The following is a 533,167-nucleotide window of genomic DNA, read 5'->3' as shown; positions in this document are numbered from 1 at the left end:
GGGACCTGGGCGGGTGTTGGTCACCCACGGCTTCGGTCTCTTGTCGGTTGCCGCTTGCGGAACCAGCCCTTCGACCCCCGCGCGGCTCAGTCCAGGCCACGGCTCAGGGTCAGGCTGTCCCCCAGGCTGCCTGCATGGGCGTCGGGGACGGAGGGGCCCCCGCGAGCAGCGCCCGCCCTTCCGGAGCCTGTGTTGGAAGACGTGGCGCTCTTGCTTTATGCCGAGTCGGGTCAGAGGGCTCTGACCTTGGGGTAGCCCTTCACCTGTTGGAGCCTTTCTTTCCTCCTTGGCAGGAGAGATGAGCCCCGTGTCCTAGAAGGCAGGCTCGCTGAGCGCTGGCGCTGGTGTTGCCGCCCCGGACGCTCAGCTCCTGTGCAGCTGCACAGCAGAGTGCCAGCATGTTAGACCTGGGGTCGGCCCTGGGGCGGCAGGCACAGTAGGTGTGACCACAGCCGCGAAGGGGATGCCACCTGGAAGCACCAGCTGTGGGATCGTTGCAGAAGACCTAGGCAGGGGAGAGACTGTTTGAGGGGAAGGCGCTGCTCCAGGCTGGAAACCGTGCAGGACATGCCCCTGGGGCTGAGCGGATGTCCTGGCTTTTATCAGAGTCAAGAGACATGCAGGAAGGGGGTGTTCATGGGGGAGCAGCGCTGCATCTGGATGAAATTAGGGCCTTCCCTGTGGGTGCCAGCAGCTGCTGCACCAGGATGGTGTCCAGCTCTGCCTCGGGGACATCATGCTTTCGGGTGGCCATGGAGCCAGTGGGAGGGAGAGAGGGGCAGCATGCCCCGTCAAGGGACTTGTGGCCCCTGAGTGCCCAGAGCACTCATGGACCCTGCTGGGCCAGCCGCATGCCGGTCAGGCCTCTCCACCAGCACGTGCCCTTCCGACGGTGGAGGGCAGGCACTGTCCTGAAAGGCACTGGCCGTGCTTGCTTCCCGTTTCCGATTGATTGACATATTGGGGGGGCACCTGGGTGTCAGGTACTGTTCTGTGGGTTTCAGCAGAGAACTGAGCAAGGAGCTGAGATTCTGGCCTGACCCCGGGGCTTCGGAAGGCAGAGTGTCCCGGCCACGGGGATGCTGACGCAGCGCCCGAGGAAGCCACCTCAGGGAGCAGTCCCTCAGCCGCGCCATGGAAGACGGGTGCTGACTGCTTTAGAAGCACAGACTGGCACCCACCCCCTCAAGTCCTGCCCACAGGGGTCTTGGTCAGTTGGACACACAGTCGCCTGCTGTAGCTGAGCTTACCTGCGGGGAGGGCTGCTAGGGACCACGAAGGCTTTCCAGGAGGGCAGGGGACAGGGCTGGCCGGTCAGGTGCCTGCCCGGCGGGTCTTCCAGGTGGGTGCCTCCCCACCACAGGTGTGACGTGTGCCGTGTGCCGTGTGCTGTGTGCTGTGCCCTGGGGTCTGGGTCTCTGCAGGTCCCCGGGGCACCCCAGGCCTCCCCTCACCTGGGTAGGGAAAGGAGCTTCACATTTCCTCGAGGCAGCAAACCAGGTGCCTGCTTGGTGAGGGCTACTCATTCCTACCTGCAGAGAGCTAAGCCACTTGCTACCTTCTGAACCCCCTCCCACTGGCTTGCTGTGTTAGGGTTTAAAAACTTGCATTTTGTGTTTTAGAGAATTTTAATAATGAATAATAATGTTATAAAAAAAATTCATGTAAAGATTAAGAGTATGTTTTTGTGGAAATTATTTTCTGTTCCAGAATTGGTCAAAGGAACTTTTGTATGATTCAAAACCTTCTTTACACAAAATATGCCCCATGCTGGTGGTTGCACTGGGCCGTGGAGGACTCTGGGTGTCTCTGTTACCACTTGTTAGCCACAGGGTATGTAATTAGGGTTCAGGGCTCGCCTGTGCCTTGGAGCCTGAAGCTGGGCTCCCAGAAACCAGGCCCAAGGGATGGGGCGTAAGGACAGCTGGGTCTTCAGTGGGAAGGTCAGTGCTTTCCCTCCCAGTGGTGGTCTCCAGCATGGAGCCTCTGGGCGCCGTGTAGGACACACACTTAGGGGAACAGCACAAAGACGTGCTGACTTGTTTTCTGAAGATGGTTTAGGAGACACCTGGAGACTTCTTGTCCTGAAGAGGTGCCCCCGGGCTTGCCACCTGGAGCCGGAAGTTGGGTGTTGCTACTGGGTTAGCGCACTTCCTAACCAGCTCCTAAATGTTCTGGGAGTGCGTGCGTCTTAGCCACCGGGCCTTGGGGGAGCACTCTTAGTGACCCCAGGACCCTGCTGTCTGCAGTGGGTCGTAGGGTAGCTGCAAGAGCATGTGGCGGTGATGTGAGTGCCCACGTTCCGAGATGCCTTTCTCAGTCCTGGTGGGGTGGGGGTTTGCCAGCTTTGCCCACATCTGGGAGGCTTGGCTCTGCAGCTGATGCCTTTTCGGTCATGTTGGTCAGCAGGCCAGGAGGGTCACCGCCATGACCGCAGATAGCTCTTGCATGCCTGGGGCCAGCCCTCTGGCCTTGGCCTTTCCTGGCCAAGGCTTCCTTGTGCTGTCCGTGTGCTGGCCACACCTTCCTGTTCCTCTCCTGGGTTTGGCCTCTCTGCCCGCTTGGCATGATGACTGTGGTCAGCTCTAGGGACTGGCGTCTGGGTATTTGCCGCTCATAGTGGCAGGTATTTGCCGCTCAGAGTGGCAGGGAGCCAGCTGTCCTCACCCTCAGCATACTGAGTGACTGGAGAGTCACAGGACTTAGGGCCACTCTTGTCCTCTGCCTGGATCCCAGGACCCAAACCTCCCCTGAGTTACCTGTTACCCACTGCACCAAAGGAGGCATCTGGGAGGGGCAGGGAGGTCTGCCTGTAGAGTGCTGGGTGCCCTCTGGAGTGGCCCCTCAATCCCATCGGTGGAGATGGTGCTGTGTGCAAGGCACGGGGTCGTTTGTTTTGGGCTTTGTTTTGGTTCTTACCAGACTTACAGGGTAACATTTTCATTTTCTACACCAAACTTGCAAGCCAGTGTTTCTGTTCTCATTTCGAAGATGGGGGAATTAAACTGAAAAGGCGAGAGTCTCTCAAGACTGCGAGCCTGGTAGTAAAGTCCGTGCTTTCCCACTGTCCCACCGCCTCCCAAGAAGAGTGTCACAGTGGCGAACGTACGCTTTACACTAGAACTCAAAGGAAAGCACAGACCGTGGATTGAGCAGGGGTCTGACCATTAGAATTAACGGAGTTCTGTCCCCTCTGGCCGCTGCTGATAATGTTTCTTCATCGAGGTGCTGTAGTAACGTGTTGCCAGTGCTCAGAGAACTACGAACACGGTACCTGTTAACATCACTGTTGGTCAATACGGTATATTTATAAAGTGATTTAGCAAAAAAATTTTTTATCAAGAAGGCAACTTTATTATTTCCCCACCTATAACTATCAGCCTGTCTCTGTGATTTTGGCTTTCCTGTTTTGTTTTGAGAGCGCGCGTGTGCGTGTGCAAGGTGGTGGGTGGGGGGCAGAGGGAGAGAGAATCTTGAGCAGGTGTCGTGCCCGGCGTGGGGCCTGCCTCGAGGCCCAGTCGCACCACCCCACGACTGACCGGAGCCGAAATCCAGAGTCGGACGCCCAGCCAGCAGGGCCCCCCGGGCACCTCTGTGAGTTTGGGTTTTGTGTTTAGATCCCGCAGGTAAGAGAGGTGACACAGTGCTTTCTTTCTTGCCTCACCCAACACAATGTCCTCGGGTGCCGCCTGTGTTGCACAGGTCAGGGTTTCTTCTGTTTGTGGCTGAGTGACATTCCGTTGCATAAACACGTTTGCTTTATCCGTTCATCGGCCGACGGACACTTGGGCTGCTTCCGTATCTTGGCTGCTGTAAATAATGCCGCAGTAACATAGGGTACAGACATCTTTTCAACTTGGTGCTTTTGTTTCCTCCCGATACCCAGTAGTGGAATTCCTGGGTCTTACAGTAATTTCATTTAATTTCTGAGGACCCTCCCCGCCGCGTCCCCGCGCGGCTGCCCCAGCTCGCGTCCCACGCACAGGGACGAGGCTCCCCTTCTTCCGCGTCCTCGCCGACACCTGGCGTTTCCCGACTCGCTCGTTTCAGCCGTTCTGGCAGGTGTCACGTAGCATCTCATCAAGGTTTCAGTTCATTTTTTCCTGATGCTGAGTGAGGTTGAGCATCTTTTCCTGTCTCTGGGCCGTCTGGGTGTCTTCTTTGGAAAAGTGTCTGTTCATGTCTTCTGCCCATTTCTTAATTGGATTGGTTTTTTGCTGTTGAGTTTGGTGAGTTCCTCATGTATTTTGGATATGAGCTCCTTATCAGATACGTGATTTGCAACTATTTTCTCCCTTTTGCTAGGTTGCCTTTCCATTTTGTCAATGATTTCCTTTGCTGTACAGAAGAGGGGAGCTTTTTTTTTTTTTTTTAAGATTTTATTTATTTATTGGACAGACAGAAATCACAAGCAGGCAGAGAGGCAGACAGACAGAGAGGAGGAAGCAGGCTCCCCACCATGCAGACAGCCTGATGCGGGGCTCGATCCCAGGACCCTGGGATCATGACCTGAGCCGAAGGCAGAGGCTTTAACCCACTGAGCCACCCAGGCGCCCCGAAGAGGGGAGCTTTTTAAAGATGGATTTTATATTTAATAATAAGGATTTTGCTTTCTAGTAGCAGTTGATTTTAGCAGTTCTGTAGTCTGTTCTGCTCCAAGACTGTGGTGCCCTGTTCTCGTCCCCCAGTTTCTTGACCGTCTGCCTCCCTCTTGCCTCGGACGGGACAGAGGAGGTCCTGCTGATTCCTAATTCTGCTCTGCAGGGCCAGGGTTGACTGCCTGAATGATAGTGTGACCATTGATCCCAAGGGACAAATAGTTGTTTTTATTTTTCAGATAATCCTTGTGGAGGATGGAAAGCTGTATGACCAGAGCTGCCCCGGGCCATCAGGGCATGTGTTTTAGCCCAGAGAAACTACAGGAAGATGACTGCTTGTGCAAAGTGTTATGAAAGAAACCTGGTTTTAAGACCCAGGACAGGGGCGCCTGGGTGGCCTAGTCACTTAAGTGTCTAACTCTTGATTTCAGCTCAAGTCTTAATCTCAGGGTCGTGAGTTCAAGCCCTGTGTTGGACTCCACATGGAGCCTCCATTTAAAAAAAAAAAAAAGACTGGAACAAAAGGCTTTCACATTTTAATTTTAGCTTCTGTGCCCCGGAGAGGCAGTCCTGGCAGGACACCCACGGGGTGCCTCTTGTATGTGGTGCCAGCACCAGGAGGGGTGGCAGGTCACCCAGCAATCTTTATTTTAAAGATTTATTTATTGGACAGAGAGAGCAATCGAGTAGGCAGAGAGGCAGGCAGAGGGAGAGGGAAGCAGGCTCCCCGCTGAGCAGAGAGCCCAATGTGGGGCTCGATCCCAGGACCCTGAGATCATGACCTGAGCCAAAGGCAGAGGCTTTAACCCACTGAGCCACCCAGGTGCCCCTAAATAAAATCTTTAAAAATAAAAAAGAAAGAAAGAAATATGCACCAGTCGGAGAAACCCGTTGTTTCTTGGAACTGCTGCGGTTGGGAACTGGGCCCCGGAGGGTTCTTCCTCCCGGCCGGTGTCTGGGTCGCACCTGCTTAGAGTGTGTGGGATCTGCTCGTGGCTCTCCCAGCATACTTCCCGGATCCTGACTTTGTCCCAGAAATGGTCAGTGCATAACAATTTAGAGATCTGTATTTACTGTTTTGTAAGTTCCTGCAGTAAATCTGGCTTCACAGGGCCACCTCCCTGGCAGATCTGTGGGCTTCTCTGCAGGTGTCTGTGGCTGCTGCCGTCGGCCGGGCGCGGAGTGCAGCCTCAGCTCGGCCTCTGCCCTGGTCTTGGGAGAGCACCGTATCAGCAGGGTCACGTGGTGCGTAAGGTCTGAGACACCCCCCCCGCCACGGCCAAATGGTGCCACGCGTGGGACAGCCTCCTGTGTTCGGTGGTGGGTTTAGGTCATTTGTGTTTAGGTATTGAAGTGTTCAGGTCTGCTGTTTTGTTCCCTGCCCCTGTTTCTGCTCCCCTGCCCCTCTCCCGCACGTGGCTGGTCGTGTCTCTGCCTCCGCAGATGGATGTGCTGGTGTTGATTAGGTCTCCAGTGTGTCCTCCTGGGCTTCCGCGGTCCCTGCCACCTGGCCCTGCCGCATCGGGTCATGCGGACCCATTCAGCCCCTCGCCTTCGGCTGCGGGTCCCGCTCACGGTGTTACGGGGGCTGCTTTCAGTAGGTAGATGCGTTTGGAAGAAGTGGTGAGGAGCACAGTCTGCTTCACCAGACCTTTCCCGTTTCTGTTGCCGTCTGCTCCTTCCCGGCGGGCCGGCTGCGCTCTGTCTGAGGACTCGGGTGAGCGGGCCTCCTAGGGCCGAGCTCCTTCCCTAACTCCTGCCTCCGTGCTCCTGCTCGGAGAGTGCTCAGCCCGTTCCTGAAGGGCGTTCCCGCTGGATGCGGACTCGTCCTGGGTTGGAAGCGCCCCCACGCCGTGACGCGTGCAGGCCGGGGACCTGACTGCTCGCGGACCCTGCTCGCAGGGGAGCTGCACCCCCAGCTGCCAGAGAGCCCCGCCTCCTCCTTCCAGAGTGGGGGTGGCCGGAAGGGGCCAAGCCTGTGTCTCTGCCAGATCATCGTGGTCTTTTTTTTTTTTTTTTTCTTTTTTAAGATTTTATTTATGTGAGAGAGAGTGAGAGAGAGCACAGAGGCAGTGGGAGAGGGGCTCCCAGGCTCCCTCCTGAGCAGAGCCTGACGCCGCGCGATACAGAGCGATGCGAGCTCTGTCCCGAGACCCGGAGATCATGACCCTAGTTGAAGGCAGAGGCTTCACCAGCTGAGCCCCCCGGGCTCCCCCTGCCAGGTCTTCTGAGTAAATGGTACTGCTGGGGACACTCACCTCCTCACTTGGGTGCTGGTGTCCCTTGGTCACAGCTCTGTCTCGTGGGCTGTCCCTCGGAATCTCTCGGATGTGGTAGTTTCATGAATCCTGAGGCCCGTCTCTCTGGCTCCGTGAAAACCGCCCTGTTTCCCCGCTGCCCGGTCCCTGAGCCACGGACAGCCGCAGGAGACGCACCTCCTGCCTCCGAGCCCGCAGCCTCGAGCGCCCCGCTGGGCCGTTTGCTCTCCCAGCCGTGTGGGGCCCTTCCCACTCGACGGCGGGGCTGACGGAGCCAACACAGACCCACGGGGAGCGGCGCTAGTGACGTCGGTCGGGGTTTCCGAGGGTGGGCGTGGGGGCCTTGCCCCATGTCTGACCCGCGCCCCGTGCACGTGCGTTCCAGGCGGGCCCACACCCTGTCAGTGCTCTTCACCCTCACCTGCGCGCTCGGCTACGTGACTCTGCTGGAGGAGACCCCTCAGGACACCGCCTACAACACCAAGAGGTAAGCAGGCCCCAGGCGTGGTTGTGCGCGGGCACCTGCTCTACCGGCCGGGCCGTGGCTCGGGGCCGGTCTCCACGCGGAGGCTGGCTGGGCTCCCGGCCCCCCACCGCTGTGTGTGCCTCAAGCGCCTCTCCCAGGCTGCCTCTTGAGCTGTGTGGCTTTTCAGCCCCGTTTCCCCGTGTCCAGGACCCTCGAGGGCGTCCTGCAGCCTGGGTGGGATTCGCACGAGCAACCGGCCAGAGTGTGTTGGGGCAGCACGAGGGAAGGAGCCCAGAAAGCTCTCCGGTTCTGACAGGAGGGACGGTTTCCCTACACACCCCCGAAGCGACGCTCTGGACACCTCCTGCGTGTCCTGTGGTTCAGCTCGGTCCTTCAAGACTGTCCTCTTTCCCCCACTTCCGGGCCAGGCACACGGCGGGGCTGTCACCTGGGCTTCTGACCAAGTGGCTGTAAATCCGAGGTTCCTGTGACTTCTTGGTTCTAGTCATTCGTCAGAGCAGCTCACAGAACTCAGGGAAACATTTCACTTACTAGATCCCCAGCGGATTACAAAAGGATCCAAGTCAGGAACAGCCCGACAGACATGCCCAGGGTGAGGTCTGGGGAAACATGCGTGGTCCTGCCGGGCAAACCCCTCCCCCCGGGTCTCCACGTGTTGCCCATCCCGAAGTTCTCAAAACCTTGTCCTTGGGGCTTTATGGAGGCTTCATTACTCAGCCACGGACTGGCTAACTCATTGGCCTTTGGCGATGGAACCCGGTCTTCAGCCCCGCTGCCAACCCCAGAGGTCACAGGGTGGGCTGGAACCAGCCCTCTGATCCCTTGGTCGGCTCTCCTGGCAGCCAGCCCTCCTCCGTAGATGAGAGTTCCGAAGCCACCTCATTAACGTAACAAGAGACACCTTTATCCCTTCAGAGATGCCAAGGGTTTTAGGGGTTGTGTGCCAGAAACCAGGATGGAGAAATATGTATTTCTTCATATAAATCTCAATGTCACGGAGCCTGTGAGTTTGGGTGTCTGGGGGGATCCAAATGGTGCTAATGGCCTGGGGAGGCTGTCTCCCTTCAGCCAGCCCCGTTCTTGAGCTTTGTTGATGCAGACGGGTTTTTTCGGACGGTGTCATCCTGAGGTCAGGAAGTGGGCAGGCTGCCCTTTCACTGTTATTCCCAGACACAGACGAGCTGGTGGACTGTGTTCTTTGCCGGAATCTCCTGGGCTCTGTGGCACCTCTCAGAAGTGCATGACGGACATGAGCCGGCGTTCGAGCTGACTGCTGTGGGGTTTCCGCACTGGACGGAGTCCTCAGGCCGTGAAGCCCCCAGCGCTCCTCTGAGCCGCTTGCTCTGGTGGGACGGGGCCAGCGGGGAGGAGCAGAGGCAGAGTTCAGTGCCGTGAGATCGCTGGTCGGGTGGTGGGGGCGTGTGCAGTGCAGGTGCTTACGTCCGCCTGAGAGTGTGGCGTGAATCCTGGCCCACGCTCCCTGGGTGTCTCACCTGCTAGGACGCGAGGTGTCCCTGTTAGCAGGGTGCCTGGTGGCCCGCGCACGCGCTTCAGAGCCCGCATCCAGTCCTCTGGGCTGCGCCCGGCACGGCGGGGCCTCTGCTGCTCTGTGCTCGTCTGTCTGCGCTTGTCGTCAGCACAAGGTGCCCTGGCTGCCGGTTGCACGGTCCGGACCGCAGGAGGTCCCCCTGCCTCTCCCACGCCGTCGGCCGGGCAGCCGGGCGAGGTCTTCCTCTTTCTCCCACGCGCTGAGCACAGGCACTGCGCGTCGTTCGGTGCCCCGCTGACTGGGGGGCGCCAGTCGGTGCTGCGGGCGTGGGCAAGGGAGTCCAGAAGTAGGAGAGGGAGCTTGGCCCCTTCGTGGCCTGAGGCTGCTCTCACTGTGGGGGTTCCTGCCCAGGGGGCCCCGAGCCCAGGGGTGCAGGAGACAGTAAGGCCGAGTTGGCTCAGTGGGTGTTTCCAGTAGGCTGTGGCCCTCTCTGAATCGGTTGCCAGCACTGGTATCTGCAGGGCACACGGGCGCAGGGGGGACCAGCAGGCAAGCTGCGGTCCCATCTGAGGAGTCCCCTGTGCTGTGACGTTAGGCCAGCGATGAGCAGCTCCAGACAGGCATTGCCACAGGTTGGAGTGCGCCCCTGGCAACAGTGGGCCCACGTGGGGCGTTCTGGGAGGGCCCTCCAAGGGTGGGGCGTCGGTGCTTCCTCACCAGATGCCTGCCGGGAAGTCCCGCCAGCCTGGACCCCGGGGTTAAGGGGCCTTGTGGGCTGTGTCTGGGCAGCAGCCATGGACCCATGTGGGCACGTCCCACCTCTGCCCCTCACGCCTGCTCCCTGTCCTGAGCTGCTGCCGCCCATGGCGGGGGGGGGGGGGTCCCCACCCCGACAGCCCCTGTGCCATTTCACTGAAGGGGACACCTCGAGGGGGTTGGGAAGTGGACACTTGTCTGCTCGGGGCACTGGAAGTCTGCTGAGGGCACAGTCCCTGTCCCTCTTGGCCTTGTTCAGTGACAGAGAAGAACTTCCCTCCCGGCCCCGTACTTCTGCAGGCGGCCTGGAGCCTGCCCTGGCTGGTCCCTGGAAGCCTCCCTTGCCCTGGTGATGCTCCCACCCGGTCCTCGCACATCTGTGGCTCTGCTGCTTCCAGGGCGGTTTTCATGGGTGTGTGGGTGGGTCCCCCGGCAGCCCCTGGGCTGGCCCCTTCCTGTCACGTCAGAGCCTTTGATGTGACTTAGGTTTCATGTAAAGAAAGTGCTTCCAAAAGCTACGTTTATTGTTTAAAAAAAAAAGTCTCTGTCTACATTATTTAAAGTGCAGAAAGCCGGCTTGTTTTCCTTAAGTTCTCCATTTCAGCTTGTGGGTCACTGTTCTTTTTATGGATCTAACAAACTCTGTTATTTTGGGGCAGTAGGTTTTTTCTTCCAAAGTCAGCTCGATCGACCAGTACTGACCCAACACGTGTCTCGAGCGAGCAGCTCAGCGGGTTTCCGCAGGTGCGTGTGTCTGTGCAGATACAGCCCTCCACACCCGCCGTCTGCCCCGTAGGTTCGTGCACACGAGTCGCCCAGCCTGCGTGGCGTGGCTGGTTTCTTCCATGTGGCATGGTGCCTGTCAGTGGTCAGTCAGGTTCGCTGCTGGGGAGTGTCCGCTGTGTGGATGGGCCACGGTTCCTTGATTGACTTAACCACGGGTGACATTGGGGATGTTTACGCACACGTGTGAGTGTACACGTACTGACGCACGAGTAAGCTGTCACCTGTAGAACAGGAACGTATTTTGCGTGTTTGTGGTGAGCCGGAAATACCACGTACTCGTACGCTGACGAGGAGCAGAGCTGGCCAGATGACCCTGTCGGGCCAGTGTGGTGGTGGCAGAGCCGTCGGGGGGCCAGACCCACGCAAGTACGGTCACCTCGTGGGGGGCGGAGGAGAAAGTCTTTCCAGCCAACGGAGCTGGGACAGCCGACTGTTTATATGCACAAAAGGAGGCTACATACAGACTTTACACTGTTCACCATCATTGAAAATAGATTATCGACCTAAATGTAAAATAAGAAACCATAAAACTTCTCAGAAGAAAACAGTAGAAAATCTGGTGACCGACCTGGGGTTCGGTGGTGACTTTTTCGGTGCGACACCAGAAGTTTGACCGTCCCTTGTAGAACTAAATTTATTCTTACCTCGAGGTCCAGTCACTGGAGTCCCAGGTACTAACCCTAATGAAACGAAAACTCGTGTCCACAGCAACACCTGCACATGGTGTGGCCGGAGATTTATTCCTAACTGCCCAAACTTGGAAGCGTCCAGCGTGCCTGTGCGTAGGTGAACGGATGGACAAAAGCAGGTACGTCCGGACCATGAGATATTATTGAGCAGCAAAAAGAGGTGAGCTGTGAAGCCATCGTTAGATAACAAGATTCAGCCGAGTGAGTGTGAAGGTCCAGTCGGCTTCACTGAGCGGCTCGAGGCCGGATGGCGTCCCGTCCAGCAAGACAAGGAGCTCCACCAAGCCGCAGGAGAGGAAGCGTGGTAAAGACAGAATGGCGCTGCAGAAAATGAGCAGAGAAGGGGGCGGAAGGGGTCTTCGGGGCTGACCGTTGCCTAGCGTCAGCCAGCTGACTCCGTGCCGACTGCAGGTCGCATTCCTGGGGTAAAGACACACTTCAGGCGGGTGTCAGGTCTCTGGTTTGCTGCCGGGGCTCAGCCCAGGTGACTTTGTTTTGGGCCTGCTGTCTCCTTTTTGACACTACAAAGACGGAGGGTGAAACTCAGGTGCGTCTTACAAAGTGAAAGGAGCCGTATGGAAAGCCCACGTACTGTGTGATGTTCCATGGTGACATTTTGGCAAAGGTGCCATGTGGTGGTGAGGTCAGTGGTGTCTAGGGCAGTGGGGGTCCGTGGACGGAGCATGGAGTTGAACGGGTGTTTCAGGTCTCTGTGCGGTAATGGTAGCTGTGGGACCCTTTGCATTGGGCAACACGGAGAGCAAACCTAATGGATGCAAATTAGAGAAAAGGAAGGAAGCCAGGACGTCGGGGACCCCAGGGACCGTGGCCGACGGTGCCAGGCTCTGCGGCATCACACCTGCGTGAGGCCACCCCAGCTACGGGGCTGGAGTCTGCATGGCTCCAGGCAAAGCACAAGCACACGAGCCCTGGGCTCTCGGAGACGCAGGCGCTTCCCGCAGGGGTCTGACCAGCTGTGCCGCTGCCGCACGTACCCTCTGGGGTGAGGGACCGAGTTAGCGGCCGGCGGAGGCTGGGGACTTGGGGTGTCCCTGTGGCGCAGGGGCGACAGGGAGTCGGAGGGAGAGCGGCCCAGGAGATGACGGCTGGGAGCTGGAGGCACCGGCTTAAGGCGGACCCCGAGGGTCACACAGGGACACGGTTCAATCCGAGCACGTGCACGGTCAGCACACGCGGCTCCATCTGTCCACCAAGGGGCCCAGAAGCTACGGGGCGTCGAGCACTCTGGCCCCCAGAACTTGGTTCCCCAGACCATCCTCCAGCGAGGGAACCAGGGCTCCTGGACGAGAAGCAGATTCCAGGCCTGGGGAAGGGAACGCCAAGCTAGTCTGGAGGGTCGTCCAGCGCCAGCCAGGAAGAGCTCAGAACAAACCGAGTCCCATAAGGATGGGGTTATGTCAGAGCTCTGATACAGGAGAAAACTGAAAGTCCTCACAGCGGCCAAAGTGGGAACAATTGGAGCAACAGAGTTTATAAAGTCGCATCACAGCGTAATTCGAGGTATGAACTAGACACCCGCAGGGCCGCTGGTACAAACGGTCAGGTGAGGAGAAGAGCCAAGTCGCCCCGCAGATGGCCTCCAGCTGAATTAGGAGCTCCTCGCCAAGGAGTCGGGGCTCGGCCCCGCAGCCCTTGCGTGCCGGTCGTGCCGAGGGACCCTCCCAAGGGCAGAGCAGGGAGGGCAGCTGACGGCACCCCAGCCAGGGGACGGCAGAGCTTGCTAGTATGAGATGATCTCACTCCCAAAACCTGTAACCCCAGTCGAGTCACAGGGAGCAGCGGACAGCTCTGACGGGGACACCCGACAGAACACCTGACCAGTCCTCTTCAGAACTGTCCAGCTCTTCCAAAACGAAAGTCTGAGGCGCCGTTACCACCCAGAAGTGCTGAAGAGACATGACGACGGAATGTCATGGCCGTCCCGGGTGGGATCCTGGGGCAGAAAAGGGGCTTTATTTATTTTTATGAGTTTGTTTTATTTATTTGTCAGATAGAGCACAGACGGGGAGCAGCAGGCAGAGGGAGAAGCAGGCTCCCCCCAAAGCAAGGAGCCCGATGTGGGACTCGATCCCGGGACCCTGGGATCATAACCCAGCCCGAAGGCAGCCACTCAACCCACTGAGCCCCACTGTGTGCCCCAGGAAGGGGCTTCAGACAAACAGGAAATCTGAAAACCCACAGATTGCGGTGAACGCACCAGCACGGACTGGTTAACTGGGACCGACATCCGTACTGTTGGAAGGTGCTGACGGGGCTGCGTGTGGAGACGGGGGCATTGTGTACACGGTGCGCCTGATGGACGCGCCTGCTCAGTAGCCCTGAAGGTCGCCTATAGCGCCCACACGGGGGCTGGCTCGGGGGGCGGACCCGGTGTGGGAGGCGCCGCCCGGCCGCTGGGTCACAGGTGCCCTAACATTTCGGCTCCCTCAGTCTGTCCTTGTGGTGAGCCCTCTGCGGGTCACCCATGGCTGCAGAGCCGTCTCTGGATCACGCTGGGAGGGGCCTCTCTGGGGCCTGGAGGGGGTCGCCCTGGGAGGGCGGCTGAGCGGGGGTCTTTGTGCTCCTCCTGCAGCCCGTGTGGACCTTATCTCCCCCGACCCCCAGACGGACCGGTGTGCGTCTTCGGGCAGGTGCGTGCCTATGGGCCCTCTGTATGGGCTCCTGTGATGGGGACACGGAGTGGCCGGTGTCCTTCTGTCCCTCTGTGCCTCCTACAGTCCAAAGGCCAGCAGCCGCGGGAGCCAGGACTGACCAGGAGGCCGGTCAAGAGACTCAGGGTCCCCTGGGCGGAGGCAGCACAGCCACGGCAGCCCACGGCCGGCATGATCAGACCTCATCCTGGCCCTCCACCCCGCCCTTGGCCCTGGTGTGGGGACAGGCAGGCGTGCCAGGGTTTCCTGTGGGGCCCGGCTTCGCCTGTGCCTGCCCTAGGCTCCGAGTGCCCTTCGCAGGCAGAGGGAGACGACGTGTTTCAGGCTGACCCCTTTGGCCTCCTGTGAGGTCTCATGACGTGCTTGCGTCGGAGCCCAACAGCCCACCTGGAGGCAGCAGGCGTGTGTGTCTTTGCCGAGAAAGGGCCGGCTGTGGGGAGAGCAGGCCGCGCAGCAGCCCCAGCCCCTATGCTGGGCAGGGCGGCCGTGAGCACCGCTGCGTGTGTGTCTGCAACCCTGGTGACCGGACGTGCACCCGGTGCTCCCGTGGGCTACAACGGCTGGGTCCCGGCCCTGTGGGGCAGGAAGCGGCTTTCCGGGAGGCCCCTCTGGGGCCTGGCTGGCCGCGCACACCTTGTAGGGGTTCTCTAGGGGTTCTCTAGGTGGGAAGCACGAAGCGTGGTGGGGCGCCACGGCGCAGCCTGTGTCAGGCCCAGCCCACCTCTGAGGCCCTTCTCGGGAGGGGCCCTTCTGGGCGGCACGCGGGCTCCGGAGGCCACGGCGTCAGCCCTCCCCGCTGCCCCCCCCCCGCCCCCGCACTCCAAGGCCTCCTCCCCGCCCGCCCCCCGGAGTCACTCCCGCCTGGGAGACGCGCACTGAGGGGCTGTCTGTTCTTTATTTGCAGAGGTATTGTGGCCAGTATTTTGGTTTTCTTATGTTTTGGAGTCACACAAGCTAAGGACGGGCCGTTTTCCAGACCTCACCCAGGTAACTTGTCCTTTCTCTGTCCGCGTGTGCCCACGTAACACTTCCGTCCCGGGCGGTCGTCCGCGTCCGTGCTGCCGGGGGCGGGTGGCCTGTTCTTCCCAGCCCCTCCCGGCCGGCCCGGGCACGCCGCTGTCCCCTCAGGAGGGGGAGGGCTGGGTTCCTCTCACCTCCGCCCCTTCTCCGCCCTCTGCTCCTCCCCCTGTCCTGCCGTGGTCCTCGTGCCCCTCTTCCCCCCCACCCCCGCTCTGTCTCCGGCAGCTGCTTCTGCACAGTGAGGTGCCCCAGGACTGGCCGTGGGGTCGGTGTGGGCCTGAGCTGGGGGCCCTGCTGTGGAGGTGCTTGCCGCATGCGATCGGCAGAGTCCTCCTGTCTCTCACGCCGACCCCCAAGTTAAGGGAGGCGTTCTAACAAGCCCTTGAGCCTCGGAGCTGCAGACCGTTGCTTATGCTGTCCCTGGTCCTGCCCCCAGTCCTGACCCCGTATCCCACCCCCCGTTCTGCCCTCCTGTCGCGCCACCACCCTCCCCCGCCACCCCTGGTCCTGCCCCGAATCCTGGTCCTGCCCTGACCCTGTCCTGCACCCACTGTCCCATCCCTGGTCCTGAGCCCCTCTGTCCAGTCCCCAGTTCTCCTTGACCCCATCCTGCCCCTGGTCCTGTCCTGAATCCTGCTCCCTTATCCTGTTCCCCTGTCCTGCCCCCACTGTCCTGTCTCTGGTCCTACCCCCAGCCCAGGCTGTCTAGGGCTCCAGCCTCGTTGAGGGGCTGCCTCTAAGGACAGGGCGTGGTGAGTTTTCCTGAAGTCTTAAGGCTTAGTAACATGTTTCTTTTCTGTATTAATACGGGATGGTATTCATTGTGGAATATTGGAAAAATAAAAAAACTATTTTTAAATGGAAACAAAAATCAGCCACAGAAAGTAGCCACTTTAGGTTTTAATGTGATTTTATGAGTCGACACATACACAGCTTAAAAAGTGGGACCCTCTTCGGTGTGCTTTTCTGTCATTTCTTTCCCACTTCAGCTTAGCGCAGACGTCCCCTTGGTAATTCTGTGTTTGGCAGCCGGACGTTCATGGGTACTTGTCTGGCCAGCGTCGACGTGCAACGGTGTGTCCCCAGGCCCGCAGCATCGTGTGCTGCGAATTTCTGCGTGTGCGTCTGGGGTGGGTCTGATCGTTCGTTTAACACCAGGCCCTGGGAGTGGAAGCCGCAGGCCGGGGCGGGGGGTGCCCTGGAAGCCGGTGGTGGGACCGACCCCGCAGAAGTGGTCAGGGGGCGCTGTGGCCGTGAGCCGGACCCATGTGGCCTGCTGCTCTGCCCCCTCAGTGTCCGCTGGGGATGCTGATGCTGGGTGACACCTCCTGGTGCCTGCCTGGGGGGCACCCAGCCCCCCAGCTTCCCATGGCTCCGTCACCAGCCTCTGAAGGCTCTGAACTCCCAGCCAGCATAGGGGTAAGAGAGAGAGAGGTTTGAAGCCGCCACAGTCAGAGCTAAGGTCCCCGTGCGATGAGTGCCTACTGGACTGGGCAGAGTCGGTGGTTCCAGGCATGGCAGGTCCCTCGGGGGGTGCTGGGCCATGCTGGGGGCTGGACAGCTGCTTGGCCTCTAGACTCCCGGGGGCCCGTGTGCTCTGTCCGGTGGGGGTGCCTGCAAGCCTCCCCTGTGGTCTCTGTGGGCTGCGTGAGTGCCAGCCCGGCCCCCGCCCTCGGAGGGCCGTCTCCCAGCCTGTGTTCTGGGCTCGGCTACACCTTCCTTTCAGTTTGGAGGCTCCGGGTAAACGGGTTCCCTGCCGGTCGTGGTTTGACGACTGTGGGAGCCTGTTGTGGAGCCCCTTATCCCCTGGAGTCGGCAGGAGGACCAGGTGGCCCTGTGCAGCGCGCTGTGGGGAACCAGGGAAGGCTCTTCGGGCCGGCAGGGTGTGCGGGTGCGGGCGCTGCAGGACCCCCTGGGGGTGGGGGGAGGGGCGGGCTGGCTGCTCGAAAAGGCCTCCTTGCCTTGATGATTTTCACGCTCATCTGTGGCTCCTTCCAAACACTAGAGAAAGCAGAACGTGGCCAGGACCACAGAGGCGGCTGGACATGCTGCTAAGGGAGAAAGTCAGCGGGCCGGTGGGGCAGGGGCTCCAGGGAAAGCAGCCTCAGAGTCTCCGGGGAGCTCCAGGAGCTCACGTGGAACGTAGGAGGCGCAGCGCTGGCCGTCCGGGTGTTTGGGGGTGGGTGGGCAGATCTGGGCCCTGGGGTCTCTACAAGTGGAGGGTGGCAGGTAGTGGGCGATGGCCAGCCCCTGACTGGGGGCAGTGATCGGGGAGGAGACAAATCCAGTGTCCGAGGGTCCACAGGAAGGTACCTTTGCACGGTGGCGGGGTGAGCGCTCCGGGGAAGGCGGCCTGAGTCACTTTTCAGAGGCCCTTTTAGGTCCTGCTGCAGCCCTTGACCAGGGACAACTTGCCAAGCTTTTCCCAGACCCGAGGGCCACAAGGGCAGCGTGTCACGTCCACTCTTGATCCTGTGCCCCAGAATTCCTGCAACAAACCGTCCTGAGAACTGACCGCCTTCCCGCTTCCGTCCACACCAGCCTGGGCACTCCTGGGTCTTGGGGCTGTTTCCCCCGCAAGCAGATGAGGCACAGGCCCCGAGTGCTGGGCAGGCCAGAGCCCCATGAGCTCCTCCGCGCTGGGCTGCCCTGCACCTGCAGCAGAGAGGCCAGGCCGGGCCTCTCCCACCTTGGCAAGCACCAGCCTTTTTATTCAAGGGGAGTGAGTTTTTCAAAGCAAACTCTTAGGTTTTTTTTTGAACAGTGGTAGTAAGCAGAGGGAAAGTAGCTATCTTAGGCCTTTATCAGACAGGGTTATCAAGATTTCCGGAAGGTGGAAGTTAGCACGTTGGTCCAGGAATAACTCCTCTCCTTGTAACCGCCTGCTGGTGAGAAACCGCTTTCCACATGAGCTCCGGGAACCCGGCGCTGGAAGAGACGGGGTCCTGGCTACGCAGAGGCTCCAGAGGGACAGTTTCTTTCTTCTCCGTTCTGTGGCAGTCTGGCCGGCCCTGACAAGCCAACGGGACACACACGTGTGTTGTCTGCGGGTGGCCGAGCGAGGGGCCGTCTCTGTCACGTCACATTTCGTTTCTTTCTGGGGGAGCACGTGTGTGCTCCGGCCCGCCAGCAGCTGGGAAGGGCACCACCCCAGGGACGGGTCGTCCCTCCCAAATGCGGCGTTTCCCCAGACCGGCTGCCACAGCCAGGTGCGGTCTACCCTGGGGATCCAGTGGGGCTCACGTCAGAAACCGTGTCGGTGGGACCCCTCCTGCGGACACGGGTGGGGAGCCACGTCCTGCCCACATGGGAGAAACTGCGTCCTAGGCCGTGGGTTTTCTTAACTCAATAAACGGCATCAGCAGGAGGTTACTGCGTACTCGCTGAGCCACAGGTCCGCAGTGTGACTAGAAGCATGGCCGGGGGCGGGGGGGCGCCACCCAGGACTGCCGGGCCACCGGGAGGGCAGGGAGGAGGCCGGGCCCGGGTGGTGCTCTCTGGGCTGCGGGGCCCCGCCTGACGCCTGCGCCCCGCGTCTCCACAGCGTACTGGAGGTTCTGGCTGTGCGTCAGCGTGGTCTACGAGCTCTTCCTCATTTTCATACTCTTCCAGGTAAGCAGCTTCTCCGTCAGATGGGGTGGCCCATCCGCTCCTCCGCAGCTTCCGCGGGAAGCAAGGCTGCACCCCCAGAGGGGTGGGCAGAGGCTGTGGGGGCTGCCGTCCAGGCACACCGTGTGCTCAGAGGGAGGTTGGAAACCCCTCGCCCTGTGAACCTTGGGTCAGGACTGGGCGCTGGCATCTGTCATTCGTGTTCCTCGCCGGCTGGGTCCGGGGTCTGCTGCGATGGTGACCTCGGTCTGCAAAGTCGTTCTGCACAACCTCGGAGCTGCCAGTGGCTCTCGTCCCTGCTCTGGGTGTGGCCCCATTATCCTCTTCAGTACCGCGTTTGTCACCCCGCACGGAGAACCCTGCCGTAGCTTGGGTCACCCGTCCCTGCGTCCCCCAGAGCCACCGACCCACCCGCTCCCCCACTATCCCCGGGGCCCCTGAAGGGCATCTGGGTCCCGTGCATCCTTCTGCCGAGTGGGGTGGCCAGCGACATCGGCGCCATTGCTAGAGCGAGGCTGTCGGCGACGGGCTCTCGTGGGTGCAGCTGTGGGCCCGTGAGTCGTGCACACATCACCCGTAAGGAGCAGCCGGACAGCCCCCAGCCCCCTGCACTCGTCAGGATCTGTATTGTGGCCGCTGTTGGCGGTGTGTGGAGACTCCTGCTTCTGTTTGCATTTCGGGAGTGACCTCACACTGTGGGGTGTCCCCATGGCAGGCTAAGCCTCCAGAGGCTTCTCAGCTCTTGTCCAGGTTCCATGCCCACCGGCCTGGGCTCCTGCTGACCTGCTGTCCTGACACAGGGACACAGCAGTGTCCAGCCTCACGTCCCATGGTTTCCGAAACCGCATGGGGGTGATTTCAGTTGTCAGTGATGTCAGGGTCTGAGAGTCATTTCCAGAGACCCCAAGCGGGGGATAGGGTCCATTGCAGGACAAGGCAGTGCACCTGGGTAGCAGGGGGCCGTGGTCACGTGACATCATGCAGGTCTGTGTCCTCTGCCCCTCCTCCCTGCTGCTTCCCTCCCTTGGCTGGTACTTGGGGCAGGAGCGGGGGGGCGGGGTCCTGACCGTGGGCATCCTGGGATCCCTCTCTGTGGACCGAAGGCCCCAGCTGGTGGCCAGAGAGCGCCCAAGGAAGGGGAAGGTCTGGGCCTGCAGGTGGGGCAGCCTCTGACCACGCAGCCCCGGAGTCTCCTTAGCGCTAAGGCCAGAAGGAGCGATTGGCCAGCGCAGGCACCCGTGTCTGGGAAAGCTGTCCCGGTGCGCTGCTTCTGTGAGGGGACGTGGAGAGGGCAGGCGGCAAGACGGGTGCCCCAGCTGTGTCCCCGCGTGAGGGGAGTGGGGCATCACCTTGCACGTGGACCCCCCAGTCTGCCCAACCCTGTGTTGGGGCGACGGCGGCAGAGACGGTGTTTGCCTCCCCTCAGTGGAGGTGTTTTCCACACGCCCCAAGCCACAGACATGGCTCGAGGTTTCGGGAGTTAGCCGGGTGCTCCCATGGCCGCCGGCAGCGTCTGGTCCCGCTAACCAGGGTGCTGGCCTTGCAGACTGTCCAGGACGGCCGCCAGTTTCTGAAGTACGTGGACCCTAGGCTGGGGGTCCCACTGCCCGAGAGGGACTACGGGGGAAACTGCCTCATCTATGATCCGCACAACAAGAGCGACCCCTTCCACAACGTCTGGGTATGGGCGGGGCCCAGGAGCCCAGTGCTCGGCAGGTGCCCGGGTATTGCTGACCTGTCCTGGATGTTTCTAGAACCCCAGTCATTCTGCAGACCAGACATGGCATGGCCCGGGCCTCCCCCCTGCTAGACCCAGGGCTCCCTTCAACTCAACCCACTTGGAGGAGGGTTAGGGGGGCCCCGGGGGTCGTGCAGCCCACATGTGGGGCACCGGCCCAGCTCACCAGGGCCCAGGTCCCTGCCATCCAGCCTGAACACGTAGTCTCGGCCCAGCCACGTGCTCCCCTGGGGACCCCACTGACGAGGGCACCGGCTCTCCTCGGTGGTCAAGGCGTGCTGACCGTGTGCGTGGGACCGTGGCTTTGTCCCTCGGGTCCAGCCAGTGCCGCTTGGGAAGGCTAAGACTGTCCCAGCAGCCTGGATGTGGTGGGAGCGAGAGACGGGGGGCTGAGGGCTGCACCTGAGGCAGGTGTCCGGCCCCCACAGGACAAGCTGGATGGCTTTGTGCCAGCACACTTCCTTGGCTGGTACCTGAAGGTAAGATGACCTCGGCGGGGGGACGCCCTGGGCCTGCCTTGTGCTCCAAGCCCATTTCCCAGATGCGCACTGCCGTTCCGAGAGCCGGAGCGTGGTGGGTGAGGGCCTGGGGGCTGTGGCCCCAAACCTGTGCTGGTTCTTGGCGCCAGCAGTGCCTTGCCCCGCCCGGGAGGGTGCTGGGGATGTCCCCCCAGCGGGCCTGGTCTGACGCTCTGCCGCGGCCCGCAGACCCTGATGATCCGTGACTGGTGGATGTGCACCATCGTGAGCGTCATGTTCGAGTTCCTCGAGTACAGCCTGGAGCACCAGCTGCCCAACTTCAGCGAGTGCTGGTGGGATCACGTAGGTGCCGCAGCTGCCTGGGGGGGAGGTGCAGAGGCCCCCGGGGACGGGGCAGGGCACTCACCTGCGCTGCCGGCTCCTGCCCGCAGTGGATCATGGACGTGCTCGTCTGCAACGGGCTGGGCATCTACTGTGGCATGAAGACCCTTGAGTGGCTGTCTCTGAAGACGTACAAGTGGCAGGGCCTCTGGAACATTCCGACCTACAAGTGCGTCTCCTGAGCAGCTGCCCTGCTCCCTGGGGGCCAGGGTGTCCCTATGGGGTCTGGAGGTGACGCCAGTGTGCCTTTTGGGGGGAGGGGCAGTGGACCAGGGTTCTGCCCGCGTCTCTGCTCACCAGATCCGCCCCCCAGGGCCCCGGTGGTGGCCAGGAAGTGGTGGCCAGGAAGCCTGCGGTCAGCTACCCTTCGTGCCCCGGGGCTGCCCTCCTTACCATCCCTTTACTTTGGGATTGGAAGCAGCCCCCGGCGGGGCACTGGGGAGCGGGGGTCTCCCCACCCATCCGTCATGGGGCCCGGGGCAGCAGGCGGGGGGCACAGGGAGTGAGCAGCCACTAGGCTCCAAGCACCTGGCGTGGCTGCCTGGGGGACAGAGGCTCCACGGGGTGACGGGGCCCTGTGCTCCCAGGGGCAAGATGAAGAGGATCGCCTTCCAGTTCACGCCCTACAGCTGGGTCCGCTTCGAGTGGAAGCCGGCCTCCAGCCTGCGGCGCTGGCTGGCCGTGTGCGGCATCATCCTGGTGGTAAGGCCGGCCCGAGTCGCGCGCGCCCGCCGGGCAGCCCGGCTTGCCACCGACTCTCCCGTGTCTCCCAGTTTCTGTTGGCAGAACTGAACACGTTCTACCTGAAGTTCGTGCTGTGGCTGCCCCCCGAGCACTCCCTCGTCCTCCTGCGGCTCGTGTTCTTCGTGAACGTGGGCGGCGTGGCCATGCGGGAGATCTATGACTTCATGGACGACCCGTGAGGGCCCCGGACGGGTGGGGCGGGCCCCGGCCCCCTCCGCGTTGCCGCCCCTGGGGCCCAGCGACAGCGCCCTCAGCCGAGTGCCCTCCCCCCGCAGGAAGCCCCACAAGAAGCTGGGCCAGCAGGCCTGGCTGGTGGCGGCCATCACAGCCACGGAGCTGCTCATTGTCATCAAGTACGACCCGCACACGCTCACGCTGTCCCTGCCCTTCTACATCTCGCAGTGCTGGACGCTCGGCTCCGTGCTCGTGCTCACCTGGACCGTCTGGCGCTTCTTCTTGCGGTAAGGGCGTGGGCTGTCCCCCAGGCCAGGTCAGCTGGCATCTGGGTCATGGGGTCCCTCCCTGCGACTCTGGGAGCGTCCCTGTGAGGGGCAGCTTCTCAGGACCTCCGTGGGCCAGCTGGCGGTGACCTGGCTCCCGCTGTCCCCAGGGACATCACCCTGAGGTATAAGGAGACGCGGCGGCAGCAGCAACAGAACAGGGGCGACCAGAGCACGGCCATGAGCCATGTGGACGGACACCTGCCTGAGCCCGAAGACCTCCCGGGGCCCACGGAACCGGAGAGCGAGGGGGTGCCGGCCCCAAACTGATGTAGCTCCTGACCACCGGGAGCCCCTCGGCCCATGGGGTCAGACCCTTTCTCCCATGCACATAGTGGGGCCCTGCGGGGCGGGGCGGAAGGTGGCCTGTCCCAGATGTGCGCGTGTGTGAACACGGCGTGGAGGGGTGTGGGCACTTGGGCTGCGTGTTGCTGAGGCTGCTCTGGGGTGACGAGTGTGGCTGGGCTGGCCCTGGGCAGTGGTTTCCTCCCCCCAGATCACAGGCATAACTGTGCCTTTCTCTGCTCTCTGGGCCCCGGCCACTCTGAGGCCCTGGGTGTCCATGCCGGCCACCCCAAGGCCCCAGCTGCATCTCACGGGGAGTGTGGACACCCCGATGGCTGAGAAAAACCTCACCCAGGGAGGTTTTGTCTGACCCCACAAACAGGTGGGCACGGGGCCAGGGGTCATGGGACTGGTCCCCTGAGGAAAGAGAGAGTCAAAGGCCTGTGTCTGAGGTGGGGAGGAGGGCGTGGGGTCGTCATGAGCAAACAGAACAAGTGCACCGGTGCCGGAGGCCTGCGGCCCTGCGTCATCCGCACCAGCCCCCGGCCTCAGCCTGGTCCTGCCCTCAGCACAGGGGTTGCCCGGGGTGACGGGGGAGCGGGTAGGTGGGGACACTGCTGCATTTGTGCGCTCGGGTCGGAGCCGTGCAGAGGGACGGCCAGGCCGGCGGGAGGTTGGCGGCCGTCCCAGGCACGGGTGCGTGCTTGCTGCGGGACAGCCCCGGTGGAAACACACTTACGACCCAGGCCTGGTCGGGGCCCCACAGAAAAGACAACACTCCTCCTGCCAAAAAAAGTGCTTTAATAAAGTGTCTAGAACTTTCTTGCATTAGTGAGCTGAGAGCATCTCTTGGTTCAAAGCTAGGAGGCCCCCGGGAGGGCGCGGCCGGGCTCAGGAGATGATCCTCAGGCCGGGCTTGCGCTCCCCCAGGGCCTGCAGGTCATCATCCATCTCCTCCGACCAGTAGATGTCGTAGAGGCTGTGGGCACCGGAACGCAGGGTCAGGATCTTGTGGGGACTGTGCCCCTCCAGCCCCCCCCTCCCCGCACGCGGCACTCACACCAGCTGCTCCAGCGCGCAGCCGGGCTGCTCCACGCTCTCCAGCAGCCGCCGGACGCCTTCCTCACTCATACAGTTGTTGCTGAGGTCCAGCTCCCGCAGGCTGCGGCTGACCAGCAGGAGCGAGGCCAGGCTGGCACAGCCCTCGTCACCCACATCGCAGTCCCCGATCCTGGGCCGAGACCAGGCATGGGTCAGGACAAAAGGGCCTCCCGCTGATCACAGGGTGATGGGGGGGTCCGCAGCACACCATGTGTGGAGCAACGGGGTCCAGCCCGTCCCCCAGACCTCAAGCTTGGGAGCTCCTAGAGTCGTGCTGTTGGCCGGGTGCAGAGGGCCCGCCAAAGGCAACAGGAGCACACAGCTCCCCTCCGTGGGCACAGTGGTCACACTGACCTCACACCGCCTGGACCCAGGGCCCAAACCTCCCTGGACAGACGGGAGGGCACCAGAGGGCCTCATCCGACCCCTCACCTCCTCAAGGGCATTGGGAGCCGGCTGGCTGGACAGTGAGCTGCCAAGGAGGCAACCAGAGGCAGAAGAGCGGGGGTGCAGGTACAGGGTGCACAGAGGCTCCAGGCCTCCACGGTGAGGACCGGGAAGGGCGGGCCCAGCGCCACTTGTCCACCTCCGCCCCCTGCCCAAGCCGACCCCCCACCCAGAAGCCCCAGTAAGAAGCAGAGAGCAGACGACCGCGGAGACTGGCCCACGGCGCGTTGTGGGGAGCGTGACTCGCCCCACGCCCCCGGCGCGCTCACCACAGCTCGCGCAGCACGGCACCCGGCTGGCGCAGACCCTCGCACAGCTCCCGGACGCCCGTGTCGCCTAGCTTGTTGCAGCTCAGGTGCAGCTCCATGAGGTGCTTGTTCTGGGCCAGCATCTCTCCGAAGGAGGCGCAGCTGGCGGTCGTGAAGCTGCAGGTTTTCATCCTGGGAGACAGCCGGCAGCCGGGCCCACAGCTCAAGGCGCTCTCCGAGGCCCCCGAGGGCCCGAGCAGGAAGCCCCCGACCCCCACCCTCCAAAGACAGCCAGCGCCCTACTCCCCCCCACCCCCTCGCGGAGGCCTGGCCCCCCGACACAAGCCACCGCAGCCCTGGGTCTCCTGGGGCCTCAGCGCTCCGGCATCCACAGGGTCCCCTGGGGCCCCAGCCACCACCCGGCCGTACTCACCACAAGGCCTGCAGCTGGCAGCCGGGCTCCAGGACGCTCTCACACAGCAGACGGGCCCCCTCATCCCCCAGCACGTTGTCCGCCAGGTTCATCTCCTTCAGGCTCTGCTTGGCCCTGATGACGCGGCACAGGTCTCTGCAGCCCGTGGTGGTGATGTCACAGTGCCAGAGCCTGCAGGCCCAGAGGACAGGTCACGGCAGGGGCCCTAAGGCCGCGGCCCCAAGGGTGCAGGCCGGGGGCACACTCACCACAGGACCCGGATCTGGCTGCTGGAGTGCAGCAGGCTGGAGCACAGCGTGGCGATGCCCCGGTCACCCAGCTTGTTGTCCCCCAGGTCCAGGACCTGAAGCGAGGGCTTGGCTGCCACAACCCCACATAGGTCCTCACAGCTGGCTGCCGTGAGGCCGCAGTTCTCCAGCCTGGAAGCACAGGAGGGCCAGCTGGGCTGGGGAGACAGCCCTGCAGCACCCACTGCCCCCCACCCCGCCCCCCCAGCCAGGCCCAGCACTTACCTGAGCGTCTCCAGCTGGCAGGCAGAGTCCACTAGGCCCTGGCACAGCACCCGCACACCGGCCTCCTCAAGCTCATTGTTGCTCACCACAAGCGCCTTGAAGTGCTGCTTGGCCTTGAGCGCCGAGGCCAGGGACGCACAGCTGGCGCCTGTCAGGTTGCAGTACTCCAGACTGGGGATGGGCGGGGGTCAGAACTCCAGCCCAGGGAGCACTGCCAGGATGGCCTCTCCTGCCCCAGGCTGCGGGGCCCATGAGACCGGGGGGGCAGCAGGGCCAGGACCACGCAGCCATGGCAAAGGGGCCATCTCCTTGGAGCCTCCCAGCCCAGGAGCCCCCCCACTGTGCCGAGGATGCCCTAGAGCTGGGAGAGAGACACCAGCCTCCCTCGCCCGGCCCATGGGTGCTTGCTGTGGGCTGCCGGCCCACGGTCCCGGCAGCACCCAGGACAGCTGGCTGCGGTCTCCCAAGAGCCCCTTCCTCACGGCTCCCCGCAGCCCAGGGTGGGGGGTGGTCTGTCACACACTCACTGCAGGTTCTCCAGGTGGCACTGGGGGTCCAGGAGGCCCTCGCACAGCAGCTGCAGGCCCGCGTCCTCCAGCGGGTTGTTGCTGAGGTCCAGCTCCCGCAGGGTGGGCACGGAGCGCAGCACGTCAGGCAGGACCCCACAGCCGGCTTTGGTCAGGCAGCAGTTCTCGAGGCTGGAGTACAGCCAAGCTGGCCATCAGCACGGACCCCGTCAGCTCTGGCCAATCCAGGACCCAAGGGAGCCCACCAAGCACAGCCCCATAAGAGGGCCAGGGATCTAGGGTCTCCTGAGAGCACAATGGGGCTGCTCGAGGCACTGTGAGATCCAGAGGAAGCTGGGCCGTGCATTCAGGAATGACAGGCGGGGTTATGGCACGACCACACCCCTCGGGGAACCGGGGGCCTCGGCCAAGGCAGGAAGGGCCCCCAATGCTCCAGGACTGTCCAAGCAGGTTCGGACCTGAGCCAGGGATGGGGCATGCCCCGGGACCACGTGGGTCACGCCGGCTCACCTGAGTTTCCGGATCTTGCAGGCCGGACTCTGCAGGCCCTGGAGCACCAGGCGCACCCCGCCGTCGCCCAGCTTGTTGGAGCAAAGGTTCAGCTCCGTCAGGGAGGGGTTGGCCTGGAGGGCAGAGCGGATGTCCCTGCACCGCTCCTCCGTGAGGCCACAGTCATCCAGCCTGTGGACAGGACACCAGGTCACCACACGGCATGTCCTGGCCTGTTCGTGGACCAAGAGCTCAACCTGGGGGAGGGATGGTTCCTGGGCGGCTCCTCCCATGAATGACCCTTGATCCCGGGTGGTGAGTTCAAGACCCACAGGGGGCATACAGGTTATTTTAAAAAATAAACTTAAAAGCAGCAGAGAAATGTGTGGATTATCTCAGGAGGCTTTTGCTGCAGGCTGGGCACCACCAGGGGCCCATGTGGGGCCCCGTGCTCCCCGCGCCTTCCCGTGCGGCACCGTACGCGCAGGAAAGCCTGTCTATCTCCGCAAGGAAACCAAACAGAGGAAATGCTGGGAAAAGGACCCTGTGCCTCAGAGGGACACGCGGGAGAGCTCAACAACCAAACCCAGTCTTGACTCCATTTCCCAGCCCACCGCCAGCAGGGACGGCGCCCCGGCGCCCTGCAGCAAGGAGACAGGCCCTCCGAGCCTCCATGCCAAGCCCGGGCCACCCGCCTCAACCAGGAAGAGGCTGACGTTTTCAGAGAGTGGGAGGAAAGTACAGTAACATCTCAGGCGTGTGAAAATCATGTACAAGTCACAGCGAGTCCATAAACAGTGCTTTCGCAGCCCGGCGGCAGTGGGAGGGGGAGCCCGCGCGCCATGCCCGCGCCCGCACTCCAAGCGGCTAGCTTCTACCTGACCACCTCGTACTGCTGCATCAAAGGCAGGAGCTCTGTCCACCGGGCGTCACTCAGCTCCTGACACTGGATGTCGAGGTTCATGGTTCGAGCCCAAGTGTTTTCTAGACAGAAGGCAGAGGAAGAACATCTCAGCCAGACTCTCAGTACGTGACAGGCCAGAGAGCCAGCAGACAGAAAGGAGTCGTAACAGGACCCCCAAGGCGGGGGGGTGGGGGGGCTGCTGGTGTTTCAGAAGCCAGTGCCACTCCCCTGGCCAGTGCCCTTCTCCACCTCAGCCCCCAGGAGCACAAATCGGGGCAGGCAAAGGGAGGCTGCAGCCCCTGGGCTCCCCGGACAAAGGCCACCACAGAAGAACAGCAGCAGCCTCACGTCTCAGCCTCCTGCACTCCGCCCTGTGGGCCCTGCCTACCCAGGAGCGCCAAGGCCAGTGCTGGCCATCTGAAGCCGCGATCTCTCACTTGCCTGGCGACACCACGGTGTGGAGACCCCACCTGGTGGGGCACAAGGGCCAGCAAGGGGAGCAGTGCTGCAGCCTCACCTGGCCAGATGCGCCCCTCCCCCCCACCTGGCATTGAAGGAGCTCGGGCCCGAGCCTCACCACCCTGAAGCAGCTGGTGGGAGGACAGGCGCCTGCGGCCGGCTAACAGCTCCTCAAGGGCCACCAGCCACAGGTCGACTGCCCTGGAATGGGCTGAGGAAGGCAAGTGGAGACCCCAGGCCCACTGGCGGGCACTCTGGTGTTGCCCGCACAGGTGGCCACTCGGTTCTGTGTCCACAGTCCCTTCCCAGGGACTCCCAACAAGCCGGAACACGTCCTCTGCCCCACCCTGGGTCAGCCCAGGCCCACGGAGAAATCAGGTAGGACTTTGGCAAATGAGGCTGGCATGGGAGCAGGTCACATGCCCTGAAACACCTCACCAGGGGCAGCACAGAGCCCCAAGAAGTGATTAACTGTCCAGCGTACCAGAGTTCCACGTGGACGCTGACTGCACAGGGGTGTCCCGAGGCCCGGAAGGTGGGAGCCAGAGAGCTGGGTTTCATTCAAGCGTCATCAGAAAGCCCGGGAAGGATTCACACCCGGAAACAGTGCATTCAGCCGCCCTTTACAAAAGCCGAGGCAAACGCTGACTGAAGCCCGCAAGAGGCTGCTGGTTCCCTGAAACCGCAGCTTCCTGGGAACACTGCCCCATCTGTGTTCCTGGCCGTGCCTAGTGGGGCCTGGCCGTGCTCAAGGGACGACTCCCCGCCTCCATCCAGGCGGGTTCAGAGCCTACAGCCAGTGGGGGGACAGACCAGTGCCAGCCAGCAGACGAGATGCCCCAGTGCACACCCTCACTGATGGGCCAGCGGGAAAGACTGAGGGTCGGAGGTCCCGCAACGGGCCGGGTCCCACAAGCAACCCAAGTAGGAAGCCAGAGTTTGCCCAGCCCACTGCCCTGGCCACGTGAGCAAAACCCAGACCCGCCTGCCCCGGAGCCCCGGGTGTGGTCAGTAAATCCCCCACTCCAGAGCCCTGCGTCATCGCCCCCGGAGAACGGGACGGACGGGCGAGTTCAGCGGGACCCTCCCGCGCGGTGCGGCCCGCCGACCGGGGTCGGGCTCTGCCCCGGCGGCCCGAGGTTAAGAACGCGGGCGGGGAAGCCGGACGGGGCCGCCGAACGGCCGCACACGCCGCCCCGCCCCGGGCTCGACCAGACCCTGCGGAAACCTCTTCGCCGGCACCGGGGCTCGGGGGCTCTTCTGAACCTCTGTGCGTCACGGACCCCTTGGAGAACCCCAGGAAGCCGAAGACGCGCAGCGAAGGCGCCGCGACCCCCTGTTTCCCCCGGAATCGAGACCCCCAGCAGCTGGGCTGCTCCCCAAGGCCCCGAAGGGCGCTGAAGGCTTTCGCTTGCGAGAAAGGGCCGCGCCCCGAGGCCAGGAGCGGGGTGGCGGTGCCCTCGGCCCGCGCCGAGCCGGACCGCAGGGCAGGGGCGTCTCGGGCCCGCTGGGCCCCGCGCAGGCGGCGGCGGAGCGCGCGGTTACCTGTGCGAGGCGCGGGCGGCCAGGGACGCGCCGGGGTCCGCCCGAGGCCGCCCAGGGCCGCCACCCACCTCCGCGCGCGCCGGAGACTGCGCATGTGTCCCGGGCCGGCGCGGGGACACCCCGCGGGCGAGCGGCCGCTGGGACCCCGCGCGCAGGCACCCGCCGCCCACCCGCCCCGCTCCCCGCGCCCGCCCCCCGGCGCCCCGGCCCCGCGCCGCTCACCGGCCGCCGAGCCTCCGAGCCGCCGCTTCCGTGGGGCCTGGGGTGCGGTCGGCCCTACGTCCCGGGGCGGGGTCACGCGCTGGGGCGGGCCGCGGGCGGGGCGGAAGGCCGGGGACGGCCCGGGACGCCGGCGGAGCACGGGGGAGGGGGGACCCGGGGGGACCGGGGGGGACCCGCCCGCCCCCCAGGGCGCAGGAGCCGCACCACGGGGCAGGGCGCTCCGCGGACGTGCAGGACCTCACGCGAGCGCCGGCATCCCAAGGAGGAAACCCGGACCTCTGCCCGCTAGGAACACCGCGGCCCGCGGGGAAAGAGCTTCGAGGGCACTTCGGGTTTCATCAACAGGCGGGACAAGACCGTGTTTGGAAAACCCCTGAGAGGGCCCGGGGGCTTTCTGCATCGTCCGCCTGACGAGGTCGCCCCCGCCCCCGGCCCGGGCGCGCACAGCGGAGCTCGCGCGTCCGCGCTCCCGGGCGCACCGGCGGAGGCTGCGCGCGGACTTGGACTCGGGCTGGAGCGGGGTAGCCGGATGCGTCCTCGGCACAGAGGCGCTCACGGCCTCGCGGCTAACCCAGCACCTCCTGAGTGCCGAGCGCTATGCCGGGCGCTTGGGCTACGCTGGTGAGTGAGCAAGGCAGAGCGAAGGCCTCGGGCCCCGCGGAGCTCACAGTCCAATGCGGGGAACGCATGAAATCCAAAAATAAATTCATAGCATTTACAATGCGGAAAGTGCAGGGCAGGGGGTAACGCAGGATTAAAAACAAGTCGGGAATGAGTGCTGGAGGGCCAGGGCAGAGGTCAGGTAGGTCTCCTCCCCAGTGCCAGCGAGCCTCTGGGGGCTGAGGCCCCGAGGCTGGGGCAGGCGGGGAGGGAGGTGCCTTGGTGTTCAGTTTCATAAACACAGGTGCTCACTGCAGACCTGACCCCATCTTTGCGACCACCAGCGAGCAGCACAGTATGGGATGGGGGCTGAGGACACTGGGAGCTGACCTGTTCCCTGGGGATTAGGTTCTCTGGGGAAATAAAGCGAGGGTTATTCAATCCGGGAGAATATTTGGCTGGGTCAATCCTTGCTTGGGTAACTTGCTGGGCTCCCAATGGACAAGGGGGTCTGGGCCACCAGTGCGGGGCCAGGGGTCCCAGAGAACCCAGTGGATTCAGAGAGGCGGGCTAAGGCAGAGGCAACCACCCCAGGGCCACCATGAGCTCCTCTGAGCAGGTCAAGTTGTCAGGCTGAACTTTTTACTAACTTTTTTTTTTTTTTAAGATTTATTTATTTAGAGGGGTGCCTGGGTGGCTCAGTGGGTTAAGCCTCTGCCTTCGGATCAGATCATGATCCCAGGGTCCTGGGATTGAGCCCCACATCAGGCTCCCCGCTCAATGGGGAGCCTGCTTCTCCCTCTCCCTCTGTTCCAGCTCATTCTCTTGCTCTCTCTCAAATAAATAAATGAAATCTTTAAGAAAAAAGAAAATGGAAAGCCCTAGCGTGCCCACATTCCAGAAACAAAGGCTCTGACATCTCAGTATGTGCTCCTACTCCTCTGTGCTCACAATGTTTTCTTTTTTTTTTTTTTTTTTAAAAGATTTTATTTATTTATTTGACAGAGAGATCACAAGTAGGCAGAGGCAGGCAGAGAGAGAGGAGGAAGCAGGCTCCCCGCTGAGCAAAGAGCCCGACGTGGGACTCGATCCCAGGACCTTGAGATCATGACCTGAGCCGAAGGCAGCGGCTTAACCCACTGAGCCACCCAGGCGCCCCCTCACAATGTTTTCTTAAAGAAACATTTGTAATGGTAGGTAGAGTAATGATCAAAGAGAGTATGTGCAAATCTCTACCTTACCCAGCAAAGGAGTCTTTGCAGTGTGACTAAGTAAGGGTTTTGAGATGGAAGATTGTCCTGGATGACTAGGGTAGGCCCAAGGTAGTCCTAAGGTCCTTACAAAAGGGAGGCAAAAGGTCAAAATCAGAGAGATGTGACCAGGGAAGGCAGCCTTTACAAGCCGGGCCAGGCCCAGCAGCAGGTTCTCCCCTGGAAACTCCGGAAGGAACCAGGCCTACGGATACTTGGATTTAACTCCCTAGCGCCCATTTCCCACTTCTGAGCTCCAGAACCGTAAAGTAAGACACTCCGTGACAATGGGTCACGACGGCGGCAGGAAACGGACACCCGATGAACTGTGGTTTCCACTTCGGAGGAGCTGCGCGGACAACGTGGACATGAATACACAGGTACACCGACCAGTAACGAACACAGTGTAACTCTGTAAAAACCTTGTTTTTTAAATATTTTATTTACTTGCTTGACAGAGAAAGAGCGAGTGCAGCGGCAGGCGGAGCGGCAGGCGGAGGTGATGAGGGAGCAGAAGGCTGGCTGAGGACAAAGCAAAGCTGGCGCCTTGCACCCCCTCTTCACCCGCTCCCCTCCATATGTGTAGCATTCCTCAGACACCCCTGACTGCCATAAAACGATAAATAGTTAACTTGCAGGGATCGCAATCCTGCAGAACAGGAATCTCCCTTGCTCTACAGATGTCCTAGAGACCTAAACAGGGAGGTTACCTCATCAATAGTGTCGGGGTCGCGCCCCTAAGATGGCGCCGGCTACATAGACCGAGCAGCAGGGACAGCCTAAAAAACATCTGCCCTGGCCACACATGACCTCGTGCTTGTCACATGAACACTGTATGCCACCACTGCCTACGAGCCCCAGATACCTCCTGTTCACGTGAACGCCTCTGTGATTGGCTGTTATGCCCTGTATAAGGCATGGGACCTTCCCCACGGGAGGAAGGAGAAAGATCGACCAGGGAATAAACACGAGCTTGTGCATCGACCTGTGTGTGTCGGTGTTGCGTCATCTCTGCAGGCAGGGAGAGCGCGACACAATCGCACAGATTTCCAGAGGCCTAATGTGTCCCTCCTCACCATACACTGGAGGAGGCTGAGGTAGAAGGGAAGGTAAATGACAGCGGGATCCTAACACCCCACCAAGAATCTCCCAGCTATCTTGATGTTAGTGCCTGACCTACAGACACTGATCAAGCCACAAGGGCAAGGCCTCCCCCGGCACCTTGCAGGCCCCCCTAGCATGTGAGAACTCTGTTGAACCCTCCCTCCCCTTCACCATCCCCCCAACCCGGGGTACATAACCTGCCGACCCTACAACGGGGGCAGCAGCTCTTCCTGCCCACCGGTCCTGTCCCCGTGCTTTATAATAAACCACCATTTTGCACCAAAGAGGTCTCAAGAATTCGTTCTTGGTCATGGGCTCCGGACCTCAGCCCACCGAACCTCAGCCCACCGCACCTCACCTAGGTTCTAGAAGTTCATCAGGGACAGAGAGCAGCAGACTCCGTACTGGCCGGAGCCCGATGTGGGACTCCCCCCGTCCCCCCCACGACCCACGACCCTGGGATCACGACCCGGGCCAGGCAGGCGCCCCACACAGTGTAGCCTTCCCGGTCACATCGCGCAACTGCCCCAGCGCAGCCGAGCCACCAGCGGCCCTCCAGACCGCGACCCGCCCTCCCGCGGGACCGCCCCGCACACCACCCCAGAGCGAGGCTTCCCCGGTTCGGGGGTCCTCCCAAGCCACTGCCCACCGGAAATGCTGCGCAGCCCAGCAGCCTCCCCCACACTCGCGCGACCCCGCGCCGGGGAGGCCAGCGCAGGAGCGCCCAGGGCCTGGGCCCCCGTCCCGGTTTCAGCGCGCCCCCCGAGGTGCGGTCCTACGTGGTTCAGTTCTGTCCTCCCCACGTGAGTCCCCCGGCTCCCCGCCAGGGTTCTCGGGTGCCCGGACAGGGGCGGCGCCGCCCGGCGGGGAGATGGCCCGAGGCCCAGCGTCCTGGGCGGGGAGCCGGGAGTCCCCTCCCAGAGCGGCCCACCCCGGCAGGGGCGGCTGTCCTCTGGGGAGCAAGGTCGAGGGTTGGCCGGGCCCCGCTTGCGCACCGCGCCGGGCGCCGACAGAACGCGGGCTCCCGCCGAGCCTCGAGAGGCCGCGCGGAGAACCAAGCCGCGCGCAGAGCCGGCGCGCGCACGGGGCGCCCCAGCGCCGGGACTCCCAGCATGCCCCGGGAGGCCGCCAATGCGCAGGTGCGCACGCGCGGGCGCACTTCAACGCTCTGACGCCACCAGCACGCGCCGACCTCCAGCCCCGGAAAGCCCCTCCCCCGCCCCGCCAGACCCCAGCCCCACCGGACCCCGCTCCCCCTCCCCATGCACCCTGCTCTCCAGTGTCACGTCAGGACCTCGCGTCTACCCTGGCAGCATGGCTGCAGGAGCGCCCGGTGCGTGTTCACAGGCGATCCGACCAAGGTCGGCGCCGATAAGAGCAAAGCCCGGGCACGGACCGCAGGACTGACTTACCTCCAGAAGACAGGCGGCGAGAGGGACAGCCCTCGCCCGACAGGGGCGGAGCCTGGCGGGGCGCGTTCTTGCCGCGGCGTCGGGACGGGCGGTGGGGCGGGGCCTGGACGCCGGGGGCGGGGTCTCGCGTGGGGCGAAGGCGCGCTGGGCGGGGACGGGCGGGGCCTGGGCGTCGGGGGCGGGGCCTCGCGTGGGGCGAAGGCGGGCGGGGAGGGGCCTGGGCGTCGGGGGCGGGGCCTCGCGTGGGGCGAAGGCGGGGAGGAGCGGGGCCTGGGCGTCGGGGGCGGAGTCTCGCGTGGGGCGAAGGCGCGCTGGGCGGGGACGGGCGGGGCCTGGGCGTCGGGGGCGGGGCCTCGCGTGGGGCGAAGGCGGGCAGCCCTCCGCGCGAGTGGAGTGCTGGGGTCTCGCGGCTCCCACGTGGCGGCGGCTTGGGGCGGTGGTCCCGGCGCCGCGCCCCCCGCGTCCGGCCTGGCAGGTGCGCCTCGGACGTCCGGCCCCGGCGGTGACCTAAGGGGACGGCGCCGGGGGCTCGGTGGGGCGACGGGAGCGAGGCTGGGTCCTCCGCGCCGCGCCGCCCGGTGGGTGGAGCCGGACAGAACGACGCGCAGACGGACGCGAGGACGGTTCCGTGCGGAAGGCCGGGGGACCGCCGGGACCGCGCGTGATCGGGGCGACGCTCGTTTCTCTGCACGGTCCCGACCTCCTGACGGCCCCGTCCCCGCGCGTCCGCTCGGAAGCGCGTCTCGTGGAGCCCCGTGCCCGGCTGCGTCGTAGCTGCCGGGGCTGCGACCCGCAGGGACCCTCGTGCGGGAAGCGGCGGGGCGGCCGGGCCCGCGAGGAGCGGCCCGGAGGGGAGGCCGGTGTCCCCGGAGCGCCCCGCCCGCGGCCGGAGGCGGGAAGCTGGGCGCGACCGACGCGGGAGGAAAGGCCTGCGGGCGGCCGCAGGGAGCCAGGACGACGGTCCGGCGCTCCGGCGGCGCGGCGTCCTGCGGGCCCGAGGGGTGGGAGGTGCTCAAGGGAACACGCGCCGCTTCGGGCGAGGCTGTGCTGTAGCCGCTTTCGTGGACGATGCCCAGTCCCGCTGCTCGCGTTCCTGCTCTGCAGCCTCAGCGCGCTGGTGGTCCAGGCGACCGGCGCCGCCGAACTCCGTTTCCCGCGCTCTGGGAGCCCTTCTGCGGTCCGGCGTCCCTGCGGGCGCCGGGAGGACCGAGGGCCGAGCCGGGCCGAGCCGCGGCTGGAGCCACAGGTGGGACATCCCTCGGGGCAGCACAGGTCCCGGGCATCCGGGCGGGACGCAGCGGGTTGTTCAGAGGAGGGAGAAACCCGCGTCCGTTAGAGCCGCCTGCTGCCCCGCGCGTCCAGTCCTGCCGTCTCTTGCCCTTGTCTAAGGGGAAATCCTAGTGGAGCACCGTCGGGGCGGGGCCCGGAGTGAGTGCGGTGTCCGAGCACACAATGCAGGTGCGCTTGCACGGACAACGCTTATGCGCTGGAGTCCCCAAATGCTGTGACTTCATTTTGGGTGCTTATCAAGGAGAAAGTGATGGGCTGGTCCCCAGTTCTCAGAATTGACATTTTGGCAGATCAAGTTTGCAAACAAAGGAACTGCATCCCAGAGCCGGTAATGAGACCACAGAGAGCCGCTCCTCTGGTGACCTTTACAGGAGATGGTGGCGCGCAGGGCCTGGAACCAGCTGACCTGGGGTGGCCTTCCCCGTGGTGAACGGCACCGTCATTTTCGTCCGGACACCAGCGCCACCCAAGTCCCCCCTCTGAGCAGTGAGGAACCCAGATGCGGTGCAGGTAGACGCTGACACACATGGCTCCAAAGACTGATGACGCAAATTCATGCCACACAAAACAAGGCACTTTGAGTGGGAATCTGGTGTGAGGCTTAGAATTCATCACCGGACACCGGAAGGGCTCCACTGGGCTGACTCAGGCACTGGCTCCCTGGACTACCACAACAGTTACGTTTTTCGGAAAGCTGCTGAAATGGTCTACTTTCGTTTTATATCTTTCTATGCCATAACCCCTTAGATTTGTTTCCTGAAATTCTTGTAATTGATAAAGAGAACTACTTGAAACAAATCTTTGGCCCTAAGACTGTTTGGTCCCCTTCGTGAGAACCAGTGAGGAGCTTGGGGGATGTGTTGTCGACCCCTGTGAAGCCGGGCGTGGAGACCACCACCATACATGTGGCTGTACCCCCTCCCACACAGAATGTGGGCCACGAGGCAGGCCGCAGGGGATTCACGGGAACTTACGTCTTTATCTTTATTTTTAAACTCAGCTCAGCTGATGTGGGATTTGGGATTTGTGGTATGTAGGACTCCCCCAGTTTCCCCTCGCCCCTCCCCGAGGGGAGCACTCTTGCACATCTCCAGAGTGCAGTCTGTCCTCTGGAGCCCTTTCCACCTGCCCCATATGCTTGTCCCCACTGAACGATAATGTCTTCTGAAATGCGCGCCTCTGGGTCTGTTTTGCCTTGTCCTCAATGCCTGTTGCAGCGTCTCAACACAGAGGGTCTCAGGAAACAGGAACAGAGGGGCCGAAGAGAGAAGCCCCAGGATGGGTTTGTGAGATGTTGCCCAGGAGTATCTTTGGGTGGCGTCCCTGTTCCTACTCTACTTCTGTAAATATATTCCTTTAAAAAATATCTTGTTTATTGAAATGTGAGGCACATAGAGAAAAATGCACGTTGTAAACATAAAAGCACACTGGGTTTTCCCCCAACCTCCCCTCAAGTGAGCTACAACCCATTTAGGATGGAGGAGGACCGTCGGAGGGCGAGGCTGCTCTGCTCGTGTGCCTGCGCTTGTGTCACTGACTGTGATTACACCGGAGACCTGCGCTCTGGAGTGTGGAGCTCCCTCTGATCTGTGGACTCGGTTCTATCCTTGGGCAGGACAAAGTTCGTGATGGGGCAGGTGTAGGGGAAGTTGGGCGTACCCACCCTCTTCAGGCTCGGGCTCCTTGCCACAAGTGAGAGGATTTGGCTTTAAGTTGATGGTTTCAGTCATGCAGCGAGGAAGCAGCCAGTCAAGGGGACAGTGTGGCTTCGGGAGTCGTGTCCCGCACTGGCACGGTGGTCCTGTCGCAGGGATGACATCTTTTTCCCTCCTGCATGTAGACGCTGCAAAGATTTGCCATTCCTCGAAGACCCCGGGTCAGACCCGAAGCGACACTGGAAGCAGCAGCCTGCTCACAGGAGGGCGCCAACAGCCTCCGTCCGTTACCTCAGGGACGTGGGGGGCCACTCTGTACCGGGGATGCTTGCACGCATGTGGTAGGGAGGAAGGGCTCAGGGGTCTAGAATAACGCTCCGATCTCTGCTTCCACAGGCTCATTTTTGCCTGTTTTTAAGCTTTATAGAAATGGAAGTGTACTGCACGGTATCTTCTTTGCTGAACAGCTGTGCGAGTGAGTGACAGCCACCCGTTTCATTGTGAGCAGGCGTGTCTAGTTGGTGTCCCTGCTGTGTTTCTACGGCGGGCACACACCTTCCCGATGTACAGCTGAGTGTTTCCGAAAGACTGGGTTTTGGCTATTGTGTGTAGCCATGCTATGAACCCACATGTCCTTCACCGAGTGTACGTGAGCGTTTCTCCTGAGTATATGTCGGGGACGGTTGTTCGGGTATCGAGGCTGTGGAGGCCTCTTAACGCGGGCTGGGAAATGTTGCCGCGTTTTCTGTCTTTTCTAAGCATTCATGTAATATTGGTGCTAGCTATTCCTTAAATGTTTGTTAAAACCCATTAGCAAATTCTTTGTTTTCTTCTTAAGAAGTTTTTACATCATACATTCTATTTCCTTAGTACTTCTAGAAACATTCAGATTTTTCTGTTTCTTTCTGTGATGGTTTTTGTCATACGAATGTCAGTCATGATATCACATTTGTGAATCTTTGGTTAAAATCTACATCTTGAACCTCTGCCTTCGGCTCAGGTCATGATCGCAGGGTCCTGGGATCGAGCCCCACATCGGGCTCTCTGCTCAGCCGGGAACCTGCTTCCTCCTCTCTCTCTGCCTGCCTCTCTGCCTCCTTGCAGTCTCTCTCTGTCAAATAAATAAATGAAATCTTTAAAAAAAAATCTACACCTTTGGGGGATTCCTTTGTCTTGTGAACTGTTGTGAGAGAGGAATATTGACTCTCTACCCCGATTGTGTTTGTGTCTCTTTAGTTCTGCTAGGTTTGTGCTTTTCTATTTCTAGACTGTCAAGAGCCCATATCTTAAATCATCTTAGCATCCCAACAAATGGACTGTGTCCCCTCTGAGATGCTGCTCCTTGTGCCAGCGAGGCCGCTGGCTCACCGACTGCTGCAGTGACAACAGAAACAGGCCGAGCACTCAGCTCGTGCCCCAACCGAAACCCATCTTCCTGATTCTTGCCACGCTTGCCTGAAGCGCTGATGAGCTGCCCTTCAAGGATGGCAGCTTCCAGCTGCCAGGCCGGAAAAGCCCTGAGCAGCGGAATGCCTAGAAGACACCCGCCCCACGTCCCCTCCTCAACCAGTACCGCACGCTGAATGCGAACCAGCCGCCCCCACCCCGGGATCACGTGCTCCGTGCCTGCTCTCTTGCACGTACCCCCGACCCTTTCCCTGTAAAACCCTCGGGGTCTGTCTTGCCAGCAGAGAGGTAGGATGTTGAGGCCTGAGCCCGCCACCTCCCCTGGTTGCCGGCAACCGAAATAAGTGGCTCCGTCTCTCCCGAACCTTCGTGGCTGGAGTTGTTGGCTTCTCTCGTCATCCGTTACCCGAGCTTGTTCAGCAGCAGCGTTGGCAAACCTGGCCAGGAGCTTTGTCTGGCCCCCGGGGACTCCCCTGGACCGAGCAGGTGGCCACAGCAGCCCGCCATGGCTCTGCCCGTTTGTGGCCTGAGTCAGCAGCTGAGACGGATCAGGGAAGTCATCTCTCGGGACGCTGGTTGTGAGGTGTGTTTCTGAAGACACAGCCATGCCAGCCTTCTTTGGGGTAGGGCTTACACGCTGTTTTTTTTCCATTCCCTGACTTTTAACCCTTCTAGATTCTTTTATTTAAGGTGTTCTCTTTTATTTAATGTAGTTGACTTCTGGGGATTTTTTTTCCTAGTCTGATGATCGTGCTTTTCATTGGAAAATTTAGACTGAAAATTTACATTTAATTTAATCACTGATATATTTTGGGCGTTTTGTTTTTTCTGCCTATTCTATGTTTCTGTTTTTCTCTTCTTTTTTCTTTTGCCGTCTTCTGGGTTTTTATTTTACCATTTTCTCCGCTTTGGTAGTTTTGCATTGTTTTAGTATTATTTTAGTAGTTACTCTACGATTATACATGTGTCTTTGACTTATTAAAGCTTAACATAAGCTTATACTTGAGCCACTCCCTGGACAATCCTAGGACCTTAGAGCATTTTGTCTTTATTTGTGACTAATGATAATTAATAGTAAATAATAAGTAAATAAGTTATTATTAAGTTATGGAGTCAGTATTCATTTAGAATTTTGTTGCTCTTCAGTCTTGACATCTTTCTACTTCCATCGGGGGTTGCTCTTTTTTTTTTTTCCTGCCTGAAGAACACCTTCTACTGTGTTGCTTGACATGAAAGTTTACTGGTGATAAATACCGCAGTTTTTGCTTTTCTGAAAATTTCTTGGTGTGCCCTCTACTTTTGAAGGATATTCATTACTGGGTATAGAATTGTAGGTTGGCAGTCATTTCTGTCAGTACTCTGAAAACGGGACTCTGTCGTCTTCCGGCTTTTCTACTTCCTGTCAGCCTTCCTGTCACGCTCTGAAGGAGGCATGTCTTTGCGGGTGCCGCCAGAGTTCCTCTCTATCTTCAGTCTCACATTCACTGGGCTGCGCCTCGCTGTGCCTCACCCTGACTTACCCTTCTCGAGGCACAAAGTACTTCTAGGATATGTAGCTTGATACCTTTCATCAGTTTGGGGACATTCTCAGCTCTTCTTTCTTCAGATATTTTGGATGCCCCTTCTCTTTTTATTTCTTAAGATTTTATTTGTTATTTGAGAGAGAGTGAATGAGCAAGAGAGAGAACATGAGTTGGGGGCAGAGGGAGAGGGAGAAGCAGACACCCCACTGAGCAGAAAGCCTGACGCAAGCCTCGATCCCAGGACTCTGGGATCATGACCTGAGCTGAAGGCAGATGCTTGACCAACTGAGCCCCCCAGGCACCCCACCCCCTCTCTTTCTGATCTCCTTTAAGAATCCAGCTAAATACATGCTCTACCTTTCCTCTCTCCTCACATGTCTCTTACATTCTTCACTAGACTTTATATCCTTTTGACTCTCCATTTCAGGCTCAGTAATTTCCTTTGACCAGCCTTCTAGTTCACCACCTTTCTTTATCTGCATTGAGTCTGTTGTCAGTCTCCTCCATTGAGTCCTTAAGTTTAATCATGCTATTTTTCTTGTATTGGAATTTCCATTAGTGTTTCCAAATCTCCCACCTAACCAAATTAGTTATTTTTTATCGTTTGACGGGATACTTAATGAAGTATACTAAGTATAGTTATTTTAAAGTCCTTATCTGATAATGGCATTATCTGCATCTCTGTTAGGTTATTTCTCTTTTGTACCATTTTTAACTTAAATTCCATTAATTAAGGTATAAGGTATTATTTCTTTCAGAGCTAAAGGCCTGGCATTCATCAGTCTTATATAATACCCATTGCCCATGATATCACATGCCCTCCTTAATGTCCATCACCCAGTTACCCCTCCAGCAACCCTCCGTTTGCTTCCTATGATTAAGAGTCTCTTATACTTTCTCCCTCTCTGGTTTTGTCTTGTTTTATTTTTTTCCGTTCTTCCCCTGTGATCCTCTGGTTTGCATCTTAAATTCCACATATCAGTGAGATCATGTGATAATTGTCTTTCTCTGGTTGACTTATTTCACTTAACTTACTATCCTCCAGTTCCATCCATGTCACTGCAAATAAAGATTTCACATTTTTTGGGAGGCTGGCTAAGTAATATTCCATTGTGTATATGAACCACATCTCTAGCCATTCATCTGTGGATGGACATCTGGGCTGTTTCCATGGCTCGGTTGTTGTGGACATTGCTGCCATAAACATTGGGGTGCGGGGCCCCTTCAGATCATTCCATTTGTATCTTTGGGGTAAATCCCCCTACGTGCAATTGCTGGGTCCTCAGGTAGCCTTATTTTTAACTTTTTGCAGAACCTCCATATGTTTTCCAGAGTGGCTGCACCAGCTTGCATAAGAGAGTTCCCCTTTCTTTGCATCCTCACCAACATTTGTTGTTTCCTGACTTGTTAATTTTAGCGGTTCTGACTGGTGTGAGGCAGTATCTCACTGTGGTTTGTATTTCCCTGATGCTGAGCAATGCTGAGCATTTTTTCATGAGTCTGTTGGCCATTTGGGTGGCTTCCTTGGAGAAAGGTCTGTTCTTGACTCCTGCCCATTTGTTGATTGGATTATTTGGTCTTCCATGTAGAGTTCGATAAGTTCTTTATAGATGTTTGACAATAGCCCTTTATCTGATAGGGCATTTGCAAATATCTTCTCCCATTCTGCTGGTTACCTTTTGGTTTTGTCAACTGTTTCCTTTGCTGCAAAAAAGCTTTTTATCTTGATGAAGTCCCAATAGTTCATTTTTGGCATTGTTTCCCTTGTCTTTAGAGACATGTCTAGCAAGAAGTTGCTGTGGCCGAGGTCAAAGAGGTTGCTGCCCGTGTTCTCCTCTAGGATTTTAATGGGTTCCTGTCTCACATTTATGGGTTTATTTTTGTGTGTGGTGTAAGAAAATGGTCGTGGTTCATTCTTCTGCATGTGGCTGTCCAATTTCCCAACACCATTTGTTGAAGAGACTATCTTTTTTGCATTGGACATTCTTTCCTGCTTTGTCAAAGATTAGTTGACCATAGAGTTGAAGGTGCATTTTGGGGCTCTCTATTCTGTTCCAGTGATCTATGTGTCTGTTTTTGTGCCAGTACCATACTGTCTTCGTGATTACAGCTTCGTAACAGAGTTTGAAGTCCAGAATTGTGATGCCACCAGCATCACTGTTTTCTTCTTCAACATTCCTTTGGCTATTCAGGGTCTTTTCTGGTTCCATACAGATTTTAGGATTGTTTGTTCCAGGTCTGGGAAAAAAGTAGATGGTGTTTTGACAGGGATTGCATTGACTGTGTAGGGATGGTATTTTAATAGGGATTGCTCTAGGTAGCATAGGCATTTTGACAATGTTTGTTCCTCCAATCCACGAGCTTAGAACATATTTCCATTTCTTTGTGTCTTCCTCCGTTTCTGTCATGAGCATGCTGTAACTTTCTGAGGACAGATCCTTGGCCTCTTTGGTTGGGTTTATTCCTCGGTATCTGATGGTTTGGGCGCTATTGTAAATGCGATCGACTCCTTAAGTTCTCTTTCTTCCGGCTCATTATTGGCGTATAGACACGCAACTGATTTCTGGGCATTGATTTTATATCCTGCCACTTTGCTGAATTCCTGTATGAGTCCTAACAATTTTGGGGTGGAGTCTTTTGGGTTTTCCACCTAGAGTACCATGTCCTCGGCAAAAACTGAGAGTTTGACTTCTTCTTTGCCGATTCGGATGCCTTTCATTTCTTTTGGTTGTCTGCTCGCCGAGGCTAGGACTCGTAGTACTATGCTGAACAGCAGTGGTGATAATGGACAGCCCTGCCGTGATCCTGGGCTTAGGGGGAAGGCTCTCAGCTTTTCCCCATTGAGAATGGTATTTGCTGGGAGCTTTTCATATATGGCTTTGATGATACTGAGGTGTGTTTCTGTTGGGTCATTTCTATCACCTGTTCTTTGTCATCTCACCTTAAGTTTACTGGTATGCCAAAGTACTTTTGATTGAGTATTGCATATTTTCTGTTAATCATAGAGAATCAGATGATTGGATGATGAACTGGATACTGCCTTTTGCTGGGGCAGACCGCTAGACTAGGAGTTCCAGAATTACCAGGTGACTTAACCCTGACAGTGAGTTTGGGTCACTTGAGGCCAAGCTTCCATCATACCAGGGCCAGTTCCCTTTCTGCTTGTTTGATCTGCTGTGTCTCTTCCAGGATGCAGCCAACAGCCTGGAGAACTGACTGGGGCCCATCTTCCTCAGCACAGTTTCTGAAGTTGGTTCTCTTCTCACGTCCGTGGGACTCTGTAGAAAGTTCTGGTCAGCCTCCTGGCTGTCGTCTTCTGAATTAGCAGATTATCTCTTGGGCTGAACTTTCTTCTGGGTCTCACCATCATAGTTCATCACTGTCTTGGTAGCAGTTTAATAGGTGTGTGTATTTTGTCTTAATCCTGTGCTCACTCTAACTCACAGCAGGCCATTGATCTGAGCCTCTGTTCACCATCTCAGGACATGGGGCCACCTTCCTCTTTTCAAGATTAGAAAATGCAACCCGTACTTGGGATTATACTGAAAGTCCTTGGGAGGCCCAGAAATACACATTTCTGAGAAGCAGATGCAACTCACCTTGCCTGTGCCTTCGGGAGTTATTGATTTGATGCGTGACTCAGAGTATCCACCAGGTACCTGGGTTGACGTGGGCCCTTACCCCACCCTCTTGGGAAGGAGACAGAAAGGGGAATACATTTGTTGTTCGGGACACAGGGTTTACTGGAGGCATCATGACACCGATGCATAGGATACATCACACTGATCTATGGTTCCAGCCAAACTCAGATCTGCTCTGAGCTGCCCCTGCCTGAGTGTTCAGGGTACAGGTAAACCACTCCAACTGCAGGTGCAGCATTGCTGTGATGAAGGTCAGGGAGGGGACCTCATCCCACTTAGGATGGGAAAGAGGAAGGGATGGAGGCAGAGCCAAATGTGGCACCCTGTTTGGGGCCTGGTTGGGTCGGATCCTGTGGCACCTTCCACAGGCTTCCCCTTGTTGCCTTCACAGCCTTCTGAGACATAGCTCATCCGCTTGGAGCCGCCCACCATCCCCTCAAATCTCCCTGTTTCCTTGGACCCCTCTCATCAACGGGGAGCATCCTACCTCCCGCCCAGAGCCTGCTTGTTCTCCAGGAGCTCCTCTTCCCTCTAAGAGTGTCTTGACATCTCCCTGAAGGTACCTCCCTGAACCTCCATCAGCCCTCTGGGAGCACCCTGTTCTTCTGGAACCCCACCTCATCTCCCAGGAGCCCCCCACCCCCCACCGGAGTCCTTCCATTCCATGCGAGGCCCTCCCCTTAATGTCCCCCAGGGTCCAGCAAGGGTAGAAATGGGTCAGTCAGGCCTGCAAGTTTGCAGACCCGCTCTCGAGCTTTGGTGCACAACTTGGGTTCTGTCCGAGATCAGGGGCAACCCCTGGAAGTAAAGGTCATGGTGATCTGGCCCAGGGTGTCTAGGGGTATTTTGGAGGTACAGATGAGTGACGGTGTCGAGGGGTTGGCTTTCAGGATGAGAGGAAGGGACACTCCAGGGTGTCCGCTGGAGTAGCTAAGGACATGGCCTCCCGAACAGGAGGGCCAAGCAGAGCCAGCTGGAGCTGGGACAGACTTACTGTAGGGATTCGGGGATGCTCACGAGATGCCCAGGGATTTAGCTACTGGCGAAGTGGAGACAGATCGCAAGCTGGCGCTTATTTACGCCTGTGGGGAGTGGACCCAGAGCTGAGCCCCGGGCACAGCTGGCATTCGCTGTCGGCCAGAGAAGGGAAAGCCCATCACGGGGTCAGGGCCAGTGGCTGGGGGCCCAGGGAGACCAGCAGAGAAGGTCAACTTGGCATGAAGCCAGAGGGGCTCAACAGGCCCCTCCAGGGCACCAGGACAGACCCTAACAATGGGGTCCGCTGTCACCATTCCTAACGGGGCGGCCTTCCGTCTCCCGGATGGAGGAGCGCTACAAAGGGCGAGGGGAGGGGAAGGTGTGTAGCGGCAGGACACAGTCGTCATACACAGAAAAGAGAGGATTTGGAATGAGGTCACCTTCATTTGGGGACAAAAGGGACTTATTGGGGGAACCAGCTCATCTTCCTCTGGGGATGGAGAGCGGCCGTGGGAGGGATGACCTCCGTGGGGCTGACCAGTGGAGACTACACTTCTCGGGGAGCTTGGAAGAGGCCAACGGGCAACTGAGCCTCAGGGTACTGACGTGACCCAGCCCAGGTGACCCCATCTGGGGCGTGTGACTTTCCCTAAACAGGACACAGGCAGGAAAACGTCACTCACGGACTCTCACCCCGATTCCTGAGCCTCAGCGTGCGTTGCCTAGGACCGAGGCTGTTGGGGTGACTGTCTCCTGTCACACCGTGTCCGCCGCCCTCTTTCTTCTTGCCTTGTGGAAGCTGAAAGGACTTGGAGCCACGGGCCGATTCTCAGCCAAGGGCTCTGAACCCCGTTCTCATGATTCCACAACTGGACAGCAGGATTTGGAGTCCCTGGGGGGCTCTGTCAGTGAAACATCTGCCTTCAGCGCAGGTCACGGTCCTGGAGTCCCAGGATGGAACCCTACTTGGGGCTCCCTGCTCCGTGGGGAGTCTGCTTCTCCCTGTGAGCCTTCCCCGCCTTTGCTCGCTCTCTCTGCCAAAGAAAGAAGGAACACTTTTGTGGTTTCCAGCCGGTCAGCATTCGTGTCTGCTGCCGCTCCCTCTGCAGGGTCCGTGAGTGTGTGCAGAAGCCCGGAGGGCCCCCAGAGCCCCTGGCGCCTCTCCAGCCCGCGGTGTGATGGTCACACGCGTGTGCAGACGCTCTGGCTCAGCCCGCCCTGCTTGCCTCTGCGGGAGACGGCCTTTCCTAGGGCTGCTGCCCTGCTCCCGAAGGCCGGAACTCACTGCGCTGCGCTGCTTCCCCCGGACGGCTTCACCTCCTTCTGGGAAATCTCTGGCCCCTTGCGTAGGCTCTCAGGGCCCACCTTCATTCCCCGTCAGCGGCTCGATCCCCAGTCTCGGGTGCCAGGGAGGACACGCCGGGGGCGTCAAGGACTGTCCTTGACTGCTGTCTGCACCTGAGCCCATCCGATTTCTGTTCCCATAGGGTTGGTTTTACAATCAGAAAACAATCAGAACCAGAGCTGCCTGCGGCCTGAAATGGGCCTGCTTCCCTCTGAGGCCTCTCGTTTCCTTCTTGGGGGAGTGAGGCGCTGCCCACTGGTGTGGATTCTTTTTCTCTGTGTCCTCCTGCCTCGGTCTTGCTTAGATTCAGGAGGATCACAGGTTCGACAGCTCCGTGCACGCCTCCGCGCACGTCTCCGCGCCCCCAGGGAAGTGTCGCGGTCTGTCCTGCGCTGCCCACCCCAACCCTGGGAGGTCCTGACTTTACGACTGGAAGTTTGTGTCCCCTATTCTGCCCGGTCCCTCATGACGTCGCCCCTGGGCACCAGGATGGATGTTCTCTGTGTTCAAGAGTCCGTTTGGTTTTCACTCGGTTGGTTTGTTTTGGTTTATTTGTAGCTCCCACAGGCGCTGAACTCACCCAGTGTTTGTTCTTCTCTATGTGACTCCTTTCCCTGGGCTTTATGCCCCCAGGGTCCATCCGTGTGGTCACAGTGACAGGACTTCGTTCCTTTTCCTGACTAGTCGTCTCCGGCAGAGGCCTAGCCCGGTCTTCTTTATCCGCGCGTTGGGGACGGGCCCTCGGGCGACGCAGCAAGTGCAGGGCCGCTCAGATCCTCGCTTCCACACCCAGCAGCGGACTGGCCTGGCCGGGCCACAGGGTAGCTCCGTTGTTTATTTTCCGAGGAGCGACCGGGCCGCCGGGTTCAGCGGTAGATCCGGCGCGCGCTCCCGCCCACAGGGCACAGGGGCCCCTTCCCGGCGTCCTCCCAGGGTGGCAGCTCCTGCGGGCCCCGGGGAAGGGCAGCGGCGGGGGTGCCGAGCCCGCGGCGGGAACGGTGCGGGGGCGGCTGGAGGGCGCGCGGTGCCAGCTCTGGGAGAACCCCCTGCGCTCCGTGAGCCCCCGGGCTCTGGGAGGCGCCCGCGCGGCGGGGCTGGTGCGGCGGTGGGGCTGGAGGGGCTCCCGGTGCGCGGCTCCCCGTGCGCTCCCCTCCGCGCGGTCGCTCCGGCCCTTCCTCATCATCTGCCCAGAACCTCGTCTCCGCGGCGCGCGCGGACACGCCCCTGGGGCCTTCCTGCGCTCGGCGGGCGCCCGGGGCAGGGGGCTGCGGCGACAGGGGGCCGCCAGCACTGACGTTTCTGGGCAGTCAAAGGTCATGTGTAGACTTTCCGCCGTGCCTTGCGGAGGGTTGTGCGTGTGCCTGTGCTGACCGTGCACGTGCTCGGATCGAACCGTGTCCCTGTGTGACCCTCGGGGTCCGCCTTAAGCCGGTGCCTCCAGCTCCCAGCCGTCATCTCCTGGGCCGCTCTCCCTCCGACTCCCTGTCGCCCCTGCGCCACAGGGACACCCCAAGTCCCCAGCCTCCGCCGGCCGCTAACTCGGTCCCTCACCCCAGAGGGTACGTGCGGCAGCGGCACAGCTGGTCAGACCCCTGCGGGAAGCGCCTGCGTCTCCGAGAGCCCAGGGCTCGTGTGCTTGTGCTTTGCCTGGAGCCATGCAGACTCCAGCCCCGTAGCTGGGGTGGCCTCACGCAGGTGTGATGCCGCAGAGCCTGGCACCGTCGGCCACGGTCCCTGGGGTCCCCGACGTCCTGGCTTCCTTCCTTTTCTCTAATTTGCATCCACTGAAGCTCTTTAGGTTTTGACAGAGGCGCAGTGTCCCATGTCCACAAGGACAGTATGATACCAAAGCGTCTCACTGCCCTGAACATCCCTGGCGCCTGCTCAGCCCTGTCCCCCCGCCCCCCTGCTGGGTCTGCTCTTCTCAGATCCCCCCTGCCCCCCTGCGCTTCAGAGTTCATCCCTTTTACCCTTGAATAGCCTTCTGCTGTCCACATGGGTCACCACTTGTTTCCCGCATGGACTGAAAATAGCCTTTGGTGGCTCCAGGTCTCGGCAGTTGGGAATAAGCTGTTCTCCATGTCCATTGTGGGTTTTGGTGGACATAAGTCTTCCGCTGCAGCCGGCAAGTGGCTCAGAGTTTGGCAACGGGGTCCCTCAGGAAGAGGATGTGTCATTCTGGAAGAATCCACCCAACCGAACCCAGAGTGGCTGCAGGAGGTCGCGCCCCCAGTGCCAGTGAGAGTCCCTGTCGCTCCATGATCCCACCAGCGGCAGCCATGCTGATGGACAGCGGTGTGGGGGCAGTGCTGTCCCTCCCCAGGGGCCCAGGGAGCTGGGCTCTGCGTTCTGATGGCTTCCGGGGAGGCGGTGGTTTAGATCACTGCCTTGATGCTGATGCGGACAAACATGAAGGGACGTTTTTGGCTATGTTTAAATTTATTTATTTAAAAATTGTGAGAGGGATGCCTGGGTGGCTCAGTGGGTTAAGCCGCTGCCTTCAGCTCAGGTCATGATCCCAGGGTCCTGGAATCGAGTCCCGCGTCAGGCTCCTTGCTTGGCGGGGAGCCCGCTTCCCTCGTTGTGTCTGCCTGCTGCTCTGCCTGCTTGTGTGTACTCTCTCTCTCTGACAAATAAATGAATAAATAAAATCTTTTAAAAATGGAGAGAAACGTGTCCACAAGGAAACCCCAAATGTCCCAAGACACTACCGCTCAGGGACAACACTTGACAAACTGGCGGTAACCGGGGTGATCTACAGACCATTCCAGGAGCAGGTGGAGAAGCTGTAGGAAACCGGAGGACACCGGCAGGAACACAAAGAAGTCCATCAGCCACGTCCCACGCCCAGGGGCATCCTCACCGGGCGGCTGTAGAAACAGAACTAAAGGCTGTAGAAACAGAACTAAAGCATGCACCATGCTCCCAGCCGCGTCAGCGTAGCCCTCTCTTGACACAGTTGCACGCAGTCATCAGGACTTTTGTGTCCTGGAGAATAGAAGTTCATTGTCCAATGAGTGAAAATGCAGAGAAGCAAGCCAGCAACAACAGCCCGCTCTCTTACAGTGTCAAGGGAGCCCTGTCCATACCCTTCCGCCTAGACCAGCTGTGGTCCGCTAGAACTAACACGTAAGCCCCATGAGGGTTGTGCCCCTGTCAGACAGTGCAGTGTAGACATTTGCCTGGGGTGTGTGCGTGTGCACATGCGCCCACAAGGGTCAGCGTGGGAACTCTGCTGTTTTCTCCTGAGTGAGGGAAGATAGACATTGCAGGCGGGTACAGAGGTTGTGATCTGGAGATGAGACGGTGCAGTCCCCCGCCACAGTCATGGAAGCCACAGTGGAGGCTATGTGGGCTCAGGGGCTGGGGCCCCGACCTGAAGTCTGTGTCCGCCAAGCCCAGCGCCGGGCCTGCAGTACTCAACAGCTCCCCTCCGGCCACGGGCCAGGAGGCTCCGGGTCAGAGCTGGTGCACTCGCCAGTGTACCCGGCCCCCAGCAGACCCCAGGCTGCAGCTCCAGGAGTCGGGGGACACATGGACACACCCCCAAGTTCATCTGATCCTGGAAACACAGTAACACTATATTCCCCACAGCCTTTCGGTCCACACGTGTGGTGGGATGCGGGGCTTTTCTGAAATGGCTCAGCTGTTGCCTGGGCCTGAGTGATGACACCAGGGTTCTGCTGTCAGAGGCAGAAGCGCTAGGGAAATGGAAAGACAATGTCTGCTGGGACCGGACACTCCTGTAACCAAAACACATCTTTTAAGATAATGAGAATAATACACGTTCTAGAATAAACTTTCAGGAAACACACACATAGAAGGAGAGTAAGTCACCGGCAGTGCTGTGGCTCGGCGGAACAGTCCTAAGATTTTGGTATTTCCGTACACATACGGAATGCGGACATATCCACGTGTCTTATTATTGAGTCTTTTGTACATAGACACAATGGTTTCCAAATCACAAGCACCCAGGACTGACCCCTGCCTTGGAAAACCTGATGGGAGCCCTTGGAACACCTAATCCAATCCCGGTCTTACCGTGAAGGCAACCGCCAGCCAGACTTCAGTGTCCATTAACCTCACACGGGTCTTCAGTCACTAGGTTTGCATCCCGATGAAAGCAGAATCCTGTTCTGCAGGCTGTGAACCATGGAGAAACGGTACACTGTGTATGTCGCTTTTTCTCAGCACATTGAGAAACGGCTAGCAAGACAGAAAGAAAAAAAGAAAGGAGACATCATGTGGCAATATTAGGAAAGAAAGGAAATCATTCCAGTGCGGGACACGTGGAAGGCGGAAGGAGCCACAGACTCGACACGCGTAAGTCGGACCACGCCAATGACACGGGACAATTCTTCAAAGCCACACACTTGCGATCACCCTCGAGAGGCAAGAGAAACTAGAACAGTCCTTACCGCGCACGTGTGTGTGCGTGTGTGTGTGTGTCTCCACATCTTCTCAGTGGGTGAAGCCTCTACCTTCACCTCAGGTCATGATCCCGGGGTCCTGGGATCGAGCCCCGCATCGGGCTCCCTGCTCAGCGGGAAGCCTGCTTCCCCCTCTCTCTCTGCCTGCCTCTCTGCCTGCTTGTGATCTTTGTCTGACAAACGAAGAAATAAAATCTTAAATCTTCACTCAATAAAATCTTAAATTTTATTTAAGATTTAAATCTTTATTTTTCAAATAAAATCTTAAATATTCACCCAATTCTCACAGGCATCGACCATGTGGCCCACCAAATGAAATCAATTCTGACTGTACCTGCTTGAGGAGAGCTCCATGAAGGACCCCGGCCTCTGAGGCAGCCCCCGCTGAGACCACAGTCCGGCTGTGTCCCGCGCTGCTGCCGACCCGCTGACAATCGGGGGTCCCCACAACCCCCTCCTCCGGGTCCATTCATTTGCGCGAGCGGCTCACAGCACGGGGAGACCCGCTGACCGAGTCGATGACGGGCTTCGTCCGCAGGATGCTCGAGGAACGGAGTGAACCGCCAGACCCAGAGATGCAGGGGGAGGTCGGCAAGGGTCCCTGGTCCCTTGTGCCTCACGGAGCTTGGGGCGCAGGGGCCCGGCGTGTGGTTCACCGACCGGGAGGCCCTCTGAGCACCCCTCCTCTCGAGTTCTCCGGAGACTCCGACCCTCTAATCACAGTCGGTCTGCCCGGCAGCCAGCCCCCACCCTTAGGGCCTTCCCAAGGTCCCCTCATGGACATGACCCAGATGTGGTGGGGAGGGGCTGGTTTCGCGGAACAGGACACCCACTTCACCTTCGTGGCTGTGAGGGGAGTTCGGGAACTGAGGACAGAGACCGACCATGCTAACAAAAGACGTGCCCTTTGCTCTTAGGAATTCCGAGGGTTTTGTGAGCTGAGTCAGGAACCTGGATGAAGACCAAAATACATATTTACTGTAAAGCACAATTCAGAGCCCTATAACAATTTTTAAAAAATTGAACCTGTAGTTACCCCTACTGAAAAATCTCCAGGCGCAGATGATTTCAATGGCAAATTCTACCAGACATTTAAAGAAGAAAGTAAACCAACTATACACAGTCTATTCCAGAAAAATAGAACAGGAGGGACTATATCCCAACTTCTGAGTACAGCATTACCCTGGTACCCTCACCTAAGAAAACAAACAGAAAGAAAAAGGGAAGCATGCAGAGGGAGGAGGGACAGAGAGCAAGAGAAGGAAGGAAAGACGGCGGGAGGGACGGGCGGAAGGCGCAGAAGGAGGGAGGAAGAGAATACAGGGCAAACTACAGACCGACACCCGACGAGCCAGATGACAGTCTTCTCTCAGAATACAGTGAATTCAAGTGCTGTAATATATAAAAAGAATAATGCATCACAACCAAGTGGCATTTATCCTGAAAATGCAAGGTTGGTTCATCAGTTTAAAATGTATCATTATAAAATGCATCATGTTAATGATCTAAAGAAAAAAGATCACACATCCTATCAGTTGATATAGAAAGCATTTGACACCCCCAACGCCAATTCATGATAAAAAAAAAAAAAAACTTTCAGCAAAATGGGAATAGAGGGGCACTTTGTCAACTAGTAAGGGGCATCTACAGAAATACAGAGCAGGTGACATCATATGTGATGGTGAAGCACTGGAAGTATCCTCTGAAACCAGGAATAAGACAGAGAAGTCTACTCTTATGGGTCTCATTCAACATCTACCAGGAATCCTAGCCAGTCTAATGAAACATTAACAAATGTACCCACATGAAAAACAAAGAAAAAAAAAACTGTTTGTAGTCACAGATGACATGATTGGGAAATCCCAAAGAATCTATGAGAAGAACCTATATAACTAATACATATGTTTGGTGAGGTCTTGGGATGCAAGATTGCAGCAGAAAAACTGTATTTAGAAAAAAGAAATTTTAAAAACATTATCTACAATGCTCCAAAATAGATCAAATACTTGGGTATACATCTTCAAAAAACATGGACTGGATCTCTATGTTGAAAACTACAGCATTTTGAGGGAAGACACGTTAAAAGACTTAAATGAATGGGGAGACATACCATGTTCAGGGATTGAGAGATTTGACATAGTAAAGACGTCAGTTCTCTTTTTTTTTTTTTTTTTTTAAAGACACATTTATTCAGCGTCATGATCAGACTATTACATTTAGCAATCAACAGCACGGGTGCAAAAAAAAAAATCTACATTAAAACCCTTTGTTGGAATGCTTTACACTTTCCACAGAACAGAAACTAAAATAACCTGTTATACAATTAGTCACAAATACAGTCCTCGAGTTTTTTTGCCCATACACATGAGTATTGTCTAAAACATGTCTTCTTTGTAGCAGCTAGGCCCTGCCACCACTGTGCTTGGCTGAGTTCACAAATCTGTTGTAACCTGTAGCTTCCCTGTCACTTCTCTGGCTCTCCTCTCCTGCTAAGCTTTGTTTCCTGGCAGTAATTAAAACCTTCTGCCACTGTCATAGCTGCTGCTGCTGCTGGAACCACGATAGCCACCTTGGTTTTGTGGTTTGGCGAAGTATCGGCCTCCACCACCATAAGGGCCAGAGCTTCTGCCTCCAAAATTGCCTCCTTTCATGGGTCCAAAATTTGAGGATTGATTGCTGTAATTGCCAAAATCATTATCGCTTCCACCACCTCCAAAGTTGCTTCCATCATTACCAAATCCGTTATAGCCATCCCCACTGCCACCATATCCACCACCACCTCGACGGCCACCAAAGCCACCTCGACCACTGAAGTTTCCTCCGCAACCAAAGTTGTCATTCCCACCAAAACCACCTCCACGACCACCACCAAAGCTTCCAGAACCACTTCGACCTCTTTGGCTGGATGAAGCAGTAGCCATCTCTTGCTTGGAGAGCGCTTTCCTTACTTCACAGTTGTGGCCATTCACAGTATGGTATTTTTGAATGACAATCTTGTCTACAGAATCATGGTCATCAAATGTTACAAAAGCAAAACCCCTCTTTTCGCCACTGCCTCGGTCAGTCATGATCTCAATCACTTCGATTTTCCCATACTGTTCGAAGTAATCTCTTAGATGATGTTCTTCAGTGTCTTCTTTAATGCCACCAACAAAATTCTTTTTCACAGTTAAGTGGGCACCAGGTCTTTGAGAATCTTCTCTTGAGACAGCCCTCTTTGGTTCCACAACTCTTCCATCCCCCTTGTGTGGCCTTGCATTCATGGCTGCATCCACCTCCTCCACAGTGGCATAGGTGACAAACCCAAAGCCTCTGGAGCGCTTGGTGTTCGGATCTCTCATTACCACACAGTCCGTAAGTGTTCCCCATTGCTCAAAATGGCTCCTCAGACTCTCATCGGTTGTTTCAAAGCTCAGACCTCCGATGAAGAGCTTCCGCAGCTGTTCAGGCTCTTTGGGAGACTCTGACTTAGACATGACGGCGGTGGGAGGGGAGACTTTAACGATGCTTACTCGGCGGCGCGACATCAGTTCTCTTTACAGGATACATGAATTAACTGAGTCCCAACCAAAATACAGCAAGACTTCTTATAGATATGAATAAGCTGATTCTCAAACTTACAAAGACAGGAAAGCTAAAACAGCTTAAAGAATTTTGAGAAAGAGGGATGCCTGGGTGACTCAGCTGGTTAAGCAACTGCCTTTGGCTCAGGTCATGATCTCAGGGTCCCGGGATTGAGTCCCACATTGGGCTCTCTGCTGAGCAGGGAGCCTGCTTCCTCTCCTCTCTCTCTCTGCCTGCCTCTCTGCCTACTTGTGATCACTCTGTCAAATAAATAAAATCTTAAAAAAAAAAAATCTCCCAACAAACAAGAGTCCAGTACCTGATGGCTTCCCAGGGGAATTCTACCGAACATGTAAAGAAGAATTAATACTTATTCTTCTGCAGCTGTTTCAGAAAATAGAAATGGAAGGGAAACTCCCAAACTCTTTCTCTAAGGCCAGCATCACCTTGATCCCCAAACCAGACAAAGACCTCATTAAAAAGGAGAGTTACAAATATCCCTGATGAACAGGGATGCAAAAATACCCACCAAGAAACTAGCCAATAGGAACCAACAGTACATTAAAAGAATTACTCACCCTGATCAAGTGGGATTTATATCCAGGCTGCAAGGTTCAACATCCACAAATCAATCAGTGTAATACACTACATAAATAAAAGGACAAGAACCATTCAATCCTTCTCAAAGATACAGATAAAGCATTTGACTAAGTACATCATCCTTTATTGATTAAAACTCTCCACAATGTAGGGATAGAGGGTACATACCTCAGTATCATCAAAGCCATATATGAAAAGCTCCCAGCAAATATCATTCTCAATGGGGAAAAGCTGAGAGCCTTCCCCCTAAGCCCAGGATCACGGCAGGGCTGTCCATTATCACCACTGCTGTTCAGCATAGTACTACGAGTCCTAGCCTCGGCGAGCAGACAACCAAAAGAAATGAAAGGCATCCGAATCGGCAAAGAAGAAGTCAAACTCTCAGTTTTTGCCGAGGACATGGTACTCTAGGTGGAAAACCCAAAAGACTCCACCCCAAAATTGTTAGGACTCATACAGGAATTCAGCAAAGTGGCAGGATATAAAATCAATGCCCAGAAATCAGTTGCGTGTCTATACGCCAATAATGAGCCGGAAGAAAGAGAACTTAAGGAGTCGATCGCATTTACAATAGCGCCCAAACCATCAGATACCGAGGAATAAACCCAACCAAAGAGGCCAAGGATCTGTCCTCAGAAAGTTACAGCATGCTCATGACAGAAATGGAGGAAGACACAAAGAAATGGAAATACGTTCTAAGCTCGTGGATTGGAGGAACAAACATTGTCAAAATGCCAATGCTACCTAGAGCAATCCCTATTAAAATACCATCCCTACACAGTCAATGCAATCCCTGTCAAAACACCATCTACTTTTTTCCCAGACCTGGAACAAACAATCCTAAAATCTGTATGGAACCAGAAAAGACCCTGAATAGCCAAAGGAATGTTGAAGAAGAAAACAGTGATGCTGGTGGCATCACAATTCTGGACTTCAAACTCTGTTACGAAGCTGTAATCACGAAGACAGTATGGTACTGGCACAAAAACAGACACATAGATCACTGGAACAGAATAGAGAGCCCCAAAACGCACCTTCAACTCTATGGTCAACTAATCTTTGACAAAGCAGGAAAGAATGTCCAATGCAAAAAAGATAGTCTCTTCAACAAATGGTGTTGGGAAATTGGACAGCCACATGCAGAAGAATGAACCACGACCATTTTCTTACACCACACACAAAAATAAACCCATAAATGTGAGACAGGAACCCATTAAAATCCTAGAGGAGAACACGGGCAGCAACCTCTTTGACCTCGGCCACAGCAACTTCTTGCTAGACATGTCTCTAAAGACAAGGGAAACAATGCCAAAAATGAACTATTGGGACTTCATCAAGATAAAAAGCTTTTTTGCAGCAAAGGAAACAGTTGACAAAACCAAAAGGTAACCAGCAGAATGGGAGAAGATATTTGCAAATGCCCTATCAGATAAAGGGCTATTGTCAAACATCTATAAAGAACTTATCGAACTCTACATGGAAGACCAAATAATCCAATCAACAAATGGGCAGGAGTCAAGAACAGACCTTTCTCCAAGGAAGCCACCCAAATGGCCAACAGACTCATGAAAAAATGCTCAGCATTGCTCAGCATCAGGGAAATACAAACCACAGTGAGATACTGCCTCACACCAGTCAGAACCGCTAAAATTAACAAGTCAGGAAACAACAAATGTTGGTGAGGATGCAAAGAAAGGGGAACTCTCTTATGCAAGCTGGTGCAGCCACTCTGGAAAACATATGGAGGTTCTGCAAAAAGTTAAAAATAAGGCTACCTGAGGACCCAGCAATTGCACGTAGGGGGATTTACCCCAAAGATACAAATGGAATGATCTGAAGGGGCCCCGCACCCCAATGTTTATGGCAGCAATGTCCACAACAACCGAGCCATGGAAACAGCCCAGATGTCCATCCACAGATGAATGGATAAAGAAGATACCATATATATATATATATATATATATATATATATATATATATATGGTGGAATATTACTTAACCATCCAAAAAAAGAAATCTTTCCATTTACAATGACATGGATGGGATTAGAGGGTATTGTGCTAAGCAAAATAAGTCAATCAGAGAAGGCAATTATATGATTTCACAACAGAGGAGCATAGGGGCACCTGGGTGGCTCAGTTGTTAAGCTTCTGCCTTCACTCAGGTCACAATCCCAGGGTCCTGGGATCAAACCCCCCATCAGGCTCCCTGCCCAGTGGGGAGCCTGCTTCTCCCTCTCCCACTCCCCTCTGCTTGTGTTCCCTCTCTCACTCTCTCTCTGTCAAGTAAGTAAATAAAATCTTTAAAAATAAATAAAACACTATCTTAAAAAAGAAAAAACAATAGAGGAGCATAGGGGAAGGGAAGGAAAAATAAAAGAAGATGAAACCAGAGAGGAAGACAAACCATAAGAGATTCTTAATCATAGGAAACAAACTGAGAGAGTTACTGGAGGGCAAAAGGTTGGGGGAACAGGGAAATTGGGGGACGGGCATGAGGAGGGCACGTGATGGGAGGAGCACTGGGTGTTACATGCAACGGATGAATCACTGACCCCTATCTCTGAAACTAATACTACACTATATGGTAATTAACTGGATTTAAATAAAATTAAATTTAATTTTTTAAAAAAGATCAGTTTAATAAAATCTTAAAAAAATAAAAAATAAAAATAAAAAAAGGATCAGTTGACCATATCAGAGTGCATTTCCTTCTGGACTCTCTCTTCTGCTCCACTGGCTTTTGCCAGAACCACACTGTTGTGGCTTTGCTTGTTCTTTTTTTCTTTTTTCTTTTTTCTTTTTTTTAGGATTTTATTTATTTATTTGACAGAGAGACACAGCGGAAGAGGGAACACAAACAGGGAGGTGGGAGAGGGAGAAGCAGGCTTCCTGCTGAGCAGGGAGCCTAATGGAGGATTCGATACCAGGACTCTGGGTTTATGACCTGAGCCAAAGGCAGACACCAGCCCAGGTGCCCCATGTGTCCCACAACTTTCCGAATTCACTCATTAGTTCTAACAGTTTTTGGTGGAGTCTCTAAGGTTTCCTATTTATAGTACCATGTCTTCAGCAAATAGGAACAGTTTGACACCCCCCTACCGATGCAGAGGTCTATTGTTTTTCTTATCTGATTGCTGCAGCTGGAACTTTCAGTGCTGAGAAGGGACTTCCTTGTCTCGTTCCTGGTCTTAGGGGAAATGGTTTCTTCACCGTCGAGTATGAGGTCAGCTGTGGGTTTTTGTACATGGCCTTCACTGTTTTGATATACATTTCATTAAAACCCACTGTGTTTTTGTTGTATTTTGTCAAACACTTTTTCTGTAAGTATTGAGATGACCTTATGGTTTTTGTCCTTTGTTAATGTGACGGATCACATTGGTTGATTTGCCAGAGGGGATGTGGGTGGGCAAAATGATGATGAATATTATAAGCTATAAACTTCCAGTTGTAAAATAAACAAGTCACGGAAATTTTCAAAGTACAGCATAGGGAAGAAGTTGTTGTAATAACTTGTATGAAGACAGACGGTGAGGCCACTGCTCCTGAGGAGCGCTGTGGAATGTACAGAATCGCTGAATCACTAGTTGGACTCCTGAAACTAGTGTAACATTGTGTGCTGACTCTACTCCAGTCAATATTCAAGAATAGAGGTTTCGGATAGAAATCACAATGGATCTGTGAAAGGCACTGATACAGCTGTTCCAGAAATAAAGGCACCTCTGCAAATATGACAGAGATTTCTCAAATGTTCTTCAATGTTAATTTTTTAAAGATTGATTTATTAATGAGAGAGAGATGGCACACTCACAGGTGTGAGCAGGGGGGAGAGGCAGCCGGACTCCTCGGGGAGCCCAAGCCCATCACAGGACTTGTTCCCACAACCCCGAGATCGTGACCTGAGCCAAAATCAAGAGTCGGAATTTCACCTGACTAAGCACCCCAGGAGCCCCTCAAATGTTCTCGGGGGTACAAAACGCACGCTGACAACCCTTGGGGTGGTAGGACATTGGTGACCCTGTCATCGAAGCAGGGGGTGCCCTGAGGGCCCGAGCATGCAAGCTAAGGGTGGTGGGAGGGCGCCAAGCCCCCCTTCCCACCGTGCGTGGTGCCAAGACCCTCCCCGGGAGTAAGACCTTCAGGGGGAAGGGCTCAGTGCAGACAGAACCCTGCTGGCCCGCACGGATGACACGGACCCGCTGTCGGCAGAACGGCGGCGCCCCAGGGCTCCAGCGCTGCCTGGCGCGCACTCTGCTCTGTGACCGCAGGCAGCTGGAGACGCTCGCGCTCTCTGTTCCCGGCTCTGCCACACGTTCACTGACGCGCTCCCCGCATAAACCCTGTGGAGACAGCAGGCGTGGCTCCCACAGCGACAGGTCACAGGTGAGTGTGAGCTGCTCCCTTCGGGCCGCTGTGGGACCTACGGGCTCCAGGGCTGTGGCCAAGAGCCCCCGACCCCCCCCCCCAGCACTGACCGTGAGCCGGCACGGGCAGCCTTTCCACAGCCCCCTGGAGGGCGGGCTGCCCCCGCCGCCGCCTGGGTCCCAGCCTCCTGGGCAGGGAGCCCGCACGCCCCTCCCCTCCAGGGAGCACAGAGTCCGTCCTGCGCTCCCCTCCGCCCCTCCTCGGGCGATTCCCAAACCCCAGGCTGCCGGCTGGCGAGCCCGTCCAGACTCTGGCTGGCACGTGTTCATGTGGGGACGTCCCGCTCACGGGCTTTTCCCTGTTGTCGCGTGAGCTTGTCACATCTCAGAGTCACTTTTGATCCCCGCAAGCCCGCAGGGACACTCGCTGGCTGGCCGTTCCATCCAGCCTCGCGTTGCCAGCCCCGGGCTCGAGGACACCACCCCAAGCATCAGGTCAGCAATTCCCGGAGAAACCCGGACCCCCGTGTGCTCCTGGGTACGGGGTGAAGGGACCGTGCTCTCCGTGTGACCACGTGCCGGGGACGGTGGCTGGGAAGGAGTCTGGAGGCGGGAGTGCCCCGGGGAGGCAGTGCCCGCGTGGGATCCGTCGACCCAGCACGGCCCTTGGAGCCCCAGGGTTCTCTCCACTCGGGGCTCAGACAGACTGGGGATCTGCCCGCTGGGAGCACCCGCCTTGGTTCCCTGGAGTTCTCATGCAGGGTCCCCTCGGGGTGTTTTTGGTTGGCAGCACCATGAACCAGGACCTGGAGACGCTGATGGCCTTGGGACTGGCCCACATCCTAGCCAATTACACCCAGGTGAGGCCCACAGGGGGGCCTCTGCAGGGGTGGGGCCCAGAGCCAAGGATGGGCCCGTTCAGCCCAGACAAGGACTAGAGTCCTCGGGTAAAAGTGCGACGCGGGGGAGGGTCCCTGGCATGGGAAGCAGCTGAGGGTCCATCAGGGATCCTAGGGGTTCATCGTCGATGAGGTCCAGGCAGGGATCCCAGACAGCAGGCGCTCGGGGGATCCAGGTGGGGTCCTAGGCGTGTAGGAGCAGGTCTGGCCCCAAGGGAGACTTCAGTAGCGAGAGCACAAATGCCCAGGCAGGGACCAGAGCCGCAGTCCCGTAGGGGAGACCAAGGGGGTGTGGTTGGCCCTAGGAGTGGGGGAAGCCAGGCAGGGGACATCTCTGGTAGAGCCAGGGGTGGCAGTCAGCATGCTCCAGAGCCGACAGGGCCTGCCTCCCATGCTGCCCCTCTGCCGAGGGTCCTGGGCCCCCTGAGGACACAGGGGCGAGAGGAGCCAGTCTGCTCCCTCCTTTCCCCCTGCCCCTGGCTCGGACGGGACCCCCACCATGGACCCTCTCTGTTTCAGGCACGCCCAGCAGGGTCTCCAGGGGACGCTTGGGAAGGTGCCGACCTCTCGCTGCGCAGGCTCACGGACCATCACGGCTTCCTGCAGTGAGTCCCGGGGCCGCCTCCGGCCAGCCCAGGGGCGGGATGCATTGGCAGGAACTTCTCTCTCTGGAGGCAGGACCCATGTCCCCAGCTCAGGGCCTCGTCCCCTTCAGCCCTCTGAGGGCCCGACTGCTCTGGCTGGAGCTGGGTGACCCGGGAGGCAGACCGAGATCGTGGCAGGAATGGAGCAGGGCCTTGGGCCGGGCCCCTGGCACCCCAACGAGGGGCCGCCACGCCTGCTTCGGGGAGGCCCGGGGCCTGCCTCCTGCTTTCTGTCTGTGCGTCCCGTCAGTTCAGCTGGGACTACAGAGGGTGAGGGCTCTGGGATGGTGGCGTCCTTTCCGTGGGAGGGCGGTGTGGTCTGGGGGAGGGCCGAGGGGTACCCTCGGGGACACGCCCAGTCAAGCCCACCATAGATTCCGAATGATTTTGGGGTTGGTAGGATGAGGCCAGGAACAAGGCCAGGTCAGGGAGGGGTGATGGGCAGCAGAGGGAGGGGCCGACCCACCTGGGCGGGGGGCACGGAGAGGGACAGGAGGCCGTCCTGGAGGGGGGAGCCAGGGAAGGGGACCGCGCAGTGGCCTTGCTACGAGGGATGGAGGCTGTTAGGCCGAGGGGCCCCGCGAGACCTCACTGTGGCCGGAGACTCTGTGAGCGGTCACAGCGCTGCTCCCGTGTCTCCAGGCACTGCTCGCCGCCCAGTGACCAGTGGCCGTGGAGGTCGGTGGGAGGGAGGGGCCGTGCTCGTGGCTCTGACAAGACGAGGGGCCAGAGCGGCAGAAGTGACCGGCAAGAGGGGTGGAGTCAGGGGACAGCAGGGTGATGGACACAGTGAGGAGAGGCAGGCCGGACACTGGGCACGCAGGCCCCGTGAGCCCGTGATGTCCTCAGACTCATGGTCACAGGGGCCACCCAGGCAGCAGTGACAGGACTAGGAGTGGCCCATCCCACTTTAAGAGCAGGTCCCTCCTGGGGGACCGCTGAGGGACCCCAGCCCAGCCCACCTGGCAGCAACCACCTTCTCACGCCCCAGGCGGGATGCTGCTGTCCCCCCCGAGCCACAGGCAGCTGGCAGCCCCGGCCCTCCCCGGGGTCAGCCTCCCCTCCCTGGTCTTGGGGGCTCCGGGGCCAGGGTCTGGTCCTCAGGGCTCTGCTTCTCTTGCCTTCCAGGGAGAAGGAGCTGCCCGGCCTCAGCCCCCGAGAAGCCAAGGTATGAGCCTGTCCTGGGGCACGGGCAGGACACAGTGGGTGGGCGTGAGGCTGGTGACGACAGACCCTGTCCCCAAAGCTGTCCCCAGGGCTAGGTCACCAAAGCCCTGTCCCAGGAATCCGCACGTGGCCAGGAACGCGCCTGAGCCCCGGAGACGCGGTCAGCGGGCGCGGCCCTGTGCCTCTCAGGCCCCTCTCAGTCTGTTCCCAGCACAGTCCCGGCCCCCAGGGCTTCTGGACGCTGCCCATGGGCTGGTCTCCCGCTCTGCGTGGCTTATCCGGTGCCCCCTTCTCCTGCTCCAGCAACATCGCCAGGAGACCCGCAGGGCCGACAAGTGGGCGAAGATGCTACGCAGCTGGGAGCACTAGGGGCCCAGCGAGAAGGTGGGTGCCAGGGGCCCGCAGACGGCATCTGTCCCATGGGGGTGGGGGCAAAGCCCCTGCCTCCCCCGGACCCCAACCCCACGGGAATGCCCCTGTCTGGGGCGAGTCTGCTGGCAGAGCCCAAGCCTCTCCAGATCCAAGTGGGCAGCGGTGGGAGCAACAGGTCAGGGCCCAGTGCCCTCCTCCTCGTGGGAGACGGGGCCCAGCTCCGGGGAGACCCAGCTTCTCGGGGGAAAGACACAGAGCCAAGACCAGAAGCTTCCAGATGCCTCTTGCTCCTGGGGCTCGGAGGGGTGGGCCTGGTTCTGGGTCCCGGCACTGCCTTCTCTCCTGCAGATGCATCGGCGCCTCTATAAAGGGGTCCCTCCCCAGGTGAGGGGGTCAGGTGTGGGCCCTCCTGCTCCATATTGAGAAGGTGAAGTCCACCCACCAGGGGCTCTACGAGGTAAGCCCTTCCACCCACAGCAGAGGCGTGGCCCTTGGAGGAGGCCTGGGCAGGAGCCGAGGGCACCCCATGGGGAGAGGTGAGCTCGGGGTCCAGGAGGACAGGGCTCCGTGCGGGGGAGGGGAAGACCCATGGGCTGACCCTCGGGAGTGTCCTCGGCGCCCAGGGCTGCAGAACCCGATCCCTGTCATCCCAGGCACGGTGGGCTCCTGGGGGGGACCCCGCCTCAGAGACCACGGAAGGAAGGAGGTGTCCGCAGGACACGGCCCAGGGGGGCTCGGGACGCTCTCTGCTTCGGGGACAGTTGGTGGCAGTTGGGGTTCCGTGCCCTGATGCTGGCTCCTCCTCCCCGGTTCTGCCCCCAGACAATGAAGGAGCGGGCCCAACTATCCTGCAAAGACGTCAGACAAATCGACCTGGACGTGAACCGGACCTACAGGAACCACATCATGCTCCGGGACCGCTATGGCGTCGGGTGAGGCTGGGGGACAAGCAGGGCTCTGGGGGCACGGGAGCTCCTCGGGGGGTCCGGCGCGACCCAGGGGGCTTCTGGGTGGGGGACGCGGGGTCTCTGAGGAGAGAGGGAGGAATGACAGCAACGTGGTCCGGCCGCATGGTGGACGTGGGAGCAGGACCCAGGGGTCCCTACCCCCCCCCCGAGGCTGCTGCGATGGGAGGGCATCGGGCCAGGGCCTGGCGGGGCAGCCATGTGCGCGGAACCCAAAGGTTGGCGGGGGGCTGGTAGGAGGGAGCCGAGCCGGGGGGCGGGTCGTGGCAGGGGCCACTATGGGGAGCTGGGGCCGGGCAGCACAGACTCGGCCGGGCGAGGACACACATGGACGGACGAGGGACACACGGTCAAGGGGACAGCCCGCTGGGTGTGATTCTGCGTGGACTGGCATTGTATTTTCCACAGTGGACACTGTGTGTAAAGATGGCCAGGACCCCGAACCCCCAAATGCCACCCGGCCCCGCCCCGGGTCCCGTGCTCACCCCCCGCATCCCCCGCCGCACGTGTCCCGCCCCGAGCCTCGCAGAAGACCGCGGGTCCCCTGGGGCTGCACTCTGCTCCTCGGGGGGGCTCCCACGCGGCTCGGGCAGACCAGAGCCACCACCCCGCTCTCCCGTCCCCAGGCAGCGAGGCCTGTTCCACGTCCTCCTGGCCTATTCGGTCTACAACCCCGTGAGTGTCCCTGCCGCCGGCCCTCCTGCCCCGCGGGTGCCCTTTGTCCCCAGGACGCCTAAGCAGGCGGGACTCCTAGTTGGGACTCCAGTTCCCATGGCCCCAGAGACGCAAGCGAGAGGCCCTGCACCCTAGGCCTGAGGCCGGGCTGGGGTGCAGACCTCAGTGCGGGGAGGAACGGCCCCTGAGTCCCCGAGCCCTGGGTGCGGGGGGGCTCTGGCCTGCACCGCTGTGGTGCTGCCGCTCGGGGCTGGGTCCTGAGGAGCCCGTGGGAGGATCGGGACTGGGCGGGGAGGGCGGTTCCCATTGCTCTGACCTCCCCCCAGCGCGGTGGCCCCGTCCCATGGGGTCTGGCTCTTGCAGGAGGTGCGCTACTGTCAGAGGATGAGCGACATCGTGGGACTCCTCCTGACGCTCCTGCGTGAGGAAGACGCGTTCTGGGCCCTGGCCCAGCTGATGAGCTTGGAGACCCACGCCATGCACGGTAGGGGGCCTGCAGGGCGCCTGGGCGGGACCTGGAACTCGGGACTCCCTCCCTGCAGGGCGGCCGCAGCAGCGGGGCAGTCCGGGACCCCCAGCCAGCCCGCCTCCCCTCCGGCAAAGGGCGCGGCCTCCTCAGGGCGTCTGTAGCCACGGCCACTGGCCCCAGCGTTTGCAGACCGTTCTCGCCTTCCCACGGGGCCTTCTGCCCCCTGTCTGGCAGCCGGCTTGCCCGCCGGGTCCCCCGGCATCCCACGGCCAGATGGAGCCCTGGCGGTGGCATGTCCCGCTCCCTGGACCCTCAGTCCGGCACCCAAGCCCAGGCGTTGGGCCTGCACACCCCATCACCCTCCCCGTGGGAGGCTTGTTCTGCCCCTCAGGGCTGGTGAACCCCTTGCCCCTGCTGCGACCACTGTGGGAAGTGTGCTGGGCCCGAAGGGCCTGGTGCTCAGCCTGGCCGCCCACTCAGCTGGGTCTGTGAGGAGGAGGGACCCCTGGCCCGGCCCCCAGGCCTGGACGGCTCTGCTGCGGTTGCAGACGAGCGGGCGCAGCCGGTGCTGGGCGGGCTGTGGGCACACACTCCGGTCAGGGCATGGGAGCGGAGCCCCCGGCAGACCCACTGCCCACCTGCTGGGGACAAGGCCCTGATGGTGGGGGTTCCTGGGGCCTTCTCAGGGTTCTTCGCTCCGGGATTCCCAAAGCTGGCCCGTTTCCAGCGGCATCATGACAGCATCATGGAGAAGGAGCTCAGAGGCCTGAAGAAACACCTGGCGAGTAGACGCTCCCTGGAGGCCCTGCCCTCACGGCCCGGGGCAGGGGTAGGGGACCCGCAGAACCCTGTCCACGCTGCCCAGAGCCCGGTGTCCTGATCTGTTTCCTGCTGGGCCCAGGGCGCCCTCGGGGCTGAGCGTGGCCTCGGGGAGTGTGTTCCCCCTGGCTGCGCCGGTGGCGTGCGGCCGTCGGCTGGGCCCCGAGCACCTTGTGTCCTTCTGCCAGGACGAGCAAGTGACGTACACCACCATGTGGTTTCTGCAATGTTTCATTGGGCGGGTAAGGCCCTCAGGCAAACCTGGTCCCTGACCTGCTCCCGGCCCCGGGCCCAGGGGAAGCCCGAGCTCAGCCTCACGCTCCAGACCAGCCAGGCCCCACCCCGAAGGCCCTGAGCCTGAGGCTTGCCGTCCTAATGCGTCCTGGAGCCCCAAAGGGGGCCCCTTGAGGATGTCCCGGGGGACCGGTGCTATCCATCTCCGCCTCCCCAGGGAAGACCTCGTCTTCCTGGCCAGCCTGCAGTCCTGCCAGGGTGTGTGGGCACCGAGGGTGGGACAGAGTCTGTGGCGCCCCAGGTCTGTGGGTCGTACTGGCCAGTCCCTCCCCGCCCAAGGTCGTCTGGAGCCCATCTTCCCCAGGAGGAGGACACCCACACAACGGGCTCCGGGGCCCTGTCCGACGCAGCCAGGGGTGTGGCAGGGGCTGGGCAGAGGGGAGTTCATCACCCCGTGGAGACCCCCCTGGGCCTCCCACACCCGCTCCCCCGCAGACCCCCTTCGTGCTCACCCTGACGCTGTGGGACGCCTACATGCTGGACGGAGCGCGCGTCCTCACGGCTATGGCCTACACCATCCTCAGGTTGCACCGCAGTACGGGACCCTGCGGGAGCCCAGGGGTGCCCCATGCAGGTGTGGGGGGCCGGGGAGATGGCCCACTGCTCCCGGGGGCGAGGAGCAGGCAGGCCTTGGTGGAGGGACACTGGCTGGCCGTGGCTTGGGGGACCCCTGCAGAGGAGCAGCGGCCACGGGGCCTCTCCTGCGCGGCTCTGCCCGTGGTGCTCCTGGGAACAGCGGGACGCCCAACCGCTGTCCCCGGGCAGGATCCTGGGACAGTGGGGAGGCGCCCCTCTGCTCTGACTCACACCCATTGCCCAGAACGCCTCCTGAAGCTGCCCCTGGAAGGGCTGCAGGGCTTCCTTCAAGACACCCTGGCCCAGCCCTGGGCCCTGGAGGATGAGGCGGTCCTCAGACACCTTCGGGCCTCCATGGCCCATCTCCGAAGGAGGAAGTGCGACCTGCCCCTGCCAGGTGGGCTCCGGTCCCCGTCCCCTCACGCCTCGCCCCCCTGGGGCAGCTCACAGTGGACCCGTCCCCGGGGGCCCTCCTCTGTGTCTCTGACCCTCTGCTCTTCTGCTCCAACCTCAGGGAACCCAAGCCCGGCCCGGGCATCGGGGTGCTCCCCGAGGGGGCGGGGCATGCGCGGCCTGGATGAGCTGTGAGGGGCAGGTCCGGGTGGACACCCAGGGAGCCGGGAGCACAGCCTGGGGGCGCAGCCTGCTGGGCACAAGCAGCCTGCTGGAGACGCTGACCCAGTCTGCCTCTTTGCAGCTGGCCCTGAGGAGCTCCCCAAGATGCCCCTGGGCCAGGAGCAGATGTCCCCAGCCCCGACGGCCCTCCTCCCTGCTCCTACCCTGGAGACGCTCTCCGGAGCGGAGGGGCTGGCCTCCCCAGACCCAGCCACACACGCTGAGCAGCTGGGACCCCTTCCCCACCAGGCTATGATCAAGGCCGAGCAGCCGCTGCAGGAGGGAAGGTCAACGTAGCCCTTGGCTGCACCCCTGTGGCCTGAAGCCCCTGGGACCCTAGTTCTGGCACAGCTGCCCCCAGCCCAGGACCCCTCGATGGCCCGGCAGCCCCCGCAGCAACGCAGCTCCCTCCCCAACCTGCCAGGACACCAGGGGTGTGTGTGCAGGGGGGCCTGTGGACATGGCCTTGAGACCACAACACTGGGTCCCTTTCCCTTTAACCCCTGCTAGGGCCACCCCGGTGGCCACACCCCAGACCAGGCCCCAAACGTCTCTGGGTCTCGTGGGATGAGGTCGCCCCAGCCCAGGAAGGAGGACGCAGTAGGCCGGGGACACCCTTCCTGCCCTGGGGCCTCCGCAGCTCCTGCCCCTGTGTGCGCTTGGACCGGCCCAGCCGAGACACCTGCGGGCCAGCACTGAGCCTGCAGCCCCAGGGCCCTGAGCCTGCCTGGGCTCCTCTGATCGCCTCCTTGATGGGAAAAGTAGATGCCCCTCGGCCTCTGGAGAAGAGCTTGGGGGCCGAGAGGCTCTGGGCAGCCAGCACGGTGCCCTGCCTCCTCACTCGGGACTTCTTGGAAGATGGAAGTCCCCACCGCCCCCCCCACCAGGAGGTACAAGTCACTGACCTAGAGGGACCTCCTCTGGCCTGACCCCCGAGACAACACGAGCTCCCCCGTGACCAGAAGGAAGACTGATGGGTCTCGGGCCCCATGGCCTTGGGCAGTCCTGAGTTCTGACCCAAGGCTGCTCAAGTCTTGAAGGACTCTCTGTGTCCACCTGGGGCCTGGGTGTGCCCCACAGGTGCACGACTCCCACCTAGGGCAGCGCTGGGGACCACAGGTTACCCCAGCCTGGGCGCATGGACAGGCAGGTGGGCCCTGCCCTCCCCTCCCCAACAGCAGGAGGCAGGGGCCACCAGAGCGCAGGTCTCCACCAGTCACCTGGCAGCCATGGGGCAGTGGCTGAGGCCAGGCAGATGTGTCGGGATCCTGTCCGGGAACCCAGACGCTGCACACCGGCTCAGGTCCGCGTCCTCAGCACCTGCCTCTCAAGGAAACTCGGGAAACGTGCCGACACCTGCAGTCAGCACAGACGCCACGTGGGGGACGCTAGCGCCCAGGCCTCCGTGGGACTTCCGCCTTCCCCTGAAGAAGAAGCAGGTGTCTGCACCTGCTTGGTTCTGAGGAGAAGGAGAGGTTCTGAGGGGAAGACTCGCACCCTTGGTTCTGAGCCCCTGTTGAATGCTGGAAAGTTCAATAAAGTGTTGTCGAGGTCGAACGCAAAGCTGGCCTGACGCGTGGAGCCCAGACTCTCTGCGAGACGCACCAGACAGACACCCAGACAGAAGAGGGTGGCTCGGCCCAGGCCGCCTCCGCAGTCCCCGCAGGGCTCCCCGCAGAGGGGCCTCCAGGCAGACAACGCGGAGGGACCCAGGCGCCTTCCCATCTCGCCCAGACGCCAGCGTCAAGACCATCCAATAATTTACTGCAACTCAGCCTGTGCCCAAAGGACCAGGACGGGGCTAGGGGACGAGTGACAGCCGGGTGCCGCTGGCCTCAGGTCACCACAGTCTGTGCAAAGCGTCCTGGGAGGTGTGTGGACTCCGTGCAGGGAGCCTGGGCGGCCCGGGGGCGCTTCCTTCCTTCCCTCCCCTGCCCCTCCCTCCGACGGCAGCACCTCCTCCTGGCATCCGGCACCTGCATGCCCCATGCCCGCGCTCCGTGCCCGTGCTCCGGGGGCACAGAGGGCCTGCGAGATGGTGGGGGGAGGGGCGGGGGGCCCCGAAGGGACGTCAGGACAGCAGACACTTGCAGCTCATGCAGCCGGGGCCCCCCTCGTCGGGCGGGCTCAGCTTCCGCACCTTGTGCTGCCGAATCTCGCGCACCAGCGTGTAGAAGGCATCCTCCACGCCCTGGGAAGAAGGGGCCGGTTCAGAGTGGGACTCAGCCTGGGGGCCTGGCAGGAGAGGGGACCGAGGGACCCCCGGCCTCAAGCTCAGGTAGAATCCCTGACCTCCCCCCGCCTTCCCATGCCAACTCCCACGTGGCTGTCGGGCCCGCTTATCCCGCAGCCCCAGGCCTGCCCCCACCAGGCAGCTCGCTCCTCAGGAGCCTCCCCGACAGGCCCGGGGTCTGGCTCGCAGCTTGAACATCCCCGTGTCCCTCTCCTTTCTGACCTGCCAACCTTGTCCCCACCAGCCCATGAAGGGGAAGGGCCAACAAGGGCCCACAGGGCACTCTGGGGGCCGAGAAGCCAGGGCCCCAGGGTCGCCGCTCCGGCCTGGCTCAGGGCAGCTCTCTCCAGGGACCTCCGCCTCTCCCTGGAGCTGGGTCAGCGCAGACCCTGGGCCCTGGCCTCCCTCGCTGCCCTGCCGTCCGGGGACACTTACAGCGCTAGGGGCCGCTGGGTCACGGGGGTCCCGGAGGGTCCCAGAGGGTCCCGGAGCTGGAGCCAGAGCCAGAGCGGCTGCCCTGTGTCGGGGGAGAGGGGGCATGAGCAGTGCTCCCTGGCAGGGGCGGGGCGGGGCGGGTCCCTGGCTCGAGGTGGGGTGCGGAGCCGGCTCACCTGGCGCGTCTTAGCCGACGTCTCGATGTAGGGGATGCCGTAGCTGCGGGCGAGGTCCTGTGCCTGCCGGGACTCCACGGTGCGGGCAGCCAGGTCACACTTGTTCCCCACCAGCACCATGGGCACGTCATCGGAGTCCTTCACTCGCTTGATCTGCTCCCTACAAGGAAGAAAGTGGGAGCCAGTCGCTCGGCCGCAGGCTCGGCTGCATCCAGTACCAGGACAGAGAATGAGGAGATACAAGGACAGGAAAGCCCCGAGGGCCGGCCAGCAGCTCACCTGTACTGGTGGATGTCCTCAAAGGACTTGGTGTTGTTGATGGCAAACACACACAGGAAGCCCTCCCCGGTGCGCATGTACTGATCCCGCATGGCGCTGTACTCCTCCTGGCCCGCCGTGTCCAGGATGTCCAGCAGGCACGTCTCCCCGTCGATAACCACTTGCTTCCGGTAGGAGTCCTGCAGGAGGACAGGGCTTCAGGAACGCCCCCAACCTCTCCTAGGATGGGCCCATACTGGGCACCTCTCCTGCCCCGCCCCCAAGTCCCACAAGCGGGGGACGCCCTCCCGTGGAGCACACGGACGACAAGCCCACCTCAGGAGTGGAGGCTGGGGACAGGAGCGCTGACACTCACCTCAATGGTGGGGTCGTACTCATCCACAAAGTGGTTCTGGATCAGCTGGATGGTCAGGGCACTTTTCCCCACGCCTCCAGCGCCCACCACCACAAGCTTGTATTCCGTCATCGCTCCTCAAGGGCTGAAGCACGGGGCACTGCGGTGGTCTCCCGTCCGGCCTGCTGAGGGAGCCGCACTCAGCACAGGCCCAGCCCCACAGAGCAGGCCTGTGAGGTCCCCACGCGGCTGTCCCACCGTCTGGCCCCAAACAGCCAGGGAACCGGGCCCAGCCCCCCCCCCCCACCTGCAGCCCCTCCAGCCCAGGGGTGGCAGAGGGCCCCCACTCCAGCTGCACTTATGGCTCTGAGAGAGCAGGGAGCTGGCCCCCAAAAGGCAGAGCTGACAGCTGAGAGCATCTCCCAAGCACGCACCCAAATTAGAAGTTGCTGGGTAGGCAGAAAGCCCGAGCTGGAAGCCCTGCAGGCTGAGGTTACCGGTCCCCTCCCTGCAAGAACAGGTCGGGCCACAGCAGCGTGCCCGGGCAGGCCAGCGCCAGCCTTAGACCGGCTGCGGACCCCCCCTCCCCACCCCAGCATGTTGCTGCCTTTGACAAGCATTTACTGAGCGCCTACTGCATGCCAGCTGCTGTTCCAGGCGCAGGGGGACGGGCAGAGAAAGAAGCCCCCGCCCCCTTCTCCAAGGAAAAGGCCGGCACGCGTTAAAATAAGGGGAAACCCACGGTATCCTGCTGCCAATGAGCTTCGGAGAAAGGAAGACCGAGGAGGCGGCCGGGCGCGGGTTGGGGGGGAGGACGGCTCCCGGTAACGGACCGAGCGAGAGAACAGGCCCAGCGGAGGCGCGGGGCAGGGGTGCAGGTGAGCAAGACTCAAGGCCTCCGGCTGGGGTGTGCCGATTTGTGAGGTTGAACGCGGGGTGCCCTTGCTCCTGTCCCCAGACAGTGGGCAGCGATTTCCTAACCCCTGACTCGCCGGCTGTGTACCGTGATGGCCGCCCAGTGCCCGAGCCCTTGGGAGCGCGCCGTGGACTCGAGGGGGGCCGCGGCGGACCTCGGCTCGGGAGGCCCCCCGCACGCTGCCCGAGAGTACGGCTGGGGCCCCGCGGAGGGCAGGGCCAGGGGCGCGGACGCACCGCGCCCCCGCCGCCGCCCGCAGCCCTCCCGCCCGCTGCTCACCTGCGCCCCCGCGCGCCCCGCCGCCGCCGCCGCGCCTCCAACGCCCCGCGCCGCAGCCCCGGTCCGGGCCGCCGCCCGCCCCCCGCCCGCCCCCGCCGCACTCACCGCTCACTGGCGCGACTGCCCTCGGGGCCGGGGCCGGGGCCGGGGCGGGGAAAGGGGCCGCGGCCGGGGCGCGCGGCTCGCCCAGCTCATGGGCTCGGTCCGCGGAGGGTGCGGCTCCGGCTGCGGGCGGCGGGCGGCGGGCGGCGGGGCGCGGGCGGCGGACACTCGGGGAGGTGGGGGGGGGCGGCGGCGACCGGCGCACGCCCCGCCCTGCGCCCGTCCGTCAGCCTGGCGCGGCTTGCCATTGGCCGAGGGCGCCGGGCCCCGCCCTGGAGCCGTCCCGCCCCGTCCCGCCCCGCTCCGGTAGGCCGACCCGCCCGCCCGTCAAGAGCCGTGGCCGGGCGGGGCTTCCGGGAAACGGCCCTGAGGGCGGTGCGGGCCCGGGAGGCCCTCGTGGGCCGCGGCCTAGGCGGGGTGGGCGCTGCCAGGCCGGAGGACTGCGAGGACGCGAGGTCAAGGGTCCGGGCGCGACGGCTTCTCCGGAGAGGTTCCGGACTCTCCCAGGGGAACGGAGGCCCCCGAGGAAAGCCGGACCGACGGCAGTTGTAGGCTGGGGCGGGGTCGCTGCGGTCCGGCTCGAGCCCCTGCCCTGCCCGGGAGGGCTTTCTTGCGTCGCGACGCGCGGTGCACTGAGGGGGCCCCGGAGCCGAAGGCCAGCCCGGGGGACGAGCCTCAGGGAGGGTGGAGGGCCAGCACCGCGGACGCCCCCCGGACTGGGGGACTGAGGGGTGGACGGAAGCCTGGAGCAAAGCAGAGGCGCGGCCGGGGCGAGGGTCAGGCTCCCGGACGGGCCGCGCCGGAAGCCTCTAGGACCCCCAGTGGCCGGAGGCTCGGCTGCCTTGCGCCCCTCTTCCCGTGCGGTGGCTCCCCGGACACCTGGCACCTCGGTTAGTCCTTGGGCGCGGCACAGCCGGTGAGCCCAGAGCCAGAAGGTGCCGGGGCGTCTCTGCGGGGTGGGTGGGCGGGGGGCCCGTCTGCGCCCACGGAGCAGCGAAACACACATATCCTTTTTATCCCGTAGAGGGGGTCTTGCTTCTCTCCAGTGCGCAGCCCCGCCGGGACTCCGAGGACCGGCCTTCTCCCGCACCCCCTCACCACCAGCCTCGCCCAGCTTGAGCAGGCCCTGCAGACCGGCCCCCCCAGCTGCCCACCACCCAGCCCTTCCAACCCTACACAAGCTTACCGTGTGGCCCAATTAACAAATGGTACCCAGCAAATCGCACCCAAAAGTTGCTCCGAGGGGTGTACTGAAATCTCCCCCATCCCAAGCACAAACGCACATCCCATCTCCTTTCGAGATTTTAAAAAAGACATGGTTTTAACATTTTAAAAATTTTCAAAGTGGTGCAGAAACACACCCTCCTTATTTACAAAGAAGGAATGGCGCGTTCCACAGAAGACCCAGCGTTGCTTGGCTTGGACGCCACCCCTCCCCATACCCTGTCCCCTCCCAAGCCGGACCGGGGTTGTTCTCCGGGAGCTCAGCCCACTGCAGGCCGTGACCTTGGCGGACCCCTTCAGGGGCCGCCCCCGCCGCACCGCATCACCGACCCCACGTGCCGTGGCAGTCTAGAACAGGGCGGGATTCGCGCCTGGCGCGCATAAACAGGAGCGGGTGGCGGCGTCCCTCGGGAGCATGGACACTCCAAATTCCCCTCCGGTGTCCAGATCTGCGTTTCCCTCCTCTTCGGGGGATCCTTTCCCATGGCGCTTCCTTTTGTTTTGGCATCGACCACACTGGGAGGCGAGTGTACATCTCTGAAGGCCGGGACCTCAGGGACGACCCTCCCAGCCGGGAAAGGTGGGCGCTGCTCTGCACCAGACACTGCCTTTGCAGGGGCTGACCCCCAGCCTGGCCGCGGCCCAGCCTCCTCGCCGCCCCACCCCTCCACCCCAGCGGCTGGACGGCCTTTCACCTCCGCCCCCTGGCTCCCGCCCAGCGCACAGGGCGCCTACCGCGTGGGGCCGAGCCCTCCAGATCCCAACCCGGTAGGCTGCTGCCCCGCCCCGCCGGCCTGCCCTGGCAACCGTTGCTAAGGGGCGTGGCCGAGCCCGGAGGTTCCCGCGGACTCCTGAATATTTTAGCATTCAAATAAGGCTCCGGCCTCGTTGCCATGGCGCCCCGGCCCCGCAACCCTGCCACCGGAAGAACGACCCCGAGTCGGAGTGAGCGCCCGGCAGCGGAGGGCGCCCAGGGCGGTGGCACCGGGACCGACCCCGCAGGTGAGAGCCAAGCACGCCTATGGGCTTTGGGCCGTCCCGGTGGTACCCCTAGATGTCCAGTCTGGTCCTTCAGGGGCCCCGCCCACACCCCTAGCCATGCTTCGAAGGGCTCAAGGCCCTGCGCCTGCGGGGGGGAGGGAGGCTGGGACCCAGACTCTGCTCTGGGTGTTTCCATAGTGGGGACCTAGGAGGGGCCAGGCCCTGCCCTCCGAGCCCCTCTACTCTGAGGTGAAGGGGTGGAGTCGTGCAGGGGACCCGGAGAGCTGATGACCCAGGCCAGGGGTTGGCATTAGCCTGTGGACACAGGCCCGCAGGTTCCCAGCTGGGGAGGTTTGTGGGGCTCCCAGAGGGGCAGAGCAGGGTGGGAGCAGGGCCATGAATGGACAGTTCCAGCCAGGGCAGGAATGGGAGGGGACAGTGTTTACAAGGGAGCTGCGGCTACCAGCCCAGGCCTGGCTTCTTGGACCCCAAGACCCTTGGGCTAGACAGGACCAGTACGCGGGGCAGGGGCAGGGTAGGACCTCTAGCGATCCGCTGTCGGGCACAGAAGGGAAGGCAGTGCGCTCAGCTCATGATGATGCCCAGAGGCATCCTGGGACTACAGCCTGACCAGCTTATACATCCAAGGCTGGGATGAGGGCAGGCAGCGCTTCCCGGGAGGCACAGTGGCGGGGGCCCTTCTGCCAGGTTTGGGCTTTTCACCAGCTGGAGAAAGGCAGACAGCAGAGGGAACCTGTGGAAAGAAATCCTGCCTGGAAACCCTGGGAGTCTGTATGTGGGGGCTCACCTGCACGGCCTTGACCTCCTTGGACCCTCAGGGTACAGATCACTTTCCAGATGAGGCCACTGAGGCACACAGAGCCTGAGCAGCTTGTCCCAGGGCTCAGCAGCCCCTTCCAAGGCTTCTGCGAAAGCCCCGCTGGCTGCTCTCCCAGCCCCAGGCAGGAGCGAGAGGGCACAGCTTAATGCATCCAGGGGGCTGAGAGAGAAGAGCAGTGCCGGCCTGTGCCCCCACCACACCCACCAATTCCTCCAGCGGGTGGGGGAGAGCCCCCCTTCCGCACATGCGGACACAGCAGGCAAGCACGCTGCCCGCAGAGGGCCCACTCGTCTGGGGTGCAGTGCTCACTCCAGAGAATGAGCTGTAGAACAGAACGTGTCAAACTTCTCGGGAAAGTAAATCCAGGAAGGGCAGGGGTAAGACAGGTGCAGTGGTCAGCGAGGCCTCAACCCAAGTTGGAGGGAAGTGCCCAGATCATTCCAGGCAAACTTCTGGCTCTAACCCTAGAGATGGCTCCAGGGCCAGGGGTCAGGCCAGGCATCTGCACCTTTAAGGGGCAATTCCAGGCACACCTCATGCAGGTGTCCAGGGACACACTGGACAACATCCCTTGGAGCCTGGGGCTGAGGGGGCTCCAGAGGGACAAGGTGCCAGGGAGGCCCACCCGTGAGAGACAGTACAGACTGACAGACCTGGGACCCCTTTTGGAGAGAGGATGGCATTAGTCACCACCTGACTGTTCCTCATCAGCCAGTCCAGGTCCCCCATCAGGATGATCAAAGGACCTGAGGGCCAGTGCCCATAGGGACAGCCCTGACCACCTCCACACCTGGCCCTATGGCCTCAGCCTGGCCTGTCCCAAATGCCCTGGCCAGGAGGCTACCATGGCTCTCTCCTGCAGGTGTCACCGAAGACACATGCTACTGCCTTGTCTGGATGTTTGACCCGTGGTGGGAAAAGGCAGCTGCCTCCAGGTGAGGGGCTCAGTGGGCAGAGGGATGTGGGGAATGCTTGAGAGCCTGACCCTGGGCCCCCAGGCCTGGAGATCATTGGTGGAGACACACAGCACAGGGCCTGAGCCAAGGGCTTGCTGCTGGCCCCAGCTGACAGGGCGAACATGACCTGGGGCCTCCCCTCAGACGCACAGCCTGGGCAGGACCTCAGATAGGGGAGTTCCTGCTGTGGACCCTGAAGGATGGGTAGAAACACAAGGAGGTGACCCGCCCAGACCCCAGTGGGTGAGAGCTAAGGCTGAGTGGGCAATGGTGAGGCCACCACGAGTCCCCTGGCAGGCTGAGACCGAGTGAGTGAGAGCCCCTTCAGAGCCAGGCAGGGTGAGCCAGGCAGCCCCCAGAGCCTTGCTGCGCGCGGTCCCAGCCAGGGGGAAGAGCAAAGGCTTAGTGGCTTTGCCCTCTGCCTGTCCACGCAGGTTGGATGTGAATGGCCCAGGCCTGGGACAGAGCCCACGGGCCTCGGCCAAGCGCGGCCACGGTCCCGGTGCGGGAGCTGAGCTGGCAAGGCCTGCAGACCCCCGCCCACAGAGCAAGGACCCAGGCCGCCCCAGGGACAGGTGTGCCGAGGGGCTGGACGATGAGTCCCTGTCACCTGCCCGGCTGGTGAGTGCTGAGGGGTGGAGGGCTTAGGCCACAGGGGTGCGATGGGGCAGCCTGGGCACGTCCAGCCTGCGCTCGATCGGCAGCCCACCGAGCCCTGCCTGACTGAGGGCCGCTTTCAGCCCCGCTTCGTCCCCAGAACTGCCTCACCCTCAGGGCCAGCCCCAGGGGCCTGGTGACACCGATGGCCCCCAGGCACTCAGGACGCCCGAGGGCGTGAGCTCGGCAGGAACTCCCAAGTGTTCTCCTGGTGCCGGGAACCACTCCGTGAACCCCAGAAGCCCCCTGTTGGAGTAGCGCCATTCTGGTGGGCGGCTGGGCGGCAGACAGGGCCAGGTGCACGGAAGGGGCAAACCTCCCCTCATCGAAAACACAAGCAAAGAGAGGGTCCCCTGCCGTCCAGGGCGGGCTGGCGAAGCGGCAGCTGCTCCAGGGTCCCACTGACTGTGTCGGGGGCAGCTGGGGAAGGCTTTCTCCCAAACCTGGTGGGGGGGTTGCTGCTGCCCCCCACTCCCATCCTGTGGCCCACTGGGAGATGCAGAGCCTTCTTGACTCCAGGTTCCCACCCAGCAACCCCTCTGGGCAACTCCACACCCACTGTTGGCCATGCTGAGGCGGCAGGTCCCACCGGGTCCAGGCACTGCCCAGGGTCCAGGCACTGCCCAGGCAGCCCTCAGGCCCACACCCACCCTTGCACAGGGTAAGAAGGTGCAGTGCCCGGGGAGGGGTCCCTTGGAGACTCAAAGGTGACATGCTCACCAGCATGCAGAAAGGAGCCTGGCTGCCTGAGGTCCCTGCCTGCCTTCCTGACCAGCTGACTCACAGAGAAGCATCCCACTGATCAGGGAAGGTGGGGGCGACACTCCTGCCGGGCTCCCTCCCCAGGCTCCAAGCCAGCTCCTCTGTGTGCACGGCCCTTCAGCCATGCCCACAGGCCCCTACCTTCCCAGGGGCTTGATCCAACTTGGAGTCCATCAGGACGGCCCTCCCACCAGCTGCTCAGCTGTGGGACAGAGACAGGCCCACCCCTGCACCGGCCAGCTCTGGAATCCCCTGTCCCTCTGCACATAGGAGGCCTGGTTCAGACACCACAGGTGGGCTTGTTAGAGGGGCCCTCCTGGAGCCACAGGGGACACCTGGCTGCACGGACTACAGGCTGACCTGCGAAGGCACTCCGGGCACTGGCTGACCCATGCACAGAGCTGGGGTCTCATCTGCTGGACAGAGCAGCTGGCTGGGGACAGAACTCCCTTCTCCGGACAGCAGGACAGGGAGGGTCCAGCCTGGCCGTGCCGGTCAGTGCCAGGAGCAAGGTGCGGGTAGGGGCAGGCCCCCCCACCGCACCCTAGCTGGACCCGGAGGGGGACCAAGCCTTGTCACCCACCTGGAATCACACGCTGGGAGCCAGGGCGGGAGCTGCACTTTCCTGGGGTTCACTGGACTCTCTGTTTCATTCCCTTTCCATTTTATGCTCGTTCGTGGAAGACAGTGCCCAACAGGGGGTGTCCCTGCAGAAGTGTGTATGGTCACTATCTTCCTCAGACGGAGGGTGGGGGATGTCCCTGCCGCTCAGAAGGCTTTGTACGGCCCGGGAGCCCTACAGAATCGGGCTAGTTGGGGTGCAAACAGCATCGTGACTCTGTTCCCGCAGATCCGCTTGGACACCCCCATCATCCTCGGGGCAGCGCCTACCCACAGCACGTCAGGTGGGCCCTGCTGACACCGAGGCCCCCCGCAGCTGTCCCTTGGGCAGCCTTCCCCAGCACCTGGGCCTGGCGCGTCTCCGTATCTGTCATCTGCGGACACACAACGCTGACCACAGACCGCCCAGGTTCTGGCTGCGATGAGGTGTCTGTCCTCAGGCTTGGGGTCTGCCCGGCAGGTTCCCACTGGGATCCAGGCTAAGGGGGCCATGTGGGGCAGCCCTGTTTATGGTCAACACCTGGGGGGAAGCAGCAGGTGAACCCAGGTGCACACTTGAGGGCTCCCTGGGCCAAGCCCAGCATGCATAAGGCCACCTGCTCTGGGGTCCGTGTTATCACTGGGCAGAAACAGACGACCGTTCGGATTCAGGGGAGCAGGGACAAGTGTGAGCAACGGCCCACCTGCCCCCACACCCCCCGAGCCTCCACACCGCCAAGTCCCCATTAACCACACATCAGGTGAGCCCAGCGTCTTGGGAGAAAATGTTTGCATTGGGCACATCTGAAGAAGGATTCGGGCAAGCATGAAGCCCAGTGTGGCCCCACGGCCAGCCTGCACGGTGGGAACAGCAGGGTGACTCACCAGCCTCTCCCCCTTGAGGAGGGGTCTGGGGGCCCACTGGACACATGTTTGGGCCCCACGTGCTGGGAACACACTACACCATAGATTGTTGTCCCTATCATGGCTTCTGTCCATCCTGGGGCCTCCTTCCTTCTCTGGCCAGCTCCTACCTGGAGAACACGGTCCCTGTGAGCCCCAGTCTGGGCCGTGGCTCGCTGGTCAGAGGTCAGAGGTCACCACACCTGATTTTCAACATGGTAGAGTCCAGTGACACCGGCTGCCAAGAGCCTGAGACGGGGTCTGGACACACCTCTCTGCGACTCAGCCACTGAAAACGGGGTCACCAGCTCCCTGGAGGCCTCCCCTGAGAGCCCCAGAGCCTCTGCAGGGGTAGCAGGTGCAGAGCACCCCAGCCTGCTCCCAAGACAGACCCGCACAGTCACCCGTCCTGCCGACCTCCTTGGCCTTTTCTTTGGCTGATTGGAATGGAGATGTGACCTTATCTTCCAGACCTGCGGTCCCACATCTCCGAGCGCCCTCCCTTCCCTCGGAGCCCTGTGTCTCCTGGAGCCTTACGTGACGAGTTCCTCACGCACGTTTTCTGCCATCCGGCCACCCCATGGGACACTCCATTGCCGCACGATGCACACATCTGTCTTTTCAGCCCCAGCAGCGCTCACATCGGCCTCCCAAACCGGTCCTAAACCCTCTGTTATATGGGGGCCCGTTCCATGGGTCTGGCGGGGACACTGGCCCTCAGGCCCAACTCTGCAGATGCCCCCCGCCAAGCACGGGTACTGTCTCTTTTCATACCCCGTGCTCTCATCCCCACCAGCCTGCGCCGTCTGCGGCTAAGGTCAGCAGAGACGAGGCAGGGAAATGTGTGCCGCCTGTCCCAGCCCCATGGCCAAGGGCAGGGACGTCACGGGGAGGGAGTGACCCCTGTCCAGTCCACACGACTGACCCGTCATCGATTTCTGCAGCGGGCCCTGGCCCAGGTAGATGACCTTCGACTGGTGAGCATGCTGGAAATGTGTGTCAACACTCGTGAGAACAGCCTGGGAAACTTCGGTGAGAGCCCCTCCCTGGCCACGCCACGCCCTCCCTGGCCACGCCATGCCCCCGTCCACGCCACGCCCTAGCGAGCTCGGACTCCTCTCTGAGGGCCCATCCACCCCAGTGTGACCAGCCAGGCTCTGGTCTTTGTACCCCTGCACCCCGCGGACCTGCCCTGTGCCCTACGAGACTGCCCTGCACCCCACAGACCCTTCCTACACCCCGCGGGTCCACCTGCACCCCTCTTTAAGGGATCAGGGGCTTTGGGGTACACGGGGACACCAGCCAGGGGTTTCTTGTGCTCTGGCACAGTGCTGCGAGCTGACAGAGGCGATGGTCTGGGGTGCCCGGGGCTGGCCCTGTGGCTCAGGGGCAGGACCCAAGCTGTGGTGACCCCACCCATGCCAATGAGGCTCCCCTGCTCCAAGCAGACTTGCGAGTCCCATGGCCTCTCGGCCTCCGGGTGGCCCGCTCCACTCAGGCATACCTCCCGCACCCACCTGAGGCCGAGGCTGCACCAGGACAGCCCAGTGGGGCACGGATGCCTCTGGAGGGTGCTGAGAGTGCAGTTGCAGGAGTGCGGCCTGGTCACCCACCGCTCCCTCCCATGGCGCACAGGGGTGCACCTGCCCAACCTCGGCCAGCTGAAGCTGAACGGCAGCTGCCTGGGCTCCGTGCGGTGAGTGCCCCTCTGGCCAGGGGCGGAGGGTCCCCACAGAAGGGCTCCTAGGTGTCCTGCGGTGTCCCTCTCCCAGCCCTAATGCCCACACTTCCAGCCTGACTGCATTGGATACATGCAGCTTGTGTCACCCGCCCCCAGCTGGGTGGAGGTCCATGCCGCCCAGGTGGTCAGTGTCAGGCCGACCACCCAGGTCAACAGACTGTGGGGTGCCTGGGAGGTGCCCCCGACCTTTCACAGAGGGTCCTGAGCCAGCAAGAGGTCTCGGGTGGGTGCCCCAATGCCACCCACGCCTTCAGGGTTTGGGGGCACCCCTGTACCACTTGGGCAGGGAGCCTGGGGGGGCTTAGGCTGGTCCCTGTCAGCCCTTGTGCCCAGCAAGACCAGCACGGCCTCACGTAAAACACGATAGCACTTTTTTTTTTAAGATTCTATTTATTTATTTGACAGAGACACAGCAAGAGAGGGAGCACAAGGGGGAGAAGGAGAGGGAGAAGCAGGCTCCTGCCGAGCAGAGAGCCCGATGCGGGGCTCGACTCCAGGACCCCGGGATCCTGACCTGAGCCGAAGGCAGACACTTAACTGCTGAGCCACCCAGATGCCCCAACAGCACTTTAATAATCAATTTAAAAGACAAAATTCAAAACTAAGGACAGATGAATGTCACTGGCTGGAAAGAACAAAGCCCAGTTACTCTCAGACAGTTTCAGGTGTTCAAGCAAAATGAGCTGCACAAAGACACCGCTGATTTGGGGCGCCCGGGTGGCTCAGTCAGTGAGGCGTCTGACTTTTGGTTTCAGCTCCGGTCCTGATCTCAGGTTCATGGGATCAAATCCCCCATGGGGCTCCCTGCTCAGCGGGGAGCCTGCTTCTCCCTCTGCCTCTGCTGCTCCCCCCGCTCAGGTGCTTACTCGCTCGCTCACTCCAACAACTACGTCAATAAAATCTTTAAAAAATCATCGAAAAGAATATAATAAAACACCTGAAGGCCTGGAAATGGAAGCAAAGAAAGCCAGAAGACCGCGTGGCCCCCAGAGCAGAGAAGCTGCTGTCAGGGAGCCGCGGCCTGGCGCGTTCCCACCGAGGCCGTGGGAGCGTCTGGAAACGGGGCCTCGGAGATGCCCCACATGCGTGGTTAAGCAATGTTCTGACAGCTTCATCGCATTTATCCTTCCTCGTGAAGCCGTACAGATTAGCTCAACGAGGAGGAAGGTACTTTGGGAGCACGAAAGCAGGAGGTCACAAGGAGCAGCAGAAGGCATTGAAGATTTAGGAAGTATGACCCACCACTTGTGACAACACAGAAGACTCAATTCCAGGAGAAATGATTCGATCACAAAGTACAAGAAAACCTGTTCTGTGCCTTGATGAGAACAGTGAGAAACATGATGCGTCTCGTGGTTCCTTCCGTTACCAAATGCGGAGGCTCGGCCACAGGACATTTGCTAAAGTCCACGGGCTGAAGGTGGACAGAAGTCCGTAAACGGAAACTGATTGAGTCTGACAGTCCGGGAAGCTCCCGTCACGACTTAGCTGGTGACAGCCGCGTTCAGGACGCTGGAATCCCAGGCAGGAGGGAAGCCTGGCTGGCCCGGGGAGGAGCGCACAGCTCCGGACCTCAGGGTCCAGACTGCGAGCCCCATGGTGGGCGCAGCCATTACTTAAAAAAACAAAAATCAAATCTCAGGCAGGATATCAAGAACTAGAAAACAGTTTTCAACGTAGTGTCTGTCTGTCCAGTGGAAGCTGAGAGAGAACTCGGCCCCGGCCGGCTCGGAGAACGCTGCTTGCCGCCCGCTAACGAGTTGTTAACTGAGCCGTGTGTGTGTCTCCCACCGACACCATCGGGGCTCGCTCCGCAGTCCCTCAGGAGGGGCCCGTCCACTCGCTGCTTCCTGGTCCCTGTGTGGCCTGTCCGGGCTTCACACGGCAAGGCGCCTCCCCACCCCCGTGAACCCCCCGAGCCCACCTTCATCTGAGCCGAAACTTTCGTTTTGGTCTGTTGCATCGATTTTGCTTGGTGATCGGGGTCTTGCTGAAGAAGCTCCTTCCCACCCCAAGGTCGGGGGCTGCTTTTCCTCTTACTCACTTTCATGGTCTCGCCTTTTCCGCTTGGGTCTTTGCTCCGACTCACCTGTGAGGTCGCCTTCGGTCGTGGCGTGAGGCTGGGACCCGGTTTTCCTTGCCGCCGTGAAGTGAGTCTGTCTTCCCGACACCCTCTGCCCCGCGATCCCCGCTCACCTGCGGGCTAGGGCGCCACTCTGCCCTTTCGGGGGCCCAGGAGTGGATGTGACTGCCGGCTCTCTGTCTCATCTGTTGGTCTGTCCCTGCCCCAAGGCCCCGCTTGGCGTTGGTGGGGCTCTGAGTCCAGTGATCCGCGTCTGATGCCCTCATCTCGGCTTCCTTTCCCCGGAGCAGCCCAGCTGCTCCTGAACAGGTGCCACACTTGGAGTTTACGAACCGATCTTGGGTCTCGCACACGGGACTCTGTCTGGAGTTCCTTTTGGGAATTACAGAAGATTCACGTGCTAACTTGGGTTATTTGCTAAGCCATCTTCATGCCCAAATATGCTATCACTCTCCATTCCTGCGTTCTTTTATATGCTTAAGAGCATCTTTCAACTTGCCTGTGAAGCTTGTTATCAGTTAGATTTCCGTCACAGAAACCTGGGTCCAGCCGTGCTCTGGGCCAAACCCAGTTCTCAGCGCTGAGAAGCCCGACCCCCGTGGAGCCCATGAGAAGCCCAGCGCTGGCTCTTGGGCTCGGTTCATTCAGCCGGTCTCCCCACAGCGAGTGAGCCCGTGTCTGACTCCTGCACGCCCCTCCCAGGACCCGACGCATCCGCAGGCTCAGGCATCCCTTGCGCTAGTGGCCGGGGGGGAATGTCAGATTTCTGCTGAGCAAAACCCCACGAACTGGCGGTGGGAGTCATCCCTGCCCAGTCGGAGAGGCCGGAGGTCAGGATCGGGGTGGACAGCCACGGCTCCTTCCGAGGCTGAGCAGGAACCCACCTCATTCCCCTGTCCTCCTGTGGGGCTTTGCTGGCTGGCCTCCACGTTCCCTTGACGTGCAGACGCAGCCCAGTCTCTGCCGTCTCGTCCATGCACCCTGGGTCTCCTGTTCATAAGGACCCAGATGGCACCAGCAGTACCATAAGGTGCATAAGTACCGTAAGGTACATAAGCATAAGGACCCACCCCAGTATGAGCTCTTTTTTTTTTTTTAATTAACATATAATGTATTGTTAGCCCCAGGGAGTGTGAGCTCCTCTTAACGAACTATATCTGCAACAACAGCAGCTCAGAATAAAGTCACATCCTGGGCTGCCGGGGCTTAGGGCTTCAACACACGCACATCGGTGGGGGTGCGGGAGACACAATTCATCCTGTGACAGGGATGCGACCTCCTGTGTCTACTCGTAAGAACAAGCAGGTTCCCGGCATCCTTCCTATGTTTTTTTGGGCAGAACCGTGGCATGTGCACACCCTTGAACACCAGCTGCTTGGAGGACCATGGAACTGGAACTGGCGTGGGCTCACCAGGACCCGTCCCCCCACCTTCCCCACGGCCACTTGGAATGGGGCAGGACACCCGCACTCTATGAAGCAAAAGTTCCCTTAAACCAGAACGAAGTAATTCCCAGACATTTACAGTAGTTTTATAACCATGAGTGAGGTCCTGTCCCTGCTGCATTTTCTGGTTGACTCTTACAAGCATACAGAAACATTATGTTGATTTGGAAAACATTTTTTTTTAAGATTTTATTTATTTATTTGACAGGCAGAGATCACAGTAGGCAGAGAGGCAGGCAGAGAGAGAGGAGGAAGCAGGCTCCCCGCCGAGCAGAGAGCCCGACACGGGACTCGATCCCAGGACCCTGAGATCACGACCCGAGCCGAAGGCAGAGGCTCAACCCACTGAGCCACCCAGGCACCCTGGAAAACCTTTTTTTTAAAAGATTTTTCTTTTTTACTTATTTGACACAGAGAGAGAAATCACAAGCAGGCAGAGAGAGAGGAGGAAGCAGGCTCCCTGCTGAGCAGAGAGACCGATGCGGGACTCGATCCCAGGACCCTGGGATCATGACCTGAGCCGAAGGCAGAGGCTTAACCCACTGAGCCACCCAGGCGCCCCCAGAACACTTTTTTTTTCAAGATTTTATTTATTTATGACAGAGAGACACAGCGAGAGGGGGAACACAAGCAGGAGCGGGAGAGGGAGAAGCAGGGAGCCCGATGCAAGGCTGGATCCCAGGACCCCGGGGATCATGACCTGAGCTGAAGGCAGACACGTAACCCACTGAGCCCCCCAGGTGCCCCTAGAACACATGTTTTAAATCAGTGAAACATGGCTGAGTTTCCCCACGGGCTTTGTATCTGGCAAGAGTGCGTCTTCATTTTCTCCTTAGTAAAACTGCCAAGCTCGTATTAATTCAAATGTGTGTTAATTCCGTTGGAGTTTCTGTCTTGGTGAGGGTCTGATCAGCATGTCGAGGGCCGACTTTCACTTCCAGCCCTCATGCTTCGTCCTCGTGCCTTCTAGCACGGTCTTCAGTATCAGCAAGACAGCCGCAGGCACCGTTGGTGTGCGTTTTACCTGAATGGGCGTGTGTGTGAGTGTCTGTGCCCCGTCAGCACGGTCAGACACCGGTGAGTCGCCTTGAGGCCCCCAGGGCACGGGGCACACTCAATCGCCGAGCCCTGCAAGCGCCGAAACACGCAACTACGATTCGCTGGGCATTTTCACGCCCGCATTCGCGAGGGACACCCCTTGCCCCCAGCGTTGTGCATCTCCGGTTCCGGGGTCAAGGCCCGACCCCTCTTCTCCTTCTTCCCGGCTGCTCTAACTTTCAAACTTCTTGTATGAGAAATCGTCGTGCAAGATCGAGCGCCTATTCCATGATGGCTCGTTAGAACTTACTCTCAAAGACAGTCCGGACCTGAGGACGCAGAGGGTTGCCGGGAGGCCGGCGTCCAGTGTCCCTCTTCTTCGGGTGCTGCTTTCTCTGGTTCCAAAACAGTGGGCATGTGCTCTGCTTGCAGGGAGCTCCTGTTTCTTTCACTACTGCTCCGCCGGCGACCCCCCTCCTCTCAGATGCTGTCCGGGCAGTCACCCTTCTTCCCCGTCGTCAGGCTGGAGGTCGTCCACTAACGTCCCGAAGAACGCAGTCTGGGCTCCGACAGCGCCCCCACGTTCCGTCTGGCTGTCACGACTTTCATCCTGGCCTTCATTATGTCTCCTCTTCCTGTTCTTTTTGCGGTTTGGTGGTGTTCTTTTTCTAGCCCTTGGAGCTAAAGGCCCAGCTTCATCGTTGTAGCACTTTCACTGTTTTTTACGTAAATGTGTGGAAGGCTCTTTCTCTTTACGTACCCCTTCAGGCAGGGTTCACAGATTTTGGATGCTTTGTTGTCAGTAGTTCTAAATATTTGGTAATTTTCCTATTTAATGTGAGATGAGGCAACATCTACTCGTTATTCCCCAATCTGTATCTTCCATAAAAAGGGGACTCCCCATTTTCAGCTGGGCACGTAGTCCCCAGACTCTCCAGCAGCACAGACAGAACGAAACAATAACAGCGGCTCAAACACGAAGACAGACTTGACGGCAAAACTGCGGGAGGCCTTGTCGAGAGGCACGGGGGCGCCTGGGGGCTCAGTGGGTGAAGCCTCTGCCTTCAGCTCAGGTCATGATCGCATGATCGCAGGGTCCTGGGATCCAGCCCCGCATCGGGCTCTCTGCTCGGCGGGGAGCCTGCTTCCTCCTCTCTCTCTCTGCCTGCCTCTCTGCCTCCTTGTGATCTCTCTCTGTCAAATGAATAAATAAAATCTTTAAAAAAGAAAGGGAGATCGCACAGGAGACGGGAATGACAACCACGAGCCCAGCTCTCCATGCGTGCACAGAGTCTGGGGGCACCCGTGGGACGGAGGGCCTGACCCGTGCATCCGCTGCAGAAGGAGATGGAAACCACAGAACAGAACGGAAGCTCAAAGACTCAGGAAAACTCATTGGGCATAAAAGAAGACTTTCAACTCCAGACTGGAAGAAGGCATCGGAAGCGACCGGCCAGCAGCACACCGAACAAACTCGCCCACGTGAGGATGGCTCTCGGAGGCGGCCGAGGAGATAGACCACCTCGTCCCTCAGGAAGAAGAGGAATGATGTCTTCCTGAGTCTGCGCCACAGACACACTCAAAACCAGAGGACAGGACCGTGGAAAAGAGGCATGAACCGGGACCTGCATGCGCGGCCAGCGGCTCTGAGGGAGTGAGACCAAGGACAATCACGGGGTCAAATTAACCCTCTTGAAGAAGTCCCTGGACACAAATCTCAGCCAGTTCAGAGGCAGCGGGAAAATCCACTTGGGGCAACAGGCTGTGGATACACGAGGCGTCTCGGTAACTGGGAGGCACAGACTAAGGGGTCCTGGAGGCTAGGGGACGCTGGTCAGGTGGGAAGTGGGTCAGACGTCCCTGGGGAGCGTGTGCACTGGAAGAGGGGCCCCGCGCATGTCATCATGTGTCACGTGGGCACTTGAGCGGGGCGGGGGAAGGGCGAGGGCCAAGTGCCCCGTGCGAGGGTGCAGGGTGCGCCCCGGGGAACACGGGGAGACACGCAGCCCGCCCCAGCGTGGGGCACGTGCCAGCGTGGGCGCCGGCACAGGTCCGCTCTGCCCCCAGCGCCGCCCCCCACCCCCTCGTGCCCCTGCAGGGGAGCCGCCCACGCCAGGGCCCCCAGTGGCTCAGCTCTTCCCCGCAGGATTCCACACCGAGGCTCCCAACCTGAATGCCCGAGAAGCTATTAATAGTATAATCGGAATGCCAGGGGCTCTGCAGCACGAGAGGGAAAGGTCAAAACGAAGGGTCCCGGAGGACACCAACAGGGCAGGGAGGGGCGTAGGACTTCCAGACTCCTTCAGCCGATACGGTGAGCCCCACAGAAGACGGGGCGTCTCGGTATCTTCAGAACCAGCAGAGCAGCGTGAGAAAGGGTCAGAAAGCAATCGGACTCCTCAGATGCTAACGTCAGAACTAGACAATGTCGGGGCCAGGCTGGAGTGAGGAAATGGCCCAGAATGCGGAGGGAAAGGCCACAACCGGTAAGGGAACAGAGAAGACAATGGTATGGGGGTCGTTCTCAGAGGACCAACACGTGAGTGGCACGGACAGGGAGACACAGAAGGAACGCCATCAAGACCATCCCAGAAGCCAATCAGAAGGACCTGAACACCGGACCGGCGCCCTGTCAGGGGACACTGAGGACAAGAGGACCCCACAGGCAGAGGTGGGGCCCAAAGAGCCCTGGCCTGCCCATCCACAGCGGAGAGCGAGGTGGCAAGGACAAGTCCAGGGCTTGGGCAGGGGCCTGACCGTGGCAGGGGTGGAGGAGGTCCTGCGGGCAGAGCTGGCTGGTGGAGGGTTTGTATGTGGGGAAGCCGTCCACAAGAAAGGCCAAACAGACGAAGGGAGAAGCTCCTGGGCTGACCCCATTGGGGAAGGGGCCGCCTTGCCCACCCCCACTGCAATGGGCAGCAGGTGGGGCCCAGCCAAGCTGTCCAATGCAGGTACCACCCCCCTCTTCCCCCCACCACCAGCCTCAGGCCCTCCAGGGGCAGAAGAAAGCGGATTTAGCCCATGCTTGAGACCAGGAAGTGGCAGCAAAGAGGGAATGCAGAGGGGCAGGGGCTCCAGGGGCCCCTTCCATGGCCTGGAGGGTACCACACATGAGCCACGGCTCACAGGCACCCCTGCACCTGGAGAGAGCCAGGGGTGGGTGGTGGATGGGCATGAGGCGTGGCACAGGGCCTTCATGGACACGGACATGGCCCTCCAGCCCTAGACAGCGCTGACCAGCCAACCCTACCCTCTACAGAGACCTGGGCACTTCCCTGGCCCACTTGCAGGTGCTGTGGCTGGCTCGCTGCGGCCTGACCGACCTGGATGGCATCGGCTCCTTCCTGGCCCTGAAGGTGGGTCTTTGGTGCCCTGGGCTGGGGAGACGGTGCCCGGCCAAGTCCCGGCTGAGCCCCCTGATGCCCTAGGAACTCTACGTCTCCTACAACAACGTCTCAGACCTGAGCCCGCTGTGCCTGCTGGAGCAGCTGGAGGTGCTGGACCTGGAGGGCAATAGTGTGGAGGACCTGGGGCAGGTGTGCTACCTGCGGCTGTGCCCGAGGCTGGCCACACTCACCCTGGAGGGCAACCCGGTGTGCCTGCGGCCGGGGCCCAGCCCTTCCAACAAGGTGTGTTTCTGGGCCCCCAGCAGCACGTGCACCGGAGGGGGAGGCACTCTGGGGTCCCCCGCGGTCCCAGCAGCCTCTCTGCCCACCTGAGCACGGGCCACATCCAGGCTGGGCAACAGGGGCAACCCCAGGGCACATCTGCAGGGCACAGCCCGCCTGCACCTGGAACTTGCCCACCATAATGATGCTCATCCTCTTGTATCGCTGGGGACCCTCTGGGCCCCAACCAGACCCCACAGAGCCCCCAGCCCGTAACACAGCCCTGTGGGGTCTGTTCAGACAGCACATGGACTCGCGCACGTGCGCAGGCACGCCGGCGGAACCCTCTCCATCCCCTGCAGGCCTGGGCGTGCCCCCAGTGGGAATGCACTCACACCTGGGGGCTCACCACAACCTCCACAGCCGCACCCCCCAGCACTGCCCCTGCACACCCGGCGCTCACGCTTCCTGCCCTGAGAGGCGTGGCGCCGTGCGGGGGCGGGGGGGCCCATGTAAGGTGGCTGCCCAGCTGGGCCGCAGCTCTGAGCTCAGGGCAGTCCCACTGGCCAGAGGACACCACCAGGCCCTGGCTGTGAGCCTGGAGAGTGAGCTTGCATGCGGGTGAGAGCCCAGGGTCCCCAGAGTCCCTGCTGGCTCAGAGTGACCCAGGCCAGCCCGGCAGGGTGGGGCGGCATCGCCAACCCTCAGCTCCCCTGCCTTGCCCACAGAGGGCCTGGAGAAAGCCCCACAGGCCAGAGCTGGCCTGAAGGGCCCCCCGGACCCAGGCCCGCCGCACCCTCCCCCCTGCAGGTGCTCCGGGGCTACAACTACCGGACGGAGGTGCGGAAGCAAATTCCCCAGCTGCGGGTCCTGGACGAGGCGCCGGCTGCGCACCCAGGCCGGTCGGCCTCCCGGAAGCCGGGCCAGGACTGGCTCCTGGTGAAGGAAGCCATCAAGGCAGGCAGCGTCCGGGACGGCCTGCTCCCTGGGCTGGGTACGGCAGCCGCTCACCAGCCCTCTGGCAAGGGCTGCCTCACCCAGCCTGGACCCCTTCCTGGCTGAGCTCCAGAAGAGGTTGCCAGCCCCCACCATCCCCAGGGAGAGAGCTCTCTACCCCCAGCACCCCCCTAGGCCTCGTAGAGATGGAGAGCCACATCTCATATCCCATCTTGGCCTTAACCTTTTGTTCCCAGAGCCCTGCACGCTTGCCCCCAGGCCATGAGCAGCACCTGGTGGGGCGCGGACCTCCAGACAAGAGATGCTGGGTGGCAGGGTCCCTGGTCTGTGGACAGTTCTGGCGGGGGGTGGGGCTCTTGGGCTGGCCAGCTGGTGTGGGTTTCCATGACCTCTGATTTTGACCCTCGGACAGATTGTCCCCATGGAGCCCCCATTCAGAGACTCAGCTCCAAGCTCTCCTTGCCTGAGACCCAGCCATGGGCCCCCAGGCCATGGCCGCTCTCCGTACTGGTCAGTGAGGGTCCCCTGCCTGAAAGCCTGCTTCCCAAGGACCCAGCTCCAGAGGGGGACACAAGCAACCTCACCCATGGTAAGGAACCCATCTCAGCACGAAGCTGACCCTGTAGCCCTCAACCCCAAAGCAGACCTGGCCACACCCTCTTCCGCAGGGGCTAGTCGAGTCCTCTGCGGGAACCCCACCAAAGGCCTGTGGGAGCGTCGGCACCAGTGCCAGGTAGGCCTGCTATCCACAGCTGGGTCAGGACTCCAGGACATCTGCAGGGGACCGGTATCCCAACCTGACAGTCCCCTGCCCCACAGCCACTGCCGGCCAGAGGCTCCAGCTCTCTTACAGCAGCCAGAGCAGCCCTTCTGTCTTCAGGGGGCTCCCCGCCCAGCCCCCTTGAAGGCTGTGACCTCAAGCCAGCCCCCTCTCTCGCCAGGCCTGGCCGGTTCCAGAGCAGCTACGCCCATCCAGACTGAAGGACCTGGCTGCCGGTACCCCCAGCCCAGGGCCCGATCCTGCGGAGAGCAGTGAATCCCCGGCCTTGGCTAGTCTTCCGGCCTGCAGGGAGCTGCGCCTGCGGTGAGTAGCCCCCCACCGCAATCAAGACCCACCATCGCGTGTCCTATGCGGTGGGAGGTCGTGGCCGGGGACAGCCTTGGTACCAGGTGGGCGGGAGGAGCGGGCCACGGGAGCCTGAGGTTGGGGGATCAGCCCAGGGGCACACTCATCTGGGACGGGCTCTAAGGGCAGGGCTGCAGGCCCCTCCCCCCACTCCAGCCCCCTCCCTGGTAGGTCCCTGGAGCCCCAGCGGGAAGGTGCCGTAGCCCCCCGTGGCCCACGGAAGGACCAGTCTAGGCCCAAGACTCCCTCCGGCACCCTGTGCCCGGTCCCAGGTATCGAGTGACCCCAAACACTGCCCCACACCAGCATTCATCAGCTTGGGCCCCTTCCCCAGCGGGACTCAGGGCAGTCCTCTCCTGAGGGGGGCACTGCTTACACTCAAGAGCTTCCAGCCCCAAGTCCTCCTCCCTGAGCCCACGGGGTCACAGGGGGTTGTGAGCGGGGAGTCTGGACCGGAAGTGGGCAGGGTGACAATGAGTGGCCAGGACAGGCCCACTGGGCAGGGAGCAGAGCACAGGCCAATGCAGAGAGAGGCCACCAGATGGGCCGGGAGACTATGGTGGGGAGGGTGCTGCTCTTACTCTGCTCCCGGGGCCTGTGCTGGGCTCAGAACACTGGCTCCAGACAGACCATGGCTGAGTGGGAGAAACACAGGAAGGACCGCAAGCCTGTGGAGGCTTCCCAAAAGAAGGGTCAGGATTGACTGGTAGAACTGAGTGCGCACGCCTGGGAAGAGGTCTTGTAAGCAGGGGGCTTTGGCTGAATGGCTCTCCTTCGCGGTGGGGAATCCAAAGGGCCAGGACGGAGCAGGGACACGACAGACAAAGCCTCTGGCCTCCGTGTGCTGGCAGGTGCCTGGGGGGAGGGGCCGAGAGGGTGGGCCCTGAGACCAGCTAGTCAAGTGCTGTCAGTTATGGGGGGCGGGGCTTGAGGGAGAACAGGCAGGGCAGCCTGCTGAAGGAGTGATGACAGACAGTGGGGACTCAGGGAAAAAAGGTACCAGAGCCTCCTACTCCAGGCCAGGTCCAAGTAGGCACAGGGCGACCATGGCTATTCCATCCAGTTTGCCGGGGCTCACTCTATAGAGAGGCTTAGAACCTGGCCCGGGGACACCCTTGGGGCTGGGATCCAGTGACCCAAAACCAGAACCCAGGTTTTGTGGCCTCTGCATCCCCAGCAACTACCAGCCGTCACAGGGCTGCAGAGACACAGCTTCCGAGGGGAGCAGAGGAAATGGAAGAGAGGGTTGCTGCCTTGGGGGGGCGGCTGCCTTGGGGGGGCGGCGGCCTAGGGGGAGGAGCCACATGGACATTGCCCCCTTGCCTGTGGTGACCCCCACCACACCTAGTGATCCCTATGGGGTCCCTTGTCTGACATGTTGTCTTTCCTTGTTCTCCAGAGCCTTCCAGGACCTTGGGCTATAACCTGACACCCTCTCCCCCCAAGATGCCCATGCCTTCTGATTCTAGCAGCAGCTCCTGGGGCTCCACCGGCCTGCAGTCCGGGAGGCGGAGGCTCAGAGCCCTGTGTAGTTTAGGGCCTGGCCTGGGGCAAGGGCCTGGCCTAGGGCAGGGATTGGCTACAGTGACGGCCCCTCTGAGAGCCCTGGAGGTGACTTCAGGCCCAAGCCCTCCAGCCCAAGGATGTCCAGCCCCAAAGCCAGCAACGGATCCAGCAGCCAGACCCCCTGGCCTCCCGTGCTTGCCGCACCTGAACCCTATCACCCCAGCCCAATTCCACCCCTAGTGTAATGCCCCATCCACTGCCAAGGGCCAAGGAGCCCCAATGTGGTTGTGGGAGCCCCATGTGAACTCTGGCTTCATGGAACACAGAGCATCTTGGGGGGGGGGTGTTGGGGGATGGGTAATGGGCTTGAGGAAGGAGAGACCCTTCTTGGTGGCGGGGAGTGGGGAGTTGGGATCTCCAGCTGCAGGCACAAGAAAGAGCCCAGGCTAAGAGAGCGCAGGTCCCCAGCACAGGCCCTGCTGCCGGCTCCTTCCAGGGAGGCCCACCAGCTCTCTGGCAGGCCCTCTCCAGATGCCAGGGTGCGGCCAGGCCTCCCATCCCCGGGGGGTGGGGGGTCATTTGCGCAGTTCCTCGCCCACGCAGGGATGGGGCAGGGTATCCCAAAACCAAGCAAACCCTTCTCAACTCTCAGGTGTACATGAATGCGCTTTACTTCGTAGGCGACGTTGGCTCAATAAACGCTGCCGCCAGCACGGCCCGCCTCCCCCGCCTCTCTCCCAGCGCCGCCCCCTCAGCCCCGGCGTCCGCCCGGCGCAGCCTACAGCCCCGCTCTCCGGGCGGCGGTGACCGGCGGGCAGGGGAGGAAGCGGAAGCCGTATCTGCTCTCAGCCGCGCTCTGCACCGACAACGCCACCATTGGGCAGCCCCGGTCCACGCTCTTGCAGCACACCTGGGGGCGCGGAGCCTCAGAGGCGCGCGGGGCCAGGGCGGGGGCCTGCGCGGAGGAGGGGGCACGGCCGGGAATGGGAGGAGGCCAAGGGGCGCGCGCACGCACTCACCCGGACCCTGGGCTCCTTCCTAGCCTGGCAGTCCTCGAGGCGCAGCCCGGCCTCTGCGGGGAACAATGACCGCGTGGGAGGGGGGGTCCTGCCGGCCTCCCCCTCCTCGCCGGCCCGCCCGCCGCGCACCGCGCGCTCACCGGGGATGGTGGGCAGGAGCTCCGGCGCCGGCGCCTCGGCGGCCTCGGACGGCGCTGGCACCGCCCGCGGGCGGAAGGTCTTGCTGGCGCTCAGCCGGGGGAAGAGGCCCCGCGTCCTGGTGGGGCGAGGGGCTCGTGAGATCCGAAGCCCGCCTGCGGGAAGGGGCGGAGGTGGGGGGGTGCGGAGCCTGGAGAGGCCGGGACCTGGGGAAGCAGGGACCCGCGGAGCCCACGTGGGCCTCCGCCGTCTGGCGGGGGCCTCCTGCACCCTGCCTGCCCGCAGCTGCCGAGGGCCGGGCCTCTGCGTGCCGGTGTCAGCCACCAGCCCGGCCTCTGAGAGCGGGAAGCGGTCTATGGACAAATCGGTGTTGTCAGCGAAGATCCTCGAGGCGGGGGACACGCAGTGGGCGGCCCGATGCTCGCTCAGGACCTACGGGCCGGCCGGGAGAGGCACGGGGGTCACCTCCGTCCACCGGGGCTCACTCCCACCCCACCTCTAGCTGGGATGCACACTGACCTCGCCCTTGGGGTTCAGGAGGAGAGTCACACAGCCCCTGCTAGAGTGGAAGTGCACGGGCTCCTGGCCCAAGGACGAGGGCAGGTGCTTCTTCATGCTGCGGGGCCCCTCGCCCCAAACCTGGTGGACATGGCCAGGGGGTGGGTGAGCAGCGGTGCGGGCCTGAGCCGAGGCCACCGCGGGGTTGGGGGGGGCGGAGGGGCACACCGTGACGTGGTGGCGCGGAGGCAGCAGCGTGCGGGGTGGGAAGCGGTACATGCACACAGGAAAGCCCCGTTCCCGCTGCTGCAGCGTGAGGCCACCCAGGTCCGCGGTCTCCTCCGGCGACTGGTTGAGGACACGCACGAACCTCTCCCGGGCACTGACTGCCACAATCTTCAGGCAGGAACACCCTGGGCTGGGGGGAGGTGTGAGGAGGGCAGGTGCGCTACGAAGAGAGGCTTGGCCACCCCTCCAGTGCGTCCTGGTTGGAGACCCCCTCCTGCCAGGACCCCGCTGGGTCACCCCTCACCTCCAGGAGCACCCTGAATGCGGGTGCTCAGAAGCTACACAGGGCTTCCCGGTCAGGGTCAGGACTGTACTACCTGGCTGGTCCCGCTGAGCCATCCTGAGATCCAGGAAAAGACCTGTTGGAAGGGGCACCCCGTACACTGCACGCACTGTGGACATCTCCCGCGAGGCCAGACTGATGCTCAGCACCCCACAGGTGCACTGGGGAGAGGCACAGCTCTGGAGCTCAGATCCAGAGCAGGAAGGCTGGACCCGGGAGGCTGAGGGAAGCAGAGGGAGAACTCCCAAGTACGGGGGGTTGGGTGGATAGCCAGAGTGCACAGGCAGCAGCAGGTACCCTCCAAGACCACCCTGAGCCCCAGGGATGAGACTGCAGTGGCCTCAGCGACCTTGCATGAATACCGAGCTGTCGGGGGACATGCTATTAGGACTTTGGGCAGAGATCACAGCCTTGCAGGGGGTCAGTAACTGGGGAAAGCTGCTACGCCCCACCTCCAGACTGTGCCTGCATTTCCCTGCTGAGGCTCCTGGAGCTGGCCGCCGTTAGCTCCTCACGGCTTGGCGCACACGGGGGGTGCCCTGTCACCTTCCGCACACAATAACGCTCAGCCAGCTGGCCACTGCTGGAGTCGGAGTCCGCGCCCCCGGAGCTGCTCGTGTCCATGAAGGGCAGGGAACTCCACTCGACACTCTTGAGACGCTGCTCTGTCCCCGATCTGCGCAGCTCCGAGCTCCACTCGCTCGACAGTGGGGCCTTTGCGGGTGGCAGGGGCCGTGGGTGCCTGTGGGCCACAGTCTGCTGATCGGCTTGCGGAGGCTGCCTTTGACTTCTAAACCCCAGCCCCACGCCCATCTAGCCCTCCCCCAGGGGGTGGGGCACCCTGGTACCCCGGGGGTGGGGGGAGGGGAAGGGGCTCCTGGAAGGTCTGTGAGGGCTCAGGAGCCCTTTCCCCTCACTGTGAACCCCGTCCGACAGATGGGAGAGCTGACCTTGGAAGGTGAAAGTGACTTGCCCACGGACACTAAGGGTAGAACTTGGACTCTGGTCCACATATGCCAAGGCACTTCCCGCCCCCCACCCTGCACCCCTGGAGGAGTGCACAAGGAGCAGTTACTTCGGGTCTGAGCTGGACTCCATGTTGCTGAAGAGGTTGGGATACCGCTGGGCAATGCTGTTCCAGTCCACGTCCTCCAGCCGGAAACCCTGGTCACGAAGCAACAGGCACGTGGCCCTCCCCTCCCACAAGGCTGCTGGCTATGAGAGCACGTAGGGGACCTTGCTCAGCTCTCTTACCTCCCCAGTGGAGGGGCCCTGTTCACCCTCAGAGACGTCATTGAAGTCCATCAGGGTTTCTGCAGTGACCACCTGCGCACGGGGAGCGGAGACCAGTGGACAGGGGCTGGGGAAGAGAGGCGCTCTCCTTTGACCTCGCTAGGCACAGGTTCACAGTGGGTCAGGTGGGTGGAACCAGGGGGCTCCTCCCTGCCCCATGGTCCTGAGGGGAGACAGGCTTCCCGGGCAGGCCAGCCCCACCAAAGGACCGGCAGGAGAGACAATGGTTACCCAGGGGCCATCCGAGGAGGGCTGGGGAGGGGAACACAGGAGGCGAGTGCGGGGGCCGAGCGGGGCGTACCTCCACACTGCCGGTGGAGGAGCGCAGTATGCGCCCCACCCAGGAGGAGCGGGCCAGCTGCAGGAGGCAGGACTTCTGGAAGGCCTGCAGCTCAGCCTCCAGCTGCTGCATGGTGGTCGTGGTCTGCAGCAGACGTTCCTCCAGCTGGGTCTTCTCCTGCTCCCCGAGAGTGCATAGGTGCGCAGGGTCTTCTCCAGCTGCTGACCCCCCAAGGCCAACCCCTACCTGGGCCCTGCCCCTCACACCAGCTTGGGTCCCCTCCCCGACTCCCTGGTCGCTCCTGCCCCTCACCAGCTGGGCCTGTTCCTTCTGCTTTTTCAAGTCCAGAGTCAGCTTTTGGACCTGATTTTGCAGGAACTTTTCCTGATTACGTGCACTCCTGGGGGAAGGGGCAATCATAGCAGCCCCTGCCTCGAGGTCAGCAGCCAAGGAAGGGAGGAGGGGCCCCTCTTCCTTGACACTGGGTGCCCAAGGGCATAGGGTTCCAGTGAGCCAGGCCAAGTCTGGCTCTGAGAGGTCTGGGCTGCAGGTGGGGTCTAGATGCAGCGACTCCCAGTGCACTCGGAGTCAGGGGAGAGGGCCAGGCTTCAAGTGAGGCTTAAGGCCAGAGTAAGAAGTTACAATGTCAGTCAGGACCGGTGGTTGGGGATGGGGGTCAGACAAAAACCAGTTCGGGCCAGGACAGAGGCGGGGTTGGGCTGGGGAACTAGCACTTTGCTGGTCACCTCTCAGGAAGTCCAGCCACCTCACGCAGGACGTGGCAGTGCCGGGCCTCCTGGCGGTTCTGGAGAGCCCACCGCAGAGCCTGGATCTCCAGCTCCCGTTGGCCCCACAGCAGCCGCAAGGTGCGAGTGTCTAGAGACTCAGGGGCCAACCTGCAATGCCAGTGATCAGGCCCTGTCCCCTAGCTGGCCAGGCCCAAGTGGCTGGCCACCCATCCCTCCCTTCCTTACTGTAGGTTGACGGAGAAGACCACCCGTGTAGAGCTGGGCTTGGTGTCCTGGGCGCATGTGGGACCCCCCGGCTCTTGAGGTGTGCCCACAGGAGGCTCCAGGTGGGCGCTGACCGGCTCTTGGTCCACCTGGGATAAGGGAGTCTTTTTCTCGGCTCCTTCATCCTCTTGGCAAGACTCAGGCGCCATTCTCGGTGTTCCTGGGGGAGCTGCGAGAGAAGGTAGGACTGTCATCCTTGTGTCCTCTGTTTGGCTACGCCTGCGGGGCTCTCCTTACAAGGCCATGCGTGTGTGTATAAGTCTGACAGTCCTAGACAGCACCACTCCAAAGAGGTCTGTGTGTGTGTCTGCATGCGTGTGCACATACCCCACAGGACACTAGACTGCTGGTCACATGTGTGCCCACATCTGTATATTTCTGACCAGGACAAGGCAGCAGGTCACCCCCAGGCAACATGTTACCTGAGTGGACATTTCCTGTTGTCATCCCCATCACCCCTGCCTTCTAGGACCTGAGGTCCTATCCCTCAACCTAGAGCAAGAGTCCCCAGAGGGACTGGTCCTTTGCCTGTGATGCCCCCAGGCCCAGGGCCTTACCCCAAACACTCTCCTGAGGCCTGAAATCCAAGCGGGCCTAAGGAAAGAAAGGCTCTAGAGTGTTGCCATGGATACCAGCACCCAGAAGGGGAGGGGCTGTTTGTTACCAGGAGCTTCCAGGGAAACCCCAGACCAGGGCCCTTAGGGAGCCTTGGGCCCACCTCCCGACCCAGCCGGAAGGAGAAACTGGAAGGCTGGGTTGTTGCCCAGGTGGCCTTCGCAGGCTCAGGGGACCATGGAGCAAGGAGCAGGCCCTGCCATGCTCACAGACTCACAGACAGTCACACACTCAGTCTGCCACCCCAGCCAACCTTGGGGAGGCTCCCATAGTCCTCACTGTGGCAGCAGGCAGGTACTGGGGGCACGGCTGCCTGGTGTAGGGGGGCTTACCCGACTCTAGCCATCAGTGAGCCCCCCAAGTGCTTCCCACAGCATCTTCCCACTCAGAGGCTGACGCCCACCTACCTAAACCCCAAGTCAGAAGCCGGTCCTTCTCCAGTCCATCTCCCACCTTGGGGAGCCCTGGGGACAGCCTCCTAACTATGACAACGGCTCTCTCTGCCCCAGAACACAAGTGAGGCACCAGAGCCGACACACAGGCCAATGTCCTCCAGCCTTCACCTCCCCCTTCCCCACTTTCGATCATTCCTTAAGATCCTCAACTCTGCTTTTCCCCGGGACTTCCTGAGCTGGGGAGGACCCCCCGTGGCCCATTGTGAGGAGGCAGAGCAGGCTCCCCACGCCCGGTCCACAGACAGCACGGAGGCTGTGAGGGACCCTGGCTGCTGGGCTGGCTGGGGTTCTCGGGCTCAGGGTGCCCACGTGTGTCCACAAGTCGCAGGGGCGCCGGGCCCCACTGGGGGCAGGGAGGGGTGCGGGCAAAGAGCCCAGGGTCTTTGTCTTGCTCTGTCCCCAGCAGCTTCAGAGCAGCCTTCTCCCCCATCAGGACCACCGGGCTGGCGGCAGCCAGAGAGGGCCCGCGCCCGCCACCCGCTCCCGCAGCGCCCCCGTCCTCCGGACGGAGCCGGGTCGGGGGGCGAGGGCGGTCCCTGGCCTTGCGGGCCGCGCCCGCCCCTCTGCGTGCAGAGACCGCGGGGTCCCAGGCCGGTGCCCCCTCCCTCGGCAGGAGACGCATGGGACTGGGAGGCTTCCGAGGAAGCGGGCCCGGAAGCGGAGCCAGACACCTGTGCGGCGCGCCGCCAGCCGGCCCGGAGCCCCTCCGCGTCGCTCGCGTCTTCGGGCGTGCGTGGACGAGGCCCGGCCCGCCCCTCCGCGCCGCCGAGCTCCGCCCACACCTGGGCGCCGCCGGGGGCGGGGCGGGCGGGGAGCCAATGGGAGGGGCGGGGCGCAGGCGGGGCGGCCAATGGGCGTTGGCTCAGGGCGGGCGGTGCGACCCTGCGAGCCAATAGGAGGGCGAGGGGCGGGGCCCTGGGGCTGCGGGCCAATGGAGTGGCGAGCCGGGGCTCGCCCGCGGCGCTGGAGGCGGCAGGTTGCGGCGGCGCCGGGCTCCGGGAAGCAGCCAGTTCGAGTCTGGGTCCCCGAGGCCAGCGAGCGCCCAGGTGAGCCGCGCAGGGACCCGGGTCCTCCCGCGTGCGGGGCGCGGCCTCGCGCGGCGACTCCGACGGAGGGACGCGGGCTGGGCCGCCGTGGGGGCCGCGCCGCACCTGCAGCGGCCCCTCGGCGGCGACGGCGGCCGCGGGTGGGGGGCGAGCGCCGCGGCTGGAGGGAGCGGCCAGGGCGCTGCTCGCCCCGGCGAGGGCCGCCCCGGAGCGGTTCCGTGGCTCCGGAGGGCCGGGGTCGGAGTGGCGGGGAAGCGGCGTTCCCATGGCAGCGGGAAGCCGTGTTTTCGTGAGGGCGCCCTTGGGCGCCCGAGGTCGGCGTCCCGTGGGAGGGGCAGTGCCCTTCGAGCCAGGTGCCTGGGGAGGCAGGAAGTGCTGGATCTGGTTAATGATTCGCCTGGTTCCGGGGGAGTGGGGCGGGGCAAGGGGAGGCTGGTCAGTGGGGGAGCTTCAGAGTGCTCCTGGAGGGCACACTGGTTACCCCTTGGGGGGCTGGTCGCGCCTCCACCCCCGCAGTGTATGACCTGCGTGCGGGGCTAGGCTATAGGAGGGCAGGACTGACATGAGGTGGGGGGCGCGCAGGAGCCCTGAACCACTTCTGGGGGTGAGGAGAGGAGAGGCCAGGGGGTGGTGGGGCCAGGCAGGGCCTGACCCTCTGGCCTTTGTCCTCCCTGCAGGACAGGGATGCTGTCTGGGCTAGCAGCGATGGAGCTAAAGGTGTGGGTGGATGGCATACAGCGCGTGGTCTGTGGGGTCTCAGAGCAAACCACCTGTCAGGAAGTAGTCTTCGCACTAGCCCAAGCAATAGGTGAGTCCTTTCGGGCACAGGTAGCCCAACAGGTGCACCTGAGGTGGGGCCGGGTCCTCCGTCCCCTTCCCCGATCAAGGCTGGGGCTGGCTGCTGACCCCTCTTGCCCTCTCCTAATTTCTCAAGCCAGGTGGATGGGGGGGGCGCATCAGCTGACCTGTCTCCTCCTACCCCAGGCCAGACGGGCCGCTTTGTGCTCGTGCAGCGTCTCAGGGAAAAGGAACGGCAGCTGCTGCCCCAAGAGTGTCCAGTGGGTGCCCAGGCCACCTGTGGACAGTTTGCCAGTGATGTCCAGTTTGTCCTGAGGCGGACAGGGCCCAGCCTTGCTGGGAGGCCCTCCTCAGACAGCTGCCCACCTCCTGAGCGCTGCCCAGTCCGTGCCAGCCTCCCCCCGAAGCCACGGCCAGCCCTGGGCCACGAGCAGCGCAAAGCATGGACCTTCAGCCTGGGGTGCCCCGGACTGGCCCCCAGCCCTGCACCACCTGACCCTGTGGCCCCCGTAGCACCAGTCCCAGGCTCCAGTGTAGACCTGCAGGGCCTGGAGCGCAGGGTGCGGAGGAACGCCGCAGAGCTGGGTCAGGAGGCCTTCTGGGAGCAGGAGCTGCGGCGGGAGCAGGCTCGGGAGCGGGAGGGGCAGGCGCGCCTGCAGGCCCTGAGCGCAGCCACCGCGGAGCACGCTGCCCGGCTACAGGCCCTGGATGCCCAGGCCCGTGCCCTGGAGGTGGAGCTCCATCTGGCCTCAGAGGCCCCCGGACCCCCCTCGCCCACAGCGTCTGCAGCGGAACGCCTGCGCAAGGACCTGGCTGCCCAGGAGCGGCAGAGCGCAGAAGTGCAGGGCAGCCTGGCCCTGGTGAGCAGGGCCCTGCAGGCGGCCGAGCACGCCCTACAGGTGAGCCCGCAGGCCCCCGAGCCCCTGCCAGTGGCCCCAGTGCGAGCGGATTTGGGGGCTGGCCTCTGGGTCAGGCCAAGGAGAGGGCGAGGCCATGGAGCCCCGTGGCTGCGTCCCCTGAGGGCCCCATGTGCCCCAGGCCCAAGCCCAGGAACTTGAGGAGCTGAACCGGGAGCTGCGTCAGTGCAACCTGCAGGAGTTCATCCAGCAGACGGGGGCTGCGCTGCCACCAGCCCCGCGGCCAGACAGGGGCCCTCTCAGCACACAGGTCAGAGTGGTTCCAGAGGGAGCCCAGGGGCGTGGGAGGCCTGGCCCAGGTCCAAGCTGACCTGCTCTCCCCACAGGGTCTTCTGCCTCTGGCCAGAGAAGAGCCCCTCACGAGAACCCCTCGGAATCCTGCTCTAGTGTCCAGCCTGAGCCCAGAGAGTACGTCTGTCTTCCCCACTTCGGGTGGGACAGGGCCTTCCTGTCCTCAGTGCCCTCAGCCTGTCTCCTCCCCACAGTTGCCCCAATGAGGCAGAACTCCTGGAGGTAGCAGCTCTGGCCCCAAAGTGGACGTCCACTGCCAGCCTGGCCCCAGGCTCCCACGACACGACGAGCAAGGGCAGCCACGGCCAGCCTGACCTGGAAGACAGGAGAGCTGGTGGTCACAGAGGAGTCATTCTCCCCTGCAGTGGGAAGCCCTGGTGCCCTGGGCCTGAGACAGAGCACCTCAGGGCCCCGGGCTTTCCGCCGTGTGGGGGTGGAGGGAGTCTGCTGAGGCCCCTGGACAGGCAGGAGGCATGATCGGCTCAGAATGTGCTACACCCCGAGGGTCACGGCTCCTTGTGGGGGATGGGAGACGTGTGGACACTGCTCAGCTGTGGGTGTGTGCTTGTGTGTGGGAGGTAGCCTTCCTCGAGCCTGCGTACACACACGGGCATGCCGCCTCCCCTACCCCAACCCTAAAACCTCAATAAACTGCCCAGAATGGCTTCAGTGCGTCCTGAAGCTGTACCGGACAGGGTCTGTGGGCCCTAAAACTTGAGACCAGCCAGGGTCACTGGGGAGTCCCCCAAGCTACCTGGGGCTGGCCACGACCAGGGCTCTTGAGAAAAGGGTCTCCCAGGGACCAGGGGTCAGTTGGACCCCAAACTGGGGCTTGTAGGGCCTCCCATTTCCAGCTGCTGTGCCCATCCCCACCCAGGGGCTCTCCTTGGCAGCCCAAACCTGGATTGAGAGTTGCATAGTGTGGGGCCTTAGAGCAGCCTCGGGCCTGGTCTGGGTGTCTGTGTGGGCTCTCCCTCCTCTGGCCTACTCCTCACCAGTAGCAGGAGCTGCCACCGCATGAAGATGGTTCCTGGACAAGAGGACTCAAGGACGTGCCAGACCTGCCTATCAGGTTTATTGAGGTTTATGGAGAGCCTGTGGGGGCAGGTCCCCAGATTCCTGCCCAGAACCCAGGAGCTCTGCCCAGAGGAGCTCTGTTGGCCCCATGAGGGTGTGGCTGCCCAGCCATCCGCCAGGCCCCCTCTGCTTCCTAGGTCAGTGTGCAGGCTCAAAATTAGGGCAGTGATCACAGTCCTGGGCCTGGGACGGGCTGCAGGCCCCACCTGTGAGCACCGTGGCTGGCCCTGGAGCCCTCTGTGATGGTCAGAACACAGGGGCTCAGTGCAGCCACACATACTGAGGAACAGGAGATGGAGGCACCCTCGATGATGGAGTCTCTGTGTTGAGGCTGGGAGTCAGCAACTTTGGATGGACTCAGCCTTCTGGAGTGGCCCCCGAGCTCAGCCTGGTGTTCTCCTCTTCTGGGGCTGACCATAGGGGACAAGAAGTCCTGAGTACAGGAGCGTGGAAGTCACCAAGAGCAGCTTGGGGGGAGGGGATTGAGGACTGGATACTTCCTGCCCGAGGTGGAACCGGACCGGGAGTGACGGCTGGACAGCAGCAGCAGGGGACTTCTGGCCCAGGCTCCTCACTCCAAAGCCCCCAGCCCTACATAGCTCCTACCTACGCTGCCACCTGAGCCCACGGTCTCTCGCACAGCCACCCACTGGAGACAGGGCTGAGTGCACAGTCACACGGCTAGAGCCTGGGATGCAAATGCCGATCGTGTTGTGCCCTGCGTGGGAGGGCTTGAGCTGCGGGCGGCGGGTGGTCACCACCAGGTCCAAGAGGCCTGGAATCCCCACCCACAGCCCTCACCTGTACTTGGGAGGGTGGGATGTGCCTCTGAGCACCAGCACAGGGTCGTCTCCCAAGCTGAGCACACTGGCCAGCACAGGGCAAAGCCAGGTGCAGGCTGGCAGGCAGTCCACTCCCTCCCGGTGTCATGTGCTCTCCCACACCCCAAAGGGAAGCAGTCCTGGTGCTGGCAGAGCTTGCACACCCCTGGTCTCCTGAGTCTGTTTCCAAGGAACACCTGTTCTTTCTGAAGACATCGCCAGGGACCTGTCCCCAGTCTGCTACTGGCTGAAAAGCTGATGAGCCCTCTTCACCTGGGAAGGGTCCTCAGGTAGCCAGTGTGCTCTGGGGTGGGGAAGGGGGCAGAACCTTCCACCTCTGGCTGTTCCAGGTGGACAAAATCCCATATCCCCCAAAAGTGGCCAGAAGTGCTTCGTATCAGTAAGCAAACGCTGGGGCTGTTGAGAAGTTTACTTTGGAGCTTTAAGCTGCTCTTTGAAAACAACGATGTGAGCTATGCTGAGCCAAGGAGACCCAGCTCCCCACTCCCGCCAGACACACACATCCAGGCCATGGCAGGGCAGGACCAAGCCAGGTCAGCCCAGCTCCCTGGCCAAGGTGAGACAGGACCCAGTCATCATCAATGTCTCTGTAGGGCCAGACTGTGCTGGGGAATGGCACTGGAGCCCCTCCTGCTCACCTCCAGTACAAAAGTACTCTTGTGGGCTGGCTGGAACACTGGGGCTCCCTGAGGGTCACCCACAGCAAGTCACTGCCTTGTGGCAGGCAACTGGCACCATTGGTTCTCAACCCCAAGGGCCACCCACAACCTCCCTGCTGCCGGCAGAACCTGTCCTGCCAAGCCTGCTAGGTGTGACCCTCAGGGCACCACAGTGACCTTTACGACAGTGTCCCTCCAAAGGTGAGTCCAAGTCCATGCAAGGCCTCAATTCAGGCTGCCTGTCCCTCACGCTGCTCTGACAATGGCGGACCCAGTGCCAGCCATCAACGCCCACCATCTGGGAGACAGGGCCTGCGGCAGGCATCCTGGCCTCCGCATGCCTGGAGGCTGCTCAGGCCATGCTTTCCGACCAGCAGATCTTCACAGTGGGTTGAGAACCCCAGCAGAGGGGCGCCTGGGTTAAGCCTCTGCCTTCGGCTCAGGTCTAGATCTCAGGATCCTGGGATTGAGTCCCGCGGGCTCTCTGCTCAGCAGGGAGCCTGCTTCCCTCTCTCTCTGCCTACTTGTGATCTCTCAGTCAACTAAATAAATAAAATATTAAAAAAAAAAAAAAAAAGAACCCCAGCAGAGAAAGCAGGCCCCGCGGCAGACAGGCTGGGGGCTCGGCCGGGTGCCCCCACCTCCAGGAGGGCAGGCACACCGCTGGGCACAAGTGGGTTCTTGGCATTCTTGCTGAGTGGTAGAAATATGCAGAAAAGCCAAATCTGTCACCGTCTTCCTTGAGTTCCCAGCGGTGGCCCTCAAGAGGCAGGTAGTAGGGGGTCCGGTCCTGAGGGCCACGGGTCTGACCAGAACACGCTGCTTCAGCCTGGCGACATTCCGAAGACCATCCAGCAACTCTGCAGGTCCTGGCACCTGAGACACACAACGCAAGTTCCCTCCAAAGGCGCATCTGGCCCAATCTGAGCCCCCCACGGTGCTTCCCCTTCCTCCCCACCCCGCTGCTGAGCGCGACAAAGGGGCGCCCTCTCCCCGCCCACCTGGTCTGGCCGTCCCTTGCCCGACACACCAGGGTCACAGAAGGGCCGGGGCGGTCGCGCTGCCCAGGGACAGATCAGCCGCTGTCACACGCACAGTGGGTCCGGAGCAGCGCAGTGTGCGGTGGGCAGTGGCTGCCCTGCGCCTGGAGGGACCACCGGGTGCACAAGAAGGGCCGTTCCACCCCCGACCCCTCCTTCCCCTCCAACTTGTGCGTCCGAGCCCCACCGCACCAGCCCAGCCCGAGCCCCCGCCCGCCGGTCTGGGACCCCTCGCGCGTCACCTGCAACCGCGGCGCGGGGCCGTCGCCGGCTCTCAGCCCAAATTCGGCGGCGGCCGCGGGCCCCCGGCGCCCCCGACCGGCCCCCGACCGCCCCCCGACCACCCCGCACCCGGCGCCTGGCCCGCGCCCCGCCCCCGGCCCGTATGCAAATACGAGAGTCTCGCGGCCAATGGCCAGCCGGTCTGGACCCGCCCTGCTGCGTCCCAGCCAGTGGCCGCGAGGTGGGGGCGAGCCGCCACGCCCACCGCCGCGCGGCCCCTTGCGGGCGCGGCCGGCGCGTTCCTTTCCGCACGTCGGCCTCGGGGCGGGGCCGCCACCTGCCGGGCGGGGCCAACAGACGCCGCGCTGCTGCCGTGCGGGGCGGCTCCCCCGCGGGCCGAGCGGGTGGTACCGCCCGAGGCGCTCTCCCCGCCCTCGCGGTGGGCCCCCGGGAACGCGCGGGGTTGGGGTGCACGTATCCCGGGTGCGCCCTCCGGACGCACGTGGGGCCCGCGCTGCCCGCGGCCCCGCGGAGCACTGTGGCTGGCGGGCCGGGGCTCCGCGGTACCCCAGTGGAATCCGTCACCTTGGAAGGCTCGGAATCTGAGTGCGGAGGGGACACGGCGCGGGGCGCAGGGCCATCGGTGCTTTGCCCCGTCCTGTCTGGGCTTTGAAAAAGTATAAAGCGTGAGAACGGACTGTTTCAGACCTGGAGTTATTGGCTCCTTGGTGATGCCCTAAGGTGGCAGCCAAGGGAGATTTGGCCCTGACCCCCTTCCCCTCACATTCTCCACCCCGCCTCCACGGCCAAGGGGACCCCTGAGGCAGAACCAGGGGTCATGCGGACCCCCAATGGGGTAGACACCCTTGCTCTCCTTTTGTTCCTGACACAGGAGTCCTCACAAGCCCTCTGCGCTCTTCCAAAGTGAGCCAGGGCTCCCCACTTTCCCTTACCTCACTCACTCATCTCCCGCATCTGCCTCAACCCTGGCCCTCCCTAGAGGACCCCGCTCACCTGGTTCCAGCCAGCTTCAAAGGAGCCCTCGGCTCTCCACTGCCCAGGGGTCCAGCCTCAGCCACCCCTGTCCCTCATGGTTCACCTGTGGCCATACTGCCTCTACACCACCTGTTCCCGGTTCTCCCTTCCTCCAGTGACCCCCCTGCATCCTACCTGTGTGGGGCCTGGAGCCCCCCAGGTGCCCCAGCCCCAGCACAGCTCCTGCTGCACCCTTCCCATTACCACATTCATTTCATTTCTTCCTTAAAAACATCGCCTGAGTGGCTAAATGCAGAGGCTCTGGGACATCGGAGCCTGAAGCTTGGGGATAGAAACCCAAGAGGCGGATGATGTGGGTGGGGCTGCCTATGGGTGGGGAAAGAGCTCAGAGGAGCAGGCTCAGTTCTACGGGTGCCATCAGGGGAGGGGTCAGCGAAGCCCAGACACCTTGGTCTGGAAGAACACTAGTAATCTGCAGGACCCCTGAGAAGGCCCACACCTTCAGGACAGGGTCGAGGTTTGGAGGAAAGAAGTCTGGAGTTGGGGGACAGAGAGAAGCCATAGGTCAGGGTGACTCTGAGTTCCTGTCTTAGCGTTACTGGTATGACCTTCAGCTGTGTCCCCCAGTCCTGCAGGTTCCAAATGCACCCCTTATCACCTTCTGTAGTGGGTTGAATAGTGTCCCCTCAAAAAGATGTCTATATCCAAATGTCTAGACGCTGGGAACATTAGGTTACTTGGGGAAAGGGTCTCTGCAGCCATAATCAAGGGTTTTGAGATAAAATCATGCTGGTTTCACTGGGTGGGCCCTAAGTCCAACGACAAGTGTGCTTATAAGAGACAGATGAGAGGAAGGCCATGTAAAGACAGAGGCAAACTTTGGGGTGATGTGGCCACAAGCCAAGGAAGCCTGGAGCACCACAAACTGGAAGGGGCAGGAAAGGGTTTCCTACAGAGCAGAGCTCCCTTGGATTTCAGATCTGTAACTTCTAGGACTGTGAGAAAATCATCTGTTGTTTTAAGCTACCCAGTCTGCGGTCACTAGTTAAGGCAGGCCTGGGATGCTAACAAGTCTGCCTTCCCAAGTCAGGGAACACAGCCGTACCTGGCTCCCCCTCTCTGGCCCTGTTTGCGTGCAGGCCTGATGGCAGGGGAAAGAGCTGGTGGGGGCTGGATAGAACCAAGGTAGCTCCCAGTCCTGCTGCGCCCTCCTGTATCAGAGAGCAGTGCGCATCTCCTGTCTGTTCCTGCCTGGGCTGGGGTGGGCAGGAGAACAGGGTGCACTAAGCACCACCCAAACCCAGCAGGGAATACAGAGTGCAGGTCTATGAGGGGCATGGGGCAGGGTACACATGTTGTGTCCTTGCTTGGATCTAGCATGTGAGAGGTGGCAGGTGGGTGGCTAGTCAGTGTGGCCTGGAGGTGACAGTACGGACCGTGGGTATGTACAGAAGGTGCCCACATGTCCTTCCTTGTCTGACTTCCAGGTTGCCCTCCTGTTTACTTCGCACATTTCTTCAGAATCTTCCAGGAGCTTCTTGCGCCCAGTCCAGCCCAGGCCATGGTGGCTCCCGATCTGGGGTCCCCCTGTGTCTGCCCTCACTGCTCTAGTCTTTCCCCCACCTTGCTGCCCCGGCCCCCCGGAGCCGGCAAGCCAGCACGTGTCATCCAGCTCCAGATCCACCAGAGCCCCTAGCGCCTCTGGCCACTTCCCGCACTGAGACGGGCCATCCCGGCTTGGCCTCCTTTCCGACGTCCGGCAGCGGCTTCTCGGGGCTCTCCCCACCCCTGCCACTGCCAGATCCGTCCTCACTGCCTAACACGGGCCGGTCCTCCCAGCCTCCTGAGCCCCGGACCGGACCCTGCTTTATCTTTCATCCTAGCACGGGTCAGCTTGCCACACACCACGCGGTGTGCTGACCGACAGCGCTGGTGGTTTCCGGCGTCTGAAGCAGACGGGGCGCGGGGCGGGGGTCTCCTCCCGCTGTGCCCGGCACCTGGAGCAGCCCGCCCACACAGGACTCCGTCAGTGTTTGGTCCAGGAGCGACTGCAGGTCACGAAGCTGCTCGTTGCGGGAGCGCCACGCGGCAGCTGGGGCCAGAGCAACGCGGGCTGGGGGCGTGACCAACGCCGGGAGGGCCGCGGCGCCGCGAGCCGGGCAGGCCGCAGGGAGGGGGCGTGTTCACGGGCGTGGGGCGGGGCCAAGCCTGGGGGGCGGGGTCTCAGGTGTGCCGGACGGCCGCTGCCATTCGCCCTGGGCGGAGGGCGGAGGCTCGGACTGTACCACGTCCCAGCGGGGGAGGGCTGACACGGAACAGCCCACCGGCGGGGGCCTAGACCCTACAGGCTCCTCCAGACACTGGTCTTCCTGGGAGGTGAGCCAGCATTAGGCAGTGTCTGCGAAGCCTCGAGGCCCTCGGCCGCGGCGAGCGGCGGCTCCCGCCCCTCAGGCTCTTCTTCCCCTCCCTGGTCCCAGTGGTCCCCGCCAACGGGCGGGGCGAGGCGGGAGGCCCGGAAGCCGGCTCCGTGCACTTCCGGGTCGGGGAGCGCGCGGCGACGGCGGCGGCTGCGGCGGCGGTGGCGGCGGCCTAGTCGAGGCCGGCGCTCGGGCAGCGCGGCGAGCGCCCGGGAGCGGCGGAGGGACGCAAGAGTCTCGGGTATGGGCGGGGCCCGCGGCGGCCTGGGGGTCCCGGCCGCGCCCGGGCGCGAGGGCCGTCCCCGAGCGCCGCGCGCTTTGTCTGCGGCCTGCCCCGCAGGGCGAGGCCTGCGCCGCGCTGGCCCCGGGAGGGCGGGCGGGGAGGGCCGGCGGGCGGGGAGGGCCGGCGCCCAGGCCGGGAGCCCCTTCGGCCCGCGCGCGGGTTTCTGGAGTCGCCGCCGCCTGGCCACCGTCGCGGGGGGCGCACGCGCCTCGTCCCGTGGGAACCCCCCAGCCGTGCCGGGTGTGAGCGAGGCGTGACCCTGTGCCGACTCGTTCCCCGCTCCTGGTGGCCCCAGCCGCCGGCGGCTTCGTCTGCGTCGGGCCGCCCGATCGGCCGGCGGGATGGTTTCCTGGTAGCTCGGGTCGTCCCCCCAGCGACCGCCGGAGGAGGTGTTGTCCTTCCTGCTCCGCGCGTGAGGGGTGCGCGACTTGCCCCGGGCGCGCCGCTGCCGAGCGCACAGCCTCCGGCCCCTGCTCTGCGCTGTGTTTAGCAGCGCCCGGTTATGCCTTGTCAGTCGCGGAGGTCAGGGGCTGTCGTCGTTTCTCGGAGCAAGTGATGGTCGGCCTGGGAGCCTCCTTCTAGCCAGGGCTCGTGTGGCTGGACCCTGGGGCTCAGGCGAGGCCTCCCAGGACCTCCGGAGAGTGTTGAGTCAGAGTACCAGCGGCTGGCGCCTTCCGGTGCGGTCTCTGCACCAGGCCAGTGGCAGGGCTCGGCCAGGACCAGCTCAGCTTTGGGCTTCTCTGCAGCCCCCCCAGAATGGACGCTTGGTGTCCACGTCAGCCTGCATACACCTCGTTGGCCCTACTTTTTCACTTCCATTGCAGTTTCAGTTTTCAGGTCTCCTGTCCTTCGTGGCAGACGTGGCGTCAGGAACCACAGCCCTGGCCGGGTGGGAGATGTTAGACCTGGCATGCTTGCCCGGGGCCTGGCACAGGGGCCGGTTACCACCAGAAGTTCTTTGGGTTCCTTCATAATGGTCAGAATCGTAGGTGCTTTGGGTCCTTGCATTTGAAAAGAGGAAAATTGTTTCCTCTCAGCTCCCTGAATCCAGAGCAAAGAGGAGAGCCCCAGAGTACCGCCGGCGTTGCCTGTGGCCGGGAGCGGGCCGGCGGGGTGGGGATGGTGAGCGTGGACAGGCGCCTGTGAGCCGGGGCTGCTGGTGGCCCCAGGAACACACAGCTCTGACTGCCGTGTTCCCGACAGGGAGAGGGCTGCTGGGGTCTCTAGTGGCGGCCGCCTTGGTATTTGCACAGGTGCTTACTCTGGGAAGTACTTTCAGAGGCTGCCTGGGTGTTTTGCCAGCAGTTAACTGTCACGTGATGATGTTAGCCCAGACGATGTTCAGCCTCGTGGCTGACACTCTCCTGCTGCCCTCACAGCTGTGGTGGAGCAGCACAGGCTCCATGGGACTTAACCCCGCAGGTGCCGGGCCTGGTGGACTTCAGCCCCATTCCTGGGTGGGTATTTCTGGCAAACCCCAGGATCGCAACCCCAGTCGCAGCCTTGCTGACTTCTTCCGACAGCCCTCTGAGGCAGGCCCTGCCACTGCCCGTTCCCGGTGGACCTGGGTCTTGGTGCACCAAGGGAGAAGCCAGGGGCTGTTTGTTCAGACTTTTGAACTTGTGCTTGTATAACACATCATCAGGGAAAGAATTTGCACCCCAGAATCTGCCCTCGGCTGTGCTCTGTCATCTCTTAGGTGGCCTCAGGGGTGACGTTTTCTGGTGTGTGAAGCATTCCCTGGTAGGGTTATGTGTGTTGGTACAGCGAACACTTGAACAGCACAGGGGTTAGGGGCGCCAGTCAGTGCAGTGGATAATCCATGCGTAACTTCCGACTCCCTCTGAAGACTGTTGCTGACGGCACCCTGTTGAATGGAAGCCTTACCGATGACACAAGCAGTTGATGAACGCGTGTTTCTTTTAGTAAAGTGAGCTGAAGGGAAAAATACTACCAAGAACATCGAAGGGAAGGAAAGCACGTTTATAGTGCTGTATTCGCCCCAAAACTTTGCACGTGCAAGTGGACCTGTGCAGTTCAAACCCATGTTTTTGGGGCCGCCTTGCAGAAAGGTATTTCCCTCCCTGCAGGGCAGGAAGTTTGTTGCACACTTTAGGGGCAGGGTAGGCATTGGAGTAGGTGTCCCAGGATGACCTTGTGGAGTCCAGTTATGGGAATGGTGATGACACAGGCCAGAATGTTCTAGGCCCTCTTCCCTGACCCCACAGGAGAGGTGTCATCCTCCTGGAAGGGCTGTGGCCCTGTCATATCCTGAAGTCTGTATGCCTCCAGCAGGAGTCATGGCCGGGAGCTGCAGGACGGCTGGGTCCCTGCCGTGTTGCTGAGTCGCCAGACAGTTAGGGTGCAGACCCTTAATTGAGTGGGGCCGTGGCTCATGTTCTCAACCTTAGAACACTAAGTAGAGGAAAGGTGGTGGCTTTAGGGGGTGAATGATTCTGTAGAACCACCTCTGAGTGTACTGTTTCCAGGTAGGAACGGCGTAAGGCAGTTGGCAGTTTCATCAAATTAACACGCCCTCACTAATTTAGAACTGGGGGCTTTGTAAGGGAAGTTAGGCTCTCCAGAGTCTGAATCTGGCCTTAGCCCCACCAGGGGATTATTCTCCGGGAGCATCTGTCCAGAGGTGGTGGTGATAAGCCCTTCTCTGGGTGCCACGTGAAGCTCTGGGTGCTGGCACGTGGCCCATGGGGAGGAAGCCTGCGTGTGGCGTCCATGAAGGAGCCTTACCTGGTCGGGCTTCCTTCCCAGTTCTTGCTCTGCCCCTCTGCCTCCTGGTCTTTTGTGTGACCCATTTCCTCTGACCATGGAGAGTGGACTTGGCCTAAAGCACACCACACCCCAGGGAGGGTTTTCTTCGTCCTGGCTTTGTAAGTAACTGAGGGACTCCTTGTGGGAAGCGTTTCCTCTAAGAGTCATCTGGGAAATGAAGTGAAGAGCATTGTTGAGAAAGGAGCCCTTATTTGAGGTCAAAAGTTGGAGGTCTGGCAGTGGAGGTAGATGTGTTTTGCTACATTTGTGAGGTCATCTGTCTCGGTCTTCTGTGTTGTCCTTGCAGTGACAGGACAGAGGAGGCAGGACAGGGCTCCCGGACATCAGGAGCCCAAGAGCAAAGTGGCCATGGTGTCTGAGAGGTGAGCCTGGACTCTGTGTCCCGTGGGGGGGTGTGGTCAGAACAGCTCAGCGGACATGTAGCCCCTGGTGCGCGGAGGTCAGGCTGGCCAACGCTGGCCAAGAGCGACAGGGCAGGAGAGTGCAGGGACAGGGTCCTCTTAGCCCTCTCCACCCTTCTGACACCTACCCTGCTAGGTTGACATCCCTGCTCTGCCTCATCTTATAAGCCTGGCGTCAGGATTCCTTGGGACTGGTGAGGTGCCGTAGGTGCCAGACTGAAGCTTACTTAGCTCGTTGTAAATTGGGATTTGAGTTTCTTGCTCTGTAGGTGAGAATCAGTGTCTTCTCTCCTACCTGTGCACAGCTTTGCAGTTCAAGTTGCTTTCTCTCACGGCTCCGCCTCCCTGTCCTCCGGACGAACCTGTCACCGGGTCGTGCTGTGTGCCGAGGGACTGTCGGGCTTTCAGGAGGGGAGCGTTGCCTCCTGGGACAGTTGAGAACTTCCTGACTCTGGTTTATTTCAGAGCCGAACGCCAATGTCCAGGGATGGATGACGACAGTCTGGACGAGCTTGTGGACCGAAGCCCAGGGCCGGCCGGACGCCGGCGACTCAGCCCCGCCGCCCTGGCCAGCAGTGCTGGTGAGCCAGTCTCCCACCCCTTCTTCCCCAGCCCGGGCGGGGCGCAGGGGGCTGCGGCTCGTACCTCTCAGAAGCAGCGGGGCTGCCTCGTGTGCGGGGTCCCTTTGGAGGGTTATCTGCGTGGGTCGGTTTTCAACTTTTACTCCTTTTTCTAAGTTCTTCTTTGTCTCTGACTGCGTGAGGGGTACGTACGTTTATCCTACTGCTCCGCTGAGTCGTCCAGATGTCAGCAGAGTGAGAGGACGTGCTTCCCTGCTTCTGTCCTCACCCGTGGGGGCAGCTGCTCGCGGGCCCGTTGGTGGGCGCTTCGGGCATCTCCGTGCCTCCGGGAGGCGGCGTCCCTCCTCGCTGCCTTGGTTGTGACACTTTCTCGGGGCCCTGTCTCCACTTCTTTTGCTGTAGAAGAAAGCAGTGACGGCACCAGCGGGGGCTCTGAGGAGGACACGGGCAGCGAGTGCAGCCGCGGCACCGACGGAGACGACGAGTATGGGGGCCTGGAGGACCCGTCCGGTGAGAGCGCCACCGCCTGCGCGGCCTCCTGTTGCCCCTCGCCGGCGCGGGGACCGCTGTTGACGGGACGGTGCTGGAGTTGGTGGCTGGTCCGCACTCCCAGCGGGCCTCACCTTCTGCCAGGGCAGGGGCTCATTTTCATTGTAATCCTTTGTTTCAGAGTTCAGCCGGACAGCACAACTTCTTTTTTTTTTTTTTTTTTTAAGATTTTATTTATTTACTTGAGAGAGAGACAGAGAGAGCATGAGCGAGGAGAAGGTCAGAGGGAGAAGCAGACTCCCCACGCAGCTGGGAGCCTGATGCGGGACTCGATCCCGGGACTCCGGGATCATGACCTGAGCCGAAGGCAGTCGTCCAACCAACTGAGCCACCCAGGCGTCCCAACAGCACAACTTCGTTAAAGATTAAAATGTTTAGGAATGCGGAGCAGCACGAACTGGGGTCTTTCTGGGGTGAGCCCAGTGGAGTGGATTTGCCAGCACAGTGAGCAGAGGCTTGCCGTGGCCCAGGGCCACCTGGCCAGGACTCTCAACAGGCCAGCTCAGTGGAGCCATTCGTGGCTTCCTCTCATTCTTCTGACCAGAGCCCCCGAGAGCTGACGAGCGCAGGCAGTGATTTCATTAAGGAATTCCTAGCCCCTTCGTGCCGGTTGACTTCTGCATAGGGAGTGTTGCCATAAGGGACTCTGGTTGGGTTCACAGCTCCTCCTTCCCTGTCCCTCTAGCCACCTTGGCTGCCGTATGGCTTCCCAAGGCCCCCAGGCCAGGCCACCCTGTCTGAGACCGGCTGGGCTCCCCTTCCAGAGAGGGAGGGCGCCCTTGGCCCCAACTGCTGATAGCGCGCTGGGCTTTGGAAGTAGTCATCAAGTCGGGGGAGAGGCATGGTCCTAAAGCAAGTACCATCTGCAGATCACGGTCTCTCTGGGCTCTTGCAGTTGGCAGTGTTAGAATGTTACAGAAAGGTAACGGGCTCCTGAAGGAACAGGGTTGCAGCAGCGTGAGCGGATGTGAGTTTGCAACTTTGTGCGTGTCGGTGACTTACTCGTCCACAGTTGGATTTCGGATGCTGCACACGGACCTGAAAGTATGTCCTGAGTTTGCAGGTCACGAATAGAGTTCTTCTGATTGTCCCCCACGATTGACGTGTGGCGTTGGGCTGACCTGCAGCAGGTCTCAGGCACAGACTCTTGGCATTGGCAGAGCTGAAGGCAGGAGGTTCGTCCCTCCAGCAAAGGTTTGAGGGCCTGCTGGATGCCAGGGAACCTGGGTGGGGCCCGGAGGGAGTGCAGAAGCCCGCTGACCTGCTGTTCCTGAGCTCACCACTTAGCAGCAAAGACAGTGATGGAAAGAAGTGGTTATAACGAGGGTAGTCCATGGCAAGAGTAGGTACATGGGGCATCGCCAGCAGAGGGGTTCTGTGGGCCTAGAGTGGTGAGGAGAAGCTTCCAGAGAGGCCCGTCTAAGCTGTGTTGTGAAGACAGGAGGCAGGGGCTGGCTGTAGCAGACCGAGTGCTGCTGGAAACGGACAGGTGGCACAGAGCCGAGTGCCCAGGAGGGAGCAGGATGCGGGTGCCAGGCCTGCAGGTGGGGAGGCGCTGCATGGAGGGAGTGCCTGAGCCCTGCTCGAGGCTCACAGGCCCGTCTGCTTACGGGAGTGCCTGAGCCCTGCTCGAGGCTCACAGGCCCGTCTGCTTACGGGAGTGCCTGAGCCCTGCTCGAGGCTCACAGGCCCGTCTGCTGACGGGAGTGCCTGAGCCCTGCTCGAGGCTCACAGGCCCGTCTGCTTACGGGAGTGCCTGAGCCCTGCTCGAGGCTCACAGGCCCGTCTGCTTACGGGAGTGCCTGAGCCCTGCTCGAGGCTCACAGGCCCGTCTGCTTACGGGAGTGCCTGAGCCCTGCTCGTGGCTCACAGGCCCGTCTGCTTACGGGAGTGCCTGAGCCCTGCTCGAGGCTCACAGGCCCGTCTGCTTACGGGAGTGCCTGAGCCCTGCTCGTGGCTCACAGGCCCGTCTGCTTACGGGAGTGCCTGAGCCCTGCTCGTGGCTCACAGGCCCGTCTGCTTACGGGAGTGCCTGAGCCCTGCTCGAGGCTCACAGGCCCGTCTGCTTACGGGAGTGCCTGAGCCCTGCTCGAGGCTCACAGGCCCGTCTGCTTACGGGAGTGCCTGAGCCCTGCTCGTGGCTCACAGGCCCGTCTGCTTACGGGAGTGCCTGAGCCCTGCTCGTGGCTCACAGGCCCGTCTGCTTACGGGAGTGCCTGAGCCCTGCTCGAGGCTCACAGGCCCGTCTGCTTACGGGAGTGCCTGAGCCCTGCTCGAGGCTCACAGGCCCGTCTGCTTACGGGAGTGCCTGAGCCCTGCTCGTGGCTCACAGGCCCGTCTGCTTACGGGAGTGCCTGAGCCCTGCTCGTGGCTCACAGGCCCGTCTGCTTACGGGAGTGCCTGAGCCCTGCTCGTGGCTCACAGGCCCGTCTGCTTACGGGAGTGCCTGAGCCCTGCTCGTGGCTCACAGGCCCGTCTGCTTACGGGAGTGCCTGAGCCCTGCTCGAGGCTCACAGGCCCGTCTGCTTACGGGAGTGCCTGAGCCCTGCTCGAGGCTCACAGGCCCGTCTGCTTACGGGAGTGCCTGAGCCCTGCTCGAGGCTCACAGGCCCGTCTGCTTACGGGAGTGCCTGAGCCCTGCTCGAGGCTCACAGGCCCGTCTGCTTACGGGAGTGCCTGAGCCCTGCTCGAGGCTCACAGGCCCGTCTGCTTACGGGAGTGCCCTTGGCTCCTTCGGCACCAGCCTTGCTAACAGGCGGCGGCCTATCCTGAGCAGGTTCCGGGAAGTGCAGTCAGACCTTGAGAAGGGGAATCTCCTGAAGGGGCATTTCCTGTATCCCTGCAGGCCTGGCCCGTCCCAGAGCAGCTCTTTCTGCTTGCTGCTTTTCTTGCCGTAGCATTCATCTTGTAAACGGCTAGCTCGAGAGCGGCTGCTGCCTTTCCAACTCCAGGTATTAGCTACTTGAAAGGGCCATCTGGGTGGCTCAGTTGAGTTTTGGACTCTTGATTTTGGCTTAGGTCATGATCTCGGGTCCTGAGATCGAGTCCCACGTCGGGGTCTCTGCTTTGGCGGGGAGCCTGCTGTCCCCTCTCTGTCTCTTCCTGCCTCTCTGCCTGCTAGTACTCCCTTGTCTGTCAAAAAAAAAAAAAGAAATCTTAAAAAATATATATATATATCTTTAAAAAAATGTATTAGAAAAGTCTTACCACAAAAACTGAGAACGTTGGCCTCGGATCTGTGGCCTCACCCCCAGCCTCCAGGCCGAGCGCACACCGCTCCACAGGGAGCTGTGACGGACGAGGGAGTGGGAGTGACAGTGGCCTGCTCAGGCTGCAGCCCCCGGGCACCCCCATCTCTGGCTCCGGCATGGACCGCGCCCTTCTTGGGGACCCTGTGTTCGTCCGCACCTTCCTCACTGATCCCCTAGTGAGGCAGGACCATCGTCGGCAGCCCCTGCGGAGGGGTGCACGGAGGTAGATGGCTCAGGGCCCCGCACACCCCCGTGGGTCCTTGCTGGTCCCCGTCCCTCATTGCCGTCGCGCCATTCCAGATGCTACACAGGGTCTCGCGGCCCTGAGATGGCCAATTCTTTTGTCTTTCGGAATTCCATAGGGAGAATCTGACCGCCTGGACTGAACCCCCTTCTGCTCGCTCTGCCCTTAGCAAAGCAGGAAAGCTGAGAGAAGCCCACTCTCGGGCAGCTTCCCCCGTGCCCTTTTCAAAATTTTTGCGTACCAGTTTCATTAGGTATTATTTTCTTGCTGTGTAACCAGCAGCTCAGAACAGTGTGCTCGTGACCTCAGTGTTTCCAGGGTCAGCAGTCCCGGTGTGCGTTGCTGGTCCTTTGCCCAGGTCTCACTCACCAGCATTGGGGGTCACGAGGCTACAGGGCCCACCTGAGGCTCAGGTTCCTCCTCCAAGGGCACTGCTTGTTGGCAGAATTCAGAGCCTTGAGAGGGTAGGGCTGAAGTCGTGACCTCTGGCTGGCTGTCGCCGGGGGACTGTCCTCTGCTCCTGGAGGCCACTCCCTTGACCGGCAGGTCACAGAGCTGCTTGCTTGCTTCCACGCCTGCGGGCGCATATCGCTCTGACTTCTTCCTCTGCAACCAACCGGGGAAAATGGCTTTTAAAGGATGCACCTGTTTGGGAAAAGAGGACTTCCTCGGCCACGCCGCAGCAGGCCTGTAGGGGAGACACGGGCTCTGTCTGCCCTGGAAGGGATTGGATGTGGCTGTGTCTTAGGCCCTGTGAGGACCCTCCTGCCACACAGGTGAACTTGAACCTCTCGTGGAGTTTGCATACGCTGACCGCTGTGTTGAACTGACAGTGTCTTCCTTTTTTCCTGGTCCGGATCCAGCCCCAGAACCTCTCAGAAATTGATCAGAACTGCCATATTGTCCAGTTAGGAATCCATGGCCCCTACATCCCCAAAGAAAAAGCAATAGACCTGTAAGGAAGGTCTCGTGTGGAGGCAGATGTTTTGTTAAGACTGTTTTGGGGGAGGGTTTTGGGGGTGTGTGGCCCTCTCTGGAGGCTGCTGTGCTCCGCAGGGGCCGTTGTCCGACGGGGGCAGGCCCCTGGCAGCTGCCCTGATGGGGAGTGTTCGGCTTCCGCAGCAAGGGAGGGGCTTGTGGAGCTGGGACGGCCACTCAGCCGCATCCCATCCTCTTAGCTCGGAAGCCACCTCAGTGAGGTGCCCAGGGGTGGGCCTGTCGGGCAGGGCGTCAGAAAGGTGTCTGTCCCCTGAGTACAGGATTTAGAAACGTGCCTTCCTGCATGCCGCTGTGGCCTGTTTGCTTCCGGGGCTCCAGCTCGCAAAGTCACATTTCTCCTTTTTCAAGGTTCGGAAGACTCTGAAGAAGAAGGAGGAAGAGGAGAGGGCGCGGAGGCCTTGGTGGCTGTGGTGGACGCTCAGGGGAAGTTGGAAGCCAGTGGCGCGTTCAGTTCTGACGATGATTCCGAGAGCTGCCCGATTTGTCTCAATACTTTCAGGGACCAGGCTGTGGGGACCCCGGAGAACTGTGCCCATTATTTCTGCCTGGATTGTATCGTCGAATGGTCCAAGGTGAGGAGGCAGCTTCTCTGGGGTCCTTCCTTCCTTCAGGATGACCTCTCTCCGTTTATGAGTGACCCTGCAGTTGCCAGCCTCTTGCCCGTGGCGTTCTCTGTTCCGCAGTAGACATGGAGGCCGTAGCATTGGGTCCTCGTGTGGTCTTCACTTTGGTTGGTGTGCTCCTGACTCTTGGGGTTTCCAGGAGAGCTCAGTGTGGGGTGTTGTGCCCGTGGAGCATGGGATGAGGAGGCGGGAGAGAGAAACGTTACTTCTGGGTCAGTGCCCCGTGGGGACCTGTGTGCGGGAATCCCGAATGACTCAGGGCAGTCTGTGGCTGGCAGAGGCAGCCCGGTATGTCGTGACCCCACAGACAGAGCGTGGGACGGAGCTCGGCACCGAGTCATGACAACCAGCAGGACAGGGAGCCCACCGGAAGACAGATAAAGGGAACATATCAGAAACCGTATATTGTGTGATGAACTTTAATTTTTAGAAGATTTTATTTGAGAAAAGAGATAGTGAAAGAGAGCACAGGTTGGGAAGAGAGGGACAGGCCCTCTGCTGAGCAGGGAACCCGATGCAGGGCTCGATCCCAGGACCCTGAGATTGTGACCTGAGCTGAAGGCAGATGTGTCACTGACTGAGCCCCCCAGGTGTGCAACCCCCCCCCGCCTGATGGTGAACTTGAGCAGCAGTAACCCTCTTCCGACTTTTTAAACTACTTACTGTGAAAAATTCTGAAGATGAAGAAAAGGACAGGAGAAGTGCTGTGCGCCCCCACCCCCGCCCGTCCCTGCCTTCGGGAGCCATCTGTCCTCCTCTGGGCAGCCTGGAACTCGACCCACATGGATGCTGTGTGGATGTAGTGGACCTCCATGCCTCCACCTCCCCTTGTGAGGTTAACAGTAACCCCACAGCCCCAGTCCTGCTTCCCGTGTTTCCAGACAGCTCAGGAGTTTGGACCTTGGCCATGTTTGTGCTGCCCTTGAGGCCACCTCACCTGTCTGCTGCCGCACTGGTGGTGTTCCAGGGCTTCCCGTCCTGTGGGGCTGGACCTGATGGCACAGGTTAGATGAAGGGTTAAATTTTTCTCGCAACCAAAGCCTTATAAACTGAGGAGCCTGACAAGGTGCTGGTTTTCTAGTTGGTATCATACTGGATTAGCAGGAGGAGAAAATACAGGTAGAAGTGTCATGTAGGAAAAGGTTCTCGTCACAAGTAAGTTCGTCGACAGACGTTTTCCAGAACTGTCAGAACACGAAGCGCGGCGAATGGCTGAGCACAGGATAAACAGACGAAAAGTCCTACTCAGAAGCGAGTCATCGGAAGACACGTGAGACCTGTGAAGACCTTTTCTAAAACCATTGAGTCTGAATGAAGAAAGCACCTTCTGGAGGGAAGTGCCAGCTCCAAGAGATGGCCATGGCGACCCCGGGGCCTCCGGGGCCCTCAAAGCATTGTGAAGTGTGGAGAGGAGGGACGGAAAATGGCAGGAAAACACCGAGACCTGCCGGTCCTTCCAAGAAAGGGAGAAGCCCTCCTGGCTGTTGAGATTTATGAAACGACAGTGAGTGCACCGGACTTGCCCCGGGAATGGAGACCAGGCCCCGGGAGCGTGGTAGGGACCTGCAGGTCCTGCCACACATGGTGGGCAGCAGGCAGCGTCTCGCACGAGGGAGAGAGGGGCTCGGTCCATGTGTGTGAGACGGAAGGAAGGCGGGCCCGGCTTGTGGCGCGCACACAGCATCCCCCGGATTCAAGATCGGAAGCGAGCGAGCCGTGTTCTGAAGCCGTCGGAAGAAGATGCAGGGCACCTCTCAGGACAGGGAAGGGCTCCTCACCCCGAGCCGGGGCCGCCGGGAGGACTTAAACGAGGCCAGCCAGGAGCAAGGTTCCACCACGAGACACACCACAGGAGTCTGAGGGTCAGACCCAAGACGGGGCAGGACAGGAGCCCCTTTACCTCTTGGGCTGGTGTTAAGGGAAGGTTGGATGATCAGGTTATAGTGAGTTTTTGACCCCTGAGGGAATTCTTTATTTTGAATGGAGAAAATGATCCTGCGGGATCCTGACACAACTTTTATCTCTTACAGAATGCCAATTCCTGTCCAGTCGATCGGACTGTGTTTAAGTGTATTTGTATTCGAGCCCGGTTCGGTGGTAAAATCCTGAAGAAGGTAAGCAGAGGTGCAGCGGTCGAGCCCCCCGCGCCGTCTTACGTCGGTCCCTGTATGAGGGAGGACGTGCTTGCAGGGCCCGTCGGTTTCCTGAAGGGATCGTGTTGGCCAAGTGCTTTTCAGAGAGCCGCTGCGGGCCCTCTGCAGCCTGTAGGGGCGACGCCGGTTGATGGAGGCGCTGCCTCGGCTGCTGGTTCTGGGTGGCGCAGACAGCGGCCGTTTCTCAGAGGTCCTCCGCCCCACGCCCCTGCCCTCCCTCCGTCTCCCTGCTTCTCTCCTCTTGCGCCGCGGCAGACGCGGAGCGCCCACACGGCCGACGGCACAGGGCAGCTCAGAGGTTCTCCTTTGCTCTTAGGTGTGTGCTCTGTAGAGGCACGCGGAGCTCCTGGCGGTAGGCCTGCCGTTTCGTCTGAGAGCCCGAGGTGTGCGGGCACTCGGGCCCTTGCTGGGCTCTGCTTTGTGCTGCAGGAGGCAGCTGCGGTTCTGGCCCTGGCCCGGGCGCTCTGTTCTCCTCCACCCGGGAGCGCCTCCCACGTCTGGTGGGCAGCCTCCGTTGTTGACCCAGACTGGGCCCCGAGCCCTTGCTGGGTGTGCAGAGCGGTCCTGGCAGCCCATGAGCGAGCCCGGCTCGAGAAGGTCCAGGAGCCACGGAGTGGGAGTCACCTGCCCGGCTCTGGAGAAAAGGGCGTGTGTGTGTGTGAGACAGGAGGAGGAGAGGCAGAGGCTGTGCCCTGTGGCGTGGGGAGACAGGTGGGGTGCAGAGGTGGTGTCCTATCTGAGGGGACTGTGTCCCCAGACCTCGCACATGTGAAGGCTCGGATGACGGAAGCTCCGAGGACCACATCTCTGAGCCTGTATGTTGAGGGCCGGCCCCACATGGGGCTGGGACTGTCCCAGTGCGGCGGCCCATGTGAGGACCATGTCCTTGGCATCTGTGTCTCCCTGTCTTTGCCGGGTCGTACAGTCATTCTCACCAGAGGAAAGGCCTGCTGCTTCTGTCCTGCTCCCTCCTCGTGCTCCAGTGCCAGTGTCCTGGCTTGTGGCTGCCGGCTCCCGCCGCTCTGCGGCCCCTCCCCACCACCGGCAGGGAGAGGCTGCGCGGTGTGCTTCACAGTTTGGGCTGTACCTGCCGTGTGTCCAGCAGTGCTCTCCTGCTCACAGATTCCAGTGGAGAATGCCAGAGCCGGAGAGGATGAGGAAGAAGACCCAACCTTCTGTGAGGTGTGCGGCAGGAGTGACCGGGAGGACCGTCTGCTCCTCTGTGACGGCTGTGACGCCGGGTGAGCCTGGGGCCCTCCTCGCGGTGGCTCCGAAGGGCCCTGAGCCCCTTCTGCTGTCCTAGTCCCTTACGGCTGGGAAGTGCCACAGGAAGCCCTGTGTTCTGGGCTTCCTCCCCTCAGTTGCGGTTGCGGTCGCCGAGGCCAAGCCCGCTGTGTCGGGAGCACCTGAATCCCGGGCCGCCGGTTGGTAGCCGGCAGACCTCCCGGGCTCCTCCGTTCCCTGCCGTTTATACTCTCTGCCTGTTCCTTCCAAATATCGTGAGGCTCCTTACAGAGATGCATGTAACACATCAAGACAGAAAAGCTGGGGTCTGTGGGGCCGGTCAGCAGCCCCGGGGGCCCAGACAAAGGACTTGTGTGGGACCCCGCCTTTTATGAGGTCAGGTGACCCCTGTGTCCAGCAGGCCGTGGCTCCTGGGAGCCTTTGCCCAGCCTCCTTCCATCGTGGTTCCTCTTCTCAGGGACTCCCACAGGGGCTGCCACTGGACGTCCGCAGATCAGTCTGTAAGCTTGTGGTGACGGGGCTGCGGCAGCGTCTCGGGGCACAGGCGGTAATGAGAGAATCCCACGGGGCTGGCAGGTCTGGAACTTCCTCTTGGGCTGCAGGTAGCCCTTTTCAGGATCGGGCTGAGAAGCAGCAGGAGGAAGTCTCGAGCCCTGGGGACTCAGAGCTGGCCCTGGAAGCGCTGGCTTTGTTCCGCTGCAGGCTGGCCCAGGCTCTGACCCTGCCCTGGGCCTCCTGTGTGGCCCCAGTTGGCTGCGTGCTCGCCCGCCAGACAGCTGACGCGCGCTGTGCATTGACCTCCCTGAGGCGCCTTCTGGGGCCTCCCTCTCTGGGGCCGCCCTCGCGGCTGGCACGCTCTGCCCGTGTGCCCTTCCACGAGGGGCTGCCGGCGTGCATACCGTGTGAGTGCTCCACTCAGGGTGCTCCAGCTGGGGGGCCAGGGGCGGGCGTGTCTGACTGCCCCCTGCTCCTTGGTCGCTGTGAGTCTGGGGGACAGGAGGGGGTGCCTTCGGCGTCCTGCAAACCCTCGAGACCAGTCCCTGCTCTGCCATCCCCTGTGCCTCGTGTACAGTCTTGGCCTGAGTACGGGCGGGAAGCTGAGGAAGCGTGGTCTGAGCGGGCAGCTTCGCTCTCAGAGCTCGCTTTCCATGCGAAACCGGTCCTGCCCCGTGTTTGTGGCCATTTGGGGCCTGGAGCAGCCGGGTGCTATAGGAGAGGCCATCCGGGGTGGGAAGGGCTGTCCGTGGTCCTGGCCACTGGCCTCTGCTCTTGTAGCCCAGGGCCCCCCAGCCGGATGCCAGACTCCGGTGCCTTCTGCTCCTCCGCAGCGGCCGGAGAGCCCGGGTGAGGCCGTTCGAACGTTTGCTCACGGGCGGCTCGTGTCCCTGCCGCTTCTGAATTGGGCCCATGGCCTCAGTGCTTTGCGCCAGGGTCTCTGTGTCATCTTAGACACTGGACAGAGGCTTGTAAGGACTTTTCACAGCTTCGTTAACTTTTTTATTCTTATAAGGTATGTTTGTGAATTTAACGTATGGATGTTTGTATTTTCCGTGCTTGAATTATTTAGCAGGTGAGAAAGCTCAAGTACGTAAAAATCCTGGTGAATGTAAAACGTTAAGCGCTTAGGGGTCTCGTGCCTCCAGGCGCCCCCACGCCGCTCTTACCCGCCGCCTGCCGCGTCCTCCTGTCGTGGTCGCTCGTCTTTTCCTGAAATGACTCCGTTACGTTGGAAGTAGAGTCACAAGGCTGTCGATACACAAATGTGTGAGACAGATCCTTCACTATTACTGGAAGTGAAGTACAGATTATCCCTGATTTTTTTGAAACTTGCAGTTGAACGGAAAGGCATTGAGTCACCAGAGAAGCCACTGAGGACGTCACTGTGTCCCGTCGCTGTGGTCCTTGCAGGCAGGAGGCCAGCTCTGGGTGCCTGGTCTACCCCGCTGTGCGGGGAATTGGGGATGGAGCTGTGCCCCCGTCCAGGTGGCTGCTCTGTGACCCTCCCTCTGTGAGTCCCCGGCCAGTCTTGCCTATGCACGGACTGTGCAGGACACAGGCTGGCCGGGCCGGGCACCTGTCACACAGCAGTGGCCTCCCCTCGAGGCCCTGGACTTTGGCCTGAGGAACACGTGGAGTGAGCCGTGTCGGGTCCTTGGCGCGCTTTGTGAGAAGCTGCGCAATTCCTGATTCTCGTCTTGTGACCACGGAGCTCTCAGAAGGATCTTCTGAGGCTGGGATCTACTTGGGGTGTTGGGGTGCTCCCCAGGACTTGATGCTGGCCTGGACTGGCCAGGTTGCCTTCCAGGAGGGGCCTCCCAGCCCCCACTCCTGTCCCTGTGGCCCTTTTGTGAAGTCCTCCCCCAGCCTGGCCCCCTGGGTCCTCACATCCCCCCCGCAACCCCGTGACCAGCAGGTGGTCCTTCAGCTGCTCAGGATCTGAGCTCGGGTCTTCAGGGACTTAGTGGGGACTCCATTTGGGTGTCCGTCTGGCTCGGGGCTGTCTGGGGTCTTGGCGTGAAGGTGGAGAGGCTGGCATGGGCAGCCCATGCCAGCCGTGAAGTGAATCTTCCCAAGCTGCTTTCATTGAAGACTGGGTCGAAGCCACTGGGAGACTGGGCTTGGGCCCCGTTTCTCTTTGCTCTCAGCACACAGAACCTGCCTTTCTCCCTTGGCTCCTCGGACTGGGTTGTGAAGGATGTGGTGCCAACATTTGAAACTCTTGGGGCTGCCGAGTGACCGTGGGGCGGGGAAGGACAAGCTGAGGTCCCATAACCAGCCAGAAGTGAGGCTCCAGGTGCAGGCAGGTGCAGGATACTGGCCGTGGTTGGCCGCACGCCCCCCACGGGATAGAGCTGCCCTCCATCACGAGGCCACCTGCGCCCGTCCCTCCACGCAGTACGCCTCCTATGGAGGATTCCGGAGCTGCTGGGCCGCCTTTGGAGGGCGGAGATAGCCAGCGTGCCCCAGGGAAGGATGCGGGCAGATAGGGAGCCTCGTGTCTCCCATCCGATGCATGTGGACCTCTGACCGGGCCGGCCTGCACCGCGTCCCCAAGCTCAGCTTGGCGAGATGCTCCAGGCGGAAGCTGCCCGCAGCACCTCGCTGTGCGCTCAAGGCCCTTTCTCCGGTGGGGAGAGGAAGCACTGGGTCCCTCTCTCTCCCAAGGACACGGTCCATGGGTCAAGGCCCCTCCCTTATGATCTCAGGTAACCTCACCACTCCTGAGACCCCATGTCCAAATGCAGCGACTTTGGGTATTAGAGCTTCGACATGGGGACTGGGAGTCACGATTCAGTCTACGGCGGGGGCATGGCAGTCTTGGGACACATCAGGATGATGGTGGTGGCTCCCGGGATCGTGACAGTGGTGCTAAAGCCCCATCTGCTCCTCGTCCCTGTAGGTACCACATGGAGTGTCTGGACCCTCCCCTCCAGGAGGTGCCAGTGGATGAGTGGTTCTGTCCGGAATGTGCTGCGCCTGGAGCTGCTCCCGCGGCAGGTATAGGTGCCGCCTCCCCCTCACCTTCTGGGAGAACTTGTAGGGTTTTCTGTCAGGGCAGCCCAGGACCCCGGGGAGATGCCCCCTGCCAGGCCAAGGCCATGGCGGACACACATCAGTCCAGGATGCACCTTCTTCCCAGATGCGGGTCCTGTGAGTGAGGAGGAGGTCTCCCTGCTCCTGGCTGACGTGGTGCCCACCACCAGCCGGCTTCGGCCCCACGCAGGGAGGACCCGCGCTATTGCCAGGACGCGGCAGAGCGAGAGGGTCCGAGCGACTGTGAACCGGAACCGGATCTCCACCGCCAGGAGGATTCAGGTGGGCGCCCACGGTTGAGGCTGCCAGTCCCGCCGTGGAGCCGTGCCCGACTCAGCCCCTCGGGGTGCAGGGCCCTGTGGCAACACCAGCCATGGACAGCCCTGGCCCGGGGGCGGAGTGGGGGGGGGGGCTCTTCTCTGCTGTCTGGCTGCTCAGGGAGTCGGGTGAGAGGACCTGGCGGAGGCGACTGCCCCAGCGCCCCGTCACAGACGCCCGTAGTCCTGCCTCCCTCCCTCCTGTGTCCGCCTCGCGCCCCCTCTCCCTGGGCCCCCGCCGTGGCTGGCAGCCCGCACAGTCGGCTCCTTGTCACCCCGACTCGCGTCTCAGGAGGCCCTCCCAGGCCCCGGACTGCCCGTGGGAGCGCGTAGCGTTTGTCGGAAGCAGGAAGGGCGCACCCGCTAGGTCTGTTACTGGCAGGCCGAGGGCATCCAGCTTCCGTGGTCGGTTTGGTGGGGCTGGCACTGGGTCCCTCAGGGGCTCCCAGGTGGTGCCGCCCCTGCTGGGGTCCTGCCTGGAGTCCTCCTCAGGGCACGGGGCCTGCGTGAGAAGCCCATGGGCGGTCGCCCTGCTGACGGCGCCCTCCTTGCCATGTAGCATGTCCCACGGTACCTCATGTCTTCTCTGCTGGACGAGACCATCGAGGCTGTCGCTGCGGGTCTGAGCTCTGCTGTGTACCAGCGCCCCGTGACGCCCCGAGCCCCCGCCAAGCGCAGGAGGAGAGTAGGTAAGCCCGGGTGTGGTGGCTCCGCTGCGGGCCGCGCGTGTGTGTCCCTGGGCAGCAGCCGGCCACGTGCTCGCCTCCCACGAGCTTCACCCGCAGAGCCGCGTCACGTTCTGCACACTGGTGCCTTCACATCACAGAAGTACGGCACAGACGCTCCGTGGGCCGGACTGGTGTGGTCCGCCCAGGCCTTCTGACCATCCACCGCAGGCCTCCTGCACACGCATCCGGGCGACTCGGCCGCCCCCAGCTTGGTTGGGAAGCACTCTGTAGGCCTTGGTGGCAGAACGGTCTCGCTTCCCCCCAGATGCAGCGGTACACCAGGAAGCCCCTGGTTCTGGGCCTTTCTCTGTGGGAGCCATTGAACTGATTAATTCACGGGCTTCTTGTCTTTTTCTGTGTTCGTTCTGGTGATTCTGTCCTGGTAAGTCCTGTCTTTGCCTGGTGTCAGTAGGCACCTCCCGGGGAGAAGCCCTGGGGTTCTCGTGGGCAGTACCCACCCCACCCCACACCGGCCCTGCCCGCAGAGTGCGACGGGTGGCTTCCAGGGTCCGGCTCAAGCTCTGACCCTTAGCTGGCGTGGGCTCCAGTGGGGAGCTCTGCTTCTCCCCATCGGTTGTCAGCAGACTGTGGCTTACTCAGTGGGTCATGATCTGAGGCACTGATCCAGGTTTGACAGCGGAGCCATTGCGGCCCCACCCGGCCCTTCCCTTCCCAGCGGGTGCCCCCGCCCCCAGCGGGCAGCCCCGGCGTCCTTCGCCCTGGACACTAGCTTTGCCCATTTTCAGACATCCGTGAGGTCCTCCCGAGCGCACAGTGGCTTGTCACGTGGCGTGGCATGGTGCTCCGGAGCCCGTGTCAGTGGTGGAAGAGGTTCTGTTGCGGAGGGTCAGCGTCCCCTGAACATGCCGTAGTCTGTTGACGGGTTTCCTGAGGCCGGTCGACTGGCTTGTGTTCTGCTTGGGCTGTTGGGACAGAGCTGCTGCGAGTGTTCTGAATGTCCTCGTGGCTTGCCGGCAGGTGCCCGGTTTCTCCTGGGGAAGGAGACGGTGGGCTCACGGGGGGAAGATGCAGTTAGGGTTCTGTGGCTCCGTACCCGACAGCAGCACACGCCCACCCTCCCCCCGCAGTCCTGGGGATGGTCGGTGTTTGTCCTCGCTGTGCCCGCGGGGTGTGTGACACGCCCTCCCGTGCCCTGCGTTCCCCACTTTTGGGGCAGAGACCCGGGTACTGTCTGGCTCTGTGGCTTGCGGAGGTGTGGGGGTGGGCAGCCTGCACTTGTGGGCCTCCCCGCCGTGCGACCGTGCTCTGTGCGTGTTCTCCACCAGGGTGGGCCGTCCCTTCCAGCCCTTTCTAGTGGACAGAGACGGGAAATCCATGCTAAGGTCGTGCCGTTCGTGACGTGACTGAACGAAGGTTATGGGGTTTCGTATCATGTCATCTGCGTCTTCAGGTGTTTGTGTCAGAAACGTGGCAGTTCAGTGCTCGCTGGTGCCCCTGCTCACCCGTCTCCTTGCCCAGAGAACAGCCTCAGAACAGCTCAGGTCTTGCCAGCACTGTGGTTCGAGGCAGGACTGGAGGTGTTTGCTTTGATCCCCAGCGCACACTGTACCGAGGACAGGCCCCACCCCCATCCCCTGTGCTCATGCAGCGGAGAACAGTTCTTCTGTCTTCGGTTGCGTCTGGCTTGCTCCCTTTTGCCTGGTAGTTTTTCTTTGGTTTGGGGTTCTTTTTTTTTTTAAAGATTTTATTTATTTATTTGACAGACAGAGATCACAAGCAGGCAGAGAGGCAGGCAGAGAGAGAGGAGGAAGCAGGCTACCTGCTGAGCAGAGAGCCCGATGCGGGGCTCGATCCCAGGACCCTGAGATCATGACCTGAGCCGAAGGCAGAGGCTGTAACCCACTGAGCCACCCAGGCACCTTGGTTTTGGGTTCTTTTTTGGTTTCCTGTTTTGTTTCGTTTTGTTTTGGTTTTGTTAGTGAGTTTTTCGCTTCTGCAGACTTCTGTCAAAGCTTTGGAGGCAGAGGGAGAAGGGCGTAGCGAGTCCTCACTCAGACCGCATCGCCCGGCCTCGACCTCACTTGTCCCCCTCACCTGCTCCCTTCCGTGTGGTCTCGAAGCAGATCTTTCTTGTCATCGGCCTCTTCCCTGGAGGTATTTTCTAATGTGTTTCTGAGAGACGCAGTCTTTTTTCCTTTGAGCTGAAGCACAGTATCCTTGTGACCCCTGAGAAGACAAGTAGTGGCTCCTTAACGCCGTGAGATAGTCTCAGGGTTGAAGGTTCTAATTGTGTCATAAATGTGATAGAATTTTAAAACCTAGTTTATTTGAATCCAGAGCCAGGCAAGATCCCTGCTACACTGTCGGCCGGGCCCGGTGAGTGGCTCTGGGAGCTCCTGACTCTGGGGGCAACTGGGGGGCCGGGGCGCCCCTCCTGCTGTGGCGGCCAGGAGCGGAGCCACAGGGTCCCCCCGCCTTCTCCCGGCTTCACCCGAAACTGTCGTCCGACTAGATTTGTGTTTGCGAGCGGCCGGGCGGAGGGCGCAGGTGGGCCCCGCTGGGCTCACCGAGACAGGGAGAGGCCTCCCCGCTGTGGGGTGGGATCCCAGTCCTTCCCCAGGCCCAGGTTTGCGTCGCAGAAGCTCGCTTGCTAGTCACTTGCTAGGTGGAGTTCGGGCAGGGCTGTGAGGGCCCAGAGTTTGCACGTAGGCCGTGGCGAGCGTTATTCCCCGCAGACTTCGCAAGGGCCCATTGCTCCGACCCTGCGGAGGCCGCTCCTTCCAGGCTGAAGCCCCCACCGGGTTCTGCTGGGGCGTCCTGGAATGAGGGTCCTTCTTGAGCCCATGGTAGCGTCCCTGAGCCGGACCAGGGCCGAAGCGCAGAGTGTGGGCAGTTTGGTCTCGAGGACGGGCTGCAGGAGCCGTGCGGCCAGTGCCCCACATCCAAGTCCGTCGGGAGCAGCCTCAGGGTCACAGCCGGTGGCTGCGTACCTGGGGCTCCTCATTTCATTTCGCTCTGTGTCATCAGGGCTGGTAGCTTGGCTTTTCCTTTCGTTTTGCTGTGTGACAAATGATGTGGGACCGTCCCTGGTTTAAAATCCGGCCTGGCAGGTGGCTCTGCACCGCCGCCGCGCCTCCTCGCTGCTCCTCGCGGAAATGCTGGTGACGCTCCGGCCTGTTTCTGCCCGTGACTGTCTTCGTGCCAGGTCCTGGGGGCGCAGAGTGCGTCCTTGACGGGGGACACCCGGGGCAGGGCCGGGGGGCTCGGGGCACGGAGGGGAGCATAGACTCTCAGTGTGCTTTTTGTAGGAAGACGGAGGAAGGTGTCGGGAAGAAGGAAAACGCAGTCCAGGTCGTCTGTGAAGAGCAGAAGCTCCGGGACGAGATCTAAGAAGCGCCAGGGTCGCGGGAGGAAGAGAAAAGGGAAAAAGTCAAAGGTAGCCTCGGACGGTAGCGCTCCCCATGTGCTGTCAGTTCCTTCGTGCAGCTAGGTGGCGGGTCGCACAGAAAAAGCTCCCTTTTTCTGTATTTGCTTAGAGATCCACCAATAAAAATGAACATTTCCACAACACACATTAAAGATGGGGCTGAGACAAGAGATTGCCCAGGACCCTTTGGACATCCCGAGGGCTTGCGTGAGACTCCTGACACCCCAGGGCTGGGCCCTGGGCGGCGCAGCGGGTCTGGAGGCCGCACGGCTGTGGCCAGCAGCTTGTCCGGGAGGCAGGCGGAGGGTCACCTGGTGCCCGGGGGCCCGGTGGGAGCTGTGGGGGAGTTGAGAGAGGAATGCTGCCCGCGGCATGTGGCCAGGTTTTCGGCCAGGACACTCTTGTCCTGCCGCGTTAACATGAAACGTTCGAGCCCAGTTGTGGCCGTCGTGCAGGTGTTTGTTGCGACTGAACGTGAACTTACACCTGGACCTTTGTCGTTGCCTGATGGCCTGAGGGCGTAGAGTGCACACTTCCAGAGCCTACACTTCCGTTTCAATGAGAGCGAGCAGCTGCTCTGGTGGTCCGCCGATGTGAAAGTCCTGGAGGGTTGGTGGCACACCTGCCGGGTGGGGGTGCAGGTCCCCCAGCACTGCTCCTCAGGTGTGTAGGCAGCCGTCCCCTGGACAGCCCGTCGTGCTGCTTGGCAGTGTGTGCAGGGTCGGACCCCCCACCCTGCAATGGGAGGGTCCCAGGTGTGCAGGGTCGACGCCCCCGCGGCACGGAGCACCAGCTGTGCCCAGCTTCTGCGGGCAGTTTTGCAGTGTGTTAGGTTGGGGATGTTGAGATGCGCTCGTTAACTCTGTCGGAATAAAACCTCCAAACGTTGTTAACACACACGAAGCCCTTCAGCTCCCGTCTGCCGTTTACTCAGCCTCCTGGGTGGTGGTTCTGGAGCCTTCAGCTCCCGTCTGGCTTACCATTCCTTGCCTTTTGTGACTTCGATTCAGAATGAAGCCACAGCTCGCTCCCGCATCGCACGGACACTGGGCCTCCGGGGTCCGGCCCGTGGAGCCTGCATCCCGTCTGTGCACAAGCCGGCAGACCCCTCTCTGGGGCTGATGCGTGCGGACATCGGCGTGGCCTCCCTGTCGCTCTTTGGAGACCCCTATGAGCTGGACCCCTTTGACAGGTAAGGGCAGGGCGACCTCCCTCCTTTCCTTGTGGGCAGTGGCCTAGGACGTTGTGTTTGAACAGCGAGGGTGGCGATTGCGGACCCCTCCTCAGAGTCACGGGGTGTGACGGAGCTCCCTACACCCGCCTCTGCTTGAGCAGAGGAGGTCCAGCTTGCACACCCGCCCCAGCGAGCTGTTGCCGGCACGAAGCCCCTCCGTGGGGCCCGTGTGCCACTTGGGGCACGAGTGCTGCCGCATATGCCATCGAGGAGGGGCCTAGGGTCTCCCTGGGCCTCCAATGGTGTGGGGTCAGCATCCCTTCGACCCACGTGCTCTCTCCAGCAGTGAAGAGCCGTCTGCAAACCCTGCTTCCCCGTTGAGTGCCAAGAGGCGGGTCCTGTCCCAGTCAGCACTGCGTTCTCACCGGCCCGTAGCCAGGCCCGTGGCCGTGGGGCTCTCCAGGTGTGTGCGGGCAGGGGGCCATGGTCCTGGGGGGCAGCCCAGACCCACGGGGCTCCACAGGGGCTGGCGCTCCACCTGGCCTGGGAGGAAGTGCCGCAGTCTGTCTGGGTGTGTGGTGGGGGCGAGGAGCCATGGGAGCTTGAGGCCACCACTGCACACCCTCCCTGCCGCAGGACTGTTGGGGGCATTTGGGGTCAGAAGCGTCAGATGATCTCATCTCCGAACAGGCTGCTTTTCTTTTTGGGGGCTGCTGGCTGTGTGCAATGCTGCCCGCTTGCAGGGTGCTGGGGGGCTGGGGGCTCCCGCCTGGCGTGAGGGTCTTGAGCACAGGGAGGCAGCTGCGGGTCGGTACCTGCAGGAGGAGTGTTCCTGCCGCGGCGCCTGAGCCGGAGGTGGACGAGGCCCCTGTCCCAGACCTGGTGGGGAGCATCCTGTCGGGCCAGAGCCTGCTGATGATGAATGGGGCGGACATCGTCATCCACCGGGACGGCTCCCTCAGCGCCAAGAGGGCAGGTGAGGTGGCTGCCACGCGGAGCCCATCTGCGTCCATGCGGACGCCCTCTCTGCCTTGACCCTCTGGGAATGAGCCCCTTGGTTCTCCTTACCTCTGAGCCAGTGGTAAAGGAGACAGTTGAACTAAAACGCATTCTCTGCTCAGAATGGACGTTGAAGGGGCACGGTTTTCTCATTTCTTCTCCGTTAACTCTACCTGCCTTTCTGAAAGAGCTCACAGGCTGAGAGTCGAGGTGATGATGGGGTTTCTGGACCAGCCCACAGACTCTCTGTGGTCGTAACGTGGCTGGTGTGCATTCCCACAGCCACGGAGCCAGGCCCTGTAGATCCCGCCCCCACGTAGCCGGGCCTGGGAGGTTTTTGGGGTGAGGGTCCCCAGCCATGGAGGATGGGGCTGGCTGTACCCTTCCTGTCCCTGGCGCACACGTGCGCGCGCGCACACACACACACACCCACACCTACCTGCCATGACAAGCCTCTGTAACTGGCAGGGACACTTTCCATGGGTACAGAGCACACCCATGAGACCCACGAGGAAGTATCTCTGGTGGCAGAGACCTGAGCACTGGCCCAGACCTCCAGGTGCACCGAGGTCTCAGGGGTGAAGGGGGAACTGGCCTTTATTTATCTATTTATTGTGACTTTTTAAAAGGTTTTATTCATGATTCCAGAGAGCAGGCCAGGGAGTCGGGGGGCAGAGGGAGAGGGAGAAGCAGGCTCCCCAGCCCGACACACGGCTCGGTCGCAGGAGGCCGAGATCGTGACCTGAGCCAAAGGGAGACACTTTGAGCCCCCCCAGGCGCCCTCGGAATAGGCAGTTAAAAGCACAGCTTTTAGGGGAAGTCCGTTGTGATCTGGGCCAGGCGACGCACTGCTCGCGCTGGAGGAGCAGGCGGCGGGGACTGACGGCCGCTCACCTCTTGTCTTCCAGCACCTGTTTCCTTCCCTCGGAGCACAGGCGGCTCATCCCAAGGCGCCGAGCACCGTGGGCCCAGGGCCTGCCTGCAGCCCCGAGCGCCGCACTCGGGAAGTGGGCCACAGGGCGCGGGGCTGAGCTGTCGTGGCGGGCCAGCGCCCTCCCGTGTCCCTGCCCTCAGGACTGGGGCGACCGTGAGACTGGACCCGTCTGTGACCCCTCTATCTGGTCAGACTCAGAACCTGTCAGGCGTGCGCGGGTCTGGCTTAAAGCAAAGGGACGACACTCGATGGGACAGTGACAGCCGGCGCGCTCTGCTTCCCAGCTCCGCGTCCTCCAAGACCCCCAGTAGCTGCTGTCACCTGCCGCCTGCCGGTGCGTTGCTGGGCCAGGCGCTGAAGCCAGCTCCCAGGAGGCCCGACATCTCTGAGCTACCACGGATACCAAAGGTCAGAAGGGAGGACGGTGGCGGCAGACAGACGGACGCGGCGCCCGCCAGCGAGCAGCGCGCCGAGATCCCCAGCTCCTGCATCAGCCGGCTCACGGGCAGGGAGGGCCCTGGGCAGCCCGGCCATGGTGCCAGAGCTGAGGGAGAGCCAAGCCACAGGGGCCCACAGGACCCTGGCCCGCACTCCGGGGGCGGCTCCCAGTCCCCCGCCTCACTGGGACCCTCGAAGGGGAAGGGGGTCAGCTCAACCTTTGAGAGCTTCAGGATCAATATTCCCGGGAACACAGCACATTCCGGCAGGCTCTCCAATCCCGGCTTTTGTAACACGTTTCGGCCGGTCGACAACAAGGTGCAGAGGAAGGAGACTCCCTCGCCCCTGTTCTCCATCAGGAAGACCAAACAGCTCAAGAGCGAGATCTACGACCCCTTTGACCCCACAGGCTCCGACTCCAGTTCTGCCGGCAGCAGCCCCGAGCGCCTGGGCTCTGGCCTCCTGCCGTCTGAGATCACACGCACCATCTCCATCAACAGCCCGAAGGCCCCAATGTTGCAGACTGTGCGCTGTGTCACCTCTTACACCGTGGAGACGGTCTTGGGGACGGAGCCCGAGCCCCCTCGGGGGCCCTCCTCCAGCGGGCTGGAGCTCCGGGGCGAGGGGGCTGCCGGGGGGACCTCCGACCTGGAGTGCGAGGGGCTGCGCGAGGGGCTGGGCGAGGGTCAGGGCTCAGCCTCCCGGGCACAGAGGCCCTCCCCGCCGGAGCCATGGGAGGACAAGGACCAGCTGCCCTGCAGTACCTTCTTTGGCTCCGAGGAGCGGATGGTGACGTGCGTGACTGTAGCCGAGCCGGAGGCCCCACCCAGCCCTGATGCTCCACAGACGACCACCCACAGGATCGTGGAGCTGAGGTCCCCGTCGTGCTCCCGCTCGACGTCCAGCTCCCGTGGCGGGAAGAAAGCCAAGAGGAAGCGAGCCACGTCCAGGGAGCACAGGAGGACCCGCTCGGGCTCCCGCTCAGGTTCCCGCTCCGGGGACAGGAGCTCACGGTCTATGTCGCCCCCGGTAGGGGATGACCACCCCAGGAGGCAGCAGACCAAGTCCCGGGGCCGGAGGTCTTCTAGCGACCACTCCAGCAGCCACGAGCGAGCCAAGCGGAAGAAGACAAAGGATGAGGGCAGGAGGAAGAGGGACTCCCGGGGCCACGGCCGGCGGAGATCCAGGTCCCGCTCAGGCAGCCCCGGCAGCTCCTCCCACGAACGCAGGGAGGGCAGGAGGAGGAAGCGGAGGCGGTCAGGGTCCAGGTCTCGGGGGCGGGAGTGCTCACCCCCCAGCAGCCTAGAGAGAGCCCGGAGGCACCGGCACCCAAGGGAGAGGAGCCCCCGAGAGAGGAGCCGGGAGCGGCCCCGAACCCGGTGGGGCTCCCACGAGAGGAGGAAGCGTAGATCCAGGTCACCGAGGTCGCCGAGCACAGAGCACAGGTCCCGGGAGCACCAGCGTCCTCACTCCCATGAGAGGCGGCCAAGGCCTCGCTCTCCGGAGAGGAAGTTGGCGCCCGTTCTCCAGGAGGAGCAGAAGCCTGACCAGGAGCCGCCAGCCAGGCCGCTGGCCCCGGCAGGAGCAGGCGCCTCCCCAGCCGGGGCCGAAACCCACAAGATGGCTCCAGAGGCCCCGGCGGGCCATCCGCCCGAGGACCTGGATTACGGTGACTCTGTCGAGGCAGGACACGTCTTTGAGGATTTCTCAAGCGAAGCCTTCTTCATGCAGCTGGATGACATGAGCTCCCCGCCCTCCCCTGAGAGCACAGACTCCTCCCCAGAGCGGGACCTCCCCCCCGCTCCCTCCATCCCGCCGGCCGGCGGGCACCAGCAGGACACCAGCCTGGCCGTGGCTGTCATCCGCCGGGAGGTGTCGTCCATCCACGGTGAAGACACCGCCCAGGCCCCGCCCCGGGCACAGGGCCCTGAAGAGAGGCCCGGGCTCCAGCAGGAGGCCACTGGGGCCGCCGTGGTGGCCGGCGCCCTGGGAAGCCGGGCTGTGGGTGCGGTGCCCGTGGGGAAGGAGGAGGGCCCCCCCCAGCCCCCCCTCCTACGGGCTAAAGCGCTGGTGAAGAGAGTCACGTGGAACCTGCAGGAGGCGCAGAGTGGCGCCCCTGCCGCGGACCCAGGCCTGCGTGAGTAGGACGCTCCTGCGGGCGCTCGCGGGCATGACTCGGGGCAGCACGGGGTGGTGGCCCTTGGGCTGTGTGTTTGGCGGGGGTGGGGGGGCACACGGATCCCTTCGGTCCCTGGGGTAGCATAGACCACAAGGCAGGGAGGTGGTTGCAGCCTAGGCTGTGGTCCTTGCTGCTGGGATGCCTTTCTGGAGTTCTCCAGCTGGGAAGCTGCTTCTGGCCCAGGGTGGCCAAGAGCACCCACCCTCCCCTGTGTTGGCCCTCAGGGATGCCGCTCCACAGGCCCCAGAAGCCCCGGGAAGGGGTCTGGGAAACAGAAGACATGGGCCCCTCGGTGGGGTTCCAGCAAGCACCCTTCTCTGAGCCCCCTCCCGCTGGTTACGCGCTTCCAGAGTCCGGCTTCCCTGAAGCGGAGCCCTCTCAGGTAGGTGCCTGGGTTGGAGCAACGTGGTGCCAGGCTGGGGCTGAGGACTCCCCTCTCTGGCGGGGCTCTTGCTGGGGCAGTGGGGAGCGCTACCCTGAACCGTGCGCATTTCTGTCCAGGTTTATACCCCAAACCTGCCTCCCGCCCCAGCTCTGCCTGTGAGTCTCCCGCCGTACGCAGCAGCCGGCCAGCCCGCGGTGCAGTACATCCTGCACGGGAGCCTTCCCCTGGCGAGCTGCGGGGTCCCGCAGAGCCCGGCCCCGGGGCCCCCTGCCCTGCCCGCAGCCTCCGAACCGGCCGCCTACAGCAGCGGCGCCAGCAACTCCGAGGAGAGGGCGGCGGCTCCCAGGCCTGCTGCGGAGAAGGCCAAGAATGAGGAGGTAAGTGTGGGTCCCCGGCCCATGGCGGGGCTGGCGGCACGGCCCCTGGCCGGGTGGTCACCCCCATGCTTGCCCCCAGTACATGAAGAAGCTGCAGGTGCAGGAGCGGGCGGTCGAGGAGGTGAAGCTGGCCATCAAGCCCTTCTACCAGAAGCGGGAGGTGACCAAGGAGGAGTACAAGGACATCCTGCGCAAGGCTGTGCAGAAGGTGGGTGTGCGCGGGAGGGGCCGACGGCCGGAGGCCGCTTCTGTCTTGCTGTGGCGGGAGCTCAGGTGCTCGGGAGAAGGAAGCATGGGTGTTGGTGAGGGGACAGGACGGCGTCCCCTGTCCCTTGCTCAGCGGGCGAGAGACAGGAGGTACGGACGCACCGCTTCCGCAGGTGGGGGAGCCAGAGCCTGAGGGGGGTTTTCGGGCCCAGGGCGTTGGGGCCAAATCTGGGGCCCGCGGCCCCACGTGGCGTGTCTGGCCAGGGGCTGGGCCCTCAGCAGGCCTGCGAGGCGGCCCTGGCAGGGGGATGTGTCTTGCTTGGTGCCTGTCCCCCCTGGGGGGCTATCTGGGTCACGTGCGCCCCTCCCCCCACGCCCGCAGATATGCCACAGCAGGAGCGGGGAGATCAACCCCGTGAAGGTGGGCAACCTGGTCAGGGCCTACGTGGACAAGTACCGGCGCATGCGCCGGCACCGGAGGGCCGAGGCTGGGGAGGAGGCGCCCGCCCAGGGCCCCGAGAGCTGAGGCCGCCCCTGGCGCTCCCGCTGGGGACGGCAGAAGCAGAGGCCTCGGAAGACAGCCGGCCGGCACTACGGTACCAGGGCTCCCGCGATCACAGTGCCCTGCGCACTTGTCCTGCTCAGTTTCAAACTGGACCTTTTTATATGTATATTATAGATACACAGTTTCCATTGTGTTCTAATTTATCAAAAATGGATTATCTTTAGAAACTTCTTGATTGACTCAGTACTTGAAAGTCCAAGGCTTTGGTATCAGGAGGGGCCTGGCGGGTGGAAGGAGCTCCTTGACCCCTCCCGGATGGCCTGATTGTATTCTCTGGAGGAACAAGGGGAGGCCGTGCGCAGCCCCTGCTAGCTCCGTAAGTGACGCCCGTCTTCGCTGCCTCCCACCAGCAGAGCGCGGTGTCGGTGGGTCTGGAAGCCGGCGGGGCGGGGGCTGCACACAGCACAGAGTCGACCATTCGTGGTGCCCCCTCCCCAGCACCTGCAGGGGCAGATACCTCCTGTCCCCGGGGCGTTTTGTATTCTTTGAGTAGAGTTTGTTGGCTCTAAAGCGTGTGGCCTGTTTTTTCATGGTGAAGACGGAGGAGGGCGGGCAGGGGCAGGGTGGTCGCCTCGCGTCCTGGGCCTGTAGGTGTTGGGGGCTCCCGGAAGTCTGCTGCCCCTTCTGAGCCCGAGCCCACCCCTGCACAGGACACCAGCACTGACTCTTGAGGCCTTTTTCTTGGCTTGGAGACGGGCCGGCCCTCAGGCAGGCTGCTGCACCTCCATGAGGAAGCGCTCCAGGTCCTCGTAGAGGCTGTTGGAGCTGGACAGGCAGAGGCCAAGGCTGCTGCTGTCCAGGGAGGACACCCCTTCTCTCTGCACGCACTCCAGGTGCGCCCGGCACAGCCACGGCTCCAGCTGTGGGCAGGGTGTCATCAGGACAGACAGACAGGACAGGACAGACGGGGGCTGTGTGCGGCCCTGCCTCCCGGAACCCCAAGCCTCACCTTCACCAGCACCAGGCTCTTCTCCTTGGGCCTCCCAGCTGACAGGTCCTGCCCGAAACCCAGGTAGATGGTGTAGTGCGGGGAGCCCGGACGCCGGCGAGCCCGGAACTCCATCATCTCTGCAGGGGGGGGACTCCGGTGAGGGGAGGGGGGCAGTAGGACGGGAGCGGGCAGGCATGGCGCGGCCCCAAGTCTGGTGCATCACTGACCTCGGAAGAAGGTGCTGAAGTCGAAGATGGGGGTGTCTTGGTTCCTTTGCAGCAGGCGGGGGGGTGTGGAGGGGCTGGCAGAGCCCAGGGGCCCTCCCACCTCCCAGTAGACCTTGCATTTGCCCAGGCGCCGGGCCCACAGCCTACAGCCCCGGAGCTCCAGCTGCAGTCCCGGGGCCACGTGCTGCAGCAGCTTCTCGGTGTAGTGCATCTGCTTCTGGTCAGGGAGCTCGGCCGGGCTCGGGAAGGCCACATGCTGGGGCTCAGTGGCTGTGGTGGCTGGGCTTGGGGATCCGTAAAGGAACACGAAGCTTGGACGCCACACCACCTCCTGCAGCACTGTGCGGCCCTTGTACATGATGGTCACATCCAGGGCCCTCAGGCTGGGCTCTGGGTGCGATCCAGGCTCAGCAGCCACCCCGGGGCAAGGCTCCACCTCTGGTGGAGGCTGCCAGGGCTCCAGGACCGGGGCCAGGCCTGCATCTGGGGAGGAAGGCCCAAGCTGAAACCTGGCCCTCCAGGCCCTCACTCCCGCACACACCCCTCCGGCTCTCACCTGTCTCCTGCGCCTGGTGCACAGGGACCGTGTGTCCTGCCCTTGGCAGAGAAGGCTCCGTGTTTAGGAGCTCCAGGCCTGAGGAGGAAAATGCGCAGTTGGGAGCAGCCGGACAGGCCGGGCTGTGGCCGACTCCATCTCCACGGGCGTCCTCTCCCACCACACCCCTAGCCGCTCCCTCTCCTCTTGGACTCTGCCCTCCCGCCTTCGCGCCCCCCCCCCCCCGCCCATGGAACCCTGCAAGGCTGAGCGCCCCCACCAGACACAGCCTCTCACCGGGAGCCTCTGGGGGCACCGGGTCCCCCACCCATGCAGCTTCCAGCAGGTGGGCCTCCAGGCAGCTCTGCTCCAGAGCCTGGAGCAAGAGGTCCCCAGCACTGTCGGCTGCGCCAAAAGGGTGGCTTGGGGCGCCAAGCTCAGGGCTCAGTCCAAGCCCTGGCCTCTCAGCAGCGTCTCCTGCCAGGCATGGCCCTGGGAGCTCACCCTGCAGGGGAGGAGGGGCCGGCGTCAGCAGCTCCCCAGCCCCAGGGAAGACTGGCAGCCCCCACCTGGGAACAAGGAGGGCTGAACAGGCTCACCATTAAGGGCAGGGCGTCTTCAAGGGCCACCTCCCCCTGCTGAGTGCCCGCACCTTACAAGAGAGAATTGGGATCAGGGCAGTGTGGGATGAGACTCTGTGGAGTGGGACGCTTGGGTATGGGTCTCTGGGTAGGCCCTCAGAGCTTCCCCCCCACTAATCCCAGCAGTCCCAATCAGCTTTCCCTGCCCTCCCCCAACAAACTGGCACCAGCCTCTCTGAGGCCAGTTCCTGGAAAGCACGGCTCTGCTCGTGGGGTCTGTGTCCAGTGGAGAGCAGAATCCCAGTGCCCTCCCAGCCCCGATCTCTGCCCCAAACGTCCTGCCCTCTCCACGGCTGCCCCGCACCCCCGGCTCCTCACCTGTCTCCGCAGGCTCGAAGCTGAGCGCGTACACTTTGTGCGGGTCAGCGGGGTCCCCTGAGTTGTCCTGCAGCATCACGAACCGCTGGGTGCTGTGCAGCGCACAGCGGAAGTTGGTTTTCCAGACGGCCCGGAGCGCGCCCTCCAGGGCCAGCTGGTCACCCCCGCCCCTGCCTTCGCTGCTGCTGGGCGGCCACCTGCCGCGGGCCACCGCCCAGGCCTGGGGGGAGGGACCGACGGTGTGAGCGAGCATGGGGGCGCGCGCCAGGCCCCGGGCCGGCCCTCCCACCCGGCCGGGCTGGGGGTCCCACCTTGAAGATGCGCGAGTCCGCCTCCCCCAGGTCCTTCCGCGAGAAGTGCTTCCAGGGCACGCGGAAGCGCGTGCGGGCCGCGTCCAGCCACCGCAGACCCTCGTAGCGGCCGCTGCTGACCTCCCCCAGGAGCCAGTCTCCGAAGAGCAGGCGCGGGGGCCTCCTGCGGGCGGGGCGGCCGGCGGGTGAGGGTGCGGGCGGCCGGCGGAGTGGCCGCGCAGCCGGGGTGGGACGGGGGCTCACCTGTCAGCGGCCGCGGCCATCGCTCGCTGCGCGGGACCGACGCGGGGGGCGCGGGGGCGCGGGGGGCCTCCGCCGGGAGGGGCGGTCACGGCCGCAGCCGGGAAGCGTGGTTCGCGGGTGCCCACGGACGGTGCGGCGCAGGCGCTCCACGTGCGGGGACCCCAGACGCGGCGGAGGGCCGCGGGCCACGACGTTGCCGAGGTGCGGGCTCTGGGCGGCGGTGGCGCGGGGATGAGCACAGCGCGGGGCTGCCGGGGGGCTGCGCGGGCGCCGGGGGTCCCGGGCGTGGAGTCGGCGCCCAGTCCTGGGCGGGAGGGCGCCGTCGGGGCCCCCTTCGGAGACACCGCGGGGGCGGCCGCGGGCTGGGGCGCGCTCCGGGCGCCGGGAAAGCGAAACCGCGCGCCGGGAAAGCGAAACCTAAGCCGAAGCCGGGACCGCTCGCCGCTCGCCACCCGCGGCCCGTCAGCGGGACGACCGCCCCCTCTCCGTCCCGCCCCGACTCCGGGCGCCGGACCCTCCCGACGCGCCCGCGCCTCACTGCGCTCGCGCTCCCCACACGCCGGGCCGCCGGGGCTGGAAGCCTGGTCTCCCGGAGCGGCCGGAACGCGCGCTTTTATGGGGACCGGCCGGCGGGGGGGCGGGGGGCGGGGCTGCAGGTGCAGCCGAGGAAGTCACGTGCTCCGGCGGCGGGGGCCCCTGTGTGCTGCGGGGACGCGTTCCCCAGGCCCCCGCCGAGGCTCCCGGATGCGGGCGGGGGTCGTGCAGGGGCGGCGGGACTGGCGGGTCCTGCGGGGTCCAGTCACTCCTCTCCCTCAAGGAGCACCCAGCCCCGCACACGCAGGGTCGGGGCAGGGCGCCACTGGCAACTAGTGGGGGTGGGGAGGCAGTGGGGTGAACTGAAGACCCCACACATCTTCCCTTCTCTTCCCCGGGGAAGTGGGTCGTGGAGGAGAGCGTGGGCCAAGGGGCAGCCCTGCCCTTTGGATTTTTTTTTTTTTTTAAGTAGCTCCGCACCCAGAGTAGCGCCAGACCCCCCGCTGAGAGCAAAGTGGGGTGCTCCACCGGCCAAGCCACCCAGGCACCCCGCTGGTTTGGGGTTCTTTAAAGATTTATTTGTGGAAGAGAGCTTGCAGGAGCAGAAGGGAGGTCGGAGGGAGAGGGTCTCCGAGCCAGTCCCCGCTGAGTGCGGAGCCCCCTCCTGGCTGGAAGCCAGACCCGGAGATCACCACCTGAAGGGAAATCCAGAGTCCGGGTGACCCACGGAGCCAACCAGGCGCCCCCACCCTTCCGCCTTTGTAATCTTAATGAGAATTGTTCAGACAAGAATGCTCACACCCTTGAGAATAAGACATTTGGAAAGCAGTTCGTGGTGGCTTTTCATAGGAAAAACGCAGAGGACCCACAAGGGACGGTGTGGAGGGGGTCAGGGAGGAAGTCCAGCCTGCGGTCCTGCCCTGGGGAGGCAGCAGAGGAGGCTCTGTCCCCCACTCTGTGGCTCTGGTGCCCCTCCTAGCGGGGGTCCACCTGCCACAATCCCCCTCCCCCACCCATGGCCTGCAGCCACTGCTTCCCAGTCCTGTCACTCAGCCCCTGCACCAAGCCACAGGTGACAGTCCGGAAGCCAGGACCGGGTGCCTCCCCGCCCCGAGTGTTTACTGCCCACAGGGGACCTCACAGGCCCACAGGCTGTCACCCCCCCGCGAGGTCTCCAGGGAGTTTGCTCAGGTCAAGAATCTCCATGTCAGCTGGGGAGGTGGGGGCCCCGCAGTGCAGGCCTCCCTCCCGCCCCCGCGGTCAGGCCTTGAGAGGAACCGAGGCCTCCAGCTGGCGCTAGTGTGGAAAGGCCCACTGTGGGCGGGCACAGCACGTGGTTTACGGGAAGCCCCAGTGCCACCCGGCCCAGGCAGGGGCGGAGCCAGGGATAGGATGCGCCGTCACCTCCCGCGGCCAGCAGCTGGTGGGGGGGACGGCCCTGGCTGGCCGGGCCACTGAGTCTCATGCAGCCGAACTTGGAAACTGTCGCTTTATTGTGCACGTTGGAGTCGGGGCGAGTGGCTGGCAGACATCAGGTCCTGCCCACCGGGGCGGGGGGGAGCCCAGCTAGACGTAGGAGGAGCCAGTGCTGGGCGTGTCATCGGCATGGGGACCAGCATCTGCTTCCTCGTCGCTGCTGGCCTCGCTGCCAGAGTCGTTGGCGCCAGCCGCGTCGGAGGCGGGCGTGTTGAGGACCACCACGTCGGCCTCAGCCCCAATGTCCTCCCCAAACCACACGGCCTTGTAGCCACCCTCAGGCCGCCGCTCCTTGGTCAGGATGGACCTCACGGCCGCTGGGCTGCCTCCATCGCGGGTCAGCTCGGGGGACTCTGAGGCTGGACGCAGGGTCGTAGTGCTGGGGGGCTCCGGAAGCGCAGGCTCTGGTGGCTCCGCGGGCTCCGGGGCCGCCCGCATGAGACCAGGGGAGGAGTAGGGAGCTGGCGCCCAGTTGGCCTCCTGGGGGGCATCAAAGGCCTCATTGTCAAAGCTGAGGGGCTGCTCCTGCGGAGGGGAGAGGGGCAACCAGGGCCTCAACCAGGACCCCAGGCCTGGGCCGGGACCCCACCCCAGAGACAAGGACCCAGGCTAGTCCTTCCTCTCCGCCTCTTTCGGCCTCCTCCGCATTGTGTGCGCTACACCTCAGCCTTCCTCACCTCTGCTCCCGCCCCTGCCCCTTCTCTGTCCCCCGTCCACCTCTCCTTGGCTCTGTCCTCACCTGCCTGTCTCCCTCTCTGGTCCTGCCCCAGCCCCCCAGGGCCTCACCACAGCTTTCCCAGAGCAGCGCTTGAGCTGCCGGCCGTAGTGCTTGTGGACCAGGATAAGCAGGGCGAGCAGAGCCAGAAGGAGCAGTGCGCCCAGCACCCCGCCCAGGGCCGCCATGTCCACGACAGAGAAGCGCCGGTCCCCGGCGGCACCGACACCGGGCTCGCCGTCCCCGGGGGTCCCCGCAGTGCTGCCTCCTCCAGTCTGGGCTGGCCCTGGGAGCAACACCACCCACTGACCATCAGCATCCCAAGCGCTTCCCAGACAGACCTGCCCCAGGCTTTAGACACCGTGACAACAAGCCAGACCGGGTGTCCCACCAGAGCTGGGGTTCTGGGGCATGGTACCACTCCCCTGCCGCCCACCACCCTGCCGAGGAGCTGTGTGTTCCCGGGGCCCTTGGGGAGGCTGCCAAAAGGGGGGAGATGGGGGTCAAGGCCCACCAGCTCCTGGTGGAAGTGGGGGGCCCAGCACCATAGGAGGGACCATGAAGGCAGTGCCGGGGCCCCTGGAGAGAACAGCCTGGAATTATAGGCCCACTGGACCCCAAATCTGGCTTCTGCCCCGTCCTCCATACACCTTCCCCAGGTTACCTTGTTGGGGGCCCCAGAACAGGTCTCTACCCAGACCAGAGCAAACCCCCTGGGATTTCATGGTCAGTGTGGTCAGGCTGGGCCTCCCCCTGCCCCAGGTGGGCCCTGCCCTACAGGGATTCCCAGGACCCCCACAGTGAGCATCAGGGAATATATGGGTGACTCTGGGGCAAATGAGAGGGCTACCTGAGGTTTGGGGAGTTCTGCTGGGCCCAGAGGGCATCGGCTGAGAGGTTCCTGGCTTCAGCGACTGTGTTGAGCCCCCGCTGGTTGAAGCTGATGGGAGGAAGGTGCTGGTTTCCACGCTGGGGGGCCCGCCAGGCGTAGATGAGGCAGGTGGCCTTGGAATTGTGCTTGAAGGGGGCTGTGGGCCCTGAGAGGGCCCCGGGGTCACAGAGCTGGTCGTCGAGGGTCCCTGAGAGGGCCCCGGGGTCACAGAGCTGGGCGTCGAGGGTCCCTGAGAGGGCCCCGGGGTCGCAGAGCTGGTCGTCGAGGGTCCCTGAGAGGGCCCCCGGGTCGCAGAGCTGGTCGTCTGAGAGGGCCCCGGGGTCGCAGAGCTGGTCGTCGAGGGTCCCTGAGAGGGCCCCGGGGGTCTGGGGGCTTCCAACGTGGTGCTGCTGGGGGGCCGGCTTGTTCTTCCAGTCTCTGGGGATGTGGGGGTCTCGGGGGGTCCTGGGGACCAGGGACAGGATTCAGGCTTGGCTCTGCCTCCAGCAAGCCTGCCCTGGGGAAGCCACCAGCCCAGCTGAGGCAAGAGGCCTTCCCTGAGCCGCTGCCTGGGGGGTCCGCGTCCGGCTCACCTGTGGGGGGGGTGGGCTCCTCCCACTCCAGCACCTGTATCTCCACCACCGTGCGGGCTGTACCCGCGGTCACTGTGTTGTTGGCCTCAACCTGGAGCAGAAAGGGGGCTTGTCCCTCGCAGGCCCCGCCTTAGCCCCTGCCCCTTGAAGATGCCCCCTGCCCTCACCTCTGCGTAGAAGACCCCCTCGTCGGCCAACAGGGAGGCGGTCAGCAGGGTCTCGCCATCCATCCGGAAGTCAGTGTTATTGGTGACGCGGTAGGTGATGGCAGAGTTGAGGTCCTAAACGTGGCCCAGTGAGTCCTGGGCCCAGGCTGCCCCTGTGACCCCCCCCAGCACCCCCGCAGCGGGGCTGGCGCCTACCGGAAAGTCAGGGTCCTGGGCCCGGACCCTCAGAGGCAGGGAGGGAGTGCTCGCGTCTTTGACCTCCACGCCTACTCCAGAGCCGCGTGCCACCGTGCCGTGGTAGCGGCTCTTGGCGAAGTAGGGCGGGCTCCCGGCGGCATTTCGGGCCTCGATCTTGACCCAGGTCACCGAGTAGCGGGCGCCGTCTGCCTGCTCACCCTGGGGGAAGGGGAGGCCTCAGCGACCAGCGGGTTCTCAAGGGCAAGTGTTGCAGCCTGAGGCTCAGGGAGGCCGTGGAGGCCTGGCCAGGGCGCCCACCTTGACCACCAGAGTGAAGGTCTTTGGGCTGGGGACACTTCTGGTCATGGTGAGATTGCCCGAGTCAGCGCCAATGGCAAACGTGCCATCTTCTTGTCCTGCGAGGGTGGTGGGAAAGCTTGGCCTCCTGCCCCCTCCAGCGGCCTGAGGGCGAGGGTCCCACGGGCTCTGCCCAAGTCCCCCAGAGCTCGGGCAGCCCAGGGTGGGGTGGGGTGCAGGACACAGAGGGAAACAGGGCTGCGGCCCGCACTCACCCCGCACAATGCTGTAGAGGATGTGCTGGCTGATGCCCTGATCCCCGTCCACGGCGTGGACGGGCCCTGGACGGAGCACGAGGGGGCCTGGCTGTGGGGACAGGGGCAGGAGGAGATGCCGTGGGGCTGGGGTGTCGGGCCCAGCTGACCGTCCGACGTCCCTTAACAGGAAAGTCGTCTCTCCGCGAGGGCCCTCCCGGCCCCCCGCTCCGCTGCTATGGACTTGATTTGCTCAAAGACACCCGACCGATGGAACAACGGGCGTTCCCAGAGCGGGCACGCGCGTGGGACAGACAGAAGTCATGGGGAGTCGGGGTCAGGTGCTCAGGACGCTCCACTGTGCTCCGGCGTCTCCGTGGGCCTCTTGGGCCGGAGCGGGGACGTCAGCGGGTCAGAGGGGCCGCCTGGAGCACCACCACGGCCCTCACGCTGCCGCCCTCCCAGCGCACGGGACTAGGTCCCCAAGGCGCTGCCCAGCCCTGCCCCGAGACCACCAGGCCACGCGCCTCCGTCTACACTGAGGGGCTCCGTCACCGCTCGCCACCCCGTGGTTGGGTGGGATTGGCTTCCAAAGAACGTTCGCATGAAAATCGCAACCAAATGTGGCCCCTGACTCCCGAGCCCTGCCCCTATGTCCTTCCTGCCCTCCCTGCCCCCCATACCAGCTGGTGCCCCGTGGGGACAGCACCGTGGTACTCGGCGTTGATGCAGACGTGGTGGTCTGAGTAGGCACAGGGCAGGAACCAGGGGGGGCGAAGGTCCGCAGGCTGCACCTCCAGGATCAAGGTGGCCGTGGCCGTGTGGCTGGGCTCTGCGTTTTCCTCCCGCGTGTCCTGCAGCAGCGGAGCCCGGCTGGATCAGGCCCGCGGGTCCTGGGCTGGGGGTGGCTCGGGGGGGACCTGAGCCCCCGCCTGCTTACCCGCACCAGCAGCAGGAAGTCGATGCTCTGCTGCGCGTCGAAGTCCAGGCGCCGGTCCAGCCGCAGGGCGGGGAGGTTGGTGCCCACCAGGGAGAAGAAGCTACCGGCGCCCTGGGGAGGCAGGGGGTGGGACCCAGTCTTGGAGCCCAGGAGGACACAGAAGGAGGGTTTGGGGGGACACTGACCGGGGTCACCTCCTGGAGGGTATAGAACAAGATGTCATCCTGGTCGCAATCCTGGGCCTCCAGTCCCGTCGCAGGGATGACGATGGTGCTCACTTTAGTGTCCTGGGGGAAGCGGGGGAGTGAGTGGTCTGGCTGTACCCTTGACCCCCGTGGTCGAGCCCCTGGCCCTCTCGCTCACCTCAGACACATTCTCCACCTTGACTTGAAAGGGGAACTTGGGCGGGTTGTCGTTGATGTCCAGCACAAACACAAAGACTCTGAGCTGCGTCACCTGCGGGACAGGGTGGGGTCAGCCGTGCTGCGCTCTGGTGGCCGCCGGTCCTGGGCTCCTGCTCCGCGTGGATTGCAGACAGAGCACAGACACAACCCCGCAGCTCACGAGGCGGCCAGCGCCCCGGAGGAGAGCAGCACAGGTGCGGGGCAGGGTGGGGGGCGCCCGGCAAAACCCTTCATGAGAACAGTGGGAGAACGCTCGAGGTGCTTCAGAAATCATTATTCTCAAGAACAAGGAAGAGAGAAGGAGAAGCCGTAGATTGAAAGAGGCTTAAGAGGGGGCGCCTGGGGGGCTCAATGGGTTAAACCCTCTGCCTTCGGCTCAGGTCACGATCTCAGGGTCCTGGGATGGAGCCCCGCATCGGGCTCTCTGCTCCGTGGGGAGCCTGCTTCCCCCTCTCTCTCTGCCTGCCTCTCTGCCTACCTGTGGTCTCTGTCAAAGAAATTTTAAAAATCTTAAAAAAATAAAATAAATAAAAATAAGAGGCTTAAGCGGGGCACCCAGCTGGCTCAGTGGGAGGAGAAGTTGACTCTCCGTCTCCGGTTGTGAGCTGAAGCCCACGTCCCCGGTAGAGAGGACTTAAAGAATCCACCAACCTAGGAAGGAAAAAGGGAGGGGGGAGGGGGGAGGGACTCGGGAGGCGTAGCGGCCAGGCGCAGTAGGTGGGCTGTGCCGGGGTCTCTGTGACTGTGGGAATGGGAGGGCGTCAGGTGTGACATGATGCTGAGGAGCCCTTTTCCCGGAGGCCGCGGCACTGTGGCTGTTTAGGAAGGCCTTGTCTTCCGGAGTCCCGTGCTGAGGTGTCGTGGCGGCGTGCCTACCGTCTGCGCCAGGACAGCTCCAGGCACTGGAGCACTGGAGCCTGTGGGCCGTGGGTCCAGTCCAGCCGGCAGGTGCGTGCGCGCGGGGCTTGTGGCTTAAAACAGGGCGGTCGATGCCTCCCTGGGAAGGGGAGCTCGGAGGGAAGACACGAGACGGTGGGAGAGGGCGGCAGGTGCCCATCTGGGGAGAGGGCTCGAGGCTGGCTGGAGTGAGGTCGGGGTCCACGCACCCAGCCTGCACCCCGCGGTCCGTGCGGCCTCGGCTCCGAGTGAGAAAGCAGCCGGGCTGTCCACTTGCTTGGTAAGAGTGTCTGGCCTAACTGAGAGTGGACTGGCCAGGGCCAAGAGGGGAGCAAGCGGACCGGTTGACGGTTGGAAGTTTCCAGAAAGGAGATGCTGGTGGCCAAGGCTCTGACTGCTGTGGAGTCCTGCCTGAGGCAGAGCCCACAGCCTTGCAGACAGAGAGACATGAGGGGCTCAGTGGGGGGTGAGGGACCCGGCAGGGTGAAGTGCCTTCCGTGGTGGGGGCTCTGGGTCAGGGGTCTCTGCTGGGGTCTGCATCTCAGGGCAGAGTCTGGGCCGGAGGAAGTGTGGGCGTCAACATACCACAGGGTGAGGTCACCAGGGAGTGGCCCTGGACCAAGCTGAGCAGAGGAGAGGTCGGGGCCTGGAGTGCGCTGACATCACAGGCTGGGGGTGGCCACACAGGGGCGGGGGGTGCAGGGGGTACTCACCACGGTGCCGCCACTTCTGCACTCCAGGTGCGCCTCCAGCATCGTGTTCTCCTGAGGGGGCAGATGAGGGTCAGGGTCACCTGCCCAGCTGACCGCAGCGTGCTGGCCCCACATCACAAGTGAGGAGACAGGCGGGGAGGGTCCCCAGCAGCCCTGCTAAGTCCAGAGGGCATCGGGGGCCCAGGCAGCTCGAGCCCCCAACCACCCTACCCGCCTTGGGGCCCCAAGAAGGGCCAGTCATTGCCTGGAGGGCGCAGAAACCTCAGGCCGCCTGGGACGCCTTGTCCGGGGAGGGGTGTGGGCGGCGGCTTGGGTCCTGTGGAGGGTGAGCCCTCCCGCCGCCCCCACGGGGGTACCCCGCCCAGCCTGCCATCTGCACCTCATAGTCGGGGGTCACGTTGAGAAAGAGCTGAGTCCCCTGGATCCGGAAGGCGTCGGGCGTGGACGACGGTCCGAGGGTCACCTGCTGGCCCGCGGGGACAGAGATGTCAGCCAGGGGCTCAGGCCGGTTAGTGTTCTCTGCGACTTCGAAGATGGTGTCGCTCACAGAGCAGACTGGAAAGTTGGAGAGGAAGAGTCAGTGCCCTCCTGGGACCCGCCCACCGCCCAGCCCCCTGCCCCCGCCCCGCAGGTACCCTGGGCCCGGGCCGTGGCCATGAGCAGTGACAGCAGCAGGGCCCAAGCCCCCATCTTGGTGGCCGTCCCCTGGCCAGACCCTCTGAGCAGCTGGCTGGCGCTGCTGGTGGCGGCTGGGCCGGGGCGACCTTCGCCCCCGCCAGGCACCGCCCCGTGTTATGATCCTTTACAAGCCACCGGCCTCCTCCAAGGGGGCTCCCGCCGGCCGCCCGGCCAGGCCTACCCTGCTGCGGGGAGGGGGCAAGCTGGGGGTTCCCCAACAGAGCTGGGCCACATATGGGGGACCAAGGGGGCTCAGCTCTCAAACCCAGGGCAGGACGCAGAAGGTGCTCAGGATACCCTGGGCCTGGGGAGGGGGCTGGGGGGTGTGGCTGGGTGGGCAGAAGCTGGGGCAGGGAGCTGGGGGGCAGGGGCAGGGGCTCAGCTGTGGCTTCTGTGTTGGCTGTACCCACCCCTCCCCCCCAATCCTGGCAGCCCCTCTGCTGGCCTCTTCTTCCAGAATCATCTTGGAGCAAGGTTCAGGCCCCAGTTGCTCCCCCCAGGTCCACCTCCTCCCGCCTACCCCCACACCAACCATCTAGGTCTGGAAGGAAAAGGCTGTTTGTGCCCTGGGATCACCGCTGCTTGTCCTGGAAACCAGCCCGTGCCCTCCAAGGGGGTGGGGTGGGCAGGACCACAGAAATGAGGATGGCTGAGCTTCAGGGGGCTGCGGGAGCTCCTGGGGGTCCCCATGGGTTCCGGTGCTTGACAGAGGAGTTCCTGGCAAGGCTCCTTGGCCCAGACCCCCAACTGCCCTTCCCTCAAAGGCGCCCCCCGCCCCACCCCCACGGGCCAGGCCTCAGCAGCAGCAGGGAGAGGCAGGAGGGAGGGGCTGCTACCACGGCAGGGGTGGGGGGAGGTGGGGGTGGCTGTGGTCCTTCCGCTCTCTAGCTTTGCCTGGCCGCTGCCCCCTAAGGCTCCCGGCCCCTGCAGGTGGTGCCTGCCTGGCTCCCGCAGGCCCCAGCTCCTCCCGGGGTGTCGTGACCCCCCCACTCGTCAGGCTCAGAGCAGTCAAGCCACAAGAGACCACAGAACCTGGAGCCGGAGCCGTGGCATGCGTGGGGGTCCTCTCTCTCTGGAGCGGACGCCGGGGCCCTTCTGCCACCGCTTCCTGCCTGGGGCCTCCTCGCCCGCTCACTCTCCCCCCTCAGCCGCTCCACTGCCCGACACGGGGCCTCCGGGACAGACGTGCTGTGCCCCCCACCCGCGCACCCAGAGCCCCGGAGTGTTTGCCGAGTGGACGGCAGGCATGCGGGTGGGTCTCGGGGAAGCTCCGGGGACAGCAGACATAGGGGAGGAGAGGCGCCCGCTGGCTCCCCAGGTTTAAAGGGCAGCTGGGTGCGGTCACTGGGCTACCGGCTGCGGTCGGGGCCTCCTGCATTCTGACCGCCCTGACCTGGGAGATGGCGCGGAGTGAGCTCACGGGGCCAGTGTCTGAATTCCTCCTTTATTGGCGACAAGTGCAAGCCCTCCTCCTCCTCCTCCCCACCCTCCCCTGGCCGCTCCCGTGCAGGTGCCGGTGCCCTCGCGGGGACTCCTTCTTCCTCAGGGCCGGCTTCCGGTGGCCTCCACAGCGGGGATGGCTGGCTCTGCCAAGGTGGCCCCAGACCCGGACCCAGGAGGCAACCGGGAAGACCAGGTCTGATCCAGGGGGTCCCTCAGGGGCATCCTGCTGAGACAGCCAGGTCAGGGGCGGGAGACTGCGGCCCCCTGGGGGAACCGGGCCTCCTCTGGTCACCAGCACTGTTTCCCCTTCCCAGACGCCGGGCCCCCTGCCGCGCCCCGTTCCTGTCCCAGACCCAGGGTCCTGGTGGGGGGGGGCAGAGGAAGGTGCGGGGCAGGAGCAGGTGGGTACCGCGGGCGGCAGGGCTCACCAGGCCTGCAGGGTGGGTGGGTACGGCCAGTGCAGGCAGAGGCGGCCCTCGGCAGACTTGGTCCAGCTCGTGCTGTTCTCCGGGTCCTGCTCGCTGCCCCCCATCCCAAGTAGAATTAGTCCCGGAGGTGCCCGGCGCCCACGCCCCGCAGTTCTCCCGCAGCCGGGGGAGCGCCGCAGCCCCTCACCTGCGCTTGCCCACCAGGCCCTGGAGCAGCCGCTGCAGCCGCGCGCTCTCCCGCAGGCGGCTGAGCTCGCTGGTGAACGTCCCGTCCGAGTGCCGCGGGGCCCTGCGGGGCGGGGGGCGGGGGCGCGCGCCGGTTCAGGGCCAGGCGGGGGGCGGGGGGCGCGCCGGGCCGGGGGTGGGGGGGTGGGGTTCGAGGAGCGGGCGTGGGTCCCTCACCTGGGGGGCGCGGGGAGCGCGGCGGAGCCCCGGAGCAGCGGCGGCAGCAGCAGCAGCAGCAGGGGCGCGACGGCCATGGCGGGCGCGCGGGGGGCTGAGCGCTGCTGCGGCCGCCCGAGCTCCGCGCGGCCCCTTTATAGCGCCCGGGAGCGGGGCATCGATCGAACCCGAAGGTCAGAGCCGCCCACCCAGCTGTCGCCCGGGCTGGCCGCCCGCCCCCACCGCCGCGTCGGCGCCCCTTGGCTGGCTGGGCAGGGAGGACGCGCGCCCGCGGGGGTCGGGGAGGGGCGCCCCCGAGGGCGGAGGGACATCCGGGCGAGGCTGCAGCGGGAACAGCATGTGCAAAGCCTCCGAGCCGCCGTTTCCGCTCTGGGCGCAGAGGGGGCGAGCGCCCCCGGCCGCGGACTCCGCGGGAGAGGCGGGGCGGGCGGTGGGAATGGGGAAGGCTGGGCCGGTGCCTCTTGCCCGAACCTACTGCTCAATTTTTCTTAAACATAAAACTGCTCTTTATGAAATTGTACTGATTATTTTTAAATGAGTGTAAACTTTGGGGCACCTGTCTGGCTCAGTCAGTAGGGCATTAGATTCTTGATCTTGGGTCGTGAGTTTGAACCCCAGATTGGGTGTAAAGATTACTTATATAAATAAAAACTCAAAAAAAATTTTTAAATGAATGTAAAGGGGCGCCTGGGTGGCTCAGTGAGTTAAGCCTCTGCCTTTGGCTCAGGTCATGATCCCAGGGTCCTGGGATCGAGCCCCGCATCGGGCTCTCTGCTCAGCGGGGAGCCTGCTTCCTCCTCTCTCTCTGCCTGCCTCTCTGCCTACTTGTGATCTCTGTCTGCCAAATAAATAAATAAAATCTTTAAAAAATAAATAAAATAAAATGAATGTAAAGTTTAACACAAAAACTACTGGTTTATCATTTCATTTACTAGTTTTGTAATTTCTGTTTAAGGATTTCATTAGTACTGGTTTTTAAAAGCCTAAACTGATTTAATCCCCTATTGATTAAGCAGGAGTAACCGGGCTGCCTGCCTTTTTCCCAGCAGTCTGTCTGCATCTCCACCTCCTGTCCAACCCCAGTCTGCATGCAGCCTCTCCAGCCTTGGGAAGTTCAAATGAAGGGCATCCTGAGGCTGGATCCAGCTCTGCCTGCAGCCCACTTCCACACCCCACGCCTCTCCCCTGGCCGCCCCCCCAGAGTCTCGGGCTCGGGTTGGCCTCCCCAAGGTCCTGGCCTACACCCTCATGAACCAATGGAGCCACCCAGGTGGCGGGAATAAAAGAAGACACTTATCAGATATGTGATTTATAAATATCTTCGCCCATTCTGTGAGTCCTGTTTTCACTCCTTTGATAGTGTCCTTTGATGCACAAAAGATTTTTGTTTCATGAAATCCAATTATCACTTGGTGTTTTCTTAGTGCTTCTGGTGTTAGGCTTAAGAAACCATTGCCAAATTCAAGGTCGTGAAGATTTGCTCCTATATCTTCCTCTAAGATTTCTACAGTTTTAGATCATACATTTAGGTCTCTGATCCATTCTGAGTTCTTTTCTGCATGTGGTTCTTGTCGTGCTCGGGGACGCAGCGTTGTTCCAACACTGTGCGGCTCAGGCTCTTCTTCCCTCGATGAACACTCCTGACACCCTTGTTGAAAATCAGTTGATTTGGGGCGCCTGGGTGGCCCAGCTGGTTAAGCCTCTGCCTTCCGCTCAGGTCATGATCTCAGGGTCCTGGGATCCAGCCCTGCCCTGGGCTCCCTGCTCAGCGGGGGGTCTGCTTCTCCTTCTGCCCCGCCCCCTGCTTGTGCTCTAGCGTGCTCTTTCTCTATCAAATAAATAAAAATCTAAGGGTGCCTGGGTGGCTCAGTTGTTAAGCGTCTCCCTTCAGCTCATGTCATAATCCCAGGGTCGTGGGATCCAGCCCCATACCTGGCTCCCTGCTCAGCGGGAGGCCTGTCTCTCCCATTCCCACTCCCCCTGCTGTGTTCCCCCTCTCGCTGTGTCTCTCTCTGTCAAATAAATAAATAAAATCTTTAAAAATAAATAAATAGGGGCACCTGGGTGACTCAGTGGGTTAAGCCTCTGCCTTCGGCTCAGGTCATGATCTCGGGGTCCTGGGATCGAGCCCCGCATTGGGCTCTCTGCTCAGCGGGGAGCCTGCTTCCTCCTCTCTCTCTGCTGCCTCTCTGCCTACTTGTGATCTCTATCTGTCAGATAAATAAATAAAATATTTTTTAAAATAAATAAATAAATATCTTTCTAAAAAAGATTAAATGTATGAGTATTGATTTCTGAATTCTAAACTCTGTTCCATTGATCTATGTGTAACTGTCTGCCCGTACCATTCTGTTTTGATTCCTGTAGCTTTGTAGTAAATTTTGAAATTAGGAGCCGTGAGTCCTACGACTGTTTTTCTTTTTCAAGATCGTCTTGGTTATTTGTGGTTCCTTACATACACGTCCGTACGAACTTAGGATTGGCTTTTCTATTTCTTAAAAAAAAAAAGAAGAAGAAGCTAAGGGAATTTTGCTAGGGAGGGTATCAAATCGACAGTTGGGTTTGCTGAGAAAGGCCGTCTTCACACTACGAAGTCTTCTAGGCCATGAGCGTCGTCGCCTTTAGCCTCCCCGGCAACGTTTCGTACTGTCGGTGTGCACGTCTTTCCTCTTCTTGCTTAAATTTCTTCTTCTCTATTTTTATTTTTAAGATTTACTTATTTGAGAGAGACAGAGACAGTTGAGAGAGAGAGAGCGCGCGCGCACGTGGGAAGGGCAGAGGGAGCCGGAGAGAGAACCCCAAGGCGATTCCGAGTGGCGTGAGTGGAGTGCGGCGCCGCGCGTGGGCCGGACCGCGCAGCCCGAGCTGAGAGCCAGAGCGCGAGTCCCGGCTCACTGTGCCGGCCACGGGCCCCGTTGGAATTCTTTTCTGACTATTTTACTCCTTTTTTTTTCTTTTGTGAGTAGCAAAAAGTTTATTAACGGATAGTAAAGTTTATTGAGTGACAGTACAAAGTTCCAGAAGAGGGAAGGAACCCTGCAGGGTCGCCCTCTATGCATTTTATCCTTTTTCTTTTTTAAAGATTTTATTTATTTATTTGTCAGAGAGAGAGGGAGAGAGCGCGAGCGAGCACAGGCAGACAGAGTGGCAGGCAGAGGCAGAGGGAGAAGCAGGCTCCCTGCCGAGCAAGGAGCCCGATGTGGGACTCGATCCCAGGGCGCTGGGATCACGACCTGAGCCGAAGGCAGCTGCTCAACCAACTGAGCCACCCAGGCGTCCCCATTTTATTCTTTTTGATGCTATTACAAATGAAGTATTTTCTTAACTTCATTTTTGAATTGTTCTTTGTTAGTATACAGAAATAAAACTGATTTTTGCGTGATGATCTCACACCCTGCAACTTTTCTGGATTTATTTATTAGCTGTAATAGGGTTTTGTTTTGTTGGATTTTCTATGCATAAGATCATGTCATCTGCAATTACAAATAGTTTATTTTTTCCTTTCCAATTTTGGATACCTTTTATTTCTTTTTCTTGCCTAATTGTTCTAGCTAGAACTTCTAGCACATGACAAGGAGAAGCAGCAAAAGTGGGTGTCCTTGTCGTTTTCTTGATCTTAGGAGAAAAGCTTTCAGTCTCTCACTATTGAGTGTAATGTTTCCTGTGGTTTTTTTTTTTTTTTTTTAAGATTTTTATTTATTTATTTATTTATTTGACAGAGAGAGAGAGAGAAAGGGAGATCACAAGCAGGCAGAGAGGCGGCAGAGAGAAAGGAGGAAGCAGGCTCCCCACCAAGCAGAGAGCCTGATGCGGGGCTCAATCCCAAGACTCTGAGATCATGACCTGAGCAGAAGGCAGAGGCTATAACCCACTGAGCCACCCAGGTGCCCCTCCTGTGGGTTTTTGATAGATGTTCTTTATCACGTTGAGGAAGTTTCTTTCTTTCTTTTTTTAAGTTTCTTTCTACTCATAGTTTATTGAGGTTTTTTTTTTTTTAATCATAGAAGGGTATTGGATTTCATCAAATGCTTTTTCTGCATCTGTTGCATTGATTAAATGGGCATTTCCCCTCTGTTCTAGCAATGTGATATACTACACTTGCTGAGTTTTTTCTGTTGAATTACTGGTGCCTTCCTTGAATAAACACCACCAAGTGCATAATCTTTTGAAAAATGCTGCTGGATTAAGTTTGCTCAGATTTTGTTGAAGAGTTTTGTTTTTTTGTTTTCTTTTTAGAGATTTTATTTATGTATTTGTCAGAGGGAGAGAGAAAGAGCGAGTGAGCACAAGCAGGGGGAGCAGCCGGCAGAGGGAGCAGCAGGCTCCCCACCGAGCAGAGAGCAGGATGTGGGGCTCCCTCTGAGGACCCCGGGATCATGACCCGGGTGGAAGGCAGATGCTTAACCGACTGAGCCACGTGGTCATCCCTGTTGAAGAGTTTTGTATATATATTTATAAGGGATATTAATCTGGAGCTTTCTTTCTTGTGATGTCATTGTTGAGCTCTGAGAGTTCTTTATATATGTTGTATACAAGTCCTTTGCTAAAAATGTAATCTGCTGATATTTTCTCCTATTCTATGAGTGGAAATTTTTTAAACTTTAAAAAAAAAAGATGTTATTTATTTGAGAGAGAGAGCGAGTGCACAAGCATGGGGAGAGGCAGAGGGAGGGGGAAAAGCGGACTCTCCGCTGAGCTGAGAGCCCCAAGCTTGGCTCAGCCCAGGACACTAGGACCATGACCTGAGCTGAAGGCAGGCATTTAACCACTGAGCCACCTGGGAGCCCCAACCCAGTACCTGTTTTGTCAGATTTCTACATATTACATAATGTAATTGTTGTACATAATACATAAGCTGTTGTAAATGCTGTTGTGCTTTTACTTTTTAATTTTGGCTTCCAGTTATATGTCGCTGGTGTACAGAAACACAAGGATCTTCATGTGTCAACTTTGTACCCTGCCACCTGGCTCAGCTGACTTGTTAGTTCTGGGAGCTTTTGTAGATTCCTTAGGGTTTTACTTAGACAGTCATGTTGTCTGTGAATAGGGCCAGTTTGCTTCTCCCTCTACAATCTGCATGTATTTTATTTGTGTATTTTTTATCGCTCAATTGCACTGGCTGGAATGGCAGCACAATGTTGACTAACAATGGTGAGAACGGACACCCTTTTTCCTGAGTTTAGGTGGAAAGCACTCAATCTTGCATCATTAAGAGTCATGCTGGCTGCAGGGTTTGAAGATGCCTTTTGCTGGGTTGAGGGAGCGCCTTCCGGTTCTAGGTTGCTAAGCACTTTCATCATGAGCACATATTGAATTTTCTCAAATGTTTTTCTCCATCAGTCAATACGATCATGTGGTATTTCTTCTTTGGATTGCCAAATGGTATTTTACATTAGTTTGAGACCATCCTTCTTTTCAAATTAAGTAGTTAATGCTATGAATTTTCCCCTGAACAGAGCTTTAGCTCCGTCCCATAAATTTTGATATCATGTTTTTTTTCCCTTTAGTTCAAATTATTTTCTAATTTCTCCTTTGACCCACTTTTTACTTCAAATTGTGTTAATTCCAAAATTTTTAGAGATTTTTCTGCTTCCTTTCTGTTGGTTTCTAGTTTAATCCCTTTATAGTCAGAGAACATACTTTGTATGACTTACATTCTTTTAAAAACATATGTTAAGCTTTCTTTTTTGATGCAGAATATGGTCTAGCTGGGTGAATGTGCCATGTCAACTTGAAGAGCATCTGTATTTCTCTGTCATTGCACGCACTGCTCCATAAATGTCAAATCTGTCTACTTGGTTGATGGTCATGCAGCTTCTTCTATAGCTTTGCTGACTTTCTACTTGTTCTATTGATTAAGGAGAGAGTCTTAAACTATCAAACAATTCTTACAAGCCAAATAAGTGTTATCTAGAATGTTTCAAGCATCCCATAAAATTCTGCAGCAAATGGCTACAAAACTGGCTCCAGCACCTGTTCCAGTGTCACCACGAGGCTGACCGCTCTGGCTTCTGTCCTAGTCTTGAGGGTTGCAGACACTCATCAGTCCCAGCAGGGGGGAGGGACCTTCAAGGCTGCATATCCCAGCTTTCACCAGCCGGAGGCTTTGGACAGAATTAGGACATCATTCCATCAGGCTGAGCTGCTCAGCTCTGCACCTTTTTTTTTTTTTTTTAAGATTTTTATTATTTATTTACTTGTCAGAGAGAGAGAGAGCACAAGCAGGGGGAGCAGCAGACGGAGAAGGAAAAGCAGGCTTCCTCTGAGCAGGGAGCCGGATGTGGGACTCGATTCCAGAACCCTGGGATCCTGACCTGAGCTGAAGGCGGAGGCTTCACCCCCTGAACCCCTCAGGCACCCCTATGGCTACTGTTTTTGAGGTATGGTTCTATGAATTTAAAAAAATGTATTCAGGGGCGCCTGGGTGGTTCAGTGGGTTAAAGCCTCTGCCTTCGGCTCAGGTCATGATCCCGGGGTCCTGGGATCGGGCCCCGCATCAGGCTCTCTGTTCAGCAGGAGCCTGCTTCCCCCTCTCTCTCTGCCTGCCTCTCTGCCTACTTGTGATCTCTGCCTGTCAAATAAATACATAAATAAATCTTTTTTATAAAAAAGTTTTTTAAGATTTTATTTATTTATTTGACAGAGAGATCACAAGTAGGCAGAGAGGCAGGCAGAGAGAGATGCGGGGGAAGCAGGCTCCCTGCCGAGCAGAGAGCCCGATGCGGGGCTCGATCCCAGGACCCCGGGATCATGACCTGAGCCGAAGGCACAGGCTTTACCCACTGAGCAACACAGGCGCCCCAGAAGAAAATATTTTTAACTGAACGTGATCAATGGAACACACACAAACGTGTGGGACGCATGTCGGAGGGACAGGTGTAGCGTTAAGTGGTTGTGTCAGGAAAGCACTGGGCTCACAATCCAGAAACAGACAAACTGAGGACAGAGCCCGCAGGAGGATAAACAGAGATAAAAGCAGAAATGAGTGAAACTGAAAACAAACTGTAGGGAAAAAATCAATGAAACCAGAGTTGGTTCTTTGAAAAGATGAGTAACAGTAAGAAACCTCTAGCAGAAAGGCTGCTGTGTTCTAGAAAAGACACACACTTCCCACAGAGGGATGGAGGGGCCCTGGCCGCGGAAACCTGCGCGGAGACGCGGCTCGAGCAGGGACGCGCGGGCGCGCCGGCCTCCGTGAGCGCGATCGGGAGGCCCCGGCTCCGCGGGCGCGCACAGAGACGCGCGACCTCGCCGGCCTCGCGCGCCCGAGAAGAGAACACGGGCCGGACGCCGTCGCGGCCACGCTCGCGGCGCCCGTCGTCCCCGACGTGCTGCGGGGAAGGGAAGCGAACGGAGCGCCCCCCGCGCAGTGAGGCGGCCCCGCGCCGCGCAGAGGCCGCCTGCGAGAGAGCCACAGCCCCGGAGCCCCTGGACCCGCGACGCAGCCCCGCGTCCGCCTCTGGGAAAGTAGGACACGCCCCGCCCACCGGGCTTCGCGCTGCGGGCCGGGCCGGCCGGCAGCCCCCACCCGGGCCAGCTCCAGCCCAGCCGCAGACTCGGGGGAAGCCTGCGAGCCTCTCCGCGGAGGCGGGAAGAAGACCCGAGAGGCCTGGACACCTGCTTGCGTTCGGGCGGCCTAAGAATAGACGTTCCTGAACCGCCAGCGGAACCCACACCCACAGCTGCCCGGGCGCTCACGGGGCGCAGGCGGAAGCTTTCCGCAGAAGAACAAGGCCAGTATGTCTGCTTTCACCATTTCTGAACCTTCTGGCAAGTTCCAGTTAGTAAAATAAGGGGGAAGAAATGAAGGAAGGGCGTCCAGGCAAGAACGGGAGACATCAAATGGTCTGTACTTAGTTAGAAATTCTGAGGAAAACTAAAAAACAAACAAAAATCCTTGCATTAATAAGTTTTAGCAACAACAAAGACACAAAGACACATAAAAACTGTATTTCTGGGGACGCCTGGGTGGCTCAGTCGGTTAAGCGTCTGCCTTCAGCTCAGGTCATGATCCTGGAGTCCGGGAATCGGGTCCTGCGTCGGGCCCCTGCTCTGCCGGGAGCTTCTCCCTCTCCCACTCCCCCTGCTTGTGTTCCCTCCCTTGCTGTTTCTCTCTCTGTCAAATAAATAAAATCTTTAAAAAATAAAAATAACAAACCCTATATTTCTACATGTCAGCAAAGACAATTAGAAATATTTCTAAAAAGAAGCCATGACAGGGGCGCCTGGGTGGCTCAGTGGGTTAAAGCCTCTGCCTTCGGCTCAGGTCATGATCTCAGGGTCCTGGGATCGAGTCCCGCATGGGGCTCTCTGCTCAGCAGGGAGCCTGCTTCCCTCTCCCTCTCTTCCTGCTGCCTCTCTGCCTACTGTGATCTCTGTCTGTCAAATAAATAAATAAAATCTTTAAAAAAAAAAAAGTCATGACACATTTAGTTATAAATCTTACAAAATATGCGCAGGATCCTTATGCTAAAAACAAAATACTGAAGAAAGAAATCAAATGGAGAGACGCACCTGTACTCACAGACTGGGGGACCCCACCCCCTAGAGAGGTCAGTTGGCCCCAAACTAGCGGCTGGGATTGAACACGAGGGCGACCACATTCCCAGCAGGCCTGTGTTTGTGGATACAGACAACCTGATCAAAATCCACAGACACAGGGGCGCCCTGGCGGCTCAGTTACTGAAGCGTCTGCCTTCAGCTCAGGTCAGGACCTGGGGTCCTGGGATCGAAGCCTCCTGTGGGCTCCCCGTTCAGCAGGGGGCCTGCTTCTCCCTCTCAACCCTGCTGGTTTTTTCTCTCTCTCAAATAAATAAATAAATAAAATCTTTTTAAAAATCCGTACATAGAGACAAAAGAACTAGAACAGTCGAAACAATTTTGTGAAGGAACAAAGTGCAAGCACTCCAGGAGCCTGATTTCCTGACTTCCCGTGAAGCCGCGGTCCAGGCTGTGTGTTGCGGCTGGAGGGGCAGACACAGGGACCTGCAGCTAGATGGAGAGGGTGGGACAGGAGAGGGGTAAAAAGAAGCCCCACACGAATACAATCAAGTGATTTTCTGATAGAAGTTCAAAAGCAATCTCATGGAGAAAAGAGTCTTTTCAACAGATGATGCAGAGATGATCGGACAGCCATAGGCAAGGACAGACAGACAGAGCCTCAGCTCACACCTTCCGTGTAAAAAAGAGTAAGACGTGAGAATGAAGTAACAAGGTACAGCCTGGGAGAAAATATTTTCACATCATGTATCTGACTCTTTTTTAATCTTATTTATTTATTTCTGTGTTTTTAATTTATTTGAGAGAGAGAGAGAGAAAGAGGGAGAAGCAGGCTTCCACTGAGCCCGGAGTCCCATGCGGGACTCGATCCCAGGACCCAGGATCATGACCTGAGCCGGAGGCAGAGGCTTTCACCCACGAGCCACCCAGGCGCCCCAAGCCTTTTCACTCTTAATGGTCGCGGACATCTGGGGGCCAGGAGGAAACTCCAAGCCGGTCAGAGGCTAGACCGCATTCACTAGTTGGCACCCAACCCCAGATGGCAGAGCCGCCTCTGCCCTGGACTGTGAGAGAACCACGTTGCGCCTGCTCCAGTCACCAGCCTCACGAGCCATCTTGTTCCAGGCTCCGCAGGGCAGAAAGCCTGCCTGTCCCTCTACTGCTCCGGGCGGAAGGGATGGGGGTGCCACACGGGCCTCAGATCTGGGAGTCCAGCCACACGGGCCCTGCACACACATTTCCTGTGCCAGATCCATGTGCCCTCACCCCTTAACACAATCAGTACGGCATTTTTCCCCCAGAGTCCTTGTTTTCTCTTCCAGGTTTTCTTTATTTGAGAGCGCGCGCGCGAGCCAGCAGGGAGCGGGGTGGAGGCGGAGGGAGCGGCAGCGGAGCGGGGCGCAGAGTCCCTGCAGAGCGCAGGGTCCCGGCAGAGCGCAGGGTCCCGGCAGAGCGCAGGGTCCCGGCAGAGCGCAGAGTCCCTGCAGAGCGCAGAGTCCCGGCAGAGCGCAGGGTCCCGGCAGAGCGCAGGGTCCCGGCAGAGCGCAGGGTCCCGGCAGAGCGCAGAGTCCCTGCAGAGCGCAGAGTCCCGGCAGAGCGCAGGGTCCCGGCAGAGCGCAGAGTCCCGGCAGAGCGCAGGGTCCCGGCAGAGCGCAGAGTCCCGGCAGAGCGCAGAGTCCCGGCAGAGCGCAGAGTCCCCCAGGGGCCTAGATCAGGAGCCCGAGATCACAGCCTGAGTCGGAACCAGGAAGGAGTCTGATGCTGAGCCACCTAGGCGCCCCTTTTTTTCTCTTTAATACTCAGGTGCTCGGCTCATCGAGCTGGCCACTGCGTCCCCTGCTGCCCCTGTGAGCTCCTGGCCGCAGCTCTGTGCTCCAGGCCTCCCCTGAGTCTCCGGGCCTCCCCGGCGTGGGAACTGAGCCTGGGGCGGTCCCACAGAGCCATGCAGGTGGAGGGCGCATTTCCCGCCCCTTGGCCAGGGGCTCTGGGCTCTGGGTCACTCTGGTTTAGTAATTCTCGCCAAACGGCAAGTTCCGTGTACCTGACCCCGCAGCCGGGCTGACCCCGCCGCCCCGCTGTCTCCTGCTAACTCTGTGCGGTGAGCAGTCCCGCCTACGCGGACCTGGGACACTGCCCCCCACAGCCCCCACCGCCCCAGCCTCCCGTGCCCCCACAGTCATGTGTTGGCAGCCGGCGGTGACCCACCGACTTGGCCCGGGATCCTGCGAGTTTGTGGGATTGGCGGTGCAGGCCGTGGGGGTCTCGTTTGGGGCAGGCGGGACCAGGACAATCGCGAAGCTCCGAGCGCACAGTCGTCCTGTTACCTCACTTCACGCTCGGAAGGAAGCACCCGGCCGCGACCATTGTTGGAGAGTAACTGGGCAGGGTCCGTCCGGGTCGGGGAGGAGAGGCTGCTTCAGGGGATGGGGCGCAGGCCCCAGAGTGGGGCCTGCAAACATTTGGTGGGGGACGCCCTGGGGCACGAGAGGTTGGGTCGGGTGAACCGAGGGAATCCCCATCAGGGGGCCCACGGGGGAGACCGGCGAGGAGTTGGGGTCTCCCGCCGTCTGGCGGAACCGGCCTGATAAGGGTGTTCTCGGGTGCCCTGTGGGCGCGAGAAGCGGCCCCGCCTCCGCCTGGAGCCGCCTCCCGGGGAGCAGATGCCCCTCGGGCGCAGGCGGGGCCCGGGATCTCCGGGGCCGGGGATCTCCGGGGCCCGGGGACGGCGCTGGCGTGGGGCGCCCGCACACCTCGAGGGAGGGTCCGGCAGACCTTCCACCCGGGTCGGTTTCCCAGAGCGCAGCCCCGCGCGTACCTCCAGCCCTGCGCGGCGGGGCGATGGGGGCCCCCCGCGCCGATCATCTCGCTTAAGTCTTCCCTCGAGGGCACGCGTCCTGCGCGCCTGTCGGAGCGCGAGAACCCAAGAGCCACAAAGGCCCGGAGCACCTTAGAGTGCCCGGGGCGCTCGGAGCGCGGCGGGTGGGGCCGGGACTCTCGCCGCTCTGGGGGCGTGCCCGGGGGGCGGGGCTCCCGGGGTCGCGACCCCGGCGCTGTCCGCGGTGCTGAGCGCACTCCCGGGCGCCGCGGGGGGCAGGGGAGCCATGGGGAACCGCAGCGCGGCGGACGCGGACGGGCTGCTGGCGGGGCGCGGGCCGGGAACCGGCGGCGGCGCGGGGTCTCCCGGAGCGGCGGCGGCGCTGGCGGGGGGCGTGCTGCTCATCGGAGCGGTGCTCGCGGGGAACGCGCTCGTGTGCGTCAGCGTGGCGGCCGAGCGCGCCCTGCAGACGCCCACCAACTACTTCATCGTGAGCCTGGCGGCCGCCGACCTGCTCCTCGCCCTGCTCGTGCTGCCCCTCTTCGTCTACTCCGAGGTGAGCCCGCGTCCGGACCGCACGCGCACGCCTCACCTGCTCCTTCGTCCCCTGTCCCCGTCCACCCTGAGGACCCAGAACCACCCGGCCGCTGGGCTTCTCGGGAACCCTGAGCCAGGGCGGCTGCAAGGACCCTGTGCCTGGTCCTCGGTCTGGACCTCGGTCCGCTCTGACTCCCCGCAGCATCTCACTGTCAGCTAACCTGCCTGGCTAACTGGTTGTCTGTCCTTCCTCTGTATCTCTCTTCTGTCCCTGTTTTGGCGTCTCCCACCTAAGAGAGGTCTTTGCCTTTCAAGCTAGGGACCTCAGAAACAGGCAACGTGGGCAGTCCAGCCACCCACCACCTCCTCAGCCGAGGTTCCATTCCCCAGGGGAGCCAGATGGACAGGCAGATTCCGGTTTACTCTCCCCCCGCCACCCCTGCTCTCCCTGGGGCACAGGGACATACACACATCACTGCACAAAGCCACAGCCAGGCGTGACCAGGAACACGCGCACATCAGAGCACCCCAGGGAAGGAGACCCTCACTCGCACACATAGTGCCCACAGCAGGAGGACCATTTAGCTGCCAGGAGCTGAAGGGAAGTGAGCAGGGTTGGAAGGGGAGGCCCTGCCCTGATGCTGGAACCCAAAGCAGGGGTTGGTGTGGGGTCCAGCGCCCCTTCCAAGAACCAGGGCCCAGAAGCCTCCGTCCCCAGACCACATCTGGCCCTCAGGTGGGTCCTCCTTGGTGCCAGCCCTTGTCTACTTCGTGATTTGGACAGAGAAAAGCTGCTTACGCCTGGGCGGGGAGCACGGTGACCCAGGCAGGGGGGAGAGTCGGGGAGGCTCCGTTTTTCTAAAGTGGACATGGTGAGACTGGGCAGGGCTGGGACAGAGCTAGCAGGACAAGGACACACATGACCTGCCCCTCCCCTGGAGCCACAGACAGACGTCACAGTGACAGCTCTTAAGCTCCTAATCGCCCCAAATCAGCGGAGGGGATTTAGAAGGAGGGTGGCTGTCTGCTCCTTTGCCCTTGGTAGGGGCAGTGGGCCGGTGCCAAGGCCTTTACATCTTGCAACTCATTTACCCTCAAGGCAATTGTGTGGATACTATTGTCACCCTCGTTTTACAGATGAGGGGACAAAAGTGAGGTGACCTGTGGAGTCCCAGAGTGGTGATGGAGTTTAACCACACAGGCTGACTCTTAGCCATCCTGTTGGCAGGAAAGGAGGTCAGTGGGCTTCAGGCTCCAGGCAGCCGGCCTCCTGGGGGAGCACCCCTCCCCCGAGCTCTGCAGCACCAGGGATCAGAGTCCGGGACCCTCGAGGCCCCATCTCCAGGGGTGCCCCCAGGCCTCTCTTGGCTTTTGCAGAAAGTGGGGAGGGAGGGAATCTTGTCCAGCTCAGTGGGAAGACAGCCCGGGTGTGCGGGCCTCTGGCACAGCCCCGCTCCCCCAGGCGTGTGGGGGTCAGAAGCGCACAATGCCGGTGGCTATGAGGTCTCCGGAGGGAGACCAGCGGCGGGCCTTGTGTCTGTTGTCCCCCGCACCCCGTGCCCCTTCCCGGGGCGCAGGTCCAGGGTGGCGTGTGGCAGTTCAGCCCTGGCCTCTGCGACGCTCTCATGGCCATGGACGTCATGCTGTGCACGGCCTCCATCTTCAACCTGTGCGCCATCAGCGCCGACAGGTGAGCCGCCCCGCCCCGCCCCGCGCCCGGCCGCGCCCGGCCCCGCGCCCCTCTGCGCCCTCACCGCGCCCCTCCCCTGTCCCGGCCGCCCGCGCCGCGCCCCCCCACCACAGGTTCGTGGCCGTGGCCGTGCCGCTGAGCTACAACCGCCAGAGCGGCGGCGGGCGTCAGCTGCTGCTCATCGGCGCCACGTGGCTGCTGTCGGCCGCGGTGGCGGCGCCGGTGCTGTGCGGCCTCAACGACGCGCGCGGCCGCGACCCCGCCGTGTGCCGCCTGGAGGACCGCGACTACGTGGTCTACTCGTCCGTCTGCTCCTTCTTCCTGCCCTGCCCGGTCATGCTGCTGCTCTACTGGGCCACGTTCCGCGGCCTGCGGCGCTGGGAGGCCGCCCGTCGCACCAAGCTGCACGGCCGCCGGCCGCGCCGGCCCAGCGGCCCCGGCCCGCCGCCCCCCGAGGCCGTCGAGACCCCCGAGACCCCCGAGGCCATCCCGACTCCCGACGCCACTCCGGCCGAGCCCGCGCTGCCGGCGAGCGAGGAGAGGCGCGCCAAGATCACGGGCCGCGAGCGCAAGGCCATGAGGGTCCTGCCCGTGGTGGTCGGTGGGTTCCCGCCTGGGGTCGGTGGGCGGAGGGGAAGCGGGCAGCGCCCACGGCGGGAGACGGAGCCCGGGGCAGGCGGGGGGCGCCGCAGGGACCCCGGCTCACCGCCGCCCCGGCCCCGCCCCCAGGGGCCTTCCTGGTGTGCTGGACGCCCTTCTTCGTGGTGCACATCACCGGGGCGCTGTGTCCCGCCTGCGCCGTGCCTCCGCGGCTGGTCAGCGCCGTCACCTGGCTGGGCTACGTCAACAGCGCGCTCAACCCCCTCATCTACACGGTCTTCAACGCCGAGTTCCGCGCGGTCTTCCGCAAGGCCCTTCGCCTCTGCTGCTGAGCAGCCCCCCGCCCCCGAGAGTCCTCTGCGGGGACCTGGCGGTGCCTCAGGGGGCAGGACCCCAGCAAGGGTGGGGGCGGCTTTGTCGGGCTGATTAAACCAGTACCTTCCGGAACACCTGCTGGGAAGGCCGGTGGTGGGGAGTGCGCGAGGGGTGGAGGCAGGGGTGGGGCGGCGCGCGGAGGAGGAGCTTCGGCCGCACGTGGAGCGCAGACCCCCGCCCCCCGCCCCACTAAACCGGCCCGGCCAGCTAAGCCCCTCCCTCCCGAGGAAGCCCAGAGAACAGACCCCACAAAGCCGGCTCCAGGCTGGGGTGGGAGGTGAGGCGGGAAGCAAGCCAGCTTTGCGGGGGGCAGGGGAGGGAGACTCCAGGGAGGTCCCTTCCGCTTATCCCAGGGAGAAACTTCCAGAACCAGCGCAGCCCTTGCCCGCGTAGGCCTGGACTCTGCGGGGCTGCCTACAGGCTCACTTACCGGGATTCACACCGTCCTCCAAAAGGTTCCCTCCTGACGCCCCCATGCCAGCTGTCCCGGGTCAGCAGCCTCATCCCCCTCGGCCCCTCTCTCAGTAGGAGAGTGTGGACAGCTGTCCTGCAGGCTGGACATGGCAGCTTCCTGAGACTGCCCTTTCCCCAGGGGGAAGACAGCCCCGCCCAGACCGGGCCCCTGCTTCAGCAAGGAACTCCAAGGTGGCTTCGCACCCCTCTCCAGGGAGCGGGCCTCGCCCACCATTTTGGCGGCTGCCCCCCAGGTCAGAGCGCAGCTCCCTGCCTGCTCAGCTTTGACGAAGTCCAAAGCCCTGAGGAGACAGGCCTGGGGTGCTGGCTGGGCCCAGCGAGGCAGCCTCCCTCCCCTCGGAGGAGGTGCCTGGCCCAAGGCAAGGCCGAGCCACCAGCTGCCATCCTGGGGAGGTGGGGGCGGCTCTCAGCCCCTCCAACCTGCTCTCCCCGTCCTGGGGCCCAAACTCACAAGAGCGCGGGGCTGCCCCTCCCCGCCCGTGGGCGCCCGCCCTCCCTCGCCCAGGGTCTCCGTGGGAGGGAGGCGAGGGCCATGTGGTAGACTCTGGCTCTGGTGGCTCCTTGAGTTTCTGGCCCCCTCTTGCCCATGAAGCGTGAGGATACTTGCAGCAGGCACCCTCGGTCTCCCCACAGGGAGCAGCCCTGTTGTGGGGACCAGAGGCCCAAATGGCACAACGGAGCTGTCCCAACTGGCTATCTTTGGCACAGACGGTCCCTCCTGGGGGTCTCAGAATTGAAGACCAGGGAGGGTCCCTGGGGCCCCCGGTGGAAGGCAAGGTCAGAGCAACCCCCCTGCCCCTGTGCCCTCTGATGCTTCTGCCAGGGGCACCTGTGGAGCCCCTGCAGGTAGACAGCGAGCCGTGCCCTTGACCAGCACCACATGGCAACGGCAGGCCGCTCCCGAGCTCAGCTCCGTTCCTTGGGTGCGCTCCTCACCTTCGTGTGTGTGGGCAGGGCTGACCCACCCGTGAGCTGCACCTGCCCTCAGGCTGAGCTGGGAACAGGCTGGAGCTGCTGGGGACCCCGTACTGTCCCCACTGGCCCTGGAGGCAGAACCTGCAGTTCCCGCAGCAGAGGACAAGGTGCGCACTGGGGGTAGGGGTGCACACACAGAGCCACAGAGGGCCTGGCTAGCAGGGAAGCCCCCAGAGGAGCCCCGGCTGTCCGGCTCACTCAGCCACCCCCACCGACGCCCAGGGTCACCCCAGCCTGTCGCTCCCTGGAGCTTTGGCTCGGAAGACCCACAGCACCCCAAGTGGCCTGGCCTGTGCCAACGGCTGGCCCCTCGCCTGTCTCCCGAGGCTGGGCCCAGCAGGAGATGTTGTCAGAAGCCTTGACCCGAACTCTTGAGGACCCGCAACAAAGGCCGTTCCTCCGGTCTCCTGCCCACCCCCCAGGTGCGGCCACACAGAGAACATTTTGTGGCCAAGAAAGGAGACACTGAAAAACCGTCCCCAAAATGTGCGGTCCTGAGGGCTCTATTTTTTTCTTCTTACTTTACGGAGGCCTCATGCTCAGTGTGGCCCAGTACGGGGCTTGAACTGTCCACCCTGAGATCATGAGTTGGCCGCTTAACCGACTGAGGCACCCAGGTGCCCGGGGAGAGCAAGGTGCCCCCACCCTGGAATGGAGCCAGCCCCACGGCAGGGGCGCAGGGGCGGTGCGGGGCCGGAGCTTTACTTGCAAGGACTCTGGTGCTTACTTTGCGAGCATTTCTGGGTTGGAGAGGTTGCTTCTGAAGATGCAGACCCCTTCCGCGGAGGCTGACCTGCTCCCCCCACCCCAGGGAAGCAGGCCCATGGCCAAGGGTTGAGAACTGCCCCCTTCCCGCCGTGTTCTGTCTGCAGCGGCGGAAAAACCGCTCCGCGTGCGTAATGAAGGTGCCCCGGGGGAGACGGTCTGGGGCACACGACGGGGCCAGGGTCACATCCCACTGCCAGCTTCTTAGCCCTGGGCACAGGCCCGGACTTCTCGGCCTCCATCTCCCCGGGAGCTGGTGGCAGAGGCAGGAACATGAAGTACAGGGGCTCCGGTACTTGTTAGACTCAGTAAAAGAAAAACCCAAAGAACCCAGCTCAGCTGAAGAGCTCAAAGAGCCCAGAGGCAGGGCGGGGTTCCGGAGAGCGGGGCTCCTGGTGGGCTCCCTGAGAGCCGCTGCCAGCTGCACTTCTGTCCTAAGCCCAGGGCCAGGCTGGCCCCGCCCCGGGGACACGGCTGAGGGGGCAGTAGTGGCTTCTGCGACTCCCGAGCTCACGGCCCTGGCCATCACCGCGGTGGACGCCCCCTCAGCCCGCTCCGGAGCCAGAGCCGGTGTCCCAAAAGCGAAGTCTCCAGGGTGCTACCGACTTGGAAGAATTTAACGGAAGTAAGAATCTGTGTGTGTGTGTGTGTGTGTGTGGTGTGTGTGTGTACGGCTGGGGATGGTCTTCCACGCCCTCGCAGGCGTAAGCACACACGACTCACTGAAACGTCACTTGGAGGCGCGCGTCAAAACCACGGGATGATCCCCACAGGTGGGTCTCAGCCCCCACGGCCGGGCGGGCTCGCCTCCGCCACCGCACAGCAGATGCGGTCTCCTGCTGGCGCGGGCCGCACCTTCTCCCCGGGCGCAGGGGAGCCTCCGAGCCTCGGGAGTGCAGCGGAAATGCGGACGGCAGGCCACAGGTGCCAGGGCCACGAGGGCATTTCTGGAAACCCACAGAAGCTTCCAGAACACAGGTGACAGTTCCTCAGGCACCACTCCTGGTCAACGGGAGGAGGCAGGTCCTGTTTCCAGGGCCAGCCGAGCCTGACCCCCCAGGCGCTGGGCCCAGGGACCCTCTGCCCTCTGCCCCTCAGAGCAGGCAGGGGAAGCAAGGCTGGCCTCAGCTCTGAGCGGTCAGGGTACTCGGGGTGGAACCTCGTGCTGGAGCAGAGCGGAAGAAAGCCAGGGCCGCGTCACTGGACAGACGGGACAGGAGGGGCCCCGGGCCTGGGGCAGCACCCGCCCGGCGCTCGGGCCTCCATGGGGTGAACGCTGCGGCCCGGCCTCACCGCGGCCCCGCGCAGTCAGGAGAGATGAAACTGGGGCCCACCCACCTCCTGGACATCTGGGAAGCTGGAGCTGGGGTCACCCGTCCGGGGAGGGCAGGGAGGTCACCTTTATTGACAGACACGTTATGTACACGTGTGTTACCACACACGTCACACCTGTGGGAAAGACCAGGCGCGCGCGATCCAGGGATAAAAACAGCACCGAGAGAAGGCGCCATGGGCCCGGGGCCTGCGTCCACCAGCCGCTGCCCCGGCCTCCCTCCGGACTTCTGGGTGGCGGGAGCTCATTTCTGAGGGCACAGGTCACTTAGAGTCTGTTAACAACTTGACCAGCAAGTGTTTCACCTTCTCCTCAACGTCCCGAGGTCCCCAACCCCCGGCAGCTCCGTGGAACCAAGGCGGGGGGACCCGGGGACCCTCACACGGTGACTTTCTCCATCACGCTGTCAGTGACGTGGACTTCGTCCGCCTGGACAGTGACGGCTGCCGACTGACCACACAGGTGCTGGTGGTCCTTCCAGTCCTAAAAGGAGAGCACAGCCCCCGTTACCATGAGCGACCACCTCACCACGCAGCGGGGCAGGGCCTGGGGCGGGGGGCCACCCCCGACACACGCAGCCTCTGCTCTCGGCCCAGCTCACGAGGCAGACTGCCGGGACGGGCCTGAAACACGCTGAGACCCAGAAGCACGTCTACACTCCGGCCCCTCCTGCCTTTCGGAGAGACGCACAAAAGAAATGCTCGTGTGTACAAGGAAATTTTTATACCTGATACTGTTGCCCACGGTTTTATTTGCAATCCCAAAGTAAGGAAAGCTGGAGCCAGCCACGAGTCCACAGAACGGTTTGGTGGCACTGGCTCGTGGGAAGACGGGACAGAGGCTGCCACCAGCCTCTTTGTGGGCAGAAAGAGAGCTGAGCTCCGGCGAGGCTGGAGCCATGTGCAGGCCGTGTGGAGCCGCCTCTCGGCCTGGATGGGCTTCTGCAGGAGGCTTGGCGGCCAGGGCCAGCGAGGGCGTTAGTCAAAACAGACAGACGTAACCCTAGACGAGGTTAGCGTTTGATTAGAAAGTGACAGGACACGAGTGACTGTAAACACGCTCAGGGGAAACACACGCACCCGCACGCCGACAGGTGGCTTCTAGGCCGGCAGGACTCCTGCCGTCTTCGTGCTGTCCTACGTTCTCCAAACTCCCTACAGTAAGTGCGCCCTATTTTTACAATAAAATAGTAACGTTTAAAAGCATTGTATAAGGGGCCTGGGTGGCTCAATCATTAAGCATCTCCCTATGGCTCAGGTCATGATCCCAGGATCCTGGGATGGAGCCCCGTGTTGGTGGAGGGGGGGTCCCTGCACGGCAGGAAGCCTGCTTCTCCCTCTGCCTGCTGCTCCCCCTGCTTGTGCTCTCTCGTCTCTCTGTCAAATAAAGAAAATCTTTTTTTTTTTTAAGATTTTATTTATTTATTTGACAGAGATCACAAGTAGGCAGAGAGGCAGCAGAGAGAGAGGAGGAAGCAGGCTCCCTGGTGAACAGAGAGCCCGATGCGGGACTTGATCCCAGGACCCTGGGATCATGACCTGAGCTGAAGGCAGAGGCTTAACCCACTGAGCCACCCAGGCGCCCCAATAAGAAAAATCTTTAATAAAATAAAATAAAATCGTTATATCAAAAAAATGGAAGTCTAACTTGGAATTACCTAAAATAAACTCTGTAAATCCTCACAGTGTGTGAGCCCTCCAGGCTGGCGTCAGGTCCGCCGCCTCTGAGCCCTACACGACAGTTAACTCAACCTGTGTCGTGGCAGCATGTGGGACAGCAGGAATCGTACGTGTTTTAAGAGAAAACAGGAAACTGGCAAGAGTTCTAAGACTCAATGCCCACAGCACGATCTCCGCTAAAGAACTCTGCCCTGCAGACGACACCGGTGAGAAAGTGAGCGGACAAGTCCCAGGCCGGGAGGAAACGTGTGGAGTCAGGAGTCCGAGGAAGGACCGTGTCCAGGTGTACAGAGCCCTCCACGCACAGGGGGAAAATAGTTGAACAAATGTTTCCTCCAAAAAGACGCACCAACGCCCACCGAGCGCGGGAGAGGACGCATGGCCTCCCAGTAGCTGCGGAGGGTCCTCAGTGTCCCCAGTTATGGGCGGAGAGCGCCGGACCCGGCCCAGACGACCACGGTCTGCCGCACGGCACCCAGTGTGGGAAGGCAGTTGGGAACTGTCTCAGCAAAGCCGAACTCAAACTTCCAGACGACCCAGCACGCCTGCACCACTGTGTCCAGCTGGGCGTGCGGACACGTGCACACCCGAGAAGGCACAGCACACGGGGCAGGGACTGGCGACGACACATACCACTGGCACAGGAGCCGAGACGCGCCCACCTCACAGCGGACGGGCCAGGCAACCACACAGAGCTGAGAAGCCAGAGGCTCTGGGCACTGAGCTGCCCGCAGAAGGCAACTCTATGCAAACTAGAGCCGGGGGGTGGCCACGGGGTCTTCCAGGGTGGCGGGAGGTTCTGAAGGGGACGTGCATTTTGAACAATCCCTCAGTTACACCTGAAAAGGGGCGGTTCTGTGGTGTGGCCGTCACCTGTCCACGAAGGTGCACCCCGCATGTGGGCACGGGACACAGGGAGGACGCAGTCTGAGGGCTGGAATCCACAAGGGTCCCACCCGGGGCCACCCAGCAGCACCAACCCCCATCACCCGTTCTCGGGGCACAGAGAACTGGTGGCGGCCCTTCTGGCGGGACCACGCGGGTCCTGAAGTCGGCATCTCCAGCCGACTACGAGGGGCTCGGGTTCCCGGCTCTCCCTCATACCCCGTCCAGAGTTCATTTTGGGTCCAACATGAGACGTACAGTTTTCAAAATACATTTTCTACCAACTTGCAGAAATAGTACGTCTTCGTCCACACAACACACAGGAAAGGTGGCCCATGGAGCAGGGGAATCGGTCAACAAGCCCACGCCTTGGAAGGCCTCCCAGTTCACAGACGGAGGCCCCAGACCCTAGTTTACATCCAGACAAAACCTGGTCTGAAAGAATCCCACCAAGAAATAAACCCACAGACCCTCCTGCGCAGGCCCCCGTTCAGGGCTGATGGCGGAGACCAGCCTAGAGCGCTGCGCCCTCCCGGCCCCCCCGGTCAGGTCTCCTGCTCAGTCCTGGGCACAGGCTCCTGCCCCGTGGTGGCCGGTGAACCCCGCCTCCATCTCCTCAGTGCAGAGCCTGCTGACAACCACTGCAGGGAAATGCAGACGGACGGACAGACGGGAGGCAGGTCCCACCCCCACAGACGCAGCTACAGGCCACCAAGGCCTTAGCAGCAACACGCCCTGGTGCCCCGTTGGGGGCGGCGGGCAGGTCTCTGGGCCCCGCAGGATGGGAGAACCCGCCCCTTCCCACCTGGGCCGCAGCCTCTGCCTTGCGAAGGCCTCAGGCTCCCGCAGACCCGGCGCTCACCCTCCCCATCATCTCCGCCCCCTCCCGACCAGCATCGCTACCCGGGCCAAGGAGAGCTTTGGAAAGCCACCAAGTGGCAAGTGCCCTGGCTGGGGACAGCGATGTCAGCATGCACATGTCCACCTCGTAAAGGCAGCAGGACGGCGGCCCTAACGGCTCCATTTGCTCGTCCACACAACACGACGCCTTCTCGGCTCTGCCGCCGAGAGGGAATCACACCCGCGGTCGCCGTGCAGCTCAGCTCCCTGCTGAGTCCGCAGGAAGAGCTGCCAACACCGGCTCGCACAGCCGCGACTCCAGAAATGCCCGTGAGCCCCGGAAGCAGAGAGGCGGGCAGAGCCACCTGCCGGGACCCACACCCAAGGGCCCGGGGCTGGGAAGTGTGGACTGTGGCAGCCTCAGGGCAGGGGCCCCCCAAGGCCTGGCCACAGTACTTGCCACGGCGGCTCCTTCAGGACTTTCGGGGAGCCCACAGACCCTGGGCAAACAGGCTAGCCAGGGCGGGAGGGCCTCCTGGAAGGGGCCGGGCAGCGTCTCTGAGCGGGGACTGGTGGGGGCGGGGCGGTGAGCACGCACCTTGCGCTGGCAGAAGGTGGAGCAGTAGTTCACTTTGTGGCAGCCGGTGCACTCGCTCAGGGCCTCCCGGCCGCAGTTGACACAGGACTGCTGCAAGAAGGACACAGGCCGGTCAGTGTCCCGCCGTCCGCCCTCACACGTGTCCTCACCCCCAGGGACGCCCAGACGCATGTCCCCGTCACGCCCACAGCCAGCTCCTTCTCTCTACCCAAGAGGGTCTACGCGCCTCGCCCACGGCAGACGCGGACACGCCAACAAGCTGCCTTTTCCAGAGTCCGAGGCACTTCATTGGCGCCAAGCAAGCGGAGGACGCCGGCCTGGGAGCAACCACCTCCACTGCCGACGGCCAACGGCCCTCCGTCGTGGCTGACGCCGCCCGCGCCCGCGGACCCCAGGGCTGCGCCGGAGTGGCCGGGAGCCCGTTGGGACCCCACCCCGCCACCCCATCCCCAGCCTGTGCTGCCCCACCAGCCCCGCCGGTCTCTATGTCCGTGGAGACACACGCTCTGTGCGCTCTCCCCCGAACCCCGTAACTGGAGCTTTGCCTTTGAACTGAGTGAGGACTTCACGCAGGTAAGTGACCTGTCCCCGGCTGATCGCAGTGGCGCGGCCCGTGCAGGGGCCATCAAGCCGTGGGCTCCCCGCCAACGCCCCGGCATGGAGACAGGTGCGAGGCACAGGCCGGGACACCGGGTCTGCAGAGGCCAGAGAGCACGAGAGTGTCCCGGCGACACTGACGGCCAGCGAGGGCCTGTGCGCGTGCGGCGGTGGGTCAGGGTGTGGGAAGGTGCCCACGTAGGGCAGACGCGCCTGCTGGTCCCCGGGGGCCCGGCTTGGCGTGGGTGAGTGGCCGCAGCCGGCCGGCCACAGGGCTCCGTTCTGAACATCCGCTTCCTTCCTCACAAGCCGTCGGGTTCTCCATGTCTAACGTTCTTCCGTTCGTAAAACGCCCCGGGGAGCGCGGCTCGCTCCTGGAAGTAGGAGCGATAGCAGGCGCCCAAGCGGTTCAGTTTGCCGCCTGCCTCTGCTTTATGAGACAAACATGCAAAGGGAAGAAAGAAAAGACCGTCTAGAGCCACTACGGAAATTTCTCCAGAAGAGCAAGGGCTTCCCAGAGTTCACGGCCCGCCAAGTGGACGCAGAGGTGCGGCTGGGCGGGAGGCCCTCCCAGGTAGGGGCTCGGTGGGAGCGCGCGCCCGGGAGAGCTTCACGCTGCAGGAGCAGGGGGGCTCCGAGTCCCCCCGCGTCTCTCCCCGCAGGGAGCACGTGCTCTCCCAGGTTCGCGCTCCAACCGCCCAGAGGTGCCCACAGGAAGCAGAGCCTCGGAACGGAATCGAAAGGTCACAACGAACACCCGGCCGGGGACGGACGCCTCCAGCGCGTGGGAGCGCCCCGCATCTCCACCTGCCCCACGCGCGGGGTAAGTATTTAACAGAAATCACACTGCGGCTGGCACCAGAGTCTGCCGCCTCAGCTGCCCGTACAGAGACAGACGGACACGGACAGAAACACCGACCGGTCTGTACACACAGGTTGTGAGCACGCCCGGCTCCGTCCGTCCACCAAGGGGCCCGGAAGCTACGACGCCCCAGTGGCGACAAGCACACCGGCCCCCGCAACTCGGTTCCCCAGACCGTCCTCCAGCGAGGGAACCGGGGCTCCCGGAGGAGAGGCTGGTTCCAGGCCTGGGGAAGGAGAGGCCAAGCTAGGTCTGGGGGGTCGTCTGGCGCCAGAAAGTGCACCGGTGGTAGGACGCCAGAGGGACCTAGGAGCCGAGCGAGAGCGCCCAGCGGGCAGAGGAAGGAGCAGGTGCAGGGCACAGCCGGACAGGAAGCACACGGCCACGAGCCATCCTGATGCGAACAAACAGAAAACGCGTCTCTAACGCACAAGAATTCCAAACACCCGGACGCTGTGCCCAGCCCTGCCATGCCCTGCCGGGCAGAAGGAAGAACCCCTGAGCCTCCTGCTGCCTGTGGCCTGCCCCCCAGGTGCCCAAGCCGAGCCTTGGGGTCTTGGGTCCTTCAGGGTTAGATCAGGGCCAGAGGGTGGGCCCGTGAGGGATGAGTGCCCCGAAGAGAGCGTTCCGTGCCCCGGGGGGAGCCCACCATGAGCACATGGGGTCCGCAGCCTGGAAGAGGCCCTCGGGGACCCGAGCCCACAAGCCGGCGGGTGCCCCGACTCGACCCCGGCCCAGGGGACTGTCTGGGCCCCAGGTGCCCGCGCAATCCCTCCACTGGGCACTTCTGTGTCGTGCCGTGCTTGGGTCTTCAAACTGAGGACGACCAGCACGAGGCTGAGGCACGGCGAAGGGCCGCTGGTGGCCAGGCAGGGCCATCAGCCAGGAGCACCACGGCCGGCCCCAGCCGGGGCTCAGGACCCCGAGGCCATGGGCCGGCTTCTGCTGGACACCATGGCCCTGACAGGGAAGGGTCTGCTCTTCTGCCCCGTGGGACGCGTCTCACCCCGGCCGAGTCTGCTTTTCTCCTTCGCAATCGTGGACGAAGTGTCCGGCGGGCGGTCCGAGGCCTGCGCCCTGGGCAGCGACAGCTGCTTCTTGCTCAGGGAGCCCCCGAGGCAGGGTTCCCGGCGTCTTCCTGACCCCTATGGCCCTCACTGCTTGTGTCCTGACCCTGACCCCCCGATACTCCTGGGGACATACTTCGGGACAGGGTGCACCACGATCTTTCCAGTCAAGCAGCCAGCAGCGTGTGCTTTTCCAACCCCGAACGTGCCCCACACCGCAGTCACACCGAGGACGCCCCGTGACGGCACGGAAGCGCGTGTCCTCCGTGGGCGGGAGCTGCAGGGAAAGAGATCCGCTTTCACACTGGCCCGTGTCCAACACTCCTGTCACGGCGGGTCCCGCCACAGAGACACTTCGCGGTCTCCACACAAAGAGCCCAGACGGCCCGTGGACCCACGCGGCTCTCCGGCCGCCTCACGGGCCTCTGTCCCCATGCTGGGGGCGGCTTCTCACGGCGGGACACCTGCTCTGGGCCTCCCCCCTCACACCGGCTTGCGGGGGGCCCTTCCTGCCCTTCCGAACCCCGCCAGGCCCCAGAAGGTCCCTGACAGCAGGCTCTCCATGGGGGCCGCGAGGGCCCCTCACTTCACAAGACCACAGCATGCAGGCGTGGCCACCACAGGGCCACAGAGCTCAGACCTGTCATCCCCCATGAGCATAACCGGGCTCTGCAAGCACACGTGACGTCACCAGGCCACCCACATTTAAGAATGACATGTCCTGGGGCGCCTGGGTGGCTCCGTGAGTTAAGCCTCTGCCTTCCGCTCAGGTCATGATCTCAGGGTCCTGGGATCGAGCCCCGCATCGGGCTCTCTACTCAGGGAGTCTGCCTGCCTACTTGAGATCTCTGTCTGTCAAATAGTTGAATAAAATCTTTAAAAAAAAAAAAATGACACGTCCTGTCCAGGGCTCAAGGGAAGACACGGACCTGTCACAGGTCCAGCTGATTCCACCGCGGACGCCGACGGGACGGACGTGCTCAGCGGGGAAGACGCGCGCCCAGAAGCGGCCCTTTCCCAGAAAGGCTATGTTCTCCCACCTGCGGATTTTTGAGAATAAAAGCATTTTGTGTCTGTTTCTTTCTTAAAAATACATAAAATTACCAATAAAGTCCAGAGCCCCACCTTGGGGTGGGGGTAACCTTCCCAATCCAGCCACAGGCAAGAGACTGGCCCCTGTGTCACACACTTTTCCCAACAGGAGTTCGGCTTTTGGACCGTGAGTGTGAACGGAGCACGCGTGTGCTCTTGCACAGGAGAAAGCGGACATGCCGGCGGCCCCAGTGCTGGGCTCCACGCCGCTGAGTGCGGCCGCAGCCCGGCAACGGGCACCCCCACCCACTGTGTCGCCGTGTGCTTTCATGTCCGACCTACTCGTCACCGGAGAATTCTGACCAAGGGGTCACCTGCAAGCTCTATTCTGTGACGGAAAAGCCCACGAGAATGAGTGTGGAGGAATCTAGAACCACAACTCCCTCCCCGGCTCCTCTCCTCGCCAGCTCGGTGCGGAGATTTCGGTGCGGCCGGTGCCACCTGGACCTGTCTGACAGGAGCTGCACTCACGGGGACGCGGTCCCGGTGCCCCCGGCTGGGGGGGCGCACAGAGCACAGGGTGTCCCCAGACGCTAGTCTCCGCAGCACGGAACCAGGCTGCGCCAGCCACCAGGGATGGGCCCGCAGCTCAGTGACCGCTCTGAGTAGGAACACCAATGTCTGTTTTCCCGTCTATGCTTCTGCGGAGTCTGAATTAGCAAAATGCAGACACTCCTTCCTTTTCAGTCCCTAGGCGCTGCCCGGGCGGCGGTGCAGGGACGTCCTCTCCTTCCCAGAAGGAGGCTGCTGGACAGACAGAAGGAGCAGTCGGGGAGCTGGCAGCTGCCCCGTGTGCGGCCTGGGCCACAGGACGCCGGGCAGGAGGCTTTCCTTCACACCTCACATTCCTTCCTCACCCTTAATTCTTTTTTTTTTAATTTTTACTTCTTTAAAGATCTTATTTATTTGAGACACAGACAATGACAGAGATAGTGAGAGTGAGGGCGGGCAGGGGAAGCAGGAGAAGTACACTCCCGGCTGAGCAGGGAGCCCAATGTGGGGCTCGATCCCAGGACCCCAAGATCATGACATCAGCCAGACGCAGACACTCAACCGACTGAGCCACCCAGGCGCCCCTTTCCCCACCCTTTAAATGATCCTTTTAACTCTGGGGGAAGATCCCAGCAACACCCACTCAGCCCCTGGGGGTACGTGCAGCCATCACAGGGGACCCAATGCACAGCTGTCACTTTTACCTTTTACAATCACATTGACTTCACGGGGCTTGAACTCACAACCCCGAGACCAAGACCAGAGCTGAGATCAAGAGTCAGATGCCTAACTGACCAAACCAGCCAGGAGCCCCTAAGAGTACTTTTTCTAAGCAAACACAAATACCGATTTTAAGATGGGCAGAGGGCCTGCAGAGAGACGGCCCCGGCGCAGACGGCACGTGGTCCAGTGGCTGGCCGTCATCGTGTCCCCGAGGGGAAGCACAGCACAGGGAGACACCCGCTCCCACCCACTGGGCCGCCTGAGCCTCACTGTCTGCATGACATCAGCCCCGCCGCCAGGCTTCGGGAGGAAAGGGGGCACGGTGCCCGCGCCACACCATGAGGCACGCCATGCGCCAACCAATGCCAGGGCAGAGGCGCGGGGTCAGTGGGGCCGTGAGCACCCACAGCCGGCAACCAGACCGCTGACCACGGGAGAGCCGTCTCAGGAAGCGGCCAAGCAGCACCATAGAGCCTCTCGCTGACACGGGATTCAGTCTGAGACCAACATCAGGAAGAAATCTAGAAACTTCTCAAACATTTGAGAACCTACCAGTCATTATCTTTAGGTAAAGAGATTAAGATTTTTTTTTCTGCTTTTCTCTTTTTTTACAGAATTCATCATGGATTATGTATTACTTTAAAATTATAGTTTTTCAAAAAATATTTTAAATTTATCTGCTTCTTCGAGGGAGCAACATCTTTCTTCCTTGGAAAAAAACCCTACATGAAGCGCCCAAGATGGAGAGGAGAAGGGAGTTGGGGGAAGCCGGAGGGGGAGAGGCACCACGCGAGACTGTGGACTCAGGAACGAACAGGATTTTGGAGGGGCGGGGGAGGGGACTGGGAGGGCCTGGCGGTGGTACTGAGGAGGCAGGTACTGCCTGGAGCACTGGTGTGGTGCATAAACAATGAATTCTGGGACACTGAAAAGAAATTTCAAAAAAATTAAGAACCCAGGGGCGCCTGGGTGGCTTAGCCGGTTACGTGTCCGCCTTCAGCTCAGGTCATGGTCTCAGGGTCCTGGGATCGAGCCCTCGGCGGCTCTCTGCTCAGCGGGGGGCCTGCTTCTCCCTCCCCCTGCTTGTGTGTGTGACAGACAGACAGACAGACAGATGAAATCTTTACAGAGAGCACCACCACCATCGCCTGATGGCGTGTTCCCAGCCTCTGCTCCGTTCTGTGCAACCCAACGGACCGCACGCCGCTGCACACAGACCGCCCCGCGGGCGCACGCCTGCGTCCTCGTGCCACGGTGCGGGGAAGACAGGCCCCCCGCAACGGAAAGGCCGTGCGAGAAAAGCCAAAGGGGCTGAGCCTTCTCTGTGCTGCAGCGACCAGCTGCCGTGAGAAAGCACTCTGTCCCGAGGCCCACGAACCCTGAGTCACGCTTGGGATCTTATTTCTGAAGAACACGATGGAAGCTTTAAGGCAAACGCCCACAACGGTGCCCAAGGGGCCAAGAAGGCGGTCTCCGCAGGGCACCGAGATGCAGACAAGGGGCTAGGACGGGAAAGGGGGTAGAAACGGGAAAGCCACACGCCTGCCCACCAGCTGCCTCCAAGACAGCCCAGAGGAGGCCTCTGCAAACTGCACAGAGCCGACGGTCTGAAAGTACACACGACATCTGTCTGTGACAGGTGAGGGTCCAAAACCAAGTACCATGGACAGTGCAGAGCGGCTCTCCCTCTCGAAATACACCAACCCCATTTACAAGAACAGAAACACCCGAGCACGGAGAGCGGTCAGCGTCCTCTGAGAAAAGCCTCGTATGTGAACGATTCTCTGGTCCTGCTCTTCCAGAAAGGTGGGGAACGTAAGCCACCGTAGACAGCGCACAGAGGGCCCCCAAGCCGGCAGAAGGCGCAGGCCGATCAGCCACAGACCGGGCCTTCTGCTCAGCCCGACATTACCTCTTTCCGCTCGGTCTCTGCCTGGACGCGGGCCTGGGCCACGGCCGCTTCTCGGTAGGAGCTGGCCTGCTTGGCCTGCTCGAACAGCGTCTTCAGCTGCTGCGCCGTATTGAGCAGGGAGTTGACCATCTCTTCCAGGTACAGCCAGCTCCGCGGCTCCGACATTTCCAGCCCGGTGACCGCCGTGGGAGACGCGGCTTTGGTGGGGGCGGACGGTGGAACTGCCAAGGCTGGCAGCGAGGTTAGCACTGGGTCAGACGGAGAGCGAAATGGAACAGGATGTCAACACGCTTCCGTCCTAGGTCTCGATGTGGAGCGACGCCAACATGGGTCCTTCCACGTTCGGCAACACTGAGCACGCCTTGCCGTCCCCCGTCCCCGTGCCGCAGGGACCGCGCACCCCCGCAGGCAGGTGATGCGAGGGCACTGCCTCCCTTGGTAGGTCCCCGCAGTGGCTCAGGCCCCCCGTGGGCCACCACGTGGGCCGAGCTCGAACAGACACGCAGCCACAGACACGGGCCGCGGAGTGGACTTCGCCAGCCCCCGCTGGAGTGCCTCAACCGGAAAAACCCAGACAAAACCCACTTCGCCTCCAAAGTGCACCTTCATGAGCAACTCGGGGCTCCCAGCCTGCAAGCCGGGCTCTCAGACCCACCTATTTTGGGATGAGATGTCGGCAACGCAGCTTCTGGAAACGGCGCAATCTGACAGCTGTCCTGGTAACCTGGGTAGTGCGGCTCCGGGTGGCCGACTCTGCAGGAGGGCTGCACCCCTGCCTCTTGCACTGTCGGGACAGACGGGACCCGCTGGCCTGCTGACCTGACTACGGCCGCACCAGCACCCGGCTCAGTCGGGGCGGCGGAGATGCTGGAAGTGGGGTACCCCGGGCCATGCCGAGCCCCAGCTGCGTCTTTCCGGCTTCTGGCCATCGCTCCCGCAGCCCCTACCGGTGCTCCCAGGGGCTCGAGCTGCGCAGCGGGCCGACAGCAGCCGTGGGCGGACCAGAGCGCTTTCTGTGACACTGGTGGGACCCACGCCCGCAGGCCTGCCCGGTGCCCCCCCCCGCACCCACCCATCCCAGGCCTCGGCTACAGGCTGCCCCCACCATGCCCCAGGTCAACAGAGGTGACGGGTCCCCGCGGGGCAGGTGCTGAGGACAACTCACCCGTGGCTCCCGCGAAGACATCGCCCTGGGCCGGGCTCTCTGAGATGACTGCGGTAGCCTCCACAGTGGACGCCCGGTCAAAGGTCAGCGCGCCCGAGGTAGTGATCTGTCCTGAGGGGGTCACGGTGACTGGAAAAGCACAAGTACCTTTCACCACCGGCTCACCCACGGGGCAGGCCCTAGACGCCTCTGCAAAGGCAGGAAGAGACCGGGGACCCCGGGCGCTGGGGAGGGACTGGGGCCGAGGCACGGGGGGCAGGTTCTCCATGACATCCCCACTCGCGTCCCGACTGGCCACAGAGGCAGGAAGGGCCTCAGTGGGAACAAGGCACAAAGCATCGCCCCCCCAAAGGCTGCTCCCCGTGGCCCGACTCTGCCCGACTCTGCCCGGCCACCGTGTGTCCGCAGCTTCTGCGGGTGCCTGGCACCCGCCCGACGCGCAGCCCCCCAGGACGGCCCTGCCCCACGCCTTCGGTCCCTGCCACCCCGCCTGGGCCACAAACGCAGACTTTCCCCGTCCTCTCGGCTGTTCACGGGCCGCGGGCACTGAAACCTAAGGAGAGCCTTCGCTGGGAAGGCTCGCCTCATGAGGAAATACGTGCGCGTGTGTGCAGAGGGGTCTGTGGAGACCAGGGAGTCCCCGAGGGGACCCTGCCCTGAACATCAAGGCAAGCCCCAGGGGTCGGAGGTCGGAGGCGGCGCGGCCCCGCCCGCTCCCACTCACAGGCGGCGGCCGCTGCGGCAGGGAGCAGCGCGATGTTTTTGGGGGGCTCCTTCTTCACGGGGGTTGCAGGCAGCTCACTCTCCTTCTTGCGCCTTTTGTAGGGGACGAAGAGCCTGACTGGGCCGCTCTGCGGGGAGAGGGGTTAGTGAGGGGGAGGCCAGCGTCGCCCCCAGCCCCACTGCTGACGCAGCCACCAGCTCGGCTGCCCCCTGCGCTGGGGGCAGGGCGAGACTCATCACGGCCGGGGACCAAGGACCGACCTCCTTCAGACCCCAGGTTCCTTACCGGGACGGAAGAACACGGGACTCACACTGTTCGAACAGAAGAATCACCAACACACGGGGTTTTAGGGTTAGGTGAGCGCAAAGAGCCAAAGCAAACCGCGACCGAGTTACGGAGACAGGAGAGCCCCTGCCCCGAGCCGGAGGATCTCAGCAGGGAGTAGGCGGCCCTGTGGTCGCCAAGCACAGGGGAGACAACACACCAGCCGCCACAGAAGCGGCAGTGACCAACACGGACCAGATCCCCGGGACAGGGCGGAGGGGATGACCGCAGACCCCGAGGGCCACACCTTCTTGCTGGACGGCGCAGTGCCCAGGGGCGTGAGACCTTCAGGAGCAGACGCAGGCCGTGGACCCCGCCCCTCGGGCTTTCCCCCGGGTCTTCTGGCTTTCAATTCTAGAATCTCCACTGGAGCTTTCCTGTAATCCCCGACTCGTTAGAGACACAGCCTGCCCCGTCCCCGCTCTGCGCAGGGCACACGTGAAGGCCGGACCCCCAGCCTCTGTTTCTGAAGTGCGGCCACGGGATCGGGGCTGTACGTGCACCACCCCCACCGCCGGGGGCCTCGCCTGTTAGAAAGCAGTGCAGGGGTGAAGCCCCCCACCCCCGGCCGGTCTGTGGTGCTCTGCAACGGCCCCTGGAGCGACAGACACGGGCCATGGGTTCTCCAGATGCGTCCCTCGGTTCTGTGAACACCGACGGTACCGCGGCCTCGTCCCAGCGACATCTCAGCCGAGGCCGCCGCACCTTTTCTTCTGTGTGGCTCGCACTCGCTGCTCCTGTGTCTTACAACTTTTTGTTGAAAACTGGACGTTTTAGGGGCTGTACTCTAGGGACACCGAGACCGACCCCTCCTTTGCGGGGCCTCCTGCTGCTGCCCATGGGCTTGGGGACCAGGCTATGCCCCGGCGGAGTCACACAGGGGAGTCCCCCGGTGGGGGGAGTCCCATCCGGCAGAGTTTCTGTGAGGGGCGGGGAGTCACCCCTGCAGAGTCTCACAGTGGAGTCACACTGGGGAGGGGGGTCACACCCCCAGAGGTGCTCCGCGGCTTCCGCTGGCAGCACCAGTGCCCCCAAACGCCCGGGGCATAAACTGCCCCACCGTCGGACCCCAACTGCAGGAGGGCTCCTTTACGGGGAATTTTCAAGACAAATCTTTGGGGTCTGATCTCATCCCAGGACTCCTCTGACTGGTTCTCTGGTCAGCCTGCTGCTCTCGTGCTCTGCCGGCCTCCTCCGCGGGGCCCATGTCCACACGGCCCTGCTCCGGAGGCGGGGGCAGGAAGGGTCGCCACGTCTATCAGGGCAACGGCCCTGCCTTAGCAGCAGGGCTCTGGGCAGGGGCAGAGCTTCTGGTCCCGGCCTGCCTCCTGTGGCACGGACCCCCACGCTAGGAGCAAGCTGGGGGACACTGGGGCACGGTATCCCTGCCTGGACACTCCTGGGGGAGCCTCTGCTCTCTGGGAGAGGCTGGGTGCAGGAAGAGAACCCCGATCTCCCGGTCATGCTTGCCCAGAATTTAGTTTCTGCAACTCAGAGCCAGGAGTGGGCCCGTGAAATGCTGCTGTCCTCCCGGTCCCGGTCGCAGTGCCGAGGGGACAGGGACTGGGGTTCCCTGCACACAGCGCTGGAGGGAAGCGGGAATGAGGTGTGCGGGGCTCTTCAGGCTACTGTCCCTGAAGGGGAAGCCGGAGTGTTAGCATTTACAAGTTCCAGTCACCAAGTTTTAGTTTACGGATCGTGCCTTTGGTTTCCACCCGAGAAACCCCAGGCCGTGAAGCTCTCCCGTTTTCTTCCACACACGTTAGGTTTGTGTTTTGGATAAATCCGGATCCGTGCTGCGTTTTGGAGGCACTTGCACATAAAGCGCCGGGGTGAGGCCAAGGCGTGTCCCCAGCGCACGGCGTCCAGCTGTGCCCGCAGCACATGCGGGGGCACACGGAGCCTCTGGCGTCGCCGAACGGTACGTCTTCGCGACAGCCACTGTGGGACGGGGCCTACCCGGCTTGTGCTGGGCGCCTCCAGCTTCTGTCGCCTTCTCAGAACTGCGTCGGCCGTCCTACGCCCTTTGCCTTTCCAGATGCGTTTTCAAGTCAGCTCGTCTGAAGCGCCAGGGCTCCGCAGAGATGGTGGCGGGAACCGCGGGAACCTACAGAGCACTGAGGGGAGCCGGCACTTGCCTCGCTGTCCACCCCACGGCCCTGGCGCGCCTGTCCCGGCTCTCCCCGGGGTCTTCTCGACGGTGTTTTCTAGGTTTTTCATACACGGATCCGGTACACGTTCTCAGATTCACGTCATTTCAACATCGCGGAGTAACTGCAGACAATTCTACCAAGTGGTCCGAACTTCCGAACGGAACGAATTTCCTCCCACCGCTTTCCCCTACAAGAGCCCCCGGAATCTCACCACTAGCTTCTCCAGGCGAACTGCAAATTCATTTAATTTTCACAAAAGTATCCCCTTGTTGATTCCACCAGAATCACATCTAGTCTAGACAGGAGCTAGACAATTCTAGAATATTTAGTTTTCCACCCAAGGGGGTGATGTCTCTTCAATTAAATGTTCTTTCACATCTTCTAATAATGAAGCAGATGAGTAATCAAAATAAAGTCAGGAAATCTCATCAAGCAGCTATTAAAACCTGAAAATATTTTAAAACAGAACCCAACACTAAGGAAGACTAAACACTGGGGTATTCAGGCGAGTCAGTACCACGCTTTAGAAAGCCGTACAGCAACATCCGCTAAAATCAATGAAAAACAATTATCCTTTCCGAACCTGTTAACGATTCGGGATAAAAAAAATATTTCAAAAGATAATAAAGCTCCTTTAAAATAATTTCAACATAGTAGTTTTAAGACATGACATTAAAAAATGTAGAACATAAAGCAGCACACGCACACGTCTCATAACCACAGAAGCAAAGCGTGCGTCTGGTTTGGGGTGAAGATGGTGACGTCACAGGCGCTTTCTACTGTTTGGACAAGTCCCCTTCCGTGTGCTTTGACCACTGTGTGGGGCCGGCCTCGTGCACCACCCGAGGCATCAGAGTAACATCTGAGAAGCTGAATTTGGGTGAGACACTGCCAACAACCCCTCGCTAGGCTGCGGGGCGCGAGGGACCCAAGGACACACGGCCCGAGAGCTGGACAGGACAGGCACGCAAGCAGGGAGCTGAGGGTCGGAAGCGCCTGCGAGCAGACAGAGCCGCTGAGCGAGCCTGGTGACTGGTCACTTCCTGGCGACTCACCAAGGTCATGTCGTCACAGCACGCGGCGCAGGTGCAAGACGCAGCATGAGGGTTTAGGATCCCGTCCTGAAATTCAGAGAGCCCCGCGGTGCGTGAGAAAGTCGGCCTTCCGCGCAAACCACCAACGCTAGAGAGGGGCAGCCAGCTCTGCCGCCAGTCTGCCACTCGTGGGTTAAAGCCCTGTCACTTCAGAAACTGCTCCCCCCCACACGTCTATGCAAGGCCATTACCAAGGGCAAGATCCACTGTTTCCTCTCCAGGAGGTGAAAAGATTCTATGGGCATTCTTCCCTTCTTTCTGTTTTAAGATTTTATCCATTTGTTTGTCAAGACAGGGAGAGAGAGGACAGCACGGGGCGGGGCAGAGGGAGGAGGAGGCTGTCAGCTGAGCAGCGAGCCCGACGCGGAACCCAAGCCCAGGACCCTGAGGCCAGGACCTGAGCCGAAGGCGGCTGCCCAGCGGACTGAGCCTCCCAGGCGACCCGGGCCATCACTTCTTGACCAGCGTCCAAAGCGCTCCGCTGCGAGGAGCAGTCAGAGGCCTGTCCTCACATGACGAGTACACGGAGGCAGAGGGAAGCTGGGCTTCCAAAGAGGGCCTGGGCCTTGGCCGGACTGGCCACGTCGTGTCATGCTCCTGCCCAAACCGTCACCGCCCTGCGTGAAGCCCCGGCAAGACGAGCCTGGGTGCCTGGCCCAGGGCCACACGTCCCAGGGGCAGAGGACCCACAGCCTGACCTCACGCCTGCATTCTGTGCTCCCCACGGCGCGCGGTGGCCCAGGGAAGCCCCCTCGCCACACACACACCCCGGCCCAGTCCCGGGAGCCCCCCGCCGCCCCGCCGGCGCCCTCGGCCCTCCGTCAGACGCAGCACCTGAATGAGGCACTGCAGCGGCCGGCCTGCGTAGCGGATGCTCCTCTTCCAGTCTTTACTGCTGGCTCTCCCCGCCATGGCCTCAAACTCGGTGGGACTGTACCAGTTCTCCCCCTGCTTAATGCAGCGGCCCCGGCCTCCTGAAGCGACAGCAGGGCCGGCAGAGTGAAGGCGCGGCCCGCCTGCAGCACCCCGGCTGACGGCAGCCGGGCCCCGGCTCTCCCTGCCCGCCTCCCACCCAGCTCCCGCTGAGCCGCTCCCACACCAGAGCCCCTGCCCAGGCCTACACGATCGCGCCCCCTCCGCGGAATCCCCCACAAACCCGCGCCTGCTCTCTCTCGGCGCACCGTCCCCCGCGCACCACAACCCCCCACGGTCTCACGCGGAGCTCATGGCATCTGCCCCGCTCCCAGAATGGGGGAGAGTCCCCATCGCCCGTGGGTCCCCGTCCTGACCTGGGAACTTAGGGAGCTCATTCCAGTCCTGCCTCTCCCCTGGCTTTCCCTCGGCCACTATGTCCTCTCCACGTGCCCCCACCATGCCCCAAACCTGTCGTGGCCTCAGCTCTAGTGCCCAGGGCCGCAAGCCTGGCCTGCCCCGCTGGGCCTGCGCTGGGCAGGGACGGCCGGGGGTAAGGGTGTGCCTGCAGCCCAGGCCCCACGCCGCCTCACCTGAGCCCAGCCGACTCTTGAACAACGTGCCGCTGATGTTCCGGCACCGCACGGGCAGCTCGCTGTCATACACTGACGGGTCCCAGTTGTACTTGGTGCCCCCTCTTTCCTGGCCGGGAGCTGCAGGACTTGGAGGACACTGAGGGCCTTGGGCAAAGGAAGCATTTGGAAAGTAAGAGAGGCGGGGCGCACCCAACCTACCTGGAAAGGCACGAGCACCGCCTGGGCTCTGACGGCGGGTTCTCCCGCTCCCACCCGGACGCAGCAGCACGGCCCCTTCCACCCTGGGCAGCCCCTTCTCAGCCTGGAAAAGCCCACGTCCTCGACTCAAACAGCATTTCTATTCCAAGTTTACCACAAGACTAAGCCAATCCCAGAGGGAACTCGGCGCGCACTCGGGTGTGTTCTGCCCCGGGAGGCCTGGAGTAGGGACGGGCAGCACCTGGGGTGAGCGGAGCGGCGGGCCCCTTCAGCCCGGCCGTCTCCACGATGCTCCCGTCTGTGTGCACGACGATCAGCGTGGCCTTCTCGGTGTTCAGGCTGTCCCCGATCTGCAGCGCCGTCCTGCCAGACTGGAGACAGAACATCCCTGAGTCGTCTCAGACGACAGCTACAGGGCCTGGCCCCTGGTCCTTGCCAACCGCCACAACAAGGGCACCTCACTGGACTTCAGGTGCTCCGAATTCCTGAAACACAGGACCAAGCACAAGAAGGGCCGTGCTCTACCTGGGAGGCCCTGTGCAAACACTCACCACCACCTGCCAAAGGGAAAGAAGGAGCACGTCCCGTAAAGGAAAAAAGGGCCCTCCCGTCTACCTGAGCAGCCCGCACGCTCACAGGTCTCTAGGGAGGGTCCCGAGAAACCAAGCACAGTCACAGCCGGGCTCTGGCACAGGACTCCCTTCTCACACCCGTGCCCAAGCACAGCTCTGCCGATGGCCACTGCACACCAGGACCTCCCCTGCCGCACTGCTCACACACCTGGCCACCGTGGCCAGGGGCTACAATGACAGCACCTGCTTCCTCTGGGTCAGCCTGGCCTCGTCCTTCAAGCTGCCCTGCTCCTCAGGCGAGCCAGGTGCCCCCTCCTGCCCCTGCTGTCCCTAGGCGCCCGCCTCACAGGGCTCCGGCAAACGAACTCTCAAGGCTTTGCCCAGACAGCCCTGAGGTGGGTGCCACTCACTCCAAGCCGCCGGTTCAAAGCCAGCACCTGGGCTGCTCTGATGCTTCCTGATGAGAACAGAAACCACAAAGGCAAGTGAAAAAGACCTTCCCTTGGGGCGCCTGAGTGGCTCAGTGGGTTAAGCCTCTGCCTTCAGCTCAGGTCATGATCCCTGGGTCCTGGGATCGAGCCCGGCATCAGGCTCTCTGCTCCACAGGGAGCCGGCTCCCCCCTCCCACCTCTCTGCCTACTTGGGATCTCTGTCTGTCAAATAGATAAATAAAATCTTTAAAAAGAAAAAGACCTTCCCTTACATCTGAAAATCCAATCAGGGAAGGTGAGTAGCAGCTCCCGCCCAGGCACGCGCACACACACCTGCGCCACACCCAGGGCCTGGGCTTATACACCTGGATGGTCACTGTCTTGCTTAAGCACGTCCACACGGCTCGTGCCGGATCACTGAAGACGTGCAACCTCTGCTCCGGAACCGTTTTCCTCACTGAGGCCAACGACAGTACAGAGATATTGGGCGGGCTCCCTTTCGGTTTCCAGCAGGATCACACGGAGTCCACAGGTCTCCTGTCCTCAGAGCCTGCTGCGAGCACCACACCCAGGATGGTCCTCCCTAGCTCCCTGACCCTCTGGCTCCAGGCTCTTCTAGAAAAGCCCACAATCTGCTGCTGGGAAGAAGAGACCAGTTGGAGGCGTGAAATTATCACCTATTGGCTCGTGTGCGTTCAACCACCCAGGAAATGAAGCGGGTTCTGAACTCTGCAGTCTGCGCTTGTGACTCCGAGCGTGAGTCGGCACCCCAGGTGTGTGACCAAGGCTGGAAAGGAACCGTAACTAAGGGGCGCCTGGGTGGCTCAGTGGGTTGAGCCGCTGCCTTGGGCTCAGGTCATGATCTCAGCGTCCTGGGATCGAGCCCCGCATCGGGCTCAGCCGGGAGCCTGCTTCTCTCTCCGCCTCTCTGCCTGCTTGCGTTCTCTCTCTCTCTTCCTCTCTCACAAATAAATAAATTAATTAAAAAAAAAAAAAAAAGAAAGAAAGAAAGAAAGAAACCGTAACTAAGAGCTGCGGCAAAGCTCCAGAACAGTCCCACATGGTGTGGTCTTTGGGCAAGGCCCGGGAGACCCGAGCACAGCCTGAGGGCAGGGCGCAGCCACAAGCCTCCAGGCAGCCAGGGAACCCAGAGCAGGCCTCTGGGAGAGCCAGCCTCAGGGAAGACGTGCTCTGGGGTCTGGGGAACAGTGCTCGCAGGGCCGCTTACCAGAACGTGTCCCGAGAGGGAGGCAGCATTTGCCACGGACGTGGTGAAGACGTTGTCTGCGGAGGCACCCACGTTGGCCACGGTCACCGTGGTCACCTCTGCAACACAGGGGCCTGACTCAGCACGTCATCAGAGCCGGGGGCCTCCCACCTGGACCCCAAAACAGCATCTCCCCATCAGGTATCTGCGTTTCCAACCAAGGGACTCGACATTTGTACACGAAGTGCAACACTTCTAGGCCGCAGCCTAGGTGACCCGGGTCTCAGGAAGAGAGGAGAGGCTCCCCCAGCATCAGAGCCTTTCATCCGCGGAGAAAACCGCCCCGCCGCGCTCCCACTGAGCTGCCCCCGGGCTTCGTGCTCCCTTCTAGGAGAAAACCAAACACCAAGGCTCCACACGTGCTGTGGTCATGCCGTGACCAGACACCTGCCATGTCACCAACACACAGTTCCCCCTCGTCCCCCCCCCCCTCCAGGTCAGCACAGGGCAGGCTCAGGCGCCTTCACTGTCCTCTCCTCCGCCTCCCCCTCTCCAGGCCCCTCCCTGCCCGCCGCAGAGCTCTCCTTCCCGCTCGGGGGCTGGGTCCCCCCGCGCCCCTGGGCAGCCTCTGGCGTGTGGGAAACACCCACAAACCCGGGCTGGAAGAGTCCTGCATACTCCATCAAGCCAGCGCCCCCCAAACCACGCTGGAACACCTGTCCCCCGTCTGCACCCTGCCCTAGACCACACCGCAGGAGGGCCGAGGGGATCCCCGCCTGAACACACCGGACTCGGCCAAGCAGCTGTCTGCCCCGAGGCGGCCTCACATCCCGCTGGGTTGTTTCCACCCGGAAACATCGTGACCTCAGGAACTTAGAAAAGCACTAATGGTTTCATGTATGTAAAAACACGGTAAATTTTGCAAGAAAAACAACTCATTTCTCTGAGGCTGTGATGAACGGTGTCCCGTTTCTTTTCTGCATCCACAAAAAGTACACGCAAAAATCACAAAAAAAATAAAAAAGAAAGAAAGAAAAAAGAAAAGCTTCATGGTCCCAAGTGCCAATATTAAACCAATTTAGTGACAAGACCCAAAGACTCTAACAGCCACAAAGCCTCACCCCTCGTTCGGGAGGACCCCGGGCAGACCACACCCAGAGCCGCGGCGCGGGGGCAAGCAGGACGTGGCCTGCACCTGAGGGCCAGGTGAACACCTGGAGTGACCAGAACCACCAGGACCGAGGCGGCTGCCGTCCAGTCCCCGAAGCCAGGAGGCTCCGTAGGGGAAAGTGCCTGACAATGTGTGAAGGCAACACCATGGGGCTCTGCCAGGGTTCCCACACACAGCTCTGAGTCCCCAAGGCCTCCAGGGCCACCAGGGAGCTCCCAGTTAGGGGGGTCCAACCCCTGGGAAAGTCTCTGCCATCTCTGGGTTGGCAGAATGAGGAGACAGACAGTGACACACCAGGACGGCCATCTGAGGAGTCAAAGGATGATGCGCCCGCAGGTCACAGGGCTCCCCAGCTGGGTGAGCACTGTCCTGCTCCCCCGCTCTCAGATCAACCCTGAGCTGGCCCTTAGGATTCCAGGTGACCGGACACAGGCACCCCCAGGCTTGTCTGGGGCAGGAGCCAGGTCGGATCCCCACTCCCCTAACCCCCCAGGCCCCCAGGGTCACCAGCGCCAGAGAGAGACAGAGCAGAGGTCCGGCAGGGGGAGAGGCAGGTGCGGGGAAGGTTCTGGAAGGAGCACAGGATGCTTCACAGGGGGAGTGGCGCTGGCACACGGGAAAGAGGTGTGGAGGCAGTTTCGGGGAAGAGTGCGGGGTGGGCGGGCTGGGCCGGCGACGCGGGCGGCGTGCGGCAACGTCAAGGCGCACGAGGTAGGTGTGAGGCATGCAGGGGGCACGTGGTCGGGGGAGCAGAGGCCGGCGGGGCGCGGGGCGCGCACAGCAGGTGTGTGCAGGGCAGGTGCGCGCACAGCAGGTGTGTGCAGGGCAGGTGCGCGCACAGCAGGTGTGTGCAGGGCAGGTGCGCGCACAGCAGGTGTGTGCAGGGCAGGTGCGCGGGGCAGGTGCGCGGGAACCGCGGGCGGCGGCACTTGCCTGCGAAGGCTGCGGCCGCGGCGGCCTCGTCGGGGCCCGGGAGGGCCTCGGCGCCCATGTCCATGTGCCCGGGCTCGGCGGCCATCACCGCCACGGCCGTCACCCGCCGCGTCTCGCGCTCTGCCTCCGAGTCCCCGTCCTCCTCCGAATCCTCGTCCCTGCTGAGCACCGGCTCCTCCGCCTCGCCTCCCGCTGCGGCCGCGGCCGCCGCCGCCACAGCGGCCGCGGCCGCCACCGCCGCCGCCTCGGCCAGGCCCAGCTGCTTGGCGGCCGAGTCCGAGTCCTCCATCCGGACTCCACCGAGCCGGCCCGAAGGCGTCGGCCGGGGCCGCCCGAAGGCCGGGACGGAGCCCGAAGCGCGCCGCGCGAGCAGGGCCGCCCGAGCCGAGCCGAGGCCGCCCGAAGCGGCCAGCCGAGCCGAGCCTGCCCGAAGCCGCCCGCCCCGCCGAGCCGAGGCCGCCCGAACAGGGGCCGAACCGGCACGAAGCGGCCCAGTCGAGCCCTGCCGACGGCCAAGAGTCCGGAACCGAGGAGGGCCGAAGCGGCCCGAAGCGCGGAGCCGAGTCTGTCCGAATTGGCCCGAGGCGGCACGAGGACTTCCGAGCGGCTCTGCGCTACCCTCACTCGGCGCCTAGGAGGCCTGCGCCACCCGCCGTCCCCCGCAACGGGGTCGCCGACTGCGGGGCCGAATCTCGCCGGCCTCCGACGCAGCGCGCCCAGAGAACCTTTCGCCGCAGGCTCCGCTCGCCCCCGCCGCGAGCGGGAGCCGAGTCCGTCCGAGGCGGAGCCGAACGGAGCCGAACCCTGCCGAGCCCGGATACGCCCGAGCCTCGGCTCTCCGCCTCCTCCAGTACGAAAGTGCCCGAGCGCTGCCGGACGGGTTGAACCGGCCTCGGCCGCGGATCGGAATCAACTCCCGAAGTGCGGCGCGGTCGGGCCCCTTCGCGAGTAGAAGCGAAAATGGCCGAAGGGACGCGACTAGCGCGGAGCCGAGAGACTGCTGGGATCGCGGAGGACTCGGCGGGCGGGGCCGGGCGGCAAGATGGCTGCCGGAGGGCCAGGTGAGGGCCCGGGGTGGGCGCTTGGGGAGCCGCCGGGGGCCCCGGGGCGGGACGCGACGGTCTCGGGACAGCGCAGAGCCCGTAGGCCCGCGGCTTGGGCTGGGGGCCCGGGCGGGCGGGGGCGGAGGTCATCTCAGGAAGGGGGGGTCGGTCGGGTCTGGTTCTTTCCGGTGATGGAAAGGCGGACCGGTGTGAGGCGGCTCCAGCGGTGGCGGTTCGGCCGTCTCGAGTGTCTCGGCGAGGTGCAGCCCCGGCCCTTCGGGCGCCTCTTGCCCGCCGGTGGCCGGCGCCCCGCTCGGCGCAGACACACGGCTGTGCACGGCCCTGGGGGGTTGTGGGGGTCGTTCCCCGCCGCCGGCCCCGGGGGGACCCCGTCCCCCGTCGCCGACCCCGGGGGGACCCCGTCTCCCAACGCCGACCCCGGGGGGACCCCGTCTCCCGTCGCCGACCCCGGGGGGACCCCGTCTCCCGTCGCCGACCCCGGGGGGACCCCGTCCCCCGCCGCCGGCCCCGGGGGGACCCCGTCTCCCAACGCCGACCCCGGGGGGACCCCGTCTCCCAACGCCGACCCCGGGGGGACCCCGTCCCCCGTCGCCGACCCCGGGGGGACCCCGTCCCCCGTCGCCGACCCCGGGGGGACCCCGTCTCCCGTCGCCGACCCCGGGGGGGACCCCGTCCCCCGCCGCCGGCCCCGGGGGGACCCCGTCTCCCAACGCCGGCCCCGGGGGGGACCCCGTCTCCCAACGCCGACCCCGGGGGGGACCCCGTTCCCCGCCGCCGACCCCGGGGGGACCCCGTCCCCCGCCGCCGACCCCGGGGGGGACCCCGTCTCCCGCCGCCGGCCCCGGGGGGACCCCGTCTCCCGACGCCGACCCCGGGGGGGCGGCGTGCACCCTGCCGTGAGCCCCGGGCGCTGGGATCCGGGCGGGGGCAGCGCTTGCTCCAGAGAGGGAGGGGGCACCGGGGGCCTTGAGGCCGGGCAAGAGCTTGTCAGCGTGGGGGGGGGGGGGGGGCACCGTGTCGCCGTCGCCAGCAGCTTTGTGTCCAGGACAGAGTGCTGGGCAACGTGGCAAGCCCCTGCTGGAGACCGGGTCCCCCGCGTCGGCGGTGGGTCCCCCAAGCCGTGGGATTGCTCCTGCCGGTGCAGGTTCTGCTCGCGCCACCGGGTCCCCGCGGGCAGTGTCCCTTGCAGCTCCCGGCTGTCGGCAGGCGGGCCGGCTCCCGTGTGCACCCCTGTGCCGCGAGAAGAACGTGCGCGAGCGGGGGCGGCTGTGTTGCTCGCCCCGGGGTCGTCTGGGCGCGCGCCCACTCCCGACGCAAAGCCTCCCCCAGCCTCTGCCCGGCCCGAAACGTCTGGCCCGAGGCCGGAGAGCAGGGACCGAGGTGGGCAGCCGAGGGGCCGCGGTCTGTGCTTTGGGAGAGCCCCCGCCCGCTCCAGTTCACTGCAGTGAGAAGTCACACGGGGTCTCTGCAGCGTCCTGGGTCACCTCAGGGGGAGGCGTGCTCCCTTCACTTCCATGGGAACGTGCCCCTGTTCGCGGCCTCTTGTCAGAGGGACTCGTCGGCGAAACGTGCGGCTGCCGGAAGCGGTCCTTAGGCCGAGCTCCTGGAGGTCTGAAACCCCTAGACCAGCCAACCCGATTGTAGCCGCCTTTAATGTCAATTATTTAAGCCCCGGATGGTGTAGGGTTTTTATGCCACGGTTGCCCCCTGAGCCCCCGCCGTTCTGGTCTGTGACCGCGGCTGGCAGGTAGATTTGAAGCGTCTGAAGCCAGCCTTCAAGAGAAGAATCAAAAGGGAGGAAAACCCCAGTTACTGCGAAACCCACCCAAGTGGCGGCAAGTGCGGAGGCCGCCGCGTTTCGCTAGGGCCTCGAGAGGAGCAGATTGGGTTTCAGGGGCTCACTGCCCGGATCGCGGTCCAGGTTTCTAAAGGCTCCCGCCCGGCTTCCCGCTCCCTGCACGTGCTGCCTCCTGCACGCCGAGCTCGGGGTCTCGGGGGCCGGTTCCCCTGCTGACCCCTTGAAGACCTCTGCCCACGCGAGACTCCAGAAGGCCCGAATCCGCTTTGATGTCCCCCACAGACACTCACCGAGGCTGAGCGTCTCTCTCCTGCCCTCTTGGGGGCTCAGGGAAAGCAGAACTGGAGAGAAGACCAGACAGATGGTTCCCATCGCTGTCCTGCTTGCCGCTTGGCGGTGTGGCTCCCGTCTCCTTCTAGAGGGCCCGCCGCCCAGATTCTAAATTGTCACTGACGTTACTGTCCCAGATGTGCCACTACTGTGAGCCTCTAGAGACAGGAAGTCGGCCCCAGGAGACATTCCAGCAGAAGCCGAGCCGCGTGAAGACCATTTCACGGGGAGAGCGGCCGGCGTCGTAGGATGCGGGGAAACGCGCACCTGCTGTGGGGTGGGGAACGTCTGAGACGCACGTGACAGACCGGATGGTTGCTGTAGGAAATGACTCTTTGGGTGAGGTTTGGGACAATATACAAAATTCTGGGGGAGAGAAAGTATCATCAATTGCCCCCCCCAAGAAAGATTTGTACCCTGAATTAGAGAAGGTTCTCCTCTGATTCCCCGCGGTCAATGTGCGGGAGGCAGGGGGGTGAGAAGCGCTGAGTGTGCTAGTGCCCGCGCCTTTCCCCTCCCTGGCAGGGCAGCAGAATTCTGCCTCTCCGGGCTGGAGGCCTCTTCCCTCGCGCCGCTGGGGTCCCGAGTGCTCTCTCCCAGCCCCCGGTTCGGAAAAGCAGAGGGCAGACCCTCCTCGGAGGGACAGAGGCAGGGGTGACGACAACGAGGGACCTAGCTACAGGCCCAGATAACGGTGGCTCCTTCCTATAAACACAGGAGAAAAGAATAAGCCGGGATCCTCCGTCAGGGCCGGAAATGGCCCAGGTAGGCACCGGGTTGGACCTGCGGCCTCACTCACTGATGCGCTTTCTTTTCCAGGGAGGGCTTCCTCGGCAGTGGTATCCTTCTGCTGTGTCCCTGGGTCCCTCAGCCGGCCTCAGGCCCGGGCAGCCCCGGGACGGCACCCGAGAGCTAGTTTGCTGGACACATGAAGGCAGCTTTGAGTTCCAGCTTTCTGTTCCTTTAAACCCCCCACACACCCTTTCTCCAAGTTTGGTAGGAATTCTGCTTTTAGATGGAACTGAGTGGGTGGCGCAGTTGGCTAAACGGGAGGGACACTCGTGAACAGACTGAGTCAATGAGACTTCAGTGGGCCAGGCGGCTCCCCTGCATGGGGGGGGCGGGGGGGGTGTCTGTGTGTCTGTGTGTCTGTGTGTCTGTGTGGGGCTGCCTGCCTCCCACCAGGACCCGCCCAACCCCGGGGCGAGACAGTGAAGGCCCCTCCCTTTGAACTTTTTTACCGTAAACAAAATGGTAGGGTTGGTAGACCTTTAACTGCACAAGAAAAGAATATATTTTCTTTAAAGAAAATGAGAAAAAAAAGTCATTTTTTTCTATCTCGTAACCTGGGCCACAGTCAGGGTGATGCCCCCAAGGAAGCCTGGTGTTCCAAGGCCATCCTGCCTGCAGTCACCAGGGACAGACGCAGCCCTCCGGCTCCAGGCTAGGACACTTCCTGTGACACCGGAGGAGATGGGAGGAAGCCCCCCGCTCCGTGCCAGGCAGGGTGCCGGCGGCCAGGTCCCCGCGGCCACCTGCAGGTGCAGCTCGCAGCTGGCGGGTGCGCCCCCTGCGGTGGACGCGCGGGCAGGGCCCATCTCCAGGCCCGTGAGTCCTTAACGGCTGGCCAGCTCTCGTCCGTGTCTCTGCAGCTGCTGCTCTACCTGAGCGGGGCCTGCTGGGCCCTGCACCTCCTAGCTACGCTCCTGATGATTCTGTATAAAAGTGAGTCTTGGCCGCAGGGGCCGCGGGAGGTGTCCTTGCTGCTCCCGCGCCCGCGGAACTGGAGTTCTGCTCTGTCGCCCGCCGTTCCGCAGGTCAGGTTTTCAGTTACCCTCATCCTTACCTGGTCCTCGACCTGACTCTGCTGCTTCTGATGGGGGTTCTGGAAGTGACCCGGCTGTATCTCGGTGAGTTGCTGGGGACCACAGGGTGCAGAGGGCCACGGAAGTCCTCGCTTCCGGCCCGGGAACCCTTTACGACGTCCATCCTTTATCACGTGCTTCCTAGAGCCGACCCCTCAGCCACTCGCTTTGCTTGCCTCCCCCGGCACGAAGCGCTGGCCGGCCTATTCAGGACAGCTCTGGCAGCGGCCTTGGGAGAGCAGCTTCCACGGGAAGCCTGTCCTGAGAAGCCACAGGGGGACGCGGCGCCGAGAGCCCCAAAATAGTCACCTCATCTCCTTCCTTCCCCTCCCGTTGGCCTCAGCAGTCTGGAGCAGGATCTGGAGTGTTCTGTCGAGTCCCCAACAGGCCAGCGGAGCCTGGAGTTGCGGGAGGGCCCCCCGAGCAGCCTCAGTCCAGCTCCGGGCCACGCAGGGGCCCTCAGGCAGCCCCGTTTGAGTTCTCCCTCCGCGTGAGCTTTGCCCTGTAGCCCGGCCTGGCCAGCGCTCAGCACACAGGGTGCAGGCTTCCAGCCCCGCTTCCGCCTCTGGCCAGCTCACAGGCACACTCATGCCAGCACATCTGCGTTCCACGATGGGATCGTACGTGCGTGTTCCGCGACTGCGTCTGGGAAACGCCCTCCGTTGGAAGAGCTGGTCGAGCCGGTGACAGCTGGCGCTCCCAGGCCCCTTGCACACGCACACCAGGGACGCCGTCAGTGGCGAGGAAGTGGGTACGCGCCCTTGTCAGCAGAGCCTCAGGACTCTTCAGGGGACAGGAGCAAGTCTCCTGGGCCATCATGCTGGGCACGTGGGGCTGTCCGTGTCCGCTGTCACGGACGAGCCCACGCAGCTGGGAGGGAGGCAGATGGTGCTGGGCCCCTGGGTCCGCCGCAGCAGCCAGGGATCAGCGTTTCCTGGGATCGAGCCATTTGTCTGTAAAGTACTCACTTTGGTTTGACTTTTGACAGGCGTGCATGGCATTTTCCGGAGCTGGCCTTAGCCCAGAGTAAAATAGTTTTGGAAAAAAAAAATTTAAGATTTTACTTATTTGGCAGAGAGAGATCACAAGTCGGCAGAGAGGCAGCAGAGAGAGAGGAGGAAGCAGGCTCCCTGCTGAGCAGAGAGTCCGATGCGGGCTCCATCCCAGGACCCCGGGATCGTGACCTGAGCCAAAGGCAGAGGCTTAACCCACTGAGCCACCCAGGCGCCCCAATTTTTGGAAATTTGTAAACAAAAACTTCTCAGTCCATTTGGAATTAGGAAAAGGTATCAGAATGCAACTGGGATCGATTTTAGAAAAGGAAATGCCCTCTCCCGCGCCCTCAACTGACCCAGAGGCTGAGATTCAAACATTATCTGGCGACTGGTTTTTACCCTCTCTAGGGAGAACACACCCTTTGTCACACTTCGCTTTCTGACGATTCATGAGTGATGTGGCCCCAACGGGACCTTTGACTGGAGGTCCTCAGCCCTGCGTCCAGACGGCCGTGCTGGTGACAAGCTTGCACTCGGCCTCCCCACCGCCTCACAGCCCTCCTGGGCACACACGGGTCAGAGTAGGTGTCCCAGAGCCCAGCACCCACTCACCCGTCTGCTCTGCTCTCCAGGCACCAAGGGCAACCTGACAGAGGCCGAGGTGCCGCTGGCCATCAGCCTGGTCCTTACCGCGGGCGGCGCCCTGCTGTCCACCTACTTCCTGCTCTGGCAGACGCTGGTGCTGTGGGCAGACTGCATCCTCAGCACCACGCTCCTGGCACTGCATGGCCTGGAGGCCGTCCTGCAGCTGGTGGCCATTGCTGCCTTCGTCAGCTAGGCAGGCGGTACCTGGCATCCCCCACCCTGGGTGGGACACCCCGGACAGAAGCCACGCCCTGGGTGCTCGGCGATGCCTGGTGGCTCCCTCTCAGCTGCGCCAACCTGCTTGACCGCCGAGGTGAGTGGGTGAGGACGGTGCACGTTTGCACACAATTGTTGGGATTCCGTGCTTTCCACACTGGTCCCCTTGGAGCTCCGGCGTGGTGTGGGAAGCCCGGGACCGTGGCCCACAGCAGGCCACGTCCTGGACGAGCATACACCGGCTTTGCAACAAAGAAAAATGCCAGGGAGCCGGCAAGCTCTGGTGTTTGGGGGGATTTTTGCAGTGGTGGCCCCTTCCCTCTGGGGCTTCTGCGGGGAGGTGGTCTAAAGCCCCGGCATTGAGGGGAGGGAGGCAGGGAGCAGGTGAGTGACAGAGAGCAGCCTGCCACTGTCCTGGGCAGGGGCTTCGGGGCTCCAGTCCAGGCTCAGTCAGAGAAACGTCAGCAGCCCGTGCTGTGCTGGATGTGTCTGCAGACCAGAAGGGCCCCTGCAAGGACTCCGCGTCCAGGTTCCCCAGTAGCCTGCCTTCGTCTGCCCCGTGCCCTGTCCGTGTTCGGAGTAACTGTTTGAACATCGAGACGGCTTCTCTTGGCCGTGTTGTCGAATAAAGGAGCGTGTGTAGCTGCCTGCATTTCTCCTAAGACCGCCCGCTCTTCCAGGCTGCTCTCGATACACAGAAGCACACCCCGCCCGGGCCTCACCCAGAAACCCAGGGAACAGTGCTTCCCCCTTCCCCCGGAAAGCAGCAAAGCCGGGCCTCAGGGCCGGTCCGGACCTCCACAGAGACCGGCTTTCCGCAGAGGGGTAGCAGCAGCCCACTCTGTCGTCTTGTCTTCCTCAGGGGCAAGTGGGAGCAGGAGCTCCCCCCTCCGCCGACTTTGGCTCTGGCCCAGTGCACATCTGTGGCCCCAGGGGCCGCATGTGGGCGCCCTCGTGCTCACCTGCTGCTCTGGTGTTCAGCAGAGCTGCCTGCCTCTGGTGCCATGGCCTCCCCCAGGGGACTTGGGAAGATGGGACCGGCGCACTCGCTCTCCGTGGAAGGGCTCAGCCAGCTCCTGGGCAGACCTGGCAGCAGGACACTTGTGGCCTTAAGCATTCATGACCTCTTGCCCAAGGATCGAGGCCAGGACCTGACTCCCCTATCGCTTTGGCCACACAGAGGGGGCAGTCAGCTGTCCTCAGAGGACACCGTGGCTCCAGGTCGCTCCAGAGGCCCCCTGCTGCCTCCCAGTCTGAGGACAGGGACTTCAATTTCAGAAACGCAGTGCTGCCCACCTTTGCCGCTCCCTTCTGTGCGTGCCTGCCCGCCTGGGCTCAGGCTTCAGGACAGACGAGGGCAGGCCTGTGCCTTCTCTGTGTGCTCAGCGGGGTAGGGGAGAGAACCAGGAAGCCAGGGCTTGCCAGGGCTCAGGGGCAGGGCCGGACCAGAGAGGAAGGCCACTTCCTGCACCACTCCAAGAGCTCACCTGTGAGGCCTCAGACAGGTGGAGGGGAGACCCGCCCTGGGGCTGGGGGGGGCTCCATTCCCCCAGGGGGTCCCCAGGAAGTGCTCTGTGTCAGCCGGGTAAACAAAGGCCTCCTGCCCTTGGGACCCTGCGCCTTTTTCCACCCCCACCCCAGGAACAGTGGCCAGACCTTTGGGTCTTTGCACACGCCTGGGGGTGCCCACCGCTGCCCGGACTTGCCTTCTGCCCTTTCTCTCCTTCCTCCCTGGCCAGCTGGCTGACGCAGGGGGAGTCGGATTGGAGGAAGGGTACCCGCTTCCCGCCCCAACCCTCGCTCTGGGCAGGGGGTGGGGCCTGGGCCTAAGGAAGGAGCCCCAGCCTGGAGTGCCCTCCCACACCTGTTCTCCGCCCTGGCAGTACTGAACAAACAGCCTAGGCCGCAGGCGCTCCCACCCTCCCAGCAGACACCCCATCCCGCGGGGCGGGGCGGGGGGGGGGTGCCCACGCTGGACTGGGGCAGCACAGAAAGACCGTGGAGGAGAAACCTCTCCTGCCTGGGGTGCTGGGAGCACAGGGCTCGCGGGTCTCTGGCCTCCGATCCTGCCTGTGACACCCACTCACAATGAAGCCTGACGCTAGCCCTCCCCCAGACCAGAGGCGCCGGCCGAAGAGGGGATTCTGCCCTGGGGCCTGGCGTCCAGGGTAGGCCCCTCTCTCTGCTGTGGCAGCTGAGGCTTGGGGGCACCCGGCAAGGGATACCTGGCGGCTGCCGGGGCGCAGCGAGGCCTGCCTTGGGAAGATCTTAGAACTTCGCCGGGCCTGGTCGCCCGGCACATCCCCACGGGTGAGGGGCTCCCGATCCGCCTACCCGTCCATGGGAACCCCAGCTCTGGGGGTGGGGTCTGCGTCTCCAGGGGGCCCTCGGGGCGGGCGTTAGGGACCGTCCGCAGGGAGCCCCGGGGGGCGGGGCCGAGGCGGAGGGGCGGGGCGTCCTCGTCCGCCCCGCCCACCGCGCCCGCGGGCTCCCGGGTCTCTAACCTGCCGCTCAGGTTCCTCCCCGCGGCCCCGCCCTGGCCCGGCCCAGCCGCGCGTCCCTCCCGCTGCCGAGCCCGGGCGCCCAGGCGAGTAGCCGACAGACGGGCTGACCGACGCGCGGACAAGGGGACCCACGGGCGGCGCGATCGCGGGGCCGCGAGGAGCAGGTGAGCGCCCCACGGTCTCCACCTGCCCACCCCGCCCTGCCGGGCACCCGCCGGAGCTTTGGCGGAGGAGCGACCCAGAATCCCTGCGGACAGACGGCGGTCTGACTCGGCCTCAGTTTCCCCAGCCGGCCGTGCGATGGGGGCTCTGGCCGGAGTCTGTGGGCCGGGCCGGAGCGCAGGAGGCAACGACAGGGGTGCGATAGGGCTGCGCGGAACCTGCGGCCAGAAGCCTGGTCCCGCTGCGGCCTGCTCTGCCCGGCCTGATCCTGGGGCGGTGCCGGTGCACAGGGACTTTTTAAAGGCAGTGGCCCCTGAGTCAGCCGGCCCCCTCCCAGCCCTGGGGCTCGGCGGACGGAACCCCTTCCTCCAGCGAAGGGGGTGGGAAGCGGCTTCTCCCCCGCCCCTGGAAGGTCCCAAACCCCCTTCCACGGGACAGGCTGAGGCCTCCTTTGCGGTCAGTGGCTCCCTGTGGGTCGGGTAGGGAGGCACTTCCTGGCTGTCTGAGCCAGGAGGGAATCCAGGGCCAGAGAAGCATCAGGCTAGGGTCAAGTTCTGGGTCAAGGGGTGTGGGAGTTTCAGGGAGGAGGAGGCTGTGTGCTGGGCTGCAGGAAGCCTGTGTGTGCCGGACCTGAGGCTCCCCCAGGTTCCTTCTTTCTGGGCCAGGCTGGCCTGGGGCCGCCCCTCTGTGGGAAGGTGTCCCTGGTGGCAGGGGAGGAGGGTAGGCAGGTGTGTGGTGTTTCTGAGGTGCACCCGAAGACCACCTCTGCCCCAGCTCCAGGGGTAGTCAGCCCCAGCAGTGAGCCAGGGCCCAGCTGGGGGCGCCTCTCCTTCCCTACCCCTGCACCGCTCCCCCAGCCCCTTTGGGGAGGAGTGGGGGGAGGGCCCTGCCCGGGGGGCCTCTCCTGGGGCCCGCCTAGGACTAGGACAGGACGGGGCCTCAGCGCCTCAGCATGCAGCCCCGCCCAGTCTGTCGGATCCCCCGGTGCCTGCCTCCCCAGCGCACCTGGAGCCCACCCCTTCCCCACCCAGGCTTAGTCCTCCTTACCAGCCAGGCTGGGCCCTCCCCAGCAGGAGGCTCCCAGATGGGGCAGAGCCAGGGCCAGAGGGGTTCCCCCATTCCAGGGCTCCACCCGGCTCCCCCTGGGCCTTAAGCCGACTCCTCCCCAAGGTCACTTGGCTGTGAGCTGGAATTTGAACTTGGAGCTGGTCCCTCCACCCTCCCTGCCCTACTGGGGCCTCCACCGCAGCCCAACCAGGCACCATGCTCGGCCTTCCCTCCGCACCCGGAAGATGGCCGCAGGAAAACCAAAGGGCAGCCTGGGCCCTGGGCTGGTCCCGATCCCAGGGGCCCACATGGCTCCCCTGCCCCAGTTGCCAGGCCGGACTGGGCCTGTGGCGGCCCCTCCCCCAGCTGCTCCCCACCCCAGACGCCAGCACCTGGACTCACATCTGTGGCTGGCTGTGCCCGGCCCCCACCCTGCTCCAGGGAGTTGAAGGCCATGGGTTCACGGCTATGCCTGGCCTAGGTGCCCCAAGGAGGGGGGCTGTGTGTCACAGCCTGTGTGTGGCTGTGTGTGCCCGGGGGCCTAGTTTTTCTGCCCAGGTGTGTGTGTACCCAGACACACGTGCCCAGTGCCCTTGGCTCAGCCCGTCAGGAATCCCATTAAGCAAACACTCAGTTCCCTCGCTGAGGTCATGAGCATTCCGGACATTGTCCACAGACGGGTGATCAGAGGAATCTGGCCAAGCCTCTACTCCCACTCACCCTCAGAGAGCCAGGACCCTCGGGGGCACATGGGAGGGGGTGGTCTAAAACCCCCAGGCCTCTCACACCTTCCGGAGACCCTCTTTGTCCATAGGACCTGGTCAAACCAGAAGGAACCCTAGATACCCATTCCCCTGGCCTGGGACCACCCACTCTGGCTGACCCTACATACAGAGGGACAGCCTTGTCAGAGGTCCCCAGGGGACACAGGCCCCACAGGACATGTTAGCCTGGCCCAGAGGGGCCAGGTCTGCTCACCACCCAGAGGGTATGCTCCCTCTAGACTTTGTTCTGGGCTCTGGGTCCCCAACCTCCCTCCCCGGCCCCCACCCCAACGCCATCCAGGGTCTAGTCTCATACTGTGCTGCTTTCCTCTGGTATTGGCTCCCACGTGCTTCAGGGCCTTTGAACATGGGTTCCCCCTGCTTGGAAGTGGTTCTTCTCCCAGGTCCCCTTTCAGAGCCCTAGGACACTGTCCTTGCAGGCCCGCCCCAGATAGCCCTGAGAGTGGGACTCCCCTACTGGCCCACCCTGGGGCACATGTCTGCCAGCTGCCACCTGGGCCCGGAGGTCCTGCTGTGGCCAGGAGGCAGAACTCTGCTCCCTGAGGACACCCTGCCCAAGCACCCTGGGGAACCTGGGGAGGACATCAGGGCTGCAGCCTCTGGATCTGGGTGGGCGGCAGAGATCAAGCCTTGGGAGCTGTGAAGCCACCCACCAGGCCCCAGGGAGGTGTCAGCTCGGCTGCGGTCTCCACTCAGGTGTGGGTCCGGCCCGAAGTCCTGGACTCCAGCCACAAGGCTGCCTTTCCATCACCAGCCACCACCAACGACGCCATGAGCCAGCTGGGGTCCGTGAGCTGCTGCCCGGGTGCTGCCAAGTGAGTCCCCACCCCCGACCCACTGAGCAGTCCCCAGGGAGGGGTGCGGTGTGGGCCTCGCCCTCAACAGCCCCTCCCCTGCAGTGGCAGCCTGGGCCGGTCTGACGGTGTGGCCAAGATGAGTGCCAAGGACCTGTTTGGTGAGTGAGGCTGGAGGATGGGCTGTGGGGTCTCGCCCACTCCCCTCTCCCAGGCTGCGCCAGGCCCCCACCAGAGGGAGGCGGGTCAGCCCTCTGTGTCCAAAGGAGGTCCCTGGACCCTCAAGAAGCAACAGCTGCTCAGGCCCCTCCCTCCCTCCCTCCCTCGCTGTAAGGAGAGAAGCCTTTACTAATAATTCAGGGACCATCAATATTGATTGGGCAGTGCTCTTCGCCGCAACCCGATAGCCCGGGGGGCGCGGCTTCGGCTGGACCGAGCGCCAGGCGGCTGAGGGGGCGGAGCCTGGCCAGTCCCACCTCGCCCCGCTCTGCCCCTCCCCCTAGGCTTACTGGTGGGCCCTGTCTGGAAAGTGAGGAGCCCCGGGGAGGGGCCGGGAGATGTTAGCTCCCGGCTCTTGGAGGCGGGGATGCCCGGGACTGGACACTTGCCCGGGAAGGTGGGCAAGGAGCCTCCTTGGGAGGAGATGCTCAGCCTCTTCCAGCCCCCCGGGACCGACCCCTAGCAAAGGGGTCCTGGGGGCAGAGGGAGCTGGGGGTCCTTTCCCGGGGGCCATTCTGGGGGCAGAGGGAGGTTTTCGCTCTGCTCAGAAGGTCCCTCACATTTCACACCCTCGAGTCCTTTCTGGCGGCAGCACCCCTCGCCTCCACGCGGCCTCCCTGTGGCCCAGCCAGGGCGCCCAGTCCCAGTGCCAGGGCTGTGGGGCCTGCCCTCTGCTGTGAGTGACTGGTGACTCCCTGCTCAGAACAGAGGAAGAAGTACTCCAACTCCAACATCATCATGCAGGAGACCTCCCAGTACCACGTCCAGGTGAGGCCAGCCCCCAAGGAGCACCCCCAGCGTCCCTGGGCAGATGGGGAAACTGAGGCACAAGAAGACAGCCCAGCTTCCGACTCCCACAGCAGGCAGCCAGAGCCAGGGACTGCCCCACACCTGTCCTAGGATCAGCCACAGTAGGGGGTGCCCTCCAATCCTGGGAAGGTCACAGTCTGGGGGCCACGAGGGCCGTGGAGCTGTTTCAGGGGAATGAAGCTGCCAGTGGCCAGCACAGGCCAGGCAAGGACAAAGCCTGGGTGCTGTCTGGCAGCACTCAGGTGGGAGAGCCCTGTGGGAAGGAAACTGGCCCCAGACAAGACACTGGATGAGCACGGAGAAGACAGGACACAGACAGGCTTAGTGAGGCCCCGCAGGGAAAGCCAGGTCACATGGACTCTGGGAGGGTCCGCACTCTCGGCCGCACTCCAGACCAGCAGCCAGCTCAATTTTAGTATATGTGCTGCCGAAGCGAGCACCAGCGGCCAGCTCAGAAGGGTTTTCACCCTGGGTGAGCTTTGATTCACACTTAGAACTCAGGAAATCTGTTTTTAAATGAGCTTCCTGGTTGTTGGCCACTGTCCCAGCCTGTAGGACAGCAGGGCTCAGAAGGGCTGAGGAGGGAGGAGGGGCAGCCTTAGACCAGGAAATAGGGGGGACCCTGAGCCAGGAAGGGGGGCCCTGGATCAGGAAGAGGAGTCCTTGGTCAGGAAGGGGGGCCCGGACTTGGTCAGGAAGGGAAGATGACTTCCCTCCCCACAGAACCCCCAAACCCAAGAGGCCAGGCAAGTCGCTGCTTTCTGAGTGTCAGGTTCCTGATCTAGATGTGGGGCCACAGAGACACTGGGAGTCCGTAGGCTCCGGAATTGGGCTGTGTTGAGCGAGCAGCCCTTCCTGCCAGGCATCTGCTGGCTCAGGGTCGAAGGGCAGGGCACAGGGTGGGGACAGGTCAGCTTCGTCCCCTTCCTTCCAGGCAGCTCGGCCACCCCTCTGGGGGTTGGGGCAACGTTGCCCTTCTGGACTTTGCTCCAAGCTGACGTGTGGAGAGACCCCAGCCCAGGGCTACCTCTCCTGCTTGTCCAGCAGCTGGCAGGGCTGGGGGAGTGGATGGGCTTTGCCTGCCCCTCCCAGATGAGGAAACCAAGGCACACAGCGAGGGAAGGAGGTAGGAGCAAGATCAGACCCGGCCCTGGCAATGGGGGGCTGCCACGCCTCACAGGTTTGTTAGTTTTCCTGTTTTCTAAGTTAGTGTGCCACAGGGGAGGGCGTGGCCGGCCGTTCAGGTTGGGGCCGTCACCCACCTGGCCAGGACACAGCAGCTCCTTCACCCCGGAACGCACTGCCGCTCACCTTGGCAGCCACCGTGTTCCCCGTGCGCCATCCAGCAACACCACTCTGTCCCTTGGCCCTCGAGTTTTGCTTTTGGAGAATCCCCCTCTCTCCCCGCGCTGCTCCGGTCGTGGAATTCATATTAGAACACCTTTGTTCTGCTGGGTGGACTTCTTTCAAGAAAACGCATGTGTAGGATGAGGCTTCTCTAAGCTCTGGGCTGCAAGGAACATCTCCCCCGGGCATGCTAGCCCCTGGGGACCGGACGGGTGGCCCTGCTTCTGGACACGTGTGCGTACAACTGCACCTGCTGGCGGGTGGGACCCTTTGCACACATCGTCAAGTGTGCGGGCCAGAGAGAGCTTCTGCTGGTCTGGCTCGCGGTCGATGTGCGTGACTGTGTCGCATGAGCAGAAGGGCGTGATTCTGAAGCTGCCCGGCCATATCCACTTCCCCCAAGGTTAAGGGCATTTTGTTGGCGTTTGTTTTTAGGGTGGAAGTGCGTGGTCATTGCCCGACCCAAGGCTCTGAAGAGTCCTCCCTGTGTCTTCTTCTAGAGACACCGGAGTTGAGGCTTTTACATTTCAGTCTGTGACCCACTCGAATTGGATTTTTGTGTATGAGACTCGCGGCTAATTTTTCCCCATAGCAACGTGCTGTTACACCAAGAAGCCTTTCCTTCTCCCGTCCAATTGCTCCGGTGTCCTTGCCAAAAACCAAGGAGCTGAACATGGATGAGTCTGTCCATGCTTTGTTTCCCGACCTTTCCCTCACTCTGGCTTTGTTACTGAACTTGAGACCAGGCAGTCTCATCCTGCAGCTTCGTACGCCTTCTCCTAAGACCTTCCGACCGGCGCCAGCTCTGTGGGCTTCATTCACATTCCAAGCCCCCAGAAAAGCCTGCTGGAATTGTTTTTTAAGACTTTATTTGTTTATTTGACAGAGATCACAACTAGGCAGAGAGGCAGGCGGGGGCGGGGCACCCCAAGCCTGGTAGACCTGTGACTGGCCTTGAGTCAGTTGAGTCCCACCAAACAGGTGTCGCGTGACAGCACGCCGCACTGACCCTGAGTCCTTCTGTGAGCCAGGGTCACTCGGGCGTCCCTCAGAATGTTCACCGTTTCCACTGGAAGGGTCTGGAGTGTCTCTACACATTCCTCAGGTATTTGACGTGTAGAAGCTGTGGTAAATGGCACAGTCTTTTAAAAAGCCGTTTTGGGGGGCACCTGGGGGGCTCAGTGGGCTAAAGCCTCTGCCGTCGGCTCAGGTCATGGTCTCAGGGTCCTGGGATCGAGCCCCGCGTCGGGCTCCCTGCTCTGCGGGGAGCCTGCTTCCCCCTCCCCACCTGCCTCTCCGCCTGCTTGTGATCACTGCCTCCCTCTCTCTCTCTCTCTGTCAAATAAATAAAATAAAATCTTACAACAAATAGAAAGGCACTTTCGGATCATCACATATGGAGGAACAATTAAATCTCCGTACAGTGACCGAGTGTCCTGAGATGCGGCTGAACTCGCCTGCTCGCGTGAGCAACCTGATGGGCACCCCCTGACTTTCCTACCCACAGTCAGGCCGTCTGAAACACAGAACTTCTTACCGTATGTTTAGAACTTCGCCGTCCTGGCTAGGACCACCAGTATGATGCGGAGTAAAAGGAACACGGAGTGCACGTCCCTGTGTCCCATTCTAGGAAGAAATATCCAGTATTTCCCTGCTGTGCAGGCTGCCTATTTTTGTAGATAGTTTATGAGTGAGGAAGCTCCTTTCCGTTCTTTGCCGAGAGTTTTTATCAGGAGAGGTGTTAAATTTTGTCCAGTGCTTTCTCCAAATTTACAGAGATGTATTTGCGACTCCTCAGGCCGTCACGCTGATTGTTCTCAATGTCGAGCCGCCCTCGCGTTTCTGCGATGGATCTCGTTCGCCCATGTGCAGGACCCTTTCTGTGTGTGGAGGACTCACTTGTGGATATCGCGTCTGCGCTAATGTTCATTAGAGGGTTTGCTCTATAATTTTCCCGTAAAGCCCGGACGGATTTTGGTGTCAGAATGGTGGTGCCTTATTGAATGAGTGGGGAAAGCGTTCCCTACTCCTTTGCTTTCAGAAAGAATTTGTGAAAGACTGTTTTTACTTCTTCCTTAAGTTTTTCTTAGGATTCACCTGGGAAGCCCTCTGAATATAGGGGTTTCATGGGAGATTTTTGGCTATGAATTCCCTTGGACGCATGGAAGACCTGTAGAGATCGACCTCCTCTTCTCCTAGTTGTTGGCCGCTGGTGTTCCCTCTCTCCCTCTCAGCAGTCCTGGCGGGGTTTATCCGTTTCATTCATCTTTTCAGATTTTCATCATCTTTCTAGAAGGAACTTCAGACTTCGTTGATTTTTCTGTACCGTTTGTCTGGTTATGACTTTTCTCTCCTCCGAACATCCTTCTTCGCGCTTCCTTGGGTCTCATGGGCTCGCCTTTTTCTAGTTTCCTAGAAGACGTGCAGGTCACGGATATGAAATATTTCTTCTTTTCTAACTTCTTCATTTACGGCTGTACGCTCCTTCCTACCAACTCCTTTCTCCATATCCTGCACAGTTGGTACGCATGCCTTTAGCTTTTATTTTTTTAAGATTTAATTTTACTTATTTGAGCGACGGAGAGAGAGCAAGAGCAGGCTGAGGGGCAGAGGGAGAGGGAGAGGCGGGCTCCCTGGCGGGCCTCGACCCTGGGACCCTGGGAATCCTGACTTCATCCGAAGGCAGACGCGTCACCTACTGAGCCACCAGGGACCCCACGCTCGCACCTTGACTGCCATTCGGTCACGAACATTTTCTGGTCCCCACGACTCCTTGTCTGCCCGTCTTTGCTCACGTGAGCACGCACAGCGACACACTCAGCGACGCTCTCCCCTGCCCCTGCTTGTGGGGCCGGCGCTGTCCTGAGGTCGCTCCGGGCTCTCTCTGTTTTCATTTGTCTCAAAGTCTTTCCCGATTTCCCTCCTGACAGCCTTCACCGTTGGATGTTGATGTAGGAGTGCACTGCTCAATTTCCAATTATTTGAGGGTTTTCTAGTCATTTCTGTTACTGGTTCCTCTATAATCCCATGATGGGCAGAACACACTTTGCCGGGTTTCCGTCACGTGGAGGGCACGGAGACTTGTCTCGGAGCCAGGGAGATAGTTTTGCTTGGTTCAGTGGCGTCAGGTTTTGCCAACAGTGTGTGCTCCAGGGCTCGCCCGCCTCAGCCGCAGTAGGGCCCGCGCTCCCTCTGACCTGCTGACGCACAGGTCGGCGGGGACCACCCCCCAGGACCACACTGGGTCTCGAAGGGGTAGGGGTGCCTGAATTGTGAGGAGAGAGCGCCTGGGGCGTGCAGAGCGGGGCCTCCCGCTCCCGCACAGCTAACCTGCGCGCGGGGCCGCCGGGACGCGCCGGACTGGTCCGTGAAACGGGCAGAAGGCTGGCGCTTGACCCCTCAGAAGCAGGGGCGTCGGACTGCGCTTGGCAGTTCTTTTGTTGAATGAGACGACACACAATTTTCTGTATTAAAAAGTGAGTTATATTTCTTTTCCCGGAGACTCTCTGTCAGCTCTTTTGCCGATTTTTCTATTGGAGTGTTAATCTTTTACTTATTCACAGATTTTTTTCATTCATTTAATCATTTATCTCTGGTATTCTTACTAACTATACTTAACAAAATAGAGCTTTTAACAAAGGAAGAGTTGCCGTTGGACTAAACGTTGGTCTTTTTACATAAGATCAGACTTCGCCGCGTCTATTACAGCTGTTTGTTCCACTTTTATTTTTCTTTTTACTTTGTAGACAGTGTTTTCTCCAGGCAGAAATGTTTGCTTTTTTTTTTTTTAAGGTTTATTTATTTATTTATTTGACAGACAGAGAGGCAGGCAGAGAGAGAGGGGTGAAGCAGGCTCCCAGCCGAGCAGAGAGCCCGATGCGGGGCTCGATCCCAGGACCCTGAGACCATGACCTGAGCCGAAGGCAGAGGCTTAACCCAGGCGCCCCAGAAATGTTTACTTTTTCATTAGGTCAGATTTTTTGGTCTTTTGTTCTGAGCGCCTGGATTTTCTTCCTTGCTTAGGAAGGCCCCCCTGTGAGGAAGGCCGTTCTGAGGTCACCAGAAATCGTCCAGCACTTTCTCCCGGTGCTTTTGCGGCTGGGCCTCGACTGCCCAGCGTTGCAGACAGTGTTGCCGGGTGGCTCAGCGCTGGTGACTGACTGCAGCCAAGGACGGGACACACACGGGGGAGCCTAGAGGGAGGAGGAGCCTGAGTCGGGCCTGGGCACGGAGGAAGGAGCAGGGTCCCCAGAACGGGAGGACCGGGCTGCTCAGGGGTCCCCAGGGCCACCCCACAAAGCACTCCACGTGGCCGTTCAGATGCTCCCTCATCCCAGTACACTCACTGAGGCCTGCTGTGTGCCTGGCCCCGTCCCAGGCACTAGGGCCATAGCAGTGAGGCCAGCAGCCAGCAGCTAGCGTCAGACTGTGATCAACAAAAACAAGGCAGGTCAGGGGTTGAGAGTGCCGGCGGAGCCAGGCAGGGGCAGCAGGTCTGAGCGGAGCCTTGAAGGAAGACAGGGCTGGGGAAGAGCAGGGGAGGCTAACTGGGAGTAGACCATGCAAAGGGCCTGGGGTGAGCCTGAGCCAGGTCTGCTGGGGGCACAGGGAGGCCGGTGTGCCCGGAGCCCAGCCACAGCAGATGAGGTGGGGAGACAGTCTGTGTGCGGCTGCCAAAGGTTTTGTCGGGCATGTCCTCGGCCCCCACAGACAGCCAGTAAGGCAGAGCAGAGACCTTCCCCTAAGGTAGGGCTATGTGTCTTCAGACCCCCAGGGTACGGGATGTTCCCCCCACACCCCACCCCCAGGCTCCCAAGGTTGGCCCTGGCACCTCAGGCCCCCGGGGTGCAGCCCCTTGACCCTCGTCTGGGCACACGGAGGGCCCTCGCCAGCGTGACCCCCTGGCCACCCCCAGCACCTGGCCACGTTCATCATGGACAAGAGTGAGGCGATCGTGTCTGTGGACGACGCCATCCGGAAGCTGGTGCAGCTGAGCTCCAAGGAGAAGGTGTGGGCGCAGGAGATGCTGCTGCAGGTCAATGACCAGTGTCTGCGGCTGCTGGACGTGGAGACCCAGGTGTGGCAGCCTCGGGGCAGCCGAAGGCCGGGACCCAGGCTGCGGGGCCTCCCCGTGGGGCGGGGCAGGATGAGGAGGGCGAAGGTTCGGTGGGGCAGGGAGGGCTGCGGGCCGGCGAGCATCCAGGCGACCCTGCCCACGTAGCGCCCTGCCCACCTCTGGCTCCAGCCTGTCTCACAGCTGTCCCAAGGCAGCGCCACGGCCTGGTAGAGTCCGGGTCGGCGTCTGTGCCCCGTCCCCCATCGGTTATGTCTGTGACCGTGTCCACGGCACACACCCCGCAGGCCTGGCTCCCGGGGCGCTGTGTCCGTGGCCCAAGTCCACCTGGCGCGGGTGGCTGTGAGCCTACGTCTGTCGGGCCGTGTGTGGGGGTCACATCCAGAGTCGCGCCCGGGCGACCCCGCCGAGCCGCCTCCGAGCCCCCTGTCCCACAGGAGGAGCTGGAGAACTTCCCTCTGCCCACCGTGCGGCACAGCCAGACGGTGTCCAACCAGCCGCGGTGCCCCTCGGTGCTGCTGCTCGTGTGCCAGGACTCGGAGCAGAGCAAACCCGACATCCACTTCTTCCACTGCGACCAGGTGGAGGTGAGGAGGGGCGGCGGCGGGAGGGCCCAGGCGCCTGCGCCTGCCTGACCCCCGGTGCCCCCAGGCGGAGCTGGTGCACGAGGACATCGAGAGCGCGCTGGCCGACTGCCGTCTCGGAAAGAAGCTGCGGCCGCAGACCCTGAAGTAGGCGGGGGGCGCGGGGGCGGCGCGAGGGCCGCGGGAGGGGCGGCGGGCCATGCTGAGCAGCCCTTCGGCCCCTTGCAGGGGACACCAGGAGAAGATCCGGCAGCGGCAGTCCGTCCTGCCCGCCCCCAGGGGCCCAGCCCCCATCCCCTTCCAGCGCTACGGCGGTGACTCCCCGGCCGCCAAGAACCGAGTGGGCCCGCCGATGCCCCTCCCCGAGCCAGGTCTGCGGAGGGAGCCGCACTGGGGCTGCCTGCGGGTCCGTGGGGGCGGCCCGCGGCAGGAACAGCTGATGTCTGCCTCCCCCGTCCAGGCTTCCGCCGCCGGGAGTCGCAGGATGAGGAGCCCCGCGCGGTGCTGGCTCAGAAGATAGAGAAGGAAACGGTGCGTGTTGGGGCGGGTGGGGCGCCCCTCACCTGCCCGGGGTCCCCATCGGGTGGGGGCCCCTCCAGCCAGCCCCCGGGGCAGCACCCACCTCCTCCCCCAGGCCGGGGACCAAGAGACAGTGTGTGGGGCAGTCCCTGCCGCGGAAGACTGACCCCCGCCTCCACTCTGACCCCAGCAAATCCTCAACTGTGCCCTGGACGACATTGAGTGGTTCGTGGCTCGGCTGCAGAAGGCGGCAGAGGCTTTCAAACAGCTGAACCAGCGGAAGAAGGGGAAGAAGAAAGGGAAGAAGGGGCCGGCAGGTGCGGAAGGGGAGGGGCCGGCAGGTGCGGAAGGGGAGGGGTCGGCAGGTGCGGAAGGGGAGGGGGCCGGCAGGTGCGGAAGGGGAGGGGCCGGCAGGTGCGGAAGGGGAGGGGCCGGCAGGTGCGGAAGGGGAGGGGTCCCCGAAGCGACTGTGGGGGTGTGGGGAGACGGAGACGGGGAGGGAGGAGAGAACAGGGCGCGAAGGCGGCAGGGGCCCCTGCCGCAGGAGATGGGGCCGGACAGGCGGGCGCTGGAGGCCAGGCCGCCCACCCGGGCGCGGGGAACGGCCGGCCAAGCTGAGCCACGGCCCCGTTCCAGAGGGTGTCCTGACGCTGCGTGCACGACCCCCCACGGAGGCCCAGTTCATCGACTGTTTTCAGAAAATCAAGCTGGCTGTCAACCTGCTGGTGAGTGCCAGGCCCCCTCCCACCCCGTCCCTACCCGTCCCTCTGTGCTGACAGGGCGGGGAGTGCGGGTCTTTGCCCGCCTTGTCGGCAGCCCCATCGCCCGCCTGTCTGCTCACCCCCAGGCCAAGCTGCAGAAGCACATCCAGAGCCCCAGCGCGGCCGAGCTCGTGCACTTCCTCTTCGGACCTCTGGACCTGGTGCCTGGGGCTGGGAGCGGGACCCCGGGGTGGTTTGCCCCTGGCTGAAGGGGGGGGAAACCAAATGCCTACCTTGGGCAGGCAGCTGGGGCCACGTGCCCAGGCTGTGGGCGTGGCTGGCCGGTGGTGCTGCCAGCGAGCCAGCTGGGACGGGGGTCCGGGGCTCAGGGGCTCCTCTGAATCCCGCTGTGCCCTAGATCATCGGCACCTGTGGGGGCCCAGACATCGCACGCTCCGTCTCCAGCCCTATGCTTTCCCGCGAGGCCGTGGGCTTCCTGCAAGGCCACCTAGTCCCCAAGGAGATGGCGCTATGGGAGTCGCTGGGGGAGACATGGACGCGTCCCCGGTGCGGCAGCAGCAGCGGGCAGGGGGGCGTGGGAAGGGCCCCTGGGCTGGGTGAGGGGTGGGAACCAGCTGAGGTGGGGCCCGTTCCCATGGGTGGGCCTGGCTCACCCCAGGACCTCCCACCTCCAGATCAGAGTGGCCACGGGAGCCGCAGGTGCCCATCTACGTGCCCAAGTTCCACAGCGGCTGGGAGCCACCCCTGGACGTGTTCCAGGAGGCTCCCTGGGAAGTGGAGGGACTGGCGTCTGCCCCCGACGATGAGGTCAGAGCACTCATAGCCCCACCCCAGACGGGCCTTCCCCTCCTCCACCACTGCTCACCGCCTCAGCCCACTGCTGTCCACTGCCCTCACCCCACACCAAGCCCAGGTGGTCCTTTTTCCCCACAGCCGACTCCCGTGAACCGATCATCCTTCCGAAACTCCCCCAAACACAGCCTTGTATCTGAGCCCACAGCTCCGGCCCCGGGAGACCCTCTTCCCCCAGTGAGCGCCCCACATGCTCACAGGTAAGTCCCTCTGAAAATGAGGGAGTGTGACACTCACCCCTAGAAACAGGGAGGCGCTGAGAGGAGTGTGCTGCCACCAGGTGGCGGCACATGCCTTGTTCATGGCGTTCAAAACGGCATTTTTCCAAACTAGAACCAGGTTTTCATTCTAACTTTACAACATAAAATTGAAGAGAAGAATCTCAAAACCACCTGTAAACTCACACGCGCTCTCTCTTTGGGTGTCCTCATGTATGTCTTAGAATCACGGTTAGAAGTTTACCAAGTCAGGGACACCTGGGGGGCTCCGTTGTTAAGCGGATGCCTTTGGCTCAGGTCATGATCCCAGGGTCATGGGATCGAGCCCCACATCGGGCTCCCTGCTCAGAGGAAGCCTGCTTCTCCCTCTCCCACTCCCCCTGCTTGTGCTCCCTCTCTCACTGTGTCTCTCTCTGTCAAATAAACAAATAAAATCTTAAAAAACAACAACAACAACAAGAAGTTTACCAAGTCACTAAACTTAAGTGGGGTCACCAACCCTGTCGCCCCATTGGGGCTGATTCAGGCCCAGCTTCAGAGCCAGAAAAGGAGACTGAAGGTTTGAGCCAAGGACAGCCGCTCGCCCCACCCCCGCACACGCTTCCACAGACCCCGGGTCTCGGGTCTCGCCCAGCCTTCCTCCCCTCTCCGCCTCCTTTCTGTTCATTCCTGGCCCAAGAGCCGTCCCGTCCCGGAAGAAAGCTCGTTTCCCTGCCAGATCCCAGGATTCAGTTTCAGCAGGGGAGGGGGGCTGAAATCTGTGTGTGACCCTCTCGATGCCCCCCACAGCCAGCCTGATGTCCATGGCTCCTGGCCTAGGACCACACTTGAAGAAATATTATCATCCTTTGGCCTCCAACCCCTGGCCAGTCCTGGCTCTGGGGCCACCTCGGCCTCAGCTCCCTCCCCTGTATGGTGTCCCAAGGCCCACCGTGTGAGGGAGCTGCCTCGATGACTGGGGGCCAGACTGGCCAGGAGGGGACAGCCCAGCCTGGGTGGCAGCCACAGGCCTGCCGTGTGCTGAGGCCAGGACACGAACACCACGCCCCTACAGCCCGTGGGCAGTCCGCTGTGGGTGCCTGTGCACCAGGCTGTGGCTCTGGAAACAGCTGGCTCTCCCTCACTGGTCAGCTGCTTCCAGGGATGGCAGTGACCCTGTCATTTCCTGGGTGCCTTTCTGGCTCTGGGTCCCCTGAGGGACCAGGCCTGGCGGCCCCTGAGACAACCTGATCTTAGGCAGGCCTTGCCATGCCCACAGGCCCCCTCACCGCCCCCCCACCCCCGCGCAACCCCCACCTCCATGCAGGGGCCCTAGACGCTCTGGGGCTGTCACAGTTTCCATTCCCGGCTGAGGAGCCTCAGCCTCTCTCCACTGTGACCTCAGAGAGCTGAGCAGGAGGCAGCACGCACTTGGGAAGCTGCTCCCCCAGCCCAGCCCCAGACCCAGGAGGAGACCCCAGCCCTTCTGTTCCACACAGGGGTTACGAACCGGGGCCAGCCATGGCCAAGTACGTCAGGATCCTCTATGACTTCACAGCCCGCAACGCCAACGAGCTGTCGGTGCTCAAGGATGAGGTCCTGGAGGTGAGCTGGGTCCTGGGCAGGAGGGACCCCTCCAGGAGAGGCAGGTCAAGTGGTGGCCGGGGCAGGCAGGAGCCAGGCGACCCCACGCTGGCATAGGGCGCACCTGTCCAATCCCTTTCCCCAGGACCCCTTCTCCTGGGCTCCAGTCTGGGTCCACAGCCTGCCCCTCCCCCCCCCAGCACAGCCTGGCTAAGGGGCCTCCATGTCTCGGGCATCTCAGAGGGGGGCTCAGGGGCCCCCGTGCTGGGCTAAGCTGGGCTCACGCTGAAGGATGGGTGTTCTCTGTGCCAAGTGGGGGACCCTCTAGGTCTCAGCCAGGGCTCGTCATTCACACCCACCCCTGGAGCCCCCTTGAGACACGGTTTGTTTGGTGCCAGTCCTGAATCCAGGCCACCCATTGGGGGACAGAAAGTGGAGCAGGCTGCTGTGTGGGGGGGTGATCTATATGCAAAGGCCAGAGGCACCCTCACTCACGATGCTGCTGGGGTGGGGTGGGTGGAGATAAGGGAGGGACCATAGCCTCTGTGGGTGGGATGGAGGCAGGGCAGGGCAGGGACTCCAGGGGGACTCAGGACTCCCCCCACAGGATTGGGGGGGTTCAGAGCAAACACCTAGAACTCTCTCTGGCCTGCTGCAAAGAGGGTCTCACACACCCTGCGCTGGGGACCACAGCAGGGTGGAGGCCTGTGAGTTGGCGATGCTTGGGGGGGGGTGTGCCTGCAGGTGCTGGAGGACGGCCACCAGTGGTGGAAGGTTCGGAATCGCAGCGGCCAGGCGGGCTACGTGCCCAGCAACATCCTGGATGAGACTCGGCTAGAGGAGGCACCCCCCCAGCAGGTGAGTGCCCGGAACCGGGGCTCTGCTGCCCCCACTGCGGAAGGGGAGAGGAGGGGCAGACCCACAACACCCCAGGATCCTCCCTCCCGGCGGGTGGGGCCCGCAGGCCCAGGATGGGGGGCAGGGGCGAGAAGGGGTGCCTCAACTTCTCCTCGAGACAACCCTGCGGGGAGGAATGCTGAGCTGAAGCTGATGGCGTCCCCACCCCCGCAGGCCAGTCTGAAATATTGGGGTCCTGCCAGCCCCACACACAAGCTGCCCCCAAGCTTCGCAGGGAACAAAGACGGTGAGAGACGCCCTGCCGGGGGATGAGGGCCACCAGAGCGATGCGGGTACGGGGCCCTGAGCGCCCCCGGGGGGAGGCAGCGGGGAGAGGGTCCCCGAGCAGGGCAGGGCCTCCGCCCCACCCCGCCCCGGGTCAGCTCCGGCGGGCCTGAGCGCCGGCCCCGCCCGCAGAGCTGATCCACCACATGGACGAGGTCAACGACGAGCTCATCAAGAAGATCAGCCACATCAAGGCGCAGCCGCAGCGGCACTTCCGCGTGGAGCGCAGCCAGCCGGCGGCCGTGCCGCTCACCTACGAGTCGGGGCCGGCCGAGGTCCGCGCCTGGCTGGAGGCCAAGGCCTTCAGCGCTCGGTGAGCGCGGGGCGGGGCCTCGGGGCGGGGCCTCGGGCGGGGCCTGGGGGGGCCTCGGGCGGGGCCTCGGGCCGGGGCCTCGGGGCGGGGCCTGGGGGGCCTAGGGCGGGGCCTCGGGCGGGGGCCTCGGGGCGGGGCCTCGGGCGGGGCCTCGGGGCAGCGGGCGGGCGCCCCGCGCTCACGCCCGCCCCGCCCTGCGCCCAGGATCGTGGAGAACCTGGGCATCCTGACGGGGCCGCAGCTCTTCTCACTCAACAAGGACGAGCTGAAGAAGGTGTGCGGGGAGGAGGGCATCCGCGTGTACAGCCAGCTCACCGTGCAGAAGGCCGTCCTGGAGGTGCGCCTGCCCGCCCCGCCCTGCGCCTCCCCGCCCCTCCTCCTTCGGGGCTGCGGGGTGGCCGGGAAAGGGGGAGGCCCCGGGCCACCGGCCGGGGGCGGGGCCTGAGTTGAGGCTGCCCCACCCGCTCCCCAGAAGCAGCCGGGCGGGTCCGAGCTGGAGGAGCTCATCAGCAAGTTTCACTCCAAGACCCAGCGGCGGCTGGAGGACGACCCCTAGACCTGGCCGGCGGGGCCCGGCACACCTGCGGCTGGGGGAGACGGAGACGCGCCTGCGGAGAGGCCCGCCGCCGTGCATGGAGTATTATTTTTGTATGTGTGTATACCTTGGACCACGGACACGGGTGGTGGGTGGTGCCGGCTGGGCACGGCTCACCACTTCATGGCACAGGCCTGTCCTCAGGCGCCACAAGGCCTCAGCCTACACCTGTCTGCCCGCCCCGAGGCCTGCCTCCACCAAACTAGCCACCTGAGATGCCAGCCCCTCATGCCCCTGCCCCCGAAGCCAGAGCCCTGGCTTTTCCAGCTCCGCCCAGCCCCCTTCCTCCCGTGACGCCTCTCCCTGAGGCTGCAGAGCCCCCAGGAGGCAGGCAGGGACCTGAACTTTGGCCCCCCATCCACATGGGAGTTCCCCCTGGCACTCGTGACCCTGGCCCCAAACCTCACCTCCACGGCTGCTAGTTTTCCATGCACCTGAACCTTCACACCTCCAGGTGGGCTGTGGGCCCGAAGGGCAGCCGACCTGACCACCGGCTCTGAGCTGGGCCTCGCCCCCAGATAGCGCCCATAGCGCCCACCCAGCACGCTGCTTCTCAAGGGTGGCCTGGGAGGTGGTCTGAGCTCCCCTGGGGCGGGTGCTTGCTATACTCCCCCCACCCTGGCCAGGACGGGGGGCGGGGGCGAGAAGGGGTGTCCAGATGGCCTGGACACGTACTCACTCAAGTACGACCTTAGACAGCCCCACACACACCCAAGGCAGAGCTCAAGGAGGGAACTTTGTCCATCCAAGTTTAAGGCCAGGCTTGCCCTGTGTGCTGTGTGGGTGGTGGTTGAGTCTTGGAGCCCTGAACTCTGCCGGTTACACCTAGAGATGAGAGGTGGCTACAGTTCAATAGCCATGTCATTAAACCAGTGAGGCACCCTGACAGCCACATGTCTGTGTCCTGGAGATGGGCTGGGGTCATCATGCACCTGGAGCCTGCCCGCACTCACAGCCTCTGTAAGAACCGCTGGGCAGAGGCCGGGTCACGGGCCTTCCAAATGAGGCCATGTACCCCTGCCTCCAGTAGGGGTACCCAGGAGCCCCTCACCACCACGTGTATACAAGCGAAGCGGACCCCGAGGATATCCCTAAGAGGTGCAGGGTTGAGGGGCCCATGCCCACCCTGCACGCTGTGGCTCTCCCAGCCCGAGTGTCCAGAAGGCCCAAGGAACCCAGGTGGGCGGAAGGGCTGGGGAGCCAGGTCTTCGGGACCTCAGGGCGGGCCAGCCAGGGGTGTGAGTCTGAGAGGCAAGGCGGAAGCTCAGCCCCACGCAGAGGGAGGTGCCGCAGAGAAGGGTGTTGACGGGCACCGGACGAGGTGGTGGTGAGCTCAGAGGTGTCGGACAGGGAGTAGAGGAGCCCCTGGTCAGCGGCCCCTCTGCACCTCCAGGACACCTGACCTCACCTGCCTGGCCCTTGGAGGAGGCCTCTGGCGCCCTCTGCCGGCGCCCTGCGTGCTGCAGAGTGTGCGTCCTGGGGGCACCTAGTACCCGGCCAGATGGGGACAACTTGATCTCTTGATCTGCGTTTCCGGAAGCAGTGGGTGGGCCAACCCTGGGTGAGGGTGTCTGGAGGGCTCATTCCTGGGGCCTCAACCGCAGGAAGCTCCATGCAGAGGTCGTTCCTTGTGGGGCTGGGGGATGGAGAGGGCTGTCTCTCAGCTGTCGGCTGGTTGGCCACCAAGCCAGGCTCGGCCCTCAGAAGCCCCGATGCTCAGCTGGGACAGACCGCAGGGACAGGGTCTGTACCCCAGGACCCGGCCACCCGAAGCTGGGCTGCCTCCGGGCCTTGACCACCATGGCCTCCTCTCCTCGGAAGAGGAAGGTCCTCCCTAAGCTCTAGGCCGAAAGAGGAAGGTTGATCCTCCCAGACCCAGGCAGGACCCCGCAGACAGGGAAATAGAACCAAAAAGGGAATGGGAGGGGTTGCGTGTTGGCTGTCCCTCCAGAAACCCGGGTCCCTCTCACCCAGAACCACCCGGAAGGATGGGCCTCCTGACCAGACCACCCTCCCACCAGACCCTGTGGAGCAGGCATGGGCACCCCCCAGCTCCGCCTGCTCTGAAGGGGGCCTCTGCCGGCCCTGTGGTGCCCACTAGAACTGGAGCTCAGAGGGACAGCTCCTCATCCTGACCCCACCCGGCAGGGCTCTGCCTCCAGCAGGAAGGTGGTGCTGGCTGGGCTTTGGCGACACTCCCTTCCAGCAGGGTCACTTAGCCCCTGGGAGCCCCAGATCCTACGCTTCTTTCCTTGCTCGTCTCTCCCCCCCTCCTCCATCTCATGCACGGGCCAGTGCTCCATCCCCCTCTGGCCCCACTGTGCTCCCTGGACAGCGTGAGGAGGAGCTGATCTCCAAGACCCCAGCCCCCTGGCTCCCTAGTACCCCAGGCCCCTCGTTCCCTAACCCCCTGCAGCCCTAGGCCAGCTCCCGTTACCCAGGAGCTGCTACTGGTTCCAAGATGGTCAGGCCCCACCCGTCTGCTGGGCCTCCGGGCCCCTGGACGAGGCTTCCCCACCGCTTCCTCGGATGTGAGTGTGGTGGGCCCAAGGCCACATAGCCTTCAGCGCAGGTGTGAGAACGTGACAGCATCCCTGTCCGAGGCCACCAGATTAAGGGACGACCGAACTCCACCCTGTCTGACACCCTGGTGGTTTCAGGTGAAGAACAAAGCACAGGAAAAAAGAAAAGAAAAGAAAGAACAAGGCCCAGGGGCGCCGCCGGGGGCTCAGTCACCGGGCGTCTGCCTTCGGCTCGGGTCATGACCCCGGGGTCCTAGGATGGAGCCCCCGTCGGGCTCCCTGCTCGGCGGGGGGTCTCCTTCCCTGCTCCCAGCCCTGCTCGTGTTTCGTGGTTCCGCGCTCGCTTTCTCTCTCGCTGTCGAATAAATAAATAAATAAAATCTTTGAAAAAAAGGAAAGAAAGAGCAAGCAGGGTCCAGAGGGGCCAGGTCACCTGCCCAGAGCCCTGGAGCAGGCGAGGAGCTGGCCTCAAAGGCAGCCGGGCCTGATTTGTGTCCTAGCCTGACCTGGTCTCTCCTCACCCCCGACTGGGCAAGCAGGAAAGAGGGAGGGTCTGGTGGTGCCAGCCCCGGTGGTGGCAGGGACTGCAGAGGGTCTGACCGTGGGAGTGTCCCGCTGGGCAGGAGGGGCTGAGCTGCCCACCCAGCGTCCGCCCTGTGCCCGGCTCTGCCGCCGGCAAACATCCCACCAACAAAGCCTGTCTCTGTTACAGGGACAGGCATGTCTTTGTGGCCCTCCCCCGACCCGCTGGTTTCATTCGCTTCCTCGCCCACTCGGGACTGGCCTGGAGCCAAGAGGGGCTTCTTTTTTTCTTTTTTAAAGATTTGTATGTATGTATGTATGTATTTATTTATTTACTTGAGATGGAGAGAGAGAGAGTGTGAGCGGTGGGAAGGGGCAGAGGGAGAGGAAGGGCAGGCTCCCCACTGAAGAGGGACACTTTCCATGAACGCCCCCAGGAGGGGCTTCTTTAAGAAGAGGGTTTGGGGGCATCTCGGTGGCTTACCCAGTTAAGCACCTGCCTTTGACTCGGGTCATGGTCTCAGGGTGCTGGGATCGAGCCGTGCATCCGGCTCCCTGCTCCGTGGGGAGCCTGCTTCTCCCTCTCCTGCTCCCCTGCTTGTGTTTCCTCTCTCTCTTGCTCTCTCTACAATAAATAAAATCTTTTACAAAAGGAAAAGAGTCGGGGCGCCTGGGTGGCTCAGTGGATTAAGCCGCTGCCTTCGGCTCAGGTCATGATCTCGGTGTCCTGGGATCGAGCCCCGCATCGGGCTCTTTGCTCAGCGGGAGCCTGCTTCTCTCTCTCTCTCTCTGCCTGACTCCGCCGACTTGTGATCTCTCTGTCAAATAAATAAATAAAATCTTTAAAAAAAAAAAAAAAAGGAAAAGAGTCATTTCTTTGTCCTTTCTGTTTTACTTTTTCAAAATATTTGATTTCCCCCGAGGTTAGTGCAGGGAAAGGCTAGCACAGGGGTTAGGCGTCCTTCACACCCGGACCAAGTGGCCAGAGACGGAACGCGGGCTCGAGGGGCACCTGTTACCTGAACCAGGTGGTGCTCGGCAGGGATGACCCCGGCAGAGAGAGGACTCGGGGGGGGGGGGGGGGAGCGGCACCGAGAAGGTGGCTCTGCGTCCCGAGAAGCAGAGAGAGGAGACTGGGAAGCTCCCCCACAAGCACGAGAGAATCCCAGAAGCAGGACACCATTCTCGTGAGGGGAAAATTATCAGGTTCCTGGAAGAAAATGCGGGAAATGTCTTCGTGATAAAGCTGAGGAGGAATTTTCTGTACAAAACTTCACACTGAGCTGATGAGTTTGGCTTCATCATCATTGAGGATGTAGCCCGCCGGCGGCCCACAGGGACAGCTGATGGGGAGCCGGGGTCGCCAGCCGTGGAACCCCCCCCCGCGGCACATGCCAGCAGCAGGCCCGGTGGGGCTTGTCCTTCCGTGGGGCCCCGAGCTCTCAGCGAGTGTCCTAATAAGACAGAGTGTGTTGGACATTGGATTGAGTCCCCCCCCCCCACCCCTGGCTCACACAGGACAAGGTCCTTAGGTTGGGCCTTAATCCAACATGACTGCGGTCGTTGTAATGACACTGGACAGGTGCGCGTCCCGGGACCATGGAGGCAGAGGTGAGGGCGTGGTCATCTGCGAGGTGAGAAGCTCCCGCAGTGGCCCGCAGTAAGTCGGGGGGCGCCACACAACCCGGGGGGACCAGCCCCGCCAACACCGTGATCTCAGCCCCCCTCCCCCACTCCTGCTGTTCGGCCCCTGCCCTTGAACGTGCTTTGTTATGGCCGCCCCAGGGGAGGCACAAAGTGACTATTTGCCTTTTTGACCCAATTATCGTATAAAGCTGCCCTGGGGAGGGGGTCTCTTGGCTCCTTTGCAAGGACCAGGCTTGGCGCACCCCTTCCCCCCACGCGCGCCCGGGGCGGTGCAAAGTCCCGGGAACAACCACCTCATCTCTCTCCACCCAGCCGTGACCCCAGGCCCCAGGCAGCGCTCTCCTGCGGCGGCCGTCGCGGCAGCCGCCCTGGCCCCTCGGGAGAACCCGGCCTCCGTGCCGTGGCTGCTCGGACCCGGGGTCCCGGCGGCCCTTCTCCCCGAAATGAACGAGGGGCCCCGTCGCTTCAAGGAGAACAGGGGCCGGCGTCGTGGCCATGGTGAGTCGGAGCGTCCGCGTCAGGCGTGTGGAGCCGCACGCGAGACGCGTTTTCAGGCAAGTCTCCCGTGGCCCAGCCCCAGGCTGCAGACAGGGGCCGGCCACACGTGGAGAGGCACCCACGGCTGCAAACACAGGCCCCCCGCCGTGGCCACGCCGGTCGGTCAGTACGGGGTGACTCCCGCCCCTGTCAAGCGGGCCAACGACACGGCCTCAGGGCCCGAGCCCGCCACCCAGCGAGGCCACTCGCAGAGTATTCGTTTCCAGTCGTTGTAAAATACACAGGACATAAAACGTACCGTCTTCCCTGTCTCTAAGCCCACGGCTCAGGGGCACGAAGCACTGTTGTGCGGCCGTCCCCACCATCCGTCTCCAGAACTTTCCATCTTCCCAAACAGAGACTCTGTCCCTGTGAGACACCGACCCCCAACCCTCCCCTGGCCCCTGGCACCACCGTCCACTCTCTGTCCCTGCAAATCTGGAGACGCCAGGGACCCCATCTGGGTGGGATCCTGCAGTATTTGTTCCTCTGTGTCTGGCCTATTTCACTCCTCACCACGTCCCCCAAGTCCATCCAGCTGTGGCAGGTGTTCGTGTGTCCCTCCGTGGGACCGAGGGACAGACTGGTGGTGTGGATGGACCACGTATACCCACGTGTCCGTTGATGGACGTGGGGGCTGCTCCCGTGGGTCAGCAGCTGTGAACACGGGCGTGCAAGCGTCCACACGCATCCCTGCTTTCGGTTCTCTGGGTGCATAACTAGAAGAGGAACTCCCCGATCACACGGTCATTCCATTCTCAACTTCTGCAGGAACCGCCACGACGTCTTCCACAGCAGCTGCCCGGCTTCCATTTCCGCCGACCGTGCGGGGTGCGGGGTCCAGCCTGCATGCCCTCCCACACGTGGGGCTCCCGCTCTCTGCGGATGGCAGCCGTCCTGACGGCGGGAACCGTATTCCGGGAGCCAGGACAGTGTCAGTCTGAGGAGTTTGAGTTCGGAAGCAAGGCTTCCAGGACACTGAGGGGTCACCGACTACTGTCTGGGCAAACCTTGGTCCCGAGACCCTTCAGAGCCTGCAGCCAGCGTGTTTGGAGGATGGTTGCCAGCACGTATCCTGGGGACTTGGGTAGAGATACAGGGATTTTCATACATTAAGGCAGGTGGGGCGCCGGCAGGGGCTCAGCCAGTAAACATCTGACTCTTGGTTTTGGCTCAGGTCATGATCTCAGGGTCGTGAGCTCAAGCCCCGTATTGGGATCACTGGGTAAGGAGCCGACTTAAAACAAGAAGAAAAGGGGGGGGAGAGGGGCGCCTGGGGGGCTCAGTGGGTTAAAGCCTCTGCCTTCAGCTCAGGTCATGATCTCAGGGTCCTGGGATGGAGCCTGCATCAGGCTCTCTGCTTGGTGGTGAGCCTGCTTCCCCCCCCCCCGCCTGCCTCGCTGCCTACTTGTGATCTGTCAAATAAATAAATAAAAATCTTTAAAAAATTAAAAATAAATAAATAATTTTTTTTAAAGATTTTTATTTATTTGATGGGGGGGTACAAGCAGGGGAAGCATGAGAGGCAGAAGCAGGCTTCTTGCTCAGCAGGGGGCCCGATGTGGGGCTCGATGCCTGGACTCGGGGATCATGACCTGAGCGGCAGGCAGACACTTAACCCACTGAGCCACCCAGGCGCCCAGAAAAGGCTCTAAAAACAAAAAGAAAGAAAAGAAGAGACTTACAGGATCCTGGAGGTCAGGCTAAGGTCAAGCTAAGGTTGCAAAGTGTTCACAATGACGCCGCTGGGTTCCTGGAGGAAGGTCATCCAGCAGGTGTCAAGGGCTTGTCAATGGGCTGCGAGTTAGGAGGAAGTTTTTATTTATTTATTTGACAGACAGAGACCACACGCAGGCAGAGAGAAGGTGGGGGGAGCAGGCTCCTGCCGAACAGGGAGCCCGATGCGGGGCTCGATCCCAGGACCCTGGGATCTGACCTGAGCAGAAGGCAGAGGCTCTAACCCACTGAGCCCCCCAGGCGCCCCGGAAGTTCAGTCTTTTTTCCGTGTTTCTCTTGCCTTTGTTCCTCACACTGCTGCTGGTCACACCGCCTGCCTGGGCCAGTCTGGCCCGACTCAGACCCCCACCCCCACCGCCACCCCCTCCCTCGTCACCTGTCACCTGTCTCCGTCCCGGGCTGTCCTCTCCAGCTCAGCCCCTTTCCCCCGCCCCGCAGTGCCCGTGCTGTCTCCCACGCGGCCCCGGCTAGGCCGCGTCTCGATTAAATCTGCTCTCGGCCTTCTCACAGCCACCCAGAGAGCCGGGAGGCACAGACAGCCACCCCGGGAGCCACACGCCTCCTGTCGCTCCTCCCCCGTTGGACCCCCACCCTCTCGTCCCCGAAGCCGCGACCCAGTCAGTAGGGCCTCCCCCTGCACCAGCAGCAGTCTGCCGCGACGCCCCTCTGTGCCCGGGTCCGCTGCCCGTCACCCCTGCCGTCCTGCCTGCCGAGAGTCACCCTCGCGTGAGCAGCGGGGCTCCCAGCCGCCCTCGTCCGCCCAGGGACCAGGCTGTCGCGGCCCCGCTCCTCTCCTTCCGGCGGCCACAGCTGTGCTCCTTTCTCCCCGGGCCACCAGCCCAGCTCCCTTCACTGTAACATCCCCCCAAACCACTGGTCGTGCCCTGACTCCATGCCACCCCCCCCATCCCGCAGTGCAGCGGGCAGGGGGCAGGTCGAGGCAAGGCCCTGAGGCCCCGGAGCTCCTCCTCCCCACCCGCAGGGTGCCTGGTGGACACCCCTTCCCCCGACTGACTGACTTCCTGTCCATTCCTGCCCGCCCACACCTGGGGCCTCTCCAGGCTAACCCCAGACCTGAGCTCTAGACCTCTCACCCCCAGCTGCTCTGCTCTGGGCACCCGGGTACCCTAAGCCAGAGGGTCCCCCGCCCCCGCCCCCGCCTGGCCTGCCCCTCCCCCACAGCCAGCAGATCTAACACAGCTTGCTGCCTCTCTCAGCGGCCCTCTGGTCACTGTCCCTGCCCGTCGTCACCACCTCCAGCTTCCACCCTTGTTCCCTCAGTCAGGCACAACACAAGGCCCAGAGAGACCCTTTAAACCCCAGATCCCATTACAACCCGACCCCTCCCCACCTTCCCCCAGGCAGGCTCCGGGGAGGATCCTTGACTCTCCGGACCCTGCAGCCTTTGCTCAAAGGCCAGCTTCTCCAGAGGCCTCCTTGATGGCCACCCCCACTCTTCCAGGCCGCTGACCTCTGCCCCACCGCTTGTGTCCCCACCCCCCACCCCCCACCCCCCGGCAGCCACGTGGCCGATCTGCTGTGTTCCTTCTCAGCACCCAGGAGGAGCTCGAGAAGGGATGTGGGGACACTGCATGCGATGCTGGGTCCGCGCCCGGAGCTCTGTTCTGCCGCCGTCGGGGCCGCCTGCCCACCGCTGCGGGACTTTGGTTTCCAGCTGTTCTCTCTTCGCCTTCACACGACCAGCCTGATTCCCTGCGGACGGCTCTGCAGTCCTGGCCAGGCCGTAGGACTGTCCCGGTCTGGCTGGAGCAGGAGTCCAGCTCCTCCGAGAGATGCCAGGCTATACGGACACTGTCCTCCACCACTTCCAAAGACTGCGGTGAGGCTGGACCTCTGACCGCTTGCTCACCGGCCCAGCCTGACCTGTCCCCAGCGCCCACGGTACCGGCACGTGGGTGGAGAGGCCACCGAGGTTCCTGGGGGAACCCTGCAGCCTGGCAAGAGGGCCCTGGGTGTCATGCTTGCTTTCCAGTGCCTGGGCCTCCCAGTCAGGGCTTAGGAGGGTCCTGGGAAGGAGCTGAGCCCAGGAAGGTGGAGGCTCAGATGCGGGGCCCCTGGCCCCCAGCCCCGCCCAGCCGGACAGAGTCTTCTGCCCACCGCACCCTCCCCTCCCCAACCCTGAGGCTTTGCCTCCGCCCTCCACCTCTCCCCAAACTTCCATGTCAAACACTGGCCCCCCAAAGCTACAGTCGGGGCTCGTATCAGAGCACCCAGGTGGTGGTTCGGAGACGTCTGTGTCGTCCTGGGTCCTGAGGGTCCTCCCTCTCCTGAGGCCACGAATGCCCTGGGATTGCGGAGTTGGCGAGACAAGCGAATACGCCTTCTTCATCTCCGCAGGCCCCCTCCTTGCTCTTGGCCTCCTGTGGGGGGGACACTGCCAACTTTTCCGGGCCAGGACTGGTCTGGTCCGGGCCCAGCACTGCCGGCCCTTCCAGGGAGCTGTGTGGCTCGCAGGGCGGCCCAAGCCCGTTATCTGTGTGAAGCGAGGCCCGAGGGACCCCTGGGAGGGCGCCCCATGATGCTGCGCGTGCAGGGCCATGAGGTGAGGCTCCGACTGCGAAGTGGGGGCACCACCGTGAGGAGGAAGGAAGCCGCGTCCGACGTCCCTACATCTGGGCGTGCGGCGAGCACTGCAGCAAGGGCCAGGCCGCAGGGCCTCTGGAGGGCTGAGGGGCCGGCACGGGCCCTTCCACGAGAGGCTGGAAGAGAACCATCCCGGAGCTGCCTGAGTCAGGGCACACGTCAGGTGCAAAGTCCACGGGCACCTCCCTCCTGACCCGGCAGGCCCGGCGACTTCTTTTCCTCCTCCTCCTCCTTCGTCTTAAGATTTTATTTATTTATTTATTTGGAAGAGTGCGTGTGCAGGGGGAGGGGTAGAGGGGAGGGAGCGGGCCCTCGAGCGGACTCGCAGCGGATGGCAGAGCCAGCTCGGCCTCCATCCCAGAATCCTGACGTCATGACCTGAGCCAAACCAAGAGCCGAGGGTTGACCCACGGAGCCACCGAGGCGCATGGGTCGGGCAGCTTCTACAAGGGCCTGGGGGAGAGGCCCCTCTGGCGACCTGCTCCCTGACTGAGCCCGGGCCTCTGCCTCCACCTCTGCATCTGCGGAACCGGGTCCGTTGAGCTCCTGGCTCGTAAGCGCCGCGGGGGCTGGGCTGGCACACCCGGAGCCGTCTCCCCGGCACAGAGATCTGAGATGCCTAAACCGGGCTGAGGCCCTTGCTGGCCCTGGTGGACGGAGGGCGAAGCAGCCGGAGCAGGGGATCTGCGGGTAGGGGAGCCCGCCTTGCCCTGGAGCCTCATATCTCCTTCCCCTGCTCCTGGTACTTGGGCAGCCTCGCAAGCCCCACGTGGCTCTGGCCCACAGCCCCCTCTACCCACCTGCGCCTGCCCCACGCTCAGCCGTACACGTCTTTCCGCATCTTCGAGATCGCCCACCTCGGGCCTGTGTTCAGAACCGGCAGGCGAGCGCCCAACAGGTGTTTGCTCAGAGAGTCTGTGTTCTGTTTCGTTTTGCTTTCATTGCCTTTTTTCTTCCTAATTTACACACCATGAAACGCATATTTGGAAGTGTTTCCACAAGCGTCTCCCCCAAGGGATCACTGCCCCGGAAGGACACGGAGCCGAGGTTCTCAGACCCCGACACGGCCAGGACTACCCCAGGCTTGTCAGAGCCCAGGCTGCCAGGCGCCCCGAGCTTCTGGCCAGTGTCTGGACGCACACAGAGCACAAGTTTCCCAAGCGCTGCTCCCTCCATCACACTCTGAACCTCTGATGGAGAACGTCTCCATCACCCCAGAAAGCCCCCTTGTGCCCTCTCTGGGTCAGCTCCAGCCCTCCTGTCCTGCCTAGGACAGGAGGCCTACGCCGGCCCACGGTAGGGTCCCACTCCGTGCCCTCTCGTGCCAGGCTCCTTTCCGGCAGCACCGTGGGCCTGAGGCTTACCCGAGTGGGGGGCTGTGCACCAGCGTTCCCTTGGCACCGCGGAGAAGCGTTCCGCTGCCCAGAGTCACCAGTCTGTCCACTTCTGCGGACGGACGCTTGGGTTGTTTCCAGTATGGAGCTGGAGTAAAACTGCTGGGAAGATCTGGGTACAAATCTTTGCGTGGACATGTGTTTGTCCGAGGAAGGGAGGGCTGCTTTGCACGGCGACATGTGCTGAGCTTTCAAGGAGCCACGTGACGACTCTCCTGTCGGTCCAGGCACCGTTCCCCACCAGCAAGGTGGGCGCGCCCCTGCCCCACGGCCTCACTGACACTCGAGATTGCCGATCTTTTGATTTTACTTGTAAAAGATTTTATTTAGGGGCGCCTGGGTGGCTCAGTGGGTTGAGCCTCTGCCTTCGGCTCAGGTCATGATCCCAGGGTCCTGGGATCGAGTCCCGCGTCGGGCTCTCTGCTCAGCAGGGAGCCTGCTTCCTCCTCTCTCTGCCTGCCTCTCTGCCTACTTGTGATCTCTGTCTGCCAAACAAATAAATAAATTCTTAAAAAAAAAAGATTTTATTTATTTATTTGACAGACAAAGAGAGTGAGAAAGCATAAGTGGGGGGGGCAGGCGGACGGAGGGGGACGCAGGCTCTCCAATGAGCGGGGAGCCCCATGCGGGGCTCGATTCCAGGATTCTGGGATCACGACACAGTTAAGAAAATGAAAACATAAGCCACAGATTTGGAAAAAACGCCGACAATACACACACATCCGACAAAAAGACTTGGTCCAGAATATACACAGAACCGGCCGGCAGTTTCGAGACAGATAAGCTGCCCATGCGAGCCGGCAGTTTGCTTCCCGCGGCAGATTTCGCACACCGCGCCTTTGGGACGCCTTCTGAACTCAGCGTTCGTCACATGGGACAGAGTCCCAGCGTCAGAGCAGGGCCGCAGTCCATCCTTGTGGATCCGGATCTGTGCAGGAGAAAACCAAACCACCAGGCCCGGCCTCCATCTGGCTCCTACCCAGGCGACTGCACCTGAGTCCGTCCGAGTCAGGGCCGGGAGCGCCAGGCCGGGGCTGATGGCAGCGGGTGCCTCCGGGGCGCCTGCAGCCCCACGAAGACTGGGGGACAGGGCCTCAAGCCCACTCCGATCTCCAGTCCTTGTGCTGCCCCTGCCCCGTGGGCCGCCCTGGCCCCGACATCACTGTCTGCAGCAGCCGCGGCTGGCCAAGGCCCCATTCAGAGTCTGCAGCCTGGAGGCCACTTCTGAGCCACCGCTCCCGGGGAATCAGGGGCCTGGACTCAGCGGCTCCTCCACCATCGTCCCTACAGGCCCCTGTGCGTTTGACGGAGCGGTCCGGAGAACGAGGTTCTCCGCCGGGGAGTCCACGCAGGCGTCTCCTGGACACAGGGAGTGGGCAGAGCGACCGGCTGTGTTGCCTGAGAACACAGGAGGCTCCGGAAGGGCGGGCGCCTGACAGGTGGCCGACGTGGGTCTGTAAGGCCGGCGCCTTGCGAAGAGTTACCAGGGACCTCCGACCTTCCGACTCCTCCAGGGCCGCCCTGGCCAGAAGGGCTGTGTGACATCCCCTTGGTTTCTTTCTCTTCAGGGCCTGGTTGTTCTCCGCTGACCGCAGGCGCTGGCCCCAAGGTAGGCCCCGCTCAGGCAGCTGGGGCAGGGCGGGCCCCCTCGCTCCCTGCCCCGGGTTCCCTCCCGCCTCCACGTACAGGGCGCTCTGGGAGCCCGACCACGGAGCCCCATATCTGTCTCCCTGCCCCCCCCAGCCCCGCCTGTCCCTTAAAAAAAAAAAAGATTTTATTTATTCATTTGACAGACGGAGATCACAAGTAGAGGGAGCCCGATGCGGGGCTCGATCCCAGGACCCTGAGATCATGACCCGAGCCGAAGGCAGAGGCCTTAACCCACCGAGCCACCCAGGCGCCCCTCGGCCTGTCCCTTTCTGGGCGGGGCGGCCCGTGGGGACCGGACGCCCCGGAGGGGTCGTCACTCCAGGGTCCAGTCACTCCGGGGAACACACCGTGCAGGGGCGCCTCGCTCCGGAAGCTCATTTCTGGGGGCGCATGGGTCGGGGAGCGCCTTCCTGAGGGGGCGCGTCCCTTGGGGGCCCACCTGCAGGCGGGAAGGGGACTCCGGTCTGAGGACGCGGGGCTGGGGGAGGAGCGCACGGACGCCGAGCTGCGGCCTCCCCGAGGGAACTGGCCCGGGGAGGGGGCGTGGCCGCGGGGGCGTGGCCGCGGGGCGGGGCGCCGTCTCCGGGGCGGGGCGCCGCCCGGTGGCGGAAGCGCGTCGGCCCCGCCCCCCCGCGCCGCTCTCCGACTGGCTGGCGCGGAGCGGGCCGCGGGGCATTGTGGGCCGCCGCGCTCGGGGTCGGCTTGGCCATGTCGGGCTCCCCGGTGAAGCGGCAGAGGATGGAGAGCGCGCTGGACCAGCTCAAGCAGTTCACCACCGTGGTGGCCGACACGGGCGACTTCCACGGTGAGGCGCGCGGCACCCCGAGCTCCGGGACGCGCGCCGCCGCGGGTGGGGGGAGGGGGCGTCCGGGGTCCCCGGGGTCCCCGGGGTCCCCGGGGCGCGCGGGCCGGGAGGCGGGGAGGCGGGAGCGCAGGGCCAGCGGGCCGCGGAAGGGGCAGGGGCGAGGCGGGGCGCTGCGTCCGGGCCGCTGGAGAGCCCTGGGGGAGCTCCGGGGGTCCGCGGGTGCTGGCCGGGCTCGCAGGGCTCCGCGCTCCGGAGGGACTCGGGGCGGCCCCGGAGCGCATTTCGGCCCCGACCGCTCGTCCACGCCTCCCGGGGCCGCCGCCGTGGGCCGCCGAGCGGGACTCGCGGGAGCTCCGGGCGCGGAAGGGCCGGGACTGGCGGGCCGGGCCCCGCAGTCGCCTGTTGCACACCCGCTGCGGCCCGCCCCGGGCTTGGGGGGCGGCGCTGGGCGCGTCCACCGGCCGGGGCCGTGGAGTCGCGCGGGCCGGACCCCGCGCTCGAGCACCGCGGAGTTCCCGTGCCGGGGACCGGGGGGGTTCGCGGCTCCGAATCGCGTTGGCGGGAGGGAAGCGGGGAGGCCCCGAACCGGCCTGGGTCCCGCTCGGCCGCGAGCAAACCAGATTTTCAGGAAACCCGGGAAGGGCTGCGCGGGGTGAGGGCGGGAGGACCGACTTCCGCTCTTTTCTGCTTTCTCACGGCGGCTGGGGAAACCGGGTGGTTCCTCCCTGGTGACCCGCAGAGTGAGCGCCCGCTTTCCGCCGTGCCGTGGGGGACGCGGGGCCTGATGCGCCTGGAGGCCGGCAGACGCCCCCAAACGGCCGGCTCCCGGGGCGCCCCTGCTCACCCTGCCCTTTCCTCCAGACCTCCGGGCGCTGACCTGAGTAGGGCAGAGTGTGCTGCAAGCGCGCACCTCCCTGTGCTGCTTCCCTGCTTGACACTTAGACTCGATTTCTCTCTTCGCAGACAGAGCCTGGGTCTGTCTTTCCTGCCGCTGTCCCTGCAGAGGGGCCTTGGGGCAGCACTTGCTCTTCCCCCCCTTTTCAGAAATACCGCAGCCCACGTTTCTTTGTCGTGAACACTGGCAGCCTTGAGAAGGTCCAGTGGTTGACACCGTCTGGCCCTGAACATGGCATACTTGCAGATGGCATTTGGTTTTGTGGTCATTTATGGCCTGAAGGTTCTTACCTTTGCAGGGGCTGAGGGCTGGGTCCACAGGCCGCTGTGAAAACGCAACCCGAGTCACCGGTGCTCTCCCCAGCACAGCACCACCCTGCGCCGCAGCGGGTTCGCTTCCATACGTCGGGGCCCTGAACCCTGAAGCCCGTCTGTTGACCCTGGCTGAGCACTAGTTTCGTTAAGTTTCTCAAAAGTCATCCTTGTCAAGGCCTACTTTTTTTTAATCAAATTCTGCTTTTTTTTTTTTTTTTAAGATTTTATTTATTTACTTGACAGGGAGATCACAAGTAGGCAGAGCGGCAGGCGGGGGTGGGGGAGCAGGCTCCCCGTCGAGCAGAGAGCAGAGAGCCCGATGCGGGGCTCAATCCCAGGACCCCGAGATCATGACCTGAGCTGAAGACAGAGGCTTAACCCGCTGAGCCCCCCAGGCGCCTGAAGGCCTACTTCCATGTCACAAAACTGCCTTCAGTGCCTCCCTCCGTGAGTTTTGAGCTGCATAACCCTCATCGGAACATTCTCTTTCTCCTCCCTTCCCCTCTGCCTTCCTTCCAGGCTCCCTGCGCAGTGTGGAGCACTCACGAGGCCTCAACTCCTGACCCTGAGATCAAGTCCTGAGCTGAGGTGTGCCTGGGTGGCTCAGTCGGTTAAGCGGCAAGCTCTTGATTTCAGCTCAGGCCATGATCTCAGGGTGGTGAGGTCGAGCCCTGGGTCGGGCTCCACTCCCAGGAGGGGGTCTGCCTGAGAGTCTCTCTCCCTCTGCCCCCCACCCCACCCCACCCCACCCCACCCCCCCCCCCCGTCTAAAATAAAAATCTTTTTTTAGATTTTTTTTTTTTAATTTTAGAGAGAGGGTGGGGAGAGGGGCAGAGGGAGACTCTCAGGCAGACCCCCTGCTGGGAGTGGAGCCCGACCCAGGGCTCGACCTCACCACCCTGAGATCATGACCCAAGGCCAAAACGAGACTTGAATGCTTAATGGCCTGAGCCCCCCGGGCGCCCCCAGAGCACTTTCTCTTGTTACTATTTTGAAATATCGACTCACAGGAAGTTGCAAAATTAGCCCGTCAAGTCCCATGAATCCTTCACTCGCTCGCCCCAGTGGTGACATTTTCTGTGACAGGGGTGTGATGTTAGCACCAGGAAGTTGGCACCAGTGCCACATCGGAAAGAGGCAGCAGGCCTGGCCCCGCTGAGTGGCCGAAAGCCTGAATGGGGGTGGGGCGTCCATTCCCAGCCCTGGTTTTACAACACGGACAGACTCCTGTTGCTTGTGCTCCTGGTGGCGCCCCCGTCACTGTCCTTGGCAGTGCCTGGTCTCCGTCTCTAGTTTTGTCACCAAAGTGTACTTTGTAAAGACTAACTTGCCGAATGGCTTTCCTGAGCCCGCTGATGGTCTGGAGCAGGTGCGCGTTTGAGGGGGAGGGGCCGTGGGGGAGCCCGCAGGGGGGCTCCGCGGGTTCCTGGCGTTGCCCGCTCGCTACGGAGACTGAAGGAAGAGAGCCGTGCGCGGGTGCAGACGCGTCCCTCCGTGTCGCTGGCCTGGGCACCTGCCACGGGCGCTGGGCTGCAGGAAGTGCCTTCCTAGCTGTGCCAGTTGCCCCACCCCCTCGGTGGGAGGGGCAGCTTCCCCGGGGGCGCCTGGACCTCTGGCCCTAATCTTAGTGGTGGTTGTGTTGTGCAAACAGCCTTCCGGGACAGGGAGGGCGATGGGAGGGCGATGCGTGTGACGTGAGGCTGCTCCCTGCGGGGGGCTGGAAGACACGCTGGCCTCCGCTGGGCTGCCTGGGGCTTGGAAGGGCTCGTCTGCAGCAGACGTCCACTCACTCTCCTGCTGTCCACCCTCTTTCCCAGCCATCGACGAGTACAAGCCCCAGGATGCCACCACCAACCCGTCCCTGATCCTGGCTGCGGCGCAGATGCCAGCCTACCAGGGGCTGGTGGAGGAGGCCATCGCCTACGGCCGGAGGCTGGGCGGGTAAGCTCGGGGCAGGGCGCTGGCGGCCGGCGCCCGGCGCCCGGATTTAGCTGTGCGGCCACTCGCTGGGTCGCTCTTAGGCTCGGGGGCGGGACCTGGGAGTCTTCATCAGCCTCATCCACGCTGCTTGCCTGTGGTGCCACCGCCCAGGGCGTGTCCAGTTCAGTGCCCAGTTTTGTTTCAAGGACTGTACACCCCTGTAAACACTGCCCGAGTTAAGATGCACCCCAAAAGTCCCCTTGTCCCCTTTCGTGGTGATTGTCTCAGCCGTGGCAAGCACTGACCTGTCGTTTGATCGTTGCGCAACAGCTTTGCTAGAGGAAGACTCACCCAGTGCAGTCCAGTTTGTTCTGGTAAATTTTTTCAGCGGTGCAGCCATCACCACAGCGCAGTCTAGAATGTTCCCTGGTGCCCCTGCTCCTCCCCTAGGCAACCACAGGCCGGTTCTACTCGCCCTCTCGAGCGGAGGTCTCTGTGGGGGTGACAGGTGGGGGCCTGCGGGGACCGAGGCACAGGCCGCGAGCGGGAGTCCGCCCTGCCCTCCGCCACACGGCCCGCCGCAGCCGGCCCCTCTCCCTCCTCTAGAGGCTTGTCAGGGGCCACGAGGCGGAGGGGTTCCGTCTGGAATGGCGTGAAGCTTGGAGGCAGATGGTGGGCCCGGCTGCCCGGTGTGAACGTCCTCGGCGCCCCCGCGCCGTGCGCCTCGATGGCTGTAAGGTGGTGGACGACACGCTGTGTGTTTGCCGCGAGTCGGGAAAAACCAGGTGGAAGGGAAAGGAATTTGCCGCAAAGGAAGGAGAATTTATTTTGTAGAATCCTGTGGACTTAAACTTAAACGTTTTTGGCCTAATTTGTCTCCCTGAATTGCAGGTCACAAGAGGAACAGATTACAAATGCTATGGATAAACTTTTTGTGTTGTTTGGAGCGGAAATATTAAAGAAGATTCCGGGCCGTGTGTCCACAGAAGTAGATGCGCGGTAAGGACTCGGGGTCATGAGGGTCGAGGGCAGAAGCCGCATCGGGCGCGGAGACGCAGCCGTGGCAGCGAGCGCTTGGCCGCTCCCCTCAGAGGAACCGAGGCAGCCCTTCCTGCCCCGCGCGAGCTGGGTAGATCCCGGGGAGGAACGGGACTGTGCGGCGGGCCCCGAAGCTGCACCCCGCGTGGGGCTGGGCAGGCTACGGGCGCCCACTCGCTCCTCCTCAGGGGCGTCCGAGGTGCGCGGCTCGACAGGGGGCCTCTCCTTCCTGCAGGTTGTCCTTTGACAAGGACGCCATGGTGGCCCGAGCCCGGCGTCTCATCGAGCTCTACCAGGAAGCTGGGGTCAGCAAGGACAGGATCCTCGTAAAGCTCTCATCCACCTGGGAAGGAATCCAGGCTGGAAAGTAAGGAGCCCCGTGAGGAAGGGCCTGCTGGGGGCTCGGCTTCCGTTCTGGGGCTGGGGTTGCATGGCCACAGGCCCCCTCAACCCTCAGTCCAGAGAGGGCGGCGTGGGGGTCCGGGTCACCACTGTCCGGAGACCAGCAAGGCCCCTGTGGGATCCCCAGCCTCCCGTTCCCCCGTCTTCGTCAGTTGTAAGCAGCAGCTTGTCGTTAACCCTCACGTGCGCGGAGGAACAGCCCGGAGCCTCCCTCCCTGTGTGCTCGCCCGGGGAGCGGGGCGCCGGCACCGCGGTGGGCGAGGGTGTCTCGTCGCGAGTGCTCGGCCCGTGCGCTTGCCGGCCCGCCTGGCACCGGCGGCCGCTCAGCCACCCTGTTTCTGGCTCTCTAGCCCACTTGCTGGACGTCAGTAGAATCTCGTGAGGTGGCCTTTTGTGTCTGGCTTCCCTCCCCTGCTGTCAGGGCTGCGTCCCTGGTCAGGCTAACGTGCCACCGTGTCTACACGTTTTGTGTGTCCACTCACCCTTCTGTGGACACGTGGCTGTGTCCACCCTTGGGGCTGTCACGACTGTGCTTTTGGGAACAGCTGTGCACAGGTTCAGACGTGTTCGCTCCCGTGGGCACCTCCATGGGAGGGGTGCTGCCTGGGACAGTCCCTCCGTGCTTGGCCCCCCTTGGGCGACCCTCTGCTTCCTGCTGGTGCCCTCTGCAGCCCTACTCTCCTTCTCTGTTTACTCAGTTTTTCTATTTGTCAGCAGTGATTGGAAAATTGTTCTGAGACTCCTCGAGGTTATTACTGACACCAGGTCAGCCGGTCCCGCTCACACCCACCCTCTCCCCGGAGCCCCTGGCAGCTAGTCTCCTAAGTCCTCGAGCAGATAAACCAGGGTAGTGCGGCCAAGCCGGGAAGAATCTGCCAATGAAACAAAGTCAGAGGAGGCTGCCGGTGCCAGGGCCTCAGGCTGCGGTGCCCGCGGTCTCACACTGCTCCACGGAGGTCCAGATCAGAGTGGGCCAGGTGCATCTGAGCCACTCCCGGGGCCACAGCCACACGATTTCCTAAGGCTGCAGATGTGCCCCGCAGCAGGGTCAGCAGTGCAAGGTGGTGTGGGGTGGGAAGAGGGGCTGGGGGTGTCCCCACTTGGCGCTAAGCGGCCTTCGGGGTCGTGCAGGACAGCCTGCTTGCAGGTGAGCTCAGAGCGCTCTGCACGGATCGCTCGCCGCCAGGGCCGCCTCCCGGCTGGCACGGCTTTGTCTCGTGCTGAGGAGGCATGGATGGTCTCGTCCCGGGGACTCTCCTCCTGGGCTGTTTGCTGCAGTCTGTTCCATCTCACACTCTCCGTAAAGTCACCCTCCTGGCGCGCCCCACGGGTCGGGTCAGACCAGCACGGCTGCTGGGTCCCACTGAGGCCTCCCGTGGGCACCTGCACCGGGCACGCAAGCCCTGGGAGAGGCTGGCCCTGCTGCAGGGCGCCAGGCCTGTGCCGCTGCCACCGCCGCGTCCGCATCCCCTGCAGCTGTGCTTTGTGAATGCTGCTGGGAGGCCACAGGGCATGGGTCCCTCTGACGATGTCCCCGGTGGATAGAGACACGCCAGAGGGGCCTGAGCGCCGGCCGACAGCCCACTGCCCAGCTTGCAGCAGTGTGAGCACTGCCCTACCGGCCAGGCTCAACCCCAGGACGTCCCAGTGGATTGGGGGGCCGGCAGGGGGCGCCCGGGAGGCTGCAGGTCACCACTGCGGTGGGAGGGGACTCGGGGGTGTCTGGCGGCAGCCCTGGGGGTCCGGGCGCACCAGCCTGGCCCGGGGAGACCCACCGTGGTTCTCAGGGGCCTGTCTTGGAAACAGGTTTATCGGCGAAGCCCGGCAGGCAGAGCGCCCCGGCGGGTGTTGCACACGTGAGCCGCTGTGCTGACCCGGAGGCGCCGTGTCCCCACAGGGAGCTGGAGGAGCAGCATGGCATCCACTGCAACATGACGCTGCTCTTCTCCTTCGCCCAGGCCGTGGCCTGCGCCGAGGCGGGGGTGACCCTCATCTCCCCCTTCGTGGGCCGCATCCTCGACTGGCACGTGGCCAACACAGACAAGAAATCCTATGAGCCCCTGGAGGACCCGGGTGAGCTGCCTGTTGAAGGAACAGGGCGGGGGCGCGCAGCCAGCCTGGGGGTACAGCTGGGTGGAGGGGCACAGCCGTGGCAGCTCTGGCCCCCGCCCCGGGCGGGCACTGCCTCCGGCATCCGCAAGGCCATTGGGAACACCGTGTGTGCGGCCCCAGGGGTGAAGAGTGTCACCAAGATCTACAACTACTACAAGAAGTTCGACTACAAGACCATCGTCATGGGCGCCTCCTTCCGCAACACCGGCGAGATCAAAGCGCTGGCCGGCTGCGACTTCCTCACCATCTCGCCCAAGCTCCTGGGGGAGCTGCTCAAGGACAGCAGCAAGCTGGCGCCTGTGCTGTCGCCCAAGGCGGGTAAGCCCTCTGACCCTTGGCTGGCGGCTGCCTTCACCCTGGTCTCCAAGCGCGGAGGTGAGGGACTGGCCCAAGGCAACCTGTGTCCTGCCCAGAGAGGGAGCCTTGCTGGGGCCCTGCTGGGATGCTGGGCAGCCCGACCCCACAGGAGCTGGGACACACGGGGGTGCGGGCGGCTGTGGGAGGCCCCGGTGCCTGTCCCCCGCAGCACAGGCCAGCGACCTGGAGAAGATCCACCTGGATGAAAAGGCCTTCCGCTGGCTGCACAACGAGGACCAGATGGCGGTGGAGAAGCTCTCGGACGGGATCCGGAAGTTTGCTGCCGACGCCGTGAAGCTGGAGCAGATGCTGGTGGTGAGCGCCCCACACGCGGGGGTGGAGCTGGGGGGTGTCCACTCCCCTGGCCACCTACACTCTGGCCCACGGCTTCAGGACGCCCTCCTGCAGCAGCCCTGGCAGGGGCAGGGGCCGCGTGCGTGCACCGGCCTCTCACGTTCTCCTTTTCTCCCCTTCTAGGGCCGCATGTTCGGCACAGAAAACGGAAAATAGGGCCGTGCCTGAGCCGGGCCACAGATCTGGGCCATCGGAATCGGGGCCGGCTGCACATGCCTTGTGATGAATTTTGCATTTTTTACCAATTGGGGCAGGGATTGATCATGGAGTTGACATAAAATTTTGCCTAATTCATTCACGCAGTCACTTCTCTTGTGCCCCGTTCCTTTTGCTGGTGCAGCACCCCCTTCCCCTGCCAGCAGCCCTGGTGCTCAGCTCCGTGGGAGGGGGTGGCGCCACCTCGTGGGCACGACTGCTGTGTGCAGGCTCTCGAGCTGCTGCTGCCTGGTGCCCCGCTGCAGGGGGAAAGGGCTTGGTGGGGGGGGGGGGCTCCCACACTCCCACCCCACCCCCCACCCGCCCCCCGGCCCTGGCCTGCCAAGGTCTGTGCAGAGGGAGCCGGGCGTCAGGAACAGGCCTGCTGAGACTAAAGGACCAAACACTGATGCCCGGATGCCCTGGCATCCAGCCTCTGTCCACCCAGGCTGGTAACTAGCTCTGCAGAGGCCCCTTGGCCACCTCCCAAGGGCAGGAGCAGCAAAACACAGTGCAGGGCCTTGGGGAGGGGACACACTGCAGGAACCCTGGCCTGGCCCCAGCAGGTCTGGCCTGCACTGACCATGGCCCCCAAGGTGTGCAGGGGGCAGCGGGCTGTCCAAGTCCTAGGCAAGGCTTTGCACCTCTGTGTCCCAGCACTCAGGCAGGCGGATGGCCAGCTGCTCAACAGGCCGCACCCCAGGACTTGCAGGTCTGGGTCACACATGCGAGCACTAGAGCTCACGTCAGGCCGGCCCTCCCGCTCACATGTCCGAGCTGGTGATTTTTATACTTCGAGCCATGCGGACCATGGAGATTTACTGAGTTAAAGATTTTACTGTTCGAAGCAGTCTACACCCCACGTGGGGCACAGACTCCCCCCGCCCCCAAGACCCAGGTGTGCGCTCCACTGAGCCAGCCGGGGGCCCTGACGCCAGCTTTAGGATGTTCCCGTGCCCCCAGCAGGAGGCATCATGTTCACTTGCACCCCTCACCCCCCGAGAGCAACTCTGTTTTGCGTAATGGACTCACACACACCCGAGGTCTGGCTTTGCAGGCCGCCGTCCAGATTCAGTCTGCACGATGCTCCCAGGACCCCATTCCTCTTCCTGGCCAAGTGACGTCCTAGCACACGCCTACTCGCGCTGTCTGGCAGTGACGGCCGCTTGCACCAGGGAAACTACGATTTGTTAAGTCTATTACGGCAGACGCTGCTGTCCCAGGCACTCACGGGTCACTCCTGTGGGGCCGTCTGTTACTTCTGGTGGGTGGATGGCCCGTGGGGACACCCTGGAGTGGCAGCAGGCACCCCCGCCAAGCCTGATGGCAGCCCCCAGCCCCGCACCCTGCATGTCGCAAAGCCAGGACCGAACTGCCACGGCCACCCAGGGAGCAGGACTGTGGGGGGCCCCGCCCTGCACCGACCTGAACCCAGGAGTTGTCTGGCCGAGCTTGGCGAGTGTTGGTAGCGCTTCACGGATCACAAGAGACGGAGCCCACAAAGCATGAACTTTAATTAAAAGAGCTCGTCCAGAGATGTCGACCACCCTATGGTGGTGACCGAGGCCCGGAGGACCCAGGCCTCTCCGTGGAGCCGGCGAGCCGGGCCGTGGCGTCGAGCTCCTGGCACGGTGCCCTCAGAAGAACTCGAGGGGCGGGGCTGCATCTCCCCACTCTGTGGCGCGGGGGAGGCCTCGCCTCCTTCCCATCTTCGTTCCGGGGGGGTCCGATGCAGCGAAGCGCACAAGCCAAGTCGGGGCACAAGAGGACCTGCCCGGCCCCTGGAGGCCCGCGAGCCCGCAGGGTGAGTGGCCACGTCGGTACGGAGCACCCCCTGCGCAGGCCTGTGGAGGCCTGGCTCTACACATAGGTGTAGACCGAGGGGCACTGCCCCAGGGCTCCCGGCCAGCAGGACCCGCACTTGGGTCACTCTACCTCGAAAGCTCTGGGGCAGCTGCAAACCCACACGCCACGTGGGCAGGGCTCTGGGCGAGCAGTGCTGCTTTCTGAAGACCCAGCAGTTTCAGCGTCAGAAGCGATGGCCTCACACAGTGTTACCGTCACACTCTGAACCCACACCCACGGCAAGCATTAAAATCAGGGCTGCTCCTTCAGCACCGAGGGGTCTGGGGCCTGCCTGGGGGCCAGGAGCCTGTGTCCCTCACAAGCTGCCCCCTGGCCTTGGGCAAACGGAAGCTGGACCAAAGCTTCCCCCACCAACACCTAGAGGAGTCGGGGGCGGCACAGAGGCCTGGGTCCTGTCCTCACCACACACAACAGGGTCCTGGCACCACCACCAGACTCGGTGAGGGTGGACAGGGACAGGCAGAAGGGAGGACCAGCCAGCTGGGCACGGGAAGACCAAAGGATCCAAGACAAACACGGGAACCCCCACGGCCGACTCCCACAAACCAACTCTCCGAGCCAAGCTCATGCGGGATTCTCAGAGACCACCTGACGGCCCTGAGCCCCTCTACTACTCTGCCCCCAGGGAAGGCAAGGGGCCTGGGGGTGGGGAGGGCAGCCCCTCCCCCACAGCTGACACTCCTCGGGGCTAATTCTCAGAGGCCTCCAACAATCCCGCTGAGTCCAGCTGGGCATCCAGAAGTCACTCTCGGGCTGTCAAGGAGGCGGGGTCCCTGGAGGCCTGAGGAATCCGGTCATCTAGAGGGGGCAGTGTCCGCTGGCAGGTGGGAAGCCATCTCATTTCCTACAGGACAGGCCAGGTCGAGGCTCAGGTTCCAGCAAAAGGCTGGTCAGGAACCAGGACCCTGCCCCCCATGCCGTCCACGGCTCCTCACCGGCCACCGCAGAGAAAGAGCAGGTTGTGCACGGCTGGGACAGTGGAGCTGGCATTCTGGCCTGTAACCAGGTGGCGGTCCAGCACCACGTGCACGGCATCCGGCTCACTGGCTGTAGGACGTCCCGAAAGCGTGGGCTTCAGGCAGGCTCACGGCCGGGCGCAAACCGCCCCCTTCCCTCTCAGGGGCCCCCCCCGAGCACCGGGAAGCCTGCCTGGGTCTCAGCTGTGGCCCCGGGCCGGTGTCTCCCCAGCCCCGGCTCACCAGTGAAGCTGGCACCGGCGTCCTTCACGAAGTCCTCCACGATGAGGGGCAGGCGGGCAAAACCAGGGGCCCTGACGAGCTCGTACACGGACGGCTGTTGGGGAGGGGGTTCCCACTCCCAGGTCAGGGCACCACAGCGCCCACAGCTGCCCTCCCCCAGCACAGGGCCCCTAAATGCGCTGAGCAGGCAGCCTCAAGCGGAGGCCCCCAGCACACTATGGGGGGAAGAGCAGGGCACAGAGCCCCGGGAGGGGTGTGGAGAGGCAACAGCTGGCCCGGGGTCACGGGCACACACTGAGGTGCTGCTCCTGCGCCTCTCCTCCCCCAGCCCCCTGCACCACCCGCCAAGCTGGCCTCATGCAGCCCCAAATGGTCAGGCTTCAATCCTCGCATGTCAGATCTCCCTTGGGTCCCGTCCGGCCAGGCTCCCTCTCCAACTCCAGGCCCTGCACCCAAACTTCCTGGCCCCAAAGGGTATCGTGCACATGACAGGCACAAAAACCATGTCAGCTCCTTCCTTGGTACCCCAAAGTTGCCTCGTACCCCACTAAGAGCCCCCTGTGCTTCCCTCCCCATGTCCAGAGCCACAGGCCACGCCCTGGAGGCCACCCTGGCTGTCAGCAGGGGAGGGGAGGAGAGAGCAAGCAGCATAGCTACCAGCCTGTTGTCCCGGTCTGGGCAAGTGACTGTCCCCCTGCCAGAGGGGACAGCCCCTGAGTTTTCAGGCACATATGCAGGTCTCTGATGCCTGGGACCATCCCTTGTGCAACACTCACCCCTGTGACGCTGTAGCCCTGGAAGACCCAGGACCGGTCCTCGTTGGTGGCACAGCACAGAGCCGCGACGCCGTGGCCAACCGCGCAGATGGGCTCTGAAAGTAAGAGAAGGTCTAAGGCCGTGGACACCCCCCTGAGGGCCCCCGCCCCTCTCCCGACACCTCCTGCCTCCGGGCTCCCTCCCCACCGGTCAGCTTCTGCACGGGGACTAAGCTTGGTTCACAGCTGTTTCCTCAAGTTTCAGCCAAAGAGCAGACACAGGCAGTCACGGGGTGTGGCGGCCCATGACCAGACCCTGGACCGCAGCAGACCCATGGCTGGGTGTGGCGGGCGGTGGCAGACGTCCCGCCCCTACACGGCTGCAGCTCACCTGCGAACACCATCCCTCCATGGTCCCTCCACGGTCCCTCCGGAGCCCCAGCCCTGCCCGAAAGTCACCCAGAGCCCTCCCCGAGGTCGGGTGGGCGCACGGGCATTCCCACAGTGGCAGTGGCCAGGAACAATCACTCTCTGTCCAGACCACGCTGGGAACGGGAGGCCCTGCTCCGGCTAACAAAGGACGCTGTGTGGGGCTCCCGCGTTTCTGTCTGCTGGTCCCTAACAAGCATTCTGTCCCCATCAGGCCCACGCAGCCACATCTCCACAGCACAGCCTTCCTCACAGCCCCCGCTGGCCTCAAACCCTGAACCCCACGAGGAACAAAGCCAGCACGTTGCCCACCCACCTCCGAGGGAGCTGCATGGGGCAGCCGCCGGCCCCCATGGAACACAGGCAGAGGGCACACAGAAGGAGCGACCTGAGGGGCACCCCACTTCGAATGTGTGCATCCCTGCGGACAGCCCAGTACCCATGCCCTCTGGTGCCAAAATCGGAGGATCCTCCCATCTGCCCTGAAACATCCCCACTGACCTCTCCCATCTGCTGGCAGAGCCCCGTTCCTCATTAACCTACGTACCCCCATCCGCACCCCAGTCCCGCAGTCACCTACTGTTCTCCGAGCGGAAGTGCTGGAGGATGCGGGCCAGGGAGCCACTGCTGGCCAGGTCGGCCAGGGCCCCGGGACAGCTGGGAATCAGGAGGGCGTGGTACCGGGCACCTGCGGGGAGATCCCAGGCAGGGCTGTCACCGAGAGCGAGGGTGCTGGCTGGGATCAGCTCCCCAAGAGGACCAGTCAGAGGCCACCATCTGTCATTTCTCCCCACACACACTAGGGATCCCAAGACCCACAAGCCATCCCTGACTTTTCCGCCCTGCGCCACCCGCCTCTCTCCTCTAGACACAGAACTCTGGGCCCAGGATTCTGGATGAGTGCTGCCCCGGACAGTCACAGCACATCGTGGCAAGCCAAGCACATCAGAAGCAGGAGCGAGGGAGCACTGTGGAGGCCACAAACCCACCTAGAACCCCCACACCCCAAAGCCCCAAGGTCTCAGCAGCCTCAGCCCCTCACCATCAATGGACTCCAGCTTGGCAGGGCTGGCGTAGGCCTTGAGGCGGAAGTCCTGCACCCAGCGAGCATTACCCTCACTCACATCCACGAAGTCCATGGTCTTCCCCTGTAAGAGCACCAGGGGCTGCAGGTCAGTGGCACGCACCCCACTGCTGGCTCACGGGGGCTTGAAATGCCAACAAGAGCTTGGGGACAGCCCAGACCCCTCACCCAGCCATGCCACACCCCACCCGCAGCTAGCCCCAGCTGACCCTCAGTCTACCCCTATAAAGTGCACCCACTGTCCCCCTGGGGGTGACAACAGACGGAGGCAAAGTGAGAAACACGTAACCCACTGCTGCCGTGACCCCTGGTCCCGTGCCAGAGAAGAGCAGAGACCCCGGGGGAAGGTCTGCCCCACCTTCACTCTCACACGCAGGGCTGACCGTTGACGAAAGGTCTCCCTTGCCAAAGGGAGGGCCAGAGCCCAGGAACCAGGAACCAGAGCCTGACCACCTCAACGGGGCCCTCACCCTCAGCCCTACCACCTCCCTTGGGAGTTACACCAACCTCGGGCTCCCTGCTTCTCCCTGAGAGCGACAGCACTCCTCCGAGACTCACCCCCCCAAAGGGTACGGACCCCATGGGTCTGGCTGGACTCACCCCAGGGGTGGCCACCTGTAGGTTGAAGGCGGCGCTGGCCAGCGTGAAGCAGTGAAGGAAGGACTGGGCAGACACACCTGCAAAGTCAACACGGCTCTAAATCGGGCACTACTGGACTCTGTGGGCAGGAAGAGGGGCACGACAGTCCCCGCTCCAGACACCCTCAGGGTCTCCTGGTCCCCCACCTCACCATGCTGGGGCAGCAGCCCCAGCCCCCAGCCCCCAGCCCCAGCAGGATGGGCTCTCTGCCCAGCCTGGCCACGAAAAGCCTCTCCAGAAGGCAAACTCAAATGCAAGGTCCCCAGGGGCACTCACGGAACCACCAGCGACCGAGCCAACCCCCCACCCCCCGCATTCAGCCGGGAGAGGTAACAGGGGGCGAGATCTGTGTCCTCAGATGCGGGGCTGCGGGCCAGTGTGGGCAGGAACACGGGTGCATCCCGACCCCCACGGGCTGGCCTCGCCCCGTCCCCACTTTAGGACACTTGGCTGCTGCCCACAGAGCTCCTGGACCCTGCCCACAACACCCAGTGCAGCTCCCAGCCGTCTTCAGCCCACTTCCAGTCCAAAACATTCCCAGCTGCCCGGGGCTGTGGCCCCACCAGGGATATCTGCTTCCACACGGGCACAGTGGGCATCTTTCCGGCTTTCTGTCAATCCTGGACGGGATCCCTAGACCTCAGCTTGCCCTCTGCCCACCCTGCTCGTCACTGGGTCTTACGGCGGAGCGCAGGCACTGAGCGTGGACTCTGCCTAATTCTGCCCTCAGTTCCTTGACCCCGGCTTCACCCCTCCTCCGGGGTCTCTGCAGGGCCCTCTCCTGCCCGCAGTGCCCTAGGGGCCTTTTCAGAGCCGTGTCCCCTCCCCATGGCGCGGCCCCGCCAGTCAACCCCTCCTCACCCCTACCCCACTCCTACCAGCCACCCTGGCGGTCACCCCGCCCGCCTCTCCAGGACGGAGCCCCAGTGCCGACGGCTCCTCGCACCCACGCGCTGGGCACCGCGACGCTCCCGCCTGCCATTCTCCCAACCCTGCCCACTTGGGCAGCTCGAGTCCGAGAAGGCTCCAGAGCCGGACCCCGGGTCCCGACCCCGGGTCCCGACCCCGGGCCCTCCGCCACGTGACCTCGGGCTCGCCGCTGCCGTCGGACGAAGAAAGCGCAGGCGAGGGCCTGGGAAGCGCTCAACCGGGCGCCTTCCGGCTGGTCAGGCAGGCGGACCCCCGCACGCCCGCGCCCCGGTGCCTCACACGGCAGGTCGGAGGGGTTCTCCGCCCCGGGACAGCCGCTCCCCCACCCCCCCACGCCCGGCCGCAGGTCACGGCCACCCCCGCGGAAAGGCCCAGGCCCCACCGGCCGGCTGCCCAAGCCCAGGCGCGCGGAACGCAGGCCGGCCCCGCAGCTCCTCGGACGGCCCCCCGCCCCCCAGCACGCCCCGGCCGGGGGCCCCGGACGGCAGCCCCGGCCCCTCGCCCCGAGGCGGCACCCGCTCTCCTCGCCCAGGAGCGCCGCGCCCCGGGTCCCCCCGCAGGAGGCCGGGGACGCCGGCGCCGCTCCCCTTCCAAGGCGGAAGCGCCGCGAGGGCGAACCGCTCGGGGTCGGCGGGCCTGCGGGCCGCCGCCGCCACGCAACACGCTCGCGAGCCTCACCCTCCGCGGCGCCGCTGGCCACGAGGAGGCAGGCGGGCCGGCTCGGGAGTCGCTCGGACGCCATCGCAGCTGCCGGGGCCGGCGCGGCGTGCGCGTGCGCGTGCGCGTGCGCGGGAGGGGCGCCGGGGCCCGCCGGTCACGTGCTACGGCGCCTGGAGGTGGGGCCGCGGGCAGCGCCGGGCGCATGCGCCGGGTCTCCCTTGCCCGGAGCCGCCCCCTAGCTTGGTTCCAGGACAGGCGGCGCCGGGCGGGCGGGTGGGCGGGGCGCCGGGGGCGGTGCCGGGAGGGCAGCAGGCAGGTGCCGGATGCGGGCCCGGGGCCGCCGGGGCGCGGGCCGGGGGAAGACGCTGGGGGTCGTGCTGGCGGGCCTCAGAGCTTGGCCCCAGGGCGGCGGGAGGCAGCGTGGGCCGACTTTCCCGGCCCGACGCCTCAGCAGCCTTGGGCAGACCCGGCCGTGGTCGCAGTCAGGAGCACGGGGCCTTTCGCTTTTCGTCGTCCCTTGGGACAGGAGCGTGAACCAGCAGAGAGGACCCCTGCCCGTGAACGAGGGTGCCCGACCCGTAGATGATGGTCCCTGCCTCGTGATCTGGGCACTTGACCCTGGGTCAGTGAGAGTCTGGAGACAGCATGGAATGCGCGGGGCAAAGCGCCCTCCCAAGGGGGCTCACGTCCTGCAGGTGGGGGCTTCGAACGTGGGTTCACAGGTGACAGCAGTGGAGTGGGCCGGCCAGCGTGGGGGGGGGGGGCAGCTCAGTCGGGAAGATGGGAGGCCGCGAGTTTAAGGAGGCCGGGCACGCCCCTGGGGCAGAGAGGGTGGGGCTGCGGCCCTGGGTGCTTGTGTGGGCTGGGGTGGGAGTCTGGAGATCAGGGGGCGTCTGCAGGTGTCTGCGGGGGCAGGGGCGATGGGTTCTGCCTCCGGGATGGTTGTGGGGAGACAGAGGCATCCCAGCTCCTTCAGCTGAGTCCCTGGAAGAGGATGGGTGTCCCTTCCTGAGATGGTTCTAGGTGCTGAGTCTGGTAGGAAATCAGGGTGCCGTGGGGCGGACCTGCATCTCCAGCACTGCTTCCACTGCTTCCACTGACTGTCTGGCAGACACGGGGGTCAGCTGCAGACTGTTCGGTGCTCTCTAAGGCCTGGGCCTGGGAGAAGGAAGGCCGGTAGAGGGCCTTGGGCACAGGCTGGTGGTAAAGAGGAACAGACCCACCCCTTGGCCCCCACAGGCCACCTTCCAGGACCCCTTGCTTCAGGCAATAGAGTTTCCTCGAGGTCCAGCCAGCCTCAGTTCTGACTAAAGAAACCTTTGTCGTGGGTAAAAAATGCCAAAGTGGCCGAGGCCAGGCCAAGGACCTGTCCTCTCTTGGGCACTCCTACCTCCATGACCACCGGCTCTGTCCTCTGCCTGGCGAGGCCGCACACTCCCACAGCTCCTGACTACCAGCAACCCCCAGCCTCAGCAGGACCCTCCTATTATGAGTGAAGCAGAAGCTGGGGGCTCCCGGCATTAGTAGGGCCTCAGGACAGGGGACAGGAGCCGTGTGCGTGAGTGGAGGACTTTGGACGGAGACCCACAAGCCTGAAGACATAGGCTAGGCCTAGCCACAGAAAGAGCTTTCTGGGTTTAGGAGGGCTCCCCACGTGGGCATTCATGGGATCCAGGGGCTGGAGATGCCTAGCTGCAGCGGGGGCCATGGGACCATCCTGCAGGCCCAGCCCCCACCACCACAGCACCCCAGGGTCGCCCTGACACCCACCTCCTCTTGCATCACCGAACTTCATCAGGCCAGGCCGCTCCCCTCTGCCACTAAGAGGACAGACGTGGTAGCTAGGCTGTGGCCTGTGCCACGACGCTGATGCACGCAAGCGGGAGCTCACGTGCACAGGTGCGTTCCTGTGCTCAGAGGCAGTGTCCACTCTGCTGTACACCCGAGTCCTTGCAGAGCGCTTGCCAGACGGACCCACCTGCCTGAGCGGGCTGACAGCCAAGCCCATGTCCTGTGTGTGTGTCACCCCAACCCCAGTCCAGGGCAGCAGGTTTGCCTGGGTCAGTGGCTCCCAGCACATGCAAGGCTGTGAGGGTCCAGGTAGCTCGTGGCATCCGGAGTTGGGGTGGGCAGCTCCACGGGGCAGGTGTGGTGGTATGGGGTCTTGGTCCGGGTCTGGCAGTAGCCTGCCTCTCTGTGTGTGCCCCTGTGGGCAATGAGGACTGGACGAGAGGGAGCCAGAAGCCCCGTCCTGGTGACTGGGGTTAGCCCTTAGCAGGGCTGCCCCTGACATGAGGCTGTATCTCTTGCCCTCTTTACCCACTCAGTCCTGCTGGCTTGTCTCTCCACTGCCTGAGCGGGTTCCCATTCCAGTGAGTTGGCCCCTTGCCCCTTCTGCCCCCTCAGCCCTGGCAGGCCAGGAGGGGGATGCTCCTGCAGCCCTGCCTTTGGCAGGATTGGAGCTCCCGCAGGCGGATCAGTGGGCAGTTAGCTCTCCCTCCCAGGGCAGAGCCCAGGAGAGCCTCAGGGGCGGCTCTGCACCCTGGCCCACATCTGGATGGCTGTCTCCTGGGAAGGATCCAGGCCTGGGGGGAACGGGCCTCCCCCTCCAGTACCCCTTTGTCCATCCCCAGGCCCTCGCCAGTGTCACAGTTGAGGCCCTGAAGTGTGGGGCTCGTGGGCACGGCGTCCTAGGGCATCAGCCAATCGTGACTCCCCAGGAGGGGAAGGGAAGGGCCAGGGAAGGGGCCGGGGCCCAGGGCTCTGCTGCTGCGGAGTGATGCCCTTGAACCCGGGGTTTTGCTTTTGCTCAGGGACCCTGAAACATGAGGCGCAGGGTGTCCCATGACATGTTCTCAAACACCAGTCAGGCTCACGGTCTCATTCCTGTCTCTGCACATCGCTCAGACAGAACAAGGATGTTTGGGGGGCGTTCCCGGGGGCCTTTCCAGCAGGCACTGCCAGAGTCTCAGGACCCCTGGCTCCCTGGCTTCCTTCCTTTCCAGAGTGTGCCTGAGCCAGTCCCCCCAGGAGCCTTCCCACTTGCTCCTCCCTCTGAAATGCTGGAGCTCCTCTTTGTCTGGCAAACTCCTAACTGTCCTTCAAAGCCCCTGGGCACCAGAGGCACCATTTGCCCTGTGCTCCCTTTCTGAGAAACCCCCCTAAACTCACAGGGCTGCCCTGAGTGCCCCCCCATTAGATGAGCCTGACTACTGGGTGGACCTCAGACAGGAGACTTGGGACAGGGCTCTCTTTCAGGGCTGGTGTGTCATGGGTCGCCCTGCCAGCCAGACTGCTGGCCAGGGGACTTGTGTCCTGGGCCCCAGCTGCACCCCTCTTTCCATCAGTGCTCAGGCTTCGGGCACTTTGGCTGGGGCCGGGGGTGGGATCTGGAGACTTAGAGCCCAAGCACTAATGCAGACCCTGAACCAGACAGCAGAGGGTGGCCTCCGCCAAGGGCATGGGGCTGCGGAAGCCAGGGCAGTGGGCGGGGAGCACCGGGGTCCCTTCACCTTCATGGCGTAGGGTGAAGTGTGGCCCAAAGATGTCAGCCAAGTGGGCAGGCAGTTTGTGGCCTGGAGTGGGGTGAGGCGGCAGGGAGGCTGGCTGCATCCTGCCCGGGACATTAGGACAGGCTGGCTGCATCCTGCGTGGGTGGGAGGGGCCACAGGAGTATCTGAATGGGGTTCCCCTCAAACACACCTCCAGGTACCACTGTGCTGGGTGGGGGGCAACAACTACCCACACTCAGCCTTTCTTCCCGCTGGCCAGGGATGGGTCCCAGCGATGGGACCGCAGCACCCTCCGCAGGACCACAGGGGCCGAGCTGCTGTCCTGCCCCGACAGTTGACCCTGAGCTGAAGCTGGCAGGTGGACACTGCTCACCAACCCTCTGACAGCCCTCACCAGACCTCCCTGCGCCAGAGACACCAGGCCAAGATGTCCAGGCACACCAGAAACAGCCGCTGGGACACAGGGAGCCTCTTCCTGTCTGGCCCAGGGACCAGGGGTGAGGTCAGGGAGGCTCTGAGCCAGGGAGCTGGGGGTGGGCACCGAAGATCCAGGAGTCAGGACTGGCCCGCAGCAGCTGGGGTCAGTCCCCGGAGCCAAGTTCTCTGCCACCTGTGCCTTTGGGGAGGTATCGGTCCCTCTGCCCCCGTGATGGAAGAGAGGTTCCAGAGGACCCCACGTAGCCCCAGGCCCCTCTCTGTGGGGGAGGGCAGGGTCTGGAGACAGCGGCCAGCTCCACTCCCTGGTCACGCCAAGAATGCGTTCCAGGATGGGACTCCCCAGAGAGGGACTGCGCACTCCGGGGAGGGAAGGGGTGCTAGAGGGAGAAACGAAGTGGACCCCCCCAACATACCTCTTCTGCCTCCTTATAACCCTGACCACCTGTGCCCTCTGAAGCCCACATGTGGCGCAACATGGCACAGCCTGGCAACAGGAAGACATCAGGTCCTGGTACCACGGCCCAGAGCCCAGGTCTCTGGGGAGTCCCTGTGGTGCCCGGGGTGGGGGGTGTCCCTCTGTCGGTGCCGGTAGACACCGGTAGACACCTCTGTCCCAGGACACGATGCTCCCACCTGAGTTTTCCTGATGGCCTTGAAAATTTGATTTGTATTTATAGTACGTACTTTTTTTTAAGATTGTGTTAATTTATGACAGACAGAGACAGCGAGAGAGGAAGAAGCAGGCCTCCCTGAGCAGGAGGCCCGAGGCGGGGCTCCCAGACACCGTATAAAAAAAGATTCTGTAGGGGCACCTGGGTGGTTCAGTGGATTAAGCCTCTCCCTTCAGCTCAGGTCCTGGTCTCAGCGTCCTGGGACTGAGCCCTGCTCAGCGGGGAGCCTGCTTCTCCCCCTCCCCCCCCCTCCCCCCTCCGCTCACTCATCTTCCTGATGTCAGTATCTTTCTCTCTCTCTCTCAAAAACCACAAAAACCACAAAAACCAGCCTTGGACATCTCTTAAGAGCTTGCTTATTTTGGAAAGGTCCCTACTCAAGTTTAGGAACACAGTGGGATGGAAGCTGAGCATTCAAACCCCACACGGGCCCCAGAGACCCAGTTAAGCTAGTCTCACATTCCCAAGGAGGGGATTCCAGGAACTGAGTGTGCAAGGGAAATCAGAAATAAAGAAACAGGGGTGCCTGGGTGGCTCAGTGGGTTAAAGCCTCTGCCTTCAGCTCAGGTCGTGATCCCGGGGTCCTGGGATTGAGCCCCGCATCGGGCTCTCTGCTCAGCAGGGAGCCTGCTACCCCACCCCCCGACCTACTTGTGATCGCTGTCTGTCAAATAAATAAATAAAATCTTTAAAAAAAAAAAAAGAAGAAGAAGAAGAAGAAAAGAAGAGAAAAAGAAACAGGAAACCATCACCAAGTGCTACCCTAAATCTACCCTGACAGGTGGCCGGTGTTAGCCGACCCCAGGCTCTGCACAGGCCGGGTTGTGTTGGCAAGTGAGAGGTGGAAGCCACAGCAGGCCAGTGGGAACTGTACACGTCCTGGGCTCCCTTGGACCAGCTGATGGAAAAGAAGTAACCGGATCTCCAGCTTATTCACACACAAAACCTCAGGTCCACAGATAGGCTGAGACGTGACATGTAATAAACATGTGCCAATGCCGAGAATACTAGCCTGTTCGGAGGAAGCGCTCCTTCCTTCTGACCGTGATTTCCAGAGCGCGCGGTAAGGGGCTCGGGAGTCCACGTGACAACCTCGGACTTTAGAAATTCTGCGCTCAGGAAACAGAGCAAAAGGGAAGCCAGCCGCTGGGTCAAGGTGTCCGCAGTGTGCCGAAGGCTTGGTAGGCACAACAAGCGGAGAAGTCCTCCAGACAAATGAGAAGAAGGCACTCCGTCCAACAGAAGCACAGACGAACGGCATCGAGAAGAATCACAAAAGACAAGGCCCAAATAGCCAGGAACTTTGTGAAAAGGAGTACATTAGAGCCGTGCAGAGAGAAACAACCAGAAGAGGCGGTCGGACTCGCACAGTCTGCGTGTTTCCCCCCTACCCGGGGTGGGGAGAGCGGGGGCCCTCGGGCTCGGCGGAGCACAGCGCTGCTGTGTGAGACGCAGCCCCTGCGCGGCCCAGCAGCCCCGGGGCTGAAGCGCACCCAAGAGGAGGGGCGGCAGGGACTCGAGAGAGGAGCATGTCCCCGTCCACAGCAGCATCAACTCACCGCAGCGGGAAGGGGGAGCAGCGAAGTGTCTGCCGACAGACAAGCGGGCGAACAAAATGCGGTTTATCCATCGACGGAGCATAGAGCAGCCTCGGGAAGGAAGAGCGTTCGGTCGCCTGCAGTAACGCGCATGGACCTGGGGGCCGTGACGCAGAGTGAAACAGGCCAGACACGGGGACAAACACTGCAGGATCCCACCCAGATGGGGTCCCTGGAGTCTCCAGATTCGCAGGGACAGAGAGTGGACGGTGGGCGCCGGGGCCGAGGGAGGGATGGGGGTCGGTGTCTCAGGGGGACGGAGAGTGGACGGTGGGCACTGGGGGCTGGGGAAGGCGGGGGTCGGTATCTCCAGGGGACAGTTTCCATTTGAGAAGTTCGAAAGTCCTGGACATGGTTGGTGGGGACGGCTGCACAACGGTGTGAATGTGCTTCGTGCCTGAGCCATGCACTTGATGTGGCTAAGGTAGTAAATTTTGTGTTGTGTATTTTACCGCAATAAAACAAAAAGTAATAAAACGAAAAAAAGATATGTTTGCAGCACACACACAGCCCACCCTAAAGACACCAGGCACAAGGGCCGTTACAAGGATTTTCATCACTGCTCTGTTTGGAAACAAGCTTAGCGTCCTGTGAATTGGTGAACAAGGAGGGGCAGGGGCAGGGCAGGGCAGACCTCCAGTGGGATGACCACGTCGAGGGCCAGGCTCTGGGCTTGTTGAAGAGGACAGAGCTCGTCCTCACAGTCACCTCTGCTGGCTGCAAAAATTCTCTAAAATATCAGGGGGGTTGTTTCTGAGACGCAAGCCACCGAATGGAGACAGTGGGAGAAGGGACTGCCCAGCCGAGGGGGTAGGTGGTCTGATGAGCACCGCAGCAGCCCCAACACCTGCGGGGCAAAGGGGCTGGAGGCTGGACCCGTGGGCCAGGTCTGCCCTGCTCCACAGCAGCCCACCTTGTGTGGCTGGCTCTGGCCCGGTAGCTCAGGGACGGGAGGAGCCGGCGGTGTGGGGGTCAGGAGGAGGTCCCAGGACTCAGAGGAGGCACGCGTCTGGACAAGGCCATCAAGCCCGTTTTGGACCTTCTCACTCCCAGGTTCTCCGGACTTGCCTGGGCCTGATATGCAGGTACAGGGAGCGGGTGCGCCGCCCTGGGAGGGTGGGTACCAGGAAAAGAAGGGAAGGGCGTGCCCCCAACACGTGAGCTGCGAGAGGCTGGGAACAGGAGGGGCCAGGGGGACAGAGCCCACAGGAGCGCTTCTGCGCCCAGCAGGGCCATGCTTCCCCAGACCCTGCCCCTACAGCCTTGCGCACGGTTGGGGGCGCAGGCAGACCAGACTAGTCGGTCACCTGGTCAGAGTGGGCTCAGGGAGCTGCGGGCTGTGGGGTGGCAAGAGGAAAGCCCATCTCCCCAGTCTCCTCCGTGCCCAGCACAGACGGGGAGCTCACCAATGACAGCGACGGAGGAAGACACGCCCTGGCCTCCGATGCCAGAGCAAGCCCCCCCCCCCCGCCCCGCCCATGCCTTTACTGCTCCAGTCCCAGCCCTGCCCTGTGCACTGCGGCCGGAAGCCCAGGCCTAGGGGTAGGAGTCCATCTAGGGCCAGGCTGGCAGGAAGGCCTGGCTGTGGCGGTCTGGGACGGGGCAGGGTCTGGGCTCAAAGGCATGGGGGTGGCTGGAGCGGGGGCGGTGGACGGTGGCACCGGGGCTCCCTGTTCCTCCCTGGCAAGCCTGTGCTGTGGCGAGGAGTCCCCCTCCCCCAGCCCCCTGGGAAGCCCTGGCCTTTCCCCTTCCCAGGGAGGTGAGGACGCCAGCCCAGCCATGAGACAAGACGGTTTATTTCAGACTCAGCCTGCAATCGGGCCCAGGGTTCCAGGGGTGGGCTGGCCAGGCAAGGACGTGTCAGCGCCCACAGTGCCCACGGCCACAGTGCTGAGGGGCTGCACAGCAGTCTCCCTCCGTCCCTCCCCAGCGGGGCAGTGGACGTGGGTCCGCCAAGCAGCTCCTTTCTGTGTTATTGCATCTATACGCTTGTTAGAATCAAAGGGCCCTGGGTGAGGTGGGAGGGGTGGTCTACAGGGGCAGGACAAGCGCAGCTGCCGGGGCAGGTCCTCCTCGACCAGCGCCCCCATCCCCGGCCTCCCTGCCAGGCTCTCGGATGCCCCAGGGCAGGAAGTGCTGTGGTCCCAGCCTTGGCCACTCCCCTGGGGCACAAGCTAGAAGGTGAATGGTGGGCACACCCCCAGATCGGCCTTTGCGCTGTCTGTCCACCCAGCCAGGGTGCAGGTGGTGGACAGAGGTGACACGGAAGTTCTGCCACTGTGAAGGCTTGGTTCAGGTCACCCCACTGCCCCGGCCCTACCCACATGGACCCCCCCCCCGAACCCTGCCCAGCTACAAACAAAGAGCAGAAGTGGGGAGAGTGAAACAGCCATACCCTTTAATGTCCCCACATGGGCTGGGCCCTTGTCACAGCCCATCTCGGACCCCGACCCAACCCTGTCTGCCAGGAAGCGCGTGGGACCCCTGAGGCTGCTGGGAACCGGCTGGCACACGCAGGCGGGCGGGCCACACTCGAGGGCCTCTCTTCCCCCTGCCCCCCAGTACCCTGGCCACAGCAAAGACCACTTCCCCGTGCTATGACTCCTCCTGTGCTGCGCAGTAAACCCCAGAGCCTGGGAGGGGGAAGTGCTGGGGGTCAGCGAGCGGGCTGCGATTCCACGGCTGGGGGCCTGTCTGTCTGTCCCTCTGCGCGTGTGGGGGTATATGTGTCTATATGGTGCGCATGTAGGGGTGTGTGGATAACTGTGGGGGAGCTCGGCATGCACTAGGCTCCTGAGATCTGTACAGGAAGTGGCTGTGCCCCCACCTGGGCACTAGCCATCATTTTTTCCGGGCCAGGAAGGCCACACCAAGAATTAGGGCTACAGCGGCCACGGCCACACTCCCAGCCACGAGCAGGGGGGTCAAGTTCTCAAAGGGGCAAGGGCCTCGGCCCCCTGGGGCCCCGCTGGGGGCTTCACCCTCCTCAGCCCCATCCCCAGGGCCCTTGGGCTCGGTGGCGGCATCAGGGCTGCTGGGGGCCGCAGGGGCTGGCTTCAGGTTACTGTGGTTATTGAGAAGGGTAGGGTCTGCTTTGGCCGGGGTCTTCTTGGCCGCTGGTGGTGTGGGGGCTGCGGGAGGCTCCTGCTTCTCTGCTTGGGCCTCCTTCTTCCCAGGCTTAGCTGAAGGGGCCTTTCCATCTGCAGCTGGTGGGGCTCTGGCCTCAGCAGTGGCCTGTGGAGCCTTGGTGTCGGGCTTGGGGCTGCTGGTCGCCTTTCCCCTGGACTCCATGCTGGACGGTGCTGGCAGGCTACGTGGGGTGTGCGTGGACAGACAGGCGGCTGGAACTCAGTGGCTCAGGACAGCTCACCACTGGGCATTATCTAGGCCTGGGGAGAGACACAGCGAGGCCATGGCAAGAGACTCAGCCCACCTGCTTAGCTCCCTACCATCCTGTCCCATAAGGCTCTCTGGACCACCCTCCACCCCAGAAGACCCCACTCAGCATGTGCTCCCAGGGCTTGGTCTCCAGCAGCCCCCCACCACTCCCTGAGAAGCCCCTCGAACCACACAGGCAGAGCCTGTTGACCCTGAACCGGCTGGGGGTGCGGCATGAGACTAGCCATCCGCACAATGGTCCTAGCCCTGCCTGTGCTATTTCCAGCTGCCCTGGACGGGGCAGTGAGAGGAGGCTATGCGGTCAGCGGAGGGCGTGACAGCTATGGCGTGCCTGGGCTGAACCAAGAGTGTACCTGCTTGGAAGGACTGGGTCCCTGTGGAGTGGGGGTAGGGCAGGAACCCAGAGTCTGGGCTCCGTGGTGTCAGTGGTGTGGGAATAGGCCCCAGGCTGCCAGAATTGGGGTACAGCATACCTCAAGTGTTTCCCCGGGAAGCTGGAGAAGCCAGGCCAGCAGGCAGTGACAGGCCCTGTGCCTTCAGGCAAGCCATCTGCCCCTCTCCAGCTCCTGGTACCCACCCCCAAGACCAGCTTTCCCTGCTCCGGTTCAAGGGCAAGGAGTCCTTTCTGAGTCTGGGGCTGTGCCCGCTTCTGGGCAAGAGCGGTGGGGGGGGGGGGGTCCCCTGGTGTCAGCCGGGTGTGGACATGCCATATCCGTCGGCCTCAGCATCCTCAAACCTGGGCCAGGGCAGAGGATGGGGGTTCCAGACTGTAGGAAAAGCCTGGCCCAGATCCTCTATGTCTGAGTCGGGCTGGGCCCGAGCCATCTCTCTCTAAAGACCTAGACACCCCCTGTCCGTGTCTCCTCCGAGAGGATTAGTACCCCTCACCCCACCAAGGAAAGGGAGCACATGTGGGAAGCAGCGGCCCAGGTTTTCCACCCAGGCCAGGAACACTAACCACACCTGAAGGTCACCTGTAGGTCACAGCATAACGGGGGTGTCCCAGTGAGCGGCCCAGCTGCTGCCCCATTTCTCACGGAGTCCCAGCAGCCCCTCAATCCCTGCTGTTCTGGCTGGGCAGCCAGCTGCTGGGGGTCAAGTTTGCAAAGGGCAGGTGGTCTCCTGCCCGCCCCCCCCCCAGCCCCTGTTATTTTTGGTTCATACTGACGTCAGCCAGTGCCCCCTCCCCTTCCCAGGAGCCGCTGGGCTGGAGAGAGCCGGGGGCCCAGCCTGCGCCCCCAGTGACCTTCAAGGCGGGAGCCGCCCACTCGCCCCGCGGGGCCGCGCCGTCACACCCCCAGCCCCAGGCCCCGGAACCCCCGCTGTCTTACGCTGCTGCTCCCTGCGCTCCCACGTCGGCGCTGCGCGCTCTCCGCGGGACCAGGGCGGGCGGCGGCTGCGGCGGCGGCTGCGGGGACTGGGAGTTTCCCACAATGCCCTGTTCTCGGCGCCGCAAGCCCAGGAGGCGGGGCCACATCACCACCGGCGCCGCCCCCTTCGGCCATCCGGGCGCCCCCGGCTGGCGGGGAACAGTGGGGCCCCCACGCCCAGGCTCCCCTTTGGATCCCAAGGGCGGCTAGCAGTCAGGGAAGAGAGGGGACTGCCCTTCCCGCCCCTCCGCCCCAGCCAGTACGGGAGTCTGCAGGCCCCCAGCCCGGGCCCCCCTCCTGGGCCCCGTGCCGGCCCGCGGGAGGGCGGACGGAGGCCGGTCTGCAGGGAGAGGGGAGCCGGCTCCAAAAGAGGCTACCCTCCCCCGCCGCCCCTCCCCCCAACAGATTCCAGAGACGAGCTATCTACTTAGAATATTTATTTATCTTCTCACAGGACAAGACACAAAAAGTTACAACTTCTTAAAACTCTTCAAAAGAAAAAATATAATTCTGTAAGCAGCAGCAGCTTCCAAGGTACAGATGTGGCGGGAGAGGGCAGCTCCCAGGAACCGTGAACTGGGGGGCCCAGGCCTGAGCCCCAGGTAGTGTCACCGGGAAGGGGCCTCCGAGGACGGGGCCGGGTTGGGGTACACAGCACCAGCACATCAGATCAATCACCGACACAATCACGTGGCCTGGGGCGGGGCGGACGCTCTGATTCACGACACCAACGGAGGGGGGCGGTCCGGGAAGGCAGAGCTTACGGAGTGTAGTCAGCGGCCTTAGCAGAGGCCCGGGGAGTGGGGCGAGCCCCCGGAGGACTTAAGGAGCAGGTGCTATCCCCGGAAACAGAGCAGGGACCCCCAGGCTCCATACTGGTCCTCATGACTGCCCTCCCCACTGGCCAATCCTGGCGCCAGAGGGTGGGGGGGTCTCAGAAGAGGGGTTTGCTGAGGTGCAGCAAGAACCACGCTGGGAAAATAAATTCCTGAATGGGGTCAGAAAGGAGCCCAGGGTGCACACAGCACAAACGCACACACATTGCCTGGCCCTGTGGGTAAAGCCCGCAGCCACCCACCCCTGCCCCCAGCCCCATCTCCGAGGGGCCAGGCCGGTGGACGGCTGGCGGACACAAACTGCTCCCCAGAACATTTGCACATGCACACAGACCTCACACGCTACGAGCCCCCAGCCTGGGGTGGGGGTAGAGAAGCCCACCAGGAGGGGTTCTGGGTCCCACAGTGGAGTGGGGGGGCTTGCCCTGGGAGTCAGAACTCAGTGTGCCCCCTGCCTGGGACTCCTGGCTCAATATGGGGGGCAGGAGACCCCAATCCTCCTGCAAGGCTGGCTGAGGGGGGCAAAATGGAGTCCTGGCCAAGTGTAGAAGGACAGCAGCAGGGGGAGGCTGGACGGATGGACAGAGGGATGGACAGAGCACTTGTGCTCGGCAAGTTAATAAATAGGTTTGTGCGGGGTCCCCTTCGCACACTAGGGGCCAAGCCTCGGGGACAAGAGCTGGTAGACTGGAGGGTAGGGTCCCGCTTGCCCCGCCCAGGCCTGGGCGCCCCAGCCTAGAGACCAGCTCTGTCCCTGGGGGTATTCAGGCCTGGACGGAGCTGTGGCAGGGGCTGGCTCCAGGAATGTAAAGATTCCTGCACGTTCTACATAACTAAGACATTGCTCCCAGTGGTCGTGCAGGCAGGACCCCGCGGGGGCCGCTGTGTGCACCATGTGGACCTCTTCCTCTGCTTCCCCCCGTCCACGTGAGAAGGCTGGGGAGAGACTGTCTCCTGCTCAGTCCTGGGCAGGCCACCTGGCTCCGGCCCCGCTCTGGTCCCACTCGGCGGGACGGAGCGGCTGGCTGCCGTGCTCAGTGCTGGGGTCGCTGCAGCAGCTCCAGCAGCGTCTCTGCGATGCCCAAGAAGTAGACCACCTGAGCGATGCCGAACAGCGGGGCGATGACCAGGGCGCGGCAGTAGGCGCCCTTTAGGAAGGCCATGGGGCCCTCGTGCCTCAGGATCTTCCTGCAGGGGGAGGGTGGTCAGGGCTGCTGTCCGTCCACCCCCCACCCCACGCCGGGGCCCTCGCACCCGGCACAGTCCAGGAAGCCCCAGGAGGGTGGTCAGGGCCGCTGCGCACCCCACCCCCCACCCCACGCCGGGGCCCTCGCACCTGGCACAGTCCAGGAAGCCCGTGTAGGTGTCCTCGTGGACACCGCGCTGCAGCGACTGGAGTCTGGTCTTCACCACTGCAGGGGGGTGCGGGTCAGTGTGGGGCCCAGCCCGCCTCCGCCCCCGCCTCCACCAGCCCCAGGCACTGACCGTCACAGGGGTTGACGGCCACAGCAGCCGCACTCCCAGCCACACAGCCAGCCAGAAAGGACACATAGAAAGGAGCCTTCTCCCCCGATGCGGGACAGCCCAGCTGGTTCAGGTTGGCAAAGAGGGGGAAGTAGACAATGGAGAAGGGGACGTCCCTGTGTGGGGAGGGGGACGCTGGTGACCTAGAGGTACACGGTGGGCAGGCCTCCCTCCTCCCGCCCTTCCCGCCCCCCCACCTGAGCAGTGTGGCCCCCAGGCCCTTGTAGAGGCCGGCGATGCCCCGGGTCCGAAGCAGGTCCCGGGTCAGCTGAGTCGCCGTGGGCCGGGGGGTGGCCGGAGCCTCCACGGAGGGCTGGGCGCCCCCTTGGGCCGACAGCTGGGCCTGGGCATCCAGCATCTTCTTCTGGGCAGCTGGGGAGAGAAGGGATGGGCCTGCTGGCTCCCCCACTGGGGCAGGGGACGCGGCCCCGGCTGTCACCCCCACCCCAGCTCGCGGTCCTCCCCCCACACCCTCACCAATGCGGCCTGCGTCCTGAAGCTGGATCTTCAGCATCTCCATGGGGGTGGTCACAATCACCTGGCAGGTGCCAGCCCCACAGCCCGCCAGCATCTCCTTCACCAGGGTCAGCTTCTGCCTGTGGAGAAGGGGTGAGGGCCGTGGTGCAGGGCAGACCCAGATGCCTCTACCGCCCCGGGGGGCCGCCTGCTGTCCTGGGCGTGAAGGAGACTGGGAACGGGCGCTGGACGGGTAGGGCACCCGCCAGCCGCGGGTCCCCTTCAGGCCTGCCAGCAACGGGCACCGAGCCCAGCGGACAGATGGCCCCCGAAGCAGGGCCTGGGAACGGTGGAAGGACCACAAAGAGCGGCGCGGAAGCTGGGGTTCGCAAGCACCCGAGGGCTGCCCTCTCGGCCCCTCCCTCAGGTGACGGGAAAGCTGGTCAGTGTCCCCCCAGTCCCACCCTGGGGGCCGGGACCCCTGGGGCCGAGGCACCACCGGACTCGGCATCTGCTTCCTTCCCGGCGCAGGACGCGGTGAGGAGAGGGAGAAGGTGCAGGCGGCCAGCTGTCCTTGGTGGCTATCTTTGGTCCGGAGGCACGGAGCCCTCCCCTGCACGACCTTGGTTCACAGCCCCTCACCCGTCCTTGGAGAGCTGATATCGAAAGAAGTCGTTAGCAGCCAGCTTGATGGCCTTCTCAGGGGTGACGAGGGTCAGGTTCACAGCGGCTCCTGTGGGGCATGGGGGGCGGGGGAGCACGGAGGGGGGAGCACGGGCAGGTCAGTGACGCAGGCTGGGGAGGCCCTCAGCCAGCTCGAGCCTCCAGCGGGCACAGCCCCGCCCGGCCGCTCCTTGGCTCTCCTCCTGCCCCCTCACCCACATTGCTGCGGGGCGGGGCAGGACCGGGCAGGGGCAGCGCCTCCTCTGGGCACGCCCCTCACCCTCCCTGCGCGATGGACCCATTGTGGCCTCCCTGAGGAACCCCTCCCCTGGAGGACCTCGGCCCTGGGCGAGCAAGAGCAGAGGGCGGCCGTGGCAGGTCCCTCCGCACCAAGTCTGGGCAAAGCCAGGCTTGGGGACTGCCTGCTAAGCGGCTTTGCGGTTGTGCCTCACCCCCTCCCCTCGGGCCTCGCAGCACAGATGGAGTCCCACCTGTCCCAGAAGCAGGGCAGAAGCCTGCCACCGCACAGTAAAGACACTTCGTCCTGCCACGCTGGCCTCCGCAGCAGGCGGGGGAGAGGGGCTGAGCTCCGGGAGGGCTGCTGAGAACCGCCTTGCCCTGGAGAGCGCGGCCTGTGCCACCCACCCAGCACCCAGGTCTGAGGGGCCGCAGCAGGCGCCGGCAGGCCAACCTGCCTGTCTCTGCCGGCGGCCTCCGAGGCTGCAGGAGGGCCCCCCCCACCCGCCCGGTCCCCAGCCTCACCGCGGTACATGCCGAAGTAGCCCTCCGAGCGGACGGTCTTGATGAGGCAGTCAGACCTGCAGCAAGAGGGGGAGGGGGCCAGGGGCTGACAGCAGCTCCAGCCCTAACCCAGACCTGCGCTTCCCAGGCCGGCCCTGGCCTCAGTTTCCCCTCTGGTTTATCAGGGCGGGGGACACAGGAGCAGGACCAGAGTCGAGCCGCAGCCTGCCCCCCCACAACCCTCCAGCCCCCGCGCCCACCGGGCCTGCTCACATGCTGGTGTACAGGCGCTGGCCATTCTGCTGGTTCTGAAGCCTCGTCTTGGCCAGGTCGATGGGGAACACGCAGGTGACCCCGATCAGCCCGGCGATGCCGCCATTGATGAGCTTGGCCGGCAGACTGTGGGAGCAGAGGGGGTGTCAGGACTGGCCTCCTCGGCCACAGGTCAGGACCACACACGGGGTGGGGTGGGGTGGGGCCGAGAGCGAAGGCAGGGTCACGTTCTGACCTGATCTGCTTATCAGCCATTTAACTGCGCGCACCCAGGTAGCCGGAGAGGTGGACGCCAGCCGGGGGAGGGCAGGGGTGGTGGCGGGCGGAGCGTGCGTGGGACAGGGGGGAAGGGGCAGTCCTCCACTTTCCGGGGAATTTCAAAACCACCGCTTCTGTTCTAGAAGAGGGTACGGGAGTCAGCGGAAGGAGGGAAAGACCACTCCGAGGCACACCAGGGAAATAAGCTGCCCCCCCAGGTCTCATGCAAGGGCACCGAGCCCCTCACTCACCCGTGGCCCCATCCCCAGGGCCACCCAGTTTCCCTTCAAGGCGCCCCCGCCCCCGCGCGGCTTCCCAGCTGGCCTCGCTCACGCTCACACACACTCACGTGCACACCGAACGCGCAGGAGCACACCCTGCCTTTAAAGGGCCAGGCGCCTCTGGGGCAGTGAATCTGCCAGCCAGGCAGGTCAACCGCGGACTGCGGTGACCCCCTCTTCCTTGAGCAGCTGCAGCTGGCGCCTGCCCCCTTCAGGATGGAGGCCGGAGGTGCTGAGGAGCCCCCCAACCTGGGCTCAGCTCACAGCTACCCAGGAAGATGCTGCGGCTCCAGGTGCAGCCCCCTCCACCGCTCCCATGGACCCCAGACAGCCCCTCCCCTCGGAGGAGCACTATGCTCACTCACACCCAGCCCAGCACCCACCCTGTCCAGGAATCCCACTCCCAGACAGACACAGACACACACGCACCGACCAGGTCCTCTGGAAGCACAGGGTAGGGGGCTTACCAGACTGAGGTAAGCCTGGGGTTAGTTCCCCGACCCACTCTAGGAGAAATGGGGCCCCTCTCACTAAGGACAGGGCAGGAGAGCCAGAACCAGCCTCCCGAGCCTCCTGTCCTGGGCCTCCCAGAGTCCCGGAGCCTTCCCCGCTGCCTCTTCCCCAGGCCCCCTCAGAGGCCAGCTGTCACAGGCTCTTACCCACAGCACTGCTGCCCAGGGTCACCAGGCTGGCTCACGCCCCTGGTCCCTCTGAGGACCGGTGACCTTCACCTCAGCTTTCCTGGCCCATCTGTCCCTGTGTCCCCTTCCCCTCCAGCTCCACCACCCCCGCAGGCCCCAACCCCTCTCACCCCGAGGACCACCTCCAGGACTGCAGCCTACGGGGCTCAAGAAGGAGACCCAGAGGCCGAGGGAGGGGCCCGCTGCGGGGATTGGCCGCTGGGCGGGGCGGGGCCGGCCTGGGGTGGGGGACGGACACTTTCTCTTTCACTTTGGGCTGAGGCTCTCTGCCGCGGTAGGAGAAGGGATGGGAGGGGGTGTGACAACTTCTGAGAGCCAGGGCCCCGCCTCGGACACCTGACCAGCCCACAGGGCAGTGGACCTGACTCAGGCTGACCTAGCCAAGGCAGGGCAGCCGCCCACACGAACCCCAGTCCGAGGCCGCCACGACCCTGGATGCCTCTGAGTTCCCACCCGCAGCGTACAGGCTGCATCTGTCTAGGGCTCTGGGATCCAGAGGATGGGGCGCTCTCTGGGCTCAGATCCTGTGTGTGGACAATCTGTCCCGTGGGGGTGGAGATGGGTTTGTGCCCACTCCTGTTCTTGAGACCTGTGTGTGTTGGATGAAGACACATTTCATGGAAACCGCACTCTGGCACACAGGAAACAATGCACGTCTATTAAAAAGCTAAGGTTGGGACGCCTGGGGGGCTCAGATGGTTAAGTGTCTTCCTTCGGCTCAGGTCATGATCCTGGGGTCCTGGGAATGAGTCCCTCATCGGACTCCCTGCTCAGCAGGGAGCCTGCTTCTCTCTCTGGCCTCCCCTGCTCCTGCTCTCTCTCTCAAATAAATAAATACTTTTTAAAAGGCCAGGGATGGACGCCTGGGTGGCTCAGTGGGGTAAGGCTTCTGCCTTCGGCTGGGGTCATGATTCCAGGGTCCTGGGATCGAGCCCGGTATCTGGCTCTCTGCTCAGTGGGGAGCCTGCTTCCTCCTCTCTCTCTGCTGCCTCTCTGCCTACTTGTGATCTCTGTCAAATAAATAAAAAAATAAATCTTTAAAAAAAAAAAAAAAAAGGCCAGGGAGAGGGTAGCTAGGTGTCAAGAGGCCTGCGGCTGCCACCTGGAAGTGCTCACCTGGCAGGTCCAGAGGGCACGGAATGGGCACTCCCAGAGCCCTCTGCCTAGCCAAGGGGCCCCCAACGCACTCACCCGGTATCCATCCCCAGCACCAGCTTCCCGGTGCCCTGGCCTGCACATAAAAATCTGGCCTCTGAACTTCAACCTGATTCTCCCTCCCCACCCCCACCCAACCCACCTCCAGGTGGACTGGCTACAGCCAGCTCAGCGGCCCAAGGCTGTCAGGGGCAGGGGCTCCCTGAGACCTAGCCCTGCCCTCCAGGGGACTGAGGGAGCCCGCCTCCCTGAACGGGGCCAGACCCCACCTCCCTCCAGGGTGAGGGACCCTGCGTGACGGCAGTCCTGGAAGTCAGACGGAGTGTCTAAGGGGAAGAGGGGAGCAGTTGTGTAGGGAAGAGCGGCAGGCCCAGGGGCCCCAAGCCTGAGGAGACAGGAGTCTGGGATCTCACAGGACAAGCCTCAGGCCTCAGAACGGAGCAGGGAAGAGGGTCGCCTGGCTGACAGCAGTGAGAATGAAGGAGCTCCAGCTTGGGGAGACCGGCAAGGGGTCCACTGGACCCAGAATCCCCCTCTGTGGGACCTCACTCTGCCGCTCCCACTCCGTGCTCAGGAGACCTCTGTGGAACCACCTCCCCGGGGCACCTCGTGTTGCCATGGAAACCCAGCCACCCTGGCTGGGGCTGTCAGCCCTCCCTGCCCCCCCCCCCCCCACTTCTGCAGCCAGGTAAACTGAGGAAGAAGGCAGGCAGTGGACAGCGCTGCCCAAAGAGCTCAGCCACAGGATGCTGCTGCTCCTTCCAGACCCCCCCCCGGGGTAAAATGTCCCACAAATGAAGCCGCTGAGCTCCCCCTCCCCCACCCCCCACGGAAGGCGACGGGGGTGACGATCAGAGCCTGGCACTGGCCGCTGGCTGCCCATTCAATCTCCCCGCGTCCCTTCCCCGTGGGCCGGGGGTAGCTTTCCATCCTGTCGGAGGGGCCCCAACCCGTGAACAAAGGAGGCTTGCGGCGGGGGCTGCGGGCTACAGCTCGGAGGCCGGCTCAGGCCCCTCGTCCCTCAGGAGGGGGTCCAGACGGGGCCCAGACAGTTGCGCTGCCCCCGCCAGGCGATGGCGACTCCAGCCACGCACGTGTCCACACAAGTCCGGCGGGGTCCCACGTGTGCGCCCCCTCCCCAGCGGTCCGGCCTCCGCGTCCGGGTCTCTGGCCCCAGCTTCCCACCCCGTGGGGACACGTGTGCGCGGGGAGCGCGCCCGGCACCGCCCGGGGTCGAGCACGGCCTCCCACACCCGGGCGGCAGCGGGTCGGAGCATCGCCGGCCCCGGGATCTCCCCCGCTCCCCGCCCCGGAACCACCTCGTCGGGGCAGCTGTCACCCTTCCCGGCCGCCGCGGCGCCCCTGGCCGCCCCCCGCCCTCCCCGCAGCCCGGCCGCAGCCGGGGGGCGCAGCGGAAGGGAGAGGCCGGGCCGCCACTCACCGCGCGCTCTGCCGCCGCCGCCGCCGCCGCCGCCGCCGCGCTCGCCTCCCCGCGGTGCCGCGCGCCCGGCTGCTCGGAGCGGAGGCGCGTCCTCTGGGCTCGGCGCTGTGCGCGCTCCGCCCCCTGCCCCCGGCCCTCGGCGAGCGGCCTCCGGCTCCCCCTCCCGGCCGCCGCGGCCACTGCGCCGGCCTGGCCGCAGCCGCGCGGCCCCGAAAGCCCTTCCTGGGTCTGGGGGCCTCGCGGCCCCACATGGGCCAGTGCTCTCGGAAGAGGGTGTCCTCGGGCAGGAGCGGTCCCCGGCCGCACGGTGGGCGCTTGGCGGGGACTGATCGGGCGGAGCACCTGCCCACCACCTCGGGTGACGCAGGGCCCTGCACACCCGTGATTTTGTATCCATGGCTGCTACACCAATGTTACTTTGTAGCTGGAGCTCCTCCCCCTCCGGGGGAAGGGGGGCGCGAGAGGGGGTGTGTGGTGAAGCCTTTACACAAAGTCCCAGCAGGGTCCAGGCCTCCGATCTCCGGCCACCCCTTGCCTTCACCCATTCCTCCACCCGACAAATTGAACTCTGAGAAGCCACCACAACAGTACACATTTGTTACACACAGGGAGGTCACTGTCCCCATACACGGGGCAGGTGGGAAAATGGGGCATCTGACCGTTGGCCAGGGTACATCAGGGGCCAGCCCCAAGTCAGGGGGGTCTAGGCCTGGGCAGACTCTGGGGCCTGTGACGCCGAAGGCTTGGGTGGGGCAAGGTCCCTGGGGGCGAGGCTTGCACGCTGGATGCTGTCCTTGTACTTTTGGCGGCCGAGCTCCAAGATAGCCCTCACCTCTTCAGCTATATCCAGCCGGTCACTCTGCTCCAAGGCCCGCACTAGGAGACCCACGGCCCCGGGCTGCCCTGCCTGGCGCTCAGCCCAGGAGAAGAGCATACAACGGATCTGGCCGTCCAGGTCGTCCCTGCCAGGGAGAGGGAGCACAGTGCGGGAGAGGCCCAGCCTTCACCCCAAGGCTCTCCTCACCATCCTCGGGGCACTGCCTGCTCCCTGGGTGAGCTGTGGCCGGACCCTCCCTTTCCTGCCTGTTTGCCCGGTTTCCTCGCACCCTGGACAGAACTTCACCAGCCTCACGTAGGCCTGGACCCAGGCCTGAGGCCGGTCCGGAGCCGGCATCAGGATACCTAAAGGGACTCACCGGAACTCGTGCCGGATGCGCTGCAGCTCGCGGTAGGGCATGCCCAGGTGCAGGGCCACAGCCGGCCAGTCAGTGCCCAGCCGCCCAGCCACGTTCAGCAGGTTGCTCTGGGTCAGGAAGCCAGTCTCAGCATCACCCAGGTTCAGAGGAGCCAGGGAGAGGCTAGCCCCCCGGCCCTGCTCTGGCCCCTGGGACCCCCGCAGTCTCTGTGAGGAGGAAGGGGTGCAGTGAGTTCTGCCCTCTGCCCCCTGACCAGCCCCGGGCTGCCATGCCGGCCCTGCCCTCCCTCACCCACGCTGCCCCCCCCACCCCAGGCCACACCGGCAGCTTGATGGGCAGAGTGGCCATCCACAGGGGGTCTGCGCCCTTCCTCTGCCGGACAGCCGCTGCCTCCTCAGGCACCTCCTCGGACACTGCTCCCCGGTAGAAGGACACCTGGCATTGGGGTGAGGTGGGTTCAGCGTTCTGGCCTCTGCCCAGGCAGCTAGGGGCATCCTGGGCCGCTGACCCACCTGGCCCCTCACAGCCTGAGCCCGCCGATCCAGGGCAGTGGTCACATACACCTCCTTCAGGTTCTTCAAGTGTGAGTAAAACACGAAGCAGATCCTGCCCTCCACACAGTCTGGGCGATCTGGGGGGCGGGATCGGCTCAGTAGGGAGCCTGGAGAAAGGACCCCGGCATCCCCTCTGGGCAGGGGGAGCATACCAGCATCCACGTCAATACCCTTCTCGAAGGCAGCAAAGAATTTTTCGCCCTCGAACATCTCCACTGTGTCAGAGGGCTCAGGGCCTCGGTACCGGTCCAGCAGCCGCTGCAGGGTGGCATCCACCTGGGGGGCGGGGGTGGAGCACCCGCTGGAAGGAGCTCGGTGCCCTGTACCTCCATGCAGCCCCCTGCCCACCCGACTCGGCCCTTGCAGACCCCTGGGCGCCGCGCCTACCTTGCGGCGGGGCAGACACTGGAGCAGGACCTGCTCGGGGTCCCGGCGCCGCTGCAGGGCGATGAGGTTGACCTGGTGCAGCCGCAGGCGCTCCCAGGCCTTCCGAGCCAGGCCCTGCACACAGCTCTTGGTGGTGTGCCAGAGCCAGTACCTGCGAGGGCCCGGGATGAGCGTGGGCGGCACTCGGGTGCGCTGCAGGGTCGGGGGCCGGGGAAGCTGGGGCCGGGGGCACTGACCAAGAGAAGTGTGTGACCCGGAAGCGAGCATACAGGTGGGTGATCTCCAGCGCCGTCTGGGCTGTGATGTCATCCCAGGCCGCAGCAGGGGGTGCCCAGTACAGCAGGTGAAGACAAGTGCGATCCAGACTCAGGCCTGGGGATGCAAGGGGGCCACAGGCTGGGCCATCCAGGGCAGGGATTCCCCTGCGGAGGGCAGGGAAGGCCACCCCGTGGCTTTGCATGCAGCTAGGCACCCCCCCACACACACACCCTGGCCACCTCTCACCTGTGACACCAGGGGGCAGAGGCAGCTGCACGGTGACAGGCTGGAGGAAGCTGGCGGTGCCACGCTGGGAGAGGCACAGCAGGGGGCTGGCCGCCGCCCCGGGCTCCTCAAGGAGGGCTTGAAGCTCTCTGCCGGCCATGTGCACCACCTGGGGCAAGCCGGGCGCCCGGGACACTCACCTTGGTGCTGAGGCACCACCCACCACCCCCAGTGGCTGCCCTGCCACACCTGCATGCGGACGCGACGAGGCTCATCGGTGGCACCAGGAGGGAATGTGACTTTGACCCCAGGATGTCCAGAGGAGCACAGCAATGTCCCCTCCGGTGGCACAAGGCAGGTGTTGGATACAGGACGTGAAACCACGAGGAACCACGAGAAGTGGGGCACCTGGCAGTGAGCCCAGAGCCGCTGGGCATGGAGGGTGGGGTCAGAGGGAACAGGGTCAGAGGGGAGTCAGGGTCAGGGCAGAGCCACCAGGCGGGGCAGATGGGGGAGGCGCTCCCGGGGGCTGAGTGCTCCTTCCCAGGTAGGCCTGGGGCGCTCCACCTTGGGTGCCTCTTCCTCCAGGCGCGTCTCCAAGTCGCTCCAGCTGTTGTCACTCAGGGTCCTGACCACCACCTCACGGCAGCGCCGGGCCCGGGGGGGCACAAAGAGCAGCCACAGGTCCACCTCCTGCCAGGCCAGGCTGGTGTGAGCATGGGGACCCATGCATGGGCCCGCCTGCTCTGCCCCCTCCCCGAATGCCCTGGCCGTGCCTGCTGGAAGGCCACCCCGTGGGGCCGCAGCTCCAGGACAGCGCTGAGCAGGGCGTCATGGGGACCCAAGGGGACAAGGCGTGGCTCCGGCAGCCGGAGTCGATAGTGTATGTTGACAGGGTCAGCGGTGGCCCCAGCAGGAAACCTCAGGCGGACCCCACAGGCCAGGGTCACCAAGCAGCCTTGGGGAGTCACCAGGAAGCTGCATGACAGGGTGGGCATCAGGTCAGACAATAGAAGGGCTGTGGCTGGATCAGGCAGCCCGGGGAAACTCCAGAAGACCCGGGGGGCACAAGCACAGTGCTCATCACGGACAAGGCAACAAGGCAGAGACGTGCGTCTCCTGCCCCCTCCTCTTCCCCGCACGCACCTGTCCAAGTCTGAGTTCAGGAACAGTCTGGGCATTTCGTGGGTCACAGGCGTCTCTGGGCAGGACGGGCAAGCTGTTAGGAGATCTCTGGTATCTACGCCCTGGCCTGTCTGTGGGCTGACCCTTCCCAGCAACAGGCCTACCTGGGGCACTGTGGGAGGCAGGTAGAGCCTTGCCCAGGGGGTTCCCCTGAAGGCGCGCAAAGGGGGCGTCCAGTAGCTCGGGAGGCACGTCCCGAAGCTGGTTGTCCCTCAGATCCAGCCGGGCAAGCAGCGGGAGGTGGGCCAGGCCAGAGGGCACTGAGGTCAGGAGATTGCTGTGCAAAATAAGGAACCGCAAGGACCGCAGCCCCACTGGGGGCAGGGGGCAGCTGAGGGCGGGCGGAGGACCCTCGGGGCCACCCCCCGCCCTGGCCAGGGAGGGACGGCAAACAAGGGCCACCAAAGAGGACTGAAGGCTCCAAAGTGGGCCAAGCCGGTGTGCGCAGGGGCCCCCATGGAGGACAAGAGGGGAAACCAGGGAGCAGCTGAAGGGCGCTCCCCGTCAGGCCCAGCGAGCCGGGAGGAGCACGACTCCGACTTACCAAGGGAGATTGGCAGGCCTTGTAGCCGGTTGGAAGCCAGATTGAGCTCGGTGAGGCTGCTCAGGTCTCCAATCTCTGGGGGCAGGGTGTCTAGAAGGTTCTCTGAGAGATCAAGGCGCTGCAGGGCGGACAGGGATCCCAGCGCTGGGGGCAGCGCTTGCAGGCAGTTGTGGTTCACAGAGAGGAAGGAGAGGGAAGGAAGAGCTCCAAGGGAATCCGGGAGCTCTGAGAGGCGATTATAAGACAGCAGGAGGGTGCTCAGGCCACGCATGTGCGGGACACAGGCCGGCAGCGTCTCCAGGCTATTGAAGCTCAGATCTAGGTGGGCCAAGCAGGCCAAGCCACTCAGGCCGGCGGGCAGTGTGGTGAGGAGGCCCCGGGAGCAAGCCCCCAGCACGTCCTGCTGTTGTCCACCTAGAGAGGGGAAAGCAAAAGTGGCCCTCGGAGTCAGACTGCAGGGAAGCCCAGATCTTGACCCCAACCCCAGTCGGAGAGGGACAGATGCAGACACCAGCAGAGGCAGGGACACAGGCACAGACCCCGCAGGCTCATTTCAGCAGACAGCTATCGCCCATGACCTGCCCCAGGAAGCGTACCCACACTGGGGTCTGCTGGGAGACCCCATTGGGCAGCTGCAGCCTCCAGGAGCCAGGGCTCAGCCAGGTTCACCTTGTTGGGGGGAGGCAGGTTTGGGAGAGGGCTGGGACCCGGTGGGGCTCACCTCTGAGGACCAGGGAGCGAAGGTGCTGCAGGTTGGCCGGCACCTGGGCCAGGGTGGCCTCCAGCAGCCGAGGGTCCTCGTGGCCACTCAGTTGCAAGAACTCCACTTCCAGCAGCTGCGGGGCCCGCTGGGCACACAGCTGTAACAGCCGGTGGCAGCCCCGGGGGTACAGGTGCAGGTTCAACCGGTTCCCAAGCAGGAGATGGGGGTCCCCAGGTTCGCCATCCACAGCATCCGCAACCTCTCCCACAGCATCTTCTGGAGCAGCTGCCTCGGGCTCCAGCCGCTCCGCCTCTGCAGCCATAGCCCACAGGCTGTCCTCGGGGGCCAGACATGTCCCAGCCTGCCAGACAGGCCTGCTCAGGCACGGCCTGGGGGGGCTGAGGAGTCAGGGGGAGGAGGAGGAGGCAGTGGGGACAGGCCCTCCTCCTACTCAGGCGTGTGGGGATTCTGGCTGGGGTGGGGGGAGTCTGGAGCTGGGCCAACTGGTCCACAGAGCCCAGAGCCTCAGCTGGACAGATCAGAGTTGCAACAGGGCTGGGGAAGGAAAAGGCCAGGACTGGGAGGGGGGCAGCAGGAAGACCCTGTGCAGAGGAGCCTGGAGAACGTGATTGGAGGGAGGGGGGAGAGATGAAGCTTCACATGCTACTTGTGAAATGTGAACAAGAGACTCCCAGAGCGGTCAGGCCATTCTGGCTGTCCAGCCCCTCCCCGCGCCCTCTGGGCATAAGCTTTGGGGTCCAGCCCCACCACCATCCTTCACACCTACCGGCTTTGACCGGAGGTGAAGGACTCTTATCGACCACGTGGGGGCAGTGGCCCGGACAAGGAAAGGGGTGATTGTGTCCGTCTGTGTCAGATAAGTGAATGGGGGGGGCTGGAGTGTGAGGCACCCCGCGTTTGGGGTCCTCGCGATGGGACCCCCACTTCCTGACCGCTGGAGGAGGGTTCTCTCACGCTTCCTGTTCCCACCTAGGTCTGCTGATGAGGGCAGTGGTCAGCACATTCCAGGCTCCGACGGCTTGGGAGCCGGTCCTGGCCGGGAGAGCACCCCGCAAGCCGGCCGTCCCCACCGCCCGCCCCGCCCTGCGCGTACCTGTGCTCGACCCTGGGCGCCGTCCCGGGTGCGCGCCCAGCTCGGGGGGTTCCGTCGGCGCGTTCCCCAGAGGACCGGGACTCGGGGTCCCGCCCGGTCAGGACGCCCCTTGTTCCCGGCTGGGACCGTAGGCGAAAGGGCTCAGACTCCGTCCCCGCCCGCCTACCCTCGGCCTGCCCGCAGCCCTGGAGACGCGGCTGCGGACCCCAAACGCCACCCGCCAGCCCGGCCGCGCTCCGCTTCCTGTTGGTCTGTCTGGGTCCGGCCTCCCTCTCCCGCTGGGAAGGCCCGCGCCGCGCGCGCGAAACCCGCCCTTTCCGAGATTCCCGGCCCTCGGGCCCGCCCTTCTCCGGAGCTGAGCGTTCCGGCCCAGGGCGCAGGTTAAAGGGAGCTGGTGCAATCTCCGGACCGAGGACGGCTTTAGGGGCTGAGCGGCACTAACTGTGCCACTGCCCAGCCGGCCTCAAGGGCCTCCTCCAGGAAGCCTTCCTGGGCCTTGTTGGGAGCCCTGGTCCCAACTCCTGTGATCCTGCTTTCCTGACAATCACTTTGGCCCAAGTGCCCCCGCAGTGGGCTTCACCACACCATCTTTGCGTCTCACAGGGGAGGAGGAGGCTCGGACGGGTCAGAGTTCGCCGGAGATCACATCACTGAAAAGGGCCAAGGCCAAGAACCTCAAACTAGGCCTCTCAAGGGAGCCTATCCCACCTGCGCTCAGGCACTCTGCCCCAGATTAATCACGGGCACCCTCTTCTCCTCCAGCTCCCCCGCGGCCACCGGCCCTCCCACCAGGATGGGCAGTTCTGCCAGTCCTCCGTTTTCCCCAGCTCCTGTCACACATTCAGTTTCTAAATTGCTGCCAGAAGACTTTTTTTAAAAACAGATTTTATTTATTTATCCATCAGAGAGATAGAGAGAGACAGCACAACCAGGGGGAGCAGCAGGCAGAGGCAGAGGCAGAAGTCTCCCCGCTGAGCAAGGAGTCTGATGCAGGACTCGATCCCAGGACCCGGGGATCATGACTCTGGCCAAAAGCAGAGGCTTAACCCACTGAGCCGCCCAGGCGCCCCATGTTTGCCAGAAGACTTAAGAAAAACAATCACAAGAATATTACTCAGCTTTAAAAGGGAAGGAGATTCGGATACACGCCGGCGGGTGAAGGAACCTTGGGCACCTTGCGCTGAATTAAGTCAGATCCCGGGGATAAATACTGCACGATTCCACCCGAGGCCACCAGAGCAGTCAACCTGCCTTGAGACGAAAATTAAACTGGTGGGTGCCGGGGGCTGCAGGAGGGATTAGGGAGTTCTTCAGCAGGGGTGGAACGCACCTGGGGACGAGGGAAAGCGGTCTGGAGGTGGAGGCTGGTGACGGCTGCTCGGGGGAAGCACCCGGGGGGCTGACCTGCACGCAGGGCGCTCAGCCTGCGGCATGACAGCACCCCGAGCACACGACCCCTCCCTGCGCACGGCAGCAGCACCCCACCCCTGCCGGGAGGGTTCCCACTCTGCCCCAAGTGTGAGACCTTGAGCAGAGCCCTCCGCGCCGCGCCCACTATAAAATGGGTGCGATGACGGCGACACCCCCAGGAAGGGGGCGGCCTGCACGGGCACCCCAGTGCTCGGTGCGCGACCCCCGCAGCTTCCCAGCTAGTGACAGCCCCCCTCGGGCCGCCATCTGCAGCCGCCGCGGGGCCCCACCCTTCTGCCGGGTGCTCGCCCCACATCTTCCCTCCGGGGGTCGGTCGGCCCGGGTCGGCCTCGTTTGTCCACTTTCGGGTGTCCTCGCTCTGGAACCCGTGATGCGAGGTAGCAGGGCCGGGCCTGCTCGCCCCCCGCGCGAAAGCCTGCCGCGGGCTCCCGGGCACCGAGCAAGAATGTGTGGCACCCGCTGGCGTCCGCCGCGCGGAGGTCAGTTCGGAGCCCACGCGACCCCGCAGGGGCGCAGCCGTCGGGCCCAGGCCGCGCCGCTCCGCACCTCACGGCTGCGCACGCTCCGGTCCCCGCGGACCCCCGCCGGCCGCCAGCCGGGAGGGCCGGCCACGTGCACCCGCACAGGCGGCGCGCCCGCACTTCCGGCAGCAGTGCGTCCTGGGGCTTGGAGTTCGCGGGCGGAGGCAGCCAGACAGCGCGGCTCGAAGGCTCCAGTCCCCGCGGCCGGGGCGCCGCGTGACGTCACTCGGAGGCGCCCGCTCAGCGCGGCGCGCGTGTCCCGGGGGCTTCTGGGTACTGGATTACCCCCGCCCCCCACGCCGGCGCCTTCCTTTCCGTCCCGGACGCCGCCGAGGTCGCACGCGTGAGGCCTCTCCCCGCCGAGTCAGTGGGCGGCTGGGCCGGGGCACGGGCCGGCCTGGGGGGCTGTGGGGGGCCGCGGGAGGCAGGCGGGGGGGGCGCCGGCCGGGGCTTGGCGGGAGGCGGCGGCCGGAGCGCACGCGGCCGGGGCCGGGGCCGGGGCCGGGACCGGGGCGGGAGGCCTCCGGGTGAGGCCGCCTGTGCTCTCCTTCCGCGTCAGGATGCGCTACGTCGCCTCCTACCTGCTGGCCGCCCTCGGGGGCAACGCCTCCCCCAGCGCCAAGGACATCAAGAAGATCCTGGACAGCGTGGGCATCGAGGCGGATGACGACCGGCTCAACAAGGTAGCCGCGCCGCTCGGCCCCCGGGGAAGCGCAGCCGGGGGTGGCCGCGTGCGCGCGGGGTCCCGAGGCGGGGTGCGGCCGTCTTCGGGGCGAGCTAGGGCGCCGGCCTTACGGACTTCCTCCGCGAGGGCGGTGAAGTCCAGCCGCTCCGCTGTCCCGTCGCGGGGAGTCGCGGGCGTGCCCGGCTCCCCCTTGCAGCGCGTCTTCGGAGAAGCCACGTGCGGGGGGAAACCTCCGCGCCGGACCGGCGGGCCGGCAGGCTTCGGGGCGTCTTCGCCCGGCGCGCCCCTGCGGCCAGCCCCGCCCCGGCCGGAGAAGGCGCCGTGCAGGCAGGCGGCGTGGAAGGGAGTCTCTGGTAACGGCCGGTTGTGGTCATTGTAGGTCATCAGTGAGCTGAACGGGAAGAACCTGGAAGACGTCATCGCCCAGGGTGAGAGCGCCTGCGGCCGGCTTTCGTTGTCAGGGTCCATCCTCATGCCCGCGGGCCCGCCCGTGGCCGGCCGGGTTTCGCTTGTGGACCAGAGTACCCCAGAAGCCCCGCCCAGAGGCGGCCTGCTTCCCTGGGCCTGCGCCGGGGGCGCTTCTGCACAGCCCTGGCGGCGGCGCGGCGCGGCTGGGGGGGGGGGGCAGCGTGTGCTCTCCGGGAGGGGCTTGGAGCCCAGACTGTGGCTGCTGCCTGGGGTGACCACGGGTCCTGCCCCCCTGTGCTGGGGACAGGGCTGAGCCGACGGGAGAGTGTGGAGGCTGTACCGTTGGGACGACTGCGTCCCTGTGGGCAGCCCTGTCTGAGCTCCCGGAGGAGGACCTGGACGGGGCCCGCAGACGCCGTCCCTGCCGGGTTGAAACCGTGGTGGGGTGCTGTGGCTCAGTTTGGGGGGGCATTCACGGAAGCCGAGTTTCCACATGGGGAACGGGAAGGGGCCGGGGGTGTTGGGAGAACAGAGTTGCTGGTGACTCCGGCCCTTGGCGAGGGGCCCCCGTACACTCCACAGACGGTCGCGAGGAGCCCGCAGGCCGAGCGCCTGCTCTGCTCTTAACCTTCCCTGATTTCCGTAGGGATCGGCAAGCTGGCCAGTGTTCCTGCTGGTGGGGCCGTCGCTGTCTCTGCCGCCCCAGGATCTGCCGCTCCAGCTGCTGGCGCCGCCCCCGCCGCGGGTGAGTGGAGGACCGGGTGGGGTCTGCACTGGGACCCCGCCTGGCGCTGCGGGCCTTGCTCACCGCCCCCCTTCTGCCCACAGCTGAGGAAAAGAAAGACGAGAAGAAGGAGGAGTCGGAGGAGTCGGATGACGACATGGGCTTCGGCTTGTTCGATTAGCTTCCTGTTCACCCCCGTCCGCTGGCAAATAAAACCCTTTTTCTGTATCCGTGGAGTGGCTTGGGAGCGTTTTGTCAGAGTGTGGCCTTGGTGCAGGGCGGGTGGGTGGGCCTTCATGGCAGGAGAAACCAGAGCTTCCCCCGCTGAGGTGGAGTCCCCGCGGAGGAGAAGCCCGTGTGGAATGAGTACCTGGGAGGGGGACCTGCGCCTTCTCGGCACAGTCCTGGCTACTGAGGACAGCCAGGGCCTTCCCAGAGTGAAGCTTTCAGGGGGGCATCCTAGAAAACTTAAAATAACAGCCCTGGGTGGTCACTGCCCCAAGGTGGCTCTGGCTGGTGGAGGCCAGCAGTTCCCCTGGGACTGGTGACAGCATTCTTCAGTTAGTCGAGAGGAGGGAAGGGTGGTGGTGGTGCCTGCGGGATCCTGAGGTTTCCCTGCAGGGCTGGGTCCAGTTCCTGTTCGAGCTCTGCTTTAATCTTGGAGCTGCTCAGTCCCATAGGTCCTCTGAGTAACCCAGCCATCTGGTGGCCGGGGCCGATGTGGAAGTGGCTTGTAGGGAGTGATGTTGGGCCACATGGCCATGAACTCCTTCCAGGGCAGGCCTGCCAGGGCCTCTGCTGCCCAGCTCTGGCCAGAATGGGGGACAGAGTTCCTCCCGCTGCCCATCCAGCCACCATCCTGGGCCTTGGGTCCTCTGCCCAGCAATGCCAGCCCACTCAGGAGACCCTGCTTCCCACAGTGGAGCTTTTGGGCTGGCATGTGGTGTGTGCCTCAGCTCTGAGAAAGGACCTGCCGCTGGTGAGCTGTTCTGCAGGGGGAGAGCACAGCGCAAGTGTAACCAGGGATAGCTGGGGGGTGGAGGGTCTCCCTTGGGTAGGGGGCCAAAACCTGGGGAAGGGGGCCTGCGGCACAGGCGTGTGCGTGGGATGTGGGAAAGAAGCCCCGAGACCCTCTGGTGGGTGGGACACGGGCCCAGAGGGAGAAGGAGCGTCATTGCCAGGTTCTCAACAACACGAGCTGCAAGAGACTGACATTAAGGGGGGTGTGGGGGGTGTGGATGCCCAAGGACACAGGTGGCCAGAGGATAGGGCTCCAGGTTCAGCTAGAGGGCTCCCGGAGGAGAGGACCCTGAGTCCACGGGCAGACCTTGAAGTGAAGGGCCCTGTGTGGTCAGAGGGCGGCAAGGGAACGGGAGCACCCGCCGGAATGATTACTCAGCAGACACCAGGGCTGCTTGTCCACACTGGCTGGGAGAAGGGGAGGCCCACCTCCCGCCCCCAGCCAGGCTTCCTGGAAGTGCCGTTGTGTTCCTGCTGCAGAGCAGACGCTCCCAGGAGCCTGGAGGAGGGCTGTGTACCCGAAACAGCTCAACCCTGGTGTGGAAATAGGGGCAGAGGTCTCCCTGCACTGGGGCAGCGCCACCCTTCCAGGCCCCAGTCCCTAAGGAGCAGGAAGGGCCTGGACCCTGGCTTCTTGGAGCAGGTCAGGGAGGACCTTCTTATGTCCCTGGCTGGGCCTGCACCACGCAGCTCCCCTCTTGGTGGCCACCCTGGTGAGCCCCTGGACTTCCAGGGCAGCCTGGAGAGTGGCCTTCATCCCTGCCGCGCCACACCTGCCCCGGTGTGGCTGCTGGCAGCAGCCCCAGGGGCTCAGTAGTAGGGCCCTGATCATCCTGGTGTGGGCCATACTCTGGACTCTCCATGCAGCCAAAGCACCTGGGGGATGGGATCCCCATGTAAAACAGAAGGTCAAGTTTGTCTAGGTCGAATTTATTTATCTTTCTAGTTGTTTTTGAAATTTCAGGGTATTTTGAGGATACAATTATTTTGGGGTTTGTTTTTAACATTTTATTTTATTTGAATTCAATCCAATTAATTAAGGGCGACTGGGGGGCTCAGTCCATGAAGCCTCTGCCTTTGGCTCAGGTTACGATCCCCGGGTCCTGGGATGGAGCCCTGCCTCTGGCTCTCTGCTCAGCAAGAAGTCTGCTTCTCCCTCTACCTCTGGCCCTCCCCACCACTGGTGCTCTCTCTCTCATGTTGTCTGTCTCAAATAAATAAAATATGTTTAAGAAGTAAAATAGGGGCGCCTGGGTGGCTCAGTGGGTTAAAGCCTCTGCCTTCGGCTCAGGTCATGATCCCAGGGTCTTGGGATCGAGCCCCGCATCGGGCTCTCTGCTCGGCGGGGAGCCTGCTTCCCCTTCTCTCTGCCTGCCTCTCTGCCTACTTGTGATCTCTGTCTGTCAAATAACTAAATAAAATCTTAAAAAAAAAAAGTAAAATAAATTCAGTTAATTAACATATAGCCTATCGTTAGTTTCAGAGGTAGAGGTCCATGGTTCCTCAGTTGCATATACCACCCAGTGCTCATTCCACCGCGTGTCCTTAATTACCCAGTTACCCCACCCCCCCATCATATTCCCCTCCAACATCCCTCAGTTTGTTTCCTAGAGGTAAGAGTCTCTTGTGGCTCGTCTCCCTCTCTGATCTCACCTTGTTTTATTTTCCCTTCCTTCCCCTGTGCAACTTTGTTTCATTTCTGAAATTCCACACACGAGGGACGTCATATGATCATGGTCTTTCTCTGACCGAGTTATTTGGCTCCGCATAACCCTGCAGTTCCATCCACGTCGCTGTAAATGGCAAGACTTCATGTTCTGATGTCTGCAGAACAGTCCGTGGTGCATATACATACCACATCCTCTTTATCCACTGGTCTGTCGGTGGACACTGGGGCTCTTTCTGGAGGTCGGCTGTTGTGGACGTTGCTGCTATAAACATCAGTTGCATTTCTATATGCTAACAATCAGACAGAAGAAAGAGAGACTAAGGAACCATTCCCATTTACAATTACACCAAAAACCATAAGATACCTAGGAATAAACCTAACCAGAGCAGCAACGGATCCGTACTCTCGAAACTATAGAGCACTCATGCCTAGGTCAAATTTACTTAGATACCCCCTGCTTTCCTCTCTCCCAGTACCCAGGCCTGGCTCCCCTCCCCAGCACCTCTGCATGGCACAGCCGAGGCAGCCCTGTGTCCCTCCTGGGTTAACTGCCCGCACACTCCATCCCCGCTCAGCCTTCATTCTGAGCTTATGTAAACAATGTCTCCCCACCTCCACCCTCCAGTTAGAGCTCCGTCTGGATTGACCTTGCTCAACTGCTCTCTCCTGTGTGGGTCCCTCTGCCAGGCACACTGTCGGTGCCAAGTACGGGTGGCCGACAGTACAGAGGCTGAGGGATGGACAGCATGACCCAGATGGCCCTGTCCCCGGGAGGAAGCCCTACTCTGGGTTCTCAGCCTGGGCCTGAGTAGGAGGCCCATCCCAGACCTCCACAGCCCTGGCACCGGCTGGGTCTTCAGCCAAGCTCCTGCCTGGGGAGACAGGGGCATCCCACCACCCCAGCACAGACCAGCCCCTTGTTTGGGAGGTGGGGTGAGGCTCAGGCCGGCTCCTGGAAGCAAGCCAGCCTATGCCTGCCCTACCTGTAGTCAAAGAGAAAAATGCGGAAAAGGGGCGGGAGGGTGACATCACTGGAGTGCTCCACCTGCTGGGGCACTGAGCGGAGGCGGGGCGGGGCCCGCGTCATACCCAAGTAGACCCCACACCCCGAATGAAGTAAACCCAGATTAGTTCACAGCTGCGAAGGGGCAGCGGCGGCAGGCGGCGGGGGCTTGAGCCAGGTTGGGCTCTGGGGCACTGGTGTTAGCTCTGAAAGTTGTGTGTGGTTTGCATCCGCCCCCAGATATTTATGGGTCAGTCTGTGGATGAGTCAGTCGGTCCAGGGGGTCCCGGCCCTGGGGTCCTCAGTGTCCCAAGCACCTGTTGTAGGCAGACTGCCGAGGAAGGGGGCGGCGGCGGCCCGGACACCGGTGGCCCTCGCCCCGCAAGTATCCAGACTGGTACGAGGCTCTCGCGCCCCCAGACTCCAGGCATCCCAGGCCCGAGCTCGCCCCTCCCCACAACCCCAGGCCCCCGTGTGTCCACTCGCGCTGTCCCCGCAGGCCGGGCACTGGGTCTCGGGGCCGGGGGCGGGGCTCCAGGGCCCCCGGAGGGCGCGGCCGTTCCCCACGCGCCCCGATTGGGCCGCGCGTGCCGGCCCCGCCCCCGCCCGCCCCCACTAAAAGCCCCGCGGCCGCCGCCGCCCGGCGCAGCGTCTCCGCCTCGGCCGGCGGGGACCTAAAGCAGGAGCGGTCGCGGGGCCGGCCCGGACCCCCAGAGCGAGCGGGAGCGCGCGGGGCGCGGCGAGCCCCGGAGCCCCGCGGGCCGCAGCGATGTTCCCCAAGGAGGCGACGTGGAACATCTCGTTCGCGGGCTGCGGCTTCCTGGGCGTCTACCACATCGGCGTGGCCTCCTGCCTCCGCGAGCACGCGCCCTTCCTGGTGGCCAACGCCACGCACATCTACGGCGCCTCGGCCGGGGCGCTCACGGCCACGGCGCTGGTCACCGGAGCCTGCCTGGGTGAGCGGGGCCGGGCGGGGGGCCGGCGGGGGTCCTGCCTGGGCGAGCGGAGGCCGGACGGGGCGGGGGGGCCCGGCCTCGGTGAGCCGAGGCCGGGCGGATGCTCTTTGAGAGCGGAGAGTGGCTCCCCGCACCCCCCGTCCCTCCGCTGGGGAAGCTGGCCGGCCGCGGTGCGGTGAGGAGGGGTCTCTGCCCGTGCCCAGGACCCCTGCCGAAGATCCGATCCCGGGAGCGGGCCTGGGGGCGGGGCCTGGTTTGTTTTGCTCGGAAGCGTCCAGGGATTGGGGTGCGACCGTGCGCGCCTCCGGGACCGAGGCTCCGGGCGCAAAGGCTGGAGGGGCTGACAGGTGCCGCAGGGGTGTTTCACCGGGAAGAGAAAGTAACTCGTGGGCGAGACCGTGAGAGCCGGGGGAGGGGCCTCACCACCCCGGAGCCCGGCAGTGGACTGGATGCCAGCGGTCACCGTGTCCTGGGGCTGGGCTGTTCCAGGCTGCCATGTCCCCGGGGCCCTGTATGACGGTGGCCACTTAAGAGCGTTTGGGTCCTGTGGCCTGGTGCCTCCCAGGGGATGTGGAAGAAAAGTCCTAGGGCTCAGGCCCGGCATGGCAAGCCCTCCTCACTCCTGTGCCTCCTTGCACACCACCCACTGTGGCCCTGGGTCCTCAAGTGTGGTCAACGGCTGTTTTTTTTTTTGCCCACTCCCTGGGGTGGGAGGTGCTTCTGAGCTCTCCAGCCCGGTGGGCGGGACGGCAGAGGTCTGTGTGCAGTGGGATGGGCTCCTCTGCTCACACACACTTCCGGCAGGCGCTGCTGCTGTTTACGGCACACTGAGTACTCAGGGAGTCCTGGGAATAGTGCCCAGCCCCCAGCCTATTAGGGCAGCCAAGGTGACAGAGGGTCATCAGGTTCTCAAATGCCTTGCCCAGCAGGAACCTGACCAGGGCTCACCCCTGCCCCCTTCCCATGACCTTTGCCCTGGGGGAGGTGGCGCGGAAGGAGCACAGCTCTCCATCCTTGGGAGCTGGGGGTTCCCCTCCATGGCCCTGCCCCTCCCTCCCTCAGAAGCCTTCAGGCCAGGGGTTCTGTTGTACATCCACACTGGCCCCAGGACACACCTGCCTCCCGTAGCACCTCTTCCTCCCACGCCCCAGAAGGCTGTTTCTCATGAGTGGCCTTGGGGAGCTGCAGTCCCCACAGCATGGCAGGTTCTGGCCCCACTTCTGACTAGGACAGTGCAATCTGCAGCTCCTCCCCAAGGCCCACCAATTCTGTGACCACTCCTGGGCCCCTGCTCTGCCCTGGTGTGAGGCCAGCGCCAGGGGCTTCCAAAAAGAGGCTTGGTAGGAGCTGCAGTGGGTCACAATCGGGCTTTCTCAGGGGTGGTGGGACCCCACTCTTTCCAGCCTCATGCCCTCAGGCCTGGATCTGGATCTGGCCAAGTGGGTGAAGGCTAAGGCTGGTCAGGGTTGAATCTCTGCTTTCCCCCCTTCCCAGGCTGGGGGCTATGCCAGGCCAGGCCTAGTGAGTGACTCATGGATCAGGCCAAGAAGTTGGGAAACACCGGGCAGAGGGCAGGCCTTGGCTGCGGCTGTCAGCCCTCCCTGGGTGGTGACCTGCCTCTGTCTCTCCAGGGGCAGCTAACAAAAGTCCCGGTTGTGGTCCAGGCCCCGTGCTGGACACTGGGAATTCTCCAGGGTACATGGAGATGCCATGAGTCTGTGTGCTGTGGGACTCCAGGCATGGCCCCATGGGGGTGCTAAGCCCGGAGGGCTGGCCCCTGTGGCCCCTGACCCTTGGCCCTGTGGCCCCTGACCCTTGACCCTTGGCCCTGCTGACCCAGGCGAGGCAGGTGCCAACATCATCGAGGTGTCTAAGGAAGCCCGGAAGCGGTTCCTGGGTCCACTGCACCCCTCCTTCAACCTGGTAAAGACTATCCGTGGCTGCCTGGTGAAGACCCTGCCTGCTGACAGCCACGAGCGTGCCAGTGGGCGCCTGGGCATCTCCCTGACCCGTGTCTCTGATGGCGAGAACGTCATTATATCCCAGTTCAGCTCCAAGGACGAGCTCATCCAGGTGGGCCCTGCTGGGGCTGCATTGGGAGTGCTCTATGAACCCCAGGCCTCTGCTCACCACCCCTCCCTGTCCCTCTGTCCCTGCCGCACAGGCCAATGTCTGCAGCACCTTCATCCCCGTGTACTGTGGCCTCATCCCTCCCTCCCTCCAGGGCGTAGTGAGTATCCCTTGGCACGTTTCCTGGGTGACAAGAGTTGGCCACTGTGTGAGCAGTGGGACGAGGCAGTGGGGAAGAGGAAGGCCATGGGGGCCAGCCATACCCCTCTCCCGCAGCCCCTTTCTCTTTCCACGGCCGTTGCCTCACTTCCCCGAGTTACCCAACAGCAGGCAGGGCTCAGGGAGACATACTTCCGGTGGCTGTCTCTACCCCACCCCCCATGCTCTAGCCATCCGCCCAGCGGCCGGGCAGGCCTGTGGCCAATGCCCAGCGCCCAGTGGGTGAAAGGCACAAAGGAAGTAGCCACTGGGTGGGGCCCTGGGTGGCCCAGTGGGCTAGCTAGCTTGGGCCTTGGGCCCCGCCCCGTGTGACCATGTGTCCTGGTGGCAGCGCTATGTTGATGGCGGCATCTCAGACAACCTGCCACTCTATGAGCTCAAGAACACCATCACCGTGTCCCCCTTTTCGGGGGAGAGTGACATCTGCCCACAGGACAGCTCCACCAACATCCATGAGCTCCGGGTCACCAACACCAGCATCCAGTTCAACCTGCGTAATTTGTACCGCCTGTCCAAGGCCTTGTTCCCACCGGAGCCCGGGGTGAGTCTGCGGCACACACCGTGAGACCACCCTAGCCTGGGGGGGTCTGCCCTAGCCTGGGGTGAGGCCTGTGCCCAGGAGGCCGGGTGTGCAGGGCCACTCTTCACCTAGCTTCTGGGAGCGAGGTGCCAGATGGTGTCTCCCAGGGCCGGGGCCGGGTCCACGCAGCCGCGGCTTCTTAGGTCGAGAGCTGTGGCCGTTCGGCCTGTCCCCTGGGGCAGCCTGTCGGGCCTGGATCTGAGTTCGCTTGGTAGAGGGGAGGAGTGCCAGGGCCGCCAGGGGGCCGGACAGGGCAGCTGCCTGCTCTAACTGACCACCCTGCTGCCTCAGGTGCTGCGAGAGATGTGCAAGCAGGGCTACAGGGATGGCCTGCGTTTCCTGAGGCGCAACGGTGCGTGGGTGCCCCTAGCAGGGGCCGTGGGTGGGCTGGGGTGGTGGCTCCGCACTGTTGTCTGGCCTGTGGGGCTGATCATCTGTCTGGGGGGCCCACCCAGGCCTCCTGAACCGACCCAACCCCCTGCTGGCGCTGCCCCCTGCGCACAACCCTCCTCCCAAGGACGAGGATGCGGAGGACGCCCAGGTGGCCCCAGCAGACGGCCGCGTACAGCCGTCCCCGGAGGGTCACATCCTGGACCATCTGCCTTCACGGCTCAATGAAGGTGTGTGGAGGCAATGAGGGGGGATGGGGGCCCCTTGGCTTGGGGGGTGAAGGTGTGTGGAGGTGGGGCGGGGCAGGGAGCTTCTGGGTGGGGGAAGCTGTGGCGCAGAGGGGTCCAGGCCTCCCCGGCCCGAGGTCAGCTTCCCTCCTGCGTCCCACCCCCAGCCCTGCTGGAGGCCTGCATAGAGCCCAAGGACCTGCTGACCACCTTCTCCAACATGCTGCCTGTGCGTTTGGCCACAGCCATGATGGTGCCCTACACTCTGCCGCTGGAGAGTGCGGTGTCCTTCACCATCCGGTGAGGGGACTAGGGGGTTTGGGGCTGAGAGCACTGAGGACCAAACTCTGGGGTCATCCATGAGTGGTAGGCGCCCTGGAGTAAAGGCCACTGGTTGGGGGAGGCTGCAGAGATGCCATGTCAAGGTTTCCAGAAGCTGGGGCACTGGCGGGGAAGAATGGGCAGGCGGGTCAGGGCTGAGCCACAGACCCTGAGGCCATGCCTCCCGTCCCGCGCAGCTTGCTGGAGTGGCTCCCCGACGTCCCCGAGGACATCCGGTGGATGAAGGAGCAGACGGGCAGCCTCTGCCAGTACCTGGTGATGCGCGCCAAGAGGAAGCTGGGAAGCCACCTGCCCTCCAGGTGAGCCCTGCTCCCTGCTGGGTCTTACTGGGGCCCAAAGCGCAGTGGCCTCCACTCACTGCTCCTGCCCTCCTGCCCTCCCCCTGCAGCCTGTCGGAGCAGGTGGAGCTGCGCCGCGCCCGGTCGCTGCCCTCTGTGCCGCTGTCCTGCGCCACCTACAGTGAGGCGCTGCCCAGCTGGATGCGCAACAGCCTGTCGCTGGGGGACGCGCTGGCAAAGTGGGAGGAGTGCCAGCGCCAGCTGCTCCTGGGCCTTTTCTGCACCAACGTGGCCTTCCCGCCGGATGCCCTGCGCATGCGTGCCCCCGCCAGCCACGCCCCCACGCCCCCACAGCTCCCACCCACCTTGCCCCCTTGCTGAAAGCCTTCCCGAGCCCCCTGGGGTCCCGGTGCGGAGGGCGGGGGCTCCCCCAGCTTCCCTGCCCCGTGAGGCGGGGCCCTGGGGCGGGCTGAGCTCCCCCCGCCCCACTCCCGGGCCTCTCTCTACTACCCCTGCAGGCGTAAGGAGATGCGGCCCCTCACAGCTGCTAGAAGGGGACTGGCTGTCAGCCCCCTCCGCCAGCCACTCCCGCGCTGCGCCGAGTGGGGATGGGTCCAGAGCACCCCTCCCCTCACCTGTGCCTCAGTCTCCCCCTCAGGTCCCGCCCCAGAAGTGGGGAGGAGGGCGGGGCCGCACCCGCAGGTGCCCCGCAGTCAGCGCAGTATTACTCCTGAGAACTTTGTACCTGCTACTGCCTCCTCATTTGTCGTGTTTTGCCGAAGAACGTGTGTGAAGAATTATTTATTTTCACCAAAGCGGATGTAATAAATGCCACGGCCCAGCCCTGCCTCCTTCACTTGTGTGTGACTCCCCGGCCCTCCTCTCTCCTCCGGATCGGGCCTTCCGGGGCCCTGCTCTGCTGGGGCTCGGCGTCTGGTCCTGCCAGCCAGGCCCGAGGCCTTCCCCTAAAGGCCCCTGTGTACCTTTTGGCTTCTGGCCCACTTCTCTGTAGTTTGTCCCCCTTTGTCCTGAGGTCTGCTGGCCTTTGGGCACAGCTTTACAACAGCCGGCAGAAATACCGGGACCACGACCCTTGCTAAATAAAAACCAAGAAATGTTTACAAAAGGTGGCGTCTGCATCTCCACTCCATGGTGACGCAGGTGTCAGAGGTTGATCTCAGGGTTGGATGGCTATGGAGCTGAGCACGGGTGGACCTAGGAGACAGGGGACCTGCTCTACTTTTGCATTTGGCGGAAGGCCCTGGGCCTCCCCCCTTGCCGTGGCAAAGCTCACTGGCCAGCATACACACCTTCTTGGTCCCCCGCCACCTCCCCACCATCCAGGGTGTGCAGTCTCTCCAGCCAATACATAGGAGGGGTATGGAATGTTAGGCAAGGTGAGGTCTGACCCCCCGCCCCCCAGGAGGGTGGACCTTGTTCTGTGGGAGACACAGTTTCCTGAAAGCGTCCTCTGCTTGGGACAGTCTGAGAGGTTCCAGCTCTTTCTGGGTACCAAAAGGTCCCATGGCTGAGGGGCTCTGGAGCAGAGCCCGGGGACTGACTGGCTGGCTGTCTGGAGCTGTTCGGCCGGACCAAGGTGTCTGGCGGCTGTGGCGGTGGCAGCAGCCCCTGGCCAACAATAACGGTGGGACTGCAGGACTGGGAGAGCCGGCTGGGCAGGTCCCCTCCCCGAGCGCCTGTGCCAGGAGCCGGCCCCCTCTGGCTCACAAGGTCCTGTCCTGTAGGCCCGACCTATTCTAGTTCAGCAGGATCCCAGGCCCCTGGAGAAGCAGAGGCTTCCAGACCCCTCAACCACCCTCCAGGTGGGTGCAGGGGCTGGGCTGGGGCTAGGGAGGGGGACCTTTGGCAAGAGAATGGGTTTTCTCCCCCAGCGGGAATGTCCCATGCCAGCCCCACCCAGCTCCTCCTCCCAGCGCTCCTACAAGGGGAACCCGAATCAGGACTGTGTCCCAGAAGGAAACCCTGGGGGGGGGCAAGCTGTGGAGGGGGACCGCCTTCTGCCCGCACCCCAACATTATGCCGCTAGTTTAGATACCATTTTGTAATATATTACAAGCTAATTGTTTGACCACGGGAAAGACCAACATTGGCAAGAAAGTAAAGCGCCCCCCCCCCAACTCCGGAGAGCCAGTTGAAGATATTTTGGTCTGTCTCCGGCTTGGCTGGGTCTTGCACACACTTTCTGGCGCCTTAAATCCGGATCCTCAGGACAGTCTTACGCTCCTCGCCTTAGCCCTGCACCGGAAGGGTCCCCAGGCCACCGGGGACATCTCCGCCCGGCCGTGAACTCCGTCCGGCGGGCACTGACGCCGCGGGCGCCGGAGTTCGGGGTCAGGGCGAGGTGTGGGGCGAGAGCCGGGCCGCCGGGGCAGCGCCGAGAGGCGGAGACACAGCGACGGTGGCGGCGGCGGCGGCTCCGCCCGGGCCCGGCCCCCGCCGGGGTCTCAGTTCCTGCAGGGCAGCGGGAACGCTCCGGGCCCGCGCCCCCTGCGCGCCGCAGCCTTTCCAGCAACGGAGTGGCGGGCCGCGCGGCAGGTGGCTCGCAGGTAGGCGCCTCTGGGGGTCCCGCCGCCGCGCCTCCTCCCCGGTGGCTGCGGGGCGCGCCGACCCTCGCGTCTGGCGGGCGGGGGACGCCGGGGTCCCCGGGAGCGGAGCGGCGGTGGGCGCCGCGGCTCACCCGCCCGGCCAGCCCTTCTTCCCAGCTCCCCTGGCCCCGCGCCGCACAGCTTCCGGCTGGGATGGATCCCCAGTCCCGGGAGCCCACGAACCGCGGAGGGTGGGGGCGCCCGCCGGGGCGAGGGGACGGCGCGATGGGGGAGACGGCTCTGGCCCCCCAGTCCCGTCCTCCCGCCTTTCCTCAGACCTCCCCCCTTTGGAGATTGCGCCCCGATACCCCGCCGCCCCGGGAGTATATGGGCGGGAGAGAAAAATCAAGGTCCTGGACTGAGAGTTGAGGACCCCAGAATCCCCCAGGCTGGGGAAGTGTCGCCCCACTGGGGGTTCTTTGGGAAATCCGGGACGGGGGGCGTGTGGGAACGACAGGTGGCTCAGATTAGGGGGCGGGGCGCCCCGCGGGGAGGGAGGGCCGGCCAAGTTTCCGCGAAATGGAGGGGGCGAGTCTGGCACAACGCAGGTGCCCAGTGCTTGGGGGAAGGACCATCAAGCCTAGAATCTGGCGTATTCCTGACCAGGGCCGCAGAAGGTTTCGGGGTTCCAGGCTGAGACCCTGCATGGGCACCCCTTGGGGCCCGGGGCCCCGGGGGAGGGCCTGCGGCAGAAGGGGAGGAGCTTACGTCGCCCGCCAGCCGGCTGGAGGCCAGGACCTCTGAGGCCCAGACTCAGGGGCTAGTGACTTAGCCGGGATTAGCTGAACGCTCGCTCCCGCTGGCCCAGCCCCGCCAGCCAGGTCTCCAGGTGCCCAACTTAAGGACCCGTTCAGCTCTTCCCCCCTCGCTAGCCAGTCCCTCTCCCAAGCTCTCTGCTAGGAGCCTCCAGCTCTTTATTTCCCATCACAAGGTCTTCTACAGCTGCCCGCCCCCCACATCGAGGTCGCCCTCCCCCCCATCCTGCGCTGGCTCCCCCCCCCACAGCCTCTAGGCCTGGAGCCTGCGTCAGTCCCACCCATGACACCCTTTGCCTGCAGCACGACCCCCAGGTGATCGTCCTGCCCCCAGGTCCATCCTCTCTGGACCTCTGCATGCCTTCTCATCTTCCCAGCTGGTGCAAGGAGGCCCCTCTGCTGACTCGCAGGTCCCTGTCACCGGAGCTTAGTCCTCACCCGTGGCCACTCCGCCTTCCCTTCTCTTCCCCCCTGATCTCTCTTGAGCTTTGCTTGGGCCCTAACTCTTCCCTGACTTCCCAGCACGTGATGGCAGAGACCCCCAGCCCCATGGCCAGGCCTGGGGAGCCTGGTGCTGGGGAGGCCCAGGAGGAGGAGGAAGTGGAAGAGCCGGACGCTGTGAGGTCAAGGGCAGAGATGCTAGAGCAGGCCCGGGAGCTGTTTCTGCTTTGTGACAAGGATGCCAAGGGCTTCATCACTCGGCATGACCTGCAGGTGAATCCCCAGTCCCGAGAGGCTGCCCCAGCTAGGGGCTGACCTTGGCTGCTCAGCCCTGGCATCCTTGCCCGGCTAGGGTCTGCAGAGCGACCTGCCCCTCACGCCGGAACAGCTAGAGGCCGTTTTCGAAAGCCTGGATCAGGCCCGCACAGGCTTCCTCACCGCCCGGGAGTTCTGCCTCGGCCTGGGTGAGCTGAGCCCCTGAGGCCCCTCCCTCCCCCCCCACCCCCTTGCACATTGAGAGCCCAAGGGCCCATGTGGGGCCCACACCAGACACAGATGGCAGATGTGCCTCTCCGTGGCCTCCCTGTGGAGCACAGACTGCTATCAATACACACATGCCCCAGAGGAAGCCCCTCATAGTGCAGCTGACCCTCCTTCTCCTTGACCCCTCACTTCCGTGCCAAACCCAGGTGGGGCTGGGAGCGGGGCTTGCTCCACGCTGGCCCGGGTGTTACCTCCCATTCCTAAACTAAGCTTCAGGCCAGAATAAGGAAGAAAAACAGGAAACTGGGCTCAGAATAAGGACAGGATGTGTGTGTATGTGTGTGTGTGGGGGGGGGGGGGAGTGGTGGCCAAGCCGGGGTGCTAACACACAGCCTTGGTAATCTCACCTTCCCCTGTCCACAGGGAAGTTTGTGGGGGTGGAGTCAGCCCAGGGCTCACTGCCCTTCCAGGCTCTAGAGGAGACCTTTGAGTCGGGCTGGTCAGATGTGCAAGGCACTGAGGGCTCCCTGGAAGAAGAGGAGGAGAGATTCTGCCAAGCGCTGGAGCAGCTGGGGGTGGCCCCAGTTCTGGGCGAGTGAGTTGGTGCTGACTCGGCTCCCAATTCCCTCCTCTATTGTCACCCCCCCCCCCGCGTGCTACCTGTCCATGACCCACGTGTCTGTTCCAGGTCAGTGGCTCTCTTAGCTGGGAGACACTTGGGAGGGGCTGAGCGTGATTTCCCGCATAATTTGCATTTCAGGGGGCAGCCGACCAGGCTGCGGGAAGAAGGGCAGGCGCTGGGCCCAGCCCTGTGTATATACAAGACACTCCGCCGCCCCACAAGCCCTGTACACACGGACCCTAGGCAGGGACAAAAGCACCCCGGAGAGGGTCACCCTGCAAACGTGGCTGTTCTATCCAGGGCGCAAGTCTCCAGAGGGCTCAGCCTTCGGGATGGGGTCGGGGAGCCCCCGCTTCAGTTTTAGCCCCCGCCCTCCCCCTGCAGGCAGCGAGCGGTGCAGACGCTCTGGACCCGGTTGCAGCGCGAGCGACCCGAGCTGCTGGGCTCCTTCGAGGACGTTCTGATGCGCGCGTCCGCCTGCCTGGAGGAGGCGGCCCGAGAGCGGGACAGCCTGGAGCAGGCGCTGCGGCGGTGAGGGCTGGGGTCAGGGCGAGGCTTGGGGCCAGGTGGCTGGACTTCGGGATGCGGTGAAGATGGGGCTGGGGTCTGCGTGCCGGCAGGCTCGGGCAGCTGTCTCACTCCCGGTCCCCCGAAGGCGGGAGAGCGAGCACGAGAGGGAGGTGCGGGGCCTGTACGAGGAGATGGAGCAGCAGCTACGCGAGCAGCGCCGGCGCCTGCGGAATCAGGTGGGCGCGAAGCCCCCGCCCCCGCCCCCGCCCCGGCCCCGGCCCAGCCCAATCCCAGGCGCGCGTGTCCCCCTGACTCCGCCCTCCCTGCATTTGCTCCACCCGGCCACACCCCTGGCCCCGGCCCCTCCACCGCCCGCTGAGGCTCAGGGACTCCCCGCGAATCCCAGGAGCCCCCCCGGGAGGAGCGCAGAGGCCTCCTGGAGCTGGAGCTGCAGAACCGCGAGCAGGAGCTGGAGCGCGCGGGCCTGCGACAGCGGGAGGTGAGTGGCCGCCCGCCCGCCCCTGCCGGGGAAGAGTGCGACCCACCCAGCCCAGGCCCCGCCGTCCCCCATCCACTCCCCGGTGTATTTGAGGCCCCCGTGTCTCAGTGCCCCCGGCCCCGGAATTGCTGGGAGTCGGGGTAAACGCAGCACCCCGAAGAAGAGGTGGAGGGGTCGTCCCCGACTCGGATGCCCCCTTACTCGCCAGCTGGAGCAGCAGCTGCAGGCCCGGGCCCGCGAGCAGCTGGAGGCACAGGCGCAGAACGCCCAGCTGTGGCTGGCCAACGCGGCGCTGAGAAGTCAGCTGGACGGCGCGCAGGAGCAGCTCCGCAGACTGCAGGGCGAGGCGCAGGGCCGCCGGGAGCAAACCCTACGGTGCCTGGGGGTGGTGGTGGGGGAAGGCCCAGCCCTGCAGCGGGCCCGGGGAGCGGGTGGGGCCGGACCGCCTTGGGGGCCCGGGCCTGGGGCACTTCCATCCCCCCCATGTCCCATACCTGCCCTCAGGGCCTGCATGGGCTAGGGCCGTGGGACGCCCCAGGAGCCTCCCTGCACCCCGGTCACCACCTCCCTCCCGCAGAGAGGTGGTCGCAGTCTCGAGGAACATGCAAACAGAGAAGCTCAGTCTCCGGCGGCAACTGGAGCTCCTCAGGTGCGGGAGGGAAAGCGGGTGGCACAGGGGCCGCCGTTCCTGACCACTGCCTCATCCCACTTGGGGGGGTGCTCTGTCCTCCATCCCTCACGCGGCAGCTCCGGCCCGACACCCCTCCTCTGGTCTGAGGGAGAGCAGCGCCCACATGCCCCGCCCCGGAATGCTGCCTCTTGAGAGCTTAGAGCCCGCGGACTTCCCTTCCCTAGGGAGCTGAACACCCGGCTGCGGGACCAGAGGGACGCCTGTGAGGCCAAGAGGCTGAGCAATGGTCGAAGGAAAGCTCTGGCCATGGCCCGCTTGCCGGGGTCCACCTGCTGCTGCTGCTGCTGCTGCTGGGCTCACCCTCCGAGACGTGGCTCTGGGCCCCTTCCCAGTGCCCACTGACCATCCCCAAGAGACTTGGAGAAACCGCCCCTTGAAGGTGGTGCGTTGTGGCTAGGTGCTGCCCATCCAGCAGACTGAAGGAACTCATGCAGGAGTGCTGAGTCTCAGGTGCCTTCCTGCTGGTCCTCATCCTGTCCCCATCCCATCAGACCCATCTATGACCAGCAGAAGAACTCCCTCCTCCTAATAAAGTCCACTGACTGCACTGTGACTTCCTCGGCTGTGTGTGCGAGAGCCGCGGGGCGCGTGCAGCTCACGCAGGGGGCGTCCATCGGTGCCGGAGGCAAGTGGGTGAATTGTGTGTGGTGCAGGTGCCCGGCCCCGTGGTGCTTGCTGCACACGTCCCAGCATGTCTCTGGTCTTCACGACCTCCATGTCCACTAGAGCTGAAGCCCCATGGAGACCTCTGTGGGAGCAAGGGGACTGAGACCCATTGTCTCACTAGGGAGCCTGCTCCCAGCCTTAGTTGACCTCCCCTCCCCACACGAGTCCTCACACAGCCCTGGGTGGACCAGCTGGGCGCAGGGGAGTTGAGCCGGTCTTGAGCGGGAACTCCAAAGCGGCCAGAAATTGTTCCTGCGGCCTGGGACCCAGCTGCCCCACCCCGGCAGCCACCCTCACTGGGAAGCTGGGAGCCGCTGGCCAGAACCGTAACTCTGGGCAAGGAGCTGGGACAAGTGCTGCCCACTGTCCACGGAGAGCCACTGGAAATGACTGCAGATTCTGACTGACCCCACCTGGATCTGGGAATGAGCCTGGTGGGCTGGGAGTCCCCTCCCCCTCCTTACTCCCACTGCCGGTTTCCCAGGCCCGCAGGTCAGCAGGCTCTCCCGTTTCCCTCACCCTTTCCCACGCCTGCCAGAACTGATGCCTTCCAGGCTGGACTGGCTCTGGCGGGGACTCCAGGCCTCCGCTCCAGGCTGTCCTCCATATGCACCCAGAGACACCCCACTCCTGCATCTGATCACGCCTCCAGACCCTCCCCCCAGGTCAGCATCTGTTCTGTCGACCCTCTGGCCTCCGGGTGGTTCCTGAGGTTCGAGGAGAGAACCGGAACCCGGGCTGGGCCTAGGGGAGAGCCGGGTCTTGGACACAGTCCAGAGCCTCTGCTGGGCTGACCGCCGCCGCCTCCATCGCCGCCTCCACCGCCCCCAGCCCAGCTCCTCTGTCCGCCCGCCTCCACAGTCCCGGTTGGCCCCCCAGCGCCCGCGCGGTCTGAAGTCGCCGCAACCGAGCCGCCCTCCTGAGCCGCGCTCTGCTGGGACCTGCCCAGCGCCAGCCGCTGTGGGCGGGGCCCGCGGCTCGTGGGCGGGGCCCGCGGCTCGTGGGCGGGACCCGCGGCTCGTGGGCGGGGCGCATCGCACTCGCAAGCTCCCAGGCCGGCAGTGCAGTCTCCGCGCTCCCAGCCGTCGCCCGCCGGGTGCCCCCGTCCCCGCCGCGGCCGCCGCCCGGCCGGACTCGGACGCGCGGCCGGTGAGTCTGCCGCCTGGCCAGGCAGGGAGGGGCCGGATGTCCCGGGACCCTGTGTGGCCCGGACCGCGAGGCCCGGCTGCAGGCGCCTGGAGGGAGGGCCGGGAGCGCCGGGAGGCCCGGTCCGCCGACCGGCAGCAGCTCCCCCTTGCCGGAGGGAGCCGGACGCGGGGGAGCCGGTGGGCGGAGGGGCACCCGGGGCGGGGCGAGGCGCCTCCTGGGTCTTCGCACAGGCCTGGAGGCCCCTTCGGCCCCAGCTGAGCGCCTTGGTCATTGTCTCTGGACGCCCGTGCCCGTCCCTCCGCCCGGGTGCAGGTGGGCGCGCGGTCGGCTCGCCCGGAGGGGGCGGCGGCTTCACCGCGGTGACGCGCCGCCGCCTCCCCGGGCCTGGCTGGCGCGGAGTGCGGGGCTTCTGGCCTTGCGGCGCGGGTCTCCCACAGGCCGGGGGCCGGGGTGGGGCAGCCGTGTCCCAGGCCGCAGGAACTATTTCTGGCCGGCGCCTTCCCAGGAGGCTCACATCCGCCAGGCACTCCCGGAAAGAGGGGCCCCTCCTCCGCCGGTCGTCCGCGCGCGGGCCGCGGGGGCTGGGACCTCTCCACCGGCCCAGGGCCAGCCTGCGGGAGCCTGGGGCCTCCAGACCCCCAGCTCCGCGTACGGGTCTGCGTGGCTTGCGGCTGCTGCTGCTTGGTGGGGTGAGGGGCAGTGGCGGGTCAGGCAGGAGGGCCCAGGGAGTGGTCCCTCCCCTCCCAGGAGCACACTCCCCAGAAATGTTTTCTGCCCTGCCCACCGAAGCACAGACCAAAATACCGGGCCTGGCCTCGCCCCTCCCTGCCGCTGGGAGTGGACGCTGCCTACTCTGGAAGCCCAGCTGGGCCGGATTCGAGGCGGGGGGCGCTGCAAGGAGGGGGTGACAGGATCTTGCCTATCCAACGTGGGCCAGACCTGGGACCTGTCCCTGCCCTTCTAGCAGAACCTTCTAGGGAACTTCCGGTCACCTGTCTTACAGAGGAGCCTGTCCCCACCAGCATCCAGGTGAGTGCTGGGTGGGGTGGGTGAAAGTCCTGCCCAGGAGGTGCTGTGCTTGTCTGGAAACGTGGCCTGGGGCGTCCCACTGCCATCTGTGCCCCGGGGCCCTCTCCACCCTCCACAGTGCAGACAGCCCACACCAGAGCAAGCAAGGTGTCCCTGGATGCCCACTGGGGAGGAGCACGGTCTGAATGGTCCTGTCTTGCTGGGGTTGGGGGGGCTGCCCCCCTTTCCAGTAACGAGGACCAGCAGAGGAAGTACCCCGAGGTCTGGGGAGGCTGTTTCTCTGCCGGACCTCTTCCTCCCTCCCTGGTGAAGGGGAAGGCAGGCCTTCCCTTGAACAAACAGCTAAGGGGCTTCCCTGAGGCCATGTTGCTATGAAGGGGCAGATCCGTGTGTGTCCCAGCGGCCTCCCCCACCAGCCGCCAGTAGGCGCCTGCCGGCCTGTGACGTGGAGCCCCGGGAATGTTGTGGGGGGGCGGGGGGGGGCCTGAGTGAGCTCACCCGAGGTGCCTGCTGGGGCTTCCTACCCAGGCTGCCAGCAGGGTGAGTCAGCCGGTAATAGTCGGGGTCCTCCTCGTCTCCCTCATGCCCTGGGCTCTGGTCTCGGAAGCCAAGCCCTTCAGCCTTCCCGGCCCGGCCTTCAGCTTGGCTGTGGGCAGTAGGCATCCGCTCTGGCTGGGGGTGGGGGAGTGTTGGGGGCTGCTGAGCGGGGGAGATGGGGCTCCTGAACTGCTCTCCCAGCAAGCATCCTGGTTCTTGAACACCTTCCCAGGACGTTCATGCAGCCGATGTTTGGCTGGGCTTCAGCCGGGGGCCAGCCCGGGCATCTGTGGCCTCTCCTACTGCCCCCACTGGAGTCTGGCTGACGCTGCAGTCCCGTCTCGGTGTCGCGGGCTCACCGACATCCCCTTGTCTCTCAGCCCCAGGATGGGGGAGTTCAGTGAGAAGGCGACGTGCGGAACTGTCTGCCTCAAGTACCTGCTCTTCACCTTCAACTGCTGCTTCTGGGTGAGGAGTGGGCGCCCCTCCCCCTGCCGCCAGCCGTCCTCCCCTCCTGCCCATCCCTGGTCCCTGAAGGAGCCTTGGCCTGGGGGCTCAGCCCCATCTCTCAGACCTGGGGCCCGAGGTGGTGACTGGCGTGCGCTGCCCACAGCTGGCCGGCCTGGCTGTCATGGCGGTGGGTATCTGGACGCTGGCCCTTAAGAGTGACTACATCAGCTTGCTGGCCTCGGGCACCTATCTGGCCACAGCCTACATCCTGGTGGTGGCTGGCGTCGTCGTCATGGTGACTGGTGTTCTGGGCTGCTGTGCCACCTTCAAGGAACGGCGGAACCTGCTGCGCCTGGTCAGCAGGGTGGTGGGTGGGGGTACCTGAGTGGGGGCCCCCCCCCAGGCTGCTGGGGGGGGGCCCTGGGGCCCTGATGAGAAAGAAGGGAATGATGGGGGTCAAGGGTGACACTGCGGCCCCTGCTGTGGTCGCTGGTGGGGGTCAGGTGGGCACCCCACTTGTCCAGCCCCAAGTCCCCACATCCCAGCTGGGCCCGCTTAGGGAAGACACCAGCACCACCTGCTGCCTGGAGCCCTCTGTGGCCACTTAGGTTCTGAGGTGGGGGGTCCTGCTCCGTTGTGCCTGGACACTAGGAATCCTCATGGGACGGGGATGTCTGTGCCCAGCCCTACCTGACTGGCCCCTGTGCCACCCCCAGTACTTCACCCTGCTCCTTATCATCTTCCTGCTGGAGATCATTGCTGGCGTGCTGGCCTACATCTATTACCAGCAGGTGAGGGCCTGGAGGGACAGGAACCCGGAGGGACACACGTACACACACACAGGGACACACGCACACAGATGTGCCATGTAAGACAAGGACACACAGACACGCACAGACACAACCCCGCCATGCTCTGGAGCTGAGCACTGGGCCATCAGGCCCTGGGGATGGGCTGGATCACAGTGGGGAGGATGGGACAGCAGAGATGGACAACCCACCTGTCGCACCCGGACTGCCCGGCTAGGGGGCTTGCGTGGGGAAGAAAGTGTCCATGGGATCCAGAGCTCCCTCCCTGTCCCCAACTCTGTCCATGGCCACCTGGTGACTCTCGCAGTCCAGTTCCCCCTCCACCCCCGCAGCCAGCAGCTGGCCCTAACCCTGCTTGGAGGCTTTCCCAGACCTTTTCCCCATCTGCACCTGCCTCCACCTGTCCCAACTTGGGGGGTCTGGAACTGTGCAGCTGAACACCGAGCTCAAGGAGAACTTGAAGGACACCATGACCAAGCGGTACCGCCAGCCAGGCCATGAGGGTGTGACCAGTGCCGTGGACAGGCTGCAACAGGAGGTGGGTGGGGGCGTGGTGGGGAGTGTGCACAGTCCTGCGGGCCTCCCTGCACCTCCCGGTGGGGGGGGGGTCATCCCTGCCTTGGGGGCTCAGCTGCACCGTGCTCCTGCTGTAGTTTCACTGCTGTGGCAGCAACAACTCCCAGGACTGGCGGGACAGCGAGTGGATCCGCTCGGGCCAGGCGGGTGGCCGCGTGGTTCCTGACAGCTGCTGCAAGACCGTGGTGCCTGGCTGTGGGCAGCGGGACCATGCGTCCAACATCTACAAGGTGGAGGTAGGCCGGCAGGTGCCTGGACTCCTTGGTGAGAGGCCGAGGAGCTAGGGGCCCAGGGCGTGGGGATGGGACTGGAATCCCCCACCTTCAGTGCCCCTGCCCCTACCCCACCAGGGCGGCTGCATCACCAAGCTGGAGACCTTCATCCAGGAGCACCTGAGGGTCATCGGGGCAGTGGGCGTTGGCATCGCCTGTGTGCAGGTTCGGGAGTGGGGGGGACAGGCCCCGGTGGGTGCGTGGCGGGGGCGTCCCGTGAGGCTGGCGCTGTGCTGCGCTCACGCGGGCTCCGTGGCAGGTCTTCGGCATGGCCTTCACGTGCTGCCTCTACAAGAGCCTGAAGCTGGAGCACTACTGAGCATGCGCAGTCCCGCCGGCCACAGCTCCGCCCAACTACTGAGCTGACACTACTGAGGGCTGTGGAGCCGGGCTCCCAGGGTGCTGGTCCGTCCCCACTCCGCCCAGAAGCGTTCTCCAGTCTGTGCACCCACCCACGCCAGTGACCTCTGGGGACCCCTACCCTCAGAGGGACCCGCAAGTGCCTTTCTCCGCAGACTAAAGGCCTGAGACGCACCCCTGCCGCAGCAGGGAAGAAGTACTTCTGCCTGCTGGGGAGGTCTCGGGGTGCTCCCTGCGCTCGGCCAGAGGGGCTGGCCCACTCTAGGGTGCTCTCAGACTCCCAGATACACCTTGTGCGGTGGTGGGGGCAAATCCGAAGGGGGGCACTGCTGGGTGGGGGCGGCGCCAGGGAACACAGGACAGCTCCCGGTAGGCAGTGCCCAGTGCCCACCACTGGACCACAGACCCCTGCCCACTCCCGGGAAAGCTCAGCCAGTCCGTCCTGTGGGTTCTGTGCCTCTGCCCTCCCCAGCCTGGCTTCTGCTGCCCCCAAGCCCCTGCTGGGACTTCCCCACCACTCTCCTCACTCAAAGGCCACACGTTCACTGTGCACTGCCCTGCCCCCTTCCCAGAAGCAGGGGCTTTGTGGGTTTTATTCACTGCTGTATCACAAATGCCTAGAACCGCTCATGCCACGTGACAGGCGCTCAATAAACGTTTGTGGAACGGACATGTGAGCTTACTGTTGGTGACAGACCGGGTCCTGGTCCTCAGGGCCATCCCCCCTAGCAGGGTGGACAGAATCACCCACCCAGTGCCAGGACAAGGGGCCGGGAGGGCATATCCCAGGGATCCGGGGGTAGCCATGTGTGAGCCAAGGACCAAGGGGACTCCATAGAGAGGAGGGCTAGTAGCAGGGACGGCTGGCCACAGGCTGAGAAGCAGGAAAACCTGTCCATTCTGGGACAGAAAAGGGGCAGGGCTGGAGCCTCCCAGAGGCAATGGAGGCCTTAGATTGCCCTGGGCCTGCTTGTCTCTGGCCTGTGTAGCCGTCAGGGGCTGGGGGAGGCCTCTGGAGCCGACATTGAGAGGCCGGAACTCTGCAGGACCCAGACCCTGGGCAGACCCTGCCTGCCCCTAACCCCTGCAGCAGGTTTGTCCGTGGGCCGTCAGAGGACCCCGTGTCCCATGTCCGGGCAGCAGCGTTTGCTCCGAAGAAGGTGCCCAAGAAACCCGCCTCCCTCTCACCCAACCACACACTCCCACCTACTGCCCGCTGGAGGACACCAGGGCCTGCCGATCAGGGTGGACAGCTGCTGGCCTGAGCCTGAGGTAGAACAGGACAGAAGCCCCCAGCAGAGAGCTCTTTGGTCAAGTCCAGTCCAAGGGAGTCCACACTAATGGCCAGGGCACTGGGAGCTTAGCGAACCCTGTCACCCCAGAGCCTACCCAGGGCTGGCTGTGGAGGCTGGGCACCGCCCCTTCCCCTGCGCAGAGACTAAGCCAAGGGAAGGAGCCTGCTGAGCTTGGCTGGAGCCAAGAAGCTTCCGGCAGCCAGACCCTCAGGACGAGCCGCCAAGGCCACGGCAGGCCCCAGAAAAGCACGTGAGGATCTCTGTGCTCAGTCTACAGGGCACCCAGGATCTGGGGGTGGCACAAACCCGTGCCCCTTGCATCCCCATCCCCAGTGCTCTTGGTTGGCTCTGCGAGAGCCCACGCTCCAGGAGACCCCCTCTCCCCGCGGAATGGCGGTCAGCTGGCTGGCTCCCCCTCCCCTGGGCAGTGGCAGCCGAGGCCACCCCAAGCAGCTTCAGGCACGAGGCAGGACGCAGAAACGCCAGCGGCGCGGAGCCACACAGAGCCACACCGACGTCAGGACCTCGTCTCGGTTCTGCGAAGACCTTTACTGGACAGCTGCCAGCGGAGCAGAGACACAGGCCCGAGGGCCGAGGGCAGGGCCGGCAGGCGGGGTAAGCCTCCCGCGGGGAGCAGGGCGCGGGCGCCAGACCCTCACTTCTCCAGGGGCGCGTAGTTGAGCAGCTTCTCGATCAGGTCCACGTGCGCCAGCAGCATGCGGCGGCAGCAGTAAACGCTTCAGGCCAAGCGCGTCCAGGGCATCCCTGCGGCGAGAGGAGCAGACCTGCTCGTCCAGGCCGACCCGGGGGCACGGGGCGCCCTGCCCGCGGCGTCCGCGCCACGCGTCAGAGACGGACACGTCTCTCCAGTCAGTCACCTTCCTCCCGTCTCTCAAGCCAGCGAGAGCGGTCAGCGCCCCTGCGACCCGGCCGCAGACGCCCTAAAGGCCTCCGGGCACCGCCCGCGGCACCGCCCCGCTGCGCAGCGACGGCGAGGCGGGCAGGGGACGCCGGCTCGGGCAGCTCCCACCCGGGGCATCCAGGGCGAGCGGGTCCCGCCGTCCCCTCGCCCCCGCGCCCCGCCGCAGCCTACCTGCGCCCCGCGGCCCCGACCTCGTCCTCCGCCCCAGCGCCCACGCCGCACAGACCCCGGACCCCGCCGCCGCCCTGGAGTCCCGCAAGCGCGCCCCCGCGCACGAGCCGTCGCCCCGCGCCCCGGCAGGCGAGGACCCCGGGACCCCGGCTCCCCGCCCCCGCGCGGCCCGGCGCCTCACCCCTCGGTGTACTCGGCCTGCAGCAGCCCCAGGTAGGCCTCCCACTTGTTGCCGACGATCTTGCCGCAGGTGAAGCAGCGCACCGGGATGATCATGGCGGCGGCGGCAGCGCAGCGCCCGCACGGCCGGATCTGGCGGCGCTTCCGCCGCGGAGCCGGCCCCGCCTCGGGCGCGCTCATGGCGCGGGGGGAGAGGGCGTCCCGTTCCCCCGCCCGCGGCCGCCCCCAGCCCGCCCCGCCGGCCCCGGGGCCGCCGCCGTTGGCTCCCCGCCGGGCAGAGTTCCCTCCGCGCGGACCGGGGGCTCCGGGGCCCGCGCGGCCGCGGCCGGAGCAGGCGGCGCGCCCCCCGCCCGCAGCTTTGGTACGTCCCGGACTACGGCGTCCTAGCGGGGCCTGAAGGGCCCGACGGCGGCGGTTCGCCTTCCTCGTGTCCGCATGACAGACAGCCGCGCGGCGGGCGGACCGCGCGCAGGTACCGCGCCCGTCGGGGGGACGCGGCCAGGGTGCCGTCCGCCGCAGCCCCCGAGCCGGGACCCGGAGCCGGGCCGGGGCCGAGCCGAGGCGAGCCGGCGCAGAGCTGGAGCCCCGAGCCGAGCCGCGGCAACAAGTGGCGGGGCCGAGACCGGGGCCGGGGCCGGGGCCGGGGCTGGGGGCGCGGCGACCCGCGGCGGGGGTTACCAGGGGCTGGCCGGCGGCCGGCGGGGGCCAGCGGGGGCGGGCGGCCACGGACGGGCTTTCCCGCCGTCCCTGCTGGCGCGTCCCTCCAGCCCCGCCTGGAGCCCCTGCCGCGCGCGCCCGGGGGCCCGGGGGGTGTCTCTGGGGCCGAGTTCGGCGGTCCGGTTCTCAGCCGCGGCCCGGCCCGCTCGCCCGCACGGTGTCCGTCCCGGCCGGGCAGTCACCTGCAGCTCCGCCGCCGTCCTCCCCGCGCCCCAGCGACCCGCTTCGGCTCGCGTCCCTCCTCCCTTCCTCCCGAGGAAGGGGTCTGGGAGGGGGTGCGGGCCGGGCTGTGCCGGGTAGTCCGGGATCTGGGGGCCCTCGGGCCTCTGAGGACTCAGAAAGCGGCGGAGGCTGGAGAGGGTGATCAGGGAGGGCGTCATGGAAGTGGTGCCTTTTGAGTTGAACCCTCAAGAGCAGGATTTCACCAGGGGTGAGCCCGAGTGTGTGTAAGGGAGGGGACTGATCCTGGCAAAGGGAACCCTTGGATACCGGCCTGGAGGCCAAACCTGCAGGCCGCTCTAGGCCACACGTTTGTGCCAGGGCCGGAGGAGGTGGTGGAGTTAGAGGTGATGGGTCAGGAGCCACAGAGGATTTAAAGGAAGGTCTGGCTGGGTCTCTGGAAATGGGGCAAGGTGAGCTCCTTGCCCCCCCACCCCACCCCGGGGCTGGAGGCTGGGGAGAGATCAGTGTGCAGCCAGAGGCAAGAAAGGCTCCCTGGAGGTGGTGAATTTCTGGGCCGTGGGGGACGGCTGTGCTGCGGAGTGGCCCCCGTGACTCGGGTTGGTGTTGGTGGGTGGGGCTTGGCCAGGTTCCCAGGCCTGAGGCATCTGGACCTCTGCTGGTGGTGAGTGGGTCTGTGCTGAGTCCCAGGCCTCAGCTCGTGGCCCTTTCAGGGTATATGATGCATTCTGGCCTTAGCTGAGGGGGAGGGAGCCAGAGGGTCCCCTGGGGCCTGGGTGGGGCTGGCCGGAGCTTCGGCTGGCCTGGAGTTTGTGCCCCCACCTTTGCCTGGGTCCTGGACAGCCTGCCCAGTGGATTTGTCATCCCCCCGCGGCCACGTGCAGAGCCACGAGTGAGGCTACTTCCCTTCCCAGCTGACCCCCCACCCCACCCACTGGACGCACATCCTGTCCCTGGACAGAGGGACAGGACAGGGGGCCTTGAGTCCCAGTGGCCTGGGGTCAGACCCACGCACAGCTACAGAGGCTGCTGGCAACTGTGGAGGTGAGGGACAGGGTGGCGGGGATCTGGGCTGTCTGCGGGTGGGCCTTGGGGAGCTGGTGGGGGTGGAAGGCTTCCTGGAGGAGGGGCCCAGGGCCTGCCCCACCCATGCTCCTGCCCCAAGCGGTTGTTTACTCTGAAAGTGAGGGGAATGAGCCTCCCTCCCTGATTCTGGCCCAGCCGAGTTGACATTCCTGGAATTCTGTGTGTGGATTTGGGGGTGGTGGCTGCCTCCTCTTCCTGGGCTCCTCCTCCAGCTCCCTGATTTCCAAGGAGACGCCATGGGGAGCCTCCGGGCTGCCCCACCTCAGCCTGTGGGCCTGCCCCCAGCACAGGTGTGCCGGAAGGCGCCTTAGGGGGCTTGGTCCTCTCCCTGTCTCTACTGTCTTTGCTCTGCCCCGACTGGGGGACACTCGGGAGCCTCAGCGGTCAGCCCTGCCCCCTGCCTCTGCCCTGGGTGGCTGGGTCCCTCCGTGTGTGTGTGTGTGTGTGTGTGTGTGTGTGTGTGTGTGTGTGTGTTGTGGGGATGTAGCTGGGCCCTGGGCCAGGCTGTCCTCAGGGTGGGCCGGAAGGAGACATGGAGACCCAGGGCACCAGTGGGGAATAGGGGCGGGTGCCTTGCCCGCCTGCAGGAGAAGGGGGGCCCTTGCTTCTCCTCTCTGTGTGCAGTGTCAGCACAGATGTGGCCCAGGGCTCGGAGGAGAGGGAGAGTGCCAGTTTTTCAAGAATGGGCTATCCTGCCCCCAGTGGTGGGCTGTGCTCCCATGCGGTTGGGAACCCGTGAGCCATGTTTCCTGCCAGAAGAGGGTCACTGAAGGGCAGGCTGGGCACGAGGCGAGATCGGCGGGTGATTTTGCAGCCGAGACGCCCGGGCCCAGAGCTCTGCCTCGTACACAGGGAGTCAGCTGCCCCTGCCCGCCGGTCCTGGTACCAGTTTGAACAACCTGTGGGTTGAACCAGAGGCCGCACAGCCGGAGGGTCCCAACCCTGGTGTGCCGGCTTGGCCCCTCTTGCTTTGGGCAGATGTGCAGGGTGCGGTGGGCTCCCTGAGCGTGCATGTCGGATGGGCTCCCCTGCCCACGGTGCCCACGCTAGCCCTGGGCCCTGGTGGTGTTTGCAAGCGTGCCTGAGGCCACTGCCCTTACCTGACCGCCTTCTGGACAAGCCTGGGCCAAGGGCATTTGGGGACAGCGTGCCCTGTAGGGCTTCCATAGGGGTCTTGGTGGCCGGAGGTGGGTGGGCACACGCTGTGGGTGCCTGAGGCAGGGTGCTCCCAGGGCCTGTGGTGGGCGGAAATGTGGCCCCCCTCGGGGTCCTGATGCTGTTCTCTCCACGGCCACCTCCAGCAGAGAAGTACCCGGCGGAGGAGGGACAGGGATGTGCCGGAGACCCTGAGGTGGGGGGGTTGGCCTTGCCGGGCCCAGGAAAGGCCGGGGGCCCCTTGGTGGCTCTTCCGAGGGACCGTCCCCCTGGACTGGGTTCTCCCAGCCCCGGAGTCTTGCCTCAGCTCTGTGTGGCACTGGGGGTCGGGGGGGACACCCCTCCCCCACGCCGGGGTCCGGGTGGGCCTTGGGTCTGGGGGCTGGATCAGCAGCAGGAAGGCTGACACCACAGACCGTTTGTGTTGGCAGGGCCTCCCCCTCCTCAGAGTCGCCTCAGAGCCCTGCAGGCGCCCAGGGCAGGCAGCTGTGCTCTGCAACACCCGCGGTCCGCCGTCCCCTGGATCTCTCCCTCGGGCTCGGGGTATGCTGCGCCCTTGGCGACCTCGCATCATTGTTTCGGCTTTTGGGGTGGTTCCTCTTGGAGTGGGACCTGGGTCTGGCCAGGTGGGTGCCCACAGCCTTCTCACGGCTTATGCCCCCCTGGGCCCCCCCAGCTGCTTGTCACCCCAGAGCCCTGGCGAGTCAGGAAGACCCAGCCCAGGACTGTAGGTGTGTTTCCTTGGGGCTCTCCCTCAGCCCGTCCCCGATGCCGCTGCAGCTACCCTTCTGGGGGTACAGGCGTGCCACACCTGCATTCAAAGGAAGCCCAGAGCAGACGATGGGAGGGAGGCTTCCTGGAGGAGGAGGCGGGACCGGAGAGATGGAGCCCACCCTGGTCCTGTCTGGTCCCCGCACTCTGCCCAGCAGCAGGCTTGTGTCCGGGCGACCCTAGATGGGAGTGAGAGGCTCCGGACTCGTAGAGGGGCACTGTGGGAGCCGGAAGGGCTAGAGGTCATCTACGGAGGGGCCGGGGCTGCCGAGTGGCTGAGGGCTGTCAGTGTGGCTGGGCAGTGGTCTCCTGCCTCGGCTTGGTGTTGGGACTTCCTCATTTTGGGGACCCAGGAGGGTTGGGAGGCTGCTGCCGGATCTGCCCTTTTGGCCCTGCCGGGAGGCCCATCCCCACCGGTGCCCCGGTCTCAGGGTGCGGGAGCATGGTGAGGTATTCCTGGAGCAGGGGTTATCAAGGGAAGTGGATGAGGTGTGTTCCCTCCCCTGCCACCCCCCACCCCCCACGCACTGCCCTTGCTACTTTCTGGGCCTGGAAGCCCTCCCTGGCCACTCTGTCCCTGGACACGGAGACAGCCAAGGGGTTGCAGGTGCTTCCTCTCCTCACCAGCGTTCTGGGGAGGGCAGGTGGGAGGCCACCGCAGACCTGCGTCTGCTCACCGGCCTGCTGTCAGCCCTAGACACGGTTTCTGGGCTGGCGGGCATGGGCTGCCCCTGAGAGGATGGGTGTGGGGCCGGACGCCTGCCACGGTGACGTTTTGAACCCTGGGGTCCCCTCTGCCCTTGGGCTGTGCGGAAGACTGCCACCCCTGCTCCCAGGCTGGAAGGAGCACCTGCTGTGAGGAGGGAGAGGCGGGGGGCCTGAGTGGGACGCCTTCAGACACCTGCCCCGTGAGCTTGGGGTCCCCTCCTGGAAAGCCCTGGCTGGTGGAGAGGACAGAATCCTCCCGCGAATGCCGGTGGCAGGGGAACGGGCCTGGTGAGTCATCACCAGCCATCTGGGTGCAGGGAGAGAGGGGTTGGCGGCTCAGGGCGCACATGTGCTTGGAGCCCAGGAATGGGTGCGCTTTAGGGCATCTGGGGGGGAAGTGGGCACCGAAGGCTGGCCGTCTGGGGTTCAGGCCGTGACCCCCACACGGCCCGAACACGTATGTTCTCTGTACGCAGACCCCACGTGCGCTGCCTCTGTGTCTGCGTGCAAGCCTGCCTCCCTCCCTGGGCACCTTGGGTCAGGAGGAAAGACCTCCCCTCCCCGTCCCTGTTCTGGTCCCCTGCGTCGGACAGTGCACCCCTATCTGGCCCCCAGCTGCCCTCTCTGGCCCTTGTAGGGACATGGTCCTGCGTGGAGGGCTGTTCCTCCTCCCCGAGGTACCCGGCCAGCCTCTGGGAGCCCCACAGTCGGTACCACGTGGTGTCCACTGTGCCCATCTTTCCTTGCATAGGGCTCCAGCCTGCCTTGGCTGACCGCTGGGGAACCGAGCACCGCCTGGCCTCTTTCCCGCGGCAAGCGCAGGTACGTCACGGTCTGGCGGGGCAGTAGTGGAGCTGACTCGCACGGCCTTGTCGGCTCCTTCACTCCTGGCCCAGGGCCCTGCCAGCTGGATGTTCGCCTGGTCCCCGCGCAGATGGTCTCCTGAACATGTCTCCCTGGGCCCCACCTGCTGGAGAAAGGGGACTCCTGTGTGGGAGAGGCTGGACAGGGTCCCTGATGCTGGGCCGGTGCATTGAGGGAAGTCCCCGCTTCTGGCCTCAGCCCTGATGGACCTGTGTCCTCATTCCAACTGGCCCCAGGACCCTTGGATGAATTTTCCAATTTTATTTCAGATCAGACTGGCTTACTCACCTGCAGGGGGCTGCAGGGTTTTGCAGATGGGATGTTTGGGGGATGTTGGGATGGCGACACAGAGGTGAGAGCGCTCTGGGCGCTGGAGCCCGCTCCAGCGGATGCAGGGGTTCCGAGGGGGGCTCAACGGGGAGTCCTGCCCATCTCTGCTCTCCTCGTAGCCTGGGCCAAGCCCACTTCCTCACCCTCAGAGGCCCTGCCCAGGGAGCCAGGCCGAGGGAGCCAGCCTCCTGCTCCTCAGGCTTCCGGCTCCCCCTGCCCCCTCCCCCCACAAGCCGGCAGTAGGTTTCCTTCTGCCCTGGAGGCCCGTGTGCCTTCCTGAGTGTGTCTGACCCCCGCCCCGCTTGTGGGGGTGCTGCATGGGGGGCGAGATGGGGTGAGGCTCAACCTGGATCCTCCCTTGGCCTGTGTGCACCACAAGTGCACTCACACAGGCTCCCACACGACCTCCAAGTGTCCACCCTCTGACAGGGCTGTGGAGCTGGCCGACTCGGGCCCGGGGGGCGCCAGGGTCTCGAGGGTGCCGCTTGTTCCCTGAGCAGAGCTGTGGGCAGAGGTTTTTGCAGGGCGCAGGTGGGGCCACCGTGGCGACCCTTTCCTGGGGCCCAGACACACCAAAGCACACTTGGGGTTGGGAAGGGTAGAGGGGCTGTGGGAAACCTCAGGCCAGCCAGCTGGGTGACACAGGCAAGGAGTCTGGGACTCTCCCGTCCCTACTGCTGCCAGGGCCAGCTCTGCTCTGGGGGAACCGCCTTCAGATGCCGCCCTGAGGCCCGGAGCTGCAGTTCTACGAGGGACCTTCAGGGGGCGGCAGAGGGCTGATGCTAGTGGTCCTCAGGGCCCAGGACGGCTGCCGGACCTCGCTGGGTCCTCAGCCCTCCACGCAGTCCTGCTCTGCTTGCTGCACAACCCCCCAGACCTGCTGCCTCGCTCACTGCTCAGTCTGTCCATATGTCACCTTGTGAGTGTCCCCCCTTCCCCCCATCTCTCCGTCCCATCTCTCTCCCCTCTGAGCTCTGCTACCCAACGCTCAGGAATCCTGCCAGCCCTTCCCTCTTTGGACTTCAGTGTCTGGAACTGTCTGCTGGGTGGACACTGCCAGGAGACTCCGTTGGTGACCTGGTAGAGGCCTTGGCTACAGCCCAAGCCCAGGGTGCAGGGCACAGACCCCAGGCCCAGAGCGCCGAGGGGAGGGGGCTCAGCTCTTTCTTAGACAGGAAGGGGGCATCTGGCTTACATGCTGCTGTCTGACCCTGCTGCCCCTACCAGAGGGCGCAGCTGAGGGGACGTTTGTCCCCATCTGTGATTGTGTATGTCCCTGGAGACTGTTCCTGACGCACGTGTGTCTGTACCCCAGCAGACGTGCACACCCCGAGTGACAGTCTAAGGGTGTGTGTCCCAGGGTGTGTACGAGTCACCCTGAGAGTCTGGGAGCTGGGCCTGGGTCCGTGTCTGCACTTGAGTGTGGGAGGCGCAGGGTCTGACTTGTAGCCCAGGCTGGTGCGAAATAAGACGGGAGGCCCCCTCAGAATTTATCAGAAATTCCAAGACAGTGGCGGCAGTCTTCCGTGTGACTGCACGGTCACAGGCTGCGGAAACCGGCCCTACTCCCGGCCCTGGAGAAGCAGGAGCAGGGAGGGTCAGTCCGCCCCGGCCCACTGAACAAGGCAGATGCCATGGGAGTTGAGGTCCGGGCCGTTTTCAGGTGCCTAGTGATACCCTTGCCCTGTTGGGTGCTCGGGCCCCTCCCTGTGGGTCTGGAATCCGCCCTGCTTCTTGCAGAGTGACCTGCCATCCTACCTCCTGGGCACCCTCTCCACTTGGCCTTCCCTGCCCCAGCCCCTCTCAGGGGCAGTCCCACCTCCTCCCCCAGCAAGGTAACCCCCTCTCCCCAGGGTGGGTAACCCAGTCTGAGGCCTCTCCCCATCTAAGGTGTGACTGCGGGGCTCGAGCCCCTGGCGCGGGTGTCGCCCGCCCAGGCTGGGAGTGTGGGAAGCTCCTTGAGAGTGCGCACCCCAGGCGCTGTTCCGGGCTTTGTAGTCTCGCTCCGGGCGGGGAACCCGAGTCGAAGCTGCCCCAGGTCATCACCAGAAAGCAACTGGGTCACCCCTTCATTTGCATAGCGCCCTGCATCTCGAGTGCGGTCGCAGGTCTCCAGGCCCGGCGGGGGGCAGTGCGGCCGGGGGGGGGGGGGGGTGTCCCCTCGTTCCCGGGGCTGAGAGCTGCCTGGGCCTCCGCCCTCGGCCCCCTCCGACGCTGTCCCTGCAGTTCGAGAGCATCTTCCTACCCGGCCCGGGGAAGGCGAGAGCGAGGGGCGCCAGCGCGGGCGGGCGGGGTCGGGCCGTCGCCCCGGGGCCGCGATTGGCCGGCGCCCGCGGAGCGGCGGGATTGGCGGGGCGGGGCGGCGGGCAGGGGAGGGCAGGGGAGGGGTCCGCAGGGCGGTGCGGCGAGGTGGGAAGGGGTGCGCGGGCGAGGCGGGCGCGGATTGGCGGGAGGCCGGGGGCGCGGGGCGGGGCGGCGGGTGGGGGGGGGGGGGTCCTTGGGGGGCGGGGCCGGCGCGGATTGGCGGACGGGGGCGGGGCGGGGGCCGGGGCTGCGGCGCGGGGGACCGGGGCAGGTGTGCGGGGCCGCCGCCGGGGCGGAGCGGAGCGGAGCGGCGCGCCCGGCTGCCACCGCGGGGCCGGGGCCGGGGCCCGGGCGGGATGCGGCGTTCCGGGGCGGTGGGCGCGGGGCGCTGAGCCCGGCGGCGGCCCCGGCGCGATGCGCCGCTCGAGCACGGACGAGTCCACGTACCGGCGCAGCCCGTCGCCGGAGGGCAAGGAGCCGGGCTTCGCGCGCGGCGGCCCCTTCCGGCGCTACAGCAGCCTGTACGGGCGCGCGGGCGCCGGGGACGCCGCGGACGGCGGGGACGGCGGCCCCTTCTTCGGCCTGCACGCCAGCCCCGGCCCCAAGGCGGCCCAGGCGCGCTACACGTCGCCCAAGGGCAACAAGTACGTGGTCTTCTACCTGGACCTCTCCTTCGTCTTCCTCCTAGAGTTGAAGCGCTGCGGCATGGCGCGCGGCTGCCTCCAGGGCGTCAAGTTCCTCATGTTCGCCTTCAACCTGCTCTTCTGGGTGAGTGGCGGGGCCCGGGGGCGAGCCGGAGTCGCTGCTGCAGCGGGGATGGGGGCGAGGCGCCGGGACGCAGACGGGCCGGCCTGTGCGCGCAGGGTCGCGGCTCCGGCCGGGGGGCCAGGGCTGGAGCGGCCGCGGCGGGCGGGGGCGGGTGTCCGGTCCCGCCAGGCTGTGGCCGAGGCTCTGCGGTCGGGGCCGCTAACCCTCTCCTCCTGAGACCGGAGGTGTCCCGCAGCTGCGCGCGGGACGGCAGGGCGCCCGCATTCCAACGCTGGTCGTGGCCGGCCGGGCGCTGGGGCTGACGCCTCCCCTCCCCTCCCAGCGCCCAGCGGGCGTCCTTTCTTCGACCCGCACACCCCCCTCCCCGTCCTCAGTGGACTGACCGAGTAGGCCCAAGGACCGGGGTTCTCCAGGGGCTGTTGGGGGTCAGGTGGACCTGTCCATCGTCTGGAGGCCGTGGGAAGGGAGGGAGTGGGCAGCGTGGGTTCTCGGGCTGGGCCTCTCACCGGGCAGGATGGTGGGCCACCAAGTGTGCTAGGGACGTGTCTGGCGTCCCTGCTGGCTCTTCGTCCTGCATGGTGTGTGTGTGTGTGTGTGTGTGTTGGGGTGGGGGGGGCTCCCATAACTGCAGAGGCACAGCAGGCCCTCCTGTGGCCTTGTCTCTCCTGAGCCGCTTGGAACAGGCCTGGCTGGGCTGCGGGAGGCTGGGGGGAGAGAGGATACCGAGGTCACCCCTCCTCCTTCCGGAGCAGAGAGTCAGGGCGTGTGGTGCGGGCTCTGGACCCCCAGGAGGAGGTTGAGCTTTGCACACTCATCTTCAGGCCGGATGCCCAGAAACCGGGGTCCCCCCTCTGCCCCTTCCTCCTTCCTCAGGCTGTGCTTTTCTCTTCCCGGCTTGTGGTTAGAGTCGGGGGTCCCCGGGAGGGGCGGCCAGCCTGGGCTGCCCTTCGGTGTGACCCAAGGGGGCTCCTGGCCCAGGTGCCAGCTTCCAGAGGCGGTCACCCCAAGAGTTTGTTCTCAAGAGACTCCTGGCAGGGGTGAGGCACCGGCCCGGAGCGAAGCACCGTGAGGTCAGGAGCCAGCAGCAGGGGTGGGTGGCAGCTGGGCCCTCGGCCAGGACTGGGGTGAGCATCTTCTGTTGGTGGGGGATGTTGACGAGATACAGTGGGTGCCAGTGTGGTGGGTACCGAGCGGCTGGCAGAGTTGGCATGTCCCCGTGGGTGACCGCATCTGATAGTGGTGGTTGTCACAGATCTTGGGGTGGAGGGGGGTGGTGGGTGTGCAGGAGAGTCAGGTCCCAGGAGGTGGGCAAGACTTGCCTCTTCCCTCGTCTACCTTCCTCAGTGATCTGGGGAGCTGCCTGCAGGCAGAGGGAGAGGGGCCCCCTCCAGGGCCCAGCACCCCCTGCCACGGGCCCAGGCTGAGCTGTCTTTGCCCTGTGAAGCCTGAGGAGCAGCCGACCAGTGGCAGAACAGACACACTCTGCCAGTGTCTGCGGTGGGTCAGAAACCCCTTTGGGCTCCCCTCCTGGGCAGGACAGTCCGGTTTCCCTTTTATTTCACAATTCTGCCTCCCTGCAAAGCCAGCTGGCCCCCTGCTGCTGACCTGGGCCTGTCCTTGCCCCAGCGTGGTGCCCAGCGGGGATCTCAGACACGGAGGTCAGAGAGGGCATGGGGCCTGCCCACAGCCTGTGGGAACCCCCCGCGAGGTGTGGTGCAAATGGTCGGGAGGCTGAGTCCCTGTGCCGGTGAGCCTGCGGGTGGCGGGGACAGAGGCTACAGCACCCTTCCCTGGGCCTCAGCTTCTTTGCTACCTGGGGGTGCTGGCCCCCGACCCCATTTCCCACTGTCACTGGGAGACCTCTGAGTGTCATGCCTTAGTCTCCTCTGGAGCTAACTGTAGGGTCAGGGCCGCGGTTGTGGGTGGAGAGTCCCCGAGGGCTGGACCTCCAGACACTCACCTGTGTCAGTCCCTCTGACCCCCGCCCTGCAGGGCCAGGCCAGGGGCGAGGCCATCCTCTGCGGCTGGGGTGGGGGGAATTGTGTCTGAGTGGGCGGCCATGCCTGTCCTGGGTGTGGCTCCAGAGGGAGTGGGTGCCCAGGGCCCTGGGGGGGTCAGGAGTCCCAGCCGCAGGTGCAGATGGGGCGCCCAGTGTACCGGCCCTCACGCGTGTTTAGAGGTGAAGGTGCAATGAGTTCTCTCGTCTGTCTCCTCCTCACGTTGGCTCTCCTGTCCAAGCCCCACCCGGCACCCCTTTCCCTCAGGGCCTCCATCCTGCGGAGGTAGAATCCCGCAAGGCCGGCACATTGACCCCTTGAGGCGTCCGCCTGCCTGTTTCCTCCGGCCGTCCCGTCCACACACCACCTGCTCCCCAGGCTGTCGGGTGGCCCTGGCCGAGATCACAGCTCCTGACTCGGCCTGGAGGGGCAGGAAGGGGGAAGGGCTCAGCCCATAATTGACTCTGACTCAGGTGCCCCATTTGACGGGTTTTCCTGGGGCTCCTGCTGGGTTGGGCAGGACTGAGGGTTCCAGCCGTGGGTCCTTGTCAGGCAGGCAGGAGTCATCACCTCGCTGTCCGGGGCCTCAGCCGCCTGGTCCTGTGTGGACGGGTTAGATCACAGGCTCCTCTCAGCGAAGGAAACAGGCCTGCCTCTTGTCCCCAGTGCTGCAGCCGGGGTGACCTGAGCCGGGGGAGCTGGAAGAAGCCGGCACCCCCCGGAGGAGGAGAGGGGCCGAGGTGCTGGTGACGGGGGCCCCTCAGAGTTCAGAGCCAACGGACCCCCAGACGCCCTCCAGCCTTCCCCGAGCAGGTGGCGCCCTTGCTGGCAGCAGACGGTTCCAGCAGGGACATGCTGGCCCTCCTCGGAGGCCTGATGTGTATCGGGCACCTTCGGGCCACGGTCCCCATGATGGGGGCAGGGGTGTCTCCTGGGAGCCCCATCCTGGCAAAGAGGGCCTTGTTCGGTACGTGGGAACATGGGGGTGCTGGGCGCGGGGTAAGGGTTTGGGGCCGTTCGGGCCCCCACGGTGACAGGGGGGGAGGGGGAGGACGTGCCCTCCCGGCCTCGCCTGCTCTGGGGCAGACTGCTCAGGGCTTCCCCAGGGGCAGTGTCCGTGCCCCAAGGGGTCCAGGTGTGGGGGGCGCCTGGGAGAGGAGGGTCTGAGCCCCGCAGGGCCGGGGTGCTTGGGTGTGTCCTCTGAGCAGGTGCCCGGCTCCTCCCAGATTCAGATCAGCCAAGCTGAGGGCCCGCCTTCCTGCTGCTTCCCTCCCGGCCCCCTTCCCACCTCTGGGCTGCTCCCCACTCTGCGGGCAGGGTCCCCTCTGCATGGCTGGGGCGGGGGTTGGAGCTGCGCTTGCCTTTTCCTGGCCCTTGGGCAAGACCCCTGAGACTGGCGGGGGAGGGGACACCCGGTGGCAGAGGGCCCATCGGGCTGGGACCCGTGACGCCCCCAGGTCCTCCCTGCAGCTGGGAAGTCCCGGGGCAGGGGCCTGCGAGCGCCTCAGACCTTGTGGCTCCTCTTGGCCGTGGCCTCCTGATGGTGCTGGGCAGGTCCCCATGTCCGGGCTGTTGCTGCCATGGGGTGAGGCAGGGGGTTTCTGCTGCCCACCAGGAGGGGTGGGGGGGAGGGCAGCGGGTTCTGTGATGGGATCGGGCCTGCAGGGCCCTGGGGAGCAGATCCTGGGGTTGGGGTGCTTGGCTGGTCCAGTCAAGGCTCAGAACACTCTCCTCCTTGGGGCCGGCCGCTGGCCGACGGGGCGGAGGGGGCTTCTGGGGCCTGGGGATGTCCGTCTGCTCTGCGGTGGCAGTCTGGGTCTCTGGGTCCAGCTCTGCGACAGGGCCCTCCTGCCCGCGGCGTGGGTGGCAGGCAGCAGACACAGCCCGCTTCTGACTTTCGGAGCAGCGGCGTCGATGCTGGGACCAGGGGTGCATGTCTGCGGCCGGGTTGGTAGCTCCCTGATAGGTTGGGGGCGCCAGCGGTCTGTCAGGGGCCCCAGTGGCTCTGGCTCGACCCCGGGTGGTTGTCGGGCCTGTCTCCCCTCCCCCCATGACCCCAGTGGGTTTTGTGGAGTCTGGCCTGTTGGAAGGGAGGGTGAGGGGAGAGGCAGGTCGGCCAGGCCTGTCTGGAGAGATCCTTTTAGATCTCAAGCAGGCACATGTAGGACTCTGTCTGGGGTAGAGGGATGTGGCCGCAGCCCTGAAGGGCCGGAGGGGCCTCGGAAGCCAGGCGTCCGCGTCCCAGCTGCGGCCCCAGGCCCGGCCTTCTGCCTGTGCTAGGGGTCCGCCTCCCTTCCGGCTGCCCGGAGGGCCCGGCCACGGCCTCTCCCTCTCCCTCTCCTCCCCAGCAGTGCTGGCCAGGTTTTTGCGTGGAGCCTGACCGGGGTGGGGACAGGGCACTGGAACTCACGACCCTGAGATCCAGACATGAGCTGAGAGCAAGAATTGGGCTCAACCAGCTGAGCCACCCAGGCTTTATTGTTATTATATATTTTTAAGAAAGACTTTATTTATTTATTTGAAGGAGGGAGAGTGAGAGAGACAGCATGAGACGGGGGAGAAGGCGACGCAGGCGCCCACCGAGCGGGGAGCCGATGCGGGACTCCATCCTGAGACTCCAGGATCATGACCTGAGCCCAAGGCAGTTGCTCAACCAACTGAGCCACCTGGGTGCCCCTCCCCCACCTTTTAAAAAAGTCTTCTTTTAAGTCTTCTCTACTCCCAGCGTGGGGTTCGAACTCCCAGCCTGAGATCAGTGTCTCATGCTCCACCGGCTGAAGCTGCTGGCCAGGGCTGTTCTGTTCCCCTGCCCAAGCCCCCCCAGGGGACGCCGGCTTCAGGGCCTGCAGTCCCTGGGGCTGCTCTCCTCGTGCCTGGGCCCTGCGGCTGAGGACGGCGCAGGGGCTGACGCATAGGAGCGGCGGCCTGTCGTGTTGTTTCCCAGTGAAGGGCCGGACGAGTAGCCACCATGACAGTATCCACTGTCAGCCCAGAGGTACCTACCTCGAGCCCCTTGGCTCAGTCTCCCTGACTCCTGCCTTGGGGCAGCTGCACACCTGGGTTCTGGCTCGGGGACGCGTCCCGCAGTTCCTAACGTGTACGGATGGGGCCCCCTCGTGGTTCTTCTTGGCTGGGAGGGGCCAACGACCTTGCCGTGCCCCAGGGCTGTGCTGGCTGCCAGGAGAGGGGCTTCTGGGCACAGGCCGGGCCCCTGCGGGCACCTGGCCCTCCACCGTGTTCCAAGAACATGGCCAGCTGTCCTGCCGTCTGCTGTCCTGCCGTCTGCGGGCCGGAGGGGCCGTGGCCGAGGGCCACCTGACACCTGCCCCTGCCCCGGGCCTGGGGGCGGGGCTGGCGGCTCAGACTTGTGGTCCTTCCACCGGCCAGACTGAAAAATGCAAGGAGGGGGGACAGCAGGAAGGAGGGGGGAGCCCAAGCCGGGCGCGGGCCTGGAGCTGGTGACGGGGCGGGCAGGAGATGCGGCTCCAGGTGCGTGGGAGGGAGTCAGGCCTCAGCGACGGGAGGGCGTGGGTGGGGGACCCACCAGGAGGCCTGGGCCCCCCTCTCAAGCTGTCATGGGCTTTTGCGTGGCTGGGGAGGGGAGCCCCGCCCGTGCCCCAAGCCATGGGAGAGCCGGGCTGGACGTCCATGGGGTTCGGGTGGGGTCCCAGCCTCCCAGGGACCTCAGCCCCACTTAGCCTGTGTCTGATGTTCTCTGTCTGAGACTAACGGGCTTTGTTTTTCTTCCTGCGCTTGGAGGCTGTAATTCTCCTGCCAAAATGTTTTAAAAGCTGCATACACAGAAACATTTTCAAAATTACAGGTAGTTTTATTAACGGCGTGTGCGGTTTGTTAGTGTATGTGTCTGAGCGTTAGCGACTGTTTTCTGCAAACATGCTTGAACACAGAGGGCCTTGGGGCTTGTGGCCACGGTAGGTCACAGGGCAGCGCATCTGTGACACAAGCCTGCGTCCGCCACTGATGGCGAGGGGTGCCCGCGGCGGCATGGCGTGTGACGTGGTGGCAGTGAGGGGTGTGTGTCCCGGTGTGGGTCTCTCCTGCCGTCGGAGGGTGGAGGCGGGACGTTGTGTGCAGACTTAGTTATGGAAACCCATTTCTCCCGCTGCTGGGGGTGAGGAGTTCCCTCCTGGGTTCCGCGGAGACCTGGGCCAGTCCCCACCCCCACAGCTGCTCTGCTCCCCGTGTCCTCCTCTTGTCCTTCCTTCTGTGTGTCCCCATGGGGCGAGGGAGCTCAGACGGGCTCATTTTCCTGCTGACAGGAGCCGTCTGCCGACGTCCTTGAAGGCGGGCACTTGGGGTTATAAAGAAGGAGTAGCTCCTCTGCTCAGGAACCTGCTGCAGGAGGCAGTCCCCCCTGCCTCCCACTGAGGCCCCACTCCTGGGGGCTCAGCCCAGAGACATGACGTGCTCCGTGGGGGCTTGTGGTTCAGTGGGGGACAAGCTGACGTGAGGCCTGGGCATGGTGGCCGGTTACTGTGTCCTGCTTCATGGGGGGGTGGCCCACGTTCACACTCGCCCTGACCCAGTTCCCTCCCTGCTCCCCAGCCACAGTGTCCCTTCTGTGCACAGTACCCGACTGGGCAACCCCAGCTTCAACCTTGCCTTGGGGCTTTGGAGATCCTGGAGGCAGTAGGTATGCTGTAGGGACACGGTGCTGGGTGTCCCTGCAGGCATGGGGGAGGGGCATAGCTCCAGAAAAGCCCTCGGCTCCATTTCTCATCTGTAGGTTGGGTGGGAGGACCGAATGAGCCGGAGCCTGTCCCAGCCTCCTGTGCCCCACGGTGCTGAGCGGTGCCTCGCACAGGCAGGTGTGGGGTGCCCAGAAGCACTGGGTGTCCCCTGGACGGCCTCGCCCGGGGTCAGCACTTTGGACAGTGCCAGCACCCCTCCATCCCTGCAGGCGCACCCACACCTCCAGGACTGCCCTGGGGCGGTGCCCACGCCCAGACCTGCCGTGAAGACCTCTCCTGTCTCTGTCCCCCCAACAAAGGGCATCTGGCTCCTTGCGCTGGGTGCCCACCGAGGGCACCGAGGCAGTCTGAACCCCTCCTCTGGGTGGGTCTCCCCACTGTGCTCCCACCTCATCTGGGCAGTCCCTCCACCCCGGGCTCCTGGCCCCTGGTCACGGCCCTGAGTTTGATCATTGCACCACTGACCACCTCTCAGGGGGCCGGCCACTGGCAGAGGCTCTGTCACCGTCCATCGTGGGCCCTCTGGGGACCTCCAGGGCCATGTGGTCAGTGCCAGGGGCAGGCCAGGATCCTCTGACCCACCAGGGTCCCCCAAAACTGCTCCCCTGCCCCCTCCCTGTGTCTTGCCTGAGCTGCGGACCCCCACCCTCCTCTGGGGAGGGGCCTCAAATAGGCAGAACAACCCCTGCTTCCGGACCCTGCCCTGAGCCAGCAGCATTCAGCAGAGGGATTGTTTAGAACTTGTAGACCGAAGTTCTTGCTTTTGTGGAAGGTGCAGACCGGGGCGGGACGCCAGAGAGGACCCGCATGTTCACCCTGGGCTGCTGGACCCCCACACGGGCTGGTGGTGGGCATGTCAGCCGGGGGCTCTCCTGCCTCGCTCAGCCCTTGGCAAGGCCCAGAGGGATCCCAGATGCCCACACCCAGGGAGCCGTGGCCCCTGCTCTTGGTCTGAGAGCCGCATGCCCCCTACCCCCACAATTGCAGTCTCCTGCCCGCCTGGCTGAGAGCACGGCGTGCATACTCCCCAGAGACTCCGGGACCACCGAGTGGTGCCCCGCCGCCACCCCAGGGCCAGGCTGACCTGGTGATGGGGGAAGGGGTGAGGATGTGCCCATGGGAAGGTGAGGCCTCCTTGGGCAGGGGCCTCAGAGCCGGTGGAGCCTGCAGAGTCATGGGGTCCCTGTTGGGCTTGGGGAGCCCATCCGGTTGCTGGGGAGGCGTTGTGTGTGGACGAACCGGCTCCCCTTGGCTCTGCCTCTGACTCACTGGGCACGAGGCTCACTTCCCAGCCTCAGTTCCCTGGTCTGGGAAATCGGGTGGGAGTCTGGCCTTCTAGGCTCAGGAAGCTTTTGTGGGGTGAGGCAGGGCTTGTGGTCCTGGGCGGCTGGGGTATACCCTGGAGTCTGTGAGCTAGCCTGTTCTGGGCATGCGGGGGGATCGCGCCTAGGGGGCCCCGGGGGCTGAGGCCATGGGGGCCCCGCCAGATGTTGAGGAGTGGGGAGGGGTCCCCAGGCAGGGCCGCTGGCTTTCCCCAGAGCCCAGCAGGCATTCGTCACCAAGTGGTCTCACTGAAGCCCAGGTTTTGGGGGACCAGGAGCTGGTCCGTGTTCATGGGGCTTACCTGGAATACAGTCTCCTCTTTGTTTCTGAGGCCACCCAGAGCCCCGGCGCAGCCCTGCTCCCCCACGGCTGGGTGTCCCCGTCACCAGGAGAGGCTGAGGGCCCGCTCTGCTTCTTCACCGCTTTGCCTTCTCCCCTTCTTCCTCTCATTTCAATGTTTTTTTTGTTGTTGTTTTTTTATTATTTTTTAAGATTTTATTTATTTAATCTGACAGGCAGCGAGAGAGGGAACACAAGCAGGGGGAGTGGGAGAGGGCGAAGCAGGCTTCCCGCTGAGCAGGGAGCCCCATGCAGGGCTGGATCTCAGGAGCCTGTGATCATGACCTGAGCCTAAGGCAGATGCTTAACCCACTGAGCCCCCAGGTGTCCCTTCAATTGTGTTTGTAATAAGGAGCGACTATGAAATTCAGTGGCAGTCCCGGTGGTTGAAAGGGAGGGGCAGTGAGTGCCAGGGACGGGGTTCTCTGCTCCATCCTGTGCTGGCGTCCGTGCCGGGGCCTGGTGCGTGTTCTGGGCCTTGCACTTAGAAATGGACAGCGGGGGATGCCGGGCGCCCACTGGGATTACGGCCACCCACTGGGAGGTGGTTTTAGGAAAGAGGGGAGTGTGTGGTCCAGCAGGGTCTCCAGGCGTCATGTCCCTGACTGCTCAGGTCCAGAGAGGCTGTGGGGTAGGTGCAGGCCAGGACCTGGGCCAGAGGGGTATGCTTCCTAGAGGGGTGGTGTTTGGGGGCCCTTGCCCAGGCTGCTTCACTGTGTCCCTGGGACAGGGACAGGCACCCCATTTGTGACCTGAATGGAGAGTGTCCTCAGACCATCTGCTTCCCACTGCCAGAGGTGGCGGACCTTGGAGTCCCCATTACTGTGACTGTGGGGGGACCGGCTGGGAGGGCTGGCTGGCCCTGGAAGGTCAGCAGGGTGGGCCTGTGGGATGCCACTCTGGGTGACCACTGGGGTCTGGTGCAGCCTGCCCTGGGGTGTGTGGATGGTGGTTTCACGGCCCTCTCTCCCCCCCGGCGGTCCCAGCTGGGAGGCTGTGGCATCCTTGGCGTCGGCATCTGGCTGGCGGCCACCCAGGGGAACTTCGCCACCCTGTCCCCCTCCTTCCCGTCCCTGTCGGCCGCCAACCTGCTCATCGTTACCGGCACCTTCATCATGGCCATCGGCTTCGTGGGCTGCATCGGGGCCATCAAGGAGAACAAGTGCCTCTTGCTCACCGTGAGTGCCCCCCGCGCGCGGGCTCCGTCTCTGGGCCCTGCTCCCTACCTGTGCTGACCCCGCAGGACCGGTCCCTGGGGACCTTGCTGGGGCTGGGGGGGGGCTTGGTTGCTGGGGGTGCTGCTCAGTCGGGGTTTAGTGGAAGCCCCCCCGACAGGACAGAGGCCCCCCGCCATGTGCCCACGAGTGCCAGGCGGGGCCCCCTCCGGCCTACATCGGGCCTGTTTGCGTGGAGACCACCCTTCCAGGGAGCCTCTGCCCAGCTCCTGTCCCAGGACCCCGCTGAGAGGCTCGAGTCCCCTCCTGTGCGGTGGAGACAGATGCCCCGTCTTCAGGAGCATTATACCGGGGCGGAGAGGGGCCAGGCTCCTCACCGATTAGCGTGTCTGGCAAAGGCCTCCTGCAGCTTGATCTTGTCGGCCAAGCCCTTGCCCAGGGTAGGGCCTCGGAGGGCCTGTCCCCCAATCTGTGCAGCTGTCCTGGGCGTTCAGCTGGTTCCACAGGCTCCCATCAGCGCCTGGGGCTCTGATCCCTTGGAGCAGAGGGTGGGGGTGTGGCCGGGTCCCCAGCTGCCCCGGGGCAGGAAGCTGCGGTGTGGGTGGGGGGCCCAACCCCAGCCTTCCCTGCAGGGTGACCTGAAGTCCAGAGTGCAGGGCCTGCTGGGGGCACTGGGGGCCCGCACTGAGGGAAGGCCAGATCGGGGATCCGGGGGAGGACAGGGCTCGCTCCCCGCAGCCTGTCCCCTTCCTGTCTGCAGGCCGGGCGGACGCAGGCTGTCTCTGCTGCCCCGCGGGCCTGAGGCTCTGGGGTGCTCACGGGGCGGTGCGGGGGGATGACTGCCACCCAGCAGGCAAGGTTTGTGAGGCCAGGTGGGGCTTTTCTCCTGGTGGCTGTCCCCTCACCTCGGTCTTTCCTGAGGGGCTGCTGACCTCCCCTGGCTGCTCTGACGGCTGTAACCGGCATGGTTCAGGGTCTTTTTTTTTTTTTTTTTAAAGATTTTAAGATTTTATTTATTCATTTGACAGAGAGAGATCACAAGTAGGCAGAGAGGCAGGCGGGGGGGGGGGGGGGGGGATGCAGGCTCCCTGCTGAGCAGAGAGCCCGATGCGGGACTCGATCCCAGGACTCTGGGATCATGACCTGAGCCGAAGGCAGAGGCTTAACCCACTGAGCCACCAGGCTCCCCGGTCCAGGGTCTTTGTGGTCCGACCTTCTCCCTGCCCACCACAGGGACACAGGCACAAAGCACACACGTGTGCTGGCAGGTGTGCTTCTGAGGTTGGTTGAGCAAGAGAAGAGCCCTGGCTCCAGAGCGGGCAGGAGCCCAAGGGAGGTGGGGCAGCAGGAGGGGGTCTGCTGGTCTCTGGGGAATGGACACCTGTGGGGGAGGTTCCTGTAGCACCGGGGTGTCTCTCTGCATTTGCGGCCCCACCCTTGGGAGGCTGCACGGGCCGGGGGTGGGCAGCTAGGGGCCAGGCGGCCAAGTCACCAAGGTCGGGTCCCCTGTGCAGTTCTTCGTGATGCTGCTGCTGGTGTTCCTGCTCGAGGCCACCATCACCATCTTGTTCTTCGCCTACACTGACAAGGTTCGCCCACCCCTGCCCTCCCCAGCTTTGGGGGTGGGGGCTCTGATCTCACCAGCCAGCTAGGGCCACAGCACTGTGGGTGACAAGGGTGCGGGCAGGGCTGGGAATGGCAGTCACAAGCTCCACACTTGGTGCGAGTGGACAAAAGCCCCTGCCATCCACGCACTGGGGAAGTGGCTTTAACCGCAGCCACCAGAGGCCGGGCCTGGAGGGGGATGCCAGTGGCCTGGAGGCTTGGGGAGGTTTCTGGCCCTTTAGGAAGTGGGGGACAGGGGGGCAGTGCTGTGGTCTGGCTGTGCTGAGCTCCTGCCGTCCTGGGCTGCACGTCTGCCGGGCAGGGAGAATCCCCCATCCTCAGGTCCTTAACCACCTATTTACTTACTGATGGCTCGTGGCCGTGTGCTTCCTGTCCGGCTGTGCCCTGCACCTGCTCCTTCCTCTGCCCGCTGGGCGCTCTCGCTCGGCTCCTGGGTCCCGCTGGCGTCCTCCCACCGGTGCACTTTCTGGCGCCAGACGACCCCCCAGACCTAGCTTGGCCTCTCCTTCCCCAGGCCTGGAACCAGCCTCTCCTCCGGGAGCCCCGGTTCCCTCGCTGGAGGACGGTCTGGGGAACCGAGTTGCGGGGCCTGGTGTGCTCGTCACCACTGGGGCGTCGTAGCTTCCGGGCCCCTTGGCGGACGGACGGAGCTGGGCGTGCTCACAACCTGTGTGTACAGACCGGTCGGTGTTTCCGTCCGTGTCCGTCTGTCTCTGTACGGGCAGCTGAGGCGGCAGACTCTGGTGCCAGCTGGTGTTCAGCACCACAGAGGGCCCAGGGATGGGGGCTTCCAGGAGGAGGGGACTCCAAGGAGGGAGACAGTGGGCACAGGTGCCTGTGGGGTCTGGATGAGGGAGGTGGAGCTGGCTGGGGGGGGGTGTCCTGCTGACCCCACTGCACCTGCAGATCGACAGGTACGCCCAGCAGGACCTAAAAAAGGGTCTGCACCTGTACGGGACCCCAGGCAACGTGGGCCTCACCAACGCCTGGAGCATCATCCAGACCGACGTGAGTCTGTGCGTGCGTGCGTGCAGAGGGGCTGGGGGTGTGTCCGGTAGGGGACACGGCCCACCCACCCACCCCCCAACCATCCCAGCCCCTGCACCCGTCCACAGTTTCGCTGCTGTGGGGTCTCCAACTACACCGACTGGTTCGAGGTCTACAACGCCACCCGCGTGCCCGACTCCTGCTGCTTGGAGTTCAGTGAGAGCTGTGGCCTTCACGCACCCGGCACCTGGTGGAAGGCAGTGAGCCCCTCCCCTCCCCTCCCCAGGCATCCTGGCCCCAGGGGAACCCCGGGTGGGGAGGAGGGCCAGCCTCAAGGCCCCTGTGACACACACCCTTCCTCCAGCCCTGTTACGAGACCGTGAAGATGTGGCTCCAGGAGAACCTTCTGGCTGTGGGTATCTTTGGGCTGTGCACGGCACTGGTACAGGTACGCTGGCCGGGTCCTGCCTCAGAAGCCACCTGGACTTAACCCGGTCTCTGACCTCACAGCTTAGCTCACCAGCACCCGGGTGGAGGGGCCTTGAGCCCCCATGGCTGAGCAGAGGTGGGGTTTGAGGTATGGTTGGAGGCTACTCCACAGGGAGGTGACCTTTGACAGATCAGGGACTGGTAGGCCAGCCTGTTCCTGTGGCCTAAGCCTGGCAGCTGTGGTGGGTGAGTCAAGGGACGGCCCAGCCAGTGCTGAGCAAGGGTGGGCAGTCCAGGGCCTGGTGCCCGAGCCGGGCTTCCTGCCCCTGTGGAAGCCTGGAGTGTTAGACCCTGCAGAGGCTGGAGGCCAGTGGTCAGCAAACCCGGACCTCGGGCAGCCCTGTTCCTGGGGGGCAGTGATAGGCGGGTCCCAGCCAGATCACACACGGTCAGAGGTGACCCCAGGCAGAGGATGTGCAGGGGAGGGAGGGAGGGGGCACGGAGCCAACGGGCCCTGCAGCCACCAGCAGAACCACAGCAGCCACACTGAAAGGCAGGTCTGGGGGCTGAGCCCTAGGAGTCCCCAGCGTGACCCCTAGGCTAAGGCTTGGGGATGTGGCTGGGGGGACCCGAACTGCCAGGGTTGGGGGAGGCATCCCTGGGGAAGTGGGGTACGGGCCATCCAGGGAGGAAGCTGTGGGGTGGGGTCTGGGGCAGGACCCCCTGTGCCTGCGGTCTCCGGGAGCAGTCCTGCCCAGCCCCCTTGTGTCTCCGCAGATCCTGGGTCTGACCTTCGCTATGACCATGTACTGTCAGGTGGTGAAGGCGGACACCTACTGTGCGTAGGGTGCCCGCTGCCTGCCTCCCCTGCCTCGCTGCCAAAGGACACGGCCCACTGGGAGATGCCCGCTCCTGCTGCGGGACTCAGCACCAACCCTGCCCCCCCGCAACCGCCCCCCCAGACCCTCAGCCAGCTGGGTGAGCCCCGTGCTGGAGGCGGGAGGGGCTTCTGGCACATTTCAGGTCCGGGTACTCTCCCGAGCAGCGTCGGCCCCTGCTCTGCCCCCACTGGCCGGTGTCCTTCACGAGTGGGGACGGGGTGAAGGGCTGACCGCTGGTCCTGGTGCTCCAGGTGGGGCGGCTGCCCCACCACCCACATTCCACAGCGGAGCCTGGGCAGGCTCTGGTGCATCTTAATAAAGTGTGTGGACAGCCCGCCCCCCCCGCATCTGTTGCTGCCTGACCCCCAGGGACGTGCCCAGCGCCTGGGGTGGGGTTCCTGCACATGCGTGGGGGCAGCCCCCACCCCGCCGGGGAAATCTGTTGGTGGTGCAGAGGTGTCTCAGGACGGCCCTGGGCCTCCCTCCCCAGGTAGCCCCAAGGCCTTGCCTGCCCCAGGGACCGTTTCTGTGAACTTGGCCCCGGAACTGCTCATCTGCATGGTCAGGACGGAAGCGGGTGCCGCAGGCTCATCAACGCAGGGGCCTCCGGAGACAGGAGCGACGGGTGCGGGGAAGGCCGTGGGTCTGGAGCTTGGGGGAAGATGGCCCCTCCCAGGAGCCTCCCTAGCTGCGGCCCACGACCCCCCAAATCTCCATTTCCTGCCCCCCCCCAGGAACACCCTGTATCACTGTCCTTGTGTGGCAGGCCCACCTGGGGATGCCCGACCAAGCACTGACCACAGCCACAGCCACGACGGACAGCCACTGTGCTCACAAGCCCACCGACCCCACCTGTGCTCACTCCACGGAAACTACCAGAACCGAAGTGTAGTGATGTCAGGGCATGTGGTTAACGCCCCAAACTAAACCATTTCTCACCTCCCGGCCGCAAACGACTGAACCCCAGCAGGACGGTCGCATGTCGGGCAAAGCAGTCTCCACGTGACCCCCCCTTGTCCATAGAGCCCTCCTGCTGGGAACCAGGTCCCCCCACTCGTATGTGACCACAGACAGACCTGCCCCACGCCCGGCTGCTCCAGAGTACACCGCGGGCCAGCCTGGACCCACGGGAACGGCTCGCAGACCTGGACCCTTTCCGCTCACAGCCTCCCATGTGACCCTCAGACTCCAGCCCTGACTCAGCTTCCCCCATGACCCTCCAGTGGCCTTGGAGCCCAGGGTCCCTGCCCTCCAGCCCAGACCGCCCCCTGCTGGCTCTCTGCTTCCGAGGCGAGGCTCACTGCTCTGCGTGGGTTGCCCCCAGGGGTCTCACCCCTTTACTGGTCCCACCTCCCCCCCACACCCAGTGTCTGTCACCTACCCGGCTCCACGTCTAACCCCCAGCTCCAGAACAGACTTGAGACCTCCCAGAGCCCGGCACCCCAGCCCTGGCGCCACGGCCTCCGGGCTCCCCTCCTGCCCGGGCCTCTGAAGCCGGGACAAGGGGATGCCGGCCTGTGCCCACAGTTCCCTGCTCTGCTCCTGCCCACTGCCGGGGGCGCTGGTGTGGGGACTCGGGGAACCACAAGCCGACCCTCAAGCAGACGGGCGTACATGCGAACACACGTGCACACGCGTGCTTGAGCAGCACACACGCACCCGCAGCAGGTGTGCACACGGACTCCCCACGACAGCTCCGCTCCCCCCGCCATGCTCTCTGTCCCTCTGCGCGGGCCCAGACTCCTCATCTGCCCTAGCAGCAGGCTGCCCTGCCCCCGCCCCCCAGCAAGTCTGCTGGGCTGGGAATCCGGGCACTTGGCAGGGACCGTCCCCCTCAGAACTGCGGGGTTCCTCTGTGGGGCCACTCCACCAGGGCACTGGCTGCCCCTCAGAGCCCTTCCTGCTTCACGTCCCACAGCAGGAGAGCAGGGAGCACGGCCTCTGCACCCACACTTGCAGCATGGAAGCCCCAAGTTCCCACACAGCGCCTGCCCGGTCAGTCGGGTCTGGCCCGGCAGGACTCTGGCCCCGTGGACAGCACCGGGCCCTGGCCGGGCCTGCTTACCGAGGGGGCTGTGCTGCTTGGAGCCCACGGGCCGCGGAGCCCAGCGGCTGGGGAGCAGGGGCCAGCAGCCCTTCTAGCTGGGGGGCTGTGGGGGCAGGGGCCAGCTGTCTTGGGCTACAGGCAGTCCTGGAGTCTCTCCTGCTGTTTCATTCCGGGAGCCTGGCTACACCTGCGGGCAGACCCGACAACCGCCCAGCCCACTGGCACCCAGGGGCCCACCGGGGTCCTTCTGTGGGACAGGAACAGCTGCTCTGCGCTGGGCTTTGTCCAGCGGCCCCCACACCCTTGTCGAGCTCACCGGGCCGGTGTGGGCAGTGAGAGGCCGAGCCCCCTCAGCACGGCCCGGGGGTCCACAGCGGAGAGAGCCGGCCCGGGCGCAGTGAGGGCTGCGTGGGAGGGGCCCGCGTCCTCTGGGCAGCACTGCCGGACGGCCCCTCCGCACACCGCCGGAGAAGAGGCCTGGCTCCCAGGACCCCTCGGCCACCGCTCGAGGACTGCAGCAGACACCGAACGGAAAACCGAGACGAGTCTGTATTTCGCGTGTGAACCGGTCACTGTGTCGCTGGGGAAGCCTACGTCTGCTCACGGCCAGGCCTAGAGCAGGTCGTAGAAGTAGTCCAGGCCCTGGCCCAGCTCCCACATGGACACGCCGACGCCCAGCTCCCGGGCCAGCTCCAGCCGCGCCTGCACAGACTGCCACCACAGGGAGCGTCAGCCAGGCCTCCCCACCCACCCTCCCGCCCCCCACCCGGCCTTGCTGAGGGCAAGGGTCATTGTGGGAGGGGCTACACCTGCTGCCCACCCCCAGCATCGAGGCCGGCCCACGCATACCTTCAGAGTTGGGTAGAAGACCACGTGCCTCCCACCGCGGCTTCTGCAGAAGAAGATGGGCCTTGGGCCTCCTGCGCCTTCTGCTCCTCCCACCACCCCCATCCCCAGGGGAAGGGGGAGCCGGCCCCGCCTCCCCTTCCAGCAGAGGTCTCTGCATCCCGCAGGGAAGGGCCCTCCACGGGTCCCACTGCTCGGGCCACGCAGCCCTCGGGAGGTGGTGCTCCGGCTGCTGGCCCCGGAGCCCTTGGCCAGCCTGGGCAGGCGCACCCCTCACCTAGGGTCTCCAGCCGGACACTCACTTCTTGTACTCGAAGAAATGCTCTGCTGCCTGGCTGTCCCATGTGATCCGGGGCCTGTGGTCCTTCAGCATCTGGATGTACCTGGGGGGGGCCGCGACATGGGTGTGGGCGTCCTGGAGACCGCCCGGACACCTGAAGGGGCCACGCCAACTGGGGCTGTCACAGGCAGGCAGCAGGACGCGGCGGCTAGGACCCCGGTCGGTGTAGGCGGCGCCCGCAGCACCCCCACTGTGGGAGGGTCACGTGTGCACCCCCGACACGGGAGCACAGGACAGCGCCTGGGCCCCGCAGCCCTGGGCCCGCGTGGGCTGGGGGCCGAGTCCTCCCTCGGGGGCAGGGGAAGGACGAGATGGCGACCGACGGCTGCTGAGATGCGGGCCCGGGCCCGGCGGCACCTGGGGCTGCACAGCAAGTGTGCGACGGCACCCAGGCGCTGGGCGTCCCGACTGGGCCTCCGGCTGTGTCCTCGATCTGCCCCACGAGTGTCCGTGTGCACAGAGTGAGGGCATGTGCGTTTGGGGGCAGAGCTGGCGCTCGTGGGACTGCTGAGTGTCACAGGAGAACGCGGCTGTGCTCCCCAGTCATCCAGGGCACTGCTGCTAAGAGGGCTCAGGGCTTCTCTTTGGGTGAGGAAACTACAGAATCGGAGGTGCCAGCCGCACAAAGGAAGGCACGGAACGGGCCTGCCTGGCGGGCTTGGCCACGCTGAGTCTGTGGGTGTGAAGGACGCCTCCCCCGCCGTGACAAGGCCTCAGATTGGAAAGTACCACGAGGCCAGACAGAATCAGGATGCGCGTGTGCAAGACCCGCCCCAGCCAGGGAGGGAGAGAAGGGTGCAGGGGCCCCTCGGCTCCAAAGGAAACTAGCCTGCGGCTTCTCACCTGCTGTAGCAGGGCCTGAGGTCTCCCTGCACGCCACGCTGGGACCCCTGCCCCCACGAGACCGGAGGCACGCGACAGGCTGGGCCAAGTCTAAGCCGTCCATGCTGGACCGCAGCCGAGCTGGCCTGCAGACCTGCCTGCACCCCGACCTCAGGTCCCCGCCAGCCCAGATTCCTGACCTCCCACTGGCCAGGGGTCCCAGGGCCTGACAAACACAGAGGATAGAACCCACATGCCCAGTGGCCTCTCCTTGTTGCCAGTCCTGCCGCAGCCAGAGCCACCGCACCCCAGGCCCTGCCAACCCAGAGCCCCCTCGGAGCGGTCCCGACCCCACCTCCCCAAAGGCCGTGCGACAGTCTTCTCAGGCTGGGGGTGGGGAGCGCAGGGTCTCCCTGATGTAGGCCCACGCTAGAAGTTCAGTGGGTTCCGGGCCAGTCACGTCTTGGGTGACATGAGGACCCTGGCCTGCAGGGCCCCCTGACAGGCAGCGGGGCTCCCCCAGGGCTGCCCCTCATGGGCAGGGCACAGCAGAAGGCATCCGGGGAGCCAGGCCGTGAGGATGGGCACCCTCCAAGCAAGGTGCACGAGGAGGCCCAGGACCAAGACGAGAGCACGCTGCTGGGCGGCAGGACCCAGCAAAAGAAAGGGTGACGAAGACCAAAGCAAGGCCCGGGGCCCTGGGAACTCAGACCCAAGAAGCAGCCCAGGGAGGTCGCCCAGGGGCTGCTGGAGTGAGATGGGGCATGGCGATGGGGACCCAGCAGCCTGCCTGCGAGCTCCACCCTACAGCTCCCCGCCCATGGGGCCTTTGCACAGACCTGCTGTCCTTGACCAGGAGGAGTGGGATTCCCAGCACTGCTGTCAGGCCACAGGGACTGGCCTTGCCGGGAAGTGTCCATCCCCAAGCCCCTGAGTGCCCGAGACGCTCTGGAGCCCTGGATCTCAAGGAGACTGCCAAGTACAACCTGCCCGTTAGGGACCCATCTGGCTGTGGTCCAGGTGGGGCTGCCTTTCCCTGGGGTCCTGGAGGGATCCCCGGGCAGGGGCAGGAGAGGCCCCACCGGGTGGGGGCTGCAGGCCCCAAAGCTTCAGAACAGGTGTCCACCTGGACTGGTGCGGGGGATCTCGTGGGGCTGGCTAGGCCCTACGGAACATCTCGGCCCGCCGGCGAAGCAGGACGGCCTCTTGGGCAGGACTTGGCAGGCACGGGGCTCTACAGATCAGTACCTAGATCCACACCACCTCCGGGGGCTTCACAGCTGCCCAGAATCCCCAAAGCTGGAGACTGACCAGGCCACACAGAGGAGCCTGGCCATGGTCATGACAGGCCTGTGTGTTGTCTGGGGGTGGCCAGCAGAGACTAGTAAGTTGGGAGGGTCGCTCAGGCACTGCAGACCACGGTCCCTGAGGCTCCCTTGGCAGTCACAGAACCCAGGCCCGGCTGGCAGAGGCCAGGAGGCCACAGGCCAGGCCTGAGGGAGCTGGCCTCCTGCCCCCACCACAGGCTCCTGGCTCTGTCTGGGGCCGAGCAGATGGTGAAGTGGCTGGTCCCACACTCCCTGGAAGGGACGGGGGACACCTGCCGCAATACGCCCAGGGCTCAGCGTCGGAGAGGCCAAGACAGGGATGGCAGACGACCCTGAAACAGGCGCCCCGGCTGCTCCTGGTGCAGAGCTGGTGAGCCTGAGTGACTGCGGGGCCCCCCAGCACCCCACACCTGGCCCATCATCAGCTGCGTGGGGAACAGGGTGCATCACTGCAGGTTCCTGCGGGGGCTGGCCAGAGTGTGTCTCCTGGTGAACTGCCTTTCTAGGGTGCCCGACCAGGGCCCCCCCCACCCCCCCCAGCCTCAATCCAGAGCCTTGCTGAGCTGAGCTCTAACATGTGGCTCCCAGATCAAAGAGGTGTGGTCCTGAGAGGGGCACCCCGGTCAGGCCCCTTCGCAGGCCAGGAGGACTGCCCGGAAGAATCAGGCTGTGGGCAAAGGAGGTGGAGACAGACCCACAGGGGCCGAGGAGCAGCTCCCTGTTGCTGTTACATCGGTGGGAGGCACTCAGGTGCAGAGGGGCTCATGCGGGTGTAGGGAGAGTGCTCAGCCCACACTGGGGGGGCCAGCCGCCATCACCCCACTCTGTGCCCTTTGTTCTCACCAGGAGCTGTGGTCCTTGTCTGGACTGTAGCTCTCACCCCAGACGGACCTGGGGTGGGGGGTGTGATGCCCGCCCTGGGCTCGACTCCCCTGTTGCGGAGGCAGGGGACACCACTCCTGATCCCCAGCAGCCCCGTGTGCCTTCCACCGGGCCAGCTCACCGTGCCGCGAGGCCTAGAGAAGGTGCTGTGCCAGGAACATGCTCTGCTTGAGACCCCGCTTTGGCAAAGGCCCCCTAAACGTGAATCTGACTGCATGGGGGGCTGTGGGGAGTGACCACACTGAGGGCCATGTGTCTGCCCCTCCACACTTCATCTGGGGCTCGAGGCTCAAGGGTCCCTTGTTGGAACTACAGCCCTGTTTGCCACTGGACCAGGGAGAAGCCCTTCCTGGGACCCTGGGGGCTCCTCACAGGGCTCAGAAGCCAGCCCCCCAGGCACTCCCCCCACCATGGCCTCTCCTGCCCACCGTGGAGGGTGCGGCCCCCGGTCTAGCAGGATCCAGAGGGGGACTCCCAGGGGAGGGGGGAAGTGAAGCAGGAGGTGGGCCCCCTGGGGGCACCTGCTCCTTCCCTCAAACATCCCTGGGGACGAAGGACACTTGTATCCACCTGGATCCCACCACCCAGGCAGATAAAAGACCAGGTAAAGCCTGCGGCGTCAGCCCCCTCTGCCCTGCAGCCTGTGATCACCCGGGGGCTGTGAGGGGACAAGGGGAGAAACGGGGAGAGGGGTCGAGGAGGGGGGTCGAGGAGGGGGACGAGGCGGGGGACGAGGAGGACCCGGGAGCCACCAGCAGGACCACAGTCTCTTGCCTGGTCTCAGGGCACCAGGCCCGGCCCCATTCTAAAGTGAGGCAGGCAGAGGCCTGGGGCGGAGGGACTCTGGGGCAGCCTGCCGCCACGGCCCTCCCGAGAAGCAGACGTGACCCCTTGCCTGCTTCAAAACCCTCAGGTCGGTCAGCATGCAATGCCCAGAGGCAACAGTATTGCCCCTGCCTGCTGGCCACAGGCCTGTCACCGCCACCCAAGGTCCCTCAGCCCCTCTCTATGGGACACACCCAAAAGTCAGGGCTGAAGTGGGACAAGGGGCTTGACCTCCACGCGCCCTTGAAATGCATGGGCCGCTGCCCTGCCAGCTCAGCACTGTGCCCACTCGGACACACGGGAGGCCCTGCTGAGCTGCCATCTGCTCGCCAGGGGGATGCGGAGGCTGGGTGGTGGCCTCCTGCCTGACTGGTCAGGGCGGCCCGTGTTTATCCCCGACACACGGCCCAGTCCTATCCTCTGGGCCCGCAGACCAGCCTCCGACCAACCCGCTGCCCTCAGGCCGGAGCCATGCCGTCCCCTCCTCGGCCTCCTGCCCGCAGGGGAGTGGGCTGCAGCCCGAGTGGGGGACATCTCAGAAGGGGGTGAGGGGCAGGATGGGGGCGCAGCCAGAAGTCCCGCAAGTCTGAGGGCAGGTGGTGGGTGTGGGACTCACGGCTAGACTGGGGGTTAACAAGCCTGAGGATCCACGCCACGTACTACTGTGGGCCCACCCCAAGTGAATACGGTGACTCTCCCCCCAGAGGTGGTGGCAGGGCTGAACTGCGTCCCCCAGATTCCCACGCTGGAGTCCTGACCCCCAGCACCCCAGGATGGGGCCGCATCTGGAGCTGGGGCCTCCACAGAGGTGCTGGAGGGGACACGGGGTCCCTGGGGTGGCCCTGATCCCATGTGACCGGGGTCCTTACAGGAAGAGGGGATCAGGACCCAGACCTGCACGGAGGGACCACCTCATGAGGACCCAGGGAGAGTGCGGCCATCCGCACCCCAGGAGAGAGGCCTCGGGGGGAGCCGAGCGTCCTGCCAGCTCCTGCCTCTGGGACTTCCAGTCTCCGGGACTGGGGACAGTGAGGGTCTGCAGTGTTGGTACGGGAGTGCAGGCGGTCTGAGCACCACAGGGCTTCCGCCTCCTGGCTGCACAGACCTGGGCCAGCAGAGCCCGAGGCTGGAGCAGGGGTAGGCAGGGGGCACTGGGGTCCTCTGGCCTCACATGCAGGATCCTACGCCCAGTCGCCCGGTCGGTACACAGGGTTGCGAGGCTCCCTGAAGGCCTGGGGACTGGTGCTGGGAGCCCAAGCTCTGGACACGGCTCTGCCACTGCCTCCATGAGCCAGGCACCTGGGTGAGGGACACCAGGCAGAGCAGGGCCCCAGCAGTACTTCTAGAACTTTCTCAGCAATCCCATCAGTGCGGGGCTGCCATGGGGGAGGGGCAGCGCAGGAGGAGCACAGAGCAGCTCCGGCCAGGACAGATGAAGAGGAGCAGGGTGCTCTCGGGGACGGGGCGGCCCGGTGCCGAGAACCGCAGTCTGCCTCGGAGAGATGGGGCGGCGTCCCTGCCAACTGGCCAGGCACCACCTCAGCCCCCAGCAGCTGAGGAGCCAGTCCTTGGCCTCCTGTCCCGGCTCCTGCTGTTTCCGCCACGCCACCTCCCCAGGCCCTTCCCAGCAGAGGGCAGGTCCTCGTTCAGACAGAGTGCGCCCGGCGCCAGGGGCAGGTGAGGGGTGGGCACTACAGGCCTGCACTGGACCCCAGCATCAGCTGTGCAGACACAGGACGTGGTCCTGGTGGGGCCACCACCAGCCCGTCCCCGCCACAGAGCAGAGCAGATCCTGATGTCCCCCCAACGGAAGGGACAGCCGAAGTGAGAGGTGGTCGTGGCCCCCCCACCACGGGCATTCTTCCTTGTCCTGGAAGCCAAGCCCTCAGAGCAGGAGGGGCCTGGAGGAAACAGGGAAGCCCCCCCTGCCCCAACCAGGGTAGGTGGCTAGGAGCAGCCCCTCAGAACGCGAGTCTAGCCAAGGGCCAACCGAACAGCTTCCGCCCTCGGAAACTGCTGGAGGGTCTCCACTGACAACAGGTCCGGACAGGCGTACACAGGCCTGGTGGGGCAGCACACTGAGCAGTCAGCCCCCGGCCCAGGATGACACGCCGGATCCCTGGCCGAGGCAGGCCTGCAGGTGACCCACAGAGAAAGCGCCGGCAAGGACAGCAGGTGCGACAGGCAGGCCCCCAGGCCGCAGCGTGACCCTGTCCGCGCCGACGGGACGGCGCCTCAAATGAAGAGCGGCCAGCCCGCACAGCGTCCGGACGCCTCAAATGAAGAGCCCACCCCAGGAGCACAGGTCCGCAGGGCAACGGCCAGCCAGGAGCACGGGAGAGGAGCGCCGGCAGACCGGACCCGGGGCGGCCGGACTCCGAGCGCGGCTGCTGCGGCCCAGCCCACACGCGCGAGGAGCGGGGGACCCAGCCGGCCACCCAGCACGGACCTCTGGACGGGAGCCCACAGCACGGGAGCGGGAAAGGCAGCGAGGGACAGCGCGCGAGCCGCGGGCACGGAACAGCAGCGAACAGCGAGCGAGAGAGGAAACGCCGCGCGTGCCAGCGACCGACCTGACGCGCGGATTGGAGAGCCCGAAGGAGAGGGAAAACGGGACAGAAAAAAGAACTGGAAGAAACTGGCCAAAATTTCCCCAAATTTCATTAAAAGTATAAACGCACGGGTCCCAAAACTCAATGCAAACCGAGTGCAAAACCCAGAAAGGAAAACGTGACAGGACGGCCACCAAAGTGTGCCTGGCGCCGTGTCGCCGGACAGCTGTGGCAGGAAGACAGGGACGAGACAGCCTGGGGCCACACGCCCCGGACAAGCACCTTCCAAACAACCAGCGCCGGATGCGGCTGACAGAACTGCCACCAGCAGAAGGGAGGGAAGAGCCACGAGGGGGCCCTGGGCAGGAGATGACCCCACACGGAGTGGGTGTGCGCCCGAACGGAGGGCCTCCTGGGCCAGGCCTGCCTGCCTCTCGCACTGGGCAGGCGGTCTGCCTGCCTGTGGACAGGGCGCCACCTCAAGGGGTCAAGGGGTGTCCTGGCGGCAGTGCTAGGACAGTGCCCCCCAACCCGACAGGCTCAGACCCTGCCCGGCCCCTCCCCAGCTCTAAGCCACCACCCCCGGGAGACTCGCAGACCCATAGGAATGAGGGTCGTGCCACATCATGGGGACGCTGGGCTCACCTGGCCCCGATGACAGGCTCGCGTGTGTCCCTGGAGGCTGCATAGTCCATGCCATAGAGGTTGAGCCCCAGGAGGATCTTGCTGCGCCACTTGGACTTGGGGTCCAGGACCTGGACGCAGGCTCGAACCCAGGACAATGGTGCATTGGGGCCAGGCCTGTGGGGGGGAGGGAGGAGTGGGTTTCAGCTGCAGGCAGAGGCCTCCCGCCACGTCCTGTGGGCACCCCAGGCTGGCGCAGCGGGCCGCACGGGGGGAAGGAAGGCAGCGGACAGCAGGCCTCCGGCAGCACCTTCCAGCTGGACCCAGGCCTCCGGGCGGACAGCACCGTGACTCCACCCGTGCCCCGGGCTCCCTTGGAGGCAGGGACCCCACCCAGAGGAGCAGCTTCTCCTTAGCAACAAGGCAGGCCCAGTGCCAGCGGCCACTCTGCTGGCGCAGATGGACACCCCACGATGGTGTTCCCATGAGAGCTGTCCTCTCCCCTCACATGCCCCGAGAATGTGAAAGCTGCTCAGTGCAGAGGCAACTGTGGGCTTCAGAGGAAAAGGGAGCAGGCCCCCCGCGTCCCTGGAGACGGGAGCTGACAGCAGCACGGCCCCACGCTCGCTGCTGGCCAACCAGGCCTTGCCCCCTCTGCCTGTCCGGTGTCCAGGCCCCAGAGGTGAGCATCTCTGTCCCAAGGCACAAAACCCACGGGGCCCTTGGCGCACACACTCACTGCTGTGCTGTGGGGTAGTCGTAGGTCATGAGGCTGAAGCCGTCCAGCACCGGGGCCAGCTGCTCAAACTCCTTGTGTGTGAACGCGCCCCGCTGCTCGGTCCTGCGACAAGAGTCGTGCGTCCTCCACCGCCCATCGCTCACAGCCCGGCCGGCCCCACCTCCAGCGGGCACCTGAGCCACCCAAGGCCCGGGCAAGCCGGCTGCGGGGGCTCCCAGACCACGCCCCTCCCTCCCTCCACTGGCGGAGGGCTGCAGGTCACTTTCCCCGGAAAGTGACTCGTCACTCAGTTCAAGGGTCCTGCCCGCAGCCAAGTCAGGGCCACACTCCAAGAGCAGGGATGGGCTGAGAAGGCCACCAGATCGAGCCGAGTGCTGGCGCTCACGCAAAGGCTTTCTCTCCGTCCCGGCCCTCCCTGCCTCCCGTCCAGATGGTTCCTCCTGCTCACCGAGCTGGCTGGCCTGGGCAGGGTGGGGCCCTGCAGCCACTGCCACCCCCTTGGGGTCTGTCTTCCCCTTAACTTCCTCCTGCAGCTCCCAGCCTGTGCGCCTCCACAGCTGCTGCCCTCCCCAGGACTCCCAAACGCTCTGCCATCAGCCCCTCCTGCTTCACCCCACACGGGGACCTCCCTCCTCCGTCACCCTGACCGGCCATGTCTGCCCTCGGCCCCACTGCTGCAGTCACCCCAACCTGCCGGGGACCCCATTTCTGTTTTTGAAGAGTTTATTTATTTGACAAACAGAGATCACAAGCAGGCTGAGAGGCAGACAGAGAGACAGGAGGAAACAGGCTCCTTGCTGAGCGGAGAGCCCGATGCGGGGCTTGTGGGATCATGACCTGAGCTGAAGGCAGAGGCTTAACACACTGAGCCACTCAGGCACCCCAGGGGACCCCACTTCCCATGGTGCCGACCGATCTCTTCCCCAGGGAGGACCCTGCCCCATCTCCCTGCTCCCCTGGCCGCATGCTTGTAGCTCGACGCTGCCCCCTTCTCCTCTATCTGCCCCCAGACACCAGAGAGGGGTCACCTATTGGTGGTAACCCCCAAGTCCTACCCCCGACCAGCTCTCTGGCACCCAGTCCTCCTTGGGGTCAGTGTAGGTTCTGTGTGTGGCCACTGGGCTCTGCCACTAGCCACAGGGCGGCCCCCACAACAGCCCTGCTGGGCACCTGACAGATGGTGTGTGGAAGGCAGGGGTCACCGCCCACACTCTCCCTATCTGCTCCCCACAGGCCTGGGGGGCCACCCAAGCCTTCGGCTCCTCCTCCACCAGGAGCTCACAGATGAGTGACGGCTCTAGGGTAGCAGCTCCACGGGGCATGGTTGCGACCCCACAGGCGGGCTCGAAGTCAGCACGGCTGCCCGAACTAGCAGGCCTTCGGGAGGTGGACAACGGGACGATGGCGTCCCACTACACGATGACATCCTGCCACAGAAAATGCCAGGACGCGGGATTTGTTGGGCCTGCTGGGGAGCTGTCAGCAAGTGTGTATGGGGTCCCTGACGTCCGTGCGATGAGCCCCTGTGGGCCACCACCAGCCAGAGCCTCGGGGAAACACTGGGCTGGCTTACAGCTGGGACAGTGCACACCCAGGTGGCCAGGAGGGGCGCCCATCACACCTGAAAGCCCCACCCTCAGCCCTGACCACACTGGCCATGGTCCGCCCAAGATCCCCCCCTCAGCTGCCTTAGCACGGCGCATGTATGTGCCCTTGGTGGCTGAAGAGTGAGGGGCGGGCTACTTCCTGCCTCGGTGCCAGGAGCTCAGAGTAAGAACCCCTGGGCATGGATGCACCCCACCGCAGTCCTCCTGCCCTTCCAGGCCAGGCCCAGGGGGGTGGCCCCGAGGGGCGGCTAACCCGTCACCACCCCGACTCTTCAGCGCATCCTCCGCACCCCTGCCCTGTGCCCGTGCCAGAAGCCGCTAGGCTCTGTGGAGAGCGCTGCAGGTGGGCACTCCGGCCCTGCCTCTGAGGACGGTGCCCCCTGCACCCATCCCACGGGTGGCTCCTGGCTGTAAACAATAAGGCCAAGCCGGCTCCGCTCCCCGAGCCACCCACAGAATCTGAGAGACCCGGGAAATGGGCACCAAGTGCTGTAGCCAAGCCCACAGGCTCTAGAGGGCCTGTCCCTCGGCCTTCACAGAGGAAAGCTCCTCTTCCAGGCCCAGCCTGAGCTCCAACTTCAGGCAGCCACAAGAGCCCCTGCCCCGGGAGCAGCAGGCCCCACCAGAGCCTCAGGACACGCGCAGCCCACACACATTCACCAACATGCACACCGACGTCTGTACGTGCAGCATGAAGGACAGACAGATGGGGCCCTGGCCGCGCTCCCTCCTGGGCTGAGCGGCGCCCGCCCGGCTCTAGGAGGGAGCTGCCGGCCTGGGGACACAGGTGTGGACTGAGGACCTTGACAGCGCGGGGAGGAGACTCCGCTAGCAGAGCGATACCCTAGTAATGCAAAGGGCACAGGGGAGCACAGTCCACAGCCTCTGGTGGCACATGGTGGGGACTGTGGGGCATGAAGGCCAGGCCGGGGCTGTCCCAGGGAGCAGCTATTGTAGCCGCTGGAGTGACCTGCAGGCTCCGTGCGGAAACTGGCGCATCCGCGAGCCCGCTGGGCTCTGAACCGCGGCTAGACATCCCAGGCCCCCGAGGCACCCCCGTGCGGCTCCCCCACTCAGCACACCACCCTGTGGCCACTCGATGGGGGGCCAGCTGCTTCCTCCCGGGCCAGCGGTGGGCCAGCAGCAGGTACCTGTGGGCCACGGCGCCAGGCTAGCAAAGGCCAAACAGAGCCCCCAGCTGGTCCCACCCAGACCTCTGTGGCCAGCTCCCCAACAATGCCCCTGGACCCCGGGTCTGCCCCGGTCCTCATGACAGAGCTGGAGCATCCGTGGTGCCGGGCACCAGGTGACGTCCTGGGGAGAGGGGACATGGCTCCAACAACTAGGGCCTGGCCTGCTCAGCCTCCCTGTCCCCTGGGGTCCAGAAGGGTGAACAGCTGGGCTGGGGAAGGCGGCCGGGTGACCACATGGCCCCGACCGCCCAAGGACCTATGTCGTGGGCAAGGTCCAGGACTGCACCTGAGAGTGAGTGGAAGTGTCTAAAAGACGTGGCCCTTCAAATTTAAGAACCTCTAACGTCTCCCAATGCTTGGGGGGACGGGCGCAGCCTTCCGCTGCGGCTGTGCAAGGACATGCCGCTGTGGCTGACGCGGGTCCCCAGCGCCACGGCATCTACCCACCCCACTCTGCCACCGACCAGGAAGGAGCGGCCTGCCCCCAGCAAGCCTGGTACTTACCCGGGCGCGACCGCCGGTGGGATGACCAGGACAGCCAGCAGCCGAGCCTGGTGCAGGGCCTCGGCCAGGTGGGTGAGCATGTGGATGAGAGCCCTGCGAAGAACCCAGAGATCAGGGACAGGAAGCCAAGGGGCCTGAGCCTGACCTGCTATGGGGCCGGCGCCCCTGTATGGGCACTTAGCATCCTGGAGGGCTCCAGTGTGGCCCTGCACCATGCAGACGCTCAAGGAGGCCTGGCAGTTCCCGCAGGGGCCACCCTCCCCCAAACTGGGCCTGCTCAGAATGTGGCTGGTTCCTGTCCTTCCTTGCTCAGGGTCACCCTCAGAATAGCATGGGGGAAAAAGGGGCGTCTGGGCAGCATCTCACCACCTTTGGACTCTCCCAGACACATAGCCTGGCCCAGGGGTGAGGAAGGACCTACAGGTGTCCTGGGTGCTGACTTGCTGGTGACTGGGTCAGTCTAGGCCACGAAACACCACTTGACCTACTGGGTGTCACAGAGCACCTGCGAGGTGCCTCGGGATCAGAAAAGCAAGGGCAGCTGCACCAACCAGGCCTTGTGCTGAGGTGGAGTCCTAGCCCAGCGCCCCAGAGCACTGGCCGCAACTCCCCAGTCCCTTCTTGTGGCCACCCCCGAGCCTGGAAGACCCAGACACAGCCGTCTGTCTCAGTCTTAGGGTGGGGGGTATCCTCGGCCCTGCGACACACAGAAGGAACACCCATGGGTGGGCAGCAGGTGCGACTCTCCACTTGGGCCTGGACATGTCTCAATAGGAAGTGGGCCACCAGGTGGGGGACAGAGGGAGCTGCAGTCATGGGCTCCTCTGGCCCCTAGAGGCACACCAGGTATGGCCAGTGGAATGGAAACTAACCCGGCTCCACCCCACCCCCTCAGGTCATGCAGCAAGGCCCATCAAGGGACAGGCACCCAGGAGCCCTGCAGGCAGGCAGCCAAGCTGCTCCTGGGCTGTCCGGCCTGGGCCCAGTCTGCAGAGCACAGTGAGTCCAGTGCCCACGCACGGGGCCAATCAGAGGGGCTGGGGCAGCGGGATGCTCACTGGCAGGGATGGGGGGTGTTGTCCTGGCTACCCTTGCACAGCCAGGGCACAGGGCCCAGTGCCCACCTCAAGGCCCCACAAACATGCGCAGGGTCCAGGTCCGGCCCCGGCTGTCTGGACGAGCACGGGCCGGGTCCCGACCGTGGGAGCGTGGCTCAGCAGGAGTGGGGCCTGGCGCGGGGGGAGTCTCTCCTGCAACGAGGCGGCCTGGGCCCCGGTCAGGACCTTGCAGGGCACGTGCCCACCCATGCTGCCAACAGCTGTCACGGTGTCTACAGCACCGTCAGCAGCTTTCCTAGGTTTCCAGACGGCCCTGGGACTGCATCTCTGTGAAGGGAAGGCTGGTATTGTGCACCGGGGGTGGCACTCACCAGCTGCGAATCCAGGGTCACCCGTGTGCCCTGGGCGTGCATGGTGGGGACCAGGCCACTCGCTGGCGCCCGCCCTGCCTGCTCCAGCTGCTCAGACCACCTGCTCCTCCCCAGAGGACTTGCGTGGGAGGGAGGCCGGAGGACGCTGGACCCTGGAGTCCAGGCAGCACTGTGCCGTCGTCCCCACCACACCGCACAGGCTATGTGCCCCACAGCATTTGCCCACAACGGCCTTTCCGGGCTGACCTCTCCAGAAGGAAATGGTGCCCTCGGACACCTCGTCAGACGCCCCGAAGAGGGTGACAGGTGGGGACGGCCTCGTGAACTATTCCCATCATGCCTCACTGCAGCCTGGCCCCTCCCGTCCTGGGAGATGGCTCCCAGGCAGCAGCGTGGCCCGAGCCATCTGCTCCGCCGGCTGCTCTCCGCCCCACTCCACCTGGCCTGCCCGCCCGGCCGGCCCGCCCGTCCCACGTGCCTGCTCCATCCTAGCTGCGGCTCAGGTGTCCACCCCTGCGGTGAGCGGGCAGAATCAAGCTGCCTGGTGAGAAGCTGCAGGGAAAGGGCTCTAGCTCCACCTCCAGAAGGTTCTGCAAGGTCACCCTGTCAGGGCTGCTGCCTGGGAGGAGAGGTGAGGGTCTCTCGGCTGAGCCAGGACCCCGTGCACACCGGCCCTATGCCGGCTGCCGACAAACACGGGAAGCCCCTCAACTTGGCTCACGTTATCTCTACCCACCCTCCCCCACAAACTGGTCCTCAGGGCCTTCCCGGGGCTACGGACTCGGGCCCAAGTGTGGTGGGAGCCACAGCTGCCCAGCCAGGCCTGCTCCTCCAACCCTGGGCAGGGAGCCCCCAGGCCTGCCGGGCCCCAGGCAGAGGCGAGAGCCAACGGCACGCCTTCAGCGGCTCTCCGACGCCGCCCCTGAGTGGGCAGAGAATGGCCGGCAGCTGCACGGCAGAAAGGGGGGGCCGCCCGAGCCCAGGGCCCCCTGCTAGGGAGAAGCAAGGTGGGGCAGCGGCTCAGGCTTTGAGCTGAGACTTCTCCAGGCAGAAGAGCAAGGGGATGGCTGTTCCAGAGCCAGGGGTAGCTGGCCGCCAGCCTCTGCTGCCCCCGGCCCCGTGCAGGTTACACCACTGCTCTGCTGTGCAAACATCCAAAGCGGCCCGCACAGGAGAGCTCGACAACCCCCGTCCTTTGTGGGGCTGACCCTATGACCCTGATGGAAATGGGGGGTGGCCACTGCAGGCAACACCTGACCACTCCCACTCTGCCTGGTCACTCTGGTCACAGGCGGTGTGGGTGCCACTGTGAGGGGAGCACGCAGAGCCTGCGGGCCTGGGCGGCTGCTCTCGTCCTAGATGACTCCGTAGCCGCACTCTGCGGACCTCTTCTCGGCAGATGAGCTCCTGCTCACGTCCCAGTCTACCCTTGCTGTTACCACCTGGGCCGGTCTCCCCCCCAGGCATCCCTGGGGGACGCTTATCACGCCCCCTTCCCCATCCATGCAGCGTGGTGAGGGCCAGACGCTGGCCCTTGACTGCTTCTGGGGTGCCGTCCCTGCCCGGGGTGGCGGACGAGGCCCTCCCCACGACCATACTCCCTCAGTCCTTCCTTCAGCCTCCTCCAGCACGCCAGGGGCCAGGAAGAGCCCACAGCCCACTCACACGTGCTTCCGGCTCAGCAGCTGGTTCCAGACCTCCACCACGAAGCCGTCAAAGTGCTGGCTCTGAAAGGCACAGGGCAGCTGAAGAGGGTCCAATAGCTCGGAGGGGTGGGTGGGAAGGTCACAGAGCCGCCACCACACATCGGGGAGGTCACGGCAGGCCCCGAAGTCCCTCTTTGAAGGGGGCAGAGTGGGGGTCCCCACAGGAGCCGGGAGCAGAAGGGCTCAGCCTCGTGTGTCCTGTTCACGCATGTGTCTCTCCAACCCCAACCCCTGGGGGCCTGGAGGGCAGTGGGCAGCCAGGTATCTCCCAAGGGAGGCCTCCCTAGCCCAGAGGACCTCTGTGGCCAAGAGGAAGCCCATGCAGTGCCAGGCCTCACCTTGGCCACCTGGACCATGGTCTTGCCAAGCTCTTCTATCTCGTCCTCGCTGTCCAAGACATGCCGGAAGTCCTCATGAGTCCAGTCCTCAAACAGGAGTCGGGGCACTTGGGGGAACAGACCCACACAGGGAAAGTGACCCCTCTGTACCTGGCCCTGCCCTCAGGGTAGCCCCTGGCCACCACAGCAGAATGACCACACAGCTGAGCACCCATGTGACCTGGCCGGGGGGGGGGGGCATCGGGTAATGCCGACCCCCTCTCCCTGCACACGCCAAGTTTCTGAATGCCCAGACCCCAGCTTCCCAGCTCCTCACTGCCTGGCTCCTTCCGGACTGTCCTCCACCCGGATCAGTCCCCAGCCGGCCCCACCCCGCTTGGCTCCTCCTGTGCAGCTGTCACCTGTTCGCTTGCTCCAATCCCCAGACCCCGCTAATCCCACTGTGCTCTGGGAACACCCTTGCCAGCTGTGAGCCCCGGGACTGGGCAGGTAGGGCTGGCATCACTCTCAGCCTGGTCCTGCCAGGGCCTCTACCTCACAGCGTGTGGCTTAAGGGCTGGATGCCCTGACAGCCCAGGCCCACCGCACTTACCTATCCGTAAGCCCTTGGCCTGCTTCCTGACCGCTCGCATCCACCCTGGGGGACGAGGAGAGGAGAGTCAAAGCAGGGGCGCAGGAAGACGCAGCCCCTCCCGAGGGAGAGAACGCTGGGGCACCTGCAATGGGCCTGAAGAGGGAGGCGGCAGGAGAGACTCCGTGGGTCTAGCCCCTCCTCCTCTTCCCGTCCTCCTCCTCCCCTCCCCTCTCCTCCCCCTGCGGACCAGCCAGGGCAGGTCAGACCTCTGGGCCACCCGAGACAAAGTGGTGGCACTGGCCACATCTAGACAAAGGTGGCCTCCAAGGGGGCTGGGGCAGTTTCTTGGAGCTAAAGGGTGCCTGAGGGCCGGGTCCCAGTGCTGCCCAGCCTGTGTCCTCCGACACGGCTCTCCCAGCATCAAGGGATGGCTTCAGGTCTTGGAGCACCACAACTAGCTAACCCTCCCCTCTTCAAACTGCAGAGGGAACAGCTATGTGGACTTGGGTGCTCACAGAGGGGGCCGCCAAGACAGCTGGGCCCTCCCCGACACCTCCTCCCTGGACCCTGCGCACAAACCGCCAGAGGGGACAGAGTTTGGGCCAATGGCCGACAGTCTCACGCGCCTGCACACACACTCAGCTATACACACAGCCCCACACAGAGTCACACCCTCACACTCACACAGGCGGACATGCACTCACACCCTCTGAGCCCTCAGGACCAGCACAGATGAGCAGCAACGCGAGAACCTTGGTCCACGTCATGAAGGCCCGTGACCTCGAACATCTCCCGACCCCGCCGCTTCAGCTGCAGCCACACGGGCGAGATCTGTGTGAACTTGCCCCCGAAGACCTTTGCAACATCATAGCCATGGCTGTTCCACTGGCAGGAAATGGAGAACAGGTGAGTGTGCTTGCAGCTGTGGACAGAGGGCCCTAGAGACACCTCTGAACCGGGACACCACAGGCCCACCTGTGCCATGCAAGACAAGTCCCCAGAAAACCCATGGGATGGCTGTCACTTGTTCGATCATTCTTTCCCCATGCCCCTGCACGGCAGCAGCCCTGGAAGGTGGACTCCAGTGGCCACCTTGCCCTCGGAACCTCCCTATCCGCCCCAGGGCCCGGCTTACTGGAGTGACGTAGCCCAGGACATCCCCGGCAAAGTGCCTCTCCCGGGCCTTGGCTGAGCAGTAGCTACGATGCTCCAGAACGACATCCTCAGCCCTAAGGTCTGTCACCACCAGACCCCGGTCTTGGACAGGCTTCTCTGAAAACTGAGTCTGAGATAAAAGTAAAAGGACTAAGCGGTCAGGGCCTGCCGTCCACAGGCAGGCCACAGGACCTTGAGTAACGGTCCTCTGATCAGGCAGGCACTGTGTCCCGGGACCCACACGGTGCCGCTGACCGGAGCCCACAGGGAAAGACCCGCCCTTGAGGAAGCTGACAGTCCCTAAGGACTCACTCTCCTATGCCAGCAAAACGGCACAAAGGCGTAGCGAGTGTCTCGAGGGATCCCCTGACTGCCGCACATGTGACAGAACTCCACAGCGCAGGATGAGAGCGCGGCCGCGGGAAGCAGCAGAGGCAGGGTGAAGGCTGACTCTGGGCTAGCGAGGGCCGGCACACCCTCAGCCCCATCGCCAGAAACTGCTCCCCCTCAGGCCATCAGCCAGAGCCTGGGGCAGTACCGGCCGGCGGCCCAAGGAGGCCAAGGCCCTAGGCTCTGGGCCCACAGAGTCCAGCATCACAGGCCTCGACACACGACTCCAGGCGACAGGAAGAAGCCAGCCTCCGGAACACGCCTACCTTCTCCAGCAGCGTCTTCGAGGCGGCCTTTCCGGCATCTGACTTTGACAGAGTAGTGCGGACGGGGCTGCAGGCCAGAGCGAGCCACAGCACGCTGAGCAGTGTCCTCATGGCGGGAGCGCCACAGTGCGCTCCAACCGCAGGGGCCGGGGGCTGCGGGGACAGCAGAGCACACGTGACCACCAGCAGTGTGCGGTGTCCCCTCTGCCAAATAAGCCCCTCATAGGGCCTGGGTCCTTGTGGCACTGGCCTGGGCACTGGTCCTGGGACAGAGCCCCACCCAGGGCTAGCCCGAGCAGCCTGCCCAGCCCCCGGCACTGCTCGGCCCCTTGTTCTTCAGATGCCCAGAAAGGGGTCTCCCTGCTGCTAGTCCGAAAACCTTCCCCGCTGCCTCCGGGCTGCCCTGACCATGGGTGCCATCTGCGAAAACGGCGGCTGTCTCCCACCAACCCAAAGAAATCCAGGCTACGGGAGGGCTTAAGTGTAAGAGCAGAGCCACAGGGAGGCCGTGAAGAAAACACGGGTGTCCTCGTCCGGACACTCGGGGAGAAGGCGCTTCCAAGTCCGCCGGCGGCGTGCAGGTTAGGAAAGAACATGCCAACGGAATTCAACATGTTACAACAGAAATGTAACACTTTAGGGGCACCTGGGCGGCTTAGTCGCTAAAGCCTCTGCCTTCAGTTCAGGTCATGCTCTCGGGGTCCTGGGACCCAGCCTTGCGCTGGGCTCCCTGCTCGGTGGCCGGTCTGCTTCTCCCTCTCCCTCTGCCCCTCACCCCGCTTGTGCTCTCTTCTCAAATAAGTAAATAAAATCCTATGAAAGCAAGAAAAAAAAGAGAAAAAGAAAGAAACGTGACACTTTAAGGGCGCCTGGGTGGCTCAGTTGGTAAGCAGCTACCTTTGGCTCAGGTCATGATCCTGGGATCAAGCCCCGCATCGGACTCCCTGCTGGTGGGGGGGGGGAGCCTGATTCTACCTCTCCCTCTGCCTGCTGCTCCCCCTGCTTGTGCGCTGTCAAATAAATAAATAAAATCTTTAAAAAATAAAAAAGTGACACTTTAATTTAGGAAACAAAAAAGCAAATTTAAAGAATAAGCCAGAAAAAAAAAAAATTAGAAAGTACTTCACAAAGCATTCCTACCCATTATCTAGCCATAAAGAGCAAAGAACTCTTACAAATCAAGAAAAAGAGTCGGATTGCCTGGGGGGCTCAGTCGCTGGGTGTCTGCCTTCCGCTCAGGTCATGATCCCGGCGTCCTGGGATTGAGCCCTACATCAGGCTCTCTGCTTGGCGGGAAGTCTGTGTTTCCCTCTCCCACTCCCCCTGCTTGTGTTCCCTCTCTCACTGTCTCTGTCAAATAAATAAATAAAATATTTATTAAAAAAAAAAAAAAAGAAAGAAAGAATAAGGGGCGCCTGGGTGGCTCAGTGGGTTAAAGCCTCTGCCTTCAGCTCGGGTCATGATCTCAGGGTCCTGGGACCGAGCCCCACATCAGGCTCTGCTCAGCAGGGAGCCTGCTTCCCGCTCTCTCTCTGCCTGCCTCTCTGCCCACTTGTGATCTCTCTCTGCCTACTTGTGATCTCTCTCTCTCTGTCAAATAAATAAATAAAATGTTAAAAAAAAAAAAAAAAAGAAAGAAAGAAAAAGAACAAGAGGCTCCAATAAGGGGCGCCTGGGTGGCTCAGTCAGTTAAGCAGCTGCCTTCGGCACGGATCACAATCCAGGGTCGTGGGATCGAGCCCCATACTGGGCTCCCTCCTTGATGGAGAGCCTGCTTCTCCCTTTCCCTCTGCCTGCCACTCTGCCTACTATGTCGCTGCCAAATAAATAAATAAATAAAATCTTATACAAAAAAGAAAAAAGATACTCCAATAAAAAAAATGCCCCACTGCAAAAATATAGGAAACAAAGAGGTGCAGTCATACCTCTTACTACACAGAACCTCAAACTGCCTAACACACAGGTACCCCATACAGACATGCAATCACAGATACCCTGTAAAGCCAGGCAAACCCCGCAATACAGATACCCCATAATAGAGATACTGTGTAATACAGACACATTGTAACATAGAGATGACCCATAATGCAGAAGTACCCCACGTTATACATGCCCCAGACACAGAGATGCCAGTAACACAGAGACACCCTGGAATAGGTAGAGATGCCCCAGAACACACAGAGATCCCCTGGAATACACAGAGACGCCTTGGAATACGCAGAGATCCCCTGGAATAGACAGAGACGCCCTGGAATATACGGAAATCCTCTGGACTATGCGGAGATCCCCCGGAACACGCAGAGATCCCCCAGAATACACAGAGACATCCTGGAACACGCAGAGATCCCCTGGATTAGGCAGAGACGCTCTGGAATACGTGGAGATCCCCTGGACTACAGAGAGGCGCCCTGGAATACACAGAGATCCTCCGGAATAGGCAGAGATCTCCTGGATTACACAGAGATCCCCTGGATTAGGCAGAGACGCTCTGCAATAGGCAGAGATCCCCTGGTACACACAGAGATCCCCTGGAATAGGCAGAGATCCTTCGGAATAGGCAGAGATCCCCTAGAACACACGGAGATCCCCTGGATTAGGCAGAGACGCTCTGCAATAGGCAGAGATCCCCTGGTACACACAGAGATCCCCTGGAATAGGCAGAGATCCTCCGGAATAGGCAGAGATCCCCTAGAACACGCGGAGATCCCCTGGATTAGGCAGAGACGCCCTGGAATACAGGGAGATCCCCTGGACTATGCAGAGATCCCCTGGAACACGCAGAGATCCCCCAGAATACGCAGAGACATCCTGGAACACACAGAGATCCCCTGGATTAGGCAGAGACGCTCTGGAATACGCGGAGATCCCCTGGACTACAGAGAGGTGGCCCAGAATACGCAGAGATCCTCTGGCATAGGCAGAGATCCCCTGGAACACACAGAGATCCCCTGGAATAGGCAGAGACGCTCTGGCATAGGCAGAGATCCCTCGGAACACGCGGAGATCCCCTGGATTAGGCAGAGACGCCCTGGAATACGCGGAGATCCCCTGGACTACACAGAGATCCCCTGGAACACACAGAGATCCCCCAGAACACACAGAGACATCCTGGAACACACAGAGATCCCCGGGAATACGCAGAGATCCTCTGGCATAGGCAGAGATCCCCTGGAGCACACAGAGATCCCCTGGATTAGGCAGAGACGCTCTGGCATAGGCAGAGATCCCCTGCAGTACACAGAGATCCCCGGGAATACGCAGAGATCCTCTGGCATAGGCAGAGATCCCCTGGAACACACAGAGATCCTCTGGCATAGGCAGAGACGCCCTGGAATATACAGAGATCTCCTGGACTACACAGAGAGGCACTAAGCCCCAGAAACAGCACCTCCGCTTCACCAGCGATTGAAGGAAGGAGCGGACACCCAGTGCTGGTGAGCACCAGAGATGACGGTGCTAACAGTGTGGACCTGGGGCAGCAACAACTCACGCCAAATTTGCACACACCTTTTGGATGACAATCTAGTCATAAATATACTTTCCAATACATTTCCTTTCACAAATTAGAGTCTGGGGGACTCCTGCGCTTCTGTGGGGAACAGAGGTGGTTCATCACGGCACTACCTAAACAGGGTAACCCACGCTTTCGTACGCGGAGTCCGGATAGGCACTGGGCTGCTCGGTGCACAGTGCACTGGTGGGTGCAAATGTTATGAAACGCACATATGCAAAAGGATCCCAGTCTTATTTAAGAATTCCTGTGTGCATACACACCTACAAAGCAAAGTACAGAAAGGGCGATACTACAAAGTAAAGGAGGAAGCTATCAGCGGAGAACCCTGCATCTTTTTGGCTCAGCTGTATTTTCTGGCTCTCCTGCTCCGGCCTTTGAAGAGCCTGCGGTTCCTTCAGGTTCTGTAGCCCCCCACCCCCACCCCCCAGCCATTCTGCCTCCTTGTGGTTCACTCCCAGGGCAGTCGAGTCACAGGCAGGCCCAGGCTGGTTGTCGTCTTAATGAGGCTCTGAGGTGTGCAAGTGTGTGGGTCCAGAGACTCACAGCTGGACTCCCCCTCCGGACCAGCTAAGGAGCCACTTGGTGGCAGAGCCAGAGGAGACCCCACAGGCCCCAGGGAGCCAGCAGAGCCTCCTGATGAGCAGTGGCTATGGGGTCACCAGAGCCCCAGGCAGGGTACGCCCTGTCATGTGCTGAGAGTCAGGCCTTCTGCAGCAACCCCCCTCCATCCCCTCCCCCGTCCACCTCCTGGCCGGGGCTGTGTTTACCTCCTCCAAACCCTCCTCTTCAGCGACTTCCCTTGGCGGAGCAGCACAGGCTGCACGGCTTCGTGACCCCCTGGGCAGCTGCAAGGCATACTTGCCCTGGGAGAGCAGAGGTCAGGGTGAGGAGCCCTGGAGGTCCCTCCCCAAGAGGCAGGGAGGCACAAAAGGCTGGCCCAAGGGCTTCACAGGAGGACAGAAGGGACACAGCTGCAAAGGCAATTCTGAAGGGGCTGTGGGGAGGGGAGCAAAGACCCAGGCCCAGACTGCCATCCGCTGCCCCCGCCCTGCCCGGCAGCTCCTCTTCTGACACTTCCTGGCATCAGAATCATCAAGGACAACAGTCCCTGCCCCCTCCCATCTTGTGACCACAGCTCAGCCACAGCAGAGGGCAGGTGGCCCAAAACTCATTGGGTTAGGCCGACACCGAGGCTGCCAAGCTGTGAGGGGCTCACTCTCGGAAGCCTGGCCACCAGGAGGCCAGAAAGACACCTGAGCACAGGTGCTTGCACGGGGGGCTGCGGGGCTGAGAGGACAGCTGTGCATCCCCGGACAAGAGCACCTGCCGGCAGGAGCCACGTGGAGTGGGGCGGTGTGTGTGAGGAGTAGGGCCTACTCTGCCGGGCACCCCCACCTTTGACCCCAGCCCCCCCCCGGGCCCACTCCATGACCTGAGTCTCTGGCTCGGCTCCAGGGTGGAGGTCTGGGTCACTGAGTATGGGAAGTACGAGAAACCAAGCGGTACGGTGGTCCTCAAGCAATCCCTCGTAGCCTGGGGTGCGCTCCAGTAGCCTCCACGTCCTCTGTCCAAGAACTGCCGCCCCACTCACCGCCCGCCCACCTAGAGACCCCTCTGCCTATGGCTCACCTGCCCCTTGACCTATTTCACACCGTGGGGAAGAGGGAAAGGATAGAAACGGAGCTGGTCCGGGGGAAGGGAGATGGACCCTGCCAGGCTCTGTATACAGTGGAGGCAGCAACGGAAAGAGCCAGACTGAGCTCAAGGCCTGGACTGGCACTGCCACCCACTGCGCCCAGCGGCCAGCCCCGGCGTGAGGCGCGACGCTATCATGAGTGCGCTGCGCGTGAGTGCTGGGCTTCTCCCTGACCGGCCACGCACTTTCCAGACCGAATGCCCGACGTGTGGTGGGGAGGACACACTGTGTGAGCTGCTGGGACGTGCGGGGGGCGGGGGGGGGGGCGGCTAAGTCGCCGCGAGGCCTTGTCTGGCACCTCCCACGGCCCCTGCTAGCACCGTGGGCAGCGGCCATCCCTCCCGAGGCCCGAGGGCAAATTCTCCCGTGCTCTCTGCAGAGCCCCAGCTCTCATGCCGGTTCTCCCCACGCACACCAGTGACCTCCCTCAGGCAGCACGGCCCGCAGAGTGTGGTGTCAGGGACCAGCTCAGGTCTGGGGTCCCCGAGAGGGGCCCTGGAAAGCAGGGGTCTCCGATCTGCTCCAACAACGGAGAGCCCGTGTTCCGCGGCCCCCGAGCTCCTGGGAGGACTGCCAGCGTGTGCGGACCAAGGACCGCACGTCACTGCAGGAACCTTCAAGCGCTCTGTGAGACCCACAGTAGCGGTGTGTCACGGGCCGGAACAGGTGTGCATGTGTGCACAGGCGTGTGTCGCGTGAAAGCCGCTCACCAGAGCGGCCCCCGCTCGGGAAACACTGCGAATCTTCCTCGCCTCATTTTAAAGAAACTGATTTCTAGGGGCGCCTGGGTGGCTCCGCGGGCTGAGCGTCCAGCGCCGGCTCTCAGCTCCGGTCGCGGTGCCCGGCGGGGACTGCGCTTCTCTCCCGGTCCCGCCCCGCCACCGGCTCACTCCCGAAACGGATACATCTTAAAAAAAAAAAAAGCGGGGGGGGGGGGGGCCTGGGCGGCTCAGTGGGTTAAGCCTCCACCTTCCGCTCAGGTCATGATCGCAGGGTCCTGGGATCCAGCCCCGCATCGGGCTCTCTGCTCAGCAGGGAGCCTGCTTCCCCCTCTCTCTCTGTCTACCTGTGATCTCCGTCTGTCAAGTAAATACATAAAATCTTAGGAAAAAAAAGGGACTGGACTTCTACTCGTCAGACCGGTCTGGCTCTTCTGTCCGACGCAGCGTGAGAAACGCTGGCCGCCGTGCCCTGAGCGTGTCACCAGCACGCGGCGCACCTGAGCCACTGTCTGGCCAACAGAGTCCGGCCATTCCGCCGCAAGCCGCGGTCCATCCCGCGCGGTCTCGGCCGCACGCGACCTGGAGCCGACCGTGCTCCCGCGTGAGGGGCGAGCAGCTCTGGCCAGGCAGGGCAGCGTGAGAGGCGGGACGGGCACGGCCCTGGGACCCTCAGTGCCCCGGTGCGGTGTGCCAGGCCCGGGCCCAGGGAGCGGAGAGCGTCCGGCCCGGAGTGAAGCTGCGGCGCGGCCCCGTGCTACACGCACCCGACACAGCCACGGACACCGGACGCCGCAGGGGGCTCGGGGTCCATTTTGCCACCAACCCGCTGTCCCCTGGCTCTGCGCAAACGAGGGGCCCAGTCACCTTCCAGAGCGCAGTGTCCACGGCTTTCCAGGCGCGTGGCCGAACGCAGAGGGACCCACCCGGTGTCCCCCAACCCGCACGGGCCACCTGCCCCGCACCCCGGCGTGGCCTCTGGGACAGGGTGGCCACCACGCCCTGGCTCAGCAGCCCAGGCACACCAAGGGTGCTGGTCACCCTCCCGCCGCACGCTCACTCCCACACCGTTTGGCACACACCGGCTCTCACGCCCGTTCTCTCCGGGCCCCCCGCTCTCACACACCCGCTCGCACCGGCCCCGCACGCTCGCACCCGCTCGCACACGCCGGCCCCGCACGCTCGCACACACCCGCTCACACCCGCTCGCACCAGCTCCCACACGGCCCCGCACGCTCGCACCCGCTCGCACACATGCCGGCCCCGCACGCTCGCACACACCCGCTCACACCCGCTCCCACACACCCGCTCGCACACACGCCGGCCCCGCATGCTCACACACACCCGCTCACACCCGCTCCCTCACACCCGCTCGCACCAGCTCCCACACGGCCCCGCACGCTCACACCCGCTCGCACACACGCCGGCCCCGCACGCTCACACACACCCGCTCACACCCGCTCGCACCGGCCCCGCACGCTCACACCCGCTCCCTCACACCCGCTCGCACCAGCTCCCACACGGCCCCGCACGCTCGCACCCGCTCGCACACATGCCGGCCCCGCACGCTCGCACACACCCGCTCACACCCGCTCCCACACACCCGCTCGCACACACGCCGGCCCCGCACGCTCGCACACACCCGCTCACACCCGCTCGCACCGGCCCCGCACGCTCGCACACACCCGCTCACACCCGCTCGCACACACGCCGGCCCCGCACGCTCGCACACACCCGCTCACACCCGCACGCTCGCACCCGCTCACTCCGGCTCACGCCCAGCGCGCAGGGCACACTCGTCTCTCCTCAGGTCCCCCCTCCCGCACCTGCGCTCTCGCGCGGTCCGCCCGCAGGCCCCGCACGGCCTCCCCCGCGCTCGCCGCAGCCCGCACGCTCACCGCTCCGTCGCACACCCGCGCCCGCTCGCGCCGCGCCTCCTGCTCGCACACGCGTCCCCCGCGAGCCCACTTCGCGGCGCGGAACGGAGGCCGCGCGAGGAGGAGGAGCAGCAGGCGCCGAGCGCGGGGCGCGGACACCACCCGGCCGACCGCCGCGGGGCTCACCTTCACGTACCGGAGGCCGGCCGGGCCACCCTCTCGCGCGGCCGGAAGACGCTCGCAGGCGCTGCCGGAAGTCCCGCCCCCGAACGCTGGGGCGCAGCCGCCGCGCACGGCACGCCGGGGCTGGGGCGGGGCCGAAGCCCGGGGGCGGGGCCCCGGTGTAAGGCGGGGCCGGGGGGCGGGGCCGGGGCCGGGGGCGGGGCCGGGGGCGGGGCCGGGGGCGGGGCCGGGACGGGGTCTGATGCAGGACCCGGTCCCCCGCAGAGGCCAGGGGGCCCGGGACGGGGCCCGGGCAGGGGACCGCGAGGGTAGGGGTGGGGGCTGGCGCCCCAGCCTTGCCGCGAGGCGCCCACGCGGTGAGCATCGGGAGTCGCGTCTCCCGGCGCCCCTCCTTCCCCTCTGGCGGCCACCCTCCCTCCTGGCCCTCCCCGACGTCCCCCACGTGCCCCCGAGTAAGCGCGGTCCAGTCCTCCGCCGCAGAGCGTCCGTGTGGCCCCGGGACATCGAGCGCCCCCGCCAGCCGAGCCCCGGGGCTCCGTCCTGCCTCCAGGGTCTGCGGCGGCGGGCGGCAGCTCCCACAGGCCGGAGCCCTCCCAGAGGCGGGCAGAAGCCCCTCCAGCCCAGCGCGGTCAGGAGGAATGGGCACCGCGGGGACTGGGCACGACGTGGCCAGCGATCCTCATCCCCAGGCATTTTACTCTGGGTGCCGCCCCCGCCCCCATCCCTAGCTGTTCCGGGCAGTCTCCCGCAGAAAACCGCACGGCCGTCCAGCCCGGCTCTGCGCCTCCAGCCCCAGGGCGCGCGGCCTGGCTCGCTTCCCCATTTCCGCCGCTGAGACGCTTCTTTCTGAACCGAACCTCGGTCTCTCTTCCTGGTCCTGTTTCCTTCTTTCTCTTCCCCGTATTTCCTGCCAGCTGACCCTCTGCAGCCCTCCCAGAGAGGCCTGGAGCGCTGACCCACGTGATGTGCCCGTGGCCACAGGCAGCTCGTTGTTCCTGGCACCCGGCTCAGCCCTGAGGCCTGACCTTTGGGTAGTGACCCCAGGTCAGGCAGAGCTCTGGAGAGGACCCCAGTCAGCTCTGCTAGGTGACCGGGTACCTACTCAGTCCTGGGAATGCTAAGGAGACCCCGTAGTATCAAAGGTCTAGTGAGAAAGGCATTCAGGCATGATTCAGTGTCGAAATGAGCTCCCGTTCAGGTCAGAGGTCTTCACAGCAGAAGAACAGCAAAGTCCACTTGGGGTTCACTCTGAGCCAGCATTGCCTGAAACTCAAGAGCAGGCAGGAAGGAGGGACAGTGCAAAACCGCCCCCTGGGCAGGGTTCTGGGGTGTCAGGCTCCCTGCTGGTGGATGCCAAAGGGCCCTAGAACCTGGATAGAAAACTGACTTTGAATGGGTACACAACTTTCAGCCACAGTAAGGTTTATTTTGTTTTATTTTATTTTAAGATTTTTATTATTTATTTGACAGAGAGAGAGAGATCACAAGTAGGCAGAGAGGCAGGCAGGGTGGGGGACGGAGCAGGCTCCCCGCTGAGCAGAGAGCCCGATTTGGGGCTCGATCCCAGGACCCTGATTTCATGACCTGAACCAAAGGCAGAGGCTTAACCCACTGAGCCCCCCAGGCGCCCTCACAGTAAGGTTTAAAGTGAAGCAGAACCAGAGTGTTAGCGCCCACATAGTAAATGAAACCTGGACATGTTTGGTATTTCATGTTTCAGGAACATTTGAGACAACTTGGGGTTCAACGCATTCAAAATTTTCATCTATTGAATCTATGAATTCTTTTTTAAAAGATTTTATTTATTTATTTGACACAGAAAGAGAGATAGCACAAGTAGGCAGAGCAGCAGGCAGAGGGAGAGAGAGAAGCAGGCTCCCTGCCAAGCAGGGAGCCCAGTGCGGGGCTGGATCCCTGAACCTTGGGATCATGAGTTGAACCAATGGCAGAAGCCCAAGGACCGAGCCACCCAGGCGCTCCAAAAGCTAAGTTTTGAATTTGTAACTTCAATAAATTAAATCCTATTTAAATTGAATGTTAATTGGAGTATAACCCCCTTGCCCGGTCCCTAAACCCAGGGTCCAAGCCCCATTCCGGGCCCTCTTGCCTTTGAGGCGGCCCACCCTACCTGGGCTGGGTGTGGGGTACCCAGACAGAGGTTCAGGCTCTGAATTTCAAGCCCAGGTCTGGCCCGTCCTCACACTGTTCTCCTCCTCGTCCTTGTCTGCGACGGGCATGGGCACGGGCACGGCGAGGGGGCGGGGGGCGGACAGAAGAGGGCAGGTACACGCCCACACGGAGCAAGGGACCGCGCAAAGACAAGCTTTCCTTCTGCCGACTGAATGACCCCTCCATGCTCTGGGGACACCCTCAGAGCCAAAGCACCCCACCTCAGAGCACTTGGCCAGCTGTGCAACCCTAACCTGGGGCTGCCCCTCTGGGACAGCTACAGAAGTGTCCCTAAGTAAGGCACTTGGCTGGCTCAGTTGGCGGAGCATGTGACTCTTGCTCTCAGGGTCATGAGTTCAAGCCCCATGTCGGGCATAGAGATTACTTAAAAAAAAAAGAAAGTGTCCCTAAGTAACTATGGGGAGTTCATTTCACCCCAAAAGCACATGCACCTGGTTGTCAGAGGTGCCTGGTGGCTGCTGGAATTCTGGGTGCTAGGCTTGTACCTTCCCGGGTGTGGTGAGAGTGGGGTGTCCTCATCTCGCAAGTGGCCCTGGGCCTCTCCTCGTTTGCCAAGTCAGCACAAGACAAGGCCCTTCCCAGCAGGGGCAACCCGTGACTTGTCCTATTTGAACTGGGGGAGGCCTCAGCCAGTGGTTGCCCCAAGGGCGGGGCCCAGCCCACTGTCACTGACTGTGTACTATCACTCCTGAACCTCAGAACGTTCCAGTTATGAGGCCGGAAGCCCAGGAAGAAGGACCCACATCAGCATTTCCTGCTGCTGAGCCCTGCCCTGCTCATGGACGGAGACATCCTCCCTGGGTCTGGGATAAGCAGAGTCCACAGCCAGAAGGAAGAAGGGGGGCACCCTCTTGTGCAGTGGAGGCCTTCAGATTTAGCTTGGAGCCAGCACAGCATGCTTTCTGTCTGTGTCTCCCGTGGGAGCCCCCGCCAGCCCACCTGGCCTTGGCCACGGTGAGGGCTGTGACCCGGGTAGCATGTGCCGTCAGGTGTGAAGGTGTCCAGGCAGAAGCAAGGTGTCCGCGGTGGGTGCGAGGCCCTGCAGGGGGCTGTGCGCTTTGTGACGCCAGTGCTGCGTGTTCTGCTTCTCATCATCCCACGACCAACCTTAAGATACCCCATACCAACAGCAGGGGTAGGATGAGACCAAGGGGTCCAGACTCCCTGCTGGTGGAGTGGGGCACATGGAGGACCCCAGAAGCCTGTCTGTGTCCCAAAGCCCAGCACCTGGGAAGGTGACCTTGTTTGCAAATAGGGTCTCTGCTGATGTGACTAAGGATCTTAGAAAGAGATCATCTTGGATTTAAGGTGAGCCCCAAATCCAATGTCAGGAATACTTGTAAGAGAGAGGAGGGAGCTGTGAGAAGCGCAGACCCAAGCGAGGACATGGAGATGACAGAGGCACAGACCAGGGATACATAGCTCTGGGCCAAGCGTGCCGGCAGTGGCCAACAGCTGGGAGAGAGGCAGGGACAGGTATCTCCCAGAGCTGACCTCTTTGTCTTCGACTTCGGGTTTCTACAACTGGGAGAGAATTGATTTCTCTCTCTTTGTTCTTTTTTTTTTTTTTTTTTTTAAAGATTTTACTTATTTATTTACTTGATAGAGAGGGAGAGAGAGAGAAGGGCAGAGAGAGAGAGGGAAACAAGCAGGGGTGGGGCAGAGGGAGAGGGAGAAGCAGGCTCTCCGCCGAGCACAGAGCCCAGACGTGGGGCTTAATCCCAGGACCCCAGGATCATGACCCGAGCTGAAGGTAGACACAGAACTAAGCCCCCCAGGCAGCCAGGTTTCTCTTGTTTTTAAGCCTCGGGTTTGTGTCATTTGTGACGGCTGCCCCAGGCCCCTGGTGCAGTAGAGCAGGGAGGCCTGAGCTGAGGCGGGAGGCCGCGTTTGCTTTCCTGACACTGGGTTTCGTAGGCCGATCTTAAAGTGGACATGTACTGCATCAGGTCACACTTGCTGGGTGGATAAGGGCCCAGAAGGATGCCCTTTTGCCACAAAACACCCAAAGCCGTGAGGTGATAGACAGCTGGCTGGCTGCTGGCACGGTTGGTCTGGCCTTCAAAGTCACAGAGTGGGGACGCCTGGGTGGCTCTGTTGGTTGGGCATCCAACTCTTGGTTTCAGCTCAGGTCATGATCCCAGGGTCTTGAGATCAAGCCTCGTGTCAGGCTCTGAGCTCCATCGGGCTGTGGGGGGCCCGCTTGAGATTCCTCCTCCCTCTCCCTGCCCCTCCGGCTTGTGCTCGTGCTCGCGCTCTCTCTAAAATAAATGAATAAATCTTCAAAAAAAGTCAAAGAGTGTGTTTTTCAACAGGTAACTTGGGAAAACTGAAGGTCATGGATGCTTCCTTTGGGGGAGGGGACAGGAAGCCTGATCTAGCAGCACCCTGTGGGGACAGCTGGATTTTCATAGATGGCTCCTTTAGCCCTCCCCTGGTTGGTGTCACCAGCTGCGTGGCTCCTAAAGCTGTTTGCTGATGACCGACAGCGCTCCGCAAGCCCCTTGGAGCTCCGTGGGGGTGAGTGTGAGGGTTCTGGAACACAAGCCATGGGGGGGGGGCGTCTCGATAGGCCTTGGCTCCTACGGTCCCAGAAGCCTCAACGACACCTGAGCCGTCAGGCATGGGAATAGGTGTTAAGTAGGCCCTTGACTGGGTGGGAGGCAGCAGGGCCCCCAGTCATGGTGGCAGTAGTGTGAACACGGGACATTTGTGGCTGGCGTAGTGACGAGCGGGGGGACCATCGTCGTCATCCAAGATGGAACTCCAGCTGTCAGAGCAGCCAGGTTGGAAAAGGGGGCACAGACACCAAATCCTGTCCTGCGTGTGCTCACAGTACCGTCTGCTAAGAGGTGAACCATGTCTCCTAGAAGCTCCCATGTTGGAGTCGCTCAGAATGTGACCTTACTTGGGTCACTTCAGGTGGAATTAATTGAGTTCATACTGGTGTAGGGCAGACCCCATATCCAGTGTGACTGGTGTCCTTGTGGAAAGGGGAAATTTGGACAGAGAAGGAGAGAGAGAGGGGGCAGAGAGAGAGGGCTTGTGAGGAGATATAGGGAGAAGCCCGCCATGTCCAAGCCAAGCGGGGTCTGGGCCTTGTCTTCACCCACAGCCTCAGGAAGAACTGGCCCGGCCCACACCTTGACGTCCAGCTTCCAGAGCTGGGAGAGAAGAAATCTCCGAATTCCTTTCTCTGCATTAGACCCCGGAATTTATGGCATCTCAAGCCTGTTTTAACACTGGCCCCAGAGTCCAGCTTTCAGGCTGTCGCTGTTCACGCTCGCCTGGCTGACCCAGATCGCCGGGCGCCCTGTGGGGCAGGTCCACTCTCTCCGAATTCGTCCCACACATGTTCTGCAGATTTCTGCCGGCACAAGCCTACTTCCTGTGGTTCCCTGTTCTCCTGGTGGCTAAGCCTTCCCTGTTGGAGCGTGGCTTTATGTTGGCAACCTGACTCTCCCAGGTCTGGGGTGGGGGGGCAGGGGACTTTGAGACTTTTCTCCTACAAAGTAACTCCTTCGAGGGACGTCATTACACCTTCGAGAGACGTCATTACAGTATCTTCAAGGGCAGGGACAACTTCATCCAATGGGGGAAGAGGGGCTGTGGAGGCGGGCCGGCGGCCTTCTGCCAACGAGGGGCGGAGGCCCCTAGCTTACGCCATCTACTGTGGTCCGGTCCCTGGACTCTACAGGTGCCACAGCAGCCCTCCTGATCTCCCACAGATTTGGAAAGGTTGGAGATTCAGCGTCTGTGGTTGCTTTGCAACAAGCCAATCCAGCGGGCTGGCTTTGAGTTCAGCCGGACAGCTATCAGAAGTAGGCTCCCCAGACTGGCCAGCTTCCTGCCTCCCCAAGAAGAGTGGTCAGGAGTTTGAACCCATTACTTTCCTTCTCTAGTCGGTCTGTTTCATTCAAAACAGCAGCCCTGGAGGGGGCCTGGGTGGCTCAGTGGGTTGAGCCACTGCCTTCGGCTCGGGTCATGATCTCAGGGTCCTGGGATCGAGTCCTGCGTCGGGCTCTCTGCTCGGCGGGGAGCCTGCTTCCTTCTCTCTCTCTCTCTCAGCCTGCCTTTCTGCCTACTTGTGATCTCTGCCTGTCAAATAAATAAATAAAATCTTTAAAAAAAAAATAAAAAAATAAAAAAACAGCAGCCCTGGAACGCTCTGTCGGTGAAGCCACCCACTGCCTTCGGCTCAGGTCATGATTCCAGGGTCCTGGGATCAAGTCCCGCATGGGGCTCCTTGCTTGGCAGGGAGCCTGCTTCTCTCTTTCTCTCTCTCTCTGATAAATAAATAAATCTTAATAAATAAAATAAATAATAATAAATAAAAATAATAAATAAAAATCTTAAAAACAACAATACCAACAAAAACACCCCCAGCCCTCCACAGACTTCTTGAATTCCTCACACTCAGCTGTTGTCCGTGGCTGGGGACACGTTTGGTTCCCAGAGCCTGGCCTTCCCCAAGCCGGTCATTCCTGGTGACCAGGTGCCGAGGACTGCCTCATCCCTGTCCCTGCACGCTGCTCAGGTCCTCTAGTCACGTGCGGGCCAGCCCACCAGCCCCAGTTTTCTGGAAAGGTCATTGTCTGCAACCCTCTCCAAAGATTACGGGAAGCATCACTTGCACAAGTGACCAGGGGCCTGGGTAGGCTCAGGTCTGGGACGGAGGAAGGACAGCCAGCTGGAGACAGAGAGGGTCCCCAGACATGGGGCTGTGCTTCGGGCTCTGGGCTCCCCAGCTCTTGTTTTCTCCCTCACCATGCCTGCAGTGGGCTTGTGTCCTTACTTCGCAGAGGCCAGGGACACTGGAAAGAGACTCTGAGGTCTGCCCTTGCCCCTGGAAACACAGTTGTGACACGAATGTCCAATTCACGCGACGTAAGAAATGAGACTGTTAACGAGCACTTCATATTCTTGAAGGTGGCCTGTCCCCAGCCGAGGAGTCAGGGTGGTTAGGCAGGGCTGAGTGGACTCAGGACTGAGGTCTGGTGGTAGTCACGCCCTGAGGGCTTGTGTGTCTGGCAAGGTGTGGGAGTTAGGAGGAAGTGTGGGGTCTTTCTTATGGCTGCCTGTGTGTCTCATCAGGCTCTGGGACCCCCTCCCCGAACACACACATGCTTTGGGGAATGCCAGGAGGCTTGGGAGGCCCACAGTCAGCACTGGAAGGGGGCAGGATGTCTGCCCAGCTCCAAGCCCTTCCTCAGAAAAGCCCTCCGCATCGGGGAGGTGGGCCCTCGCAACCTTTGGGCATTGCCCTGTCCTCGGAGTGGCTGCTGGGGGTGGGTCAGGGTCTGCTCATCTGAGTCCCCTGGCTTGGCCGCGGAGGGTTATCTGCAGGCCTGCGGCCTGCGCTCCCTGGGGATCTCCCCTCCTCCAGGAAGCTGTCTGCTGGCCCAGCTCTTTGGAAGGCGGTGAAATTGCTGCCTTATAAGGATTCTAGTCTCCACAGTTCCGGTCTCCCCCGGGGGGTCTTGCAGGCCCAGAGCCTGGGTGGGGTGCCCGGTCTGCGCAAGGGGCCCCACCCCTTCCTCCTCCCGGCCGGGGTCCAGACCGGCCTGACCTCTCACTGGGAACGGAGGAAGTGAGCCAGGGCGGACCGAGGTCTCTTCTGTGGGTTGGGCCAGTACCAGGTGGGGGTGGGGGGCAGATAACCCCATCCCCCATAAGGAGGACGCTTCCCGCTCAAAGCCATCTGGCTCCACAGAGGCGAGGCTCAGCCCGGACACCTGCCCTGGGAACAGACTCCCTGGGGGGTCCGCGCCCTGTCCAGGCCTCTGGGCCGAGTTGGGTGGTGGCAAAGGACCCTGGCTGGGCACTGAGGGCTGGAAGGGAAGACTGGGCCCTGTGGTCATCCGGTGCAGTGAGGGGTGGGGGTGGCGGTCCTTGCTCCTCAGGCCTCAGTGCCCCCTCTGTAAAGGAAGGGGCTGGTGGCCCTGGACAGCGGGTGACGTGCCGCAGGCCCTCAGGGCCCCCCACGGCGGACACGGTCGTGGAGGGGTCTTGGGGAGCCCGGGACACGAACCCCGGCTCCCAGAGCCGCCCGGCGCGCGCGTCTGCCGGCAGGGGGCGTCCTCGCGCCTGACTGTATGCGCCCGCGCTCGACGGGCTCGCTCCCGCGCCGCCCGCCGCCGCCGGAGCGAACGTGCGCGTGCACGGCATCGCGAGCGTGTGTGCGTGCGCGCGCGCGCGGCGGCGGCGGCGGCGGCGGCGGGCCCTGAAAGCGGCGCTCGGAGCCTGAGGCGGCTCCGGCTGAGGCGGCTCCAGAGGCGGCGGCGACCCGCTCCCCGCTCCCCGCTGCCCGCTGCCCGCTGCCCGCTGCCCGCTGCTCCTCCGGGCGCGCCCGCCCAGGCCGTTCCCCGGGGCCCGAAGATGCCGGCCGTGTCGAAGGGGGACGGGATGCGGGGTCTGGCGGTCTTCATCTCCGACATCCGCAACTGTGAGTGGCCGCGGCGCGAGACCCGGCCTGCGGGCGGCGGGGGTCGCGGGGCGGACCCGGACGGCGGGGCGCGGCGTGCGGGGGTGCGGGGCGCGGTCCCGGGGGCGGCCCCCGAGGGCAGGGGTCATGGGGCGCGGGGCGGGGCGGGATCGTGGGTGCGGACCCGGAGGGCGGGGGTCCGGGCGCGCAGGCCCGGGGGTGCGGGGTGCGGGGTGCGGGGTGCGGGGTGGGGTCCGGGGCGCGGAGCTAGAGGGCGGGGGTGCGGGGGCGCTGGCCGGGGTCCGTGGTGGGGGGTCTCGGGGGCGTAGGCTCGGGGTGTGGGGGTGCGGGGCGGGGTCCCCGGTGCGGACCCGGGGGGCAGGGGTCATGGGGCGCGGGGCGGGGCGGGATCCTGGGTGCGGACCCGGAGGGCGGGGGTCCCGGGGCGCAGGACCAGGGGTGCGGGGCGGGGTCCCGAGTGCGGACCCGGCGGCCAGGGGTCATGGGGCACGGGGCGGGGCGGGATTCTGGGTGCGGACCCCGAGGGCCGGAGTGCGGGGTGGGGATCTCGGAGGGGGGCGTAGGGTCGGGGTGTGGGGGTGCGGGGCGGGGTCCAGGATGCGGACCCGGAGGGCAGGGGTTCAGGCGCGCAGGCAGGGAGCGCGAGGTCCCACTTGGGAACCTAGAGGGTCGCAGTCCAGGGACGTGGCTTGGCGTGTGGGGGTGCGGGGGTGTCTGGGTGCGGACCCAGAGGGCAGGGGTCCGGGGGCGCAGGCCGGAGGTGCGAGGGACCTGCAGGGCTCTGGGACGCAGGGCCGGGGGTGGGACTGGGGCCTGCGGCTAAGGCAGCAGTGGGGCAGGGGTTGCGGGGTGCAGGGCGGGGGGGGGGTGCTGTGGCATCGTTGACCGGTTGGACGAGGACCCCCTTCCCGCATGATGTCATCCTGAGCAGTCCGCTGTCTTCTAGTGATGGAGCATTTAACCCAGCGTTTTCCAGAGCAGCACGGACCTCCTCTGGGGGCGTGGGGACCGCCCTGTCTTGCCGGGCTCTGGTGGCTCCCCCTGATTAAAGTGACCCATTCCCGGGGGGATCCAGACGCAGGGCAGTAGAGGGTGGGATGGCTTTGGGGTGACTGGCCTGGCTGCCGTGTGCGTTCTCGGGGACATGCGTGTCCCCTCACGGTGGGACAGATGCCAGCAGAAGGCAGGCCAGGAGGCTGGAGGGGGCACCGCGGGTCCACCCAGAAAGCTGGCTTTGGTCTGCAGAGGAGCTACGGTGCTCAGAGAACGCCGTCCTTTTCGTTTTAAATTCGACACAAGCCAGTTTCCCACCTGGTGCTTTTCTGCCGTTGTGCGTTCCGTGGAGAGTTGCCTGACTTCCTCACCTCCGGGCCGGCGTGGTCTCGAGGAACGGCCCGGCACCGGCCGGTAGATGCTGCCGTGTGGGGCCTGCCCTTGACCCCTCCCCTGCTTAGACCGGAGGACCCGGATGCCCGGCTGGGTCTCCCCAAGACTGGGGACGCTCAGCCCTTCTGTCCCTCTCCGTCCCGTGCGAGAAGCCGAGAGGTCCGCGTGGGAACCTCTCTCAGAGCCGAGCGTTCACACGAAGCTTTTCCTTCCTTTGCTGTTCCGCACGGTTAGGGTTAGGGTTAGGGTTAGGGTTAGGGCTAACCCCAACCCTAACCGCAGGGGAGCCCTTGGCCGGAGGGCTCGCAGCCCTCCATTCGCAGGGATGTCAGTTCTCCCATTTTCGGAGGAAAATGCGGTGGGCAAGAGAGACACTGAGATCGAACCCCGTCCTGGACAGCCAGTCACCTGCGTACAAGACGTGTGTCCTGTGCTAGGTGGGCATTGGAGTGGCCGGTGGGTGCCTGCCCCGCACGGAGGACTCTGCAGGTACTTGCCCACGGACCGTAGGGCAGACTTTCCCCAGCCCCACACTGTGGAGCTTGGGGCCCGGCCCTTGTCGAGCTGAGCTTCCCAGTGGCGGTGGAGAGCAGCCTCCCGGGCCTCTGGACAGTCGCTGCCTCCATGCGACAGCCACCCAAGTTGTGCAGACACTGCGGAGCGGGGCACGGTCTGCTCCGGCGCGGGGCCAGGGGTAGACCAGCGCTCTCCCGCAGGAGCGTCAGGAGGGAGGCGCGCCTCGCCCTCCTGGGGGGCAGGTCTCTGTTTATTATGGCCCCTTCCTCAGAAACACCTTTGCCACCGCGCTGTGCCCTGACCTGTGTCCCATCCGTCGTAGTGCTGCGCTCCTCCTTCCGGGCAGTGTCGTGGGCTTGGGGTGCTGTGCCCGCGCTGCCCCGGAAGCCCCGTGAGGCGGGCTCCGCGCCCGTCTTGTTCGTCACGTCTGTCCTCGACTGCTTGCACAGCGTCCGGCATGAGACATGTGCCCAGGAGGAGCGTAGGCGAGCGAGCCAGAGAGGACGTCCCTGGAAGATGGTTTGTCTGACGGCACTGCAGGTGGGGGGCCGAGGCGTGCTCGCGGCCGGCCGCAGGGGTTAACCTTCGAGGCACGCGTGGGCCGGTGGCTGCGGGGTTCTCGGAGAGCTAACCCTGGCCAGAGCCGGTCTGCATAACCCCGGTGGGGCAGGGAGAGCAGTCCCTGTGGCCCCCTCCTTGCCCACCTCTGATTTTGTGTGTGTCGTGGGTTCTTGGTGTGATGTAGGCAGGCTCCATGCAGAGGGTCAGTGAGTTTGTGGCAAGGGTCTGGACCCTGACTGCTTCTCACCTGCTTCTCGACCCAAAGCCGGCGGCCGCTGACCTCCAGGTTTCTCAGCTGATGAAGAGGGCGCATTCTGAGCTAGAGTGTCTCTGAAGCCTGGTTCGGCTCGCAAACTGCAGCCCTCCTTAACTGTCTCCCTTTAAGTCTTCGGGAGCGGCCGTGTGCCTCTGCGCCTCACGTGAGTCGTTCACTTCGGGTGACTGGCTGGGAGCCTTCCTCCTCTTGTTTTATCAGACAGACAGAGATCCCAAGTAGGCAGGGAGAGAGCGGAAGCAGGCTCCCTGGTCAGCAGGGATGCTGAGGCAGATGCAGGCTCGATCCCAGGACCCCGAGATCATGACCTGAGCCGAAGGAGAGGCTTCACCCACGGAGCCACCCAGGCGCCCCTCACTTGATCCGTTTTGATTAACTTCAGCTGAGAGCCGCTGAATTTGGCTCATGTGAGTTTGGTGTATGGGAGTTAATGAACTCTTTCTTTCTGTCTGTTTTTAAATTGATATTTAAAATCCTAACCCTTTTATTTAGACCCAATTTTTAAATAATTTTTTGTTTTGAAATAAATACAGATTCACCAGAAGTTGCAGAGAAACAGAGCGACAGGGAGGTCCCAGCACCCTTCACCCCGCCTCTTCAGAGGGGTCTCTTGCATAACAGTACAGTTTCAACACCAGGAAACTGGCGTCGCTACACTCCACAGGGCGTAGTCACATTTTATCAGTTTCACCTAACGGGTGTGTGTGGGTGTGTGTGGGTGGGTGTGGGTGTGTGCGGGTGGGTGCGGGTGGGTGGGCCTTTGTACTTTTATCACATTTAGCTTCACGCAAGCCCCACGTTAATCGGAGGGAGAGCTGTCCCGGCATCCCAGAGCCCCTGTGCTGCTCCGTAGAGCCCGCCTGCCCCTTCCCAGCTGCTAGTCTGTTCTCCGTCTCTACGTAACATCCCAAGGAGGTTGTGTGACTGGTGTTGTGCGGTATGTGACCGGTCCAGGTGGGCTTTTCTCACTCGGCACAGTCCCCTGAAGCCCATCCAGGCGGCTGCATTGATGTTTATCATAGCCAAGTCGTGGATTTTTAAAAAAAATTCTTTAAATTTTTAAAATTTATTTTATTTTATTTTTTTAAAGATTTTATTTATTTGTCAGAGAGGGAGAGCGAGCGCAGGCAGGGAGAGCAGCAGGCAGAGGGAAGCAGACTCGCCGTCAGCAGAGAGCCGGACGCGGGGCTCTAGCGCAGGACTCTGGGATCGTGACCTGAGCCGAAGGCACGTGTTTAACTGATGAGCCAATCCAGGCATCCCGGATTTTGTTCCTAAAGATTTATTTATTCGCGAGAGCGAGCGAGCAAGAGCACGAGCGCGGGTGTGCAGGCATGTGCGCGTGCACACGAGCAGGAGGGAGCAGAGAGGGGTCAGGCAGGCTCCGCTCCCAGCCGGCTGCCTGGCACGGCGCCTTCTCAGTACCGAGATCGGGACCTGAGCTGAAACCTAGGGTCAGACCCTCAGCCGAGGCACCCAGCGCGCCTCAAGGGATGAATTTAAAGAAAATGAAAGAACTGCTGACATTGGGAAGAGAATAGCTCTTTGCTCTTCAGTTACTTTGGCACTTTTGTTTACTTTCACACGTGTGCTTTGTTGGCAGACGGTCGTACAGAACTTAACGCGTGTCTTTGTGCGCCGCCGTGGACGGGTCAGCGCTGTGACCGTGCTGAGAATGTAAAACCCTGCTGAAAACACCAGACTCGGAGTGGATTGCAGAGTAATCAAGACTACAGTGAGAGAAGTGATAGGTCTTCATTCTTGTGAGACCCGTGGTGTAGCCAGTGGGCAGGAAATCGCCACTTACTCCTCTGCGCACGTGGTGGGGGGGGCTGTGCTGTGCAGATGAGTTAAGACCCGTCCTCGGGCTTGGAGGCATTTGGTTTCATCCCTCCGGGCACTCACTCGAAGGAAGGGAAACGAGTGGAGAGATGGAATTAGTTGTTTGGCAAAAAACACATTTCCCGTGTTCTTGGAGAAAGCGTGCGGTTTTGCTGCAGGTGCAGCGGCAGACTGGGGGAGTGTCCGTGCTCTGCTCGTTGTGTTGGGCACAAAACGGTGTCCTTTCTGTCTCTGGTAACCTTGTTGACCTTGGGCATCCCTTTGAATTGGTTTTCAGCATGACTAAAGTTTAAAACACTTATTTGTTTATAAAATTCCATTTGTTCCGAGTCACAGGTTGAACGTGGAGAAACTGAACATAAAAAATTGAAGTTCCGCTTAAGCATCAGTGTAGGAAGTTAAACGCGACGTTGGTACCTGATTTTCCTTAGTAATGATAGAGATCAGAGTCAGAGTTTGCCAGTCTGCTTTTTAACTTCTACAGTTCTTAAAAAAAGATTGATGTTCGTTGTCGTCTTGACAGGACGTTTAAAAAGTGCTGACTTTTTGAAAAAGAATGCTCTTCTTGCTTTTTCTTTTGCACTCTTCTGCATGATTTATATTCCTTGGAAACGGATTTAGGAAGTGTGTGGCAGAGACGGAAGGGAGGGAGGAAGCGGCATGCCGGGAGGAGGAAGGAGGTCTTTGATCCAGGTTGAACTTTTCTGCCGAGGTGCGTGGTCACTGCTGCTCGGAGATGCCTGTGTGTTCTTCCCTCTTTCCCTCCTGGCTCCTCTGGAGCGGGGACCCCGTTTCTTCCATGACAAGCTGGCGTGTCGTGTACGTGAGCTCTCATGCCGGGTACTGCACATCACTTCTCTTTTCTCTCTCTGTCTCTTTTTTAGAGACTTTATTTATTTATTTGACAGACAGGATCACAAGCAGGCAGAGAGGCAGACAGAGAGAGATGGGGAAGCAGGCTCCCCGCCGAGCAGAGAGCCCGATGCGGCGCTCGATCCCAGGACCCTGAGACCATGTCCTGAGCCGAAGGCAGAGGCTTAACCCACTGAGCCACCCAGGCACCCCGATTTCTCTTTCCTCTTAAAGTGGTTTTTGCTCTGTTGTTTTGGCAACAGCATGTGTCAGGATTTTGTATTTGCAGAATTATTGGGAAGACTCTCTTTGGGAGATTAAGTAGCATCTCCTTGGCTTTTAAAAAATCGCAGAGCCAGAGCTGAGGGGTGGATTCAGGTGTGATGCTCCCCCCCCCCCAGACAAGGGGTTCCCCGGTGGGAGCTCCTGAGTGGGCGGGGCTTGGAGCACCTTGGAATTCAGCAGGCCAGGGCTGTCTTCCCTTAGCGCAAATTTCAAAGCTTATAAGAGTCCCAGAACAAAGAGTGTTTTTGTGAGTCTTTGGTGAACTCATTTGGCGAAAATACAGCGACGAAGCTCTGTGTGGCCTCCCTCCTGTGCGAATGTGCACAAGTGCATCGTGCTTCTAGGCCACAGTGACTGGGTCCTGTGCTTCCTCCTAGAGTCTGAGCCCTTCTGGATTCTGGGACGCATCGGGCCTTGGGTTTTGGGTAAGCGATGGCATCTGGACCTGTTATGTGAAATTTGTGCAGTTCAGAGAAATAGAATGTGTGGTCCCTGTTCCCCCGAAGAGCTTGCACACAAACGGGGAGACGAGTTCTGGCCAGTGGACTCATCCTTACTGAGCGCCGCCTGTATTCAGGACTCTGGATCGCAGAATTAGGGGAGTAAGCAGTTGTCAGGTAACAAGATGAATCCTTGCCCTGAAAGCACGTGGGGAGGTCCTAGAGGGCAGACGGAATAGCAGAGGAACACCAGGAGCTCCGGCACCTACAAAAGGTAGTTCTGAGTCAGACTTGGGAGTGTTTCGTATTTACCCTTGACCTTGTTGAATATCCTTCTTTTGTTAAAGTGTGTTTGGTCCATTCCCTCCCTGGATCCAGCAGGATGAGATGAAGGTGGGATAGCTAGATAGGAACGGTGCCCTCCTGTCCGCCTTCATGGTGCTCAGCACCGGGGTCTGATGCTGAAACCGCAGGTTCGATGGGGCGCCTGGGGGCTCAGTGGGTTGAGCTTCTGCCTTTGGCTCAGGTCAGTCTCAGGGTCCTGGGATCGAGCCCCGCATTGGGCTCCTGGCTCAGGGGGGGCTGCTTCTCTCTCCGCCTGCGGCTCCCCCTGTTTGTGCGCTCTCTCTCTCTGACAAATAAATAAATAAAATCCTTAAAAACAAAACAAAACACACGTTTGGGAGCTAGAGTGTTGGTGGTTTCTGCCCTCTTCCGTACAGTGTGAAGTAGATTAGATAATTTTGCCCTCACCTTAACACGCGAATGGTGCTCTTAAGTCACTAGAATGAACAGTTTTCACTGGGTCGTGTGATGTCTGAGATTTAGATGATCAAACTGCGTTTATTGATTCTGGCATTGACCTTTTTAAACATAACTGAGTTCGTGATGCAAGTTTACATGGTTGAAATGTCATGAGAAGTTGTATGTGCCTCTTGCTTAGGCCACGTTCAGGGCGGACGGGTTCCGGGGGCGGTCCCGCAGGGAGGTGGGAGCTGAGGCTGAGCGATAGATTAGCTTTCGCACTGGCCCTCGCACTCGGATGGAGGGCCGAGAGGGTTCTTGGCGGTGCCTGGGGGAAATAGGCAGGAAGTGGCCTTGTTTGCACGTAGTCCTGGTCGGGAAGAAGGGCAAGGAGAGCGTGGGGGTGGTGGGGTGCGGGCTGCGCGGGGCCGGAGAGGGAGAGGCGAGTCCTAGCCGCGCCGGACTGTTGGGACTGCTTATAAGATGCGGCGTGACCTTGTGACACGCGGGGTCCTGCCCGCCTTCACGCGCCACTTCCCGCCAGCTCTTGGTTCTTCTTCCCTCACTGTTCTCGGCCAAGGGGACGAGGGCTGTGGCCCAGTCATCGAGTCGTGGGAGTGTGGGGGGCGGAGTCAGGAGAACTCAGTGGGAGTGGGGAGCTCCCGCGTGGGAAGGCGGGGGGCACGGCCGGCGAGGGGATGGGGCCTGCGGTCGGGCCCTTGGAGTTGGTCGTCTGTGTTAGTGGGGGTGCGACAGGTTGGAGAGGGCGTGATGTGCCCCACGAGGAGAGGACGGTCTTTGCACCAAGGCTGAGACCCACTCCTTTGCTAGGCTCTGGCCTGGGATGGCTCCCTCAGCTTCCTGCTGCCTCAGGAAACAGGGACTTGAGGGGGAAACAAAAGTTTCTGCGGGTGCTCTGGGCCGGATGCTGGTACTGCTTCCTCTCGTCCCTCACTTTTGCAAACTGTGGCTCTCTGGAGTCTGGAGTCTTCAGTTTCGCTCCAAATTTGAACCCAGGGACAGCTGTGGCGGTTTTGTGTGTTCCTTGTGTTCTGGGTGTTTCCCATCTCCCTCGTCACATGCCCAGGATTTGTCATCTGTTCACGAGTAAAAGTGTGGGGTCAGCATCCACATTGGGCTGCCTTGTTTCTGTTTGGCATCGTAAGGTGTTTTCCTTCCCGTTAAACTCCCTCCTGGTGCCAGGTCAGGAGCGTCATGAGGACTGGTTACGTCGTGGACCTAAAGCACTCGCAGCTCCTTAGGCAGGCAGGGCCGTATTGGGATTTGCGTTCTGGCTTTTCTGTGGCCAGCCTGCCTTCATGTAATGTGGTTGAGAGCAATTTCATGTTTCTAATACGGTTTAAAAAGCACAGAGAAGGGGCGCTGGGTGGCTCAGCGGGTTAAGCCTCTGCCTTCGGCTCAGGTCATGATCCCAGGGTCCTGGGATCGAGCTCCGCATCGGGCTCTCTGCTCGGCAGGAGCCTGCTTCCCTCTCTCTCTGCTGCCTCTCTGCCTGCTTGTGATCTCTGTCTGCCAAATAAATAAATAAAATCTTAAAAAAAAAAAGCATTGATAAAAGATACTCAACTGATGCTGTTTTACTTTTTTTTTAATTTTTAAAAGATTTTATTTACTCATTTGACAGAGATCACAAGTAGGCAGAGAGGCAGCAGAGAGAGAGGGGGAAGCAGGCTCCCTGCTGAGCAGAGAGCCCGATGCGGGGCTCAATCCCAGGACCCTGAGATCATGACCTGAGCTGAAGGCAGAGGCTTTAACCCACTGAGCCACCCAGGCACCCCACAACTGATGCTGTTTTAGATGACTACTGAACTGATAGAAAAAATAGAGCAGGAAAATGAGTATTTTGAAACACTTTTGGGTGGCATTTATTGCTACTGAAAAATACAGTTCTGTAGCTTTTTAAAAAAAATTTTTTTTTTTTAAGATTTGGTTTATTTGTGTGTGGGGGGGTGCGGGGGTGCGTGCTCTCGTGAGCAGGGGGAGGAGCAGAAGAGGGGGAGGGTATTCCGGAATCATGAGCCAAACAGCAGACGCTTCACCCATTAGGCCACCCAGGTGCCCTCCCCCCTGCCTTTCTTTTAAATGTCAGGTACAGCACGATCAGATCAGAACCTGAGTTTGAACCTTGTTGTGCCCATGGGAATCAGAGTCTTTTGTGACAGTTCATGCTGGACTGTGCCAGGCAGGGGATGTGGTGGAAACATGCCTCTTTCCGCGAGTCTTCAACAGGCCTTTCTTCTATAGGACACATTCTTCACAGTCTCCGTTCTTTCTTTTCTTTTTTAAATTTAAATTTTTTATTTTTATTTTTATTTATTTATTTATTTATTTATTAAAAAGATTTTATTTATTTATTTGACACAGAGAGATCACAGTAGGCAGAGAGGCAGGCAGAGAGAGAGGAGGAAGCAGGCTCCCCGCTGAGCAGAGAGCCCGATGTGGGACTCGATCCCAGGACCCTGAGATCATGACCTGAGCCGAAGGCAGCGGCTTAACCCACTAAGCCACCCAGGCGCCCCAAATTTTTTATTTTTAAAAGATTTTATTTGGGTGGCTCAGTGGGTTAAGCCTCTGCCTTCTGCTGGGGTCATGATCCCAGGGTCCTGGGATTGAGCCCCGAGTTGGGCTCCCTGCTCAGCAGGGAGCCTGCTTCCCCCTCTCTCTCTGCTGCCTCTCTAACCTACCTGTGATCTCTGTCTGTCAAATAAATAAATAGGGTGGCTCAGTGGGTTAAGCCGCTGCCTTCGGCTCAGGTCATGATCTCAGGGTCCTGGGATCGAGTCCCGCATCGGGCTCTCTGCTCCGCGGGGAGCCTGCTTCCTCCTCTCTCTCTCTCTGCCTGCCTCTCTGCCTACTTGTGATCTCTCTGTGTCAAATGAATAAATAAAATCTTAAAAAAAAAAAAAAAAGGTTTTACTTATTTATTTGACAGAGAGAGAAAGAGAAAGAGCGTGCACAAGCAGGGGAGCAGGCAGAGGGAGAAGCAGGCTCCCCACCAAGCAGGGATCCTGATGCAGGCTCCACCCCAGGACCCTGGGATCATGACCTGAGTCAAAGGCAGACATTTAACTACGAAGCCACCAGGCGCTGACCGCTCCCCCCCCCACAGTTATTTCTTTTAATTAGCTTGTAGCTTTTGTTCGAGTAAGCAGAGGGGGTGGGGTGGGGGGGTGGGGGGGTGGGGGGTGATTGATTGATTGTTTGAGGGGCCTTTTGTGCCAAGTTGTTCAGTTCCTGAGGTTTTCTTTTTTTTCTTTTCTTTTCTTTCTTTCTTTCTTTCTTTTTTTTTGAGTTTTTTTTTTTTTTTTTTTTTGAGATTGTCACCCATGGGTTGGAGTGGTGGACCGCTTGCACAGATGCTGGTCGCAGAGGGGCAGGAGATGCTTTTCTGTTGGGTGCTCACGTCCGATGTGTGTTCTCTCATGCGGGACTTGCTGCAGATGTAATTGAAATCTCTTTAATATTAAGTGGTCAAAAAACCAAAGTTCTTCCTACAGTGTTCTTATGGTTTTGCTATATACTTGGTACAAACCCAAGAGCGAAGTATATTTTGAAGGCATGTGTTTCAAAATTCGTTTATTTTTCTGGATTCTGTTTTCTGATTTTTAAAAAAAAATTTTTTTTTTATTTGTTTATTTGACAGACAGAGATTACAAGTAGACAGAGAGGCAGTCAGAGAGAGAGAGAGGGGGAAGCAGGCTCCCTGCTGAGCAGAGAGCCCGATGCCGGACTCGATCCCAGGACTCTGAGATCATGACCTGAGCCGAAGGCAGCGGCTTAACCCACTGAGCCACCCAGGTGCCCCTGTTTTCTGATTTAATTGTACAATTCATTTGTTCGTTCATTTGCGAAATCTGTTGAGCGCCTGCTATGTGCCAGGCACTATCTCTTCTAGGCCCCGGGATTCAGTGGTTAACCAAATGGACAAAAATTCCTCTGCTTTCAGAACCTCCGTGCTTACGGGAGTAGGCAGACAAAACAGATGAGAAAAGTATGTATTTATTTATATCCGTTCGTCTTTTTGTTGATCTGTTGCGGAGGAGACTCAAGTAGGGAAGGCGAACAGAGAGGGGAGGTTCTGGGTATAAAGAATGCGGTCAGGTCCGGTAGCCTGAAGGAGGTGGTTTGTTTTTTTTTAAAGATTTGTTTATTGGGATACCTGGGTGTCTCAGTTGGCTCAGTGTTTGCTTTCAGCTCAGGTCATGATCCCAGAGTTCTGGGATCCGACCACTGGTTAGGCTCCTGCCCTGTGGGGAGCCTGCTTCTCCCTCAGCCTCTGCCCCTCCTCCTGCTTGTGCTCTCTCTCTCTCAAATAAATAAACAAAATCTTAAAAAAAATTTTTTTTTAAATTTGCCTTCTTTTATTTTTATTTATTTATTTATTTATTTATTTAAAGATTTTATTTATTTATTTGAGAGAGAGACAGTGAGAGAGAGCATGAACGAGGAGAAGGTCAGAGAGAGAAGCAGACTCCCCGTGGAGCTGGGAGCCCGATGCGGGACTCGATCCCGGGACTCCAGGATCATGACCTGAGCCGAAGGCAGTCGTCCAACCAGCTGAGCCACCCAGGCGTCCCAGTTTGCCTTCTTTTAATGCTAAATCTTTTATTTTTTTTTTTTTAAGATTTATTTATTTGGCAGAGAGAGAGACAGCAAGAGAGGGAACACAAGCTGGGGAGTGGGAGAGGGAGAAGCAGGCTCCCCGCTGAGCAGAGAGTCCAGTGCGGGGCTCGATCCCAGGACCCTGGGATCATGACCCGAGCTGAAGGCAGATGCTTAATGACTGAGCTACCCAGGCGCCCCTAAATAAGCACAAATCTTTTTTTTTTTAATGATGTTATTCATTTATTTGACAGACAGAGATCACAAGTCGGCAGAGAGGCAGGCAGAGAGAGAGAGGGAAGCAGGTCCCCTGCTGAGCAGAGAGCCCGATGTGGGGCTTCATCCCAGGACCCTGGGACCATGACCTGAGCCGAAGACAGAGGCTTTAACCCACTGAGTCACCCAGGCGCCCCAAATAAACAAAATCTTAAAAGAAATATTTATTTATTTGATAGAGAGAGCAGCGGGAGGGGCAGAGTGAGAGGGAGAGAGAATCGGAAGCACACTCCCTGCGGAGCCCGGTGTACCACTGGGTTCCATCTCAGGGCCCTGAGATCATCTCCTGAGCTGAAAGCAAGAGTCGGATGCTTAACTGACTGCGCCACCCACGCACCTAGCATATCTAATTTTTTACTGGATGCCAGACGTCGTGAATTTCACCTTGTCAGTCCTAAATATTGTTGTATTTCTTTAAATATCCTTGAGTTTTGTTCCAGGATGAAGCTCAACTGCCTGAAAACCGTTTGATTCTTAGAAGGAGGGACCAGAGCAGCCTTTAGTCTGGGACTGATTTGACCCCACTCTGGAGGGATAGCGCTCCTGCTTAGAGCTCAGCTCCGTGCCCTGGTTTTATGAGATTTCCCTCTGGCTTGCTGGCCCTATGCTGCCTTCCATGGTTTACCCTCTGGTTTCTTTCCAGTGGCTCTTTCAACAGCCTCAGGAGCTTCCTGTCTTGCTTGAGCAGAGAAGTAATGCGACCGAGACGCCAGGACCCTTCTGCAGCCCCGCGGCGCTCTGCTCTCCCGGCAGCAGGCTCTGTTCGAGCGTTCCTCCCTGCACGCTCTAGCCTCCTCGGTCTGTCTCCTCGCTTCGCAGAGACCTCAGGGCTCTGTTTGGGGTCCCCCTCCCGAAGCAGTAAGCGGGAGCAGTTGTAAGCCTCATCTTGGTTCTTCTCTGCCTCTCGGTGATCAGTCTTGTCCGTGGTCTGCTGTCCAGTTCCTGAGAACTGTGGTTTTGTCTAGGTGTTTAGTTGCCTGCGGTGGGAAGGTGATCGTGTCCCTGTTTATCACCATTGGGTTTTGGGGAGAGGCGTTGAGTCTGCAGTTGGATATGAATTCCAAGACTGGAATTCAGAGAAGAGGTCTGGGCTGGGGTAAAAGTACGGGGACATTCCTTGTAGGTGTTGTTTGAAGCCATGAGCCTGGGAGCTCACCGAGGGAGTGAGTAGAAATCACCGGTAGAGAGAGCCGTACTCTCTCTCCTACAGCTTTACTGCGTGCCCGGCATGCTTCCGAGTCCGCTGCCTTCACTGCTGTATCAGACCGTCATGGTAACCTCACAGTAGGTACTGCGGTCCTCCCTGTCCATAGATGGGCAGCCTGAGGCCCTGAGCCCACGGCCATGTGACTGCCCAGGAAGAGGTAGAACCGGGGTCACACCGGGGCGACCTGCTCCGAGTGTTCTCTCCTGAGCTCAGTGCTGGCCCGGCTCTCGGGCCGGTGGCTGGAGCTCCAGGCATGCAGACCGGAAGCAGTCAGGAGCGCCGCGTCCAGGTGGGAGGCACACAGGCCAGTGAGGAGGAAGCAGTCTGGTGCAGAGGTGAACTTAATGGGGTTGTTTAAGGGAGAATAATTGGGAAACCCGAGAGTCAACCCTCGAGGAGCTCTCCCGTAAAGGGGAGAGAGAGATGGTGAGTGCAGGTTGCGGAGGGCAAGTGAGCTCTGTCGCTGCTGCGACGGGTGCACAGTGAGCAGCCGGGCCCAGCCTCCTGTGCTCGCTCCTGTTTGTGGGTCAGGAGCCCTGCGCGGCCGGGCCCAGCAGGGTCCTCTGCCCAGAGCCTCACAAGGCTGAGATCAGGGGGTTCCTTCTGGAGACTCTGGTGGTGACACTGCTTCCAGTCAGTCCTTGTAGCACAGGGATGGGGTCCCCTTTCCCTGCTGGTCTCCTCCTAGAGCCAGCCCACCTGCCTTCTCAAGGCTCGCACGAGGCCTCTCCAGGGAGTCCCTCTCAAAGTACGATCTCTCGACTTGGCTCATGGTCCGCCTCTAGGCAGAACGAGTTCTCTGCTTTTAAGGGCTCAGATTCGATTGGGCCGGTCAGCAGGACCCAGGTCCATCCCCTGTCTTAATTACACGTGCGGAGTCCCTTTTGCCCTGGAAGATGTCCCAGGAGGCTCTAGTTTTAGGGTGTGGGCGTCGTTGCAGGATGGGGCGGTGGGGTGGTACGTATTCTGCTATCACAGTGGGGTCAAAAAAGTTTTTTTGAGTTTAATTCATTTGTTCATCAGTTCACTGAGTGCCAGTTCTGCACAGTGAGCAAAATAGACAAGAGCATCGCTGTGTGGCTTACATTCCGGCGAGGGAGACGTGATGTAAGCGCGATACTCCGCACCCCGTGCACCGCGTGTGAAGGGGGGACAAGGCAGAAGAAGGGAACCGCAGTTGAGGTAGTGAAGCTGGGGGTCAGGCCCGCCCTGCAGTGCTGGGGGACAGTGCGGCCGGACTGAGGGTTCGGGAGAGAGCCTGGGACGTTGGAGTTGGGTACAGGGGGCACGGGAGATGCTGGGGATCTCGTGGCTGTTCGGAGAGCTCTGGGTTTCATCCTGAGTGACGGGGAGCCAGTGGGGAGGAGGGGCGGGCGGTTAGCAGAGAAGGGACTTGCTTCGGGAAGAATTCTGCTGGTGGTGTTGGGAAGAGGAGGGGCGGGGAAGCAGGCAGAGGGTTAGGAGGCTCTGAACCAGGGAAGGAAGGTGAGGGCCCTGGGGAGTGGGGGAGGTAGAGCCTGTTTGGGGGCTGCTGGGAGAGAGAAAGAAGGGCCAGGGAGAAGGTGCGGGAGGGGTGGGGAAAAGCTGAGGAGCAGGGGCGGTGGTGTGAGCGCTCCAGTGCTGTCGGGGGCTCTCTGGTGGCCAGTGGGGGCGGTGAGGGAGTGGCTCTTGAGGGTGGAGGGAAGCCGCGGGGTGGCGGTTCAGGAGAGGCGGGCAGGGCCTCCCTGGGCTCCCCGCGCGCGCGAGGCCGGCCCAGCGACTGGCTGGTGCTTTCCCCAGGCACACTCGGCTGTCCGGGCCGTGTGGGGGGCCAGGTGGCCAAGCACTGGGTTCAGCAGGGAGGGGTTTTTACCAGGCAGGCGCACAGACAGAGAAGCAGGGTCAGGACTTGGCATGTGTGGTGGGATTGAAGCTGGCTAAGAGGGGGTGACCATGGGGAAGGGGCAGGGAAGAGGGAGGGAAAGAGAGAGGGAGAGAAGATCAGGTCCTGGGGTCAGGGGGCTCGTGGCTGCCAGAAGACCTGGCTTACCTGCCGGAGTGGGCTGGAAGGTTGGGGCTGGCAGGACACCGGCGGTGGACCGTGGGTGGGAGGGTGACTTTGGCGGGGTGTCTCGGGCGGGGACCAGACCATGTGAGGAGCCGAGGCCGAGGCCGTGTGCGTGGACATGCATCACCAGCGGTGGTGAGCCGGGCGTGGCGGAGAGAGGTCGTGTCATGGTGGGCAATGGGTCTTCTCAGTTGTGTGCATTCTTGTTATTTTCTTGTCTCGTCTGGTCCGGAAGGTTTTGAAAAGTTACAAGGAGGTTAAAATCAAGAATGCAGTTTAAGCAGTTCATTGTAAGACACTTGACCTCGGCCTCACCTCCCCATTCCTGAACCGCAGAGTCATTTATTTTCGTTTCACGGCCATTTTTTGTCATATTTACTGTAAAAAAATGTAATTACTGAATGCCATGTTATACCACTTATGGGTGTTTCTTCCCACTTAGTTATGATTTACTGACTTCTTACTTTGGAGGGTAAGGATTTAATTTACCTGAGCTTTCCTTGTGTCATTCTCTAACATGCCGCAATATTTTGTTTAATTAATGTATAGCATTTTATGTCTGAAAATACTCTCAGCTGAGAATGGTGGTCAACTTTTTTTTAAAGAAGATTTTCTTGGGGCGCCTGGGTGGCTCAGTGGGTTAAGCCTGTGTCTTCGGCTCAGGTCATGATCTCAGGGTCCTGGGATCGAGCCCCGCATCGGGTTCTCTGCTCAGCAGGGAGCCTGCTTCCTCCTCTCTCTCTGCCTGCCTCTCTGCCTGCTTGTGATCTCTGTCAAATAAATAAAGAAAATCTTAAAAAAAAAGATTTTCTTTACTTATTAGAGTAGGAGAGTGAGAGCAGCAGAGGGAGAGGGAGAAGCGGGCTCCCCATTGAGCAGGGAGCTCGACGTGGGGTTCACTTCCAGAACCCTGGGATCACGACCTGAGCCAAAGTCGGATGCGTTACCAACGGAGCCCCCCAGCTGGCTCGGTAGTTCAACTTAATATCTTTGGTGTTAATTACTGCTTTCGTGCTTTTGTTGTTTTTAAAGATTTTATTTTTAAGTAATCTGTGCTACTACTACGAGCCTGTGTGGGGCTCGAACTTACGATCCTGGGATCAAGAGTCACGTGCTCCACCGACTGAGCCAGCCCAGTGGCCTCTACTTTTTTGTATGCGTTAACGTTCCGGTTGCTTTTCAGCCGTGACCGTCTGGGTGTGACTGGAAGAGTCCGGGTCACGTGGCTGGACCAGCCGGCAGCCTCTCAGCCCCTACCTTGCGTGTTGGACATGGCCTTCGTGCGGTGATCGGTTCTGCCGCCGTCTGGACTGGTCGGTTCTGCTCACGCTGTCCTGCTGGGACTTCCCTTCCTTGTAGTCCCGAGGGCCTTGTCTCTGGCTGGACCTCTGTTCTTCGGAGCCTGCGTGTCTGTCCTCTGGGCTGGTATTGCTTTGTGCTGGGTGAGAGTGTGTAGCAGGTAAAATTCTTCAGAGATTTTGCATTTTTGAAAAGAATGCGTTTTTTTACCATTGTACTTTATTGAGAATTTGGCTCTGGTAGAATTCTAGCTGAAAGTAACTTTTCCTCAATTTTGAAGGCTCAGCTGTATGCCTGGTGTCTAGTGTCTGTGATTTTAAGGTGCTGTGCCAGGGGCGTGGCACATGGTGACCTTTCTCTCTCTCTCTGTTTTTAAAAATTTTATTTATTTATTAGAGAGAGAAAGAGAGAGAGCAGGAGAGGGGAGAAGTCAGAGGGAGAAGCAGACTCCCTGCTGAGTTCAGTCCTGGGACTCCGGATGGTGACCTGAGCCGAAGGCATCGGCTTCTCGGGCTGAGCCCCCCGGGCTCCAGGTGACCTCTTTCGTCTGGAAACTCGTGTCCTCTCGGTGTGGGTGTGGGCGCGCGCTCTTGTGGTATCTCTTTGATAATGCCCTTTCACTTTCTCCTTCACCGGTCCTCTATTAAGAGGTGAGGGTGGACCTCTTGACTCACATTTTCTGGCCTTCTTATCTTTCCTCTTCCGTTTCTTTTTCCCTGTGCTCGTTCATTTCTGACACTGGCAACTTTGTCCTCTGGCCCTTCTTTTGAACTTTTAAAAATTTCTGCAAGTACTCTTATAATTCGAGGCCTTTCTTGTTGTCTGAGTTCTCCTTTTTTTGGTGTTATCTGGTTCTTAAAACTGTTTTCGGGGCGCCTGGGTGGCTCAGTGGGTTGAGCCTCTGCCTTCGGCTCGGGTCATGGTCTCAGGGTCCTGGGATGGAGCCCCGCATCGGACTGTCTGCTCCACTTCCCCCTCTCTCTCAGCCTGCCTCTCTGCCTGCTTGGGACCTCTGTCTGTCAAATAAATAAATAAAATATTAAAAAACCCTGTATTTTCTCTGTATTGCTTGGGAGTGTCTTGCTCCGTAGAGCCTCTCCTGCAGGCTCGCTTTGGTCTCTGGCTCGTGCTGTGGGCACTTCCCGGACGCCCGGTGGCGGGACCCCGGGCCCGCACGCGCCCGGGCGGTCAGAGCTCCCGCGGGAGGCCTCCCTGCACGGCGAGGGGGAGGGGTCCCTGTCACTGGGGGAACCTGCACGTCAGTGGTCTCCTCAGTCTCTCCAGAGGGACGCTTCAGTCTCGTCTCTTGCCTGGTGAGGCAGGCGGGAGCTGTAAGCCCAGCTCACCCGGGACGGCGGGTGCCCCACCAGTGAGTCGTCACTCAGGGCTGCTCTTCTCGGTGCGGCCCCGTGTCCCAGCCTTCGCTGGCGTCATCCGGGCTAGAGCTTCTGTGTTCCTGCTCTTCCAGAGGGGGAACCTCTGGTCTTGTGCTGGTGGTGGCGGGTAGTTTGCCGGACAGCAGGGTGTGCCCGAGGGAGCCCGCTGCTCCCTGCAGAGACTTAGCCCTCCTCCCGAGGCCCACCTCCCGAGGCACCTGGCGGTTTCAGTCCTAGGCCTTTCCGGTCCTCGGGAAGGCTCGTTTGCACTAGTTCTCCCTCTCGCAGGCGGCTGGGCCCCGGCTCGCGCTGTCAGTCTGAGTAGTCGCCGCTTGGTCATCTCTTTCCAGCATCCCTGATGGTGGTGACGGCTCTTATCGTCCGGGCTTCTTTTCCGTAAGTTTCGGACTGACTTCATATACATGTATTCTGTATGTGTACGTGTATATATTTATTTTATTACTTATTTATTTAAAAGATTATTTATTTGTCAGAGAGAGAGAGAATGCTAGCGGGAGAGAGAGAGTGCGCACAAGCAGGGGAAGGGGCAGGCAGAGGGAGAAGCAGGCTCCCCGCTGAGTAGGGAGCCCCATGTGGGACTCGATCCCAGGGACCTGGGATCACGACTCAGGCCGAAGGCAGATGCTTAACAGACTGAGCCACCCAGGCATCCCTGGCTGGGTTTTTTTTTTTTTTTTTCCCATTTAAGATTTTTATTTATTTATTTGACAGAGAGAGACATAGCAAGAGGGAACATAAGCAGGGGGAGTGGGAGAGGGAGAAGCAGGCTTCCGGCTGGGCAGGGAGCCTGATGCAAGGCTCAATCCCAGGACCTTGAGATCTTGACCTGAGCTGAAGGCAGATGCGCAGCCCTCCCCACCCCCAGGCACCCTCTTTTTTTTTTTTTTTTTTAAGATTTATTTGTTTATTTACTTTAGAGACTGAGAGAGACAGAATGCGATAGAGAGGGCGGAGGGAGAGAGAGAATCTCAAGCAGACTCGCTGCTGAGCTCAGAGCCTGATGCTGGGCTTGATTTCCCCACCCGGAGATCCTGATCTGAGCTGAAACCAAGAGCCAGACGCTTAACCAGTTGTGCCACCCAGGCAACCCCAAACGTAGTGGTTTGTTAGCTCAGTGTGTAAAAGCTCTTGGGACAGTTTAGCTTATGATGAGTACTCAGACGTACGCCGTTGTTAATGCGTTCCGTGTGCTGGGCCTGCTGTCCTCACGGAGCATCGACTGAGGACCTGCTGAGTTCCAGGTCCTGTCCTGCGCTCCGAGGCCACACCAGTGACTCGGACGCACAAGTCTGCCTACTCGCAGGGAGCTCACGTACATTCTGGTAGAAATTATAGCTTATGTGGGAAGACAGTAAGTGCAAGAGAGAGAAGTTAGGGGGAGAAGGTGGCGGGGAACATGAGGCTGTGTTTTCAACTCCAAATAGGCTGATCAGGATTGGTCTTGCTGCGAAGGTAACTGAAGGCACTGGGCCATACGGAAGTGAGCGGGGAACACCTTGGACAGAGGGAACCACACGTGCGAAGGCTTTCACGGCGGGGGCGGGGAGATGAGCGGCGTATGCAAGAGACAGGAGGCCCATGCGGCTGCAGGAGAGCGAGCCCAGAGGGAGGAGCCGGAGGGTCGGTCAGAGTGTACGGAGCTGGGGAGACAGGTGCTATGGAGGGCCTTCGTAGAGCATCGGAAAGACTGTGGCTTTTTCTTTCTTTTTTTTTTTTTTTGGGTTTGTTTGTTTTTGCACATTAAACATTGGGAATGATGAGACATGGTCTCTGTCCTCAGCATTGATCGAGCCCTTGAATGCATAATGTTAAGTGGTGTGAGATGAGTAGTGACAATGAGTGATGATGAGCTTAGGAGAGAGCGGTCAGGTAATCCAGAGACAGTATTCGGGTCAGGTCTTACTAAGCTCACAGTGCAAGGACATGGTCCAGGAAAGTGGGGAACACCGTGCGTCTCGCTGAAGAATGGCAGCAGGACGCATGGGGTTGTGGGTGGTTTTTAGCAGGAGTCGTGTCTCGCAGGTGGTGGGGTTCTGGCAGTAGGACAGGGCAGGAGAGACAGGCCGGAGCAGAGCATGGGGGACCTCCTCTGGAAGATGTGGTCCACTGATGCATTTTAAGCAGGACAGTGACCCTATGCAACTTATTTTTTCTTAGTAGAATAGTAATTTTGAATGCAGAGGATGGATTTTAGACTAGGCTTAGAGGCAGGAAATTGCTTTGGTCTAGGAGATGGTGAGCGTCTGAATCCAGGGAGTAGGAATGGAAAGGTGGGGTGGATTTTGGAGATACAGAGAGCAGAATCGACAGGGTGCCGGTGGTCAAGTACTCTTTACTAGCAGTGGCTTTGCATCTGTAGTAGAATTGCCATTTACTCAGAATGGCGGATTGAGAGCCTCCATCAGCCCGTCCCGCTCTAAAGACATTGAAAACAGTGGTAAAAACGGTCTAAATCGATTCTGCCAGAGCTCTGGAAATTAGCCAGAGGTTCACACAGTGTCAGGCGGATTTATTCAACAAAACTGTTGAACCTCTAACTTGACCTCCTCTGGTTCTCCTCTCGCGTGATTTGCAGCGGCATTGACAGTGAGCAGCTTCACAACCAGGTAGCTGTGAAGACAAGCAGCCTTGCAGCCACTGGAGAGACTGGACGGGTTCGGAGCCCCTCAAAAAGTCCTGTTCTTAGAGCATGGTTACTGTCTGGCCAGGCTTGTAGCTTTCCGGAAAAGCCCCATTTGCAGAACTTACCATTATTGGACTTTGTTCAGTGGGAAAAGCCCTGTCCTAGTGTGTCGTGGGAAACAGTCAGTGACATTTGTTTAATATCACAGTTGGGGGCAAGCAGGCATCTGGCCTAAATCTTCACAGGAAGATGCAAAGAGTGACATGCCATCGGGGTGCTCTGACAGGCTCTGACAGGTGTCTGTGGGTCTGGAAGGCCGCCTGAGCGCAGGATTGTACGTCTGCCTGGGGAGACTTGAGAAGGCCGCAGGCTCTCACCTCCGGCCAGTCGTGAGTCCGGGTGCCAACAGGGAGTGGCGCAGAGGCAGAGTTACATCCGGCCCGAGTGCTGACGGGCTTAACACCCAGAGTTCCTTGGCAGTGTCTGGGACACTTGCTCAAGGCCCTGAAGGAGATCCCCGGTCAGTCATGAACTGACCACTAAGTTAGCTAAGCCAAGACTGCGGTAGCTGTAAACTCTAGGGAATTACAGACTTTACAGAACTAGTTCAGGAAGTCACTGAAGAAACGGACGCAGCCACAAACAGAGTAACGGCAAATAACACCAATAATTCCCGGGGAGGGGGCATTTGGGTTTCCAGAATTGCCACATTATATTACCTAAAATGTCCAGTTTTCAATAAAATTATGAGATGTACATAGAAAAAGGAAAATATAGTCTATACACAGGGAAAAAAGTAGCCAGTAGAAACTATCCTTGAAAGATGTTGAACTTATTAGACAAGGTCTTCAAATCTGCTATTCTAAATCTGTGCCAAGAGCTTAAACTGTGTCTGAAGAATTAAAACATGAAAATGATGTCTCACGAAATAGAGCATATCAAAGAAGAGGTAGAAATCATTAAAAAAAACCAAATTGAAGCTCTGGAGTTGAAAATATAATAACTAGATTGAAAAATTTACTAGAGGGGCTTAGTGGCAGATCTGAGCTGGCAGAAGAAAGAATCCGTGAATTTGAGAATTGGTTTGTTAAGATAATTAAATTAAGATCAATATCAAGGTAAGTATAAATCTAATCTGAGGAACAGAAAGAAAAAAAAAAAAACAAAGAAAAAATGAACAGGGGCACCTCAGTGACTCAGTCTGTTCAATGTCTGCCTTTGGCCCAGGTCGTGATGCTGGAGTTCTGGGACTGAGCCCTGCGTTGGGCTCAGCAGTGGAGTCTGCTTCTCCCTCTAGTTCTCTCTCTCTCTCGCTCGCTCAGTCTCTCTCAAATAAATAAATAAATACAATCTTTTTTAAAAAAATACTGTATTTATTTATTGGACAGAGAGATCACAAGTAGGCAGAGAGGCAGGCAGAGAGAGAGGAGGAAGCAGGCTCCCTGCTGAGCAAGGAGCCCGATGCGGGGCTCGATCCCAGCACCCTGGGATCATGACCCGAGCCGAAGGCAGAGGCTTAACCCACTGAGCCACCCAGGCGCCCCAAATAAATACAATCTTAAAAGAAAAAAGAACAGAGCTTTGGAGATCTGTGGGATGCCATCTAGCATACTGATACACCCGTAATCAGAGCTTCATAAAGAGAGGAATAGGAGAAAAGTGCACAGAGGTTATTTGAAGACATCAACTCCCTGCATTCGGTCTCAGACACTTACCTGCGCATCCGAGATGACCTCTCAGAAGGATCGATCTAAGGAGATCAGTATCTAGACGCATCACAGTCAATCTGTTGAAAGACAAAGACATGGGGACGTTCTGGAAAGCAGTGAGGAAAGTGACTTCTCATTTTTGAGAGACCTTCAAGATTCACAGCTCACTTCTCATCAGAAACCGTGGAGCTCAGAAGGCAGCGGCCGGCAGCTACAGAATGCCGCAAGAAAATGCCTGTCAGCCAAGCTGTGTCTACAGCAGAAGCATCCTTCAGACATGCGGAAATTAAGATACCATTACGTAAACGAGAGAGAGGGAATTTGTTGTTCGCAGACCTGCCCCACAATAAATACTAAAGGGAGTGCTTCAGGCCGAAACGCAGGGCATTGAGTCATAGAGGCCACGAAGGAAGGAAGAGCCGGGCGAAGACGACTGTGTGGGGACTGTGTGGGGACGTCTAAAAGCGCATGCGGGGACTGTGTGGGGACGTCTAAAAGCGCAGGTGGTTTTTTTTTTTTTTAACCACCTTTTGTCTTTTACCTGGTTTAAAGGACAATTGCATAAGACAATCTTAATTAATTTAAATACAGTTTAAAAAGAACTGTACTGATGGGCTTTTAACGTATAAAGAGGGGATTTGTATTACAGACGTGCAAAGGAGGGAGCGGGAGCGGACGGCGCGCCCCGGCGCAGAGTTTCTCCGGACTGTTACAGTCACGTTCATGTTAACCCAGACTGGGTCGCTTTAAGTGAGGGTGTTAATTATAATGTCTAGGCAACTACTAGGAAAGTCGCTAAAAAAGTACAGAAAAAGAAACAAGGGAATTAAAGTGGTGCACAAAAAATAACACAAAAGAAGACTGTCAGGGAAGAATATAGGAACTGAGGTACAAGATAGATCAAAAATAAGCAAAATGGCAGATAAGAATCCTACCTTATCAGTAATTATTTTATGTAACCAGATTAAACGCTTGAACTAAACGGCAGAGATGGGGGCACCTGGGTGGCTCCGTAGGTTGAGTGACTCTTGCTCTAATCTCAGGTTTCGGTCTCAGGGTTGTGAGTTCAAGCCCTGTGTTGAGCCTTCTTACAAAAATAACAAAAGCAGAGGTAGTCTTTAGATTAAAAGACAACATGTAAGAGGAAGAAAAATAATGCGCCTTGTAAGTAGTAACCAGAAGAGAGCTCAAGAGGCTGTGCTAGGATCAGACAGAATAGACGTTAAGACAAAAATTTAGAGACCTAGAAGAACATTTTATAATGGTAAGGAGTGACTCTCTCAAGATACATCAGCATAAATGTAGTCCCGCTTAGTAACAGAGCCCGAATTACAGAGACGAAATTCGTGATAAGCTGAAAGGGAGAAGTAGATGACTGTGATGTTGGAGACTTTGCGCCGCTTTCAGGGACCGACACACAAGCAGACATGATTAGCAGCGGATAGAGACTCCGCACTGCGGACCAGCCAGACCTGACATGTATGGACTGTTTCCCCCCAGAGCGAGCGGAGTTCACACCCTGTCCTCCAGTGCGCGGGGGCATCCTTCAGCCTAGAGCGTCTGTTAGGCCATAAACAAAAGCCTCAGTGAATTTAAAAGGACTGAAATAATACAAAATATGTTCTTCAGCCACAATGGGATGAAATTAGAAAAATCAGTGATAGAAGGAAATTTGGAAAATTGACAAGTTTGTGAAGATCAAACACTGCCCTCAGGAGCCACCGCGTCACAGAAGAAGACACAGGGTGTTGGGTTGTAAGCTCCTTGGGAGCTTCCTGGGCATTAGTCGACGCTAGGCTCTGTTTGGAGGGCAGGGAGAGACGGACTGAAGAGCGGGCTGCTGCAGAGTGGTAGGCGGCGGGTTTCATAAGCAAAACTACTTAACAAGTGAGGCCGGCTTGAGCAGCTGCAGGACTCACGGGTCTCTGTGTCCACTCACCACTCCTTACAAAGTTTCCGTAGAGGCCTTGACTGGCTTCAGTCACGTGTCCTGTCCAGATGGTCTCAGGACCGCATCGATCTCTCGAGGCTGTCCCTACACTTGCTGCAGCTTTTGGGAGAGGAGAGTCCAAGGGAAACCCACATTCCAAGGGCAGGGTGGCGGTGAGGAGGTGCCGATTGCCTGCGATTGCCTGCGTCTAGGTCTCTGGTTAACTGGGAATCTCATCTTCTTGATGATCTCCCTAAACAAAGGGAGAGTAAAAAAATAAGATAAATGAAAATAGCCCAATCTGCCAAAACGTTAAGGGATGCAGTAAGAGCAGGGCTTGGGGGGGGGGGAGGACTTACAGCTGCAAATACCTATTTAAGAAAGAAGATCTCAAATCGTTAGCCTAATATTTCACTTTAAGAATTCAGGAAAAAAAAAAATAAAGAGCAAACAAAACCCAAAGCAAGCAGAAAGAAGAAAATAACAAAGATTAGATCAAAGATTGGTTCTTTGAAAAGATCAGCAAAACTGACAAAACTTTAGCTAGACTGACCAAGAAAAAAAGGAGAGACTCAAAATTACTGAAATCAAGAATGAAAGAAGGGACGTTACTACTGACTTTGCAGAGATAAAAAGCTTTGTAATGGAATGCTATGAATAATTGTATACCCCAAATTAGGTGATTGATTCATTTTTTTTTCAAGATTTTATTTATTTGACGGAGAGAGACACAGCAAGAGAGGGAACACAAGCAGGGGGAGTGGGAGAGGGAGAAGCAGGCTTCCCGCCAGGCAGGGAGCCTGATGTGGGGCTTGATCCCAAGACCCTGGGATCATGACCTGAGCCAAAGGCGGATGCTTAACGTCTGAGCCACCCAGGCACCCCCCAAATTGGGTAATTTAAATAAGATGGAGAAATTTGTAGAAAGACACAAATAACTGAAATTGACTCAAGAAGAAACAAAAAATCTGCATAGGTTTACAACAAGTAAAGAAATTATATTAGTAATTTAAACATTTCCCACAAGAATAAATCCTGGCCCAGATGGCTTCACTGGTGAATTCTATCAAGCACTCAAGTAAACAGTTCTGATCCTTCCCACACTCTTTGAAAAGACATAGAAGGGCACCTGGGTGGCTCAGTTGGTTAAGGGTCTGCCTTTAGCTTGGGTCATGATCCCAGGGTCCTGGGATTGAGCCCCACGCTGGGCTCCCTGCTCCGCTGGGAGTCCGCTTCCTCCTGTCCCTCTGCTGCTCCCCCTGCTTGTGCACGCGCGCACTCTCTCTCTCTCAAATAAATAAATTTAGAAAAAAATCTTAAAAAAAAAAAAAAGAAATAGAAGAGGAAGGAATATTCTCTAACTTATTCTGAGGTTATTATCATTATTTTTAAAGATTTTATTTATTTGACAGACAGAGATCACAAGTAGGCAGAGAGGCAGGCAGAGAGAGGAGGAAGCAGGCTCCCTGCGGAGTAGAGAGCCCGATGCGGGGTTTGATCCCTGGACCCTGAGATCATGACCTGAGCTGAAGGCAGAGGCTTTAACCCACTGAGCCACCCAGGCGCCCCTCTGAGGTAATTATTATACTAATAACAGGATCAGACAAACACATTATAGGAAAGAAAACTACAGTATGAAATCTGTTGTGAATCTAGAAGCTAAAGTCTTGTTTTTTTTTTTTTTTTTAAGTTTATTTATTTTTTAATCCTGTGATCATGATCTGGGCCGAAGGCAGATGCTTAACTGACTGAGCCACCCAGCTGTCCCGCATATACACTCTTAGGATAGAAATACTCAACAAACTAGAAATATGAGGGAGCGTCTTGATTTGATAAAGGATATCTATGAAACGTCTACAGCTAAGATCTGACTTAATGGTGAGAGACCGAATATTTCCCTTTAAGATTGGGAACATGACAAGGATGTTTCTGGTGTCACTGCTCCTGTTTACTCCTGGAGATTGTAGCCTGGGCAGTGAAAAGAGAAAGGGAAAAGGGTATCCAGGTTGGAAAGAAAGAGAACGGATCCCGTGTGGAGCTGCCACCGTTCTGTGCATAGAAAATCCTAAGGAATCCAGGAGAAAACTGTTAGAATTACAAATGGGTTGAGCAAGGTTGTGGTATATAGAATTAATAGGGAGAAGTCAGTTGTATTTCTCTACACCAACCATGAAGGAGACTGTCCTATTTATAATAGCATCAAGAAACAAAACACAGGAGCACCTGCCTGGCTCAGGTGGCGGAGCATATATCTCTGACCCTTGGGGTTGGGAGTTGGAGCCCCAGGATAAACTGCGAAGGAATAAGCTGTAGCAGCATGTGAGGCTCGTACAGTTAACTGCAGACAGTTGTTGAAAGGGAGTAAAGGTGTCCTCAGGACGCCCCATGTTTGTGGATTGGGAGACACCAATAATCCCCAATTAACCTAGGGATTTAGTGCACCCTTATTAAAAAACAATCCTCGGTTCCCCCTCCCCCTTGCCTCGAGATAAGCTGATTCTAAAATTCACATAAAAATTCAAGGGACTCATAAGTGGTCAAATTAGTCTTGGAAAGGATAAGCAGAGTTGATGGATTCACTTCCCTTTTCCAAAACGTAATACAAAGTAATCAAGACAGTGTCGTTATGGCGTAACGGTAGGTATAGATTAATGGAATGACACTGAGAAGACAATACATTTTACATTTTTGGTCATTTGATTTTTTTTTTTTTTTAAAGATTTTATTTATTTATTTGACAGAGAGAGATCACAAGTAGGCAGAGAGGCAGGCAGAGAGCGAGAAGGAAGCAGACTCCCTGCTGAGCAGAGAGCCCGATGCGGGGCTCGATCCCAGGACCCTGAGATCATGACCTGAGCCGAAGGCAGCGGCTTAACCCACTGAGCCACCCAGGCGCCCTGGTCATTTGATTTTTGACAAGAGTGCCAAGTGCCGGTTCAGTGAGGGCAGAGAAGAGTCTCTTAGTTAACGGTGCTGGGAGAACCGGACATCCACGCGTAAAAGAATGAAATTAACCCCTGCCTCACACTCGCCGCAGAAGTTAACTGAAAATGGTCATAAGCCTAAATGCAAAAGCTAAAGCTATAGAACTCTTACAAGAAAATATAGAAGTAAATTTTGGTGACCTTGGGAAACGGTTTCTCAGATACACTGACAGAAGTATAAGTGACAAGAAAATTAGACTTCATCAGAATTGACACTTTGATGCTTCAGAATGCTATCAGGAAAGTGAAAAGCCGGGCATCTGGCTGGCTCGGTCAGTGGGCCATGAGACTCTCAATCTTGAGGTTGTAAGTTTGAGGCCCACGTTGGGCACAGAGATTCCTTAAGAAGTAAAACTTTAGGGGCGCCTGGATGGCTCACTCCGTTGAGCCTCTGCCTTCAGCTCAGGTGGCCACCCCAGGGTCCTGGGATTGAGCTCTGCATCGGGCTCCGTGCTCGGCCAGTAGCCTGCTTCTCTGCTTCTGCCTCTCCTCCCTGCTTGTTCTTGCTCTCAAAAAAAATAGAGTATTAAAACCCCAACAAAACGGGGGCGCCTGGGTGGCTTGTTTGGTGGAGCGTCTGACCCCCCCCTTTTTTTAAGGCTCTTTCTCTTTTTTTTTTTTTTTTTAAGATTTTATTTATTTGACAGAGATCACAAGTGGGCAGAGAGGCAGGCAGAGAGAGAGGGAGGCAGGCTCCCCACTGAGCAGAGAGCCTGACGGGCTCGATCCCAGGACCCTGAGATCATGACGTGAGCTGAAGGCAGAGGCTTAAGCCCCTGAACGTCCGACTCTTGATTTCAGCTCAGGTCATGGTCTTAGGGTCTGAGTCGAGCTTGAGTTGGGCTTTGCTCTCAGTGCAGAATATGCTTAGGATTGTCTCTTTCTTTCCCTTTCCCTCTGCCCCTCCTCCCTGCTTGGAGGTATGCTTTCTCCCAAATAAATCTTGGGGAAAAAAATATCAGAACATACTAGTGATTGCCATGGAGGAGGTTTGGGGCTTGATCAAAAAAGGGGCAGGGGGTTAAAAGGAACAGACTAGCGGTTATAAAATAAATCAGACATGGGGATGTAATGTATAGCTCATAATACATAACCGCTTAGTAGGATGACAGACGGCAGCTGGATTTATAGTGGTGATCCCTTTTCTAAAAACATTACAGAGAGAAAGAGCCTGTGACTGCAGGAGCCACGCACCAAAGAGTCTCAAGCAGACGCCCGCCTGGGCGTGCGGCCTGGGGCCCCGTCTCACCACCTGGCAGGTCCCGCCCTGGTCTAAAGCTGGGAGTCAGACAGTACCTGACTGAGCCAGCCGGGTGCCCCAGGGGCGGTCACTTTTGAATGTATATAAACGTTGAATCCCGGTGTTGTATACCTGAAACTAACACGATTGTGTGTCAGCCACATTCAGTGAAGAAAAGCCGGTCTGGCGGGCCATTTGTCAGAGGTCAGAGTGTCTTTATCTCCTGTGGCAGAAAGACTTTGACCTTGGAAGTCTTTTCTTCTGATTTGTGGTCGCTGAGGGTTTCTGTGCGGAGACCGCCCCTTCCTGCACAGGAGTAAGGAGAAAATGTGCAGCGTATCCCCGATGAGGATTCCTCAGCCCTTCTGCGCTCCCGGCGCTGTGTGCACTTTTTGCTTGTTACGGCGCGTTGATGGATGGTCGTCCCGTGTAAGGAAGGAGAAATTGAGGCACGGCAGGGCCACGCAGCTGCGGAGACATGGGGCGGCATTCCGGTCCCGGCTCGGTGGCCGACTTTGTGGACCCCCGTGCTTGCACCTTCCGTGGAACTTCAGCAACAGTATCTTCCTTCAGAAATGGGCTTTTGGGGATGTGCGCCTGGCTCGGACAGAGAGTGTAACTCGTGATCTCGGGGTCGAGTGCCAGCCCCACATTGGGCGTAGATTGCTGAAAATAAGTAAACTTAAAAAAAATAGGCTTTTGTTTGGTAAATTTTGGGCTTTAGGTTTACTTAGGGAAAGCATTTATATACAGACCAAAGTTCTCTATTAGACCAAATTTTATTGTGAATTTCATACTTAGACCCTTCACATTTTAGTGGTTTGGTATCTTTGGTGAGTTGTGATGGGCTCCTGTACTCTCTGTTTCCAAAGTTGGGGTCACAGAACATAATACTGTCAGTTGATTAGTTCAGCATGGAAACAAGAAGAAATCATTAACCAGCATGTTATTCCAGAAGAATGACCAGGGGCCGTAATTCTGAAAATCCAGGAGCTTTTATCGAAGCCTCTCTGCAGGGTGTGTTCTTTGCTACTTACTGGGCACAAATTGTAGCTCGTTTTTGGGCAGTGGTTTTGGGCTAGTCCAGGTTATTCATTAGCTCGCAGAGCTCTAAGTTCACTGTGGGTCGGATTGCCTGCTAGGAGCTCAGTGCCCTCAGCGGCTGCCTGACCTGCTGCGTTTAGATAGAGACACACAGGGTGGCCGAGACCAGAATGTCTTCACCGTGGAGCAGGTCAAGCGCGGTGAGGCTCGTCGCTGTAGTCCGGTTACTCTCGTCGACAAATTTTCCCTTCGGAAATTGGTGTTTGAAGTCGGGGTGGGCAGTAAACCTCTCCCCATCCTGAAAGCTAATGCTTCATCTGAAAGGATGTTTTGCTAGATTTGCTCCCAGCAGTGTGGGGTGGCTTGGTTGCTCTTGGTGTCCTCTGCCTGGAGAGAGGTACAGAAGGAGTGAGCAGGAACTAGCCTTTGCCAGGGATGCCCTTGCCCAACCCCGGTGGACAGGTTGCTCTGTGATGTCCTCACGTCACGGACAGTGGTGAATTGATGGTGCACCGTGGAAGGGGCCTCCTGCCTGGGCATTTGGTAAATTTAGGACATCTTGTTGGTTTGAATGTGTTAACCCTTATATGGATTATCGGTCACTTGCAGTCATACTAGATTTCCTTATTTTTTATTTTTTAATTTTTTTTTTAAAGATTTTATATTTAAGAGAGAATTCACAAGTAGATGGAGAAGCAGGCAGAGAGAGAGACAGGGAAGCAGGCTCCCTGCTGAGCAGAGAGCGCGATGTGGGGCTCGATCCCAGGACCCTGAGGTCATGACCTGAGCCGAAGGCAGTGGCTTAACCCACTGAGCCACCCAGGCGCCCCTGTTTTTTAATTTTTTAAAAAAGATTTTATTTATTTGACCCACAGAGATCACAGGTAGGCAAAGCGGCAGGCAGAGAGAGAGAGAAGGGAAGCAGGCTCCCCACCGAGCAGAGAGCCCCATGCGGGGCTCGATCCCAGGACCCTGAGATCATGACCTGAGCCGAAGGCAAAGGCTTGACCCTCTGCGCCATCCAGGTGCCCCTAGATTTCCTTTAAAACTTACCTTAGACCGGCACGTTCGAGCCCAGTGCAGCAGGTGCAATTCCCCTTTGGCGTTTTCAGGGTTGATGCTTGGGGATAGCCTTGGTCAGCGGAGTCCGAGCCGCCCCGTGTCCAGTTAAGGGCTCCATCTGTGGGCTGTGTTGTGAGGGCTGGTGCTCCTTGGCCTCCATGGTGGTGTCTCTGCGTGAGATGGTGGCCCTGGGCCATAGTCCGGGCCCAGCCCAGTCTGGCCTAAACCTGAGCCCAGGGAGGCTCCCGCACTGGGCCCTCCACTGAGGTGTGTCTGTGCACCATCTTGTGAGTTCCCCTCTTGCTGGGAGTCCTTGCGTGGGCTGATGGGCTCCTCCCCTCGAGAGGGAACCCCACTCATCCTGCCCAGCCTCCTTTGTCTCTGTTGGTCGCCAGCCAGCCCTGTGGCAGGGTGTGTGTGTGTGTGTGTGTGTGTGTGTGTGTGTGTGCCTGTGCAAGGCTGTTGAGGTGGGGGAGGATCGGGTGGGGGCAGGGACAGGAAGTGCCTGGGAGCTGGCATGAGGGGCAGCCCACCCTGTTCAGAGAGGTGGGGGGGGTCTTGAGGCTGCCATCCTCACTGCTTAGTTGGAAGGGGGAGGGGGAGGGGACGCGGCTGCGGAGGACTCAGGGTGGGGGGAGGAGGGCATGGCTAGGGGTTCCAGAGAATCTCTGTGGGTCCCCCCTTACGGGAGGGTGGTGCACAGTGCGCGGGACCTCGTGCGCAGGCCGCGCTGGAGGCGTGGATGGCCCCCTCCGCCCGTGGAAGAGACTTGGGTTTCGTGCAGGGGAAGCTGTGGTCAGATGCACCCGAGGACCCAGCAGGGCAGCGTCCAGCTTCGGCGTGAACATCCCTGCACTTGGGTCCACTGCCTCACTAGGCAGTCTGCTCTTCTGTTCTCTTCGTTGTGCAGGGAAACAGGAGGCGTCCCGGGAAACCTGGGCCTGGAGGTTCACGAGTTATGCTAAGGGGAACACCCTCGTCACTTCCACCGGGGTGATGGCCCCAGAGGCCCTTCCACGTGCTCTTTCCCATTCACCTCCCCAAAACCTACTGCCATCGTTGGGTACCTTTGCACCCCTTACGGGTCTCTCACACGGGTGCCCCCTGAACGCTGTGCTCCGGTCTTGCGCGTTCCTGAACATTCCCTGTTCTTCATTATTTCTGTCTGCGCTCCTTCCTTTTCCTCACAGCAGGCTGTTGAAGACCCAGGACGTGAAAGGGGCCTTACGTTGGGAACCCCTAGTGGGGTCCCCCGTGCTCTTGGCCGTCTGGCAGCTGGGGACGGAGGCCAGATCACATGTAGCTGACACCTTGGCCAGACTTGAGGTGCTGCCCTGCCGTTCCGGGGGGCTCGTGCTGTGTCTGCTGACGCCCGAGACCTAGCCACTGTGCGCCTCCCTGCTCTGTCCCAGGCAGTCCTTTGGGAGGACGCCGGATGGTGGTCGGCCCGTCCCTTCCATGGACGTGTTGGGATGTTTGGACCGAGAGCCCCTTCCCTTCCTGAGCGGCTGCCCCGGGGCGCTTCATGTGGAAGAGGCTGCTTGGCTCTTTCTTCCGGCGCCTAGTTTCCAAGTTAATTTGTTCCTTAATATCAACTGATGAGGTGCTTTTTTTTAAATAAAATTTTGAACTCACGGATTTAACTGTTCTTGTGAATTTTGGCCACGGCACTTTTTATCCTTTTTGAAGCTCAGGCTGTCCCCCCTTTGGCTCATGGCGTCTCTCCGCTGGGTGCCGAGTGTTCCCGACGTGGCCCTGGTGGTGTGCGCGCTTTGGGAGTCCTCGTCGAGTCCAGGTTGCCGTGGGCCTCGCCCAGTCGTGGGTTCGGCAGTTTTGCCGGGAAGCCTGGCTTCTTGTAGTGTGACATGGTGCTCCCGGAGCACAGCCTGGAGGTGGGGGTGCGCTCGGCCACCGACATCGTCTTGTTCTGAGCCTCCTGCGAGGACAGTGGAGGGGACACACGTGCCTCACGAGGCCCTTGTGGACTCTAGCTCAGGTCGGGACAGCCGGGCTTTTCTCCTGAAGCTCGTCCGCCCCAGGATCTCGAGGACGCTGGGGGTGCCTGGGTAGGCTCCGTCCCGATCGCGCGGGAGGGACCTTCATGCTGATGCACCGCGACAGGCTCTGAGCCCGCCCCCGTCAGTGTGGTGACGGGGCCACCGGGCCCAGTGCCGCTCCTGCCCCGCCCGGCCGTGGCAGGCTCACGTTTGTGCCGCCGCCTGCGTGCTTTCCCCCTTCCTCACCTCCGTGCGGCTCCGTGGCTGTCCCCGGGAGCCTCGGTGCCCGCTCGCTGCCATGGACTGTCGCGGGGGGCCTGCGGCACGCCCATGGCGCTCTGGACCCTCGCCCTCGGTCAGGTTTGCGCCCGCGCGGGGGCTGACTGTGCTTGATGGAGAGTCGCGGTCGCGCGTTTCCTTGCGCGGGGCTCGGCCGCCACCTTTGCTTCTGTGGCGGGGCGAGGCCAGACTCTAGTGTCTTCGATTTTCCTTCTCGCGTGAGCTGCTTGCGCTTCTTCGGTGTTCAGAGGACTTTCCCTTTGCAGTCGGGCGCTGTCATTAGAGTAGGTGTCGGTTCGTGTTATTTGGGGTCAGGACGCCCAGGTACAGGTGTGGAGGTTTCGGGAAGGCCGTTGGGTGACAGCTGCCGTCTGTCCTGCTGCCGCGCTGGCCCTTCCCTCGGGGCTCTGCTTGCCCCAGGGCGGGTCTCGCTCCGCTGCGGCGTTCGCGACTTTTTTCTTGAGTCCTTCGTTGCGCCCTTTGTTTCTGCGCGGAGTCAGGAACGGTGTCAGCAGCGTCCTGGTGTCTCCTGCCAAGACCTCTGCTCATCTGTGCTCGTAGCGCTGCTGCGTTAGTCTTCGTTTCCGGAGTGCTGACTTCTGATTTACTTGACATCTGTTACCTGATACCTGAATTTTTCTAGTGGATTGTGTTTTCTTCGTGTCTCTCCGCATACTTTGAAGGAGAGGGCTCTGCTTTTGCTTGCTTCTGGCGGGGTTCCCGGGGCCCTTTCCTTGTTCCTGGGGCTGCTGTTCTGCTCCCGCGGCCTCTCTTCTGACGTCCGCTCCCGTGGGAGGTGAGCCCGGTACTCGCTGTGGCTGAGTATGTGAGGGCAGTTTTCTGAGCGGATGGCGGGGCCAGGGTCGGTAGGGGGGCTTTCCGCAGCGCTCCCCGGCCTCGGCGACCGCTTTCGCAGGTTCCGGGCTTGCCCTGCTTCCCTGGGCCTTCCCCGACCCTCCGCTCGTCTGCTGCTCGGCGGGACTCGGAGCAGCCCCGGTGTGCGCGCGCGGGCGGTGGCTCAGCTCCCCTGGGCCCCAGGCTCAGCCTTCGGAGCTCGCGCCGGTCCGCTTCGGGCCTCCCTCCCTCCGGTCCGGCGGGCCGGCCGCTCCCCTCTCTCCGACCTCGGCCGACGAACGGCGCGGAGGCCTGTGGCCTTGGGGGTTTTCCCGGGGAAGGAGTGCGCTGCCGGGTGACGGCAGCCGCCCCCGAGCAGCGAGTCGGGCCTTGCGCGCCCGGCTCTCCAGCCCCCGGCGTGTGTGCCCGTGCCCCTGTCCAGGGACGCCTCGCCGCCGGCCGTGGCGGGACAGCAGCGCGTGGTCGTGTGTAGCTGTGAAGCGGCCGCGGCGAGGAAGCTCTGGTGCGAGGCCGCCGCCCCCTCGGTCGCGTTCTGCAGCCGCCGCCTGGCTCGCTTGTGTTTTTCCGTCTGTCCTGGTGGTAACGCCTCTCGCTTCACGCGCTTCTGGTTTGATTTAACGCTTTCCAGTCCCGGCTAAGACCTGCGGCTCCTACGACAGCCGGTCCCGCTCATTCAGCGTCACTTCTAACCCCGAGCTCCGCTCCGGCCGCACAGCACAGGTTCCTGCCCCTCCGGCTCTCCAGCCCTGTAGGGCCGCGTAGGTGCGGCCGGGCGGAAGTGGATTCCTGTACGCCGGTGAGAAGCGCGCGTGCACAAGGGGTCATGGGTGTGCACTCGCGGGTGCACGCTCACACCCAGACACACATCCGTGCTCGCACACAGGCACGCTCGGCCGCACACACCTGCACAGCAGTTTGCCGTGGGTCAAGCTGCCTGTCGTCAGCAGGGGCCGCCGGGGTGCTGTGCTCATGGCCACCTGCGCCAGGTCGGGAAAGCCGGGTTCGGCAGAGATAACCCTGTGTAAGAAACAGGTGGCCCTTGACCTGCCGCCCTGGGCCGTTAAAGCCCACTGCTCTCACCTGTTCCCTGTCGCTTCCCCGACCCTTCAGGGAGCCTTTGGCTGCTCCTTCTGTTACTCCCGCGACCAGCTCTGGCCTTCGTGACATCAGGGCTGGTGCCGGTGCCTGCCTGCGCCCCTTGCTCCCCAGAGCCGGCCACCGTGCGTGTTCTGTTAAAGGTCTCCTGCCCTCCCCCTGCCTGGAACAGTGACTCCCCAAGCGCAGGAAGTGTCGTTTTTTTTTTTTTTTTTAAAGATTTTATTTATTTATTTGACACAGAGAGATCACAAGCAGGCAGAGAGGCAGGCAGAGAGAGAGAGTAGGAGGAAGCAGGCTCCCCGCTGAGCAGAGAGCCCGATGTGGGGCTCGATCCCAGGACCCTGAGATCATGTCCTGAGCCAAAGTCATAGGCTCAACCCACTGAGCCACCCAGGCGCCCCAGGAAGTGTCGTTTTAACCTACCTCTTGGCACTCAGATGGCGCCTGGTGAGTGAGCCGGCCACATGGCTCTGTCCTGACCAGCTGCTCTGCCGGGGCTTTCTCGGGCCCTGTGTTTCAGCGAGTTGGTAGCAAAAGAAGAATGATGTTCTGGGGGTGTCCCGGACAGGAGGGGGTCGCTTTGCTGGAGGAGGTGACGTAAGTTCCACGAGGGCTGAGCATGTGGAGAGCATTTCTGGAGGACACGGATGCGCCCTGTGTCTGGACAGCTATAGAGCGCGTGGGGCTGGCGGTGCTCGGGGGGGCTGCCCTGGAGGCCTTTGCTCCCCCTGCGAATGCGGTGGCGGTGCAAGGGCTAGCCCGGAGATGGTGCTCCACAGGGAACCTCGTTCCTGCCCCCACGCAGTCGGGGGTTTACGGAGATGTGCTCTCGTCTGCAGCTCACCGTGCCCCGCGGGAGGAATCCTTTCTTGGATTTGTACAGTACTTGTCACCTGTGTAGCCCTAGAAGGTCTCCCACGGTCTCTAGGCCTCCCTTTCCACACTTGGCCACGGTGGAGTGAACCCGAGCGTGGCCTGATGGCCGTTCTTCCTCGGACACGCCCCACGCACAGACGTCGTGGGGTTGGGTCCGGTGCAGCGTCTGGGGCTGTCAGGCGTGTGGCGTGCTCTCCGTCTCCTTTACACGTGCGGGAAACTTCCAGATCTCATCCCAGATGGTAGAAGTGGATTTACCAGACTTCGTAGGTTGGTGCGTTTCGTAGAGAAAATTAGAAGCATATTATAGTTAAAACTTCATACTTTTAAAAATTGCCTGTGGCTGTTTCAACAGTCAATTTTAGGAATAAACTTTCAGCTGATAATGACTCATTGTGGAAAGTGTTTAGCAGGTGTTTTGAGTACTCTTGGTTCCAGAACTGTGGCAAAAGGTAGGATTGAAAATGGCGCTGTCGAGCCCTCCTGTCCTGCTGTGGCTGCTTTCCTGTGTGGTGCTTTTACAGACTTGCCCTGTTTTGGCCCGGGGGCCCTGTGTGAGGCCCCAGCTTCTGTCCCAAGCACTGCCCTGCTGGTTCCGGCTGCTGGGAGATTGCTTCTTTCCTTGCCTCCTAGAAGCAGTGGTTCTGCCTTTGATTCTGACGTGTTGGTCTTGTCAGGGGACAGATGTTTGCATAGAAATCAGTTAAAGTAAAAATGCATTTGTGTTCTCTTTTTTTAGGTAAAAGTAAAGAAGCAGAAATAAAGAGAATAAACAAGGAACTGGCAAACATTAGATCAAAATTTAAAGGTAAGTATGTTCAATCTTTTTCATAAAAAGGGCTTTTTATTTTTTCCCAAGATTTTATTTATTTATTTATTTGACTGACGGAAATCACAAGTAGGCAGAGAGGCAGGCAGAGAGAGAGGAGGAAGCAGGCTCCCCGCTGAGCAGAGAGCCCGATGCGGGGCCCGATCCCAGGACCCTGAGATCATGACCTGAGCCAAAGGCAGAGGCCTTAACCCACTGAGCCACCGAGGCGCCCCCACAATGGGCTTTTATAAATTTAATAAAGCAGGGAGTAGCCTTCTGATGCCATTTTAATTCTTTTAAACCAAAGTTCTGAGCACAGTTACTCTCTGTAATTGCTTTCTGTAATGGCTGTGTTACAGTTAAAATGTGTGTGGGGCGCCTGGTGGGGGGCTCAGTCATTAAGCATCTGCCTTTGACTCAGGTCATGATCCCAGGCTTCTGGGATTGAGCCCCGCATCGGGCTCCCTGCTCAGCGGGAAGCCTGCTTCTCCCTCTCCCACTCCCCCTGCTTGTGTTCCCTCTCTCTCTGTGTCTTTCTCTGTCAAATAAATAAATAAAGTCTTCATTTTTTTTTTTAAAGATTTATTTATTTATTTATTTGACAGAGATCACGAGTAGGCAGAGAGGCAGGCAGAGAGCGAGGAGGAAGCAGGCTCCCGGCTGAGCAGAGAGCCCGATGCGGGGCTCGATCCCAGGACGCTGGGATCATGACCTGAGCCGAAGGCAGCGGCTTAACCCACTGAGCCACCCCGGCGCCCCAAATAAAGTCTTTAAAAAAAAAAGAAATCTGCTTAAAAGATTTTAGTTTTTATTTATGAGACAGAAAGGGTGAGTGAGTGAGTGTGAGGGCTGAGGGAGAGGGAGAGACTCTCCCGCAGATTCCTGCCGAGTGCGGAGCCCGATGCTGGGCGGTGCAGCCCTGAGATCAGGACCTGAGTGAGATCAAAGGGTCAGACGGTCAGCTGACTGGGCCACCCAGTGCCACAGAAGTAAGATGTGTTTGAAGTCAAGCCATTGGTTGCTCTTGACGTTGACAGCTCATGTAGAATTAACCAGGTCGGGTGGCCCCTCGCTGGACACAGCCTTGTCCCTGACCCAGTTCAAGGTGGAGGTCTCAAAGAGAGGCGCCACCGGAGGCTGCTTGTGGGTTTGGGGTGCAGGTAATTAGCAGCTCCCATACGGAAGCCTGTTTGGCTTTGTGGATGAGGAGTGGACGTGACCTAACCCTCTCAGTAGACCGCCACTTTCCCTGAGAAAAGACCCCCATTTTGAAGAACTGTCAGGCATAGGATTTTAGTCTTGACTGGAGAGCCTTAGTTGGAAGCCTTTACTTTTTCTGGGTTTGAGATCCGGTTCAAGTGTCCGCGCAGCCCGGAATTAGCGAGTGGAGGAGAGGGCTAGGCCTGAGTCCAAGAGCTGGAGGGGTGGGTGGCAAGCAGAATTTCTAGGAATGGATGGCTTTTCAGGACTTGAGAATGGATATCCTGTGTTATTAAGTGATGCAGAAGCCAGTGGAATTTGGGTATTTCTCTGTTGAGTGCTAGGGAAAGTATTGTTTTCTTTTCCTTTTTTTTTTTTCTTTCATCTGCTGCTTTATTTCAGGGCTTGTGGCTGACAGCGCCCCCCGACCTAGCCCTCCTCTGCTACAAAAGTAACTGAACTTGCAAAGGGGTTGTTCTGGCTACAGGACGTGGCTCGGAATCTCAGCCCACAGGCCTTGGAAGTCAGGGGAGGAGGGAGGGCAGTCCAGGCCCAACGGGCAAGTGCAGGTGAGGCAGGCAAGGAGGCTGGAGGCAGCCTCTGCTGGCCTTGCCCTTGCCCTTGCCCAGAGTGTTGGGACACTGGCTCTGAGGAGAAGCAAGCATGTTCATGGCTTTCTTAGCCAATGAAGGTCTTCAGGGCCCTGGGGGACCCAGCAGCGCACCCCTCCTCCAGTCCGTGCCCGCAGGCACACTGCCATGCTTGCGGCTGTACACACTCACACTCACACTCACATCCACTCAGTACACGCGGAGGGCTCTGAAGGTCTGGATCCAGAGCCTGGACCCTGGAATGTCTCTGGACTGGCAGCCGGCAGGACAGGTCCACGGCAGATGGCGCCGCCAGGGTCGCGGGTCCTCTGCATTGCTGTCGACTGGCTGCCTCACGGGCATCTATCCAGTTCCGACAGATACGTGATAGGCATCTGGAATTCCTCTGGGCACACGGTGCGAGAGATGACTCCGGTGTTGCAGGCGCGGTCCTTTTTTTACGGCAGAAGACTTACTGGGCTTGCAGAAGGGGCAGGTGGACTGGGTCTCTGGAGCGCGGGCCATCCTTCCGGGGTGGCTTCTATTTGGAATTTCTGCACCCTCGTCTTTTCTCCTCATCGTGACGGCCTTGTTCCATGTTTTCGGTTTTTCTTTTTTTTAAATATAATTGATAATATATATTCTGTTCCTTTAATCTAGTCTTTCTGTGGTATTACAATATCTTGCTTACAATTATCGTTATGGTAAACTTTTTTTTAAGATTTTATTTATTTATTTGACAGAGAGAGATCACAAATAGGCAGAGAGACAGACAGAGAGAGAGATGAGGAGAAGCAGGCTCCCCGCTGAGCAGAGAGCCCGATGCGGGACTCGATCCCAGGCCCCTGGGATCATGACCTGAGCCGAAGGCAGAGGCTTAACCCACTGAGCCACCCAGGCGCCCCTGTTTTCGTATTTTTAACTGGGCCTGAAACTCCTGAAACTGTGTGAGGTTTGCTTTTGCATATATGTACGCACATATTGGAATATATGTGTGTGTGTGCGCGCACACATGTATTTTGGGGGGTCCGTAACTTTTATTGCTTAGATGTTTTTAGAAAAAAATTTTTTTTTAAAGATTTTATTTATTTATTTTACAGACAGAGATCACAAGAAGGCAGAGAGGCAGGCAGAGAGAGAGGGAAGCAGGCTCCCCACTGAGCAGATGCGGGGCTCGATCCCAGGACCCTGAGATCATGACCTGAGCTGAAGGCAGAGAATTAACCCACTGAGCCACCCAGGCGCCCCTAGAAATTTGTTTTTGTTAAGATTTTATTTCTTTAGATTCATAGTGAAATTGAGAAGAAGGTACAGAAATTTGCTACATGCCCCTGCCGCCATACATGCGCTCCCCATAACGACACCCCACCAGGCTGGTGCATGTGTTGCAGCTGATGAACCTACGTGGACACATCGTCATTGTCATTGTCTTCTTTTTTTTTTTTTTAGATTTTATTTATTTATTTGTCAGAGAGAGAGGGAACACAAGCAGTGGGAGAGGGAGAAGCCGACTCCCCACTGAGCAGGCAGCCTGACACGGGGCTGGATCCCAGAACCCTGGGATCACGACCCAAGCCACCCGTGCACCCCTAGACCCAGAGTCCACAGCTGACTCGCGGTGTGCGTTCTGTGGTTCTGCACGAAGGGGTGATGGTATGTAACCACCATCATGGCGTCGGGCAGGTACTTTCACTGCCCTGAAAATCTTTTGTGCTCTGCCTGTTCCTCCGTTCCTTCCCCTCAAACCCTGGCCGCCACTCATCTTTTACCATCTCCGTAGTTTTGCCTTTCCCGGAAGCTCAGGACGCGGCCTTTCAGACCGGCCTCCTCCCCGCTGTCAGGTGCCCGCAAGCTCCTTCCCACGGCTTCACGGCTCCTTTCTCTTTGTCACGGATGCACAGGCCAGGGTCAGCCTGGGCCACCTGCTGAAGGACACCTCGGCGGCTTCCAAGCTGGGTCGGTTACGGAAGTCACGGCACAAGCTGTAGACAAAGCTGCCGCAAGCACGCCCGGGCGGGTTTTGTGTGGACGTCAGCTCCCGGCCCCTTCGGTGGAGACCAGGGGGCGTGCCCGCTGGATCGCGCGGTGACAGTGCGTGTCCTTGGGTGAGAAGCCGGCAGACGGTCTCCCAGAGTGGCCGCTCCACCGTGCGTCCCACCAGCCACACAGATGAGCCGGTCTCTGGTGCTGCCCGTGGGCTGGCTTTGGGCCGTCCCGGCAGGTGCGCACAGGGAGCGCATGACTGTTGTGAGGATTTTATTTATGTATTTATTGGGGGGAGGGGGTCTCACTTTGGTTTTAATCTGCGTTTCCCTGGTGGCGTGTGTTGTGCGCTCGTTTGCCGTCTGTGGGTCTTCTCGGGGGAGGGCTTGTGGCTTTCATTGTCTCTCCAAGGGCCAGCACATGGTGGTCCAGAGTGAGGGCGCTCTGCCCGCCTGCAGATGTCTTCCTGCTCTGATGCTGGTCGCGTCACGTACCCTGTGTCTGCTCAGCTGCGGCGTGTGCTGTTGATGACCTTCTCGGGCCAGTTCTCTGTGAAGCAGGTGCTGAGGTGGGCTTGGAGGACACAGGATTTCGGAGAGAGGAGGGCCCGTGAGGACTGGAGGCAGGCGGAGGAGCCCGTGGAGCCGCTGGCCTGTTCGCGAGCTTTGTGGAGCCGCTGGCCTGTTAGAGGCGCCTGCACTGGGTGGGAACGGCTGGGCGCCTGTTGCATCCGCTTACTCCGCTGTGGCTGGAAGCTGAGGAAGGCAGCCCCGGACAGGACCGACCCTGCCGCTAACCACGCTCCGCAGCTCCGGTCCTGAACTGAAGGGACGGTCCGCGTCCGCTGCACAGGCTACATCTACGTTTGGAGATACGTAAAAATTGCTTCATAGAAAGTGAATGCCTACTAGGCGTTAATCGTGTTGTCATTGAGAAAGAGTTCATGGCCCTTCGGATGGTCAGCCTTCAGATTCTTTGTGTAAATGTTTTGGGGGCAAACAAGGCTTCTGTTGTTTCTTCTGTCTTGGTGCCTGCCTGAGCTAAGCTGTCCTGGATGGGAAAGAGCTTCCCTCTTCTCTGTGGAGCAGTTGGCATTGCTGCGTGTGTGTGCCCTGACCGGTGACAGAGGCGAGAAGACCGACCTTGGTCTTCAGGAGCGCGCACCCCGGGGCGTGTGCTGCGGTTAGGGCCGATGAGCAAAGTCAGGTCTGCGCCATCCAGGAGAAACGGAGTGCACGTCACTAACGGAGACATGCGCGTGCGTCTCAGTTTTCTAGTAGCCACATTTAAAAAAGAGAAGCAGATGGAACTAATTCTGGGGGCACCTCGCTGGTTCGGTCAGAAGAGCACGTGACTCTTGACGTGGGGCTGTGTGTTTGTGCCCCACGCTGGGTGCAGACGTTACTAAAAAACAAAAAACCAAAACTTAAAGAAACCTACTTTTAATTTATTCAGTCTAGTGTGCCTAAAATGTTGTTGCAGTGCGTGGTCAACAGAAAAAGGTCTCTCTTCCTATAAGAGGTATCCTACATGTTTTCCATGCGAGTCTTTGGACTCTGGTTGTATGCTCAGAGCACACTCGGTTCAGACCGGCCACGTTTCGGGGGCTCAGCAGCCGTGTGTGGCCGGAAGCCACCTCGCCGGACGGTGCAGACGTCAGCCGTGTCTTCTGCGGAAAACAGAAAGACACAATCGTACACAGAACTTTGAAAGTCTAACAGAGTGACAAGAAGAAAGGGGGCTTCCCGAGGCTGCTCTAGGAAGACGTCGTGTTCACAGAAGCCAGGACAGCCCTGAGCTGTTTGTGCCTTGAGAGCGGCTGCTGACCCCGAAGAGCGAGCCGCGAGACATTTTGGTCTCCGTGAGGGTTGAGGCGCGCTACCTCTCAGCGTGCTGTTGCCTCCCCGGGGACACGGCCACACCGGGAGGCTGCCGTCACCACCGGGAGCCGGTGCGCTGCTGCCGTCTGGTGGGCAGAGGTCAGGGAGGCTCCTAGCTGTCCTACCACGCCCAGGACAGATGCAGCGTGCGGCGGTGGGCAGTCCTGCTCCAGGAGAGGATCAAAGCCTGGAACCCCCCCAGAAGGGGAGGATCTGCCACGTTACACGGAGACTCTCAGAGGCAAGGCCCTCAGGGCAGGGGCGGACTGTCGTGGACGTGCAGTGGGCCTTCGGGCCCCCGAGTGCCCCACAGAACCTCGGACTTCACACCGGCTTCGGGTGAGGAGACGACCCCTGCAGGAGGGCACACGTGAATCCTAGACCCGACTTCTCACGCAGCATGTCCGGTATGTCGTCGCAGTGACCGGCACGTCACGACAGCACGAGCAAGCAGCAGAGGCGGAATTACCGGGAGTCTGAGACCGGATTTCAGATCACAGTACTGAAGTCCGTCTACCATTTTTCAAGAAAAGGCGTGCTTGAACTTTTGAGCAGGAGACTTCTGGTGGGAGAGGGGACGTGGCGAATCGTGGTAGGACCAGATGGACCTTCCAGAACCGAGGCCTGCAGTAACCAGAAAGAAGGACTCGGGGTTTCAAACAGCACCCGTGGTTGCGGAGAGATTCGTGCTCTGAGTGACAGGCGAGAACCAAACCCGTCCCAGGTACGGGAGCCCGGATGCAGCACAGACGGGGGCAGACGGAGGCCGCAGAGACGGGGTGCTGAGAGGGTCTGGGAGGTGTCGTTGGTGTCCCAGGAGGAAAGGAGGGGGATGTGACGGCTTTAAGATCGCGGGGAGTCGTGTGTGTGGAAGGAGAGACGGTCTGCGGTCCCCTTGACGAGGATGGAGGAGGCCCTCAGGCCAACGCCGGTGAGGCTTTGCCGCCGTCATTTTGTTTCTCCTGAATCCTTTGAAATCTGATTCCTAATTCTGCCTTTCTAGATTTTATGCATTGACAATTTATTTTTCTGACTTCAAAAGATTGTTAGGTATTTTCAATATTTTAATAAATTTGTGTATCTTTTAAAAAATGCATAAAACTTACCGTACTGCAGTGAAACGTGTGCGTAGACACGTTACTGTGGGATTGCAGGCGTGCAGCGTCGGGTGGTCCGGGGAGTAGCCAGGCGGGGGGTGCCCTGTGCTGCCAGGCGGTGGTGCGCACGGCGGACTGCCCGACGGCCGTGTGCTCACCAGCCAGCTGGAGGCTGTGCCCTGCCAGCGTGTCTTCTAATAATGAAGCTGAAACGGACCTTTTTCAGACAAAAATGGAGCCCACGAAGTTCTGAAGGATGCGTTTCAGGCCGGAAGCAAATAGTCCCGGAGGAGAGGCCGGAGGGGCGGAAGAGAGGAAAGGGGTGGCAGATGCACATGGAAACGGAGGTGATCTTTGTGCAGAAGACCTCCTTGGGGAGTTACAAATACGTGTGCAATGAAGGACTTGACAGCAAACAAAAGGTGATGAAACGTGACTGTCCCAGGAACACTAGGAAGTTGCATCTCTAATCCCAAACCTTGTCTTCAGGAGAGCTGGAGGCCGATGGCTTCACCGGGGAGCTCTGCCGCAGGGGAAAGGTGTGGGGCTTGGGCGTGTGACTTGGCCCACGGGCTGTAGACAGTGTCTGTGTGCCACTTTCAAACCTAAGCTCGTGGCCACTCACCCCGTGGGGGTCTTCCCGTCGCCTGCACGAGAAGAACGTGTTTTGGGGCTGCTGTGCGAAGAGAAGGGAGGCATCTGCACGGGCCTAGATCTGCGCTGACTGGAGGCCGCCCCTGCTGATGCTCATTAGCAAGAAGTTGGCGCTTGTCACCTAAGCCCCTGAGTTTTGGGGTGGAATGGGGTAGTTCTGTGCTGGGAGCCGGCGTGCTGTCTTGAACCCACTGGAAAACAGCTGCTGAGTTAGCGTTTACAAGGACACGATGATGGCGCGTCTCTGCTCGGCTGCAGTCTACCAGATGGTAGACGCTACCGGAGTGGCCGCTGGGTGGCCCCCAAGTTCTAGGGGTGCACGTGTGAATAAAGAAGTGCCCACGAAGACCTCAGGTTACTGCGGGTGTGGCGGGACTGAACTAAACCACGGCTTTCCGTGGGGAGCGTGACGCTCACGGGGAGGCTGCAGTGCGCGGGGGCTCGGCGTGGGTCTGGCATCGCCTGTGCTCGTCTCCCCGGTGCGCTCGACCGTGTGCTTCACGAGACCTTCACGCACAATACGATGTCCTCAATGTGCACTTCGGATTCTGGAAGCTACGTGTATTCCTGCCGCCGCCGGCATGCGCGGGCAGATCGTTTCCAGCACGGCGAGGGTTTGCTTGCGTCCCGTGGCTCTCAGCCGCCTTCCTCAGCCCCCGGCAGCCACAGGCCGCCACAGGCCACGGGAGCGTCGCTGTTTCTGGAAAGGTCCTGCGAAAAGAGCCGCGAAGGGGGTCTCTGAGGGCCACGGTGCCACCAGGGGGCGCTCTCGCTGCGTGTGTGTGTGTGTGTGTGTGTGTGTGTGTGTGTGTGCGCGCGCGCGTGCGGCCGCCGCTCCCCACCGCCCCTGGACTCGCCTGCCCTTGGCCCGGCGCCCGCGTTGCCGCCGGCTCCGCGTTGGCCCCTGGGGAGGGGGCTGTAGAGAAGCCGGGGGGCCCCGGGGCGCAGACTGGACCCTGAGCCTCAGTCAGACGCGGTGCGGTGCGTGGCCGGCTTTCCCGCCGCCTCTGTCCTCTGGTCTGGGCCGCGGGCCACGCCCTTTCCGGCAGGAGAGTGCGATTTCGGGGTGAGAAAGTCCTGGCCTAGAGGCGGTTCTCGCCCGTGCTAAAACCAACATTTGGAGGACCCCCTAGTCCGGTCTGGTCAGGAGAGTGGAACCACAGTGGGTTAGAGGGACGGTCGCTGGGGGGAAGTCCTGAGCTCTCCTCAGGGTGACTCAGGAGGGAGTGTGGCCCCTTGGGCTGGAGGAGAGTCCCCAGGAGGACAGAGTTGGAGGCCCCTCCTTGGAGCAAGGGGGTCACTCCCTGGAGAGCAGAGAAGCTCTCTGGTTTGGCCTGGCCGGGGCCAGGCTGTCAGGAGCCCAGAGGGGGACACTGTCCTCAGGCAGCCGAGCGAGTGTCCTGGGCCCGCACAGGGAATCCGGATGCCGGCGTGGGCACCGGGGTGGCACCGAGGGGCCGGGTGGGGCCTCGGAGGGGCCTCGGAGCTCCTCCTGTCCTCACCGCAAACCGGGGGAGGCCCGTCGGGCAGCCGCGTCCCTCGGAAGCTTTCTGCCGAGACAGCCATGACGGAGAGGTCTGCAGAGCTCTTTTTTTTTTTTTTTTTTTTTTTTTTTAAGATTTTATTTATTTTAGAGAGAAAGAACAAGCTTGGGCATTGGGGGGTGGAGCAGAGGGCAGATGGACAGGGACAGGCTGAGTGCAGAGCCTGGCATGGGGCTCGGTCCCCTGGCCCTGAGATCACGTCCCTTGAGATCACGATCTGAGCCAAACCAATAGTCAGACGCTCGAGGGACCGAGCCATGCCGGCGCCCCTCCCCGCCCCGCTCTTCCTGTGTGATTTCCGTGGGTGGGTGATTTGTCCTAAGACTGAAGTGAAACGGGGGTCACCTAGAGCACTGCTTACCTGCCTATGTTAATAGACTTATTTGAAAGACTGACTTTTACGTATAAGTTGGGGCTCTGTTAGGCCGGAGGGAGGCCCCCGGGGCCTGGCCTGCCCCGGGCTGTCTTGGGAGGGAACTCTTGCTGCCAGAGATTCCGGCTTCTGTTTTGGGTTCTGACGCGCACCGTCCGGTCTAGAAACATCACTGGTACTCAGCACTGTGCCGTGCGTGGGGCAGGCGCCTGCCTCTCTGGGGCAGCCCCCGCGCCCTCTGCTGTCCGGCTCTGGCTGAGGACTTCCCGCTCTCCCCGCCCTCCCCACCTGTTCCGTAGGCGACAAGGCTCTCGATGGCTATAGTAAAAAAAAATACGTCTGCAAGTTGCTCTTCATCTTTCTGCTGGGCCATGACATTGACTTTGGGCACATGGAGGCCGTGAACCTGCTGAGCTCCAACAGATACACGGAGAAGCAGATCGTGAGTGTTGCTGAAGGGGCGCAGGGCTGGGGTGGGGCCGGCAGGGAAGACTGGTGAGGTGGCTCCAGGGCCTCCCTCTCCAGGAAGCCGTCCTGCCGATGGAAGGGGCTCTTTCCCCGCGGGACACTCTTCTGATGAGGTGGCCATTTCTTCTTTCTTTCTTTTATTTGAACTATTTTATTTACTTACTTGCCGGAGAGAGGGAGAGCACGAGCTGGGGAGCAGGGGCGGGGGGGAAGCAGGCTCCCCGCGGAGCAGAGAGCCCGATGCGGGGCTCGATCCCAGGTCCCTGGGATCACGACCTGAGCCGAAGGCAGAGGCTTAACCAGCTGAGCCGCGCAGGCGCCCCAAGGTGGCCATTTGTTTTCTTGTTCTTTCCTTCTTTTTTTCTTTCTTTTTAAAGATTTTACTTACTCATTTGACAGACAGAGATCACAAGCAGGTGGAGAGGCAGGCTCCCCGCTGCTCCCCGCTGAGCAGAGAGCCCGATGCAGGGCTCCATCCCAGGACCCTGGGATCACGACCTGAGCCGAAGGCAGCGGCTCAACCCCCTGAGCCACCCAGGCACCTCCCTCTTCTTCTTCTTCTTCTTCTTTTTTTTTTTTTTTGAGATTTTATTTGTTTCTTTGACACAGAGAGAGAGACAGAGAGGGAACACAAGCAGGGCGAGTGGGAGAGGAGGAAGCAGGCTCCCCGCGGAGCAGGAGCCCGACCGCAGGGCTCAGTCCCAGGACCCTGGGGTCATGACCCGAGCCAGTGGCAGACGCTTAACTGACTGAGCCCCCCAGGCGCCCCCTTTCTTGACCTTTCTTTACAACCTCCCTGCAGTCCGGGAGTTCGCTGCGGGTCTGCCGGTGCCGCACGAAGCCTGGGTTGGGCGTGATGGGTGTTGTGGGCGTGCCTGTTTGCCCGCAGTGCCGGGCTGGCGCGCTGGCACAGAACCCTTCTCCTGGTGGCCTCTTGCACAACTTTCTGTTTCTGACAAGGACACGACAGCTACGTGGGTTAAGAGCCGGAGCTGTAAATGGGTGCGTCTTTGCCTTGCCCCCAGCTTCTGGAGGCTTCCTAGATGGTGCCAGTACCCGGGCGCCCGAAGCGGTCTCAGACTTCGTAGCTTAAGGTCTATAGCCTCTTGGGATAATGATACTTTTATGTTTTCTGTCATGTTGCAAAATAACAGTTTTCTCTGTCTAAAAATTTAACTTACAGCAAGTAAAAAAGAACCCCAAAAACAAACAAAAAGCTAGGTCCCCCAGGAATTTTTTAAAATACTGGTATTTACCCAGTAAGAATTTGGGTGTCTTCCATGGACCACGCAGTTCGCTGGGAGGCCTCTGGGGACATAGGGGCCAGAAGCAGATGTGGGCCCTTCTCCGTCCTAGTGAGGAGATGGTGTCATCCAGCCCACAGATAGGGAATTAACAGCTGTGGCCGGTGCCCAGGGAAGGAGGCCCTCCGGGAGCCAGCAAAGGGGGTAGGCGAGTAGGGAAGGTCCCCTGGGCAGGGCATTGGGCGTGGGCCCAGGAGGAGGAGGAATTAACTGGGGGATGGGGGCAGCCAGAGCAGGTAGCATCTGGCCAGGGGCACGGGCAGCGAATGTGGGGCAGCGGTGGCTAGAGTGGAAGAGCGGACGTGGGTGTGTGTGTGGGGGGGCCTTTCCCCCAAGACCAGCAGGAAGCTGCTCAGGAGTTCACCGGCGTGGTCAGGGATCAGATGAGTCTCAGGAAGGCCACTGTGTCCCCCTGCCTGGGAAGGGTGTGGATGAGGGAAGACACGGGGCTGGAGTCTGGCCAGTACTGAGTGGAAGCTGAGGGCAAGAGGCTAAAGCTGCAATCAGCAGGGTTTCTGGAGCTCGCCGCCCTTTCGTAGGGCCTCTGGTCAGGCTTCCCCCGTTCAGGGTGGCAGTGAGTCCAGTTTGCTCACACATGGCACCGTGGCTAGGTGAGTGGGACGGGTGGCTGGGTGGGGACCGGGGGTCATCTGGCTACGTGCCTCTTAGATGTGTCCTGCAGGGTTGTCCTGACGGCAAAGCTGGAAGCAGACCCTGCTTCTTCACGGGACGGCTGTTTTCCTCAGAGCGGCCGGACTCCTTGTGTGGGACACAGGCAGACTGGAGGCTTCGGGAGGCTTCCCGAGGGCTGCACATGTGTGCGTTGCTGTCCCGTGCGGGCTCCAGGGGTCACGAGCGTCTGTCCTGTCTCTCTCGAACCCAGGGCTACCTCTTCATCTCTGTGCTGGTGAACTCCAACAGCGAGCTCATCCGGCTCATCAACAACGCCATCAAGAACGACCTGGCCAGTCGGAACCCCACCTTCATGGGTCTGGCCCTGCACTGCATTGCCAACGTGGGCAGCCGCGAGATGGCCGAGGCCTTCGCTGGGGAGATTCCGAAAATCCTCGTAGCTGGGTAGGTCTCTTGTGTGAAGTAAGTCGGGTCTGTAATTACATGAAGAATTTATCAGAGGAGTTGATCTGCCTGTTTCAGGTGTGGGAGGCCTGTGCGTCTAGGTGCTTGGGGACGTCCACTCAAACCCTTGCCCCCCGGTACATGGCGGTTGTAAAGTACGTGGAGGAAGAGCCTGCCGACCACAGCTGACCGGAAGGGCCGCGGAAGGAGGGCCGCAGTCGCCCCGCGGTGGGCCCTGGGCCCCTTGCTCTCTCAGGAGCGTCACCCGAATCCTGAGAGTCCTCCGCCCCCTTGAGTCTGGGGAGAGGCCGGGCGGGGCTGAGCAGGCAGTTCCCGAGGACTTTGACACTGGGCTGGGCTGTCCGGGGCCATGGGGCGGGGCAGAGGCGGGGTCCTGCTTGGTGTCCCAGGACTCGGCTGAGTTGGGCCACACCCTGGTGACGCGTGTGGCTCCACAAGAGCCCCAGTCCTGGGCAGTTCATCAGGACTTGGAGGAACAGCTTCTCCAGGGTGACCGGCAGTGAGCAGACTATGGCCAGCGTGCTGTGGGCGTGGGTCCCGGGGGTGCTGGTGCGCATCTGGTGGTGCTGGGGATGCCCCGCCCCAAGGGTCCGCGGTGCCTCGGGGGTGAGCCCTGGCCTAGATGAGCAACAGAAGGGCTGTGGCCTTACAGGCCATGGAGGGGTATGTGAGGCGTGTGCCAGAGGCAGACAGGCCAGGCTGGACGCGAGGCCCTGGAAGACTGGGAGTGGGGCGGCTCCCAGACGGTGCCCCAGTGTCAGGTCGTGCACTGGAAGGGGCTGCAGAGCTGAGGTGATGCCATTCCACGCCTGCTGATGGGGGCTTCAGGGCACGGCGGGCACCCCGAGAGCAAAGTCACCGGGACGGAAGAGGCTTCGGGTCCGTCCGGAAGATGGCCGGGGTCGGTGTGGGCTCAGGGCCTGATGGCTTCTCTTCCTCCTCGTTAGGGCTTGTCCGTCTGGCAAGGCCTTCCCTCACTGTCTCGCTCCCTCCGGCTGCTGCCTAGGCCCTTCCTTGTGCCTGGCGCACGCCAGCGAACGCGTCTGTGTACTGTCCGCCTCCGCCCTCAGAGGGAGAGCTCGCTGGGGCCCGAGGGTTTTGTCCACTACGGCTGCTGATTTATTTCCAGCATTTTGAACCATATCTGGTATATGGTACAGGCTGGATAAATACCTCTTGGATGAGTGAGGTGTAGAACAGGTCATCTCTGGTAAGTATTCAGGTGGTAATTCAAGAACCTTCTCCGGAAATAAAGGATGGACACGTTTGCAGATTGAAAGGACGCAGAGGGTGTGCAGCGCGGCCCGGCCTCGACGAGCCAAAGCGGATGGGCGAGAGGAGAGGAGAGGCCGCTGCCAGGGGACGGTTGTGTCTACAAGTTGTGAGGCCTGCGGCCCCAAGTGGGGCCTTGCCCCGCTGAAGTGTCTGTCAGAGTCCAGGTCACAGAGTCAAGTCACTGTGTCAGAATTGGCATGTTGGGGATGGGGTGGTGTAGGGCTCAGCTGGCACTCGGCTCCTGGGCCCTGGGTCCGAGACAGACCTAACAAAGCAGGCAGCGCTCTGCCTGGGCTCCCCAGGGTCACTGGATGTTGGACTTCCCTCTCCGTGAAGGTTCTTCCTGTGCTGGCCTTGGAGCGGTGCGGGAGCGGCGGGGTGGGGAGGCGATCCCGAGCGCAGAAGCACGCTGGCTAGAAGCTGGCACAGTTGGGCCTCGAGGCCTGCGGGGCGTGCTGCCCTGCGACTGCTTACGAGGACGGTGTGTGGCCTGAGAGAGGGGCACGGACCTGTTGCTCCCGGGGCTTTTAGTATCTGACGGAGCATTTGACTGGGGTGATTTCTCTTTGGAGTAGAGGGGAGCGGCTTGGGGAGTCTCACCTTGGCTTGGACTCATTTAGGAACGAGAAAGCAACCGTGCAGGCGGATGGTAAGCCTGACCCCCAGACCCTTCTCTTCCCTGTGCGTGGGAGCGCCTCCGCGGCTTCGCCCGGGACTCTGAGAACGCCGACTTGTTCTCTCTCCCACCGCCTGCGCGGATTCTCCTAGGCGGGCCTGTGGCTTCCTGGCGGCTCGTGGAGTTCGGCTGGGCGTGGTGGGCAGGGGGGGTAAACGGGCATCGGGAACATTGTGTGCCCTCCGCGAACATGGACGCCTGAACAGGAAACCCTCCAAACGCCCCTTTCCTGGGGTGTGCGCCCTTCTGACCTGGCTTCTCGGTGTTATCGGCGTCCCTGGGACGCTGGCTGCCGCGGCGCAGGAGCCCTCCTTCTGGTCCGCTGCGCTTAACCGCGGGGGGCTCTGTGGTGGTCGCTGCTCCGATGCTGTCTGTTTCGACTGTGTGTTATTAAGTGCATTGTACGCAGAAGTTCTCTGGAACCCAGACAGAGAGCAACAGTAGTTGAGTCTGCTCTGTCTTGCACAGCCAAGGTCCTGGGCGGCAGTTGGGACATTTCTGGAGACGAGAGCTTCCTGGCAGGGCTCTGCTGAGGGTCGTGGTGGGGTCCGAGGCAAGTCTTCGGAGCAGACAGCTGTCTCGCCCTCCGGGCCCGGTCCACACCAAGACCTCTCGCAGGAGGGGGTGTGGACTTGAGCACATGGAGAGGGTGGAGCCTCCTGGTCCCCCGGTTCCTCTGGGCTCTTCTCTGTGAGGCTCGGGGCTACGCTCGGCTAGCTGGGGCCGCGTGGGGAGCCGGCTGCCTTCTTGAGTGATGCTGGTGTCTGTCTTTCAGAGATACCATGGACAGTGTGAAGCAGAGCGCCGCCCTGTGCTTGCTGCGTTTGTACCGAACGTCTCCTGATCTCGTCCCCATGGGAGACTGGACGTCCCGAGTGGTGCATCTTCTCAACGACCAGCATTTGGTAAATGTCTTTGGACTCGTGTCCCCCCGTGCCCCACCGAGGAACCGTTTCTGGAATCGCCATTGTGAAAGCAGCTCTGTGTGGCTTCTCATGATGCTGGGGGGGGGGTACTTCACAGCTCAGCCCACTGAGTGTGTGAGCACTTGGGGGCCTCTGTGGCTGGGGGAGGGGCTCCCCGCTCCCCGGGGACGGGATAACGCAGATGCGGCCTCTGGCTCACTGCAGAGCTCGTTATTGGAAGGGCCTCCTGCATGCTGCGGCTGGGCAGCTGAACAAGACAGAGACCAGTGTCTTCTGGAAATGCCCTGTCTGGCAAGGGCACTGCAAGCGTGTGCTTCTCTCCCTGGGGTTTTGAGGGGGTGTCCTGTGACCTGACCTATGCTCTGGCATGGCCACTGCACAGGCCAGGCCCGTGTGTCCTCCCTGTGTCGTCGGGAACGACAGGGAGGTGCAGGGCGACTTGGTGATAGTGGTTAGACATGGGTCATGGGTGCTGTCCACACCCGACGGAGCACACAGGGACGTGACCTCAGCACACGGAGTCAAGTCGGAGCAGACATTGGGCGCGGAGGCTTTGCGTTGCATGAATTCTGTTGTATAAATGAGAATTGAAATTCAACACAGATTTTTCTTGAGTCGATCAGTGTGAGTATGTTAGCTGGTTTCTGTATTATTGCTCAGGAGGAATCTACCTTAAAAATTAAATTAAAAATAGGGCACTTTCAGCCAGTTGAGCATCGGCTCAGGTTGTGATCCCAGAGTTAGGGAGTCAGGCCTTGCGCGGGCTCCGTGCTCAGTGGGGCCTGCCGGAGATTCTCTCTCTCCCCCTCTCCCCTCGTTGCTTCTCCTCTCCAAAAAAACGATTAACTAAAAGTAAACAGTCATGGCACGCAGATTCAGAGGGGAGAGCTCGTGGCTGTGTCGGGACACTTGCTGTGGGGTGGCAGCCCCATGGGCTGTTCCCACGTTGTCATGGCCCACGCGTCCTGGGATGTTTGTATCCAAGCGGGGCAGCCCTTCCTCAGCACAGAGGCCGGTCAGCGCAGCCATGTTGTAGGGCGAGGGGGACGCACCTGGGAGGCGGTGTTGGGAGTGCACGCCAGGTTGCGTGGGTCCCTCTCAGTCCGTTCAGGTTCCGAGTCCACCAGTGGAATCTTGAAGCCGCGCAGGAGGCTGTGAGGCTCGAGGCCGCAAGATGCCCACCCGGCAGCCCTGGGAGGCGGGGGTGCTCTCCAGTTCCGTGCCTGTGGGAACGCGGGCTCAGAGGGCTGCAGTGGCTTCCTGCACATCTGGACTTGGGCCAGGAGGTGCTGAAGGCTCAGAGCTGGGGCAGCGTAGGGGGCCTGCGCCTCGTGGCCGACAGGTGTTGAGCGCTGCTCAGAGCAGTGGCCGAGAAGGGCCTCTCCTCTGACCCGGCACGATTCGCTCGGCCCAGCTGTGTGGTTCGCTTGCACAGTTGGACGTGCATGACCGGGTCTCACCGGCCGTGCTGCCTGGCACATGCTCGCTGTGGGCCGCCAGGGCCCAGCTCGGGGAGGAGAGGGGAGAGGCGCCGGCCCGCCGGCTCCCAGGAAGGCCCGGCCCGTCACCCTGTCTTTTTCTGTCTCCCTTCTCGTCCCATGTTCTCTGCGCTCTCGGTGGCTGTCCTTTATGTGGTTGTGGCTTCTCTGTCCTGTACCTCTTGGCTTTGTCGCTAAAGATGGCCCGAGATTTCGCTGGCTTTGTCTCCGGCTCAGGAGTGTTGGCTGGCCGTGCCGCCAGAGGCCAGCAGGCCCCTGTGTGCCCTTGTTCTGAGAGCAGAGCAGGAGCCCGGGGGTCTGCGTGGGGCAGGCAGGGAGCTGTGGCCAGAGGGACGGCACTGGGGGCCATCTGGGCTCCCCCTGGTCTTCTCACGCTGCCCTTCCCACGAAGACTCCGGGGACAGCAGAGGATGCGAGAAGCCGAGCTCGAGCCAGCGAGTCCCAGCTGACTCTTGTCAGAATACGGAGGCTTGTTCTGTCCTCCTGGGGGGCCAGGCGGAGCCGCAGACGCTCAGGGGCTCTGCTGCATGTCTCTGCCCGGGTGGGACGGGTGTTTGCAGATCCTGAGTTTGTTAGAGCTCTCCTGCGAGGGAAACCCATTCGCTGTTGCTTGCCAGGACACGGACATGGAGGCCCGTTCTGTGTCTTTAATGCTGCTTTCACGTTGTCCTTAGAAAGCCGAAGGAGCGCTCCGTCGTGGCCGGGGCTCCCTCCCATTGCGCCTTTGCAGCTGCAGAAGCGGCCGGCCTTCTCCCGCGGCCGGCCCGCTCAGGAGCCTGGTGGAGGAGGGCCAGGGGCACCAGCAGTGGCCCCGTGCTTGCTTGAGCTTTATTTGCATTTTCATTGCATTCCTTTTTTTTAGAGACTATTTATTTGACAGAGATCACAAGCAGGCAGGGAGGCAAGCAGAGAGAGGAGGAAGCAGGCTCCCCGCAGAGCAGAGCCCGATGTGGGGCTCGATCCCAGGACCCCGGGATCATGACCCGAGCCGAAGGCAGAGGCTTTAGCCCGCTGAGCCGCCCAGGCGCCCCCGCATTCCTTGTTTTATCTATTTCGTATTTATGAGAGAACTTCTTTACTTAAGCAGTGTCTTCCTTCAAGACACAGGGATTGGTGGGAGTGACTTCTTGTCCTGGGACAAGAGCAGGTGTCCCCGTGCTGCCTGGGGTTCCCTGTGCACTGAGGCCAGGTGCCGCATGGGGGGCACTCTACAGGGAAGGGGCCTCACCGGGCCTGGGCTGCCGCAGGGAGCAGCGGGGTGGATCTGTTCAGGAAGGGCAGGGATAGGCGCTCCCAGCTGCTCTTCTCCATGGTCACACTTCTGGGTTGGAGAGATTCAAGTGAGTCCAAGGGTAATGTCTCCCTTCCTGGTCCATACAGAGTTGATTTCTTTTTTTCTTTTAAAGATTTTATTTTTAAGTAGCGTCTGTACCCACATGGAGCGCAAACTCACACTCTGAGATCAAGAGTTGCGTGTTCTCCTGGCAGAGCCAGCCAGGTGCCCCTATGAGGAGTGTTGTAAGCGAGGGGCAGCAGTGAGTGCTGCTGAGCCCAGACCCCGAGAGGGCGGCAGGGCAGGTAGAGACCTGGCCGGCTGCTGCGGCGCTCCGCAGGCCTCCACTGAGGCAGGGGCTGGGTCGGCCTTGCCGGACGCCCAGGTTCTCGGAGAGAAGCTCCAGAAGGAAAATGACAGACGTGTGCTGTCTCAGACACGATGGGCCAGTCAGAGCAGTTTTGAATCTGGCCCAGGGTCTCTGGGTTGCTGCTCTTGGTTTAAAGTTTTTTTTTTTTTTTTTTTTTTAAATTTAATTTTTTTTTAAAAGATGTTGTTTATTTATTTGACAGAGATCACAAGTAGGCAGAGAGGCAGCAGAGAGAGAGGGGGAAGCAGGCTCCCTGCTGAGCAGAGAGCCCGATGCGGGGCCCGATCCCAGGACTCTGGGATCATGACCTGAGCCGAAGGCAGAGGCTTAACCCACTGAGCCACCCAGGCGCCCTTCGGTTTAAAGTTTTACCTGGAAAATGAGTTTACTGTTGGAAGCCAGCCGCAGGCATGTCGGCTGTGGTCACAGTGCGTACTTGTCGTGTGTTTGCTCCAGGGTGTGGTGACCGCCGCCACCAGCCTCATCACCACCTTGGCGCAGAAGAACCCCGAGGAGTTCAAGACGTCTGTCTCTCTGGCCGTCTCCAGATTAAGCAGGGTAAGTCTGTTGATGGGGAGCGGGTCTCAGGATACGTGTTCGTCTGAGTTTTTTATTTAATTGTTAGCTTACTGTTTAGAACGCAAGATACTGAACTCAGTTTGTAAATCCAGGGTGAGAACTTGTCTTGATTCAGAATTTGTTGGGTTTTCTTTCCACCTTTTTGCCACTTGAGAAATGTTCTGTCCCTACGGGAAAGTGCCCGGAGTGAAGTGGCAGAGCCCACAGTTATGTTGCCCGAGCGCCGCTCAGCCCCTGTGCTGGGTGGGGAGTGGGGGTGCGGTGGCACCCCCCAACGCAGGGAGCCCCGTCCTCATCTGGGCAGCCTCCCTCTCACTTTCCTTTGCTGCCTGAGCACGTGTCCTGCACTGGGACATCTGGCTCGGATGGTGTCCTGAGTCGTGCACAGGGACTCTGCAGCAGCCCGTGTTCTTTGTGTGTGACTCGTAGAGCGCAGCACCGCGGGGTCGGCGGGCTTGTGCTGCGTGCCGTCCCTTCGTGGCGATGCCATGGAGCGTTTCACGAGTACCACACAGCCGACTGACCCGTCCCCTCGTCTGACCCTGAGGTGATGGGGAGCCGCCTGCTGTGATCTGCTTGGCTGGGTCTTGGCTCTTGTATGCGGATGGCTGCGAGACAGGTCCCTGGAGGTGGCGTCGCTGGGTCATGGGGCGGCTGTGCTTCACCTCGAGGGGACAGTGTAGAGCGGCTGTACCGACTGGCCTCCCCGCCCGCAGTGTGCCCTTCCTGCCGCTCTGTGTCTCGGCCTTGGGCGCGTCGGCCGTCCGTGGGTGAGACGGCGTCTCCTTGTCATGTGAGTCTGCGTTTCCGTTGTCACCTTCCAGGTGGAGCAGCTTGGCTGCTCTTTTTCTTTAAGGATTTTATTTATTGACAGAGACACAGGGAGAGGGCACAAGCAGTGGCAGAGGGAGAGGCAGAAGCAGGAGCCTGATGCAGGGCTCGGTCCCAGGATCCTGGGATCGTGACCTGAGCCGAAGGCAGACGCTTAACCCACTGAGCCACCCAGGCGCCCCTTCTTGCTTTTTTTTTTTTTTTTTTTAAAGATTTTATTTATTTATTTGAGAGAGACAGTGAGAGAGAACATGAGCGAGGAGAAGGTCAGAGGGAGAAGCAGACTCCCCGTGGAGCTGGGAGCCCGATGCGGGACTCGATCCCGGGACTCCAGGATCATGACCTGAGCCGAAGGCAGTCGTCCAACCAACTGAGCCACCCAGGCGCCCCCTTCTTGCCTTTTTGAATGTCTTCTGTGAAGTGCCTGTTCAGTGTTTCGCTCATTTTTCTGCCGTCACCTTTTCGTTGTTCTGTAGAAGAAATTCCTTATCTGTTTTAGGTACGAGCGTTTTGTTGGTTGCGTGAGGTTGAACCAAGCCGGCCACATGTATTGGTCACTGGTCTCCAGAAATGCCGTGTGCGTGTGCTTCAGTCTGCTCTGTGTTTAGAAGAATCTTTTCCTCCTCTCTAGCTGGCCGTCTCACTGCCTGGGTGAGGTCTTCTGTGGTCACGGACCCGCAGCTTACTGTGCTAGCCCTTCCTCTGCGGCTGGTGCTTCTGCTGCCCCGTCTGTGGCGTCTTTCCCTGTCCTGTGGCTTCACGTTTAGGTTGACAAGCTGCCTTGGGACGGGTTTCTGTGTATACCAGCTGTCCCAGTGCTCCTGCTAAAGCCTCTGCGCCCCCACCCCCGGCCCCGCCTCTGCAGCAGGGACCCCTCGGCCTTGAGTCCGTGGGCTGTGTCTCTGCCCCTCCCCCGCTGTCTCTGTTCATCTTGCAGAGCGACATGCTGTCCTAGTTACTGGAACTTGACGTCCTGTGGAACACGCCCTCCTATCTTGCTCCCCCACCCCCCAAATCCTGTTGGGACTGGAGGGGGTCAGTTTTGAGAGAAGTAAAATCTTTACAGTATTGAGTCTTTGAATCCATGACCATGGTATCCCTCTCCGCCCATCTGGAGAGTCACTTTAATTTTTCTCATTCGTGTTTTGTAACTTTTTGAGTAGCAGTTCCTTTATGTGTTGTTAGGGTTATCTCCATACAGTTTATTTGATTTATTTTATTTTTATTTTTTAAAAATATTTTATTTATTTATTTGACAGACACAGCGAGAGAGAGAACACAAGCAGGGGCAGTGGGAGAGGGAGAAGCAGGCTTCCCGCTGAGCAGGGAGCCCGATGTGGGGCTCGATCCCAGGACCCTGGGATTATGATGTGAGCTGAAGGCAGACACTTAATGACTGAGCCACCCAGGCGCCCCTATACAGTTTATTTTAAAAATGCTATTCCTAATGATATCTTTTTTTTATAAGATTTTATTTATTTGGGGCGCGTGTGTGGCTCAGTGGGTTAAGCCTCTGCCTTCGGCTCAGGTCATGATCTCAAGGTCCTGGGATTGAGCCCCGCATCGGGCTCTCTGTTCAGCCGGGAGCCTGCTTCCTCCTCTCTCTCTGCCTGCCTCTCTGCCTGCTTGTGATCTCTGTCAAATAAATAAATAAAATCTTTAAAAAAAAAGATTTTATTTATTTGAGAGAGAGCAAGCAAGCATGAGTTGGGGGAGGGTTTAGAGAGAAATGGAGAAAGCAGGCTCCCCACTGAGCAGGGAGCCTGACATGGGGCTCGATCCCAGGACCCCAAGATCAGGACCTGAACTGAATGAAGTCAGATACTTAACCTACTGAGCCGCCCAGCGCCTGAGTGATGTCTTAAATGTGTTCTGTAACCACTGTGTGTTGGTTTGTGCAAGTGATTCTTGTACATCGATCTTGGAGTTGGCAGTTCTGTCAAACTCACTGATCTAACTTACTTTTTTTAAAGATTTTATTTATTTGTCAGAGAGAGCACACACAAGCAGGGGAGCGGCAGGGAGAGGGAGCAGCAAGTTCCTGCTGAGCAAGGAGCCCCATGAGAGACTCGATCCCCGGACCCCGGGATCATGACCTGATCTGAAGGCAGGTGCTTCCCTGACGGAGCCCCCCAGGTGCCCCCTCACTTACCAATCTTAGTGATTTCTTTGTAGATTGCGTTAGGTCTTCTTCGTACTCCCATCAGGTCTGTGGACGAGGAGTTTTCTTTCCCAGCCTGTGTTCATCTGTGTTTCCTGCTTTCTGGCTGCCACTGGGCCCTCCATGCAGTGTGGGCCACGAGAGAGGATTTTCTTCCTCGTCTCAGAGGGGTCTCCAGTGTCTCACCTGACGAGTTGTGTTTGCTGATTTTGTTGCCGTTGGCTCGCTTTGTCACAGGAAGGAAATTTCTTTCTGTTTCTTGGCTAACGCTTTTATCTGGAGTTAACTGGTGAAGCCATTGGAAGGGAGGGCTCTTTGTGGAACAGTGTCTTGTTTTGGATCCGACCTACTTGAGAGGGTGTGGGCGCTTGTGTTTTCTGTCCTTTCGTCGGTTTCGGCTGCGCCGGTTTTCTGACGTTTGCGGTTTGTCCGGATGGTCAGCGTGCGGGCATCCGTGTCCGTGCGTGCCGGCCGCGGCGGCGGCGGGCCGTGGAGCCGCCCCAGCTCGGCCCCGCTCCGGGGCTTTTGCTTTTTCACTTCCCCGATGAGCCTGTCATGCGTGACGCCTTCTGACTTGGTGGCGCTCTCTGCTGTTTTTTCTCCCCGGCCGCTTTCTGTTCTGAGCCTTGTTTTGCTTCCTTTACTTTCTTAGGTTAATTTGCTCGTTCCTTTGTCCATTTGTGGGGTGAATTCTTCATTGCTTTTATTTTTGTATTTGGCTCACATGTGTGCGTTTCTAAGTCGGACGCTTCTGAGCGTGGCTTCAGCGGCGGCCTGCTCTGGCTCCTTCCGTCCTGTGATGCTGCGTGTCCCCTGGCTTCCTGCTCTATGTGCCCCTAGGCTCTAAAACCCTAACCCTAACCCTAACCCTGTCCGTGCCTTCCCCAGCGCGGAGCTCACCTTCCTTCCCAGGCCACGTCCTGGGTTTGGGCTGCAGCCTTGCAGCTGAGGGCGGGGGTCATGGTGAGACCTTCCCGAACATGCTTATTACATATGACCTCAAGTGTCACAGCTGGGAGCTTGGCCAGGTGGTGCTCCTCTGACCTCCCTGACTCGGGGAGTGAGGAAGGTGTGTCCATGGAAGCGAACTGTCCTCGGGGCAGTCGGGTATGCAGGAGGAGGAGGGCGGGTCTGCCCTGCCCAGGACTCTGACGGCCAGGGAGATGGAACCGGGAGTGAAGAAGCTTGCTCTCAGGCCTCGGTGAGCTCTCGGTGGGGCTGGCGCTGGAGGGCTGTCCTGGGGGTGGAGGGCATGGGCTGGGTTCAGAACACCAGCTGCGTCCTGAGAGGACCAGAGTCCTCCCTCTTGTGTCTAATCTGCCTCCTGGTCCACGAAGGAGAGTTTGGTTCCCAGCGCAGGTGCGGTTGGGTTCTGGAGCAGTTCCAGGTCAGTGGCGCGGGCCGGTTTGTGCGTGCGGGGTGGGGTGGTCATCGCAGAGCAGGAGTGTGTGGGGCCGCCCCCGATGACGATGGTGGCCGGCTGCTTGCCCTGTGAGTGCAGTGTTGCCATGCCCCCTGACCTCGGGGACAGAGAACAGTGTGTTAAATACCCTCCACTCATCAAGCAGAGCCATTTTTCAGGCAGTGTGTGATCCGAGGACCCCACGGAGGGCCTCTCTTGGTGATACCTGCCCGCCCCTGGCGTGTCTTACAGATCGTGACGTCTGCATCCACAGACCTACAGGATTATACCTACTACTTTGTCCCGGCCCCCTGGCTATCTGTGAAGCTCCTGCGGCTGCTGCAGTGCTACCCGCCCCCAGGTAACCGGCGCGGCCACGGCCTCTGGGAACTGCTTCGGGGCTGGGCTCCGTGGCTTCTGTCTGCTGCCTTTGGGAGTCCTTTCCCAGCGCTGGCCCTTCTCTGTGGCCCCTTTGTGATGCTGCTACACGTCTTGGCCTTCCCGGAGCAGCTGGTACAGAGCTCCCCGTATCTCTTGGGAATGAAGGTGGAGAAAAAGATCTTTTGGTCCGTCTTTCAAACTTTTATATTATGTGTTTTGTCTGTGTCTCTGAGATTTTATTTTCTCTCGATTTGTGTGCTCCGTAATGCTGCGAAAATGTCAGACACCTTATTTGCTTTAAAACACATGGGGAGGGGCGCCTGGGCAGTTCAGTGGGTTGGGCCTCTACCTTCAGCTCGGGTCATGATCTCAGGGTCCTGGGATCGAGCCCCGCGTCAGGCTCCCTGCTCGGCGGGGAGCCTGCTTCCCTCTCTCTCTCTGCCTGCCTCTCTGCCTGCTTATGATCTCTCTCTCTCTGTCAAATAAATAAATAAAACATTTAAAAAACCCCACAAAAACTCATGGGGAGTTACCCTCGCTTCTGAACCCTCTCATTTGAAGTAGCTCCGCGGTCGGACCAGGAGCTCCTGCCGGCCGTCTGCCCCTTGTTGTGAGGCACCATGGCTGGGAGGGAAGGTGGGTGGGGGCCTGGCCTGACGGTGCTCTGTCTCGCCCAGAAGACCCGGCAGTGCGAGGTCGCTTGACCGAGTGCCTAGAGACGGTTCTGAACAAAGCTCAGGAACCACCAAAGTCAAAAAAAGTGCAGCATTCCAATGCCAAGAACGCCGTGCTCTTCGAGGCGATCAGCCTGATCATTCACCACGACAGGTGCGTCAGGGTCACTGTGCTCTCCTTCCGCTGGCCGTGCCCCGTGGGAGGACGCGCCCCTCTTGAGCACGTGGAGGTGTTCTGTTCTCGTTGATGACAGGCCCGCGGGGTGTCACTGAGTGCTCCCCTCTCTCCCGATACGGACACGTCGCCTCTGCCCTCCGCGACGGGTGTGGGCTCCCTGTGTTGCCCTTTCTCTGCTCCCCTCCAGCACCTCGTGCTCTCTCTGGCCTCCGAGCTTGCGCCCTGTTCGCCGTGGCCCTGCCTGTCCCTGAGGGCCTCTCCTGTTCCTCCTGGTGCTCTGGTCCTGCCCGGCTTCTCCCATGACCTCACAGGAAAGGCGAGGGTGGGTGGCGGGTACCTTTCCTGTGACACAGAGCCACACTCAGTGTTGGTCTGAGGCCTTTCTGGGGGGGTGGTGGGCAGCCGTGTGCGCCAGTGCGGCACAGGGAGATGGTGGCCGCACGGCACAGGGAGACGGTGGCCGCACAGCGGTTTGCTTCCGTGTCTTGTCTCCTCAGCTCCCGGAGTCCTGTGGTCTGACTGTGGCCTTGCGCACGGGTCTTGTTTCAGAGTTTGCGTTAGCATGCTGGTGTGGCTGCTGGGCGGGGGCTGTGCGAGATGCCACCGGGGTCCCCACAACGACGGGGGGCTGCACCCCACCCAGGTGGGGGCTCAGGAGGCGTGGCGGACCCTCTCCCGGCCATCTTCCGCCTCCGCACTTCTGGCCAGATGTGTTTCTAGGGACAGAAAGTCCTACCGAGAACCCTACATCAGCAGACTTGGGAACTGTTGAACTGTTGAAAACGGAGGCTTTGATTTTAGAGGAAGCCCTTTGGTCTGTTATTGAAGATACTTAGCGAGCAACAGTATCATGAGGGCGAAGTCGAGATTAAGTAGCCGCGCAGCTAGACTCCTTGGGAAGCGGTACTGGGGCCTTGTCGACCGCACGCCTCTGTGTCTGTGTGCGTGGCTCTCAGGAGTCTGCTTGTGGGCAAGGCCCCTGTTCGCCCATTGGCCAGGGCTTGCTGCCTCCGGCTGAGATGAGCTCTCTGGCCCCTTGGCGAGAGCCTGAGCGTTCCCTCTGTGAGCTCAGCACAGAGGCTTAGGGGACGCTCAGCTTGGGAGTGTGCCACTTCTGTCACCAGCTCTTAGGAGTTGGTGGAATTCTGCAGATGAGGTGGCAGCGAACAGAGCAGATGCAAAACTGGCCTCAGCGTTGAAGTTCAAAGCTTCTGTGGTGGGGGGCCCTGAGGTTTCCCTTCAGCAGTGTGCTGACCGTGAGCGCCACCTGCCGTGCTGACCTGTGGGCGGCCCTGTCTGTGGGGCACGCGCTGAGGAGCCCCTCCCCGCCCCCTTCTGCTGTCCATGCAGTGAGCCGAACCTGCTCGTCCGCGCCTGTAACCAGCTGGGCCAGTTCCTGCAGCACCGGGAGACCAACCTGCGCTACCTGGCGCTGGAGAGCATGTGCACGCTGGCCAGCTCCGAGTTCTCCCACGAGGCGGTCAAGACGCACATCGAGACAGTCATCAACGCTCTGAAGGCAAGTGCCTGTGCCCCGGGGCCGGCATCCCGGGCCTTGTTCTCTCCTTGCCGGTGGGGTCAGCTGGGAGCACGCGGTCCGGAGCATCCTGTTCCGCACAGAGCCGAGTCACGGGAGATGTTTGAGTCGATGCAGACTGTTCTTTTTTGTAGAAAGAGAAAATATTTTGTTCTTGTCTCTGAGAAGACTCCCCCTTTGCAAAAGAAAATTCACCTTTCTTAAGGAATTTAAGTTCCAGAGTTGGAAGAGCCGAGTTGAGGCTGCCTGCTCCCATTCCTTGCCATTCCTCTGCGGGCCGGCTGCCCTCGGGGGACAGCACGGCGCCCCCAGCGTTACTGATGCTGGCTGAGGTGCGCCAGAGAGTGAAAGGCAGGGGGTCCGCTGCAGAGCCCCTGGTTCTGACCAGACTCACGGTTAAGAGCTGTCTGACTCTGTCCCTTTGTGGTTTCGCATGTTCGGGCTGTGTTTTGAGCAAGAGGCCACAGAAGTGCTGGCAGCTGAGCTTTTGGTTCTGGGTGCTCCTGGCCCTGGCTTCACTGCCAGGAGTCAGAGAGACCTGCCCTCGCCCTTGCCTGTTGCTTGGTGGTTCAGCCGTGTTTCCCAGCCTGTCCTGTGCCGGGAGCAGCTGGGGTCTCACTACATTGTGGGGGCTGGCGGAGCAGGTCTCGGGAGGGGCCCGAGAGCGGCACTGTGATAAGCTCCCAGGTGGTGCTGGTTGGCGGCCATGCAGTGGAGGGACCTCTCACCCACCCCAGGGATGCGCTTGATTCCGGCCAGTCCAGGGCTGCTGGGCCCATGTGGACGAGTGAGGGGCTCTGTGTGAGCGCAGCGTGTCGGGGATCCCTGGGTCTGGATGCGCTGCAGGGAGAGCCGGCAGCGAGCGCTGGGACGGAGTAGGGGGCCTGAGCCGCGGGGGCCTGGCCACCCCACCCACGGTCTGCTTGAGCGGTCTTTCACGCTGTGCCTCACTCCCCCAGACGGAGCGGGACGTGAGTGTGCGACAGCGGGCCGTGGACCTCCTCTACGCCATGTGTGACCGCAGCAACGCCCAGCAGATCGTGGCCGAGATGCTGAGCTACCTGGAGACGGCCGACTACTCCATCCGAGAAGAGATTGTGAGTCCGACGGCCGCTGTGCCTCCAGCCCGGTCTGCCTCTCCCTAGTGCGCGTGGCTCTGTTCGACGCTGTCCTGAAATTTCCTTGGTTCTGGGGAGAGATGCCTTCACTGTAGCTTCCCGTCTGCGTCCTCAGCGGAGGCTTTCAGTGTTTCAGGAGGGACTTTAAACAACCTGTGCAACAGGGACCCTCACAGTGAGATACTTGTGCAACTCAGGTGACCATGAGTTCAGATTCCTGTGGGCCAAGGTCTGCAGGTCTGAGCCACGGAGCTCCTGCTTACGCGCGGGGCACCTGCTCTCTGCTCCGTTGAGCACAGCCGCCAGTTCCCACCGGGCGGCCTGCGCTGCCGGCAGCGGTCGTTGGTGAAGTGGCCGCACGTGCCGAACACCTTGTCAGGGTCCTGCACATGCCGGCCTGGGGAGAGGCTGATGGTGATGCAGAATTGGGGTGCGCCGGGTTCAAGGTAGCCTGTGGCCAGCATACGGGGGGCCCGAGTGTGTGTTGTGATTCAGAGGCCTCAGCGGAGTATGTGTGGAGAGATCGGTGGCCACGCTTCTGGGTACGAGTGTCCCTGCGTGCGGTTGGACACTCAGGCTTCCAGCCCATCACTTAGGGAATGGCTGTGGCCCCCGTGGCCAGGCTGGGGCAGGTGCTGGCTCTTCAGTGCTGAGTGGTATGCTTTGGTGAGGAGCAGGGCTGCCCTGGAGAAGGTGGTCAAGGAAGACTCCTGGCGCTGAACCGATGCCCACCCAGGAAGGAGGGCTTGGGCACGGCAGGGGAGCCAGGAGGGACGGGGAGGAAGATCCAAGAACAGACATGCAGGGGAGCGTGGGGTGGGTGGGGTCAGGTCTGGAGGGCGGTCAGGCAGCAGGGCTGAGGCTGGACGCCTGTGCAGGTGGCGCTCGCTCGCTCTGGGGACCGTAGTCAAGGGGATACGGCTTTCTTCGCTGCCGGGTGTGTTCTGAGCGGAGACAGAAGGGGTGTGTTCTTCCAGTTAAGGTCTGGAACGTTAGCCAGTGCTGTGTTGGCTCTTACTCCCTTTCAAATGACAAGTGACGTTCCTCAATCCGCTTTCGTCGAATGAGGAGTGAAATCGACCTCCTCAGTTTGCAGGTCAGTGCTCTGTCCGTGCGCCTGTGCAGCTTGGCGTGTCTGAGGATGTGCCCTGGGGTCGCGCTGGCTGCTGGGCTTCCACACCAGGGTGTGTGGGCTGCCGTGCTCACAGGGGGCCTTTGTGTGCATAGGGATGGCAGGTCCTATAGGCAGGACAGTGGGCCTGCTTGTGGTGTGGCTGCGGACTGGTGGAGGCAGGGCTTGGACCCGGGCAGGGGGGCGGCTGGGGAGGAGCTGTCACGGGGTGCGCAGCATGTGTGGCAGCGGCAGCGAAGATGCCGGCCTGTGTCGAGACGGCGGGGAGGCCCTGAGTGCTCAGCCTCAGGGGCGAGCTCTGGGTTTGAAGGGTTTGAAGCCAAGGCAGTGACACAGGGAGTTTTGGATCGAGGTGCCGGGATCACTGTGGAGAGCCGATGTGGGTGCCAGAGGGTGGGCAGAGCACATGGCTGGTGGTCTGGGCTCTGGCAGCGGCTCTGGAACGCAGTCAGGAGGCTGATGGAGTGGGGGGTGGGCTCTGACGACAGGCAGCTGCTTGAAGAGCAGCTGGTGCCGTTCAGGGGAGTTCGGCGCCCCAAGAAGGTGACTGGGGGAGGGGGCGTGGTCTGCTTTTGGGCAGCTCAGTGCTGTTGCCCTGGGGCAGTGTGTGGGGTCCATAGAGCCCTCTGGAACGCATGGGTGTGAACGAGTGGGTGCGGCCTCCTACAAAGAATAGAGGGGACAGTGTTGGGAAGGGCTGGCCAGAACAGGAGGAGACCCAGGCGGGCCCTGGCGCTCTGAGGATGGGGCTGCTGAGAGGAGGCCCCACGCCAGGGTTGTCTGGACTGCAGCCGGATGGCAGTGCAGGGCACGGCTTGCTGTGCCCTCCTGCAGCCGTAACCTGACCCTGTTGTGTTTTCCTAGATCCTTCTAGACTAGGAAACAAGGCATGAGCCTCCTAGACCTTCTGAGTCTATTCCTGGAGGGTGGTCTGGCTTTCCCCAGTTAAGCCACCAGTCTTAACCTTCTGGGCTCCCCTGAGAACGTGGTGGAGGCTTCTTGCACACCCAAGCTTTGGCACGGGTGTAGGTCCTTCCGAAGCCCTGGAGTTGACATGGGGCAGCACGCCGTGGGGCCCAGAGCACCTGCCCTGAGCAGCCGCCCCCTGCAGGTGCTGAAGGTGGCCATCCTGGCGGAGAAGTATGCCGTGGACTACACGTGGTACGTGGACACCATCCTGAACCTGATCCGGATTGCCGGTGACTACGTGAGCGAGGAGGTGTGGTACCGCGTCATCCAGATCGTCATCAACCGGGACGATGTGCAGGGCTACGCCGCCAAGACGGTGTTCGAGGTGTGGCCCGTGTGCCTTTCTCTGGGTAAAGCGTCGGGTTCCAGGGGGTGTTGCAGGGCACCATGTGTTTCCTGCCGGCTGTTCTGGGAGGTTCCAGCTCGTGCTGTGGACGCCTCCTTTGCTGGAGCTCGTCTCTGGTGTGCACGAGCCTCCGTGGTGTGGTTCTCAGGCTCCGTTGACGAGGGGCGTGGGCCCCCAGGAGGATGGGGGTGTGCACCTTCTCCCCCTGCCCCCGGCCGGGGCCCAAGTAGAGCACAGGCCCCGTTCCAGGGCCGGACGGGCCGTGTCTCTGCCTCGGGGACTCCCTTGCTGAGGACATAGCTGCAGAAACGGGAAGGGAAGGAAGGGTGGATTCGGGAGCCGGGAAGGTCTCCTGGAAGCTCTGCCGGGAGCTTGCACCTACATAGGGAAAGTGACCTATCTTGTTTCAGTGTGTCACCGTCTCTACCGCTGCCCTGCTGGCAGATGCGTCCCTACTTGTTGACCTGGGCAGGTTGGGGCCGCCTGTGTGTCAGGCTCATTGGGCTCTCTGTCTTACAGGCTCTTCAGGCCCCGGCGTGCCATGAGAACCTGGTCAAAGTCGGGGGCTACATCCTGGGGGAGTTCGGAAACTTGATAGCCGGCGACCCAAGATCCAGGTGAGAGAGCCCCCTGGGAGTCGGGCGGGTACTGTGGCGTGTCGTGGCCCTGGGCCTCCGCGGACTGAAGGCTGGTGAGGGTCCTCACCTGCTTGTTGGCACAGCCAGAGCCAGAGCACTTCCGCTGCGGGAGACTGTTCCGTCTTCTCTCAGGCTGTACCGACGGGGTTTCTAGTTGACTGGAGGGGAGGTTTGCGCTTAGTTTGGAGCTGGAGGTGCTGGCCCAGCCGCGCACTCTTGCACGTTACTGGGGTGGTTCTGGCGTGGTGTGGGTCCTTTTCCCAGTGCTGCTCCGTGCTCACTGTGACGGTGAGAGGCACGGGTGCTGGGGTGCGCACGGGGCATAGGAGACGAGGGGCGACGTGCCCCCACTCTGCCTGTGCCCCGTCTGCCTGCCGCAGCCCCTGACCCAGTGCCCTGTGTGCCCTCTGTGTGCCCCCTGACCCAGTGCCCTGTGTGTCCCCTGCAGCCCCTGACTCAGTGCCCTGTGTGCCACCCGTGTGCTCCCTGACCCAGTGCCCTATGTGTCCCTGGCAGCCCCGACCCAGTGCCCTGTGTGCCCCCCATCTGCCCCTTGACTTAGTGCCGTGTGTGTCCCCCGTCTGCCCCTGACCCAGTGCCCTGTGTGTCCCCTGCAGCCCCTTGACTCAGTGCCCTGTGTGTCCCCCGTCTGCCCATGACCCAGTGCCATGTGCCCCCATCTGCCCCCTGACCCAGTGCCCTGTGTGCCCCCTGTCTGCCCCGTGACCCAGTGCCCTGTGTGCCTCCCGCAGCCCCTTGACTCAGTGCCCTGTGTGTCCCCCATCTGCCCCTGACCCAGTGCCCTGTGTGCCCCCTGTCTGCCCCGTGACCCAGTGCCCTGTGTGCCCCCCGCAGCCCCTTGACTCAGTGCCCTGTGTGTCCCCCGTCTGCCCCTGACCCAGTGCCCTGTGTGCCCCCGTCTGCCCCCTGACCCAGTGCCCTGTGTGCCCCCCATCTGCCCCCTGACCCAGTGCCCTGTGTGCCCTCCGTCTGCCCCCTGACCCAGTGCCCTGTGTGCACCCTGTCTGCCCCCTGACCCAGTGCCCTGTGTGCCCCCTTCTGCCCCGTGACCCAGTGCCCTGTGTGCCCCCCGTCTGCCCCCTGACCCAGTGCCCTGTGTGCCCCCTTCTGCCCCGTGACCCAGTGCCCTGTGTGCCCCCCGTCTGCCCCCTGACCCAGTGCCCTGTGTGCCCCCTTCTGCCCCGTGACCCAGTGCCCTGTGTGCCCCCCGCAGCCCCTTGACTCAGTGCTCTGTCTGTCCCCCGTCTGTCCCTGACCCAGTGCCCTGTGTGTCCCCCGCAGCCCCTTGACTCAGTGCCCTGTGTGCCCCGTGACCCAGTGCCCTGTGTGCCCCCCACAGCCCCTTGACTCAGTGCTCTGTCTGTCCCCCGTCTGCCCCTGACCCAGTGCCCTGTCTGCCTCCTGCAGCCCCCTGACCCAGTGCCCTTTGTGCCCCCACAGCCCCTTGATCCAGTTCAACCTGCTTCACTCCAAGTTCCACCTGTGCAGCGTCCCCACCAGGGCGCTGCTCTTGTCCACCTACATCAAGTTCGTGAACCTCTTCCCGGAGGTGAAGGCCACCATTCAGGACGTGCTGCGCAGCGATAGCCAGCTGAGGAACGCGGACGTGGAGCTGCAGCAGCGGGCCGTGGAGTACCTGAGGCTCAGCACGGTCGCCAGCACTGACATCCTGGTAGGCCCTGGCTGCCCTGTGCCCCTGCTGTGCTGTCCCGGGTCTCGGGCTTGGAAGCCATGGGGCTCGGAGCCGTGGCGACCGGGGCTTCTTTCTCTAGGCCACCGTCCTGGAGGAGATGCCGCCGTTTCCGGAGCGCGAGTCTTCCATCCTGGCCAAGCTCAAGAAGAAGAAGGGCCCGAACACAGTGACGGACCTGGAGGAGGCCAAGCGGGAGAGGAGCGCGGATGTCAACGGAGGCCCCGAGCCTGCGCCAGCCAGCGCCGCGGTGGGTGCCCTCCTGCTGGGCGGCCCGGTCCCTGAGAGTCAGGGCCGGCAGAGCCTGCGCCAGTTTGAGAATTCTGTGTTAAGTGTTACAACGTGTGCCAAGAATGAGGCAGTGCATCCAAGCTTAGGTCTTCACCTCTCTTTCGCTCGTGACCTCCAAAAGCTCTTTTCACTCAGACACTGTGGCCCGTCTTCTAGAACATCTTTCAGGTCGCTGTCTTCGGTCCAGAGTCCACTCCCAGTTCCTCTCTGTCTTGTCTTTGGCTCAGATGACGTGGTCACTTTTGCGGGACTGCCCTGTGTAGGAGGCCTGTCCAGCTTTTTCTTGTTGGTTGAGAGCAGACCGAACCCAACTCATGCTGTTCTTAGAGGTTTTCAGCAGTGGCTTGAGTCAGTATCAATTTCTTTTTTCTGTGTGACATGGTGAGAATATTCACGTGTGAATGAAAACTCATCTCTTGGTGCTTGTCAGGTGGGAGACGTAGGTGCAAGAGTTGTATCCGCGTCTTGTCTTTTCCTGACCGGAATAGGAGTTTTCGTGAGAGCGTGCACACCAGCCCTGCCACGTAGCTGCCACCTGGGCGCTGGGACTGGCTCCTCAGGACTGGGGGCTCTCTGCTCGGCCATCACGGAGGGGATCCTGGAGAGCTTTGTTTCCCGTCTGGGATCTTGGTCCCGTGACGTGAGTGATGCTGCTGGCGGTATCAGGTGGCTTCTGTGAAGAGGAGTGTCAGAGAGAATGTGTGCCCCGTGCAGACAGACCAGGGCCTTTGCTTGAGGAGCGTGCTGATGTCTGAGCCCTGGTTCTGCTCGGTGGGGTCTGCTTGCGTGGCCCCATCGACCGTGTGTCTGGCCTCGAGCCGAGACTGCCCAGCCTGCCATGAGCTCTGTATTCAGTGCTTCTTCTCCCCTGACTCGAGGTCCCTGCTGCAACAGGGGTCCCCTGAGCCCTGACGCTCTCTCTCGGGAGGTGCCTTCTTTAGTCTGAGCTTGCTGGCGTGTTTGCTTGTGATGCCTGTGGTTTCCGGCAGCCGGATGTCGCGCGCTGGTTTCTCAGTGAGTGTTAGATCCACGCTTTTTCTCCGGGTGGTCGTCATCCCTTTGTCCCTGAGGAAGTTAGCAGGGTGGCTTTTCCAAGCTCTTTGCCTCTGCGCCTGTTCCCTGGGCGCAGAGCGGACCCGAGTCTTGAAGGCCTTGACCGGCTTCCCTCACCCACGTACGCAGACGCTTGTTTGTGAGGAGGTCCCGACGGTCACCGTACGCCAGGGTGCTGGCGGTGGCTGGCGTTGGGGAGTGGCCTGACTCTGGAGGCCGTGGCTCTGCGGCTCGTGCGTGGACTATGTTCATGCCCCACCAGGTGGAGTCTTCCCACGGTGCTGGGTGGGGGCTCCCCTGCCAGCGGTGGCATCTAGAGCCGGACACACATGATGCAGCATGGGGCCGTCTCCCAGGAGCAGCAGGGCTGGCCTCTCTGTGCCTTGGGGGGCAGCCCGCACCCTCCTCTCCAGCAGCCCCAGGGCCAGCCCATCGCGCGGACGTGAGCGCCGGAGGTGGGCTTTAATGTCTGTTCTCACCGTTGTTAGTGGCGTCTCCTTATTTGGTTCTTGACTTTTCTGGAGGGGGGTGTGTGTACCAGCTTGTGGGCCACACCTGGTTTGCCCCACTGTGCCCAGGCTATGGCACTTGGGAATCTGTTGGCTCCCTTTCTGACTCTGGATGTGAGCGGTGAGTCCCACTTTGAGAAGGCAGGGGGATAAGATTTAACAGGTTGTTGTTAGGGTACGTTCTCCAGGACGGGGAGCGGTAGCCTCTCTTCCAGGTTCACTTGGCAAGTGTTTTACATTCCGGCTGTGAGCTTTCTGCTTGCCTGTGAGCGGTGCCCAGCAAGTGCTTGGTGAGTAGATGTTTGTGGTTATGAGCTGAGAACTGGCAGTGTTGTGGACAGCGTCACGGTGACAGGAGCGGTGATCTGTTCTCAGTGCTCAGGTGGCTGGGGATGTGGTCAGAGACCCCTCCGAAGGGGACAGGAGAAGCAGGGCAGAAAAGGGGGAAGGTCCCTCGGGGCTGAAAGTCTCCTCTGGTCTTCCTTCCCACCTCAGAGGGGAGGCCCTGCCCACAATGGCCTTGAGGTGTCTGGATTTTACATGGAGAACGGTGTGTTGCCCTGTGGCGTGGTACTGGTCAGACTGACTCACTCGGGGCCACAGACAAGGCTGGAAGCATGTTGTCTTTGCAACAGGCAGCTCTCCGTGTGTCCACCTTCTGTGGGTCTGGGACCTCGGCCCTGGGGTCGCCCAGTTACTTGGCTGTGCGTGGTGAGCACATGCGGCGAGCGTCTCTTGGTGGCACCAGGACCATCGCTGGTGGATGTTTGGAGACTGCCTGGTGCCCCTGGAGCTTTCCGGCTCAGCGGAGCTTGGAGTCAACATGCAGTCTGTAGGCGTGCGGGGCTCTCGCTGCTGTTCTGATTCTTGCTCTTGCTGCCGTCAAGGTGAGGAGAGGCGGCTTGTGCCAGTGGGCGCTGGGCAGGCTCCCCGGGGACTGTCCCCTGAGTCCTGGAAGGAGGGGGCGGCCGCGGAGAGGCTGTGGGTGGCCGTGGGTCTCAGCACGCCGGCCTTTGAGCAGACCTGCCCCGTGGTCGTCCAGGGAGGTCCTCCCAACAGAACAGCCTTGCTTTAGTCTGTTGTAATTTTGGGGGGGCATATTTGACTTAATTGGACAAAATATTTTCTTTTTTCTTTAAAAATGTTCAAAAATATTTTTGAGAGACAGTGTACCTTCGTATGCTTGGTGGGGGTTGGGGAGGGGCAGAGGGAGAGAGAGAGTCTCAGTCAGGCTTCTTGTGCAGCTCAGAGCCCGACGTGGGGCTTGGTCTCACGGCCCTGAGCCAAGACGAAGAGTCAGACACTTAACCGACTGAGCCACCCAGGCGCCCCGGACAAAAGATTTTCTTTAAGAAACATTTGGGGCTCCCGGGTGGCTCAGTCGGTTAAGTGTCTGACTTCGGCTCAGGTCATGATATCGGGGTCCTCGGATCGGGCCCCATGGCGGGCTCCCTGCTCAGCAGGGGGTCTGCGTCTCCCTCCCCCCGCACCCGTGGTCCCACGGGTGCACACATAAATAAATAAAATCTTAAAAATCTTAGAAATCAAACAAAAACATTTGAATCAGGGCATCTGGGTTGTTCAGTGGGTTAAGCATCTGACTCTTGGTTTTGGCTTGGGTCACGATCTCAGGCTCCTGGGATTGCGCTCCATGTCGGGCTCCGTCCTTGGCAGGGAGTCTTCCTGGGACTCTCTACCCCTGTTCTTCTCTCTTCTGCAAATAAATCAAGAAATTTTAAAACGAACATTGGAACCATTATTCAGGAACCAGTGGTAAAGATCTTGCAGTAGGTGGTGGGGGGAAATAATCCCCATTTAGGCCGTAGGTCTGTGGGCTGTGGTAGTCCCCTTCGGCGCTCCTCAGATGGTCAGACTCCTACGACGATGGTGTTAGGAATGCAGTGCCGTGAGGAGCTGTGCTCCCAGGAGCACTGACACAGGTGCGGGGCGGGCCAGGAGCCACCTGGAGAGGTCACATACACACCCTTTCTGATGGTGCAGAAGTTTCTGGCATTCCTTCTCGCGACAGCTCCTCTGTGGTCCCCATCCCTGCTCTGCGGGCCCACGTGACTGATGCCGCTTCTCTCCTGGGCCGTCCCCTTCCTGAGGAGCCCAGCCCGTCTGGTGCGCCAGGAACAGCCGCAGCCTCAAGGAAGGAGGGGCGTCCCCGGAGCAGGCTTCTCGGCCCCGTCAGAGCACACGCTCTGTGCAGAACACACGTTTTGGGATGCCTCCTTTAGCTTGGAATGGCACCGCTACGTGATACCACCTGTGACACGAGATCCTTTAGAAGTTCAGTGTGACGTTGTCACTTAGCGTGGGAGGGAAGGGGCGGATATCTGCAGAAACGGAAACGGACATTCCCGTCCCCAGGCCCGGGTGGCCGTGCCGGAAGCAGGCGGCGGTCAGAGGCCTTGGCTGCGGTGCGACCCGCCAGTGCCCGGGTGGGTGCTCACGTGCTGGGGCAGGCGCTCGGCCTCCCTCGGCTCACGGGGTCGTCGTGTTCCTGGGGGGGTGGGTGTGTGCTAAGGCCCAACAAACGTGAGCGCGGCGGTATATGGAGGCGTCAGGGCCTAGTCCGGGCATCCCAGACCGACTTGTGCCTCCACGGACATGCCGTGAGCGCTTGAAAGTCATTCCAGACGTATTCTCAAGGCCGAGTGGCCCGCCCCGGGGCTGACGAGAGCCTGCTCGCCACCCGGGGTGCGGGGCCAGATGTTCGCATCAGCTGGGTGAGTGCTTTGTGCGGCAGTGGTCCCCCGTGGGTTGGCTCTTTGTCTTCTGCTTAGGATCAAAAAGCAGCCGTTAAAAAAAAGTGTGTCCTGTAGGTTTTTTAATCTGCTTCTTCCTCTGTGACTCAGTAGGACTTACACACGGGTAGACTGAGAGCATGTGCTGGCCGCTCGCGGACCCGGCTCTCAGCTCACGCCCCCTTTGGAAGGGGGACCCTGGCGTGTGAGGCCTCAGTTCTTTCTGGCCTCCTTTGTGGCAAAAGTGTTTTCAGAACTTTTTTTCCCGTTCAGGTAATCTTCATGATAAAAGGTTGCTCTTTTTCTGGTTGTGTGAGATTATGACTGACCCTCCAGCTGGGGGCTGCAGGCTTGACCCTGGGGTACAGACCCACTCCCGTGCTGCGCGCTGGCCCTGCGCAGCCTGGCGGGAGCCGTGGGCGGGGGGCGCAGGCACCTGTGCCTGCTTGGCTCTGGCGTGTCTGCAGGTTTCCCGCTGACCCTCTCCTTCCCTGTTTTCCAGTCCACGCCTTCTCCATCGGCAGACCTCTTGGGTCTGGGGGCCGCACCCCCTGCCCCCGCAGGCCCCCCCCCCTCCTCCGGCGGGCTGCTCGTGGACGTGTTCTCAGACTCACCCTCCGCAGTCGCGCCCCTGGCTCCCGGCTCTGAAGACAACTTCGCCAGGTAGTTGGTCTCTTGTGTCCTCGAGACTGGGACTCTCTCGAACTCTGGCTCCTGCCCGGGGCCCACAGTCTGCACCAGCTGCTGGCAGCAGGCCTCGGTCCTCACTGCCCAGAGCGTGCTGGCGGGTTTGCTCTGGACCTGGCCCCATGCTCATGGAGCGTCAGTCCTCACTCGAGAAAGGTGGTGAAGTTTCTCCAGAAGAGACTTCTACTGTGAGCGTGCCGGCGGGCGCCCGGCCTGCCCTTGTGTTCACGCGCACTCCTTAGCACGCCCTCCTGCTTTCTCCCTGTCTGTGGCGCTGCCACCCTCCCCCGCCAGCCCCATCTTCCCTGCTCCCCGTGTCGCCTCATCAGGACATCCCGCCCCCACTGTGCATGGAGCCCTGCTTGCTGTGAGCCCTCCGCGGGGCGCTTTGTCCCCGTCTCCAGGACATGGACATCACAGTGCCCTTCCCAGCGTGTTTTCTTTCCTGCTTTCTTTGCTGTGTGGTTCCGTACCTTCGTTCTGTCTGCTCTCTGTCCCTTGTGTGTCTGCCGGTCTTCAGCTGGCCAGGAGGTGTGGGAGGGCCTGGCCTGGGGATGGGGTGGGCCGGCCAGATGGAGTGTCTTCACAGAGCGGCCCCTGTCCTTGGCTGTCCCGATGACAGCAGCAGGATTTGTATGGTTTTGTGGTTTTCGGGTCTCTCGGTGTTTGTGCTGCATGTGAATTCTTGCTTCTTGCTGCTTGTTGGAGGTGGTGAGGAGACGTGGGTTCGGACGGGTGTGAATTACAGTCTGTGGCTTCTGGAAGTGTGGAGTTGGGAGATTGAGAAGCACCGCATACCGCAGGCCGCGAGGCCTGGGGACAGAGCCGGGCTCTACACTGGACGTCCTGTTCTGGACAGTGGTCTGGTGTAGGGGCGTCCCCCGACATTCTTGGCCCTTGCGTGTGCAGGTGCACATGGTGCCTGGGCCACAGGCCTCCTCACAGGGGTCGGGGTGTGGGATGCGTGGTGCTGCCTGGCGGCAGCTTGCCCACTCCCCAGCATGGCATCTGAAGTGGGGGATCCTGGCCACTGGGGCCTTGTGGCCACGCCGGTGGTCAGCCCTAGAGCTGTGGCCAGTGCCCTGCACCAGCTCTGGCCCGAAAGCGCGTGCAGGCTGCACCGTGTGCGTGTTGGAACGTGGGTTGGCGTGTTTGTGGGGGACACAGCCCCATCCTGTCCTGTCCTGTCCTGTGTGGTCACATCCAGGTCTCCAGTGGGCACCCTTTTTCTGGTGTTTCTGTGATATTTTCCTACCTTAACTTTACTCTGAGTCCCATAGAGGTTTTTCTGGCCTTTTTGTTAGACTCTTTTTCAAAGCAGATCTTTAGATTTCCATTGGGTGGCTCTGAGGGACTCACACTCTGTCCCTTCCCCCTAGGTTTGTCTGTAAAAATAATGGTGTGCTGTTTGAAAACCAGCTGCTTCAGATTGGACTGAAGTCTGAGTTCCGGCAGAATTTGGGTATGTGCTTTAATTACTCAACGAAAACCTTCACTTAGGAGCTATGGGCAGAAAATATTCACAAGTCACGCATCCAATAAGGGCTTAGTTTCCAGAATATACAAAGAAGCCCTAAACTCAGCAACAGAAATACAACCCGACTCAAAGATGAGCAGAGGACTAGAGCCAACACCCTCCGAGAAGAGCCTGCCCACAAGTGGGGATGCGCACATCAGAGCTCCGGTGATGACCCGGTTCCCGCTGTCAGGACGGCTGCCGTCCGCAGAGAGCGGGACCCCCTCGTGTGGGAGGGCATGCAGGATGGACCCTGCACCCCGCACGGTCGGCGGAATGGAAGCCGGGCAGCTGCTGTGGAAGACGTCGTGGCGGTTCCTGCAGAAGTTGAGAATGGAATGACCGTGTGATCGGGGAGTTCCTCTTCTAGTTATGCACCCAGAGAACCGAAAGCAGGGATGTGTGTGGACGCTTGCACGCCCGCGTTCACAGCCGCTGACCCACGGGAGCAGCCCCCACGTCCATCGACGGACACGTGGGTACACGTGGTCCATCCACACACCATACTGTCCCTCGGTCCCACGGAGGGACACTCTGACACCTGCCACAGCTGATGGACCTGGGGGACGTGATGCGGAGTGAAACAGGCCAGACACAGAGGAACAAATACTGCAGGATCCCACCCAGATGGGGTCCCTGGAGTCCCTGGATTCGCAGGGACAGGGAGTGATCGGTGGGCGCCGGGGAGGGATGGGGGTCAGAAGCTCAGGGGGAGAGAGTGGACAGTGGGCACTGGTCCTGGGGGAGGGATGGGCTCAGTGTCTCGGGGGGACAGAGAGTGGACGGTGGGCGCTAGGGCCGGGGGAGGGATGGGGGTTGGTGTCTCTGGGATGGAGAGTGGACAGTGGGCACCAGGGCTGGGAAAATACGGAGGTTGGGGTCTCATGGGGACAGAGTCTCCATTTAGGTAGATGGAAAGTTCTGGAGAACCTTGGTAAGGACGGCTACACTACATTATGAATGTACTTAGTGCCCTGGGCTGTGAGCCTAGAGATGCTGAAGATGATTCATTTTATGTGTGTATTAGCATGACTTTTAGAAAATGCTTTTGAGGCTCTCCCCAGAACGCACTGTTGGGGTGCTGCTGGGGGCACCGGTGGACAGACAACAGCCTGTCTTCCTCTTGGGTGCCACCTCTGAGCCGTTTGAGGGCAGTGTCTTCTGTGTAGGAACAAGTGTGCGTGGGGACAGAGGAGAGAAATAGCGCATCTGCCCTCCAGGGATGCATTAGGGACCCTTGGAGGGTCAGCAGAAGCCTCCTCCCAGGGACTCTACTGAGAGAGGGCAGTGACGCGCCCCCTCAGTGCCGGGGCTGCCGCCTGCTGTGCTGCCCTCGTCCTCAGGAAAGGATTTGAAATGCACTTTCCGGCCCCAGCAGGGGGCGCTGTGACCCCATGTCGGCCCGCACCCCGAGTCCCCGTCGCCCCCCGCCCCAGCTCCGCCCCAACACGGGGCCTCTTGGGTTTTCACCGTTACCGTGCAGGGTGTGTATGAGACACACTGTGTTTTCTCTTCTAGGTCGCATGTTTATATTTTACGGAAATAAGACCTCCACGCAGTTCTTAAGTTTCACTCCAACGCTGATCTGTTCGGACGACCTTCAGACCAATATCCTTGGTCTCGTGTCCTCTGTGCCCCCAGCAGACAGGCACTTGGGGCTTAGAGGAGGGTTTTGGGGAACTTGTTTTTTAAAATGTATCTGACAGAGAGAGAGAGACAGCGAGAGAGCGAATGGAAGCGGGGAGCGGGAGAGGGAGAAGCAGGCTTCCCGCGGAGCAGAGTCCCATGCGGGGCTCCGTCCCCCTGGGGTTGTGACTGAGCCACTCGGGCGCCCCAGGGGACTTTGTGTTTGTTTGTATCAGAAGAGCTGGATGCCCCAGCTGCCATGGCGGCCTCCAGCCGCTGTCTCGCCTCCAGAGGGAGCTCCTCGTGGGGGGTGGGGGGTCGGGGGGGTCGGGGGGTCGGAGGAGTTTGTGGGGACCGGCACGGAGGCCTCCAGCGCCCAGCCCTCAGGTTCCTTGGAGTCACTTCGTTTTCCTTGTTCTGTCCTCTGGTCATGTGATGTTCAAGCCCCTCTGAGCTCTGGTCTCCCCTGGGCGTCCCCCTGAGCGAGCAGCTGCTGAGAACACGCGCGCTCGGGCCGCGCACTCCTGCCGCGGTGCTCGTCTCCGGCTTGGCTCGTGCTGTGCTGTGCCCACACTGGAGCCTTGTCCCCAGTAAGTGCCAGGAACGTGGTTGGAATGTGCCAGCCGAAGCCAGCTCTGCTCTCCAGATCTCTGTCCCAGGGACCGGCTGAGCAAACCAAGTGAGGCTTGGGAGCGCCCCCCGCGCGCCTGACGAGGGCGTTGCCTCTCCTGAAGGAGGTGTGCGAAGCAGCAACCTGCTTGCCGCAGGCCAGGCCCACTTTTGTTGTAAGGTGACGGTTGAACACGGATTGTTAAAGCAAGTGTTTCTGATCGATCATTAGAAATAACGTGTACGTAGAATCAACTGTACCAGAGGTTTCTTCCAAGACCAGGAGCATGAGCTCTCTTACAGACCCTGTTCTAGAACGTTCTGGGGCTTGCTCAGCTTGGGCACAGTTCCCCAGTGTTGACACGGCCTCCTTGACACATACACATCTGAGCTTGCAGACCAAGCCCGTGGACCCGACCGTGGACGGCGGCGCACAGGTGCAGCAGGTTGTGAACATAGAGTGTGTGTCTGACTTCACGGAGGCCCCGGTCCTCAACATCCAGTTCAGGTGAGCAGCTCATGGGGCTGTGGGCCGGGTGGCCAGCCTGCTCTGCTCTGGAGCTTGGGGCTCTGGGGTCGTGCCTGCACACGGCCATGTCCCTGGGAGTCCTCTGTCCTCACTGAGTCCTGACTGCGTCCTTCCTTTGGAGGCTGTTGTGAGGGCTGACGGGGTGATCTACGTGAGTCGCGGCCCCCACCGTGCACGTTACAGTGTTAGGTAGGTGCCCAGTGTCTGGGAAATGAGGGAGAGGCGGTATGTGCAGGGTCCCGGGAGGCCACTGCGAGCCAGCGCTGTGTTGCTCAGGTCCCGTGCTCTCCAGCTGAGCGATAGGAATGGGGTTGGGGGGTGCTGCGCTATGGGGCTGGGACCAGCTGGGTCCTGTGTGCCCCTGCGTGGCCACTGCTCTGTGGGTCTCTTGTGGGGATGGCACCCCAGGCCCTCCATCTGGGGGGTGCATTGTTGCCTGGTGTCCCCTATGTGCCGCTTGGTCATTACCTTTTTTGAGACTTAACTTACTTTAGAGAGTGAGGGAGAGCAGGGGAGGAGCAGAGAGACTCTCACGCCGACCCCGCTGAGTGCAGACCCCGCTGAGTGCAGACCCACTGAGTGCAGACCCCGCTGAGTGCAGACCCCGCTGAGTGCAGACCCACTGAGTGCAGACCCCGCTGAGTGCAGACCCCGCTGAGTGCAGACCCCGCTGAGTGCAGACCCTACTGAGTGCAGACCCCGCTGAGTGCAGACCCTACTGAGTGCAGACCCTACTGAGTGCAGACCCCACAGGGGCTCCATCCCCACTGAGTGCAGACCCCGCTGAGTGCAGACCCCGCTGAGTGCAGACCCCGCTGAGTGCAGACCCCACAGGGGCTCCATCCCCGCTGAGTGCAGACCCCGCTGAGTGCAGACCCCACTGAGTGCAGACCCCACTGAGTGCAGACCCTACTGAGTGCAGACCCCGCTGAGTGCAGACCCCGCTGAGTGCAGACCCCGCTGAGTGCAGACCCCACAGGGGCTCCATCCCCACTGAGTGCAGACCCCACTGAGTGCAGACCCCACTGAGTGCAGACCCCACAGGGGCTCCATCCCCACTGAGTGCAGACCCCACTGAGTGCAGACCCCACTGAGTGCAGACCCCACAGGGGCTCCATCCCCACTGAGTGCAGACCCCGCTGAGTGCAGACCCCGCTGAGTGCAGACCCCACAGGGGCTCCATCCCCGCTGAGTGCAGACCCCGCTGAGTGCAGACCCCGCTGAGTGCAGACCCCACAGGGGCTCCATCCCCACTGAGTGCAGACCCCACTGAGTGCAGACCCCACTGAGTGCAGACCCCGCTGAGTGCAGACCCCGCTGAGTGCAGACCCTACTGAGTGCAGACCCCACTGAGTGCAGACCCTACTGAGTGCAGACCCCACAGGGGCTCCATCCCCACTGAGTGCAGACCCCACTGAGTGCAGACCCTACTGAGTGCAGACCCCACTGAGTGCAGACCCCACAGGGGCTCCATCACCACTGAGTGCAGACCCACACAGGGGCTCCATCCCCACTGAGTGCAGACCCACACAGGGGCTCCATCCCCACTGAGTGCAGACCCCACACAGGGGCTCCATCCCCACTGAGTGCAGACCCCGCTGAGTGCAGACCCCGCTGAGTGCAGACCCCGCTGAGTGCAGACCCCACAGGGGCTCCATCCCCGCTGAGTGCAGACCCCACTGAGTGCAGACCCCACTGAGTGCAGACCCTACTGAGTGCAGACCCCGTTGAGTGCAGACCCCGCTGAGTGCAGACCCCGCTGAGTGCAGACCCCACAGGGGCTCCATCCCCGCTGAGTGCAGACCCCGCTGAGTGCAGACCCCGCTGAGTGCAGACCCCGCTGAGTGCAGACCCTACTGAGTGCAGACCCCACAGGGGCTCCATCCCCACTGAGTGCAGACCCCACTGAGTGCAGACCCCACTGAGTGCAGACCCCACTGAGTGCAGACCCCACAGGGGCTCCATCCCCGCTGAGTGCAGACCCACACAGGGGCTCCATCCCCACTGAGTGCAGACCCACACAGGGGCTCCATCCCCACTGAGTGCAGACCCACACAGGGGCTCCATCCCCACTGAGTGCAGACCCACACAGGGGCTCCATCCCGGGACCCATGATATCACCACCTGAGCGACATCAAGAGTCAGACATGTAACCCACTGAGCCAACCAGGTGCCCTGCATTTTATTATTTTTTTTAAATAATGTTTTCTGTCGCTCCTTGGTTTCGGGCTATCCTTTTTAGTGAGTAGGAGAGAGTGTGTGTGAACAGCCGAGTCCTATGGGCGTGTGTAAGGTTGAAGTTTTGGAAGAGCGCATCTTCAAACATTAGAAACAGAATTGAAGACTGTGCACTGCACAGAATTCGGGGGTTTCTGTTTTATTCTGGGGCGAATCCTTGGCTTCGTCTCTTTTCATGGAAAAACGGAAAATCCCATATAATCTAAACCAACTCGGAGTCGTAGAAAATGGGCTGTGGGGAAAAGTGAGATGTAGAAGCCCAAGGTTGGGCCATCCCTGACCTGGTCTGACGGGCCCGGCGGTGCCTGGTCGGAGGCACACCCCTGGCCGCACTCACAGAGGCAGGCGCGGTGCGCGGTTGGTCAGTCCTCGTCCGCCAGTGACGCTGCACACGGGGATGGACTGGGCCTCTCTGTGGCTTCGTGCCGCCCTTCCAGAACACTCCGTGCCCACCTGCCGTCTCCCACAGCAGCGGGTGTTCCTGTGCCCGCAAACTAGTTCGGGTGTGTAGCTGAGGTTCAGAACTTCCGGCTGCTCACGTGCTCTGCTCACTGTGTCTCTGTGTTGCTCGTAGGTATGGGGGAACCTTTCAGAATGTGTCTGTTAAGCTGCCTATCACACTCAACAAATTTTTCCAGCCCACAGAAATGGCTTCTCAGGATTTCTTCCAGCGCTGGAAGCAGCTGAGCAGGTGAGCGAGGGCGCGCCAGGGAGGGGCAGGCCCGGTCCTCCCGAGCTGACGCAGCTTGGCGTGGTGACCCTTGATTTTACCTCACAGTCCCCAACAGGAAGTGCAGAACATTTTCAAAGCAAAGCATCCGATGGACACAGAAATCACCAAAGCCAAGGTAGGGTCTGTTGATGGGTATTCCCAGGGTCGGGACGCCCGCCGGGGCTCCGGAGGGCGGCCGGTTGTGTTGCTGTCCCTCTGTGGCCACGGTCGCGCTGCCCTATGCACCTGTCTCTCTGTGGCACAGATCATCGGGTTTGGTTCTGCGCTCCTTGAAGACGTTGACCCTAATCCTGCGAATTTCGTGGGGGCCGGCATCATACACACCAGAACCACCCAGATCGGATGCTTACTGCGTTTGGAGCCGAATCTGCAAGCCCAGGTCCGACTTGTTGAGCAAATTGCTGTGCGCGGCTGAGCTGTGTTCTGGTTGTGCTGTGCTGTGGGGCCCGAGCGGAGTCCTCTGACGACTTCTGATCCATGTGTGCCCCTGGGTAGCCCCTTGCTATCCTGCTGGTACAGAGAACATTTCCATCACTCCGGAAAGTTCCCTGGGGGCCACTCGCCCTCCACCCGGCTCAACCTCCTCTAGAGGCTACTGCCATGACCCCGCGCTCCAGCCCTCACCCCGCTGGCCCTTCGTGTGCCCCGTTAGCTGACCGAGCCCGACGGAGCTGCCTGGGGCCGTGTGGAGTGGAGCCGTGGTGCGGCCGTCCATCTTCCCTTCACTTGGGAAGCGATTGGGCTGGGGGTGCGGACCCCGGGGCTCCCAGCGTCTCCGCACGCAGGCTGCGGTTGGTTGCTGTCAAACTGCCCGTGTCTTGGCTGTGTGACAGGGTGTTTGCTATGTCCCCGCGAAGCGCTGGCTGCCCGCGGGGGCGCGCTGAGCTGCGGGAGCTCGGGGGGCCGTGGGCTGCGGGCGCGGGAGCCTGCGAGCAGCCGCTGACCTGAGGGTCCCGTTGCAGATGTACCGGCTGACGCTGCGCACGAGTAAGGAGGCCGTCTCGCGGAGGCTGTGCGCGCTGCTGTCCGAGCAGTTTTGACCGGCGAGGACGGAGGACGGGGCTCGTGCGCGCTGCTGTCCGAGCAGTTTTGACCGGCGAGGACGGAGGACCGGGCTCGTGCGCGCTGCTGTCCGAGCAGTTTTGACCGGCGAGGACGGAGGACCGGGCTCGTGCGCGCCGCGCTGTCCTTCATCTCCGCCCTTTGTCTTTGTTGTCTTGCCGCGAATAAACGGGCCTGTCCCCGGTGCCTCCGCCTCATTTCTCCAAACCGGATCCCTTTCGGGTCAGGATGGCGGTACCTGCGCGTGTTTCAGAGCCAGCGGCTGAGCCTGCACTGCAGTCGGGTCAGAAGGGAGAGTGGGCCCCGCGCTCCGTGTTCACAGAGGTCAGGACACTTCTGAGCGGCCTCTCCCAAGTGAAGGGAAGTGACAGTCTGAACGAAAATGCAGATTTTTTTGAAATGGTGTCGAAATGCTTCTGCCCTATTGTCATAGTTCATCTCCGATTCTCGGAGAGACGCAGCAGCAGCTTGTCCGTACTGGGGTGGGATCTTCCCTGGGCCATTTGGCTGCTGTGCTGGGTGGTGCCAGGGGCAGGAGGTATGTGACGAGGTCCACGGGCATGTGCGGCCCGGCTGCTGTCTTCAGGGACCTGGCTGTGGGAGAACGGTGTGCGTGGGTTTGCTGCAGCGGCCTTAGGGGGGGCCTTGTGGGCAGGGTTTGAAACCCAGAAGCTGCAAACATTGGGTGTTTTTCAGGATGACCCACAAGACCGTGTGTGCTGACGGGGTGGAGGTCTGTATCTCTTTCCCCACACAGTGGTGTTCACGGGGTACCCACAGCGCGCGGTGTCTGAGCGTTTTGAGTTTATGGCCCAGCGGTGGGAGGGCTGCTGTTGGCTTGGAGGCTGTGTAGGTGGTCTTGCTCAGCTCTGGGCTTTGAGGAAGTGCGCCGTGACCATGGTCCTCTTGGACTAGTTCCTGGTTTTGATCAGAGGATCAAGTGTGGGTGGCAAAGCAGGTTCTAGAGGGTGAGTTGGTTTCTTTCCTGGGGCGCGCGGGCCCTTGTGTGGGTGGAGGAGGGGCTCATTGTGTGGTCAGGGAGCGCAGAGCCATGCCGAGGGGGAGCTGGAGCCCGGCCTTGGCTCCGCCGGCCAGCCTGGGCTGTTCTTGGCCTCGGCTCTCACAGGCTGCTGGCACTATGAGCCGCCTGCCCGGGCACCCGCCTGCAGCCTGAGGGGCCAGGCCGGGAGCAAAGCTGAGCCAGGGCCTGTGTTCTGGGATGGCCGTGCCGCGTCGCTGTGGGGGGGGGCGGCAGGCCCGTCCGTCCTGAGCAGGCATGTCTGTTCTCAGCACCTGTGGGCCCAGGGAGAGCCAGGCTCGGTTGCGGGCTCCTCTGGCCGAGCAGTAGGAATCGGGCTCCTGAGAGGCAGGCCCTGGGGGCCTTGCGGGGTGGTGGCAAGGAGCACAGGCAGCCCTTGGCGTGGGTCTCGGGGAGGTGGGCGGAGGGCATCCCAGTCTGGTGCTGGTGCCACTGCAGAGGCCCGCGCTCAGGTTCCTGGGCCTGTCACTCTGGGGGTGTGGATTTGAGGGCTCACAAATGCCGCACGTGTGTGGGAGACGACACAGACAGAGCATTCGGGCCGGCACCTGTGCGTTGAGCAATGCTGTTTATTCCTTGTCTGTACACGGTGGGGCTGTCGTGCGGAGCACACGTGATGCCCGTCCCCAGGCAGAGCTGGCTTGCGGCGCAGGTGCTGATGCCGGTGGCCCTGCGCCTCCCTCCCGTCCCGTCTCCGGCTCCGGGGTCCTCTCCTCGCTGCCGCCCCTGCCTCTTTCCGCCCGTCCCTGCGCAGGCATCCTGCTCACGTGGGGCCGGTGGCCCCTTCCTCAGGCCTACCTCTAGAGTGGCCTTTCTCGCTACCCCACCCAGGTACCTGCTGCTCTGGCTATTCCCGGGGACCCGTTCTGGGAGGGATGAGAGGCCTTCAAAGTCTGGGAGGCTGTGTGGACAATCTGCGGGGATGGTCAGGAGGCCACCAGTGTGGTTCAGCTGGCTGGGCTTGGTCAGGGTCTGCGGCCCCTGCCTGGCAGCCCCCTTTCCCTCGGCTGCCCCGGTAAGTCACGTGCCAGGGCTCTTTGAGGCCTTGCCTTGTGGAAGGAGGGGGGCTGCCAGGCACGGCAAGCCGGCGCCGGGAGGGGGGCGTGGGCGGTGGGAGCGCTGCTTTGCGCTCACGCCGGGGGGCCGTGTCCCCTAGCCCCCACAGTGCCGTGGGCTGCACGCACAGCTGCTGAACATCTGTAGGGTGAGCACCAGCTGCCGGCCGTGCGCTGCGGGGTCCGGGCAGGGCAGCACAAACTGCTTCTGGTAGGAGCCGAGGGGTTCACAGCAGCTGCAGTGGGTCTCCGGCTGGTTCGTGGGGATGTCAAAGCTGCAAAGAAGCAGGAGCCAGGAGCCTGGGTCAGGGCCGCTGCCCCAGGAGTGAGTGCTCCTGGACGTCCCGGACCACTCCAGAGAGGAGGGTGGGTCCCAAGTTCCCAGGAGGGGCCTTCGGGCCTGCCCTACCCCTCCTGGCCCTCGCTGCCCTCCCCGGCTCTGAGGCCGTCGGCCGGGGTCTGCCTTTGCCTTCCGCAGGTGTGATGGAGGCAGGCCGCTGGCCAGGGCGACCTGACTGCTGGGGAGCTTTCTCCGGGCTGGGGCAGGCTCTGCGTGTCCGGCCCAGCCCTGTGGGGACGCTGCTCGGGACCGGCACTCACCTCGTCGAGGAGGCACAGAAGCCCTCACAGCGGGTCACTGTCACGTTGGCAGTGCAGCCTTGGTAGGTGACCTCCTGCTGCAGCTCCTTCAGGTCGCAGACGCCTGGGGGACGAGAGAGGTGCGGTCAGATGCCGGGCCAGGGCGTGGCTGCGGGGCCGGCCGACCTGCCGCCGGGCACGGGACCCGGCAAGGCGATGAACGTGGCTCAGTCGGGTGAAGCTGTGCGGCTGCTCACGTGGGACGAGCAGCCCTTCCTGCCGCGGTGGGTCCTCCCCGGGCTCCGCCCCTGCACTCGGCGGCCCCAGGCGGTCTCGCCTTGTCCCGGCCGCGCTAACCTCGGACCTCAGAGCTCTGCATGGGAACAGACGCTGATGGGCTCTCCGTTTGGGCGTTCCTCCTGAGACCGGGGTACCCTGGGAGTCCCCCCAGGTCAAGAGTTTTCTGAGCTCTGGTGGGCAACCCTCAGGCCCCTCCTCTCGTGGTCCACAGCAGCCTGTGGGCATCTCTGGCCTGTTGGAGCCAGAGGCTGCCGGAGGGATGGGGGCAGGGTCTGCACATCCGTGTGGGGGATGGATGGCGCCCTAGGAGCTCCCTGCAGGGGTCTGTGCTCTTGGAGGGGCGGGGTGTGCACCCGGCTGGAGACCTTGGTCTGCTTGGCGAGCTGCCTTGGCCGGCCTGGCATTAGGAGCTGCCCGTGGAGAGATGAAGTGACACAGTGAAGGCGTTCCTGAGCAGACTGCCCAGTTGGCCTGCGTGGCTGCTGGAGGAGGGGAGAGGAGGGCCGTCTTCCTCCGACCCCGTCTCCTGCTTCTGCTCCCGCGCCCCCGACTGCTCACGGGCAGCCTGTGCCTGGCCCGTCTCCCAGGAGGACGTTCGTCACTATGGACAGGCCTGCCTGGGGGACGGCAGGGCACGTGTGAGAGGGAACCCACAGTACAGTGCAGTGAGCACCTGGAGGGGAGGGGAGGGGTGTCTCTCGAGGACGGCGCGGGGCAGGAAAATGGTGGAGGCTCGGCTGCTCGTCCTGCCTGCCGCCAGTGCAGTCCGGGGGGACACTTGTAGTTACGGCCCTTCCTTTTTCTCTCTCCGTTTTCTCAGGCAGGGCAATACCTGAGACGGGACCCCTGCCACCCCTGAACGCCTGTGAGCTCCCGAAGGGGCAGCCGTGGAGGGCTTCTGAGGGAGCTGGCTCACCGGGAGGCCAGGACGACGGCAGGGCATGGGTGGGCCAGGCACGGGGCTGGCGTGCAGGCTCAGGTGACGGAAAGGGTGCCCCAAGGGGAGGCCACGCACCCACTGTGGCCAGACGGCAGTGTCTGAAGAGAGGTGTGTAGAGCGGCGTGGGGAGAGGAGGCGGCAGCTAACGGGAGGCTGTGAGAACTGTCCTAAGGACTGGGGGACATGCAGAAGAGGGAGGCATGGCGCGGTCCCTGCCTGCTGGGGGATGTGGCCTTCGCGGACGCCCGGAGGACGTGGGGATGCTCCGAGGGATGACTGCGGCCTTAGGTCTGAGCTTAGTGTGCTGTCTGCCTGCTGGCCTCAGCAGAATGAAGGCTTCAAGGGGAAGAAAGCAGGTCACATGCAGGATGACCAGGGAGCTCCTGTCTGGGGCACGCACGTCGGGCTGGGACTACGGCACAGTGAGGAACAGGCTAGGAGGCAGGAGCACAGCCCAGAAGGGGATCGGGCAGTGCGAAAGGACAGGGAAAGGCAGGGACTCTGCGGGAGGGCACGACCGTGCTCTCCAGACTGAGGATGCAGAGCCGGAAGATGCGGGGCACCAAGGTCGTGAGGTGGGCGAGAGTCCTACCCCTTACCTGGAGAGCGGGACGTGGCTGTCACCTGAGAGGAAATGGATGGTGCCCCAGGAGACAAGGACCCCGTGGAATGGAGGGATGAGCCTCCGTGGACAGAGGTCAAGCTGGCGAGGGTCACGGTGCTTGAAACTCCAGTGCTACTGGGTTGTCCGGTGGTGAGGTTAGTGACTGGAGAAGTCGGGATGGCTGTCACCCCCACGGTGGATGGAAAGAGACTGGATGGAGGGATTCGGGTGGTGAGGGTCGTAGACTGGGAGGTCGTAGACAGGGAGGGGAGGGTGTGGGACATGGGGGGGCTGGGTGTAGTCCTGGGCAAAGAAGGAACAACGTTGGTGCTGCCCAGGGGGCCAGGAGTGCGATCGGGAGGAGGCGCGGAGGACCGAGAAGGGGGGGAAGGGGCGCGGGTGGGCGGGGAAGACGCAGCGGACAGCGTGGCGGTGGGGGCGCCTGGGGGGGAGACAGAGGAGGAGATGGAGACTCCGCTCGCTGTGCCTGGGGAGCGTGGGGAGCTGAAAGTGTGACCACTGGAGCTCGAGCCGGTCGCCAGTGCGGACGGAGACGAGCCCATAGGTCTGGCTGTGGAGCGGGAATTAGAGGTCACCTGCTGCGTTGGGATGGTGAGTCGGTGGGTAGTGGGCGTCACGGAGGACGTGGTAGAGGGGGCAGCGTGGGTGGAGACGGTGGTCTCGGGGCGCGACGGGGTGGGTGAGGCTGTGGTCGTCCGGAAGGAAGTCCCCGAGGGGGGACCTGTCGTGTGGGCGGTGTTGGGGACAAGGGTCGTGTGTGCGGAGTGAGATGTGTGCGGAGTGTGTCGCTTGCTGGTGGACTCCGTGGCCCTGGCGGTGTCAGTCACAGAGGTCAGGGTTCCCGTGGCCGGTGGTTGGTGGGAGACGCTGGGCTTGGGGGCAGAAGAGGTTTCATGGTGGATGGGTGCGGAAGGGTAGGTCTCCCAGGACGTGGAGGTTTTGGCTGTGCTGACGGAGTTCGGGGTGTGCGTGGTCTGAGTGAGTGGCGGGATCGTGTGCGTGGGCTGTGTGCCCGTGATGGGGACATGCGGGGATGGAGATGAGGAGCCTGTGGGTCTGACTGTGGAGGCGTACGTTGGAGTATCCGGGTGCGTTGGGGTGAGGAGTCGGTGGGTAGTGAGCGTCACGGAGGACGTGGTGGAGGGTGCCACGTGGGTGGAGAGGGTGATTTTGGGGCCCGATGGGGTGGGTAAGGCTGTGGTCGTCCGGAAGGACGTCCCCGAGGGGGGACCTGTTGTGTGGGTGCTGTTGGGGACAGGGGGAGTGGGTGTGGAATGAGACGTGTGTGGCGTGTGTCCCTTGCTGGTGGACTCCATGGCCGTGGCAGTGTGAGTCACGGACGTCACGGTTCCCGTGGCCGTTGGTTGGTGGGAGACGGTGGGCTTGGGGGCAGAAGAGGTTTCATGGTGGATGGGTGCGGAAGGGTAGGTCTCCCTGGACGTGGAGATTTTCGCTGTGCTGACGGAACTCGGGGGCTGTGTGGTCCGAGTGAGTGGCGGGGTCATGTGCGTGGGCTGTGTGCCCGTGATGGGGACGTGCGGGGACAGAGACGAGGAGCCCGTGGGTCTGGCCGTGGAGGGGGGTGTAGGGGTCTCCGGTTGCGTTGGGGTGATGAGTCGGTGGGTAGTGGGCGTCACGGAGGACGTGGTAGAGGGGGCAGCGTGGGTGGAGAAGGTGGTCTCGGGGTGCGATTGGGTGGGTAAGGCTGTGGTCGTCCGGAAGGAAGTCCCCGAGGGGGGACCTGTCGTGTGGGCGCTGTTGGTGACAGGGGGAGTGGGTGTGGAATGAGACGTGTGTGGCGTGTGTCGCTTGCTCGTGGACGCCGTGGCCGTGGCGGTGTGAGTCACAGTGGTCAGGGTTCCCGTGGCCGGTGGTTGGTGGGAGACGGTGGGCTTGGGGGCTGATGAGGTTTCATGGTGGTTGGGTGCAGAAGGGTAGGTCTCTCTGGACGTGGAGGTTTTGGCTGTGCTGACGGAGTTCGGGGTGTGCGTGGTCCGAGTGAGTGGTGGGGTTTTGTGCGTGGGCTGTGTTCCTGTGATGGGGACGTGCGGGGACAGAGATGAGGAGCCCGTGGGTCTGGCCATGGAGGGGGAAGTAGGGGTCTCCGGTTGCGTTGGGGTGATGAGTCGGTGGGTAGTGGGAGTCACGGAGGACGTGGTAGAGGGGGCAGCGTGGGTGGAGACGGTGGTCTCGGGGCGCGATGGGGTGGCTAAGGCGGTGGTCGTCCGGAAGGAAGTCCCCGAGGGGGGACCTGTCGTGTGGGCTGTGTTGGGGACAGGGGTCGTTTGCGCGGAGTGCGTCGTATGCGGCGTGTGTCGCTTGCTGGTGGACTCCGTGGCCGTGGCAGTGTGAGTCACGGACGTCACGGTTCCCGTGGCTGGTGATTGGTGGGAGACGGTGGGCTTGGGGGCAGAAGAGGTTTCATGGTGGATGGGTGCGGAAGGGTAGGTCTCCCAGGACGTGGAGGTTTTGGCTGTGCTGATGGAGTTCGGGGTGTGCGTGGTCCGAGTGAGTGGCGGGGTCATGTGCGTGGGCTGTGTGCCCGTGATGGGGACGTGCGGGGACGGAGACGAGGAGCCCGTGGGTCTGGTAGAGGTGGAGGGGGAAATAGGGGTCTTCGGGTGCGTTGGGGTGATGAGTCGGTGGCTAGTGGGAGTCACGGAGGATGTGGTTGAGGGGGCAGCGTGGGTGGAGACGGTGGTCTCGGGGCGCGATGGGGTCAGTAAGGCTGTGGTCGTCCGGAAGGACGTCCCCGAGGGGGGACCTGCCGTGTGGGTGCTGTTGGGGACAGGGGGAGTGGGTGTGGAATGAGACGTGTGTGGCGTGTGTCGCTTGCTCGTGGACACCGTGGCCGTGGCGGTGTGAGTCACAGTGGTCAGGGTTCCCGTGGCCGGTGGTTGGTGGGAGACGCTGGGCTTGGTGGCAGACGAGGTTTCATGGTGGATGGGTGCGGAAGGGTAGGTCTCTCTGGACGTGGAGGTTTTGGCTGTGCTGACGGAGTTCGGGGTGTGCGTGGTCCGAGTGAGTGGCGGGGTCGTGTGCGTGGGCTGTGTGCCCGTGATGGGGACGTGCGGGGACGGAGACGAGGAGCCCGTGGGTCTGGCCGTGGAGGGGGAAGTAGGAGTCTCCGGGTGCGTTGGGGTGAGGAGTCGGTGGGTAGTGGGCGTCACGGAGGATGTGGTTGAGGGGGCAGCGTGGCTGGAGACGGTGGTCTCGGGGCGCGATGGGGTCGGTAAGGCTGTGGTCGTCCGGAAGGAAGTCCCTGAGGGGGGACCTGTCGTGTGGGTGCTGTTGGGGACAGGGGGTGTGGGTGTGGAATGAGACGTGTGTGGCGTGTGTCTCTTGCTCGTGGACTCTGTGGCCGTGGCGGTGTGAGTCACAGTGGTCAGGGTTTCTGTGGCTGTTGGTTGGTGGGAGGTTTCATGGTGGATGGGTGCGGAAGGGTAGGTCTCCCAGGACGTGGAGGTTTTGGCTGTGCTGACGGAGTTCGGGGTGTGCGTGGTCCGAGTGAGTGGCGGGGTCATGTGCGTGGGCTGTGTTCCCGTGATGGGGACGTGCGGGGACAGAGATGAGGAGCCCGTGGGTCTGGCCGTGAAGGGGGAAGTAGGGGTCTCCGGTTGCGTTGGGGTGATGAGTCGGTGGGTAGTGGGAGTCACGGAGGACGTGGTAGAGGGGGCAGCGTGGGTGGAGACGGTGGTCTCGGGGCGCGATGGGGTGGCTAAGGCGGTGGTCGTCCGGAAGGAAGTCCCCGAGGGGGGACCTGTCGTGTGGGTGCTGTTGGGGACAGGGGTCGTTTGCGCGGAGTGCGTCGTATGCGGCGTGTGTCGCTTGCTGGTGGACTCCGTGGCCGTGGCAGTGTGAGTCACGGACGTCACGGTTCCCGTGGCCGGTGGTTGGTGGGAGACGGTGGGCTTGGGGGCAGAAGAGGTTTCATGGTGGATGGGTGCGGAAGGGTAGGTCTCCCAGGACGTGGAGGTTTTGGCTGTGCTGACGGAATTTGGGGTGTGCGTGGTCCGAGTGAGTGGCGGGGTCGTGTGTGTGTGCTGTGTGCCCGTGATGGGGACGTGCGGGGACGGAGACGAGGAGCCCGTGGGTCTGGCCGTGGAGGGGGAAGTAGGGGTCTCCGGGTGCGTTGGTGTGAGGAGTCGGTGGGTAGTGGGAGTCACGGAGGACGTGGTAGAGATGGCAGCGTGGGTGGAGACGGTGGTCTCGGGGCGCGATGGGGTAGGTAAGGCTGTGGTCGTCCGGAAGGACGTCCCCGAGGGGGGACCTGTCGTGTGGGCGCTGTTGGTCACAGGGGGAGTGGGTGTGGAATGAGACGTGTGTGGCGTGTGTCTCTTGCTCGTGGACTCTGTGGCCGTGGCGGTGTGAGTCACGGAGGTCAGGGTTCCCGTGGCCGGTGGTTGGTGGGAGACGGTGGGCTTGGGGGCTGATGAGGTTTCATGGTGGATGGGTGCGGAAGGGTAGGTCCCCCAGGACGTGGAGGTTTTGGCTGTGCTGACGGAGTTCGGGGGCTGTGTGGTCCGAGTGAGTGGCGGGGTTTTGTGCGTGGGCTGTGTTCCCGTGATGGGGACGTGCGGGGACAGAGATGAGGAGCCCGTAGGTCTGGCCGTGGAGGGGGAAGTACGGTTCTCCGGTTGCGTTGCGGTGATGAGTCGGTGGGTAGTGGGAGTCACGGAGGACGTGGTAGAGGGGGCAGCGTGGGTGGAGAGCGTGGTCTCGGGGCGCGATGGGGTGGCTAAGGCGGTGGTCGTCCGGAAGGAAGTTCCCGAGGGGGGACCTGTCGTGTGGGCTGTGTTGGGGACAGGGGTCGTTTGTGCGGAGTGCGTCGTATGTGGCGTGTGTCGCCTGCTGGTGGACTCTGTGGCCGTGGCAGTGTGAGTCACGGACGTCACGGTTCCCGTGGCCGGTGGTTGGTGGGAGACGGTGGGCTTGGGGGCAGAAGAGGTTTCATGGTGGTTGGGTGCGGAAGGGTAGGTCTCCCAGGACGTGGAGGTTTTGGCTGTGCTGATGGAGTTCGGGGTGTGCGTGGTCCGAGTGAGTGGCGGGGTCGTGTGTGTGGGCTGTGTGCCCGTGATGGGGACGTGCGGGGACGGAGACGAGGAGCCCGTGGGTCTGGCCGTGGCGGGGGAAGTAGGAGTCTCCGGGTGCGTTGGGGTGATGAGTCGGTGGGTAGTGGGAGTTACGGAGGATGTGGTTGAGGGGGCAGCATGGGTGGAGAGGGTGGTCTCGGGGCGCGATGGCGTCGGTAAGGCTGTGGTCGTCCGGAAGGACGTCCCCGAGGGGGGACCTGTCGTGTGGGTGCTGTTGGGGACAGGGGGAGTGGGTGTGGAATGAGATGTGTGTGGCGTGTGTCGCTTGCTCGTGGACGCCGTGGCCGTGGCGGTGTGAGTCACAGTGGTCAGGGTTCCCGTGGCCGGTGGTTGGTGGGAGACGGTGGGCTTGGGGGCTGATGAGGTTTCATGGTGGTTGGGTGCGGAAGGGTAGGTCTCCCAGGACGTGGAGGTTTTGGCTGTGCTGACGGATTTCGGGGTGTGCGTGGTCCGAGTGGGCGGCGGGGTCGTGTGTGTGGGCTGTGTTCCCGTGATGGGGACGTGCGGGGATGGAAACGAGGAGCCCGTAGGTCTGGCCGTGGCGGGGGAAGTAGGAGTCTCCGGGTATGTTGGGCTGAGGAGTCGGTGGGTAGTGGGCGTCATGGAGGACGTGGTAGAGGGTGCCCTGTGGGTGGACAGGGTGGTTTTGGGGCCTGATGGGGTGGGTAATGCTGTGGTCGTCCGGAAAGAAGTTCCCGAGGGGGGACCTGTCGTGTGGACGGTGTTGGGGACAAGGGTCGTGTGTGCGGAGTGAGACGTGTGCGGAGTGTGTCGTTTGCTGGTGGACTCTGTGGCCGTGGCGGTGTGAGTCACGGTCGTCACGGTTCCCGTGGCCGTTGGTTGGTGGGAGATGGTGGGCTTGGGGGCAGAGGAGGTTTCATGGTGGATGGGTGCGGAAGGGTAGGTCTCTCTGGACGTGGAGGTTTTGGCTGTGCTGACGGAGTTCGGGGGGTGTGTGGTCCGAGTGAGTGGCGGGGTTTTGTGTGTGGGCTGTGTGCCCGTGATGGGGACGTGCGGGGACAGAGATGAGGAGCCCGTGGGTCTGGCCGTGGAGGGGGAGGTAGGGGTCTCTGCGTGCGTTGCGGTGATGAGTCGGTGGGTAGTGGGAGTCACGGAGGACGTGGTAGAGGGGGCAGCGTGGGTGGAGACGGTGGTCTCGGGGCGCGATGGGGTAGGTAAGGCTGTGGTCGTCCGGAAGGAAGTTCCCGAGGGGGGACCTGTCGTGTGGGTGCTGTTGGGGACAGGGGGTGTGGGTGTGGAATGAGACGTGTGTGGCGTGTGTCTCTTGCTCGTGGACTCTGTGGCCGTGGCGGTGTGAGTCACAGTGGTCAGGGTTTCTGTGGCTGTTGGTTGGTGGGAGGTTTCATGGTGGATGGGTGCGGAAGGGTAGGTCTCCCAGGACGTGGAGGTTTTGGCTGTGCTGACGGAGTTCGGGGTGTGCGTGGTCCGAGTGAGTGGCGGGGTCATGTGCGTGGGCTGTGTTCCCGTGATGGGGACGTGCGGGGACAGAGATGAGGAGCCCGTGGGTCTGGCCGTGGAGGGGGAAGTAGGGGTCTCCGTGTGCGTTGCGGTGATGAGTCGGTGGGTAGTGGGAGTCACGGAGGACGTGGTAGAGGGTGCAGCGTGGGTGGAGACGGTGGTCTCGGGGCGCGAGGGGGTGGCTACGGCGGTGGTCGTCCGGAAGGAAGTCCCCGAGGGGGGACCTGTCGTGTGGGCTGTGTTGGGGACAGGGGTCGTTTGCGCGGAGTGCGTCGTATGCGGCGTGTGTCCCTTGCTGGTGGACTCCGTGGCCGTGGCCGTGTGAGTCACGGACGTCACGGTTCCCGTGGCCGGTGGTTGGTGGGAGACGGTGGGCTTGGGGGCAGAAGAGGTTTCATGGTGGATGGGTGTGGAAGGGTAGGTCTCCCAGGACGTGGAGGTTTTGGCTGTGCTGACGGAATTTGGGGTGTGCGTGGTCCGAGTGAGTGGCGGGGTCATGTGCGTGGGCTGTGTGCCCGTGATGGGGACGTGCGGGGACGGAGACGAGGAGCCCGTGGGTCTGGCCATGGAGGGGGAAGTAGGGGTCTCCGGGTGCGTTGGTGTGAGGAGTCGGTGGGTAGTGGGAGTCACGGAGGACGTGGTAGAGGTGGCAGCGTGGGTGGAGACGGTGGTCTCGGGGCGCGATGGCGTCGGTAAGGCTGTGGTCGTCCGGAAGGACGTCCCCGAGGGGGGACCTGTCGTGTGGGTGCTGTTGGGGACTGGGGGAGTGGGTGTGGAATGAGACGTGTGTGGCGTGTGTCGCTTGCTCGTGGACGCCGTGGCCGTGGCGGTGTGAGTCACAGTGGTCAGGGTTCCCGTGGCCGGTGGTTGGTGGGAGACGGTGGGCTTGGGGGCTGATGAGGTTTCATGGTGGTTGGGTGCGGAAGGGTAGGTCTTCCAGGACGTGGAGGTTTTGGCTGTGCTGACGGATTTCGGGGTGTGCGTGGTCCGAGTGGGCGGCGGGGTCGTGTGTGTGGGCTGTGTTCCCGTGATGGGGACGTGCGGGGATGGAAACGAGGAGCCCGTAGGTCTGGCCGTGGCGGGGGAAGTAGGAGTCTCCGGGTATGTTGGGCTGAGGAGTCGGTGGGTAGTGGGTGTCACGGAGGACGTGGTAGAGGGTGCCCTGTGGGTGGACAGGGTGTTTTTGGGGCCTGATGGGGTGGGTAATGCTGTGGTCGTCCGGAAAGAAGTCCCCGAGGGGGGACCTGTCGTGTGGGCGGTGTTGGGGACAAGGGTCGTGTGTGCGGAGTGAGACGTGTGCGGAGTGTGTCGTTTGCTGGTGGACTCTGTGGCCGTGGCAGTGTGAGTCACGGACGTCACGGTTCCCGTGGCCGTTGGTTGGTGGGAGACCGTGGGCTTGGGGGCAGAGGAGGTTTCATGGTGGATGGGTGCGGAAGGGTAGGTCGCTCTGGACGTGGAGGTTTTGGCTGTGCTGACGGAGTTCGGGGGGTGCGTGGTCCGAGTGAGTGGCGGGGTCGTGTGCGTGGGCTGTGTGCCCGTGATGGGGACGTGTGGGGATGGAGACGAGGAGACCGTGTGTCCCTCTGTGGAGGCGTACGTCGGAGTCTCCAGGTGCGTTGGGGTGATGAGTCGGTGGGTAGTGGGCGTCACGGAGGACGTGGTAGAGGGGGCAGCGCGGGTGGAGACGGTGGTCTCGGGGCGCGATGGGGTAGGTAAGGCTGTGGTCGTCCGGAAGGACGTCCCCGAGGGGGGACCTGTCGTGTGGGCGCTGTTGGTCACAGGGGGAGTGGGTGTGGAATGAGACGTGTGTGGCGTGTGTCTCTTGCTCGTGGACTCTGTGGCCGTGGCGGTGTGAGTCACGGAGGTCAGGGTTCCCGTGGCCGGTGGTTGGTGGGAGACGGTGGGCTTGGGGGCTGATGAGGTTTCATGGTGGATGGGTGCGGAAGGGTAGGTCTCTCTGGACGTGGAGGTTTTGGCTGTACTGACGGAATTCGGGGGCTGTGTGGTCCGAGTGAGTGGCGGGGTTTTGTGCGTGGGCTGTGTTCCTGTGATGGGGACGTGCGGGGACAGAGATGAGGAGCCCGTAGGTCTGGCCGTGGAGGGGGAATTAGGGGTCTCCGTGTGCGTTGCGGTGATGAGTCGGTGGGTAGTGGGAGTCACGGAGGACGTGGTAGAGGGGGCAGCGTGGGTGGAGACGGTGGTCTCGGGGCGCGATGGGGTGGCTAAGGCGGTGGTCGTCCGGAAGGAAGTTCCCGAGGGGGGACCTGTCGTGTGGGCTGTGTTGGGGACAGGGGTCGTTTGTGCGGAGTGCGTCGTATGTGGCGTGTGTCGCCTGCTGGTGGACTCTGTGGCCGTGGCAGTGTGAGTCACGGACGTCACGGTTCCCGTGGCTGGTGGTTGGTGGGAGACGGTGGGCTTGGGGGCAGAAGAGGTTTCATGGTGGATGGGTGCGGAAGGGTAGGTCTCCCAGGACGTGGAGGTTTTGGCTGTGCTGATGGAGTTCGGGGTGTGCGTGGTCCGAGTGAGTGGCGGGGTCGTGTGTGTGGGCTGTGTGCCCGTGATGGGGACGTGCGGGGACGGAGACGAGGAGCCCGTGGGTCTGGCCGTGGCGGGGGAAGTAGGAGTCTCCGGGTATGTTGGGCTGAGGAGTCGGTGGGTAGTGGGCGTCACGGAGGACGTTGTAGAGGGTGCCCTGTGGGTAGACAGGGTGGTTTTGGGGCCTGATGGGGTGGGTAATGCTGTGGTCGTCCGGAAGGAAGTCCCCGAGTGGGGACCTGTCGTGTGGGTGCTGTTGGGGACAGGGGTCGTTTGCGCGGAGTGCGTCGTATGCGGCGTGTGTCGCTTGCTGGTGGACTCCATGGCCGTGGCAGTGTGAGTCACGGACGTCACGGTTCCCGTGGCCGGTGGTTGGTGGGAGACGGTGGGCTTGGTGGCAGACGAGGTTTCATGGTTGTTGGGTACGGAAGGGTAGGTCTCCCAGGACGTGGAGGTTTTGGCTGTGCTGACGGAGTTCGGGGTGTGCGTGGTCCGAGTGAGTGGCGGGGTCGTGTGCGTGGGCTGTGTGCCCGTGATGGGGACGTGCGGGGACGGAGACGAGGAGCCCGTGGGTCTGGTAGAGGTGGAGGGGGAAGTAGGGTTCTCCGTGTGCGTTGGGGTGATGAGTCGGTGGGTAGTGGGAGTCACGGAGGACGTGGTAGAGGGGGCAGCGTGGGTGGAGAGGGTGGTCTCGGGGCGCGATGGGGTGGGTAAGGCTGTGGTCGTCCGGAAGGACGTCCCCGAGGGGGGACCTGTCGTGTGGGTGCTGTTGGGGACAGGGGGAGTGGGTGTGGAATGAGACGTGTGTGGCGTGTGTCGCTTGCTCGTGGACGCCGTGGCCGTGGCGGTGTGAGTCACAGTGGTCAGGGTTCCCGTGGCCGGTGGTTGGTGGGAGACGTTGGGCTTGGGGGCAGATGAGGTTTCATGGTGGTTGGGTGCAGAAGGGTAGGTCTCCCAGGACGTGGAGGTTTTGGCTGTGCTGACGGAGTTCGGGGTGTGCGTGGTCCGAGTGAGTGGCGGGGTCGTGTGTGTGGGCTGTGTTCCCGTGATGGGGACGTGCGGGGATGGAGACGAGGAGCCCGTAGGTCTGGCCGTGGCGGGGGAAGTAGGAGTCTCCGGGTATGTTGGGCTGAGGAGTCGGTGGGTAGTGGGCGTCACGGAGGATGTGGTAGAGGGTGCCCTGTGGGTGGACAGGGTGGTTTTGGGGCCTGATGGGGTGGGTAATGCTGTGGTCGTCCGGAAAGAAGTCCCCGAGGGGGGACCTGTCGTGTGGGCGGTGTTGGGGACAAGGGTCGTTTGTGCGGAGTGAGACGTGTGCGGAGTGTGTCGTTTGCTGGTGGACTCCGTGGCCGTGGCGGTGTGAGTCACGGAGGTCAGGGTTTCTGTGGCCGTTGGTTGGTGGGAGGTTTCATGGTGGATGGGTGCGGAAGGGTAGGTCTCCCAGGACGTGGAGGTTTTGGCTGTGCTGATGGAGTTCGGGGGGTGCGTGGTCCGAGTGAGTGGCGGGGTCGTGTGCGTGGGCTGTGTGCCCGTGATGGGGACGTGTGGGGACGGAGACGAGGAGCCCGTGGGTCTGGTTGTGGATGCGAACGTCGGAGTCTCCGGGTGCGTTGGGGTGATGAGTCGGTGGGTAGTGGGCATCACGGAGGACGTGGTAGAGGGGGCAGCGTGGGTGGAGACGGTGGTCTCGGGGTGCGATTGGGTGGGTAAGGCTGTGGTCGTCCGGAAGGAAGTCCCCGAGGGGGGACCTGTCGTGTGGGCACTGTTGGTGACAGGGGGAGTGGGTGTGGAATGAGACGTGTGTGGCGTGTGTCGCTTGCTCGTGGATGTCGTGGCCGTGGTGGTGTGAGTCACGGTGTTGAGGGTACCTGTGGCCGTTGGTTGGTGGGAGACGCTGGGCTTGGGGGCCGAAGAGGTTTCATGGTGGATGGGTGCGGAAGGGTAGGTCTCTCTGGACGTGGAGGTTTTGGCTGTGCTGACGGAATTCGGGGGGTGCGTGGTCCGAGTGAGTGGCGGGGTCGTGTGCGTGGGCTGTGTGCCCGTGATGGGGACATGCGGGGACGGAGACGAGGAGCCCGTGGGTCTGGTAGAGGTGGAGGGGGGTGTAGGGGTCTCCGGGTGCGTTGGGGTGAGGAGTCGGTGGGTAGTGGGAGTCACGGAGGACGTGGTAGAGGGGGCAGCGTGGCTGGAGAGGGTGGTCTCAGGGCGCGATGGGGTGGGTAAGGCTGTGGTCGTCCGGAAGGACGTCCCCGAGGGGGGACCTGTCGTGTGTGCGCTGTTGGGGACAGGGGGCATGGATGTGGATTGTGAAGTCAGGGCTCCGTGTGGCTTGCTTGGAGTGGCTTCTCCTTGTGTGGTCCTGAAGGCCGTGTGTGTCGAGTGCTGTGTGGGGCTCGTTTGGTTGTTACTGTTGCTGCTCGTGCTCTCCTGTGACGACGTTCCTTCTGTGTGTTGTGTCCGTGCAGTGTCATGAGCGGTTGGGGTCCTCGTGTGCGTCGTGGCTGCTGTGGAAACATTATTTGTCAGTTTGTCCTGTTGCTTCTGAATGCGCACTGGCGGTGCACGCTTCCTGTCCCCTGTGCCTGCCTATGCCCTACTCTCCTGGGCTTCTCACATCCCCGATGGTGATGGTCCAGGAGTTTTCGGAGTGTGTCTGTTCACGCATTCTAACTGGTTTTTTTCGTTGTTTTTGTTACTCCTTTCAGCATGGTTGTCACGTGCTCATTGTGGTCCCTTCTGTATGGCCCTTAGTGGTACCTGTGCCATTCCGTATTCTCAGGTTCTTCCTTTGGGTTGGGTTGGGCTTGTCCCCCGGCCATCCCCTTTTTGTCCTGGGACGTGTGTTTCTCTCAATGCCCTGGGAAGACTGGGGTTGTGTTGCCTTCTCTGAGGGTGTGGGGAGTGTGCTCTAGGTGCATTGTGAGCTGTGGCATGACTTTGGGTCTGTGGTCATGTGGGATGCGGTGGTTGCGGTGGGTTGGGGCTCTAGCGTCGTGGTCGTGGGAAGTTGGGTGGCATGTCGCTGGTGCTGTGAGCTTGGGGTTGTGGCTTGGTGGTGCACCGCACATTTTGGCCCATTGTGGCCCATGCAGCGCCATGCCGGCCCCTACCGCTTTGGTGCGTTGCAGGCATATGAGCTTCTGCCCCTTTCTGGGGATAGGCATGAGGGTGTGCTTACTTGGTGGGGGTAGTGTAGAGGTCTCTGAAGTTTCTGGGGTCCGTGGGAAAGCCGTGCTGTGCTCTGTGGAGTGAGCTGTGGATCGCGTCACTGAGCTGAGTGTGGATGCTGTGGACTTCGTTGTGGCCCCTGTCACTGTGGGTCCTGTGGCCGTGGACTTGAGAGTAACCGTTGGGGCTGGTTCCGACGTGGGCCGTAGGGTGATGGCAGGGATGGTTCGAGGTGACTCTGCAGGGAGCAGTGCTCAGAACATTCCTCCAGAGCTCGTGTACTTTCCCCCTGGACCCGGGCTCCCTGCCCCCCTGACCGCTGTATGCTGTGGGAGGGTTGTGGCTGCCCCCGCAGACACCCCCAGCCGCCCGGGCTCAAGTGGTCTCGCTGCCGTTTTCCAGGACCCTGCGCTCACGGGGCCACCGCCTCTCCGTCCACCCACTGTTGGTAATAGAATAGATGGCTTGTTCCCCTATGGTTTCTGGGCTGCTGGAAGGGGTTCTGCTGGGTGGGACGGGGTGGGCTCCCAGGGGTTCTCTAGGTGACCTGTCCTACGTGTTTTTTCTCACTAGTGTCAGGCAGCCAAGAACGGTCCCATTCTGTGACCAGTTATCCTCAGAAAAAGGCTTTCATGGAAACCAAGCCCTGGTCCGAAGCACGGGGGCTCTGTGGCACGAGTGAGCTCAGTGGCGCGTTCTGTCTGTGGGGAGGTGTGGGGCCCCGTCCCCCTGCCCTCACCTAAGCCCTGGTCAGACGTCTTGTTTCCCCAGGCTACCTGGGGCTGGGCGCTATGGCGGGCCCCTTCCCCTCCGCCGCTCCCTCCGTGCAGAGCGGCCCCAGGGGCGGGCCAGACTCAGTCCCTGCCCCGTCCCACACCCGATGTCTGGGGCCGCAGGGACGGCAGTGTCGGCGGCCAGGACCCTGGGCCCCGCAGTGCCCGAGAGACGCAGCCTGGGCTGGCCGGGGGCTGTCCCGCCGAGCCAGGGCAGGGCCGGCGTCGGCCTGCCTCACCGCGGCACCCAGTGTGTGCGATCACCTGTGCTGGGCCTCGGCGTGCTGGGCGGCGGCGCTGTAAGGAGAGGAGCAGTCAGGGGCGCCGCCCCTCGCCCGGCCGAGGGCCCCGGGGTGAGCCGCCGTGGGGGGCCGGGCCCCTGCTCCTGGTCTGCACCCCCATCTGTTCCCTGCCCCGTCCCCCCATCAGCAGCGGCCCGGGGGACCTGGTGCTGAGTCCCCAGCAGGTCGTGTGCCCACACGTCCCAGCCCGCTGGTGCGGGGGAGGCGGGGGTCTGCCCTGTGGCTAGCGACCGGGGCGGAGCGTGGAGGCTGTTGCCTTTCCTGTTTCTGCTGCCCTGGCCCAGCTTGCCGGGGTTCCCAGGAGGCTCCGCACCCCAGGGCACAGCCCTGCAGACGGGGCTGCCAGGAAGGAGGCTGGAAGTGTGTGTGGGCTGGCAGCTCCTGCTGGAGGCTGGTGGGTGTGGGGGCTGGGTGGCCCGCGGAGCTTACTGCAAGGAACGCAGGTCCCCGTGCCGTGGTCGAAATACTCGTGCTGGGAACAGTTGTAGCAGCCTGGAGAGGAGGGGCCCAGAAGGTGATGGGGACGCCCCCGTTGCCCGGGCCTGGTCCCTCCGCTCTGTCCACCCCCAGCCCCCGCCCGTGCCCGAAGCCTGGGCGCAGGCGCTCCCTGCTTGGCCCGTACCTTCGGTGTTGGTGTCTGGGACGCTCTGTGGGTACCCGGGGCAGAGGCATGGCTGGTAGTGCCACGTGCAGTCGGCCTCCTGGTCGTACTGGTACCCGCCGTCTCCCGGAGCGTGCGTGTTGTAGAAGTCGCAGTAGACAGCTGGGAGAAGGGGCTCCTGTCAGGCCCTCGGTGCGCGGGTCGTGGGGTCCGAACCCGCACCTGTGCCTGCCCCAGAGTGTGTGGTCCTATGGACAGGGGCGGGGGGCACTCACGGCAGAAGTCCGGGGTCCTCCAGTCCACACACACGCCTTTGTCCAGGCAGGCCTTGGCGTAGGCGGCCACCGCGTCACACAGGCACTCACAGTCGCCGCTGGTGTCACAGCCACACGCGTCTCGCACACAGGCTTCGTAGTAGGGCAGATGGTACACCTGTGAGAGCCGGCTGTCAGCGCCACCTGTGCCCAGTGCTGGGCGCTCGGGAGCCGGGCAGCCGGGCGCCGGGACATGGGGAGTCGGGGGACGGGGAAGCCGGGAGCGGGGGCCGGGGCCGGGCACACCTGGCTGTGGCAGGCGGCGAAGGTAGGGCTGTTGATGATGCCGCACTTGCGCGTCGCCCAGCTGCGGCGGAAGGCGTTGAGGCTGCAGGGGTCCAGCGCGAGGCCCGCGTCCCCGCACAGCGGGCTGTCCTTCCACGAACTCACGAATTCCAGTTCACTGGACGCCACGTAGTTGCTGCGCGTCTCGAAGTCGTCTTTCATGTTCCCGTTGTAGTTGCCGCACAGGCCGCACAGGGCACCCTGTGGGGGTGCTGGCGTCAGGCCGGGCGCTGCCCCTGCCCGTGGGTGGACCCGGGCCCCGGGGCGGCGCCAGTACCTGGCTGCCGCGCGTGACGCTGATGGAGACGGTCATGCGTTTGTTCCAGATGAGGGTCAGGTTGTAGCGGCTGCCGACGACGACGTCCAGCACCAGGTTCAGGGGGCTGGTGGCCACCCGCAGCCGCACGTGCGGGTCTTCCCCGTGGACCGTGTAGTTTCTGTCCGCCAGCACGACGGACACACCCTGTGGGGCGGGGCGGTCACGCGGCTGCCTGGCCCCCAGGCTTTGCGTCCCCTGCGCAAGTTCTCTGAGGCAGGTGGACCCCATCTGTAAGGGAGCGCGTGGGCCAGGCCTGCCCGGGCCGGCTCTCTGCTGGGGGCCTGTCCTCTAGACACTGGGGTTGGCAGAATGTTCCAGAAAATGGTGGAAAATGCACCAAGGGCTGAGGGTGAGGCTTCTGGGAGAAAACCTTCCCTTCGCACAGCTGTCCAGCCCCAGGAGACACGGCTGCCTGCCCTGCGGACGGGTGATCTGGGGGCACCCAGAGGCTGGGACGTGGGGCTCTGGGGGCTGGGGTGCCCGGCCCACTCACCCCCAGGAAGATCTTGATGGCCCGGGAGCAGGTGACGCCCGACTTTCCACACACAACATTCTCTGTCAGGACCGTGAAGCTGGGCTGCGAGTGGTCGGTCCCGCAGCCGTCCTGTGGGGACACAGGCGCTGAGGAGGGGCCCACCTGCTGGCCCCTGGGCCCCTGCTCCCATGGCCTGGGCGGGCCTTACCGTGGCCAGGATGTACCCACAGCTGCCATCGAACAGGAAGCGCTGGCCGTCGAAGGTGACCACGTGGCCCTCCCCGTAGAGTGTGCAGGTGGAGGGGCAGCGGGCACTCTGCCAGCACGTCCACTGGCCCCCGGAGCAGGTGCTGTGGACGGAGGGGGCTGTCGGTGGCTGCACATGCATTCCCATTGGACCAGGGCCTTGCTGGGGGGCCCAAGGGACAGGCCCAGGCCACCAGGGGCTCCGGGCAGGTGTGGCTTACCATGTCTTACAGTCGGTGTGGAGCTCTGCGCCCCGGGGGTAGGAGACCCCCGCAAACTCGCACGGACATTCCTCGGGGGGTACGCAGTGCCCGGTGGCGTTCTCGTAGAGCCCCTGGGCACAGACGCAGCCAGGCTCACACTTGGTGGGTACCTGCAGGGAGGGGTCAGTGGCCCTGGGAGGGTGGCTTTGCCGACGGCCGCCCTCTCCCCGGGCCCCTCTGAGACCCTTAGGGCTCCCCCCGGTCTGTTCCCTGCGCGCCCCCTGCTCCAGGCCTCGCTCTTAGCGGGGCCATGAGGCACGTTCTGGTGCCTCTGTGTCACTCCTGAGCTGTTTTGTCCCCTCTCCAGGTGGTGGGGGCTTGGCCCACAGTCCTCAGGGGCTCCCTGACATAAGCACACGCCCCCTCCAGCTCCTGGCTGCCAGGGCCCCTTCTGAACCTCTCAGTCCCGTTTGGGCACCAGCCACCCTCATCACAGGGCGATGGGGACAGGGGGACAGTGGGACAGCGGGCCTGGCCTCCCGGGGGGGTTTGTGAAAGTCTCTCCAGGGAGAGGCCCTGGGGGCGGCCTCCACGACCAACTGGCCATCCCACCCAGCGGGGAGCACTCTCTGGGAAGCGCCGTGTGCCTCACTCAGCCCAGGCCTTACGCAGGGGGTGCCGGTGGCCAGCCTCTGACACGTGGGGGCACAGGCTGCCCCAAATGTTCTCTCTGACGACTCGTCACAGGACTGGAAGATCTTGGGGGCCGAGCAGGTAGCTGCAGGGAGGGGGGCAGAGCTGGGTGAGGGGCTCGGAGGGACCACCGCACCGGGCAGTCCAGGCCCCTGGCCTCAGGGCAGCTACATACCCAGGAGCAGTTGTGGGCGCCCGGGGCAGCTCAGCCTGCCATTGACACAGTAGCTGCAAGAGGGGGCCCTGTGAGCGCGCCAGCCGCGGGCTGGGGGCTGCAGGCAGGGGGGCCGGCCCCCCAGGGAGCCCCACGCTCACCAGATGGCGCCGTTGACCATGGTGGACTCGTCCGCCGGGATGAGCTTGCTGCCGTCCAGGAGGCAGGGGCACTGGCCCTTGCGCACGCACTGGGCCTTGTGGTTGAGGTAGGTGCCCTCGGGGCAGGCGCAGCCGTCCATGGGCACGGTGCTCGGGTGGCACTCGGCCGTGTGGTCCGACAGTGATAGGCATGTACGGCCGCAGGCCCTGATGTTGTCGCCAAATGTCTGGTTGCCCGTGCAGGGGGTGGCTGTGGGAGGACTGGGGGTCAGGCCCTCGGGGTGCTGGGTGGGGCCGGGCCGGTGTCTGCTAGCGCCCGCGCCACCCCTGCACCCTCCGGCACGCACTGCAGTTGACGCTGTCCCTCCAGCCCCGCAGGAGGCGGCCATGGGTGGCACACGCGCGGGCGTAGTCACTCAGGGCGGCGCACACGTAGGGGAGGGTCTCCTCGTAGTTGCAAGCCTGGTACACGCACCTCTGCGGTGGACATGGCATGGTAGCTGGGTGTCCAGCCCCCAGCCCCCGCTGCCCGCCCCCCGGTGCCCTCCCTGGCCCGCGGGCCCTGCCCACCTTGTAGAAGGGCCTGGGGTTCACGGTGGCGTGGCAGCTCTGGAACACGGTGCTGTCCCTCACCAGCACCGAGCAGTGGGTCTCTGCACACACCTCTGCGGGTACGGGGCGGCGTGGGTGTCTCGCGTGCCCGGCCTGGGCCTCACGCCCACCCGCAGGCCTCCCAGGGCCCAGCACTCACTGTTGAGCTGGCTCATGGAGCAGGGGTCTATCTCGCGCTCCAGCGAGGCCGGGCAGTTCCCTGTCCGCCAAGAGTCCACGAAGAGCGGGGCGGTGCCCTCCACGATGCCCGTGCTGGTCATGAAGTCATCCGTCGTGTCCCCATTGAAGGTGCCACAGAGCCCTGCACCGGCCGGGCCGTGAGGGGGGCCAGCCTGCGCTCCTGCCCCACCCTGTACTCCGAAGCCCTTGTCTTCCCGTCACCATGCCCGGGAAGGCTGTCCCTGGCCCCTCCGAGCCTGCGGTCATGAGTGCTGGATGTGAAGGACTGCGTTGGGCTCTTTCTGTGCTGTGGCCACGCTGGGCAGGGACGGGGAGGGGCTCACCTCTGGTCTGGCCTCTGAACTGGGGCCCGACAGTGACATACGCCTGGAACACGGGCTCCAGCTGCACCACGAGCTCCAGCCCGAAGGTGGTGGTCATCTGGAGGTGGGTGGACGTCTGCCTGAAGACCGTGATGTTGCCTGGAGGGACAGGGGCTTAGGAAGCAGGCTGCTTTGGGGCCCGGCCCAGTGAGGTCGTAGGTGCTGGGCAGGGGCTGAGGACGTACGAGTCTTGTACGGTAGCCACTTGGTGTTCCCGCTGTTGGTGACGACCTCGTCCCGAGAAATCACGATTTTGTCCTAGAGAGAGGGTGGCTTGAGTCACGGGGGTGCCGAGAACAGGGGGAGGCCTCCCCTCCTGCCGGCCCGGCGGGACACAGTGGGGAGGGGCCCGAGGCGGCGTGGCGGGGTGGCCTTACTTCTCCGGACATGTAGATGACGGCGGCTAGGGCGGTCTCCGAGTGAGAGTATCCAGACTTTTCGTACGAGGCCACGAGGAAGCCCCCATCAGGGAGCTGCGGGCTCTGGAGGGGGGTGGTGAGGCTTAGTCCAGGGGTCTGGGGGTGCTTCTCGTGACCTCCCCCCCACCCCGGGAGCCACGTGTCCCACCTGGAGGAGGATGTAGGTGCAGGCGCCGTGGAAGCGATACGGCCGGGCGTCGAATGTGGTGACGAAGGAGCTGCCTTCCAGGGAGCAGCGCCCAGGGCAGGGCCGCTCTGTGCACACCCAGTGGCCCAGGGAGCAGCGGCTGCAGGCAGGGACTGGCTTACCCAGACGGCACCCCCCAGACGCTGCTGGGCCGAGGCTGCCCAGGACCCCCCGTGACCCCTCCCTCCCTCCTGCCTTTGCCCTTACCACGTCCGGCAGGCGGCTGTCACCACTTCCCCGGGGGCGTGGGCCACGCCGTGGAGCATGCAGGGACACTGGGCAACCGGCACACAGGTATGGTTTTTGGAGACGTCATCCAGAACCGTACCTGTAGGACACAGGTTTCCTGGGCCCGTGGCTCGGTGCCCTCCCACCAGCCCCGGCCCTTGCAGCTTCACGCCCCCAAGCCACTGTGCCCAGACCCACACGCTGCCCCTAGTTGGGTCAAGTCCCACGTCTTCCAGGGCCACCCATCTCTGCCCTGCTGCAGGGCCTTCCCTCCCCTGGGGTGAGTCGGGCCTGGCTCTGACGTGTTGGAGTTGGGTCGGGGCCTCCCCTCTGTCTCTAGGTGAGTTCCGAGGGGTCCCGGGGCTGCGGTTGCCCTGACCTTGAGGACAGAAGCAGCCGAAGGTGCAGAAGCTAGAGCAGGTGTGCTGAGGGTTGGAGCAGGTCCTGGCGCAGGCCGCGCCGCACTCCTGGTACACCTGGTTGGCCGGGCACAGGCCCACGGCTGTAGGCACACAGGGGCTCTGAGACAGGGCCCCGGGCGGGGGGGGGGCGGGGGGCAGGGCCCCCGGCCGCCTGCCCTGCCCCCTCCCCAGTCTCCTTCCAGCTCCCAGGCAAGGTTCCTGGCCCTCCCCGCCGCCGGCCCCAGGACTCACAGCAGAGGCCGGGGCGCCGCCAGTGGCTGACGGGCTGGCCGGCCATGCTGCAGCGGCGTGAGTACTCGGACAGCGAGGCACAGGCGCAGTCCCGCCGGCCCCGCGGCGCGCACTCGGCCATGTCCGTCTGGCAGCTCCGCACGAAAGGCTCTTTGGGCACGCTGCACTCGGGGGCCACCTGGGTCAGCAGCTGGGCGCAAGTCTGGGCCTGGCCAGAGGACCACGCGGGGTCACGGGGGTCGGGGCCGCCTCCCATGCAGGCGGGAGACCCTGCCCCACCCTGGGGGCCAGCCACAAGCACCGACCTCCCCACCCCCCGCCCCCCGCCGGCCCGTGGCTCAGGGGCCCCTGCGGCCTGACGTACATGCTCTGCCTGTGGGGCCTGGGGCCTGGGCACCGGCATGGAGGTGCAGATCTCGTTGGGGTCGTCCAGCCTCTGGAGGGCGGCGTACGTGTGGGGTTCCAGTGGTTTGCCTGGGGAGGGGTTGGGTGCGGTCAGCACCGCGGCTGGGGCCGCGGGGGCTCTGGGCCCGGCCCCCACCTACCTTCCTCGCTCAGGAACTCGTCCGTCCGCTTGCCGTTGAAGTCCCCGCAGAGACCACACAGCTTGCCCATGTGCCGCTTCTCTACCAGCACCTGCGGGCGGGCGGGCAGTGCTGTCAGAGCGCCCCGGGAACTTGCCCAGCAAGGTGCCTAGAGCCACCGTCGGAGCCCAGGCCCACGGCCAGACTCGGGACCCCAGCCTCCCCGACGGCCGGTGTCCTCACCAGCAGGTGACTGCCTGGGCCCCACGTGACCACAAGCTCCAGCTCGAGCTGCTTGGCCACCAGCTGCACGCTCTGGCCGAACGGTGTGATCTGGAGCCCGGTGCTGCTGTAGGGTAGGCTGACGACCCTGCGGGGGCACAGTGGTCAGGGGCCACCCCCTTGGCTCCCAGCCTCCCAGCCCAGCCACGTGGCCTACCCCACATCCTTCACGGAGATGACCTCCTTCTGCACGGTGACCGCGGAGGCGCCCAGCTCCACAATGATCCGGGAGATGTTCCCGCTGGGCCCACGCCGTAGCTGGACACTGAAGGTGGGTGATGTGTCCTCGCAGGTGGCCGCAAAGACGTAGTTGCAGGTCCCCAGGAAGTCATACACGTGGCCGTCGAACGTGGAGAAGTGGCCGGCCCCCCAGGTGGAGCACCAGCCCTTGTCCGGAGCTGTGGAGATCGTGGGCAGCGTCTTGGAGCCCTGTGTCCCCCCCCCCCCCCCCCGCCGACTGGTGGGGCAGGTGTGGGAGTCCTCACCCCACGAGCTGGGCCCTTGGGGAGTTCATGCTCGTTTCCCAAGTTCCAGGCACTCCGGGTTGGGTGGGAAAGAGCCTCTTCCCCTAGGGCGAGCCCTGTTGCAGGCGGGGTCTGCTCCCCACCCCCAGGCCTTACAGGGGCTCAGCCGCTGCCCTGCCTGGGGTCTGTGGGATGCCTGTGGCAGCTCGTCTCCTGCCCAGGGCCCCCCACCCTCCGGGAAGCCCGGCTAGTTTTCCTTCTGGGCGAGGGGCCGCTGGAGTTGCTGGAGTTGCCTCATGGAAAGCCCCAGCCATGGCCACTCCGTGGTAGGGCCGCGGCACAGGGGCTCTGCGTGACTCTGGAGGACGGGAAGCTGCCTGTGGCCCTCACCTGTGGGTGGGGAGTCCTGCAGCCTCCGGAGGTCTGGGCGCACAGAGGAGGTTTTGTTTAGACCTGTGTGGACAGGGGCTGTGGTCAGCGCTGGGACCGCCTGCTTCTGCCCTGCCCGCGGTGTGCAGCGTGTGGGCCCGGAGCCAAGGGGTGGGGAGGGCGGCGTTGGCCGTGGGGCTGACCCGGCTCCGGCTGTGCCCTTCGCCCTCTCACTGGCTGGGTTCAGCGCCTCAGCTGTGGAGAGCTGGGCCCATCTGCGAGCCCAGAATGGCAGGGCGTGGGGCCTGGGGGGGGAGGGGTCGGCAATTGCTGGTGGAGGGGTGAGAGGCCCCTGGGCGGCGGGGGAGAGGGTGAGCCTCTGTGTCCCCATCGGCCAGTCCTCTGGGTGGAGTTGGGGGAGGAGCCCTGGGCCCGCTGCACGCCCTACTCTGCCGGCCCAAGCACAACTGGCTGTGACACAGAGCGGCCCCTCCTGCCCCCTGCCCCCGCCCCCCGCCCATGTAGGACAGACCGGCAGCCTCGACAGCCCGGGCTCCAGGGGTCTGTGGTTCTTGTGGACCGCAGGTGGGAGGGGCCCTGCTCGGGGAGGGGCCTGGCGGGCTTTGAGCAAGAGGCCACGGGAGACCTGGGGATAGGTGTGCGGCCACCTGACAGCACAGGGCTGGGGTTGGCGTGCGGCTGTCCAAGCTGTCCTTCTGTCTGGCTGCACCCCACCCCCCGAGTTCCCAGGATGAGGTCTGAGCCTCCCCCGTGGATGTCTCCCTCTATCGGGCTCTGAAAGTGGCTGTTTAACCGCTTCCTCCTTCCTAGACAGTCCTGGGAGCGAGTTGACCGCTGCCAGAGAAGCGGCCGGGCGGCGTCAGTCCCGTGACTGCAGAGGTGGGAGTCATGACTTCACTGGTGACTCGAGGGCGGCCGGAGAGGGGAGCACTTGCCCGTGGGTCACTGCCTCCTCCCCCTCCTCCCGGCCTCACTGTGGTCCTGGCGCTCCCACCCTGCAGACCTGCGCGGGGCCCCCGGTTCGGCCATGACTCCCACCTGGCCCTCGGGGGTCCTGACCCTGCCCGCTCCCCACTCTGCTCGGCGGCGTTTTGGGGTCTCTGGGTGACGTCAGGGAACAGGGCGAGTAGCCGGCTGCCAAGGGGGTCCCGGGGGGGCGGGGGGCACACAGGCTTCCAGCGGGCCAGTGACCCTTGCCCTTGTGCCCCTCCCCGCCATGGGTGCGCCACGTGGGTCCCTGTCTCTGCCCGTCCTCAGCTCACGACCCGCCCCCAGGACACTTCCTGCGGCCTCCACCGCCCGCCCCCAGTGGCTTCACTGCTCCACTTGCAGTGGCTCCTCTGCCGGCTTTCCAGGCACCAGCCTCACGCTTGTGTGTCTCCTGCTGTCAGAACGCTGCCGGCCCCTGCCCGGGCCCCTGCCGGCAGCGGCGCTCCAGGGACCAGCCAAGGGACTCTGTGTACCTCCCGCTCGGAATGTCAGGACAAGTGCAGAGTCCCTGGCCCCATGGGGCCTGCAAGGTGGCCTGGTCCGCCTCCTCCAGCCCTTCCCAGCCCCGGGACAGGCCAGCGACTGCCGGAGCTTGCGCTGTTCCCCCTGTGCGCTTGGCTGCCCTGCCTGCCCTGGCCGGTGGGCTCTGCCCTCCACCTGCCTCAAGCTCCAGGTCCCCCGGGGCTCTTGCATCTGAACTCATGCTTTCGGAGCCTCTGGTTCAGGGGGCAGAGCCCACCAGTCCTCAAAGGGCGCTGGCAGATATGTGGCCGCACCCTGGCCGTCCCCCTCCGCTGCAGGGCCCTGGCCGTCCCCTTCCACCGCAGGTACAGCCGGACCCCCACGGCCCAGCCATGCTGCAGCCCCTTGCCACACCAGTACCCCACCCCGGCAGGCTTCCAGGGGCCTCCCTTCTTGTCCTGCTTCTGGGTCCAGGTCTCAGAGGGACAGGCCCAGGCCCGGCCCAAGTCCTGAGTGTTCAGAGCCACAGGCTTCGTGGGAGCGAAGGGGTGGGGCAGGCCCAGGGGAAACCCACTCGGCTCAGCCGTTCATAGCCCAGCCCCAGTGGCTGGGTCTAGGCTGGGGAGCAGGCTTGGGGGCCAAGGCTCTGGGGCCACCGAGGAGGGGGCAGTAGGGAAGCATTGTGGAGACGGGAGAGACACGTCCTACTGGGCTCTCGGGCAGAATAGAGAAGACGCAGAGGGCTTGGTGCCTGCCGTCAGCGAGGAGGGGCTGTTCCCTGGCCCACCGTGGGACCCCTTGGGGCTGGCTGCCTCCCATGCTTGGGGATGCTTGGGGCCTGGGGTGGTAGCAGAAGGCACCAGTGGGTTGGGGGACGGGAGGGGAGAGCGGATGCTGCTCTGTGGGCAAGACCCGGTGGGCGCTGGGAGGGGCGGTCCCTTCTGAACCTCGTAAAACGGTGGGGGTCCTGGGCCCTCCCGTGTGTTCCTTCGGCCCTTTTGTTTAATCCTGTGGTAGCCACGTGAGGGGCAGCTTTCCTCCACTGTTACAGATGCGGAAGGTGCGGCCCCTGCCCCGCCCCGTCCCTCCTACAGCCCTCCCAGGGCCCAGTGGGGAGAGGGACGCAGTGGGCTCTGGGTGTGGGCCCCCAGCACGCCCCTGGCCCACACACTCACTGGCGCTGAGGGAACTGTATGTCCCCGAGGAATGTCTGCCCGCCACAGCCCAGCATCGTGCCTCCCTGGCCGCTATGCCCAGGGCGGAGGTAAGCGGCAGCCTGGGCACAGGCTGGGCTGGGCTGGGCTCGAGACCCCGGCCTTGGCCATGTGGGATGGCTACAGGGCAGGGAGGGGCCTGTCGTCCATCAGCTGCCTGGAGGCCAGCCCGACTCCGGCCCCGTCCGTGAGGCAACAAGGAACCCTCTGAGGGCTTCTGTCCCCCTAGAGTGTGGCCTGTGGGCCCCCACTCACCAGTGCCGAGCAGGGCCCCCCCATAGGACAGGAGCAGCAGCAGCCGAGCCCCGAGCATGACGGCGGAGAAGAGAGGTCACCACTGGCCCTGGCCCCTGCCGCAGCAGGACAACGGGCAGGCTTGTGTGAGCTCCGCCGGCCAGAGAGGCCGGCCCTCGATGCCTTATGTAGGGGCTGCAGTCCCGGCCCTGGCCGCACCCACGGGGCGCACTGGTGCCAAGCAGGATCTTGGGCTCTGTGTTATCAGGACTTGGCCTTTGGAAAGGTCCTCGGGGGGCAGTTGCCGCATCATCACGGGCCTCCGGGCAGCGGTTGGCACAGGCCCTCCAGAGCCCTGCAGACATGTCCTGGGTTTGCTCCAGGCTGGCATGGCCGGGGCCATCCTGGGGGCGAGAAGATCTGTGTGGGCATGTCAGCCGTAGCTTGGGGCCGAGGGGCATTTGTCCAGGGTATGTGATTGAGGCCCCTGGGCACCCCTCTGCCCCTGTGGGGGGAGCCCAGAGTGCCGGGACAGCTCCTGGGTTGAGCTCTACCCTCCCTCAGACCCTAGGGCCCTTAGAGGTGCCCATATGCTGGGCCTTACCCCACCTGGAGGAGGGGCACCCTCATGGGAGGACTCCCCGAGAGGGGAAGCCGATGCAGAGTGCCCTTGGGGGTGAGGTTCCAGGGTGAGGCTGATGGCACAGCCAAGGGCAGGGCTGGCCGGGAGCGTTGAGAGTCGCGCTGTACCCAGAAGCGCCCCCCAGTATGGTTTTCTGACCCTCAGGGCTCTGAGCTGCTCGTGGGCACAGGAGAGGGATGCAGTGGCCTGGGGGGCTGGCGTCCTGTCTGGGAGGACATCTCTGTGGAGGCTGGGTGCCAGCCTCAGGGTGCCGACCTCCCGGGTGGAGGAGCAGGGGTGTGCCTGCCACCCCCGGGAGAAGAACATGGTTCCTGGGGGACAGAATCTCGGGGAGCAGGGAGTGGGCAGGACACATGCCAGCATCATGAGGGGTCAGGGTGAAACCCAGGATGAGAGACATGATCAGGGCAAAGTCAAGATCACAGTCAAGGTGAGGTCAGGAAGAAGGTCAAGATCGGGGAGCGTTACGGTCAGAGTGAGCTGAGGTCAGCAGGTGTGAGTGTCTCAGATCTTGTGGGATCCTCTCGTAGGTGGGGAGCAGGTGTGGGTCTGGTGACTCTGCGGCAGGCTGGTCCTAAGTGGGAGCCTCTTTGGGACCCTGTGTGAGAGTTTGGGGCCCTGGTCCAGGGGTTCCCCCTTTCCTGAGGTTCTGGCCCCATGGAGACTTGGGGTGCAGGAACCCCCCGGGCTGGGAAGGCTGCGCCCTGCCTCACAGGCCCCCTCCCCCCAGAGCCCCAGCCACAAACAGTAGATGCCCTGTGTTTACCTTAAATAAACTTTAGGTTTTTTTTTTTTAAACACTATTTATTTGAGAGAGAGAGCATGAGCGAGGAGAAGTCAGAGGGAGAAGCAGGCTCCCCGCCGAGCAGAGAGCCCGATGCGGGACGCGATCCCAGGACCCTGGGATCCTGACCTGAGCCGAAGGCAGAGGCTGAACCCACTGAGCCACGCAGGCGCCCTGTAAACTTTAGTTTTGATAGAACCTTGTTTGGACAAAGAACGGCGCGTAGCGGGTGGACAGCCCTGGCCAGGCGGATGGGAGGTCCCCAGGCGCGCTCGGTGCTCCTGTCCCCTACTTCACTGGAAGCAGAGGTGGGTGGGGAGGGCACAGTTCCGAGACGCTGTCTTGGATGCTCTGGCCCCCCTGGCCGGGCTCTCGGCAGCGAGGACCGTAGGGCCGCTGCGTGCTCGCCCTGACCTCGGAGAGCTCACTCTCTCATCGGGGGGCTTCTGAAGCTCTGAACCACGGGTGGGAGCGGGGTGGGCCCTCCTTGAACCTCAGTCCTGGCCAGGGAGCTGGGTGGGTGGCACCCAGGTTGGGGGGCAGGGGGAGGAGACGTGTCAGGTCTTGGAGGAGCAGGATAAGGAGAGAGGCCAGAACCCCGTTGAGAAAATGTCCTGGGGCTGCCGGGGTCCTCCCCCGCCGATTAAAGCCCCTCCTAAGGTGGGCGGCTGAGGCTGTGCTCCTCGGTCCCCTGAGGCCAGGGCTGAGGGAGCCCCAGGCCTTGTTGTCTGCCCACACCCCACACCCTTGCTGGTCCCCCAACTGCTTTCCCTGCTAGTGGTGTCCCCCCCAGCACCCCCAACAGGCACCCGACCACAGGGCCTGGGCACGGGCTACTCGTTGCCTCCCTGCTGACTGCCCTTCTGAGCACCTCCCCACTCAGCACCCTGCGCAGAGTGTGCCGTCCCGTCTCCCACAGTGCCTCGACCCCTCCCGACCTCCACGTGTCCAGGTGTCCCATGGCCTGGAGGGTGCCCTTGCCTCGGGATGCGCCAGGGGGCAGGGACGGGTGGAACCAGAGGCAGGGGAACTGTGGTCAGTGCACACTCTGGGGAAGGGGCCAGGCCTTGTGGCAGGCCGGGGTTCCCCATGTTGGAGTCCCCAGTGTCACCCCCCAGCAGCTCAAGGGGCTCAGGCTTGGCCTCAGCAGGGGTGGGGACTGGGACTGGGCTGCCCACGCGGCCGGGAGTAGAGAAGCCTGGGCGCGTGTGTACGTGAGACTCTGAGTTTCCTGGAAAATGTTACTATGCGTTCCAGCGCCCGTCACCGCGGGGCTGGTCACGCTGCGTGTGCATGGTTAGCGGACGGCCCTTGGCCTCCAGCATTGCCCATGCCCGGGTCCGGCTCCATCCCGGTGGGGTGGGCGCTCCTTGGCGGTGGGCCCCATGTCCCTTTCTGTACACCGGTGCCACCCCGGGAGGCTCGTGTGTGCTGGGCAAACAGCGTGAGATAAGTGTGTGTGTGCAGCCATTGTTCCCTGGCCGTGGGGGTGACAGAGGCCCCTCCTGCTGGCCAGCCTTGGGCAGCGGAACCCGCGGGCCGCACAAGTGTGTGATTGTCCGGCCTCATAGCCCGGCACAAACCCCCTGCCCTCGTCCTCGGTCTGCATGGCCGGGCCCTGAGCCGCACCCTTGGACCCAGGCCCGGCTGACGTGGTGCAGGGAACTCGGGCGGGCCTAGCACCAGCCCCTAACCCAGTGTGTAGGCTCTGGGGCCCTGCCCACCGTCTCCAGCTTCGGGGCTCAGTGGAGAGGGCGGGTGCCGGCCCCAGCAGCCTTGCCCTGACCTTGGCGTGGGATTGAGAGCCTACCTGAGGACTCTGGCTTCCAGAAAGCTCCTGCCCAAGCTTGGGGCCTGGCTCTCATCCCAGGCAGGGAGCCCCCAAGACCCTGGGTTTGCTGGACTCCGGTTTCCAGAGGATCCCGAGTGCACAGTGGTCGGCTAAGCCCTCTGGGCCCCACCTGTCAGTGTGACGTTCTTTGGGGACGGGTGGGTATGGCTTCACCCCCTAAGGCTTGGCCCCCCGATCCCTGTCACATCAAAGGACTGAAAGCCATGGCTTTGGGGTGTGTTAGGGATTTCCATGTGGGAGCCAGGCGGTGGCTTTGTGGCAGCTGTGCCCCTGTCTGGTGAGCTGCCACTACCTGTGGGAGTGGGGGGCCGGCGGCCGGAGGCGGGCTGGTGTGTGCGGCCCTAGATGCCCCACTGCTGGGCGCAGAGCGGGGCCGTCTAGACCCCTGGCATCGGGCAAGACTGAGGGGCTGGGGGCAGGGCGCCCCTCCTGTGGCTCCCCTGGGGGTCAGGCCCAGCCCCTAGGTGCCCGCTGCTTGGACAGATGGTGGAGGCCAGGAGACCCTGGGCCTAGAGGGGACCCGCAGACCAGGGCCTCAGGCCTGCAGTGAGAGTCATGTGTCTACCCTGGCTCCGCCTTCACCCCAAGATCCGGGGGCGGCTGGGGTTCCAGCAGGTCCCAGCAAGTGCTCCTCCTTCTTTCTCCCTCCAAGTGTCATTCTCGACACCTGGGTCACCCTGCTGCCCTCCCACGACTGAGCCTGCTTCGTCTGCACGCTCAGCCTCTTCCTGCCCTTGGACCTGGGTTTGGGGTGGCTGTTGCCCAGCCCTGGCCTCTGGTGGGGCAGCCTGAACACCGATGCCTGCGGCCCCACTGTGTGGCCATCAGGTGGACAGACGTCGTGTCTGGGTCTGCAGGAGGCAGTCGTGGAGGCCTCTGGGCCTGGAGGGCAGGTCAGGGAGTCCCTGGCAGGGGAAACCGTCGCCCGAGCTACTGGCTGGTGGCCGCAGGCCTGGTGGAACCGTGTTCCGGAACAGGGTGGTGAGTGCCCTGTGTGGCCTCTCCCAGGCTCCTGACTTTCCGTTCCTTTGCTGTGCCTGACCCTGGGCTGAGGCTCGGCTGGAGGAGCTCCAGGGCAGCTCGAGCCGGCGGTGCTGGGAGAGCAGGCTGGGGGCTGGACGGCCCTCCTCTTCCACCAGGGCCGGGCTCGGGGGGGCAGCGGGCGGGGGCACCCACGCCGGACCCCTTGATGTCTCCCACCTGTGGTCAGGGCTCCTCACAGTACCCAGCCCTCTGTTGGGGGACCCTGTGCAGCTCTCCCCATCGGTCACTGGCTCACTCCCCCGAGCGCCCGGGGCGTGAGCGCTCCCGGCAGCTGCGGCTTAACAGCTGTCCCTCAGCTGGGGGCCAGCCGGGAGCGGCCACGGTGGCGGGCCACCAGCCGCTGGTTGGCCCCCAGCGGCCCCCCGGCCTTGGCTCAGTGCCACCTGCCTCTCCGTGCCAGCGGATGTCGAGCGGAAAACAGATAAGGTTGGTGAGGCAGGATTCGGGGTTTGGGCCCGTGGCCGGCGGGGTGAGGAGCCACCCTAGCCGGGCCGGGGCGTGCTCTGCGCTGCCTCTGCCTCCCAGGTTGCGAGTGTGCGTTGCCACCGAGGCGGCCGGTGAGGGGCTCTGCAGGGTGGGGAGACCCAGGCCGCTGTCCGTGTGACCCCGGGAGCAGGTGGCCTGGTGCTGGTGGCCGCCAGGGCAGGGCCGGGGTGCACATGACCCCGTGGTGATGGAGCATAGGGGAGGGGAGCCCCCAGGGCGTGGTTCCGAGGGGCCTGGTTCTGGCTGCGTCCCGGCTGCGGCTGGGGCGTCCTCGCTGCGCACGGCGGGACAGGAAAGCGGTCCGGTGTCTCTCCTCACAGGGGCCTGAGTCCCACTATGGGGCTCCACCCCCACGACCCCTTCACCCCTCCCGATTCCATTCCCTTTGGGTAAGAGCTTCCACATATGAATCTGGGGGGTCGCAAGCAGGTGGTTCGTAACCGGCAGTATGGGGGGTGCTGGCAGGACCCCCGGAAGCATGAGTCAGTGGCAGATGCATCTCTGAGCTGGGAAGGCCCTGAGGAGCCTAGGAGGGCTTCCTGGAGGAGGTGGGCTAAAAGGGGGCAGCCAGATCCTCAAGGCCAGGGGCTGGGGCCAAGGTAGGGAGAGGCTCGCCAGACCTGGGAGTGTCTGTGCCGTGTGGGACACTGGTGAGAGGGCGGGGGCCAGGCCAGAGACGATCCTGGCCAGAGTGAGCTGGGAGAAATGGGTAAACCCAGGGGCTCTGCACAAAGGGGTGACACTCCGATTCAGGCACGGTGGGCTGCACTGGCCCGCTGAGGCCTCCAGATGGACGAGGAGTGGGCCGGTGCTCCCCTGGCCACAGCCGTTCTACGTGGCTGCTCAAGGAGAGCATGGAACTCTCTGTGGGGCCAGGTGGACCTCCGGGCCGGCCCCAGGGAGCCTCAGGGCCTGGACCTGCCGCCCGGGGGCCGTGCTGTCCTGCTGACAGCAGGGGGGTGTCGAGCAAGTACCCGTGACCGCTGGCTGCCCGTAAGGGGCGGCTGCCGTGGGCCCCACCACACATGGGACTGGACGGCCAAGGCCCCGGAAATGCCTGGTCGGGGGGAGGCCCCCGGGGGTCAGAGGCCCCAGACCCACCTGGCGTCAGGGGAGGTGCTGAGACAAGCAGCCACTCGTGCGGCCCCCTCCTGCTACAGCAGACCCGAGGCCAGGGGTTGGAGGAGCAGGCTGCTCCCCTGCTCAGGGATCCTGACCGTCCCCCGGCCCTGAGCACAGGTGGGGGTGACGAGGACGGTGCCGACTCACCCTCGGAGCCTTGTTTGGGGCATTGACACCTGCTGTGTGCGGGCGGTGGCCTCTGGGGCCTCGGACCCCAGGTGTAGGAGGAGCCGAGAGAGGCCCTGGGGGACGGTGGCTGGACGCAGGGCGGTGTGGGCCCCTCCCGGCCGCGCAGCGAGGCAGGACGGCCCTCCCTCTCCCTGCTCTCCGCCTTCTCCAGGCTCAGAGCCAGGTCCCAGGGACCCCACAATCCTCAGTTTAAGAACCATCTCTGGAAGCTTCCAGAGATATGGGAGCCACAGGCCTGGGAGGGAGCCTTCCCTGCCGGCAGGTGAGAGCACGTCCGGCAGCTCTAGCCGCTGTAACAGCTGCAGAAGCCCGCTTGGGTGCAAGAGTCCCGGTGAGTGGGCTTCGGCCGGCACCCATCCCCTGCGACCATCCCCGCCATGGCGACAGCCACCCCGGAGGGCTGCTCCCCTGTGCCCGGGGCCTCGTGCCCTCTGGGGCCTCGTGCGCATCACAGCACAGCCACCTGCCGCGGTCGCTGCACACGAGACGAGCACACGAGTCACGCCAGGTTGGTCTGCGAACCTGGCTCTGTGTCTCGAGGGACGTCGCTGGGGTTCAGCTCGTCCCCTTGTGCGGCCGGGCCTCCGTGCTGGCTCCCCCGGCTCGGGGAACGTCCCCCAATGACTGGAGCAGGCGGCTGGTGTCCTGCTGGCTTTTTGGGGACCCAGCCAACCCCCCGCCCCCCGCCCAGCACCCCCCACGCAGCCCTTTCCCCACTGCATGCCCTGCCCGGCGGGTCGGAGGGCCTCCTGTCTGGACCCCGCGTCTGTTGTCCGGGGCGGCAGTCGAGCTCCTCCGGTCCCCTCCATGCTGTCTCCCCTCTCCTGGGACTGCGGCTCTTCCTGCCGAGTCCCAGCCTCTGCATGACTGTTCCCCACACTGTTCCACCTTCCAGACTCAGGCTGGAGGAGAACCCAGGCTCCACTGCTCTCCTTGCCGGAGACGGAAGTCCTTGATGAGACGGAATTTAAATTAAAAAAACAAAACAAAACTGTACTGTGCAGAGTCATTTTTTTTATTGAGAGTCACTCAGTAAAATGTGGAAAGACGCAGAAAGGCCACAAGAAGATAGACACGCCCTTTGTCCAAATCCATGAACCTTGTCTGTGGGCCGTGCAACTGTCCTGGGGTTAGCCACGACACCAGCAGTGTCCACCTTCCGGGCCCTGGGGGCGCATCCCAGCGTGGGCAGGGCTCGCTCCTGCTGCGGTGTCCCTCCCCTGGCTGCTGGTGGTCCAGGCTTCCCGGGGCTCGCTGGTTTGTAGCCGCACGCCACCTCTGCCTCCGTTCACTGGCAACCCTTCCTCTCCCTGCAAACTAGCCCAGTTCAAGTTTCCCTTTCTCGTAAGGACGCAGTCGTATCAGATGAGGGGCGTGCCCTAAAGACCTCACCTGCAAGGACCCTATTCCCAAGTCAGGTCCCGTCTGAGGTCCTGGGGTCAGGACTTCCCCTGAGGAATGCGGGGGCACGACCAAGCACCAGACATAGGCTTTTGTGCTCAGTGACATGTCGCGGGGTCACGCTGCAGGAGCTCCTCTGCTCTTTGGAGACCGTTCTGGCGGCTGTGTGGAGCGGCTTTTTCATCTTCCGGGCACCGGGTGGGTGGGCCAGTCCTCCCAAGGCCTCTGGGCTTGCCCTCCGTTGCAGGCTGTTGTCACAGAAGGAGGAGCCCATTTCTGGAGGCCCTTTGGGCTGTTGCTGGGGGAAATGCAGGCCCCTGCCTTGCCCGAGAGGCGTCTGCGCTGTGGGTACCCCTGAGCTAGGCCTTTCTCCCCCAGGCCTCCTGAGCTGCTCACAGGCTGCCCTGTCCCGGGGCCACCCACGGTATGAGTCTCCCTCTCCCCCACCTCGTCCTGGAGATCGCCGAGATAAATGTGGGACCCCAGGCCCGGGCCTGGACGCCAGAGTCAGTCCCCAGCCCCCAGGGCCCCACAGCCTCCCTGGGGCCCTTGAAGTCTATAGGACAAGGGTGCCTGTGACCGCTAACCAGGGCAGCCTGCACTTCTCGCTGGGCTCTGCTGCCCGCGTGTCTGAGGCCGGTGTTCTCTGGGCTCCCCAGGATCTCCACCCCCAGCCCTGACCCCATGCCGGGTACATAGGCAGCCCCACGAGCCCCATCGCCGACGGCTGACCCCGTGCTGCATCGACAGGCCCCCACCAGGAACCTCACCTCTGGTGCGGACCCCGTGCTGCGTCCACAGGCAGGCAGGCCCCTACCAGCTGCCCCTTGAGAGCTTTCCGCTGACTTTCCCCCCAGCCCCTCTGTAATCTGTAATCAAAGGCCGCATCCGCTTCCGGGAGACCTGTGCACGTGGCCACTGGCAGACCCCCCCACCCTTGCTGTAGCCGGGCCACCATGGACCCTGGCCCCTGGTCCAGCTGTGGGCCCTGCTTCGTGGGGCCCTGTCCCCTCCTGGGAGTGGCCGTCCCTGGCTGGCTGCACTCCCTGGCCACGGCCTCTCCTTCTTCAGGGAGATGGGGCTGTCGGAAGCTCTCCCGGTGTGGCTCCCCAGCCTGTGGACGTGGCTGAGGCTGGCCGGGCCCCTCCTGGGAAGATAGCCTCCCTTTCCCTGGGGCGGGCCGTATGCGCTTGAGCGGCTCGGCTGACCGATGGGGAGCGGGGGGCTGTGCGGCAGGTGCAGACAGGTTCCATCTCCTCCCTCCCCCGGAGCCCAGTGGTCATTCTGGGCATGCCCCAGCCTCACCAGCCTTCGGACTCCTCATGCGTCCCCTGCCCCAGGGACCCACTGCCCGGACGGCCCCGGCTTTGCCAGGGTGGGCCCTGACGGTCCTCTGGGAATTGTGCTGAGCCCTGGGGCCTCTGGGTGGGGCCTGGGAACCCCTTCGAGGACTGGTGTTGCTGCTCCTCAGGCCGAGTCTCAGGAATTCCCTCGAGCCTCGGTCACCGTAGCCCAGTGGCCCAGGCTTGGAAGCCGGTGGCCCTCCGTGGGATAGGGACCAGGCAAGGAGGGTCCAGGGCCGTGACAGAGCAGGGGATCTCTGGCCTCCTGGGGCAGAGTCCCCATCGAGTGTGACTCTCAGAGCGATGGGTCCCTGGGCTGCGAGTGACCATCACTGTCCATTCAGCAGAGGGAGAAGGAGCCACTGTCCCACGGACAGACCGGGGACACACCTACCCTGCGTGCAGGCCGCAGACCTGTGTGTCCCTGTGGCCGTGGGGCCTGCAGGCGGCCAGAGTGGTGAAAGACGCCCCCGGGAGCCACAATGCACAAGGACAGAGGGCATCAGGTCACAGCGGGATCTCCTCCAACCCGGTTCCAGGGACGTGAGGCTGCTGGCCTGCCTGACCCCCGAGGGCGGGGGTCCCGACGGCGGGGGCCACGCACCGTCACACTCACGCTCGTGCACTCAGGCCTCGCCCTTCCCACGCCCCTGGGGCCCACACGCCTGCTTGATCTCGCGATCTCACCGATCTCGCGACCCCACGCCCCCCGCCCCCCCCGCAGGGCTGGAGCTGGCGCCACCTGCTGGTGGCCGCAGCACCCTCATGGGCCGCCCTCCTGCGGAAACTTCCAGTGGCCTGGCTCAGGGATCCGGCTGGACCCAGCTTGGTTCGGGGTGGGCGGAGGGGCTGCAGGGTGGCCCGGACACGCCTCGGGGGGCCTGGGGGCCAGGTCTCTGCACATCAGGCTGTTGGAACCCCTGGACCCAGAGCACAGCCCAGGTGGGCACATGGTGCCTGGGACCTCGGGGCCGGCAGGGCCTGGGCGTGGCTCGGGGGGCGGAGGCCAGTGTTTGCACCTGAGGGACTCAGAGCCCTCTCCTGCTGCAAATATTCAAGGTCCCAGACACTGGACAGCTGCTTCCCACCCCTGCTGCCCACAAGGACTGGGTGGCTTGATGACCCAGGAGGTAGGAGCAGTTTCCTGAAGATCAAAGGAAGGTCACCTAGCCTCCAGCCCCTGGGGGACCCGTGCCCAAGGACTCGGGTGGGGTCTTCCCCCGTATCTTTCTGCTGCGTTGGGTGCTATCCTGCCTCCTTGACACCCTCCCTGCCCCACCCCCACCCGGTTCTGCTTCCCCTTCACCTCCCAGGGGTGCCCTCCCCTGCCCCTGGGGCTTTGTTCCCCGCCTCCAGATCTGATGATGCCCCTTGGGAAATGTCCACAAGCTTTGGTGGCCCCCAGACCCACCGTCCTGTGCCCCAGGAGAGAGAGTCTGGGGGGCTGCCTTGTGTGCTGTCTGACCCCTTGGGGATCCGGGTTTCTGCAGAGTGCGGTGTGGTCTGGGGCCTGGCCCGAGACTCTGCATTGTTCGCTGAGTACCTGGCAAGTCTAGGGACATGGGGGTGGACTTGGAGGGGTAGAGCTGGTTTCTGCCTCCCCAGCCAGCCTTCCTGGCTTCGTGGGGGCTCCAGGTCATGATGCACAGGTTCCAAAATCTGAGGTACCCCCTTCTTCCCCTAAAGCACCCTGGTGGTCAGTCTCTGTGCTGTCAGAGCCGAGGCCAAGGTCAGTGGTCTTGGGGCATGTCAGCCCAATGTGGTGGGCCCCAGTCCCCAGGCCTGGGCACCCCGGCCCCAGGGGGAGGGCTCTCTCCACAAGGCTTTTCAGGATGGGACCCCCTGGCGCCCCCACTGCTGGGAACACTGGCAGCGGACCCTGCCTGGTCCAGCTCTGCCCCTGGTGGGACCTTGGCCTGTTTCCTCGCGCACCCCAGATGAGGACGAACCACGTCAGGGAAGCGGGTGACATTGGGCCATGCCCTTCAGGAGCCTGGTCCGCGCTGGTCCCCGCAGGCCCAGTCATCTCGGTGGTCACTGTGATTGGGGGTGCTGTTGGGGGCAGCAGCTGAGGGCCATGTCTGGCCTGAGGCCCCCAAACTCCCAGCCAGACAGGTACCCATTTCCCAGGTGGCCCCTTTCGGGGGCCCCAAAGTCACTGCCTGTTTCCTCATGGGCAGACCCCTCCACGGAGGCCCCCATGGGATGATGAGACCCTCGCCCATGGCCTGGTCCTCAGCAGCCCAGCTGTGGGCGTCCTGTGCCTCCCAGGACCCTGCTGTCCCCTGGCAGTGTGCAAGAGCCCCCCCAAGAGCCCTCGCTGACCTCAGGGTAGAGATGGAGATAGGAAGTGGCAACCCACACGGGCACAGGGACTGTCCTCTGCCATCAACAACCATGAGCTTTTATTAAGCACCAGCTGTATGCTGAGCCTGCAGCGGGGGAAGGCCCCAGAGCAAACAGTGGGTGGGCTCCGAAGAGGCCAGTGTCTGTGGCTCCAGACGCCCCAGAAACAGGCACCTCCAGCCCTGGGGCTCGGGCCCGGCTCCTCGTCCCCCCCCCACTTCCTCCCCAGCTTCCGGCTGTTTGGGGTCCCCCTAGGGCACCTGGCTGAGCTGCTGCAGGAGTTGGGGGCCCAGTGAATGTGGCCACTGCCCCCCCCCGCCCCCCGCCCATGCTGGACCTGGGAGAAGAGGACTCTGAGGGACCTTACCTGGGTCTGGAGAGGTGGGTCCCAGCGGACGGCGGCCTGGCCACTCTCCCCCGCCATGGCTGGGCAGGGCCCCGAGGGGTCTCCTGGGCCCTCGCTGGAGGGAGTGGTGGGCTGGGTGTGGCCAGGGTCCCCCCGCCTGGGGACAGACGCAGGACTGGGGACGGCCCTCCCAGGGCACCGCGTCACACCGCGTCCTGCCCTGTCTGGCGGCTGACATGGGGCTCCTGACGTGGTCGCAGCTCCCTGACCCCGCTCCCTCCCTCCCACCTCACCCAGCCTAGCCCTGCCCTGATTGCTGCCAAGCCTCACACTGGACCCCGTGCCCAGACCCAGCCCTGGGCCAGCCTAACCTCTCTCCAGGAAGCCCCCAACCCCCTGGGCTGACCCCCCAGTTCTGCAGACTCTTGTCCTATCTATGCCTGCAGCCACAGCTGGTTGGTTACACGGGGCTCAGGGGAGGCAGGTGGGTCTCCGCTGAGGCTGCGACCCCAGTGTGAGTGTGAGACACGCGGGCTGTGAGCCCCGGCCCCCTCTGGCTGCGTCTGGGATGCCCACGGCATGTCTGCCCTGGCCCAGAGGACAGCTCGGACTCCGGGGGAGGTGCGCAGAGTGGGGCTGGGGATGCCGCAACCTCGTCCACTCCCTGTGTCACTGCCCGGTTCTGGGGTCCAGACAAGGGGACGACTGCCCGTTTCCTCCGTGTCGGGGGAATGAGAAGCCGAGGAGCCGAGGTTCCTGGAGCCGAGGTTGGTTCCGGCCGATGCCAGGAGGAGGAAGGGTGTTGGCGCTGGACCCGTGCCCGCAACAGGACCTGGCCATAAACTGGGACAGGGTGGGGCCGTGCTGTGGACAACAGACCCCGGCCGGCTCTCGCCGCAGCCTGGCCCCCAGCTGTCAGCGCTTCCCAGGAACTGGCACCTTGTTTGTCCTTCGAAGGAGCGTGGTGGCTTTGCGGGTCTGAGCCCCGGCAGGCTCCTCGCTGGGTCCCTGGCAGGTGGGCCGGTGGGAGGCCAGGCTGTCCCTGAGCCCTGGACCTGGGGGCGGCAGACACAGAGCCCGCCCCTCCCACCAGCAGGGCCTAGTGACCAGGGAGGGAAACGGGGGCCCAGAGAAGACGCTGTGCGTGTCCAGTTCCCCCAAGCGGCTACTGGCTTGGCCCCGAGCAGGGAGCACTCAGTGCTCACCCTCTGAGTGGCCTGGCCTCGTCTCGGGTTGAGGAAGACGGCGGCCCATTGTGGCAGAATTGACCACTGTGATTTATTTCAGGTTTTGGAGGGACCCCTGGAGGGGCTGGGCCACAGAGCTGTCCCCAGCCCACAACCCCGTCTGGGCGTCCACATTCACCAGGTGATTCTGATAATATCGCCCCATGTGGGCAGTCATGGCCGCTCTCTAGCGAGGCCTGCGATTCCCTGAGGGCCCTGAGACCCTCTGGGGGCCTGTGAGCTCCGGACTCTCTTCACGACAAGACGGAGAAGTAATGTGCCTTATTCACCGGCTCACGTTGGTGCTAAAGCTGCCCTGGGGAGGGGGTCTCTTGGCTCCTTTGCAAGGACCAGGCTTGGCGCACCCCTTCCCCCCACGCGCGCCCGGGGCGGTGCAAAGTCCCGGGAACAACCACCTCATATCTCTCCACCCAGCCGTGACCCCGAGCTGAGGCCCACGGCCAGGCCGCCCCAGGCAGCGCTCTCCTGCGGCGGCCGTCGCGGCAGCCGCCCTGGCCCCTCGGGAGAACCCGGCCTCCGTGCCGTGGCTGCTCGGACCCGGGGTCCCGGCGGCCCTTCTCCCCGAAATGAACGAGGGGCCCCGTCGCTTCAAGGAGAACAGGGGCCGGCGTCGTGGCCATGGTGAGTCGGAGCGTCCGCGTCAGGCGTGTGGAGCCCCACGCGAGACGCGTTTTTAGGCAAGTCTCCCGTGGCCCAGCCCCAGGCTGCAGACAGGGGCCGGCCACACGTGGAGAGGCACCCACGGCTGCAAACACAGGCCCCCCGCCGTGGCCACGCCGGTCGGTCAGTACGGGGTGACTCCCGCCCCTGTCAAGCAGGCCAACGACGCGGCCTCAGGGCCCGAGCCCGCCACCCAGCGAGGCCACTCGCAGAGTCTTTGTTTCCAGTCGTTGTAAAATACACAGGACATAAAACGTACCGTCTTCCCTGTCTCTAAGCCCACGGCTCAGGGGCACGAAGCACATTCACACTGTTGTGCGGCCGTCCCCACCATCCGTCTCCAGAACTTTCCATCTTCCCAAACGGAGACTCTGTCCCTGTGAGACACCGACCCCCATCCCTCCCCTGGCCCCTGGCACCACCGTCCACTCTCTGTCCCTGCGAATCTGGAGACTCCAGGGACCCCATCTGGGTGGGATCCTGCAGTATTTGTCCCTCTGTGTCTGGCCTATTTCACTCCTCACCACGTCCCCCAAGTCCATCAGCTGTGGCAGGTGTCCGTGTGTCCCTCCGTGGGACCGAGGGACAGGCTGGTGGTGTGGATGGACCACGTGTACCCGCGCGTCCGTCGATGGACATGGGGGCTGCTCCCGTGGGTCAGCGGCTGTGAACGCGGGCGTGCAAGCGTCCACACGCATCCCTGCTTTCGGTTCTCTGGGGCAGCCCTCGGTGGCGGGACACATGGAAGCTCCGTGTTTTACCCCGGGAGCCCCCTCAGAGTGTCCCAGAGCACCTGCCTCTTCTTGCCAGCAGTGGAGCACGAGGGCTCAGTCTGCCCACACCCCTGCTAACGCTTGTCATTTTCTCTTCTGTGTTGTTTGGTCACACGCAGCCCAGTGGGTGTGAGGTGACAGTCTTCCGGCTTCAAGTCTATTCTCAGAGGCTGAGGGGCTTGGCGAGGACGGCGCGGAGCCCGAGGTGGGTCTCAGGCTGCTCGGCTCCTGAGCCCTGGGGAGACCATCCCTGGCTCCTGTCTGGTCAGAGGCAGAGGGGCTGAGCCACACACCTGTCCTGGGGGCACTGACCCAGGGATCGGGGAGCCCCGAGGGCTTCTGCCCCTGGAATGCCCAGTGGGTCCGTGGGTCAGAGCCGAGGCCTGGACGTCTGGCTGGGATGTGGGCCCGGGCCTCCCTGTCTGGCCGGAACCCAGGGAGCTGGACACCGGACGTGGGTTCCGGGGCTGACATTTGTGACTTTATGGCCGTCCTTTATTGTGCTGTTTGATTGCGTTGAGCTGATGCCCGAAGTGCCGGAAGCAGGACTTTATGGCTGTGGGTTCGCCCGGAGCCCGCCTGCCTTGGTCCGTGTTTGCTTTGTGAGGTGCGTCTGCATCAGCCCTGCCCTCGGCGGCCCCACGAGGCGCTCGAACGCCCCCGACGTGGCAGGAGGTTGGAGAGGCACCCAGCACGGCCCTGGACGGCACTGGGGCAGCGGGGACGCGTGAGCAGAGCGCCCCAGGCAGTGCTGCCCAGCGTTTCCGTTCTGGACCTTCTCAGGGACGACGTGTACCTGATTCTCTTCATTAGTCACAGTGACTTCTCTGAGCAGAAGCCCATGTTGTGCCCGAGGACGTGACCAGCTCAGACGTGTTAGGAATTCCTCCCTTGAGGTCCCATCCTGGTCCCCAGTGATAGGCCTTTGGGGACACAGGGCTCCCCGGCGCCTGCCCTCTGAGCCCCGAGTCCCAGGCCCCGGACATGGGGATAACAGTGCCCGCCTGCCGTTGCAGGCTTCCCTGAGCGGGGGAGTGACGTGAGGGGCAGGGCCAGAGGCTGGGAGGTGACCACAGGCCACCCCCGAACACCCAGCCCACAGGGGGGTCCTGGGTGAAGGCCTGCAGGCCCCCAGAACCAGAGGGGCACACGGTCTGGGCTGCGCCGAGTCGGGAAGGCAGGCAAGGTTTCTCTGCTCCGGAGGGTGGCGGGCACCTGTCCTCCTGGAGACGCAGAGTCTCTTCCACAGTGGGCTGGCCATCGTGCTGCCCTCGCTGGGGTGTAATGGGGCTGGGACAGCCTTTATGGGTCCCCCTGCGCTGGCCCTTGGGCATGTGGGCGCTCCTAAATGAATTTCACATGAAATATTTGCTGAGAACAGTAACGGTGGGGGGCTGGCAGCTCTGGTGTTTGGGAAACACGTGGGTGTCCTGCTGGAGAGCATGGAAGCCCGCTGGGCTACAGGGCCCGCGTGTGTCTGTGACCTGACTCGGTCACTGGCCAGAGTGCTTATGGCCCTTGCCAGAAGGCTGGACAGCCCAAGCTGCGTGTCACTCCCTGTGTGTTTCCTGGGGGTGCGTCTTCTCGTGGGTTTGGTCACGGCCCCTCGACACTCGAGGCTGGTGAGACTCAGGGCAGCACAGGTTGGGGTCCCATTGTGCCCCTGGAGCTGGAGAGGCCGCCGCAAGGTGGGGTCGGGACCCCTGGTCCCCGTGCGAGGTGGCCCTGGGCTAGAGCTGCGTGGACGGCCCGGCCTGCACCAGCCCCGCCCCGCCTGGTGGGGACAGGGACGTTCGAGGCCTCTGGGAATCGGGGTCGGTTCAGAGCAGGGTCCCGCAGCCCCCGAAGTCTGCAAGCCACCCCCCGCCCCCGGGGCACAGTCACCCTGGTCAACGCTGCAGGCCCTTTGGGGAAGGCGGGGAGATGGCGACCAGCACCGCCGCGGGGTCCTCCCTCCAAGCGAGGGGTCGGGGTCCATGAACTGGCTGGAGCCTCGGAGCTGAGCGGGGTGGGGGGCCGTGTGTCTCTGTGGGCGGGGCTCGGGGGGAGGTTTGCTCGCTGCACCCTCGTAGACGTGGGCTACGGATCCCGGGGCCCCGGTCGACTTCCCTGCTGGGAATGCCGAGACCCACCAGCCGTCCCGCGGGTCTCTGCCGGCCGGACTGGGCCGCCTGCCGCCTGCTCTTGGCCGTCTATCCCGCGGGCCACGTCCAGCTTGCGCGGGCGGCTGAGCGCCCTGCCGGGCCCCCGCCCCCGGGATCCAGCTGCTCTCACGGGGTCTACGTTCCTGGTCAGAGGCTGCCGTCCCCTGCAGAGAAGAGTGACCTCGAACGCCCGCAGGCCTACATGGGGGGTCCCCTCAGTCACGGTGCGACAGGCATGTCCGGCCCCTTGGGTGGGTGAGAGGCTCCCCTATAGATGGCACAGGCGTCAACCCCTCACGCCTCTGGGCCTCCCTGGCCCGTAGTTCACCAACTGGCCACGAGGCTTGCGACGTGGACCGTGGGCTCCCTGCTCCGTGGGTGCAGATTCGCGCCCCTAAATTTGGCCTGCCCCCACCGCTGCCCCTGCTTCCCCCCGCTTCCCGCTCCGCCGTCCCAGCCCGGCGTCCGCTGCAGAGGGCGGGCGTCGGGCGGCAGCGGGAGCCCGGCGAGGCGCTGGTTTCTGTCCGGGCTCGGAGGGGACATTCCTCGCGGCGTCCTTCCGTTTCCTGCTCAGGGAGGCGCTCGCCCCTAAGGATCACTTTATTTTTACCGCACGAGCCTTGCTCATGGTATCAGACTCTCATAAACACTATTTTAAAATGTGAAAGTGTTGCCTTTGTTTTTTGCGAACTCAAATAGCAGCGTGTGGAAGCCGCTTTCCCGGCCAGCTCAGGCCCCCAGGCCCACGGACCCCGGAGCTGAGAACAACAGAAAGTGCGTCTCACGGTTCTGGAGCTCAGGGGGTTTGTCCTGCCCCGCCGGCTTCTGGTGGTCCCGGGGCTTGTGGCCACGTTGCTGCAGCCTCTGCCGCCGTGGTCACGTGGCCATCATCCCTGTGTCTCTGTGTCTCTTCTGGGCTCTGGTGGGGATGCCTTTGATTTAGGCCGTAAATCTGGGTGGTCACGTCTCACCGTCCTTCAGACCCTTGTTCCAAATAAGGTCACCCTCGAGGTCCCCAGGTGGACGTGTCTTTTGGGGCACCGTGAACCACTGCAGGACACTGGGACGTGCGTAAGGATCATGCGTCCCCCGCACTAAGCCGGTGGCACCCTGACTCCGTCCGGCGCCGGGCCGGGCCAGCGGAGACGCTTCTGGCCCCGGGTTACTCTCAGCATGCTCCGCCGCATGAGCACGCCGAAGGTCACAGTTTCACCTGGCCGAGAGCCACGGTGGCAGGAAGGGGACGCCGCCTGTCCCCTGCCGGCCCGGCTGCGGCAGGCTGGCGGTAATGGGGGGTTGGAGCCGCCTGGGGGCCGTGGCGGACGCAGGACGGTCCTGCTCACGTCTCCTTCCCTCGGAGTGGAGGGCCTGTGGTGGCGCAGCGACGCTCCAGGTCCCGGGGACGGGTGCCGCACAGACGGTGCTCCGATCCGGGCTCTCCGGTCCGGGCTCTCCGGTCCTGCGGCCTCAGCTGGTACCGCTCGCCAGAGCCGGGAGCCGCGTGCCCGGTGTGTGGCCGAGACTCTGGGATCAGGCTCTGTGCTGGGCGTCGTGTGGGGCGATGAGTCCCCCTTCCCCAAACAGACCCGTGTCTGGGCGACTGCCTCCTCCTGCCTCTCAGCCCCCAGCCACCCCTCTGCTCTCGCTCTTTGGGGCTCCTCCAAGACCCCCTTCCAGCTGCTTCCTGGGGGGAGTCCTTGGCCAGGGCAGGGGCTGAGGGTCTCGGGGGGATGCGTTGGAGGACGTGGGGGGGGGTGCATCAGGGTGGGGGTGGGGACAGGGTAGGGGAGCGTCAGTGGGGGGAGGGCCAGTGTGGAGGGGAAGCTGTGGGAAGCGTGGGAGCAGCGGCGGGGGCCGTGGGTCTCCTGCTCCTTCGGGCCCTGCACACACCAGCCTCAGTGTCCGGGAGCCCCAGGTGTCTGAGCGCCGTGTCCTGGTGACCCCCGCTTCCCCGTTCTCCGGGCTCACAGCCTGCATTTATGAAACCCTGGAGTCCCTCTCGGCACCTCAGCCTCCCAGCACCGAGTGACAGTCCCCTCTGTGAATCTGCCTCTGCTGGAGGCAGCTGTCACGGCTCGGGTCTCTCGGACGTGCTCCAAGTCTCTGTAGCCGACAGGCCGACGTCCCCGCCAGCCGCTCAGAGCTGGGGGCGTTGCAGCTCAGGGCCCTGGCTGTTTGCGGGAGCCCAGGCCATGACCTCTGCTCTGCTTTGGAAGGACAGGCCCTGCCTCGCCCCCAGTCCCCGTGGGGCGCCCTGGGACAGAGCCCTCCTGCCCCCGGAGTGGGGTCCGCGGCCCACCATGCTGTGGGCCAGCTGCAGGGCCCGGGGGAGCTCCGACGGGCGGAGGCGGAGAAGTGGGCAGCGGCTCCTGGAGGTCCGGGAAGACCATGCGAGGGCAGTAGCCGCCGTGGCGCCCCTGCCTGTGTCCCTCGCCGTGGACTCCCCTGCAGTCTTCTGTGTTCCCTTGGCTGAGGCCCGGGGCCTGGTTCTCGGGGGTCATGGGGGTGTGACCCTAGGGAGCTTGCTGCCTGAGAGCAGAGTCTGAGGCACAGAATCCAGCCGTGCTGTCTTTCAGGGATCTGCAGGGGTGGGGGGGTGCGGTGCCGACGCGGCCCTGAGCAGGTTGGTGGGGGCGTGGGGGTCACTCATGCTGGGGCCGGCCCCTGCAGCTGCAAACACTATTTCTTCATGGTCCCTTGGTGGGGGTTGGGGAGGATTTGCCTCTGGTGACCCTCCCCCATGGGTCGGAACGTCCCCCAGGGTGTGCCCGCACGGGTGCCAGCCGGGTATGCTGCTGACGCTGGCAGGACGGTCCCTGAGGACAGCGCTCCGGCCTGGGCCTTGCTCGCTGCCCACCTGGACTGCGGCGCGGCCTGACGTCCGGTTCTGCGCTGGTTCCCAGAGCGGCCAAAGCGGATTCGGCTAAATGTCCCGGCCCTGGAACACAGCGTCATGAGCCCAGGGCTGGGAGGTCCGCGGTGGGGGTCTGGACGGGCCTCTGGAGGTGGACAGAGCCCTTGGTGGCTCGTGTGAGCACCTGCCATGGGGGTCACGGTGGTTGGCAGAGGGATGACCGGGTCTGAGGGGCCCAGCGCCTGAGTCTCCCTGGGGCTCGCTTGGTGGCCCAGGAACAAAGTGGCCCTCGTGGCAGGTTGCAGGCTCTGTACAGCGGAACGCACAGCCCCCCTGCTGACCACAAGGCCACTCCCCGGTGGCCAGGTCCCTGTCCAGCAGCCGGTCCCCACAGTTTTCCTGGGCATGGATTTGCTTTTCCTGCCCACAGAGCTGCTGTTGGCCCGTCGTCCGTAGACCCAGCAGTATCTCCTTCACGGCCGTGTGCCTCTCGGCTCCCCAGCTTCCCGCCGGTGCTTTCCTCTTGGAGCAGTGAGGGCTGCCGGACAGCGAGACACACGCGCCCGTAAGCGCCGGTCTGATAAGGCAGGACAGCCTGCGGAGCTCAGCTCCGGCGTCCGCCGGGCCCTTTCGCGGTCGCGGCTCTTTTGCTGGGCAGCAGCTCCTTGTTCGTTCCTTGTCCCTCTGACCTTGACGCTTCGCAGCAGTGCTGCCAGGCGTCTTGTAAAACGTCCCTAAGCTGGAGTCTGGCGGATGATTGCTCAGGGCCCAGTGGAAGCTTTGCAGAAGCGAGGTGCCCTTCTCGGGGCTCCATACCCGTGGGGGTGACGGGGCATCTGCCGGGCCTCTCTGCCACTTCTGCTACTTCTGACCATTTTTCTTTTCAAAAGGTTTTATGTCTTTATTTGAGAGAGAGCATGAGCAGGAGGGAAAGGCAGAAGGAGACGGAGAAGCAGACTCGGACCCCGCCACGGCCGCCGGGGTCAGGACCTGAGCCCAAGGCAGCCGCTTAACTGACTGAGCCACCCAGGCACCTCTGCTTCTTACCATTTTTCTACTTCTTGACTAATTTACCTTTTTTCTGCTTTTTAACAGATGAATGTCTGTAGGAAGTTACTTTGAATCTGTAAGTTGTTTCTCTTTGGACGTGGGCCGGCTGACGGCAGGACCGGTGCGAGACGCGCAGCGATCCGTCCCGCAGGGTGCGGTGCCGGCTTCTACTTTCCTCTGTCCGGTGCTGGAACTGGGATTCCTCCCTCGGAGTGAGCTGCTCCTTCTCACGTATTTACTTGTCTAGTCATTTGTATCACAATGGGATCATCGATATTTGTCTTATTCTCCAGGTGATAATCTCATTTTACTAATTTTTTTGCTTAAATTGCTCCAGCTCCGGCCTTTGGGTGTGGCCCCAGGTGGCTTCCTGGGCCCTTCTGACGCTCCTCCATCATTTTTTGAACACTTCCTTATTTTCTGCCGCCACAGAACACTCCAGGTTTATCTCATAATTTCCTTGTCTAGAAGCTCAACACCTCCTCCAAGGAGCCCTGTTTCCTTCTACTGGAGAATCGTATTTAAAAACCAAGAGCCAGGGGCGCCTGGCTGGCGCAGTTGGAGGGGCGTGTGACTCTTGATCTCAGGGTCATGAGTTGAAGACCCACGTTGGGTGTGGAGGCTACTTAAAATAAAAAATAAAAATAATAAAAACCAAGACCTGGGTCCTGGGTGTGGTCAGCTGCTCCGGGGGTGTAGGTCCTCTCAGTGGGCCACTCTAGAACAATACATGTATGTATATTAACTACATACACATGGTCATCCACTTACCTATTTCTGTTACCTATGTATCTCCATCCGTCTGTCCATCTCTCCATCCATCCATCCGTCTGTCCGTCCATCCATCTGTCCATCCATCCGTCCATCCATCCATCCATCCATCCGTTCGTCCATCCATCCATCCTCCATACGTCCGTCTGTCCATTAGTCTCTCCATCCATCCATCCGTCCATCTGTCCATCCATCCATCCGCCATCCATCCGTCCATCCATCCATCTGTTTGTCTGTCTATCCGTCCGTCTGTTCATCTGTCTATACGTCTGTCTGTCCATCTGTCTGTCCATCCGTCTGTCCGTCCGTCCACCCGTCCATCCATCCATCCATCCATCATCCATCAGCTATTTACCCAGTGTGTATTGTTTGAAGCCACTGGCGTTGGGTGTTTTGTTATGCAGCAATAGCTGACTGATACATGTAGCTGGGACTTTGCAAACTGTATTTCCAGCTGGCTTCTGGAAGTCCTCATTGAAGGGCGGGGAGCAGGAATGCATTTCCTTCCCGTTTCCAGCTTCACCAGAGCCCCTGCAGCCACAGCTCTCTTGGGCACCCCCACCACCAGCCATGCCAAACCCCTCAGGGCCCCTTTCTGTGGCCCTGGGAGTGGAAGCTGTTCTCTGCTGCTGCTAATGTCAGTGCCTCAGGACCCCTTTTTCCTTGCTCTTCTAGCCTCCAGCACTGGAGTAACCAATTCTCTCTGTTTGAAACACCCAGTATGGTTTCCTTTTTCTGTTGGGGCAGTAATTGATACAGGGTAGATTTTTGGTTCAGCCCAGGGTGCAACGGCTGGAGAGAGACCACAGAGAAGGTGAGGGGTCAGGCGGGTCCCCAGACGCCGAGCGTCCGGGAGAAGGGGCTTCACAGTTGTGACGTGACAGTCACAACTTGTGGGTGCCACAAAAGCAGGATTTTGGGGATGCATAGGACTAAACAGAACAGAGAGGAAGAGAGAAGGGTCTTGCATCAATGACATCATGACTTCCACCTCGGGAAATCAGAAAAGAAGAAGAGAGTTCATTAAACCCAGAAAAGAAGATCACAGATCAGATGAAGCAGAAAACAAAATGGAGCACCAGAGGCAAGTCAATGAATTGGAACGCTGGTTCTTTGAGAAGATCAATGAGATTGATAAAGTGACAGGAAACAGAGAAGACACGACGTCTGAACACTCTGAACAAGCGGTGACATCACTACAGAGCCCACAGGCGTTGGGATGAGATGAAGGGGACATTATGAACAACTTCCTGCCAGTAAATGTAGCAACTGAAACAAAATGGAGAGATTTCTTTTTTTTTTTAAGATTTTATTTATTTGATAGAGAGAGATCACAAGTAGGCAGAGGCAGGCAGAGAGAGGGGGGATGCAGGCTCCCCGCTGAGCAGAGAGCCCGATGCGGGGCTCGATCCCAGGACCCTGAGACCATGACCTGAGCCGAAGGCAGAGGCTAAACCCACTGAGTCCCCCAGACACCCCTGGAGAGATTTCTTGAAACACATAATTTATCAAAGCTCACTCAAGCTGAAGTAATTTGAAAAGCTCTTTATATTAAAGAAAGAGAAAACAAACCTAAAACCTCCCACAAATAAAGCTCTAGGCCCAGACTCGTCTTTACTAGTGAAATCCATCGAACATTTAGGGAAGGAATAACACCAGTGCTGCCCAGGCTCTTCCAGACAAATCAAAAAGGAAGGAACACTTCCCGCCTTTTCTCTGAGGCTGTATTAATTATCCTGATGCCAAAACCCACACAGAGACATGGAGTAGAACAAAACCATAGGCCAACGTCCCTCACGAACATAGTTGCAAAAATTCCGAACTAAAATTCGGCAAATCAAACCCAACCACGTGACAGTCATGCCTAACTGGATGTTGTTCCAGCAGGGCGAGGCTGCTGAGAATTCAACGTCTGCGCAGGTCACCGTATTACCAGACTAAACAGCAAAAACCATATAACCCTCTCATGAGATGCTGGAAAACCCATTTAGCAAAATTCAACACCCATTCCTATACAAACTCTCAGCAAACTCAAAGTAGAAAAGACTTTCCTGTGAAAGGGCATTTATGAAACGCCACAGCTGACATCGTACTTAATGATCGAGTGCTTTTCCCTGAAAGTGGAAACGTGACCGGGACCCAGGCTCACACCTCGTCTGGGCGACGCGTGCCGGAAACCACGGCGGACACATTAAGGAATGAGAAGCGTCTGGCAAAGGAAGAAGTAAGACTTATTCACAGATGACATCATGACCTTCTACGTAGGAAACCTAGAATCTACAAAAAAGCTGCTATAATTAGTGGGTGAGTTTATCAAGCTTGTAGGTAGCATAAGAGAAATGTACAAACATCAATTATATTTTTATAATCTGGCAACAATCAAACACTGAAATAAAAACCCCATTTTCAAAAGTGTGAAAAACATAAAATACTGAAAAAAAATCTGACAGTGGACGCGAAAGGCCCCTGCAACTGAGCACCACACGCTGCTTGGAAAAAATGAAAGGCATGAACCGGGCAGAGCCAGACCACGTCTGCGGGTTGGAAGACGCGGGGTCCGTAAGACGGATTCTGCCCAAACTCGGTTGTGGATACAATGCGGTCTCAGCGCAAGTCCGAGCAGGCTCTTTGGTCTTCCTTAAATGTGTGCTGGATTTCCTCTCCCAGGAGAGGCAAACTAACCTGTAGGGTCGGAAAAGAGGTCGGAGGTACCTCTTGAGCCGGGAAGGGCCACGCGGAGTCTTTCACGGGTGACCGGCCGTATGCAGGGTCGCCTGACTGCGGCGACTGCCTCAGGTGCGTGTTTATGTCCAACCCACGGCCTGGACCCTAGGCAGGCTCGGTGTGTGCATATGAGCTACACCTCAGAAAAGCCGTTTTAAAATATTTTGAGTTGCAGCTGTTAGATGAAATTTTGTTCTGAAAATTTCAGAGCAGAAATCGGGAGTGTCTCACAAAACCATAGCCGTCATTTTTAAGAGGAACATGACATGCTAAAATTATTTAGGCAGTTAGAGATTGGAAAGTAATCATAAAAATATGTTCAAGGCAAAACTGTAATGACGGCAGAAGAGCACCAGGGATTGCGGCGGCCTTGAGGGAAGGCTGAGGAGGCCGAGGCAGTGGGCGTCGGGCGCGGCGCGGTCGCTCCGACTCACACAACTCCACACGCGTGAGGAAAACCGAGTGAGGACGTCGGGGATCCCAGGGTGCGTGCGGGGGCGTGACAGATCATCCAGCTGTATTGCACGTACGTGAAGTGACTTCCCTAGGGGCTGGGGGGTGCAGCGCGCTGTCCTTGGGGGCTCCGCAAGGGACCCGATACCACCCGGAACATCTGATTTCCTGTCACTCACACCGGCTTTCTCCAAAGAGCCGCCGCCAGCCCTCTGCGAAACGTGGCCACGGCTCTGTCGCTCCGCGGACACCGTGGGCTCAGGGCAGAGGCGGTCCCGGGATCCACCGTATGGCTCCGCCGCTCTCTGGCTCGAGAGCTCACGGTGATGGTTCACCCTCCCCGACCCTCGGTTTCCTCACCTCTAGGATGGAGTAACGTGAGCCCGAGCCTCCCAGAACCGTGGGGGCTTCGATGAGCCGTGGCGGCTCAACACCCGGCCACGGCCTGTAGATGACAGGCATCGCGACGCGTGAGCTCTGCGGGCTGCTATGGAGGGCGTACCCCATCAGCCCGGATGTCATTTCTTTAGCACGCATTTAGCCCACCTACCAGCCACCCATCCCCACGTCCGTGTCTTCACCTGCCCACATCCTCCCGTCCGTGCGTCCATCCGTCCATCCATGCAACCATTCAGTCGTCCGTCCGTCCACCGGTCCGTCCGTCTGCTCGTCGTCCGTCCGTCCACCGGTCCATCCGTCCGTCCGTCCGTCCGTCCGCTCGTCATCCCTGTTCTTCCGTTTACCACCACTCAGCCCCCCAGAAGCAAAGCCACCGAGCACATCCAGATGGCCCATGGAGGAGGCCACAGAGGCGGCTGCCCTCAAGGCCCGTACAGCAGGAAGGCCGGCAGCGGGACGCATTCTGGCTGGGGTGGCGAGGACAAGACTCAGGGCGAGGGCATGACGCTCGGACCAGATCTCGAGGTGGGGGTGATTGCCCAAAGGCGGCTGTGGGGCCTGGGCCTGCGCACCCCAGATCTTTCAGAATCTTTGAAGGTGCGTGTAGTGGGCACGTGGTGGGGTCTGAGTTCCCCCTTCTGATGTCTTGGGGAGGACACGGGCAGACATGGGCGCGGCCGGCGCGCTGTTTCCTGCTCGTGGGTCCTCAGACGCTCACATGCCAGGGGCTCTGTCCCCGTGGCTGGCTGGGGCTAGGGTCTCCCTGGGTGTCCATGGGATGAGAACCCATGATGTCTCTGGGCGCACTCTCCATCTGCCTGACCAGGCTCGGCCAGAGCTGTGGAGCTGGGCTTGGGCGTAGGGTCTGAGAAGGGCACATGTACGTATATACGAGAGAGGGAGAGACAGAGATCTGAAGGAATTGTGGGGGGCTGCAGGCTGGACATCGGGAAGAGCTGGTGTTGCTGCTCCGGACCAAAGGCCACCTGGAAGCAGAACTATTTCCTCCTGACGGCCTTCAACTGCTTGGGTGCGGCCCACCCACACCACGAAGGCTCATCCGTTTGCATATGAAACCTGCCTTCGTGGCAGCATCTAGACTGGCGTTTCCACGACACCACGGCCTAGCCCTGTTGACACATAAAATTAACTTTCACCCCAGGTGACTCAAAGCGGGGTGCTGGTGGGCTGGGGACACACCTGCTATCGTCAGGTCTCTCCGACAGGTGTGAGGCTCCCTCTTCTCCCCACAGCCTTCCTTCCTTCTTCCGCCCCTCCCCCACAGCCCCCTTCCTGATGAGTCAGGGTTGTGGACAGAAAGCGGTGGGACAGTTGCTTCAGGCTGTTTCGTGACGTCTTTGTGGTCTCCCTGTGCTGAGGTCATGCAAGCCTCGGGGACGGTGTCTTGTCAGGGTAAACACTGCTGGGCGTGGGGCCTGGCGGGGAGGCTCCAGGTGTCCCGGCCCCGTGCTGGGGGTCCACCTGTTGGGGACGGGCAGTCAGTGTCTCCTCGATGACCTCCCACTGCCGCTGGGCCGGGCTGTGTCCCCCCGGGGCCCTGGGGAGAGCACGCTCCAGCTGCAGACAGGACACTCCCACGCGTCTGTCCCCGCGGTAGAGGTGGTGGGGGTTTGTGTTGCCGGTACCAGGCGCCCGCGGCCCGGTATGGGCATCTCCGTCCCATACGCAGCAGAGCCTGCGTCCCACCGACTCACCTGTGAGCCGCCCCACGGCCACAGTGGGGAAGGCCAGCTGGCTGCGAAGCAGGGCTCTGAGGGTCGCGCTGAGCGTGGGAAGCTGACCCAGATTCTGCTAGGGGCAGTGGGGTGACGCTGGTCACCCCGGCCTGATGCATTCACCACCTGCTTCTGCAGGCTCCTTCCCCCGACGTGCTCTGAGCCTCTGTCCTGTGCCTGGCGGCCTGATGTCATTGCTGCTCAGGGTGCCACCCGAGACCCCACAGCTGGGCCAGGAGGGTTTGGCTCAGACCTCTGGGCCTCAGGTCAGCACAGCTGCCCCCCACACAGGACACGTAGGGCTGCCTTTTTCAGACCCCAGTAGTGGACTCACCTTCTCCGTCCTAGGGGAGGACCCCACCTTCTCAGTGCCTGTAGAGGACTCGACACCCCCATCTCAGTAGAGAACCCCAACTTCTCAGTCTCAGGGAAGGACCCCATGTTCTCAATCCCAGGGGAGGATTCTTGCCTCTAATGCTCAGGGCAGGAGGGGCTGGGCCGGTGACCATTGCGGGGCCAGGATTTTCTCTGAATCCCACCAGGGCCGAGGAAGCCTGTCATGGAAAATCGCTGCCTCTGGGGGTTGGGAGGGGGCCCCTGTCCTTGGGTTTCCCCAGGGCTCGGTGCCAGCCTGTTTGGCCCCACAGGGAAGTGGATAACGAGCCGGCAGGCCCATCCGGCTCTGGTTTCCTAATCCCTGTTGCTCCTGGCTCAGACCACACGCTCGGGCCCGGGTCCCTGGGTTCCTGAATGAGGACAGTTTCCAGGCCTGCGGCTGGCGTCAGACTGAGACGGGAGAAGGGGCTTCATCGCAGGTCCCCTGGGAGGGGCGGGCTCCCGGTTACCCTGTCCGACTCCGGCCCCTCGATGGGACCCCCAGGAGTCGTCAGGTGGTGTGAGAAGCGTCTCGCCCTTAGACGCTCTCACTGTGGCGTGGAGGTCCTGTCTGCCGGGGAAGGGCCACCGGGAGGTGAGACGGTAGGCCATGGTGCCGCTGGGTTCAGAGGGGAGCCTGGGTCAGGGAGACAGGGTGTCCCACACCCCCACCTGCGGCATCCGCCGTCCCCAGGATCTCGCTGATTGTTGACGCGAGTCCCTCCCCGCTTGCCCCGAAGCCTGGGGACCGCGAGGTTATAATCGGTGGCGTCTGAGCCTACTACTTCCCACAAGGTGACGTTCTGGTCCTGCAGGGGAGGCCCCAGCCTGGCGCGGCGTCTGGGCCTCACTCCCCGCGAGGACGTCTGCTTCCAGCTTCCCGCCAGGCCTCCCGGGCCCCAGAGGATGTGTTTCAGTTAGGCGGCCCCTGGCTGGGCTTCCCAAGTTCCAGTTACAGGTAATTCCAGAGACTGGCCTGGCCTGGGAACACGAGGGGATTAGAGGGTGTGCGGGGCGGGGGCGGGGCGGGGGGGGGGGCCGGGGGGCCGGCCGGGGAGCCACCTGCTGACCTGAGCCAGGGAGCCGAGTCCACACGGAGGCGGGGCAGCCCCGGGACCTCCCAGGTGCCCACCCGTCCCCTGGCTTGGGGGCCTGGGGCCCCTCGTAGGACCAGAGTGGGACAGAGGAGCTCACGTGGGGCAGGGGTCCTGTCCGGAGCCACCATCGGGATGGCGCCCCGTTCGAGCCTGGCCCTGTGGGGACGCCGGGGAGGGTGGCCCGGGGCTGGGAGGGGCCGCGCCTGCCCGGGTGCTGAGGCATCCCGAGGAGGGCGGCTTTACCGAGGGCTCAATAAAAAGATAACCCACAGATAGCCTGAGTCAATATTCCCAGTGGCCCCTCCGGAGCCCCCACACCTGTTTTCTTGGTAAACTGGCAAACGCCCCACCCTCCCCTCGCCCCTCCCCTGCTCTCCCCGCCTCTGCCGCTCCTGCTGGGCCATATAAGGCCCGGACCCCTGCCCCAGTTTGCTCTCCCGCCCGCCCTCCGGAGCCACCATGGGGCTGCCGCTCGCCCTCCTGGTGGCCGTCGGCCTGGCCCTGAGCTCCCCCGGGGCCGCAGAGCTCCAGAGAGGTGAGAGGCGACGGGAAAGCCAGGGCGGCCCCGAGGAGAGGCTCTACCTGGGAGTAGTGACCCTCCCTGCCCAGACGCTGGGGTGTACCACTGGGGTCAGGGGTCGTGCCCACCAAGCCCTGCAGACTTCGAGTGCAGGGAAGGAAGGGGGAAGGTAGTCTTGGGTCCGCGCCGTCCCTTCGACGGCGATCTCCTGGCCAGAGCGTGTGTCCGGAATGCAGTGCCTTCTGGAAACACCTGCGTGGGGCAGGCAGGGGCAGCCAAGAGGGGGCGGCTGTCAGGGACCCTCGGAGGGCCGAGGCCAAGACGGCCCTTCTGCAGAGTGGGGTGTTGGACACATGATGAAGGGGTCGTTCCAGGAAAAACTGGGGACGTCTCCCTCTGACGCGGGTTGGGGGAAAAAGCCCCCGGAGGGGAGCTGGTCTCAAATATGCGGATGCGATGTGGGCACCACCTGAGCGTGCACGGACTCCGGCCACGACAGGGCAGGGGACCCTGGGCTGGGTGGACAGGGTACGTGGGCTTCCGGAAAGCCCTTCTGTCCCCACTGCCTGCCTGGCAGATCCCATGCCAGGCTGGGGCGTGAGGGTGTGGCAGCTGGAGATGTCCTTTTGGGAGGCTGAGACCCCCCCGGGCAGGGTGACCAGGGTCCAGCAGGGGCTACTCCAGCAGGACTGCCTCACGGAGGGCGCTCGGAGGGCGGCTGCTGGGCGGGCCTCGGGACAGGCCTCCTGGGGGCGCGGGCTGCTCACTCCGCACACCCCTGCTCCCCCAGAGGGCAGGACCCAGAACCACGGCCACAGCGTCTGCAGCACTTGGGGCGACTTCCACTACAAGACCTTCGACGGCGACGTCTTCCGCTTCCCCGGCCTGTGCGACTACAACTTCGCGTCCGACTGCAGGGGCTCCTACAAGGAGTTCGCGGTGCACCTGAAGCGGGTCTCCAGCCGCGACGGGGGGCGCCCCGGGCTCGAGTACATCCTGCTGACCATCAAGGACGACACCATCTACCTCACCCGCCAGCTGGTTGTAGTGAACGGGGCCATGTGAGTGCGGCTGGGCGGCGGCCCCCCAGTGCGGGCGGGCGAGGGGCTCCCTGCCCCTCCCTTGGGGGCCCCAGGCAGCACCCAGGCTCCAGTTACAGAAGGAGCAGCCGGTGGGAGCCCCTCCCGCTTCCAGGCCATTGTCCCCCATTGTCCCTGGAACAGTGAGGCTGTAAGCTGCATTCCTGCTCTTTGTCTTCCCCATTCCCGTGGGCTGGGCACAGCCCTGGTCGGGGTGGGCAGAGCCCGGCTCTGAGGACAGGTCCCTGCGGAGGGGGTGCGGACAGGGCGACAGGCAGCCAGGGGGCGGACGGGGGCTGTGCCGCCGGGGTCCCAGCCGGCCCAGAGGGCGGCCACGCGGCTGGGAGCTGAGGACTCCCACGCGCGCCTCAGGCCCTCCTGTCCCCTGGGGCGGAGGGATGGCGGAGGGCCTGCCGTGGTGGGCGGCTCGGTGGGCCGGCCAGTGAGTCCCGCCCCGCACCCCTGCCCCAGGGTCAGCATGCCGCACTACAGCTCTGGGCTGCTCATCGAGAAGAACCACGCTTACACCAAGGTCTACTCCCGGGCGGGACTCACCCTCATGTGGAACCGGGAGGACTCACTCATGGTGGGTGTGGCCCCTCCTGGGCCTGGGGCCAGGTGCCTCCTGCAGGCCTCTGGGGTCCAAGGGGAGGGCAGGTGCCTGGGGCCCGACCCTTGTCAGGGGGCTTCTGTGGGGGCCGGCAGTGCTGTGGGGGAGCCCGGGTGGGGCCGTGCAGCCCTCCCAGGGTGGGGGACCTCAGGGAGAGGGGAGCTGGGCTCGCCCTCCCCCTGCCCAAGCCCCTCCTGGTCCTCGGTAACCCCTGCCACCTGCGCCGCCCGGGCTGAGCCCAGTGCCACTTGGAGGCGAGGCTGAGGCCGGCCCGGCTGTGGGACGCTCACCCCGGCCGTGGGACGCTCACCCCGGCCCCTCACCCGCCCCTCCTCCCCCAACAGCTGGAGCTGGACAGCAAGTTCCGGAACCATACGTGCGGCCTCTGCGGGGACTACAATGGTCTGCAGACCTACTCCGAGTTCCTGTCTGACGGTGCGGGCCTCCTCGGGGCCGGCGGGGGCGGCGGGGGCGGTGGGCGTGCAGGCTCTGGGCGCCCCGGCTGATGGCCCCCTGCGCCCCCAGGCGTGCTCTTCAGCGCCATCGAGTTCGGGAACCTGCAGAAGGTCCATAAGCCCGAGGTGGTGTGCGAGGACCCCGAGGAGGAGCCGGCCCCCGAGTCCTGCTCCCAGCACGTGAGTCAGGGCCGGGGCGAGGGGTGGTTTGCCTGGGGGTGGGGGGGTGCCGCGGGCATCGCGGGAAGGGGCGGCCATGGGCCGTCACCGAACCCCGCTCTGCGTGTCTGCAGCGCGCCGAGTGTGAGGAGCTGCTGGCGGCCGCGGCCTTCGAGGACTGCGAGGGGCTGGTGCCGCGGCAGCCGTTCGTGCAGGCCTGCGTGCAGGACCGCTGCCACTGCCCCGACGGCCCCTCCTGCGCCTGCAGCACCCTGGCCGAGTTCTCCCGCCAGTGCTCCCACGCCGGCGGCCGACCCGGCAACTGGAGGACCGCCGAGTTCTGCCGTAAGTGCCACGGGGCGGCCGGCATGGCCGGGGAGGCGGGCGCCCCTGGGGCCCTAAGTGGGGTGCCGTCGGGGAACGTCCTGCTCCGCTGCCTGCCGCACTCCCCTCCCCTGGGCGTGTGTGTCCGCTCAGGGGCCTGCCTTTGCCCTTCTAGCCAAGAGCTGCCCCGGGAACATGGTTTACCTGGAGAGCGGCTCACCCTGCGTGGACACCTGCTCCCACCTGGAGAGCAGCCGCCTGTGCGAGGAGCACCGCATGGACGGCTGTTTCTGCCCAGAAGGTGTGCGCCCCGGAGGCCACGGGACGGGCGTGCGGGTGGGGGCGTGGCCCCGATGCGGCCCCCTGAGGCCGGTGCACCCTGGAACCGGGCTGGGGGGGCCGGCCACGGTGCCCGAAGTGAGGTGCAGTGCTCCCCTCCCTGGCAAGTGTGGAGGACCCCCTCCCCCTAAACGCATGCCGTGGTGGCTTTGGGGAGTCTGGGCGGGGCTCCTTCCTGGTCATTGCTCTGTGGGCTCACGCCCTCCAGCCCCACTCGCAGAGCCTGGAGGTCCCCAGGAAGGCGGTCCGGAGGCCAGGCTCCCGCAGCGTGGGGAGGGGGCACAGGTGCTGCCCAAAGGAGCAGGGGCACCTGCGGGAGGAGGGGGAGGCGTGGCTGGGGCCCCACCTCGGGGTCGCCCCACCTCTCACACACCAGCCCGGGGCTCTGGCCCCACCGTCGGGAGCCCTGGTGTGGGGACTGGGGGCTTCCTGAGGCCGGCCAAGGGTAACGTCACGTCCCGCGCCATCCAGGCACCGTGTATGACGACATCGCAGGCAGCGGCTGCGTCCCCGTGAGCCGCTGCCACTGCAGACTCCACGGGCGCCTGTACTCGCCCGGCCAGCAGCTCAGCAGTGACTGCGAGGAGTGGTAGGTCCGGGGCCCGGGGGGCTGGGGGGCAGGGCTGCCGGTCCGAGGGGCTGGGGGGCAGGGCTGCCGGTCCGAGGGGCTGGGGGGCAGCGCCGGCGGCACCGCTGAGCCTGCTGTGTGTCCCGCTGCCCACAGCGTCTGCACCGCCGGCCGCTGGGTGTGCAGAGACTTGCCGTGCCCGGGCACCTGTGCCCTGGAGGGCGGCTCTCACATCACCACCTTCGACGGGAAGAGGTACACCTTCCACGGGGACTGCTACTACGTGCTGATCAAGGTAGCTGGCCGGGTGGCGGGTGGGCGGGCTGAGGTGGGGCTCGGCCCCGCACCGGGCTTCCTACCAGTTACTGCCACCGCCCCGTGCCTGGCAGGGCGACCACAACGACTCCTACGCCCTCCTGGGTGAGCTGGCCCCTTGCGGCTCCACCGACAAGCAGACCTGCCTGAAGACGGTGGTTTTGTTGGCGGACAACAGGAAGAACGTGGGTGCCCCCGCCCCTGCCCCGCCCCCGCCCGGCCCCCCAGAGCCCCCCAGCCCCTCTCAGCGTGGCTGTCCCCCCCCCTCCTGCAGGTCGTGGCCTTCCAGTCGGACGGCGGCGTGCTGCTGAACGAGCGGCCGGTGAGCCTGCCCCACGCGACCGGTGAGTCCCTCCCCGGGAGCGCCTGGCGGCTCGGGGGCTGCGGGCGGGAGGCGACCCCGCAGCTGCAGAGCCCCCGCTGACCGGCCGCGACGCCCCGTCCCGCAGCCAGCCTCTCTGTCTTCCGGCCGTCTTCCCGCCACCTCATGGTGAGCACCGCCGTGGGGCTCAGGCTGCAGGTGCAGCTCGAGCCCGTCATGCAGCTCTTCGTGACGCTGGACCGGGCCGCGCAGGGGCGCGTGCAGGGTGAGTGCTGCGCTCGGCGGGCCCCCCTCAGAGGCCCTGCGCGGGGCCCGCCTCCCCGCCCCCTGCCCCTTCCCAACCCTGCGCTGCCCCTCAGGCCTCTGCGGGAACTTCAACGGCCTGGAAGGGGACGACTTTAGGACGGCCGGCGGGCTGGTGGAGGCCACGGGGGCCGGCTTCGCCAACACCTGGAAGGCCCAGGCGAGCTGTCACGACAAGCTGGACTGGCTGGATGACCCCTGCTCCCTCAATATCGAGAGCGGTGAGGCTCGGCCTCGCGGGGTGTGCGGCGGGGGCGGGGCGGGTGGAGGCCTGCGGCCGGCCTGCGCACCTGCTGCCTTCTGCCACGTGGCTGGTGGATGGTGGCCCACGGTGGCTGCCCGCCAGGAGACCCAGCAAAGGGGCCGGGCCTGGGCCTCCGTCGCTGGGTGGCGGCCCTCGTCCCGGGGCCGGTGCCGTGCCGTGCCGTGTCACCTACCCTGCCAGGGGAGGTCGTGGGAGGGGTGGTGGTGGGGACCCCGCCTTCCGAGGGCGGTGGTCTTGCCCTGGAGGGAGGGGCCCGGGCGACCAGGCAGCGGGGCTCAGGGATGAGCCGGAGGGGCCGCCCCTGCTGAGGTCCTGACCCCCCCTCCAGCCAACTATGCCGAGCACTGGTGCTCCCTACTGAAGAAGACGGAGACCCCCTTTGGGAGATGCCACTCGGCTGTGGACCCCTCAGACTATTACAAGGTGCGTGGGCTCCGCACGTGCACCACTCGCCACCTGACCGGGCCCGCGTAGTGTGCTGTGTGCCCCGGGCTGGGCCTGACCTCGGCCTGCAAGGCGTGTCCGTGTGTGTGTGCGTGCGTGTGTCTGCCCGTCACACGGGAAGGTCCGTCCGTGTGCGAATGTGCACGGGTGTCGCTGCGTGTGCACATCTGTGTGCGACTGTGTGCACGTGGGGGTGTGCCCGCCTGCTTCTCCCCGTCACAGCCTGCCTCCTCCGCCCCCAGAGGTGCAAATATGACGCGTGTAACTGCCAGAACAGCGAGGGCTGCATGTGTGCCGCTCTGTCCTCCTACGCCCGCGCCTGTGCTGCCAAGGGCGTTCTGCTGTGGGGCTGGCGGGAGCAAGTCTGCAGTGAGTGCCGTCCCTGGGAGGCCCCCGGGCGCCCTGGGGCGGGAGGGGTCGGCCCACTGCTCTCCTCGTGAGGGGTTCCCTGGGGGTGGGCTGGGGACTTCCGGGGACCCTCGTGGGCCCCTTGGCTGGACAGGCCTCTGCCTCTCCCAGACGGAAGTGGGGTGCTCGGGAGTGGCCGGCGGGGAAGGAAGCTGGGGTCGCCCCTCCGCGCCTCACGCCGCCTCTCCCATCTCCGCAGACGAGGACGTGGGCTCTTGCCCCAGCTCCCAGGTGTTCTTGTACAACCTGACCACCTGCCAGCCTACGTGCCGCTCGCTCTCCGAGGCCGACGCGCACTGCCCGCAGGGCTTTGCGCCTGTGGACGGCTGCGGCTGCCCCGACAACACCTTCCTGGACGAGAAGGGCCGCTGCGTGCCCCTGGCCAAGTGCTCCTGCTACCACCATGGCCTCTACCTGGAGGCCGGGGAGGTGGTGCTGAGGCAGGAGGAGCGCTGGTAGGTGGCCAGGGCTGGGAGGCGGAGGGCCCACGTCCCCGCGCCGCTGGCGTGTCCCCCCCCGCCCCGTCCCCTGCCCGCCAGGAGCCGGCCCGCTCACTTCCGCCCTCCTCCCCTCAGCGTCTGCCAGAACGGGAGGCTGCACTGCAGGCCGGTCAGGCTGCTCGGCCAGAGTAAGTCGGCGCCGCCCCGGACCCTGTCTTCACTGGCCCCGCCCCCACCCCAGCTGCCGTTGAGCTGAGGTGGCCCCTCTGTCCCCCAGGCTGCTCGGCCCCAAAGATCTACGTGGACTGCAGCAACCTGACGGCCCTGACCGTCCAGAGCTCGCGGCCCACCAGCTGTCAGACGCGAGCCGCCGGCCACGTGCGTGCGGGGGCCCGCCATGCGGGAGGGTGGACGCGGGCGTCCTCACTGGCCCTGGGGTCCGGCTGCTGGGTCCCGCACACCATGGGCCTCCTCGGCCCTCCCCGTCCCAGGGGTCCCCGCCCAGCCCATGGAGGGCTCGGGGCCGTGTGGGGACCCCTGGCCGGCAGCCTGCGCCTGTCTCCCGGGCCTGTGGTGAGGCCGAGAGAGAGCGCACAGAGGTCGGGGGGGCAAGGGACAAAGGGGTGTCTGCAGAGCAGGAAGAGGGGGCGGCTCCAGGAGAGGCCGGCTTGGCCATCGGGGCCTGAAGCCTGCTGTCCCTCCCCGGCACCCTGCAGTACCAGACAGAGTGCGTCAGCGGCTGCGTCTGCCCGGACGGGCTGATGGACGACGGCCGCGGCGGCTGCGTCAAGGAGGCGGAGTGCCCGTGTGTGCACAACAAGGACCTGTACTCCCCCGGGGACGAGATCAAGGTGGACTGCAACACCTGGTACGTGGTCTGGCCTGGCGGGAGTGTGTGGCGGGGCGGGGGGGGCGCATGGTGCACATGGACGAGGGCGTGGAGGCCGGGCGCGTGCGCTGCTGATGGGGTCGCCCCGTGCTGCCCGGCGGCCAGGCCGCCCTCTGAGCAGCAGGGAGGACCTGGGCCCCCGCGGCCCCTCCAGCCCCTCTCGCTCCCCTCAGCACCTGCCGGCGAGGGCGCTGGGCGTGCACCGAGTCCCCGTGCCACGGCTCCTGCTCCATCTACGGGAGTGGCCACTACGTCACCTTCGACGGGAAGTACTACGACTTCGACGGGCACTGCTCCTACGTGGCGGTTCAGGTGAGGCCCGGTCCACCCCGGCCCTCGTCCCGTGGCCCCGCATCGCACTCTGAGCCGCCGTCAGCCCGGCGAGGGGGCCCCGTCGAAGGGGGTGCGGTTGGGGCCCAGCCCTGCCTCCGACCGCCCGTTCTGTGACCCTCCCACGCCGCACAGGGAGCGAGGGGCTTGTGCGTGGGGTCAAGGGCCCCTGCCTCGTGGCTACCCCTCTTGCCGAGGAGGGTGCGTCTGCGCGGAGCCCAGCTGGGGCGGGGCCGGGGGGCACCGGTGGCCTGGCCGGTCTGGCTCACGTCCTCGGTGGGCCCCCAGGACTACTGCGGCCAGAACTCCTCCTCAGGCTCCTTCAGCGTCATGACCGAGAACGTCCCCTGTGGCACCACGGGTGTCACCTGCTCCAAGGCCATCAAAATCTTCTTGGGGGTGAGTGCCGCCGGACCCCGGGGAACGCGTGAGCCCTCACGGCTGCTTGGACGCGGCCAGTGACAGGGCCTCTCCCCTGGGCACAGAGGACGGAGCTGAAGCTGGAGGACAAGCACCGCCTGGTGATTCAGCGGGACACGGGCCACCACGTGGCCTACACCACGCGGGAGGTGGGCCAGTACCTGGTGGTGGAGGCCAGCATCGGCGTCATCGTCATCTGGGACAAGAAGACCACTGTCTTCATCAAGCTGGCCCCGTCCTACAAGGTGCGCGGCAGCCCTCACCTGCCCGCCTCCCGCCCCCCAGGGCCCCCCAGTCCCCCAGCCTCTCCCACTCCGTCCCCCGTGCCCCCAGCCCGCTCCCGGAGCACCCTGAGCCCCCCCCCCACCCCGGTCCCACTGCTCTCTGTCTCTGCAGGGCCGGGTCTGCGGGCTGTGTGGGAACTTTGACCAGCGCTCCAGCAACGACTTCACCACGAGGGACCACATGGTGGTGGACAGCGAGCTGGACTTCGGCAACAGCTGGAAGGAGGCCCCCACCTGTCCGGACGTGAGCGTCACCCCGGATCCCTGCGCCCGGAACCCGCACCGCCTCTCCTGGGCCGAGAAGCAATGCAGCATCATCAAGAGCTCGGTCTTCAGTGTCTGTCACAGCAAGGTGGGGGGCGGGGCCTGGGGTGGGGCGGGGCCTGGGGCGGGGCGGGGCCTGGGGGCGGGGCCGGGCACACAGAGCCTTCTCCCGCAGGTGGACCCCAAGCCCTTCTACGAGGCCTGCGTCCACGACTCCTGCTCCTGCGACACGGGCGGGGACTGTGAGTGCTTCTGCTCGGCCGTGGCCTCCTACGCTCAGGAGTGTACTAAGGAGGGAGCCTGCGTGTTCTGGAGGACGCCGGACCTGTGCCGTGAGTGTCCGCCCTGTCCTGGAGCGGGGGGCTGGGCTGTGTGGGGACAGCAGTCCTCACCATGAAGTGACGGGTCATCGGGGTCTCCTGCCGCCTCCCTGACTCCAGGGGCTGAGTGTCGCTCCTCAGGGGCCGCGCTGGCCTGGCCTCGGCCCTCCCTGAGTCTGACCCCCACCCCCGCCCCTGCAGCCGTATTCTGTGACTACTACAACCCCCCAGACGAGTGTGAGTGGCACTATGAGCCCTGTGGGAATCGCAGCTTCGAGACCTGCAGGACCGTCAATGGCATCCACTCCAACATCTCCGTGTCCTACCTGGAGGGTAAGCGGGCCTCGGCGAGGAGGGACGCTGTCCCCATGCCGCTGGGGACCCGAGGTGCAGGTGGACCGGGCCCACCGCGCTGCAGAGTGTGTTCCACGAGCTCAGAGAGGCAGAAAGAATCCGGGAGAGGACGGGGCCCCCAGGAAGCTGCAGATCAGCCCAAGACAGGGTGTCTCGGACTCCAGGTCCGGCAGACTCGGCCTCGGAGCTGAGAACTCGGGGCGTGAGGGAGTGAGCCTGCTCTGGGGAGGGAGTGTCCTAGCCCATGGGAGGAATGCGGGGTCAGGAGGGGGTGCTGGCTGTCCCCTTGGCCATCTGGCAGTGTGTGGGGCCCAGTGTGGGGGGGTCCGGTCCGCTGTCCTTTTGTTCCCTGGCCTTCCCGGAGGAGCATCCTGGAGAGAAGGACCTGCCGTGGTGGGGACAATGGGTGGGGTCTGGTGGCCGTGGGACCCTCTGCCATGGTCCAAGCCCCATGCCCCGTGTCCTGTGCCCGCCAGGCTGCTATCCCCGGTGCCCGGAGGACAGGCCCGTCTATGACGAGGACCTGAAGCGGTGCGTCACGGCGGACCAATGTGGCTGCTATGTCGGGGACACCCGCTACCCACCCGGAGCACCTGTTCCCAGCGAGGAGGACTGCCAGTCTTGGTATCTGAGCTCAGCCCGCTGGGGTCCGGGGGTGCGCCAGACGCGCGTGCACACACACCTGCACGCACAGCCACACGCACGGGCCGACACAGAGCCCCACGGGCACGCTGTGGGAGCCGGGCGAGTTCCCGTCTGCGGGCAGAGGACCTGGGGCTGGGCCCGGGGCGCTGAGGGCGGGGGGTGGAGGCCGGGAGGCCGGGAAGGGCCCGTCCCCGTGCTCTGCAGCTCGACGCTTGCTTTCCAGCGTGTGTACCAACACCTCGAAAGTCTGCCAGCCAGAAGAAGGTGAGCTGTTCCCCGCCTCTACCCCAGTGCAGCGGCCCCCAGGAGAGCCCCCAGGCTGTCTGCTCTGGACTCCGGGGGTAGGGCTCCGTCTTGCCCTCCTTGGGCCCGGGGCCCCCCAGGGGCCTTTCCCGGCTCAGAGCTGGCTCTGACTCGCAGCAGCCTCCCCACGCTTGTGACGGGAGCTGAGGCCACCTCTGTGCCGTCCGGCTTCTGTGCCCCGATGGGGGGCCCTGTCGGTGGAGTCCCGAGGGGGCACGGGTCTGGCATTTGTGGGGGCTAAGGGATGCCGGGAGGGTTCTTGACAGTCCCTGTCCTTTTCCGGCCATGTTGACCTTGGTCTCTGTCCTGCTCTCCAGGGAAGATTCTCAACTACACCCAGGACGGCTTCTTCTGCTACTGGGAGATCTGTGGCCCCAACGGGACGGTGGAGAGACACTTCAACATCTGTGTGTCCACCACCTCCCGGCCGCCTTCCACCACGATCCCCGTCACCTCCAGCACCGCCCTCACCACCACTACCACCACCCCGACTCCCACCCCCTCCCCGACCCCCAGCACAGGTAGGACCCCAGGGCCATGCGTCCCCAACCCCAGAGCACCTGCCTTGCCCTGAGCCCAGTGGAAGCGGCCCTTCTAGGGGCCAAGAGGGGGGCGGGGGGACGGGTCACAGTGAGCTCTCACCTCTGCTTATGGGCTGGAGGTGACAATGGTGGGCGTCTCAGCTCAGGGGGTGCTCCTGGGCCCCTGGCCTTTCACCTTAAGATGCCAGCCGGCATCACAGCCACACCCCCGAGCCCAGACAGCGGTGAAGGACCTGGGGACACTTCCTGGGGACACTTCCCGGACCAGCAGGGGAATAGCTCCGAGGCTGTCTCTGCGAAAGCAGACCAATGTCCCAGACTCCCATGCGCTCAGCCTTGCTGAGGCGGCAGCCGCCGCTGGACAAGCCACTGGGGCGTGGAGAGAGAAAAAAGGAGGAAAGAGGAAGTTGTAAAAATGAAAAAGACTTTGAGACATGGCCAACGAGCTGCTGACAGGCTTCCTTCCCTCCCCGTTCTTCTGTAGGTCCGGCCTCCACCCCAGAAACTCCAGGTAGGTCCTAGGCAGCCCCCGTGCCGGGTGGGCCAGGAGGAAAAGGGAACCTTCCGGGAGACCCAGCTGTGGGGCTGGGTGGCCAGTGACACTCCCTTGTGCAGAGACGGTGCCCTCAGCGGTCCCCGGGCTTAGCGCCCGGAGCAGACTGGCACTGGGTGAGAGCACTGTCGGGCAGGAGTCCAGACCAGGCCCCTTCGCATGGGCCTCCTCACTGCAATGGGTGACTCTCCCTGGATTTACTTTTTTGGGGCACTGAGGCCGGGGTCTGTCACCCAGGTGTGGCACGAGGGGCTCTTCTGTCTCGGGCTCAGCGTTCAGCTGCAGGACCGTGTCTGGCTCTATACTCTCTAAGCTGGCTCTTTGGCCATGATAGGAAGGGCAGTCATGGGGACTCTGACTTCTCTGAGTCCCCGGGAGCTCCCTGGAAGCGGCGTCCAGGGTGGGGACCAATCTTGGGTCTTCCTTCCGTAGGGACGTGCTGCTTCTGGTCCGACTGGGTCAACGAGAACCACCCCAGCGTGCACAGCGGCAGTGGCGACTGGGAGACCTTTGACAGCGTCTGTAGGGCCCCTGAGGACATCGAGTGCAGGCTAGCTGTGGAGCCCCACCTCAGCTGGGAGCAGGCGGGTCAGAATGCGCAGTGCAATGTCACCTTCGGGTTCATTTGCTACAATGAAGACCAGTTTGGAAACGGGCCATTTGAGGTCTGTTACGACTACGAGATTCGCGTCAATTGCTGTGTGCCGATGGATCAGTGTCCCCCGTCCACGACCACGGCCACCACCACCACCACTACATCCACACCTACGCCAGAACCCCCGACGACCACCACCACTACCACCACAGCCACGCCGACCCCCACGCCCACCACCACGCCGACCACCACCACCACAGGCACAGAGCCCCCCACCATCAGTACCACGGGCCCCAAAACCACAACGCCCAGCCCCAGCACCACGACCACCACCACCGTGACCCCGACTTCGACCCCCACCATCAGCACCACCACGGGCACCAAGACCACAACGCCCACCCCGACCACCACCACCACCACGCCGACCACCACCACCACAGGCACAGAGTCCCCGACCACCAGCACCACCACGCCTACCCAAGGATTAAGCACCACAGAGCCAACAATCGCTCCGTGTGTGCCTCAGTGCAACTGGACAGGCTGGGTGGATTCTGGGAAACCGAACCCTTCTAGACCAGGTGGGGATATTGAATCGATTCAGGGCCTCTGTAAAGAAGGCTGGGCAGCCAACATCTCTTGCAGAGCTGTGATGTTTCCCCAAATTCCCATCGAAGAACTTGGGCAAAAGTTGGTGTGCGACCTCTCTGTTGGGCTGGTGTGCAAAAATGAAGACCAGAAGCCGGGGGGCACCACACCGCCCATCTGCTTCAACTACGAGATTAATGTTGAGTGTTGTGTATTGCCAGAATACTGTATTTCCACGCTGCCTCCTGCTAGCACCCCGACCCTGACACCCACCACGACCACCACCACGGGCACCCCGACCACCACCCCCCCTACCACAACCACAACAGGCACCCCGACCCCTACCATGACCACAGGCACCGCAACTACCACTCCCATTATCACTACCACCACAGGCATCCCGACTTCGACCCCCACCATCAGCACCAGCACGGGCACCAAGACCACAACGCCTACCCCGGCCACCACCACCACCACGACGATGACCCCGACTTCGACCCCCACCATTAGCACCACCACGGGCACTGAGACCACAACGCCCACTCCGACCACCACCATGACGGTGACCCCAACTTCGACCCCCACCATCAGCACCACCACGGGCACCGAGACCACAACACCGACCTCGACCACCACGACCACCACCACGGTGACCCCAACTTCGACCCCCACCATCAGTACCACCACGGGCACCAAGACCACAACGCCCACCCCGGCCACCACCACCACCACGGTGACCCCGACTTCGACCCCCACCATCAGCACCACCACGGGCACCGAGACCACAACGCCAACCATGACCAACACGACCACCACCACGGAGACCCCAACTTCGACCCCCACCATCAGCACCACCACGGGCACCAAGACCACAACGCCCACCCCGGCCACCACCACCACCACGGTGACAGCAACTTCGACCCCCACCATCAGCACTACCACGGGTACCAAGACCACAACGCCCACCCCGGCCACCACCACCACCACGGTGACCCCGTCTTCGACCCCCACCATCAGCACCACCATGGGCACTGAGACCACAACGCCCACCCCGACCACCACGACCACCACCACGGAGACCCCAACTTCGACCCCCACCATTAGCACCACCACGGGCACCAAGACCACAACGCCCACCCCGGCCACCACCACCACCACGGTGACCCCAACTTCGACCCCCACCATCAGCACCACCACGGGCACCGAGACCACAACGCCCACTCCGACCACCACCATGACGGTGACCCCGACTTCGACCCCCACCATCAGCACCACCACAGGCACCGAGATCACAACGCCCACCCCGACCACAACCATGACGGCAACCCCAACTTCGACCCCCACCATCAGCACCACCACGGGTTCTGAGATCACAACGCCCACCCGGGCCACCACCACGACGGTTACCCCTACTTCGACCCCTACGATCAGCACCACCACGGGCACTGAGATCACAACGCCCACCCCGACCACCACCACCACCACGCCAACCACCACCACCACAGGCACAGAGTCCCCGACCACCAGCACCACCACGCCTACCCAAGGATTAAGCACCACAGAGCCAACAGTCGCTCCGTGTGTGCCTCAGTGCAACTGGACAGGCTGGGTGGATTCCGGGAAACCGAACCCTTCTAGACCAGGTGGGGATATTGAATCGATTCAGGGCCTCTGTAAAGAAGGCTGGGCAGCCAACATCTCTTGCAGAGCTGTGATGTTTCCCCAAATTCCCATCGAAGAACTTGGGCAAAAGTTGGTGTGCGACCTCTCTGTTGGGCTGGTGTGCAAAAATGAAGACCAGAAGCCGGGGGGCACCACACCGCCCATCTGCTTCAACTACGAGATTAATGTTGAGTGCTGTGTATTGCCAGAATACTGTATTTCCACGCTGCCTCCTGCTAGCACCCCGACCCCGACCCGCACCATGACCACAGGCACCCCAACCACCACTCCCATTATCACTACGACCACGGGCATCCCGACTTCGACCCCCACCATCAGCACCACGACGGGCACCGAGACAACAACGCCCACCCCGACCACCACCACGACCACCACCACCACGGTGACCCCAACTTCGACCCCCACCATCAGCACCACCACGAGCACTGAGACCACAACGCCGACCCCGACCACCACCACCACCACCACGGTGACTCCAACTTCGACCCCCACCATCAGCACCACCACGGGCACTGGGACCACAACACCCACCCCCACGACCACCACCACCACGACGGTGATCCCAACTTCGACCCCCACCATCAGCACCACCATGGGCACTGAGACCACAATGCCCACTGTGACCACCACCACCGCCACGGTGACCCCAACTTCGACCCCCACCATCAGCACCACCACGGGCACTGAGACCACAACGCCAACCACCACCACCACCACGGTGACCCCGACTTGGACCTCCACCATCAGCATCACCACTGGCACCGAGACCACAACGCCCACCCCCACGACCACCACCACCACCACGGTGACCCGGACTTCGACCCCCACCATCAGCACCACCACGGGCACCGAGACCACAACGCCAACCACGACCACCACCACGGTGACCCCGACTTCGACACCCACCATCAGCACCATCACGGGCACCGAGACGACAATGCCAACCACGACGACCACGACGGTGACCCCAACTTCGACCCCCACCGTCAGCACCACCACGGGCACCGAGACCACAACGCCAACCACGACCACCACCACGGTGACCCCGACTTCGACACCCACCATCAGCACCATCACGGGCACCGAGACGACAATGCCAACCACGACGACAACGACGGTGACCCCAACTTCGACCCCCACCGTCAGCACCACCACGGGCACCGAGACCACAACGCCAACCACGACCACCACCACGGTGACCCCGACTTCGACCCCCACCGTCAGCACCACCACGGGCACCGAGACCACAACGCCAACCACGACGACCACCACGGTGACCCCGACTTCGACCCCGACCGTCAGCACCACCACGGGCACCGAGACCACAACGCCAACCACGACCACCACCACGGTGACCCCGACTTCGACCACCACCGTCAGCACCACCACAGGCACCGAGACCACAACGCCAACCACGACCACCACCACGGTGACCCCGACTTCGACCCCGACCGTCAGCACCATCACAGGCACCGAGACCACAACGCCAACCACGACCACCACCACGGTGACCCCGACTTCGACCCCCACCGTCAGCACCACCACGGGCACCAAGACCACAACGCCCACTCCGACCACTACCACCGCTACGGTGACCCCAAATTCGACCCCCACCATCAGCACCACCACAGGCACCGAGACCACAACGCCAACCACGACCACCACCACGGTGACCCCGACTTCGACCCCCACCGTCAGCACCACCACGGGCACCGAGACCACAACTCCAACCACGACCACCACCACGGTGACCCCGACTTCGACCCCCACCGTCAGCACCACCACGGGCACCGAGACCACAACGCCAACCACGACCACCACCACAGTGACCCCAACTTCGACCCCCACCGTCAGCACCACCACGGGCACCGAGACCACAACGCCAACCACGACCACCACCACGGTGACCCCGACTTCGACCCCCACGGTCAGCACCACCACGGGCACCGAGACCACAACGCCGACCACGACCACCACCACGGTGACCCCGACTTCGACCCCCACCGTCAGCACCACCACGGGCACCGAGACCACAACGCCAACCACGACCGCCACCACGGTGACCCCGACTTCGACCCCCACCGTCAGCACCACCACGGGCACCGAGACCACAACGCCGACCACGACCACCACCACGGTGACCCCGACTTCGACCCCCACCGTCAGCACCACCACGGGCACCGAGACCACAACGCCGACCACGACCACCACCACGGTGACCCCGACTTCGACCCCCACCGTCAGCACCACCACGGGCACCGAGACCACAACGCCAACCACGACCACCACCACGGTGACCCCGACTTCGACCCCCACCGTCAGCACCACCACGGGCACCGAGACCACAACGCCGACCACGACCACCACCACGGTGACCCCGACTTCGACCCCCACCGTCAGCACCACCACGGGCACCGAGACCACAACGCCAACCACGACCACCACCACGGTGACCCCGACTTCGACCCCCACCGTCAGCACCACCACAGGCACCGAGACCACAACGCCAACCACGACCACCACCACGGTGACCCCGACTTCGACCCCCACCGTCAGCACCACCACGGGCACCGAGACCACAACGCCAACCACGACCACCACCACTGTGACCCCAACTTCGACCCCCACCGTCAGCACCACCACGGGCACCGAGACCACAACGCCAACCACGACCACCACCACGGTGACCCTGACTTCAACCCCCACCGTCAGCACCACCACGGGCACCAAGACCACAACGCCCACTCCGACCACTACCACCGCCACGGTGACCCCGAATTCGACCCCCACCATCAGCACCACCACGGGCACTGAGACCACAACGCCAACCACGACCACCACCACGGTGACCCCGACTTCGACCCCCACCGTCAGCACCACCACGGGCACCGAGACCACAACGCCCACTCCGATCACCACCACCGCCACGGTAACCCCGAATTCGACCCCCACCATCAGCACCACCACGGGCACCGAGACCACAACGCCAACCACGACCACCACCACGGTGACCCCGACGGTGACCCCGACTTCGACCCCCACCGTCAGCACCACCACGGGTACCGAGACCACAACGCCAACCACCACCACCACCACGGTGACCCCGACTTCGACCCCCACCATCAGCACCAGCATGGGCTCTACACCTGCAGGTAAGACCCCCATCCCCCCTCCCCAAACCCTGACCTGAGCCTTCCTTTCCTTCCAACTCTCAGTTCACCTTTCCTGCTTCCACAGAATCAACGACCAGCACGACAGCCATCGTGGAGATTTCCAGCACACTGTCTCCCTCTCCGCCAACTGAACCAAAGGGCACTACCACTGGGGGCACCTCGGCCTCCCCTCCGCCCTCGCCCGGGAGCAGCCCTCCAGGCACGTAATCGGCATGGAGACTGTGTGCTTGTGGTGTGCTCAGGCCCCTTGGTCTAGGCGAGCGAGCTTTCCTGCCAAGGAGCTGTACGGCTTCTCACATGTGAGGTGCTGCCCCCGTGCTGCCCGGGGAGAGGGTCCCCGAGCGAGGGTCCGGCCTGCCTCGCTTGCATGGCAGGGTGGCTACTGAGCATTGAGGGAGCTGCTGACCGTCAGGCTGTGTGTGAGCGGCAGAGCTGAGGGCTCCCCCCTGCTCCCCTAAGGTGTCTTTCCACAGGCACAGCTGCCCGAGGTCCTTGTTCCTCTGTCCTTGGCAGAGTGATGGGCACCAGGGCAAAGCAGCCTAGGGAGGGAGCCCCACTGTGGCATGTGGGGCCAGTGGGGAAAGGAGGCTGCTGGCCAGGTGCCCTAGGGACCCTCCTTCTGTCTGCCACTTGTGTCTGCACCTCCCAGTAGGGCTTTGGAGGGCAGCTGGTCAGCACGATCTCAGTGGGACCGATGTTGTGACCACGGCTTCCGCCTCCCCGCCGGGGACCTAACGTTGTGGAACGGTGGGCCCTGCTCTCCTTGCCTCCCTCGAGGCCGAGAGCCAGGAAAGTGGACGACGGCCTTTCCGTGCCACGTGCCACGCCTCGAGCGGGTTTTTTTGCGAGGAGGCGGCATCTGCCATCAGGCTCCTGTGGCCTCTCGGAGAGCGGTGCCGTCAGCTCTGCCCTGAAATCTCCGTTCCTACAGGCCCGCAGACCTCTGGTCCCGCCTCCTCGAAGACCACGCCTACCAGCAAGACCACCACCAGACCACCCTCGCCCACCCCAGGAACCCCCTCCACACCCACTCCTACGACTGCGTCCACGACCACCACAGGAACCCCCAGGCCGCCCACGCCTTCCAGGCCCCCAACCGCCAGCACCACGACCTCCTATGTGCCCACCCCCACCCTGACCCCGATCTCCACCCCCAACGTCGGTGTGAGCACGGGCCCGGTCAGGTCCTCCACTCAGGTCCGCTGCTGCGTTTTGAACGAAACATACTTCGCACCAGGTACCCCAGCTTCTCACTCGGGCTCTCTGGTGACCGGCTGGTGGGGCTTCGGCCTCTGCTTTACCAGGGGTGAGGGGTCAGGCGTGAGTCGAAACCAGGAGCTCGTCGGGGAAGCTGGATGCTGGGTGTGGGCAGCTGTCCCTGGGCTCAGCCCCCTTTGCTGCAGCCGTGTGCCAGGGGCGTGGGGGTGGGTGGCCTCGTGGGGACGCGCCTGCACAGCCCAGTGGCCAGCCCTGTCTGGACAGTGGGGGACCGGCCTCTCCCCCCGCAGGTGAGACGGTGTACAACGGCACGCACGGGGACACCTGCTACTATGCGAACTGCTCGCTGGCCTGTACCATTGAGATCTTCAACTGGTCGTGCCCGTCCACGCCCTCCCCGGCACCCACCCCTTCCAAGCCGACACCCATCTCAACACCCAAACCACCCACGCCTACAGCATCGAGCACAGTGGCCACCACCAAGCCCCCTGGGTGCCCGGACTTTGACCCTCCCAGACAGGTCAGTGTGCCGTGGGCCAGTTTTTGTCCCCTTGGCACTAAGCACACGCACCGGGCCACCAGGCGTCTGGAGCCCAGGCGCTGCCTGTCCGCGGGTCACCCCAAGTTGTCCCCGTCTCTGCGGCTGCACCACTGGCCTTCCGGGCGCAGGATCCGCTGGAGCCCCCGCATCTCCCCCAGCCTCCCCTGCTGCGGGGAGCTGGCTGGCAGTGAGCCGCGTCCTGCACGGGGTGTCTGGTGGCTCGGCCTCCAGCGGGCGTGGGAGGGGGTCCCGGCCGGTGCCTCTGAACCGCGCCCTCCCGCCGCAGGAGAATGAGAAGTGGTGGCTGTGTAACTGCACCATGGCCATCTGCAAGTACAACAACACCGTAGAGCTCGTGGAGGTGGAGTGCGAGGTCCCGCCTGAGCCCACCTGCGCCAACGGGCTCCGGCCCACGCTCGTCTACAGCCCCGAGGAGTGCTGCCCGCACTGGGAGTGCGACTGTAGGTCCCCCTGAGGCGCGGGACCCTTGGTGGTGGGGTGACTGCAGGGTCTGAGGCCCTTGGGTGCGGGGCCTGGGCTGGGCGCCGTGGCTGCCTGCGGTGGGCTTCCTGCTCACTGCCCCTCCTCGGCAGAGGGTCCGGGGGAGGGAGGGGCTTGCCTGGGGGAGCAGGGCCACCCCTGCAGAACGGTGCTGCTCCTGGGGCTGGGGGAGCAGAGCTGGGCTTAGAGCCCGGGTCTTCCGGCTCCAAAGCGAGGCTCCGTCCCACAGAACGGGCTTGGAAGACCCACGCGCCCTGGGGGTTCCTGCTCGCGGTGCCCGTCCGGCCGGGGCTTCCGCCGGCTCCTGCCCCCAGCGCCGCCCGGGCCCGGGTCTCGGCATGGCTCAGCGGCGCACCCTCCACAGGCTACTGCGCGGGCTGGGGGGACCCCCACTATGTCACGTTCGACGGGCTGTACTACAGCTACCAAGGGAACTGCACGTACGTGCTTGTGGAGGAGATCACCCCCACGCTCGGCAACTTCGGTGTCTACATCGACAACTACCACTGTGACGCCAACGACCGGGTGTCCTGCCCCCGCACGCTCGTGGTGCGCTACCAGTCCCAGGAGGTTCTCGTCAAGACCCTGCAGATGATGCCCATCAAGGTCCAGGTGCGCGGCCAGGTCGGGGGCGCCCACGCAGGCTGCGCCGTGCGCCCGTGCCCTCGCTCCGGGGCGGACCGCGCTGTCCCCTGACCTCTGCGCTCCACCACCACCAGCCCGGGCCCCAGTCTCTGGGCGGAGTCCCCTTCCCGAGCACGGCGCTGGCCACACACTCGTGTGCGGCTGCTCGTGTCCTGGAGCCGGAGCCGCACCCTCAGCCCCGGCGTCTCCCGGGCCTCTGAGTGCAGTGTCCTCGTGACCTCCCCCCGGGGACTGGCCAGGACAAGTCTGGCGAGAGCGGTGGGAAAGGGACCCGGGCCGTCGCCAGGGAGCCGGGGGACAGGCTGAGGTCCACCCACTGGACACACCGGCCTGAAAACAGGCAGGGGTGGGGTGATCCCAGGTGCTCTGGGAGGTCTCGGCTTGCCCCGACTCACCCCTGTCGGACCCACGAGGCTCTGTTTCCCGAGTGGCCAGGTTGAGGTCAGCTGAGGGTCCCCCACCTGCCCGCTGGCTGTCCTGACCCCGTGTCCGGTCACAGGTGCAGGTCAACAGGCAGGTCGTGGCCTTGCCCTACATGAAGAACGAGCTGCACGTGTACCAGTCGGGCATCAGCTACGTGGTGGAGATCTCCAAGCTGGGCGCGCTCATCACCTACAACGGGCTCTCCTTCTCCATCACGCTGCCTCACCGCCTGTTTGGCAACAACACCAAGGGCCAGTGCGGTGAGCCCCTCGGCCCCTGCGGGCCCCTCCCCCCCCAGGAGGGCAGCTCAGAGGTGGGGGGCTGGGTGAGGGCTCCTGCCAGCCCTGCCGTGGTTCTCCCACTCCCGGCTCCGGGCCCCGTGGGAAGAGGCCGATGGGAGTCTTGTCCCGTCTGTGCCCTTGGCCCCGGCCTGACGGTCTCCGGGGGCCCCAGGCTGGAGAAGGGGAGGGTCCGGGGGCTGGTGTGTACGACGTGGGCTCCCTCCCCACACAGGCACGTGCACCAATGACACGGCGGACGACTGCATGCTGCCCAGCGGGGAGGTCGTGTCCGACTGCGAGTTGGCGGCTGACCAGTGGGTCGTGAACGATCCCTCCAAGCCACACTGTCCCCACACCAGCGTCACCACCAAGCGTCCGGCTGTCACGCCGCCAGGGGCCAGCACCACCTCCGGCAAGGACTGCGCGTCTCCCCTCTGCGAGCTCATCAGAGACAGGTGCCCCTGCCGGCCCCTTGCAAGCTGCGGGGTCAGGGTCTCAGGGAGCAGTGGCGTCTCGTGCTGCACTCCCGTCTGCAAAGAGGAGCTGAAGCCCGGGGCTGAGCACGGGGCCGGGACGTCCAGGGCAGTCAGGGTGCCGTGGGCAGGTACTGGGTCGCGGGGGGCCCAGGACTGGGGCTTCTCACGTCTACGGGGCTGAGCTGTCTTGTCACATAGCCCCGTGCCTTTCCTGACCTCCCAATCTCTCCTGCCTCGGTGGGACTGGCTGAGCTGCAGGCCACAGGGAGAGGGGCTGCGGGGCCAGGCCGAGCGCTCAGGGCTGGGATCCGGGAGAAAGCCCAGAGCGAGCGGCCATGCGCGCGAGGGCCTTGTCCCCAGAGCTGTGCGAATTGAGTCTGGGGGACTCCCTGGGGTTGCAGGCGGGGGTCCCGGCCCCTGGCAGCCACTTAGCTTGGAGCTCCTCTCCACCCCCAGGCTGGCCCCCTCTCCTGAGGTCGCGCGGTCACTCCCCGGACACTGCCCTCCCACGGGTGCCTGTTTTGGGGGGATGCGGGCTGAGCCAGGCTCCAGGAGGGCCTCTGGGTGGAGGTGCTGGGTGGCTGGGGAGGGCTGGCCTGAGTATGACCCGCCCCTCCCCCACAGCTTGTTCGCACCGTGCCACGCTGTGGTGCCCCCCAAGCACTACTACGAGGCCTGCGTGTTCGACAGCTGCTTCGTGCCCGGTTCGGGCCTGGAGTGTGCCAGCTTGCAGGCCTACGCCGCCCTCTGTGCCCAGGCCAACATCTGTGTCGACTGGAGGAACCACACCCACGGGGTCTGCTGTGCGTGTCCCCCCGCCCCAGACCTGCGGCCCGCGGGTCTCTGGGCTTCTGGGCTTCCCTGGGTGCCGTGTCTGGCCTGAAGCCACGTCGGGGGTGGGAGGGCCGGGTGGGTGGGGAGCGCACGCAGGCCTGGGCCTTGGGGCGGGAGGAAAGGCGGGCTGGGGGTGCCAGGGGGCCTGGGGCTCCCGCCAGCCTGCCTAGGCACCTGGGCACCTGCGTCCCAGCTCGGGGATGGCGTGGGGGGCCGAGGTGGGCGGCGCTGGACGGCTGATCGCTCTCTGCGGGCGGGCGCAGGAGAGGCTGGGCAGGCCTGTCCCTCGCCAGGGGGCCCGGGCTCCTCTCATCCCCTCCCCCTCCCGCAGCAATGACGTGCCCGCCGCACAGGGAGTACCGGGCCTGCGGCCCCGCGGACGAGCCTTCCTGCGAGTCTGGCACAGCTGCTCTAAGGTGTGCAGGGACAGCCAGCTCGCCCCACGGGTGTGCGCCAGGGTGGCAGACACTGCTGGGCGTCGTGGTCCCGCCGGCCCGGCCCCGCCTGCGACACACCCGTCTCGTGATGTCCTCCCCCAGGCCCATAGCGCAGAAGAACGCCCGCCTGGTGGAAGGCTGCTTCTGTCCCGAGGGCACCATGAACTACGCCCCCGGGTTCGACGTCTGCGTGGAGATGTGCGGTATGGCGCCCGCCCACCTGGCTCGGCGAAGCCCCCGGGTCCTGCGGCTCTGGGCTCCGCTGACGGACTTGTGTTCTCTCCCTCCCCAGGCTGCGTGGGACCCGATGACGTGCCCAGAAAGGTCGGCCCTTCCTCCCGGCGCTGGGAGGGACTCACCCACACACCGGGAGTCTGGGGGGCTAGGGCGGGTCGCACACAGGAACCTGGGAGTCTCAAACCCTGCGTCCTGTCGTTCAAGTCCTGGAAGGCTGAGCCAGCAGGGGTGCCCCCTGGCTGCCCCCTGGCTGCCCCCTGGGTGCCCCTGGCTGCCCCCTGGCTGCCCCCTGGCTGCCCCTGGGTGCCCCTGGCTGCCCCCTGGGTGCCCCTGGCTGCCCCCTGGCTGCCCCTGGCTGCCCCCTGGCTGCCCCCTGGCTGCCCCCTGGGTGCCCCCTGGCTGCCCCCTGGCTGCCCCTGGCTGCCCCCTGGCTGCCCCTGGCTGCCCCCTGGGTGCCCCTGGCTGCCCCCTGGCTGCCCCTGGCTGCCCCCTGGGTGCCCCTGGCTGCCCCCTGGCTGCCCCCTGGCTGCCCCCTGGGTGCCCCTGGCTGCCCCCTGGGTGCCCCTGGCTGCCCCCTGGCTGCCCCCTGGGTGCCCCTGGCTGCCCCCTGGGTGCCCCTGGCTGCCCCCTGGCTGCCCCCCCATCTCCCACCGTGCCGCCCCGTCCCCCCGCCTCCTTCTACGCATCCGCACCGTCACGCAGCCACCCTCTCTCCCTCTGTCCGTCCAACTGTCCACCCACCCTCGGGCATCAGACACTCCGTCCAAATCCAACATGACGTCTTGGCAGTGTTGTCCGTGTCTTCCACGTGCGCTGGACTCCTTGGTTCTAGCCCGTGAACCCCACACACACGTGTGGCGATTTGCCGCGTGCCAGGCCCGTGGGGGTAAATGCTAGGATTGGGTCACGGCTGTGTTGTCAGTGATGTGGCCCGTGTGCGGGGACGCGGGGAGGGCACCGGGGTCCCTCAGGACCCTCGGCACCACGCCCGCCACGGTGCCCCTCCCGGCTGAGTGCTGGCGCCTGGCGGGCGGCCCCGGCATGCGGAAGGGGGCGAGGGGGCAGGCGCTGTGACCCGCCCGCCTACTTTCTGCCCCCAGTTCGGGGAGCACTTTGAGTTTGACTGCAAGGACTGCGTGTGCCTGGAGGGCGGCCGCGGCATCATCTGCGAGCCCAAGGAGTGCCGCCAGGAGCCGGTCACGTGCCCGGAGGACGGCACCTACCCGCTCACCGAGGTCAACCCCGCGGACACCTGCTGCAACATCACGTCCTGCAGTAAGGGCCCCGGAGGGATCCCCCGCTCCGCACCGAGCGCGCGCCTCCGACCTGGGGGCCCGCAGGGGCTGGGCCAGCAGGGCGCGTCCCCCCGAGCTGCGTGTGGAAGGCGGCCGCGGCCTGCAGGCCCTGCCCTTCCTACCGCGTGCTCCGTCCCCCGCAGAGTGCAACACGAGCTTGTGCCAGGGGAAGCCGCCCAAGTGCCCGCTGGGCTTCGACGTGAGCAGCGAGACCAAACCCGGGAAGTGCTGCCCGTCCTACTCTTGTGGTCAGTGGGGCCTGGCGTCGGGGAGCCGCGGGGGGTGGCCCCACACGGTACACACACCCAGCGTCGCCTGCGGGGCCTGCCTGACCCCCTCCCCTTTCTCTTCCTCCAGTGCCCAAGGGCGTGTGTGTTCACGCGAATGCTGAGTACCAGGTGAGCCCCCGGCCGAGGGGCGGTCCCGGTGGGAGTGGCGGTCCCGGGCGGAGGGGCGGTCCTGGGCCAAGGAGGGGTCCTAGGCTGAGTACCAGCTGAGCCCCGGGGGGAGGGGTAGGCAGAGTGCAGGGGTGGGGGGGTGTGGGTGTGCCCGCCCTGGGCCTTCGACGCTTGCTGGGCCTGCGGACGACCCCCGGCGGCAGGCGGGACGACCCCCTGCGGCAGGCGGGAGGCGTGGGCGGGGCCGGCCTCACCGGCCTCCTGCTCCCCAGCCCGGGTCGCCAGTGTACTCCTCCAAGTGCGAGGACTGTGTCTGCACCAACCGCACGGACGGCGGCTCGCGGCTCAACATCATCTCCTGCACCCACGTGCACTGCGAGGACAGCTGCAGCCCCGTAAGCCGCCCCGCCCCCGCCGGCCCCCCGCCCGGCTCCCGGCGCCTCTCCTGCTCGCGCCGACCCGAGCGTGCGTGTCCCGCAGGGCTTCGAGCTGGTGGACGTGCCCGGGCAGTGCTGCGGCAAGTGTCAGCAGACCCACTGCATCATCAAGAGACCCGGCACCGAGACCATCATCCTGAAGGTGCGCGGGGAGCACACCCCCCCACCGCCCCGGCTCACAGGGCTCGTCCTGCCTCTCCACGCGGGGCGGGGCGCGGGCCCACCCGGAGCCAGCGGGGGAGCCTGGGACCACTCCTTGTCCCCAGCTGGGTCTCTGCTGGGTTGGGTGCGGCTTTGCAAGGGTCCTGGGGAGGCCATGACCGGGGACTACAGATGAGGGCTGGAAACACCGTGAGTGGCTGACTCTTGCCCCCCGGCGAGTCCGGCGCCAAGATCAAAGGGGGGCCTACTCCCTGCAAAGGCTCTGGGGGCCTTCCTGCCTCTGCAGCCTCTGGGGCTCAGGCAGCCCTGGGTTCGTGGCCACATCCGTGCACTCTCTGCCCCCTGTCCCGTGCCCCCTGCTCTCTGCAAGGACACTGGTGGCTGGATGAAGGGCCACCTGTGTCATCCGCGACGGTCTGCTCTCCTGACCTCTAACTTTGTCACATCTAGAAACACCTTTCTCTGCACGAGGGCCCATCGGCAGGTGCCGGCGGTTAGGGTGTGGATGTGTCTCTGGACTGCAGGCTGGCAGTTGTCCCGAGGCCCCTCCTGGGTGTCCCCTGCCCAGTGGCTCGGGGCCCGCCGGCCGGGTGTCCTGCTGTCCCTCACCACACCGCCCTCTGTCCTACAGCCCGGGGACATACGTCACGACCCCAACAACAACTGCACCTTCTTCAGCTGCGCGAACATCCACAACCAGCTCATCTCCTCCGTGTCCAACATCACCTGCCCTGACTTCGACCCCAGCATCTGCCTCCCAGTGAGTGGGGGGTCCCCAGGGGCGGTCCGGTCCTTGCCGCTCCACACCCCGTGGCAGGAGGGGCTGCTTGCTGTTGGGGGGCGGTCCTGGGTCCTGGCTCACTCTTCTTCCCTCCAGGGCTCCGTCACGCTCATGCCCAACGGATGCTGCAGGAAATGTGAGTGCGGCGGCCGGGTGGGGCGGTCCAGCGGGGGCCCTGGAGCGCGGGACCCTGGAGCGGGAGAGGCACGGGGATGGCGTTTTGCCTCTGTCCACTGGACGCTGAATTTGACGGGATGCCCTGCGGGCTTGGGGGCAGCCGAGGCCGGATGAGATTGGGGAGGGAGAAGCAGCCGTAGGGAGGAAGCCGTGGGCCCCTGAAGGTGTGGAGAACCCCTGCCCCGAGCTCCGCCAGACCCTCTCCCAGAGCTTCCACCCCCTCCTGCCAGGCACCCCTCGGAATGAGACCAGGATCTTCTGTTCCACCGTCCCCATGACCAAGGAAATTTCTCACTCCGGCTGCACCAAGAAAGTCGTGATGAACTCCTGCTCTGGGTCCTGCGGGACCTCCGTCAAGTGAGGCCCAGGCCCGGGGGTGGGGGTGGGGGGTAGGGACGGGGCTCCTCCGCCTGGGAGCGGCTCCTCACCCTGGCCCTCCCGCGCCCCAGGTACTCGGCCGAGGCCCAGGCCCTGGATCACCAGTGCTCCTGCTGCAAGGAGGGGCGTACCAGCCAGCGGGAGGTAGAGCTGAGCTGCCCCGACGGCAGCTCCCGGAAGCACCGCTACACCCACATCGAGAGCTGCTCCTGCCAGGACACCGTGTGCGGGCTCCCGCGGGCTCAGCGCAGGGCCCCCGGCCGCGAGCGGCGCGCCAGCCCCCGGGGCCTGCCCCTGGGGAGGGACTGAGAGCAGTCCCGCCGTCCAGGAACCCCCCGCCCTCCACCGCGCCCTCCCGCTGGCCTCCGAGCTCCCTCACCAAGCAGCCTCGTCTCGGTCCATATTTATTTTCTGAGTCTCTGTTCGATTCTTCGCTTTCCCAAATAAACTCAGGCAGACGCTGTGCCGGTGTGTTTCAGTGGGGGCTGGGCTCTGGTGGCTGCGGGGGGGTCAGCGAGTGAGAAGGTCCGGGGGGACAACCCCAGGGACCGCCTCCCCCAGGTCACCTGCGGAAGCCCTGTCCTGTCCTGCTCTTGGCACGTCGCAGAGCCGGGGCGGAGCAGGTGGCCCCTCCGGGACTTCCAGCTTGGACTGCACAAAGGGGCTGTCCGGGGTCTTAGAGGCTCAGGGCGTGTGTGCATCTGTGACTCAAGTGGGGATGTGCACGCGTTTGCATCTGTGTGGGGGACCGTGCCTGGACCTGGGTCTCTCTGCTGCGAAGGGCTTTGTTCTTGGTCTGCGGCCGGGGCAGGCCTGGCCGGTCTCTCCTGCTGCTGGGCGTGCCCGCAGGGCCACCAGCCCCTAGACCCCACGTGCGGAAGTTCAGGTTGGCTCTGCGGAGGCCAGCAGGAGGCTGGCCTTGTGTGTGTGCGCCACCGCCTGGCCACCGGCCCGTGGGTATTTGCGAAGCGGTTGTGGGAGCGGAGCCACCGACATGGGAATTTTCAGGAAGGGGCTCCTCTGGTCCTTTTCCGACAGAGTGCCAGGCTCTGGCCTGGACCTGAGCTGGACCTGAGCCAGAGCTCGCAAGGTCAGGCGGGGCCCGCTGTGTTTTCCGAGGGGGCAGACCCCCAGCCTGACCGGCAGGCGAGGGCTTGGGGTGAAGTCACCTGCGAGTACCCTCAGAGCCCGAGGGGAAGCCCCCAGGGTGTCCCCCCACGAGTCCACTGCAGTTTACCTTGACCGAATGGAGGCTCTCCAGGAGGCTGGTGCCCACGGTGGGCTCCGCAATGCTGGGGGCCAGTGAGGGCTTGCACTGCGGAGACCAGAGCCCCCTCCTGTGCACTCACTGCATCCCTAGGAGCCAGCTGAGCCCTCCCCGACCTGCCCCTGCCGGACCCAGGGAGGGCTGTGATGGGCCGTCAGGATTCGTCTGCACGTCACCCTGGGACCCACGACCCTGGGACCCGGAGGACAGTCCGAGGCCCTCCTGGCCTGGGGGTGGGGCCCAGAAGCCCCGGCACAGCTCCCTCCGGTGATGGCAGGAACCTGCATCGTCCCTGGCCAAGACCTGTGGACTTTCCAGGGGGCAGGTGGCCTGGACTGGCCTTGCAGCCGCCAAGTGACCTCCTGGAGCAGGAGGTTTGCTCCCAGCATGGGGTAGGGGCTCCCAGGCTCTGCTGCATGGCTGCGTGGGGTCTCTGGGGGCGTCAGAACCAGCCTTTCTGTAAAGTGGTCGTCAGGCATCGTGTCTCCCTCGCGGCTTGCACCTGTTTCGAGGTCGCCGCCCCCAGTCCTGGGGCCTCCAGGGCCTTGAGCTCTCGCAGCTCCTGGAGCGTGGTGTGTTCCGTGGATGTGGAGCCGGGCTCCTGGCCTGTCCTGGCGGTGGGTCACTTCTGCCCTGCCTGGCTGAGCCCCTCCAGCCGGACCACTTGCAGGACAGGAACGGGGCGGGGGGGCTCAGGGCCTGCATCCGGTTGGGAGGATGGTCAGCCTCGGGCCAGTGTCCTCATCCACCTCCTGGCTCTCCAGCTGAGAGGCAGGGGCTCTGGGTGACCAGCGGTCGTCAAGGGGCAGCCGGGCAGGCGCTCCCCGGAGGGACGCGTGGACGCTGTGCCCTGCGCGGCAGTCTGGCCCTGCCCGAGCCCGTGGGTTGGGGGAGCTCTTTGCGTCTTACAGGATGCTCCTTCTGCTCCCTCTGTGTCCGGGAGGGCCCTGCTGGGGATGCCCTCTGCCCAGGAGCAAGCGCCTTGGCCGTGCCCGCCCAGCCCTCTCTCCGCAGCTTCCTGGCCTCGGCTCTCCGGCAGAGAGTGCCCGAGCCTGCTCTGTGGGGGCCCCGCACTGCTCCAGGCCTGGTTTCCAGCCAGGGAGGGTCCGTGTGGAGACCCCAGTGTGGAGGCCACCCTCGCCCCGCTGTGGGCCCTCCTCCTGGGCCCTGACAGCCTGGCTCCCACTGGAGATGCGGCTCTGTGCCCTGCCTCTTGCAGCCTTTGGGTGCAGCAGACCACAGGGGCCCGGCCTCAGATGTGCTCCAGCTCGTGTGCGGGGAACCCAGCCTGGTGCCCTTCTGTCAAGCTGGGGTTTCTCCGTGAGGGCTCAGCAGAGCAGGGGCCTGGCAGCCCCCAGCCCCTCGCCCTGCTGGCCCAGCCAGGACGCTCTTTTTGGGGTCCCTCTGCCCAGAACCAGACGGGCAGGTGCTGGAGCGTCCTCTTCAGAGGAGGAGGGCGGGTGCAGGGGAAGGGGGGACAGGCAGTGAGGGAGAGGCTCCGGCCCCGGCCGGCTCTTCCGGCTTCCTCATCCGGCCCACGTCCCTGAGCTGCGTTGTCGGGGGCTCGGTGGGGATGCGGGACCTGGATCAAGGGCCAGGTGGCAGCTGCTCCTGCTGTAAGCTCGGACGCTGGGCCACGCGGCAGCTGCTCCTGCTGTAAGCTCGGACGCTGGGCCACGCGGCAGCTGCTCCTGCTGTAAGCTCGGACGCTGGGCCACGCGGCAGCTGCTCCTGCTGTAAGCTCGGACGCTGGGCCACGCGGCAGCTGCTCCTGCTGTAAGCTCGGACGCTGGGCCACGCGGCAGCTGCTCCTGCTGTAAGCTCGGACGCTGGGCCACGCGGCAGCTGCTCCTGCTGTAAGCTCGGACGCTGGGCCACGCGGTCCCTGCTGCGCCTGAAGGTGCTCTGGGGAGAGGGGCCTGGCCACCCAGGGCTTGACGTAGTGTCCAGAGGTTAGGGCCTGTCTTGGCCACACTGGCCTACGTTGTCTGTCCACACGCGTCCCCTAGATTAGATGCGTGCCTCAAAGTGCTGCTGCCCCTGGTTCCGGGGGGGGCCACCGCGTCCCGTGGGGCAGGGGGCGGGGGGCATTCGCACTCTCAGCAGGCGGGCCTCACGGGCCTGGTGTGGCCTCCAGAGGTCTGTCCGGTTCAGACTCCGGCTACGCCCCAGCCTCGGTCTGCTGAGGGCCTGGGACGCCCTCCCAGCCCCTCCCCTCCCAGTGGGATCGTGACCATAACCACAAACGGACAGTGGCCAGCCTGCTGCCCACCAGGCCTCCCGGGGGCTCATTCTTCACCACGGGGGGAGGTGGCAGAGCCCGGGCCCCTGCCCGGCCCCAGAGAGCGAAGGGGCTCTGGGGTCACCCTGTCGGGACGTGACGTCCAGCCAGACGCGGGTGTTCCTCCTGGGCTCTGCCGGGCACCACGGGTGAGGGGACCCCCGGGTCCCACCGTCCCGCCCTCAGTCATGGGGCCTCCGTGGAAAGAACCTACCCTGAGCAGCGCTTCCTTGAGCAGGAGGCAGGGCGGGGGGGGTGAAGGCGGCTGCCCCTCCTGGCTGTCGCCCCACCGCCGTCTCTGGGGGAGCGTCCGTCTGGAGTCAGAGCCACGCTGGCTGTCCGAGTGGTGAACACGGGCTCGTGCCGGCACGCACCACGGGTGCCTCTCGCAGGCCTGGGCGACCCACGACTTGCGGGTCCTGCTGAGGGGTCCGGAGCGGACACAGTTGGGGGGCAGAGGGCGGAGCCATGGTTCCCTGGGCCAGGGGCCGGGGGCAGGGACCGGCCGCGGGGTGGCGCGGACACGCTCCGTGGTGGGCATGGGACGGCGTGGCTGACATTTACTGGACAGCTGCCACCGAGGCGGCTTACGGCCGGTGAATCCGACTTCCAGACGAGAGGAGTCTGACCGTTGCCCAAATCGGCCAAGGTTGTTCGCCACCTTCTGACGGTTCAGGCACTCAGGCTGGGCCGGTTCGCTGTGCACCAACCCCCCCGCACCGCACCGCGCGTCCCAACGACCCCAACCAAGTGGGGCTTTCCCAGGATCCAAGGACACTCCTGGCCGGTGGGCCGGCGGGAGGTGCAGTGGCCGCGGGGCAGCAGCAGGGGGCGTCGACGGGCAGCGCAGCACCCGCAGGCTGGGGAGGAAGCCGCCGGCCTAGGGACAGAAGGAAGCGGCAGGTCTCCAGCGTGGGGCCGCCCAGCGCTTTCTCTCCCGACGGACACGTGGGCGGAGCGGGAACCTTCTTGTGGCCGGTGGATCTGTCGGTGCTTCTCGGGCACCGCGCGGTCACGGCCGGTCCTCGCGGCGTGTTCCGGTCACTCCTGGTGGAGCGCAGGAGGCGGTGGCGCTGCCGGACCCTCGCGGGCTGCCCCACGCCGCGGCGGCGCGGGAGGGAGGAGTGGGTGCCCGCCGGGAACCCAGAGCCCGCCGCGCGGTTTCCGCACAGCCCAGGCGCTTCGGGGGACAGGCGGGGACGGGGCAGGCGGAGTACGCGCCCGCTCACGCCTTGGGCCAGGGGCAGAGCCACTGGGTCTGCGCGGCGAGCTGGGGGTCAATCCTCATCTTCACTTCACAGAGGGCGAGCTGGCGGAAACGGGAGTGCGGCCTCGGGTCTCGCCCTGCGGCCAGCGTGGTCCCCCCAGCCAGCTGCTCCTGGGCCAGCGTGGTCCCCCCAGCCCTGCTGCTCCTGGGCGCCCTCCCTGCCGTCGGCGGGGGCTTGGGCATGTCCACCTCTGATCTCACTTGTCAGCCGGCTTCTTTGCGGGGGGGTCCCGAGAGGCAGCGGGCTCCTCCCGGCGGCCGGAGCCGGTCACTGGGCTGTCCCCGGGCCAGCGCCGCTTCACTGCACTTTGCTTGTCTGGGCTGAGCGAGCTCTCCAGCCACTGTCCACTATCCTGCACGGCTGCGAGGCACTCCTGGTCTGCCCACGACAGGGACGGGCTTTGCCACGGCTCTGCAAGGTGAGCAGTGGTGTATGGGGCCGCCCTGCCCCCTCCCTGCCCATTGTCCCTGAGCTCCGGCCAGCCCCTCTCCAGGGAGCCTGGACACTGCCCCTCTGCAGCCTGGACCCCAGCTGCTTTTCCCCCTCCACTGTCTGAGCTGCCCTCTACTGCCGGCAGAGTCGACTCCCACCATTACTTGAGGACCCCAGAGGGAACTGGACCCATGCTGAGAACCTGGGGGGTGACCCCTGCAGTGAGTGTGGGCCCCGCTGTGACCCCACTTAGTGCTGCTGGCCAAGACCCTCCTGGGGAATGGCGCCAGACAGGGCTTCCGGCACAGGCAGCCCATACCAGTTCACTGGTGTTCACCGTGGCCTCCTGTGTGAAAGCAGCGCCCAAACGAGACCCCACCCCACAGAGCAGGTCCCTCCCCTCTGAGGCCGTTTGTCTTTTACTGCTGGGGTAGAACCCCCCTAGCTGCCCCAGTGTTGTTCCTCTTCATGAAATTAAAAAATTCTGATTGTGGTAAAATATACAAAAAACGTACCGTCTTCCCGTCTCTAAGCCCACGGCTCAGGGGCACGAAGCACATTCACACTGTCGTGCGGCCGTCCCCACCATCCGTGTCCGGAGTTTCTATCCTCCCAAATGGAGACTCTGTCCCCAGGAGATGCTGACACCCATCTGCCCCCGGCGCCCACTGTCTACTCTCCGTCCCCTGAGACACCGACCCCCATCCCTCCCCCGGCCCCTGGCCACCGTCCACTGTCTGTCCCTGCGAATCCAGAGACTCCAGGGACCCCATCTGGGTGGGATCCTGCAGTGTTTCTCCCTCTGCGTCATAGTCACTCCGCACCCCGTCCCCCAGGTCCATCCTGTGGCAGGCGTCAGCGTGTCTCTCCGTGTTCAGGCTGAGGGACAGTCCGGCATGTGGATGGACCGTGTGGGCTTGTCGGAAGCCCCTTTTCAGTTGTTGGGGGATCCCAGAGTCTGAGGGAGGAAGGAGTGACAAGCCCAGGCTCTCAGGCCCACCTTGATGTGTCCCCTTGAGCAGACCCCTGGGCTGGGCCCTTGCTGGAGCCGGGCTGGGCAGCTGTGGGAGCTCCGACCCAGCCGCCCGGGCGCATGCAGGAGGTTGAGGGGAGCAGATGCCGGGGCGTCTGGCCCATGGCCCTGGCTGGTTATTGCCATTATGGCCCCGATACACATCTTTCCCCTCGGCCCATGGGCACTGCGGCTGACTGCTGACCTCCACGGCCGGGACGAGGCTGGGAGAAGTGGCGGGTCCTCACTGGCCTGAGTCCCCGCGGCCTCCTGCTGCCCTTCCCGCTCAGCTGCCCCCCAGCAAAGCAGCCTTGGGCTCTGTCTCTGCGCCCTTCCGCGTCTCTGTGTGTCTGTTTCCTAGACCAGTTCCCACGTTGGTGCTAAGCAGCGAGTGCGTCATCAGTGAGGTTTCATTAAAACCCCATCAATCTCAGAACCCAACGGGGCGGCCTGGCCAGGCCCCATGTGCAAACAGGAAGCACTCTGTGGACAGCCCCACGGTTCAGGGGGTGGGGATGGACAGCCCCCCGCAAGCCCCAGCTCTGGGACCGTCCCTCCCAGCGGCGCCCGCACGTCCTCACCCAGGTCCCTTCCGAGTGCAAGGGGACAGTGGCCCGGCCTGGCTGGGGTCGCGCTGTCCCGGAGACAGGGCAGGGGGCTTCGGGGACCACGGCAGTCTCATCCCTGCTGCCCGGCCCAGGCCCGGCCCATGGGGTGACTCGCCAAGAGGAGGGCGAGCGGCCATGGGAGGGGACAGGCCCCAGGACCCGGAGGCAGCAGCTTGGGGCTGCTCAGTGTGGCCTGCTGGGGCTGTGGCTCCATCCTGGGTCTGGCTCCGTTGGGGCTGGGGGCCCTGCAGGTCGGGCTCCTGGGTCCGGCCTGGGCTGCTGGGGATGCCGGCGGGCTCATTCCGCCCATGGCAGCCCCGCGGGTCATATGACAGGGGCGCGGCGAAGGTTGGACCCGTGGAAACCGCGCTCCCCGGCGTCTCCACCGGATCCTGGGGCGTGGCGGGGGTGGTGGCCGGGGGCTGCGTGGGAAGGGCTGTGGGGCCTGTTCTCTACCATCCTGGGCCCGCACCGTGGGGTGTCTGTCCTCTGCCTTGGCACCGAGGGCAGCTAGGAACCTGTGTGCCACGGCCTGACCTTGGCCTGTCCCCGCCAATGCCACCCCTCGCGGTCGGTGGGGGCCGAGGCCGAGTGAACCCTGTGCGTTCTGGGGGCGGTGGCCCTGCTGGGGAGGGACAGTGGCGGGCAGGCTCTGCCCCTCCACATTGCCCCAGATGGCTGCAAGCTGGGCACAGGGCAAGCCAGGGGACTGTCCCTCTGACGGACCTCCTGGCCTCAGCTGAGCAGGCAAGGTAGGGCTGCTCGGGCCCCAAATGCTGTGACCTGACATCTGGGGCCCTTGTCTCTGTTTGACCTGCCAGCACGCACGTCCCCCCCCCCCCATTCCTTCCAGGCCCCGGGCACAGCCAGGGCTGGACGAAGGCCGGGCTGGGCAGACCACATGCTCCTCGCTGCTCACGTAAACCCGAAGCCTTGCTCTGGTGACCCCAGGCTTCCCTGTCCTGCAACACGACGGGGAGGGCCAGCGAGGTCCTGCTCTCCCCGGCCGCTCCTGTGGGCCTGGTCATGGGGGCTCCGGAAAGGGCGGATGTGAGTTCTGCAGGTGGACCGATGGCCTCCCCACTGCCCCATTGGTGCCCCGAAGGGAGTTCTGCTTTGAGCACCCCACATAGCGGTCGTTAAACAGCAAGGGGATGGTCTCCAGCCCAGTGGGCTGGCGTGGGGGGCTGCTGGGAGCCCTTGGGGGGTGGCAGGACAAGGTCCCTGAGTCCAGTATCCCGCGGTCCAGTGCCCTGCACGGGGGCTGCCTGGGTGGCGGCGGTCCGAGACTCTGCTGAATGTTCTGGTCACCACCCGTGTGACTACTATTTGCCATCCTGTCCCCTGAGCTGTGAGGTCCAGGGGTGGGGCCACCTCCTGCCTGTCCCTTGTCCTCCTGGGCCTTGGCTGGGATGTGCTCTGCCGGGCAGCCCAGCCCCAGGGATGGTGCGTGGAGGCAGTCTGGCCATTGGGGAAACCTGGCTCTGGGCCACAGGCTTCTGCCCACCGGGCCCGACCTGTCAGAAGGGGCGAGAGCCCAGGCCTTGAGATCGGCCCCGGGCATCGTGGGGGGGTTGTTCAGAAGGGGCATCTGGAGACCCTCTGTCCAGCTGTCGGCCCCCAGCGCCCTAGCCCCTTCGTGACTGAGGCCTGAGCAGTGGCTCCTGGGACACTGGTCAGCCTCCGATGGCCCAGGGTTCGGTCGCGGCTGAGTCATGTTTCCCGTCCTTCCCACAAGGACCTGGCCTCTCCAGCCCAGGGCATGTCCCCGAAGGCACCGATGAACCAGGCCTTTGTTTTCCCAGGGAGGAGGGGACCAGAGACCGCATTTTCCGACTTGACTTTTGCTGTCCTGGTGCCAAGTACATGGCTAACAGGCCTGTGAACCCTGCGGGGCCGCAGCCTGTGACTCAGGCTTCCCCAGGGAACCCGGAACCGCTGTGCCCTGCGCTGTGGAGATCCTGGATTAGCCCCGGGGCCGGAGCCCTCGGCTTTGTCGTCCTGCGCTGTCATCAAACGCCCATTAATCCACCACAACCCTCAGCAAAGGCCGCGGTTGGGGCCCGGCCTCCTGGAGGCAGGCCACCTCTGCCAAGAACACCTGCTCAGGCAGCTCCCCAGGAAGCCCCCCGTGGGTCAAGGGCTCCGGGCAGAACGAGTGCTCCCCTGGGCACAGCGGTGCCTGCTGCGTGGTCGAGCTCAACCCCTGTTTGCTGAACGAGAGGAGAGTTCCCACCCACGGCCGCCGGGACGCGTGTCCGCGGAGCCCCCAAGTCCCCAGGCCTCTCGATCTGCAGGCCCACGCGGTCCTGTCCTCTCGTGTGGGCGGCGGTCGGTGTGTCACATGCCGAGCAGAGCGGGTGCCTTCCGTGCCTGCGCCCGCTGCCTCAGCCAGAGGGGTTCCTCTCCCTCTCTCTCTTAACTGAGGCAAAAACCACTTAACATAAAATTTACCAGCTTGGTGGTTTGTAAGTGCGGACTCAGCAGCACTAAGTCCCCGCGGGGCGCCCGGGAGGGGGAGGGAGGGGTGCAAAGGGCCGACTTTCTGGGCCGAGCAGGTGAGCGTGGTCCGTGAGGTGGCCCCAGGGACAGGGACGGGCCCATGCAGCAGGCCTGCGGCCTCACGGGTGAGCCCTTCAGAACACACTGCGTCCACCCAGCTCGGGCCCAGTGATTGGGGCCTGGAATTTGGCCTCAAGCCTCCCAAGGACTCTCCGGGGTCAGGGCCCCCCTGCTCCCAGCGCTGACCCGAATCTGCCCCTTCACACTGCCAGTGCGTGTGAGTCGTCTGTCCCCGAGCCCCAGCGCGCTCCAGAGGGCGGAGACGCACCAACGCGTGGGTCAGACGCAGAGGAAGGAATGAAGGAGTTTGGGGGCAGGAGAGCGGACGGTCCGGTGAGGGGCCCGCGGCCTCCTCAGTCCGCAGCCAGCCAGGGGACTGGGGTCTGCTGGCCAGGGTGACACAGGCCCCTCCTGGCACTGCCCGCGGTGGGCAGAGGCCGGCTGCGCTGGTGGGTGGTGGGGGTGGGTGGAGAGCAGGCGTGACCTTCCTGTACCTGTCCGCTTGGGGACGCCGCGCCCCGCCACACCCCCTCAAGTCAGCTTGGCCAGTTCTGTCCCCTGGGGCAGGATGGGAGGTGCCAGGCATCCGGCAACCCCAGGCCAGAAAGGCCAGCAGGCTTTGTCCCCAACTGTGCCCAGTACCAGCGGCAGCAGCCTCTGTGTGCGGGCACCGCTCCATGGGTGCACCGGCTCTTCCAGGTGGGGGGGCGCTGGGGATGCCCCGAGCTGGACCCTGCGCTGGGTCGACCTGCCAGAGGAGGCCCTCCGCTGGAAGGACCCAGCCGCACTTGAGGGCGACAACCAGCAGTGTGGCGTAGACAGTGTCCCACCAGGGGCCTGACCCGCCGGGTCCCCAGCACCCTTCCTGCCAGCCCCACAGCACGTGGGGCAATGCCCAGGGGCGAAGTCGCTGGCCAGTGGGCCTCTGTGGAGCATTTGCTCTTTGACATGCTCTGGGTCGGCGACAGAATGTGCCTTGTTCAGCCCAATTACTTTTGCATCCGTGGAGTAAATCCCTGAGCGGCAGTGGTCACCTGCTGCCGGGAGCCGGGCAGGTCTTTCTCTGGACACAGAGGGAGCAACAGACACCGGCCCATCCGAGGGGTCGAGCAGGGGTGGGCAGGGCTGTGGGGAGCACCACCTGTGGGGTGAGGGGCGTCTCTGTGGGTAGATGCACCGGCCTGGGAGTCCTGGTGCTTGGGGACATCGGGGCGGGGACGAGGGGCTGGGCCCATGTGCCCAGGAAGTGGGCTGTGGGGGCAGCGGGCTGCTCCCGGGGAGGTTGGCCCAGTCTCATAGCCAGTGCTTCCAGGGCCCGAGGGAGGGGACGGGGCTGTGGTCCCAGAGCGGCCCAAATGTCACCCCACGGTGCCCACCGTGCGGGTCACTTCTCGGTGCCCCCTTGTCTGCTCCCAAGCAGCTTGCAGGGTGCGGGCACGCTGGCCTCACTCCCAGATGGTTTCCCTGGGGCCTACCCCCTTCAGCTCCCACCTTGGAACCACTTCCTGCACCCACCAACCTGTTGCACCCCACGGGACAGGGAGAAGCTCTCCCTCTCCCCATGCCCTGTACCCTGGCAGACAGCTCTGTGGGCAGGGATCTCATTTCCTCCCTCTGCGTGCCCAGTGCCCAGTCCCGGGGAGGAGCCCGGGGCCATGATGCGCCTGCCCCAGTGCTCTCAGTGTCCAGCCAGAGAATGGAGACCCAGAGTCACCCAGCAAATGCCCCCTTGCCCACAGCTGCG

The 533,167-nt window shown here is 62.7% G+C and overlaps 32 protein-coding genes, 1 long non-coding RNA gene, 1 other non-coding gene and 2 pseudogenes across 111 annotated transcripts in view; 20 read left to right on the top strand and 16 right to left on the bottom strand.

Moving 5' to 3' along the window:
• The window catches only part of PTDSS2 (phosphatidylserine synthase 2), a 23,846-nt gene extending 532 nt beyond the window's left edge, over window positions 1-23,314 (top strand). Inside the window, exons 2-12 of one of the 3 annotated variants that reach the window (XM_032358488.1) lie at window positions 7,242-7,343; window positions 14,640-14,722; window positions 18,300-18,367; window positions 19,911-20,045; window positions 20,531-20,581; window positions 20,810-20,923; window positions 21,013-21,131; window positions 21,550-21,664; window positions 21,736-21,881; window positions 21,982-22,167; window positions 22,317-23,314. In XM_032358488.1, coding sequence (XP_032214379.1) covers window positions 7,242-7,343; window positions 14,640-14,722; window positions 18,300-18,367; window positions 19,911-20,045; window positions 20,531-20,581; window positions 20,810-20,923; window positions 21,013-21,131; window positions 21,550-21,664; window positions 21,736-21,881; window positions 21,982-22,167; window positions 22,317-22,476 — 1,279 coding nt within the window. In that variant the 3' untranslated portion in view covers window positions 22,477-23,314. Of the gene's footprint in view, window positions 1-7,241; window positions 7,344-14,639; window positions 14,723-18,299; window positions 18,368-19,910; window positions 20,046-20,530; window positions 20,582-20,809; window positions 20,924-21,012; window positions 21,132-21,549; window positions 21,665-21,735; window positions 21,882-21,981; window positions 22,168-22,316 lie in introns of those variants that run through there. The other 2 variants (XM_032358490.1, XM_032358489.1) reach the window with 2 other exon arrangements.
• On the bottom strand, window positions 23,276-33,845 carry RNH1 (ribonuclease/angiogenin inhibitor 1). Of its 5 annotated transcripts, none has more exons than XM_032358483.1 (11): window positions 29,379-29,470; window positions 28,096-28,232; window positions 27,127-27,232; window positions 26,270-26,440; window positions 25,760-25,930; window positions 25,233-25,403; window positions 24,969-25,139; window positions 24,721-24,891; window positions 24,309-24,479; window positions 23,552-23,722; window positions 23,276-23,470 (listed from the first exon to the last, which is right to left on the bottom strand). In XM_032358483.1, exons 3-11 carry the CDS (start codon window positions 27,210-27,212, stop codon window positions 23,383-23,385), a joined length of 1,371 nt encoding a protein of 456 aa, XP_032214374.1. In that variant the 5' UTR covers window positions 27,213-27,232; window positions 28,096-28,232; window positions 29,379-29,470; the 3' UTR covers window positions 23,276-23,382. The 5 variants fall into 5 exon arrangements, with proteins under 5 accessions (XP_032214374.1, XP_032214376.1, XP_032214377.1 ...); XM_032358485.1 differs by lacking the exon at window positions 29,379-29,470 and adding an exon at window positions 29,157-29,216; XM_032358486.1 differs by lacking the exons at window positions 28,096-28,232; window positions 29,379-29,470 and adding an exon at window positions 33,745-33,845.
• An 18,665-nt stretch (window positions 33,846-52,510) lies between these two features.
• Window positions 52,511-53,531, bottom strand: LOC116598469 (heterogeneous nuclear ribonucleoprotein A1-like). The gene has a single exon (XM_032357296.1). It carries the CDS (start codon window positions 53,487-53,489, stop codon window positions 52,527-52,529), a length of 963 nt encoding a protein of 320 aa, XP_032213187.1. The 5' UTR covers window positions 53,490-53,531; the 3' UTR covers window positions 52,511-52,526.
• An 8,077-nt stretch (window positions 53,532-61,608) lies between these two features.
• LOC116598941 lies at window positions 61,609-63,673 on the top strand. The gene is made up of 4 exons (XR_004289202.1): window positions 61,609-61,634; window positions 61,971-62,079; window positions 62,445-62,554; window positions 63,626-63,673. It is a non-coding gene; the product is annotated as an uncharacterized LOC116598941 (long non-coding RNA).
• Window positions 63,674-64,603: 930 nt separating this feature from the next.
• Window positions 64,604-67,609, top strand: LOC116598939 (annotated as a pseudogene).
• A 169-nt stretch (window positions 67,610-67,778) lies between these two features.
• Window positions 67,779-70,955, bottom strand: HRAS (HRas proto-oncogene, GTPase). Of its 7 annotated transcripts, none has more exons than XM_032358454.1 (6): window positions 70,793-70,954; window positions 69,927-70,000; window positions 69,514-69,674; window positions 69,159-69,337; window positions 68,880-69,039; window positions 67,779-68,226 (listed from the first exon to the last, which is right to left on the bottom strand). In XM_032358454.1, exons 3-6 carry the CDS (start codon window positions 69,622-69,624, stop codon window positions 68,107-68,109), a joined length of 570 nt encoding a protein of 189 aa, XP_032214345.1. In that variant the 5' UTR covers window positions 69,625-69,674; window positions 69,927-70,000; window positions 70,793-70,954; the 3' UTR covers window positions 67,779-68,106. The 7 variants fall into 7 exon arrangements, with proteins under 7 accessions (XP_032214345.1, XP_032214346.1, XP_032214343.1 ...); XM_032358459.1 differs by lacking the exon at window positions 69,927-70,000 and adding an exon at window positions 68,704-68,785 and having other exon boundaries at window positions 68,131-68,226; window positions 70,793-70,955; XM_032358455.1 differs by lacking the exon at window positions 69,927-70,000 and having other exon boundaries at window positions 69,514-69,677.
• A 2,018-nt stretch (window positions 70,956-72,973) lies between these two features.
• On the top strand, window positions 72,974-91,930 carry LRRC56 (leucine rich repeat containing 56). Its single transcript, XM_032358450.1, is given in 14 exon segments — window positions 72,974-73,015; window positions 74,698-74,770; window positions 75,226-75,327; window positions 75,330-75,412; window positions 78,658-78,745; window positions 79,349-79,409; window positions 87,280-87,376; window positions 87,449-87,649; window positions 88,439-88,622; window positions 88,998-89,174; window positions 89,254-89,318; window positions 89,527-89,669; window positions 89,883-89,983; window positions 91,111-91,930. Coding segments are annotated over 12 exon segments (1,638 nt in total). The 5' UTR covers window positions 72,974-73,015; window positions 74,698-74,770; window positions 75,226-75,236; the 3' UTR covers window positions 91,458-91,930.
• A 36-nt stretch (window positions 91,931-91,966) lies between these two features.
• On the bottom strand, window positions 91,967-97,884 carry LMNTD2 (lamin tail domain containing 2). 6 transcript variants are annotated; one of them, XM_032358444.1, is made up of 15 exons: window positions 97,771-97,884; window positions 96,587-96,623; window positions 95,991-96,198; window positions 95,763-95,912; window positions 95,329-95,416; window positions 95,038-95,193; window positions 94,698-94,769; window positions 94,519-94,607; window positions 93,896-94,185; window positions 93,405-93,663; window positions 93,101-93,290; window positions 92,894-93,013; window positions 92,377-92,806; window positions 92,237-92,289; window positions 91,967-92,127 (listed from the first exon to the last, which is right to left on the bottom strand). In XM_032358444.1, the coding sequence occupies exons 3-15, from the start codon at window positions 96,176-96,178 to the stop codon at window positions 91,996-91,998; spliced, it is 2,217 nt and encodes a 738-aa protein (XP_032214335.1). In that variant the 5' UTR covers window positions 96,179-96,198; window positions 96,587-96,623; window positions 97,771-97,884; the 3' UTR covers window positions 91,967-91,995. The 6 variants fall into 6 exon arrangements, with proteins under 6 accessions (XP_032214335.1, XP_032214337.1, XP_032214334.1 ...); XM_032358446.1 differs by lacking the exon at window positions 97,771-97,884 and adding an exon at window positions 97,052-97,755; XM_032358443.1 differs by lacking the exon at window positions 96,587-96,623.
• A 137-nt stretch (window positions 97,885-98,021) lies between these two features.
• On the top strand, window positions 98,022-100,816 carry RASSF7 (Ras association domain family member 7). Its single transcript, XM_032358451.1, is given in 7 exon segments — window positions 98,022-98,145; window positions 98,823-98,953; window positions 99,130-99,842; window positions 99,982-100,110; window positions 100,187-100,220; window positions 100,223-100,268; window positions 100,346-100,816. Coding segments are annotated over 6 exon segments (1,329 nt in total). The 5' UTR covers window positions 98,022-98,145; window positions 98,823-98,829; the 3' UTR covers window positions 100,629-100,816.
• Window positions 100,817-107,520: 6,704 nt separating this feature from the next.
• PHRF1 (PHD and ring finger domains 1) lies at window positions 107,521-135,915 on the top strand. 4 transcript variants are annotated; one of them, XM_032358398.1, is made up of 18 exons: window positions 107,521-107,645; window positions 111,344-111,459; window positions 111,862-111,969; window positions 116,857-117,074; window positions 119,156-119,239; window positions 120,401-120,519; window positions 123,924-124,021; window positions 124,164-124,339; window positions 124,934-125,063; window positions 128,372-128,499; window positions 129,501-129,682; window positions 130,008-130,127; window positions 130,486-130,640; window positions 131,572-134,172; window positions 134,439-134,596; window positions 134,716-134,976; window positions 135,056-135,184; window positions 135,566-135,915. In XM_032358398.1, exons 2-18 carry the CDS (start codon window positions 111,366-111,368, stop codon window positions 135,707-135,709), a joined length of 4,905 nt encoding a protein of 1,634 aa, XP_032214289.1. In that variant the 5' UTR covers window positions 107,521-107,645; window positions 111,344-111,365; the 3' UTR covers window positions 135,710-135,915. The 4 variants fall into 4 exon arrangements, with proteins under 4 accessions (XP_032214289.1, XP_032214288.1, XP_032214287.1 ...); XM_032358397.1 differs by having other exon boundaries at window positions 116,851-117,074; window positions 130,011-130,127; XM_032358396.1 differs by having other exon boundaries at window positions 116,851-117,074.
• IRF7 (interferon regulatory factor 7) lies at window positions 135,885-139,590 on the bottom strand. Of its 2 annotated transcripts, XM_032358412.1 has the most exons (10): window positions 139,516-139,590; window positions 138,955-139,482; window positions 138,712-138,874; window positions 138,401-138,620; window positions 138,041-138,093; window positions 137,739-137,946; window positions 137,463-137,540; window positions 136,907-137,389; window positions 136,698-136,816; window positions 135,885-136,608 (listed from the first exon to the last, which is right to left on the bottom strand). In XM_032358412.1, the coding sequence occupies exons 2-10, from the start codon at window positions 138,972-138,974 to the stop codon at window positions 136,453-136,455; spliced, it is 1,500 nt and encodes a 499-aa protein (XP_032214303.1). In that variant the 5' UTR covers window positions 138,975-139,482; window positions 139,516-139,590; the 3' UTR covers window positions 135,885-136,452. The 2 variants fall into 2 exon arrangements, with proteins under 2 accessions (XP_032214303.1, XP_032214304.1); XM_032358413.1 differs by lacking the exons at window positions 137,739-137,946; window positions 138,041-138,093.
• Window positions 139,591-140,943: 1,353 nt separating this feature from the next.
• Window positions 140,944-147,774, bottom strand: CDHR5 (cadherin related family member 5). Of its 2 annotated transcripts, XM_032358403.1 has the most exons (16): window positions 147,628-147,774; window positions 147,372-147,547; window positions 146,993-147,043; window positions 145,342-145,434; window positions 145,164-145,265; window positions 144,979-145,089; window positions 144,722-144,892; window positions 144,060-144,150; window positions 143,806-143,903; window positions 143,506-143,706; window positions 143,311-143,424; window positions 143,144-143,234; window positions 142,918-143,015; window positions 142,530-142,842; window positions 141,751-141,965; window positions 140,944-141,489 (listed from the first exon to the last, which is right to left on the bottom strand). In XM_032358403.1, exons 1-16 carry the CDS (start codon window positions 147,680-147,682, stop codon window positions 141,055-141,057), a joined length of 2,415 nt encoding a protein of 804 aa, XP_032214294.1. In that variant the 5' UTR covers window positions 147,683-147,774; the 3' UTR covers window positions 140,944-141,054. The 2 variants fall into 2 exon arrangements, with proteins under 2 accessions (XP_032214294.1, XP_032214293.1); XM_032358402.1 differs by having other exon boundaries at window positions 142,530-143,015.
• A 1,326-nt stretch (window positions 147,775-149,100) lies between these two features.
• On the bottom strand, window positions 149,101-150,175 carry SCT (secretin). Its single transcript, XM_032358438.1, has 4 exons — window positions 149,944-150,175; window positions 149,729-149,830; window positions 149,542-149,634; window positions 149,101-149,336 (listed from the first exon to the last, which is right to left on the bottom strand). The coding sequence occupies exons 1-4, from the start codon at window positions 150,018-150,020 to the stop codon at window positions 149,213-149,215; spliced, it is 396 nt and encodes a 131-aa protein (XP_032214329.1). The 5' UTR covers window positions 150,021-150,175; the 3' UTR covers window positions 149,101-149,212.
• Window positions 150,176-161,543: 11,368 nt separating this feature from the next.
• On the top strand, window positions 161,544-164,520 carry DRD4 (dopamine receptor D4). The gene is made up of 4 exons (XM_032358414.1): window positions 161,544-161,813; window positions 163,372-163,484; window positions 163,598-164,085; window positions 164,214-164,520. The coding sequence occupies exons 1-4, from the start codon at window positions 161,544-161,546 to the stop codon at window positions 164,414-164,416; spliced, it is 1,074 nt and encodes a 357-aa protein (XP_032214305.1). The 3' UTR covers window positions 164,417-164,520.
• A 3,517-nt stretch (window positions 164,521-168,037) lies between these two features.
• Window positions 168,038-190,632, bottom strand: DEAF1 (DEAF1 transcription factor). Of its 4 annotated transcripts, none has more exons than XM_032358409.1 (13): window positions 190,475-190,631; window positions 190,234-190,435; window positions 188,151-188,248; window positions 186,161-186,290; window positions 185,719-185,865; window positions 185,048-185,187; window positions 184,175-184,240; window positions 180,643-180,769; window positions 179,919-180,047; window positions 179,409-179,537; window positions 178,754-179,001; window positions 172,009-172,098; window positions 168,038-168,489 (listed from the first exon to the last, which is right to left on the bottom strand). In XM_032358409.1, exons 1-13 carry the CDS (start codon window positions 190,520-190,522, stop codon window positions 168,385-168,387), a joined length of 1,659 nt encoding a protein of 552 aa, XP_032214300.1. In that variant the 5' UTR covers window positions 190,523-190,631; the 3' UTR covers window positions 168,038-168,384. The 4 variants fall into 4 exon arrangements, 3 of the variants coding, with proteins under 3 accessions (XP_032214300.1, XP_032214302.1, XP_032214299.1); XM_032358411.1 differs by having other exon boundaries at window positions 190,478-190,631; XR_004289198.1 differs by adding an exon at window positions 168,734-169,008 and having other exon boundaries at window positions 168,398-168,489; window positions 190,234-190,632.
• Window positions 190,633-191,040: 408 nt separating this feature from the next.
• Window positions 191,041-197,237, top strand: TMEM80 (transmembrane protein 80). 6 transcript variants are annotated; one of them, XM_032358426.1, is made up of 5 exons: window positions 191,041-191,294; window positions 194,143-194,190; window positions 194,783-194,898; window positions 195,078-195,150; window positions 195,243-196,331. In XM_032358426.1, the coding sequence occupies exons 1-5, from the start codon at window positions 191,276-191,278 to the stop codon at window positions 195,593-195,595; spliced, it is 609 nt and encodes a 202-aa protein (XP_032214317.1). In that variant the 5' UTR covers window positions 191,041-191,275; the 3' UTR covers window positions 195,596-196,331. The 6 variants fall into 6 exon arrangements, with proteins under 6 accessions (XP_032214317.1, XP_032214318.1, XP_032214321.1 ...); XM_032358428.1 differs by lacking the exon at window positions 194,783-194,898 and adding an exon at window positions 196,918-197,237 and having other exon boundaries at window positions 191,049-191,294; window positions 194,143-194,264; window positions 195,057-195,150; window positions 195,243-195,335; XM_032358427.1 differs by lacking the exon at window positions 194,783-194,898 and having other exon boundaries at window positions 194,143-194,264; window positions 195,057-195,150.
• A 2,415-nt stretch (window positions 197,238-199,652) lies between these two features.
• On the top strand, window positions 199,653-217,330 carry EPS8L2 (EPS8 like 2). Of its 4 annotated transcripts, none has more exons than XM_032358404.1 (21): window positions 199,653-199,814; window positions 202,341-202,459; window positions 202,544-202,599; window positions 203,361-203,425; window positions 209,730-209,891; window positions 210,326-210,475; window positions 210,540-210,619; window positions 210,701-210,843; window positions 210,933-211,003; window positions 211,182-211,308; window positions 211,628-211,716; window positions 211,839-211,913; window positions 212,111-212,259; window positions 212,388-212,520; window positions 212,647-212,765; window positions 214,262-214,367; window positions 215,091-215,204; window positions 215,418-215,490; window positions 215,661-215,841; window positions 216,046-216,178; window positions 216,314-217,330. In XM_032358404.1, exons 2-21 carry the CDS (start codon window positions 202,416-202,418, stop codon window positions 216,395-216,397), a joined length of 2,154 nt encoding a protein of 717 aa, XP_032214295.1. In that variant the 5' UTR covers window positions 199,653-199,814; window positions 202,341-202,415; the 3' UTR covers window positions 216,398-217,330. The 4 variants fall into 4 exon arrangements, with proteins under 4 accessions (XP_032214295.1, XP_032214297.1, XP_032214296.1 ...); XM_032358406.1 differs by having other exon boundaries at window positions 199,667-199,814; window positions 210,326-210,469; XM_032358405.1 differs by having other exon boundaries at window positions 199,668-199,814; window positions 202,399-202,459.
• A 12,369-nt stretch (window positions 217,331-229,699) lies between these two features.
• Window positions 229,700-237,540, top strand: TALDO1 (transaldolase 1). Its single transcript, XM_032358415.1, has 8 exons — window positions 229,700-229,854; window positions 232,881-233,004; window positions 233,875-233,982; window positions 234,257-234,388; window positions 236,321-236,496; window positions 236,656-236,853; window positions 237,062-237,207; window positions 237,370-237,540. The coding sequence occupies exons 1-8, from the start codon at window positions 229,758-229,760 to the stop codon at window positions 237,400-237,402; spliced, it is 1,014 nt and encodes a 337-aa protein (XP_032214306.1). The 5' UTR covers window positions 229,700-229,757; the 3' UTR covers window positions 237,403-237,540.
• Window positions 237,541-238,935: 1,395 nt separating this feature from the next.
• On the bottom strand, window positions 238,936-245,147 carry GATD1 (glutamine amidotransferase like class 1 domain containing 1). 4 transcript variants are annotated; one of them, XM_032358432.1, is made up of 8 exons: window positions 245,022-245,147; window positions 243,375-243,451; window positions 242,733-242,838; window positions 242,271-242,378; window positions 241,283-241,377; window positions 240,507-240,600; window positions 240,243-240,354; window positions 238,936-240,151 (listed from the first exon to the last, which is right to left on the bottom strand). In XM_032358432.1, exons 1-8 carry the CDS (start codon window positions 245,083-245,085, stop codon window positions 240,145-240,147), a joined length of 663 nt encoding a protein of 220 aa, XP_032214323.1. In that variant the 5' UTR covers window positions 245,086-245,147; the 3' UTR covers window positions 238,936-240,144. The 4 variants fall into 4 exon arrangements, with proteins under 4 accessions (XP_032214323.1, XP_032214326.1, XP_032214324.1 ...); XM_032358435.1 differs by lacking the exon at window positions 240,243-240,354 and having other exon boundaries at window positions 242,267-242,378; XM_032358433.1 differs by lacking the exon at window positions 240,243-240,354.
• A 7,853-nt stretch (window positions 245,148-253,000) lies between these two features.
• On the bottom strand, window positions 253,001-256,071 carry CEND1 (cell cycle exit and neuronal differentiation 1). Its single transcript, XM_032358436.1, has 2 exons — window positions 255,953-256,071; window positions 253,001-254,611 (listed from the first exon to the last, which is right to left on the bottom strand). The coding sequence occupies exon 2, from the start codon at window positions 254,511-254,513 to the stop codon at window positions 254,064-254,066; it is 450 nt and encodes a 149-aa protein (XP_032214327.1). The 5' UTR covers window positions 254,514-254,611; window positions 255,953-256,071; the 3' UTR covers window positions 253,001-254,063.
• Window positions 256,072-257,257: 1,186 nt separating this feature from the next.
• On the bottom strand, window positions 257,258-264,717 carry SLC25A22 (solute carrier family 25 member 22). Of its 8 annotated transcripts, none has more exons than XM_032358417.1 (10): window positions 264,321-264,446; window positions 260,720-260,881; window positions 260,485-260,610; window positions 260,233-260,288; window positions 259,450-259,540; window positions 258,829-258,947; window positions 258,549-258,723; window positions 258,313-258,467; window positions 258,164-258,239; window positions 257,258-258,015 (listed from the first exon to the last, which is right to left on the bottom strand). In XM_032358417.1, exons 2-10 carry the CDS (start codon window positions 260,737-260,739, stop codon window positions 257,862-257,864), a joined length of 972 nt encoding a protein of 323 aa, XP_032214308.1. In that variant the 5' UTR covers window positions 260,740-260,881; window positions 264,321-264,446; the 3' UTR covers window positions 257,258-257,861. The 8 variants fall into 8 exon arrangements, with proteins under 8 accessions (XP_032214308.1, XP_032214314.1, XP_032214307.1 ...); XM_032358423.1 differs by having other exon boundaries at window positions 260,720-260,876; window positions 264,321-264,388; XM_032358416.1 differs by lacking the exon at window positions 264,321-264,446 and adding an exon at window positions 261,835-261,925.
• Window positions 264,718-264,914: 197 nt separating this feature from the next.
• On the bottom strand, window positions 264,915-270,757 carry PIDD1 (p53-induced death domain protein 1). The gene is made up of 15 exons (XM_032358401.1): window positions 269,391-270,757; window positions 268,670-269,083; window positions 268,230-268,439; window positions 268,087-268,141; window positions 267,717-267,918; window positions 267,508-267,633; window positions 267,190-267,369; window positions 266,962-267,109; window positions 266,694-266,829; window positions 266,458-266,608; window positions 266,223-266,346; window positions 266,029-266,147; window positions 265,838-265,951; window positions 265,517-265,722; window positions 264,915-265,282 (listed from the first exon to the last, which is right to left on the bottom strand). The coding sequence occupies exons 1-15, from the start codon at window positions 269,692-269,694 to the stop codon at window positions 265,024-265,026; spliced, it is 2,748 nt and encodes a 915-aa protein (XP_032214292.1). The 5' UTR covers window positions 269,695-270,757; the 3' UTR covers window positions 264,915-265,023.
• Window positions 269,881-271,919, bottom strand: LOC116599997 (translation initiation factor IF-2-like). Its single transcript, XM_032359928.1, has 4 exons — window positions 271,817-271,919; window positions 271,234-271,316; window positions 270,487-270,923; window positions 269,881-269,997 (listed from the first exon to the last, which is right to left on the bottom strand). Exons 1-4 carry the CDS (start codon window positions 271,917-271,919, stop codon window positions 269,898-269,900), a joined length of 723 nt encoding a protein of 240 aa, XP_032215819.1. The 3' UTR covers window positions 269,881-269,897.
• A 770-nt stretch (window positions 271,920-272,689) lies between these two features.
• On the top strand, window positions 272,690-274,483 carry RPLP2 (ribosomal protein lateral stalk subunit P2). Its single transcript, XM_032358394.1, has 5 exons — window positions 272,690-272,801; window positions 272,998-273,121; window positions 273,503-273,551; window positions 274,178-274,276; window positions 274,360-274,483. Exons 2-5 carry the CDS (start codon window positions 272,999-273,001, stop codon window positions 274,434-274,436), a joined length of 348 nt encoding a protein of 115 aa, XP_032214285.1. The 5' UTR covers window positions 272,690-272,801; window position 272,998; the 3' UTR covers window positions 274,437-274,483.
• LOC116600481 lies at window positions 273,584-273,714 on the top strand. Its single transcript, XR_004289681.1, has one exon. It is a non-coding gene; the product is annotated as a small nucleolar RNA SNORA52 (small nucleolar RNA).
• A 4,088-nt stretch (window positions 274,484-278,571) lies between the features above and the next one.
• Window positions 278,572-283,852, top strand: PNPLA2 (patatin like phospholipase domain containing 2). Its single transcript, XM_032358385.1, has 9 exons — window positions 278,572-278,903; window positions 280,744-280,976; window positions 281,068-281,133; window positions 281,524-281,733; window positions 282,064-282,124; window positions 282,228-282,392; window positions 282,557-282,689; window positions 282,908-283,030; window positions 283,120-283,852. The coding sequence occupies exons 1-9, from the start codon at window positions 278,717-278,719 to the stop codon at window positions 283,388-283,390; spliced, it is 1,449 nt and encodes a 482-aa protein (XP_032214276.1). The 5' UTR covers window positions 278,572-278,716; the 3' UTR covers window positions 283,391-283,852.
• Window positions 283,853-284,706: 854 nt separating this feature from the next.
• CRACR2B (calcium release activated channel regulator 2B) lies at window positions 284,707-290,163 on the top strand. Of its 6 annotated transcripts, XM_032358375.1 has the most exons (11): window positions 285,489-285,576; window positions 286,222-286,444; window positions 286,893-287,084; window positions 287,164-287,275; window positions 287,718-287,889; window positions 288,301-288,447; window positions 288,572-288,662; window positions 288,833-288,925; window positions 289,134-289,300; window positions 289,503-289,574; window positions 289,781-290,163. In XM_032358375.1, exons 3-11 carry the CDS (start codon window positions 286,899-286,901, stop codon window positions 289,956-289,958), a joined length of 1,218 nt encoding a protein of 405 aa, XP_032214266.1. In that variant the 5' UTR covers window positions 285,489-285,576; window positions 286,222-286,444; window positions 286,893-286,898; the 3' UTR covers window positions 289,959-290,163. The 6 variants fall into 6 exon arrangements, with proteins under 6 accessions (XP_032214267.1, XP_032214266.1, XP_032214265.1 ...); XM_032358376.1 differs by lacking the exons at window positions 285,489-285,576; window positions 286,222-286,444 and adding an exon at window positions 284,707-284,832; XM_032358374.1 differs by lacking the exon at window positions 286,222-286,444 and having other exon boundaries at window positions 285,493-285,576.
• Window positions 290,164-292,345: 2,182 nt separating this feature from the next.
• Window positions 292,346-296,134, top strand: CD151 (CD151 molecule (Raph blood group)). Its single transcript, XM_032358393.1, has 8 exons — window positions 292,346-292,460; window positions 293,378-293,465; window positions 293,611-293,802; window positions 294,164-294,238; window positions 294,690-294,794; window positions 294,910-295,068; window positions 295,183-295,269; window positions 295,364-296,134. The coding sequence occupies exons 2-8, from the start codon at window positions 293,385-293,387 to the stop codon at window positions 295,421-295,423; spliced, it is 759 nt and encodes a 252-aa protein (XP_032214284.1). The 5' UTR covers window positions 292,346-292,460; window positions 293,378-293,384; the 3' UTR covers window positions 295,424-296,134.
• Window positions 296,135-297,276: 1,142 nt separating this feature from the next.
• POLR2L (RNA polymerase II subunit L) lies at window positions 297,277-298,193 on the bottom strand. Its single transcript, XM_032358395.1, is given in 3 exon segments — window positions 297,277-297,492; window positions 297,494-297,524; window positions 298,034-298,193. Coding segments are annotated over 3 exon segments (204 nt in total). The 5' UTR covers window positions 298,129-298,193; the 3' UTR covers window positions 297,277-297,414.
• A 210-nt stretch (window positions 298,194-298,403) lies between these two features.
• Window positions 298,404-320,718, top strand: TSPAN4 (tetraspanin 4). 6 transcript variants are annotated; one of them, XM_032358388.1, is made up of 9 exons: window positions 298,404-298,504; window positions 303,401-303,471; window positions 306,836-306,915; window positions 316,273-316,464; window positions 317,976-318,050; window positions 318,994-319,095; window positions 319,203-319,334; window positions 319,439-319,522; window positions 320,281-320,718. In XM_032358388.1, the coding sequence occupies exons 3-9, from the start codon at window positions 306,853-306,855 to the stop codon at window positions 320,347-320,349; spliced, it is 717 nt and encodes a 238-aa protein (XP_032214279.1). In that variant the 5' UTR covers window positions 298,404-298,504; window positions 303,401-303,471; window positions 306,836-306,852; the 3' UTR covers window positions 320,350-320,718. The 6 variants fall into 6 exon arrangements, with proteins under 6 accessions (XP_032214279.1, XP_032214277.1, XP_032214281.1 ...); XM_032358390.1 differs by lacking the exon at window positions 298,404-298,504 and adding an exon at window positions 299,575-299,593; XM_032358387.1 differs by lacking the exon at window positions 298,404-298,504 and adding an exon at window positions 299,600-299,973.
• A 2,245-nt stretch (window positions 320,719-322,963) lies between these two features.
• CHID1 (chitinase domain containing 1) lies at window positions 322,964-349,494 on the bottom strand. 6 transcript variants are annotated; one of them, XM_032358383.1, is made up of 13 exons: window positions 349,398-349,494; window positions 340,552-340,704; window positions 339,876-340,025; window positions 339,493-339,625; window positions 338,759-338,803; window positions 338,167-338,273; window positions 337,788-337,849; window positions 334,694-334,786; window positions 331,390-331,491; window positions 330,672-330,827; window positions 323,580-323,660; window positions 323,281-323,323; window positions 322,964-323,142 (listed from the first exon to the last, which is right to left on the bottom strand). In XM_032358383.1, exons 2-13 carry the CDS (start codon window positions 340,660-340,662, stop codon window positions 323,044-323,046), a joined length of 1,182 nt encoding a protein of 393 aa, XP_032214274.1. In that variant the 5' UTR covers window positions 340,663-340,704; window positions 349,398-349,494; the 3' UTR covers window positions 322,964-323,043. The 6 variants fall into 6 exon arrangements, 5 of the variants coding, with proteins under 5 accessions (XP_032214274.1, XP_032214270.1, XP_032214275.1 ...); XM_032358379.1 differs by lacking the exon at window positions 349,398-349,494 and adding an exon at window positions 349,224-349,391; XM_032358384.1 differs by lacking the exon at window positions 349,398-349,494 and adding an exon at window positions 348,544-348,646.
• Window positions 349,495-356,930: 7,436 nt separating this feature from the next.
• Window positions 356,931-439,093, top strand: AP2A2 (adaptor related protein complex 2 subunit alpha 2). 14 transcript variants are annotated; one of them, XM_032358358.1, is made up of 26 exons: window positions 356,960-357,175; window positions 375,254-375,299; window positions 392,977-393,073; window positions 393,361-393,429; window positions 403,053-403,195; window positions 405,409-405,602; window positions 408,350-408,479; window positions 412,099-412,200; window positions 416,868-416,976; window positions 417,674-417,824; window positions 419,199-419,367; window positions 420,345-420,482; window positions 422,747-422,929; window positions 423,470-423,567; window positions 425,050-425,281; window positions 425,382-425,549; window positions 430,017-430,175; window positions 430,405-430,565; window positions 431,969-432,051; window positions 433,624-433,713; window positions 434,725-434,848; window positions 437,682-437,798; window positions 437,886-437,955; window positions 438,085-438,219; window positions 438,803-438,888; window positions 438,942-439,093. In XM_032358358.1, exons 3-25 carry the CDS (start codon window positions 393,007-393,009, stop codon window positions 438,878-438,880), a joined length of 2,970 nt encoding a protein of 989 aa, XP_032214249.1. In that variant the 5' UTR covers window positions 356,960-357,175; window positions 375,254-375,299; window positions 392,977-393,006; the 3' UTR covers window positions 438,881-438,888; window positions 438,942-439,093. The 14 variants fall into 14 exon arrangements, 13 of the variants coding, with proteins under 13 accessions (XP_032214247.1, XP_032214243.1, XP_032214242.1 ...); XM_032358357.1 differs by lacking the exons at window positions 356,960-357,175; window positions 375,254-375,299 and adding exons at window positions 387,438-389,435; window positions 391,103-391,105 and having other exon boundaries at window positions 393,060-393,063; XM_032358359.1 differs by lacking the exons at window positions 356,960-357,175; window positions 375,254-375,299 and adding exons at window positions 388,483-388,600; window positions 391,344-391,443.
• LOC116600495 lies at window positions 399,947-400,042 on the top strand (annotated as a pseudogene).
• A 2,000-nt stretch (window positions 439,094-441,093) lies between the features above and the next one.
• On the bottom strand, window positions 441,094-464,912 carry MUC6 (mucin 6, oligomeric mucus/gel-forming). Its single transcript, XM_032359926.1, has 31 exons — window positions 464,756-464,912; window positions 464,543-464,605; window positions 463,846-464,086; window positions 463,650-463,776; window positions 463,428-463,518; window positions 463,247-463,356; window positions 462,883-463,090; window positions 462,609-462,731; window positions 462,209-462,329; window positions 461,963-462,101; window positions 461,773-461,877; window positions 461,581-461,653; window positions 461,357-461,494; window positions 460,993-461,154; window positions 460,812-460,906; window positions 460,589-460,718; window positions 460,242-460,491; window positions 460,102-460,154; window positions 459,902-460,011; window positions 459,252-459,403; window positions 458,993-459,134; window positions 458,803-458,913; window positions 458,268-458,453; window positions 457,952-458,191; window positions 457,667-457,823; window positions 457,413-457,553; window positions 457,220-457,282; window positions 455,614-455,953; window positions 443,415-454,630; window positions 441,597-441,699; window positions 441,094-441,271 (listed from the first exon to the last, which is right to left on the bottom strand). Exons 1-31 carry the CDS (start codon window positions 464,910-464,912, stop codon window positions 441,094-441,096), a joined length of 15,525 nt encoding a protein of 5,174 aa, XP_032215817.1.
• On the top strand, window positions 444,310-468,922 carry LOC116598913 (collagen alpha-4(IV) chain-like). 7 transcript variants are annotated; one of them, XM_032358369.1, is made up of 4 exons: window positions 444,926-445,348; window positions 446,858-447,567; window positions 451,624-452,095; window positions 454,619-468,922. In XM_032358369.1, the coding sequence occupies exon 4, from the start codon at window positions 465,431-465,433 to the stop codon at window positions 466,505-466,507; it is 1,077 nt and encodes a 358-aa protein (XP_032214260.1). In that variant the 5' UTR covers window positions 444,926-445,348; window positions 446,858-447,567; window positions 451,624-452,095; window positions 454,619-465,430; the 3' UTR covers window positions 466,508-468,922. The 7 variants fall into 7 exon arrangements, with proteins under 7 accessions (XP_032214257.1, XP_032214256.1, XP_032214260.1 ...); XM_032358368.1 differs by lacking the exons at window positions 444,926-445,348; window positions 446,858-447,567; window positions 451,624-452,095 and adding exons at window positions 450,961-451,589; window positions 452,100-453,119; window positions 453,633-453,952 and having other exon boundaries at window positions 454,439-468,922; XM_032358366.1 differs by lacking the exons at window positions 444,926-445,348; window positions 451,624-452,095 and adding an exon at window positions 444,310-444,328 and having other exon boundaries at window positions 446,858-448,039.
• Window positions 468,923-495,740: 26,818 nt separating this feature from the next.
• MUC2 (mucin 2, oligomeric mucus/gel-forming) lies at window positions 495,741-522,450 on the top strand. The gene is made up of 48 exons (XM_032358329.1): window positions 495,741-495,816; window positions 496,592-496,862; window positions 497,352-497,466; window positions 497,835-497,925; window positions 498,016-498,125; window positions 498,239-498,449; window positions 498,604-498,729; window positions 499,239-499,356; window positions 499,492-499,630; window positions 499,725-499,835; window positions 499,925-499,994; window positions 500,100-500,237; window positions 500,332-500,496; window positions 500,869-500,963; window positions 501,227-501,353; window positions 501,592-501,847; window positions 501,968-502,020; window positions 502,110-502,210; window positions 502,549-502,700; window positions 502,895-503,033; window positions 503,340-503,450; window positions 503,537-503,716; window positions 503,868-504,107; window positions 504,195-504,351; window positions 504,541-504,672; window positions 505,170-505,317; window positions 505,562-505,602; window positions 505,959-506,156; window positions 507,169-509,452; window positions 513,876-514,009; window positions 514,281-514,510; window positions 514,818-514,992; window positions 515,397-515,644; window positions 516,177-516,360; window positions 516,614-516,836; window positions 517,482-517,660; window positions 518,023-518,107; window positions 518,231-518,331; window positions 518,421-518,452; window positions 519,466-519,640; window positions 519,804-519,908; window positions 520,018-520,058; window positions 520,331-520,453; window positions 520,539-520,637; window positions 521,289-521,417; window positions 521,535-521,574; window positions 521,846-521,972; window positions 522,065-522,450. The coding sequence occupies exons 1-48, from the start codon at window positions 495,741-495,743 to the stop codon at window positions 522,300-522,302; spliced, it is 8,823 nt and encodes a 2,940-aa protein (XP_032214220.1). The 3' UTR covers window positions 522,303-522,450.
• Window positions 522,451-533,167: the final 10,717 nt, after the last annotated feature.

Source organism: Mustela erminea, chromosome 9 (genome assembly GCF_009829155.1).
Source record: "Mustela erminea isolate mMusErm1 chromosome 9, mMusErm1.Pri, whole genome shotgun sequence".
NCBI classification, from domain to species: domain Eukaryota; kingdom Metazoa; phylum Chordata; class Mammalia; order Carnivora; family Mustelidae; genus Mustela; species Mustela erminea.
This window is presented reverse-complemented; position numbering and strand designations above follow the sequence as displayed.

Excerpts from the sequence above, each read along its gene's own strand:
- PHRF1 (XM_032358396.1), top strand. The coding sequence starts at position 111,366 with ATGGATGACGACAGTCTGGACGAGCTTGTGGACCGAAGCCCAGGGCCG. Across the intron at positions 129,683-130,007 it reads GAGCTGGACCCCTTTGACAG|CAGTGAAGAGCCGTCTGCAA; the intron begins GTAAGGGCAGGG and ends TGCTCTCTCCAG. Across the intron at positions 134,597-134,715 it reads CTGAAGCGGAGCCCTCTCAG|GTTTATACCCCAAACCTGCC; the intron begins GTAGGTGCCTGG and ends ATTTCTGTCCAG.
- SCT (XM_032358438.1), bottom strand. The coding sequence starts at position 150,020 with ATGGCCGTCGCGCCCCTGCTGCTGCTGCTGCTGCCGCCGCTGCTCCGG. Across the intron at positions 149,635-149,728 it reads GGCCTGGTGGGCAAGCGCAG|CGAGCAGGACCCGGAGAACA; the intron begins GTGAGGGGCTGC and ends GATGGGGGGCAG. Across the intron at positions 149,337-149,541 it reads CCACCCACCCTGCAGGCCTG|GATGCCCCTGAGGGACCCCC; the intron begins GTGAGCCCTGCC and ends CTGTCTCAGCAG.
- CRACR2B (XM_032358373.1), top strand. The coding sequence starts at position 286,728 with ATGCCTTCTCATCTTCCCAGCTGGTGCAAGGAGGCCCCTCTGCTGACT. Across the intron at positions 287,276-287,717 it reads GGAGTTCTGCCTCGGCCTGG|GGAAGTTTGTGGGGGTGGAG; the intron begins GTGAGCTGAGCC and ends CCCTGTCCACAG. Across the intron at positions 287,890-288,300 it reads GTGGCCCCAGTTCTGGGCGA|GCAGCGAGCGGTGCAGACGC; the intron begins GTGAGTTGGTGC and ends CTCCCCCTGCAG.
- GATD1 (XM_032358432.1), bottom strand. The coding sequence starts at position 245,085 with ATGGCGTCCGAGCGACTCCCGAGCCGGCCCGCCTGCCTCCTCGTGGCC. Across the intron at positions 243,452-245,021 it reads GGCCAGCGGCGCCGCGGAGG|GTGTGTCTGCCCAGTCCTTC; the intron begins GTGAGGCTCGCG and ends TTGACTTTGCAG. Across the intron at positions 242,379-242,732 it reads CAAGCTGGAGTCCATTGATG|GTGCCCGGTACCACGCCCTC; the intron begins GTGAGGGGCTGA and ends ATCTCCCCGCAG.
- DRD4 (XM_032358414.1), top strand. The coding sequence starts at position 161,544 with ATGGGGAACCGCAGCGCGGCGGACGCGGACGGGCTGCTGGCGGGGCGC. Across the intron at positions 163,485-163,597 it reads TGCGCCATCAGCGCCGACAG|GTTCGTGGCCGTGGCCGTGC; the intron begins GTGAGCCGCCCC and ends CCCCCACCACAG. Across the intron at positions 164,086-164,213 it reads GGTCCTGCCCGTGGTGGTCG|GGGCCTTCCTGGTGTGCTGG; the intron begins GTGGGTTCCCGC and ends CCCCGCCCCCAG.
- CHID1 (XM_032358379.1), bottom strand. The coding sequence starts at position 349,262 with ATGGGGGCGGGGGCGGCACCCAGAGTAAAATGCCTGGGG. Across the intron at positions 340,705-349,223 it reads CCAGAGTAAAATGCCTGGGG|CCCCCGGCCCCTGCGGTTGG; the intron begins ATGAGGATCGCT and ends CTGTCCCCGCAG. Across the intron at positions 323,324-323,579 it reads CATTTCTTCGAGTACAAGAA|AAGCCGCGGTGGGAGGCACG; the intron begins GTGAGTGTCCGG and ends CTTCTTCTGCAG.
- TMEM80 (XM_032358425.1), top strand. The coding sequence starts at position 194,182 with ATGGCCCAGGTAGGCACCGGGTTGGACCTGCGGCCTCACTCACTGATG. Across the intron at positions 194,422-195,077 it reads ACACCCTTTCTCCAAGTTTG|CTGCTGCTCTACCTGAGCGG; the intron begins GTAGGAATTCTG and ends GTGTCTCTGCAG. Across the intron at positions 195,151-195,242 it reads CCTGATGATTCTGTATAAAA|GTCAGGTTTTCAGTTACCCT; the intron begins GTGAGTCTTGGC and ends GCCGTTCCGCAG.
- AP2A2 (XM_032358353.1), top strand. The coding sequence starts at position 392,861 with ATGGTAGAAGTGGATTTACCAGACTTCGTAG. Across the intron at positions 393,430-403,052 it reads CATTAGATCAAAATTTAAAG|GCGACAAGGCTCTCGATGGC; the intron begins GTAAGTATGTTC and ends CCTGTTCCGTAG. Across the intron at positions 434,849-437,681 it reads GTCCTCAACATCCAGTTCAG|GTATGGGGGAACCTTTCAGA; the intron begins GTGAGCAGCTCA and ends TGTTGCTCGTAG.
- LOC116598913 (XM_032358366.1), top strand. The coding sequence starts at position 465,431 with ATGACTTCACTGGTGACTCGAGGGCGGCCGGAGAGGGGAGCACTTGCC.
- MUC2 (XM_032358329.1), top strand. The coding sequence starts at position 495,741 with ATGGGGCTGCCGCTCGCCCTCCTGGTGGCCGTCGGCCTGGCCCTGAGC. Across the intron at positions 497,467-497,834 it reads ACCGGGAGGACTCACTCATG|CTGGAGCTGGACAGCAAGTT; the intron begins GTGGGTGTGGCC and ends CTCCCCCAACAG. Across the intron at positions 504,352-504,540 it reads GAGGACGCCGGACCTGTGCC|CCGTATTCTGTGACTACTAC; the intron begins GTGAGTGTCCGC and ends CCGCCCCTGCAG.
- TALDO1 (XM_032358415.1), top strand. The coding sequence starts at position 229,758 with ATGTCGGGCTCCCCGGTGAAGCGGCAGAGGATGGAGAGCGCGCTGGAC. Across the intron at positions 229,855-232,880 it reads CGACACGGGCGACTTCCACG|CCATCGACGAGTACAAGCCC; the intron begins GTGAGGCGCGCG and ends CCTCTTTCCCAG. Across the intron at positions 233,983-234,256 it reads TCCACAGAAGTAGATGCGCG|GTTGTCCTTTGACAAGGACG; the intron begins GTAAGGACTCGG and ends TCCTTCCTGCAG.
- EPS8L2 (XM_032358404.1), top strand. The coding sequence starts at position 202,416 with ATGAGCCAGCTGGGGTCCGTGAGCTGCTGCCCGGGTGCTGCCAA. Across the intron at positions 202,600-203,360 it reads GAGTGCCAAGGACCTGTTTG|AACAGAGGAAGAAGTACTCC; the intron begins GTGAGTGAGGCT and ends CTCCCTGCTCAG. Across the intron at positions 211,004-211,181 it reads AGAAGATAGAGAAGGAAACG|CAAATCCTCAACTGTGCCCT; the intron begins GTGCGTGTTGGG and ends CTCTGACCCCAG.
- PIDD1 (XM_032358401.1), bottom strand. The coding sequence starts at position 269,694 with ATGGCTGCAGAGGCGGAGCGGCTGGAGCCCGAGGCAGCTGCTCCAGAA. Across the intron at positions 266,830-266,961 it reads TCTGCCCCCTGGTGTCACAG|GCCTGAGTCTGGATCGCACT; the intron begins GTGAGAGGTGGC and ends TTGCATCCCCAG. Across the intron at positions 265,952-266,028 it reads CTCAGGCTGTGAGGGGCCAG|GTGTCCTTCTACCGGGGAGC; the intron begins GTGGGTCAGCGG and ends CCCCAATGCCAG.
- MUC6 (XM_032359926.1), bottom strand. The coding sequence starts at position 464,912 with ATGGGGACACAGAGGCTCACCCTCTCCCCCGCCGCCCAGGGGCCTCTC. Across the intron at positions 462,330-462,608 it reads CGGCTGCTTCTGTCCTCAAG|GTACGGTTCTGGATGACGTC; the intron begins GTCAGGGCAACC and ends TGTGTCCTACAG. Across the intron at positions 461,878-461,962 it reads GCACCTACATCCTCCTCCAG|AGCCCGCAGCTCCCTGATGG; the intron begins GTGGGACACGTG and ends ACCCCCCTCCAG.
- DEAF1 (XM_032358408.1), bottom strand. The coding sequence starts at position 190,522 with ATGGAGGACTCGGACTCGGCCGCCAAGCAGCTGGGCCTGGCCGAGGCG. Across the intron at positions 179,538-179,918 it reads TGTCTTCGCGGGAGCCACGG|TGCAAGAGGCAGGGGTGCAG; the intron begins GTGAGTTGTCCT and ends CTGTCCCGACAG. Across the intron at positions 179,002-179,408 it reads GACATCTCATCCCAAAATAG|TGCTAACCTCGCTGCCAGCC; the intron begins GTGGGTCTGAGA and ends CGTCTGACCCAG.
- LOC116598469 (XM_032357296.1), bottom strand. The coding sequence starts at position 53,489 with ATGTCTAAGTCAGAGTCTCCCAAAGAGCCTGAACAGCTGCGGAAGCTC.
- TSPAN4 (XM_032358386.1), top strand. The coding sequence starts at position 298,468 with ATGACAGACAGCCGCGCGGCGGGCGGACCGCGCGCAG. Across the intron at positions 306,916-316,272 it reads CCTTCAACCTGCTCTTCTGG|CTGGGAGGCTGTGGCATCCT; the intron begins GTGAGTGGCGGG and ends CGGCGGTCCCAG. Across the intron at positions 316,465-317,975 it reads ACAAGTGCCTCTTGCTCACC|TTCTTCGTGATGCTGCTGCT; the intron begins GTGAGTGCCCCC and ends TCCCCTGTGCAG.
- SLC25A22 (XM_032358424.1), bottom strand. The coding sequence starts at position 264,571 with ATGTGGGGCCGCGAGGCCCCCAGACCCAGGAAGGGCTTTCGGGGCCGC. Across the intron at positions 260,289-260,484 it reads CAGCGCCTGTACACCAGCAT|GTCTGACTGCCTCATCAAGA; the intron begins GTGAGCAGGCCC and ends CTCTTGCTGCAG. Across the intron at positions 259,541-260,232 it reads CTACTTCGGCATGTACCGCG|GAGCCGCTGTGAACCTGACC; the intron begins GTGAGGCTGGGG and ends CATGCCCCACAG.
- CDHR5 (XM_032358402.1), bottom strand. The coding sequence starts at position 147,682 with ATGGGGGCTTGGGCCCTGCTGCTGTCACTGCTCATGGCCACGGCCCGG. Across the intron at positions 145,435-146,992 it reads GCAGAAGTGGCGGCACCGTG|GTGACGCAGCTCAGAGTCTT; the intron begins GTGAGTACCCCC and ends CCTGTCCCGCAG. Across the intron at positions 145,266-145,341 it reads AGGTGGAGAATGTGTCTGAG|GACACTAAAGTGAGCACCAT; the intron begins GTGAGCGAGAGG and ends CGCTTCCCCCAG.
- RNH1 (XM_032358482.1), bottom strand. The coding sequence starts at position 29,250 with ATGCGCAGTCTCCGGCGCGCGCGGAGGTGGGTGGCGGCCCTGGGCGGC. Across the intron at positions 25,931-26,269 it reads TGCAAGATCCGGAAACTCAG|CCTCGAGAACTGCTGCCTGA; the intron begins GTGAGCCGGCGT and ends GCTGTACTCCAG. Across the intron at positions 24,892-24,968 it reads AGCCAGATCCGGGTCCTGTG|GCTCTGGCACTGTGACATCA; the intron begins GTGAGTGTGCCC and ends CTGGGCCTGCAG.
- LMNTD2 (XM_032358444.1), bottom strand. The coding sequence starts at position 96,178 with ATGGCGCCTGAGTCTTGCCAAGAGGATGAAGGAGCCGAGAAAAAGACT. Across the intron at positions 94,186-94,518 it reads GAGTCCAGCTCAGACCCGAA|GCACCCACGGCCCCTGCCAC; the intron begins GTAACTGCTCCT and ends TGTGGCCCACAG. Across the intron at positions 93,014-93,100 it reads CTCCGCGCCACCACGTCACG|GTTTGGGGCGAGGGGCCCCG; the intron begins GTGTGCCCCTCC and ends CATGTCCACCAG.
- CD151 (XM_032358393.1), top strand. The coding sequence starts at position 293,385 with ATGGGGGAGTTCAGTGAGAAGGCGACGTGCGGAACTGTCTGCCTCAAG. Across the intron at positions 294,795-294,909 it reads TGGACAGGCTGCAACAGGAG|TTTCACTGCTGTGGCAGCAA; the intron begins GTGGGTGGGGGC and ends CTCCTGCTGTAG. Across the intron at positions 295,270-295,363 it reads TTGGCATCGCCTGTGTGCAG|GTCTTCGGCATGGCCTTCAC; the intron begins GTTCGGGAGTGG and ends GCTCCGTGGCAG.
- HRAS (XM_032358454.1), bottom strand. The coding sequence starts at position 69,624 with ATGACGGAATACAAGCTTGTGGTGGTGGGCGCTGGAGGCGTGGGGAAA. Across the intron at positions 69,338-69,513 it reads AGTACGACCCCACCATTGAG|GACTCCTACCGGAAGCAAGT; the intron begins GTGAGTGTCAGC and ends GTCCTCCTGCAG. Across the intron at positions 69,040-69,158 it reads GAGGACATCCACCAGTACAG|GGAGCAGATCAAGCGAGTGA; the intron begins GTGAGCTGCTGG and ends TCTTCCTTGTAG.
- LOC116599997 (XM_032359928.1), bottom strand. The coding sequence starts at position 271,919 with ATGCCGCAGGCTGAGCGCCCTGCGTGCAGGTCAGCCCCCCGGGTGCTT. Across the intron at positions 270,924-271,233 it reads GGGAGCTGGAGGAGAAGAGG|TGCCGCTCAGCCCCTAAAGC; the intron begins GTGCCCGTGATT and ends TGGCACAGTTAG. Across the intron at positions 269,998-270,486 it reads GCGCCCAGGGTCGAGCACAG|GTTCTCCAGGCTCCTCTGCA; the intron begins GTACGCGCAGGG and ends CCCTCCAATCAC.
- RPLP2 (XM_032358394.1), top strand. The coding sequence starts at position 272,999 with ATGCGCTACGTCGCCTCCTACCTGCTGGCCGCCCTCGGGGGCAACGCC. Across the intron at positions 273,552-274,177 it reads GGAAGACGTCATCGCCCAGG|GGATCGGCAAGCTGGCCAGT; the intron begins GTGAGAGCGCCT and ends TGATTTCCGTAG. Across the intron at positions 274,277-274,359 it reads TGGCGCCGCCCCCGCCGCGG|CTGAGGAAAAGAAAGACGAG; the intron begins GTGAGTGGAGGA and ends TTCTGCCCACAG.
- PNPLA2 (XM_032358385.1), top strand. The coding sequence starts at position 278,717 with ATGTTCCCCAAGGAGGCGACGTGGAACATCTCGTTCGCGGGCTGCGGC. Across the intron at positions 278,904-280,743 it reads GGTCACCGGAGCCTGCCTGG|GCGAGGCAGGTGCCAACATC; the intron begins GTGAGCGGGGCC and ends CTGCTGACCCAG. Across the intron at positions 280,977-281,067 it reads CCAAGGACGAGCTCATCCAG|GCCAATGTCTGCAGCACCTT; the intron begins GTGGGCCCTGCT and ends CCTGCCGCACAG.
- CEND1 (XM_032358436.1), bottom strand. The coding sequence starts at position 254,513 with ATGGAGTCCAGGGGAAAGGCGACCAGCAGCCCCAAGCCCGACACCAAG.
- IRF7 (XM_032358412.1), bottom strand. The coding sequence starts at position 138,974 with ATGGCCGCGGCCGCTGACAG. Across the intron at positions 137,947-138,040 it reads AAGACGCCCTGCCCTTAATG|GGTGAGCTCCCAGGGCCATG; the intron begins GTGAGCCTGTTC and ends CCTCCCCTGCAG. Across the intron at positions 137,541-137,738 it reads GGTGCCCCCAGAGGCTCCCG|GCCTGGAGCTCCTAAACACG; the intron begins GTGAGAGGCTGT and ends TTTCCTCCTCAG.